General features: G+C 43.0%; 5 protein-coding genes and 2 long non-coding RNA genes across 8 annotated transcripts; 2 read left to right on the top strand and 5 right to left on the bottom strand.

Annotated features, from left to right (window-relative positions):
* Positions 1-72,234: 72,234 nt before the first annotated feature.
* On the top strand, positions 72,235-199,073 carry ACBD6 (acyl-CoA binding domain containing 6). The gene is made up of 8 exons (XM_081112358.1): positions 72,235-72,794; positions 79,634-79,698; positions 83,254-83,350; positions 116,444-116,526; positions 131,596-131,701; positions 142,525-142,614; positions 189,097-189,127; positions 198,799-199,073. Exons 1-8 carry the CDS (start codon positions 72,573-72,575, stop codon positions 198,951-198,953), a joined length of 849 nt encoding a protein of 282 aa, XP_080968484.1. The 5' UTR covers positions 72,235-72,572; the 3' UTR covers positions 198,954-199,073.
* Positions 199,074-214,347: 15,274 nt separating this feature from the next.
* On the top strand, positions 214,348-218,984 carry LOC308533804. The gene is made up of 4 exons (XR_013997120.1): positions 214,348-214,594; positions 214,669-215,015; positions 215,552-215,715; positions 217,137-218,984. It is a non-coding gene; the product is annotated as an uncharacterized lncRNA (long non-coding RNA).
* LHX4 (LIM homeobox 4) lies at positions 215,087-255,007 on the bottom strand (the record flags this gene model as incomplete). The annotated part of the gene is made up of 6 exons (XM_081111920.1): positions 254,917-255,007; positions 238,132-238,303; positions 221,409-221,611; positions 217,770-217,924; positions 217,274-217,445; positions 215,087-215,481 (listed from the first exon to the last, which is right to left on the bottom strand). The coding sequence occupies exons 1-6, from the start codon at positions 254,990-254,992 to the stop codon at positions 215,087-215,089; spliced, it is 1,173 nt and encodes a 390-aa protein (XP_080968046.1). The 5' UTR covers positions 254,993-255,007.
* Positions 255,008-277,406: 22,399 nt separating this feature from the next.
* On the bottom strand, positions 277,407-315,205 carry QSOX1 (quiescin sulfhydryl oxidase 1). 2 transcript variants are annotated; one of them, XM_081112889.1, is made up of 13 exons: positions 314,864-315,205; positions 306,188-306,288; positions 298,570-298,615; positions 297,985-298,087; positions 296,317-296,407; positions 293,996-294,141; positions 292,352-292,486; positions 289,995-290,124; positions 286,816-286,938; positions 285,949-286,096; positions 281,844-282,023; positions 279,019-279,290; positions 277,407-278,226 (listed from the first exon to the last, which is right to left on the bottom strand). In XM_081112889.1, the coding sequence occupies exons 1-13, from the start codon at positions 315,126-315,128 to the stop codon at positions 278,218-278,220; spliced, it is 1,749 nt and encodes a 582-aa protein (XP_080969015.1). In that variant the 5' UTR covers positions 315,129-315,205; the 3' UTR covers positions 277,407-278,217. The 2 variants fall into 2 exon arrangements, with proteins under 2 accessions (XP_080969015.1, XP_080969014.1); XM_081112888.1 differs by having other exon boundaries at positions 277,407-279,290.
* Positions 315,206-325,382: 10,177 nt separating this feature from the next.
* CEP350 (centrosomal protein 350) lies at positions 325,383-428,902 on the bottom strand. Its single transcript, XM_081112357.1, has 39 exons — positions 428,357-428,902; positions 424,315-424,400; positions 423,288-423,331; positions 416,546-416,660; positions 415,540-415,699; positions 412,385-413,007; positions 409,358-409,471; positions 406,608-406,721; positions 399,998-400,144; positions 398,132-398,781; positions 397,017-397,138; positions 394,120-395,180; positions 392,602-392,752; positions 390,340-390,512; positions 384,415-384,601; positions 383,133-383,356; positions 382,490-382,653; positions 382,136-382,246; positions 381,610-381,750; positions 380,379-380,515; positions 379,163-379,282; positions 377,847-378,016; positions 372,510-372,706; positions 370,742-370,926; positions 370,189-370,276; positions 367,560-367,706; positions 366,096-366,253; positions 359,330-359,452; positions 358,068-358,267; positions 350,510-350,721; positions 347,093-347,237; positions 346,181-346,341; positions 343,140-343,276; positions 339,830-339,912; positions 336,613-338,612; positions 335,374-335,781; positions 335,133-335,279; positions 331,991-332,113; positions 325,383-326,457 (listed from the first exon to the last, which is right to left on the bottom strand). The coding sequence occupies exons 2-39, from the start codon at positions 424,385-424,387 to the stop codon at positions 326,293-326,295; spliced, it is 9,480 nt and encodes a 3,159-aa protein (XP_080968483.1). The 5' UTR covers positions 424,388-424,400; positions 428,357-428,902; the 3' UTR covers positions 325,383-326,292.
* A 21,637-nt stretch (positions 428,903-450,539) lies between these two features.
* LOC308534070 lies at positions 450,540-461,534 on the bottom strand. The gene is made up of 3 exons (XR_013997151.1): positions 459,991-461,534; positions 457,033-457,085; positions 450,540-451,734 (listed from the first exon to the last, which is right to left on the bottom strand). It is a non-coding gene; the product is annotated as an uncharacterized lncRNA (long non-coding RNA).
* Positions 461,535-461,959: 425 nt separating this feature from the next.
* On the bottom strand, positions 461,960-491,599 carry TOR1AIP1 (torsin 1A interacting protein 1). The gene is made up of 11 exons (XM_081112356.1): positions 490,632-491,599; positions 488,615-488,692; positions 486,787-486,846; positions 485,907-485,951; positions 481,514-481,555; positions 480,617-480,691; positions 477,467-477,520; positions 472,754-472,795; positions 472,044-472,148; positions 467,946-468,002; positions 461,960-464,259 (listed from the first exon to the last, which is right to left on the bottom strand). The coding sequence occupies exons 1-11, from the start codon at positions 491,101-491,103 to the stop codon at positions 463,469-463,471; spliced, it is 1,821 nt and encodes a 606-aa protein (XP_080968482.1). The 5' UTR covers positions 491,104-491,599; the 3' UTR covers positions 461,960-463,468.
* Between the last annotated feature and the right edge of the window lie 765 nt (positions 491,600-492,364).

The raw sequence follows: 492,364 nt of genomic DNA, 5'->3' as shown, positions 1-492,364 counted from the left end.
TAGACCCACTCCCCACAGGGATGCTTCTGCATTGAGCGTCTGCCCCCTGGTGGTCAGTGCACATCATAGCGACCGGTCGTTCCACCGCTCGGTTGATTTACATATTACCCTTCTATTATATAGGATAGATGGTCAGAATAGGCAAATCTAGAGAGACAGAAAGTATATTAGTGATTTCCAGGAAATTGAGGGGACGGGAATTGGGACTAAGGTAAAGGGCTTCTCTTTGGATGATGGAAATGTACTAGCATTGGGAGTGGTAATGGTTTCACAACATGGTGAGTATACTAAAAACCTTTGAATAGCATATTTTTAAATGATGACATTTTATGTTATGTGAATTGTATCTTAATTTAGAAAAAGAATACGGTAGGTACCACCACAAGAAGATGTTAAATGAAAAAAGCAAACCTCAAAACAATATGAATAGTATGTTTCCATTTATGAAAAAGGAAACTATATATGTGTTTGTAAATGCATAGAAAAAAATCAGGAAGAATACATACTAGTCTGTTAACAGAGGGTTTCTCTAGAGCAGTTGTTCTCAAACTGTGGGTTGCGACCCTTTTGGCAGTCGAACAGCCCTTTCACAGGGGTCACCTAAGACCATCCTGCATATCAGATATTTACATTATGATTCATAACAGTAGCAACATTACAGTTATGAAGTAGCAATGAAAATAATTTTATGGTTGGGTCACAACATGAGGAACTGTATTTAAAGGGCCAGAAGGTTGAGAACCACTGCTCTAGAGAGAAAATGTATTTGGGAGAGAGAAGTAAAAGACTCACTTTTTATTCAGTATACTTCTGTTTTGCATTTCTTTACAATAAGCATATATTACTTCTATTATTTTAAAAACAAAAAAAATGAAAATAAAAAATTGAAACATAATTAAGCAAGTAAACAAAAATAACCTCCATAAATAAACCATAGGCAAAATAATAAGACATAATGGGAAAGGCCTGGGCTTGTAGCCTTAATGACTTAGGTGGCTTTAGAAAGTTCATCAAGCATCTCTCAGCCTCAGTTTCCTTATCTGTCAAACAAGGCAACTGGACTAGATGAGCACCATGAAACTTTCAGCTCTAGAATCTCTGGATTCCACAACAGGCCATCTCCCTTATTGCTTTGTTACCAAGGTTACTTGCAGCTCCAGCTTTTCAGACCAGGTTTTACACAAAGCATCAAATACACTCATGAATTGACGCATATTCCAAGATCACAACCTTATGGAAACAGGATCATCAACCCCATTGCCCAGCTTCCACTTAATTATGACCCTTTTTGTTTGATCTGATTGCCATTAGTTATACAGACCTACGGCTGAATCGAGTAATAAAATAATTCTTGAACAAACAAGATAATTAGCCAACCAGTTCTTTTTTCTTTTTTTTGTATAATACATTGAAATCTCATTTCAGAAAGCATGCTACTCTGAAATAATTTATTTTCTTTTCATCATGTGCTGTTGATTTTGCTGGCCCTGGACAAACAAAGAGGAGGTTAAAAGAAAGAGAGAGGCACAATTACCCTGGGAGCTCAGGGGTGCAAAGGAGGAGGGCTCAATTAAACACTGTACATGAATGAGCAAACAGATATATGAGAAAATGAGAGAGATTCCTGTTCTCTTCACCTCCAGCATCCCAACTCCTCTGCTTGGTGTCCAGGCCACTGCAGTGAACAGTGGAGATGATGTATGGACCTGAAGGGCATGGAAGAGAATCCTCCAGAAGCTGAAGCTCATCCTCAAAAAGCTGGACCAACTCCATCAAGCACAGTGATGCCCCCCAAAGTACCAGCATTCTACCCTCTCCCATTTTCCATGGGAGATAGTGAAGTACAGTATAAAGAGCCTGAACTTCGGGGCCTGTAAAGCCTGGGCCCATATGCTGTCTCTGCCACTGACTGTATCTGTGACCTTGGACACTGTAAAAACTACAGCATTGCCATGAAGGTTAACAGGATAACTGATATAAAATGCCTGCAGTTCCTGGGCACACCGTGGGCAATTAATGAAAAACATAATTGTTTTTCCACTTTTAATTCCTAAAAGTTTTGGGTGATGGCCTCGAGTTTTGCCCAAAGTAAGCCTGGAGGCCTGCTTCAACAGGATTTGTTTCTAAGAGCAAGAGGACAGCCCACATTAAATCGACTCTTGTGGACTTTAAATAGACAGTTTGGGTGCTAACTTCCAAATCTAGAACTTTGGTTCCTATCTCTCTCCAGGCCATCAGACTCACAGCTGAACTGTTGGGCTCTGGGGTCCCTCAAATATTACCTGTGCCAACATCGCTGGTCAGAAGAGTCATGTGGGAAATGAAAGCATGGGAAAGGCTGCAGGATAAGGAAGAAAAAGTCATGAGTGGCTTCCACAAACTAGCCATCAGATCAAGTTATTTTCAAAGAATGGAGATTTTAACCAATGTCACCCCAATACATTTAATTAATTAGAAAATAAATTAGATAAATAAATAATAAATAAAAGAGCAGAGCTGTTTCCACTTCTCTCCGAGGTGCTTACCCTCTCCCAAGCCACCTGTTAGGATAACTAAGACAAAATACCCCTGAGTATGTGCCTGACTTCACCTCTGTCCTGACTGTGGGACCAAGAGTAGATTCAGGTCCTAGAACTGTCACTTTGGGGCACTTTCGTTGAGGGGACTCACACTGTACGTGGGCTTCTTCTCTCCGACAAGCAAATTCTTTTGATTCTGTTCATTTTCATTCCTCTGAAAGAGGACCTCCTTGGCACACTTAATCTTGTCGTGCCAGGCCCTCACTGGGAGGGAGTTTCTACCTCTGTCTGGGAAATCAGGAAAGGCCTCGAAAAGGCTGTGACATTGGAGATAGCCTTAAAGGAGGATAGGTGCTGCGTGCAGTGTGTGTGTGTGTGTGCGTGTGTGTGGCAACTGCAGGATATTCTAAATCTAGGGCCTTCATGAAACTATTGTTTACTTTTCTCCTTTTCTAAATCGTAAGAGTCACATTCATTCTTGAGAAACTCCACCCTGAAAGAACTAGAGTGCATCTGTCTCTAAGTCAGTCTCTCTCTCTCTCTCTCTCTCTCTCTCTCTCTCTCTCCCGCCCCCCCCCTTCTCGCATTTTGATATGGACACTTAAGAAAATCTAGAATAATCTCTCATTCACTCAATATTCAGTGTCTGCTCTATGCAGAGCATTTTACAGGTAATAAAGTACATTTTACAGATCATGCTATACAGTAGTTATTGTTACAAAATACACTTAACTCATAAAAGCAAGGCTCAAGGGGGTTAAATAACTTATTCAAGATCAAATAGCAAGTATAGGAGAAAGGAAAGTTTTTAATTCAGGCTAACTCTCCAAAACCTATGTACTTTCCACTACACCACACTGGGATGACACAAAATAGTATGTTAGATCTGTTATAATTGACTTACATATCAATAATTTGCCATTAGGCACTACAACCAACATCTGACACACTCTAGCTAAATATTTTCCTAAACTGAGAATTCAGATTATGTACCCAAAATGAATACCCATAAAATAATTCTATGAGTTTGAAAAAGTTCTCTAAGCAGATTTTTTAAAAGAAGTTTATTTTTAATGTGTAATACCTATAGAAAATTCTGTCTCTCTGGCATTTGTCCTTTTCTTCTGCTCTGAGAAGCATATCTATTTATTCATTTACTAGAGGTCCAGTGCATGAAATCTGTGCACAGGTAGGGTCTCCAGGCCTGGCTGGTGATCAGGGCCAATCAGGGCTTTCTGGCTGCTGGCCGGCCAGGGCCTCCCTTCATTCCACACCGCCCCCTGGTGGTCAGCACACATCATAGCGAGTGATAGAACTCCCAGTCTCCTGTCTGCCGGATGAACTCCCGCAGGGACACTTTGCATATTAGCCTTTTGCATATAGATAATTATGCTGCCTTCTACATCATGCACTATTCATTCCCCGCTAAGCTCTTTATATTTGCTTTTGGTTAGCTCAGCATAATTTATTGTAGGACTAAGAAATCAATTCAGTTCTTCTGAGTAACTTTATTTTTGCACCCAATCTTTAGGATTGTAAAAGTAACAGATGCTTATTGTATAAAAGACAAATCATGACGTCTTAGGAAGTAAAAAACCCTGACAATTTCACCCCCAGACATAACAACTATTAACAATGTAGTACATAGACTGTCAAATTTCCTCTATTCATATAACCAACACATATTATATTTATACATATTTTTACATAAATGGGATCTGCCATACATTCTGTTTGGTGATTTTGTTTCCTTTTGACAAACATCTTAGTTATCTTTCAAACGTCTTAGTTGTCAGTATCTATAGCTTGATCTCAGCCTTTGGGTAGCTTTTGACAAAAGAGAAAACATCCCTTTCACAGAAATAGAATGCATTTCAAATGTTTTGCTATGCTCGCTTTAATCAAAACAAAGTGTAGGTGAGAAAGTTGGGATAATGCTATATATTGAAAAAAAAAGTCAAAGTAGGTTAATAGTTGCTGCTAATAAACAGTATGTTGTTGTAACTAACTCAGCCTTTTTTTAAAAAAAAAAAAAAAAAAGCGGAGTTGGGGGTGGGGGATGGGCTGTTACATCCACTTTTTGAATGAGCAGCCAATGGACAAGAGGGGAAATGAGAACGGTTTTGGAAAATGCCCTTTCATAGGAGCTGCCTTCAGGTAGTGGATTGTAAACTCTGAGGCATTTTCAACAGCTTGACATTAGCTAGAAACACACTTCGCAACAGCTCCGTGCTGATCTGTTAAAGCCTCTCATTTAGTGCGAAACACAGACAGATGATTCAGTGTGGTGTGCAATTCATTAACCCATCAAGGGCTTTCTTCCTGAGCCCAGGATAACGGGCAGAAAAAGAAATGTAATCCTTAATGAATAACAAAGGGCGCTGCTGGAGGGCTGGGAACACACACATTCAAGGCATGTGATGGGCTCTCCTTTTCCTTCTGGAGCAACCCGCTTTCTCCTGAACAAACAGATTTTCACCATAGATTGATCCTGCCTGGGAGCGAGATGAGTTTTTCCCCCCAACTGTCTTAGAAATGGGAAGTGACACACGTGATAGATCATACTCACAGAAGGCCATATGTCTAGTATCCCAGGTCTTGCATTGTGGAGTGAACCAAAAAAAGTGGTCAGAGCCTTGTCAGCATTTTCTAGGACACCAAAGAGAATATATGTGCTCAGGTCAAGACGTAAAAGTTAATATTAGTCCAGGGATTACCTGAAATTTGCCCTTCTGGAACCCAAGTAACAGTCTTCAGAACACTGAATATGCTATGTTCTTTTTCATGTTTTTTTTACCTGGCTTTTGGGCTCATCAGGGAATGCTGAGGCTAGATTTACAGAAAGCAAATGTTTTGTGATAATATTTTTATTTTTTATTCCTCACCCAAGGATATGTTTTTACTGATATTTTTAGAGAGAGAGAAACATTGATGTGAGAGAGATACATCGATCAGTTGCCTCTCACACACTCCCGGACCGGAAATTTAATCCGCAGCCTACATATGTGCCCTGACTAGGAATCAAACCTGCAACCACCTAGTGTATGGGACGATGCTCCAACCAACTGAACAACCCGGCCAGGGCTTGTGATAATATTTTACTGATTTTTGTCGAAACACTTTTTTCTTTTCTCCACAGTATTTCTTTACTCCATGAGATATTTTGATATCCAACTAAGATTCCTGGCTTGGGAATCTTCCTTTTTCAAATGAAGAGTTTAAAAGTGCAAAATACTTAGAAGCTAATCCTTCTGTCTTTTCCCTAAATCTTTTGGTTTGCTGTTATTAAGACGAGATCCAACAGGTAGGTTACTGGAAAATCCGTGTCCTTTCTCAGTGTAATACTGTGGGAGTTAGAAAGTAGGTTTGGGAAGGATAAAAGGAGGATAATTGAAATATCTTAAGCCATTTGCAGGGCTCTTACATTTTCTGCAATATTATTCTCATTAATAATGTTTATGTTAATAATTATTAGGGTGACCAAATGTTCCAGTTTGCCCAGGAGAATCCTAGTTTGTGCCTGTAGACCAGTATAATAATTAATAGCATCCACTTCCTCTTTCAAAAGTGTTCTGGCTTGGGCACAAAATTATATGATCACTCTATTAATTGTGTAAGACAGTGTTCTGCCATCACAATGGAAGGAGGGTCATGGAACAACTGTACATTGAACTGTACAGTAAACAATGACAATTTTCTGTCAACATTTTAAGTGCACATATTTTTCATGCTAGAAATTTTTCTTCTATGAATTTATTCTCATACAGAAATAGAAATTCTATTGCTATGAGCAGATTATATGTGCGCACACACACATATGCACACACAAGAATGCTTAGTGAACACCAGAAAAAAATTTAAATGTTTATCAAGAGTCTAGTTAGATACAATGGAATCCTAGGTAACTATTATCAAAGAAGGTGGTATGTGTCTGTGTGTTGAAGATATGGTGAAATGTCCAAGGCATGTTTTCAAATTTAAAAAGCAAGCTGTGGAGGGATATATACGGCACTGCTTGTTATGCTGGACCTGAGAAGCCTTTACATTCTCCCATAATCTCCAGCTCCCGCTCCCACAACCCACAACAAATCGAAATCAACCTAAATACTAACTGGTTACTATGCAAATGAAATTTCCTGTCTAACCAGATTGCCCCTCCCAAGGCTTTCCAATATAGAAATTTTTGGAGGTGCCAAAACCTACAATATAGTCCTGTTGTAATATGTATATTGGACCAAGATTCTCAAAGCTCTTGAATGACTACTTTGGGGAGTGACTGTTATTCCCTTCTGTACTTTTATTTTAACCCAGAATCATATATTGCTTATAATTTTAAAAAATCTGTTTAAAAGAAATACATGTCAAGTCAGTTTGCCATTTAAGATCAGAAGTGCCTGTGGGGCATCTAGGACTCTTTTATTTACAGAGAAAGATTAGAGAGCCAGATCTTTGGTGCCTTTCCTGTAAATATACTTGGGAGCACAGGCTATAGTTATCTCCCAATTATCAGGATAATTGAGGAAATAAAAGTTGAAATGCAGCTTTATGTTTCCAACCTTTTCACAATCATTTTAATTGGATCCGTTAAACAAATACATTAGTTGCTTCCTCTGACTCTCTTGTGGAACTAGATTATAAAATATAAACCAACTGTTTTAAAAAAAATGGAGTTTCACTTTTTCCCCCCTTTCATTTCTCTGCTCTATCTTCCAGGACAAGTGTGACTCCAAAGGCTCACAGAAGACGCATGAAGGTTTGAAGAAACTTCACTGTGAAACAGATCAAATTGTACCATTTCAATTTTCAAGGGTTACAGAATGTTCCCACTCAGTTTTAATTTTGGAGTGAAACAAGAAACTAAAGAAAAATGAACTAATATAAAAATCTAGAGTTGGAACTATCTTTCATAGATAAACATGCTCTAATTTTCATTTCTCCCTCCTCACTTGCACCTCCCCACCGACTTGGTTAACAGTCATCCTGGGAGTGAAGGTTTCCCTCCAGGATCACCTGCTCTTCCCTGCCTCCCAGCTCCCCTCCCACCCACTAATCCCATATCCACCTCCTCCTCCTCCTGCCTGGCAGGAAGACTCTAAAATTAAGCACGTTCTCTCTGTTCTCCTGTACAGTCTTATAAGGCCACATTTATTTTATTTCTGTTTGTTTCATCATTTGCTCCAACCCCCTCTGGGGCTTCCTTCGGAGCAGAGGCTGATTAATATTCATATTTGAAGCATCAGTGCCTGACACGATACTTGGCACGTAGTAGGTACTTTAAAATGCTTTTTAATGAATAAAACCTTGACATAAATACAGAATAGAAAAAAAAGTCCCATCTCTACTCCACAGAAAGAAGCTACAGAAGACACTGCAGAGCATGTCAAGGTCCCCCAGGGAGGGATTCTCTTGGGCAGGTATAGCCTTGTTTTCAGTTGGCTCTTTGGCTGGTGTTCGGAAGCTTGTCTGCATTTCTTCCCTATTGGTTTGAAATGCTTTAATAACTATGCCTTTTGCAGTTTTCCTAACCTTTTTTTTTTTTTTTCCTGGGGAATCAGAGTTCCATCCTTGGAACTCACCAGGTGAGACGACATGCATTCTGCATATACCTGTTATTATTGGTTCTCTTAGCTGTTCACAATGTTCTGATGAACTGACTCAGGAGACAAGTGACTCATGCCATTTTCCCTGCAAGCCGCAGTGACCTAGAGCACGTTAGGCTGGGGAGAAATTAGTTCCTCGCACTCTCTAGCTCTGTAGCTCTGACTGTAGATGGAGTCTGGGCACCATCTCGGCATCCATCAACATGACTGAATTAGTGGCTGCTCTATCTGATAGTAATGGCGATGGCGCCTGGCTACAGGAAACCTTCCCGGCTTGGCTAAAAGAGATGGTGACCTGCTTCCACGTGGTATAACGGGAGCATGAAAATCTGCACTTAACTGAAGCTTTAGATTAGAGACAATTAGAGACACAGCGGCATTAACGGGGCAACCTCTTTTAAAACCCAGGGAGTATGAAGCTATTAGCTATTCAAATGACGTGAATTAGTTTAACATTTATTGACTGTTTCTAATATCTAACAGAGCTACCTGGGAAGTAGGCACTTGGATGGGAAAGTACAGGAAACGCCAGACAGAGAAGTGATTGGGGAGCACAGACATTGGTTACCGAAGGCCACAGATGGAGCGCTGTTGAGAAGATTGGGGGTGGGAGGGCTGTCCCGAGCAATCAGAGAACAGAGTGGGTGTTGCAGAGGGTTTAGAAAAGAATTCTGAGAGGGAGAATCAAAAGGCTCCTAAACATTGTGTGTAAAGTAGTCCCTTGTTGTATTTGTGATCTCCTAGTCTAGTAAGCTAAAGAATAGGAGGTGATCGAAGGTGGAACCAGGAGGAAACATTAGTACTGATAAGAATGGATGAAATTGTGAGGGCCTGATGATTTTTAACAGAACAGTTGCTTTGTTCACTTTCAGAGATAACATGCATGCAAGAAACTTGGAAAACAAAAAAGCCTAAAGGACCCAGCAAATAAACTAAACCAGAATTAATCCCACCCCTCAGAGACAACCTTACCATTTTTGCATGTATGCTTCTGATCTCTTGTCTATGAACATATTCACTCCTGTGCATATCTTTTCTAGAATGTAAACTATACCTTACTGCACATACTGTTCTACAGGCTGTGGAAAAAATTTCTCTATCTTCCTATTGTTCTGCACACTCCGTCTTTCCCACCCTGTCTCACTGCCCTGTTGCAGGGAGGTTGAATGCTGTAGATCAGTGGTTCTCAACCTTCCTAATGCCGCGACCCTTTAATACAGTTCCTCATGTTGTGATGACCCCCAATTTCATTGTTACAAATTGAACATAATTAAAGCATAGTGATTAACCACAAAAACAATATGTAATTATATATGTGTTTTCCGATGGTCTTAGGCGACCCCTGTGAAAGGGTCGTTTGACCCCCAAAGGGGTCGCGACCCACGGGTTGAGAACCGCTGCTGTAGATGGACCCAGCTCACCCAGGGGCCCTCTTTGTTCCCTAACACGGTACATCGGCTCTGCTTAAGATGACAAGGCTCTGCTGACTTGTAATCTTTGCATATATTTTCTTGCTAAGAATAAGAGGCTTTTAAGTGAGCATGTAAGAGAAAACAAAATAGATTGATTAATGTAATCTATGGCCTAGCATTCAGGGCCTCCCATTTGTGGAACTAAACCATGTAATCACAGCCTGGGGTGAGCCGACTCTGCACACAGAGAAAAAAGCTGGGCTATGCCGAAGGAGACGTACACGCACAGTGCACGGGGTACCTCCCTGCACCTTCTTAAGAGACCTCCCGTCTCTTTGGCTTCAGACTCCCGATGCTGGCCAGTGGGGCAGAGTGCCGAGCCCTGTCTCTCCTTCCTGCTGCTGCCGCCTTAACTGAACACTTGTTCCGCTCGTGGATGACTGCAAAAGCCTGCACATTTTCTTTCTGCCCCTAATCTTGCCCTCTGCGACGCCATCCTTACCCTGTGAGGATAACTGAGCTTTCTAACATGAGGTGAAGCTTCACGGCCCTTTGGGGCTAAGCCTCCCAAGTCACATAGCTTCGTTTCCACCGTATTCCATTGGTCACAAGTCACAAGCCTGCCTCTGTTCAAGGGAAGGCACAGAAATTCCACCTCTAGATGGGAACAGTGTCAACAATTTTGGAGTTATGTTTTAAATCGTCGACCTATTTATCTTTTAGATTTGTATACCCACAAATTAAAGAAGACACACCAAACTGTTAACGCTTAGGGGAGGGGAGGAGACTTTCACTCTTCATTCTCCACACTTCCAAAGGAGGAACAACTAGTGAGATTATGGGTGATTTTCATTTTTTTACAGAAAATCGCTTCCCCCCTTATCGCAAGCCCCACAAAGGCTAAACACATGATGGTAAGTCCTAAGTGAACACATTCTAAAAGCAAGTGCCAGACCTCCTAGCTATGCAGGACACGCAAAGACAGTGTTAGCGTGTTATCCACCTTCGGGTCAGGGAAGAGAAGCTAGAAGCAGCCTGTGGGGGCTGTCAGAGGCCAGATCGGGACTTTGTAGAGCGTGGTCCTGGTGCTGTGTGCCACAACTCACCTCATCCCTGCTCTGCCATTGGATACAGCCCCTCATCTTAAACCAAGTGAGAGGGGTTCACAAAAACCATTTGGAGATCTTGACCTGTGTCTCCTGGAGTTTGAGGGACATGGGGACTGGAGACTGACTTTCACCAGAGAAGCCGAAAGGTGAAAGGCCGGCTGGGGAGGCCTGCCTTGCAGCAGAATGAAGAAAGAGGACTCAGTGGTAGGGAGCTGCACTTTCACTGATGGGTGGGCCACGGAATGGAGGAAGTCCATGGGTCACTGAATGGCATGAAGGATGCCACCCAAGAGAACCACCTGGGAGGTGAAGAGACCTGGTGGAAGTGCACTGCAGCCAGGGGTCCCTGGTAGACGGATCTGCACAAGGTGCAGGTGCCAAACCAGATGACAACTGTATCAGTCCCACAAGTCTGGGCCATTTGTCCCTAATCCTTCCTCAAGGGCCCAAGGAAAGAGCAGCTAGTGGTTACAAAAAGAAAAGATTAACCAAAGAACTTAAATGCACATATGCATCGCCCATGGACACAAACAATAGTGTGGTGAAGGCCTGGGGGTGGGGGTGGAGATGGGGTGAAGGGGTCAATGGAGGGAAAAATGGGGATATCTGTAATACTTTCAACAATAAAAATGTTTTTTAAAAAAAAGGAAAGGGAAAGAAAAGATTGACCATGCACTCCTCCTCCACTCCAAGCTTCCCAGATTGAAGCAAGCCTAGCTGGGGGAATGAGAGGAATTTTAAAATAAATAAAAGATTGAAGATGTAATACTGATTTTGACATGACTTTTACAGTCTGCAAATGAGAGTATTCTTGTGATGGAATAGGATCACAAAAATTATGCATGGGTTTTCTAGAGCAGCAGGAGAAAGAGTAAAAAGTTGCTTCTTTCTAGAGCTATATATCTCTATATTGAATGTCCAGTACATTCAATAAATCTACTGTGTTTTTTGTGCTTTTCTGATTTTCCAATTTTTATTTGGAACACGTACTGCTTGCCATTATTTAAATGCACATCTAGTTATGTCACTTCTATGCTTAAAAACCCTCAATGCCTTTGCATTGCCCTCACGATAAAGGTTACTTTTAAAACATGGCTTCCCAGGCTTTTCAGGATTCTAGCCCCTGCCTACCTCTCCAGCCTCCTCTCCTAGCCTCCCCTCAGCCACACACAACCTATAGTCCCGCCATATGGACATAAAGGTTCCAAATGCATCATAGTCTCCTGTGACTTTCCTCAGATCACATTGTTCATTTGGCCCAGATCATCCCTCACCATCACCCTTGTCTGAAGGGTTGGCTCCAATCCACCCTGCAGCTCAGCTACCACCTCGGCAGGTTCCAAAAAATTTCAATTGGAGAGTTCATTTAGGTCCGAAACTGGGCTTTCCAGTTGGTATTTCTAGTGCCTGAGACCAAGTAACACAGCAGGCACTTGGTATCCAATCCTATCAATAAACCATCATAAACAAATGATGGCTGGTGACCAGTCCAAGTTTCCTAAGTGAGGGAAGTCGGGAGAGGCCAAGAAACATAGTCATCGATCACCTTTCTGAGATGATGAAAGGATGTCAGTTCTTTGTGCCTCGCTGACATGAGGCAGAGGAGACCGTGGAGGGCTTTGGGAAGATGGTGGCTCCCAGTGTTGATGAAGTTCATCCTCTGCCCAGCTGCAGGTCTGGCCATTGACCTGCCCAAACAGTGACCGCTTTTACTTGAACTATACCTTGAAATCTGCAAGATTCTGTCCTTGGTGTAGGCTGCTGCTCTGTTCTAATTTGGTCTTGCTAAACTACTCTTTAGGTTTCTGACTTGTGGGTCTTTCTCCTGAACCCTGCTAAGGGGGTTTGATCATATTTGGGGTGATGGACTTGGGGTGCTAAGGCTCCTGTGGGACCTTTTGGATGAGAATGAAAGCTCTAGAAGTTTTGTGCAGACAAAATTGAATCATACCGAGTTCAAGGAACTGCTAATTTTGCTTCAGAACTTCTATCACTTTTTTTTTTTTTTTTTTTTTTTTTTGCATTTCAATCTAATGAAACACATTTGTGGCTTTTGTTCTCTTTTGTTTTGTTTTGCTGAAAGCCATATGTCCTTATTAAACAGGTGGTTATTATCCTTCCAGAACCAGCCACTGGAGCTGCAGACTTCATTTCTAACTTGATGTAGCCCTGCCTGCTTCTTGGCACTCTCCGCTGTTAATATGAATAGGTAGCCATGAGGTCCTCAGAGTCTTAGATCAAAAGGACAATAGTCCTTCATATTTGTGAAAGGTTTAAAGGTTTGCAGATAGTCTGGAATTTTAAAATACATTATATCATCTGAATTCCACAAAAACCTCTGAAAGAAGTGCTGTCATCATTTTAAAGGTTTTATAGATGAAGCACGTGAGAAGCAGCAAGGTCAGGCGATTTGTCTGAGGTCACAGAGTTAATTAGTGCCAGAGTCAGGACTCTGTTAACTCTAAATCGAGTGTTCCATCCTGCAGTGAACACCATGGTTTTCTCTATCTTACTTAGTACGTGGCCCTGTGTCAGTATGATAAGGCCATTAATAACAGACTTTATAGCCACTTGTGGTTGAGAGTTCAGCACAAAATCAACAATGACCGTGCCTCTTGGATGACTGTTTCAAAATCCTTCCAGGAGGCAGCTGAGCCATCTGAAGTATCTAAGAAAGTAAAAATTATATCAAGAATTCACTTCACATGTTGACTTTCTTAAAGCAAGCAGAGTTTTTGGTTCAAGTCATTCTGATAATGACGTCAGAAGCGTGTCCTGTACCTTTAATAAATGGCCACACCCCCTTTCCTTCCTGGGCAGTAGAACTTGGCCAATGGCATATTGGAAAAAGAGTTATGCCTCCTTAGCTTCTAGCCTGCCCCCTGGGATAAATTTGCAGAATAAGTTGGGCATAATTTTCATTATGGAAAATCTGCCATTGATTCATTTACTCTAGTTACGCATTCTTGTTTTTATTTCTTTAAAGAGTAAACACATTTCTTCTGATTAAGCGGGACAACAGATACGGCTCGTTAACTATGAGAGACAGGATTCAAGTCTCTGCTCTGCCAATTCCTAGCAGCGACCCTGGGCAGGTTACTTAAACCTTCGAGCCTCAGTTTCCTCATCGATTAAACTGGAATGACCCTGAAGAGACTCTCTGTGACCCCGGCTATGAGACCTATTTATGATGAGCATGTGATCCCATCTAATTAGAGTGCATCTGAGCACGCAGGAGAAAGATCTCGATGTCCTGCTGAGAATAGAGACACTGGAAGACTGTCTGGGACAGCTCCAGCCACCTGCCCCCACATTGAACCTGAGAGTAAAGCCAAAATGCACAAAGGAAGATGGAGCCTCCCAGGAGATGGAGGGAGGCAAGGTTCTGATAACATTGTACGAGTCTCGTCATGTCTGAAGCCAGCCCTATACCTGGACTTCCCAGTCTGGTATAAAAACCTTTTGCATTTTTACCTACTTGATTCAGGTAAATCAAGAACATCGTGCCGTAACCGGTTTGACTCAGTGGATAGAGTGTCGGCCTGCGGACTGAAAGGTCCCAGGTTCGATTCCGGTCAAGGGCATGTACCTTGGTTGCAGGCACATCTCTAATGGGAGGTGTGCAGGAGGCGGCTGATCGATGTTTCTCTCTCATCGATGTTTCTAGCTCTCTATCTCTCTCCCTTCTTCTCTGTAAAAAATCAATAAAATATATATATATAAAAAGAACATCCTAAATGATATTCTACTTAAATTTGAGAAGAAGGTAATGTAAGGTGCTTAGCAACATAACTGGTACATAGTAAGTGCTCAATGAAAGTGAACTTGGCTGTGCATCTTCTGGAGTTCAGTTCAGAAAAGAAGAGACCTCATAATTTATTTTGAATACCAAGTGACTTTTACTAGGAGAGCAGTTGTGTCAATGAGTTCCATAACTCCCTTCCCGAGGACAGGTTTTGAGTGGCCCATATGGATAATGGAGGCCACTGGGTGCCCTGAGGGAGCACGGGGACACGGCTGCAGCCAAAGGAGACTGCAGGTCTGCAAGTCCAGCTATAGCCCTGCGCAGTTTTGCTTTGGTTTCCTCGCTGGGCACCCTCAAGAAACTCCCATCTAAGATTTTTAGAAGGCGTGTCCTTTTTCAGAACTTAAAGAAGAACATTTGGTTAAAATGGCCAGACGAACCTTCATTAAACAGAAGAAGGTAATGTAAGGTGCTTAGCAACATACCTGGTACATATTTTTGGGTTACATCCCGTGTAACCCAGTCCTCCTCTTCTGCCCACGGCGCCCCCAGAGCCGAGCCCTCAGCTACAGGCGTTCCAAGGGAACCAAGGACCACAGAGGACGAGGCAGATGAAAGACCTTGGAAGCAGCCCAAGCTGGTGGGGCTGAGGAAGGGCGGCGTAATGAGAGGATTAAAACTTTGCCCCTGTCAGGTGTGCATGCGGCAGGTATCTTGATCATCTGTGATTCTTGCCACGAGGGAGATGGCTGGGTACGAATAATGGAGAGGCTGCTGGACAGAGTATGGAGTAAACAGTTTAAAGTTCTGTCAGAACAAGAACAGACATGCCCCGAGGGAAGAACCTGAGTCACATTTCAAAAAAATTAGGCAGAGATTCCAGGAAGCGACAATCTAAACAACTTAGACATCTTATTTAACTCTCAAAGCTTCAATCCTTCTTGCTCCCACCCTTCCTCCCTCTCTTCCCTTCTTCATTCTTTCTTTCCTTCCTTCTTTTCTTCCTTCATTTCTTCCTTTCTTCCCTCCTTCCTCCGTCCCTTCATTCCTTCCCTTTTTGTTTCCTTCCTTCCTTTCTTCACTCCATTTCATTTTTCCTTACACTCTTTAACTTAGAACCTGTTTTTTTTCCTGCTTTGGAGGATCAGGAAAGATGCAACAAAGCTGGCAACATTTCAGTTGAATTTTCTGAGAAGAATGAGAATTCAAAAAATTATCAAGGGGAGAAGGATATTCCAAGCAGGGGGAACAGCAAATGTAAAGTCACGGAGGACTGTTCTGGGAACATATGGCTAGAGTGAAAGGCAGAATAAAGGAGAATGGCAGAGATGAAGCTAACCAGGTAGGTCAGTGGTCGGCAAACTCGTTAGTCAACAGAGCCAAATATCAACAGTACAACGATTGAAATTTCTTTTGAGAGCCAAATTTTTTTAACTTAAACTATATAGGTAGGTACATTGTTATTAACTTAATTAGGGTACTCCTAAGGCTTAGGAAGAGCCACACTCAAGGGGCCAAAGAGCTGCAGGTGGCTCGCGAGCCGCAGTTTGCCAACCACGGGGAGGGGGGTGGGGGGTAGGTGGAGGCTAGCTCATAAAGGCTTTAGGGGTTGGGATTGCACATTGTAAGTGTGCCATTCTTTTTCCTTGCTAATAGAATTTTGGTTTTGTTCCAGTGGTAAAATGCCTAGGGCCAGAATGTAAATCACAATTAGCATAAGCCAAAGACAGCAGTCCTTCTTACATTTGATAATAGCACTTGGTCTAGGACTGGGTATGGCACTCAGTAGCCAGAAAAGCAGAAGAAATCTGGTGGAAGGTAATGAGGAAAGAGTTGTATCCCTGATTTTTTTTTTTTTTTTGGTTAATCCTCGTCTGAGAATATTTTTTCATTGATTTTTTAGAGATAGTGGAAGAGAGGGGGAGAGACAGAGAGAGAGAAACATTGATGTGAGAGAAACACATCGATTGGTTGCCTCCTGCATGCACCCTGACCAGGGCGGGGGATAGAGCTTGCAACCCAAGTATGTGCCCTTAACTGGAATCGAACTGAGACCATTCAGTCTGAAGGCCGATGCTCTAGCCACTGAGCCAAACCAGCTTGGGCTATCCCTGATTTTAAGAAAGAAAGAAAACTAATTCTGTACCAGGAAGAGTTTTCTTTTCCCTCCCTCCCACTCTGTGTGATTTGGATGTGGTCGTAGGAGGATGTGATATCTAGAGTTGCCATCTGTGACCTTAGTGAGAAGCCTGAGGGTGGACACCACACACGGAGGATGGAAGAGAATGGACAGAAAGTCAGAAATTGGCCAAACCAATTGTAAGACTGCCTGCTTTAGGACTTTTGCAGGAGTGGGGAACCTTTTTCTGCATGGGCCATTTGGATATGTATAACATCATTCCTGGGCCATACAAAATTATCAACTTAAAAATTAGCCTGCTGAATTTGGTCAAACATTTAATTAACTCACTCCTAACTCCTTGGCAGGGCCAGACCAAATGATTTCGAGGGCCTTACACGGCCCACGGGCCGGACTTTCCCCATCCCTGAGCTAAGGGAACACAAATATCCTGTGGTTAAAGCCGCCATTAATTGTGCTTACCATCACATTTGTCACAACTGCTGTCATGTCAAGGATGGCATTGTGTGGGTATGGCTAAGGAGTTTGGACCTTATCATGAAGACGAATGGGAGCTACAGAAAGCTTGAGGCAAGGGAATGAGTTGGCTCTGTGCTTGTATAAACCAAGACTCTGGCTGCGCTGTGTAGAATGGGCTGCCAAGGAAGAAACCAGGCAGAGACGGGTTAGGAAGCTACTGCAATTGTCCAAGAGATTAGGGAGGACCTGAGCAAAAGACGTAGCAATGACAACTAGGGAAAAGGGGATACGTCTGAGAGCTATTTTTAAGTCAAACCAACATAACTTAGTGACTAAGTGGATGTGAGAGGTGGGGAAGGCAGGAGAATCAAGGCTAGCTCGAGGCTTCTGGCTCAGTTGACTTGAGAGAAAGGAGATCTGACTCTAATTCTGGCTTTGCCGCAAGTCAGTCCTAGGCTAGTTTCTGCATTTCAAGGAGGTCAGATTGAAAACATGAAAGCAGATAGGTCTCATGTCTCCTGACAGCTCTGACTTCCAGGAGCTCATTTGCTAGGAGGACTAAAAGGGGCCAGAAGGACCACCTCCGGGAAGGAAATACCTCTTTCTTCCTAGTGGATCCTCAGATTTATTTGCCAAGAGCTGGGTGGTGGGCGGCTTTGAGCTTTTGTCTGCCTTTTCTGTTTAGACTGACAACAATGTGAGTCAGTCAGTGGGGTGGAGAGCTCAGTGGTGCATGAATGATGCCCCAGCATGTAAATTAAAAACAGCAAAACATCATTTCCCGCACACCCTCAAGACTTATTCTTTATTAAAGTTCTCACAAAAAGCCTTGTCCGCATCCCCTAGGATTCAGGGAAGTCTTTCCCTGCTGCAGTTTCTTTAGCATCCAGACCTGCCAGGTGCAAGGGGTAGCCATTTGCTTCAGGGGAAAAAAAAATGGAACAGGTAACAGTGATGTCTTCACCCCAGCGGGGAATGATGCAAACCAGGCATAAAGCCCAGAGACTGTTGCCAGGATACAAAGCTGCTAAGGTTGCAGAGGTCACAGACCATGGAAAGGATTTCGCAGATGACTAATTAGTTTTGTTTTATTTCTCCTTATAGAATGACTAGTTTTGTTTTATTCTCCTTATCGAAGGATTGCCTTGGGCTCACCGAGACTTACTACAGTTCAAATACTTCATCTCTCTCACTCCTATACCACATTTTAAATTTCACACATTATCTCATTTGATGGGGGAAGGGTTGAGGGACGCAAGGGTCCAGATTTTTCCCTGTACTCAGGGCCATTCTGAAGGGCCACCCCAGTTCCAGAGCTCCCGCTGGGATTAGCTGAGGCCTCTGTGGCAACTGCATCATAACTCAGTGTCGCCCTCTGCTTGTTTCACTTCCATCTTAGAGGTGTTGGTTCTGGTAGAAACCCCCCCCCCCCCAAACCCAATAAAATCCCTGTATGTGTCAAAGAAAAAAAAAAGAGAGCTGGACAGTAGTTAAAGGGGTATTCAGGATTATTTCAATAGGAGAAAAGAGATCTCTGTATAAAACTGGACTCAGCTCTGAATATAAAAATAGGACAAGTGGGGTGTTATAGCCAAATAGCAGAGGGTTGGGGGTTTTAGCATGGAAAATTACTAATAGGAAACATCAGAGTTAAGAGGGAATTCTAACTAAACCAACCTAACAGAATTCTTGCTGAAGGCAAGCTAGGATGGTCACACATCACAAGGGAGATGCTAGGGGATGAAGAATTTGATCAGATATTAAGGGGAATCGGGTATTGGAGGGGGGTCTCTAAATTAACTTATCAGGATTCTTGCTAAAACTAAGTGATGCCAACCTGACAAGGACAGACCGAAGTCAAAGGCCAACACCTAGTTGAGAAGGGACCTTGGAGCAGACTCAGCAGGATTTGGTCAAGGAGAGATCTGTCACATGCAAATTTATGTCTGTCTCCTGGGGAACCAGACCTATGACACCAACATAATATCATTAATCAACTGTATTTTTCTAGGCACACACACACATACACACACACACACTTCTATCTATTCTTATTGTCATCATTTTATTATAATATTTTTTAAAAGATACTTTCATTTCAACAGAGAAGCAAAATCTCAGAATAAATTTAAAATGCTTTGAGTAATATAAGTTCAGTGTAAACAAAAACTAAAACAACTGGTTGACAAACATTTCTTAGAAAGGATACAAAAAGCATAAACCATAAAAAAAATTGGTAGATTAGATTTTATCAAAATTTAAAACTTTGCCCTTTGAATGTCAATAAAAGACAGGCACAGATTAGGAGTATTTGCCAAAAACATATGTGATAAATGGCTTGTTTCCAGATTATATAAAGTACTCCCACAAAGCAATAAGAACATAAACAACTCAATTTTTAAATGGGCAAAAGATCTTTTAATTAAAAAAAGATATAAATGGCAAATAAGTCAACAAAAAGATGCTCAACAACATTAATTATTAAGGATAAGCAAATTAAAACTGCAATGAAATATCACTACAAACCCATTAGAATGGCAAAAAGCTAGTACACAAGCAGCCAATCAACCAAACAAAAAAACAAACAAACAAACAAACCCTGATGATATGAAGTATTGACAAGAATGTAGAATAACTTGATCTCTCATACATGCTAGTAGCAATGCAAAATAATGTTTCCATTTTGGAAAAACAGTTTTTATAACATGAAACATACATTTGCCAAATGATGCAGCAATCCTTCTCCTGGGAAATAAAATCATATATTCACACAAAGACCTTTACCCAAATGTTTAAGCAGCTTATTTATAATTGCCAAGAACAGAAAACAATCTAAATGTCCATCAACTGATGAATGAATAAACAAATTGTGGTACCACCATATGATGGAATACTACTCAGCAATTAAAAGAATGAACTAATGACAGCAATTCTACTCCTAGGAATATACTCAAGAGAAATGAAAACATATTTCCACACAAGAACTTATACGAAAATGTTTATAGTTACTTATAATAGCCAAAAAGTAGGGGGGGAAAAACCAAGTGCCTACCAACTGATGAATGGATAAATAAAATGTGATATATCCATACAATGGAATATCATCCAGTGATAAAAAGGACTGAGGTGCTGATACAGGCTACAACATGGATAAACTTTAGAAATAGTAGGCTGGAAAGAAGTGACAGAGGCCAGCCACAAAGGACCACAGATTGTGTGTTTTCATTTATATGAAATGTCCATGAGACAGTTTGGTACTTGTCTAGGGCTGGGGTTTGGGGAGAATGGAAAGTGGCTGCTTTAGGATTCTGTAAATATACAAAAATAACCCCACTGAATTATATACTTTAAATGGGTGAATTGTATGGTATGCGGACAGCTATTTTAAAAAAGAATAAATGGGGAAATAAGTAAAGCATAGGAAATACAGTCAATAATACTGTGATAACTATTTATGGTGCCTATTGGGGTACTGGAAATATCAAGGGGAACACTATGTAAAGTATATGATTGTCTAACCACTAAGTTGTACGCTCAACACCAGTGCATAATAAACTAATATTTAATTAAATAATTAATAAATAAAGGAATAAAAATTATTCTACTATTCACCAGCCTATATTAGAAATAAAACAAAATCACAGAGTAAAAAAAAAAATGAATAAATGAAACACACAATAACATGAATGAATGTCAAAATTACAATCTACACTAATAAAAGAGAAAAATGGTAATTGGTGTACGGCGATACCTTTTTCATTGGCTAATCAGGGCTATATGCAAATTAACTGCCAACTAAGATTGGCAGTTAACTGTCAACTAAGATTGGCAGTTAACTGCCAACAAGATGGCGGCTAATTTGCATATGTAGGCACAATGCAGGGAGGCGAAAGGGAAAGCAGTAAGAAGCCCCCTGCCACTGACAGTGATCGGAAACCCAGGGGGGAGCTAAGAGCTGGGGGGCAGGGCAAAGGCGGCCCTGGGGCCGCCTTTGCCCTGCCCCCCAGCCATGATCGGAGAATCAGGCGCCTTTGCCGCCCTGGCCAGTGATAGCAGGAAGTAGGGGTGGAGCCAGTGATGGGAGCTGGGCACGGTCGAAGCTGGCAGTCCCAGGAGCTAAGGGTCCCTTGCCTGGGCCTAAAGTGGAGCCCACGATCGCAGCGCCCCCCGCTGCCACTGCAGGTCCCCGCTGCCTGGGCCGGACGCCTAGGCCAGAGGTGTTAGGCCTGGGCAGGGGCAGAGCCTGCAACCGCAGGGAGCTGGGGGTCCCCTGCCCAGGCCTGACACCTCTGCCGGAGGCCTCAGGCCTGGTCAAGGGGCCGATCCGGTGATTGGTGATCGGAGGGTGATGAGGGTCAACTCCTCTGGCTGAGGCATCAGGCCTGGGTGGGGGGCGGAGCCGGGGATTGGGGGGATATGATGGTCCCCTTGCCCAGGCCTGAAGCCTGGGTCAGAGGCGTCAGGCTTGGGCGGGGGGTGGAGCAAGCGATCAGAGGGAGATGGGAGTCCCCTGCCCAGGCATGATTCCTGGGCCAGAGGCCTCAGACCTGGGCGGGGGCCAGAGCCAGTGATCGGGGGGAGATGGGGGTCCCCTGTCCAAGCCTGACACCTCTGGCGGAGGCGTCAGGCCTGGGCAAGGGGTCGATCAGGTGATCAGAGGGTGATGGGGGTCAACGCCTGAGGGCTCCCAGTATGTGAGAGGGGGCAGGCTGGGCTGAGGGACACTCTCCCCCCCACCCCCCACACCCAGTGCACGAATTTCGTGCACCGGGCCCCTAGTACTAAATAAAAGAAGCCAGATGCAAAAGATAAATTACAGTCTGATTCCATTTATATGACAGTCTGAAAAAGAAAACTGTAAGGACAGAAGTTAGATCAGTGTTTGCCAGGGCCTGGGGGAGAGGTTTACTTTAAAGGGGCAACAGAGAATTTGGAGGGGAGGTAATGACAATCCTATATAATAAAAGGCTAATATGCAAATCGACCGAACGGCAGAATGATCGGTCACTATGACACGCACTGACCACCTGGGGGCAGATGCTCAACACAGGAGCTGCCCCCTGATGGTCAGTGCGCTCCTATAGGGGGAGTGCCACTCAGCCAGAAGCCAGGCTTGTCAGCGGGCTCACAGCTGGCAAGCACAAAGGCAGTGGCAGGAGCCTCTCCCGCTTCTGTGGCAGCACTAAGGACCCCTCAGGGGGATGTCTGACTGTGGGGAGTGGGTCTAAGCCAGCAGTCAGACATCCCCCGAGGGGTCTAGGGCTGTGAAAGGGTGCAGGCCAGACTGAGGGACGCACCACCACCCGCCTCCAGTGCACAAATGTCTTGCACCAGGCCGCTAGTATACTATATTTAGATCATGGTGGTGGTTATACAACTGTTTGTATTTCTCAATATTCATAAAGGTGAATTGTAAAAAATTAAATTTATTGGTAAAAGGGTGAATTTTATTGTATTCAATTGTACTCCAGTAAACCAAACTTAAACCTCATAGCATTGTCCCTTTTGTTGTTGTTGTTTTGCCATAGAGTAGTGACAACTTTGTCACCTGCCAAGCCTGGCTTGTGGATATGAAGGGAAGCAGGAAAAGCAGGCAGTCACTGTAGGATCCAAAGAGAATGTTCCTGGGCAGGTGGAGTCTGCAGCATGTATATAGGCTGAGGTAAGGAATTTGTTTTGAAAGGAGACCAGAGTTGCTGGAGGATGGAGAAAGAAGACTACTTTCATCAGAATTCTTGATAGTAAACAACAGAAACCCAATTCAAACAACCTTAAGCAAAAAGGAAAGTATTTGGCTCGCATAACTGAAAAATCCAAAAATTTCAAAGCAATGTTGTCAGTACTTGTCTTCGCTCAGGCTGTTACAACAAAATAGCATAATCTGGGTGGCTTAAACAACAGACATTTGTTTCTCAATAGTCTGGAGGCTGGGAAGTCTGCGTTCCGGATGCCAGCATGGTCATGGTCAAGTTCTGGTGAGAGCCCCCTTCACGGTTTGCAGATGGCTGCCTGCTCCCTGTATCCTCACAGGATAGAGACGGGGCAAGGACTTCGGTCTCTGCTCTTCTTATAAAGGACACTAATCCCATCATGAAGACCCTACCATGACCTCATTTAAACGTAATTACCTCCCAAAGGCCCCACCTTCAAACATCATCAAATTGGGGGTTCAGGTTTTGACATATGAATTTTTGGGGACACCAACATTCATCCATAGCAGTCGTCTAGCTCTGTATTTCCTGGCATCTTTTGCCTCCCTCAGCCCTGTTCTTAGTCAGGCTCCCTCCAAATGAGATAGGTAGACTCACACTGGTCTCAGAGCTGGCAATTCCAGAGAAAAGAGTCCAGCCAACTGTCTTCCAGTTCCCCTATCCATCCTTGAGACAAACTCTAATTGGCCTCATTTGGGTCATGCCTCACCCTGTGCTAAGGAAAGCAGAGTCACATTATTGACAGCCCAGAGCACATGGAAAGGGGAAAGGGGAGTTAAAAAGAAGGAATGCCTGGCTGGTGTGACTCAGTGGTTGAGTGACAACCCATGAACCAGGAGTTCACGGTTCGATTCCCAGTCTGGCCACATGCCCAGGTTGTGAGCTTGATCTCCTGTATGGGGTGTGCAGGAGGCAGCCGATCAATGATTTTCTGTCATCATTGATGTTTCTATCCCTTCTCCCTCTGCTTTCTTCTCTCTGAAATCAATAAAAATTTTATAAGGAAGGAAGGAAGGAAGGAAGGAAGGGAGGAAGGAAGGAAGGAAGGAAGGACAGACAAGGGGGAAAAACAAAACTGTGCTAGATGCTTATGATGGACCCATAGACTTGGGAGGGGATGAATTTAAAGGACAAATGATGAGGTCACTCTACTAGGGGATTTCTTCCTTTGAAATGGATGGGACTAAGATCCAGATGGATGGAACATAGAAAGGGTGGGTGGGTGGTTTTTATTGGACAGAGGAAAGAACGGTCAGGAAAATGAAGTCCTTTGCTTCTGAAAACCCCTGTCTTCTCTATGAAGTAAGAAGTAAGGTCAGTTGCTAGAAGTAAATGAGTGGGGGAGTAGCGGTAGAGACCTTGAAAGGTTTAGAGGAACTGGCAGGGAGGTTTGGAGAGGGAATATGTAGGGGCAAGTAGAAGGATTGCCAAGTGGCACTGAGGTTGGAGATAAGAAATTCTATCCATCTTTCAGGACTCGATAAAAATGTGTTCTAGACAAAAATGTACTCCTGTTGGAAGATAGCACACACTCCTCCAAGCTTCCTGCTATTTGGGGCCATTCTGACAGCCCTTATTATGTTTCCACAGTACCAAGTATTCTGCGAGCTACACGGAACCGTTTCCTGAGTTTGGAGACTGACCGTTTGCATAGGGAGGTTAAATACTGATTGCCCGAGGTTTTTGAGTTTTGGAAAGTGAGTAGTGAAGTTTGGAAAGAAAAGAATTTATTTTGAAATGTGTCTGAATCTATTCAGTTCCTGAATTTGGTTAGCAAAGGGTTTGAATACTGAGGGTAATACAAGCGTGTGCACACATGTGTGCATGCATGCACGAGTATGTGTGTGTGTGTGTGTGTGTGTGTGTGTGTGTGTGTTCGCCTGTTAATTTGCTTGCTGTATTGTACTCTCTTGAAGGCAAAAACCTTGTGTGACCAATTTTCATGTTTGCACAGGTCCTAATGTGATGGGTCCTGAACATTTGTTAAATCAATAACTAAAAGCCAGCTTTCCTTTCCCACTTTTCCTTGTTCCTATTAAACCTGATTGCTCCACTAAGATCATTTAGGTGAGACTAAAGGGACAGCTTTAAAAGACTGCCCTTCTAATTGGCACTGCTTCCAACTGCAATTATAAGCACGTGCCTTTCTTTTTCTTTACCCCTCCCGCCCTCCCCCTGCCCTCCGCCCCATCATCGGGTAAAACTTGAATCAATTCCAGGAGATAGATTTTGCTGCCTGTGTAAAATGTTCTGGCTTCTAATCAAATGAACATTGCAGGAGTCTATACAAATAGTTCTGTTCACACAAATGAATTCATTTAAGCAGCGCACAGTTTCGATTTCTTATTACCTTTTGGGAGGGTAGAGCATTAGGAAATTTAAAGGCATCATTATTGTATGAAAACTGCTGAATAAGGAATATCTAAGTGGTAAACAACTGGCTGAACTGCCCGGGTACATCTGAGATAAGGGAGCACATTCTTTATTGTGCCTGAAACCTGTTTCCTATACAAGGGCGGTCCACGCCTTGCTTACAGAGGAACAATAACATGCAACCTTGAGCACACAGCACAGCTCTGCTGCTTGCTCTTCGTTGGCAGCTGTATCCTTAGACAAGGCCGATTCTCGGGGACTCCAGCAAAAGGATTAAAAGATTCTGACGGCTGAAACGTCTTTGTTTCTGTGTGTTTGCGTGTGACTCAGACTAACATTAACACATAGTCGTTGGTGTTGAATAGTCACTGGAAGAGTGGATGAATAAAGAAGCAGACTCCCCTTGCTAGAGATCTGGTATTTTCCCAGAAGGAGGCAAAGAAACTGAGTCTCTAGACTCTGTGTTTTGTAAGTACCCTAGAATTGTGTTCAGGGACCCAGGGGTTTGGGGGAAGAGAAGAAATAGACATTTCTGACAGTGGACTCAGGAAGGAGGTCAACCCGCTCTAAAATGGGTGCTTCCGTATTTCGGTTCATAACAGCCACAAAGGTGATTTGTCTAAATAGGAGCATGGGGAGGCAAGACATTGGACTTAATCTCCATTTGCACTTCTTACTAGCTCTGTGGCCTTTGCCATGTCTTGCTATTCTGCTCAGCTTCATTTCCCATTTGTAAAATGAATACATTATAGGGCGTTATGAGAATTAAAATACTATATATAAACATGTGTATTCATGTGCCAGGCACTAGGGATGTACTGGTAAAGGCAAAAGAGGCAAGATATCATCCCTTAAAGAGTTTATAGTCTAGTGGGAAAGATATACAAATAATGGAGATACTTATGGATGGTGCATTATGGGAGCAAGAGGAAGAATGTCTAAATCAGATTGGGGAACCTAGGAACACTTCCTGGGGAGGCAGTGCTCCAGCTGAGTTTTGAAGAAACAGGAGTTACATTGACAAAAATGGGAAGGTCATTCCAGACAGAGTGGACCGTATGCGCACAGGCAGGGCGGTGTGAAACCGCTGACTGTTTAGGGAACAACAGATAGTTCAGTAAGACTGGAGCAAAGGTATGTGTGTGGGGGAGAGGCAGCAGATGGGGTGAGGCAGGCAGAGGTCAGATCACGAAGAACCTTAGGTGCCCTGCGTAAAGAAAGTGAACTTTACCACCAAAGGTATGGGCAGTGGAGGGGTGGGGCAACCGTGAATGTTTATGCTGAGAAAGAGAACCCTGAATGTAATGTGGGGAACAGATTGTAGGGGTGCAGCTTGAAGGCATGGGGTACAGTTTGAGATCCCTATAGTAATCCAGACCAGAAAAAAAAAATCCAGTCTGAGTTGAAGTAATGGGAATGGGGAGGAGGAGATGGATATAAGCCAGTTGGGAGATAGAGCTTGCAGGGCAGGAATACAGGGAAGGCAGTGAAGGAAATGAAAGTGTCTACGATGATTCACATCCAACCAGGTGGATGACATGGCCATTCATGGAGACTGAGATCACAGGAGAAGGAGCAGGTCTGAGAGGGGGGTGGAGTGGGTAAACACGGTGCTTTCCATTTAGAGCATGTTCAGTTTTACTGTCTATGAGTCATCCGGGTAGAGGTGTCCAAGAGACAATCAGCTATATGCATCTGGATTAAAAGCGTGAGTTGGAAAGAACGACCAAGTCTGCTAGTTGCTCCGGTGGTTATTTATTGCTTATTATTCTTCAGTACTAGAATTCCTCACCTTTCCCTCCCTCCCTCCCTCCCTCCCTTCCTCCCTCCCTTCCTCCTTTCCTCCCTCCCTCCCTCCCTTCCTTCCTTCCTTCCTTCCTTCCTTCCTTCCTTCCTTCCTTCCTTCCTTCCTTCTGAACATTGTTGCTGATTACATGACCACCTAGAATAAAAACGACACTTCCCAGCATCTTTTGCAACTGGGTGTGATCATATGCCTAAGATCTAGACCAGTGGTTCTCAACCTTCCTAATGCCGCGACCCTTTAATACAGTTCCTCATGTTGTGGTGACCCCCAATTTCATTGTTACATATCGAACATAATTAAAGCATAGTGATTAATCACAAAAACAATATGTAATTATATATGTGTTTTCCGATGGTCTTAGGCGACCCCTGTGAAAGGGTCATTCGACCCCCAAAGGGGTCGCGACCCACACGTTGAGAACCACTGATCTAGACAATGAAATGCAAGTGAAGTTTCATGTGAGAAGTTCTGAAAACCTTACTTTAGATTCATCCAATGTGTACCCTGTGCCCCTCCTTTTGCATCCATCCCTTCCTCCTTTTTCCTGCCTGGAAGATGATAGAGTTGCAATCTTGGACAATAAGGTTGAGGCCATTTAAAGGAGAAAACAAGAGAGAAGGATCCTGGGCAGGGCCGTCACTTTGCCCTCCTCCAGAAGGGAGCCTTCATACTGGATGTGTGCATAATGCTTTCTGAAAGGCTGTGAATGGAGACCCAGGGCCCGGGTCTCTGATATCACGGAGCTTCCTAACAGCTCTGGACTATTTACTCAACATTTATATGAGAAAGAAGAAAATCCAAAACTCTTTGGTTTAAGCTTTTAAACCAGTCGTATTTGAGTTTTCTTTCGCTTGCTGCAGCATCTAATCCTAAATCTCACAGAGTCAGTAATCTATGGGAGAGAGTTGAAGCCACAGACATGGATCCTGTCACTCAGGGGCTGTGCACAGAGTGAGAAGAACAGATATAGGGACAGAGCCTGAAAGGCAGGCATTTGGGGGTCCCTGGGACTGTGCCTTCTGAAAGATTCCTTTGCTGCTTGTTCTATCCTGCCTGCCTCTGGGATAAGAGTAAGTCTTCTCTACTCATCCAGGTATTAAACCATCACCAACGGCATAGACGTGCCACTCTAGCCATAGAGTCATGACTGGGAGTGGGGTGAGGAAAGGAGCAGCAATGATTTTAACAGCTTTACTGAGAATTCACATATCATACAGTTCAGTCATTCAAAGTGCACAATTCAGTGTTTTTCATTATTGTCACAGGGTTAGTCAACCATCACCACATTCTCATTTTAGAACAAAGAAATGGTATTTGAGCCCTGGCTGGTGTTGCTCCTTGGTTAGAGCTTCGAAGGATCTCAGGTTCAATTCTGGGACAAGGGCACATACCTGGGTTGCAGGTTTGATTCCTGGCCTGGTTGGGCCATGTGCAAAGGCACTGATCAATGCGTCTCTCTCAGATCGATGGTTCTCTCTCTCTCCTTCTCTCTCTCCTCCTCCCTCCCTTCCTCTTTCCCTCCCTCCCTCCCTCCCTCCCTCCCTCCCTCCCTCCCTCCCTTCCACTCTCTGAAAATCAATGGAAAAAATATACTAGGATGAAGATTAACAAAAAGAAGAAGGAGGAGGAGGAGGAGGAGAAGGAGGAGGAGGAGGAGGAGGAGGAGGAGGGGAAAGAAATGGAATTTGATGCCCTTTAGCAGCTGCTCTCATTCCAAGGCAATGCTGTGCTATTGGTTGTCCCTTTTAAACCCATTAGTGATACCAGTGCCATAGAGAGGGAGAGTATGGTAAGCTGAGGACCCTGAGGTTCACAGGTGACACACAGTGGCTGGACCAGATCTCCTGCCTTTCCCTCCATCGCCCATTCACTTCTGTGAATGATGCTGTGGACATAATGACTCTCTGCATGGAAGTGACAAGGTAACATGAAAGAACAATGACCTTTTTTCTTCAGAAGTAATTTCAAATTTACCAAAATGGTGCAAAAATACTAGAGAACTCCTAGATGACCTCACCCAGACTCCCCAATTGTTAACACTTTACCACAATTGTCTTTCATTCTCTCTGAATACTTATATAGTTTATTGTTTTTTTTCCTGAAAATTTTAAGAGAAAGTTAAAGACATAATGCCCCAGTATAACTTAATCCTTTAGTATGCATTTTCTACATGCCCTTGACCGGAATCGAACCTGGGACCTTTCAGTCCGCAGGCCGACGCTCTATCCACTGAGCCAAACCGGTTTCGGCTGCATTTTCTAAAAACAAGGACATTTTCCGACATAACTACAGTACAAACATTGATACAGTGTTACCATCTAATCCACAAACAATATTCAAATTTTACCATCTGTCCCAACAATATCCTTTATGGGTCTAGAATCCCTTCCAGGATGATGCATTGCATTTTATTGTCGTGTGTCTTCGGTCTCCTTTAATTTGGAATACTTTCTCAGGCTTTCTTTGTCCTGCATATATTTGATATTTTCAGGAAGTACAGCCAGTTATTGTGTAGAATATTCCTCAATTTGGGTATGTCTGATATTTTCTCATGAAATATTTTTTAAAATATTTTAAAAATTGATTTTTAAAGAGAGAGGGAGGGAGAGGGAGAGAGAGGGAGAAACAATGTGATGGCAAAATATCTATCGGCTTCCTCCTGCACGTGCCAGGGAGCCTGCAACCCTGACACGTGCCCTGACCGGGAATCGAACCAGAAACCCTTCAGTGCTTGGGGCAACACTCAGCCAGCTAAGCCCCACCAGCCAGGGCAGCTATGCATTTCTGACAGGGCTACCAGAGAGTAATGCTTTGTTCTTCTCCGTGTATCATATCAGGGTGCATGATGTCGATTTGTTTCATTCCTGGTGCTGCGAAATTTGGTCACTTAGTTAAGCTGGCTTTTGCCAAATTTCTCTACCGAAAACTCAATTAATAAGCATTTTGTACCTAAAAAGGAATTAATCAGTATTTTATTGGGAGATACTATGAGATGCTATAAAAATTCTGTTTCTCATTAAATTTTCATCCACTAGTTTCAACATCCATTGATGATTCTTGCCTACATCAATTTCTATTGTGATGGTTGCCGAATGGTTTTATAATGTCATTATTCTATATTTATTAGTTGGCATTATATTATGAGGTAGAGTTTTCTCTTATTTACTTATTTATATCATTTTATATGGATTAATATGGACTCATTTTATTAAGAGTGCATTGTAATAATTAGTCTTGTCATTTATTTTGCTTCTTAATTTTTATTTCTTTTGATTCTTAATTGCCTGCAATTTGGCCAGTTGGGTACCCTTCAAGTTGGGTCCTTTGATATGTCCTCATCATTCCTCAGCATTAACTCACTTTCTGGCACAACAAGAAGTTCTGGATCCATTCACTGTCTTGGCCTTATCTATATATATAAAAGCCTAAGCTACCGGCCAACCGGCTGACCGGCCATCTGGTAGCTATGATGCGCAATGACCACCAGGGGGCAGACACTCAACGCACAGGCATGAAAACATGGAACAGACTGATGAATCTCAGAGGGAAGGGGGAGGGCAGGAAGAGATTAACCAAAGATCTTATATGCATGCTAGAGGCCCAGTGCATGGATTGGTATACTGGCGGGGTCCCTCAGCCTGGCCTGTAGAGATTGGGCCAAAACCGGCTCTCTAACATCCCCCAAGAGGTCCCAGATTGCACAAGGGTGCATAATCCGTGCATCAGACCTCTAGTATACTATAAGTTCCTGTGGCTGCTGTAACAAATTATCACTGACTTTGTAGCTTCATACAACAGAAATTTATTTTCTCACCGTTTGGAAGCCAGAAGACGAGAATCGGGTCATTGGACTAAAATCTAGATGTCAGCAAGACCACGCTTCCTTTGGAGACTCTGGGGAGAATCTTTTCCTTGTCTCTTCTAACTTCGGGTGGTTCTCAGCATTCCTTGACAAATGGCCGCAGCACTTCAGTCTCTGCCCCTGTGGTCACACTGTCTCCTCCTCCTCTGCCGGCAATCTTTCTGCCTGTCCTGTAAGCATGCTTGTGATAGCATTAGGGCCACCCAGATAACCCAGGATAATCTCGTCTTGAGGAGAAACGTAGTCACATAGGCAAACATCCCTTTTCCAAAACAAAGAGTAACATTTACAGATTCTAGAGATTAGGATGTGAATATAAATTGCTGGACTATTTTTTAGCCTTCCATACTCTGGAATGAAGGTCTGCTATTCCTATTAATAGAGAATATTTAGTAGCCAACATGTGGATGCTAGGTATGCTCATTGCTACTTGAGTGCACTCTGTGCACCAACAACCAAGAAGTTATACAGACAGAAAGATAGATAGTGTGTATGTCTGTATATATGTCTACCTATGTAAGTAAGTGTGTATCTACTTATAGACACACATAAATGCACATAAATCTAATTAACCTACTTATATCAAACCCAGGAGATCACACAGATACCTTCAATTCCAACCCAGCACCAGCGTTTATCCTAGCCTTTTCCTTTCTGTATCTGTAACTCAAATATAAATGTCTAACCCTGAGACCTGGCTCCCATTTTTCTCAATATGTTTACTTATTTGCTCAATTTCCCTGTAAACCATCTCCTGACCATGTCCATTAAATCCATATCGCCAACCACACTAGCTATCAGAGATGAGTCCCATCAGCCTAGGGAAGGGAAAGATGGATAGGATTGTCTAATGAAAATAGGCACACTATGATTTTATTACAGAAATAGAATTGTCTTTGTTAAGGATAAATCTTTCTTTCATTAGTCAAAGCACCTTTAGTTGTGATCTTGCATTTGTTATGCTCAGAGAGAGAGAGATCCTCAAATCCCAGAAATGAGAGAAGGATTTTTACAATCCAACATCCTCAAGAGCTTCTCTCCTAAAGACTTTAAGATGACAGTGAAGGGTTCAGAAGTTCCCTTACATAGCATACATATTCACATTTAGGACTGCATTTTCTCATCCTTTAAAAAAAAAAAAAGTGAATTGCCAGACATGCTGAAGCTTAAATTGCTTATAGACATAAAATGTTTTCAGTTGGATGAACACCTTCATATTTTAAAACCCTAGAAGACCCTGGGGGGAAGCAATTTTAAAATCCACTCAGAGACACTTAACAGCTGGTTTTGCCCCTCACTAACTCCTCTTCCGATGTTGTTCACGGGAGGAAGGGTGGAGTTCTGCAGTGCCATTGAAATTCTAGACAAACACTGGATTTATAGTTCTATTGTGTAATATCATTGTCTAACACCTAAATGGTTTTCCTATCGGGAAGCAGAGACGGGGGGGGGGGGGGGGGGGGTGCCAAGCAAGGGGAAATTGGTGGATTAGAATGCATTGGGGTGACTCTTTCAAAGTTCTTCAGCCACAATTTTGCTCTTTACTCTCCAGATTAAGAGAGAAAAAAGCGGGTGGGGGAGTGCTATCTTAGCTGTTGCAATTCCTGGATTGCTTACACATTAATAATGTTCCAAAAATGCAACAGACTTTGTTTTTGCTGCTATCGCGTATGCCAGGCATCTGGGGTGAGACGAGGAAAATGGAACTGAAATGAAAGCCTTCTGAAATTGTGGAATGATGACAGTAGCTTCTGATAGCAGGACTGAGTCTGATATCCCTTTCCAGTTACAAAGGTTCAGAAATTAAAAGGAGAACATTAGAAGAGGGGGTGGGGGCGGGGACTGGTTACTACACACCATAGTTTTAAAAAAGGAAGAACACATGTCAGGACCTAGAGGAAATGACAAGGCAGATTTGCAATAATTCAGCCTTTTTCTTTTTCTTTTTTTAACAGGGTCCAGCTATGTGGTGTGCTTTACTTAAATGTTCAAAGGACTTGTATCCACTTCAAAGTGGCCACCCAGGGAGCCCATGCACAGCTCCAAGGTGCCTGTGGGCTTTTGGAGCATTTTCGAAGCATGTTTTGGAATTAACTTCAGAGTCACTTAATAAGCCACATCAAATTTTGGGCTTGTGACTACAGCAACAACCATTCCCACCCCCACCCCCAAAACTAGGATTTCCAGTCCCATTTTTTTTATCCACTTTTATTTTACTAATTTAACTTTAAGGACTTAAATATCAGACTCAGAGGCCTTTTAATGCCATTCAAAAGCACATTAGTGCTAATTCTGATATTAATACCTATTGGGCTTCCTGGGATGCGCAAACACTTTACATACATTTATTCTTATCCTTCTTCCCATTTTACCAATGAGGAAACTGAGGCTCAGAGAGAGAGAGGTTAAGCAACTCGGTCAAGGTCCCACAGTTAAAAAGTGGCAGAACTTGATTTGCAGCCAGGTCACCTGCCGCCAAAGCCCATGCTTTTGGCCCTGTGCTACGCATAAATGAGCACGCCACAATTTTATTTTTTTTTTTTTTAAGCAATGGCTTTAGCCCTGGAAACAGGTATTAACCCACAAAGTGGGGCCATTTCAAAAGCACAATGCTCCTTGGGTTGCACACATTCCTACTTGTGTGTCTAACGTCTGTCACATTGTGTTCCTGGTCACGTCTCATCTTTTATGCTGCAGAGAAAATGTTTACAACTGAAAATGCCAATGGGATGTTACCCGTAAACAAATGTAGTAATTGTTAATATTACCATTTAGAACAATGATGCTTAGGAACTGGGAGGGGGGGGGTTGGGGGGGGGAGTTCGGACTCCCACGGGCGCCCCCATCAGCATCCAGCATCTCAAAGGGGCCGGGTTATGGGCCTGGTTCAGAAACAAAGCAGGGCTTTGTTCTAGCACATTTGTTCCCCCCCGGAAATTTACGATTAATTTCAGAAAATGAAAGGAGAGCACGCGGTGTTTTCAAGTCTATCACAGGGCTTTTAAAAACGCAGGGATTTTAAAGTAAGTTTGGAAAATACTCAAAGAAGGGAAGGCATAATCTGTTGCAGTGTTCCAGAAATCTTTGCCTCCGCACAAAGAAAACGCTGACAGGTAAAAGTCAGAGGTAAGGAGGTCAAAGAAAACACATCTTCCGTGCCCATTGTTTAATAATTCAATGCAAACCCTCCTTCTTAAGCCTCTAAAAATCATTATTGTTCTGAGACCAGAGCCCAGCAGCAGCCTCTGGGCACAGACGAAGACAGACAGAACGTGTGAAGTTTCCAGTAGCTGTGGAGGCTCAAACCTGCTCCCTCCTCCTCACTGAAACCTGGGTGGTGAGAGACAATTGCTCTTGAGCATCCGTTCGATACACAGTTGTAAATGGCAGGGGTTCTTTCTCAACAGATTTGTAGCCTCCGTGTAAACAGTTAGTTGGGTTTAAGAAATAGCTCCGTGGGCGCGAGCCTATTGTTTGATGAGAGAATTTGAGTGCGTGGCTTTGGCGGCTGAAAAGCCGGGGTGGTCCATTGTTTGCTGGGTGAAATGCTACATTTAAAAGCACTGCGTGTTCTGGCACTTCATTTCCACCCTCGTTCCGCTCCAGGATTTCCATCCCAGTTTTTCGCCGTATTCATCTTATTTTCCATTTATCTGTGACTAGATAATCAAATTCATAGGCTCTGAGGGCTGTGTCTGTTTTATTCACCAGTGTATACTCTGCCTATACCATGGTATTTGGCACATGGAAGGAACTTAGTGAATGAATAATCCAAAAGTCTTGCTGTATCCTGCATGGGGCTTAGAGTTGGTCATTACCCAAAGATCATCTGAGTTCGTGGGGTCAAATTCCAGAGAGAGTGGGAGAGTCTATTTCCACTGCTGCACGGGCCCTGTGCCACTGCCAGACCCTCCTTGCTACCGTTTGGAAAAGCACCACTGCTCACCCTGCCAGCTTGTTGGAAGGAAATGGGCGCTTTGAGGGGTCCACTGATTCTTGTTCTGGAAACACAAAATCTGGGTTTTCTCTACGGCTCAATCTGGGACGTGGCCCCTGAGGCAGAAGCCAGAGAGGGGTGGCGCCCTGGACAGCAGCCAGTGCCATCAACGTGGTCTGCAGGGATAGTTCCCAGACGGGGTTCTTGGTCCGAGTCAAAGAGGCCAGCCCTTAGGTGGCCCCAAGAAAAGGAGACCAGTTGCAAAGTGGGAAATGATGTGTTGTGAGTAGAGATGCATGAAAGAGGGGATGCCAAAGCTAAAGGGAAGCAGGAGCAGGTGTGAGGCCTGGACAGAGCCAGGAGTCAGCCCGAGGCAGGTCCTGCAGGGGCAAAGAACCCTTCTGTGCATCTCATCCCTACCCCCATTCTGACATGGAACACGTGTTCTAGTCCTATTTTCTGGACCACAGAACAGCTGATACGACAGGGAGAGTATTCAAAAAAGAGAAACCAAGTAAGCAGAACAGAGGCCACTGGGATCAGAGTGAGGGCGTAGGACAGTGGTTCTCATTAGAACATTAAAATCACCTGGGGAGCTTTTGAAACCCATGGATGCTGGACTCCACCCCTGGAGCTTCTTATTTAATTGGTTGGAAGTGGGGCCCGAGCATCAGTGGGTTGTAAAAGCTCCCAAGGTGATGCTCAAGTACACCAGCCTCGTTCAAGCAAAAGTGAGCAGGAAGCTGGGAGAATGTGCTTACCCACTTACCTTCTGGTCCTGCAGCGGGGCACGCTCGCCCCAGCTCATCCCAGGCACTGCGACCTCGTCCCAGCCTATCCCTCGTCCAGAGATCGAAGGAAGCTGATTTCAGTAGCTCAGGTGACAGGGTTAATTGGGATGGTCCCTTCTACTTTCTCTTTTTTTGGCAACCAGACTATGCCCCTAAATCAGTCAAAGACTAAAAGCTTTACCTCATAATCAGTATGATGAAATTAGCATATCATACAGTAGTAGCAAATAATAATATAGAACCCCCGATTTAGCTGTAGTTTCAAATAAACAAGGAACAGTTTTAAGTGTGGTAAGTGTGTAATATCTGGAACATATTTATGCTAAATAAATTATTTGTTTATCTTAAATTCAAATTTAACAGGGCATCCGGTCTTTGACCTGGCAATCCTACTTTAGACTCAAATGTTATGTTTGAATTTAAGAGTGTGACTAGCTTTTTAAAATAAAATTGAGAAGATTGGTTTACTGTGTATGCGTTGGGTAGCTTTAGGTCTTGATTTGCCAGAGATGTCCAACAGAGGGACTAGGCCCCCTTTCATCCTAAAAGATATCTAGTTTAAATGATACATTTTGTAGTCATCTATGCATGGTGACCCAAATGGAGATGCCTGGCTGTATGCAGTAAGACAATGATTATACTTGGTTAGTCCTATAGAGGAGATCATCTCTGCTTTTCCTTCTGGAAGCCTGGGATTGTAACAGAACATGAACCCCTCTGGGCTGCTCCTGTTAAAGCCCTTGTACCTTGCTGTCTCACCGTTGCCCTTCTCTGACTGGGGGAGGTGGGTAGGCTGTGTGGGGCCTGCAGGAGGCAGAGATGACAAACTCTTCTGCTACCAGCATGCCCTGCACCTTGCGGGGAGTGGCAAGGGCTTCATACCTTACTCTTCCCCAGACTAGAGAACTCCTCTTACTTGCCCACCAGATCCAGAGACCAAGGGAAGTAGCCGGTAAAGTTGCTTTTGTGGTTACCTTTCACTTGTGTCTTTATCTGTCTGGAGAGGATCACTGGTCTAGAAGAAAAAGAATATATCCTCCATTCCCTGTTTAGAACTAGGAAATTAGTCTTTAACCAAATGGAAACACTCAGTACTAAACTGAACTGCTGTTTGTCATTCTGCCCCTCTGTCCCTGTCCCTCTAACTTTCGTGGACTGGCCATCATCACATCTTTGTCCCCTCGGAATAATCAGCCACGGCCATGGCCCTGATTCAGATGTTCTCGGCCTGCCTCCCTGTCCGCACCCCATCCATTACGGGATTTCGTGTGTTCCCAGAACACCCCAGCTTCAGTGTCCAATATTAGCCTCACTTTGGCCTCTTGCTTGGATCACCAGCCTTTTTTCTCTGGTTTATCAGACTTGCCCCTCCTTCCACCTGTCCCTCTGCTTGGCTTAGGGCTGTCTAGATCCCTAAGTCCTTAAAGCTCTAAGATGCACAGGAGACACACCCTCTTTTATCTATGGTCTCCTGGGATCCCTCAGCACATTATACCCAGACTCTGGGTTACCTATTGCCTACCTGTCACCTAATTGGGAGCAACATTCTGTCTGGTGACAGCGTTCACAGAACAACCATATTCCTCAGTGTCCCAGACCTCAGCAGCCTGGGAGGGCCGTTCATAGTCCTATTTCTTCTCAGCCAAAATACCAGCCAGCCAGTCTTGCCTCCACTTTCTCTCTCTCTCCAAGAATGCCTGGGTTGCTTACCTGGTCCACACGTCAGCCTCCTTACAGCTACCTCCTGGAAAGAAGTAAGAACTTTGATGAGTCCTTGCAGGCCACCCTCCACACCCGCCTCGCTGCCATGTCTAACGCGGATGGCTGGCCTCCCTGCAGACACCTGGACAGGTGAAGAAAGCCAAAGAGGAAAAAAGGGAACCCTAATTTGCAAAATCATTTTAGGTATATGACTGTGCCCAGTTGCTGCACTTGGATTTGCTGAAGCAACTTGTTTGGGTGCCATCCTCCCGTGGAGCCTTTGGGGGCACTTACAGCGTCTCACATCTCAGAATGGACAACGACAGGGAGGGTCCTCCGGACACACCCCAGCCAGGCCGAGTACCCAACTACTTCATATGGCTGGCCCGTGCAAAACACCGGCTCGAGCTGCTAGGCAATTCGGTGCTGAGAGCTAGCTGCATATGTGGGTCTCCATGGAGCCCCTGTTCTCCAAATCCCTGCTGTGTACTCCGCCCACCTTCTGCAACACCACCTGTTACCATGGCTGGCTTGTCCTGACAGTGAATAACGGGTCCTTGTGCCACCCCAAAGGATTCAGAGATTCCCTTGGCCCCACTTCTTGCCATCCATGTCGCTTGGCTGCCACTTAGCATCTGGCCACTGCTGTGGCTTTGCGTTGGCCTTTCCAATAAAACCTCAGCTGAATGACTTCTGAGCTTCCATTCCGAAGGCATGATGGGGTGGGGGAGGCAGATGGAGAAGAGGAGTGTGTTCAGGCAAGAGTAACCACTGAGGAGTGCCAGGAGAGAGCAGAACAAATATACCAGATAACCCTGCTTCCTGATAACCTTTTTGTTTTCTTTCCTCTTATCGCTAATTCTTTGGGCCTGGAACATGGTGAGTCAAATCCCACGGTGGAACTGAAAATAGAAAGGCCCATACAGACTTTTCCCACCTTAAGATGACTGATAATATGAAACCTTAAAAAATTTAAGCATAACGTTTTTAATATTCCCAAAGAACTAAAAGTTAGATGAAACAGATATTTAAAACAATTTAATTTACCAAAACATTAATTTGTATACTGTTTACATTTGTTCTTGATTCATTCCTTTTATTTATCACTTTTCAAAATAATGCAATGCTTTATTTTATTTTTCAATTACAGTTTATAGTCAATATTATTTTGTATTATTTTCAGGTGTATAATGTATACACTTTTTTTAAAAAGAGCTTTACTACCATGTAAGGCTATACTAACATAACTTGTTGGAGGACAGGGTTACAAGATCTTATAAAATAAGCAAATGCTACTGAACATTTAGTGAACTGAGTGTTCTCCATGTTAACTTAGTCAGCAAACGCATAGGTTAGACAACGTCATTTCTGACGTCTATCAATCATGTAAAACTATGACACAATTTCAGTAGTTGCTGGCCCAGAGAAGAAACATGTCTTTATTTCTTAGGGAATCTGAGGTGTAGCCCCAAATCCAAATCCCAAGTACCTCTAAATGCAACTTCTAGTATTTCTTCTGTTACTGAGACTCCATAGGAGGCCATTATTATTATTATTTCATTGCATAAGTATCACCAAAAATAATTTCATTGTAAGAAAGAGGGAAGTATTGGGCATCAGATGAGTTGATTATGTACATCGAAGCTCAGTGACAGGTACTGGGTTTTATTATACGACCTCCTTTCTCTGTTTCTTTCCATCTCTCCCTGTCTGTCTCTGTGTTTCTATTTATACACCTAGCTATACATGTATATAAAATTTTCCAGAATAAAAAGTTTTTTAAAAAAATTCTAGAGTCCAAATGTAAGATTTCAAGTGCCTGAACCTTGGAGGGATTAGAGAGTTGGGATCATAGCCAGCAGTGGAATCAAACAGTAAACAGAGACTGGACCAGAATAAATTCCTGACATCCCTTCATGTGCCTGCTTCAGTATAGTGAGTGAGATGGTACTTACAGTCAAAGGTTCAGAGGTAGAGCAGACTCGGGAAAATAATTGTCAATATAACTTTGAAAACGACAAAAGTAGCTCTCAGATCTTTATTACTACTGTTCCAGGGATTCTGGAGACCCCAGGATGAAAGAATCTACAATAGACAATATAGTGTTCTGTTCCTTCATGGACTATACCCAAAAAGCTAATTAGGATAAAGGGAGTAGCAATAAGTGAGGCCCACCAATAACATCAGGAACTAAAGAGTTCTGGTGGCAAATGGTCTTTCTCTGGAGCCTGCTTCAATGAGCAAGATCCTTTAGAGTGTAGTATTCTTGGATCCCTAAAATTCTGAGCAATGGACCCAGGGCTGTAGAGCCCAGAGTCAAGGCCAGCCCAGCAGCAGTGATGATTTCTGCTTCCTCACTTCCTCCCTGAAAAGTCATGTCATGTGTAGTGATTTCCAAGAACTTGCATTTGTAAGGCTGCTTGCTAAATTCAGGGTTTGCCACAGAGCTACAGGAGTGCAGTTGTTTTGTTTGTTGAGAAAATGAGCTATTTGTAAATGGATTTCAATGCAATGACTTTCGAGTTGGTTCTTTGAGCCAACTGTGTAACGTTATATTTTTTTACTTCATGGTAATCTTTCTTCCACATCACCCCCAATGGAAGGCTGTTGGGTAGCACTTTTACTGAAAGTTAGGGTGATGTGGGAGAGAAGTAAAATTACACCATAGCCCAGCCAACTCCTTAGAACTGAACAGTAGCTATTAACACTCATGATGGAATCACAGAACTATAGAGGCTAAAAGGGTCTACACCTACTTTAATCCAACCCTCTCATTTAGCAGATGAAGGAACAGAAATCCTATAAGGCAGGGCAATTGGCTTGCGATCTATCAGCCAGGCCAAGGCAGAGCTGCGCCTAACAATGAGGTTTGCCTCCTCATCGGGGACTCTTGCACAAAACTATACTGTTGCCATGGTTCTGAAGCTAACAAGTCAGAGCGATTAGAGGTGTTTAGGGATGGATGAATGCACAGCACCAAACAATAGCTCTCTCTGGATGAAAAGAAAACCTGGAGGTAATTGAACCACAGCGAAGAAAGGAGTAAAAGGCTCGGGAGGCTGCTGCCCTGCCTGGGGGCAGGTGGGTGCACAAGGTGTGGAGAGGGGGTGGACAGAGACTTAGGTGAGGCCCTGGCTCCACTGTGTCCCAGATGGGTCATGTGGGACGTCCTTCATTTGCACGACACTGTTGTAGGCACCCTGTGGATTTTACATCACCCAAAGCTATAAATGGCTTTGCATTATAAAAAAAAAAAAAAAAAAGAAATTACAGGTCTTCCACAGCCCACAAAAATATGCTCCACCCAAAAAAGAAGCCCATAATTTGGCTGCATCCAGCTGGGTTAAACAAAATCCGAGCCAAGGTTGCCCTGTATTGTCCTGAGAGATGGCCTAGCATTAGCAAGAGGAAAGAAATGTAAAATTACTCACAATAGGCTAGATTTTCTCCGTAGGGAAAGCTCTCAGAGTTACACAGCAAGACCTTGGCATCAGCCAGGTAAGGTCTGCGTAGAAGCTGCAGGAAAATCACTTCCAAGCTATTATTTATAATTGTATAGCCTCGCACATTTGCAAATTGCCTAGCCATGAATTGAGGCAATTTCTGATAACAATTCTGAGTGGGAGGTTGGGGATGTTAACCCTTCTTTTACTAAAACACCAAGATATTGAGACAAATACGCACCCACCATAAAAATACCTGAACAGTCTGAACAGTCTATTTATTTTGACCAGGGCTTGTGGTCTATGACGTGGCTCCCATTAGGATGACCAATGTTCCAGTGTGTCTGGGATGGAGGGGTTTCCTGGGATGTGGGGCTTTTAGAGCTAAAACCAGGACAGTCCCAGGCAAACTAAGACCGTTCGTCACCCTCTGCACTGAGTGATGTTGCCAGTGCCTGGTGCTGGTTCCAGGCCATTTCCGTCTGCATTTCTTAAATGAATATGGCTCTATTTTTTTTTTTCTTCAACCTAATCTGTTTTATCTTGCTGTATCTCAGAAGGCAGAACCTGAAATTGAAGTTTTGTTGCCGTCTCCTGTTAGGAACCCTTACCAAAGCAGGTTTGTTTCCTTTTTTACCAGCTGATTGTTCCTGAGTGTTCATTTAGGGCGTTCACATGCCTACCACTGACCTCTGACATGTTCTTATGTGTCCTAAAGAGGGCTTAAAGCAAAACGCACATGAGAGAATGTGATTTTATTTTTATATTAAGTAATCTGATTTGGACACCATTCTCTGTCTCCCTGGACACACAGGGCACACTTTCTATCTGGGATATTTGCTTTGACAGGAGAACCTTTCAAGTTATAACATTCAGATGGCCCACCAACTGGAGCCACAGCCCATTTTTATCACCAGTCAGGAGGATAGCAAAGGGGCATGCATGCCAACAGTTTTAATAGTAGGGTGTCATAAATTGGATGAAGTTTTCACTAGCATTACAACCTTAAAAATCCAGGAAGGTCTAAGTGAGGCAATATAGCCACTGGCAGGGCCTGCTGATGTGAGGCCTCAGGAGACAGGTTGGCGGGAGAGTGGGCCCCAAACACTTTGTGAGTTACAGGGACAACCACAGATTAGCCTTTATCGGCAGAGCTCTGTTACTAATACATTCCATTGCCCAGAGTGGGGGAGATAGCACGACCTCTGTAAAGAAGGTCAGAGAAGCATAGAGGGTGCAAAAAAGGAACCACAGATACCGAACTGGATTGAGGGTCAGGTCAGACAGACAGCTGACTTAGGTACCAATTTCTAATGAAGACTTTCAAGAATAAAGCAGAAACAGGGTGCCAGGTAAGTCCTAACACCAGATTCCACATATAACTGGTAGAATGCCAACGGGACCTTATCCCAGGGAAGTAGACCACGTCCTCCAGTGAAAATAAAACACCACTCTTCCCCCGTGTCAGTCCCCACCAGCATAAGTCAATTTAAAGGCACTAAATTCTTAACCCACCTGGGATCCCTGCATTTCTTGGTTTGCCATATAGAAAGGCCTAGAGTATTTCTCATGCCAAGTACATGCTGGTCCACAGAAGGCCTGCTTCCACCTCTTGGGTACCAGGTTATCTCTGGACAACTTATTCTCCAAAGCATTCAGGTGTAAATGGTACGGATTAACACCATGGGCCTTGAGGAAGGTACTTAAAAGTTATAACAGTCTATTCTATGTCTGAGGTGACTTCAGATCACCTTGAAGTATTGTTTTTTTTTTCTCTCTTGCCTGGTCCTGGCATGGTCCCTGCCTTGTTAGCCAGGTGTAATTGTATGCAGACATCTGTTACCCTGGGGAAAAGGACAAAATGGATCTTTCTGTGATCTACAAAAGCCCATGAAGGGCATTTAGGTCTTGGCACAGAACCAAGGTCACCAGTCCCAAGCCCTCCTTTTGTCCTGGTGAGTTTCTCTTTGGGGGCATCTGTCCTCTGGTGGATTGGTTCACCCTTACCTCAGCAGGTTCAAAAGTAATGTTTGAGGCCTGGCTTTGACAACCACAGGAGCTTCCGTGGCCCCGGAACCTTGACTATGCTCTGGTCAGCCTACAGCCTACACAGGAGGGGCCTCAGGATGTACCCTGGCTGGGCACCAAGAGCGTTACCTTACCATAGAACCAGGGACGATTGCATCAAACCAATAAGGATATCACTGCAGAGCAAACAAGATCTGTTGGACTGTGTGGTGCCAGCCTTTGATAACCTCTATTGGCCTGCACAGGCCATTTGTCTACTTCCAAATTAATGACAATGGTTGGAATGATGATATCCTTAGATTGGTCAACTTGGGTCAGCATACTCCCCAGGACAGCTAGGAGAGGGATGGGGCACTGTGGTTGTGCAATTGACAGCCTCCCTAGGACCTCAGGGGATGGGGAAGGGTAAGTCCCCAAAGAAATGAAGGACTAAGTTATCAAAACATAAGGATCGACAACGAGATAATATATTCCCCTTGCTCATGTAAAAGATTAACATGATTTTGCTACAACGCACTTGGAACATTATTCTATTGACCTGCTAGTGGGAATACAACCTAATTCTTCTTTAAAAATATAGTTGAGTCAGATAATAATATAGTGAAACTAAATTCTTTCATACTTCTCAAAATCAGGCGATTAATGGAAAGCACATCTGAAGAAATAAGTAAAGAAAATGGCACCATTTCCACTACTCATAAAGGTGTCTTTCACCAGGGGGCCAGGTGCAGTCACTATTTTATTAATTTTTATAAAATCCCAGATGGGGAAGAGGCAACTATAGAAGTATGGTATTCTCTCTCTCCCTCTCTCTATCTCCATTTCAGAAATTCAAGTGATTAAGCCATGGTGACACACAAGGAATGTCCCTGGTTGCTACGTATATGTCCAGCATCCTGAAGATTCAGACGACTGTGAGTTGGAAGAGGAAGAGTGTGAGGTAGGTTGGCTCTTTGAAGAAGTTCATAGTTCGAGTTCTAAGGAAAGGTCTTATCCGTGAGGCGTGCAGGACAACTAGGTTGTCAGAGAGCTCTCTCTATCCCAACTTGTCTGGTCCCGCAGCAATAAGAGCAACGACAATAACAAGTATGCTGAATAGGAGAACATCCCTCGGATTAGCGTGTTGATGAGAGAGAAGGACTGTGAACTCGTTTATAGCAAGGTCAGAACAGAACATATCGTGGCCAAGCAGGAGGAGTTGGAGTCCATGAGAGCGTCTCAGGAATCCCTGGAATGGAATGAAATGCATTGCTGAGTTCCAGCTACAAAGCAGAGCTAGATGTTGCATCATCACGATGGGCTAGAACATGTGATTGCTTGATTTGAACGAATAAAGCATACCAACAAAGAAGTTAAGCCTTTGCTCTTATAAGTTGTAAAAGTAAATAAATTGAACTGCATGTGAAGAAAAAAAATGTTTTTGTTCTGAACAGGGCTTGGGAGAGAAGAGGCCTCATGGTTGCCTGAGTCACTCATAAAATACATGTCCTCTCACACAGCCCCCTTTAGCCTGTATCATTGGTGTTTTCTGAGAACAGGCAAGGCTGCACACTGTCCATCCACTTCCATTTGTCCAGTGGATTTAGGTAAACAGCGTTCAGCAATGCTGTGAAGCAGGTCATTTAAGTTTGTCTTCACCCTCCGACGGCCCAGGGCCCTGCTGTGTGCTGGTTTCTACCAGCCTGGGAGCGAAGGACGTGATCTTGGTCCTTTCGCTTTAGCGTGAATGAGCTACAGTCATAACCAAAGAAGGTCAACCCTGTAAACTTCACTCTAAATAGCAAATGAAAGACCTTGCCCCTTTAAAATAGAATTTAGGCAAAGAGGAGCAGAGACAGCCCTTCCAAGCCTCCCAGAATCACATCGTACCTATTCCTAAAAGCACTCTTCAGAGAATCTTGTCATTTTAGGGCGTGTGGACTCCAGGGAAAGTGGTAATTCCTATTTTTTACTCCCTCCGAGTTTCCACTGTTCCCAGAGGAAAGAACAGCCAAAGACTAGACTATAGAAAGAGGGTAGCTCACTAGAAGGAAAGGCTGGAGGAAAAATGGCCTGAATGCCACCCCATAAACAGAGGTGGTCTCCCTGGGGTCATCCTGTGTTGGATCTCTCTCCTCTTCTTCCATCCTTGCCATGGCGCTGGTCTCAGTTTACTATGCTTCTCTGTCCCCCAGACTCCAAGGATCCAGAATTCAAAGTCACCCAAAGCTCTCACCACCCACAACCCTGGTACCGTCCCCTCTGGTCCAGCATCCCTCAGCGTCCATTAGTATCAGCTGCTTTATTAGTTGGTCACAGCGCCACAGTATTGAAAACTTAAAGCTAAAGATTATTGACCAGCAACATTTTTTGCATAAGTAGAGAAATATCATTGATATTCAATAATTATTAAAGGTTTGCCACGTTTACTTGATTTATCCCCATTTTTGTTTAATTTTTTATTTGCTGAAATACTTTAAAGCAAATCCCAGACATCACATTATTTCACCTCTGACTCTCAAAATAGTGACTTTTGAAAACATAACCACAATGCCATTACCACACCTACCAAAATTAACAAGAGTGCTTAGGTATCACGAACGCCCACCCTGTAATTAACTTTCTCTTACTGTCTCTAAAGTGTTTTTTTTACAGTTTATTTGTTCGAGTCAGGACCCAAACAAGGTCTCCACATCACATTTGGTTACTATTTATGCATCTAAAATTAATTTCCCCATCCTTGGGTGGTTTCACTTTAAGCTCAGTTTGAAAAGGCAATTTAAGTAGTATACTGCGGCATATATGATTATAATGCTTAGGGCTGTTGTTCCTGTCGCTGTTATGGTTGTTTTTTTTTTTCATCAAGATGAACCCTGGTGGCGTGTGTGGTGGTGGGAGGGGGCAGCTGGAGAGGAGCGTTAAGATATTGGCATCTGAGCAGGCAAATGGCACGGGATTATCTGCAGAAGAGAGACAAAAATAATAATTACAGCTAGCACCTACTCGATGCTTAGTACGTGCCAGCCATTGTTCTAAATGTTTCAGATGTAATTACCTCATTTTTTAAAAAGGTAACTGCATTGGGAGATTTGAGGATGCTGGCAAAGCAGGAAGAAAGGGCTGTCTGTCTGTTTTGGTTGAGTGAAGGCTATCTTAATGGGTTGCAGAGCTAGTGAGTGTGTCAGGTGAGGGCGCATGGGTGGCTGCAAAAGACTCTGAAGGCTGGCTGAATTTGTCTCTCCACTCCCAAATATAAAATATTATAAAGGGAATGTTTTTTGCTTCCAAAACGTATTCTTGGGAGGTCAGGGGAGAGGGAGGAGTAGGTTGCTAGTGGCCTTTAATCCTTTGTTCTGGACAAGTCTCTTTCTTTCTCTCCCCCATCCCTGTCTTGTGTCTGAAGTCATATGTGCATGGTCCCGAAATGTCACGTCCCAGGCGGCCGCCTCGGTGATTCATCACCGGTGGTAGTGGTGGCAGAGGCTGGCTGGAATTACTTAGCCTGTGAGTAAGTGGGATTGTTATTCATCAATATAATAATTTTGGTTTCTTAGCCGTGCAATGGCCATATTGCAAAACCTGGAGAACATGTGCTGTCTAAATACTGCTTTCTACATACACTTTAAGGTGCTCCCAAGTTTGACCTTGAAAAGTGAGGATCAAGGCAGCTGAAGGTGGCATGAAGGACTCAAGGTAGAAGTGCTATGGGAGATGGGCCGAAGCATAGGGAAACCGCTGGACTTGAGGTAAGTCAGGGGTAGGGGTGTCTAGTGGACGCTGTGGAGATAAAGTCAGGAACAGTCTGAGTTTGGTGCTAGGGAAAGCTGGGGCTAGACCAGGGGTGGGCAAACTTTTTGACTCGAGGGCCACAATGGGTTCTTAAACTGGACCGGAGGGCCGGAACAAAAGCATGGATGGAGTGTTTGTGTGAACTAATATAAATTCAAAGTAAACATCATTACATAAAAGGGTACGGTCTTTTTTTTCAATAGTTTTATTCATTTCAAACGGGTCGGATCCGGCCCGCGGGCCATAGTTTTGCCTACGGCTGCACTAGAATCTAGTCCATGAGATCAATGTAAAGTTGAGGCAGTCCAAGGTCAGGTACCTGCTTACATTAGACTCCCAGGTAATAACCCCAGGACTAATCTAGCAGAAGTTGTTAAAATGAGGCATAAAACTAGGGTGACACTAATCAACATAGAACAGTTCCTTTGGGTAAAATTGTCTGCCACCTGGACTCCATTGAAGATCAGAGAACCTGATATGACGGCGGGACTCAAAGGCATTGCTCTCTGAACCGAGTGTTGTCCCCTCAGGACCGTCCTTGTGGGCAGACAGTCCTGCACCTTCCCCAGCCCACCTCCTCTTGCTGTAAGTGTCCACACAGAGCTGAGCCCAGCTATGTGGCAGGGGGGTAAATACAAGGGAAGAATTGCTTCTCGTGGGCAGTTCCTGCTCATCTTTATTAACTGGGAAATAAAACAAGAAATCATTGTTGATGCTACTATTTAGGTGTAAGCTTCCACCATTGATTGCAGTCCTAGTTACACTATGCATTGGGCCTTTGAGAAAATACATGTTTAAGATGCATAAATGTCACTCTCTTATTTTCTGCCTTAGGGACACAAATCTATACAGAGATCCACCACCCAAATAAGTAGGAATTTAAATCAAATGGGTTTGCACACCTAATGACCCCCTTCGGTGGTAGAAATGTTTAATGATAGTTTAGCTTATGGAAGCCCCAGCGACCAGGTTCCAAACAGTCTCAGCGGGGAAACCCAAGTCTTTTTCTTTTGGAAATTCTCAATGATATGTTTCCAAAGCAGCTGATAAAACAGTTAATTATGGTGAGGTGTTTGGGCTCCTCTGTAACATACACTTTCTCCTACTCTATGATTGGGGCTTCTTGTCACGTACCCTGAGCAGGATTAGCTAATGCTACCATGTATTCCCCCCCCTGCCCCCCCCCTCTTGGGAGAAAACCTCCTTAAATTACCACGTAGGTAGAACTTCAGATAAAAAGGCAAAATCTAGCATGAGAGCATTCAGTTGATTTTCATCAGAAGTCTGGAGAGCTGTGCACCACACTGCCTCCATTTTTTCAAAGCCAGGATCTTTCTGTAGTGGAAGTTGCTTGGACTGAGCGTGGAGAGCTGTTAGCTAGTCAAGAAAGGAAACCCCCCTTTTTGAAAGGTGGGCCATAAAGAAATAAGCAATGAAAGGACTAAGAACTCTGACATCACCCTTGATTTGAAATGCGCAGAATCAGTTCTTAGTGGCCTTGGTGGGAATTGGCTCTTCATCTAACAGAGAATGATGGAAAGTTGAATCAATTCAATACAGGCTCATATATCCAACTGCTTACTCAACATCAACATTGGGAGGTTAAATGGATATCTCAAACTTGTCCCAAACTAAACTTCCAGTCTCTGGGCCACCCATCTCCCTGCTTCTCACCACCAACCTGCTTCCACTGCACTTTTTCCCAATCTCACTTGATGGCAACTCAACCTCCCAGTGGCTCAGGCCAGAAACACCGTTGCTATCTCCAGGGCAGTGAATCTTACTGGCTCCTGCCTGACTCCCCTGCCCCCTTTGGCTTCTACATACAGTGGGGCCTTGACTTACGAGTGTCCCGACTAACGAGTTTTTTGAGATACCAGCTATCTCTAGGCCGATTTTTTGCATTGAGTTGATAGAGTAATTTGAGTTAACGAGCTCCTTAACGAGCTTGGTCTCAGAACGAATTAAACTCGTAAGTCAAGGCCCCACTGTATATAGGAAGTTAAAGCTGAAAAGGAACTTATAAGTCATGAGTCTTACCCTTTGTTTCCCAAATAAGAAAGCTAAGGTCCAAAGAAGATAAGCAACTTGCTTAAAGCCAAGCTAGGGACAGGGTGAAACCAAGGTATGTTCTGCTCTCTGTGCAGACCTTTCTTTTGCAGAGTGACTTTCTGAAAGGCTTTGTGACAAGCTGGATGGGCCTCTGGGTCCGTGTATGCGTGTGAAGCTGGTGGGCAATGCTGGGGCTGTCAGGTGGCACCTTCAGTAGGCCGGCCTTTTTCTTCTAGCGGCTGTCATCATCGCCGCATGATGCGGCATAGATCCGGATTTACATCATGTGGCAAAATTCACATGTGGAGAAAGGATGGATAGAAGCAGCCACAGCACACACTGGTGTAGCACCCAAAGGTTCCAGCCTAGAGGACCTGACCAGCTCCCAGCTGGTGTTTGCGGAGTGTGAGGTCATGGACACAAGTTTCCATTCTCCAAGCTATTTGCATATCAAAGGGAGATGCCCAAGACCCTTTAAAATGCCCAAAGAGCAACTGCTGCCGCCATTCACGTGGAATCTACAGCCACAGTGCTGAGGTCATTTCTGTGAAGACAGTCACACGACACTGACTATGCTTAAGGTTCATATTTGTAAGAGACATTGAAACGAAGGGGGAAGAGATCTCTCAGAGCAAGTCCTGGTGCTGGAAACAGGGCAAAGGCCTGACTGGCCTAAATTTGATGAGCGTTTGCCCTTCTGCCCACTCCTTTTAAAAAATCCTGGAAAGGCTTCTAGCCAATTCCTCAAACTGCTCTCTGGTGGATTCACACTTTAACATGGAGTCATTTTAAAAGCAATCCTATTCTGCATTTCTGTATGCCATTGGCCACATCAATAAGGCGGACTCTAGAGCTGCTTTTCTACATTAGAGTGCAGCAACATTTCAATTTGGAGCCTCGAGGCTGGTCAGATACCCCCAACTGCACAGAGTAGCTGCTCAATAGACATTTGTTAAACAACTTCTTGAGAAAACTATTTCCTCATCTGAACTGGAAGCTCATCAAAAGCATAGGCATTGTTGTTGTTGTTGTTGTTAATCCTTTAAAAGTTCATCTCTTGTGCTTACTTGTGCAAAACATTAGCTCAGTGCTGTGCATGCAAGAGATACTCAGTACCTATGTTGGCGGGAGCAGAGGCAGCAGGAATAACCTACAGTCTTATTCTCATGGGTCTCTCAGTATTCCTCCGCTGTGTCCTCCTCCCCCCACCTCAGGCTCTCACACCATCACACACACATTCAGTGCATACCCTCTGCCATGCCCACCCCCCCCCCCACCTCCCCCGCCGGCCCTGGCACCAGGGAGGGCCACCTGAGCACTTTTCCTATATGGATGCACCCAAAGCCAGAGCCTGCCACACAACTACTTTCCAGGAACCATACGACTCTGCTCTGCTTTTGTAATGCAGCCAGAGTGCCGTGCCAACAAGCTCCATGCAAGGATGGATCTTACTCTTCATGCCACTCGATCAGAAAACTCCGCCACCAGGCCATTTGCCATTAATTAAATTGCCTAGTGTGGATGGAAGGGTGGGGAAAGGGGCTGGACAGGCCGTCTGTTCTATGTTTAAGTGAATTTATATTAAATTTTGAAGAGGATTGTGATTTTCTTTTTCTTTCTTGAGGTTGAAACCATTTTGTAAGTAGACACCAGAAAAGAAATGTGATTATGTGCTTTTCTTTTTCTATTGTGTTATTCTTACTGCTGTTTATTATCTGTCTTAATTTAAATATATATATATATATATATATATATATATATATATATATATATGATCTTATTTCAGAATGATTCCTGGAGGAAACATTCCTGGTTTTTTGGATTGACTCAGGTTTCAACATTGACCTAACCTCCCCAAGCCACGGTGTCTGGTCCAAAAACTGTGAACATAAAACCTGCCCCGCCTCCCTCAGGAGGTCCCTTTGAATAATAGTCCTCTTGAATGCTCCTTGAAATGCTGTGTGCGTGGAATGTCTTATTTTCCAACATGTTAAGAATGTGACCCTTTGGCCCTAACTGGTTTGGCTCAGTGGATAGAGCATTGGCCTGCAGACTCAAGGGTCCCAGGTTCAATTCCAGTCAAAGGCATGTACCCTGGTTGCGGGCGCATCCCAATAGGGGGTGTGCAGATGGCAGCTGATACATGTTTCTGTCTCATGGATGTTTCTAACTCTCTGTCCTTCTCCTTTCCTCTCCGTAAAAAATCAATAAAATATATATTTTTAAAAAAGAATGTGACCCTTTGATTCTTTTTAAGAAACTTCTGAGATTGGTAATGACCATTATATTATAAACCACCCAGAAACCAGGTCAAGGACCTCAGAATCCTGGGTAGAGAAGACAAGTGGGAACATGGCGATGGGAAGGGACGGAGGCAGAGAGTGCCCCCAAGTGGCAATTTGGACATGAGGCCTGGAAGGCAGAGGTGAGGGATGACCCTGCTAGTGCGACCTGTAGTGAAAAAAGGAAACAATCTAATACTCAATCTCTCCTAGGAACATTTAAGTGCATAAAGAAAAACAAGAAACTAACGTATTTCATGCGGTCAAATTGTGCTCCAACTTGCTGGCTTCCCTTCTCAGGCCGGCCACTTTGTATTCAACACGCTGCTCTGGGTAACACAATGAAGTGTTTAGATTCCATTAAGGAACCTCAAAAAAAAAACAAAAAAAAACCCCAACAAGCAAACCTTGGACCTTCAGAGTTGGCAGGAAAGCTTTTAAAAGCTTCTCACAAGCTATCATTTGTGCATTCAGAAAACCATTAGGACTTCCTCCTTTGAAAATACAAGTGATTTTTTTTTTAGCTTCTGATTTTAAACATTAATGTTTTCTTACAGTGACCCTTACGCTCAAGAGCACATTTCCCATGCCTCACCAGACCATGCAGCCCCTTTCTGAGATGCTGAGATGTGGACTGGATTTTTAACAGTAACGTGACCTCTTTCTATATGGATGATATGCAGTGATGGGAGGAAATTTGGAGGCAGGAGCTGGATGAGTGAAAAACTGGGACACATGAGCATCTTGAATTCTTGGAAATGCAGTAGGAATCACGAGGGCTTTGGGAGAGTCTCGTGCCAGAGAAGGGTGCTTGCCAGTTGGGTGGTGGGGATATCAGGGGACCAGATGGAATCGCAGGTGGAAAACATCTCTTCACTCCTAATGCTCTCAAGAAATGGGGACTTGGGCAGACACCCCCAGAGGCATCGTGCAGTGGCTGGCCAAGGCATGCAAACACCGGATCAAGCTCCTTGGCTTGACCCCAGCTCTGTCACTAGCTGTATGAGCTTGGGCAGCCGCTGTTTTCAGTAGCCTTAAAGCAAAATTCCAGGTAATTCATATAAAATTCTGTGATCTCCTACTGAACAAGACTTCTACCCTCTTCTCTACACCACAAGCCTGATTTTACTAAACTTATGAATTGGATGGGCCTTCCAACTACTTTGCAAAGGAGAAAGAACATATGTGCAGATGTAAAAAATATAGGCTTTGGAGCCAGACTGCCAAGGTTCAAATGGCAGCCTCACCTACTAGCCAGGTGGCCTCTTATTGTCTCTTTAAACCTCAGTTTCTTCATCTATAAGCTGGGAATAATAATAATTTCTATCCCAAGAGGTACTTATGAGGATTAAATGCAATGATACATGTAAATGGTGGCTACAGTATAATAATAATAATTTTCACCTTGTTACTTGAGACATGATATTATGATGCCTGGTCAAGTTGAGGGAGACAGGGACATCAAAGACATCCCCTGTACAAAGGTTTAAATCAGGAGATCTTTCACAGGGTGTTTGACCTTCATCTCTCTCTTTTTTTAAAGTGTAATTAGTTGCTTTTATTCCTAATCACTAAAGTGAACATGAACACAGTATAAAACTTGGATATTTTATAAAAGCACAGAAATAACCACTGTTAATTATTTGATACATAACAATACTTAAATATAGAAGTAATATATTTTAAACAAAACCGAACTCATTCTATGCACAGTCCTCTAATCAGCTTTTTTTCCACTCAACAATATGTTGTGAACATTGTGAAACTTGTACTTTGGAAACATGATGTTTCATTTCTGTACATATTTTATTGATGAATATACAATCATTTAACGCAGTATTGTCCAACATTTAGATTCTTTCTAGTTTTTTTTTTCCTTTTGTAAATTATAACGCTTATTTCTTAAAGGTAAAAATTCCAGTGGAGAAAGATAGGAATCGTTTAAGGCTTTTGATTCATATTGCCAGGTTTCCAATTAGAGACACAGTACTAATTTATATTCCCCTAGCGGTTTTTGAATGCCACTTCTCTGGGTATTATAAAAACATTTGCCAATTTGATAGGTGAAAATGAGATGTCTTTAGTTATTTTGCATTTTTTTTCTTCTAGGGAGTTTGAATATTTAAAATATATACATATATATATACATACATATATATTTATAATCAATCACATATTTCTTTTTTGGTGACTTATCTATTCGTGAGTTCTTTGCCTACTTTATTGAAGGGTTTCATTTTCCTCTTAATGTCTGTATGAGATGAACCCTTCATCACATATGTTGCAGAGGTGGGAGAGGGGGTTAAAACCTTCCTTTTCCAATTCTCATAAGTGAAAATATGTGGAAGAAACAGAATACAAAATCGTATGCATAGTCTGAGAGCAGTTTTATTTTGCTTAAAGCACATAAAAATGAAGTAAAATACTACAAGGAACCCCTTGAAAAAGTTAACAATTTCCTTTTTTATACTTTTAAACATTTCCAACTTTTTTTCAATCAACCTATTTACGTCACAATGATTGTGTACTTTTTCTCCGAATTAGATTGTAAGTTCCTAGGGAACAGAGAGACCTATGCCTCATTTGTTCCCTGCAGTGTTTGACAAGTATCTGTCAAACAAATAAATCAGTGAATGAATATATTTGTTTTATTTGATCATAAAAGCGTTATCCTCAGTGATATATTCCTAGGTTACTTCCACTGTGGTCGTGGTTAGCTGACCTGGGAGGCAGAGGAACTAATTTGTTTAAGAAACTAATTTTAGAAGAGGCCGTTGGTAGTGCTCAGGTTATATCTACAGGAAGCAATCTCGGAAGCTTTCAGTAAACATCATCAATTAACTCCCTCCCCCTCAGGCCTTATCTGAGGCTCGCTCCTGGGGTGTAGGACTCCATTGGCACCAACAAGATACAGGAAGGTGTCATAATCTCACTCATATCCCATTGCTAGAGCAAATCCCACTCATAAAAATTTTCTTATCTGCCCTCTAATAAAAAATCAGTCTCAGAGCTGTCACTGTGGTCCCTCAGGATGAAAAAGAGTCAGGACTTTAGACCCGTGGATATGAGATCCCAGCCGCTGGAGAGGAGAGGGCGGTGGGTGGAGAAAGTGGTACTTGGGTAGAACACTGCCCTCCTGGCATCACATTGCAACATGGCACTCCCTTCACAATATGCGGCAGAAAAGGAATTTCTGGGATTACTTTGAATCCAGGCTTGTTAGCAGTGCAGCAAACGGGATCCCATCACTGTGTGAAAGAGGCCCCGAGAGCTATCATAGGGTGTGATCAGTGCTGTTTGCAATTGAGCCTCCTGCCAATGGGCAAAGGCAACTGTTAAGGAATATTGAAAAGTATCCGAGACCTGGCTGGATAGCTCGCTTAGTTAGAATGTCATCCCCCTGCACCAAGGTTGTAGGTTTGATTCCCAGTCAGGGCACATACAAGAATCAACCAATGGATGCATAGATAAGTGAAACAGCAAATCTCTGTCTCTCGAGAAGCATCGATCAGATGCTCAAAACTCAGAAGGAAGGTAGGGGAGGGTGGGGGTGAGAGGGAGAGATCAACCAAAGGACTTGTATGCATGCATATAAGCACAAGCGATGGATGTGGACAACAGGGGGTGAGGGTGAGGGCAGGATTTGGGGGATGAGAGGACATTGGGGGGGATAAGGACACATTTGTAATATCTTAATCAATAAAAAGGAAAAAAAGAAAAATAAATGTAGCCACGAAAAAAAAAAATCTCTGTCTCTCTCTCCCTCCCTCCCTTACTCTCTCCCTAAAATCAATCAATACATTTTAAAAATCAGCTGAAAAAGGATATTTCACTCAGTAAAGTTGGGGTCACAGTTGCCTTGCCTCAAGTAAAAATGAGTTAGAAGTTCAGCTCTTTGAAGATCAGCTCCAGGTGGGGACAGAGAACTGCTGGGTGTTTAGTGGGGTCCTGCTTTAGGCAGCGAGGCCAGGCATCAGGAGACAGGTGCGTGCAGGGCGGTCTCCCCTGAACAACACGGCCCTCTTAGGAAAGTGCTCTGCGCCGTTCCTATTGAGCAGCCTCCAGAAAAGAGCAGAGTGGTGGGGAGGAGAGGTGGGACCAGCGGAGGCCAGACACCTGCACGGGCAGATAGATGGAGGCTTGCCGAAGCGCTCCACTCGCCAGGAGGGCCTTGGCTATCCCACTACAATTCTGAAGATGCCCAGGAGGGTTGCCTGATACTTCTCCTGGGCAACTCCCCTCAATATCCTTTTCTCCTCCTTCACCTACACCAGTGATGGCGAACCTATGACACGCGTGTCAGAGGTGACACGCGAACTCATTTTTTGGTTGATTTTTCTTTGTTAAATGGCATCTAAATATATAAAATAAATATCAAAAATATAAGTCTTTCTTTTACTATGGTTGCAAATATCAAAAAATTTCTATATGTGACACGGCACCAGAGTTAAGTGAGGGTTTTTCAAAATGCTGACACGCCGAGCTCCAAAGGTTCACCATCACTGATCTATGTCATCTTGTCAGCACCTCCCTTCATGTGACTTGCTGGAACACCCTCTATTTCTTTACTCTATTTGAAAACAATATATTATATGGTCAAATAAATCAGTGTGCACTGGAGGTACAGCAGGAAAGGCCTGTGTCTCTGAACAGAAGAACTTAGCAAAATCTCACCCTGTTGTTTTCCAGGTAATTTGTCTTGCAAATTCTTTTCTTCCACGGAGAAAATTCCAATGACAGTAAGAAGAGAAATGGTTCATTTAGAAAATACAGTATTACTATAACAGTATTTTCTTAGGGTGCTAACTAATGATCCTCTAATTCAGGGGTCCTCAAATTACGGCCCGCGGGCCACATGCAAATACAAATACTGTATTTGTTCCCGTTTTGTTTTTTTACTTCAAAATAAGATATGTGCACTGTGCATAGGAATTTGTTCATAGTTGTTGTTGTTTTTTAAACTATAGTCCGGCCCTCCAACGGTCTGAGGGACAGTGAACTGGCCCCCTGTTTAAAAACTTTGAGGACCCCTGCTCTAATTGCTACATTTAAATCACATACAATGATAGATATTAAAATCACTTTTTAAAAAGGAAGCTTTGCACATACCTCATCTTCCCCAAAGAGCCACTTCTACAATTCCTTTAAGTGTTCTAGAAAAAAAATCTGGTTTACAAAGTGCTTTTGCATATATTTTCTCGTTTGGTCATTAAGGGGTAAGGCACAATGGCATTTCCCCCTTTCCCCGCCCGCCCCCCCTCATTTTTTAAACGAGGATGCCCAGACAGGTGAGCTGACCTGCTCCGGGTCACCCAGCTCCCTGCTGCTCAGGTTTGATCACCACTAGTTCCCTGCATGTTCTTAGCAGCTCCATGCTGCCTTCTGATGTTTAAAACAAAATGGAAAACAACGTATTGCCCTTGGCACTATTTTGTGACTAGATTATACTTGACTTAGCTTTGCACGTAGGCACCCTTTGAAATGTGATTCTGAGCTGGAAAAAGGGGCTATTTTAATACACCCAAGTGGTGGCTTAGTTGGATTTTTCCTAGTATGTGCCTATGACTAAGAGAACACAATGCCTCAAGTAGCTGTTCCTTCTGCACTCTGGTAACCTTGGCTTTGCTACACAATCGTGAAGTGAGAATTAATTTCCTTTCTAAATACACTGGAAATGTACGGTAACCATTCGGGAGAGATAGGTGGGTGCCAAATTATTTTTAAAAGATGATCAATCAAGGAGAGTGTCCCATCAGTTTGGCATTACAGGCAGCTAATATTCCTCCATAGAAAATACTAGGAAAACAAAAACATCTATAGAAAAAGCCAAAAAAGAAAAATTCATCCTCCTTATATCTTAGAGGTGGGCATGCCTCAGTTTGGCTGGGGAGCCTATCTGACCACCCCCACCCCCACCCCCCACCATTAATCCATACCCGGCAATTCAGAAACACAGGCTAGCATCCATGAGAAACAGCACTCCAAATCCTCAGGAAATGCACCTTAGAGCGCACACACCTCCCCCACAACAACTGCTGACAGGACAGCACTCAGACGTCTGTGCAGGTAATGTTACCAGGATTGGTTTCCTCACGGAGACATTTCCTGGCTCCCCCGAGCTTTCAAGCACTTTAACAGGGCGGAAAAGTTTGTGATCAATTCATGACAAAGCCAAAATAATTGCCCGGCACTGCGCTTAGGAATAAAGGTAAGGGGCGACCAGGTCATGTTTCAGATTTCCCAAAGAACAGGCTCCGGTCCAACAGCATGAAATGGGAGTTTCCTGCAAAACAAGGGTGAGACTTTTGCCGTGGGTTCAAATTCATAGTGGGCTCAGGCATTCTCACCTCCTCGGTGTCACTGGGCAGGGACGTCACAGGCACATAGTTTCTATATTGAGAGTTTGGATCTCGCTTTATGGGTGCAGTGTTTAAAAAAGAAAAAAAAAAATGATAACCTGTTATGTGCCCGCTCTGATGTGGCAACTGTGAAGAAAGCCCAGGAGTGACTCATTGTCCTTTGAACACATCATTCACATGCCTGCCCCCGCATCTTGGCTCCTGCCCTTCTCCTCGAGATGCCCTTGCCCCTTCTGGCCTGCCGAGAAAACCTACATGCCTGCCAGCCTCATCTCCAGCCAAACCACTCATCCTCCTCCCCCCGGTCAGTGCCGTCGCCCTCCCCTGAACTCCTGTAGCCCTCACAGTCTGCCTACCACAGTTACAACCTGACATATCCTCTCTAATGTGGATAATTATCTTTTATATCCTGTCTCCGGAAATGGGCTGTGAGTCCCATCCGTCCAGGCGTATCTTTCCTCCTTTCTTTAAAAATGAAATGTCGCCCTAGCCAGCTTGGCTCAGTGGATAGAGCATCACATCAGCCTGCGGACTGAAGGGACCCAGGTTCGATTCGGAGCAGGGGCACATGCCTGGGTTGCAGGCTCGATCCCCGGCCGGGGGGTGTGCAGGAGGCAGCCGATCAATGATTCTCTCTCATCATTGATGTTTCTATCTCTCTTCTCTTCCTCTCTGAAATCAATAAAGAAATATATATATATTTTTAAAAATGAAATGTCCCTGATCGAGTGCCTCAGTCCAAATAGGTCCTCAAAACCATCCCTTGATGGGTTCATGAATCCCAGCCTCTTGGTGCTTGGGGACAGGACCGTCTGTCAGTTTGGGTAGCAGAGCTGTCATGTCTCAGCACACCCCGGTTTACGGAGGCCGTGGACTGCGGACTCGTGCTGTTACAGTGCCTCAAGGCAAGGTCAGGGAGGAGAGGCACATGTTTACTTTAGAACTCCATTTGGATGTGCGCTCTCTCCGCTATGGCTGTCAGCGCAACTGGTGGCAGGGACGTAATTAAGAATTATGAGGATTCAGGAGGGCTGAGTGTCCTGGCTTAGTGGAGTGCCAAGCTCAGCTCAGCTCCAAGAAGGCCAAGGAGTTGGAAGGAGGAAAAGACAGCTTCAGGTTGGGGAGGGTCCCTCCTGCACGCCTCTGCGCCCCCCCACCCCATCACACACACACCTGCCTTCACCCCTCCCGCTCCTGGAGAAGACACCTGGGAGATTCCGCCCAACCCCCCCTTCCCCCCCCCCAACCCCGCCCCGCCTGCAGAGACTCAAACATCCTGTTGCCTTTTCTATGGGGCTCGATTCACCTGCTATAAGAAGGAAGGGGCAAATGGATCCAAGTTCCTGGGATTCACTGAGGCCTTTTCCACAGAAGAGCTGGCAAAGCAGAGGCATTGGGAGGAGGGGAGGAGAGACAGCAGACAGTTATCTCTGGGAGCAAGTGAGCAGAAACAATCCCGTGGAAATATCAGAGCGGATATGACAATTACCCTGGTAGAGGGAGGGTCGTTTCTGAGTAAGAGGTCTTGGGGGAAAGATTCAGGTGCACGGAAGAAAGGTTAGGGGAATGTTTTTACCTGACTCTACAGAAAACTTTGCTGAGTTAAGGGATGAGTAATAGAGTTGAATTCTGATGACCTAAGGGGTATGTGAAGAATTTAACTACGCAAGGAGGCAGCAACTGTAGCAGTAAGAACATGAACCCGGAGCCGGGTTCAAATCTTAGCTGTGTGTCCTTGGTCAAGTTACTACTTCTGAGTCTCAGCTTTCTCAGGTGTAAAATAAGTGTGTCTCCCACGGTGCTGTCGAGAGGATTCAGTGAGATAATACCAGCAGGTAGTGCAGTCTCTGGCCCTTAATAAAAGGTTGTTTCATCCATATGGAAGGATGGGGTATTTCTTGGTCTCTTGGGGCTACTCGAGTTTTGGGGTGCCCTGAAAGTACCAAGGAGGGACACAGACAGAGAGAAATGCCTCGTGGGGGGGAGGGCAATGCCCTTCTAGGACTGATGATGTCCGATGTTGCATTTGAGAGAATTTCCTGCAGCAGGCTCTAATAGCACTGCCTGCTCCCATTAGCCACATCTTCAGGAAAGTCTGTTTTGTGCAGCTGCTTTGTGTCAGTGGTGTTTTGCAAGAGGAAGGAGACAGGCGGGTCTGTGCAGAGGCCTGTGGTGGGAGAGCAGAGAGCAGACAACAAGGACTGGTCAGGTGACCGGACTCCGGACCTGGAGCCGCTGGGTGGGGGATTAAGAAAGGCAAAAACGTTTTCACAGGGAATGTCACAGGCAAGACGGGCAGTGCGCTTGGTAACATCCAGGTTACACTAACACATCCACTGTCCCAGGTCAAAGAAATAGGGACATGCCCTAGCTGGGTTTGGCTCAGTGGATAGAGGGTCAGCCTACAGCAGTGGTTCTCAACCTTCCTAATGCCGCGACCCTTTAATACAGCTCCTCACGTTGTGGTGACCCCCAACCATAAAATTATTTTCGTTGCTCCTTCATACTGTAGTTTTGCTACTGTTGTGAATCGTCATGTAAATATCTGATATGCGGGGCGTATTTTCATTGTTACACATTGAACACAATTAAAGCATAGTGATTCATCACAAAAACAATATGTAATTATAGATGTGTTTTCCGTTGGTCTTAGGGGTCGCGACCCACAGGTGGAGAACCGCTGGCCTACAGACTGAAAGGTCCCAGGTTTGATTCCAGTCAAGGGCACATGTCTGGGTTGCAGGCTCAATCCCTAGTAGGGGATGTGCAGGAAGCAGCCAATCAGTGATTCTCTCTCATCATTGATGTTTCTATCTCTCCCTTCCTCTCTGCAATCAATAACAACATATTTTTTTAAAAAAAGAAATAGGGAAATAACCTCTAGGTATTGAACTAACCAACGCAGAGCCCGGCGTCAATAGAAAGGCTCTCCTGGGCCCTCGGCCCAGACGCAGTTTATCACTTACTGGTTCAATTAGGTGGAACTGGCTCAGCTGGGGCAGCTCTAGCACATTCTACTGAGCGGGCACCGCTAAGTTTACAAAGCCAGCATCTCTGCGCGTCAGCTGTGGCTCCGTGCACACAGCCTTCTCCTCTGGGCGTCAGGAAGATTCCCCCGCATCTCCAGCCTCAGGGACAGGCAGAATGAAAATTCCTACTAGCACCAAAATGACTTGCTCGAAATGGGGAAGGATTCTAAGACGGTTTCCAACTGCTGTTGTGTGTGTATGTGTGTGTGTGTGCGCGCGTGTGTGTACAGGGCTGCAGTGACTCTCCCCAACTCCCACATCCACCAAAGAAATAATCCATGAAACCCCTCGGATAATGCACCAGCCCAGCCGCTGCCACTACCCCCACCCCTGGCTTACCTCTAAGGCACGGCTCTCACCTGCACAAGCTTCCTTCTTCTTTCCTTTTAAAAAAATATCTTGATTGATTCAGAGAGGAAAAGAGAGGGAGAGAGAGATAGAAACATCAATGATGAGAGAGAATCATTGATCGGCTGCCTCCTGCACACCTCATACTGGGGATGGAGCCCGCAACCTGAGGATGTGCTCTGACCTGGAATCGAAAAGTGACCTCCTGGTGCATAGGTCGATGCTCAACCACTGAGCCACACTGGCCAGGCCAAGCTGCCTCTGAAGGCCGGGAGCAGGGCCCACCCTCCTCACCAGGTTCCCACTTCCTCACAGGTGCAGCTGAGTCTTTGAGAAAGTCAGCAGCTCATCAAGGGCACGAGCTAAACTGCTGTCATTCATTTCCTACCTCATTTGCTCACACAAGTGGCTTGAAAGCCCTTTGCAGCATCTGCCCTAAAGCTCCAGAATTTCTCCAGACCACCCCCTACGTGCTCATTTGCCACTCATGTGTTATTCTTAGCTTTCCCATCAGTGACCTCTCCCTTCCTACTCACTGCCTGCATCTCCCCAATTTCCATTCCACCCCTGAGCTTCCGTCCTTCATGTCGGAACAGATCCCCAACTTCCACCCCTGAACTCCTTTGGACAGTGTCCCAGCTTTCTTCCATCTCATACACCTGGGGCGGGACTAAAACCTTTAAAACTCCAAGCAATAAAAAAAAAAACCATCAATGATCATTTTAAAATTATAAATCATAAAATAAACATAAACTTCAATACATTAAATGATGACCATGCAAGTGCTTTTATCTTTCTGTCAAATGCTCCTCCCACCCACATATTTGGGAGGCCTGATTTGCTAGTGCTCAAAGCCTGCGGTTAGTCTGCCTAATTGTGAAGCTAGTATGCTCCCCCACCCCCACCTCTACCCTCCCAGCTCCACCCCCATGCTCTGCTGACTTTAAGGGCCTGTAAGGACTGACCAGCACAGCTGCCGGGCTCAACCCTTGCTTCTAGCTCTTTCCTTTCAGTAAAGCTGCCTCTAACCTCCCCATCCATCCGAGACAGTGTGTACCAATGTACCTGTTTTGTCTCTTCGACTCACTCTCACTGAATGGATGGCTACCCGTTGCTATTTCAACCAAGGTGACTAGAACACCAAGAGATAAGCATTACGCTAGAGATGCGTGTGGACTCTTTGTTTAAGCGTCTTTTCTCCCCCAGCCAGGCCGCCCCTCCTGGGTGGTAATTGGGATCGGGAGAACAATTTAAGCAACAGGCTTCGACAATTGTTCTGACCTCAAGCGAATTTACCCGGGTCCCCAGGACATCCATCATTTCCCACTGCAAGTGTTTTAATGCCAGAGGAGGTGGTTATGCATAATTTATTATCTAATTGACGCGACCAAAAGGCCATGAGAGAAATAGCAGGCATGCTCAGAAGAACCCCCTCTCCTTCCCTCCCTCCCTCCCTGCCGCTGCTTCTCTTCATCTATTTTTTAAATCAAAGTGCATGCGAACATGAGCTTACTTTTGATGCGTAACTCAAATATTTATCTCACGCCTTCATTCTTTGTGGCACAACCTCCCCTCCCCTGCCCTCCTACCGCGCCCCCTCCCCCGCATCTTTCTCAGACCATCCTTGAATCAGGTGGAACTATTGGACCATATCTAGCTCTGCCTTCAATGATTAGTTATTTCAATTGCAAGCAGTTTTCTCTAATAGTGTGTCATTAGCAAGGGGAAGAGGCCTCTTTGCCAGGGAAACCAGGACTTGTGTCTGCTCACCTGGGCAGTGCAGCACTGCCTAGAGCAGTGGTTTTCAACCTTGGCTGCACATTAGAATCCCCTGGGAATCCTTTTAAAATCCTGATTTCTGGGCCTTGTCCTCCGGAAATCCCGTTTCTTTGTTACTCATGTTGTGGCCTCACCCCATAACAAAGAAACAGAATTTCCGGAGGATGAGGCCCAGAAATCAGGATTTTAAAAAGATTCCCAGGGGATTCTAATGTGCAGCCAAGGCTGAGAACCACTGGCCTAGAGCCTCAACTCTGCCTTCAAAAAAAAAATATCTTTTGAGTAAGCTCTTTTTGTATTCCTGGCCTCCGCCTTTATTTTCCTCCCAGGTCTTAATGAGCAATGTGCTTCTCCCCTAATTTACTTACTCATTTTATTTCTTCTAACTAACCCTGATGCCTTTAGAGTCCTCTGTTCAGAATTCCCCACCTGCTCATCACTGTCTGGCCCACAATAGACGTAGGTGCTACAGGAGGGAAGAAGAGTCAGCCGGTCTCATATTTTGGAGGTGATTTAGACATTCTACCCAAGAAGAGACATTAAAGATGGACCACGGGGTGAAGACCAGATAGAGGAGGCAAAGCCTATAGGCATGAGGCGTGTGTGAGTTTCCCGGGGTCGCTGTAGCAAAGAGCCACAAACTGGGTGGCTTAAAACAACAGAAATTGATTGTCTCCGTTCTGGAGGCTCCACGTCTGAAATCAAAGTGTCAGTAGGACCATTCTCCCTCTGAAAGCAGGAGAGAATCCTTTGCCTCTTCTAGCTTCTGGGTACCTGCTGGCAGTATTTGGCATTGCTTGCCTTGTCGCTTCAGTGTGTCTGCCTTTGTTGTCACATGACATTCTCTCCCGTGTGTCTCACCATCATAGGAGGACACCAGTCATATTGAATTAGGGGTCAGCCTACTCCGGTATGATCTCATCTTGACTAATTTACATCTGCAACAACCCTTTTTCCAAATAAGTTCTTTCTTTTTTTAAAATATATTTTTTATTGATTTTTTTTACAGAGAAGAAGGGAGAGGGATAGAGTTAGAACTATCGATGAGAGAGAAACATCGACCAGCTGCCTCCTGCACACCCCCCCCCCACTGGGGATGTGCCCACAACCAAGGTACATGCCCCTGACCGGAATCGAACCCGGGACCCTTGAGTCTGCAGGCCGACGCTCTATCCACTGAGACAAACTGCTAGGGCCCAAATAAGCTCTTTCTATGTCAATTTTGAATTGTTGGGGGCTAGGACTTCAATGTATCTTTTTTGGGGGGCGGGGGGGGGCAACAATTCAACCCATCACAAGGAGCAGGCCCATTCTGATAACAGTCGGTGGTTCGGTGTGGCTGGAAAATTGGGTATGATGAGGGAGTGGTGAGACATAAAAACAATCTAGCAGTTAAAATAATGGAGAGAAAAACGATGAAGTGGTTAGCTTAGTTTAATGTGGAAAAGGTCTCTGCATCTCTCATTCCAGTCCAGAAGCTTACAATTCTTTTGCCATCGGTCAAAGAGACATCGAGAACTACCATGCAGGTGAGCCAATACTGTCTTCTCTATCTAGCTGTGATTTCTTCTTTGATGAATTCAGTAGTATTTATTGAGCATCACGTACCAGGAGCCATCCCAGGCGATGGGGATTCTGTGGCAAACAAAACAGACCTGACTCCTGCCCTTCTGGGAAAACAACTCAAGTGTATTCTTACCAGTCTTTATCCGTGACCTTCCGCATCAACATGTAACAATGTTTAGAAGGAATTCCAAAGTAGAGAAACTTAAAACCAACAGGTGGCAAAATGAAAAACAAATCGGGAAATCATTTTAATAGCAGGAAGCAAGTAAACATACATGGGTGGCAAGCCTGTGCAAAGCTCTTTGTATGTCAAGGCCAGTGCCCTTGACATACCATAAAGTATCGGATAACGAACTCCTCCCGACTGTGAAGACATGCTCCTCATTCCCATAATGAAAACAGAAAACCCTCAAGTGACCCTGCAGGAAGATGACAACATAACGCATTGCCCAAGGGCTCAGCCAGCCGCTGAAGTTCAAGATGCGCAGTGGGAAATACAAAGCTATTTCTTCCACGCATTAGGGATAATTGGACCATGCCTGGACAAGCACAGTGAGCTGGAAGCAAGCCTTCAACTCTCATCTGGCAGCACACTTGTTGATAAATTGCAAAATGTCTCCTGGTTTCCATGGCAAAGAGGAAGATGTTGCTGACGTGTGACTCGGTGCCATTATGTTCACTACCGTTAATATTTTCCATAAACTACAGATAGTCTCTGAATTGGCCGCTATTTGCAGAAATTATATTCTAGTCCTGTAAAATACTGTGTAGAATTACCTTTCAAAGGAGGCAGCCCATCTCTTATCATTCAGCAAGTGGCCTACCTGGCAGGGAGTTTTCCATTAGATGATATAATATGTTTTCACAAAAGGTAGGGAGGAAGGGAGGAAAAAAGAGTAAGATAGTGAATGTCATGGCAGCTGTTCACAAGGAGCCTGCTGGTCTCTCCTTCCAGGGACATAGCAGACTGCATTTCTCTGCCCTTTTGCAGTTGGGTTTGTCCATGTGATTTACTCTGGCTGATGAAATGTGTGCAGACGTGACTTACATCACTCCTGAGTAAAAGCTTTAGGACCCAGGGCACAATTTTGCGACATTCTCCCCATTGCGCTGCTTTTAGAAATTGTGGAAGCAGGTATTAAGACTGGTTCTGTCAGCATGGGTCCCTGATGACTCCGGCGAGCCAAGGAACACAGAGTGGGTGAAATCAAAGAGTTGTGGTGTTAAGTCACTGAAGCTTCGGGGTTTTGTTACTGATATATAACCTGTCCTGTTGTGGCCGACATCAGCAGTTTAAGTTCTCCATGTCAACTCGTACTAACCAACTAATCAACACCCTTAATGTTAATGGGGCAGAATTCTCACATGGGTGAATGGTGTCCTGTTAAAGGGGGTTGATTCTCTTACATATGCACCTGCCAGGAAAGATCGGCCAGGGAGGTCAAGGTTGGCACTTTTAGATAGATTGTAAAGGCTTTAGGAGGAAGCTACTAGAATATATTTATTTTTACCACTCAGTTGTAATATCTGCTTTGGATATAACTAGGAAATACTTCAATATGATAAAGGTTACTATAAATTTTTCTGGTCAATATTCACAAGAATATTGTGAAGAATAAAGGAAAGGGATAAAGGATTAATATGAAGAAGAACAATGGGATAAAGGAAAAAGGAAGAAGGAACACCAAGTCAACCAAACGCTAATTTAATAGGTGGATTGTAGCCATTGAGTTAATATTATTTGTTAATTTAAAAATACTCAAGAAAAGAATAAACAAAAACAACAATCAAAAGGGGGTGGTGATGTAAATGCAAAGCTAAGTTCATCTCCTCCTACATTGTATGAGCTCTCTTTCTTACTGTGACATTCAGAATAGTAAGTGGATAGTCAGAACATTTTTGAAAAATAAGCACATCTTAACAAAGCCGGTTTCCCTCTTCATTCTCAGTCCTTGGGTTCCAAGTTTAAAGAAGAAACAGAATTAGGGCTTGGCTGCTGTTATTATTTTTTTTAAGATATAATTGTTCCATTCACTGTGCCATACGACGTGCAAGGTCTATGCTCCCTGAGCATAAAGACCTAAAGGACAAAGATAATCCTCAAAGTCTGGCTCACTAATGAAAAACAAACCCGGCTCTATGCCGCCATCATGTGGTCAATATGTATATTACGCTTCCTCTTGGCGGGTGCCCAGCAAGATGATGGGCATCTGGAATCTTGAGCTACCCAGAGAGGAGACTCAATCTCACAGGACTTACTTTTCATAGAAAGAAATTATATTTTACAAAGAAACAATGTGTCAGTTATGTTTTTATTTTCTGGCTCCTTTATTCTGCAAACCAGTAACTGTACCCAAAGATTATAGAGATGGGTAAGAAAATGTTTAGTTTCTTACTTTCAAGTTCAAAGATACTTTCCTTAAACATCTTGACTTCTAATGCATGTGCAAGTAGTTCATTTTAGCTTCTGCCAATCGACTAATAGCTCTCTTGCCAGTTAATGAACTCTGAGTACAGTGTGTTTTAGTAGATATAAAAGGCCCTGACTGCTTAGAAGACTGGGGTGTTAGATGCCCTTGGTCACTCGCCTAAATGAAAAGCCCACAGCAAATCACATAATGTTTAAAGGATTTTTATGGGGAAGACAGCTAGCTAAAAACACCTAGCATTCTTTCACTTCAATGTGCATCACAAGATTTAGCACTTAATTTTACTATCTTATTTGTTTCATGAATCCTAACATTATTTTTCCAACTAAAATTTAAGTTACTTGATGACAGGGATGATATCTGTCTCCCCAGCCTGAGTACTTTTTACTGTGTTACAGTACCTGAAAGATTAATGTCAGCATTTTTTGGATTAATTTTTAGCAAGTCAAAAGAACAATATGAAATTTTAAAAATACATTTACAAATAAAGAATACTCACTAAGCTCCATGAATGTACTAGCTACTATATTAACAACCACCACCAAAACGTTCCAAATTTGGGCCAGATGTCACCCAGAACTAAGCTCTTAATGGAGTCCACTGATTTTCTGTACTGCTTTGTGATCCAGATTTATCAAGCAAAATGGAACCTCTTTGGGACTAACATCTAAGAGTATGCTAGGATTTGCTTATTTAATGCTGTCGTGTTTTGTGGTATGTGATTTGCCCTTATAATTGTATCCATTACACAAGACTCTACTAGAGAGTTCGTTTCCAAACCCACCAATCCATCCCCCAGAACTTTCTGTTATTCGTGTTGGATCAAGGTCACCTATTATCAAACCTCCTCTCTGAGATGGTCTCAAAATTAATCACAGTTTTTCTTAATTTTTAGTAAGAAATATCTCACTATTCCTGAGAATTTGAGGATGTGATTTTTTTTAAATCAAACTTTGCTGATTATATAGATTGCACAAAGACTCCAAGATCAAGAGTCTGATTTTCGTGTTGTGATTCTCTCCTCCCCCCGCCCTTTTTTGCACTTAGTAAAATCCTGCTGGCTATTTATTTGAAGGTGCTCAAATGAACTTCAAGATTATGCAAATTAGATAATACGGTCATCTCTCTCTCTACCTGCTTATCTGTCTATATGCTTGAGTCTCCCTAATGTGCTTAAAGCATTGGATTAAAGGCCACGGGTTTTTCTAGAAGATTATGTCCTAGATAAATACTGTCAATTTGACTTAGTGACAAAATAAGTCACTGACCTATAAGAACGTTATTCTTTTAATATCTGCAAAAAGAATGCAGTCTTTGTTAAACAAGGTTTTTCCTCTTAGGGGTAGGTTACATATATTCCAATTTTTAGTTCATGCTGGGTGAGAGAGAAAAACAGCTAACTATATTTCTGCTGTTTGCTTACTGAATCTTTCTTATTGTTAAGTGACAACCAACAACATCGCTTGCTATTTTTATACCACTGTGCCTTTCTTTGCCCATGCTACTTCTTCTGTCTGGTGTGCCTTTTCCACATCACTTGTTATATTTTATTGCCAATATTCATTTTCCATCTGTAAGCCCTTAAAGAACGATTACTGTGTCTTTTATATACATTCACCCATTTATTGATTCAGTAAAGATTTAGCTATGTGTCAGGTCTGGGGGATACAGCAATGCTGAAAACAGACAAAAATCCCTGCCTTCACAGAACTTATAAAACTTACATAATAAATGAGTAAAATATATTGTAGTTAGGTGGACATAAATGTTAAAGAAGTGGGATAGACAGTGTTAGTGAGGATGAGGTTGCAATTTTTAATAGGGCAGCCAAAGGAGATTTTTTGTGATATTTGAGCAAGACCTGATGGAGTTGAGGATAAACCATGTAAATATCAGAGGAAAGGGTGTTCCAGAAAGAGGGGCTACCAAGTGTAAAGGCACTAAGACAGGAGTGTGCTGGATTGTGCCTGGTTTGTAGAACCATAAGGAGGCCCACGTGGTTGGAGTAGAGGGAGAGAGGAGAAGAAAAATATTGCTCATCCTACTATCCTTAGGGCTTATCACTGTGTCTGAAACATTAGGAATCAACATAGTATTGATAAACTAATGACTATTTTGATCATAATGTAAAAAGTGTCAATAATTCACAAACCCAGAATCATACTAAATCCAGCCCAGTTAGTTTTCAATGAAAATATTTTGTCTGCTTGCCCAAACTTGGTTTTGCACCGAAACAGATACATCTTTTGTTCATCCAGATTTCAGGTTAGTTCAGGATGTTGTGTTGGAGTATGGCCATTCACAGCTTCTTCTCTTCCCACGTCTCCTGTTAAAGTATTTACAAAGAACTGTAGCCGATAGTGAATATAAGCATTGGAAATGCTGGCAAACATTGTGGATAGTGAGTAGTCTTTATAACCTAACATTCAGGTCGCTCAGCAAATTTGAACAGCACTCTGCAGAATCACTTACAGAAATTGCCAGTTTAAGGATTTACTTTGTCTCCAAAACTTATTTCTCAGAACACCACTCCTGGAATTTATATAAAGTATACTATACATGTAATGTTTATTTTATTTGCAGGAATGACTCCCTGGTAGCAGCAGATGGGGCTCTGAACATACATGCAACCTGGCAACCCTTACAAGCGACACTGATGGGAACCTGACCGCTTTTCTCCTGGCTGCTCTCTCCCCTGGCTCCCTTTGGACTCCCAAGCGTTGGAATCTCCTGCTATTGCTTTCAGTTTGTTAGTGGATCCCTTTGCGTTGTAACCCCTCTAGGTTGATTGTTAAACTTTAATTCCAGCAGAATGGTAATACTTTCTCCTCTCTGATTTCTCGAGTAATTTTTCCTGAGATTCAGAAAAACATCTACAATTCCCCACAGTTTCCAAGAAATGCTGCAATGGGAACACTAATTGTAAGAGATCTATTTCCTCAAAGTCACCCGATCCTGATAGTTTTGGAGTCTTAATGGAATCTTCAAGAAATCAAAGGTTCGTAAGTGTCAACATCCCCAGCTGAAGACCCCCGGGAAGGCACCTGTAGTAAACCTAGTTGCACTTATGACTTGTTGCAGTGAGGAAGAACACACCATGGGCAACCATGGGCGGTCACAGGAAGAAGGTGCTCAGAAGGAAGCCGTTATAGGATTTGGGCTTTGGTTGGTGACAAAGCGGATTTGCTCTTGATTAGATGCTGTCAGAAAGCTGGGACAACACTATGATTGGGCATCTTAATAAATCTTATCTACAGGGAGAGAAGTCTAGGAGGAGAATAAAGCTGGAATAGTAACGAGGTAGCAATCACCCATTTCGGCCAAGATAAGGGTTGTTTGGTATTTTATGGTTGGCAGAGTGGTTTTGTTTTTGTCTGTGCTTAGGCAAACTTGTGGAGTGCTCTGTTTTGTCTTATTTTTTTAAAGACTAGTTTATTTATTTTTAGAGCGAGAGGAAGGGAGAGAGAAACACTGACGTGCGAGTGCATATCGATCTGCATGTTTTCAGAATGGCCTTGTTTGAACTTGGTATTTCATGAAATTATTTCCATCTGATAGGAGAATAACATGGCTCAGCTGTGAGTGCCAGGGCAGCTTCTGAATATCAGAAGCTTCTCTTATTGTTTTTTTCTACTTATTAGCCTCTCTCGTTAGTTGTGCAGCCTTGGGCAAGTTACTTTACCATGCTGTGCTGATTTCCTACATCCAAGTGGAAATGACTCTACTTAGCTAAACTAGTAGGAATGAAGTCCCCTAAACAGTAGAGGATTCAGTAAGTTGTCACTTTTTAATTGCAAGAATTTGTTCATCAGTCATTCCTAGACTGGATTGTGAGTGCCTTGAGGCCAGGGACTAAGAGTGGTACACCTGGATACTGTTGAAATCAACCTCAAATGGAGACCAGACTTGAAAATTCCCTGAGCAGACAAAACCAGTTTAGTCATACAAGAAAAGCTAATTTAGCTTATTTTGCAAGGCAAATGAGGCTAACTTGACCTGATTCACTCTTTGCTTACGCCTCTGAAAATCATAAGCAAAACTTAAATTGTTCCCCAAAATTGATGAGCAATTCTCTTTCATTTAAGAAAATTTTAATTGTGACCAATCACTGTGACAAATAAGCAGTTGCTGCCTCCACACTATGTAGACTAATTTATAACAATACTAGAGGCCTGGTGCACAGATTCACGCACTGGTGGGGTCCCTGGCCCTGGCCTGCACCCTCTCGAAATCTGGGACCCCTCAGGTGATGTCAGGCTGCCAGTTTCAGCCCAATTCCTGCAGGCCAGACCGAGGGACCCCATGAGTGCACTGGGCCTCTAGCATGCATATAAGATCTTTGGTTAATCTCCCCCCTTCCCTCTGAGATTCATCAGTCTGTCCCATGTTTCCATGCCTGTGCATTGAGCATCTGCCCCTGGTGGTCAATGTGTGTCATAGCTACCAGTCAAAGGGTTGACCGGTCGGTCGCTTAGGCTTTTATATATATAGATACCTCTGAATCTGTGTTTGAGCGATTCATTGGTTTTAATGAACTTTGACAACTTTGATGTGTATGCAGGCATTTTCGCAGGACTGGGAAACTCCAAAGTTTCTCCAGGTTTGAAAACTCTCTTTTTGGTGGGTGCATAATAAACTTTTATTGATTATTGCTTAACCGATTCATCCGTTTTACTCATGTGTGTTTTTAATGAACTTTGACAATACTTAAGCAATGTTTGTTGAATCCTGATCCAAACTTTCTCATCTGCCTGCCTTTTCTCATTGTTCTCTCATCCTGCCTACCCTTCTCCCTTGCCCACCTGTCTAAAGCCTAACCCCAAAGGATGACCAGTCGTTGGGGCACTTTCTTTGTACCATTCTGATGGTGCTTATTACAGTGTTTTGTGTACTAAGGGAATATAGTGTGTGTGTTTTAGGACATAATAACTACTCAGTCATGTTAACTATTATAATCATGTTATAGCTTTTGTATTTTTGTAAGTTCCTTTAGGACAGAACTCTATTTTACTTTATGTTTTGTTTCACTTTACAGTGTCTGCAAAGCACAGTGGCAAAGTGCTGCGGGGTTCTGAGAGCTGGGGGGCTCTGCAGGCACGCAATGGAGACAAAGACAGGAGCTGACTCAACCCATCACCCACACAGCGTGGGCCAGCGAAGGCCCCATCTCCCAACTTTCCATTCATTGCTCAAGCGAGAACCTGTCGGCTAAGTGTAAATGAAATGAGGAGGCTTTGGCTAGATAGAAAATATAAAGATTTATTCAAGGTTTCAACCAGCAATACACCTGGGCGGGAGAAAACAGAAAAGCTGAGGGTTCTTACAGTAAAAAGTACATTTTTGAGAAGAATCAGCCCTGCTTTCTTAGCCTCTGGCTTGGTTCCCGAGGGTGACCCTCGAACCTTCTTTCGTTTGCTCTCCAGGAAGTTATCAGACGTGTACCTGTGAGTCTGATGTGTATGCGGGCGTTTTCGAAGGACTGGGAAGCTCCAAAGTTTGCAGGCCAGTTAAAAACAACAGAATCCTTTCCCCATAACGCAGCCTACTTGATTTTAGTAGTTTAGCAGCTTGACTCTTAGGCGCTCCATTTTATTTCTTCAAGCCAAACTCTCCGACAACAACGGATGCAGGGATGAGGCGGGCGCGAGGGCGGAACCTTAGTCCTCACCTCTGTTTCCCGCGACGCCGCCCCTATGGCTACACTACCAAACGGAAGGCCTCCTTCCCCTACCCCTGCTGGCCTATTCTGAGTAGGTTCCGGAGTTTGCGACTAACTTCAGCTAAATGACTAAGGACAATTTTCCCAAGCGGTATCTCCCCAGCGCGGTCCCGCGAGCCCCCCCAGAGTGGGCGGCGCCGAGCCTGGAGCCACGCATGGGACCCCCAGCGGCGCCGAGCGTAGCCGGGCGCGTGCTCGTGCGCGTGCTCAGCGTGCACACCCGCCCGCGCTCACGTCGCCCCGCCCCCGCCCGCGCCCCCGCCCCCGCCGCACGCCGCCTCCACTTCAGGACCCGCCCGCTGCGCTGCTCCCGGGCCCCCGCGCGGCTGGAGGGGCCCCAGCCGCCCCAGCCGCCCCAGCCGCCCCAGCCCACAGTTAGTCCCGGGAAGCGGGAGGAGACGGGGTCTGCAGGGGAGAGCTGCCGAGAGTGGCGGAACCTGCCCCGAACGCCCCGGGAGAGAAGGGGAAGGAGGCAGAGCGAGGGGCGGGAGCGCGGAGGAAGTGAGCTGGGGTCCGACGCCAGCGCGGGCTCCGGACGCGGACTGGGCGGCCAGGCCCCCCGAGCCGGGCGTGACTCCCGACCGAGAGAGGACCGAGCGGACACATGGCCTCTCCATTCCTGTCCGCGGGGACCACCACGGGCGACAGCGGCGGAGAGCTGAGCTCGGGGGACGACTCCGGTGACGTGGAGTCCGTCCCGAGCCCCGAGAGCGGGGCGTCGCGGAGCCTGGCCGAGCTGTTTGAGGAGGCGGCCGCGCACCTGCAGAGCGTGGTTCACGTGGCCAGCAGGGAGCAGCTCCTGTACCTGTACGCCAGGTACAAGCAGGTAAAGTCGCGGCGAAGGGGAGGATGCGGGAGAGCGACGAGAGGCCTTCTCTTTCCAACAAAAACTCATAGCAAGCGAGCTTGGTAAACGGCTAGCAATGAAGTGTGTGTGTGTGTGTGTGTGTGTGTGTGTGTGTGTGTGTGTGTGTGTTGTTTGTTTTTTCATCATCCCTTAAAGATGAGCGTCGTTACGGACATGGAAAGGACATGTCTGCTCTCCTGGGAGTGATGTTTAGCGGGACACTAACAGTTTTCCTATGTCTTCTCTGACTTGCTCAATGACTTTGCTGCACTTAAGCTTTTACCAGCTTTAGAACCGTTACAGAATGAGGATGACAAAATCAGATTTGTCAGTCACTCTTGCCAAAGGGTCATATAGATGTAAGGTTAAAAAAAATATTGTGAGATCCAAGAGAATAATGTGATTGTAAGAAAAAATGGCAATGCAATACTAAACAGAGTATTATTACTTTTTAAAAAAAATATACTTTATTGATTTTTTTACAGAGAGGAAGGGAGAGAGATAGAGAGCTAGAAACATCGATGAGAGAGAAACATCGATCAGCTGCCTCCTGCACATCTCCTACTGGGGATATGCCCGCAACCCAGGTACATGCCCCTGACCGGAATCGAACCTGGGACCTTTCAGTCCGCAGGCCGAGGCTCTGTCCACTGAGCCAAACCGGTTTCGGCCAGAGTATTATTACTTTTATTATTGTGTGTTTTTTTAAACCCTAAATGCCATAGACATGTTTTCGCTGCATATACTAAGAGAGTAGGTAACTTGCCTATAAGTCGGTCAGAACTAGAACTAGCTTGTAGCGCCTGATCCTAAGACTCTGAACTTTATTTGGAAATAAAAATAATATCACTTAAGACATTTTTAATATGTCATTCAAAGAGATATTGAGTTAGGTACCAGAAGGAAAAATAATTGCTTTATCATAATCTACAAATACTCAGCATCTTCTGTGTGCAAAACACCTGGGTATTATGCCTACAGGGAATGCAAAGAAGAGCATCATGCTACTTACCTTTAAGAGACTTACTAATTTACTTGGGGAGTCTAAGTTTAAACTTGCTGACAAGCATTGAATAACAATTCAGGAAAACTCCAGTTTTTTAGAACACTGGAAGCAATGAAGTGCTGGATAATTGCCCATTTTATTTTATTAAAGTTTTAAAAACTTTTCCTTTGCCTCTTGGTATCTATTTTTCCCTGCATTTTTTTAAAAAATAGCTGGTGGGGTCCCTCTGTATTCTTCAGCTGAATATACTGAATAGAGATGAGCCTTTTTTTGAAGACTGATGAATATTAGTTAAATTGACCTGAGAGATACAATTGTAGACACAGGTGGTATAAATCATAGTGTTGAATGAAAATTGCCCCTGAATTGGCCTTGGAATTTGCTTTCTTGTAAAAAGTTCTGGATATATATTTTCTCTTTGGTCACTTACATTAAAGTAACATTAAAAGGAGACTTCCGATTATTTAACAAGAATTTATTGAATATTGTGCTAGGATTGTATGTAATATGTTTAACTGATGATTCTCTGGGCAGTATAAGACTCATTTTCTCCAAATTCCTTAGAGAACATTTTTTCCAGGTCCTAGAATCTAGGACATACCTTTATTATTGATATTAGTGTCATCATTATTGAAGATTTGATTTCTAAGTCATCAGTGAGCTGCCGTCACCTGTCTCAGGTGTACTCACTCCATCCAGATAGCCTGCAAGAGGCGTGTCCCTCGCCCTTTCAAGAGCTTGATGTTAGGGTGTCTAGAGATATTCTGTATTTGGAAAATAAAATTCTTCATTATTAGAGAATAAGATTATGCTTACTTAGATATGACATCGGGATACAGTTTTCCTCAATATCCTTTAAATAATTTATTTTTAACAGTTCTGAGACTGTTAAAAGTAGCATCTTTGATAGAATAATAAAGTTGAAAGTCTACAGTATAATTCCTGCATGGTGGAAAATTTCTCGTAAAATAATTACATTTTGTACTTTGGACTGAATGAGGTAAGGTTGTCAGCAGGAAGGTAATAAAAATGAGCAAAGATATGAACCTTTTTTTCTCAGGTATAGCTTTAAACTTACCTAATAGCTCTTATAGTTTCAAATACGCTTATGGCTCCAAAATCATCTTTTAGTGACTTTCCAAAAAGGTCACACCAATTAACAGGGTGTTTTGGGGTTTTTTGTGTGTGCACTAGCCTACATTCTCCCAGCAAAAGATAACTAATTGACACCTATAAAAACAATACGACAATAAAAATTTCAAATTCCTTTTGGCTTCATTGTTCAGGAGCCTTCAGCACTAGTACAAGTTAGACGACTCATGTCCCCCCTACTTTAACCTGGGTACACTTGATTCACTGGCATTCGCCATTGGCAACATTTGTTGAAATAATTCTGTTTCAAGGGCACTGGATATGTCATATATATCAGAGAAAACAGTTTAGATGCTCTGTTAAAGTGGTATGTTTTATAACTCTATAGTTTGATTCATTATCTAATGATTTGGAAACTGCTGCTCATGGTGTCCTAAAATCCTGTAGTTTTATTTTCTCAGTCTTTCCTGGATCCAGAACTGAATTTTGGGATACAAAAGCTCTGTGTCAGTTGGGATACAGGGCAGTTGCTGGACTTTTATTTTCCCCTCACATAATGGTCTGGAGGTAGTTGATCTAGGACTGGTAGGGTGGTTCTGCCTCATGAGATCATCCAGGGGCTTGGTCTTTTTCTATCTTGTAGCTCAGCCATTCCCCAAGGCAGCAGTTCTCAAATTATGGTCTGTAGACCCCAGAGAATGCCTAAGATTTTCTCAGGGGATCTGTAAGATCATACTATCTTCATAATAATACTAAGACACTATTTGCCTTCTTTCTGTGCTGTCATGATGGATAAAACTGCTGATGCATTAGAATGAATGAAGACACTGGCAGTAAATAGTACTAGTAGTCATATTTCTTTGCCACCATGCACTCAGAGTAAAAAAAAAAGCCAGTTTCATTTAAAAATGTCTTTGTTGAAACAGTATAAATTATTGGTTTTTATTAAATATGAACTTGAGTATAAGTCTCTTTAATATCGCGTGTGATGAAATGGGGGTTCACACAAAACTCTCTTGCTGCAGACTGAATTATGTTGGCTATTTCGAGGAAAACCACTTATTTAATTTTTGAGTTGCAAACTGAGCTATCTACTTTTTAATTAAACATCACTTTTACTTAATAGAACAACTCACAGATAAACTATGCTTATTCAGATGTGAGCATTTAGCACAGTGGTTCTCAGCCTTGGCTGCACATTAGAATCACCTGGGAATCTTTAAAATCCTGATTTCTGGGCCTCATCCTCCAGAAATTCTGTTTCTTTGTTATGGGGTGGGGCCACAACATTAGTAACAAAGAAACAATTTCTGGAGGATGAGGCTCAGAAACCAGGATTTTAAAGATTCCCAGCTGATTCTAATGTGCAGTCAAGGTTGAGAACCGTTGATTTAGCAGAAAGTTTCTTGAAAATGATTCAAGTGAGCCTATCACTTTATGGAAAACAACTGACAGTATTTGTTGTCAATGCGAACATTTGAGCCTTCAAGTGAAAATTAGGAATACTGAAACACTTTTATGATATTAGTGGTGATTTTAATGATTGTGAACTTTTGCTATTGTATAGGGAAATGTATCAACATTTGGAAGGTCTGCATAACTTAGTAACCATGTTTCCTAAATATTGCATGGAGTAATGTTACAAGTTATGTGTGAATATAAAAACCTTTCAAAGTGCAAGTCAGAACAATGGATTTTAATGTAACTGAAAAATGTATTCATATGACTTCAGATTCCAGATTGCAACTAACCTTAAAGAAACTGTCCCTGAGTTTTGGTGTGGCATCAAAGAAGAATATTCACAATTATCTGAAAATGCTGCTAAAATACCTTTCTTTTCTAGGAGCATATCTGTGCAAAGCTGAATTTTCTTCATATACTTCAACCAAAGCAACATGTTGCAATATATTGAATGCAGAAGTAGATTTTTGACAATATATTAAGGCAGACATTAAAGAGATTTGCAAAATGTAAAACAGTGTCACCTTTTTTATTAAAAACTTTTTTTTGCTTTAGACCAGGGGTGGGCAAACTTTTTGGCTCGAGGGCCACAATGGGTTCTTAAACTGGACCGGAGGGCCGGAACAAAAGCATGGATGGAGTGTTTGTGTGAACTAATATAAATTCAAAGTAAACATCATTACATAAAAGGGTACGGTCTTTTTTTTTTTTTAGTTTTATTCATTTCAAACGGGCCAGATCCAGTCCGCGGGCCATAGTTTGCCCACGGCTGCTTTAGACTGATGGTTATTTTTTATAAAATTTTGTTAACATATGGGTTTATTATTTTTAAGTGAATTAATACATTTTTTTAAATGTGTTTTAAGCAGGTGTTAACAAAACACCTACTTTCCCTAATGCTAAATATCCAATCTGACCCCAGTTCACTTCTCAGGGATCTTCTAAATATCAGTAGCTATAACCCACATAAACAAAAGCTCTTTGGGATCCTCAGTTTCTAAGTGTGTAAAGGGATCATGAGATCGAAAAGTTTGAGAACGGCTGCCCTAAGATCCTCTGTCCATGGCCAGAGATAGCTCACCATCAGCACATGCATGATTTAGCCCGGGCAAAGGGAAAGGGAAGGACAAGCCTTTTTTTCTTTTTTAAGAAAGATATTTATATAATTTTTACACACATTCAGTTCCCTGTGCCTGGGCAAGAGTTGCATGGCTATACAGATGACCACGTGTCTGGCTGAGACTTGTATTAATGTTGGAGAAATGGAGGATTTAGCTTTTGTTTCTGCCTCTGGCTGATGTCTGGTTAAAAACAACAACAACAATAATAATAACTATCCTTATAATGTCCAATAGTTAATCTCATTTCATATTTCTATCATTTCAGTAGTTCAGGTAATTTCAGAGATGCCAGAACTGAAGCCTAGATTCTGTGTGATATATATAACAATGTTACAGTAAAGGAATATTGGACTGTGGAGTCAAACAGTCCTGGATTCAAACCCTGACTACTGATTAGGATTTACTAATGTGTAAACCACAACAACCCTCCTCAGCTGCTCTGTACTCATTTATAAAAGGTGTTTGTAATGGCAAACCTAAAGGGATTGTTGTGTGGCTTGTTTGATATAACATGGGTGGAGCTTTTGCACACCAAATGCAGCTGCTGCTCTCTCACCTCTGTGTCCCTTCATAACGGCTGCTGCTGTGTAAGTGTACATTTTAATAACAATCAGATTGTGACAAATTGCTAAGCAAATGATAGGGATGATAATTGTTATGATTTCAGAGATGGATGGGATCATTGTGGACTGAAAGTGTTCTTAGAATCTGAACCTTGAGTAGGAGGTATAGCATTTTGGAAAGCTCAGGGAAGGCATTTGTGGTGAGGGGAATTACTACATTGAGCAAAACTCAACAAAAATCCATAAGGTGCAGTGAATTAGCAGTCTGGTTAGCAAGTAGACCATCATTTTGATTTTAGCAAAATTCAAGTGTAGAAGAGTAATAAGGGTTAGTGAGAAGATCCCTGAGAAGTGGATTGGGATCAGATTGGATATTTAGCATCAGGGAAAGTAGGTGTTTTGTTGAACACCTGCTTAATACTATTCATTCTATAGTCAAAAGCATGTTTACCTTAAGTTAGGCACTATATTAGGTGCAATGATTGAGTTATATCACTTAACATGCATTCAGTCCCCTGTGCCTGGGTTTCTTGCAGGCTGTATTCTAATAGAAGGATGAGACTTTACACAAAACTTAATAACACAGAAAGTGAAAAATACTGTCATAGATTGTATCATACAGAATAAGTGCTATGAGAGTTTATCCGAAAGGGAGATCACTTCTGGCAGTAGGAATCAGGGGCCGGATAGTGAATTCTGCACTTGTGTGAATTTCATTTATGTTTATTCACAATGAAGCTAATTACTGTAATTGGATTAAAAGTAAGTATTGATCACAAACAGAAAAGATTATTATGGAATAGATAGAATTTATATTGTTGAGAAACCCTTGAAATTTTTTGCACAGCTTCCAAAATAAATTTATATTGATTAATTTCATAATAGGGCACTTTAAAAATAGTGTGTTTTATCCTGGAATTTGGGAGAGATAAAATGTTGTAGTGTTATGAGCATCAGTATAAATAAACAATATTATGAATTGTGATAATTGTACTTTAAAGTTTGTTTATTGCAAACTTTAAAATTGTTCTGTATTATAAGTAATTAGGATTGCATAATCTATATTTATAATTTGTCATATATAATTTGTCTATTAACTTAGGAATGTAACTGTTTTTCACCCATATTTTAAAAAATATATTTTTATTGATTTCAAAGAGGAAGGGGGAGAGAGAGAGAGAAACATCAATGATGAAAGAGAATAGATTGGCTGCATGCCCCCTACTGGGGATTGAGCCTGCAACCCGGGCATATGCCCTTGACCGGCATTGAATCCGGTACCCTTCAGTCTGCAGGCTGATGCTCTATCCACTGAGCCAACCAGCTAGGGCTTTCATCCAGATTTTTAAATGTATTACAGTATTAGATAAATCGTTTTATGCAGTAAACAAAACCAGCCTATATTTAAAGTTTTTTTGTTTGCTTTTGCAAAAATGTTAAATTTTGTTACCCTGTATAGATGCAAATATTTTCTAACCGGTAGTTACTAAGTACACATAATAGCTTTGAAAATAAAAAAGTTTCTCTGGCGTTTCTTTGAAAAATAAGTTCTTGATTTCCTCCCTCTTCATTTAGGTCAAAGTTGGAAATTGCAATACTCCGAAACCAGGCTTCTTTGATTTTGAAGGAAAGCAAAAATGGTAAGAAATTATTGGACTCTATTGGGGTTGTTGGAAATGGTTTAGGTCAGGGGTGGGCAAACTTTTTGACTCGAGGGCCACAATGGGTTCTTAAACTGGACTGGAGGGCCGGAACAAAAGCATGGATAGAGTGTTTGTGTGAACTAATATAAATTCAAAGTAAACATCATTACATAAAAGGGTACGGTCTTTTTTTTTTAGTTTTATTCATTTCAAAGGGGCCGGTTCCGGCCCACGGGCCGTAGTTTGCCCACGGCTGTTATAGGTGTTTAGGAATTAGAAATGGATGAGCAGATTAAAGAATTATTTTTATATTGATCTCCCTGCTGTAGACTGCTAAGGGCAGGCAGTTGAGAGAGAGATTAAAAGAATCCGATTTTAGCTAAGTCTCCTAAAGGATTCATATGCCATAATGTTGGTATGTAAGTAGTTCACAGCAGAAATACATTCCTTACGTAAGAATAGCTTCTTAGAGAGTGGCCATGTGAGCTATTGCTGGAGATTTCCCTTTCCTGTCATACAGTCCCCACTTCTTCCTCTGAGAAGAGCAGGTGAATCCCCAGTCCTTACTCTTCTACCTGACCCTGTTTTATCTCATCTCTAGTACTCTTCTGTTCCTTGCCCCACCCAACACAGGAAGGAAGTGCTGACCATAACCTTTTGGGAAGAAGGGGAAAAAATCCCAGATGCTTACTTAATTCACTTCTTTACTGAATATGTAAGAGGATTATACCCTCCCCAGTTTTTTTGCTTGTAATTCAGAGGTTTCCTCTTAGCATATGAAGCCTATTTCCTCTTACCTTGTCTAAATGAAAAAAAGAGGAATTCGCCAAAACCGGTTTGGCTCAGTGGATAGAGCGTTGGCCTGCGGACTGAAGAGTCCCGGGTTCGATTCCGGTCAAGGGCATGTACCTGGGTTGCGGGCACATCCCCAGTGGGAGATGTGCAGGAGGCGGCTGATCGGTGTTTCTCTCTCGTTGATGTTTCTAACTATCTCTCTCCCTTCCTCTCTGTAAAAACTCAATAAAATATATTTAAAAAAAAAGAGGAATTGCATACAATAGGGAACCTTAGTTATGGCAGGAATAACTTTGAAGCATTAGCCCTGGAATTAAATGTATAGAGGGTAGGGTTTTTTAAAAAATGAAATATGGTTGTAGAGAGAAGTGCTAAACATGAATTGTAATTTTACCTTTTAGAGAAGTGCTGCTCAAAATGTGGTCTCCTGGACAGGTTGCCTGTCTGAACTGTCCGTTACCCAGCCGTTAGGAGAGGCAGAGCTTGAAGCCAAATGTAAATCAGTTATGGCAGCGGTTCTCAACCTGTGGGTCACAACCCCTTTGGCGGTTGAACGACCCTTTCACAGGGGTCGCCTAAGACCATCCAGCACATCAGATATTTACATTATGATTCATAACAGTAGCAACATTACAGTTATGAAGTAGCAACAAAAATAATTTTATGGTTGGGTCACAACCTGAGGAACTGTATTTAAAGGGCCAGAAGGTTGAGAACCACTGAGTTACAGCATCAAGCACACTGCTTGGTTCCGCTGACCTGTTTGTGTGTGTAGGTCACTGTAGGACATCTCAGTGAAGGACGCATGCTTTGATTTTCATTCCGGCCCTAGGTTTCTTTGCTGGTGATAACGAGTAGTTCGACTGCGCTTTATTACTGTTGTAGAGAATACCTGGCATAATTTTTAATTGTGAGGTGTGCTTTTTAAAAAATTTATGACAATTTATAACTTCATTATTTTTCTCTGTTTTAATTTTTTTAAACAATTTTACGAAGTTTAGATTTTACAACCACTCTAATATAATTCAGGCAAGAATCTAAATTGGATGCTAAAACCAGGAGATTAAAAACTATTGCAGAGCAATTTTTATTCATACTTACCCACAATTTACTTATTAATTACAAAGAAGAAAACGGGAGATACTGCTTTTACCAAGTCCTCAGTCTTAGCACCATTGATGGGACAATCTGATATCATGCCCTCTGACGGAATGCACTGTAAAGGACATGTCACCCATGTATTGCTCTTGACAAAATATTTAACCTGATTCTAATCATGATTAATTACTTTTGCTATGAACACTCTTTGGTGAGGGAACAATCAGATAAGTCCAACTGGAGAGATATTTTATAAAACAGCATGTTTGGATTCTTAAAAATATCAATATCATGGAAGATAGAAAAGGCTAAAGATACATGAAACTAAATGCTGTGTATGAATCTTGATTGGCTCCTGGTCTAGAAGAAAGCTATGAAGGAAATTATTGGCAAATCAGGGAAATTTTATTGTATTAATGTTAAATTTCCTCAGTTTGATATATGCTGATATATTTATGGGTAAAGTGTTAGGATATATACAAGGAACTCTCAAGAGATTCAGTAAAAATAAATTTAGGGATCTCAGAAAGGTGTTCTATTCATCAGAGGAGCAGGAAGGTGGTTAGAAAATGTGTGTCTGAGTTCTGGTTCACAGTGGATCAGTATGTTTACTTCCTGGTGGAAGTAGAATCGGCAGGGAAAAACCAAGAAGGAGCCTGTTGTGGCAGCTTGCAGAAAAGAAAACGAAAATATTACTCTGGGCTTAAATATTACTCTTGGTATTTATACTGCACGAAGTCCCTACCTTCTTACCCATCGGTGTATTCTCACCTCTGTCCTCACCAGCCCTCACTTGTGAAGTTTCTGTGGAGGCCTTGGGATCCATGACTAGCAGATTAGATAACAGCAGAAGGGTGAGGTGTACTTTTTACATCTCAAATAAGAAGTTTGAGGCATTTTTCTAGGGAATGTTGTTTTGTGTGATGACTAGTTTCCGTGTTACCAAAATGTTGTGAGCACAGTTATGTTAAAAGATGGCAACTGCTTGTATTGGTCTATATAAAGATCAGACATTTTCAGCAGGGGTGTGAAAGTTGGTTTTGGAGAGTTATAAAATCTTACATATTACAATGGTTATTGGTCTTACAAAATTCAACAGATATGCAGTATATCTGGACTACTAAGATTTCATGGGAGAAGGTGATTAGAAAAAATTGTGTAAAGGTTCCTTAGGTGTGGTGAGAAGATCTGTGTAGACCAGTGGTTCTCAACCTTCCTAACGCTGCGACCCTTTAATACAGTTCCTCATGATGTGGTGACCCCCAACCATAAAATTATTTTCGTTGCTACTTCATAACTGTAATTTTGCTAGTTATGAATCATAATGTAAATACCTGATATGCAGGATGTATTTTCATTGTTACTAATTGAACATAATTAAAGCATAGTGATTGATCACAAAAACAATATGTAATTATATATGTGTTTTCCGATGGCCTTAGACGACCCCTGTGAAAGGGTCATTCGACCCCCAAAGGGGTCGCAACCCACAGGTTGAGAACCCCTGGTGTAGACCAAAGTAAATACAAAAATAGAGGCTCATCTATGGCTTATTATATCTATATTCCCAGACCTGTAAAATGTGTATGCCAATTTTTTAAGAAACATGCTGTTTGTGTTACTTATATACATAATGATGGGTTGTTTGGGATATTCTAGGGAAGCATGGAAAGCACTTGGTGATTCCAGCCCGAGCCAAGCAATGCAGGAGTATATTGCAGCAGTTAAAAAATTAGATCCAGGTTGGAATACTCAGGTAAGACTTAATGATTATAAATAATGCTTTCCAAAAACTTATCATCTTTCTCTCAAATAACTGTTTAAATCTAAACTTACGCTTAAGTAACTTTCTTAAAGATTTACTTTCTCAAATCAAAAGATTCTAAATTTATTGCAATATTTATCTATCTAAAAATACAATTGCTTAAACATTAATATAACCAGCTACTGATACTGAGAACATCTTTGAATTGTAGAGACTTTTTAAAAAGCAGAGCAATAATTTCAACCATGTAAAAACTCAATTTATTTCAGAATTTGAAAGAGTTTAGCATTAATTCATCACTATTAAAAAATGGTAGGTATCTCTTGGGGTTTGTTTGTTTTTTGAGCCCCTACTGTGCAAGTACAAAATGATTATTGATAGGAATTAACTATGAATAACATGCTTCTGCCTTTATGTAGTTTAAAGTATATTAGAGAAGATGAAACATACCGAAATATGATTAATCGTATAAAACAATAACATCCAAGTGCTAGGGAATCCAGTGGAAGCAGAGATTACTTTGGACTTTGGGGGCATTGGATATTGTTCACTTAAAAGACTCTTTTTCTAGTGTACTTACTGGAGAACATTTATAAAGAATTTATTAAAGGTGGAGTTGCTACTTTATTTAAAATTTTTAAAGCCATGGTTGGCAGGTGTTTCAGTGGGATAAAGGCTGGATCATTACCATGTCAAAAATACAAATTGAATGTATTTCTTTTCAATAGAAATATTTAGGCCAAACTTTTCAACAGTGAATGAATTCAGCAATTTTCAGTGTTTCTGATAATAAGTTATTTCATGGGTACATATTAATTACTAGTATGAAGGAATTTTGTTCCATCAATCACAAATTCTTAAAATGTCAGAGTTATGAGGAACCTTAAAGATTATATATTATGACATGTAAAAGTATATCGTAACTGTGAGTTCAAAGTGGGACAGATATCTTTGATAATGTGATTTGGGTGCCATTGAAACATTTCCTGATGTTTTCGATGTACATGAGTATTCATTCTCAGAAATATACCATTTTATTAATATCTTTTATAAAACAAGTTTGCACACAAATATCCTATATAATAAAGAGTTAATATGCTAATTAGACCAGGTGGCGGAATGACCTTCTGGAATGACCAGTGTGTGTGTGGCGGTTGGGGGGGGAGGGGGTGCGTGAGGCTGGCAGGGCTGCGAGAGCCTACTCTTGCACGAATTTTGTACACCAGGCCTCTAGTATAGCATAAAGGTCCTAAGAACTTAAAACCTGAAATTCAATGATCAAAACAGGTGCTCTCTGAGCTGAACTCAGCCTAAGCACATATGGCACGATGTTTAAAACAAAAAGAAACAAAACTTAAATGTCTTCAGATGGGCTCTTCAGGTCCTGCCACTGTGGTCTCAGTTCTTCCCTATTGATTTAGCTTGACTTTTTCCATTGCCTGGCCTCTATAGACATTTGAGTTTATAACTCCTAATTAGTGACAGAATTTATGATTTCTTACCTTCAGTATCTTAATTCTAAATAAAATTCTGTTAACTATGACTCTTACAAATGTTTGCAGAGTCCATGTGTTTAGGTAGTTCTTATGGAAATCCAGACAGGCATTAAGGATGCTTTTAAAAAATATCTGAATCTCACCTATTGAACATAAACTTAATTTATAAACCAAGCATAATCAAAGGTACTTTCATATAAAGAGCATTCTTTAGTACATTGTTCTAAATATATTTTGACATCATAATCTACTTGTAAAAGGGAATTTTGTTGCATTTACATTTAAATTTTTAGTTTAAGCACTCTGAGTTGGTCCCCTTGGTCTCAGTTTTTCTCCTTGTTTTTTATTGTTAGGGGACAGAGCATGGCCTCAGTCTGAAGAGATTTGGTATTCAGTTCGTGATCTTTTAGGTTAAATACTCATTTTCTTTTGATGTTCATTTCTAAAAACAGTGGAATAATAACTCATATGCTAAATGTGCTGAGCTGTTTACACATGTATTCACCTTTGAAATCTTCACAAGAATCTTAAGAATTAGAAACTATTATTGTCTGCATTTTAAAAATGAGGAAATTTAGGTACAGAGAAGTTTAGTACCTTGTCTAAGATTAGGCAGCTAATAAATGATGGTGCTGGAATTTGGGTTTATGCTGTGAGTGTAGAGCCCCACTCTTAATCACTCTGCTCCCTGTTCTATAGCTTTATATATATGTGTGTGTGTGTGTGTGTGTGTGTGTGTGTGTCTCTCTCTCTCTCTCTCTCTCTCTCTATATATATATATATATATATATATGTATATATATATATATATATAATCTTGATTATGTAATGGCAGGATTTACTTTTTTCTCATTTCTGAATAATATTTCATTATATATATAAACTACATCTTATCCGTTCATAGATGGACAGTTAAATTGTTTTCGTATCATGGCTATTGCAAACCATGCTGCAGTGAACATAGGAGTGCAGATATCTCTTTGAGATCCTGATTACATTTCCTTTAGATATATACCCAGAAGGGGTATTGCTGAATCATACAGGAGCTATGTTTTTAATGTTTTGAGGAACCTACATACTGTTTCCTGTCATGGTTATACCAATTTACATCCCCACCAACAGTGTACAACAGTTCTTTCTCAAAGTCAGGAATGTTAACATTGATTAGGTATTATTGGCAAACTCATAGTTCATATTCAAATTTATCATCTATCCAAAAATGTCCTTTGTAATTATTTTTTAAAATTCTGATTCATCATACAATCCAGGATCATGCATCTCATCCAGTGGTCCTGTATCTTTACTCTCCTTTGATCTAGAGCAGTGATGGCGAACTTATGACACGCGTGTCAGAGGTGACACGCAAACTCATTTTTTTGGTTGATTTTTCTTTGTTAAATGGCATTTAAATATATAAAATAAATACCAAAAATATAAGTCTTTCTTTTACTATGGTTGCAAATATCAAAAAATTTCTATATGTGACACGACACCAGAGTTAAGTTAGGGTTTTTCAAAATGCTGACACGCCAAGCTCAGAAAGTTCGCAATTACTGTTTTAGAGCAATTTCTCAACTTTTCCTTTTTGATTGATATTTTTGAAGAGTATAGGCCAGTCATTTTGTAGAATCTCTTATTTTGGGTTTGTCTGATGTTCCTTCATAATTAGGTTCAGATCATACATTTTTAGGGGGAATACCACAGAATTGTGTCTCTCTCAGTACATTATACCAAGAAAAACATGATGTCTCTTTGTCCCAGTGTTGGTTATGTTAACTTTGACCACTTGCCTAAGGTGGTGTCTGCCAGATTTCTCAACTGTAAAGTCCCTATTTTCCCTTTGTAATTAGTAAGTAATTTGTGGGGAGATTTTAGACTACTATGAAAGTATCCTTTTCCTAATTTCACCCACTAGGTTTTATATATATATATTTCTTTATTGGTTTCAGAGAGGAAGGGAGAGAGAGAGAGAGAAACATCAATGATGAGAGAGAATCATTGATTGGCTGCCTCCTGCACACCCCCTACGGGGGATCGAGCCCGCAACCCTGGCATGTGTCCTTGACTGGAATCGAACCCAGGACCTTTCAGTCTGTAGGCCAATGCTCTGTCCACTGAGCCAAACCAGCGAGGACTCACCCACTAGTTTTAATATCCATTAATGATGTTCTAACTCCATCATTTCTTCTACATTTATTATTTGATATTCCAGTGTAAGGATGGGCTTTCCCTTCTCCCCATTTATTTATTTATTCATTGTCAAGAACTGTGAAAATCTAGGATTGTACCCTACTTGCAAGCTAATAAGTTAGCCTGTTACTGTTTCGTAGATGATGGCAGAGGTACAAGACTCTTGGGTCTGAGCCAAAGGACTTTATTATTCATGGCATGGCAAATGGCATGAGCTTCATTTGGTTTGCATCTGTTTCTCAAGTTCTCCAATTCCCCCGGGATGACGCAGGTGGGCCTAGATAGATTCCTGCATATGCAGTGGGTTGTGCTCTAGGGAAGGAGCACTGAGCTTTGGGAATTCACCATGTTTATGGCAGGTGGAAGCAAGCCTGTTCTTTGTCAGAGGTTGGGAAGACATTACCTCATCCTTGACGGTGGCTCACTGCATACAATCCTGAGAAATGGCTCAGGTAAAGAGTGGTCAGAGCCTGGCATACTAAACAAGAGTGTGTAGGGACACTTAGGGTCCGTGGTTTATTGCCTCTCCCAACACTCATGTAGTATTTATATCAGTATGTAGTCATGGATTTTTATTTTATTCAGTGCATTATTTATTACCACCATTATTTATTTGGCCTCTAGGAACCCCTTCACAATGGCTCCTGTGTCCTTTTGATATATCCCCATCATTCTTTGGGCATTTTCTTTCTGGCACAAGATGTTTCAAGATGTATTAGTTTCCTACAGTTGCCATAGGAAAGAGTTACAAACTGGTACTTTGTAGTTTAAAACAACAGAAATTTACTCTCTCACAGTTCCGGGGGCTAGAGGTCTGAAATCAAGGTCTAGCAGAGCCAGGCTTTCTTTGAGGGCTCTAGGGAAGAGTCCTTCCTTGCCCTGACCAGCTTCTGGTGACCTCCGGTATTCCTTAGCTTGTGGCAGTGTAACTCCAATCTCTGTCACTGTCTTCACATGGCCTTCTTCCCTGTGTCTCTGTGTTTAAGTCCCTGTCCTGTCTCTCCTGTAGACACCAGTCATTGGATTTAGGGCCCCCCCTTAGACCACATCTTAACTTTTTCCCCTCCAGCTGTATTGAGATATAATGTTTCATATTGAACCAAATATAAAATGAGGCCTTTGTCCTTTTTTTGGTCATTTGTTAAGGTATTATTGATCTTATTTATTCATTCATTCTATTCATTAATTGTATACTTGTGTGTGTACTTTATATCTCTAAGAGCTAGTGATACAGCAGTGAACAAAAGAGAACCTTCCCTGCTCTTAGGGAGCTTGTAGTCTGGTAGGCATGAGCAATTAAATAAGTAAGTAGGTGTTATAATATATTAGAAGGTGATTAGTGCTATGGAAATGAAAGAGAAGGTTAGGGTGTACAAGAGGTGGGGTTACAATTTTAAATTAGATGGTCAAAGAAGGCTCATTGAAAAGATGACATTGAGCAACATTTGAGATAGTGAAAGAGTGAGCCATCCAGTTATCTGGGCAAGAGCATTGCATATAGAAAAAAACAGCCAATGTAAGTCACTCAGGCAGGCTCATGCCTGGTGTGCTCTGGAAACTGCAAGGTGGACTGAATGGTATATGGTGAAGGGGCAGTGGGGTAGAGAAATAGGAAATGAGGTAGGATGGGGCACGTGGAATAGCTTATTATAAGGATTATGGCTTTTACTCTCAATGACAAGGGAAATACTCTGATTGTAAAGTTATAAAAGATACGGTATTCTACATTGTCCAGTAAATATTTTAATGAAAGTATTATAGGCATGTGGAAATAATTCCAACAGGATGAAAGAGTAAAATTTGAAGCTTTATAAAGTTTCTTGCACCATACGTTATTATATACTCTTTTTAGAACTCTGTCCCCACTTGTGACTGTTTCTGTAATTCTTCATTGCTACTTCCGTAACACTAAACTCTTAAATTCTTTCTGTACAGAAGTGCTTTTTGTAAGTTGAACATTTGTCTGACTTATGAGGGTTAATTTGGATAGTTCCTGCAGTTTCATTTCTGTTTACCCTCTTCCTCAACGATTTTCAACTGGTGTCCCGCAAGAATTTTTAAAACATGCAATACCTGACTAGTCAGGGGCACTTGGACCTCTTTTCCCTTTTATTGTGAAATTAAAAAATGATAGCCAACATAACAATAGCTGTCTGGTGTGAATGCTGTGTCTTGAACCATAAATATATAAGTCATATAATAGAATTGCATCTTGGTCATGTTGTGTAAGTTTGTGTCTGATTGGTTAATTCCGGGTATCAGAAATTCTTGTGTACAAGTATAGGCACCTGCTTTTTTAACAAGTCACTTTGGAGCCAAAAGAGTGGGTAATTACTATTATCTTTTTTGGTAAATGAATCAACATTATGCCTATTATTTTGTGTCATATTATCAGAAAGTATGATATATTTTTTGATGTGCCACAGAATTTGAGTAATTCGTTTATGTGTGCCATGAGATGAAAAAGGTTGAAAATCACTGCTCTACCTCCATTTCTACTCACATCTGTAAAACCTCTTGTGACCACCAGAGGGAGCAAAGTTCATTTATAAAAAAGAATGATTTTATTCTCAGGAATTCTAGGGCTGTGTGTTTCAATAGTATTGTTAATACCTTGGTTCTCACTGACTAGTCTCTTGCCTTTTTTTTTTTTTTAATCCTCTAGATCTTTGAAACTTGTATATTTACATGGGATCTTATTAGTAACTTTATTTCTCTTCATCTTATTGATCAAATAACTCTTAGACCAGCATCATTGTATTATATTTGTGTATTGTTAGTGAAGATAAATAGTATAGATGGGAGAACTCACACTTTTGTTCTGATAGCCAAATAAGTGGTTATATAGCTATCCAATAACCATCTGGCCTTTTTGTAAAACTTGCGCTATTCATCTGGGATTTTTTAGAGCATTGTCAAGTTATCTTTTAACTATAAAAATTCACTGAATATCAGAGTAGATAAATTCATACATGTAGTGTACTTACCTATAAAGCTAGTCATAACTTTTGAAATTTCTATTTTAAAAATAATTTGATAGGTGTTTTTTTGGCCCAGAAAATGATCATCTTTGATATTGTTCTCATCATTCAGATTTAATTTTTGTCAACTATCAGGTATTAATATTGAATTGGGTTTCTTTTCACTAGCTGCTTTATGCTAGAGAATTATTCTTTAACGTATACATTTTTTCATGTATTGAACCTCTCATTCCAGAAAGAACCTCATGTAACCTTTATACTTGCTAGTACCACATGTTAGCCTATAGGCTCTTCAAAGCCTAAGACCATGTTGGATTCACCTTTCGTGTCCTGGCCGTACTGCCTACAAGGTATAGCACAGGGCACAGGTGCCTATTAAATCATTCTTAGATTATTCTAATGTTCTTTTCAAATAACACTAACCCCTTTACATTTTTCTCTTACCACTTATTTCTAACCATCTCCTGGCTCCTTTCTTGTTTCTTCGAGTTCCACGGCATAACTTATGTTCAGTATTAGGGGGATTGCTTTGTTTAATTCAACTAGCATTTATAGAGCATATGCAGGATGCTTTTAATTTCTAAAAAAAGACCTACCTGGGAGTAGAAAATTCAGCATTTATGGTTAAAAGAGATTAAAATAGACACACATAGAGAAAGTGAATTTTGAATTAAAATTTGAATGTTCATCACTTTTAAGGTGATAGGAATATTATGAAGTAGAAGCCTGATTAAATATTGTTTTTCCCAGGATTTAGCCTGTGTTGATGTTTCTCCCTACCATTCTTACTGTTTTAACTATAGCCTATGTTGATTCTAAATTTCCTTCTTAGCCCTGACCTTTTTCTGTGTGATCAGGGCTCAGAGTTTTTAGACCAGGGTCACAAAAAAATAATTTTTAAAAAGTAAAATGCCTGCAGGGACCAGGCCATTAAGATAAGATAAATGAGTGAAGTGGGCTGGAGTTTGTACACAGTCATAGCAGTTGTGGCTTACAGGGGAGTGCGTGCCCTACTTAAACAGGGGAATTCAACTTTAGCTCCAGCTGGTTATTACTGTGAGTGCCCAGTAGCGCCAGATCGGATATGAAATCTAGTTTTTATGTGAAATCTCTTGGTTCTTAAATGTGAGCCATATCTACAGACTACATTCAACTTGAGGGCCTCTGCCTGTTTCACTTTTAGTTTAACGTGCCTAAATATTTCCTGCGCATTTCTACATTATTTGCAAGTGGACTTCAAACTCAAGTTCAAGATAGAACTCATCACCTCTTTATTCCCCTCATCTGCCTTCAACTGTTTTCTTCTCTTTTATTCCCTATTTTATTAAATGCTACTACCATATACCTATTTAGTTCGAGTGAGAAACCTGGGAGTAACCCCTTAACTTTCCTTATTACTTTTTAGTGGCCTGGTTAGTTCCCAAGTCTCACTAGTTTTACCTCCTAAATATTTCACATTCACCAGTTTCTTTCCCTCCCTGTTACTTTAATCTTCATATGTCATCATCTCTTGGCTAGGTGTTGCAATACCTCCTACATGTTATCCCTGTTTTGTATCGGTCCCACTCAGTCCTGTCTTCAACATTGCTTATAAGTGGCTTATTTTAAATACACATGGAATCTTGGGTGAGCCAGAGGGAAGGAGATACTTTAGAAGAGGTTGAAGAATATTTGCAGTAGACATTTCTCCAGAATAAATCTGTTTTTGAAAAAGAGCTTTATGGAGCAGAAGGATTTTGAACAAAAACAAGGCAGGAAAATCCAAAATTCCTAGTCTGGATTAATATTGTTGAGATTTAGGTAAATTGAATTGTCTATAGAGGGCAGTGTTTCTCAGTTTAAAGTTACTGTAATTTCCTGTGAAGATAAAATACACTTATACTGTGTTTATTTTGTGTTTTTGTTTCCTTTATAGATACACATTATAGTAGGGTTAGAAATTAAAATTTCTAGCTGTAAGTAATAAATCAAGATGTAATGTTTTAATGAAAGTTAACTATATAGTCTCAATAAAGAACATTATTTTTCTATCCAAAAATGTCTGGTCTTAAAATAATAGATGAGAACTAAAAATGAGAAAATATTTTGTTTTATTCAAGTCATAAAAGTTAAGAAAAATAAGCAACATAAATTTCATTTGGTAATCCAAGTTTATTAGAAAATTTAAAGAAAATCGTTATCTTGTATAACTAAAATTTTCTTTTATAAAAGAAATCTTAAGACTTTCATATTTGCGCAGTAAAACAAGATATATATATATCTCTGTAAGTAAAGCAGTTACACATTTGAGTAGACTAACTGAATTATGTTAGTAAAGCCAGAGGCAGAAGAGTAATCTTTTTGAAATGGGTTATTATTTCAGATTTATTTTAGTTAAAAAACATTTTGGGTTGAATGTGTTAGCTTCCCTATGCAAGTAATGTCTGATACAGAAAAGCATGATGAATTAGTAAAAACATAAAGTGGTTCTATGGCTTTATAAGGGTTGCCCAGTATGGAACTATAGAACTTTGAATGGTTGTGTATATGTGTGTGTTTGCCAATTTAATCCAGTGGCCCCTATTTGTGGTTTTAAAATGTGCAATGTGCCCTGACCGGTTTGGCTCAGTGAATAGAGCGTCAGCCTGCGGATTGAAGGGTCCTGGGTTTGATTCCGGTCAAGGGCATGTACCTTGGTTGTGAGCACATCCCCAGTGGGAGGTGTGCAGGAGGCAGCTGATCGATGTTTCTCTCCCATTGATGTTTCTAGTTCTCTCTCCCTCTCCCTTCCTCTCTGTGGAAAATCAATAAAATATATTTTAAAAAAATGTGTAATGTTTTGGTTTATTTATTTTGTTATATTTGTCACTTTACGAAAGAAAGCAGTATGTGCCTGTATGTGTGTTTATGCAAAAACTTTTGAGTGACAACTTCATTCTTCATTAAAAAGAAGTAACTTAGTGGCATAACTTAGCAAAACTTGTGAATGCTTTTAGGGCTCACATTTTATCTTTAAAGTAACACCATAGTTTTGCATCACAAATCTCATGTAAAGTTAGTTCTGAATAAACTTTATGTTTTCATTGATATTAGTGGGATTAGGTTGTGCTGGAACCAGATTCTGAAATATGATAGGTGTTAGTTTTGATGTTTCTTCTAGCATTACCTAAGACATAATAAGTGTTGTCATCTTCTAGTTTTATAGTTTCTCTTCAGGTTAAACATTTCATGTATTTCAAAAAAATTTGGTGAAACTCTTAGTAATCTATAATATTAAGTAAAAGGGAAATATACTTAGGAAAGATCTTTTTTTTTTTTCCATCAAGATGTGTCCTGCCATGCTGGGTGTGACTCAGTGGTTGAGTGTCCACCCAGGAACCAAGAGGTCATCAGTTCAATTCCCTGTCAAAGCATATGCCCGGGTTATGGGCTCGATCCCCAGTGTGGGGCGTGAAGGAGGCAGCCAATCAATGATTCTCATCATTGATGTTTCTCCCTCTCCCTCTCTGAAATCAATAAAAATATATTGAAGGGAAAAAGATGTGTCCCACCTACTCTTTAAACATATAATTAGGTTTTATTATAGCATTTATCATATAACAGCTATAACACTGGGCCTTTTTAAATGTAGGGCCTGAAAATCTAATCTATTTTATTTCTATTCTCAAATATACTGAAAAAGAATTTAACTTTTATACAAATTCATACATACACACACACACACACACACACACACAGTAAAAGATGTTCTTAGTCTCATTAGTTCTTTAATAATCCTGTAGGTAGGTATTATTATTCCCCTCTTGTAGACAAGGAAATTAAGGCTCAGAGGTTATTTTTAACCAAAAGGTTAAGTAACAAAAAAAAAAAAAAGGTTAAGAAACCAATCCATAGCTAGAATATACAAAAACAAGAGGTCAGACCTAGGCTTGTCTAAGAGACATGCATTATTTTCTCCACACCACATTGCTCAAAATGTTTTCATGCATGTATTGTTTTATTTCTGCCTTTTTCTTAAATATTCATCAAATATTTGACCCTAATGTATTGGAGCCTGATACTCTTTTCTAGAACTACCTACCCTTTTAAAAGTAAGTATAGTTTTCACTGTATTTTAAGTCAGCCTAATATACTTCCCATTTTATAACTTTTTAAAGAGAAATATACATTAGATTTGTTTCAAGATGGCTTTGTATTCTTCCTTGACAGCATAGTATTCTTGTATTTCTCACTGGATATAAGTTCGTATTAATGGAATTATTAATAAATTAGAAACTGTAAAATAATAACAAAGTAGTCTTTTTCTTTATTCTGAAACAAAAGTCTCCATAACATTTTGGTGAGAATTTACAGTCTTTGGAAGTATTTGGAAATATTACATTTATGTGGAGATTTACAGTGAGAAATCTCAACATGGAATAATATTATAATTTCAGAATTTTAATTTTATTATGTATCACTGTATATGTACACATAAACAGATATCAGTATAGACATTAATTAACCTTTTAATACAAGTATAAGATTATAAGAAGTATTTTAATCATGTAAATCCAAAGCTTCTGTTTTGGTGGTGATGGTGTGTTAGTTTGTTATGTGCATGTATACAAGTGTGTGTGCATTTTTAAATGTTCTTCATACTACCTACTATTATTTAGCATCTAATATCAATAGTTTGATGGTGTTATTAAGAAATTAACTAACATTTAAAACCTAAAAAATAGCAAAGTTGTGCCTGCATTTGGTATTAACATTGCATCTCAAATAATCCTATCTCTTTAACCAAAAAAATGTTTGGACAGTTTAGTATATCACCATTTTAAAGTTTTAAAAATGTTTAACATTTTGGAATACTACAATTTTATATTATAAACCTAGATAGATAAGTTTTAAGTTTGATCTCCCTTCCCATCCCCCAAATTTGTATTATGTACAAAAGTTTTATATATTGAGAGATTGAATTTTTTAAATATCTAGTGTTTTGTACAATAGTTAACTAAATAATTTTTGTTACTATTTTAATCCTTGTGTCCTTTCTATATGTTGATTTTTATTCTGTGGGATTACTCTATATTTTTGTTCTTTACTCAGTACTGCACTAGATTTCTATACTTCCAAGTGCTATAGTCTTTGTTTTCTTTTCAGATCTATTTGTGTTGTAAAACTAGAGGTGACTATGTTAATTTGTCCTTTGAGATTCACTTGAGCTAAGATTTATTGAGCCTTTCAGGTTGCATTACTTAGCATAAAGTAATGCTGTAATCCTGCTGAAATCTTATAATAATAATGATTAATTATATGTCATCTAAAAATTTTAAAGAATTTATGCACTTTGAATGTGATTTTCCCAGTAAATTCAAGATTCCAAATCACTTAGTTTTTACTTCTTTTCTCTAGCATTTCTGCTGATCAATGTAAAATAATGAAATCGTGCAGTATTGTTATTGTTATTGGGCTGTGACTTAAAAAATAATACTGAATTAGAAGATTTTGTGATTTTCAAAAATAATTATTGGTGATATATATACACACATCTATACCTTTGTAGTATCTTCCAAAAAAATTTAAATTGGGAACGTTTTCCTTTAGACCAGTGGTCTGCAAACTCATTAGTCAACAGAGCCAAATATCAACAGTACAACAATTGAAATTTCTTTGGAGAGCCAAATTTTTTAAACTTAAACTATATAGGTAGGTATATTGTTATTAACTTAATTAGGGTACTCCTAAGGCTTAGGAAGAGCCACACTCAATGGGGCCAAAGAGCCGTATGTGGCTCGCGAGCCGCAGTTTGCAGACCACGGCTTTAGACCAACAGCTAACCTCCTTTGGCTTTATCCGGTGTTTCCGGATGCCTGATAGGGGCTTCAGCTGACTCTCCCCTAAGTCATGACGCTGTTTTGTCACTTTTGGCTACTCTGAGTCATTCTTGTCTATTAGTAAGGTGTGCAGCATTCTTTCACAGTCTAGCTTTTTGCGAGTTGGCATCTAAGCATGTAAATCAACTCTGAGTAATGAAGTAATGGAAGAATTAACATTTGGTACAGAAATATGTTATGTTATAGAATATGTTAACTTAAAGAACTGTTTGACATTGTCCTTGGAACCCTATCAGGTCAGGTCTTGCTACATGTATGTGTAAATTCCTAAAGTTTCAGCACATAATACCATGAAAAGCATAACTTTAGAATTAGAGATGTAAACAGGTTTCTGTGTTGGAGAGTTTGTACGTGGCTCTGTATGTGTGCATCTTTGAGAGGTTTTTAAGGAAACACATTGGTATTAACCTCTACTAAGGCTAAAAACCATGTATTTTTAATAATTAGTTTTCATTTTTGTGCTGTAATCTTTTTACTACCTTATGCTTGTTGGAAAGAGTGAAGTGTCACTTACCTTCTTTTTTCTAAGATGACATTAATTTTAGATTATTTAAATAATTTAGGCTCAAGAAAATATACAGTTGCAAAGTGAACAAGACAGCAATTCTTAAGTTGCAAGTTTCTATTAAGTTATTTTGACAGGTTAATGCAAAATGCTCTAAAATTTAGGAAAACTTAGAATATACTTCTATTCAAATAACACATTTTTAAGAAATGGGTTTATTTTAACCAAAAAATGGTTAAGTATTTTAACCCACCTCCACACAATGGCATTTGGTTTAAATGCCATTTCAATCACATACTTTAAAAATCTATTCACCATAACTTTACATAGTCTTTTAAAATATTTTTTATAGTAAGCACAAGCAACGTGGCCTTTTAATGCCTGCATGTTATAAGATGCTTTGGATATAGCATTTGTTTGTATGAAAATAGTAAACGCTGTGCTGCTCACTTTTCTAGGCCACTTTTTTTTTTCCTGTGTACTGGAGGTCCTCGTCAACTGTGTAAATATAGAATCAGGGAGGCTTGAGATTTTCTAGGTATTTGAAATGTAATATATAACCTCCAATAAGTGTGTTTCATAGATAGCCCTCATTTCATGCAGAGGCCTGTATTTAAATAACTCATATCATTGCTATTCTAAGTAGTGCTTTTGCAGTCAAACATCAGAAAGGTGATTGACTTTTCCCCCCATAGCTCCATAATTTATAAGAAAACATAAAATGAAAAGACTAAATCAAGATGATTTTGGTGCATGGTTATAATCTTAATATCAGTACAGAGAATAAAGACTAAGTCTGTTCAAAATAGACTGGTTAACTAACTGATTAACTTAAATTTCATATCATAACTCCTTTTTATTGTTTAGTTTGTGTTTTTTGTGTTTTTGTTTTGCATTTAATTTGTAGGTGTTTGGTGTCTTTGATTTTATGTCCTTTGAGAAATTTATGATCAGGTACTTTATTTATGACATCGTAGCCTCAGCTTAGGCAATTGATTGAAATACAATGTAGGGCAATTTAGTATGTATTTTTCTAAAAGCTTAAATTGGGAAAATGAACCAACAGTGCAAATGTGAGTTGTTTTGGAGCAAGGTAAGAAGGCATTGGCAGGTTAATTTCTTTATACTTCTTTTGTTTTTTTATTATTAGAGTCTTATTTACAATATTTGATATAATTTGCTTTTAGAAATTTGTAGTGTATTGTCATATTTTAAAGTTGTTAAGGAAGATTATAATTCACTGAGATTATATATGTAGAAAAGAGTTTGTAAACTATAGAGTGTAATGCCAATATAAGTTATTTTTATTATACCAACTATAATATTTAACAGGGGCAAGAATTTTATTAATATGCTACCAAAAATAAATGGGATATAATGTTAGTGTAACTGGGGAGTTTAGTGATAACATAGCACATGATAGACTATGTTGTATAAATGACTAGGTTGAAATTATAGAGAAATTACTCAGAGGGAAAAGTTAATACATTTCCTTTTTTTTTGTGGCTGCAAACCCTAAATCATAAAGAACTGATTTAGTTAAGTCTTAATTCATATTCCTTTAATTTAGTGTTGGAAAATACAGCTTTTCTCCATATATATAGAATCTGTCAGCTGTATGAATTAGATTTTGTTAACCAAGTTGAAAATAAATATGTTCATTTAAAAGAAATATATTACAAAGGTTTGGGTTTGAAACATTGAATGCTACAATGTTTTCAGTCTCTGTAGAGTAATCCTCTTGTGGACGCAATGCAGTTATTCCCATCACAATGCATGTGAAGTAAGACTCTCAGCTATTTGACACAATTTATAATTTGAGACCAAAAATATTAGTAACTTTGCAGCTTTACAGTTAGAGCTACTAGATGTTTATTGGTCTTTCAATATTTAGAGTATGGCAGAGGTGAAAAAGAGAAAGAGTAGGTTGACCCTTGGTTACAATTAAAATATCAAATTTTAAAAAATACATGTTCAGGGTAATTGAAAGGAAAAAAGCATAAGAAGAAAAAGATTTTTATAACAAATTGGGAGTTGACTTTCTAGGTGCCTGTCCATGTATGGAAAGGTTCTGTGTTGGAGATGGCTGTTTATTGATTGATTGATGACAGTATTACAGATAACCCCCTTTCCCCCTCCACCTAGCCCCTGACCCACCCCAGACCTTCCCCGCACATTGTCTATGTCCATGGGTTATGCATATATGCTCTTTGGTTGGAGGTGGTTATCTTACGGTAAAAGATAATTTTAACTGGACACTGGCAGTGAGGCTAGATTGGCTTGGAGACAGGGGTCAGTGTTCTGACCGATACTGAAGCATTCTGGATGGAAATGCCAACTTTTCTCATATGCCAAAGTATATTTCTCATATATTTCCCTAACCGTGTGAAATATAATGATGGAAACCGGGTATAAGGAAATTGTCATGTTCTTGCCTTGTCCTTTTCTGTAACAGCTGTGAACAGAATAACCAGTGAAGATGTTATGTTGCTGTATTTAAGCTCACTAACAGTTTAAGTATATTGACTCATAGGTAACTTGAAGTAACTTCAGGAAATAGGGCAGACCTGAAAGTAACAGAATCCTGTAGTTTATTTTTTTTTTAATATATATTTTATTGATTTTTTACAGAGAGGAAGGGAGAAAGATAGAGAGTTAGAAACATCGATGAGAGAGAAACATTGATTAGCTGCCTCCTGCACATCTCCTACTGGGGATGTGCCCGCAACCCAGATACATGCCCTTGACCGGAATCGAACCTGGGACCCTTCAGTCCGCAGGCTGACGCTCTATCCACTGAGCCAAACCGGTTTCGGCAATCCTGTAGTTTATTAATTAAAACTCCTAAAGGAAGGGTGAGAAATTACACCTGAAGCTTATAAGAATAAGCCATGCCCATAAGAAATACAAATGCCAATGACTAGTGAAAGATGCACATTCTCACTACTAATCAAGAAATGTAAGATAGAACAGGGTATACTTTCTTTTCAGCTGATAGGTTGACTTAGTAGGCTGCTGGCGAAGCATGAGGAAATCACAGGCATGTATATTTATTGGAGTGTCAATTGACAACAGTCGTGTAGGAGATGGTTTCTTTGCCTCCTAAAACCACCTATACGTTTAGCCTCTTTTGGTGTGCGGACCAGCTTCAGCAGGACCTCCTAATGGAGCAGACTCATGGAAGCGTTGATTCCTATCCCTTCCAGTCTGGTGATGGGACGGGTGTGTGTGGTAGAAGCTCTATCTCCAGCAGCTGCTTGGAGGTGTTAGGTAGCAAGCCTGGTTGGGGTGGGGGTGGGTAGGCAAACTTTGACGATGGAAAGGCAGGAAATGGGAAGGAACTAGCAGTGAAATTGCTTTTCCTTTCTTCCTTTTTTGCCTCTTCTGAGACATTGTGGTTCATTTATCCCGTGTGACCTAGCTCAGTGAAGCTAGCTCAGTAACCGTACTGTCTTTTACTTGCTTTTCCTCCTTACCTTCCTTACCTGCCTTACCTCTCATTCTTCATATCCTGGTATTTCACCTCCAAAGATTTCCTGAGCTTGCAAGCTTTGCCTCAGGTTCTTTTCTCTAAGGAATATAGGCTAAGCAACTAACAATCCCACTTCTGAGCCTCTATTCCACAAAAGTATTTGGAAATTCTAGAAGATAGATGTATGTGGATATACACTGCAATTTACCTTACTGAAAGGTTGGGAACCATCTAAATGGTCATCAATAGGGAAATGGTTAGATAATGATGTATAATAGAATACTTTCTAGCAATAAAAAGAATGGTATAGAAAGTTGTCCATGATACAGCATGTGAGATAACATGCAGTTCATTATGCTTAGTTTGACCCCATTTTGACAAATTAAGTCACCAGACAAATCAGGTGTGTTTGTGCCCATATGTGATTTTCAGAATTTTCCTCTGGGTAAATCTGTGACTACAAACTGAGCCAGAGTTGCTTCATAATAAAGGATGGGAACAAAATATGAGAATATTACTCCATGGGATTTGGAGGGAAATAATGAAATATAACTTTAAAATCTGTGTAGGTTATACTTTTCCTTTAATAGTATTTACTGACATTATAATTGACTGTAAATACTTACCTCTTCCTTCCTCTAAACATGAAGCTCTAAAAGTTTAAGAAAACGTATCTGTCTAGGTCACCATTGTACTCCTAGTTAGGAGGCAGTGACTGTAAATTGAAGTATTAGATAAATGAGAAATAATACATTTGTATACAGTGAAGTATAAAATCTATTTCCTAGGTCATTTGTAGAACTATTGCTACTGAGCTTTTGGACATATGTTATGATGTTGCTAAAAATGCTTCAAAGCTATATAAGTAGAACCAACATTCTCAATTCATTTAATCAAACAATTTCATTTTATATGTTCGTACCATTTCATAAAGTGAGATAGTAAACCACCATTCTGTTTCCACATTATGCAGCTTAATTATAAACTCAGGGTCAGACCTATCCTGGGAGGCAGCAAACCAATAAATCAGTATTACAAATGATATGCCCCAAAGGAGTGTTTACCGGTTACTTTAGCCAACTTATAAATGCGTAGCTTAAGACCACAAGTAATTAGATGGGGTCTGGAATAAAGTGAATGGCCAGTTTCCTGGTATTTGAGTTGTTACCTCCGTTTTGCTGATTCTCAGTCTTAAGTTGTCGCTGATAGTCTCTGTGTAGGTGTTTCAGGTTTCACTTTTCAATAGTAAAAGCTACATAAACTTGATTATAACAACTAGGAAATAAAAATAAATCACTTAGAAGCAGCAAGTTTTCTGGATCATTAGAAAGAATTTCTTAAGCTTTTGGAATTGAGCTTTTTGTTCTATTATTTTTGGCATAAGTAAACTACTAATAAAGATACATCTTAATGAAGATTTCTCATAATTGTTTTAATAATAAAACAAAGTATTTTATTTAGATTTAAGTACACCCAAAAATACATCCTTAATTTCTTTCTCCACCAAGTCAAGAAAACCGCATATGTTGGGAAAGTGCCAGGTTCTTGTTCAATGATCATTATAATCAAACTGTGAAACCACTTACAGATCTCTTGATAGACTGTCAGTGACCACCAAAGCCTGTGAACTTAAAAACATTTAATTTAGGATACTAAAATACTGTTAATATTCATCCACATTAGGTAGTAGAACTATCTATAACTAGACTTAGATAAAAGGATACTAGGGTAATTAGTTTGATATACTTGATATTTTGTTTACAGTAAAAAATAAGATGATGCCTCATTTTTGAAATATTTGAAAATGGTTAGCTGGAAAGACATGGTTTAAACTGTGTATTGATCATTGTTTCACTTTTATTATTATTTTTTATTCATTATGTTAATAGTTTATTTCCTTTTTAAATGTTTTTAATGTTCTTCCCAATCATGAGATTCTGTAATTTAGTAGATGTTAAGGTAGCGTGCAAAATAGTGAATTCCTGTAACTTGCATTGTACTACTATGATGTAGCTACTGAGTTACAAAGAAAGATTTAATAATATGTTCATTTGTTCATTTACTTGTTTTTCTTCAATCAATTTGCCTGGCATTAGTGCTAGATTTGGGGATACAAAAGTAAAATAATCCTTTATCTCGAGAGATCAAAATCTAGTGAAAGAGAAAAACCATTTAAAGTGGTCATTTCAGTGGAGTGTGAAGAATACTAATAACATTGTGAACAAAGGTCTGTGGAATCACAGGAATCACTATCTGCTTGTTTATAGCCATGGAGGAAACCTTTAGGCTGGGTCTTACAGTTTGAGTAAACTTATTAGTGGAAGAAGAGGATGGCACAGCATTTTGTATAGAGGCAGCAGATAGAAGTATAAGGGAATCTATATATATAAAAGCCTAAGTGATTGAATGACCGTTTGACCGGTCACTATGATGTGCACTGACCACCAGGGGGCAGACGCTCAACACAGGAGCTGCCCCCTGGTGGTCAGTGTGCTCCCACAGTGAGAGCACTGCCACTCAGCTGACTGATGGCTCACGGTGAGTGCAGCTGTGGCAGTGCAAGCCTCTCCCTCCATGGCAGTAGGCACAATGGGCTGGGATGAGCAGGAGTGGTGCAGCGCCCTGCCGGGGCTCGGGCTCCTCCCTGGCTGCATGCCGCTTCACGCACTACTCCATCCCCCAAGGGGTCCTGGATTGCCAGAGGGAACAGGCCAGGCTGAGAGACCCCACTGGTGCACAATCCGTGCAACAGGTCTCTAGTAGAAGTATAAAAAAGATTTGGCATAAAGAAAATGGAGAGGAGCTTAATGTGTATCAGTCATTGATTAGGAAAACATGGATGGGTAGATTAGGGTTACACTGTTACTTTAGCAGCATTATGAAGTTCTGTGTGGAGTGAAGAGACACTACCCTTTATAGTTCTTCTAAAAGAAAAACATTATTTTGCTTTTAAGTTTTATAATTCATTCATATATTAAAAAATATTTAAATGCCCACTACTTGGCAGACCTTATATTATTACTTGGGAATTATTAATGTAATGATTTATACTTAAATGTAAGAAGTTTAGATATTGATCTAGAAAAATTCATCTATAGAGGAACTATGTCATGACATGATTTGAAAGAATAAAGATAGTATAAATGGTGATGGAAGAGACTTGACTTGGATGGTGAACCCACAATATAGTATACAGATGATGTATTATACAATTGTATATCTGAAACCTGTATAATATTATTAACCAATGTCACCCCAAAAATTCAATAAAAAAAAGAAAACATGTACACACACACGAGATAGCTTAGAAAAGTGTGAATATATCTATAGTGCTTAAATTTTTTTATGGTAGATTGTTACAGGAAAATTACAGAGTGATAGGTAGGTAATATCCTTAAAGAAAAACTGTTAAATCTTTTTTGGAATTCTGAAGGTGATATGTTAACATACACTTATAATAACAGTGTAAATAAAAGTGCATTCTTAAATAATCATAAAATATGTAAAATGTTCATTTTCCTTCCTATTGATTTTAGTGTGCTCATACTTATCAACATAGAGAAATAGAAAAAATTCTGTCAAGGATGTTTTCTCTTTTAAACTTGTAATGCCAACTGTGATATTTTTGTTTTACCAAGGTCTGAAGGATTCTCTTTCATAAACTTTTGGTATCCAATACAGTCTGTCTATTGGCTCAGCTCTATTGTAAGATACACCTTATTTACTAGATTCTATCATAATTCATCTTAGCCTAAGTGGCATGTCAGAAGGAATAACTACCACTCTCATCTGTAAGGGAACAAGCAGCAGATCCAGGGAAAAGGAAAACCTACTAAGGGTAAAGATATTATGGAGTAGCTGGCAGTTCAAGTTACCAGTTTCAGCTCACGCCTTGAGTATTGACTATACTACACACAATTCTTTCAGATTAGTGTGTGTGTGTGTGTGTGTGTGTGTGTGATTTTTTAGGATTACAGAACTCTTAGACATTATTCAACATAGGCTGGAAGTATCCTTCCTTCTGACAGTTTTGGAAGTGATAAAATAGATCCAGGTTAGGCTATCAATTAATAATAACTTATGAAATAACTTCATGAGTTTCCCTTTGGAATTTTGATGTTTTGGCCAATGTAGTTTAAAAGTCACATACTACAGTGCTTATTGTTTATATTTAATTTTATAGTCTATGAAACTTTATTTTAACTCACAAGATGTTGTGGGTGTTTTGAAAATAAATGACTTCATATTTATTAATTGTTATAGAGGTTACAACCTCATTGCAAAAGACTGCTTCTAAATCACATGTGTAGTAAATATTTTTATAGAAATATGGTCATAAATAGTCCCAGGAAATCCCTCTTGAATATGCTGTATTTATATTTCAATTTTATGTTGTTGGTTTGCTGTTTTAAAATTGAATATAATTAGAATAAATAATATGCTAATGCCTTCATTTTGCACTTTGAGTCAAAGCTTACTAAATTAAATCTTTACTCCCAGAGTAACATCTTGATGAAAAATATGCCGTTTACTGGGTTTAAATCTTTTCTTGAGATCACGTGTGTCTGATTTTTCCATTTGTAAAATTTAAGAACATTGCATAATACAACTAGATGCGTAACAGTCTTTTCCTTGTACAAGCATCCCTCCTTTAATAGAATCCTGAGTAAGAGTAGTTTATGAATTAAATAACTAATTCACTTAAACTTTTCCTCTTCCCCCTGGAACTTGAGATCTTGGCATTGTATATGTATCACCAGATGGGGAGCCAGAGTCCTTTCACTGTGAATGTTATAGTTGAATTAAAATGAATGTGTAAGAACACCTTTTAAATGTACTAATAGCTATTAGTGAGCCCCCTAGTCCCCAGTAAACAGACCTTTATATTGGGACTAGAATAGTCACAAAGGACTAGTCTCATTTGCCTGTCATCATCAGGATATTCATCTGCTATGAGTCCTATTTATTATGAGCTGAGTCTCCTTAGCTGAGCTAAGATTGAATACTTGAATCTCTGGCTTGATGAACTGCTGTTTCCTCACATCCAAAGATGGTAGGTAACAAACTTTAGAGATATAATGGGGGGTGGGGGAGATTTTAGGAAAGAGAATAATAAATTATAATTATAGAGAAGTGCAAAAAAAGTTAAATTATTGAACATGGCTTCAAAATTGGAAATGTTAAGGTAGACTGGGGCCAAATTACTAAAATATTAGATATTTCTTTTGAATAGCTGGACTATCTTAAGCATTCTGGTATACTACCAAATTGCCTGATGAGTTTGTCACTTTCAGTATCTTAATGTTATAAATAATTTTAACGTTTTATAATATGAATTGTTGTTAGTGCTTTTTACTACTGTGATCCTGAAAAATATTATTACTTTTATTAGAACATTTGAAACTGTGTATTTTAAAATTTAGTACATTCTAAGTGTGATCATATTGCATATGGAGAGGAACAGTTTTATACTGGAACATTTGTTTCTCTTTATAATGAAGTTTAACAGGAAAATGACAGTAATTAGTTTTATACTAAACTTCTTAGGAATCATTAACTCAAATGTAAGTGTTTAATTCTTACTTTCAAGTACTCTTTAGACGGTATCTCTATCCTCAACATTGTAACTCTAAACTTATCTCTAACTTTACATACCATAAATGGACTCCTATTTGACATGCCTCCTCCTTACTCCTCAAATACAATGGATCTCATGCTGCTTACTGAAATGCCTTCTCTACTGTTTCTACCTGTTTTTATTTAGACCTGGTCAGTTCCTGTTCATTCCATGAAGCCTCCAGTCCACACTAATTTCTCCTCCTTATAAATCTACCCCATTTATTGTTTCTAGTATGCATTTTAATATTTGATCTTATATATTGTTTCTTATCTGTTTTACATGTTAACATCCTAAGTCCCTGGTAATATTAAATGTCTTGATAAAAGTTACCATGATTTATACGTCTTTCAGTGATAAGCTCAGTGTTTATTACTGTGTTGAATTGAGTGGAACTGAAAAATGTTAGGGATATTAACAAATTATGCCTCATTATGTGGACATATGCTCTTTGAATGTGGTTCTAACAATTATATTGTCTTTTTAAAAACATTTCCAGTTTCTGAATCATGCTTATTCACTGGGCTATCTTGAGCCATGCTGTAGGAGAGAAATATTAAACTAGGATGTATATTATCAACATTGATAAGAAGCTAATGTTTATAGTACAGCAGATTTTTATGGAATAATATATTTAGTGTTTGTGTATGTCTATATATTTTTACATTTTATTGTATGAAAATTCTCTTCTGTTTTTTTCCATTAATTTTTGCCTCCTTCAAGAGAAGCCACTCATCTGAGTTATCCTAGCCTCCCCCATTTCCTTAAGTGATTATAATTTTTCTCTGACTACTGATTGTAAGTTTTCTTAGCACTGATCTGATTATTGAGGTCTTTTAAGCAATAATCAACTGACTGGCAAAAGCAAATGTAATTTTTTCCTAATCTAGTGGGCCAATGAACTAGTAACCTTTGATCTCTCACTGAGACAAGGTGAGATGGAATAAGAGACTTTTCTTTCCTTAGGTGTCTCTAGGGCAGTGGTTCTCAACCTTCCTAATGCTGCGACCCTGTAATACAATTCCTCATGTTGTGGTGACCCCCAACTATAAAATTATTTTCATTGCTACTTCATAACTGTAATTTTGCTACTGTTATGAATCGTAATGTAAGTATCTGATATGCAGGATGTGTTTTCATTGTTAGAAATTTAACATAATTAAGGCATAGTGATTAATCACAAAAACAATATGTAATTATGTATGTTTTCCAATGGTCTTAGGCGACCCCTGTGAAAGGGTCGTTCGACCCCCAAAGGGGTCGCAACCCACAGGTTGAGAACTGCTGCTCTAGGGTAATGCTAAGAAAAAGTAGATCCCTTTTGAACAAAGAGACTGGGGACAATTCAGCCTACCAGGATGGTTAAGGACTGAAAGAGCAAGCAGGATTCAACATGTAAAGGACCTGCAAATGGCTCTAGTTGGTGCGACTCAGTTGTTTGAGTGTGTCCTCCAGTGCACCAAGAGGTTGCCTGTTTGATTCCTGGTCAGAGGCAGATTCTCTCTCACCAATGTTTCTATCTCTCACCCTCTCCCATCCTCTCTCTCTAAAATCAAAACATATTTTAAATAATAATAATAAATAAATAAAGGACCTGCATGTGGCAGGTGTGACTCCTCTCTACTTGCTAAAGGAATATATCTTCAGAATTAGGTCCCAACCATCCTCTCTAAGTGTACTCATAATTTCTTCCAGGCTTATTTTAGTTGTTGAATTATTCTGTGTGCTGTGTGTAGGAGGAGGGAGCCAAAGATCTGTGTTTAGTCTGCCATCTTCCTATTGTTTTATGCTGGGTTTTCATTTTTATGTTTCCAGAGTTTTCAGGTTTTCTAGTGAATGTAATTTTCACATATTCATTAAGCTTTTGTTATAGTGTGATGTTATGAAAGATAATTTATTTGATCTCTAAGTAAAGGTCAGCATTTGATCATACACATGGTCTCCTACTTACGATATTTTGATTTTATGATGGTGCAAAAGTGATATACATTCAGTAGAAACCATACTTCAAATTACGAACTTTTTTCTTTCTTGGGCTAGTTGGAACAATACTGTCTCTTGTGATGCTGGGCAGCAGTAGTGAGCCGCAGTCCCCTGTCAGCCACCAATCATGAGAGTGGGTAAACAAACAATACTCTTTGGTGTATTGTTGCCAGAGTTTATTGGATATTGTGTTTTCACGTCCCATCATGTCTTCAAAATGCTCATCTGTGTCCCCTGCTTCTGGTGAGAAGAAGAGGAAGGCAATGACTCTTGAGATGAAACAAGATAATTGCCCAACTGTAGGCAATTGTAAGTGTTCTGAGCATGTTTAAGGTAGGGTAGGCTAAGCTATTATGTTTGGTATATTAGGTGTATTAAATGCATTTTCAACTGGTGATATTTTCAACTTGTGATGCGTTTATCAGGACATTAACCCCATCATAATTTGAGGAGCCTGGTGTATTCATTGTGTGAATTTTTCTGATACTCTTCACAAATAATTGAAAGGTATAATGGGAATACCTTTTAATGTTGCATTTTAGTAGTTTCTGTTTCATGCTTTATCAGTCTCTTATCAAAGGAATGTTCTGCATGCCTGCTGTTCCTATAAACAGTGTTTTCACATGTTCTTGGACCAACTGCATCCAAAGTGAAGCTTTCCATGAATTCTCTTCAGTAGTAACAGAAAATACCAGACCAATTACTGCCCACACATTAATGGTGTTCTCCAACCTTGCATGTAATTGCTGCTGTCAGATACAATTATTGTCTACACAAGTTTCTTACCTTGGGAGCAATCATGCTTGAAATGGCTTGATGTAGAGTTAGAAAATGAGAGGAGCAGTTTTGAAACTTTTTGAAGGTTTTGCTTATAAACTTATCTATTCTGAAAATTTAAAACTATAAACTTACCATAGCCTTTTTGTTTTTAGAAGACTGACCTGAATAAGTCTGACAGTGACAAGAGAATAACCAAAAAAAAAAAATGTGAAGGTTCATTGATTAGAATTATATTTCTGAATAATTAATTATGAATACATTTCCTTTATGGATTAGTACCATGTTGGATGCAGTTCAGGAAACTTAATTCTAAGCTGTTGTAAAGTATATATAGTAGTTAAATCCAGGATTAATTTGATTTTGTGATTATAGTGATAGCGCAAGATCATAATCGATCCAGTGGCTCTAGGTTGGAGATTGCTTATTATAGTAATACCTCCTTGATTCCAGATCTGGAGAATGAACTTACAGTCTACAGCAGGGACTGACTTTGCCACTAGAAACTTAATTGGATAACTTTGATTTACTTGAAATTTGGTATGACATAAATTAATACTCTCCTGTGTACTTAAAATAAGAATTCATATGATAAGTTTTATTTAATTGCTTGAATTTTGCTTACAGTTGACCCTTGAACAACACAGGGGTTAAAGGTTCTGACCCCTTGCACAGTTGAAAACCCATGTACAACTTAGGACTCCGCAAGAACCTAACTACTAATAGCCTACTGTTGACTGGAAGCCTTACTGATAACATAAACAGCTGATTAACATATAATTTGTATGTTATATTAATGCTGTATTCTTACAATAAACTAAGCTAGAGAAAAGAAAATGTTATTGAGAAAATATGTTTATAGTATTTACTGGAAAAAATCCACATGTAAGCGGACCTGTGCAGTTCAAACGGTGCTCAAGGGTCAACTGCTTTTGTTAGAGAGATTATTTCAACCAAATTTTGAGCTGTGAGTCAAGAAGTGTGATTTGCCATAGGTCAGTGATATATCCAAGTGGCTTGTTTGTGCATCTGATTGATGGAATTTAGGTCATTGGCCTGCATATTCCAGCTGCAAGGGAATTTGAGAAATGTGGTTTTGAGGATTCTCTTATAAAGTTGGGACGCAAAATATGGAAACCTATTAAAACAGTAAGATAGTGTTCCAAAGACTTTGATAAGCCACACATAAGATGTCCATTAGACTTGTTTTTCTTTATCAATCTCTGAACCTCTCTTTCATGAACTCATCCATCTTAAGATGGTTGAATAGAGGCAAATGTAATGGAAAAGGCTATAGAATGAAAATACATCTAATTTAGCAATATTAATTGATTCCTTTGTGTATTCCCATTTATGCATTTCATCAAAAATCATAGTTACTGGAATTTATTTTAATTTTAAAAGTTTCTTTTTGAACTAATGAAGTACTTTACTTAAATTTAAAAAATGTACACCTAAGAAACAGAACAAAATTTTAATTCAGAATATTGTAAATATGTGATAATGGTCCCTAAAGTAGCTTGGAGAGGTAGCATCATTTAATAAAAAGCACCACAGGCTTTAGATATCAGAAGGTCTCAGTTCTGCCAATTACTGTGCGCCATTGGGTACTTCTCTTATCTTTATAATCTGTAAAATAGAGATATATTTTATCAAGTATAAGGGAGTTACTCAGTTTTTAACATTTATAAAAGTCTGGATATGTCTTAAAATAGATGATGTATATATTATATTTAATTGGCTATATTTTTTCTTAGCATAAAAAAATGCTGCTCTTTATAATTTGATGTCTTAATTAAATGAAATATAGTATAAATGCCAACTTTATAGAAATGTTTTGAAGTTGGAATTGGAAAATATATGTAAAGTGTGAAGCATATGGAATATATTCATTAAGTCCTAGTTTGCTTTCCTTTTTTTCTAATAATAGTTATTTTGTTAGGTTTTCTGGTTGGTTTGGAGGTTTGTTTTATCAGGAGAATATTAAAGACTTGTGGTTCAATATTGTAATTTTATACCTCAAAACATTTTGTATCTGTCTTGCTGAGACACTTTATCTTTGGAGAAATGGCAATATTTTGGAAAAATTGCTGAATACTTATATAGTGTTCACTTTATGCTGAGCAATGTTACATATATATATATATATATATATATATATATATACACACACACACACACACACACTTAATTTAAAATACTTTAAACACTCAGATGAGATAGTGATGAGTCCTATTTTTTACAAATGAGGAATCTAAAGCAGAGAGATTTATTTACCCAGTCGTACAGCTAAACCTATAAACAAAGTAAGTAAACAAACCAATAAAACAGAAGCCAAAAAGGTAGTAGTATGTGGAAACAAGAAACTCAACCCCCTCCTTGCATATATTAGCCTGATAACATTTAGAGTAGTTATTTTTCCAGATGGAAAGAAAGTTTCACAAGGTTTTAAGTCTTGACCCTGCAACTGACTAATGTGGAATCTGAATCCAAATGGTAAAGATTCAGCCAACAACTTATCCTTTCCCCTCTGAGTGAAGGAACATTTCAGTGTCTCAAATAATATAGGCTGAGGCAATGTAAGAATTGGCAAATTTTATCCTATTGGCTGCCAAACTGTAGTCTCTTTCTTTAACTGCTGATGCAACATAAAAATAACTTAATGGATTTTGAGTAGAGAGAAATGGAATAAACTTCTTAAGCCTCTGTGAGAAACATTTCATTGGAGTGGAAATCTAGAGGCTAAAGTAGCCAAAGTTTACCCCTTCTTGTAGATGAAGTGGATGGAGACGAAAACTAATGCATCTTTGGCAGCTTTATTCTGAATTCAATCTGATAATGGCAGATTATTTTTGAAATATTATTTCTGCTCAAGATATAATCTTCCCTTCTCCTCACCCCCCAGGAATAAAAAAGTTATCATCAGCGTTCTAACGTGCTTTGTGCTGTTGCTTCAGAATGAGAAATTAATCCTAGGAAGAAGAAACATATTTAGAATACAATATATTCAAATTATAGAGTCATATTTTTCCCAAAAATTATTACAGCTGTATTATGCTTTATGTACAGAGATATCCATCAGATATTTATGAGGGGAAAAGTGAAAATAACCTAAGTAGGTAACTATCAGATAATGGTTAAGTAAATTATAGTACATTGGTACGTAGAACATTAAGCTGGTTTTTAAATTAATGTTTGTAGGACTCCTGTTCCTTGGCATGGAGTAATAGGAATGAGATTTACCCTTCGCCAAAACAAGAAGAAAACTAGACATAATAGATAAAACAATAGTTTTTAGAAATGGCACTAAAAGTTGTATACAACTAGGAGAGAAGGGAAATAGGAGCTCTACAATCGCTTCAGCTTATTGCCTGGAAGTAATTTTCAGGCTACAGTAAAGGGAGGGTGGATCCAGTTGAGCTAGAAAATGCAGGACCAAATACTAGAGAAGATGTTCCTGCAGAGGGAGAGAGAGCTCCAAAGATCTGCAGAGGTGTCCCTTTGACTGAATACTAATCTGTGTGTGTGTGTGAAAGGGAACTAACAGGCTGGGTAAAGAATTACAAGAAAGCAGTAGGCCAAACCATTCTTGGAGCTGATAGGACTGAGAATATTTCATTTCCTACTGGTAAGAGTGGAAAGAAAATGTAATATATGGGGCCTATGGTAGAGGCCTCAAAAGGATTTCATCTCAGTGGTGAGGCTAAATTAAGCTCTAGATTGAAGGCTGTTCTGCCACTACCTTAACACGGTTTTAAAGTGAGCCTTGAAAGGATCAAATTGATTCCACATAATTGAATTCATGCCAAAACAAAGTCTAACATATTTTAAAGGCACAAAACAAAACCAGCAAACAAGAGTGTAAAATTTACAATGTCTGGTTTACAGTAAGTCTCTCAAGCATTTGAGGACAGCAGCAAAATAGCACCCTTAACTAAGAAAAATACCTTTCAATGAAAGCAGAAATGATAGAGATGAAAACAGCTATTATAAATATATTCTATATATTCACGAACGTAGAGGAAAACATGAACATAATAGAGAAATGGAAGATACAAAAAGCCCAAATGGAACTTCTAGAGAAGAAAATAATCCTATCTAATAGACAAACATGGTAATTAACTGTAACTTTGCTACCCTTCCCATTGGCTAATCAGCGAGATATGCAAATTAACTGCCAACCAAGATGGCAGCCGGCAGCCACGCAGCTGAAGCGAACATGAGGCTTGGTTGCCCCGGCGATGGAGGAAGCCAAGGTTCCCTGCCTGCTGCAGCCCAGCTCTGAGCTCCAGATGCAACAATCTTGCAATTATAGAAACTAAACAAACCCCATGTACCTGCTTTCAGCCGCCAGTGGCTCAGAGCTTAGCGAGCCAGTGATGGCAACAGAGTTTCAATTATAGAATCTAAACAAATCCAAATACCTGCTTTCAGCCAGCCACGGCCTCAGAGCTGGCAATGGCCTCAGAGCTGGAGCTGGCTCTCAGCTCCAGTGACAGCTATAGAAGGTAAATAAATCCCAGAATAAAAAAAAAAAGAAAGAAAAAAAGAGCCTGGGAGCTTCAGTCACCCACCAGCCTGAAAACAGTCCTCAGTCCCTCACCCAGACTGGCCAGGCACCCCAGTGTGGACCCCCACCTGGAAGGGGGTGTGACCAGCTGAAAACAGCCATCATCCCCTCATCCAGGCTGGCCAGGCACCCAAGCGGGACCCCCACCCTGATCCGGGACACCCTTCAGGGCAAACCAGCCGACCCCCACCCGTGCACTAGGCCTCTATCCTATATAGTAAAAGGGTAATATGCAAACTGACCCTAACAGCAGAAAGACTGGGACTGACTGGTCACTATGACACACACTGACCACCAGGGGGTAGACACTCAGTGCAGGAGCTGCCCTCTGGTGGTCAGGGTGCTCTCACATGGGAGGAGCTCAGCTCAGCCACAAGCCAGGCTGATGGCTGCCAGTACAGCATTGGTGGTGGGAGCCTCTCCTGCCTCCTCAGCAGCACTAAGGATGTCCGACTGCAGTTTAGGCCTGCTCCCCGCTGGCAAGTGGACATCCCCCAAGGGCTGCCGGGCTGCCAGAGGGATGTCTGATTGCCAGCTTAGGCCCAGTCCCCCCGGGGAGCGGGCCTAAGCCAGCAGGTGGTCATCCCCTGAGGGGTCCCAGACTGCGAGAGGACACAGGCCAGGCTGAGGGACCCCCCTCCCCTCCAACCCCCCCGAGTGCACAAATTTTTGTGCACCGGGCCTCTAGTACCTGATATAACACACTGAATAGGATTAACAGAAGCTTAGATACTGCATAAGAAAAGATTCGTGAACTTAAAGATGTAGCAATTGAAACTAATAAAAATCAAGCACAGAGAATAAAAAGACGGAACAAAAACGAACAGAAGCCTAATGAGCTATGGGAAAATACCAAGCAATGTGTAGCATATTGGAGTCCCAGAAAGAAGACAAAAAGCAAGCGAGAAAAAAAGAAACAGTTTAATGAATGATAGCTGATATTTTAAACATTTTATGAAAATTATAAATCAGAGTCTTTCATCCTTTGCAGCATTAAAATTTGAGGCTGGATAATTCTTTGTTGCAGAAGGCTAAACTATGTATTGCAGGATGTTTAGCAGCAACTTCAGTCTCTACTTACTAGATGTCAATAGGACCATTCACTTGCAACAACCAAAAATTGCCCTAGACATTGCTAGATATCCTTGGAGAAAAAGAGGGGCAAAAAACCCCAAAAAACTCCCCTAGTTGAGAATCATTGCCATAAACCCATAAATCCAAGAAGCTCAGTGAACCCCAAGCAGAAGAAGCACCAAGACACATCATAATTAAATTGGTGAAAACCAGTGAAAAAATCTTAAAAGCATCCAGATCAAAAAAAAAAAAAGAAAAGAAAAGGATACAGAGGAACAAATGTAAGAACTACAGCAAACTTCTTTTCAGAAATCTGAAATCAGTAGGGGCAACATCAAAAGGAAAAAACTATCAACTCATAATTCTATACCATTTAAGACAGCTTTAAAAATGAAGGTGAAATTTACTTAACAGTACAATAGGCATTTATGAGAAAGTCACAGGTAACATTACATTCAATGGTGAAAGACAGAAAGCTTTCCCCTTAAAATCAGGAATAAGACAAGGATACCTGCTTATGCCACTGCTATTCAACATTGTACTGTAAATTCTAGCCAGAGCAATAAAACAAGTAAAAGGAATAGCATTCATAATGGAAAGGAAGAAGCAGAACTAGCTCTGTTGACAGGTAACATGATTCTTACAGAAAATCCAAAGAATCTCCCAAAAAACTATTGGAGCTAATAAATTCATTCAGCAAATTTGTGAGATACGAGAGCAACATACACAACATACAAAAATCCGTTGTGTTTCTATACACCAGCAATGAAAACCCCAAAATGGAAACTAAAAAAAAAAATTCATTTACAATAACATTCAAAAGAATAAAATGCCTAGGAATAATTTTAACCAAGAAGGTTAAAGGTTTTACACTGAAAACTATAAACCATGTTGAAACAAATTAAAGAAGACCCAGATAAATGGAAAGATTCATAGATCGGCAGGTTTTATGTTGTTAAGATGATAGTACTACCCAAGTGACCTACAGATTCAATGCAATCTCTTACCAAAATTCTAAATGCCATTTTTGCAGAAATGAAAAAGTCAGTTCTCAGATTTAGATGGATTTGCAAAGGACCCAAATAGTAAAACAATATTAAAAAGAACAAAATTGGAGGATTCACACTTGCTATTTCAAACACACTATAAAGCTGAAGTAATTATAACATTGGTACTAGTATAAGGATAGACTAGTACAGTGGTTGGCAAACTGCAGCTTGCAAGCCACATGCGGCTCTTTGGCCCCTCGAGTGTGGCTCTTCCACAAAATACTGACTTCTGTGCATGGGCCACAAAGTTTCAATCGCACTGTACATGCGCGCCGCACGTGGTATTTTGTAGAAGAGCCACACTCGGGCCAAAGAGCCGCATGTGGCTCGCGAGCCGCAGTTTGCCGACCACTGGACTAGTAGAATAGAATCGAGTCTAAAAATAAAACCTCATTTTTATGGCCAATTGATTTTAAATAAGGGTGTCAAGACTCAATATTGCAGAAGTGGGCTTTTGCAGAAGTTGCAATTTAAGCCTTTCAGACAGTGATAACATCCAAGTTCACTGCTTCCACATTACATTTTTGGAAGAATCTTATTTCTAAATTTAATCTTCATCTTGTGCTTTTTAAGAATATCAAGGAACAGAGTATTGAATATTTGATTTTAGAACGTGCTTCCATAAGAGTTTATTTGGCTCTTTTTCTTTTATTTTAGATTTCCTTCCTCTCTCCCTTCTACCTTCTTCCTTTCCGCCACCTAAAAATATTTTTTTTATGGTTGAATTTTAGGTTTTACTATGTAGTTTACGTAGTTTACTATGTAGTTGGGGGGGGGGGGATTTTAATTTTGTTAGTGTAGATATGATTTTCCTGATCACCTTTATTTCATATTTTTTTAATACTCACCTGAGGATATTTTTTCCATTAATTTTCTTAGTGGAAAGAGAGAAACAGAGAGAGAAACATCGATGTGAGAGAGACACATCAATTGGTTGCCTCCCACACAAACCCCAACTGGGGCCAGGGATCAAACCCAAGACCCTTCATTCTGGGGGCCCCATGCTCTAACCACTGGCCAGGGCCTCATTTTTCCACATGGAACATCCATATGTTCTACCTTGAACTTAGCTAACATCTTATAATCAGTTAGGGCAGTGGTCGGCAAACTGTGGCCCCTTGAGTGTGGCTCTTTCACAAAATACCACGTGTGGCGCATACGTACAGTGTAATTGAAACTTCGTGGCCACACTCAAGGAGCCAAAGAGCCGCATGTGGCTCGCGAGCCGCAGTTTGCCAACCACTGAGTTAGGGGAATGGCTTTTAGGTGACTCCATAGGCACTAATGGAATGAACATAGCTTGCTAGTGGGTACTCATTCCACTGCTCTGATGACCTGAGAGTACACTTGCCTTTTTGATACCATCTTGAAATTGTTAACTAGCACCTTCAAGAAATGGTGGATTGTCAAACTTTTAGTAATCCTTTGCAAAGTAGTGTTTTGTAACTAGTTTAAATACACATTGCTTTAACCCTTGTGTCTTTTTTTTTCTACCTTTTATCCCTCCCACAGTCACCAGAAAAGAAAGGAAAAGAAGCAAATACTGGTTTTGGCGGACCAGTTGTTAGTTCTCTGTATCATGAAGAAATCATCAGGTAATTTTCTCTTCCGGTCTTTGATATAGGGATATCTATCTCTATCTGGATATATATATTGTGTGTGTATTTATATATTTTTGATCCTGAAAACTTTCATTTGTGAAGAACTTTTTCTTAACCTGAAACTGATTTGGTGGTATATCTAGAAAGATCATAAATGGCAGGGAAGGATTTTAAGGTGTATAGTCATTAAAATCATTGTGTCTGAATCAGTGCCAGATAGTAACCCTTCCCACCATATAAATATTTGGTAGGGCAAGGTTTTGTGTCTCAGAGAATCTAAAGCTTTGGATTTTTGTTGTTTTCCTCAAAATACCATTATTGTAAAGATTTTCATTTTTATAGTTCATTCATTCTAGCTGCAAATTAAAGATCACTTTGGAATATAAAACGGTACACTAAGGAAAACATTGTGGAGGTTCCTCAAAAAATTAAGCAGACAATTACTATGTGACCCAGCAATTCTAATTCTAGTTCTGTATCCCAAAGAATTGAAAGAGAATCTGACAGACATATTTGGCACACTCATGTTCATAATAGCCAAGAGGTAGAACCACCCAAGTGTCCATTGATGGGTGAATAAATAAAATATGGTATGTATAATGGAATATTATTCAGCTTTGAAAAGGAAGGAAAATTCTGAAACATAGCTAGAACATGGGGTGAACCTTCAGGACATTATGTTAAGTGAAATGAGCCAGTCACAAAAAAATAAATACTATATGATTCCACTTATATGAGGTGTCAAGAGTATTCACATTACAGATATAGAAAGTAGAATAGTAGTTCTCAGGAGCTGGAGGAAGGGAAACGTTGTTATAAAAGTTTCAGTTTTGCAAGATGGAAAAGTTCTGGAGATTGGTTGCACAACAATGTGAATTTACTTAGCTCTACTGAACTGTACACTTAGAAATGGTTAAGATAGTAAATTTTTTAAAAATATATATTTTATTGAATTTTTTACAGAGAGGAAGGGAGAAGGATAGAGAGAAACATCGATCAGCTGCCTCCTGCACACCCCCTACTGGGGATGTGCCTGCAACCAAAGTACATGCCCTTGACTGGAATCGAACCTGGGACCCTTCAGGCCATAGGCCAACGCTCTATCCACTGAGCCAAACTGGTTAGGGCAAGATAGTAAAATTTTATGGGTTTGTTGTTTTTTTAAACACAAAATTTTTAAAGGTCATTTTGTATTTAATAAAGGTCTTAAATTTTATGTTACATATAAAATTTATTGGATAATCTTTTTCTTTCAGCACTGTTTGTGTAAATCAGGAATTCTGTCCTGCTTTAAAGTCATGTGACACATTCATCTAAGATTGCTCCTTTACAGATAAAAACAAAATAGAAATCTCTGATGTTTTTACTCTTTTTGAGTTATCTGAACTTTACTTTTCCTACTCGTTAACATGAAGTAAATGAGCTCTAATCCTTAAGTGGAAAATTGTGATTACCTAAATTTATTGAAGGGAAATACCTGTCTTCATAGAGTGAAGAGGAATTGTACCAAAATGTTATGCTTCACTCTTGCAAAAGAGTTTGATGACATTATCCATCACATAAGGAAGTGATGATGACAACTCCCAGGTAGCATTCTGGGAGGGAAGTTACTGATAACACTATGAATGCTCATAGTTTCCAGTTAATGATCAGTCAGTTAATACTAGGAGTCCTCTCTTGAATCTACTAGTATTTGCATAGCAAGCACACCATTTTTTGTTAAGATTAAATATTTATTTGGGTTATGAAAGGGAAAGGCTGATGGAGAATTAAGGAGAATAAAGATACCCTTTAAGGCTGCTACTGGCCTGGAGTACATTTGCCACCCTGATGCCTTTTTGGGTCTCTGAGAACTCCTGAGGAGCCCATACAGTTTTGAGGAAGCATAGTTTAAAAAACGTTTTCAGAACTTAATCCCCCTGCCCCTTAACTCTTATATATTCAGAAAATGTTTTGGGGTTCTTAATTTATATATTCCATCTTTAGAGTCTACTTAAAAATGGCATCTTAGAACCCTCACCCTACCAATCAAAGTTTATTAAATGTTCAAATCAAGTCATTTTCCTACGTGATAGAAGGAGAGGTTAGTCATTCTCTGTTTTCCCATAGTCCTTTGTTCACACTTTTGTTATAGCACTTATCATGTTATACACATTGAATTATAATTTTTAAGAACACTCTATCCTTCCACTAAGCTTAGATTTTGGAGATCAGGGATCATATTTTATTCATCTCTGTACTCTCACTATTCTGAGGAAGTTCCCAGAAGTTAGTAAGTATCTAGCGAAAGTGCCAACCGTTGGGAGGTACCCCCAGCTGCTTCCCCAAGGAGCTGATAGTTTAGTTAGGGAAATGAATTGAGATAGTTTCTTGACTTTGCTTTTTTTTATATATTCTTTATTGATTTTTCACAGAGAGGAAGAGAGAGGGATAGAGAGTTAGAAACATCGATAAGAGAGAAACATCGATCAGCTGCCTCCTGCACACCTCCAACTGGGGATGTGCCCGCAACCAAGGTACATACCCTTGGCCAGAATCGAACCTGGGACCTTTCAGTCCACAGGCTGACGCTCCATCCACTGAGCCAAACTGGTTAGGGCTCGACTTTGCTTTTTAAAAATCACCATACATACTTTCTAATAATAGCAATCGCTTATCTATAAGTAATAATGATCCTTATTTTGGGTGCTGATTTCTTTAAGGGCTCCAAGACTCTAGTATTTTTGAAAATGACATGCTGAGCACTATTCTTTTGGAATGTCCAGTGACTTGACTAATTTCAGTGCCTCTACAGAACAGAAAGCAAATCGCATGTACTCCAATTGAAGTGAGAGTAAATGTCTGGATACTTGGAGTATTCCTAATATAGAGCTAAATTACACTGGAAGAGTTAACCTACCTGATTACCCTTGATCCAGTTCCTAAAGAAGTGACTCTTACATTTAAATCAATATTTAGAATTTGATCATAAGAAACATAAAATAATATCACTTATTTTAATATAGAGATTTTAATTCAACTCACATTTATTGTGAATCTATAAGACAAAACATTGTGGATATTTGTGCTTCTAAACTTCTTCACCTTTTTAATAGTATGTTCTCTGTATTTTTTTACATCTACATGCATGTTTAATAAACATTATTGGTTAATGAAATGAATTATGAGCCTCTGCTATGGCGAAACTAGTTAGTCTTGGCCTTATTTCATTAAGTCATTGAAATATTAGTCTTCTTATAATGTGATCTAAGTTTTTGTGTTCCGGAACATATTGTTAAGATATGAAACAATAAGAAACATGAATATGAGAGCCACAGAAAGCCTTTTAACTATTACAAACAGTAATTTCATTACTACTACTAGGGGCCCAGTGCACAAATTTGTGCACCTTGAAAAGAAATTGCCGGCTGCGAGGCTGCGGTGGGCACAGGGGCAGGTCTCTGTCCATCCTCCACAGCCCCTCCCGCCGTGGCCCCGGTCCCCTGTCTGCCGGCAGCGCTGCTCCTGCTGCTTCCACATGCTGACTGAGCCGGCCCCGCTTGCACCCACTGATGGTACTGAGCGAATGGAGCCAGCACCAGCAGCAGGTGCGAGTGAGGCTGGCACTGGCAGCTGGTGCGAGCAGGGCTGTTTCCGGCAGCAGGTTCAAGAGGCGGCTGTTGGCCTCGATTGCCCCTCAGGAGCAAGGGGAGGTGGAGAAGCCATGGGGGTGTTTGGGGCCGGCACCAGGCACCCGCAGCGGGTGTGGGCAGCGGCTCCAGTGCCCACAGCGAGTGCGAATGGGGCGGCACCAGCAGCAGGTGCAAGTGCCCGGTGGAAACGCAGCATGAGGGAGCAAAGAATTTTCAATAACCACCAGAAGCTCACCCCGATGACAGCAACCAGTGCCCCGCCTTGATCTAGTGCCCCCACTCACCTGCTTCACCATCCTACCGCGGCTGACGTCGCCATGTTCTGCGTGCATGCCCTGGTGGTCAGCATATGTTATAGCGACTGGTTTTTTGGTTGTTCCGCCCTTCAGTCTGTTTGCATATTAAGGTTTTATATACTGGTATATAGATAGCACATCAGAAATTACAGCAACTACTGATTTTCTTATATTAGAGAATTCATTTTATAATTGAACAGAATTCCAGCATAAGAAACTAGATCACAATAAAAATTACTCTACATTGAAATGTTGGGTTACTCCAGTGAAGGACCAGATGTAATCCTTATTGTTTCGTAAAACACATTGCAGACCAGTAGTTTTATTGCTAGCTTTACCTAGTGGCCAAATAAGTTTCTATTGAACGACTACAAAAAACGTTTTACATAAATGTTAAAGGCACGCTTTAAAATTAAAAAACCCATTGCATTTTGAAGTTATTTATTACATGTTCTTACAAGCTATTATCTTTTTAAAGTATGATACTTTGTAAAACACTGTATAATATGAAGCAAGAATTCTCGTGATCTGTCTGCAATGTGTTAAGTATAAGACTATAGTTGCAACATTGGAAACGGTATTGTTAGCTTTTATGTAATCAAGTATTGCTTGTATTTTGGTGAAATATAGTAGCTGGTGCTGTTGTTTTTTTGCTGAGAGAACGTCGTTTTTTAACTGAAGTTAATTGCAGTCTTGGTAGTGTTATGTTCAACCAAGGTGAAAGTGACAGTAGGATCTAGAGTTTTAGAAACATGGTTAAAATGTTAAAACTTGAAGGGAAGGAAAAGTTTTCCTCTACTGAACCATTATTTTTTAAAAGAACATTAAAAATGTATTTCAAAGGTCTTAACTATATAAACCTCTACATTTTTTCACATTATTAAAGATCAGGAAAACCAGCTTCTAATAAACCCATTTCTTAAGGCTCCATTGTCCTGGCAGCTTTCCTGACTAATGGGCACTGTAGCTGATAAGTTAAGGGCCCACTTGAGTTTTATTGTAAATGTTTTTGAGCCAAGGACCACTGGGGCCAATTCTGAGTTTGCTCCTGCCTGTTTGGGTTCTGGCCTTTATTTCCATTCTGTCTGAGAAAGCGATAATATAATTTCATAGGTACAGATCTCTGTTAACATTCCAGAGCCCTGACCCAGTTCCTCCTGAAGCTAGTTAATGGTTCTGTAGTATAACGGAGGGGATATAGTGTGAGGCTAATGAAGTAAAAAAATTATGGAGCCAAACTTCCAGCATTCAAATGTTGGTTCCACCACTTATTAGTTCTGTGACCTTGGACAAGTTATCTGTAAAGTGAGGGTAAATAACTATAGTACCTTTCTCATGTAGTACTTATGTGGATTATAGGAATACACACATACAGGCATCCTAGAACAGTATCTGGCACAAAATAAGTTACTATGTCACTGTTAGCTTTAATAGTATTGTTACTCAGAGTCTCCACAGTTAACACCCATTACATACATACGACTTATGTAGGAGCTAAGAATCACATGTCAGTCTGGTTATAGAATGTGGTACAGGTTGTTTGCTTTTACAGAAGAAATTGGAAAACAGGGAAGGGAGAGTCAATGCTATTAGATCTGTGTTTGGAACTATAGAAGCAAGAGAGTCAGAAATCTTGTCCCTCACAGTTACTCTAGTCTTGAGATGTGTTGTGTTTCATTTATACTGAGGACTGGCAGAAAAAGCTCTGGTGAATAAGCTTAGGACTTTGCAAAGAGTCAGTTGGTTCTGTATTACATATAGTGACTTAATAAACACTTGGGTGAGTTGTATACATGGAAGGTTTTATCTAGAAGTTGGCACATAAAGTTTTATCTAGAATTAGAACAAGAATTAAAAATATAATACATGAAGCCTATAAATATCCATCTCACCCTGCAATAAGAGTTGATCTTCTCTGTTATATTTTATAGTTTGATGCTATGTAATCTATCAGAATTTTATTAATCCCACTTACACAAGCAGCCATCTGGACCTTCTCTAAGCAAGACCAGAGCAGTATACAGCTAAAATGATTGATGGGCTCTAGAATTGATTAGTTGTTCTGTGAGACAAATGAACTGTTTTGGCAGAAAATACCAGAGGTCACTGCTGTGGTCAGACACAAAAGCCTGTAGAATTTTAAAGAGATTCTTTCATTATTGACTTAGAAAGTTAAAAATTTTAAACAATAATGGATTTTTAAAATATTTTAGAAATATCTCTTCATTGGCTGCTCTTTAGTTCTGATTATAAAATGGAGGATATAAGTATTAAAAACAAAAATGAATGTGATTATTTTATGCTTTAATTTTGTAATTTTTGGTGAAAATACGAAGTGAATAAAAATAGTATAAAAGCCTGTCACTTATATAATATTGTACTCTAAAAGAGTATGATTGGAGAAAAAGCTACAATGAATATTTTGTAAATGACTTATAAAATGAAATGGTATAAAATCCCCTGTAGTTATTTATTCAGAGCCTTATAGCAATCTCTTTGTGGGGTTTTCTTTCTGTTTTTAACAAATCTATAAGATTCTTAGGCTTCAATAGTATTTTTTTAATTGAAAATTTGGATTTTTATGCTTCCAATAAGTTAAGTCACTCTGGGATACCACTGTCCCATTAACACTACTGCCCTTAGCACCAAAAAGATTATCTTGCTTCCTTTCATCTGTTTGGCTGGTAATAGTGAAATCCTTCCCTATTTCACTGTGTTGCCCATGATCAACATTGTGTTAACACTTTGGTGATAGGTGATAAATTGGATGACATATGTCTTGTTACATTCTGGTTATTCTTTGAGGACTACACAAGTATGGATAGGCAAGTGGAAAACTCCCCCTTGAGAATCTGACTGCTTAGAATGAACTTGAGTTACGGATTTATTCAGCCTGTAAAACCTCAGCTGGCATAAATAATTGAGAAAGCAAAGGTTTGTCTGTGGTACATACCTCAGGGACTCATGGCTCCCTTCCTCCTCTCTACCTCCCTTTCTTATGAAAATGATCCCAGTTGCACTCCTAGATAATAACACACCAAGCAATTAAAAGCCATGGGTGGCTGGAGAGAGGAGAAAAGGTTTAGTTAATGAGCTTTTCCTCTTCCAGTGCCCATGAGAGCCTCAGGAATGACAAGGCGATTAAAGCGAAGAGATAATTATAGATTATGTGAAAATGGGTCCCTTGAGACAAATGGGTCTTGACATAAACAGTAACTGTTGTAAGAGTCTCCTGGCTCTCATATTCACCCTTTTCTTATGCGCTTTATTTAGCTCCTGTGTCCTCAGTGTCATGATGTCAACCAAGCATATAGGCAAATCTACCTGTTTGTAGATCAACAGCCTTTTCTGAGCAAGAGAATTACTCAACAACTGAAACCAATCCGTAACTTTCTCTTCCTCTCTCCTTTCTTTTTTCTTCCCCCTTTTCCTTTTCTCTACTTTGTTCTCTCTTGTCTGTCTACCCTTTCTTCTAATATTTTTCTTCTTTTTCTATAAGTGGTACCTGTGAAATACTAAGCACTTAGACTTGTTTACATAATTTAGTGTATGTATGTGTGTGTACACATATAAAGATGTGTATACTATGGGTATGTTGTTTCTAAGTCTTTGTCATATTGTTCTACTCTCTCATCCTCTAACATATTAGAAATTCTGTTTCTTCAGGTTCAAAAATAATCCATATTCTTCTACTTTTTATTACTGCCACTACCATTCCCTTTGCATGATCATCGCTACTCTTAAACAATCATCGTCTCTTGGCCAGGACACTACAGCACCGTTTGAAACTGGATTTTCTCTTCCTGTGCTGTCTCTTCCCCGGATTTATAACTCAGATCTCATCATATCACTCTCCCGCTTAAAACCTTTTAATGATTTCCTATAGCACTTAGGATAAAATTTTAAATCCTTAGCATGTCTTACAGGGCCCTCATCATCTTCATCTAATGCCAATTTTCCCCTCTGCACCACCTCTTTGTTCACTCTACTCCAACTACATTGGCTTATTTTTATTTCCTTGAAGGTCAAATTAATCTTTGTTAGGTGAATTGATTGATAGTTTTATATAAGGATATATGATACATAACCCCAGCTTACAGTATATGCTAAAACCTTATGATAAAATTGCTTACATTTATTGACTACTTCTTGTAAGCTAGTAACTAGAATGATCCTATGAGATGTAGGTATTATTAATACTGTATCTGTATTTTATAGATGAGGAAACGGAGACTCAGAGCAGTTAGGTTACTTGCCCAAGGTCACATGGTTGTAACTTTGCTCTTAACTGCTACAGTTGTAATCTCCAACTGGTGAAATCGAATTTGACAGTTGTTGTTATATTAATGTACTAAATATCTTCAGTTTAAATTTTGAATTAAATCTCATTCTACTTAGAGTTTTTAAAAATGTGCTTTACTGGTAAAATTAGAAACTGTAGTCTTTCATTTATCAGTGTACTGATGATGATGATGATGATGTTTTCTTTGGATTAATTGTTTCTATTGATTTTAGACTTACCTTAATGGTTGAAAATATAACTCAGCTCTGCAGAGCCTGTTAGTCAAGGGATTCTATAGATTTTTCTATAGATGTGGCCACTGGTTTTGCAAGAATTGGTCAGAATTGAACTGTGTTTTTTCTTATAGGCATTGAAAGTATCAGAAATTTTCAACCAACTTTTTTAGAGTTAAGCAGATTTTAAGAGGTGAAAATTTATTTTCGGTAACTGGTGTGTTTATAAATCATGGCTAAATAACTTTTCTAGTATAATGAGTTATTTACAAGAAGTATACATTGATCTTCCCTTTGTCATTGCTTGCTTGAGAAAAATGTTACTTACAGATTAACAATATAAATAAAATAATAAACAGAACTTTGTATTTGAGGCTTTTTGAGTTTTCTAGTCCTTTAGGTATACTGCTTATATATCGCAGTCTGAAAATAGTTATTACTTGGTGAAAGAAGATGTTGCTATGTCACGTAACAGGAGGGGAGGAACTAACTGGTTATTTCCCATAACTGATCCTAATTGCAGATCTAGTAGCAAGCATTCTGAGTTGGAGGATTGTGATTCAGTATACCCTATATGAATTCTTTCAGTCATAGTTCACTTGTCCATTTGGCACTGTGTAGTTTGAACCTATCCTATTACTTCTTTGACTCTAAAGCACCATTGGTTTTAGAACACCATTTTTTAAAAGCCACTAATCAATTATAAGATGTCACACATTGTAAGATCTACCAGAAACATTAAAATATGAAAAAAATGTATTTTAGAATCAATGAAATCTGGCAACTTAAGAACAATTTCTAATTGACTATTTGTCATCCAGGTTTTTAAGAACAACAATTAAACAGTTTCTTAAATGCCTTGGTCTGAATTCTAGGCTTCTTGAACATAGTTACTGCCCAAGTGTTTTGCCTCCTTCAGGACTTAGGATCAAGGTATTTCAAAAAGAATGCTGTACTATTTGCAAGTTTTACCTGGGGATCATAGTATAGGCTCTCATTTATGGTCTTTGGTAAGATTGAATGTTTTACAAAGGTGAAATTAACATCTAAAATTTGAATTAAATGTTAATTAAAAATTGGGACTTTTCATGTGCTAAATATGACAGCTATGACTACTGTTTAATCCCTGAGTTAGGAATTGACTTTATCTCTTTTGCTCCTCCCAGATAAGCCTTACACACCAGCTTCACCAAGGTTCTAATGAGGCCTCCTGAGCAAACCGTCTCCCAGCAGAGAAATACTTCAGAATGCTCTTTTCCTTAGATTGTTTCTTTTGGTCTGTGTTTAAATTGGCATCACTAACTTTTCCCCCCTTAGTTGTCTCTTTGTTTTTTTAGATGTGTTAAGGTTAGTGTCTGAATCAAGTAGCTCTTCAAGTCCACCTGGGAAACATTCCTTTTTCCTCTCATTAGTAGCTTATTTAGTTTAGTTTAACTTTAAGAGGGCAATTTTGTTTCCCTTTATTCCAGGTTTTGGAAGGTGAATAACTATTTCGTTCTCCTGCTAACTCATTACCTACATTTGTTTCTTACCTTATATGCAGTGAGTGTGCCAAGGCTCTTTAGGATTTATGTTCAGCATATCCCTAACCTTGTCTCCCAATGCCCAATCATAACCAAGTGCTTGAGGTTCCCCTGAACACTTCATTTTGGTGATACTTTCCTTTCTTTTCTTCGGAATCCTTCAGTTACCCACCTGCGTTGTCATCTCATCCTTCAAAGCTAGGCTGTCATGTCAAGTCTCCTATACAGCTTTCTTTGGTCATCCTTGATTAGCCTGCTCCTTGCTTTGGGCCTCTTCTGCTTTCTAAAATATTGGGTTAGAGACGTGTTACTCAAAAAACCTTCTTGCTGATGTAGTCCCTAAGACAATTTTGAAAGACTATGTTCCCTTTTACATTTTTTAAGATATCTAAAAAAATTACTTAAAAACTTAAATAATTTTCAAGGGCGTAATCTCTGGCATTTTGTAAATAATGAAAATGTAAAATAAACATCATTTTTTAGATATATCCAAAGGAATCTAAGTGCTGTAATGATATCCTTTTTTTAAAAAAAAAAAAAATACAAGAACATGCTACCATTGAGAGAAACCGGAAAAATGGTCCAAAAGATCTATTCTTTCTTACAACTGCATGCGAATCTTCAACCGTCTCAAAATAAAGTTTAATTAAATAAAATTCTGATCTTGACTTAAAAATACATGAACAAGTTCTTTAACAGAAATTTTACATCATTTTTTCTACTTCTCCCACATAATTTTATTTCAAAGTAATATATTTCGTGTAACCTTATCACATTCATAATCCTCTGCAATAAAAATATGTATATGAGTTAGTCTTTAAAAAAATTTAAATTTTTGTTACCCCAAAGCTTTAAAGCATTAACTTTTTTTCTCATTTGAGTTACAATTCTTTCTATACAGTTGATAAACATACATAATAAATTTTGTTAAATAATTATTAAACATAAGGTAATTTTTATTGAAAATGTGTCAGTGAGCTAAGTTTTTTAAAATACGTAGTTTAACAGATGAATATTTCTATTAGAATGAGACAGGGTTTAACATCAAGTCCTCTTTTTGTTTTGTTCATTTCACTTCTTTCATCCTCTAATGTTAGTTATAGAGGGCTTCCCAACACCAAAGTTTTACCCAAATTGTCCCTTTATTTGGTACCATGGAAGACTTTATATCCTGAGGCAGTACAACCTAAGGTTGATATTTTTCCTCCAAACCGTTCCTAGTATGTTAAACAGTATTTTCATGCAAAAGAGTAACAAGTTTAATTAATAGTAGTTTGCTAATTCTTAGTACAGTCTTTTGGGTTTACTTCCTAGAACAGCGGTTCTCAACCTGTGGGTCGCTTGCCATGAAACTTGACTACAGTATTTGAAATATTCTTTTGATAGGGAAATGCAGTCTTTGTAGAAAGTGGTACATAGCATATCTAGGAATGGGCAAGGTTCTAGTCTTCCTGTGGTAGATGAAAGATGACCATACTTAAACACCATCCCTCTTTCTCATAAGGGTGTGCCTTTATTTTTCAAAGAGAGCCAGTGATTTTTTTCCTTCAAATATAAAAATATATTTTCTGTCATTTTTGGGAAATTGGGAGTAATCTAAAGAGAGACATTCTGTTTTGTGCTAGGAATAATGTGGGGAGGGACTACATCCTTGAAAGTAGTCACAAATATAACTCATACTCACCCATAAAGAACAGATATGATAATTTTATCTCTTATATTGAGGAAAGAGGGAGAACGATAACTGGGTAAGAATCATAAGAGAAAGGAAGATAAGTTGAGAACATGTAGAAGGAAGGGCACTAACATGTATAAAGGCTCTATTGTATTTGGTAATGGTTGGAATCACTTGCACATGTTTCCTTTAAGTATGGATCCAGAAGGGGAGTTTGCCTCTGGGAGACTGTATTGACAGGGAAATGTAGAGGGAAAAGAGAGAATTTGATTTGTATATTGTACATAATCTTGTTAGGGGCAAGAAAGATGTGGAGATAGTGCTCCCGATGTTCCTCCATTTTGGCCACTAGGTGGTGACATTGTATTGACAGTTTGGTTGCTGGCAAGTAAGTTAAGTCAGACTTGGAGTGAAGATAGAGAACTATTCAACAACTAAGCCCAAGCATTATCACTTAATTTTTTTAATATTAGTCATTCAATTTTGTATCATATTGTTGGTGATTTTATTGAATTTCTTCTTGATATTTAATTTACATTGTATACTCTACCCTGAAGTATTTTCTAAATACTTCTGTGTGCCTGACATATTTAGCAATGATAAAGTACAGACAACATGCAGGTATTCAGATGAAAAACTGCCTATGCCCTCCAAAAACTCTTATACCAAATCAGAATATTTGATGCACATAAGGAACATTGACAATATATTAAGCAAAATAAAAATTTGAATATGTTTATACTATATTTACTCTTGTACACTGTTTAAGACATAGGTGTACATGCACATTTTGAGATTCAGGAAAAGAGACCACGCAGAAGGTTTTCTTATCTATGAATTGCCCTTACATGTTATTGGGTATGAGTAACTGACATCCCAAGGGTCCTCCTTACTTTCCTTTCTGTGCCCCACCATCAACTCCCTATTATTTTCAAATTCAAAACAATTGGTAAGTAGTATATTTTATATGATGACTTAAAATGACACAGCTCTTTCTCTCACAGTTGAAGTTGCTGCCTCTTGAATTAGAGGGGTCTCTGTTACTGGACTGGATGAAAATAGGTCCCTATTATTACCAAGTTGGTATTCTGAATACATGTTTTCATAGAAACTGTGTTTTTTGGTTGTGGTTAAATATAGCTAAAGTGGTACTATTTGCAACCTTAATTTTTAAAATCAGACTTCTCCTTTCTGGGGTTTTAGCCTCAGACTTCTCTAATTTCTTTCAGAGTAGGTAATCTGGAAAAGCATTTTTCTTTTCTACAAAGTGGACATTTTCAAGAGACCATAAAAGTAGGTTTGCAGTTGTGAATATGTGAAACACAAGTGTATTCTTGCATTATTTATTATTGTGTTATTTTCCACATGAGCAACTATAAACCTTCTTTTGCTCACCTCTGTTTTGCTTTTAAACATGATTTCTTCCTGCACATGTACCTCATTTTTTCCAGCTTGAGGCAAACTGTTTCTCCTCTGTACTTTTTTAGGCCTTTCTAAAGATCCAGTTATACCCTATGTTACTGGTGTATCGATAATATCATCCCAACTCTACTGTGCATATATTGAATGCAAAGCTTTTTGCTTATCCTTGTTACCTGTTAACAACAGAATCTTGCCCAGTGCCTTGCATGTAGTAAGTGCTCAACTGAATACATCAAATGCATAAGGAAAACTTAGATGAATAAGGCCAAAGTAGTGTATTTTAATTTAATTACCTCTGACTGAAAATAATTTTTATAAGGAATAAAGTATTTAAATTGGCTTTTAAAATAGGAGGAGGACTATGGCTAGGTGCCTTAATTTCTGATGAATGGAAGCATGGTCTTGAGATTATAAAACACTAGTTTTTAGAGCTCAAATTGCATTTTTTAAGCCTGACCAGAAAACGCAGTCCACATAGGAAACAGTTTCATTTTAATATTCCAAAGGATTTATCCTTTTGAGAATCTCATTGAAGCCACCTTCCCCTCGACACCCCCCCACACACAGAAACACACACATTCAGAAAAATGCACATGCATTTACATAGATAGTTCTGTATCCTATTTTAGAGAACTCAAAGACCTCATGTTAGGAACCGCTTTTGTGTGTAGAATAGATTACAGTTGACTAGTCAAGATGTAGCTAGATATAATAGAAAAATGTATGCCGAAACCGGTTTGGCTCAGTGGATAGAGCATTGGCCTGCGGACTGAAAGGTCCCAGGTTCGATTCCGGTCAAGGGCATGTACCTGGGTTGCGGGCACATCCCCAATAGGAGATGTGCAGGAGGCAACTGATCGATGTTTCTCTCTGATCGACGTTTCTAACTCTCTCTATCTCTCTCCCTTCCTCTCTGTAAAAAATCAATAAAGTATATTTAAAAAAAAATGTACTATATATAAAATCAATTGATCTGAGTGAATTCTAGCTCTCTTGTTCTACCTTTGGTAAATTCGATGCCATTTGGAGGATCATGTAATCTCTCCTTGTTCTTTCTGAAGTTGTTGGATAAGTGTACATTCATTCTAAGTACATGTACTTAGAATGGTGTTGGGTACCTAGTATGCTTCTCAGATTTTGTTCCCAGTCTTTGTTTCTGTTATCTCATGTAGGATTTCTGAATTTTGTGATGCTCTAATTATCTTTCCCTTAAGAAAATTACTTGTGTGTGTGTGTATAAAATTTGAGTAACAATCAACTTGTCATTCTATTGTCCTTTAAGACAAGCAGTAAGCTGTATTCTGATCTTTTGATGCCTCTGTGTAGACATTACAGTGCTTATCTCAGTGCTACAATGGAAAATTCTGAGACAAAGGAAGTATGTGCCTGTCCGTGTGTGAAAGTAACTGGGGGAGGAAAAGAGCACTGAGATAATCTACTGAAGTTGTTATGTTATTGTGCTGGTGTGACTTGTTAAAGCAGTGAAGCTTTTCCTTACAATTATATTTGACTAGAGGCCTGGTGCATGGATTCATGCACCGGTGGGGTCACTCAGGCTGGCCTGCGCCCTCTTGCAGTCTGGGACCCCTCGGGATGTAGTAGTGCATGAAGTGGCAGGCGACCGGGGAGGAGCCCGAGCCCAGGCAGGGCGCTGCGCTGCTCCCACTCACCTGGGCCCCGCTGTGCCTGCTGCTACTGGCACTTGGTAAGCTCGCTGAGCATCATTCCCACTATGGGAGTGCACTGACCACAAGGGGGCAGCTCCTTGGTGGTCAAGTGCACGTCATAGTGACCTGTCGAACGGTTGACCGGTTGCTTAGGGTTTTATATATATATAGATAAGAACTTTCGTCTTTTTCAGAGGTTGGATGTATTATGTTTTATTGAAAATCCATTATTGTTCATGTAAAATCCTTTATAAAAACAGATTTTATTAATGTTTGTCAGCAGCAATCAGGTTGTATTAAAAATATGTGACTTTTTATTTTTACTCTCATTAGGGAAGAAGATAAAAACATATTTGATTACTGCAGAGAAAACAACATTGACCATATATCCAAAGTCATCAAATCAAAAAATGTGGATGTGAATATGAAAGATGAAGAGGTATGAAAAACATGCCCTGTAATTATATTCTTATGCTTTCTTGTTCTGCCCCAGTGCTTTTTTCTAATTGGCAGGCCTGTGAACTACAATTCAAAGAACAGTATGGTTAAGAGAATGTCAAAATATCTAAATGAGATGGTGTCAGCCAGTGAAGATACTTCCTGTGTATGTAGCCATCATATTTCTGTCATGGCACAGAAGTTACTAGGTGAAACTTGCACTCAAATAATTCATACTTGTTTATGATAAAGGGAGAGACAGTTAACATAAGTAAGATCTATAGGAAATCTATAATAATAAAAGCATAATGTGCTAATTCAACCGGACATCCTTCTGGACGACCTTCTGGATGAAGCTGGGGCTGCGAGGGAAGCCCTGGGTCCTGGGTGCCTGCTCGCAGCTGGAGGAAAGCCTGGGTCTGGGGTGCTGCCGGCAGCTGGAGGGAAGCCCCAGCCAGTCCTGGGTGACTGCCGGCGGCCAGAGGGAAGCCTAGGTCCTAGGTGCCAGAGGGAAGCCGGTACCAGCAGCCGGGGGAAGGAAGCTTGCATGATTTCGTGCATCAGGCCTCTAGTATAAAAATATTTAGCCCAGGTGGCGTGGCTCAGTGGTTGAGCATCAACCTATGAACATAGAGGTCAGGGTTCAATTCTCAGTCGAGGCACATGCAGATTGCGTGCTTGATCCCTGGTGTGGGGTGTTTAGGAGGTGGCCAATCAATGACTCTCTCTCATTGATGTTTCTGTCTGTCTCTCCCTCTTGCTCCTTTCTAAAATCAATAAAAAATATATATGTATATATATAAAGAAATATTATAAATAGCTTTAGTGTTCTCTATCATTATATCTTAAATGGTATATTGTCCTTTACTCAATAAGTATATTTCTAGAAAACTCAAGAATTTTGGTAAATCCAGTCATTTAAATGTGGGCCCACTATTTAAATATATTTTGTAAAATATATTATTTCTTAAGTTTGTTTTGTGAATAATACTATTTATTGAGCTTAAATTGTCCCTGAATTTTAGTTTTTAAAAAAGATGCAAACTTTAATTCACTTTTAATTATTTTTCTCATTCTTTGGTAATACAGTAAAAGCTGATTGAAATGACCAGCAGGTGGCAATTGTTAGGAAAAGGGCATGCAGTGATCATAGATAATGTGTCAATTAGATAAATGATCAACTTATGTATTAATTGAGAGCTCTCTGTATAGGATAGCCCTTTGTGATTATGCAAAACAGAGTTTATTCTTTATTAATTATTATTTTCCATATGAACAACTGTAAACCTACTTTTTTCCCACTTGGTATTATCTCACTTTAGGCAACATCTTTCCTGTAACAGATTGTCAGTGACATCTAGAACTGAAAATGTAAGGCTGTAATTCTATAGTAAAGGGGAACCAGTAATATTATTTGTTTTCTCCTAAGTATTGAAACAAACCATCAAGAAAAATGTAGCTAGAGAAAAGTAGATGCCAGATTGTGAAATAATAAAACGAGGTCATGATTCCAGCTAAGGGTCTTTGCCTTTCAGGATCAGAATACTTTTTCTTAGGGAATCAGGCATGATTATTTCCCTTGATTTTATTGTCTTTTCTTATTTTTGTGCTCCTGAGTTAAGATTTTTTTATAAAATTAATACATGTGAATAGGTCAAAGAATATCAAATTATGTCTTAAAACAAACAAAAAAAAGTACTCCCTTACCTGCATCCTTCTCACATTTGATTCTAGCTCCCTTGAGGCAAAAATTTTCCATTCTTTTAGTTGTTTCTTTTGCAGTTTACCTACATAATCCTATATAATAAAGGGGTGATATGTAAATTGACCCTAACAGCAGAACGACCCAGGAACGACTGGTCGCTATGACATGCGCTGCTCAACACAGGAGCTGGCCCCTGGTCATCAGTGTGCTCCCACAGGGGGAGCTCTGCTCAGCCACAAGCTGGGCTGATGGCTGCAAGCACAGCAGCAGTGGTGGTAGCCTCTCCCGTCTCCTCAGCAGTGCTAAGGATGTCTGACTGTGGCTTAGGCCCGCTCCCCACTGCCAGGGCCTCCCGGGCTGCCAGAGGGATGTCTGACTGCCAGCTTAGGCCCGATCTCCTGGGGAGTGGGCCTAAGCTGGCAGGTGGACATCCCCCAAGGACTCCCACGCTGCCAGAGGGATGTCTATGACTGCCAGCTTAGGCCCAGTCCCCCTGGGAGTGGGCCTAAGCCGGCAGGTGGACATCCCCCGAGGGGGTCTCAGTCTGCAAGAGGGCGCAGGTCAGGCTGAGGGACCTCCTGGAGTGTATGAATTTTTGTGCACCAGGCCTCTAGTGTAATATAATTAGTTATATTATGACTACATAAATATAGTCCATTGTTGAGCTATGGATTGTACTATATGTGTTAGCTTTTGCTGTTACAAAAACAACCCCAAATTTCATTGGCTAACAAAAACATTTTTTTTTCTCTCATATTTCAAAAGGGTTTTTGGGTCACTTGAGGCTCTCCTGGGTTCTGCTAGCCTTGTTTGGGATCAGTTCATCTTGATTTTGTGTATTTTCTCATTCTGAGATCCAATCTCAATAGATAGGGGCAGAAACTAAAGGCAGAAAGACCAGATCCACAAATGCATTTAAAGATTTTGCTTGGATGAGGCATGTGTCACATCTACTCAGAGTCCTTTGGCCAAAACAAGTTACAAGGGCAAGTCCCAGGGCAGTAATGGTAGGAAGTCTGCTTTGATTATAGAGAAGAAAGGTGAGGGTGGGAAGAGAATGAATAATTATATAGTTATGAAAAATACAGTCTGCATACCAGGGACAACATTTTGTTTTACTCAAGGTTAATAATTGCCTCTTTTTTTTGTTTTTATATTTTCTATGTTTCTGCCATTAATTTTTTTCCTCAGATTGCCCAACAGAGGTCTTCTCTGTACAAATACATTAGGTATTCAATCCCATATATTTTTTTAGCAATGTTCCTTCTGAAAACCTCTTTCCTTCTTCATCTATAATCCAGACTGGCTACTCTCCAGACCTGTTGCATAGATGTCATCCTGTCCTGGGAATTCTCTTCCCCTTTCTTCTGGATTCTTCTGTTTTCTGATCCTAGGTCTTTATCTCTTACTGTTTATTTTCCTGTTTTGATGGAGTATCTCCCTCCCTTATTCATTTCCTGGCTTTGATGCAGTATTTCCTTCAATAACTGCCTGAGAAAGTAAATGTTTTGAGATCTTCCTTGTTGAAAATGTTCCCATTAGAGTTTTGGCATATTCTAAATGCTCAAAAAAAAAAAAAAAAAAGATGAATTGCCCTGGCCGGTGGCACAATGCACCTAAGAGTCTTGGGTTTGATTCCAGTCAAGGGCACATGCCTAGGTTGCAGGTTTGATCCCTGGCCCTGGTTGGGGTGTTTGCAGGAGGCAACCAATCAATGTGTTTCTCTCACATTGATGTTTCTGTATCTTTCTTTTCCTCCCTTTCCCTCCGCCTTCCTCCCCCACTGGCTATCTCTCCCCCTCCCTCCCTCTCTCTAAAAGTCAATGGAAAAATATCCTCAGGTGAAGATTAACAAAAATAAAATAAAAGTTAGGAGGGAGCAAGGAATACAACTTTGAAAAAGATGAATTAATGGATGATTGAAAGAATGAGTAACTAGAAGCAGTATAATATAATGGTGATGAGCTGGACTACATAGGTTCAAGTCTTAGCACTGTTACTTTCTAACTGTATGTCCTTTCTGTGATTTAGTTTGTTCTGTGATTTAGTTTCCTAATGTGTAAAATGGTAATAATAATAGCACCTTTGTCTGAGGGTTAAATGAGTTAATATATATAAAGCAGGTAAATAGTATCTGACACATAAATAGTAAGCACTCAATAAAATTTAGTTACCTTGATTATTCTTAATGAATAATATGAATAAAGAATGAGACTATAATGAAGAGATGAATGAAGAAGCCACTCACCTCTTTTTTTTTTAACTTAATTTTTTAGAGCAGTTTTAGGTTCACAATAAAATCGAGAGGAAGGTACAATCCCACGTACCTCCATACCCCACACATGTAGAGCTTCCTCCTTTATTAATATCACTTATCAGAATGGTACTTTTTTTTTTTTTTTTTTTTTTACCAAGGATGAACCTACATTGAGATATCAGAACCACCCAAGTTCCTAGTTTACCTCAGGGTTGACTCTTGGTGTTGTACATTCTCTGGCTTTGGATAAATGTATAAAAATAGTACTGAAAATCAGATTCACACATGACCTTTGCAAAGATTATTGGACAGCAGTGAAAGGGATAACATAAATGGCTAAAACACAGCTTACACTACTAACACTTTTTTTTGGTGAAAATAAAAGGAAAACTTGTAAATGTATCGCTTCTGTATCATTCAGTTGCTTTGATACAGTAGCTTCCCAGGTTTTCCAGTTTGTTACCCATGCAGCTACCTTTACCCCAGCCTGCCAGAACATTCGATGAAGTGCTTACACATTCATAGACTGAGACGCCAAGAATTCAGTTGGGTTCTCTCATTGCTCCAAGCAGATTTCTGCCCTCTCAGCCATGACAGCTCAGGCTGGGCTTTGAATACTGATGGCAAGCCCTTCTATTATTAATCAGGGATTTGTATGAATTAATTTAAGAACATGAGGGAGATGAGAGCTTAAAATGAGAATTAAACTTAACGTCCTAAATAAGATAAATGATACTGCTTAATGATATTTAATGCTCTAGCAAATAAAACAGCAACTTGGTAAGCCTTGCTGGTGGACTAAAAGTATATAACTTCAAAGTTAAGTTGCTAACTAAATATTTTTAACCCCTTTATCAGAAAAATGGCATTTCTCTATAATAGGTTGGGGAACAATTACAGCTTTGAGAGGACATCCCATTCTTTGTGTTTATGTGATATTTGAACTTGAGATATTTCACTACTGATTGCCTAAGATTTTTTGGGATGGTGTAGGACTGTATTTAAAGTGTTTATCCAGCAGATTCAACTCAATTTTAGTCTTGCCCTTAGATGACTAAAAATTATTACACTTAAAATTTGCTATGAGCACATAAATAAATTTAATTATAGTCATGAAATATGCTACATTTGCATTCCCACATATTTGAAATAAGCACAATTAGTATATTGCCTGAAATGCATATTTGGATCTGTAACTATTATAGCACATGAACATATGTAAGTTGCCTTTTAAATAAAATATTAATATTTCATAATTAAGTTATTTTATTATGTATAAGTATAGTTCCTGATATATATCGTTTTCTTATTCAAGTTGTAATTATAACTACTAGAGTAGGGCATATACTTCTAATTTGAGAAAGTTACATGGTGTTGCCTACGGATACAGTAATTAGGAGATTGTCTATATGATATATAGTGGAAAAAGTTTTGTAGTTATATTTATTCGGGAAGCTATCCTCATATCAAATGTTTAAGGTCCGAGCTTATAGCATCATGGTGCTATGTGTACTCATTTCTTATTTAAATTGTAACTTTTATTACATTTTTTAACCATTTGCAGAAATATGTGGAAATTGAGGTAGGCAATATGAAAAGAAATGTAGAAAAGTATATCTGAAAGCCTAATAATTTTTTTTAATATATTTTATTGATTTTTTACAGAGAGGAAGGGAGAGGGATAGAGAGTCAGAAACATCGACGAGAGAGAAACATTGATCAGCTGCCTCCTGCACACCTCCTACCGGGGATGTGCCCGCAACCAAGGAATCGAACCTGGGACCTTTCAGTCCACAGGCCGACGCTCTATCCACTGAGCCAAACCGGTTAGGGCGCCTAATAATTTTTTAATGGTGATTCAGTTTGTATCATCGAGCCAAATATTTACAGTTTTTCAAAAATATATTTAAGAGTAACAAATTATTTAAATAATTTGTAAAGTATGTGTGATGTGAGCAGAATATTTTTTATCAGTCGTCAGATACAAATTACATCTGCATAATTCTTGTCACGCACATTATTTCTCAGATCAGTACCATAGAGAATATACATTAAATGCATGCTTATTGATTATATTTAAATAACATTTTAAATCTTTACATTAATTTAAATTTTTAGGATCACTGTAGCAATATACCAACACTTGAACAAAATAGATTACAGTATTCCAATGCTAGCTACCATTGGTTCCCCCAAAAGCATTCATACAATTAATTGGCTTTCCGTAGATTCTTATCTAGTGCACCCCCAATATCCCCTTTATTGAGCTATTTTTTTAGTTAAATTCTTTCCTTTCTATCCTTTTGAAGGTATAATTGTTATACCATTTTCCATATATGTTTATTGATCCTTTCAAATATTTTGAGGGAGATCATCTTTCTCTTGATTCCATTTCTTTCTCACTTTGTTCTAAATCTGTGGCACATATCTAATACTTAATTATGAAACATTTTAAACATATAGAAAAGTTGAAAGAATTTTACAGTGAATGTCTATATTCCTACTACCTAGATTCTATCACTAATGTGCTTGTTTTATCAATATTTACCTATCTCGCTATTCAGCCATCAATCATATTTTGCTGCATTTTTATCAGAGTATTTTGCAGACAGTATACTTCCTTCTAAGTCAGCGGTTCTCAATCTGTGGGTCGCTACCCCTTTGGGGGGTCAAATGACCCTTTTACAGGGGTTGCCTAAGACCATTGGAAAACACATATATAATTACATATTGTTTTTGTGATTAATCACTGTGCTTTAATTATGTTCAATTTGTAACAATGAAATTGGGGGTCACCACAACATGAGGAACTGTGGTAAAGGGTCTCAGCATTAGGAAGGTTGAGAACCACTGTTCTAAATGCTTCTGCATACATATCATTAATTAGAGTTCAGTATTTAGTTTTTCTTTAAAGATAACATTTATATACGATGAAATGCACAATTCTTAAGTGTACATTCCATTATTTTTGACAAATGCATGTACCTGTATAACTGAAACTCCCATCAAGATGAGACCTTTAGTGTCACCCCAGAAAATTCCCTCATGCTCTTTCCCAGGTGGTTCTATCTCCTTATTCCTCAAAGGTAACAGCTGTCCTGATAATTGTTCTACTATAGATTGGTTCTGCTCTTCTCAAACTTTATACAAATGGAATTCTAATGTACTTTTTTTTTTGTATAAGTCTACTTTTATTTATCATAATATTTTTGGGATTCATCCATATTGTTGTATAGATCAGTACTTCCTTTATATTGCTGAGCAATATTCCATCATATGAATATATTATAATTTATCTGTTGTTTTATAATGAACATCTGAGCTGTTTTCATGGCAACTTCTTTTTGCTGTTATTACTTATTTTACACAGGATGAAGTCATATCTCCCTTGCTTATTCCTTCACTCTTACATCACTAACATTATGGTGGTTTAGGTTGGAGTTCTCACTGTAGCAACTTATATACAGTAGCAGCAGAAAAGGGGAGAAGTTAGGGATGGAGTAGAGGACACAGTCATTACATGTTATTGGTACTAAAGTCAATCTCTACTACAATTGTACATTGAAATTCAGTTTTTCAAGTTGATCTGTTTGCAGTATTTCATTTGCTAATTAGACAGTACTCTATTATACCATCTTTGATACAGTGGCAAGGTGACACGTCTTATAAATTTAAACATGTTTTTGTCTACTGTATGTATGGTGTACATGCTTTGTATCTAGTCTCCAAATACCATAAAAGCATCAAGACTTGTTTTATAATACAGTCTCTTCATTTAATTTGTGATATCCCAAAGAAAATATAATTTTTTAAAAATTACGTGGTTTGAGGACAAGTAACTAAGGATATCAAAGAAGCATTTAAAATATTAAAACCCACTCAGTATTTTCCAGAAGATGTGAAAGTAATACCACTTAATAGGTTAGCTGCCACCCTGCACTTTTGAAGCACTTTAGAGTCATTCATCTGTCTGAGGTAGGACAGTATTAGTACCTTTGCTTGGTTAATAAATGAGAACTCCCTGCTACCACCCTCCCCGGGTTTTACTATATTTGAATTCCAGAATTTATCTAGAGCGCTCCAAACAGTGCTTGTGTGGTCTTCTGGTGTCCTAACAAAGGTTCCTTTTAAAAATGGCCTTCCTCCCTTATCTCCTGAATACTTCTGGGATTTTTTTTTTTTTTTTTTTTGCAGAAGAGTTGTTAAAACTAGATACAAAGAATTGTTCATTTTTGTGGTAGCAGTAAAAATAAACTTAACTTGAAAATTTGTAAGAGATTATATCATTCATAGAAGATTTGAATAAAAGTTATATATAAAAATAGGTGAAATGCTTCATAAATGTGGATAAAGTCTTTAAACAGAACTTTAATGTGCACCTAATTCATGTTTTTCTTGAGAAAAGGGGAAGAAACCATGGGTGTTGAGTTTCTGATTTTGTCATAAATGGCTATGAGGATGGTATCTCTGCAGATTATTGCTTATCTTATTATTTGAACTGATAGCTTAAATTAGAGCATGTTTATGGGAACTTTATTATTTGAATAAGTAAAGTGTCATCCCATTCAGACACCTGGCTGTGCTAGTCTTTGTTCATTTAAATACAAAACATTTTTAAAGCAAAAATTCCAAAGCCTGGTTATTTTATCTATGCTTATTTACAAGTATATTTGATCTGGTTCTTGTTTTTGAGCTTCTTACTACTGCATAAAAATATTAATCATTAGTAGTCTTAATGTAGATATCTTCAGCACTTCTACAGAAAGTCATTGTCAGAATTCATTCCAATTCAAGGTTAATTAGTGTACCATTAAAATAATGTGTTACCAAAATTAATTACATTGCAGGTCAAGCAATGTGTTAAAAAGCATAGTGTAAGTGTCTGAGAGCACATCATCCTCCTTAAAACATTGCTGTACAGTGCCGCCCTGCTGGAAAATATATCCAAAGTGGATATCACTACTGAGGTCCAGTCATAGGTGTTCCCCCTAAAGTAAATTTTTGGCACCACATATGGGAAATTTAAAATATAACTCCCATTAACAGTAAAATGTGTTGCTTGTCTGCTTTCCCATCGGAACAGCTAAGGACTTGTATTTTATTATTAATCGATGTAACCCTACTGGGTTAATTCTAAGGAGAAATTAGGAACATAGTGGAGAATAGAAATTAACTTGTGGTAAAAGTACTAGATATATTAATATTATGTTTTCTTACTTAACTGGGTGATAGTTGTGGTAGGTGCCCTGTGAAAGTGTATCACACATCATTTTAACTATGTAGTAATTCTTGTTAATAGTTTAACTTAATAGCCATAAAATGTACACTTAAAGTTAGAACTAAATATGATAGAGACTTTGAAATTTTATATGATTCTTTTAACGTAAAAGCTGTAAAACAATTACATTAAACTAAAGGGTATTTTCTATATTGGTATTTGTTCTGAGAGTCTTATTAGGATATCTAATTATTCATACGGAGAGTTTTGAAATTAGTGCCTTGTTAACAGCAGGTCATTAGAGTTACAGAAATTTTAACATAGGGAAACTCTGTTCTCTACTTAACAGAACATTTTTTTACTTGGCTTGCAGAATTGTCTCCATTTAAAAAAAGTTCTCAGTGGGCTCTGAACAAAATAGTTTTGCTGCTACAACAAATTTTGAGTGATTTGCCCATATGTTTTAATATTCTGCTTCCCTTCCTGTTTGGATTTTGAGTAAGCCTATTGGAAAACATATTGACAAGTAAATAAAAATAAGTTGAGCAAAAGAAAGAAAAGGCAAAGAACAATTTGTAGGGAAGAAGTTGTCTTTATTTTTTCTTGTTTTTTCAAGAATGGATCCAAGTTTAATTAGTTGAACTAATAGGTGCTTGAATAGGTGCTGGAAGATAAAGAGAGTAAGTGGGTTTAGAAAAGCTTTCTTGAAAGATGCTTTTTCCTTTAAAGCCATCTTTATCCCACTTTGTCCTACTTAAATCTTTTCTAAAATGACATAAAGCAGGGATTTCAACTTAATGTGGAAACACATTCCAGTTCTTAAAAATGACAACATCACTACCACCCTCAGAAGGTAGTGTTAAGCCATACATCACTCACTGCTTCCAAGAAGCCCTTAGTTGTTGGGGTTTTGTTTATTCATTGGATCAAGTAGCTTCTTTCATTAACTAAACCAAGATTTTCTGATGGTGCAGAATAGAATTAACACATTGGTAGTAACCCTGAGTCTTTGGTAGACAACAGTTAAAGTAGTGTTTTATACTTTCTCTCCTAACAGTTAATCATCTGTTCTCTTTTACAAGTGAGTTTCACAGTCAACGTTTGAAACTAGAGAACCAAGTAAACAATACTAGTATTTTTGAGATATTTAAGAGTGTAAATTTGGACTATTAAGAGGAAATGCTTACTTTCAAACTGATTAAATTTTCTTACATTTTAAGGAATAAACTAGCATATTTAGATATACTACACTTAGATTATGTTTTCTGCCTACGTTTTAGTACTCATTTTTTTATCCAATAGACTTCTTTCACCAGAAGTGGTGAATGTGATAATTAAAGTAGTACTTTAAAATTTTCAAAGAATTATCTTGCAGCTCACTCATTCAACAAATATTACCCTTATTTTCATTCTATAGGGGGGAGGTTGATCAGGCTGACATAAGTCATTGGGCTAGAAGTAGAACTCAGGATTGCCCGTTGATTCTGAAAAGATTACTGCCTTTCCCATAGAGTATTTTATATAATCATCCTTAGAATAATTAACCCAGTTTTACTTATTACTTTGTCTTTCTTAAAACATTATATCTTTTATATGGCCTCACAGCTATATTAACAAATTTATTTCTCTTTTTCTATGTTTTAGGGCAGAGCTCTACTCCATTGGGCGTGTGATCGAGGACATAAGGAACTAGTCACTGTCTTGCTACAATACAGAGCTGATATTAACTCTCAGGTAAGAGTGATTGATGAGGGGGGGAGCTTTTTTAAAAAATTGAGGTCAAATCCACTTAACATAAAATTTATGATTAACTATTGTACAATGTACAGTTCAGTGGCATTAGTTAATTTAACAGTGTTATAAAACCATCACTACTCTCTTATTCCACATTTTCATCACCCAAAAGGAAACGTTGTGCCCATTAAACAGTCACTACCTACATCCCATCAGTGTATTTCTGGGCTGTTCAGTACCATTGCTCTGTTTTTCTGTTCATGTACTTGTGCTGTGCTTTTTAAAGTATTATAGCTTCGAAATATGTTTTCATATCTTTTAGGATAAATTCCTTCCCTACTTGTTCAGAATTTTTCCTGGTATGTTTGCTTTATTTTCCTGTGAACTCTGAAATCATCTTTCAAACCCTTGCTTCTTCCCCCAAGCAACACCACTATCACTAAGTTTTAAAAAACATGAGAAATAAATAATTGGTGCACTCGTGTCTTTTATTTGGTTTGGATTGTTAGGGTATATTTTTAAAATTATTTTCGTTTTTCAATTACAGTTGACATTCAATATTTTATATTTGTTTCAGATGTACAGCATAGTAGTTAAAACAATTATATACTTTATGAAGTGATCTTCCTGATAACTCTACTTCCCACCTGGCACCATAGGTGGTAATTACAATCTTATTGACTATTTTCCCTATGCTATACTTTGCATCCTGTGACTATTTTGTAACTTCTTACTCCCTTTACCTTTTTCACCCATCCCTACACCTCCCTCCCATCTGGCAACCTTCAGTTTGTTCTGTTTTGTTTGTTCATTTATTTTATTCTTTAGATTTCACTTATAAATGAAATTATATGGTATTTTGTCTTCCTCTGTCTGACTTATTTCACTTAGCACAATACCCTGTAAGGTCCATCCATATTGTTGTTGCAAATGGCAAGATTTCATTCTTTTTTATGGCTGAGTAATATTCCATTGTATATATGTACCAAATTTTCTTTATCCAATCATCTGTTGATAGACACTTGGGTTGCTTCCGTGTCTTAGCTATTGTAAATAACGCTACAAAATGAGGATAGTGGTGCATTTATCTTTTGACTTAGTATTTTTAATTTCTTCAGAGTATTTGGAGGGAAATGTCCCCAAGTTAGGCAGAGCCTGAGGTTTTTGCTTGTGGGTTTCCTGTATTCTATTTGTTTGGGTAATATAAGGCAGACAAGCCAAAAACTACTTTATGTAGCTTTATAGAACACTCTTTACTGAATATCAATTTTAATGTAAAGTAGAAGTTTCATGTAGGTTTTTAGAATGGATCAGTTAGGACTATGTACCTGGCCAATGTTTTCTTTTTTCTCTTTGTATTCACATGACCACTTTATATTGATCCTAGTTTTGATTTCCCTTTGTTATTGACAATCCTAAGTCATGTGATCTAGTTTCAGTTAGGGAATGCTCTGCTTTTGTCATTTTGGGTTGCTAACATGCTTCCAAGTCATGGGGGACTTTTGGAAATTAGCTCTCAGAATAGCTTTTTCCCCTTGTAATTTCTTCTTTGGTTTCAATTTTGAAAATATAGATAATACAAACATAATAAATGGAAGTAAAGGTTCATCTCTCTCATGACTCAGTCTTTCTTAAACAACATTATTATTGACTGGCCTACTGGCTGCCAAAAAAGAAAATCAATTTTATTAGAAATATTTGCTTGACCACAGATCTTGGTTACTAACCACCTGAGACAGGCTGATGTTATCAACTATCTGAAGACTAATTTGTACTATTTGCCTGAAACTGAGTAGTAATTAGAGATATGTCACAGTCTACTCTGTGTTTTCCTGTCACTTTTACCCTTCATATACTTTATTGCCCTGCAGTTTCTATATTCTGATGGAATTGGAACTTTTAATTTTATTTCTAAGAAAGATCCTTTATAGATTTCAATTTTTATCTAGCAATATTGTGAACATTGTCTTTTCCATTGCTTCGTACTGACTTTTAGTTCAACTCTGGAAGCTAAGTTCTTAACCACATTTGCGATAAGACAGAAGTTAAATACGCACACATATACCCTGCAGACCGCTTGAGTAACTTTGATCTTTCAAGCCTTGGAGAAAGACTGAAGCTACTCCCAAAGCACATTAAAAAGTATTTGAATGTTGAAGACTTACTGCTATGTTTTCTCAGATTTACTGTAAAGTAAAATTAAGGAAATAAGCAGGATAGAAGGAGGAGTAGGAGCATTGGTCATGAGGTGTCTACACTATGCACTGGGTGTTAGGAAATTCAAAAGGAAGTTATTTTGTTTGAGTGGTACTGAAACATTTAAGGACTCTGTGATTTATAAATTACATAAACTTATGGTTAGTGTAATGGCATAGAGCAACACAGCCTCTCTGTGAATACCTTGGTGACCATCTGTGTGTTGTAAAAGATTTCAAAAACATGAGATGTTAACTAGATTTATTGTAGTGATTATTTCATAATCTATACAAATATCATTATGTTGTACACCTGAAACTAATATAATGTTATATGTCAATTATCTAATCTAATAAAAGACAAACATGCAAATTGACCGTACCTTTGCTACTCCTTAAGCCACACCCACCAGCCAATCAGAGCAACTATATGCAAATTAACCCAACCAAGATGGTGCCTGGCAGCCACAGAGCTGAAGTGAGCAGGAGGCTTTGTTGCTCCAGTGATGGAGGAAGCCAAGCTTCCCGGCCAGCTCTAAGCTCCACTGAAGGCAACAAAGTTTCAATTATAGAAGATAAATAAACCCCAGATACCTGCTTTCAGCCGGCTGTGGCCACGGAGCTGGAGCGAGCAGGAGCCGGCTCTGAGCTCCACTGAAGGCAACAAAGTTTCAGTTATAGAAGGTAAATAAATCCCAGAATAAAAAAGAAAAAAAGGAGAGTCTGGGAGCTTCCGTCGCTGGGGTCTTGGCCAGCCTGAAAACAGCCATCAGCCCCTCACCCAGGCTGGCCAAGTACCCCAGTGGGGACTCCCACCCTGAAGGGGGTGTGACCAGCCTGCAAACACCCATTAGCCCCTCACCCAGGCTGGCCAGGCACCCCAGCGGGACCCCCACCCTGATCTGGGACACCCTTCAGGACAAACCAGCCAGCCCCCACCCGTGCACCAGGCCTCTATCCTATATAATAAAAGGGTAATATGCAAACTGACCCTAACAGCAGAAAGACTGGGAATGACTAGTCACTATGACACACACTGACCACCAGGGGGCAGATGCTCAATGCAGGAGCTGGCCCCTGGTGATCAGTGCACTCCCACAGGGGGAGTTCTGCTCAGCGACAAGCCAGGCTGACGACTGCCAGTACAGCGGTGGTGGTAGGAGCTTCTCCTGCCTCCTCAGCAGCACTAAGGATGTCCGACTGCAGCTTAGGCCTGCTCCCTGCTGGCAAGTGGACAACCCCCGAGGGCTCCTGGGCTGCCAGAGTGATGTCTGACTGCCAGCTTAGGCCCAATTCCCCAGGGAGCGAGCCCAAACCAGCAGGTGGTCATCCCCTAAGGGGTCCCAGACTGAGAGAGGGCACAGGCCAGGCTGAGGGACCCCCTGAGTGCACAAATTTTTGTGCACTGGGCCTCTAGTCCTATATAATAAAAGGCTAATATGCAAATCAACCAAACGGCAGAATGACCAGTTGCTATGACACCCACTGACCACCAGGGGGCAGATGCTTAATGCAGGAGCTGCCCCCTGGTGGTCAGTGCACTCCCACAGGGGGAGTGCCTCTCAGCCAGAAGCTGGGCTCAGGGCTGGCCAGCACAGCTGCTGTGGCAGGAACCTCTCCTGCCTCCACGGCAGCGCTAAGGACCCCTCAGGGGTGTCGATTGCCAGTGGGGAGTGGGCCGAAGCTGGCTGTCGGACATCTCCCAAGGGGTTCCGGACTGCAAGAGGATGCAGGCCGGGCTGAGGGATTCCCTCCCCTATAGTTGCGCCCCCGCCCCCCCCCCCCCCCCAGTGCACGAATGTCATGCACCGTGCCTCTAGTATATAGATAATGGAGATATAAAACACATTCATTGAGGTACATGCAGTACAAAAATCTTAAGGATATAACAATGTATTTATATATATTTTTATTTGCCACAGTTTTAATGAAAAGTAATATATACATGGGATCATTTTATGTATGTATATGTATATGCAACTACCACACATATCAAATTAGAATATTTCCAGAACACCAACATTGTTTGTCTTCTTAATCTTCTTCCTATCAACATCAATCCTTCCACCACCCACTCTGAGATGACTATTATTCTGATTTCTCTCACCACCAATTAATTAGTTCTGCCTCCTCTTAAAATTCAAATATTTTAAATCATATAATGTATATTCTTTTGGATCAGGCTTATTATGCTCAATATAACATTTGTGACAGTCATCCATGTTGTTACATATATTATCTGTTCCCTTATTTTTGACTGCTGTGTAACATTTCATTGCAAGCATATACCACAATTTATCCATTCCCCTGTTGATAGACATTTAGTTTTTAAGGTTTTTTCCCTTTGGCTATAATGAATAAAGTACCTGTGAACATTCTTCAGGACGGACATGTATCCATATATTTCGTTTCTCTTGCGTCTTGCTCAGGAGTAGAATTGCTGGGTCATATGGTAACTATGTGTTTAACCTTTTGAGAACCTGCTCATGGTTTTTCAGAGAGAGCTCAATTTTACATCTCACCGGCAATGTATGAGAGTTCCCGTTTCTCCACATCCTTATCAACACTATTATTTGTCTTTTGATTATAGCCATGCCAGTGTATCACATGGTATCTCATTGTGTTTTGATTTTCATTTCCCTGATGGTTGATGATGTTGAACGTCTTTTATGTGCTTATTGGCCATTTTTACATGTTCTTTGGGGAAATGTCTATTCAGATCCTGAGCCCTTTTATTTTTAATTGGGGGTAAGGGGACAAAGAACGTTGTACATTTGGTGTACGTTGTTGACTTCTGCTCTTTATTATTTCCCTCTACTTTCCTTGGATGTAATTTGCTGTTCTTTTTCTGGCTTCTTCAGATGGAAGCTTAGATCATTGATTTTCAACTATTCTTTTCTAATAGGTATACTCAGAGGTATAAATTTCTTTTTATGCACTACTTTAAATGCATTTAGCAGATTTTGATGTATTTTTATTATCCTCTAGTCAAAATATTTTTAAATTTTTACTGTGATTTCTTTCTTTGAATCATAGGTTATCCAGATGTATGTTATTTAATTGCCGACATTTGGGGATTTTACAGTTCTCTTTTCTATATTCATTTTTAGTTTGATTCTATTATGATGAGAGAACCTACTCTGGAGAGTTTCAATATTTTTTAAATTAACACTTGCTTTTTGGCCCATTATATGATGTATTTTAAGGAATGTTGCATATTCTCTTGAAAAGACTATATTTTGTTATTTTTTGGTGTAGTCTTCCACAAATATCATTTAGGTGAAGCTAGTTAATACTATTAGTGAGGTGTTCTATATATATTGATTTGTCTATTTGTTTATCAATTACTGAGAGAATTGTGTTAAAATCTCTTATGATTTATCTGCTTTTCCTTTTAGTTATGTTCATTTTTTTTATCTTGAAACTACGACAGTAGATACAAATTTAAAATTGTTTTATCTTCCTGTTGAATTGATCCATTTACCACTGAGAGGTGGCCATTTAAAAATTCTATTAATCTTCTTGCCTTAAAGTGTATTTTGTTCAGAGTTATGTAGCCACATGAGCTTTCCTTTGTGTAGTGTTTACCTTGTATATTTTTCTATCCTTTCACTGTTATCTCTCTTTCTTAGTTTGCTTGGCTGCCATAACAAAATACCACAGACTGGGTAGCTTACACACATTCTATTTTCTCAAGCTCTGGGGGCTTCTAGTCCATGAGCAAGGTGCTGGTAGGGTTGGTTTCTGATGAGTGGCTTGCGGACAGCTGCCTTCTCACTTTCCTCACATGCCTGTTGCTCTTGGGGAGAGAGCGCTCTGGTATCTCTTCCTTCTCTTATAAGACACCAGGCCTGTCAGATCAGAGCCACACCATTATGTCCTTATTTAACCTTAATTACCTCCTTTAAGGCGCTGTCTCCACATACAGTTCATATGTGGGGTTAGGGCTTCCACATATGAATTTGAGTTTGCAAGGGACACAATTCAATTTGCTAACACTATGTCTTTATACTTAAAAGTGCACTTTTTGTAAATAGCTTGGTTTTTATCCAGTCTAGTCTTTGTCTTATAATTGTAGTGTTTTATTTATTTAATTCATTTCATGTAATTACTGGTACAGATCTGCTTAATTTTACCATCTTTCTACTTTTCTGTTTGTCCCATCTGCTTTTTGTTTCTTTGTTTTTCCTTTGCCATCTTATTTTGTATGTATCAAATATTTTTATTATTCCATTTTACCTTCTTTATTGGATATTTGCTATTCCTTTTAGAATTACTCTTTTAATGGTTATGATAAAAATTACAAAAGAGTCCCTTAACTTATTACAGTCTACCTTAAATTAATACTTTTGTCACATCCTGAACAGTGTAAAAATCTTAAGTGCTATAATTTTGTTTGTTTTCCTGCTTCTATTGCTATAATTGTGATATGTTTTTACTTAACCTATTTTCTAAATACCTCACAGGGTACTGTTTTTGCATTAAGCAGTCAATAGGCTTTTATCTTTATTTATGTATTTACCCTTTCTGATGTTTTCATTGCTTCTTGTACTTTCCTGATTTTTTTTTTTTAGTAGTTCTATTCAATTTTATTTTTTTATTTTTTTTCCTTTTTTTAATTAAATCTTTATTGTTCAGATTATTACATTTGTTCCTCTTTTTTCCCCCCATAACTCCCCTCCTTCCAGTTCCCACCCCACCCTCCGCCCTCACTCCCCACCCACTGTCCTCATCCATAGGTACACGATTTTTGTCCAGTCTCTTCCCGCATCTCCCACACCCCTTCCCCCCCAAGAATAGTCAGTCCATTCCCTTTCTATGTCCCTGATCTACACTAATAAAAGAGAAACATGGTAATTGGCGTACGACCGCTACCCTTTTCATTGGCTAATCAGCGAGATATGCAAATTAACTGTCAAGCCAAGATGGCGGCCGGCAGCCAGGCAGCTTGAAACTAACATGAGGCTTGCTTGCCTCAGTGACGGAGGATTGTTGGAGGAAACCAACGTTCCCCACCTGCGGCTGCAGGCCTCTGAGCGGGCAGTTTAAGAAACATTGTAACAAATACCGCCCGAACTTCAGCCAGCAGATTCGAACATTGTAAGCAAAGGCCAGAAACCTACTTTCAGCCGCGGAGGCAGGCCTAAGAGCTGGAGCCAAGCCTCAAGGTAAAGCTGGCCCAGAATAAAAAAAGAAAAAAAAAGAAAAAAGGAGCGGTTGGGAACTTCAGTCACTCCCAGCCTGAAAACAGCCCTCAGCCCCTCACCCAGACTGGCCAGGCACCCCAGTGGGGACCCCCACCCTGATCCAGGACACCCTTCAGGGCAAACCAGCCAGCCCCACCCATGCACCAGGCCTCTACCCTATATAGTAAAAGGGTAATATGCCTCCTGGCACTGGGATCAGCGTGACAGGGGGCAGCGCCCAAACCCCCTGATCGCCCTGCGGCTCTGTGTGTGACATGGGGCGGGGCCCCAACCCCCTGAGCAGCCCTGCTCTGTGCCTGATAGGGGGGAGCTCCCCAACCCCCCCACCACCACCACCACCACGGGCCCTGCTCTGTGTGTGATGGGGTAGAGCCATAACCTCCCCATCAGCCCTGCCCTGAGTGTGAGAGTGGCGGCGCCCCAACCCCCTGATCGTCCCTGCTCTGTGGGTGATAGAGGGTGGTGCCCCAACCCCCTAATGGGCCCTGCTCTGTGTGTGACGGGGGCAGCGCCCCAACCCCCTGATTGGCCCTGCTCTGTGCGTGACAGGGGGTGGCGCCGCAACCTCCCCATCGACCCTGCCTTGAGTGTGACAGGGGATGGTTCCCCAACCCCCCAATTGGCCCTACCCTGAGCGTGACTGAGGGTGGCATCACAACCTCCCAATCTGCCCTGCTCTGTGCATGACGGGGCGGCGCCCCAACTCCCCAATCAGCCCTGCTCTGAGCCCGACCAGGGGCTGCACCTAGGGATTGGGCCTGCCCTCTGCCACCCGGGAGCAGGCCTAAGCCAGCAGGTCGTTATCTCCCGAGGGGTCCCAGACTGCGAGAAGGCACAGGCCGGGCTGAGGGACCCCCCCCCTCCCCCCCGAGTGCACAAATTTTTGTGCACCGGGCCTCTAGTATAGGATAATGGTCTAACCAACTGAGCCTTACCAGCCAGGACTTGTGTGCTTTTTCAGAAACTCTGGCTTCTCACACAGCCCCTGGCTCATAAAATGAATCATGCAGCAAAGCAGGACTTTTGTGTTTGGAACTTCTAAAATTTTTGTATTGCTGAGCCAACCCCCACATAACCTCCGAAAGTTTTGCTGATTTTATTTCCCCCAGTATCATCATTCATTTGAGCCACTCTCAGTCCTCAGCCTGTGTACAGAAACAGCAAATGCCCCAGCTACAAAAGCAGCAGGAGAGAGCCTGACTATTCTTGAGTGTATGTTTGTTTTATGTGAACTTTAATATCAGTTTGTGTAACTCCATAAAATAGCCTGTTGGTATTTTGGAGGGGAGTGCATTGAATTTATAAATTAAGGCGAACTGACATATTCATAATATTGAGTCATCCTATCCAAGTATAGGTGATATCTTTCCTTTTGATCAAGTCTACTTTTGTGACTTTCAGTATTTAAATTTTTTTCCCTCATATAGGTTTTGCACATTTCTTGTTAAATTTGTTTTTAAATACTTAATCTTTGTTGCTATAAACTGTTTGCTATTTATTAGTTTCTCAAGTAATGTTTGCAATTTCAGATATATAATTTCTCTAATGTAGTTCCCATATTTATATGATGTTAAGTCATTGTCTACATTTCATATATTTCAATTGTAAGTGAAGGTGTAAATATGTTAAATTTTACTGTTTTCCCTCACATTTTGTCCTTGTGACTCTAATTAAAGGGTCATTTGGAAAGTCTGTACTAATGTGTTAAATCACCTGTGTAATTTGCTGGATAATTGCTTTAATTCCACTTAAGAATATGCAATAATGGCCGAAACCGGTTTGGCTCAGTGGATAGAGCGTCGGCTTGCGGACTGAAAGGTCCCAGGTTCGATTCCGGTCGGGGGCATGTACCTGGGTTGCGGGCACATCCCCAGTGGGAGATGTGCAGGAGGCAGCTGATCGATGTTTCTCTCTCATCGATGTTTCTAACTCTCTATCTCTCTCCCTTTCTCTCTGCGAAAAATCAATAAAATATATTTAAAAAAAAAAAAAAAAAAAAAAAAAAAGAATATGCAATAATGAAAGTCAGGTGTGAAAACAGAGACACACTTTGCCAAAACACAATACATTTTGTCATTTGATCTTTATTCCTCCTGAGTGGATCATTATGAAAATAGCCTTAAAATTATTTCTTTAATCCTTGATTCTCTCACACATTGTAAAATCCAGCCCTCATACAGTTTTACTTTCTTCCTAGATTACTAATATGGTTTGTGTACTGAGAAAGAAATGTTTACTAGTACTTGAGCTTAGAACCTTTCCATGGGAAGAAATAAAACTCCTCTTTAAAACAAATGAAGAGTTACATAATCTACGGAACTCAAGTGAGTGTGCATGTGGTAGGTGGTAAGGGGGGTGTGGGAGAATGGAGATTAAATCCAGTAGCTATACTTTTAAAATATATAATTGTTTTATTTTTATCATATGCCTTTCAAATACATTTCAGTTCTTGGTATTTTGAAGGCGACGATTTTTGCATTGCTTTTAATATTGAAATTATTTCTGCACTTAGGCATGCTAGTTAAATATTTTCTTAATAGTTCCTAGAGCTAATCAAAACTCAAAATTTTAATAATCAAAGAAATAAAAGGGTTTTTACTTTGTCAAAAACATCAGTTGATACAGCAAATAGTTTTTAGGATCCTCTTTATACATTCTTAAAATCTTACCATTTTAGTATCAAATACCAAGTACTACATCCCAGAATGTGAACATTCTTACATAATATTCTTTGTTGTTGTTGTTGCTGCTGCTGTTGTTAATCCTCACCCAAGGATATTTTCCATTGATTTTTAGGGAGAGTTGAAAAGAGAGGGAAAGACAGAGAGAAACATCGATGTGAGAGAGACACATCGATTGGTTGCCTCCTGTACAAGCCCTGACCAGGGCCCAGGCCTGACAGGAGCCTGCAGCCAAAGTATGTGCCCTTGACCAGAATCAAACCCGGGACCCTTTGGTCTGCTCTATCTACTGAGCCAAATTGGCTAGGGCTATAATATTCTTTGCATTTTAAAATAATTTTTATATTTAGGGGGTAAATCATAGAGTTAGAACAGTGTATATTTAGCAAATCCTGATCCCACCATTTATTCTTAATATCAACAAGATTTAGAATTCTCATTGGCCAATATATAATCTGTCCCAATGGGTTATGAATTAGAAATAAATATATTTGCACATTTTTATGCTTTGCAAGCTTGGATATTTCCTTCTCAGTGACATTCTGATTTGTCTGTCTTCAGCGCATTAATCAGCTATAGGGAAAGTGCATTTAGCTAAAGACTGCTATTTTTCCTAAATAATGATATTTCTTTCTTGATGCTCTGAGATTATTAAATGGTTTAAGTTACATTTTTGCAAATGCTTGTTTTGATAAGTTACTCTCTAATGAAACCCTAAAATAGCAAGCAGCGAAGTGCAAATATGACAAGTAGAACTTTGATTTCTCTGTGCAAAGAGCATGTTTAGAAAGCTGAAATAAAGGGAAATTCCGAAGAAGGAAGAGAAATAAAAAGTAAATGAGGTAATCAAAGTCAGAGAAATTGATATTGGCAGGTCCTAAATGATGTTTCTAGATGAGCAATCTTTCAAAATACTCTTGTACATTGCTGCTATTCCTTTATTTATTATTAAAATAACATGATCCATGAGGAGCTTGGGGTGACTCTTGGCCTAGCTAATTCTAATTAATCCAGTCAGGGAGAGCAGTAGGGTAAGTGGAGCAGTCTATTGGATTGAAATTCATAACTTAATTGAGGTCAAAGTCCCGGTCTGGGAGAACAAAAGTCTTTTGCTAGGACCAGGCAGATCAATAGCAATAAATATCTGGCTTGGATACAAGTAGCTTATAGTGACAGATTATCTGACAGTGGCCAGAGGTCTTGGTTCTGTTAAGGGCAGTCTTGAGCATGCCATGGTTCTTGCTGATGTTCAATCCATACCCATGACACTTGGAAAGAAGTAAGTAGTACTCTCAAGAACTCTTAAAAGTCTTATGGAAACACTATGTATGAAACTCCAGTGACTTCTGTGTTGTTATTGTCAAATGAACATTTCCTAATGACACATTTTTAAGGGATAAAGGAGATTCTATCATATTGCCAGTAAAATCCAAAGGATTTGCAAAGTTGATCAATCTTTTTTTAATATATTTTTATTGATTTCAGAGAGGAAGGGAGAGGGATAGAGAGATAAAAACGTTGGGATCAGGGCTAAATGGGCAGTCGGACATCCATCTCACAATTCAGGACTGCTGGCTCCCAACCACTCACCTACCTGCTTGCCTGTCTGATTGCCCTTAACTGTTTCTGCCTGCCAGCCTGATCATCCCCTAACCACTCCCCTGCCAGCCTGATTGACGCCTAACTGCTCCCCTGCTGGCCCACATCTTGTGTCCACATGGGGTGGCCATCTTGTGTGTTGGAGTGATGGTCATTTTGCATATTATTCTTTTATTAGATAGGATTATTGTTATGGGCCTGATTGCCCCTAACTGCCCTCCCCTGCAGGCCTGGTTTCCCCGAACTGCCCTCCTCTTCAGGTCTGGGTCCCCCCCAACTGCCGTCCCCTGCAGGCCTAAGTCCCCCCAACTGTCCTCGCCTGCAGGCCTGGTCGCCCCCAACTGCCCTCCTCTGCCGGCCCGGTCACCCCTAACTGCCCTCCCCTGCAGGCCTGGGTCTCCCCCAACTGCCCTCCCCTGCAGGCCTGGGTCCCCCCCAAATGTCCTCCCCTGCAGGCCTGGTCACCCCCAACTGCCCTTCTCTGCCAGCCCAGTCACCCCTAACTGCCCTCTCTTTCAGGCCTGGTCCCTCCCGGCTGCCCTCCCCTGCAGGCCCAGTCACACCTAACTGCCCTCCCCTGCCAGCCATCTTGTGTCCACATGGGGTGACCATCTTGTGCGTTGGAGTGATGGCCAATTTGCATATTACTCTTTTATTAGATAGGATTATTGTTTATCCATAGTAGTACTTAATTAGTATAAAACTTTGCATTTTCCTCATCATTTAATAATACTATTGCAACTGAGTATCAATTACCTTCTGACTATGGGAAAGGAGCTCTTGAGATTTGTGGTCGTTGGTCTTATAAGGTATGGAGAGCTTCATAGTATGTATTCCACCTCCACTGACACGTCTCTGATCCAAACTGTCATTCCTTCATTCATACATGGAAACTTATTAACGTGACTTTTTTGTCCTATGTAATTATGACATATTAGTCTTTCTTAAATGTCACGATCTAAATGCTACTTTAATGTCTACATGATTCTATTATCAAAACCCTCTAGTAGTTTCTTATTTACAATTCAATTCTCAGCTTTTATGATTGACTCTCAAGTCCCATCTCCATGACCAAAGTGTTTTACCTAGTGTTCCTCACTTCATGAAGTTGGTGAGCTCACTTCGTATATCCCAAAAGTTTCCAAATCTGGATTACCAGATTTAACTATCGATCTTTTTAAAAATAAGCTTCAGCTCCAGAAATTGTGACTCAGTAGATAAGTCAGGTTTGGAGGGTGTTGGGAAGATGAGAATCTCAAAATTATAAAAAATCTATCTGTAATTCTGTAGTGCCAGGCTTGTAATTCTGAACCCTGTATTCACCTGCTAGTCTTTCAGTGCTGCCTACCTTAAGTAGGAGTTAGACTAAAAACAGTCAGATGAAATGAATTCATTCCTATCTGAATCACTAACAACTGTTTAGAATTATCAGATATGGTTTTACTTTTAAAGGACGGATACAAATTTTTATGTAATCCTATTGGCTGAGCACTTGTTATTTTTCTAATAATTGTGCAAGGTGGTCTCTCTTTTTCCTTATAATAACCCTGTGAAATGAATTTTTCCACATAATAATCTAAAGTCTCACAGCTGCTGCAATATTAAAATTCAAATCCAAGTTTTCCAAAAACAAATGACCACTAATTGGTAAGTTTTCAGTTAGTTTATCAAAATAAAGTGGAAACATCAAGGGTTTTTTGAGAAGACATTTTTAAGCAGAAAAAAAAAATAAGGCAATCCAGGCTTTGCAGATGCCATTGCCCCAGAGAGCCGTCATCCACAAGTGACAGCAGAAAACTTCATGCTCTGAGCACTGCGGGGAAAGGGTTTGGTTATAAAGCTTCCAGCTTTCACAGAATTATTCTGGGATTTATATGCCAGGGTGATAACTTCACACGCCATAATGGCACAGGTGATAAGTCCATCTATGGGGAGAAATTTGATGATGAGAATTTCATCCTGAAGCACACGGGTCCTGGCATCTTGTCCATGGCAAATGCTGGACCCAACATAAACTGTTTCCAGTTTTTCATCTGCACTGCCCAGATTGAGTGGTTAGATCAGCCGTGGGCAAACTACGGCCCGCGGGCCAGATCCGGCCCGTTTGAAATGAATAAAACTATTGAAAAAAAAGACCGTACCCTTTTATGTAATGATGTTTACTTTGAATTTATATTAGTTCACACAAACACTCCATCCATGCTTTTGTTCCAGCCCTCCGGTCCAGTTTAAGAACCCATTGTGGCCCTTGAGTCAAAAAGTTTGCCCACCCCTGGGTTAGATGGTGAGACTGTGGTCTTCAGATACATGAAAGATGGCATGGATATTGTGTTAGCCATGGAGCACTTTGGGTTTAAGAATGGCAAGACCAGCAAGATCACCATTGCTGGCTGTGGACAGCTCTAATAAATTTGACTTGTGTTTTATCTTAACCTCCAAACCATTCCTTCTGTAGCCCAAAAGAACACCCCTTCACCTCCATTTGTTTGGAATGTTCTGTAATCATCATATTCTTGCTACAGTTCACTGGGTTCCATATTTTTCTCACCCCTTCCAAGTCTAGCTGGATTGTAGAGTTAAGTTTATGATTATGAAATAAAAACTAAACAACGACAAAAAACAAGGCAATCCAACATGAGGTCCTTTTCCAGCATGTTTCTTTAGGTTGTGACCTTTGTTCATTTGGAACTCACCTACCCTATATAATAAAAGCCTAATATGCTAAATGTCCGGTTGTCCGTTCAACCAATCAAAGGGTAATATGCTAATGATATGCTAAGGCTGCTCAACCACTTGCTATGACATGCACTGTCCACCAGGGGGCAGACACTCCAACCAGTAGGTTAGCTTAGTACTGGCGTCCGGCCGATTGGGACTGAGCAAGACAGGCCGGACATGCCCTGGAACACTCCCCCGGTCCCTCTTTGGCTGGCCAACCTCCCATGTCCCTCCCCAGCCCCCATCATGCACTGGTGGGGTCCCTCAGCCTGGCTTGCACCCTCTCGCAATCCAGGACCCCCCCCCCCTCGGGATGTCAGAGACCCCCTTCGGGATGTTGGGGTCTCTCAGCCCAATACTGCAGGCCAGGCTGAGGCACCCCACTGGTGCACGAATTCATGCACTGGGCCTCCAGTTTTCTGTAAGTTCATGTACACACCAGAATAATAAAACAACAACTCCTTTCTGATGGCAAATTGGTAGTTTTTTTTTTAATGGGTCACTTGGAATCTAAATGTAGTCAGAGACTACCCTGAGTTCAGGAAAGCATGGTAGAAAAATTCCTATCCAAGAAACATAAAATTAAAGAAGAGGAACTGAGGTTCCTCAAGAAAACTCCACTAAATTTATAGACTGTTCTCCAACAGTTTTATTTAGTGTTACTGTATTATTTGTATTTACTTTATTGTCTACCTTGTGGTTTCTCTCCAGTTGGGTTGTGAGTTCTTTAAGTGCAGAAACCATGTTTTCTATTTCTTTAATATTCCTACTGGTCTCTTGCATAATGTTTGAGATATAGTATACATTCAGTAAATATTATAAAATATTGAAAAATTACTGTTCCTTTGTAGATAAATACTCCTCCAGCCTGAAACACAGATACACATACACACAAAATCTTTTTCCCTATATTTTCTTTATTAAAGCATCACGTCTTCTGGGAGGACCCTGACCTAGTCCTGTCCTTTTCTTCCACCTACAGCCTCCCTTTGGATACCCTCTTTTGCACTCCTATAATATACTTTGTTCACATCTTTTCATAGAATTATTTGTTCTCTATTATAAATATTGCCATTCATAAGACTCTAGGCTCCTTAAAAGTAGGAACTTTGATGTTTTTCTATTCCCAAATTTTAATGCATTACTGGGCATATCAATAATATGTGTTTGATATGAACAAAGGTTAAGATTTAGAATAGAAATAATGCCTTCATAAAACTGTTTTATAGAAAGAAAAAAGGAAAGAGATTAGTAAAACTTGATCTTAACAAGGTTATCTGAATACTTCATGACTTTGTTGACATCTGGTCAATATGCTTATTTATTCTGTAGAGAATTGTTTGAGAGGGGCAGGCCTAAACAAATATGCTTTGGCACATATATCAGATAGACATTGTTAAGCAGTGGATGCTAAAGACTTTGTTCTAAAGATAAATTAGTTGTACTCTTAAATGAAGGTCATGCATTATGAGACCACAATGCCCATGTTCAAGTGACTTACTGCTCTTGACAAATTTGGCAATGGACTGGCTTTGTTTCATGTGTCTTATTTATTTTTTCAAGCAGTTCTTTATTAGAAGTGCAGTTTCTTATTTAACATACTTTTTAAACTATGAATGGTTGAAAGAAATAGAGAGAATCTTGTAAAACTGGTAGAAGATACTCATTTATGACGAGAATAGAAAAAAAGGAAGAGCGGCGGTGTAAGATAATCATGTCTCTTTTATTTTTCCCTTCTAAGATATAAAATTTATACCCACTTTGTGCTTTTTTTTCTTTTTTTTGATTGATTGATTTTAATCAATCAATTTTATTGATTTTTAGAGAGGAAGGGAGAGGGAGAAAGAGAAACATCAGTTAGCTGCCTCCCCTGACCAAGGGATCAAACCCAAAACCTGAGTATGTGTCCTGACCAGGAATCAAACTGCAGCCCTTCAGTGCACGTGAGGACACTCCAACCAACTGAGCCACACCAGCCAGGGCTCCACTTCGTACTTTTAAACCACATCTTCACCAGGAATTTAGTTGGCTAGTATAGAGACCAGTCCAAATGGCCCAGTGCACTTCCAGTATCCACTTTGAGGGTAGATCATGCTGCTGGGTCAAGTGAATGGCAATTGCAGGAATTGATTGAGCTTGGACATGGGAGCTAAGGTGTCTATGCTCATGTATGTGAGGCCATTTGTGATGCAGATAGGTCTAGAGCAGTGGTTCTCAACCTTCTGGCCCTTTAAATACAGTTCCTCATGTTGTGACCCAACCATAAAATTATTTTCATTGCTACTTCATAACTGTAATTTTGCTACTGTTATGAATCGTAGTGTAAATAGCTGATACGCAGGATGGTCTTAGGCTACCCCTGTGAAAGGGTCGTTCGACCGCCAAAGGGGTCGCGACCCACAGGTTGAGAACCGCTGGTCTAGAGAGTGGGAAAAGAAGGTTCTGGAGATAACCATTTGTACTCTTGTCCTGGGGACATAGAATTTTCATAGTGCTCTTTGTTTGAATCCCCACAGAGGTACCTAGAAGTTCCCCTCCCCACTTCAACTTTTACCTCTTTAGATTAGGCTTCTGAATAAGATTTTGTTTTAAGAAAAAGTCCTCCTATAATGGATTATGAAGATAGAGATTAAGTTAGTCCTCACTGTGTACCAAGCTTTTAGTATTATTTAATACTAAATTAAATATCTAGCATTTTTTAAATATTTATTGATTAATAAAACAAATGAATTCAGCCCTTTATGCAAAGAAATCTCTGCATCTCTAAAAAATGTAGGCAGTTTTCCAGTTAACAGAGAGACAAATGTCAATGCAAAGGAAGTTTGAAAATTGTTGACAAAGATTATGAAATCAGTATTTAAAGATAAAATATTTTTATCATTTTTTTCTGTGCCATAAAATAAGTGTGTGTGTGTGTGTGTGTGTGTGTGTGTGTGTGTGTGTGTGTGTATATATATATATATATATATATATATATATATATATACTCATTTTATCCTTATAGGAGTCCTGTGTGGTGGTATATCCTCATTTCACAATTGAGGAAACTAAAGCTCAGAATGGTTATGTGAATTGCTTGAGGACACAAAGCTAGTAAGTAGGAAACAGAGTTCACATCTCAGTGTTTTGATGGCAGATCCCATGCTTTTTCCTGCACGTGCTGTCATCACGCTCTGTCACACAGACTCTTGCTTTTAGAATTCACAGCCATCTGATGCATTTTATGAAGGTTACAGTAAGAAGTTCTGCATGTCCTTAATAGTTTTCTTATCTATATATATGAAAGCCTGAGCAACTGTTATGACCCAGACAACCGGAAAAGCTGCTCACTGTGACATGTACTAACCACCAGGGGCAGACACTCAATGCAGGAGCTCCCTGATGGTCAGTGCGCTTCCACAGCGGGAGTGCCACGCAGCTGACAGACCCTTTCTGGCCCACCAGCCTGGCAGCAGCCAGTCACTCCCTAAGTAGTCCTGCAGGTCCAATCTCCGTAGAGCTGGAGAGCTGGCCGGGCACCATTAGACTAGCGCCACCAGCACGATCCCGACAGTGCCGCTGGCCTCCTGGAAGTTGGCCTTGAGCACCGCAACCGCTTCCCCTCCCTAGAGGCTTCGCAAGGAAGTAGTTTATATATATTAGCTCATTTTATCCTTATAGGAGCCCTGTGTGGTGGTATATCCTCATTTCAAAAGCGGCCGGCCACCAGGTGGCTCCCGACAACCGGCACGAATGTCGGGGACAGATCCGGATCCCCTGGCCAACAAGGGCATCTCACCACCCGGAGGGCCAATCACGTCCCGGCACCCCACCCTCACCCCCTGGGGACCCCATTCATGCACCGGGCCTCTAGTTTGTAATGAAATTCTTCTACGTAGACAATATTTTGTTTACCAGGTTTTCCCCTTCAGTGTGACTTTTATTTTTTATTTATTTTATTTTTTTTCAGTGTGACTTTTAATACATGTTCTTATTCTCATAGCTTTCTTTAATATGTTATGTTTTTCTGTCATTTTTATATTGAATACTCCTTTTGCTAAGTTTGTATCTGAGAATGAACAACTAGCTCACAGTGCAGTGTGCATCAAGTTCAAATTACTTTGAGTTCACAGAACACCCAGTGTCATCTTATTTTTACATCTAACTGAATTATAGGACACTGTCAAAGTGTTATGTCCTGGTATGGTAAATTGCTCCTTCTTAATGGTCCCCTGGCTACATTCTCTCTTGCTATTGCTATAAACCAGAAATTGTTGACATCTTACATTATCGTAAGCTTGAAAACAAAAGAACTGTTCTTTATCCTCAAGCAATCCCCCTTCTTCACCATAAAGGTTTCTGAACATCTTAGCTACCTCATAACATTTATTTACTTGAAAGTTGACTGTGCTTTCAGAATTAGATTAATTCTATAATTCTTTAACATTTTAAAAAGGCAGACAATTCTTTCTCATTGACTCAAGGAATGGATCATCATCTTCTTAAAACTTGTTTGAATGTTGAAGCGGTGGTTCATTGATGATTTCTGAGATTTATTATTTAAATGTATGCATGTTATAAAGTGTATTTGCCTGTGCTTAGTGTTGCTGAGTCTAAAATGTTTTCCTAAGTGTCACATTATGAGGATGAATTAAAAATGAAAGAATTACACAAAGTAACAAATGAGTTGACAGAGTAAGATCTAGAAATGGTCAAGCTTGCTTTTTTGATGATCAAACTGATATACTCATAGAGTGGTTAATAGTGCCTGTAAGATGGGAATAAGATAACTCAGGAAAAAATGATTCTTCAAAGAAAAGGTGATTTTTTATAAAACAAGTACTATAGAATATTTATGGACCATGTTCATATGCACATAAATTGAGATTGATTATACACAAATATCATCTCTAGAAAATATTATGTTTTTTTGTGGACCATCAGTGAACAATGAGACTACAGTGTAGTGTTGATCTTATAAAAAGCCAACTTAATTCTGCCACTAAGTAACAAACATAATCTGTAAAAGCCAGAGCAAAATACTATTATATACATAGAAAATCGTAACTAATATAAAGCATAAAGTTTAGATTTTTATATTTTTAAAAGGATGTTGATAAATTTGAAGACCTTAGAGAGGATTTTTTAAAATCAGTAGTTTGGAAATGGAGTTTTTTAGGAAAATGTCATGATCACAAACTGGTATGGGTCATATGTAGCCCAGAGATCTATTTTTGTTCGGCATTTATAGTGTTACCCACTGTTTATTTGTAATTTACTGTCAGTTAATTTCTCATAAAAATACAGATTTTAGGATTCTCTTGAGAAATCTGAAAATCTGGCAATCCTGGGCACATTCCCATGTGGCAGCAGTCAGATAGAGCCTAGTAGCTACTGCCCTCTATTGACAGACAGTCCCAGAGCTTTCTAGTTCCCCATGACTCTCTATTGCTTCCTGACCCAATTAACCTCACCTTTTGATATTTACTGTCTGAAGTCATTTGAAGGGATCATAACCTTGTGTGTAGAAAGACTAGGCTTTGAGTCAAGTTGCCTAGATTCCATTTTCTATTCTACCACTGAGTGTGTGACCTTGACTAAAGCGTAATTGTAAAATCTTGATAGTAGAAAGGAATTCAAGGATCATCTGGTCAACTTCCCACCTAAGGCAGGAATTCTCTCTATAAACTTCCAAAAGAGGGGTAAGCCAGCTAGCCTCTGTTAGGACATTTGTCTTTACTTCACAAAGTAGTCTGTTCCCTTTTATAGAAAGCTCTCATTATTAGAAATTTCTCTTACATGTTGAGTATATGCCTGTCTACATTTAATACTAAAACTGTACAATTATATAAGGTATCTTCTCCTTATTACAGAACAGAGGAGAACTTAATACTTGTAACATGAAAGACAAGGTATCTACCTTCATATTTTCTTTTATTTAAAAGTGTAACCTGTGTGTACAATGTGCTAAGCCATCAAATGAGTGAATGCTTTTATGGCAAAGCACTGTAGAGTTACAAATATCATAATACTATTCAGATTTTAATTAGACCAGTTAGAGTTTTATTGTAAACTTAGTAACCAGTCTTTGTTGTATCATTATTTTAAATATTTGATCTCATTGGGGGGGGAAGAAAGGTAAGATTTAAAGATATATTGTGTTCTTGTTGATATAATGGCATTTGTCAGTGTGTTCATACTTTTTAATTTTCCAGGACTTGCAGACTTAATCCCATGAGCTCACTTCTAATATCAGTAAAGGGTGTGAGCTGTCTTTGTGGTTCAAGCTGCCACTTGAGGTTTCTCTTTCCCGTGGAGCTTTCTAATGGAATTCAAGATTCTCTCTAAGGGTGAGCATTACGAAGCCTTCTCAGGCTGCTTGAGAGCAAGAAGTGCAGCATAGGTTCAAGGACACACAAAGCTTAATGTGCAAAACATGCTTCTGCTCCTGCTCCTGCTCCTTCTTCCTCTGATTGGCAAGGTTAACTCTGAGAGGCTGAACTCTTTAAATGATTTGATTAGACCCACCACTTTATTCCTTTCACTTTGCCCCCTCCCTTCAAGGACCAGTCTGCCACCTTCTTTGTCTTTGTAGTCTTTGCTTTTCCATTACCTTTTCTCTCCTCCTTTTTCCTGATTTCGTGTCAAATTTTGACATTTTGTGAAACAGAATAAGGAATTCAAAAGTAAAGTAACTTGCATCAAAATACTTTGTGCAAAAGATTTCCATACTTATGAATGGTTTCTATGCTTATGATTTATAAAACTCCAAATCCCTTACCTTCATTTTGACTTACCTTATGAGATAAGGAAAGATAGAATTGTCACCTACATTAGCAATTCACTTAGATTGACATTTATAATTCTACAGTTCTCTACCAGGAATTGGTTTGTACAGAATTAATTCCCTTTTCAGCAGTTTTTAAAAAATAACCTTTTAATTACAAAAACTTCAACCGCGTGCAAAATTAGAATAGCAGCAGGTATAATGAACTTCCATATACTCATCAACCAGTTTCAGCAATTACCAGTTGGTGGCCAATCTTGCTTAATCTATACTGGTACCCCACAACTGGTTTGTAATCTTTTTAGGAGGGATAGAGGAAAGCTATGCACACCAGAGAAAAAGGACATGCGTGTAGAATTTTTGCAAACAATTTTAATAGGTTCGTACACTTGCTGAAGCCCTTCTATGTATCTCCTAGGAATCTAAGAATCTAGAATTACAATCCCTGCGTTCCAGCCGAGAATGCTACGTATTCTCACCTTTTCTGTTCACCTGAATGTCAGGATTTGGAATCAGCTTAAGTTCTCCTACGAAAACAGCGTCATTAAGCTAATGGCAGGATCTTTTAATGATGATTAAGTTTTCATTATGGAATCTCTTAATATGCTCCCTTTCTCCCTGTTCAGCTTCTTTTCCCTTTAGTGCTTATTAGTTTGTTATAATTGATATATCTTTTACCAATGTTGACAGATTAAGAAGGCTTTCAGTGATTCAACTTTCAAGGCCTTACAACTTAGAATTTCATCTAGAACTTCTGAGTTGTTGCTAACAGCTAAGAGAGGAAAACAGCCTCTCCAGAGAGAGCAGAATGATTGGTAATGAAATGCATTAGTTGTTAGGAACTTAAGTAATAAAGCTGAAATTTCCATTAAAAGAAGATACTAGTTTTTAAACGCTAATTTTAATTAACAAAGCATATTTATTGAAAGTATAGGGATAGCTGAATGTACATGACAAAAGGGTGATTTTTCCTTTTCCCAACCTGTTTCATGTCTTCCTTTCTCAGCTGGTACTTCACTAAGCCTCCCTCTGGACCAGCAATGGTCACAAGGTAGACACAGGACACAAGCAAATAATAACGGGACACTAGCAGCCAGCAGGACTCCCCTATAGAACTATCTCATTGTTGAACCCCATCTGCCAGCATCTGCCCTGATGTGAGCCAAAACTATTTTTAAAAGGCACATAACAAAAGAGGAGTAATTGGCAAAATTTAATTAAGTTATTTCATTTCAGAATGCTAGAATTATTATCATGTATGTTTGGCATAGTTTCCTCTATCTACGTATCTCAGTGTGGGGAGATAGGGCATAGAATAAGGTACACAATTCTCATTTGAGTATGGTTAAAAATACTTCTATTAAGGTGATAATTCAGGAAAGGAACCATCCTCATTTATAGCTAGCCATTAAAAAAAAAAAAAAAGTCCTCAGCCCTGGCCAGTGTGGCTCAGTTGGTTGTATGTCATCCCATGCACTGAAGGGTTACTGGTTCAATTCTGGGTCAGGGCACATGCCTGGGTTGCGGGCTTAATCCCTGCTGGGCAGGGGGGATGAGAGGGAGGGGGCGGGGGGAGGCGGGGGTATGCAGGAGGCAGACGGTTGATGTTTCTTTCTCCAAAAATCAGTTTAAAAAAATAAAGTGCTCCATTCTTGTATTCCCCCTATAACATTTTATTTTATTTGGAAGTACTTTTTTAGCATTCTATTGGAAAGGGGAAATTTCAACAACAACAAAAACCCAGAATGTTTAATAGTGATATCTACTCAACAAATATACCAAAATAAATATATGATCTTAGAAAGTAAATATATACCAATTTATTGTATGTTTCTAAAGATATATGCAATCCATATAACATATAAATCGCCTTGTTTTTGTTAATTGGTGTTTCTATAGTATTCAAGAAGTTGTAAAATGGGGGAACACACAGTGTCTATCTTTGCTGTGTGGTGCCTCTTTCTATGGGAAGACTGTTGATTGAGCTCCCCTTTGAGATTAGCTTTCTTCAAGGCCAAATTCTTTTTAAGAAAATTTTCGAGAAGCTCAGTACAAAAATATACTTATAAAAAGATTAACCATCACTTTAAATATGTTTTAAAATATTTTCTTTTTTAAAAGTGTCCTTAAAATTTGTCTCAGCTGTATTACAGATTTCATTTATGGTTCATTTGTTTGTTGTTTGGATTGAAGTTGAGCTGCTGTTTGAGTTAGTGCCCTGACCTCTCTCAATAGAAAGAAGCCTGAGCATGTCTAAGCGCCTGTTTAAAAAAAAAAAAAAAAAAAAAGTTGCCTGCAACGAAAACTATCCCCACCTACAATTTATTAAACCTTGACATACTGCATTACTTAAAGAGTTCTCAGAGAAAATTAAAACCCTTTTGACTGGGTTTTGCAATGCAGGGAAAATTTTAGTGACATTTAAAAGGTTTCTCTTGTGTTCCTCTAATAGGATAAATAAAAAAGGCTTGTTTTAGCCCAGCAAATGGGGGGACAATCCAATTTCCTTGATTCCATCAAGACACTCTTAAAGCATTAGCCTGTGCAGTAAAAAAATTCAACTGACCCCCTTTGCCTGATGGCTTTGAAAAGTGTCCTGATGTGTAGGTATTTGCCCAACACAGCATACTTGGTTATTGCTCTTCCAACACATCCGTTGATGGAAAGATCTTATGTGAAGCTCCAATAAATGTCAGTTTGTGTTACAGAACTATAAAAACAGTCCACCAGACCGTAATGGTCTCTCTGATGGGCAGCCTTTCACTGGAAGATGAAAAGAAATCCTGTCAAGTATGTTTAATAGTAAGAAAAATATAAATCATTTAATATTTTAGAGAACTTTTTATTACATTTAATTATTTTGCTGTCATTGATATTTCTGTTTGTCCAAAAGATCGTGCTCATTTACGGAGAGTATACTAGCATAGGGCAGTGGTCCTCAAATGTTCACTTGTTAAAACAAGTTGCTGGACCCACCCCCAGAGTCTCTAGTTCAGTAGGTCTGAGGTGGAGCCTAATATTTGCGTTTTTAACAAGTTTTCAGATGAAACTGACGCTGTTGCCTTAGGGCCCACACTTGGAGAACCACTGGCCTAAGGGATCTTTGAAAAGAGATACTCACCTCTGGATCAGTGGTTCCAAATTTAAATCATTTCATCTGCAAGTTATTAATATCTGAGAGCACTCTAATGTGTGAAAAATGTCTTGATGCATATCAGTCTAGTCAAATGGACAGGCATGTATTTGGCATTTGGCTTTCTCATTGGCAATCTTTAAAAACCATTCTGAAGGTGGGGCAGGGGGGACATGAAGACAGAGCTTTCATTTTAGAGAGAAAAGTATGGGTGTCTGTGTGTTATTTAAAAGAATAGAAATTGATCATATGTTTCCTATGACCTGCTGAATAATAATAGAATGAAGCTGTCTTTTATGGTATCCTGATGTTTAAAATTTTCTTTTTAGCCCTTTAATTATGTAAAAACCCAACGCGCCTTCTTACTTATTAAAAAAGAACCCTATATAATAAAAGGCTAATATGCAAATCGACCAAATGGCTGAACAACTGGTCACTATGATGCACACGGACCACCAGGGAGGCAGACACTCTATGCAGTAGCTGCCCTCTGGTGGTCAGTGTGCTCCCACAGGGAGAGCACCGCTCAGCCAGAAGCCAGGCTCACGGCTGGCGAGCATAGTGGCGGTGGCAGGAGCCTCTCCTGCCTCCACAGCAGCGCTAAGGATATCCGACTGTCCAACATCCCCCAAGGGCTCCCAGACTGCAAGAGGGCAGGCCGGGCTGAGGGACCCCTCCCCCTGCCCCCATTGCACGAATTTGTGCACCAGGCCTCTAGTAAATTATATTTGACATTCTGATTCCCATTTTGTTTAAGAATTATGTTATCCAGAATATTTCACTCTAGCTATATCAGAAATATTTCCTTTGAAATACTTGGGATTGTTGTAATTGCCCACTTTTATTTTAGAGTCTGGAAATTAGATACTATTTATTTACTTGTCCTTAAAATGAACCTGTGTAGTAAATAGGAGACCCCCAAAAAATGTATTTTTGACAAGGAATTGTCACAGTGAGAGGTTTGTTGACATCCAAAAATCATAGAAGCAAAATTAGAATAAAAGAGGCTCAGGAACCTTGGATAGATCCTATTTAAAGAAGGTGTTTGCCCTGATTGGTTTGGCTCAGTGGGTAGAGCATCAGCCTGCAGACTGAAGAAGGTGGTCTAGTGCCCAGTCTCATTTTCTTCTGGTGGAAGAATACATATGATAATAAGGACATTATATATGTTCTTACAGTGTTTGAATACTTTGTAGTCATAATGTTCTTCTGTTCCACATTTCTTTTTTCTTCTTAAGAATATTTTTGAATCATAGCTAACTTTGAAACAACATAAATGTTACTGTTTTTAATGAGTTATCAGTTGCTTGTGCTTCCTTTGGGAGTAAGGGTACTATCTTCATTATTAAAACTCAGTTTGAAAAGGTGACTTTGAAATTGCCATGAATTAAATGAATGGATTCGGGTAATCAGCACTTTTCTGAAGTCCCCCTGCATGTCCCTAAAGTTCTCTGAGCCCTACATTTTGTGATTCCCGTCTGGCACCAACTTTCTTGTTTTGGTTTGGTGGTTTTCCTCAGCTAAGGATAGGTAATCAGTCAGATGGTAATGCTCCACCTTGTCCCAGGCATTATTCTGCTGACCTTTCCCTGGGGGGCAGTGGATATTGCAGGTGGAGCCCAGTGAAGACTGCATAGAGGAGGTCAGTGCAGACGTGATAGCCGTTCATCTCTGCTGCTCTGATGTCCGACAGCTGGTCTCATGTGGCCTGCTGCCAGCAGTGTCTTTACAGGCTTTGCAGCAGAGATTATTTAAAGGAGATTAACCCCTTTAAACCCCTTATATTTTAATTATTTCTGTATGTATTTATAAAACCTGCAGTCTGCTTGTTTCAGGGCACAACTGTCCAAGGCCTTGTCTTTAACCTGGTTTCTACAGTCAGACAAGTATATCTCTGTTACCACAAAGGAGGCACCATTGATTTTTATCTTCTTTGTTATTAAACTTGTTTGGGTTTGTGTTTTGGGGTTTGGGTTTCTGCTTGATGTTGTTATACTTACTGTTTTTTGAAAGGATAACTAAAATTAATGTGATTTATTTTAGAATACTGTTAAAATTTTATTTTTGTATTATATGATAGAAATCTAAACCTGTAGACATGTAGAATGTGAAAACTTTAGGGTGCTATTAAAAACAATAGGCCTTTCAGGGTATTATTTTTAAAGATGGGTTAGTAGGCATGCTTCCTATCGTTTCCAGCATTGTCTGGTAACTGTATGCCTGATCAGGGCATCCAGAACAAAGATTTCTACCTCCCCAATTTATGTAATTGAGGGCTTAAAAAACTTCGTCTGAATTTAAGAGATCACACATATGAAGGAACCAAAAAAATACCACAAGAGCTTATGAACTGTCCTCTGCCATTAGAGCATCTCATCTCAGCCACCATGGAGGTGCTTCTTTTTTTTTTTTTTTTTTTAATTTTTTTTTTTTAAATATATTTTATTGAGTTTTCACAGAGAGGAAGAGAGAGGGATAGAGAGTTAGAAACATCGATGAGAGAGAAACATCGATCAGCTGCCTCTTGCACACCTCCTACTGGGGATGTGCCTGCAACCAAGGTACATGCCCTTGGCCGGAATCGAACCTGGGACCTTTCAGTCCGTAGGCCGACGCTCTATCCACTGAGCTAAACCGGTCAGGGCATGGAGGTGCTTCTAATACAGGAAGCAGTTCTATCTCTTCATGCACTCACCGCCCCTCCTCCAGATGCTGAGGAAGGGATCATCCTCTTGAGGGTCTTCCAGTTTCTAGGGAACCTCATGGGACCTGTCTTGATTCAAAATCTGTTCATGATATTTGTTTCTTCTAAAATCTTGTCTTAGATTGTTTCATGTTAGTATAAAGTTACCACTTCTAGTTACTGAGACTATCCTTTTTCCTCTTAGTAGGATTGCTTCATGCTTAACTGAGTGAATATTGGCAGTATTTGGGGGATGGAGGAGGAATGTTGGTTAGCCAAAATGTTAGTAACTAATGTTTTATTATCTGAATTCAACGATAACTGTTGCTTATGTTCTAGAAATGGGAATTAAACATTGAAATTACAAAACTTGCCATTTCTTTGCTTCATTTGTGTAGAGGACATAAGTTGAAGTTCTAGGTCAGTTGTTTGGCTTACTATATCACTCTGGGCAAGTCATTTAACATGCTGAATTTCAGTTTTCTTATTTATAAAATGGAGCTACTACCTACTCCAGGATGTTAGTTTCAGATAAGTTGGTATCTGCGAGTGTTCTGTAAAATGGTATACAAGTGTAAATTTTTATTTTCTTAAAAAAAGAATAGCATGTCTGAATTAAGAAAAACTTGGTGCAGTTAGGTAGTATAGTTAAAGATCTTTACGCCATCCATGTTTTGTGGAAGGTTTTTTCATTGGTGTTAGTTGAGCTGTTTCCTTGTTTTTTCCCAAAACAAAATGTTTTCTTCTTCCTATAACTATTATTTTTCAAAAATGTCCTTTAATATAATGGCTATTATGGAAGCACATATTACTATGAAGAATTATATTGTAACCTAATGTAATATCTACACTAATAAAAGAGAAACATGGTAATTGGCGTACAACCGCTACCCTTTTCATTGGCTAATCAGCGAGATATGCAAATTAACTGTCAGCCAAGATGGCGGCCGGCAGCCAGGCAGCTTGAAACTAACATGAGGCTTGCTTGCCTCAGTGACGGAGGATTGTTGGAGGAAACCAACGTTCCCCAACTGCGGCTGCAGGCGTCTGAGCGGGCAGTTTAAGAAACATTGTAACAAATACCGCCCGAACTTCAGCCAGCAGATTCGAACATTGTAAGCAAAGGCCAGAAACCTACTTTCAGCTGAGGCCTAAGAGCTGGAGCCAAGCCTCAAGGTAAAGCTGGCCCAGAATAAAAAAAAAAAAGAAAAAAAGGAGCGGTTGGGAACTTCAGTCACTCCCAGCCTGAAAACAGCCCTCAGCCCCTCACCCAGACTGGCCAGGCACCCCAGTGGGGACCCCCACCCTGATCCAGGACACCCTTCAGGGCAAACCAGCCAGCCCCACCCATGCACCAGGCCTCTACCCTATATAGTAAAAGGGTAATATGCCTCCTGGCACCGGGATCAGCGTGACAGGGGGCAGCGCCCAAATCCCCTGATCGCTCTGCGGCTCTGTGTGTGACAGGGGGCGGGGCCCCAACCCCCTGAGCAGCCCTGCTCTGTGCCTGATAGGGGGGAGCTCCCCAACCCCCCCCACACACACACACACACACAGGCCTTGCTCTGTGTGTGATGGGGTAGAGCCATAACCTCCCCATCGGCCCTGCCCTGAGTGTGAGAGTAGCGGCACCCCAACACCCTGATCGTCCCTGCTCTGTGGGTGATAGAGGGTGGTGCCCCAACCCCCTGATGGGCCCTGCTCTGTGTGTGACGGGGGGTGGCGCCGCAACCTCCCCATCGACCCTGCCTTGAGTGTGACAGGGGACGGTTCCCCAACCCCCCAATTGGCCCTACCCTGAGCGTGACTGAGGGTGGCATCACAACCTCCCAATCTGCCCTGCTCTGTGCATGACGGGGCGGCGCCCCAACTCCCCAATCGGCCCTGCTCTGAGCCCGACCAGGGGCTGCACCTAGGGATTGGGCCTGCCCTCTGCCACCCGGGAGCAGGCCTAAGCCAGCAGGTCGTTATCTCCCGAGGGGTCCCAGACTGCGAGAGGGCACAGGCCGGGCTGAAGGACCCCCCTCCCCCCCCCCCCCGAGTGCACAAATTTTTGTGCACCGGGCCTCTAGTTACAACATAAACAGTAATATATTCATTATATAATATGTTCTCATATTTGATCTAAACTTCCTATATGTACAATGTCAATTTTTAAAAGCGTAACAAATATGCCAAATTCTATTCAAAGCTAGGGAAATTCTGAGTTAGAAATACTTATCTGGCTTTAAGACAATTAGAATATGCTTCAAAGTTTTAAATAAAAGAATAGCAGGCTTAGGACAATTCTTACAAAAGAGACTGGAGACTAGATTAATTATAAAGGAGGAGAAAGAATTAGAGATACAGGACAGAGGAAAATTCAATCAACCTTACTTAGTGGGAGATAAGAGATAAAGAAAAGGGGTATAAGTTGAATATGACTCCAAAGCCTTAGACAAAAATGATTTTTATTTTTGACATGGCTAATTTAGGAACAATGACTTAAAGAAAAAGAAAAGCCAATAGAGGACATTCATACACATAGAGATGTTTCCAAAAAGAAGAAGAACAAATTCTGAGAGAAGGCTGAATCTTAATTTTAACACTTCAGAATACTGAAAAATCTCCCATGAAGATATACAGGGGAAAGACAACACAAATCACAGTAGTGTTTAAGAACATAAGCTTTGGAGCCAGATTCTGAAAGTTCTGGCTCTGCCGCTTGTAAATTCAATTTCTTCATTTGTGAAATGAGATAATTTAATGCCTATTTCATAAGGTTATTGGGTGCTTAAGTAAGAGAACTTGCTTGGTGCAGTGAACAGATTAGCCACTACCATCAGTTTTTACTTACAACCTACTAAAATCAGTCTTTCTTGTTACATTGACAGGTTATAAGCAGAATGATATAGAAAGTTAAGTATCATGAAAGTTGCCTGGAATGCTCATCTTTGTCTCTTTTACTACTCATAGAAAACTTGCTTGTATCTTTATTATGGAATTCTAATGGATAGGTGACTGGATGAAGTCTTTTGTTCTTATTTCTAAACTTGTATCGGAAGTAAGACCTTTTCATTTGATTCTCAGTTGTATAGCCATATACAAGTTATTAAATTATAGCAGGACTGGGATGAAGAGATGGAGCAGGGGAATGAACTAGAGCTAACATTTATTGAGACTCTATTCCCCTTAATACAATCACTCATTCCCCTTAATAAAATCAGTCCCTTATGCAAAAAAAAAAAAAAAAAAAAAATAGCTCAAAAATAGTGTCACCTTTGAATATATGGATTTTTTTTTTTTTTTACTTCCCATAGGCTATGTCCTATTTTATTGGGTCCCCAAAGAAAGCAGTTTATTAAATATTTCTTTGGGAAACCCAGGAAAGAATTTACAGTGGGACTAATGTGGACAGTAAAAACTGAAGTAAAAATCTTTCCCTGTATTTAAACATTTTTTATAATTACCGTAAAAGAGGATGAAAGAATGTGGACCACCATTTGATAACATCTATAGCCAAATAGTTCTGAAGAAATTACAGTACTAAAAATCTGAAATTGTAGCTTCAGGGCATATAGAGGGTTAAATCTCTGAGCTGTAGAAGCAGATTGTGTTTTCCTTTTGTGATCTGGGCTGACAAGACATCAGTATTCTATTCATCTGCTGGGAATTAGGCTGTTAATCCAATCAATGACTCTTGAGTGAGCTGTGGCCTGCCTCCCCCACTGGGGAACAATCGGATCAAACTGCAGATTGTTTAAGAGCACAGTGCTGTCCTCGTGTCAGGTGGAATTCTCAAACGTTCCCTGGTGAATTGGGGATAGGAAAAGCTGTCTTGGCCCATTTATCCTTCTCCTTAAATAACTAGGTATCTGTCTCATCCATAGGAAAGCATTTGGCAATAGTGACAACAGGAATGTGATAGAAATCCATTAACTTGAACTCACAAAAGTATGGGTGAAAAGAAGAAATGTTTTCAAACACCCCACAAAACAACTTATATAAAAGTTTTTATACTTTATTCATATTTTTTTCCTATTCCTTAAACCCTAAGTCATTTTTTCTGCTGGGCTTTTTTGGGGAGGTTGTTGTTAACTGTTTTATGTCATGAGTTTTGTTAACCACTATGAGCTCTTTCTGTAAATCTACCCAGCCCTGCCTATATTTTTACAAGTCAGCAGAATACAAATAAATTTTAATGTAGATTATGAGAACACTAATTAAATAAAATTTTAATTTTAAAATATCTTTCTCTGAGGAATGCTAATTAAATAAAATTTTAATTTTAAAATATCTCAGTCTGAGCATACATAATTTTGACATCTTTTGCAGCGTAGCAAAATTAGATTTCTAATTACTGATTTAATAGTCCATTAAGTACATTTGGAAATTATTATTGAATTGATTACAGAGATATTCAGAGTTGCAGTTCTCTTCTATAAAATGCTGTCCCAAATTTTTCCTTTTAAACAATAAGGTGGCATGAGCTATCATAAAGTGAGATATCCAAAATGACAAAGAGAAATTCTCAAAGAGGATACTTACTATTCCAATCTTAGTGGAGACAAACTTAAAGGCTAATTTTATTGTTTTCTATCTACATTACATAAGAGTGGTCCAAAAGGATTTCCTAAATTTGCCAAATTTATCCATTCATTCTGTGACTATTTTGGCATACCTTTTATATATCCAGGCCTCTGCTAAGCATTGGAATTATCAAAGTGAACAAGACAGATAAGCTCTGCACTTTGAGGGAGCATAAATTCTAGAGAGGAAGACATAACAAAAACAAGTAAATAAACAAGTAAAACAATATCAGATGAGTGCTAAGAAATAAAGCAGATTGGTTCCTATGAACAGAGTGATCAAATAAGTCGTTACCAAGAAGGTAATAGTTAAACTGAGGCTTCAATGGAGGAAAGTTGCTGTAAATCATGCCCCGAATTCCTGAAACAGGAAGAACGAGCTTGACATATGAAGAACAGACTACATACATGCACACTATACTCCAGGCCAGGGTGTCTGAGACTTGGCAAAGCATCTGAATGTCCTTAGGAACTTTGTGAAAATAGAGATTGCTGAGCCTGTCCCTGGAAATGCTGATTCAGCAGGGCTGAGGAGGTAGATAGGACCTGTGTGTGCAGTGCCGTGAACAGTATTAGAAACCTGTCTCTAGCTGGTATCATTCCTTTCCTTGAACACATCACATACTTAGCTACTTATATCTATGCCTTTGCTCGTGTTGTTTTTTTTAGCCTATAATGTTCACAGAGTACTACTTGTGAAATATTCTTACCAAAAAAAAAGTTGAACCCAAATCTAATAGAATCTATAAATAAATACATGTGATAACAATGTAAATGACATCAAAATAAAGTAGGTGGTATATCTGGTCTCTGGGACATTCTGCTGAAGAGCTGACTCTATAATAAGTCTGCGACATTAAAGTACAGGGGTTGTCGGCTCTAGATGGAAAATTACCTAAGAGATCTACCAATCAAATGTAACATGTAAACCTTGTTTGGATCCTCAGACATACAAATCAAGTATAAGAAGACATTTTAAAAACAATCAGGAAAATTTGGTGCTGTGGTTATATAAGTAAATTTCCATGTTTTTTAAAATTTCATACAGAGATGGGAGGGGGGGAAATGACATAATGTCTGGAATTGGCTTTAAATTATTTCAGTAAGAAAAAAAAGGAATAAATGAAGAAAAAGACAGCAAGATTATTATAGTGTTGAATCTGGGAAATGGGTATATGGAAGTTCATATTTTCTATTTTTGTGCATGTGTGAAATTTTCCATGTAAGATGTTTAAAGAGCATGAGGTTTTTTATGTTTATCTGAAGGGAGGATGAATATTTAAAGTTGAGAAATATAGTACTGCACCATTTTGCCTTACCAAACTGATAAAGTTAAGGATACTTGGTCATGGTATAAAATAGACTGCTATTGCCTCTTGACATTTTGGCAAAGATCAAGTGTAAAATGATACTGCTTAAAAGGATTTATCAATGAGTGCTGAAATTCCCTATTGAGTTCAGAGTATGATTTGATATGTGCCTGACTTTTCAGGAATAAATCTTTTGCATGAAAGGAGGCAAATCTCTAATCACCAAGGCACCTTCTCACAGTTTTAAATGTTGTGCTCCATTGAAGGAAGTCTTTGCTTAATCATTAGGATTCTTCTAGCACAGAGAATATTCACATTTTTAGAAAAGTACTGATTATCTGATCTCTTAATAAATGAAGTTTAAAGCAGCCTTTACCTTAATGTTTAGTAGAACAGAGAATGGTGGGGGTATGTGTGTGTGTAGAAGTTGGGGGTCAATCCAAGTTTTCTATGGAAAAAACTTTGGCCTGCCATGAGGTCTAGAAACGTAATAGCTACTGTGTAGTTAAATATGAATAATTTAAAATGGAAATATCCATAGTATTATCTATACTAATACAAGGGTAATTTGCAAATGGTCGGGATGCCCGCATAACAACCGATCAGGCTGCGTGCACAGCAGGTGTGGGTGGACGGGGACTTGCAGCATTGGGGACTTGTGTCACGCCGTCACAATCCATCACCAGGAGGCCTGGGGCCCAGTGAAGGCCTCTGCACACCTCCACTGGGGGTCCTGCAGCTCCACATGACCAGGCCTGGGGGTCCCACGGCTGAGGTGGGACCCCTGGCTCCAGCCTACCTCTTTGGGGCAATCCATCAAGGAGCCCTGGATGGGTGGGCGGGGGCCTACCTCTTTTGGGCAATGGATTGCAGGGCTCTCACACTGTGACAGGGCACAGGCCAGGCTGAGGGGACCACCCCCCCCCTCCCCGAGTGCATGAATTTCGTGCACCGGGCCACTAGTGTTTATAATAAAAATCATTAGGGCTCAATAAAGCTGGATTTTATTACCAAGCACATATTACATATAATGTACATGTATACATCTGGGAAAAGAGCAGTATTGTTCTGGTAAAATTAATAAGGCCCTCTTATCACAGTTATAGTAATATTTGCTGTCATTTTCACAATGACTTGTTTTCTGTTAATAGAATTTTAACAGCACCCAATATTAATCTTGGAGTGTTTAGCACTTCTATATAACATTCAAAACTGCAGATAAAATAGGGTAAACCTGGCCATGAAGGCTAAACCCAGGAAGTCAGCTAGGAAGAAATGTTTCTGTCAGGTAAGTGACATTCTGGAAGACAAAGAGTTAACTAAAGCAGAGCCTCACACTCAGGAATATGGACTGTCAACCAGAGTAATAACTTCAGAGCTGGGATTCTGCTTCTATCCTGTTACCACACAGGATTAAATGGCCTTGGCTCATTCGTTGGCATTTGCTATGGCTAGGCTGTGATCTAGGCCAGGTAGACAGAACAGGTAAGACTGAGCTCTTCCCAAGGTGTAACTCCACCTCATCCAAGAATGATAGACATGCATCATGCTGACTCAGTGGGATGGCTGCTTTGATGGAAATGCATATGATATCATTGAGCTGTCATCCATATTGCTGGTGGGAATGTAAAATGATTGTTTCTGGCTTGGGCTTCACGGAGGAGGTGGACTTTGCCTTGACTACTTGACCTTTTTACAGGACTGGCCACTCTTTCCTTGACACTCTTCCCTCAGCTTCAGGTTTGGTTCTTTCCCCACTTTTTTGGATTATTCCTTACCAGGCTTGCTTTCTTCTGTTCTCTTTTTACACAACAGATTCTACCTTGACCTCACCTATCCCCATATACTTTCTCTAGATTACCTCATTTACACCAGTGATTTCAATTATTTCCTCTGGCCTAATATTTTTCAAATCTTTATCTCTAGTTCAGACCTCTCTAAGCTATTGACCAATGATGGCGAACCTATGACACGCGTATCAGAGGTGACACGCAAACTCACTTTTTTGGTTGATTTTTCTTTGTTAAATTGTATTTAAATATATAAATAAATATCAAAAATATAAGTCTTTGTTTTACTATGGTTGCAAATATCAAAAAATTTCTATATGTGACACGGCATCAGAGTTAAATTAGGGTTTTTCAAAATGCTGATACGCCGAGCTCAAAAGGTTCGCCATCACTACTATAGACCCATATTTCTAATAGACTGGATGTTTTCACATGTGTTTGGGGGTCAGAAAGATGCAGGTTCAAATGAGGATTTTACTGCTTACTAATTGTGTGACTCAGCCAAATTACATGACCTCTCTGAGTCTCATTTCCACTTGTAAAATTAGGATAATAATACCAACTTCAAATGGCTTCTGTGAGAATTTAATTATATGTGAAAATGCCTAGCATAGTTCCTGGTACATATAAAAGGTATAAAAATGTTTTTGTTTCATACATCTCTCCTCCTAGCCCAGGGGTGGGCAAACTTTTTGACTGGAGGGCCACAATGGTTACTTAAACTGGGCCGGAGGGCCGGAACAAAAGCATGGATGGAGTGTTTGTGTGAACTAATATAAATTCAAAGTAAACATCATTACATAAAAGGGTATGGTCTTTTTTTTTTTTTTAGTTTTATTCATCAGCCTGTGGACCGTAGTTTGCCCACGGCTGTCCTAGCCCCTGGCAAGCCATCCCACTTTCTGTCTCTGTGAATTTGACAACTCTGAAGTACCTCCTATAAGTAGGATCATTCCATATTTGTCCTCTTTTATGCCTGGCTTATGTCATTTAGCATTATATCTACAAGGTTAATTCATGATGTAGCATGCGTCAGAATTTCATTCTTTTTAAGGCTGAATAGTAGTTCATTGTATGTACATACCACATTTTGTTTATTCTTTCATTTGTTGATGGACATGTAGGTTATTTCTGCCTAAATGGACAATTGTGAATAATGCTGCTATGAATACTTGCTTTCATTTCTTTGGGATATTTACTCAGAAGTGGAATCGCTGGATCATACAGCGATTAAACATTCTATGTTTAATTTTTTTAGGAAATGCCATATTGTTTTCTACAGCAGCTTCACCATTTTACATTCCCACCAGCAATTCAAAAATGTTCCAATTTGTCCACATCATCGCCAGCACTTTTTATTTTCAGTATTTTTGATAATAACCATCTTAATGGATGTGTAGTGATGTTTCATTGCATTTTCAGGAAATTTTAATGTATAGCTGATAACTGACAGGACACTCAGATTAAATGAATGCCTAACAAATGAAGTAAGCCATAAAATTATATAAAGATGTCTTAATTGAGATTAAACTTATTCGTTATTTTCAGTTTTACGTGGGTATATACATTTCTTGGAATTGTTTATCATGGCTAAGATAGTAATTATTAGATACTAGAGGCCCAAAATTTGTGCAAGAGTAGGCCTTCCTTCCCCCGGCTGCCAGCACCGGCTTCCCTCTGGCACCTGGGACCCGGGATTCCCTCACAGTCCTGGCTTCATCTGGAAGGTCATCCGGCAGGACATCTGGTCTAATTAGCATATTATGCTTTTATTATTATAGATAACACACAGACTACCATAGGAATAAAATCAGCAATACAAATGTAAGTAAAATAACAACCCTGAAGTTACTAAGTTCATCTCACATATTTTTATTAAATACTTATTACTCCATGATGTATATGCTAAAAGATACTAGGGGACACAAAAGAAGTGTCAGCCATGGTCCCCTGCCCTCAGATTGCTTACTGTTGAGACAATAGGTGCCGGGAGCCGGTCCATGCTTGCTGTTTCAAGGGACCTGGCATATATGGCATACTGTTCTTAATATGTTTGCTCACCTTCTTGGCACTATGTGTTTTAACCAAGGTCTCTGAGAAAGGTTGTTTCCCCAGGTAGGGATTTTCCCCTGAAGTTAGGGAGGGAATAAAACCTCTTAACTAAGTGCCAGGCGGGTAATTAATCACTTTAACTATGAACAATCATGCTTAAGCTACATAATCTTTACTCCCTGGAATGGAGATAAGAAACGCCCTAACCTTTGTAATAGAGATTGATAGGATTGAATCAACTGGTATAAATACAGATGTAACAAGACAGCAAGAGACAGAGAGAGAGACAGAATTTGGCACAGAACCTACACAGAACGTTCTCTAGAGACAGAAGAACTTCGCTGGAGAGAACATGGCAAAAGATCCTGGACTGAACCTGACTACAGAAATTGGCAAGAGAACCTGACTAGAACCTGGTGACTGAACCTGGCTGGAGAACCTGGACAGAACCTGGCTGGAGAACCTAGCGAGGGAACATGGCTACAGAACCTGGCTGGAGAACCTGGAGAACCTAGCAAGAGAACATGGACACAGAACCTGGCTGGAGATCTGAAGCAGAACCTCTCTGGAGATCCAGACCAGAACTTGGCTGGAGATCCTGGCTGGAGATCCTGGCTAGGCTGCTGATCAACTGAACGCTGTCTCCATGTCATTCCTTCTTCGCCAACTCCGTCCACACCTTTGGGGACCCCTGGACCCGCTGGGGTTGGACCCCGGCAAATAGGAAACTCATTGAATAACAAGAACAGTTGTGAGATAGAATGTAATCAAGTGCCATGATGAGATATACTGTGAAAGTGCTTTGGGAGAGGTAATGGGGGGAAAAGGGAGGGGTTACTATGAGCCACAGTAGTCAAGAGACATCTTCAGCAGAGTATTGTGGCCTATCATGAACTGTAAAGACTAAGTCAGCGGTTCTCAACCTGTGGGTCGCGACCCCTTTGGGGGTCGAACGACCCTTTCACAGGGGTCGCCTAAGACCATTGGAAAACACATATATAATTACATATTGTTTTTGTGATTAATCACTATGCTTTAATTATGTTCAATTTGTAATAATGAAATTGGGGGTCACCGCAACATGCGAAACTGTATTAAAGGGTTGGGCATGAGGACGGTTGAGAACCACTGGACTAAGTGATCTTTGGTGACCTCTGAGGTGGGGATAGGAATAGGTAACAGAAACAACTCAGTCTAAGATATGTGTTTGTAATGAAGAATAGTTGAATAAAGTGAAATCAAACCATGGAAGCTATGATCCTCAGAGTAAGGAGTGGACTACTGTGTGTGTGTGTGTTAAAAAGGAGTACGTAATGGATTTTTTTAGTGTTTAATCTACATATGTAGTAGGTTTTTAAAATCTTTTCAATGTACGATTTTTTTGTTTCTTTGCTTGTTTTACATAGTTGAGATCTTATAAAAACACTAGAGGCCCGGTGCATGAATTTGTGCACTGGTGGGGTCCAGCCGGCCCACCCTGAAGGGAGTCATCGGGGGCAGGCCAGCTGGGGCGAGGGGCCGTGGGTGGGGCCGGCCAGAGCGAGGGGCCACAGGCGGTTTGCCAGCCTGCCCAGCCCCTGATCAGGGGTGGGCCCCCTCAGGGGCGGGGCTGGCTGGGACAAGGGGCCGCAGGCATTCCCGTTGCTCTGCTGTTTGGTCAATTTGCATATTACCTTTTTATTATATAGGATTCCGATTATTTTTTATTACACTAACAATATTGTGATTTTCTATGTTACAAATACTTTATGACCATTGTTTTAATTTGCTGCATGCTAATCTGCTCAACTGACATATTAACTTTTCCTGTATTGTATTGTTGGACTTTAAATTGTTTCCAATTTCTTACTAATCTAGATAATGCTGGATGAACTCAAATTTTTCATAAGTTTTTTAAAATATATGAAGTATTTTGAAAAATAGATGCTAGGCCTGGCCGGTGTAGCTCAGTGGTTGAGCATTAACCTAGGAACCAGGAGGTCATGGTTTGATGACCAGTCAGGGCACATCCAATTTGCAGGCTCCATCCCCAATAGGGGTCATGCAGGAGGCAGCCGATCAATGATATACTCTCTCATCATTGATGGTTCTATCTCTCTCTCCCTCTCCCTTCCTCTCTGAAATCAATACAAATATATTTTTAAAATATATACATATATATTTAAAAAAATAGATTCTAGAAATGCTAAATGATAGGCAATAAACATTTTCTAGATATTATGCTAATTTATGTTCCTACCAACAACAAATAAAAGTGTCTATTTCATAGCACCCTTTGTGGTTGGGGAACTATTGTGTGGACTTAGCACACTCTGAGAATTTTCATTGTGAAAATAAAGAGTGAATGAGTATGAATGGAAAGAATCATTTCTTGGATTTCTCCACTAGATGTCTGACTTTTTACCATACAAAGGACATAGAATAGAGTACATTGAATTTTTGCTGCACAGTATTATAGAAACAGTAATGCAGTAAGCAAAACACCCTTCAGAAGAGAAAGCAGTTTAGCTGTTTTCTTATGTATCTAACTTTGAATGCTAGACCAGCTTAGCAAGATAATTTTTAAAAATTTATCGATTTAGCTACAGCTTCTTGATATAAGCATACTTGGAAAAGTACAGCAATCAGCCAAGGAGAAGTAAAGATGAGTGCATGGTCCTAAAGAGTAAGATTATTCACTCTCTGAATGTGACATGTCAATTTAGAGATTATAATTAATAATCTGATGTGAGGTTATAGTTTAGGCCAGCGGTCGCCAAACTTTCGGACCTCACGGACCACCAGTTGTCGACTGCTGGTTTAGGCTACCTATTGTCTTTATCCTGTAAAATTAAAAGTTTAACCACATTTCTCCTTACTTTGTACTTATTTGTCCTGATTCCCCTGGCTCCTTTTCAGCAGCATAGTACAGTTGAGAAAGCATGTTTTTGGATGATGAAAGGCCTAGGACCTTGTGCAAGTTATATATAATTTCTCTGAGCCTCATTTTACGACTCAAAAGTGGTAATAATGTTTATGTAATAAGGTTGTTGTGAGGATTAAAGAAACAATGTTTATAAAACTTTCAGCACATGATAGGAATTAGCCAATGTTTGTTCCTTTTACTTCCCTTACTCTAATAAATTCTCAACTATTCAGTTCCCTTTGGAAAGTTAAACATTCTAGACTAGTGTTGGTTTCAAATAGCTAAACAGTTACTTTCTGCTTTTTATTTTTTAAATGTTTTTCTATAGAATACTTTTTCTAAAGTATATCCAATACTTCATTGCTTCCTTCTTAAATCATTGTACTTATACCATGGGTATTTATAGACGGTGTGAAGCATGGGGCCAGAGCTTCTCTTTCTCTGTTGAGATTGCTAAAATCTGCTGGTTGGCATGCATCCCAGCCCTCTTTATGGCTGGCTGTTCTCTGTGGTCTAAAATGTGCAACTTGCCACTGCTGTCACAGCTTTTAATTTCTGCTGGCTGCTACTATTGCTGCCTCTATTCTTTCTTCTAACTGCCATTAGGCTCTGCTGGCCCTCTTACCATTTCTGCTCTACTCCTTGCTTTCCTTCACTTTTCCCTTTCCATGTCTTCTGCCTCCTGTAGCATCTCATATTTCATTGGCAAAGACTGGCCTTGCTTTGCTTTCTCAAACCAGCAAGAAAAATCCTTCTCTGCAGTAAGCCAACTAATCACAACATATTTAATATGATCCTTATCAGCATTTCCCCCCCCAGAATCTGGGCCCTATTCCAGGTACTTGAGAATGCCAGAAATCAAGTCCCTGGATTAGTGAGGTATAACTCTTCAAGTAGTTTATTTTTTATTTTTTGGTCTTATTTAACTTTTATTTTTATGCAAAGTTTTGTGCTAGATGCAAGGGATAAAGGAAATGGGGTCTATAAAGTTAAACTATGCCATTGTCCTTACCTTCAGAACACCAGGAAAACACAGACATATTCATATGATACAAGGTGAAGGATGAAGGTGGATGAGAGAAAGCTTAAGTAAGGGTTGTGAAGGCTCATGGTTCTCTAACCAGTCGATGTTTCTCTCTCACATCGATGCTTCTCTCTCTCCTTTCCTCTCTCCCTAAAAAGCAGTGAAAACATCCTTAGGTGAGGATTTAAAAAATTTTTAAGTTATAAAGAAGAGTGGCTGCTTTTAAACCAATCTCAGAGAAGTGGGTGGTAGTTCCATTTGTAAGTTAAATGGAATTTGTATTAAAGAAGGGAGGCCCAGGCCAGATAGAGAGGAGCTGCCGTGGCTCTCTGCCTTTTTAAATGTAATGGGTATGCATGCATATAAGCATAACCAATGGACGCAAGACGATGGGGGAGGCGGGGCGGTGAGGGCATGTGGGGGGAGTAGGAGAGGCTGGGGGAAGGTTAATGGGGAGAAAAGGAGACATATATACTACTATTTGTAATACTTCAAACAATAAAATAAAATTTAAAAAAATAAATGTAATGGGAGAAAAAATAAACTTGAAAAAATAAATGTAATAGGAAAGGATCACGTAGGGGGGTCATGGGTGCATTTTTCCTTTTCTTGAGAGTCTGAGTTTAAATTTTCTATATTATTTTGTCATTTGTGTTTCTTATGAATCTTTATGTACTTGAATCCTTTATGAAAGGATATGGAGGTATAGTGTAGGGATTGCACATTTATTTCTTTTGTACTTTGAATTGTTTTTATTGTTGACTCTTACAGTTGTTCCCCCATTTCTCCCCCCTTTGTCTTCCCCCAACCTGCCCCCAGCGCCCCTAGGCCTTCACCACATTGTCGTCTATGTCCATGGGCTATGCATATATGCATCTATATTCTTTGGTTGATCTCTTTCCATCCTCCTCACTCCCCTCCCCTCCGAGATCTGTTTGTACTTTGAATTTTAAGCACGGTTGAATTTGTCTACGTTTTAACTTTATTATGTGATTTTGTTTATTTTTAATTCAACTGAGTATTTTTATTTTACCCTAGTGTATAATCCCTTGCAAAGATTTCAAATGTATGACCGATTTTAATTTATTGGAATTGTTTTTGCTGCTGTTTATAACAACTCCATACTTATTAAATTTGAACATTTCTTTTAAGCTAAAACAGAAAGAAAAAGCATAAATAACCATGACAAACAACCCTCTTCTGGTGTGGTCATTTGAAATGAAACAACCAAAAAAATTAATCAACTTAAATTTAGAAAAATTAGCTGATATAAGTTGTAAACCAGATGAGTAAAAGCTTTCACTTACTCATTCTTGACATTCAATTCCATTTATTCTTTGTAATATATTTTAAAACAGAATATTTATAAAGTCTAAGGTTTGGGTTTCTATATCCTATTTTGAGGTTACTGAGAAAAAATGTTTGGAATCATATTCCTTCTTTAATACAAATTCCATTTAACATACAAAGAGGAATAACAGAGGTAAATATTTTGTAGATACAAGATGATGTGTTTTATTAAAGCTTCATAATCATAATAGTAAGAGTATTGTAATGTAGTTGCTTTAAAATAATTATTAATAATGATTAAAAACTAAACAGGATTTATATTATTTACAGTCATCGAGTTCATTGATCAAACATTTTGTGAGTACTTATTATGAGCTAGGCATACAAAAGGTGAATGAAAAAAGAAGAATTTAAATTTAGGTCTCTAAAGACTACAATTTGATTAGAGAGTAATTTAAAATAATCATCCTTTCTCTGTTTCTCTCAAATACCTATTTAGATATATCAAGGTAGTTAGATATATAAACAGTTCAGAACTGAGGAAAATTCTTGATGTCTTTTTAAAGTACTCCCTTTCTCTAGTACTCTTGGAAGACAGAAAAGATAATAAAATTAGAAGACAACTTGGTTGTCCTTCTGTCTTTGTATTCTCGGCTTGCCAATCAATTCTGTGATTAGAGTCATGGTTCTTATGTTCATATCCCTGCTCTAATTGATTTCTAGGTGGACATGCTCTAAGTTGAAAGATCAAAAATCTCAGTGTTTCACATTAAATACTATAACACTTCAGCTCCCAGCATCTGATCTCAAAAGCCACAAATTTGGCATGGTGATCTGAAGAACATAGCAAACAAGAAGTGGATGGTGCCAGGTGGGATAACCCTGTCATGCTTGTAACTGTAAAGAGCCATTATAAGTAACCATGATTTTAATTGGTTTGATAAATTTTTATTGGAAATAGCTAATAATTGTACTCGCTGAAAAATGTTTATAAACATATAGATGCTATTCCAATTCAGGGAGAGTACAAGTGAATAGTAACTTTTTCCTATTACATGCATGTTCAAAGGGTAATGTTCCAATTATTTGAAAAATTGCAAGTTTTTCACGCTCCAAAGATGCCAGTTAAATGAGGTGGTACTATACCTCCTTTTTTGTTGTTGTGGTTATTGTTGTTGTTGTTCAAGTAAGGAGTATGCCTATAACCTTCAACTGAAGGCTTACTCATATATCTAGAAAAATTCTTTAAAAAATAATCACAAAATACATTTGCAAATTTCCAAATTGTCAATTTAGTGTAGTTTATTAGAGTCACAGATCTCATAGAGAAAGAGGCAGTACATTCTAAGCGTAGAAATAATATTAAAAATTATTCCAAATCAGACTGTCAAGGGCGGGGGGGAAAAAAGGACACATATGTATTACCCTTTGTAATACTTTAAGCAATAAAATAAATAAATAAATAAATAAATAAATAATAAATAAATAAATAAATGAAATGAAAATAAATAAATAAATAAAATACTGCCCCCCCCCAAAAATTATCCCAAATCATATTACTAACTCATCATTTTTATCACTACTTCTAATACCTCATAACCAGTTTTCTTCAGTGCCACCTTGTATACTCACTTGAAATACTATTTTTAAAATAAAATTTAAAATCAAATAACTTATCAAATTATTGGGTAAGAACAAAACCTCTTTTTAGGCCAGGGGTGGGCAAACTTTTTGACTCGAGGGCCACAATGGGTTCTTAAACTGGACCGGAGGGCCGGAACAAAAGCGTGGATGGCGTGTTTGTGTGAACTAATATAAATTCAAAGTAAACATCATTACATAAAAGGGTGCGGTCTTTTTTTTTTTTTTTTTTTTAGTTTTATTCATTTCAAACGGGGCGGGCCGTAGTTTGCCCACGGCTGCTTTAGGCACATGAGAAAATTCATTTCCTCTGTGCAGCTCTGCTATTACTCTTTTAATGGTTCATGCTGCCTTACTACTGTACTTTTAGAACTAACATTGGCAGAGATGGTAGGTCAAGTCTGAACTAAATTATGAGACTGACGCGCTACCTACTGCGCTAACGAGGCACCTAAGTCTGAACTAAATTAGAGTATCAATATCACTATGGTCACAAAAAAAGAAATCCAGTAACATTCAGCAGAATTTTCTCCTCATAGAGAGCATCTAGGAAGCATGTTATTCCCATGACTGCAGTATATATATGAAATCTTGACTTGGAAATACGGCTTTTGATTCAGATTGATAAAATGTAGTTAACAACAGGGAAAAAAAATCAGGACTTGGCTATAGTGTTTTACGCACAGAAAACAGCAGTGTTATTAGTGGCTTAATGTTAAAAGGATAAAATAGTGTTTCCTCTGTATCTATTCTGATCAAAATATTAATATTTTCATCAATGCTTCATATGGTAGAATAAAAAAACAAACTTCTTGTATTTGATAGGATGCCCAATCTGGAGATAGAAGAAAGATAAGTCCTTAAAAAAAATAAATTATGAATAAAATGTGGACATGATAAAAATAATAAAAGTACAAAAGGGTCATCTCCTGTTCATTATTGTTTAGGCCCTCATTGGATCATCACAGCTAGCATTATACTCCACACTATAGGAAATATGTGGGACTTAAAAAAAAAAAAAGTTCAAGTAAATGAAAAAAGGTAGTGAAGAGATTAAATAATGAACCAATGGGGAAAGATTAATATATTCATTGTTTCATTTCATGAAAACACACACTGTATGCAAGACACTGGATAGGCCCTGGATGAAAGCCATAATACTTGCCTATAAGAAGCTTACAGCCTCAATAGAAAAGAGACTAGTACACAGAGTGTATGCTATGCACAGTGCTAGAAAGCAGGGCCACCTAACTCCGCCGGAGGACTCGGAAGGGTTCCTGAAGAAGATGAACTGAGTCATAAAGGTTATAAAATAAACCCAAAGCTTTAAAAAAAAAAAAAAAAGTAGTGAGTTTAAACCCTCATTGGACTGCCCTGCAAGAATTGGCCAGTCTCAATACCCATGGGGTAGAGATCTCAACACCAACCACCATCAGGAAAAAAGTAGACTAAAAATAATCTGCCCAGCAAAACGCATTTGACAAGGAGAGTTTGTCTTGGTCTGTGCTCCAAGCCAAATAGTGGGAAGGGAGAGAGATTTGCCCTTTTAAAATTTGCGCTACTTAAGTGTTCAAAAATCCATAAGCTAAAAACTCAACACAAGGATCTCAGATTTATAATATCTCTAAGGAGCCTGGCAGATACAGAAGCAAAATCATTGTGGAGGGAAAGACGTTCAATCCAGAATTTTTCAGATAAAACCCCATTTAAAATCAAGTTACAGCCCACAATTATAAAGCACACAGGAAACTCAAAAAGAGAACCTCAGGCAGCCCAACAAGCATCACAGGTATTGTCACCCAGCCTCCTCCTCTTCCTGAACTCAAAGAACTAGAGGGACTGTTAGAGACTACAAAATAAGTCTACCTCAAATGCTCCAATATATCAAAGACAAACTTTAAAACAGGAGAAAAGAGCAAGACACTATCTTTAAAGACTGCAGGATAGCTTTCCAGCAGAGTGAAGAGCAGTTACAGATGTGGGAGTCCCAATTGATTAGTACTTGGCAGTCACAAAATTGGGAGAAGGAATTGGGAGGAAGATGACCAAGGTTTGGGTCATCAGTTGTCTTGCATACTGTATTAGTGAGGACACTTGTTTGCAACTGACAAAACTATCACATTTGTCTAGGGCAGCAGTTCTCAACCTGTGGGTCGCAACCCCTTTGGGGGTCGAACGACCCTTTCACAGTTGTCGCCTAAGACCATCGGAAAACACATACATAATTACATATTGTTTTTGTGATTAATCACTATGCTTTAATTATGTTCAATTTGTAACAATGAAATTGGGGGTCACCACAACATGAGGAACTATATTAAAGGGTCGCGGCATTAGGAAGGTTGAGAACCACTGGTCTAGGGAGTATTTTGTTGTTGGCTCATCTGACCAAGAAAGGCAAAGGTATAGTCAGAATGACAAGAACTAGAGACTCTCAATCCTTCTCCATCTCTCACTGCTATTTTTTTCTTTGTCGGTACTTCTTCCTTCTTTTCTCCTACTGTGGACTTTTCTCCAAGAAGTGGAGAACATTGCCTCTTGCAGTTTTTGGCTCACACCTTTTACTTTTTCTTTTCTATTTTTTAAATGGTTGTGAAATATCCATATTTAAGTGTGCAGGTTAGTGGCATTAAGAACATCCACATTGCCGTGCATCCATCACCACTATTCATCACCAGAACTTTTTCACCATCCCGACCTGAAATGCTGTACCCATTTCCCAATAATTCCCCATTCCTCTCTTCCTACAGCCCATGGTAACCACAGAAGTTACTATGAGGCTCAAAGAACTGACTTCTTCATTTTATGTATCTGATAAACCTATAGAACTTTGTAATATCAGATAGTTGCTATAGCTTATGTACTTCCATACTTTTGCAATAACTTAGACTTCTAAATGTATTTTTTGTTTCTTTTATAGGACAATGAAGGTCAAACAGCTCTACATTATGGTAAGATGTTTCTTAATTATTAATAATTATTTGAAACTTTTCTCTATATGTTTATCTCAACTTTGTCCAGCACTATTTAGTGCTTAGAAAAATGCCTAGCTACTAGCAAAGATACAGTAACTTTTTTGTTTAAAAAATAGATAAATAACCTCTAATGTTGAAGATATATTAAAATTATTTCTTTTCTTTTCATCTTTATTGTTGAAAGCATTACATAGGTCCTCCTTTCCCCCCCATTAACCTCTTCCAGCCCTGTCTCCCCCCTCCCCAGGTCCTCACCACCCCATTGTCTGTGTCTACAGTATATTAAAATTCCTATGGGCACATTCATAGTGAATTGAGCATTTTAATTCATTTCCCCTACTAACTTATTGGCATAGTTAAGTAATCTTTAAGTCACCTATAAAATAGAGGATAATGGCTTTAAAGAGCTACTGGGTAAATTCAATGAGGTAAAAGATATTGAAGTATTTTGTAAAGTGACTAGTAAAAGTATTCTTTCTTTTTCTTTTTTTTTTTTTTGGATGTGAATATTGTTGAATAAGAGACAACCATCAATATTTAAATCAGATTCAATGTATGGCCAATGGAAAAAAAAAGAAAAAAAAGAAATAAATCAGATAAAGGATCAACCACCTTCAGACCTTTTGGGTGGGAATATATTAGGCTATTTTACTAGTTTTGGCAATCCCAGATCACCCTGCAGTGGAAAGTAGCCTGGGTGCCCCTGGGCACTTTTGTCCACTGCTTAGTATTTGCTTGATGTCAAGCACCTTACTGAGTTGTCAAGGAGTCTAACTTATTGGGCTAGCTGTTATGGTAGCTTGACCTGATAAAAAAAAGATTGAAATGTCACCAAATGCATGGCCCAACTCATTTATGACTGTAGCTAGTATCACCTGGGTATCAAAAACCAGCAGGAAGTCTGCTTCTAGATATATACCCTAGAAATACTGCTGGACATGTATATAATGAGACATGATTAAGAACCTTTATTGCAGCATTATTTATAATAACCAAAAATTTTTATTAATCTTTATAGTCCTCTCTGTACTGTACTTAAAATATTTGTTAATTAAAATTACATATATATAATATGCATACACACATTTCCTACCTTTGCAAATGAAAATCTCAAGTCCAGAAAGGAGAAGTGACCTTGACAGGGTAGCACAAAGCTGTAGGTAGCAGAGGCCAGACGCTTGTCCAGGTCTCCTGGTTAAACTTCCAGTGCTCTTTTCATAATTCCATAAATAATTACAGTCCTAGTATCCTTTTAAAACAGACAGTATTTTGTGGAAGATAATCTCTCCTAGAAATAAAATAAATGAAAATCCTTTACCACTGGTCACCTCAGTCAGTGAATCAAGGCTATTTTTCAAAACCGTATTTGTGAGTAAACATATATTTCAATATCTGTGTCTGTCTTCGCACTTTTGTAGTCTTATTTCTGTTCACTGAGAGTTTAAACATTAATAAAAATTATCCCTGATTCAGGAATCCTGCCCAAAATTGATAATTGATCTTGTAAAACAACCTCTATTTCTATCTCTCATTACATTATTTATTATAGAAGGAACAAAATAAATATCATACATGTTACAATCAAGATAATTAAACATTAAATAGTACCATTAGTTAGAGGTTTTTGTCATTATAAATATATAAAACTAAAATATTCTGACAACCAGGAATGTTTCATGAAATTAATATTTTAAGTTAATAATCACTTATAGGAGTGATTCATTTTTAATTTAGATTTCTTTTTTAACCAGGTAACTAGACTTTTGCCAGTTTTTAAGTTCATCCAAACAAAGTTTGGCATACAATAATAATAATAATAATAATTACCATTTATTAAGTACCTACCAAATGCCAGGGAATCTGCTGGGTATAGTTTATCTTTTTAGTCACTTAATGTTATTTAACCTTTTTTTATTTAATAGGTACTCAATAGCTATTTGTTGATTTTATTTTATTTTAGGACCCTTAACCTATTCTTGGGACTTTCATAAAACTAAAAGTATAGTTAAATCCAGGGAGTGCAAAGACTATGTTGGGGATGTCTTGGGGGCTTAGCTACTATTTTTTATGAATTACAGTTTGGCTTGACAGCTGTCCTTGTGTTGACAGCTCTTCTGATTATAGCAGTTGTCAAACTCCATCCTTAAGCAGGTTGTAAATCCTGGCTTCTTCTGATTAAAACTGGGTCAGAGCCAATGGCAGGTTAACTAAAGGCCAATATTCTACTGTACGGCCATACTGGTTCTTTCCAATTGGGCTTTGCATAGCAGCATACTAAAATCCTTATTTGCCTCAATTTTACTTCGGTGTTTTTGAATCTTCAGATATTGGTCCTCCTGTTATTTTGTAATTAAACATGATCCTTGCTGAAGAGTATATTAGTATAAGTGTGGTTTTCCTTGTAAATGGCCTGTTAGCCTTCCCCTCCTCTCCCTCCACTGGGAATACTAACATCATTGCATCTGTGTGTCCCAGGGGAAATCAAGGCTTTTCCTTGCACGTGTAGTCATGTGATTTCAGAGTGGGCAGGCTTTGTATCCTCATGAGCCCTCAGTCTTCCACGTAAAGCACCATCTGTTCTGTTCCTTCCACGCTGTTACAGGGCAGTGGGAGGAGGCATTCGAGTGAAAATAAATAAAATGAAAAAAGAAAGAAATTCATCATCAAAACCCGGAGGATTAATGGAGTCAGAAGGCTCACTGCTCTGAATGAAAATTCATCTTCACCTGTGCCAGTGTCAGGGCTGCCTCTGTGGCACTTGACAAATAGAGGTTCCCAGGGTACCATAAATTCAGCAACTGTTCTTCTCCCTGTGGACTTGCTCAAGCTTTTCTGAGATGGGCTTATGACTGTTTTTGTATTTCCCAGCACATTGTGGGCACCAATATATCCCCTCATTAATTGGGTAAAATGTTAGCCCCCTTTCCTTCTTACCCCTTTCTCATCTTCTTTGCTTTTGTCCATTTTGAGGGGGTGGGCAGCTCACACGTCTCTAAAAGAGGACTCTGACTCATGAATAGTGCTTCACTGAAGATGCCAAAGGCAGAGAAATCAATTAACTAATGAATTTTGAGCAAACACTGGGTTCCCAGCACAGTGCTAGATGGAGGAGAGAGAATAAAAAAGCATGAAATCAAGTAGTTCATCATCTAATTGGGGGTTCAATGCCTATTTTAAGAAAAAAAGGCAAAACTATTTGTTGGGCACTTATCTGTGCCAGGAGTCTCTGCTAACCATAAACATAGTTTATGCCTATCAACAGTGAATCTCCAAGAGGTGGTGCTGCAGTGCCCACCTTATACTGGGTATGATTCACCTGTGTGGTTTCCCTGTCCTGTAAATCAGTCTTTCTCTTCACTTCCTTTTTGTCTCTACTACGGCTTCCTGATTCCTTTGCTCTCATGTCAGTCTGCCTTTGCATAAACCCCTAGCACTTGTTAATCAAACTCCTTTCTTTATGGATACCATATCCCTTACTCACAAGTACTATTTTGTAATCCTTAAATTCCAAACTATCTCACTTTATAGTTAGACTTGAGCTAAAATCGTATTCACATTTGTTAGGTTAAGGGGATTGTTATACAGCCTCGTTAGCCTTTTCTCACCTGGTTAGCTATAGTGCTCTAGCTGTGGAACTTAAAATTTTAAGCTCCACTCCTGGGTTAGTACTCACAGATTATATCATCTCTCCCTTACTCTTACAGCATCTGTGAAATCAGTGCCCCTTTGTCTGAGATGGCCAGCTTAGTGTTTTCAGCCAGAGACATCTACTTACCCTGGATCTTCATGCTTAGTATTTCAAGTGTTGGGTTAGATTTGAGCCAATAGTGGTCTGACAGATCATGCTAGTTATTATCCTGTGTTACAGATTTATACACTGGGAAATTTATTCCTCTGATACTGCTTTAAAAGTTCCAATCTTAAAACCTAACCAAGTGTTTCTCACAATAAGTTGAGACTGATAGCTACAGCAAAAACATTAAATGATTATTTCTCAAAATATAAATGTCATGCAGCTAATTCTATGCAGGAGAAATATCCTCCTCTCGGAGCTACTTAATATTAGGCAATGTGTCCTTAACTTTGTTATATTTTGTAAGAAACTGTCTTCCATTGGAATCTAATTTGGTGTACAGTGATTCATGGTATAATGTTCATTATATTATTTTGGGAGATAATTTTAAATTCTCGATGGGATGTTATAATTCTAAACACTTTCTGTTGAATCCTGGGCCTTGGTAAATATATCCAGTCTTCACCTTCTTCCCCGTCTGCGCCAAATCCCAAAATACGATCTCAACCCACCAATACCTGCCCCAAGTATAGAATAGGCAATTCTTGCCTTTCTCTGCTTTGCTCCTCCTCTATTTATTTAGTCATCAAATATATAGTTTTAGTGGCCGTCTAAGAAACCATAACCCACTGAAGGCCTCTAGAGATAGGGTTCCCAATTGGTCTGATTTTAGTTCAGAAAAATTTCTGCCCTCTACCTCTGTTCACTTAGAACCATCTCTGACCTTGTGCTATTATGGATTAGAGTTTGGTGCCTAAGTTTGTCCCAAGTTCACAACTCATCCCAACCTGGTTTGGGCTGTTGACTCTATGCCCACTTCACCTCATATAGCCAGGAAGCCCTGAGCTCCACCAGGGGAGTGAGCAGTTAAGGGAGCCAGAGAAATTATTTTACTTGAGTACCAACAGAGAGCAAAAGAAATGTCATACTAAGTCATTTAAAACCAAACTCCCAGAGAGTTCTGCTTCCATGTTAGATCCAGCAAAGAAAACTGAATTGCATGTAAGATCCAGCAAAGAGTGACAAGCCCCTACAAGACACACAGACTATTTCACTTTGATGGAGCAACTGAGGAAGAGGCAACCACCATAAAACAGATAAGAAAAAAGCCGCTAAAATTAACAAATTCTTCAAGTGAGCTAAACTGACATTTTAGAGTAATTCAGACCCAAGAAGAGTCCTCACTCCAGTGCTTTTTATCATTAACTGATGCTCTTAAGAGAAATTGAGAACAGAGAGAGCTGTCCTCTGTGGCATACAGTCGTGAAACTCTGCCACTTCCCTGGACCCTTATTTCATATGAAGCAAAATCCTTAAACCACTGGCAGTAAATCAGAAAACTTTTCTCTCCTCCTGTCCCTGGGCCCAGGCAGATATCCACTGCTTTTGGAGGAGAAATAAAAGCAAAATCTGCTGCCAAGGAGGAACAGGGAACCCCTGGGCTCTGAACCTTGCACCAACACAAAGCAGAGATCTCTCACCACTGGGGCAAGGCAGGAAACTCTCCCACTCATGACATGTTCTCCCTCATATAAGGCAGAGTTGGTTTGACATTTCTGGGAGGGGGTATAAGAACACTAAGAAATCACCACCCCTGAGGGTCTGCCTGAGACGGAGACCAGGCCAAGAGGACAAAGAACTCCATCCCACTCCCACCATGAGCTTTATCCTGAATAATAAGCAATGGCAGTCTTAGAGCTGGAGTAGAAAGAGATAGAGACTCTCTTTGTGCTAGACATGGAGAGACTACTGACAGCTGAAGGTGGAGCAAGAATACTGAAAAAGCCCTCTGGCACCCTGGACTGCACACGAAGGTAGCAGCAGCCCACACCTGGAGGAATTCAAATGGGTGATCTACTGAAGTTATCTATTGGACCCACAAACCTCAAATCCAGTTCAACTGCTGACTAGATTTAATCAACATCCATACTAATGGCGTGAGAGAAGAAGAGGAATCATTTCTTGGGGTAAATAGTATTATTTACTGCAGCCTCCACTGTCCTTCTACACACAGTGTTCTGCATTCAGTAAAAAATTATGAGACACAAAAAAGCAAGGGAAAAAAACAGCCCTTTGTCAAGCAATAAATCAGTAATTGATAGAGCAAGTAGATAATAATTCAGCGAGGATATGAAAGATTTGAACAGTACTGTCAATCAACTTGACTTAATTGATATCTATAGACCTTTCCATCTAATAAATAGAATAAACATTATTTCAAGTACACATGGAATACTTTGCCAAGATCGACCATATTCTAGGCAATACAGCAAATTTCAACAAATGTAAAAGAAATTGTACAAAGTTTGCTCTATGACCACCTCAGAATTAAATTGGAAATTAATAACAGACACACATCTGGAAAATCCCCATTGTAAAAAATTTAAATATACTTCTAAATAATTCATAGGTCAAAGAAGAAATATCAAGGGAAATTAGAAAATATTTTGAGCTAAATGAAAATGAAAATATCCTATCAAAATGTGTGGAATGCAGCTAAAAGCAGTGTTTAGACGGAAATTAAATATTTTACTGAAAAGAATAAAGGTCTCAAAGCAATGATCTAAGATTCTACCTTTTAAAAAAATTAGAAAAAGAAAACAAATTAAGTCCAAGATAAGCATAGGAATCATATATATATATATATAAGGCTAATATGCTAAGTGTCCGACCAATCAGTCGACCTCTCGACCAGTCTCTGTGTCACACACTGACCACCAGGGGGCAGATGCTCTGACCAGTAGGTGAGCTTACTGCTGGGGTCTGGCTGATCAGGACTGGGGGAGACGGGCCGGACTCAACCTGGAGCCCTCTTGCAGTCCCGTTCCAGCCAGCCGGCCCCCATCGGGCCTAATTGGGACTGGGTGAGACAGCCCCAATCAGCCCTGATCACTGGCCAGGCCCAGGGACCCCACCCATGTACACCTCTAGTATAATAATAAAGATCAGAGCAGAAATAATTAAAATCATTAAAATAGAAAACCAAAAAAAATCCATGAGAAAATCAATGAAACCTTTAAAAAGTTCAATAAAACTGAAAGGTCTTGAAAATACCAATTTGAGAAATGAAAGGAAAATATCAACATAGATTCTACAGATATTATGAAGCAAATAAGGGAACATTATGAACAATTTTATGCCAATAAATTAGATAACGTAAATGGACAAATTTCTGAAAAGACCCAAACTACCAAAAGATATAAACTATTTCCCTCAAAAAAAATAGGTACCCTAGATAGCCCTACATTTATTAAAGGGATTGATTTGTAGCCAGAAACTTTCCCACATCAAGATCTTCAGAACCTGATTGCTTCATTGATGAATTCTACTAAATGTTTAAGGAAGAAATAATACCAATTCTACACACAAACTGTCCAGAAAATAAAAGGTGAGGGAACAGTGCCCAGCTCATTATACAAGGCTGACATTACCCTAATACCAAGACCAGAAAAAGACCCTAGGAAAACAAAACTATAGGCCAGTATCACTCATAAATATAGATGCAAAAATCTTTAATAAAATGTTAGCAAATCAAACCCAGCAATATACAAAAAGAATAATGTATATCTATAAAACCCTAATATGCAAATAGACCAAACGGCAGAACAACTGGTCGCTATGACGTGCACTGACCACCAGGGGGTGTACATGGACCATGGTGGGCATCAGCAGCAGGCGGCAGAGTACAGAACATGGCGGGCATCAGCCACGGCGGGATGGTGGAGCAGGTGAGCGGGGTACCAGACCAAGGCAGGGTGCCAGTCGCTGTCATCGGGGCAAGCCTCTGGTGGTTACTGAAAACTATTTGCTCCCCCGCCCCGTGGTCCCGCCCAGCGCTCAGACCTGCTGCCATTACTGGCCCCACTCGCAGCCAGTGCCAGAGCCACCACTCACACCCGCTGCCAGTGCTCGGCGCCATCAGTGGGTGCGAGTGGGGCTGCCAGCCTCCCTCTGCTTCTGAGGGCGACTGGGGCAGCAGCCACCCCTCGCACCTGCTGAAGGCGCCAGCCCCACTCACATCTGCCGCTGGTGCCGGCCCCAATTGCTCTGCGCTGTCAGCAGGTTCGAGCAGGGCCAGCGCTGTCAGTGTGTGGGAGCAGTGGCGATGGGAGCGGGGCTGCCAGCAGATGGGACTGGGGGCATGGAGGATGGGCCAAGACCTGCCCCTATGCCCACCACAGCCTCGCAGCCCACAGTTCCTTTCAAGGTGCACAAATTTGTATACCGGGCCCGTAGTAAATTATAATAAAACTAGAGGCCCGGTGCACGGATTCGTGCACAGGTGGGGTCCCTCGGCCTGGCCTGCGGGGATTGGGCTGAAACCAGCTCTCCGACATCTCCAGAGGGGTCCCGGATTTCAAGAGGGTGGTTCTCAGGTGACATACCCTGGAATCTGGCTCCAGGTCCATCACCCAAGAACTGCAGCTGCCAAGTTACCACCGCTTGGCAGCTCCTGCTTTGAGCATCTGCCCCCTGGTGGTCAGTGCGCATCATAGCTATCAGTCAGAACGTCTGCCCCCTGATGGTCATCGTGCGTCATCACTACCGGTCGGACAGTTGCTTAGGCTTTTATATACATAAATTGTGATCCTATATCATAAAAGCCTTATATACTACATGTCCGACCGTTCGTTTGACCAGTCGTTATAACATGCACTGATCACTAGGGGGCAGATGCTCCGACTGGTAGGTTAGCTTGCTGCTAGGGTCCGGCGGATTGGGACTGGGCAAGACGGGCCAAACACGCCCTGGAGTGTGTCTCCCACGGTCCCTCCCCAGTTTATGTATATGTATAGTGTTTTTGTGTGTATGGTATAGCTGTTTTAAATTTTTATGTGTTCAAATTTATCAATTTTAGGTTTCCATGCATTCAAATTTAACATTTATCTTATTTATTGTGTCTGGGTTTCATATCAAATGTAGAAATACTCGGGCCATTTTATTCCGTAAACATTATAATCATAGGCCTTGAGCCTATGAGCATTTCAAAAATCTAGAAACATATTAGAAATAAAATGTTTTTTGTCCCACAAAAAAAGAAAATTACAAAATATAAATAATTAAATGTTTAAGGGTCTATAAACATAACATATCAGCTTCGTTAATTATTAAATTTAGTGTACACTGACATTTTTTAACTACTTTGCTATGCCCTTCTCCTTGACTTTCATTGGCTCTCTTTTTCAGTCCCTTCTTATATTTCTGCTAACACTGGCTAATGCCAAACCCCTTAAAAGAACTACCACAATCTCCTAATAGGTCTGCTGCCACAAATCTCTAGACTTTCAGGTCACTCTTTACAGAATGATCATCCTAATACAGAAGCCAAATTATGCCACTCCCCAGCTTATTAACCCCAAACTTCTTAGTGTGGCTTTCCAGGCACCCTGTCCAGTGCTATTGAAACCCAGCCTCTCTGCATTTGACCCTCTGTTGTTTCTGTGAGACAGCAGCCAGTTCTCAGCGTTCCTGGGTTTGCGAGCTCAATCCCCAGTAGGGAGCATGCAAGAGGCAGCTGATCAGTTTCTCTCTCTCATCTATCTGTCTCCCTCCCTTCTCCCTTACTCTCTCTCTTAAAAAATCAATTAAAAGATTTTTTTAAATCATAATAAAATTTAAAGTGCATTTCTTTGTTTGCTTTTGGGTAACCAAAAAAGTAAATTTGTTTTTCCTAACATTCACAAGTTCACTGTACCGGCACAGTTCTGCTTCTGAGGCCAGATCCCCCTACAGCCACTGTAAGGGTTCTCGTCGTTCTGGATTCCTCGCAGCCCAGCACGTGACCCTCCTGCTGAAGTCTGGTCTCTCTGTCTCTGAGTAACCTCGTTTTCATGTCTGTCACTTTCCCTGTCAGCTGCTGCTTGTGAGTTTCTGGACATCGTGGAGCTGCTGCTCCAGTCTGGCGCGGACCCCACTCTGCGAGACCAGGATGGCTGCCTGCCGGAAGAGGTGACAGGTTGCAAAGCTGTGTCTCTGGTGTTGCAGCAGCACACGGCTGGCAAAGCTTAAGCAGAGACTGGAAAGCTACAGTCTAACAGCATAGGGCTTCAGTGATGCAAGAAAACCATACTTCTTTTACCACCCATCTTTGGTGTACATTGGCTAATAAAAACAGTTCTGAGGAACGGGGATTTTGAAGTCTCAGCAATTCATTCTGCTTGCATACATTCTGGCGAGTACAGTTTTGGCGATGAACATGTGTACTGTGCATAATGCACTCCAGTTCTGCTGAGCGTGCTCTGAAATTTATCACTGTTCTTGAGGGTAGGGAGAGGAGTCGCATCATAGTTCACAATATTAAACATGGCTGCTCTTTTAAGAAACATACAGAAACAAAATGTGACTGACAGTGAGGGAAACTTGCATGAAATCCCAGTGTGGTGGGGATCACACAACCTTGTGGCATTTTGTACAGTGGGTCTGAATAGGGAGCTAAAATGTCTAGCCTCTTGGCAGACTGAATTGGGAAGATAAGAAAGAAAAGGGGTGTTAAGAAAAAGAAAAGGCAAAAGGGCAGCATTTCCTGGGATATAGAAGTCACAGGAAGTACCAGAATAAGATTTAGTGACCTCACTCTAAGATTGAGACGCAGGTTCTGGAGAATTCACTGGTTAGATCAGGATATCTTCAACTCACCTTCACATAATAGGGAGCAATTCCCTAGGGCCCTCTTAACTGACTATACTGTCCCTGTCACATATGGCAGCAGCCTCTGCATATGGGCTCAGGCCTGAACTGTTAGGCCTGTTTGGGAATGTGAAATAGCCATACTGCCTCAGTACTTAGTGTGATTAAAGTTATTTCAAGGTACCAGGAGAGCATCTGCTTTTTGTTAAAAATACAAGTATGCCACAGTTTTAATGTAAAGGATAGATAAGTATGACACTGTTGAAACTGGCTTTCTACATTTTCCCCTTTAAGCCTAAAGAACTCCATCTGGGGAATTCTTCGACATTTCTTATTATGTAAGGAAAGTAGACAGTTGTAATATGAAAAGAAATGAAGTAAGAAACAGGTTGAGGTGCAAAGGTGACCATTTAAAAATAATGTTTCTAATGTGTTACTATTTAGATAACAAGCAATAAAGGTGCTTAGTGGAGCCCTCAACAATGGACAGGATTTCCAGTAGCTTAGGCTAACCTGTCCTGAAACAAGCCCCTTCGGAAATGGGACATTATTAATGCTGCTCACTTTTTTTCTAAACTAACTTATTTTCTGAGATGTAAGCCAAGCCATTCCCAAGGCTATTCAGTTTTCAATTATCTGTGGAAGAAATATGCATGTTAGTACGTGCTGAAATGGTACTATCATTCTAGTAAAGCTTTCTCTTCATCATCTGTGCTTTTCCCACAATCCAGCTACATTGCAACCTACTGTTTATCTAAATACTCTCATGTTCCATATTAATTGAATGTGTTTTAAGAGACATGCACTAGTTACAGCAAATGCAACCAAGATGTATGCAGCTTTTATTTTAGTGTGTGTTTTTTATTAAAACAAATTTTAGTATTGACATAATTTCAGGAGTCCCCATTTCCCCTCACTTTTGTCCACCTCCTCCCTTCCCCACCTACCCCTTTCTTGGCCTTTACCAAATTACTGTTTGTATCCATGGGGTATGCATATATGTTGTTTAGCTATTTCTTTCACCTTCTTTATCCAGTCATACCCACTCCCCTCCCCTTGGGCACTCGCCAGTCTGTTCCATGTATTCATGCGTCTGGTTCCATTTTGTTCATTTTATTTTGTTCATTATATTCCACATATTAGTGAGATTATATGGTATCTGTCTTTTTCTAACTGGCTTATTTCACTTAGCATAATACTCTCCAAGTTCATCCATGCTGTCACAAACGGTAAGACTTCCTTATTTTTTATAGCCATATAGTATTCCATTGTGTAAATGTACCACAGCTTTTTTATTCGCTCATCTGTTGATGGGCACTTGGGCTATTTCCAGGTCTTAGCTATTATAAAAAATGCTGCTGTTAACATAGGGTTACAAATATTCTGATTGGTATTTCAGAATTCTTAGGGTATATTCTCAGAAATGGGGTCACTGGGTCAAAGACAGTTCCATTTTTAATTTTTTGAGGAAACTTTATACTGTTTTGCCCAGTGGCTGCACCAGACTGCATTCCCACCAGCAGTCCACGAGGGTTCTCTTTCTCCACATCCTCGCCAGCATTTGTTGTTTATTGATTTATTGATAGTAGTCATTCTGGCAGATGTTAGGTCTAGTTTTTATTTGCATCTCTCTGATAATTAGTGACCTTGAGCATTTTTGCATGTCTGTTGACCATTTGTATGTCCTGTATGGAGAAGCATCTATTCAGGTCCTTCGCCCATTTTTTAATTGGATTGTTTGCATTCCTGGTGTTGAATTGTATGTTTATGTATTTTGGAAATTAACCCCTTATCATATATATCAGTGGCGAATATGTTCTCCCATTCAGTGAGTTCTTTTTTCATTTTGTTGATTTTATTTTTGCTGTGCAGAAGCTTTTTAACTTGATGTTGTTGCATTTGTATATGTTTCAGAGTTTCTCTTGCCCTCAGAGACATATCGGTAAAAATGTTGCTACAAGAGATGTCTGTTTTACTGCCTATGTTTTCTTCTAGAATTTTTATGTTTTTGCAACATATATTTATAAGTCTTTTGTCCATTTTGAATTCAGTCTTGTGTAGTGTAAGTTGGTGATCTGGTTTCATTTTTTTGCATGTGCCTGTCTAGTTTTCCCAGCACCATTTATTGAAGAGACTATCTTTACTCCATTGTAGTCTCTTGCCTCCTTTGTTAAATATTAATTGACCGTAGACACATGGGTTGATTTCTGAGCTCTCTGTTGTGTCCCATTGATCTATATGCCTGTTCTTATGCCCATAGCAGACTGTTTTGATTACAATGGCCTTGAAGTATAGTTCACAGGGGTCTGTGGGTCCCATCTAGAATCCTTTTTCCTGACTCCTTGTTAAGAGTATTTCAAAAATGAGAATTCTTGTGTTGACTGGCCCAATTTCCATGGTTTTAAGTGCTCTTACTAGATAATATTTGAGGTGTTGTCATGCCTATTTGAAAGAATGGGAGATGTGCTTTTTTAAAACAATTGATCAAGATTTTTAACAATATAGACTATAGTTTTATCACTGACTACCACACTGGGAAATTTTTAAAGAGAACTGGCCAAAAGTTGGCCCTTGACTTCTCTTTCTGCTACAGGGCAGAAATGAGCCCACCTGTTAATTCTGTGTCACTCACTAATGATGCCTGTTTATATGTTTAGCTTTTGCGGCTTTTCACGATGCTTAAACTGCCCCTCCACAGTAGCCCTATAAATTAGGTAGTGCTATTAAGGCCACTTAAACAAGGATGAACCTGAGACATAAACAGATGACTTCAGTTGCCCAAGGTTAGAGAATAGCAGTAGAGCCACAATTAGTGCTGGGAGCCGGTCCATCCTTGCTGTTTCAAGGGACCTGGCATATATGGCATACGGTTCTTAATATGTTTGCTCACCTTCTTGGCGCTGTGTTTTAACCAAGATCACCTCTCCAAGAAAGGTTGAATCCCCAGGTAGGGATTTTCCCCTGAAGTTAGGGAGGGAATAAAACCTCTTAACTAAGTGCCAGGCGGGTAATTAATCATTTTAACTACGAACAATCATGCTTAAGCTACATAATCTTTACTCCCTGGAATGGAGATAAGAAACGCCTTAACCTTTGTAATAGAGATTGATAGGATTGACTCAACTGGTATAAATACAGATGTAACAAGACAGCAAGACACAGAACTTAGAACACAGAACTTAGAACACAGAACTTAGAAGACAGAACCCACACAGAACCTAGAGACAGAAGAACTTCGCTGGAGAGAACATGGCAAAAGATCCTGGACAGAAGCTGGAGACAGAACCTAGAAACAGAACCTAGCAAGAGAACATGGCAAAAGATCCTGGACTGAACCTGACTACAGAAATTGGCAAGAGAACCTGACTAGAACCTGGTGACTGAACCTGGCTGGAGAACCTGGACAGAACCTGGCTGGAGAACCTAGCGAGGGAACATGGCTACAGAACCTGGCTGGAGAACCTGGAGAACCTAGCAAGAGAACATGGACACAGAACCTGGCTGGAGAACCTAGCAAGAGAACATGGACACAGAACCTGGCTGGAGATCCTAAGCAGAACCTCTCTGAAGATCCTGAACAGATCCTGGCTGGAGATCCTGGCTAGGCTGCTGATCAACTGAACACTGTCTCCGTGTCCTTCCTTCTTCGCCGACTCTGTCTACGCCTTTGGGAACCCCTGGACCTGCTGGGGTTGGACCCCGGCAAATTAGAACCAAGTCTGCTAAGTTGCAGTCCTTTCTATTAGAGCACAAAACTCCTGTGAAGTGTTCAAGCTCTGCCACCAGTACGTCTTGAGAGTTTACTAAACAGCAGGTACTGTCATTCCCTCCTCTCATTATCGTGTACATTTACAATTACTTATGTTATTTCAAGGCATTGCATGAGGTATCTTGAAAAGCCTCATAGAATTTCATAAATTGCTAATCAAAAACTCACTAAATCTTTTAAACCTACTTTAACTGTGTCTCTAATAAAGATGTAAGAAGTCAGCCAACTGGCCACGTATTGTTATCTCTTATGCTTGTCAGGTAGAAGGGTAACAACCAAAGTATAATATCTGGAAGCATATCTATTATATCTTTTTTTAATGTTTCAGCATTTTCCAGCTAAAAGGTTGCTATAATCCAGTGAACCTTTCTATTAAATAGGTATTTCTTAGCTTCCTGCCAGGTTTAACTACTTGGCTATGTGTTATTATTCCGTGTACATGGCATCTCTGAGGATTAATGAACAAGGCGTGTGACTATAGCAAAGCTGAGTTTGGATTGCAGGAGGGATTAGTGCCCAGGCTAATATATGCTTCAGTTGAACATGAAGACTTTTAAATGTTTATTTAATGTTTATCAGTTGAAACATGAAGGCTTTTATCAAACTTAAAGTCCCTAATAGATCCCTTTATAAATAAATGTTTATCACAGAATAAACGTGTAACCTACCAGCCACAATTTAGTAATGAAAATATTGCATTTAAATATTTATAAGTGAGTTTCAAATTCCAATTCCTATGGTGTTTTGGGTCAAATGCTTTAATAGAATTTATAATACTATATCTGATCAATTCTCTCTTTTTTTTGTATTTTAATGTATCCAAAATTGGTTCTTTCACAAACAATGGCATGTCAAAGTTGAATTGGCAGCATTTTTTCCTAGTGATTCATACATAAGCTAACGTACCTTACAATCAATACATCTGAACTTCACTGACATGACAGTTATTACACCTTAATTGTTTTTTGTCTAAAGTTTTACATGTCTCCTTTTTTTCCAATTGACCCCCACCGCCCCTGTGTTCGTGTCCATTGGTTATGCTAATATGCATGCATACAAGTCCTTTGGTTGCTCTCTAACCCCCCCCCCCCATCATTTGTCTCTGGATCTATTCTTGTTCATCAAATAATGTTGATCAGTATATCCCACATATGAGTGAGATCATGTGATATTTATCTTTCTCCGATTGGCTTTTTTTGCTTAGCATAATGCTCTCCAGTTCCATCCATGCTGTTGCAAATGGTAAAAGTTCCTTCTTTTTTATAGTGACATAGTATTCCATTGTAGATGTACCATAGTTTTCTAATCCACTCATCTGCTGATGGGCACTTAGGCTGTTTCCAAATCTTAGCTATTGTAAATTGTGCCGCTATGAACATAGGGGTGCATATATCCTTTCTGATTGGTGTTTCTGGTTTCTTGGGATATAGTCCTAGAAGTGGGATTACTGGGTCAAATGGAAGTTCCATTTTTTTTTAATATATTTTATTGATTTTTTACAGAGAGAAAGGGAGAGAGATAGTTGGAAACATCAATGAAAGAGAAACATCTATCAGCTGCCTACTGCACATCTCCTACTGGGGATGTGCCCACAACCCAGGTATATGCCCTTGACCGGAATCGAACCTGGGACCTTTCAGTCCGCAGGCCGACGCTCTATCCACTGAGCCAAACCAGTTTCGGTGGGAGTTCCATTTTTAACTACACCTTACTTTTATACAGGACTTTATAGGCAAGCATGTTAATTGAACCTCACAATAATTATAAAAGCAGAAATAATTGGTATTTTCTCTATTTTACAATGGCAAAGAAAAACTCAGAACTGATAGGAAAATGCCCATCTTTATATAGACTTTTACACAGAATTGAAATGATCTCCCAAGCCTAGTGATACCAAGTTCAAGAGTTTTACACCATGTTTCAGGATAAGCTAAAGTGCAAACAAAAGCAACCACACTCAAAGGTGCATTGTTAAGCCTCTTAATGGATTTTATATATGCACATTGGATTTTCTCCTTAAAACATAAAAAGCCTTCAATGCAGTCTTCTGTAATCATGTGATTTGAAAAATTATGACAGTCGTTACTGGGGCTTTACCTTGAGCAGCTTTAATTATTTTAATAACCATTCACAGTTCCTTCATCAGAGAGATTTTGGACCAAAGTATAATGATTATCAGACTGATGGGGGAAAGCTCCCTTGTTATACTTATCACCTAACGTTTATTATGTGCCGAGAGTGATCAATTTTTTACATATGCGTTAATTGCATTAAAGGACTGAACAGGAAAAGCTATTTAACCTCATCTTTATTCACTTATCCTTAAAGTAGTCCTGTCATGCTCCTCCTCGAAAAGCAGGTCATAGTGGCTTGAGCCTTGTATGGATCACTGTAGTTACTGGGCATTCATGACATTTTATTCCTCACTATTTTTACTTTTACATATAAATTCTTCAAAGCTTTCTTTCCTGTGTTTTAGTATATCGTTTTTTCCCTTGGCACAGTTATAAAATGAATGTCATTATTTTACATCTCTTACTCTCCTTTTGGGACCTGTGTGCTGGAGTCATTTCCGAGGGTGCTGTTCCTTCCTGTGGCAATAGGAAGCTTCCAGCCCTGGGAGTCGGAGCTGGGCGTTCACAAGGTGCGTGCCAGTGTATACCCAGCACAGACACTTCCCTGCTGATATTCTCCCGACACACTTAGAAGTAATGAACATGAGTTTGCAAGAGAGCACTGAGGTTAAAACCCAGTGGGAGGAACTGCTCAGTGATGGCCCCATTGGCTCGTTTGCCTCAGGGTGGAACTCCGGGCCCTACGGGCGGGACTCTCTCACATGTGGGAAAAGGACCGTTTGAACCTGACACTGTGAAGGCCGAGGCTGGGCATGGGGGTAGTGAGGCCTGAGGAACAGAGGGGTGACTTTCAGTGGCTGCCCTGGGCTGCAGCAGCCAATTCATCACCCACCCTGCAGTCAGGGTTTATTTTTCCTCTCGCTTGTGCAGCAGTGCCGGTTTCCATTTTAATACTTAGAAGGTAAGTTCAGTTGATGGACACTTTGTGTAATAAAATACTCTTTTAAAGTACGTGCCCACATACACACACGGGATAAAAAGTGGCACCACCAGGGCCGGTGGCTTTCACAGAGTACATTTGTAGAGCCCAAAGCTTAGACCTGGATATGTTTATAGCACTTTAGCTCCGTTAGTGAGTTTGGAACCCTTCCAAAAAAAGAAGAGAAAGACATATATTATTGTTTATAATCTGCTTTATTCCGCCAAACCTTGACTGAACAGACCTGTGGATTGCTGTTTAAATCCCTCAGTGCCTTTAACTACCGATGGGGAAAGTGGTTAATGCGCATTCTAAACGAAGCTTGGCATCCACTCAGGGAAACCACTTTAATTGAGAAGCATTAAATGTTAAAATGATTCTAAAAAAAATAATAGAGCCAGCACACATATTGAGTATAAAAGTCCAGGCCCATCAGTAATATAGCTCTTGGTTCTCATATTCCTCTAGCCTGAGTGAGCTTAAGCCCTGCAGTTGACAGGTGTCGAAAAAGCAACTCTCGATTCCCGAGGTGGCTGTCTGCGGGCGGCTACCCATCCGCTGGCAATGAGCAGGCAGTGGTCAAGGGCTCCACGTTAGAGGAGGGGAGCTGGCAACTTGACAGATGTTTGTTTTTCTGGAGTAATAACGTAGTCCCAGGTGACTAAAATACGAGATTTAACCCCAAAGTCCTTGCCTGGACTTTCCAATGCTGTGCTGGAGCCATCTGTTGAAACCTATTTACCATTTTAATGGCCTTTTTTTTTTTTTTTCCTTTTTTAACTGCTTTATTTCCAACTCCAAGTGTGTGTGCCAAGACTACTCTTTGGGGTCTGTATTTTATCTTTCAGGAAGCAATTCCCAGCCTTTCCAAAATCCCCAAACCCCTCCCAGGCAACAGGAGATCCTGGTCCAGGGTTGGCAAGCAAGTGAGAGGAAGATAAATCTTTAAAAAACAGAACAAAACCTCTCCCCCAGCTTCAGCGATAGCCTTTCCTGGAAGTTCTGGTCGATGCGGTGGTTACTAAATAACCCAAGGTGTGCGTAAGTCACATGGCAGCATTTCTGCCCTAGGAGCCCCTTCTGGGGGAGCAAGTGCACTGTCAGGGACAGCCTGTGACTTGTCCATTTAATTACAGAATAACATCCCAGTTAATAACATGCCTACATTCAATGTCTGTGTTTAATGGGGGAGAGGCCAAAGGAAAGGGTTCTAAAGGAAAATCCTGAAGTCACATTGGACTAAAAGGAGAGAAGAAAAGGAAAGAAAAATTTATAAAGAAGTGTTACAGTCAGTAGCCCACTCCCTCCAAAAGGGGGTGATGTACTCTCCCAGGGCAGGTGCAGATGATTTGAAGACCTGTTTAATAGTTTGGATGGATTCTTTTTATTACTCCTTTTATAAAGATGGTAATAAGTTTCTTCTTTCTAGTGGTTTGGCCCCATTTTATAAACGTTGGGTTTTTTTCTCCCTCCTAACACAGTATTTCCTCAGCAGCAGTGGCTAACCATTGCTTACTTCTCTGGGGCAGCCGTGACCCATACCAGCACCCAACCGAGCGCCACTGCTCGCTGCTCACTGCACATCCAGCAGAGGACCAGAGGGAAGGCGAGGATTTATTTCCAAATGACCAAACTGAAATAGCATCCGTCTAAAGAGGTATGGCAAAGGGATGCAACCATTTTCTGTTTAGACTGTAAAGGACAATTTTTAAACTATGTCTCAAATAGCACATCTAAGGAAATACATTCAGAAACGTTGAGGATCACCTTTTAGGATTTTTACTTCTAGTTTGACAATTGGTTAAAATTTACAACATACTGACTTACCTTTGATCTTTTTTTCCTCCTTTTCTGACTTTGGCTGAGGGGAATCCTGGCCCCAAGGAGAAAGAAGGCAGGGCAAGCAGTGCAAACACTGACTGTTGTGCCTTCCTCAGTTCTCCTGAGTTTGAGTTTTATTTCATTCTTTCTGGCCGGTGATTTCTTTCCTTTATTCTTCTTTAACACATTGCGGATGGATCACGAGAATTCTCGCTTCATATTACACAGTGTTTTTACAAAGTATCATACTTTAAAAAGATATTAGCTTGTAAGAACATGTAATAACTTCAAAATGCAATGGGTATTTAATTCTAAAGCGTGCCTTTAACATTTGTGTAAAACGTTTTTTGTACTCGTTCAATAGAAACTTATCTGGCCACTGGGTAAAGCTAGCAGTAAAATTACTGGTCCGCAATGTGTTAAGCAGCTGTCCTTCTGAAAAGGCTCTGTCAGAGAATCGTGCTCAGGAGCTGGTCTCCAGTGACCGAGCCAGAAAGAAGAACCTGACCCTCCCTCCCTTTGTGAGCTGAGAACTTATTTGGTAATTCCAAAACGTTGCTACTAGATTAGTGTGGTGGGATCAGGGTGCACTAGAACACCAAGTGGAAACATTCCAATGAATCGTCAGCCTGATACACTCAAAGCGACTGACAGAGTTTGGAAAACAAAGACTCAGTAGAGACAGCTTGTGGCGAGGGTTTGAGAATAGACTACAGACATGGTGTACAGTGTTAGAATCAATAGCCCACTGCATACACTGGCAGAACTCTCGAGCCCCGTTATGAGTTCCTCAGGAATACCCAGGGAAGTAATCAAATTTAGTAGCAACAGAGGCCTTCATAGCCACTTGGCAAATTTCCCTAACAACCACCCAAGCGAGGGAAGAAACAAAAGTCCTCATGTGCAGCACGTCCTTATTGCTCTACCCAAACTCCCCGCTCCCATTGGGTGCTCTCGTCTTCACCCTCGCTTGCACCCAGTAAGGTCCTTCTGAACCTCAGCCTTCCTTGGCACATACCCAGCAAGGCCTTTGCCTTTCTCAGCCTTGTAAAGTATTTAGCACAGGAGATGACTCGGCCAGGGTCCAGAGCAGAGATTTGGGTCTCCACGAAAGACCTTTAAGCCCTCCACGAATCTCAGTGGAGGTCCTGCCTGAGAAGGTACTGCCTTTCCTGTTTAACTGGGTTGACTGTGGGGCACAAAGTCCGTCTAAAACTTAGGAACTGAATCCCGACAACCTGGTGGCGTCCTTAGACTGAGAACTGAGGCCCCGGCCCAGCCTCATGCTTTGTACCTAAACAAGCCACACAAGACGTGACAGTTGTCACTACCACTGCCTGAGGAGTCTCAGAATACGGCCCCACGTGCTCTAGGTTAACTAGTAACTAAAGAGGTGATGAATGAGTTTTCTCTGTTGCTGCTGAGCCAGATGCCATCAGCACTAACCAGTAGAACTTTCTGCAGTGATAGAAATGTTTTATATTTGTGTCCAAATACCATAGCCACACATAGCTCTTGAGGCTGGAAATATGGCTAGTGTGAGGGACTGAAATGAACTTCGTTTCACTTTATACTAAGCAGTTTAAATGTAAATAGCCGTGTGTGATTAGTAACTACCATATTGGACAATACACCTCTGCTTGGATCTTCTCTTCAACCAAACAAAACTACTAATCACTAATGGAAAAGGCATTCTCTAGTTTTTCCTACTTGGGACCCCAGCTCTAAAGAAAGGCTATGACTTTTTTTTTTTTTTTTAATTAAAGAATCTCTGTTGCTTTTTCCATCCTCACTATACTTCAGGTCCGGCACACTAATAAAGCCTCCTGCGGAGAAAAAGTCTGAATGGAGATTTTCCTAGAAAAGCTTGTTTAAGAGCCCTGATGACTCTGATGAGGTGTTTCTAACCCTCTGTCCACCTCTCACCCAAATGTAGACATTTGCACATACTTTCTCAAGGAAGAAAATGTGTGAAGTGTGAAGGACAAACTAACTAAAAAGTATGTAGTCAACAGGTTTCTCTGCCCATTCCCTAAGTCTAGGAGCAGAGGATTGGGCCCTAGAACATTGCTGTAAGAGAAATCGGAGAACTCTAACCAACCCTTCACTGAGCAGTTCTGGTATTTATGGATGTAAGTAGTTCTGGCATTCGGAGTTGTACTTTGGGTTTTCTTCTGGTGATAAAAGGGGCCCATGTCAGCACAGCTTTGCATTTGATTTAGGTCAAGAGAGAAAACTAAATGAAAACCAAGACACACCAGCTTCTAAAGAACATCCATATTTATTTAACATAGTTTTACCATACACATCTCATGCCAACACACAGGAGGCATATACAAACAAACGCACCAGCTTCTGTTCCAAAGTCACATGGCAATAAATAAGGATGGGTGGATCCTTTTTTTTCTTTTTTCCTTTTTTTTCCAGCAAATGAGACTTCATTTCTTTTCACTGTACAAAATGTACACTGGGAAGGGTGAGGGCAACAATCCAGAGCTTAGGGGAGCAGGTGCTTTGAGGTCTGAATGCAAGTTCAGAGCAGCATCTGGGATCCTGCAGCCCCGAGCCTGCCCAGTTGGCTGCACGCAGTCCTCGAGTGAGGGAGTACAAATGATTTTGTCTCCAGGTGGGCAGCAGTGAGAGTGGGGGTGTCCTTCTCTGTCCACCTGAGCTCTGCCTCCCTAAGCAAAGGAACGCTTGGCACACCTCCATACCTGCAGCTGTCTCCTCCCAGAGCTAGCAGCATGAAACTGTGCTTTCGTGGGCCTACCAAGCAGAGTGTGGGTGGGATGACTTTGCTGAGCTCTCTCTTTTTGGCTCCTATCACTGTGGGAGACAGTTGGAGCAACTACTGCAAAAAGGGCCAATTGACCAATCCAAGAAAGAGAGAGCCAGTGATGTGCTTTTTATTTCGCTTTCAGCGTGCCCAGAGCCCTTCAGCAGCAGGCAATAAAACAGAACTCATTTCCGCTTAATTGAATTTTTCTTCATCTCACGGGTTCCAATTTTTAAAGTGCAATGTTTAAAAATGAGCCTCCTCAGTCCTTCCAGACCCTGCTGGCTGAAGAGGTATGGTCATCATTTCCACAGTTAGAACCAAGTTGTCAGTAGTGGCATGTGGGAGAGGTTGGGAGGGAGAGTGGGTGCTGGACGCACGGTCGCCCATAACACAGCTTTTGCTCAGCTGAAGCCTTCAACCCACTCCAGCAAGGAGGCAGTTGTTTCAAAATAACCAGCTTGAGCCTCAAGAGGTGGTCGTATCTTTCATATCTACAGATTACTTCTTGCAAAGTGAACTTAATTATGAAGATTGAATGGCCCTCAATTATCTTATTAGATTTCGTGTTTTACATTGGCAAAAAAAAAAAACAAAAAACCTTAAAAACACAGCTAAATGCTTTTCTTTTTGTTGTTTTTTGTTGTTAATCCTCACCCAAGAATATTTTTTCCATTGATTTTTAGACAGTGGAAAGGAGGGGGAGAGACAAAGAGAGAGAAACATCAATGTGAGAGAGAGACATCCTGCATGCGACCAAGCCTGCAACCAAGGTACGTGCCCTTGACCGGAATCAAACCCGGACCCTTCAGTCCACATGTCAGCCACTCTATCCACTGAGCCAAACTGGCTAGGGCTAAATGCTTTTCTGATGTCTTAATTTTGTCCTCCTTCCCTGACATTTTACTGTATTAATTTGCAGGAATAATATTATCAATATGGTAGTTGATTTGCACTTTCTGTTATATTCTTAACTATTAGCTGAGGCGAGAAAAAGAAAGCACAGAGACAGAAAGGAGTTTGCCTCAGGTGGCACAGCAAGTCCCTGAAAGGGCCAGGACCAGTCTTCCCAATAATGTGATTTAACAGGTGGGCTGGCTTAGCTTTGCATTGGGGATTTCTTCTGTGGTTTTATTACTCTTTAAAAATAGAGATTCTCCCATAGCCCCGTGTGTCCCATTTTTGCTTATACCAGCTACTACTGGAAGCTTAGGTGTTGCTGGGTTTTTAATTATTATTTTGCTCCTGAATTCAGAAACTTCCTATCCCAAGCTCTATCAGCCAGGTGCTCAGATGAATGTTGCTACTTGTAATTGCTCTCTTAGAGCCACAGACAGATTCAAATGATGTAAATTCTCTAGAAGGTCTCGTTTCATTTTTCAAATGTGTCCGTGTCACTTTAGCAAGGGAGAAAGCAGCTCCCAGGAGGCACCTTATACCTCAGTCACAGACCGCTGAGCAATGGAGGAGGCTCTCAAGGTACGTTGTGTGCTCACCATCTCCAGCCACAGAAGAGCCAAGGAACAGTCTTGGCACGCAGTGGCTCACTGGTGGCACCAGTCCTCTAGAATGCTAGCTGCACTTGCAAGGAGAGCCACTTAGAACCTGAGGCCTGGCCTGCCTGTGCTTCTACACGGAGCTCCAGTGTTTGCTGCTCTCTGGGAAGAGGCTCTGGGGAACTCAGCTCTCCCAGCTTTGTGGCCAGTATAGCTAGCCAGCCCCACCAACACCAAAGCAGCCCACCAACACCAGCTGCCCCGCTCACTGAGTTCTCAGGAGACTGTTACTAGCACGTTCTCCAACCATTGAATAAGGCATGAGCTTGATTAACTTGCATACAAAACAAAAACTGCTCAACTGATGTTAAAGAAACAGTGCTACCCAGAGGGCCATGTTCCTTGAGTCTGCTGCCCCTGGTAATCACCAAAAGCAGGCAGTACCTTGAGATCCCAAGAGCTCCTACGCCAAGTAACCGAGCTGCGACAGTGGTCTGGGTGGGACAGTCTTTAACTGGTTCATTGCCCAACACAGTCCTCCTGTGCACTGAGAGCTGCCTGTTGAGAACAGTATGTTCAAGAACCTGTCCTCCCAGAAGACTGCGGCATGTGCCTTTCTTGTGAGTCTTTATTGCCATCCCCACTGTTTACTGTATTGGGAATTGTCTGGGCTTCACCCTCTGGCATCCCTAATCCTGGAGCCTCAAGAAGAAATCCTGCATCTGCAGGACTCCCCAAGCAAAAATCACAATTGCAGCCTGTCGGAAAATAAGGGTCCACTACAGAACTGGTCAGGGAAAGGTGGCCTGAAGGCTGACCCCAGGAATTTACTGACTATACAGTTTGAAGAAGCTTAAATGCTCATAGTTTAGTCCTCAGAAGGCATTTGCAGAAGATGCAGGAGCCAAGGAGGAAGGTTTATTTCTTCCTTGAGTCTACCTAGCACACTCTTAAATCTTTGCGGCCTTCAAAACGTGACAGACATGAAAGAAAGGGTGGTTCGGGTCTTGGGCCCCATCACTTCACGTGAAAAAGGTAATGCCTTTCTTACCCTTCCCTACTCTGCTGATCTTAAGAAAACAGGAGGCCAGAGAAGTAAACCACCATTTCCCAGGGGACGCATAAATCCCCCTGGCTAATTTCCAGTGTGCACATGGAGAACCTCCTGCAAGGTTGAGGGGTGGTGCATTAAGTAGGAGCCACGGCACCTTCACCATGGTATGTCCCCCCGAAGTGCAGTCTGTCACAGGGCTGGCAGCTCACAAAGCAGGGGTTGGCCTTGCCTCAGGCTTGGTGATATGCTATTGAAACCCATAAGGTGAGTCTGCACTGCCACTGGCTGGAGAGCTCCCCTTTCTGAGCAAGTGCAGGGCTGGAGCACCACAGGGCCTGGTGTGAGGCCAGCCAGCAACCCAGGGAAATGCAGCCCAAGGACCACTTGGAAATCTGACAACTTTAGGGCTGCTCCCTAAATGATTGCTCCCAGCCAAAAAGCATTGCTAGTACTTGGAAGAGGCCAAGACTGTCCTCCAACTGAGTCAGCTAGCACAGCAGAGAAAGCTCTCCTTTTTAAAGGGCTAGAGGGGGTTGGCTGCAGGTGGGTATGGACTTGCAAACTCATCTAAACCAACTACCTCAAAACAAACTCACAATATCATTTCCCCTTCAGGAGCGGGGACTCTGGGAGACTGGCATCTGCTGATTTGGCTAAACGGACAGCACGCTTGGAATCCAAATGGGTCTACAAATGTTTTCACTGATTGTCTTTCTGGTCTCTCCATATTTTAGCTTTGATCGTTGTGTAAGCCACAGCCTGTCTAGTGGAATAAGTGATAATGAGCAAATTAAAAAGGCACATTGTGCTCCAAGGGGACTCGTCGGGCAGTCGCTGTGATGGTCCAGGGCCACTCAGCTCCAGCCTCAGAGTCACCTGCAACGAAAACCACTTCTTGCCCTCAGGGATGGAGTCAGTGCTGTTGATGGGACTGCTCACAAACCCAGACTGGCAGATTCTCTCTGGAGGGGGGAGGCCATTCTTCACAGCAGGAGAGAAAGGAGGGCGTGTCTCTCTATCGAACTGCGGCCGTCAAGTTCCTACTGACCTTCAGTAAGTGACCTTTTTTATTCTGAAAATCAGGGTTTGATAAAGGTGGTTCAGAAATCACTTTTCTTATATTTAAGGGCTGTGACGTCACCAGAATCTCAGTTCTGGCGAGAGCACTGTTGTGGGAAGCATCTCATGAGACATACCAGTTGGAGCAGAGTTCCCTAAGGCCAGGGTGGCCTCACAGTCACCTCCTGCTGCCAAGCACTGAGCAGCCAAAGCCTGTAAGCAGGGTGGGGGAGGGAGCATAAGCCAGCACCCTAGCGCTCTAGGCTCTGCGCCTGTGCTGTTCTGAGAGGAGGCTGCTCCCCCACCATTTCCCCAGGAGAACAGCACACTAGTGCGGTGACCTCCTAGGGATCAGCAGAGGACTTCCATTGAAAATAATGGAAATTCACATTGGTGCGCATTTGATCCTAAAAAGGTAAGTCTCTTTTGATCCTTGAAGATATTCTCTCAAGCCAGAAGGACAGGTAGGGTGGGGAGGACAGATGTTTAAAACGGAGGATGATCCATTTCATCGAGCCAAGAGGCTGGGCTAGTTGGAAAGTCGGGATAGCCTACACTGCTTCCTGTGGAGATGTCAGAGGTGGGTCCCCCAGCCATGGCTCTCAGCGTCTGGCTCACTCCCTGGCCTGCATGCGCAATGATGCCCAAGTTACTGTCCACTGTGTAATCCAGCCCATTGAGCAGAGGAGCGTGGGACGGCAGGGACGATATGGAGGATGGAGACTGGGGGATTCCATAGGGGCTCCCATCCCTCAAGTCCTGATAGGATTGTCCTGTCCCGTCCATGGAGAAGCTCCCATTCATTAACTGTCCGCCTGTAACGTCCCCCACGTTGCCATAAATCCTATTGGTGTGGCCAAGTTCTGAGAGAATTTGATCCTCTGTGGACAAAAGAACGGAGATTTATTGTCAGCCAACAGGATTCCAATGTTCCTGTTCTTTACAACCTAGGTAGGAATACACATGACCAGGAAAGAAGCTCGAGGATGACAGCTGCTAAACAGGGATCAACCACCACCATGTCAGCCCGAGATTGACCCACATAAAGGGGGGCAAATAGAAGAAACACCTGCGGAGACTAAATTCCTAGGACCTAGAAGTCTGGACAGTGTTTGGTGAGTGTGTTGGTCCCATGTCACTCATGAACTAAGATACTCTGGCTACACTGAGGACTATGAATGCCTCACATCACGGTGGAAACTCTGTGCTGACAAGATTTAATCTGAAAGCTTTCAGGCAAAGTAATGTGCTTAGGTTGGCTGGTTGGGAAACAGGCAGGCCCATATGGTAAGGGTAGCTGAGGACCACTCTTAGACATGTGTACACTGTTCTTCTGGTCTACTTGGGAGAGATTCAATAGCAAATGACTTGGTTTGTCTAATACAGTCTTCACTGGGGACAGTGTTGACTTGATTAAGACAAATGGACCTTGTTTCTTAGAGAATTTCACTAAGGGGATCTAACAGGATCTTTGCCACCTGGAAGAAGTTACCTCTCCAACCGAGGTGGCCGTTTTAATCTTAAGAAATACATAATTACCCGGAGAGAGCAATGATATGTCATCCTGGGAGCACACCTGTACCCAAAAGAAAGGAGCTACAAAATGAGACCTGGCAATCCTGTATGTTCCTAACATGGATTCCAGCAGCTCAAATGAGATGAAGTGGCTTTCCTAACCCTGCCAAGAGGGCTAGGAGGTGAGCATGAGGCCCTTGAGCCATCCTGGGGCCCCAGAACAGACCTCTAGGCTGAGCTACCATCCCCTCAGGTGAGCAGCTTGTTCTGTCCTCTGCCCCATAGACTTTTCTATTCCCCACCTGGACCTGTGCATCAGTTCCTATCCAGGCTCTTTAAAGGGGCAGGAAGGTGAAGGCTCAGCTTCACCGTAAAATGGCCAGTATTTGGCCTTTTGCATATACCTGTCATCCCAGAGAACCAGGGCCCTCTGAGGGAGCCACAGGCTCCCGTGGGGACAATCGTCCCTTCCAAGGGTAAACATCTGCTGGGCTTTTCCCAAACACATCCAGAGTCATTTGTGTTCATTGACTCCCCACAACACCACTGTGAGATGGGCAAGGATGTGGTTATTCCCTACTTATAGGTGGGGAAACTGAGGCTCAAGAAGTGATCCATGTGACAGAGCCACAACTGGAAACCCAATTTCTGACCCCAGCTCTGAGGACTCAGGCTAGGAGAATAGTTACAGCTATTTGCAAACAACATAAGGACTCAAAACACAGTCATTTGCAATGTTGCTGATGCACCAATTTGAACTTAGCACATGCTCCAAAGCATTTGTGTGTGGGCAGGGGCAGGATAAAGTGCGCAGAGGGGAAGGGATTCAGAAGTGAGGCTGCTCCCCATCTCACATGCACTCACAGTAGTGATTTCCCAGGGCACAGACTGAGACCCGGCTCTGTTCACAGGTGCACGGGGTGGTAAGGGAGCCCCAGTCGGCAGGAGGGGAGGCCTGGGGCTCACAGTGCTGGGGAACCAGCTTGCATATCTCAGCAGCAGAGCTCTCGTTCTCTTACAGGGCCACTCCATGTTCCCCCACCCATCACTGCCAGGGGCAGCGGGGAGCCTGTGTCCAGGAGGGAGTTGTCCAGGCCTCAAGAAAATCCCTCCTGAATGTCAAGGATCACTGCGACTCGCCCCTCCAGCCCTGCTCACCTCGGAAGCTCAGCTCACTGTCACTAACCCCACAGTCCTCTGCAGAGCTCTCCTTCTCCTGCTTGCTGCCGCCCCGGCTCCTCTTGACACTCTTATAGAACTGTCCCCAGCGGTGCCGTCCTGCGTCCTTCTTCAGGCGCTTCTCCTTGGCCCTTCTGTTCTGAAACCAAACCTGCCACACAAGCACAAGGCACACATTCAGAGGATGCCCACAGCCCCCAGGTGACTGGAGACAGGGACTGGAGTTCAAGGCCAGGAGTACACTGTGCCCATGGCTCCTTCTGCCTGAGCCTCAGATATCTCCAATTGGGCAAATTCCCCAGGATCATGGCCCTGAGCCCCAAGTCCCCAAAAGGATCAGTGACACAGTATGTATACCACTCCCATGCCTTCCCATGTAGAGGGCACAGACTGGCTCTGGACCTCCCAGGAGTGTCACTGGGCCCCGGATCCCAAGGCGGCAAATGAGTACTGGGCCAGGTAGCTGGTGTCTCACCTGTACGACCCTCATGTCCAGGCCCGTCTCTGAGGACAGCTGCTCCCTCACGTGCCGGGCAGGCTTGGGGGAGTTCTTGTAGGCATTCTTCAAGGTCTCCAGCTGCTTGGCTGTGATGGTGGTCCGGGGCCGCTTAGCTCCTGCCTCTGAGTCATCTGCAATAAAAACCTTACTGGTTGAGTTCAGCCCACCTGAAGCTCCTGGGTCTCATCCACCTCCTCTCCTCACATGTGATCTTGCCTGCTCTGGGCAGAACAGTGGGGAGGCAGAGTGGCATGGCCCACTTCTGCACCACAGGCTTTCCAAAGTGACTTGAAGTGTTCCATTCCACGCATCTCCTGTCATGCCCAACACTCTGGTGGACTTCCTTGTGAGTATGACCAATGCTGTGAAGGTGAAGGAGCTAAAGTCTGGGTTCAGGGCTGTCCCACATGCCCCTGCCCCTCCCTCCAGGGACCCTCGCAAGGGTGGCCCACGCATTCACCAGTCATCTACAAATGTTCATAAATTATGGGCCAGAGCCCACCACCCAGTCCCCTCCCTGGAGTCCTGAACCCAGAGTGGAAGGATTCCAGAGCCACTGTGGCAGACACAGGAAAACCTCCAAAACTCTACTTAATTCTGTTTTAGGGAATCCTCTTGTCTTCTGCCCATATTTATAGAGATGCCAGCATGATAGCAGATATCAAATAGTGCACTTTTAAAATACCTATACAGTCTTTATATATAAAATCTGAAATAGTGAAACCACCAAAAAATTTTAATTCATTGAGAATTGCTTACTGTCAAAGTAGGCTGCCCTAGTGAATCAGAAATTGCTCTCACCACAACCAGATGGCAGTGCCCCTGGGATACGCCCTGTCCTCCTGGCGGGTGGGCATGGCTTCCGCACCGCTGTCCACCTGCACGGGACCTTCTTCTTGCAATTATGGGGACTATTATGCTGTTATTTTAACATTCACTGTTATTATAATTTAAAATCTTCTTTATATCCTATAATAATGTCATCCAAGTATTCATTAAGTAGTGGTGGCCGTGCTCATGCTGAAAAATGCACCCAAAAATCAATAACTTTGGTACGGAAGTTAAATGTGATAAAAGACTATGAAGAAGGCCAAGCAAGACCATGATACCCTGGGCTGTTAATTTAGGAAAGAGCATTCTGCAAGGTATTAGAGACAGTGCTGAGAAAATAAAAAGTAGCATTAAGGCAAAGATACATCTCACCGGTTATGGATTTATGTGCTCCCAGAATACATCCCTCCCTTACTTCTTACATTAATCCCTATGGGAAAATTAGCCTTAAAATAGGTTAGTTTTGAATTATTCAGGGTTTCTTAGCACTTGTCCCTGGCACAAAACACAACCTCATCATATTGAAAATGTTGATATCCAGGGTGGTAAAACAAAGGAACAAAATCATTCACACTAAAGTACAAACAGCTGATATCGGATCCTTTGTGTAGCACAAGGGAGGGAACTGTAAGCCTGAAAGAGGGTGTAGCTTAGCAAGGAGGAATTAAAACATAAAAAGAGCCAAATGTCCCAGAGCAGACAAAGGTCCCCTGCTGCCCTCAGCATCACCCCGAATTCACAGGATGGGGTGGCGTGACCCCAGCGTGACAGAGGAACCCGTCAGAACTATGTAGCCTTCAGCTCCTTGAGAACCTAAGCGGATCACACCTCCCTGTTCACATTTCTCCTCCATGCTGGTCTCACCCTCACTTAACATCCCATTCTACATGCTTCTCCTATTTAAGCTCAGGAAACAACCCCATGTGGCAGGTGCTATTGTCCCCCCTGGAGAGCTGAGAAGGGACCCTGACTTGTGAGTGACCCAGCAGTGAGGCCCCCAGGTTCTGAGGCTAAATCGCATGTCTCTATGGTCCTACAGGTCTGCTTAGTGTTAGCCCTTCCCTGCACCACCGGCAGTGGAGGATGCCAGGCCAGGCCAGGCCAGGTGTGCTCAGGGCCCAAACGAGGCCTCTGACAACAAGCTGGCCCCAGGGGAGGCCGTGCAAGTCTCGGTATCTGCTGAAGGGCATCAGCGCTCCAACGGCAGCTTGGGACCTGCAGTCCATCTGCTCTGATGGTTCATCCCTGACAAGACGCCCTAATCTTCTGTGACATCATAACTGACTTCAAAGCAACAGCATCGAGTGAGTTTTAAGGAACCAGAGCAGATAAATCCATTAAAGCAAAGAGCCTAGAATGTGCTTACAGAGGCCCCAGAAAGAGACTAAAGGCCTGTACACCCCAAAAGGCCGAGCTGGGGGTGGTGGGAGGAGAGAGGAGGCCCCTGACTCAGCACCCCTTCCCACCTTCCACCAAAGCCAGCTCAGCTCCAGCCGGCTAGCCCCAAGATTACCTCTGCCTCCTCACCACTGCGAACCCTTCATTTCAAACTGCATATACAGAGCAGAAAACTAATTTCCCCATGTAGTGGTCAGATCTCTATGGCGTGTGGGGGCCCAGGAACGCTCTAGAAGGAGATACTGACACTGTTGCTATTTTTTTCTCCGTCAAGCCCAGAGCTGTCAACAAGAGCCGCTTTCCACAGTGATACCCTGAGCTGATAGGAATCCTAGTCAAAGGCAAACAACCTTGGTGTTTTGTGAGTTTGTGCATCTGAGATGCCCAGGTTGGGTTTGGCCAAATGCCATATTTTGAGCCAGTGGAGGACACACCCCCTGTGGACATAGCCGTGTGTGAGGAGCCCAACTAGGGCTGCAGGAGGGGAGTGTTGGGCTTGGCCTTTCTGAGGGGAGCTCGGAGCAATGGGGGTCCAAGCCCAGTCTAGGCCCTAGAAAGGCTCGGGGCTGCCCAAGAACATGGCATTGGAGGGCAGGAGCAGCTGCTGCCCATGTGAAGGCAGGTTTTCCAGGTGTGACATGCTCGGCCTGACATCAATGTCAGCCTGGGCTTCTGCTGCAGATCCTGGACAATGACTGAGGAGGTTGGGGAAGGTGGGGGGGAGTGTGGACACTGGCTCAGTAAGCACTTGGCTCCTGCATCGGGGCTTCAGGAGACATGAGGGGTCCTCACCCCTAAGTCCTTACCTCATGAGGGGAAATGGAGCACAGCTGACTGGAGTCCAGAGTGATAGGCCAACAGGTACTGAGGTAAGTATGCCCCCCAATGTACAAGACCAAGGAGTACGCCCAAGTGTCCACTGTAGGCAGAACACCCTCCCAGCCCCGCCCCAGGCAGGAGCCACCCAGATAATGACACATGGCCCCTGGCTGCTCCTGAGCCCAGTGTGGACGACCGGTGCGCTCACTAACCATACTTGCTTAAAGCTGCCATGAACCAGCAAGCGCTAAAGCAGTGGTTCTCAACCTTCCCAATGCCGCAACCCTTTAATACAGTTCCTCATGTTGTGGTGAACCCCAACCATAAAATTACTGTCATTGCTACTTCATAACTGTAATTCATAATGTAAATATCTGATATGCTATATGTGGTCACGACCTGCAGGTTAAGAACCGCTGTGCTAAAGGACTGGGGATGTTGAGAATTAACTCCCTGTTGAGATGTGGGGCGGGTCTCAGGAGGCAGGTGTGAGCAGGGCTCTGAGGGACTCAGAGGGCCCAGCCTGAACAAATGCCTGGCGGGGGACTGCAGGGCAGTGCCACCTACCGTTCTGCTTGGCCGTCTCGTAGTCTTCCTTGCACACCAGCCGCCCATCCTCCATGAGGTAGAACTCATCCCCCGTGGCCAGCTGCCGGTTACAGATGATGCAGGCAAAGCAGTGCAGGTGGTAGACGAAGTCCTGCGCCTTGCGGACCACCTGGGTCGGGGGGATGCCCTGCTGGCAGGCCGTGCATTTTGTGCCGAAGCGCCTGTCAGGACGGCATGAAAGGATTAGGGCACAGGAGGCCAATGGTTTCCTCCCATTTCCCATCAGCCCCTCTCCCACCCCACCACTCCGGTGTCCATGGGCATCACCCCTGGACCACCCAGTGCTTACCATCTGGCCCCCAGCCTCTCACTGACCTCACTGCTTTGGGTGTGAGCTCTTTAACCACAAAGTGAAGGGGCTGGATCAGAACTAGTCTCTCCTGTGCCTTTCAAAGGCTGACATGACACCCCAGGGCTCCAAACTGTCCACCCGTCAATTCACCCAACAGAGGAGTGTCTATGTCCCCTGCGGGCAGGCCGTTTCACCCTCCGCCTCCTGGTTTCTCCAACTCTGTGGTGAGGCCTAGAAGACCAGCCCAGGGGCCACTGCTGTGCCCATACTGGTGAGCATCAGGCGGCCGGCAAAGTTCCTCTTTCCACGCTCCCACAGGAGGAGCCGTTTGGCAGGGAGAGAGCACGTGCACATCCACCCTGGAGTGCCAGGCACTGCACGTGGGCAGCAGAGCACGGCCCGCCTCGCCCCTCCATCCTGCACAACCAACCCTCCTCGCCCCTGTGCCAGCCTCCATCCCCTTCCCATGCACAGCCCCTGAGATGTGGTCCAGGGTGGGCCCAGAAGCTGCATGTTCATATCCCCGTGCCATTCAGGGCAGGGAGTCTGCAGACCTGGCTGGAAAATGCCACTTCCAACCCCTCCCTGGCCTACCCCTCTCCGGACCAGCACTGAGGCAAGAGGAAGGCACCTGCAGCCACTCTGGGCCGTTAGGAAGGGAGGAGATGTACACATCTCGCAAACAGCCCATCAGGGTCCTTTAAGCTCCTTTCCCCATTCTAGCCACAGACACACAGGACACACGAGCAGCCATAGAGGTCAGCAGGGACTTGGGGGCCAGTACAGACATGGGCGATGGAGGGGGCCACTCCGCTGCAGGTGAGCCTCCCCCGCTTCAGGAGGGAGGCGGGAGGGGTGGGGAGGCAGGGGCAGAGTTTAAAACAGCAATCAACCTAATTATTCATGACATTTCACACAGCACAACTTTATCTTCTTCAGGATGAAAGACTTCGCCTAATGGATCTGGGGAAGGTTTGATTTTAATGGTCCTTTTAACTAATGCTTATAGGCAGCCTGATTTCCCCTGAAAGGACAGTACATATTTCATCCACATTAATACCAAATAAATTAATTATGGTCATGGCTATCATGATGAATCCCAGATTAATGCAGAATGATGGGTCTCTTATGCAGTAATGATACCTGCTGGGGGCTGAGGGCCTGGAGCAGGCAAGCCAGCTGTGGCTTCAGAAGTCCCCCTTCCAGGACATGTCATAGAGAGAATTGGGGGGGGGGTCTCTCTACGTCTAGATGGTAACCCTGAGAGAGCCAGGAGTGTGGCCCAGGGACTGCTCTTCTGAGATGAGGCCTAAGAAGGGTGCTGGGGTGTGAGGGGCTGAGGCATTTGGCTTGGGAGGGCTGCAGAGCTCTGAGCTCCTGGAATGGCTCAGGGTTTTCTTGGGGGCAGGAAGGGGGTGCATGGAGCAGGTCTCTACAGCGGGCAGGATGGGGCTCTTCAAACCATCCCCAAGTTTTTCAAAACTGCGTCCAGAGGGGGACTTGGGCTTCCAACAGGTTCTCAAAGGGGTCCAATCCCGAAAAATAGAGTTAGCATTTGTTGAATCATAAATCTGAGAATAAACAAGCATGTTTTCAGAGGATATGCACAGAAATGGCTAAATGTGAGCATGGAGAACAAAGTATACTATCAGTTCTAGACAGTTCTATACCTTCCAGGACACAGGTGAGAACCAGGCTTCTCAACACCTGCCATCTAACCACATTGCCTGCATTCAAAAGGGAAGCAGGCAGGCACCGGCTCTATCCTGTGAGTGTGTGTGTGTGAGTGTGTGTGTGTGTGTGTGTGTGAGAGAGAGAGGAGGGAGGGAGGGAGGGAGAGAGAGAGAGAGAGAGAGAGAGAAGAGAGAGATTGGGAGAACAGAGAGGAAGGAAGTCCGTCTAGTATGTGTTCTCAGAGCATGTTTTCAAAATGCCTATTGTGTTTGTATCCAGTCCAGGCCAATTCTCAAAGCAGGTGTTCAAAATAACAGGAGCCCTTGCGCCATGCTCACTGCAAAACCCTAAGTAAAGCACCCAAATCCAGGTGCGGGCGCCACGGCAGAGCAGCTCCTGAGGAGAACCGGAGTTTCCAAAAGCAAGTCTTCCCTGTGGCCAAAAGATGGAGGGGCAGGGGCTGAAGGGGGCCTGTGGGGAGACTCCAGGAGAGAGGAGACCGCCCCGCCCCCCAGTGGCCACCCACGGACAGAGGGGGCCACTCTCCCCACCACAAGGCAGACAGTGGCTTTCGGTAACCAGAAACCCAGTTGACACCAGCGCCCCAGCGACGTGAAAGATAACGGGGTATAAATTTAATCTACAAACCGACAGTGATTCATGCGTGAGGGTGGCAAGTGCACAAGAAAAATGAAAAATAAATGGACTTTTCCACCAGCGTTTTTTAGCAATTGAAGCAATTTTCCTGATTGTGGGATTTATACCGACGGTAAGTGGAAGTTGCTCCTTATTACCTTGCTCCTCTGGAGCACAGCCAATGGGACCCTCGGCAAGGGGACTGTGTGCTCTCCCTCGGCCGAGACAGGACTCCCCGCACAGCCCGCCCTGAGGGGCACCCGCCCCCACTCAGCCACTGGGCCCGGACTAAGGTGCCGTCCTGTGGGGCTGTGTGTGCGATGAAGACACTGCCTCTGTCTCCAGCTCTAGGACCAGCCCATCAGCCATAGCCCGGAGAGGCTACACAACTTCTGGGATGGGCATGAGGCAGCCATGCTTAAACTCCCTGGGCTAACTGTGAACTTGGCTGCTTCACAGAAGCAATAGTCTAAGGACTGAAGGAAGCTGAGGTGGGGGCGGAGCTGGACACTGGCCAGGTAAGAGGCTTCCAGGGATTTCCCAGGCAGTCCCCCTGCGTCCTGTCACTGAGCACCTGCTGTGTGCAGCGCCCTGCCTACTCAGTGCAAACCGCGCTGGCCTCGCTCAGCAGGACCATCACCCTGGTCAGCTCTGCCTGGCCAGGTGTCAGGGAGCCCAGGGGAAGCCGCTGGAGCCGCTGCATCACTTCCCTCCTCCGCCCAGCATCACTGGCCATTCTAATGGCCCTGCCCAGCGTGGAGTCGGCAGCGAAGACCCACTGACCGGGAGAATGGATGCACGTATGTGTGAATGAATGCCTGAACTGCTCATAAAACACACATCAGAAGGATCGACACTCAACATAACCACAGCTCCTAGCAAAAGCTTTCCTAAGAAGGGACTTGAACCCCGGGTTGAAACGGGGCCCACGGCGTCCTAACACATAAACTTTCCTGGCGCTTAGCTGTCATCCACGTTCCCGAGTGCTCTGCCTGAAGGTGATGCCTTCCAGCAGCTGAGGAACAGGCTCGGGGGGCAGTGCCGGCCGCAGCTCACACGGGCAATAAGGGTCTGAACTTGGTGCTTCTAACAGGATGGCTAGCACACGCAGGCAGCAAAGGCAGCAAACATCCACTGAAGACGTCTGTGGCACCTGAGTCGAGGGCCCTGTTCCCCTCATGTGTCCCCAGCTGCTCAGAGCCACTGAGCAGGAAGTTCCCAGGCCTGAAATTTAGGGGCTGCCCTGGGAGCCTTCACCTCTGGGGTGTCTACCCCAACAGCCACGGTCACACCCCACTCACCACCTTCATGCTCCTACCACCCAGTCAGGAGTGAGGGACCTGGGCCTGCTGGCGCAGGGAACGCACCAGACATCACTGTGACATTCAGGGGCTGCTCGTGACCTCAGGACAGGACAGGCCCGTGTCCTTGGGCTCGGCCCAAACTCCCGTCTGCCCATTTGCTCCCTCCTGCTCTTGAGAGGCCTGGTGGGTCCACCCCCGAGAGCAGGGTGTCTGGGTCCCAGAAAGAGACTATGCAGGCCCTGCCGGCTCCACACCTGCTAGAAACGAGCGTGTGAATCCGCCCACGTGCTCTGGCACATTCCTGGTTTTAGGTTCTGTCCTGTGGCCAGGCCAGGAACCATGTGAAGGTCATCGTAACTGGATTAATGAAAGCAGCTCCCATTCGCTAAGTACCTACTGTGTGCCCCTGTAGGTCCATAATATTACTTAATCCTCACCACCAGCCCTCAGACCACAGCCCACCACCCACCTTGTGATGATCACTGCCCCCTCATCCCTCAGTGGGTTTAGCACCACCATCACTGTCCTTCCTGCCCCTGGCCTCTCAACTATTTGACTTCTCCTGAAGGTCATGGCCCTCTCACTCCCATGGTCTATCGCAGACCACGTTGCTACCAGAAACTGCAGCATCTCCAAGAGTACCCTCCAACCACCCCAGGTCCAGCTGTCACCTCCTGTCACTCCCTGCAGCACCCTGACGCCCAGGATTCTGCAACCTGCAGGACTAGTCCGTCTCTTCACATCCCTCACTCCCCTCCTGGCCTCGCTTACCTCCTCCAGCACAGATGCAGAGGTCCCTCTTACCAACCCCTCCCTTACACACACTCTCAACTCCCTACCCTGCTGCAACCCTCCACTTTCTCCCCCGAGCTCTGGGGGTCTGCACAGAGCTGAAGGACACATGCCACGTCTCTGACTGGCTCACTTTAAATCTACACTCTGCTCTGGACCTCGGGAGCCTGGAAACCACAAACACTTCCCTGTCCATTCGCTGTCCCTCCCTCCCACCCTCTCTCTCAAGCCCCCCATCCTCCATCTCATCTGGTGGCCCACTTCCTATTTCCCTGAAAAAAGAGAACTCTCAGCCAAGACCTGCCACCTGCTCCCACTATCCCGGCCACACCCCCGCCTGCCCTCTGCTTCCTGCAGCTGGGCCGTCCATGCTCCTGTGCAAGGCCGGCCACCCACCTTGGCACAGAGTCCATCCCTCTGCGCCTAATAAGATGATTCTTCCAGCAACGGTCCCCTTTGGCTCCCACATCATTAATTTTCCTCTTTACTAGATCCTACCCAGCAGCGTACAGCGTGCTATTATTTCTCCCACTTTAAAAAATCTCCCTTCTGACCCCCATCTCCTTCCATCTACCATGCAGATCTCTACTCTCGAGCAGTGGTTCTCAACCTTCCTAATGCCGCGACCCTTTCATACAGTTCCTCATGTTGTGGTGACCCCCAACCATAAAATTATTTTCGTTGCTACTTCATAACTGTAATTTTGCTACTGTTATGAATCGTCATGTAAATATCTGATATGCAGGATGTATTTTCATTGTTACAAATTGAACATAATTAAAGCATAGTGATTAATCACAAAAGCAATATGTAATTATATATGTGTTTTCCGATGGTCTTAGGCGACTCCTGTGAAAGGGTCGTTCAACCCTCAAAGGGGTCGCGACCCACAGGTTGAGAACCACTGCTCTAGAGTAACACTCTTCAAAAAAGGGGTCTACAGGCAGGGTATCTAACACCCCTGCTCCTGCTCTTCTCTTGAATCCACTCTAGTGGTTAATTTTATGTGTCAAGTTGACGGCCACGGGGTACCCAAATATTTGGTCAAACAGGATCCTGAGTGTGTCTGCAAGGGTGTTCCTGGATGAGACTCACACTTGAATAGGTGACTGAGGAAAGCAGATTGCCCTCCCCAGTGCGGTGGGCCTCATCCCATCAGGTGAGGAACTGAATAGAACAGAAAGGCAGACCCTCCAAGAGGAAGAGTAACTGCGCCTGCCTGGCTGCCCTGAGCTGGCACATTGGTCTTTCCCTGTCTTTAGACTCAAACGGAAACATCAGCTCTTGGGGATCAAGCCTGCTGGCTTTTGGACTGGAACTTACACCCTCAGCTCTGCTGGGTCTTGCTGACTGCAGATCTTGGGCTTCTCAGCCTCCCGAATCACATGAGCCAATCCTTACAATAAATATCTTCACTCACACACACACACACACACACACACACACACACACACACACACACCTCCCCTGACCTCTCAACAGCACTGGCTCCCTGCCTGCCTTCCCCTGAGAACACCGCACTCCTTTGGCCTCAGCACTGGCGCTCCTGGCTCTGCTCGTCCCTGCTGGCAGCCTCTCCACCATCTCCCACACCCCGTCTCCGCCTACCCCGCTCCCCCGGGGATTGCACATCCATCGCCAGTCAGACCTCTCACCTCCAGAACGGTGTGTCCCACCGCCTGCTCAGCACCCCTACTTGGATGTCCAAAGCCAGACTCCGGATCTCCCCCAGTATCCGCTCCCGGGGTCTTCCCCGTCTCCCAGGAGGGTGATTTCACTCTCCCGACCACTCAGGCCGAAAGCTTTGGACGCCCTCATCTGATTTGTCAGCAAATCCTGTTGGCTGTACCCAAAATTACATCAAGAATTGGACCACTTCTCACCATCTCCACGGCTGCCTCCCTAGTTCAGGCCCATCACCCCTCACCTGGTACTGCCTCTGCACAGTCTCCCGCTTTAGGACTTGCCCGACGTCCGTTCTCCACACAACAGCCACCAGGAGCCTGAGTCAGACCATCTCACTCCCCCGCTCGAAACCTACCAGTGGCTGCCACCTCACCTGGAGTCAAAGGTCAAGGTTCCTAAGACCCAAAGCAGGGAGGCAGGGAACAGGCTTATTGATATGCCTTGATGTGGGTGGGGTTGGGGGAACCAGAAGAGAGAAACCAAAGAACATCTATACTTACACGCATAGCCCATGGTCACAGGATATAGGGTAGTGAAGACCTGGGGTGGGTGGGTAGGGGCTGGGAGGAGGGGGGACGCGAGGGAGGGGGAATGGGAGATCTCTGTAATACTATCAACAACAAAAAATATACTTTTAAAAAAGGTCAAGGTCCCTTTCTGGCCCCCATCAACCTTCCAGCCTCTACTCAGCCACGCTGCCTGCTCACTCGCCCAGCCGCCCTGGTTCTTCAGGCCCTGCCCTGCTTCCTCGGCCTGGAGCACGCTTCCCAGACACCTGCATGGTCCCTCCTGTGTGACTCCCTCCAATGTGGCCCTCCCTGGGGCATTCCTGGCCATCTCCCCACCCAGCACTTCCTTTCCTCTCTCCAAAGCACTCCTCGCCAATGGACATGCTGTGCATTTCTGGTTTCCTGTCTTTCTCCCTCTCCAGACGGCCAGCGGGGGCTGCATCTGCTTTGTTCCAACGCCTAGAGAAGTGCCTGGCCCATGCTATGTGTTTGGTGGCTATTTGGTGAATAAATACTAAATGGCCCACGTCTGTGGCATGTGCTGATATAGCTTCCCCTGTTTGCAGACGAGGGAACAAGTTCAGAGAAGGTAGGTAACGTGCCAGAGGCCTCACGGCCATGAACGGTGGAGCTGGGATTTGAACTCAAGGCTCTTCCTTGCTCTTGGCCGTTGGGAGCAGTGGGGGTCAGGCCAGGCCCACGCCGGCCTCCGTGTGTGGGAGCTGCCACAGCCCAGCGCACTGTCCCCAGGAAACAAAGTAGCGCATAACTTAATTTTATGCTTTAATTGCCTGGGGGTGATTTACTGCAGGCCGTATATTTTTCCCCCGGCTGACACTTCCCTACATGTATTTCTTTTCGCTATCAGCACACTTGACAGGTAAGTTGCTGATATTTACTGTTACTGTATGGACTAATATTTCCAGCATATATCAGCACCTCAGCCATGTCACGGGCACGTAAAGTTCTGCCCGAGAATGGTCAGCCTTCGCCAGACATGGACAGGGGCCATATTTGGAGAAGGCCTGGCACCAGAGAACGTGAGAGCCTTGGGGTGTGGGAACTTATCCCCCAGCCCCACCCCCCATGCACACTCGCACTCGCACACCTCCCAGGCTCACCAGATCTGCCCCACACCGCGCTGCTTTGTATTTGGGGTTTTAAATATGTTTTTCTTTTCACGAGCGTTCAGTATTATTTTGAGATAAATGCTATTGGAAAGGCTTTAGAACCAGTGGCCTAGTCCAGGCCCCTCATTTAACACAGAAGGGAACTTGGGCTCAGAGAGAGGTAGTGACTTGCTCAAGATCACACAGCTCCGTTAGTAGCAGGAAAGAAGCCAGAGCCCAATTCTCCTTTTCCCTCAGCCACGCTCCCCTCCTCTCCCGCTCGGGGCAGGTAGGAGCCAACCCTCTTCTAGAAGAGTCCAGCTCCCTCCCTTAACTTCTGTATGCACGCAGTCAGCCTGCAGCACGCAATCAGCCTGCAGCACCCAGTCAGCCTGCAGCACGGCCCAGGCAGTGCCAGGTGAGCTCTCCTCTTAACCACACAGCAGCCCTTACAGTAGGCGTCAGTATCCCCTCTCACAGCGGGACAGGCTGGGGGCTGTGGCCACAACACTGACCCTCCTCCCGTGCTTGCCTCCAGGCACCCAACCTGCCCTCCTTACTTCAGGCTCCTTTCTCTGCCAAGGCCTTCGTTTAGTGGGTACCAACCCAACCTCCCCTCCCAGAAGAGCCACCTGGGAGGTTTGCTTAAAAGCAGAATCCACACTTTCAACAAGCCCCCCACGGTGCCCCTGATGCGGGGTTCCAAGGACCACTCTTTGAGAAACACTGTGTGACAGATGCTCTTGGCCCTCCTGTGGCATCTGCAGATTCTGGATCCTTCGGGATTGAAGGCCTCTCTCTCTCTCTCTCTCTCTCTCTCTCTCTCTCTCTCTCTCTCTCAGTGGTCGTGTGGCAGGCGCTGTGACAGGCAGTGGCGAGGATGTGTAGGGGCAGATGCCCCATCCGACCCTTCACACCACCCCCCAGGCTCACCCACTGTGCTGACCCATCTGCCCACCACAGAGCTCAGCCTCCTCAAGTGGGGCTTTCTGGGGGACAGACAGATCCCAGGATGCTCAGCGACAAGCCAGAGACTGGCTCTCACAGTCCAAGCCCCCGCCGCCCCCATCTGCCCCATGTGACCTTGACCAGAGAGTCAGAAGGAAATGGGGTCAGGCCGGATCACTGCGGACCCTTGAGTGCTGAGCCTGGAAGTCTCAGGAGGCCGTGGGGGCCACATGGCGAGGGCCAGGCCTGGCAGGAAGCACAACGGGCTGAGAGGGAGCAGGGGCAGCCGACTGGGGAAGATCCCAGTGGAGCAGAGGTTTGGTGACGGGGGCCTGCCTCAGAGGGGACAGAGACAGCAGGGATGGAGAGAGAGGGCATTTTAGCCCTGGCTGGTTTGGCTAGAGGGGACAGAGACAGCAGGGATGGAGAGAGAGGGCATTTTAGCCCTGGCTGGTTTGGCTCAGTGGATTGAGCGTCGGCCTGCAGACTGAAGGGTTCCAGGTTCGATTCTAGGCAAGGGCACATGCCCGGGTTGCGGGCTCGATCCCCAGTGGAGGGTATGCAGGAGGTGGCTGATCAATGATTCTCTCTCATTGATGTTTCTAGCTCTCCCTCTCCCTCTCCCTTCCTCTCTGAAATCAATAAAAATCTATTTTTAAAAAGAAAGAGAGAGAGGCATTTTGGAGGTGGGCCCCATGACTTGGTACCTGAATGGTGCGGGTGGGAGGTGAAGGACAGAAAAGGAGGTTGAGCCTCAGCGATGAGGAGGACGGGACTGCACCTCCACGCCCACCTCACCGGGACCCCTCTCTGCTTGGGGACCCCATCTCCACAGCCCAGCTGCCAGCTGACTCGCAGGCTGGTTTGCAACTCTTTGGTTCCAGACAGATTCCCCCAAGCAGCAAAGTCTCTGGGATGCAGGTTGCACAGATGTCAGGAGGATGGGCTCTGGGAGGGCGGGCAGACAGATAATCCTCGGACTCATCACCCCTGATATACAGCCTCGGGTCCCAGGGGGAGCCGCTCTGCTAAGTAATTGCTTCTGCCTTGATTACAGGCCTTCGCAAATGACTGTGGGCCTGGTCCCACCAGTGTATTTGAATCTTACAAATGTCCACACACACAGCCACTCTCTGCACCGTCTGATCATTACCTTAAAAGGTTTAATTTGCTTAGTGAGGAAATTAGACTATAAACTATTCGGAAATTATGGAAAGTCACACGTCAAAGAGACCCGCCCCTGAAGCACATCTTGCTAGCGGGTGTGTGTCTGTGTGTGTGTGTGGCCTCGCAGGTGTCTATTTAACAGAAATTAGTGGCTGGGCAAGAACCTGGCCCCAGATTAGACCCACAAACAACCCCAGAACTACAGGGGCCTCTTCCTGGAGCAACAGGGTACCAGCTAGAGGCCCCTCCAGCCAGAGCGGGGAACCCCACCCTGGGAAGGAAGGTGAGGACTGCAGTTACTGCCACCGAGCTCTGGACCCGCAGGGAGAGATGGCTCCCCCACACTGAAACAGGCGGTGGCTCCAATCACCTGCCTGCCGCTGCCACTGGACACAGGCCACCTCCCACGCCAGGCCCCCTATCTGGCCTGAGGCCCTTTGTAGCCTGAGCCCCTCCTCCTCTCTTTTTCCTCCTCCTACCTGGATACAGCATCACGACCTTAATAAGGACAGTTACTAATAGAACTAAGTACTTGCGTCCTTCACCAGACTCAGTCTCACAGTGACTCAGAAAAGGGGCTGTTTCTATTCCCATCCCTTTTCCGAGATTGAAAGGGGAGGCTCAGAGAGCTCTACACTGAGCCTGGATTCAAACCTTGTTCTCACTTCCTCTGTGAAATCCACCCCACAGAGGTTTTAGTTTTAGCCCAGATCCTGTGCGCATCTGCCCCGCTGAGCCAGGGAGGCCCAGGTCTCCAGAGCGATGGGGCCAAGGTCGACAGTGACGACTTGACAGGAGCCAGAGAAGCCACCCTGCGGCCGGGCCAGGCAGAGTGTGCCGGAGCGGAAACAGGCTGGAAACAGGCTGTTCTGAACCCGGGGATAAATCAGCGCCCGGGCTCCCAAGGACGCCGCTCACCTGCCCTTGGCGGACAGCCCTGCTGGCGGCTGGGAGAGTGACTGGGGGGGGGGGGGGGCGGTGGAACTGCCGGGCTGGACGAGCGGCTGGCACAGCTGCCCCCTGACAAGTGACACAGAGGCCCTCTGTCCCTCCAGGTCCCCGACAGTGCCTGTCTCTGCCCGCCAGGCAGGTGAAGGCCTCCGGGGCAGGGAGACACACCCAGAGAAGCATGCCATTTTAGACAGGAGCCCCTTGGAGTGGCAGTCACCCCCAGAATGCCTCCAACTCTTCCCCATGACCCCGCAGGCAGGCAGAGTGGCCAGGGGTGCAGCCTGGAACGTTCTTGAAGGCTTTACTTTAAATATTTGTATGACTGTTACCCTCTCTTTGATTCTATAGCTGTTGCATCATCATCATCACTGGTTTGTTTCCCAAGCCTTCATGCAAATCCACATGGTATCTTTACCCCGTGGTTTACCCCAGCACACGGCTTTGTGCCCGCCCCACTCTGCCAGGCTACCCCCATCTCTGTCTGAGGGCTTCTCGGTCATTAAAGGTCACCTGAATGGGAAGGTCTCAAGCCTGGGGGAGGAGGAAGAGGTCAGAAGCCAGCGCAGGCCCAGCACTGCGGGCGGATTCCAACAGCCGGGCCTCCCAGGGCTGTGGGTCCAGCGGCCACTCAGGGCCAGAAACCCAGAGACACAGATAAAGCACCCAGCCTGTGCTGGGCACGGTTTACTCACTATCCTCTCACTTCACAGCAACTCTGTGGGTGAGAATGAGGGCCTCTTAACGATAAGGGAATAGGTTCGAAGGGCCTACGCACTTGTTTATTGACAAACAGCTAGTAAAAGTCAGGACAGGGATTCAGCAAACAGAGTGGTTCCCCAAACTCTCTGCTCGTAAAACACCTCCCTTTTTAAGAAGTGCTCCAGCGTGCCAGGTTTCCCAAAGCACCCGCCATGAGCATCCCTACTTTTCCTGAAGATGACACCGGAGCTCAGAGATGTCAAGGAAGTTGCCTAAGGGCGCCCAGCACTTGAACCAGTTCCTGCAGCACAGAACCTGTCCTGCCTTCACTGCACTTCAGAGCAAGGGAGCTGCCGGGAGGGGACCCAGAAGCCCTACTCTCAGACCCTTGCCCTCCCCAGGCCCTGGGTTTCTTTGCAAGGAGACAGGGGACCCACGACATGCTGGGCACACAGTCCAGAAAGGACCTGCTCAGCAAACGCAGTTCAAGGAGTTGGCGCTTCGGCTTGCGACTGAAATTGCATGGCCTTGAAACCACACTGCTCTCCTCTCAGGCTCAGAATCTTACTTCCTTTGGAGCAAGGGGAGCCAAGAACCCGAGAAGTAACAACAGCAAACAACAGCACAAATGAGCCAATGTTATTGAACCAGAGAGAGTTCAACGCCCCCGCCCCCCAAAGAAAAATGCAACAACCACAGAGTACAACCTTCCACAATACCGTACTTCTCTGTCTGTGACACATCAACGTCGCCCTCTGCTGCCAGTCGTCAGTATTACCCCATCTCCCGGAGGTGAGAGCTAATCTCCAGCTTCCCCTTGCCGCCCTGCCCCCGTGTCTGAGCTATGACACACAACCAGGGGCCACTCTTCACATTACAGTCGTGATTCTCTTTGTCTTTAAGGAGCACAGAGAAGGAATTCTCCCTGGCTCTGACCAGGCATCTTCCAAACCCACAGCTGAAAGCTGTCTGAGGTGCAAGGTGCAGAGTTGGGGTTCCCCAAACCACTCTGATGATAAAAAACACCTCCTTGCCCTGGCCTGTTTGGCTCAGTGGATAGAGCGTCGGCCTGCGGACTGAAAGGTCCCAGGTTCGATTCCGGTCAAGGGCATGTACCTTAGTTGTGGGCACATCCCCAGTGGGGAGTGTGCAGGAGGCAGCTGATCGATGTTTCTCTCTCATCGATGTTTCTAACTCTCTATCCCTCTCCCTTCTTCTCTGCAAAAAATCAATAAAATATATTTTTTTTAAAAAAAAAAAAACCAACACCTCCCTTGAGTGAGATGCTCCAGCGTGCCAAGTCTTCTAAAGCAGCCACCAGTAGCATTTCCCTTTTTCCTGAAGAAGGCAGTGGAGCTCAGAGATGTCAAGAAAGTTGCTTAAGGGCGCCCAGCACTTGAACCAGTTCCTGCAGCCAGTGTGAGATGAGGGAGGGATCTGAGGTTCCAGAGACTGCCCTGCTCCCCCTCCCCGCCTCACATTCTCTCTGCTCACAGAGTCCCACTGCACATGTGCCCCAGTGTGCCATGGGAAAGCAGGGGCCAGGGGACATTTAAGGAGCTGTCATGAGGAGCAGAGCACCCAGCTCTGTGGCCAAGTCACAGCCTGAGCCCCAAGTGGGAAGTGGGTCCCAAGACCCCTGGTGGGAGGTGAAGCCACTCTGACCCTGAGCAACCCCTGTCCTCCGTCCTCACCTGGGACTGGGACTGCCTGCAGCTGTGCCTCCCTGTACCAAACAGCCACGGTCCCAAAGAACGGGTGGGGCCCGACTGCCTATTAATCCACGTGTCCTCCCTGGGGGGGGGGCCTCAGAGCTGCCCAATCTTCACATCTGATTGACCCTCCATTGGCAGTGGGGCGGACCACTTCCCTCCACACAGCACCCGTCACAGGGTTAATGACCTGGAATCAGCACCCACTCTGTGGACAGCTCCCCCACTTTACAAAAGGCTCCGCCCCTGAGACTGGGTCATTTCATGAAGCAGGGCAGTCCCATGGGACAAGGACAATAACTGTGTTAAATAAAGGGGTCTGTGCATCTCCCAGGCAGCCCGGGCCTCCAAGAATCGCAGGACACTGTGCAGTGGTTGTAAATTCACTGTGCGATCTACTCTTTGACAGACTATGGGCAAGGTTTGGGGCCAGGAGCCTATATGGGGGACAGAAAAATGATCGACTAACAAGGTGCATGAGGAATGAGCAAAACAAGGCAGTTCCCGCTGAGTCACCAGGAGGGAGGAGGGACAGGGTGGCCATGCCTCCCAGGGGCTCCCACCCACTGAGGAGCTGACTCTCGGCCATGGAGGATGGGCAGACCTTGGAAGGATGAACATCATCCCCGGATGATGAGACAGCAGAGCCAGGGCGTGGAGGTGGGAAAATGCAGAGCATGCCTGGGCAAGCGGGCATCCTGCGGGGAGGGGAGGGGTCTCGTACCCAGGAAAGCAGTGAGCTAAGACTGGAAGGGGGGGTGGGCACAGGGCAGAAGGCTCTGATGGTGTGATGCATCTGGAATACTCTGTAGGCAGAGGGGGCCCTGAGGAGCTGGGGGAGAGGGGTCGGGACCTGAGCTGCGAGGCAGGACGCTAGTCTGTGGGGTAGAGAGGGTGGGGGGTCAGTCGGGAGGTTGCTGCTGAGCAAGGCCGGGGAAGACTCCAAATGAGGACCATGGCCTGGGGAGGCCGGGGAGGCAGGGAGGCAGGGCACCAGCTGGGTGTCATTGTTACTTTTGGTCAAGAGCTTGTGGCCCGTAAACCGGTGCTAATCCCTCCCCAGCCTTCACTCTGAGCCTTTCCTGGGTCTAGGGGGACCCTCTCTCCTTATCACTACTTCTCCCAAACCCAAAACTGCCCCCAAGCTGCTACCGCCCTTTCCCAAACCCAGAACCAGCCAGTCAAGGTCGAAACATCAGATGGTGCCCCAGGGTGATTCTGGGGCTCAAAAGAGCTTCTCTATGGACAGAGCCCTGGTTCTGTGTCCCTGGCAGGCTTTGCCTACACCCCACAGGCTGCCCTGCCCTGACCTGCCCAGCTGGACCAGCCAGAGGTCTGAGCCAGGGCACCTCAGTTCCAACCCTGTCCCCAGATGAACAGGGAGGTGGCGGGGCCTCTTGCCTCCCTCAGCTCACTGGGCTTTCCGCAGGGAAAGGGAAAAACTGGAGGATGGTGCCCTGGCTATGGGAGCGGGGACAACTCACCCATCCGCTGCTCCCTCAATTAGATCCTCCCTCACACACGTTCTTGTTCACAGGTGCTCACAGGTACATGACACACATGCACACACGCACATGATGAAATCCACCCCATCAGGCGTCTGCAAGAACAGCCATGTGCTTGGCCAGGTCATCGCTGAGGGAAGAAGACAGGCAGATGCTTGCTGCCCACTGAGAAAGGGTGTGGGTAGAGGGGAAGGAACGGCGCAAATGCCAGAACAAAGGAAGCAAGGCGAGGGCCACAGGCGGGGAAGGAGAAGGAAGACAAGGTTGGGGGCTGGAAGGACACACGAAAGGCTTAGATGAAGAACCAGAGGCCCATCTCTCAGCTGGAGGATCTGTAGGGTGTGCCAGCTACTGCCCCACACTCAGATACACACACACACACACACACACACACACACACACACAGCAGTGCGTATCTGACCACAGTGTGATGCTAATGGACAATGAGAGCTGCCTTCTGAACACAGGCCATGCAGGCAGCCCCATAGTTATCAAGCGGATCTTTAATGTACTTTCCAACTCATGTTGCACAAAAATCATTGGGACCCTCGGAAATTCAAATGACTCACTCCCCACAGTTAAAGCTTTGGGAGGATTTGGGAGAAATCGTGTTCTGTTCCCGGGACCGGCGTTTCCCTCCCTGTCCCCAGAACGCACAATCTCTGAAGGATGCACACCACCCCTCTGGGGTTCGCTCGCCTGGCGGGCCTCCTCACAATCCCAGTCCCGTCCACGGGCCCCCCTCACTGGGCCCCCCACACTGGGCCCCCCCTGACATTGGGCCCAGTGTCTCTGATGGACAATCCCCGCCTCCTGTTCTTGTTTGCTGTTATCAGCCGGTCCATATCCGCTGAGCCACCAGCCTAATGCCTCAGGTACTAGATCCTGGGGCAGAAGTTCCAGCCTAAATGCCACGGAAATAAATTCTAGGAGGTCCCCTCACCCTGACCCAAAGCTCCAACAGGAATTTTCCTGATGGACCCAACATCAGAATGAAAAACCAAGGCAGCCTTAAGAGCTCACACACAGGGGCCAGACACTGTCCCAAAGCTTCACCCAGACGGACTCGTTCAAAGCTGAAGAACAACTCTAAGAGGCAGGACTATTAGCATCAGCCCCACTTTCCAGGTAAGCAAACTGAGGCACAGAGAAGTGAAGTAATTTGCCCGAAAGCACACAACTAGTAAGTGGGTTCAAACCCAGGCAGGGTCTGGGCTCTTAACCATCACATGAAACTGCCTCTTCCAAAGGAGCCCAGCGGGGTCCCCGCCAGAGACAACTCCTCTAGGCCTCCGAGGCCCGTGAAGCAGCCTCATCTAGAATCGGGGCTCTCAACGCACCTGCTCTGAAAGCCGCAGGAATGATACAGCCAAGAGCCCTGAAGCACCAACTCCCAGACAGAGAGAGCGTTTGAGGAGCTGCAGGAGCCCTCTGTCAGCCACCTGGGTGCATGCTCCCCGGGCAGCTCAAGTGAGGTGGGGACCCTGGGGTTTCCGGCAGCGATGGGGCTGGTGACCCAAAGGGGGACCGCGGAGGAGCAGCCTCTCACCAGGAGGGTTCATACACCCCTCCATGGGCCCACTGCCCTCCCCACCCTGCCCCCCTGCCAGCTCCTGCCCCCCTCCACCCGACTGCACAGCGCGAGGCAGAGACAGACCAGGCCAGCACAGGGAGGCTGCGCCCCGGTTCTGACTTACTTGAAGAAGTCCTCCTTGCAGTAGACGCTCCCGGCCCTGGAGAAGCACCTGTCAGCCAGCTGCATCTGGCAGTCTGCACACTTGAGGCAGGAGCTGTGCCAGTGTCTGTCCAGGACCTTCAGGATGAACTTGTCCAGGATGTGCTGGTTGCAGCCAGCACACTGGGGGATCTCTGTGGGGAGAGGAGAGAGAGGCAGCGTGAGCCCTCCGCACAGCACCGCTCACCAGACGGGCCTGTGTGGACGCCTTCCCATCCCCCACCCCCCCACCCCCCACCACTGGGGGGGTGGGGGGGGACAGAACCCTGTCCAGGGCTGCCGCGTGCAGCTGTGCAGGCCGTACACCGCACAGAGACCTCTGGTCAAGGGGGCTGAAATGCAACCCATGCTTTGCTGGTCCTGCTTTGGGTGTCTTTGGCCCAAAGGCGTCTTCTGGTTTCTAAGGGCACCAAAAGGCTAGCAGCATCGGCTCACCCCATGTATGCCCCTGCAATTCCACAGCCCACGGGCCAGGAAGACCCAGCAACCTTCTCCTCCATGTCCATGACACTTTCACTACTGGGTGGAATCTGGGCTAAAAACATCGTCGCCAAAGCGAGACCTGCCCAGGCATGGACCGAGACCATCGGGCGGAAAAACCAGATGACTTGTGCAGGGGGTGAGCAGAGATCGAGGCCCAGCTCTGAGGGTGTCTGTGGAGGGAGAATCTCAGTGTCTTGAGAGGATCTCCTGGGAGTGTTTTAATGAGCTGCCATGGATACCAGGGACTGGCTCCAACAACATCCCTTCTAATGCGCCTTCCTAACCAGAAACTGCGTTTCCAGGCTCCCTTGCAGCTCAGGTTCCACCTGTGATTTAGAGTCTGCCAATCAGATGTACTTAAAAGGGACCTGGCCCTCGCCGGTTTGGCTCAGTGGATAGAGCACCGGCCCATGGACTGAAGGGTCCCGGGTTTGATTCCGGTCAAGGCACAAAGGAGAAGGAACCGATCGATGTCTCTGTCTCTCTCCCTCCCTTCCGCTCTTTCTAAAATGCAACGGAAAAATATCCTTGGGTGAGGATTAACCCAAAAAAGGGGTGGGGCCTGAATTGAGAACTAAGTTAAATGGAGGCACAGCCTTCGGGCAGGCTGCCCTGGTGCGGGTGTGGAGCACGCAGAGGCTCTGGGGTCGGGGGCTGTGATGTCCTGCTCAGTCATGGCAGAGGCGAGGAATTCCGGGGGCTGGGAGTTACTCCCGGAAGCCTGGCCCACACATGGCTCCACTGAGATGCAAGCGACCTAATACCAGGTAACTGACCACCTTCCACTTAGATAGTGAAAGTGGGTTCTGTTGTCTGCAACTCAACCCCAACCACTGCCCAACCACTGTTCTTCCCGCCCCTGGTGGCTTTCTATCCAAGGTCTGTTTTCCTCCCGTTTCACCTTTACCAAGGGATTTTGAGTCAATGAAGCAGTTTCAAAATAGACAAGATGGTCAGGCTTCCATGGGTGGATGAGTAAATAGACCCTCCCTCCCCACAACCCCAAAGGGAAGGCAATAAATTAACAACAACAAAAACACATAAAAGTGCAAAAACACATAAAAGTGGTATTTCTCACCTCTATTGTAAATAGGACCTTTGCTAATTATTTGTTTACACAGAGTCTTTCCCATTAGAAGGTGGGATTCTCAAGGGGCAGCACCAGCCAGCATTTCTCCGACTTGTAAACTCGCTGCCTAGCACGGTGCCTGGCACACGGGACGCCACCACAGATGTTAATCGCGGGATAAACAATTGATCAAATCCTCTCTCAGAAGCTCACCTTGAAACATTTCTCCTCTAGTTTCTCCTGCACATCCCCAAACGTCAACAAACGTCATAAAACCAAATCTCTCAGGAATCACACGGGTTTCTCGATTCATATCATGTTTGTTGGTCGTGACATAATTTTAAAGTGTTAACATATGAGAATTAGCCTCAATGCACTGGGAGAAAATTGAAAACATCTAAACTATGGAAGGAGAACGCTTTTTCAAGTAGAAAGTCATTTGTATCTAAAACTTATACCCAGGCGGTGGGACAGTCACTAAATTGCCATCACTAGCCCTGTACACACGTGGGACCCCATTAAACCCCGACCCCAGCCTGTTCCCTTCAAGGCTTTGGCAGCCACCAACATTTGCCTGAAAGACCCTTTCGATGCCTTCCTTGCCCTTTGACCCCATTCTCAGACCAAGTACACCATGAAAACTACCAGGAGTCACACTTGGTGAAGTATGTGAAAACTGGACACTTGCTACCGGTCCCAGGTTGTATGGGGATTTTTTTCTATCTCAAAAGGTTTCCTCTGTGACAAAGAAAGTGTTCAACCAACAATTGCTCACCAAGGAGTTCCGATGTGCCCAGCAAAGTGCTAAGCACATGATGACTACAGGAATCTCCATCGGAGAACAGGGGATAGAGAGCACGCAGGGTAAGACCACGGATTCTGGAGTTGGACCGCCTGTGTTCGAATCCTGGCCCTGCTTTATAACCTTCAACAAATTACTTTGCCTCCATTTTCTGGCCTGTAAAGCGGTGGGGGCGGGGGGTAGGGTGTGATGCTGACGGAGTACCTCATAGGATTGTTGTGAAGACTAAACAAATCATGGTGTATACAGCTGGTGCTCAGTAAGGGCTTGCTATCATTAGGAGATAACTGCAGTAATCGGGTGTTAGATGTGGTGCCGCTGGGGCCAAGGGGAAAGGAACGTCAGAAACCACATTCGCTGGCTTGATCTCATTGAATCTTCCCAGGGACCCCTGCTTGGAGGTCATGACCCTCACCTGGAGGCATCACACAGCAGCTCTGCAAGGCTGGGGGGCTGCTCACTCAACCACACCCCTGCCTCTCTCCAGGAATGATCAGGATCCCCAGGGTGGCCAGGGAGGCTGTGGCTGGGCGAGGCCTTGGGAGCGGGGAGATCTGGACACACACAGGTGCGACTATGAGGAGTGACAGGTGCATAACCAGCAGCTCCTGTGGTGCAGCAAGTGGGGGGGGGGGGCAGACATCCCAGGCGAAGAGCATCTGAAAGGTTTGGAGGTTTGGGCCAGAGGGCGGGGTCTCTCCTGCAGCTGCTGGGCCTGGGGCTTGAGGAAGGGGGTGTCAGGGAGATGGCTCTGGCCTCATTTTGCAGGAGAGGGGAGGGAAATTCTAACCAAGAAGCCCTCAGGGCTCAGGGAAGTGGTTTGGGGACAAACGGGTACAGAGCGCAGGAACCTGTGAGCACCGGCCCCTGTGCCTGGCAGTCACCCCGGGGCACACCGCCTGCTGCTGGATCTGGGGAGCCAGGGACTGGGCCATCGGAGGCAAATTCACCCTTGGAGAACCAGACAGAGAACCGCCCTCCGGGTGCTGAGCGAGCCCTGGGGGGGGGGGGGTGAGGGGGGCGGGCGCCTGCTCCCTCCCCGCGCCTCCTGGGTCTGGGGCCAGAGGCCGCCGATTCCCACCTAATTGTTGTTTGGCCTTGCCTGGGAGGAAAGATGTGGCTATATTTCTCCTCCCGGCTGCAAATGCACGGGGATGAGGGCGAGGATGTATGCCCATAAAATTTATTTCGACCAAGGTATCTAGCGGGACCCTTAATATGATGAGTATTCAAGAGAGAATACATTAAGGCTAATGTATGCAGGGAGGGCGGGCCGGGAGTTTTAGAGGCTTGCAAGCCCAGACAGCAGCACGTTTAGGAACAACACGAAGAGCAGACCAGCCATTGCAGCCGCCAGCTTGCAGAGAGGCGTCCCGCCGGGAGGGGCTGGGCTGCCCACACTTGGGGTTCTCAGAGGGAGGCAGGTCTTGGGACCAAACCGGGGTCCTCGGGGCTTGGCAAAAAAAAATGTAAGGGCCGAAACCGGTTTGGCTCAGTGGATAGAGCGTCGGCCTGCGGACTGAAAGGTCCCAGGTTCAATTCCGGTCAAGGGCATGTACCTGGGTTGCGGGCACATCCCCAGTAGGAGGTGTGCAGGAGGCGGCTGATTGATGTTTCTAACTCTCAATCTCTCTCCCTTCCTCTCTGTAAAAAATCAATAAAATATATATTTTTTTTAAAAATGTAAGGGACATACTAAGGGTGCTTTTTTAAATGAAAAAAATAAAACCTTCCCCACTGTAGATTTTAAGAGAATTTTTAAAAAACAAAGATAATGTAGAAATGCTTTAAGAAATCCATAATATACAATAATAGTAAAACCAGGCGTCGAGAGCCTGTTATGAGCTGTGCCAGGTCCTGAATGCATATTAATTACCTCAATAATCCACACAACAGGGGAGAAAGGTATCATTATCCCCATTTTACAGGTGAGGAAACTGAGCCTGGGAGAGGGTAAGCCCAGTGCCCAAGGTCCCGCGGTGGGGGAGCCAGGATTTGAACCAAGCCTGCGTAGGGCGGGCTGAGCTGACCTGAGAGCTGGAGTCTGAGGCACCACCTCGCCTGCCTGGCTCTACCCTATCATTTTATGGAGAGAAGGAGGCAAAGAGATAGCCTCCACGCTGCTCGGTGCACAGTGATGGGGCAAGTGGGAACACTGAACATCTCCTTAGCAACCACGCTCCCTGACAACTGGGGAAAGGGAAACGGGGAAGTGTTTGAAGCACAGATCTGGGGCCTTGGACAGAGTGTGCAGGTGTGTATGGGACCACCCAGTGCCCTGAGGAGGCCTGGAAAAGGCGCCCCTGTGGGGCGGATCCCCTCCACCCCGGTAGCCAGCTTGTTGAAGGCATCTGTCAAGTTCAGATTCCTCCCTGTGCGTGAGGGGGTGCAGCCCTGTGAACTCAGAGCCCACACTTCAGGTGACAGCGCTCCACGTAATTCTTTAGATTGCCGTGAAATGCAAGCTACCTAGAAAAATTTCAAAGGACAACAACACTAGCCTTTTCAAAAACTTGCAATAAATTATGATTTTTTTTTTTTTTTTTTTTTACAGTTCAGAGAGAATGAGCAGGACGGCGGTTATAGGGGTCTCCGACCAAAGTAAAGTTGTAGCCAACATTTCTAAGGAGCAAGAGGCTTCCCCAACCCCCAGGAAAGTCAGCTTATTCCCTGCAGTTTTTACTGTCCCCAAACCCACCGTACACGCCGGAATAGAAGCAGACCCCGGGAGTCACTAAGGCAGAATTTCATCTATAAACTCAGTTCCTGATATAAGGCATCATTTCATTTCAAATGAAAATTTTTATCTTATCTGCACGCAAGTGTGTGGTGATGCTCTTTCCTGGGACTCTGGGGAGGGAAGCTCAGGCATGAAGAGACAGGACGCCCCTGGAACAGCCAGCAAACCTTCAGAGACGCTGGGCCACACAGTCCAACGCCCTCCCCACTGGCAGGTCCCTCCACCAGCCGCCTGTGTCCTGCAGAGTGACGCGGCTGAAGGCACAGACCTAACCTCCCACGGTGAGAGCTGGGTGTGTGCATGCAGACACCCTCCCAGGCACATATTCACACATACAATTCACACACGGGCACGCCGTATGGAGAAACACACACAATCCCAAAGGTTACCCTATACACCAGACACACACACACATAGTGCATTCACAGACACACACACATATCCACATATACTCAGACAGCACACTTAGCACGCATACATACGCATATCCCTGTGTGCACAAACATATATTACAGATACGTACACACATTCACACATGCACACGAACACATGCACACGCACATCCTCACACACAGGCCGGGCATGGCCTTTCTGGAAACAAAGCTCTCTCAGTGGCTGGGCAGCCATCACTGAGTGAGGGAGCGTCCCACCTGGAGCAGCGGGGCGAGGGGGCAGTGAGCGAAGCAGAAAGCCAGGCGCAAGTAGGAACATTCTGTCCAAATTCTCTTTTGGAAAACGACTGGGGGAATTTGAAAGTTTTCCGTTCTGTGAGTTTAGACCTTCAAATCTTTAGGTTTGCCGAACTGTTTGTAATGTAAATCCCAGATCAGACTGTCTGCCAGACCTGGGATCAGATCCTGTTTCTGCCACGGATGTGATCAAATAAACAGCCTCACCTCTTTGAGCCTCCGCTTTCTTATCTGTAAAATGGAGATAACACCACCAGCCCCTCGCAGCTGCTGTGTGATCACATCAGACAACAAGACACCTGGCCCCATAATCCCACTGTCCACACCTGGCCCCATAATCCCACTGTCCGAGGTCCATGGTCAGCTCCTTTCTCCACTCTCGTGGCCACTCTCCAACAAGGTGAATTTATATATTCAAAATTTGTCCAAATCATTTCATGCTTTACTGTTTGCCAATATACTATCTTTCCCTCTCTCACCCTCTCAAAATTCTCTTCCATCCCTTTAGTTCTAAAGCATCTGGAAGGAAGGGGCACACCCTCTCTAACCAGCATTAAGTCCAGAGTATGAACTGATCGTGCAACATCACAAGGGCTCAGATGTTTTTAGGATAAAGCAGTCTGGCAGGTTCTTTCCGCCACAGAAGAAGGGCAAATTCGCCGGACCTTGGTCCCCTCCCCACCTGTGAATGGTGAGAACAGGGGTGTTGGGGCCACCAACCGCCTGGCCTCACTTCCCTTTTGCTGTAATGTATTCAAGTAAGAACGGGTTGAGTTCAAATTGCCATGTAAGGCTTCTAGAGTTTTTCTTGAAACAGCTAAATGCCCAGTGAAAAACTGGCTGTTTTTATTGGATGAGAAATGGCTAGAAGCCCTTTGCCTGTAGCTGGAATCTACTTCATCAGGAAGCTTATGAAACCCACAACAGAATGCCCAGCCCCCGAGGCACCCAAAGTGCTGCTGTGGGGGCACAGAGGGCCTATTTTTTCTGAGTGGCCCATCAGAAAGTGGGTTCCATTTTAAAAATCCCCAGATTCCTCCATTAGTGGAGTTTCAGAAAGCTGGTAAGTGGGAGAGATAAAAAGGTCTGATGTGGTCCCTGGGAGACCAAATTGCCCATACCCCTCTGGTGAAACGTAATAAATGCTGTGCTTCTTTATTCCCCACTCGCGTCTCTTCATTTCCAAGGGACAGCTTTCCAGGCACCGGGGGCCACCGGGAGACATTTCAGAAATGGTCTGTGTGTTCATGTGATCGACTTTAATTCTTTGAAAAATAGTGTTTTCTTTCTCTCTGGTCACAGAAGATCAACAAGGTGAGAGGGGGAAAAATTTCTTTTTTCACTAAAGAGACTAAAATTAGAATCAACACACTTGACCAGAACTTCTAAACAATATTTAAGACAGTGCACCTTCCTGGGAAAATAGCATTTCAGATATTACCGTTGAAATTATAACACTGATGAATATTGTAATACCTGTAAAATGGGTTTTTCTGTACTGATAGGAACAATGTCCCTTTAACCGTGCTGTGAGATCAGATTAATATTTTGTCTAATTTGGACTGTCATAGGCCATTTTGGAGTCCTGCAGGGCACCGCTTTTTAAACTGCCTTTTGGGGTGAACAGAATTCCTTTTTGTTTCACAAGCAGTTTCACGTGGCAGCCTCATGCCCAGGACAAGGTTGTCCTAGCTTCTCTCGGGTGTGAGGTCTGCTTCAGGCCTCCCTCTTCGCGGAGCTCACAACACCCCGTGTCAGCGGGGCCACCGCTCGGACCCGGAGCACTTCAGCCCACTGAGGGCGGCTCCAGCTGCAAAAAGGGAACGTTGACGCTGGCCTGTGAGACTGCCAGCACTCTTGAGTACTTGTAAACCTGCAAGCTCATTGACTCTTCCCGGGAACCTGTGAACAGTCAACCTCTCCATTTACAAGGGCTTCCCTAAGGGCACACAGCTGGGGGCCAAGCTGGGGCTGGAACCTTCTTTTCCTCTGGGACGGATTGTGGGGCTGAGGGAACAAGGCTTCCCAACAGTGCTCACCAAAGTCACCTCTACCTGGCGGCTTTCGCCCCACATCCTTTTGCTGGTGACTTCGCTCCAGGAATATGTTGTTGTTTTTTAGCTCTGTCTCAAATAACATTTGGTTCCAAAAATACATAAGTTTAGTTATTTCTTAAGTTTCTTGACTAAAAATTGGAAGGAGAGGCCAAATGGGGCTTTATGGAAACACATATGCAACTGAAATTATTACGCAAATGTTGTTCTTAGAATTCTCCATGCCTTCCCCAATTATGAGGAAACAACAGTCCATGGCAGATGTCCGTGCTCCCATACCTGCGTTTCCCGAGTCCTAAAGAAGGCAGGCCATCTTTAAAAGGCAGGCTGGAGAACACTCCGGGGGGCTGATTGATTTAGTCTGGGAATGGCTAATTCTAAGGTGTATCAGCGGAAGGCCACAGGGACATACCTTGCCTGGCACCTGCCTAAACTCAGACCTAAATTCTCGAATATCCCAGTCTAAGGGTTTATAACAGAGGTATAGCTAAATTGACGTTCAATTCATTGAAAGTTCTACTCGATATACGTTTCAAAAATAAAACTTTCCAATTCAAAGTTGCCACCTCCACTACAGACAATAAAATCCTGTTGTCTGATCACAATATCCCTTTCAGATCACCTGGTAATTGTGCCGGAAGGAACCCAGGACTAATCCGTCCATGCAGCCCACATACGATGCAAACCTGAGGCGGAGGATGCAGTTTTACCTGGCAAATCATGACTCGCTGTGTGTGTCCTCCCCACACCCCCTCCTGGCTCTTTATCTGCCATTTCCCTATTAAAGACTATTCATTTTTCTTGAACAGTTTATAACTTCCTTTTTTATATTTCCCTTACTCTAAACCAATGTATCTTGAAGAGACCAAAGTGTTTTATAAATTTTCTTTTAAGGGATCTTCACGACCTAGTAAGCATAATCCCATAAACATCACAGCTGAAGCACAAAATTCCAAAGTTAATTCTTTAAAACTTAAGGCGAAAAGGTGCATTGGACATCGTGGCATTTTTTGGGACAGGGACAACAGAATTAAACAGAGATCTGGTCCAGCCACAAAAACAATGGGAAAGTCCAATTTAAAAAATCAGCATTCCACAGAATCCTATTCTCTATTATAATCATATTCACTCACATTCTTTAAAAACACACCATTCTACACGTCTTATCTAATTTCTAGTGCTATTTGTCTTGACAAAGGATTAACAACCAGAAACAAAATCAAAAAATTCCTCCTCTTATCAGAAGTGATCACCCGAACATTGTCTTTCCCTCAGCTTCTCCGGAACCCTTCTCACCACCGTCCTATTTGTTTCACTCGGTAGTTTGGGGGCCCTTGGAAACTCTCCTTTGTTCCTTTTCTGCTGAGCCAGCTCAAAAATAGTAACCTCTTCAGTAAAAGATCAGATTCAAAAGTATCCTGGGACAATTTCAATGTGACCATTTTAAGAATGAATCTGGATAATGAATCTTGCAGTAAGTAAAATACACAATGTAAACACGGATTGCAGGTGTAGGGTTATCTTCTAGGTTACATATTGACACAAAATTCGTCATCCTCAGAAGGCTAGATATTCTCGGTAGTTGCAGATAAAACAGAAAATCACATCACACAAATCCAGGACCACCTATGGAAATGTCCCAGACACATCTCTGCTTCCACGGCATCGACATGTTTAATCACTGCTACGTCCCCACAGCGCCCTTTCCTGATGTCTCATTCTGTAGCTACAGTCCATATGTTTGGCAACCTTCCCCTCATAGGAAGAAACTTCCAATTAATTTGGCTGCAAGTTTTGTCTCTATGAAGCTATTCCCAGAACCAATCCCCTCACCCCCTAACATTATAATGAAAGCAAATTATACTTTAAAGACAGTTGAGGGTGAGATACCGCAGTAAAACATCTGTGGCTAGACCCAGACTGACAGAGCGAAGCGGGTGGGGAGAGCTGAGAAAATAAATCCACCTAAATAACAACAGGAGTTAGGACCTGCCCCCCAAGACAATGCTCCAGTCCTCCACGGTCACAGTGAACCCAACGTACACTTTCCAAGGGTGAATCCATCTAATTTGCCAATTAAACCCAACCCGTCCGCCTACCCTCAAAATGGTTGATTTGTGCTCCATTTTGATCAGGGCTCCCTGTGAGAAATGTTTAGCTTATTCTGTCTTGAACCCAGAAACTGCCTCATCCTCCCAGGCCTCCCAGAAAGAGGGTGGGAGATGGACCTCCCCACCCTGCAGCCAGCCTACTGGGTGCTCAGCCCCCACCAAAAACCTCTTTGCTGTGAATTCAGGCGCAAACGCAGGTTCCTCCCTGCACAGATTTCACGGAGGAAAGAAGGGAAGAAGGGAGGGAGGGAGCAGAGAGAAGGAAGACATTCAAGCCACCACGGAATTGTACTGAAAGCAGTAGACCCCGTTTGCTCACATCTGTGTTATGGCATTGTTCACACTCACCCAGAGAAAAGGCAAAAAATACCACAAAACCCCACTCCCCAGCGCTCCCCCAACCCAGCAGCTCCTCATGCCAACAGCTGCTCCGGTCTGTCTCCCGCCTGGGTTTCCCCCTTCCTTCCTCCCATCAGCTAAAGTGGTTCCAAGCCCCCGTGCGTTCCAGAGTTCTTCAGCTCTAACCCTGATAAATTCCCCTGATTGAAAGAAATGACAGAGGCGCTCCATCCAACTCCAGGGGCCTCCCCCTCCCCGCACATCTCCCATTTGGAGGAGGAAATTAATTTCCCCTGCCAGAGAGAGCCACCAGAGAGCCACCTCTCCTGAGTCAAACAGGAGGTTCCAAGGAGCTTTCTTCACAATGTGAGGGAAGAGAGGTTAGTCCCCGGTGACTAATTTCCCCTCCCCGGCCCAGCCCGCAGGTGCAACTCGCAAGGCCCCCTCCCCGGCCAGGCCCGCCCGGTGTCTCCCGGAGTTCGGTCTGCTAATTCGGCGCTAAGTAGTCGCTAATTGACTGCGGCGCTGAGTCAAAGGGCACTGCAATCCGAGGCCGATGGGAAGTTACAACAATAGAAATATTTAGGACTTGAGGGCTGTCTACACCTGGTCAGCAGGGTCACCGGGTCACTGTTCAATACACCAGCCGGTCCTGAGGGCCACCTTTCGTCTACTCAGTGGACAGAAATTGCTTTGCGGGCTCCCTCCTGCCTCCTCCCCCACCTCACCTCCAGGAGGGCTGGGTTTTTAAAAAATTCACCCTGGAATTTGCAGGCGTGGAGGCGGGTCTCCCAGACGGCTTGGGGACTCACGTCGCTCTAATCCCCGGAGCAGCCAGGCACATTCCTGCCTTAACCCCGCTTTGTATCTGGCGTGTCTGGGGGCAGGTACACCTGGCTTTGGTCCTCCTGCCGCTAATTTCCTGCTGCTCTGGGTGTCATCCTGCCCAGGCCTTGCTAGTAATTCCTGATTAGTTTCACCCCGCAGATCCTTGTAAAGACATTCGCCCTGCCTATTCAAAAAGGAGGAGGAATAATAGCAACTTAAATAATGATGATGATGATGATGATAATGTCCCATCCTGGATGAAGCCAAGCTCTGAACCCGGAGTGGAGCCCGCGCTGGGTCCCAGGTCAGCCGCGGCCTGGCCTCCTCTGGGACCCTCGGTGCAAGCACCTGCGGCCGGGCCATTTCGCCCTCCCCGGCGCACTGTCACCAACTCCCCTCCAGTTCGACTTCAGTTCACACCGGCGGCTGCCCGGGTCGAGACCCGGTGTCCCCGGGGCCTGCCCGCGCGCTTCGAGGTCCGCTAAGCGCGGGGAGCAGGGCGGGAGCCCAGGCTCGAACTCGGGCAGGGCGCTCGCACCCCACGTCCCGGTTGGCCACCTCCGGGCTCTGTGCAGGAGGAGCCGCTCCCAACCGAGAAGAATCGCTTCCCAAGGGTTAAAAAGTGACCGAAAGAGACACGCGGCTGGCGCAGTTTAGTTCCGAGTTCCCCAAGGCTTGGTGTGAAATGGGTACGAGGAGCAAGAGAGGGTTCCACCAGCTCCCCTCGCTGGAGCGCAGCCGGGCAACCTAATTCCTCCAAATTCCTCCTAAGTTTCTGCCGCCCAAAGCGGCTGGACACGCGTCCCAGGCGGGGCCAACCCCCACCCGCTCGGGGCCAGCCCGAGAGTAAGACAGGAAAACGAATGGGCGAGGTACCTCGGCTGGAGAGAAAGGGCCGGGGCGCGGGCATGCCGAACGCGGCCGCGGTGGGTACAGCCTCTCACCCCATCCGCAGCCGCGACCTGTCATCTACCCCGAGCTGCGGGACACGGCGCCCGCAAAACAGGCTCCTCCCGAGGAGCACCCCGTCTGCACCCACCTCTCCTGGCGGACCTTCCAAAGCTCTGGGCGCGGGAGGTGACAGCGCTCGGGACCGAGCGCCGCGCGCCGCGCAGCAGATGCCTGGACGGGAATCCAGCGTCCGTCCCCGGGCCACCCCGGCGGCACCTGCCCTGGGGCGGAGGCCTTCGGCCCCGGTGGCGGCGAGGCCGCTCAGGTCGCGCTCCCAGACCCGAGGACGCCGCTCCGCTCAGCCCCGCCGGGCTCCGGCTGTCCGCGAGCCTGCGCCCAGCGAGGGAACACCTGGCGGCTTTTCTCCGCTCGGCCCGACCTCGCCTTCCCCGGGGCCGCTCAGGGCAGACCTTCGCCCCTCACCCGCCCCACCTGCGGGCCCCGGGCGCAGGTTGAATCGCTAACGCGGCTCCGCGGAGCGCTGGGACGGCGGCCTCCCGGGAGGGCTCCCAGCGCCCTCGCGCCCTCTCTGATGGAGGCAGAGGACCGCAGGAGGCCGGAGCCTCTACCCCTCGGAAGCCCCCAGCCATCCTCCGCCTCAAGCCGCGTCACCTCGTTTCTCCAGATCCCCTCCGGGTGGTGCGCAGCTCCGGCCCGAGGCTGGGGCGGGACCCGCGCGGTGAGAGAACCCGAACCCTTAACCCGCGAGGCCCGAACCTGCTGGCGGGGACGCCTCGTGGGCTCGCACCTGGAAATGTTTGTGACGCGGGAAGGTTTGCGGTGCCGGAGGCAGCTATCTGAGTATCTGTACCGGAATCTGATGGAACATCTAATGGTGTTCTTGTCTCCCCCTCCGTCCCCGCACCACGAGAAAGGCAGGGACGGGAAAAGGAGCGCATCGGGGCTCGGAGTGCGAGAGCGCGCCCGGCGTAACGGAGCCCGTTCCAGCCCTTCCCAAAGGGCCTGCGAGGTGCTGGGCTTTACCGCCCGCAGGAGCCCGGCAGGAGAAGGGGAGTGGGGCACCCAGAGAAGTCCTTCGCCCAGATCCTCCCGAACACAAAATCAAATGCCCTTTCCCCGCAGCTTCGGGTTCATTAGAGCTGCCAGAAGGAGAGATTTTAGGAGACGAGGAAGGACGGGAGACGCACCGGGCCTGCTCCCCATTTATCGCCCCGGCCTGGACCAGCGGGCGCTCCTCCCTCCGGCTGCCCCGCTCCCGGCCGGCAATGCGGGGCAGCAGGTGCCCGATGTCCTTTCGCCTGGTGCCCCGGAGACAACGTGGGCAAGGGGTCGACAAGACGCCCACCTCCAACCTGTGCCAGCAAGAGGGGCCCGCAGGACGCAGGTGCTGGGGCGGACTGTTTTATTCGGGAGGTGAGAGGTGCGAGGAGGCGCGGGAGCGCTCACAGCAACCAATGCTGCCGGGCAGACAGGCGCGGTGAGGACTCCGACCTTGACGCTCCTACCCTCCGAGGGAGGCAGAGGGGACCGCTGGATAGAGGCAGGATGTGCCTGGACCCAGAGGGACCTGCGACCCTAAATCGTAGTCCAAGGGCCCGAGAAAGAAAAAAACCCTGAACCCTTTCAAACAGGCAAAAGGGCCTTGGGCTCTTACTGGACGTGACCCCATGGTGCCCTCTCCCGCACACAGAGCGCTCCTGCCACCCGGAGCCAGGAAGGGGGTTCTGAGCTCCTTGGGAAACACTAATGGGAGGCGGGATGGGGCTGCCCAGCCCACCGGGTGGGTTTTAGGGGGCGGGGGCTCTGCTTCTCCACCCCAGGCTGCTCCTGGGTGATTCCCAGCTGCCTCCGCCTGATTCTTCCCGAGCTTCTTGTGCCCGGCCACCCCCTCAAACCGATGACTCCCCCTCCCAATTTGGCAAAGTCCCAGACCTGTGGGGCCTGATCCCGAGCCCCAGGGCTGTGGGGATTCGAGGCCCCATCGCCCAGCCACCTCTGCGCCTGGAAGCAGGAGGAGGGCCACCTCATCAACCAGATCCTCCAGGAGCCAGCACCGTGGGAGGCAGGCACAGTGTACTATGGAAGAGGACCGCGCGGAGAGAAATTATTACATTACTTGGCAAGGGAAAGTGCATGCACCTCACCCATCCCCAAAGAAGCCAAAGAACATTCTGGAGTCCAGAGCCCCAGAGGCACCAAGGTTGGGGATCCCTAAGCCTGTGCCCCCAAGTGCTTCAAGTGTGGTGGCTCAGGGTGAAGGAGTAGGGACTGTGTATGTATGTGTGTGTGTGGGGGGGCAACCCCAACCTTCCAGTGGGTGGGATGGAGGGACCCTATTTGGGAACCTATCTGGGGTCTCCTCTCCACAGACCCACATTTAAACACCCACAGGCTGGGATCACCCTTCCTCCCTGAGGCCCAAGAACCTCACCCTCACATGAAGTTCTTAGGCCACAGGCCCCTGCCCCAGAAAAGAGAACTGTTGTGTAGCTGTGTGAGGGGACGCTGCCCCATCCATGCCCAGTTCCCAGCACCAACAGCTTAACTAACAGGCAGCGGCCAGATTTGTTGCAATGGGATTGGGTATAATCCACACACATCCTAAAAGAAAAGAAAAAGCTGCATCCCAAAGTCTCCCAGGCCACAGCCACAGGCCCTGGGCAAGACAAAAGGAGAGAGAGACCACCCCCTCCTGGTTGGGCATTGCCTCCCTGGGCCGCCCTGGAGGAGTCCCCTTTTTCTACCCCATGGTTTCCCAGAGGAGGAGGCCAGGCTAACTGTAGCTTTGAAGGCAAGTTCTAGGCATTTTAGGAAATTGAGTTCCTGACGTGGAAATCAAAGCTGTCTCTGGATAAGAGACACAAAAAGTGAGACCATCTGAGAAAGACTGTCAGGGCCTCGCCTACCCATCCTGCGCTCCAGTCCTAACCGACAGGCCACCTACGGGTCACAACTGTTAGAGCACAGAGCGCTGGGGAATGGGGTCAGGCGCGCACACTCCCCTCACTGGCACAGAGCTTCCGATCTTGCAATCAGTTTAGGCGCAGTGGTTCTCAACCTTCCAAATGCTGGGACCCTTTAATACAGTTCCTCATGTTGTGGTGACCCCCAATTTCATTGTGACAAATTAAACATAATTAAAGCATAGTGATTAACCACAAAAACAATATGTAATTATATACGTGTTTTCCGATGGTCTTAGGCGACCCCCAAAGGGGTCGCGACCCACAGGTTGAGAACCCCTGGTTTAGGGACTTGGAGCTCTTTTGCCAGGGCTTGTGTTTGTGCAGGGGCTGAGAACCCGCTCCTTCTCTGCCTGTGGTGGAGTGGGGATAGTAAGGGGACAGTGAACCCCCAAAACCTCCTACAGACACACCTTGGTCAGCAAACTCCGCAAGGCACCTCGCAGACGTGAAGCTGTCCACACCTGACAAGATTAGGCACAAAGGATAACTGTAGGATATTAGCGAGGAAACAACCTAAGTAGGTTTGGGAGAAACTATGCTCTTCTAGTCCTTTCTCAGAAACTTGCGGGAAGACCAGAACACACGCTTGTCAGCCTGCCTTTGGAGGTTTGGCCGGGACAGAAACCCTGCCATGGTGACCGGGGGCGCAGGAGGGCGCGCTCGTGCGCCCTCGTTCATCGGTGGGCAGCATCCTTGGATGAACCGGTCCTTAACTTAAAAGAAATCTACACGAAAGAAGTCGGGGCGGAAGCACAGCCCCATTGGCAAGCAGAGTGAAAGGACCTTTCGTCTCTCCGCGGTGCCCAGGGGCGTCCCGAAAAGCCCGCCAGCCTGCGGAGCAGGACTCGCGCTGCCCCCACTAGGAGCTCGACGCTTCAGGACCGGGGTGGGGGACGGAGACAGACACACACCGGAGGTAAACACGCCCGGAGCCCCCGCCGCCTTGCTAATTTCGGGCGCCGGAAAGAAAGCAGAAGGCGAGCAAAGCGCGTAAACACCCTGGTCTCTCCCCTTCCGAGCCCAAGACCTCCCGAGAGCCCACCCTCGCCTGCACACAAGCGGTTCCCTGAGTTCACAACTTCGCCTCGGAGCTTCTCCCTCTTCGCACTCCTTGGCTAGATATAACATGGCGAGCGGACTTCCCCTCTAGGAGCAGGCGGCCTGGGCGGCGCAGGCGGCACCAGCGGCACCAGCGGCGGGCGCTGCGAGCGGCAGCGGCAGCGGCAGGGACGCACCAGGCGCGCGTGCTCTGCGCGCGGGGACAGAACGTGCGACCTGGGCTTCGGCGCTGCCAGCCCGCGGGGCGGGGAGGTGGGGGGCGAGGGACGCGCTCTCCAGCGTCCCGCCAGCGAGGGTGAAGTTGCTATCGCTATGCTGGGAGCTTTGGCAGTAGCCCCCGGCGGGGTGGGGGCGAGGGTGATTTGGGGAGACCACCCAGCCCTCAGGCCTGCCCTGCAGCTTGTTCTCCTGGTGTCCCCAAACAGCCCTCTGTCCCCAATGGTCCTAGAAAAGCCATGGGCTGGGGAAGCCGGGTTCGGTACTCTCGGATCTGGAAGGCTTCCACTTTCTGCCCCAAAAGCCAAGAGCCAGGCCCTTCGCCCCTGCCCTGTGACCGCCTCTGCGCCCGGGCTGCCCTCGCCCCGCCCGGCCCCTTCGGTCCAGGCTGCGCGCAGCGTCCGGCCCGCCCCGCACCAGCCGGGGCTGCCGGCTGTCTTGTTATTCAATTAAATCAGCGAGAAAGGGGGGTGTCTTACGTTGCATCGGCACACCAAGCATCTCCGGGAGCCCCTTGACAGCCCCCTCCGCGGGGACAGCTGCGCTCTGCATCATCTCGGAGCGAGAGCCAGCGAGTCGCAGTCTACGAAGATCTCTCGCTCTCGCTCTCTCTCTCTCAAGCTGGATTCAGGAATTTGAAAATAATAATAAAAAGCCCAACCAGGCCGCCGAAGTCACGGCGGAAGCAGGACCCTCCGCCTCTCCTGGAGGATTCCACAGGCTGGCTGCCCCCCTCCCCCCGCCAGTCCTCAGTCTGTTTCAAATCCCTTTGATCTCGCTCTCCCGGGTTGGTGCACATCCCGGTCGAGACGCTGTTGCTGCAGCCCTGGCTTTTTTCCCCTCCTCCCTCCCCCGCCCGCCTCTCCCCCCTCCCCCTCCACCCTTCGCGTGCCGGACGCCGGGGAGGCCGCGGTCACCCAGGCAGTTTGATTCATTCACACTGCAGGAACGGCCATGACGTCGCTTTCCGCAGGGAGGCCCGCCCTCCAGCCAATTCCCCCTCGGGGCAGGGAGCCGCGGACACCGGTCAGAGTGGGGGGTCCTGGCGCCCCAAGTGGGGCCGAGGGTGCGGGAGGGCGGGGCGGCAGGAAGTGGGGAGGGGCCTCTCGGGCAGTCCCCCACCCCCACCCCGGCCCCGGCCGTGCGGCTCGCTCCGGGTGTATAAATACTGCGGCGGTCTGGACAGCGGCAGCAGGTGGTCCGGACAGCGGCGCTCAGGGCTGGCGGGTTCCCGCGGGTCCTCCGGGGGTTCTCGCTCCGGCCGGCGGCTCGCGTCCTCCCAGCGCCTCCATTCCAACCGAGGGGCGAGGAGGGGCGGGGCAGACCCTCCGGTGGCCCGGGCCGCACCGCGACGTCTTCCCCCTCGCGCGCTCTCGGTCCCAGGCTTCCCTCCGCCGGACTGAGCGCACGCCGTAACCAGCGGGCTCCATCCCCCTCTTCCTTTCTCTTCCCTGGCCAATTCCTTTCCCTCCGGCGCTCCCCAGGCTTTGCTCTCTCTCCCCCGCGTCTGATTGAGGCTGGGCCAGGGACAGCCGGTCCTCCGCCCGGAACGCGCGTCACGCAGCCGGCGGCGGCGGGCCGGGGAAGGGGGCCAGGGGCTGTGCGCGGAGGTCGCGGGGGAGCGCAGGCCACTGTGCGCGCCCCCCCTCTTGCCGCGGCCTGCAGTCCGCTCTACGCGCTTTCTCCACCCGTCGGGGCCCCTTGCTTTGGGGCGACAGGGTTTCCCTGGCCGCTCAGCCCTGGTCCGCTCAGCGTGGTCCTGCCCTCGGTCCCTAGAGCCCGCTCTGCGCAGCCCGCTGCAACCGCGGGCGCTTTGAAAAAAGCCTCCACCTCGCGCCTGCGAGCGGGACACCCGGGCTCAGCAGCGAGGGGACGTGTGCTGCTGATCGTACTGACAAGACACCCATCAACGCTCCCATTCCCCACGCAGGTTCCTGGAGGAGATAACGCAGAGGCCCGCTGCCGGAGCGGGTCTCCGTGGAGGTTCTCTGAGGCTGCATCAGACACTCGACGCCGCCCGCCAGCTCCGATGCCGCAGGGAACCAGCGGCTCTCCGGGTCCCGGCCCGTGCGTCAGCCCTTTCTGCGTTTTTCGTTCTAGAGATGCAGGCAGATGTGTCCTCCCAGCACAGTGAGGTCCAGCTCGAGTGGGAAGAGGAACTGTGTACCCTCTCCAGCCTTCCCGCCCGGCCCGTTTGTTGTTGTTGTTTGTTTTTGTTGTTTTTTTTTTGTTGTTTCCTGGTGTTGTCCCCAGATAGGGGACACTAGGGTTGGGGAGGGACGAGCATGATGGCGCGTTCACCTGCACTTAGCATTTGTCTTCAGTGTCACAATGACTTCAATGGCAACTGGCAGGGGGTTGGCACACTTTCTTCCCGGTTTACCTGCCAGGTGACTCCAGCCCCCAAGGAAAAAAAAAAAAGCAAAGAACCATGGTGACATTTTCAGTGTTTTCCACAAAAATATAACTAGTAACCAAACATGAGGAAGTGCCAGCCTCTGTTAGCAATCAAAGACAAGCAAAATAAAACATCACAGTACATACCTCCTTTCATCTGTTAAATGGCCATCTGCTACTCTCACAAATATTGCTGGTGTGCGTTATAAACTCTTAAGTCCATGTGGGAAGCAAGATGGCAATTTGTATCAAATCCATAAAACTTTCATACCCTTTAGCTCATGCAATTCCACTAGTACACACAATAACATTGAAAAAAATAGTTTCATACATGAAGATGTTATTACAGCATTATGTTTTGGAGGAAAATAACCTAAATACCCCATAAAATAAAAGATGTTTAGTGAAATAAGTTAAATTTGTTTGGTACTGTGTTATACAATTATTAAAACTAATTATGAAATCTAGCAACATGGAAATGAAGACTGATTTTAAAAAATCAGGATGCAATATTGTATGATTTTAAGTATGGAAAAATGTTAGCAGTGATAATACCCACTCTTGATGAGGATGTTCAGAAATTAGAAAACAATATTCTGATGGGAATTCAAAAAGGGACAGTGTCTTCTGAGGGCATTTTGGCGATATGTTTTGTAGCCTAAAAATTTGACCCAATTCATGTAGAAAATTATCTGCAGAAAATAATCTAGAATATTTATAAGGATATAGTTACAAGGAAGTTCATAACATTTTAAAAAGAGAATAACCTACATATCCAACAATAGGGGATTACTAAATAAATTTGAGTAAATAAAATGGAATGCCTTGTAGTTGTTAGAAAATATATCAGAAGGATATTAGTAATGTAGAGAAATGTTTGAGATTAATTAGGAGGGAAAAAAGAGAATATGAAGCAATGTGAATTTTGAGATATTTTAAAAAGAGAAGCATAGATGAAAATATGCTGAAAAATAAAAGTGATTATCTGTACAGTGGATATTTTTCTTTGTTTTTTTCAGTTTCCTCAATAGCACATTATTTTATCAAACAAAAAAATAACTGATAAAATACTATTTTCAAAAACATTGGGGGGGAAACTGAAAGGAAAGATATCCAAATACTATTCAAAACTGCATTAGGGTAAAAAGTATACTATGTTACGGAGCTTTTCTTCTCTTTTCTCTTTAACAGATTTCCTGTAAAGTGGTTATATTTTTTCAGTACTATTATTAAAAGATAAAATATTTATATGCAGTGAAATGTGGAGCCTGTGTGGCGATTACTTTTATAATTCAGAATTATAGTTTTCAAATGTTCTCTGCTGCTCCTGCTCCCCTGGTATGAACTTGCCCAGGTCCTCCCCTCTCCTCATTATGTGCCACTAGCCTGTCGCTGGGGGAGGGGCAGCATTACTATGGTGGGGACCCCCCTGTGCCCAGCCCTGGCACAGGGGAGGCCATTGTCACTTCTCCTGGATGGCAGATGAGCCTTAGGAGGTCCACTTGACCCTCAGTCCTGGAACCTGTGGTTGGCAGCTCAGCCAACAGATGCCTGATCCACATTGTAAGACTTTTCCAGAGGCGTTTGCCTCCTGGTGAGAACTGGGTCCTATTCCCATGGTCTTCTACTAACATCTGCATCTGCCAAGGCATTTTACCCCCCTCCTGGTCCCCACTTCCCTAGCTAATGATGAAACCCCAATAAAAAGCTTCCTTAAATGGATTTTTAGTGCCCAGTGCTGCTGACAGCAATAATAACAACAACATAATGGTATACCACGGTCATAAAAACAACCAACATTTACTGAACGTTTAAAACTGTGCCAGGCCCCAAGGTAAGTGCTTCTACCTGCATAGTTCTACTCCTCGCAATAAGTGGTTTGATTACAGCTACTTGGTGGAGGGAAAACCTGAGGCCAGCTAAGCTAGTCTCTGTCCCCAGAGAATGGGGAATAGCTGAGTCCCACAGATAGACACTCAGGTGGTGGTTATCCCTGCTAACATTTTCCTATATTTAACATCACACAATATTGCATCCCGTTGTTTGGACTTAAACCTCTGAGCTGACTCAAGGAGGCTTTTCTCACGAAAAGATGCCCAGGGCTGGCAGGTGACCTCCAAGGAGCAGCAGCCCTCAGAGCTCCCCTCAGACCTGCGCCTCTGGGAGATGGCTCCCCCAGGTCTCCGTTCCGTCAGGGCGGACAGTCAATACGTCGGTAAGCGTATCCGGCACCTGCTGGACATTTACACATTACATTTCTGGGAACCAAACCCAACATGTCAGTGGTTCCGATTCTGAGGGAAGGATTTCCAGAAACGGAACTTAGGAAAATGATTGTAGCGTGCATTTGTCTAGCACTTCACATCCTTTCAAAGTTCTTGCACATATTGTAGGTCATTTGATCGTTATGATCAGGCCCGGGCTTGGGTGTGAGGAGCAGGAAACAGAAAGGTTAAGTGGTTTGCCTAAGGTCACTCTTCTAATAAGTTGCAAAGCCCACTGCAAATTAAATCCAGCCTTTGACTCCCAATCTGGTGCTCTTTCCACTCCGCACAGCGGACTGGGGAGTCTTCTAACCTTTACATTTTAGGAGCTTCACCGAGGGGGGGAGCGCACCTTCAGACGCTAACAATCCTGAGCCCCGGCCTCCTTCTCCACTGGGGAGCAAACTCATGGCCCCTGCTCCCCATCACCCTGTCTCCATCATCTCCTCCTTGTCCTCATTTCTCCTAAACCCTCTTTTATCATTTACATTTTGAAACTGTTTCCTTAATTATTCTCCTGCCGTTGGAAACCTGCTCTCCCAGTCTCTGTGGCATCCTTTGATTTATCTTTGTCTGGATAACAGCTCCCCGATTCTCCTTGGGGAATTCAATTTTCATTCATTTTTCTGCTGGGTTAGATTGATATAGACCCTCTGCCCTGGTCCATATTACTCATCCCAGCAGAGCGAGCCAGGGAGACCAACCCTCAGCCCAGCCCCGGGGGAGCCACTGTCTTGTTCAGGGAGCCACCAGGAGTTCTCCAATAAAAGGACAGGGGCCTTTGCTCCCCTCCATCTGTCCACCCAGTCCTTCCAGTCATTTGTCACAGGTCCCTTTCGTGAGCCCACCACTTTGTCATTTGTCTCCTTCTCTTCCCAGAACCTTGCAGGGGTCTCGCCCCCCTACGATGCTGATCAGAAGGCAGTTGCTGCTCATCTTAAACCTGCCCTGTGTCCTTGACACAGAATTGAAGGGACATGGGGGAAGAGATGGTCCTACACTTGGGCATCTAACTCTCAAGATGAGATTCTGAGTCTGTAAGTGACTGAGAGACAGAATCAGAAAAGGGCACTGGGATCCTCAGAAAAGAAGGAAAGTGACAATAGCTGACACAGACGGCCAGCGCTGCTCTACGTGCTCCCTATGTATTTACTCATTCGATCCTCCCAGAGCCTTCGAGACAGGGACTATCCCTATCCCCATTTTACAGATGAGGGAACCGAGGCACCGAGAGGCCGAGTGATAGGCCCAAGTTCGCACAGGTAGTCAGCAGTAGAACCAGGATATGGTTACAGGTGGTCTGGCTCTGTCTTTGCCAGCACCACCAGCATCACCAACTCACTCTTATTTGAAGGTTCCTGGGCATGAGCAAGGGGCGGGTCCATGCAGAGTACATTACCGGGCAAGGCCAAGTCCTTCAAGAGTCATCTGTGCAGCCATCCCATCCCGTGGCCTGTGTGCATGGGGAGCTGGAGCATGAACTGGAGAATTTGGTCTTGTTCTAATCTCAGGTTTATTCTCTTTATTTCCCATTAAAAATCTAGTGTGTTTTAGATCATGCCTGAAGTCATACATTTATCGAGCACCTATCGTATGCCAGCTCCTTGCTAGACCTTGGAAGACAATGACCTGGGGCCGCGTACAGACCGTCCACAGCTCGCTTTGCTCCAGGACTCCCAGCATGCCTGTGAACAGTGTCAGCAAAACGCCCCGAGTGCATCTGCCCTCCTTGTGCTGATAGGAGGATGGGTTCTGGGCTCAGAGTACCTGCATTTAAATCTCACCTTGGGCCTGGCCGGCGTGGCTCAGTGGCTGAGTGTCCACCTATGAGCCAGGAGGTCATGGTTCAATTACTGGTCAGGACACATGCCTGGGTTCTGGGCTTGATCCCCAGTGTGGGGCATGCAGGAGGCAACCAATCAATGATTCATCGTTGACATTTCTATCTCTCCCTTCCTCTCTGAAATCAAATATATATATATATATTTTAAACCTCAATTTGGATACATCCTAATTGGGGTAACCTTTGGTAAGTTCTTTACTGTGCCTTCTCGCTGGCTAAATAGGGTCAAAATAGTAAGTCCTCTCCTCACAGGTGTCAGCAGAAGCACCTAGAAGCTTTTCCCTAGAAATGGTGACTGGCATTATTATTGTTCACACACACCACCTCCCCCTCGGTAATATTTTGCCTGTTTTCCTTTTTCTGGTTTTGTTTTTATGGAAGAAACCAGGGGACAAGAAAGTCTCTTGAATGTTTTCAAGCAAAGACTAGAACTTGGGAGCTCTTCTCTCCTAAAAACGTTCACTGAGAAAGAGAAGGCGGTGATCCTGGGGCCATTGTGGTGTTTTTCCCTTTGAGGGGGGATGGGGGGTGGGGGGGGGCAGGCGGTGGAGGAGACCTACTCTTGGTCACAAGCTGAGGTCAAGGTGCCAACATTGTTTCTTGGGTAAAAGTTTAGCTCTCTTGTGAGAAGCTCCCATTCTATCACGGAAACAGGCACCTTTTGTGCCAGGCCAAGGGGGCAGAGAGGTCCCTGAGAGATGGCTGCGAGAGGGTTTCCCCAAAGAGAGCCTTCTGGTGTATTGAGTCAGACCCCCAGGGCCCAACCCTGATCCCTATCGCAAGCTACTTAATCTCACCAACTTCGGTTTTCTCATCTGTAAAATGGGGATAGCCCCGTCATTGTAGGGTGCTTGTCGGATTAGAGATAATGTGCATAAGCCCCAGAGCCCAGTGTTCAACCCACGGAAGGCACTCACGTGTCCCAGTGTTCAACCCACGGAAGGCACTCACGTGTCCCAGTGTTCAACCCACGGAAGGCACTCACGTGTCCCAGTATTCACCCCACGGAAGGCACTCACGTGTCCCAGTGTTCAACCCACGGAAGGCACTCACGTGTCCCAGTATTCACCCCACGGAAGGCACTCACGTGTCCCAGTGTTCACCCCACGGAAGGCACTCACGTGTCCCAGTGTTCAACCCACGGAAGGCACTCACGTGTCCCAGTATTCAACCCCCAGAAGGCACTCACGTGTCCCAGTGTTCAACCCACGGAAGGCACTCACGTGTCCCAGTGTTCACCCCACGGAAGGCACTCACGTGTCCCAGTATTCAACCCACGGAAGGCACTCACGTGTCCCAGTATTCAACCCACGGAAGGCACTCACGTGTCCCAGTATTCAACCCACGGAAGGCACTCACGTGTCCCAGTGTTCAACCCACGGAAGGCACTGGAGTATCTGGCTGTGGTTAATGAGCGACTGCAGGAGTAAGGAGATGACCTGGTTCCTTCCCCTGCTTCCCCCACAGCCTCCGCCTCGCACCAAGGTGTTAGATTCGGTCTTTAGAAGCTGGAAGCAGCTCTGCCCACACACCTGCAATTACGCTCTTTGTTTTCATTTGTTTTTAAAGTTGACTCGATACTTAAAGAACTCACTCGGATCCCAGAGACTCAGAGGCATCCTCTGTCCAAGAACGATCTACAGTCTGTAAGGGCCTTTACCTGCCTTGGCTCCCCCGAGCCGCACGAGGCAGGCAGGCACATCATTTGAGGCCGTTACAGATGAGGAAATAAGGCAGACCCCGGAGCTCAGTCCCAGAGCCGCTAAAGGGGAGGCTATAGCCCAGCTGGCGAGGCTCTGTGGTTGAGTGTCAACCTATGAACCAGGAGGTCACGGTTCAATTCCCGGGTTGGGGGCTTGATCCCCACTAGGGGGTGTGCACGAGGCAGCTGTCAATGATTCTCTCTCATCATTGATGTTTCTCTCCCTCTCACTTCCTCTCTGAAATAAATTTAAAAAAAATTTTTTTTTAAAAAAAGAGGAGGCTCTAAGTGTGCAGAAGCAGGGGTGGAAAGTCCAGCCTGGCTCCATTTAAAAATAGCTGCAGGTGTCAAGGTTAATCTATTAAAAACCCCATCATCCTTTGTCGAAAGATTTTTACTAGAGGAGCTTAACTCAGCAATTTCCTCGCAGGAAGTGACTTACAACCCAAGATGTTGGTGTGTTAGATGAGGGCAGAGGCGAGGGGAGAAAGGCCCCGCCCAGGAGGATGGTGTGAGGAGAAGAGGAGCAGGGAGGCAGGTCTGACTCTGGGGCCAGATGGGCTTCTGTGCTCGGGGAGAGTGTGAGCGTCCAATGACCGATGTGCACTGCGGGATGAGTAACAGTACTGCCTGGGAGTATGGTCGCAGGAGGGCTACCGCTGTTAGCACAGGCCTGGCACAGAGACGACCCCCTAAATGTGAACCCGCTTTGGTGGGGAAGGACAGGAACCCAGCACCTGTTACATCTCTTCCCACCCTGGCTCGCTACGAAGGGGCCTGCCTTTGGTCACCAGGTCTTCCGCTTGAAAACACTGGCCCACTGAGAAGGGACCAGGGCACTGGGACTATGGCCACTTTTGTTGTTGTTGTTGTTCATCCTCACCCGAGGATATTTTTTTCCATTGATTTTTAGAGAGAGAATGGAAGGGAAGGAGGGAGGGGTAGGGAGAGGGAGAGAGAGAGAGAGAGAGAAACATCGATGTGAGGGAGACATATAGATCTGTTGCTTCCAGCGCGTGCCCCAACCGGGGCCTGGGATCGAACCTGCAACCCAAATACATGCCCTTGACCAGGGAATCAAACTCTCAGCCCTTCAGTCTGTGGGCCATCACTCTAACCACTGAACCACACCGGCCAGGGCAACTATGGCCCCTGCTGATGATCAAGGAAGAAATACTTGAAGATCTTTGGGTGGCAAAGACACAAATCCTGGGTCTCTCTACATCCTATCTGTGTGGCTGTGAGAATTAAGACTCTGCAGGCGGCTCTAGAGGGAGTCAGAGAGTGTCTGTCCCATCTAGGGGGGAAGCTGGGGAAAGGGTGCGGTGGGTGGGGTGGGGGCTGTTCCGAGAAAGAGGATTGGGGCAGACTGTTCTGTGTTGCTTGGGGATGGTGACACCCGGATGGTTCCCCTAACAAGGCGCTGTGTGAGAGCCACGGTGAGAAGCCGCTGGGGCAAGCACTCTGCCTGCTCATTCACCCACTCCCCCAACCCCCCCAACCCCCCCCCCCCCCTGCCCTGCACACAGCACCCCTCAGACTCACTGTGCACCGGGGCCTGCAGCTAAAATACAGATTCGGATCCAGCGGGCCTGGGGCCTTAGCGTCTGCCTTTCTAACAAGTTGCCAGTGGCCACACTGTGTGTAAGCACATGCTCGGCCTTCGCTGCCCCATACAGTAGCCCCTAGTCACAGGTGGCTGCTGAGGACCGAACGTGGCCACTCAGAAATGAGATGTGTTACAAAAGCAAGTCACGCATTAGGCTTTAAAGACTTGGTCCGAAGGAAAGAATGTAACGTATCTCATTAAGGTTTTTCAAACTTCCTTTACATGTTGGAACAATAATATTTTGGGAATATTGGGTTAAATAAAATCTATTATTAATCTCACTTCTTTCTTCTGTTAGCGTGGCTACCAGAAAATTTTAAATTACGCACATGGCCAGCGTCGTACTTCTATTGGGTGGTGCTGTCTGGGCACTCTGCATTGTATGCTCTGTGCGCCCATGCACCCGCACACCCGCGCACACAGTAGTCCCTTTCCCCCCAGTACCCAGCACCCAGCACCCAGCACCGTTTCTGGCACCAAGGAAAGGACCGATAAGCTTTGCTGAATGATTGAGGGGGAGGGTGCTCCCCAGTGGAGCCCCAGGCGAGATGGGCCTCACAGGCTGATGAGGAGACCTCAGCTGCACATACAGCCCCAGACACAGAGCAGGTGGCTGTGCCTGAAGAATGACCATCTCCCCCTTGCAGTTGACCCTGACCTGCCACCCATCCATTCTCCTTCCCGCTCAGCCCCGCCCTCTGCTCTTTTCAAGGCTGTGATGGCCAAGAAAATAGAAATTCTGGCGCTCCCTCCCCAGGGGCGGATAAAGAGCCCAGCGGGGCTGTCTGAAGCCCAGGAGGGTCCCTGTGCCCCCGCAGGCTTCCTGCCTTCCCTGAGGCCACCTCAGCGACCTGCCACCCTTTTCCTCTGCTCCCCTCCCCTGGCTCTCTATGTGGTCCTCACCCCATTCCTGCTGGGGGTGGGTAGGGATGGGGGGTAGCCCATGACCAGGTGCACAGGACGGCCATGAACCTGCACTGACCTCCCTGAGCCCCTGTCACCGCCAGAGGGGTTCTCAGAGAATGAGACGGAAAGCGGTTCCTGAGATGCTCCCCCTCTCCACCTAGAAGTCGCCAGGGAGACAGAAAGGGCCGCCGGGAGCCAGGGCCTCACACCCTCCGACACTCCCAGGGACCAGTCTGGTCTCAGGGCACCGCAGCCTGGGGTCTGGGAGCACGGGGCTGCGGAGGGAGGGCCAGCAGCAGCTGCGGCTCTGGTGAGCCAGGAGGGTCCCTGCGCTGCTGGGGAGCTGGGCTCTGGGCTGAGTTCCGCCCCTGCCCTGGGGCCTGAGTGTGTGCACACGTGGACCCATCCCTCCCATTTCAGCATCTCCCTCACTCTCCTCCTCCCTGTCTCCGCTCCCAGCCTCGGACACTGAGCAGGACAAAGAGAATTCTTGAAGCATGGGAACTTACCAGAGGCCCCGGGAGGACTCTGCCTTCATGGTGAGGACGCGGAGGCTGGGACGCTGCAGAGGCTGGGATGCTGTGGTTGGGACCCTGCGGTCGCTGCGTGCTGGTGGCTCTAGAGGAAAGTCAGAGTGTCTGTCCTGTGTAGGGGGGGCGCTGGGGAAGGGGCGTGGCGGGGGGGGGGTTGTTCCAAGGAGGAGGACTGGGCAGAACCAGAGGAGGGCCTCTCCTCTGTCCTAGGAAACTGGGGAAATGAGGGTCTGTCTGGGGGAGGGTAGCAGAGGGGCTGGAGGCCGCCTCTGAGAAAATTAAATTGCACTTGAGGGCAAATTCTATTAGGGAATAGAGCCTGTCTCTCAACAGCCTGTGTCCATTTAGGTGATTAGCTCAGCCCAGCACCTCCACCCAGAGCCGGGCGAGCTCTGTCCCTCAGCTGGGGAGCCAGGCTCCTGGCCTCTGGGTCCCTGCTCCCCGACCTGCCCCCCGGGCCTGCCCTGGGAGGACCCTCATCTGACCACTCACAGCCCCCAGGCTCTTTGGAAGTGGCCGGGAGGGCGTGAGGACCCTCGGCTCTCAGAGATGGGGGGCTACCCTGCTTAACTCCGGGGCAGGGCCAGGGAGGTCAGGGGTCAGATGCGGGAGAGACCAATGGGCACGGGGTGGTCAGCGGGCTGGAAGACAGGAAGGATCTGGACAGGGGAGAAGGGAGAGGAGAGAAGGTGGCCCTGTGAGTGCAGAGCTGGACAAGAGGCAGGGTTTGAATCAGCACCATTTGGAACCAGGGGAGAGGGTGAGGGAGGGAGGTACAGAAAAATAGGAGTGGCTGCTGTTGGGAGAATGGCCAATGTAACGACAAACCCATACAGTGTAATGGTCGGTGGTAACACCATCACGGTCGGACATTCACGGCTTTGGCAGAAGCATCTAGATCTGGGGCCCACTCACCAGCCCCAGTGGCACCCAAGTCCCTGATTGACAGGCCCATCTCAACCCCTAGCTTCTCTGGACCCTGCCACTCGTTTCAACCAGGGAAAGAGTTTGTTTTATTCCTTCAGTTTCTGGCTATACAACGATTTCATTTGCTTAACAAAACATCTTAAACACCGGAAACGGATCCTGAAGAGAGCAGCGCACGCACAGTTCCCAGAACAAGGAGAAATCCCAGAGCACATGCAGCATAAAGCGAGCTCTGTAGACAGCTGTCACTGACCCAGGACATGAATATTCTAGAGTAAGTGACCCTCCTCTCGCAGGCCCCCCTCAGGCCCACCAAGTGCCCTGGGGACACGGAATTTCAGCCCCTAGTGAGCTTAACCCTTAAACCAAGAGTTTAACAGGTGTTTACACGGCTTGCGTGGTTGCCCTGGTCCACGTGGCAAGGGATTTGTGTTGTGGGGCAGCAGAAGGCCCGAGGATGGAAAGAGTGTGGGGTGCTGGGGACTGGGCTGTTCCTGTCTCCCGCCTGCCTGCCAGGTAGTCGTGTGGCTTGTTGTGGCGGAGGGAGAAGCCCAGCCCTTCTGCCCTCATCGCCTCGCCCAGGCCTCTCTCAGCAGGGCTGCTCCTGCTCGGAGTGGGCTCCAGGGAGTCTCTGCCCACCCCCGGGCCCCCGCCCCATTGTCAGGGCGCCGGTTCAGCCTCTGAAGATGCCTGGTGAGTCCTGGGATCTGCCTGGATGGCCGGCCCCACCCCTCCAGTCCGCCAGGGTCCAGGCTTCCAGGCCTCAGACACACCAAACAGCATTGGCAAGAACACCCTGCCCCCACCGACCCCCTTGCTAACAAGGGGCAGGCCCTCCTTGGGGTTCCAGCGTCCTCATGACAAGAACACCCCGGGTAGCACATGCTCCTGCTCTTGACAGGACCTGGGTGCGCCCCCCCTTGTTGCAACCACCCCGTGCCGGGGCCTCTGGGGCGCGTCTGAGAGGCCCAAGGTCAATCGAGGAGGGTTGACTTTCGTTAGCTTCACTGTCCAAACGCATCCTGCTTCTAGGCGGCCTGGGCCGGAGACCTTGGGCAGAGAGCACTGAACCACAGGCAGGAGGAGCAGACCGCCTCCGGGACGCACGGGGAGTCGTTGTGCCCTTGAGCGGCGCTCCGTAGATGGGGATAAATGTGGTTCCGAGTCCTGGCCCCTCTCTTCGCACACCTCTCTCCTGGCAGTGAAGAAGCTGTCTTGCTCACGGTGACATTGCCAGCTCCAAGGACGAGGCCCGGCATGATGGTGTCTGATAGTTATTTGCTCCATGAACGGATGGAGAGGGAGGGAGTTTCTGATGAATCCGCTGCTGCAGCCCGGGATGGGGAGGAGCCCAAGCAATGCCTCCCTGGGCAGTGGAGTGGCCGCCGGTGGCCTGTCAGGCCTGGTTAGGCTGTCGGCTCCGTTATTGGTGTGGTCGCGGGCTAGAGACTCAAGGTTATGGCTGTCAGGACCCTGCTTCCCGCTCACCCCTAATGGTCCCTGGCTTTTTATGTACTTCCTGCTCTCCCGGGGCGATCTGCAGACTTTATTACACAAGCCACGTGGTCCCTGTGATGAGAGCTGAGGAAGAAAGGGAAAGCCTGGGATGATGACCCAGACCCGAGGCACAGGAAACGCCACACAAGCCTCCTGCTTCGGCCGCTGTGGCTGGAATGAGTCTGGGGGTCCCTGCCGGTGAGCCCCCAGTGCACTGGCCCAGGCCTCGGATGCTGCTTCTTCCCTGGCCCTCCTAACCTGCCTCCGACACCCCTGGCATCTCAGGCCCAGATCCTCAGACCGGAAGCATCTGAGAGGACTTCTAGCCCGGCCCCTCCCTGCAGATGCACGTCTGTGCACCCCGCACAGCAAGCCCCTGGCCTGGTGTGAAACAGCAGCTCATCACAAAGGGTCACCAAGGCACAAGTCCTATGGGGCTTCTGAGGAACTATATGTTTTTAATACTTTTTAGTATCTCTTCTCTCCCTGGAATGCTGCGTGCATCCGGGCAGAGACAGCCCGTCAGCCTGGGACAGAGGAGGTGAGTCTGGCAAAGTCAGGAGGTGCTTTACTTACTGGTGAGCATGGAAGCCATTCACGCATTCGTCAGCCACCAAGTGAGCAGCCAGGGTGGCAAACAGAGAGATTCCGGGATGGACAGGATGCAGCTCTTGCCTTCCCACATCTCACAGTCTGATGGGGGAGGCCGAGGGGTCAGCACACACCTTCAGCAATGTGATGGGAACAGCAAGAGGGAGAAAGGAGGGGGCTTACTGTGGCCTACAGAGGGAGGAGGGTCAGGGAAGTTATCTCAGAGGAGGTGACATTTAACCCAGACAGGAGTTGGGTGGGGAAGAATTTTGGGTGGGGAGAAGGGCACCCACAAAGGCCCATGGAGTGGGAGACCCTGAGACCCGGGGGACCCACAAGTCCTACTTACATGTTACTGGCCGAGGAGAACTTGCCCCTGAAGCCTGGACCTCTCACACCAGGAATATCTTTTTAAAAAATACCTGAGCCCTGGACAGCGTTGTTGAGTGGTTAGAGCATCAATGATGCACCAGAGGGTCACAGGTTCAATCCTGGCTCAGGCCAGGATGCATGGGGGAGGCAACCAATTGATGGGTCTCTCTCTCTCATGGATGGTTCCCTCTCTCTCTCATGGATGGTTCTCTCTCTCTCTCTCTCTCTCTCTCTCTCTCTCTCTCTTCCTCCATCTTCCCTCTCTTCCACTCTCTCTAAAAACAATGGAAAAAAATATCCTCAGGTGAGGATTAACACCAACAACAAAGCTGAGACTGTGTCCTCTGTTAAAACCCCCACCAGCCCTCCTGCCTGCAGGATCGAGGCTGGACTTCCAGGCTGTTCCTCGGGCCCGTTCAGGCCTTGTCAGGGCTTTTCCCCACCCCTTTCCTTCCCCCACCCCTGCCCCTCATGCTGGTCCTGGTGAACACCTGCTCCTCTTGCATGTCCCCCACCTTCCCCGCCTGAAGAGGAGGTGCCTGCTGGGGCCCCACGGCACCTCGGCCGTCCGGGGGCATCTATCCACAGGCTGAACTGCGATGGAGCTCCTTACGGGGGTCCCCCTCTCTAGGCCCCACCCTCCTTGAGGGCAGGACACACAGAACTCTATTCCGAGATACTGCCCCTCAGGACGGACCCACCCAAGCTCTCCTCCGGAGGGCGACGACAAGTGAGGACAGGCACTCCCACAGATGTCCCCAGTCCGGTCATCTGTGGCTGTGGCCTGCTGTAGCTAGTCCCTGTCCCCCCCGCCCCCCCGAAAAAACAACAACAACATACACACAGTGGTGACAGCGAGCACTGCTCAGGCCACGGCCCAGGGACAAACAGAGCGGCCCCCCTCTCTCCAGCGCCTGGAGCTGACAGCTTCCTTGGCCGGTAATTCACCGTGAAGGCCACATTTCACACTTGTCGCTCTGGACCAGGCCCCGGGGAATTGCTCCTGGAGGGTGGAAATCGGAACTTGTCACGGTCATTTGCCCGTTTTACCACACACACTTCAGGGCTGATGCGCGTGGCCTGACCTGTGGCGGCTGTGAGGGAAAGTGGTCTCAGAGCCACCGAGGGCTGGACCCCGCCCCCTAGGCTGGGGGTCGCTGGCTGTGGGCCTGACACAGCCATCTGTCGGCGTGTCATCCGATGTATTCACCTGCCAGCCCTGCCCCTCCCTGACCCGCGAGGACAATGGCCTGCCAGGCCTCCCCACAGGGTTGTGGATGAGGACAAGGGCAGTTTCGGGCATTGCAGATATCTCCCCTGGCCTGTATCTCCCTGCTCACTTGCCCATGGAATTCCCCCGAACAGAAGCTCTTCGTTCCGACGCTTGAGCGCTTGGGGTCCCGTGTGAGAAGTGCCATCGCACTGCTGTGCTGCAGTGACAGTCTCCCACATTTTACTTTATCGGCTTTATAGTTTTTATCTTTCATTTTAGGTTTCTCATCCATCTCGAGTCCATCCCTGGTACAAGGTCCAGTTTTTGTTTTATTCTCTGTATAGTGAGCCAGTGTCCCATCACTATCGACTGTCCCATTGATGTATGATGCCACCTTTATCAGAGCTCACATTTCCACATATTCATGGCTCCTCCTCTGAGCTTTCCTAGGATCCATTGGTCCATTTATTTGTTCCTATGGTAAAATCACACTTAAAAGAAATTCCTGCCTGGCCGGTGTGGCCTAGTGGTTGAGTGTTGACCTATGAACCAGGAGGTTACGGTTTGATTGCCTGTCAGGGCACATGCCATGGTTTCGAGCTCGATCCCTAGTAGGCGCTGTGCAGGAGGCAGCCAATCAATGATTCTCTCTCATCATTGATGTTTCTCTCTCTCCCTCTCTGAAATTATATATATATATAATTTTAAAAATTCTTATAGTACAAGCCCCCTACTTTGCTCTTTTCCCTCCGAAAACTGACTTAGCCATTGATGAAAGGGTCTTCAAGGTGTAGCATTAAGTGTAGAAAACATCATGGAGAAGGTGTTGAGAGTGTGTGTCTTTCTTTGTATTTGCATAGAATAGGCTGAAAGGACCCACAGGCAGCTAGCGGTACCACAGGCTGCCAGGGAGGAGACCTGAGTGGCTGGGGGACAGAGCAAGGAGAAAGACATTTCACTCTCTGTCCTTTTGAACTTTTTTAATACTTAAGCATGTGCTGCCTATTGGAAACAATAAGCAGAATTAATTTTTTAAAAAGAGCCAAGTAGGCAAAAGGACTTTGAGACGAACAGAGGTCTTTGAAAGCACAGTGGTTTTGCCTTTGACGGATGGTACGACGTCCCTCCATGGAAAGGCACCCTCTCTCCCGAGGACGCCAGGCCATTCCACTGCGGCTCACACCACTCCAGGGGTGTCGGCTGCCTGGGTGTCCTTGCTGCTTGGGTCTCTGAAGTCCATCCCTATCCCAATCCCTGGCCCTGGGGAATAATAACATACGATGAACTCCTCTTACGTGCTGGTGCTATTAGCTACACCTCACCTTCTTTATAGACAAACTCAGGCTCTGAGAAGCTCTGGCCCAGGTCACGTGACCGTCCCTGTCCTCCGGGAGCTCCGACGAGCTGGGGGAGGAGACAACAGCCAGGGCGCCATGCTGCCACGTGCTCAAGTTGCAAGATGAATGACTGTGGTCGTTTCAAACACAGCAGTAAACAGCATACAGCTCATGTCCCCTCACTCCAGCGATCACTGTCTTGTTTCCTTTCATTTTTGCCAGCAGGACAGACAGAAGGTGGCATTTCTCACCTGGTTTTCCTGCGTTGGCCCATTCTTTTCAATAGGGCTTTAGTCCTTGACTTATTCACAATGAAACTTTAAAGTCCTATTTCTTTTCCTTGTTACTTTTTTTCAAAAGAAATATTTGCTGCAAAGATTCAAAAATGTGCCTAAGCACTTAAGTCAGAGCCAGGCCTGAGGTATCCGGGCACCAAGTTCACTCTCCCGTGCTGCCCCTGAGGGTGTCTCCTTCAATTTTGCACCCTCGGCACCTCCCTTGCCTCATTCTAGTCCCAGCCCTGATTAGGTCCACCCCAACCTCACAGTGTAGGTATCCCTCTGGCATAGTTGGCGTCTATTCCAGACTTCTTCTAGACAAGCATTAACATATACATACAGTTGGCCCTTAGACGACATGGGTTGGAACTGCACGGTGCACTTATATATGGATTTTTTTTCAATAAATACCGTAAATATATTTTTTCTTCCTTATGATTTTCTTAACATTTTGTTTTCTCTAGCTTGCTTTATGGTGAAAATACAGTATATAATACATATAAGATACAAAATATGTGTTAATCATCTGTGTTATTGGTAAGGCTTCTTGTCAACAGTAGGCTATGAGTCGTTATGTTTTGGGGGGGGCATCAAAAGTTATACGTGGGTTTTCAACTGCGTGGGGGTTTGGCTCCCCAACCCCTGTGTTGTTCAAGGGTCAACCATATAACAATGCTATAAATTACATTATTTAGATATTAATATATTACATTTATATTTACGTACATTAATATATTACATTTTATAATGTACCCTTTAATAGGGCCCTTGGAGCTGCCTCTTGCTTCAACAGTGTTTGGATGGAACAGACCCAGGGACGCCCCTTCTCCCAGCCTCCGGCCACCCTCCTGCGTCTTATCCAGTCACCACCTTCAGCACCACCTCCGAGACCAGCCAGCACACCGGCTTCTTTTCTACCTTAACCCCTTATCGCCGAACAACCATGAGCTCCCAGATCCGTCAGAATTATCCCACCTGCATGGAGGCTGCGGTCAACCACCTGACCCCCCTCCCTCCCCCTGCCTCTGCGGGCGCCCACACCTACCTCTCACTGGGCTTCTATGTCTATTGAGGATGTGGCTCTCCAGGGCGTGGGCCACTTCTCCCCTGAGTTGGCGGAGAAGCTCCAGGGCTCTGAGCGTCTCTTAAAGTTGCAAACCCAGCACGGTGGCCGCACTCCCCCCCCCCCCCAGGACGCGCTGAGGCCTCCCCAGATGAGGGGGCAGAACTCGGGGCGCCAGGGAGGCCGCCCCGGCCTTGGGGAGGAACCTGACCAGGCCCTCTTGGAGCTGCAGGCCCTGGTTCTGCCCCCGCAGATGCTCAGCTTTAAAGTCCTGCAGAGCCACTTCCGGGTGAGGAGGGGAAGCTCATCAGGAAGATGGGCCACACCTGGCTCCCTCCGCAGGCTGCGGCCCCAGGCCGGGCGGGGCGAGTGGCTCTAGGAAAGGCTCAGCCTCCAGCACCACTAGGAGCCTGTGGAGCCCCGAGGCCTGTGAGGGGCCCCTCTGCCTCCCCTGGTGTCTGCCTTTTGCCTGAGCCTCTCCCTGAAACCCCAGCCATTCTTTTAACCACCCTGCAGCCCTCTCCCATGCACTGGACCAAATAGAAACAATAAAGCTTTTTGCAGAAAAAAAAAAGCAAAAAGCACACTTAAAGCATTGTAAATTACATTTAATAATTACATTATTAAAATATATTTAGTAATAAATATTGTAATAAAAATAGATTTTTGTTTATAGAAATGTATCCTTGGACATCTTATATCAATAGTTGCAAACTAATCTCATTTTAAGATTGCATCTTTTGTCATATTTACAGCATATACATATATATTTTCCCAGTTTTTAAATGTAGCTTGATTTTGTTTTTAACTTATTTTTGAAAGTTGGCATTAAGTAGATCAAACTCTCACCTGAGCTAGACTTTCCATTGTTTTTAATACTTACAAAAAGAATAAAATACTCAGTTATATTTTTCTATGCCTTATTTTTTTACATCACTGGGATTTATTTGGGGGAAGGCAGGATCCTAGCTGAAATTTCCCGAAATAATCAATATTCCCAGCATCCACTGCTCAACAGTTCCTCCTGCTCCGAAGCAGAACTCTGACCACCAGAAGCCAGGAGGTTTGAGAACTTGATGGGGACCCGGCAGAGCAGATCCAGGCTAGACAAGGTGGTCCCCCCACCACAGCGGCAGAAGCTTCCAGGCCCACCCGGCGAGAGGCAAGCCATGCTGCCAGGTGATGGAGGACGGCTGAACAGAGCACCGAGGGCCGCTTTCCCCTTGTGGGTCCACAGCCCCGAGAAGGCCTGGGCTCTCTCACCATAGCACCTGGACCCTGGCCAGCCCTGCCAGGGAGATCTCACCCGAGTCGATCTCAATGACCCCCAGTGCCCCATGGCCTGTCCCCTGAGCTTTATCTCCTCATGTTGACAGAGGTCCCCTGCCTTTGCCCAGTGACTTTCAGACACTCTCCTCCCTGTCTGTGACTCTTGCCTGCACCACCACCCCTCGCCCCCCTGCCCCAGACGCCACCACTGGGGCGGAGGTGAAATCTGGAGGGAAGGGATGGAGAGCCTGGACCATCAGCCTGTCACACCCCTCCCTGAGGTGCTCTCCTCCAGGGCAGAGGCCAGAGCCTTGAAAGGAGTCCTCCTCTGCCAGGACCAGCCACCTGGGCTCCAGGAACTAGGGTCTCAAGTGAGTGCAGGGAGCCTCTCTCCATTGAGGAGACCGCACTGCCGGGGCCCAATCAGAAGGCCCAGCCCCAGGCCCAGGGTGGGAGTGGGAGGAATGAGAGGGCAGTTGTTTTCCCTCTGGGTGTGAGTGACCACCCCCCTCCAGGCTGGACAATGGGGGAGAAGCCAGGGCCTGCACTGCTGTGTGTGTGTGTGTGTGTGTGTGTGTGTGTGTGTGTGTGTGTGTAGAGGGGGTACAGACACAGGACAGAAGAGGGGGCAAGCCACAAGAAGGCCAGGGGTAAAAACTATTCTTTTCGGAGTCCGATTTAGTTCTTAGGGTGGGAGGGGCTGTGAATGTGTGTGGGTAGAGATGAGCCTCTGTCCTCATAGGAGGCTGGCCCTGAAGTGGGAGGGGCAGAGGAGGGGAGGTGCTAGGGCAGCTGCTTGGAGCTGCGGCCCACTCCTGGAAGCTCAGAGGGGCCATCTGGGGCGTGTGTGTGTGTGTGTGTGTGTGTGTGTGTGTGTGTGTGTGTAGGAGGCCATGCAGGGGCAGAGGCTGGGGTGCTCTTCCTGGGGCTGCAGCCAAGCGAGCCTTCCCCTTCATAGCTGTTCTGTGGGGCACAGGCCACACAGCTGTGATCCCCTTCAGCCGCAGTCCTTTCTATGAGGCCCTGAAGGCACAGCCCCTCGCTGAGCTGACGGCAGAGCAGCTGGCATCACGGTGAGAGGAAAAGGCACCGTAGGGACCATGGAGCCCAGCCTGTGGCCTTCGTCTTACAGATGAGGAAACTGAGGCTCCAGAGGTTCGTGGTTCACCCAGGAGTAGAACCAGCTGGCCAGTGGGCAGCCAGGGGCACGGGCCAGGTGTCCTCCTCCTCCAACTGCTGGGACTTCCCTCCAGGCCCAAGGCGGTGTGGGTCCCCTGGAGCCCACTCCTCACCCCCAACCCAGTGCCAAGGCTGCTTTGGGAGGAGCCAGGCCAAAGGTGGGACCTCTCTGGGACCTGTCAGTCTGATGGTGGTTCCTGAATGAAGGGGCCCTCAGGACTGTGGTCCCTCCGCCCCTACCCGTGACACCCCTACAGCCCTCCCACGCCTCAGAGAGCCCCCCAGCCCGCGCTGCTCTCTCTGCTTCAGAGCACTTACCACAGGATCCTTTCCCCTCTCCCTTTTCCTAGAGAGTAAGCTCCACACAGCAGGGGGAACCGCGTCTCTCTTCTGTCCATTCCCAGCTTCTAGGCCAGTGCAACTTGGAAAATCTCCTTTCAGTGCTTTTTAGTTTTTTGCTTAGGAAGTCCTGTATTCACTACTTCCCTTTGCTGGCCGCGGCCACACGTGCCTTCTCCTCTGCCTGTGATGCCCTTTCCTCCGTATTTTCTTTGCTAGCACATCTCTCCAAGCCCAGCTCAGCTGCCTCCTCCAGGAAACCCGGCCTGAATGCTCAGTAGGAACATTCCAGGCAGCGCCTGTCCGCCCCGGGCCATGGCGCCCTTGCTGTGCTGGTCCCCCAGGATGCTCTCCCCAGTGGGCGCTCTCCCAGGTGCAGAGAACGGCCTAGAACGGAGGCAGGCGAGGCAGCAGAAGCCCCAGCCAGGGCCTGGCAGGCCGGGGAGGGGAGGGGACCAGCTGGCGGGAGGAGCCGGTTATCGATGCTGGATGCGGCTGAGAGCCCTGGGGAAATCAAGGTGAAAGGCAGCCGTCCTGCTGAGGAGGAGGCCGGGCGTTGTGTATCAATCAGAGGGGCTGGGATGGCAAAAACATGCTGGGGCTGCGCCGCGAAGGGGGGAGACCCACCCCTGCGGCCGGGCCGGTTCTCAATACCTGAGCTTGGTTTAGAAATGCGGTCCCTGGAGCCTTATCTAAGGGCTGGCGCGTGGAAGCCGATGCCTTGGCACTGCAGCAGCTCCAGGTGGTGGTGGGGAACAGGTGTGCTCAAGCATCCCTGGCCCGTGCCAGCCTCTTTCACCCCGGGGCCAGGGCCACCTTGCTGACACTGTGTTGGCTGGGCAGGCTCTCGGCCTGCCAGCCAGGGCCTGTGGGCAGGGGGAGGTGAGCAAGTTGGCCCAGGAGGAGGGAGTGGGCAGGGGGATGGCTAGAGCAGGGACACAGACAGGGAACCTCAGACAGAGGAGCAGCTCCAGGCTGGGATCCACCCGAGGTAACACAGGGCAGACACAGCAGGGGATTGGGGGTGACCCCAACTGTCCCCCCACCCTCACCCCAGCTGCCCTAGCAGAAGGGGCATGCTTGGAACCCCACCCCCTCCATCTGAGCAAAGTGATGTCAAAGAGAAAACCCCAAATCGGATTGAGGCTCCTGCTCCCTCTTAATGAGGTTCATTATCAGCTGCTCTGATCCTTGTGAAACCCGGCAGGACGGATTAGGGGCAGGCCCTCTAATCCGGCTGACTCCTCCGGGCTGAGCCGCCAGCCCAGGGCCCCTCTCCTTTCGAGGGAGCTGGAGATGCAGGGTGCCAGAGAGCCAGGCAGGTGCAGACAAAGGTGCCTCCAGCGAACTGAGAGCACCTGGGCAGGTGTTCCGGGGATGATGGGGGTGCAGGGGGTGGGACTGCACCTCCACTGGGGCCTGCCTGCTGCTCTGGGAGACGCTGGGCCCAGAGCACCCAGAGCTCTGTGGGCAGTCGGGGAGGGCGCCTCGAGGAGGAAGGGGCTGTGATGGGCACCGGGTCCCCTGCAGGCCAGCAGCTCTAAGAGCCAGGGGGACTCACGTCTTGCTGGATCTCTCAGGACAGAGTTTTGCACAGTCTGTCCAGACTGGACACTAGGCCTCCAAGTAGCAAGTTACAGGACACAGGGGTGCTTGCCTTAACAAAAATAATTTATTCCACAGCCCTCGCCAGCAGTGGGCAGCGTGAGAATCAAGCATGTGTATGTACAGCGCCACCCGCCCCTCTGACCCGTTCACCTCTGCAAGACGGGAGGTGGCCCCCGAGAGGCAATACTCCTCACGCTCCAGCACCCTCCACACCCAAAGATTAGCATCTATTTTGAAAATCGAAATCAAGCAAAGGTCCGGCTCCCAGACAGGGGGGCCGAAGGGGGAAGAGCCAGAGCTCATGTGAAGCAACGATTTCCTGCTTCCTCACTCCACCTCTCCCAGCTCGGCCCGAGTAAGGCACGGTAGGTCCCAGCATCCCCACCTCAGTCCCACCCTGCCCTTCGTGCAGGTCCCGCTCAGCCAGCCTCTCACCCAGCCCAGCGGCCATCACCCACCCAGCGGAGCCAGCCCACACCAGCCCCAGCCTGTGCGCTCCCTGTAGCAGAGGTTTGGGAAGGACCAGTCCCAGGCGTCCTCCTGACAAATGTCACCTGGGAGGTCAGCATGACCTCGAGCTTCCAGTCCCTGCGCTAAAGCCGCCTCCCAGCCAGGAGGTCTGAGGGGCCGGAGGCGGTCCTTCCTTCTCTGGTGCGAAGGCCTGTGTATCCGGAGGGAGCGGGACGGACGGGCGGGGCCCTGGGGTGTAGGGCGGAGTTCTGCTCCAGCCCCCGGAGCCCCCCCGGGGACCCTCCTCCGGTGGGAAGGCCTTGGAAGCTGTGGCTCACTTGCCCCAATTTAGGGCCAAGACCAAGCAGGAGACATTGGAGGTCAGCAAGAAGGAGGCGGGGCTTCAGATAAGCTGCAAGAGAGGAAGTGGTGCTGAGAAGCCGTGGACGTGGACGGGGCTCCCACCCTCCCTGCCCGGGGCTGCCCCGCCCCTGCGCTGTCTGAGGAGCCTGGACCCGCACATGTCTTCATGTCTCTGGAACATCCCTTCCCACAAGGACCAAGGAGGGTTCACTGGAGCAACTGGTTTTCCTGGGTTTCCCTGGACAAAGAGCAAGGCGGGGAGGGGGGCAGGGGGCTGGAAGAGCCCATGGGTAGCAGCAGCTCCCTTTCCTGCCACCCTCCCCAGCTGGACGGTTCAGGCTGTGGGGTGGCCGGCATGGCCCTTCAGGGTCCGCATCCTGGCCCGGAAGTAGGTGTACATGGCCAGCAGGCCCATGAAGGACAGGGAGTAGAGCACCACACAGAGGCTGATGTCCAGGTGCGAGAAGTCGCCTTCCAGCACCTGCAGCCACTGGCCTCGGCCCCGCAGGGCCCCAGCCTCGGGCTCCCCCTCGGGGACACTGGCCAGCTGCTTGGAGCTGCGGCCCACTCGTCTCCGCTCTGAAGGGCCTGTGGGGAGGTCCTCAGCCGGGAGCTCAGCCAGCAACCCGGCTCCCAAGTCTCGCTCGCTCAAGGGTTCCTGCCCTTCTGGCTGCTCCCCGCTCTCCCGCTGAAGCTGCGCTATGTGCTCAGGAGGTCCCTGCTCTAGCTCAGCTCTGGTCACACCGAGGCCAGCCTGCATCTCCGGGGGGCCACTGGCCCCAAGTCTGTCCGCTAAAGCACCCAGGACGACAGTCCAGGGGAACGTGGCCCCTGGGCCCACCATGCGCTCAGCCTCCGCGGGGCCCAGAGTGGAGTTCCAGGTCGCCAGCTCCGGCTCTGCGGTGGCGGCCACCCTCTGTGCTCCCCGCAGGGGGCGCTCCGCTGCAGGAAGGTCCCTGACGATGTTGCTCCAGGAGAAGTGGGTTTTGAAGAAGCTGAGGGTGTTGCCCAGGTCCCACACGGGCGTCCCCCGGAGTTCGTTGTGGCAGGGAGAACAGAGTTCACGGGGCGGCCACTGCACCTTGGGGAACTGGGGGTCCTCGCTGGGGGCCCCTGGGGAGAGAAGTACACACAGGCTGGCTGGGACACTGGGCCCACCCAGAAGCCCAGACCTCATTCTTCCATTCAGAATGCCAGCTCCCCCATCTGCAAAGAAGGGCTCACCCTGACAAGGTTGGGTGGAGCGGAGGCAGACCTAACACTAGCTAGCACTGGGCCTGGACTCCCCCGGGGGAGGGGAGTCCTCCCGACCCGCACCCCAGCACCCCAGTGTCCCTTCCAGTCCTCCCCCATATTTTTAAAAGAATATATTTCTACTGATTTCAGAGAGGAAGGGAAAGGGAGAGATAGAAACATCAATGATGAGAGAGAATCATTCATCGGCTGCCTCCTGCCTGCCCCCTACTGGGGACCGACCTGCAACCCGGGCATGTGTCCCTGACCAGGAATTGAACCTGGGACCCTTCAGTCTGCAGGCTGATGTTCTATCCACTGCGCCAAACCAGCTAGGGCTCCTCCCCCATATGAACCCACTGTCTTCCTTTGTCAGCGTCTCTGCTGGTTTCTACCCCCTCCCCCAGACTGGACACGGGAAAGGGTGACTCGGAAGGGCCTGGCCTGCAGGCTTTGGTTGGTCTAGTATTTGTCTTACCATTTTCTGAAATTTTCCAAGCTGTATACAGTGGAGATACGTTACTTTTGTAATTAAGTGGAAAACTTTTTTAAAAGAAGAGTTGGCAGCACATAATTCCACTGCAGCCCTTTGGGGCGGGTGGGAGTTAGTGGAGTCCCCGCCCCAGTGGGCCCCGAGGGGTGGGTGTGGGGCGGCCTGGGCCCTGGATGGGTAGAGAGTGAGGAGCTGCCCTGCCCACCAGGCAGCTGGGACCCCAAGCAGGGCCGGGCGATGGGCAGAACCCAGGCTGAGCCTGGGGTCCTGCCACGCGCCCCTCGCTCAGCGTCACCAGGGAATGCCAGTCTGCCCATCTCCCGTGGAGGAGGCACCGCTCCCAAAGGGTTAATAGGAGAAAAGAAGTTGCTGGTCAGAATGAAGCCGCGGAGGAGACGTAGACGCAGATGGTTGTATTGGGGAGGGGGCGGCAAGTGGATTCCAAGGGTCCGGTGAGAGGTGGGGAGCGGACCTTGCAAAGTGAGGGCTCAGCCTGTGCCTCCCCTCCCGCCACTGGGGTTAGTTGTAACGGAAGGGAACCCCCCCCCCCCCCCCACTCAGAGAGGGTAGGGAACGGCCTTCCTTAGGTCCCTCAGAGGGAGGCCTGGCTCCTGGCCCACCAGCAGCAGCTGGGCCCCGAGGGAAGCTGGAAGCCTGCAGAGGTCATAGGGCTAGAAGGTCAGATGGAGCATTTGGTGGCAGGGGTGGGGTGGGGAGGGCAGGGGTGGGAGGAGAGACAGGCACGTGTCTTCCTTTCAAAGTCCACCAGGAGGCCCCAGGAGACCAAGACCAAGTGCAGCTGCCTGTACCACCACCTGCTCCATGCAGCTCCTCTACCCTCCCCTGCCCTAGGCCTTGTCCCCACCCCCACCCCCCACCCCCCACCCCTGGGCGGTCTGTGGTCTGTCCCAGTCAGCATACTCCTCTCTCCCCACAGACAAGCCCAGGCTCCCGCCCACAGATGGCTCCCTCCCACCTGCCAGTCGGTCACCCCGGAGATGAATGCTTTTGCCTACTGGACCCATTGGACTCCTGTGCCCAGGGAACAGAAGCACTGCCAACAAGGGAACCCAGCAGGCCAGGCCCACCGGTGAAATCAGTCCTTCTTATTTCTAGAAAGAACCTGGTCTTTCTTTTCCAGCCCATTTTATCATTAGACTCCTCCTGGGCGGCGGGGGGGGGGGGGGGGGGGGGGGGGCGGTGTAAGGGGGGAGAAGCCCAGCTCTCACTTTCCTATTGGTCTGAGTAAGGGGCCAATAGCCAGAAAGCAGGATGGGGAGATAGGAAAGGGACCCCACCAGGCCAGAGGGAGGGGCCCTGGTGCAGGGGAAAAGGAGCAAGGGCATCAGAAGAGCAGGTCTTAGAGCAGTGGTTCTCAACCTGTGGGTCGCGACCCCTTTGGGGGTCGAATGACCCTTTCACAGGGGTCACCTAAGACCATCGGAAAACACATATATAATTACATATTGTTTTTGTGATGAATCACTATGCTTTAATTATGTTCAATTTGTAACAATGAAAATACATCCTGCATATCAGATATTTACATGATGATTCATAACAGTAGCAAAATTACAGTTATGAAGTAGCAACGAAAATAATTTTATGGTTGGGGGTCACCACAACATGAGGAACTGTATTAAAGGGTCGCGGCATTAGGAAGGTTGAGAACCACTGTCTTAGAGGGTCAAAGCCTTGATTTCCTCATCTGGAAAATGGGTGTAATGGTGCTGATACACATAAATGGGTCTAGTCTCACCCCTCCGTCCACTGGGACATGTGAAAGGCTCTGTGCGCTGTGAAGCGCCGTGACACACGGGGGGTTGTTACTTGGGGGCCGACAAGTGTCCCGTCTCCTAACTCTGGTCCAGGACTCCAAAGTGCCCCCACTCATCCTCCCTCCGCACGTGACTCCGGCCTTGGAGGTGGCCCTTCCTTACCTGCGAGGCGAGCATTGACCTTGTTGTGGCTGGACCACAGCCAGAGAACAGCGCTGTCCCGACTGCCCACCCGGTGCATGGAGGCAGCAGCCATCTTCTCAAAGTGGCCAGCACAGTCTCGACAGCCGAAGAAGAAGCGGACGTAGCCCCGAATGGCCTGGAGGACCTCCTGGGCCTTGGCTGTGGGGAGAGGAGACACCATTCACAGGGGCCCTTCAGACTGCGTGCCCCTGCCAGCCCCACCCCCTTCCCTCCACCGGCCCACATGGCCGCCTCTGCACGGGGACCCCACACCCTGGCCCATCCCATGAGGCGCCTAGGGTCTCCTTGCCTACTGGTCTCCACCTCCCAAGGGTCACTTTAGCGCTGACTCCATCTCCTCCCAAACTCCTAACCCCCCGTGTCTCACCTCTGCCACTGACGCAGGCCCTGTCACTTATTAAAGTCCCAACTTGTCTGCAAGACACTCAGGCTCCTTGAGAAGTGACTAGAGAGGGAGGCAGGGCCAGAGCGCCCACCCCTCAACCCCTCTGCCCGCTCCCCCCCGCCGCCCCTGTGGCCCAACTGCTTTAGGCTTCCTGTTCCGACTTGCTCCCCGTTGCACCTCATCCCTTGGGCTGAGGACCAGGAGTCCATCCTGATCTGCCTGCACACCCCCTAATGTGTCTCCACCTCCCGTCCCCCGACCCCATTCCCTCCTACGGGCCCTCAGGACTGGCATCAGCACAGGCTTGATGATTCCCCCCACCTTCCTGCTCTGACACTGGGCTCCTCCCTGAAGATACCAATCCCCCCCGCCCCACTTCCCCTCCATATACCTGAGGGCTGGAGGCAGGGAAGTGGCCTCAGGCTGTTCCTTCCTGCTGCAAAACCCCCAGCCCTTCAAAAGGCATCTAGTCTCACCGCTCCATCCACTGGGTCCTCAGCACGTTGACCCCCTCGGCCAGGCCATTGTTCCTGGCAGCTTCAGCGCCCACACCCAGCCATGCCTCGCCGCGCTCCTCCTCCTGCATCCACCCCAGTCGCCCACCACCCTCAACCTGCGCTGCAGCAGCTTCACCTCCTCCGCCTGCCTGTCTCCGGACCTCCTCCCTTCTCACCTCCTTTAAGATTTTACTCCTGCCAATATTTTACTTTGTTATTGCATCATTACCTTCTCCCTTAATATGACATCATTCCAACTTCAGTAACGAAATCCCTTCTCTGACCCGTTACGCCCCAGTGACTCCCCCCATTATCTCCAATTTTTTCCCTGCTCTTGGTCTTCTCCAGCTCAATCCAACCAGGCTTTTCTCGCCACTAAACCACAGACAACTCCTGCCAGAAAGGTCCCCAGCCCAGCCGCACAGGGCACCCACTCGGCTGACTATGTCTCCTTGAATCGCTCTATTGGGGACAACCTCTTGAAACCTCAGGGGCTGCTCCTTCGTCTCCTTTGCTGGCCCTGCTCGGCGAGCCCAGGCCCAGATGCTGCAGAGCCCAGCGCTCAGGTCTCTGCCCTCTTCTCTGCCCACCCCCCATGGGCTCACACAGTCCTCGGCTTTAACTGTCCCCTGTTTGCTAATGACCACGAGATGTGCATCTGCATCCTGGACGACTCCCCAGAACTCCAGACTCAACTGTCTACCTCTCCATTCAGATGTCTCATGGGCACTTCCCTGCCCCTCCCTCCCTGTCCACTCCCCATTTCCCACCCCCGCCTCGAGTCTTCCCATTTCTCGGCTCATAGGACCATCATCTGCCATATGTTTAAGTCCAACAACTCTGGGGTCCGCTCTGAGTCCTAGATCATGCATATGCTTCACCCAATTCATCGCCGAGTCCCATCAGCTCCACCTCCAAAATATCCCCAAGTCCGACCCACTTCCTCCACGTGCACACCTCCAGCTCTGGTCTGGGCCTCTCCTGGACTAACCAGAGCCATAGCTTCGGAATCGGCTGCCCTGCCGCCACCTCCCCGACTGCAGCCCAGCCTCCACCCGGGAATCCTTCTCATGCACTGATCATTCGCATCGTGCCCTGCTTACACTTGCCAAGGGTTCTCGAAATGCTAAACCGATCCAAACCCCCGCGCCCACCTCCTCTCCTGCCTCTCCCTGCAGGCTGTACCACACTGGCCTCCCTCTGGCCTGCCTGCATGCCAGACTTGTGCTCTGCACCCTAGTATTCCGCCGGTGTGACAGGCTGACTAAAACCCCTCCTCTGCTGAAGTCCTAACTCCCGCCCTAACCCCGTGGCTATATCTGGACACAGGGTCTTTAAAGAGGTGATTACATTAAATGAGATCATTAGGGCGTGTCCTGACTGATGTCCTCGTAAGAGAGGAAACCTGGACACAGCCACACACACTGTGAAGACACAGGGAGGGGATGGCCACCTGCAAACCCAGAAGAGGCCTCAGCAGAAACCGACCCTGCCAACACCTTCACCTTGGACTTCCAGCCTCCAGAATTGTGAGCAAACAACTTCTGTTGGTTAAGCGCCTCCCACCCCCGCCCCGCCCCGTGTGTGGCACTTGGTCATGGCGGCCTAGCAAACCAATTCGGTCTAGAAGGCTCTCTTCCCAGGTGTCTCACAGCTGCTTCCTGCCCCCATGCAGGTCTCAGCCCAGGTCATCTCCCCAGAACAGCCTCCCCCAGGCCCCTCTAAACACAGCAGCCCCTCCCCTGGGCCCTCTCACACCCCACTTGGCTCTGTCCTCTTCACAGCACTCATCGTCATAACGGAATGGTCTATTGTGCGTTTACTGTTGTTTCCTGCCACTGGAATACTGTCCCCTTGGGACAGGGACTTCCACCTCGTACCGCTGTGCCCACCGCTGTGGCAGGGCCTGGCATGTGGGAGACATTCCGTAAACACTGGCTGAACAGTGATGGCTGGCTGTCCCTATACCCGGCAGCTCCCCTAGTTCCCTCTGTCTCTGTTGGGGATGGGATGCTCTTCCTTCCTAGCTCAACTCCTGATCTTCTGTAAAACACAATATCAATGGAGCCACTGGAAAACGGAGTTGGAGCTGCCATCCCAGAGGAGCTGCCGTGCTCGTCTTAGGCCTCAAATCTCTGGAATGGGCTTAAAACAACATTATGTCTCAAGGAACTGCTTGCAAATATGACAAAAAAACAACAACAACAACAAAAAAAAAACAAAGCAAAGATATAACTACTGTGCAGACTGGAAACTAAAAACCTTCTTTAGAATTAGCATCTCTATGTTGGCTGATCTGCACCAACAGAAATGCCTCCTTCACGGATGTAACTGTCCCCCCTCCCGTCCTCATAAATGACCCTGATCAGCACGCACTTGGGGTTCTACCCGAATCAGTGCTTCCCAAATAGGTCTTCTTTTCATCCTTTTTAAAAATCTCAAATAAGTGCTTGTTGCCTCTCCCTTTGGCCTGTTATTTTTAGGTTAACACAACTCACCCGCTTACCCTTCCCAACAGGGGGAGCACCTCCTTTCTCTCTGAACATCCTTCTCCCCGCCCTTGGCTCCTGGCCCTGGCCCACTAAACCTCCCACCTGTCCCACCGTCCACCCAGAGCAGGGACTGTCTCTTTTCCACCTCCGCCTCCTCCAGGCTGAGCCAGGGCCTGACATAACCCTGGTCCCCGGTAAACATGGACTGGACTTGGCCACCCTTTTGGTCGCTAGGCGGAGGGGTGAGGCAGGTGGGCCGGAGCGCAGCTGCAGCTGCAAAGTTTGCGGAGGGATCAGGACGGGAGGGGCGAGGTGTCCCCCAGCTTCCCCTAGAAAACGATTTTTCAGCGGGAAGCAATAAAACTGTTCAAAGCACATGGTATCAGCCATGTAAACTGTGAAATAGATACAGTTCTTTTCTTTATAGGAGTATAGAAGATGGAACTCGTTTTTCATGAAGACTGAAAACGAAGCAAGCTTATGGCTCCCAGGAAGCCAGGGAGAGCCTGAGGCCTGAGTTTGTGGGGCACCATCCCAGAGCAGGGGCAGGACTGGGTGGCTCCTCCAGGTCCCCCACATGGTCCCATGCTGGTTGTGTCAGAATCCCCTAAAGAGGGGCCTGCAGCGGGGAGCCAGTGGAGGCAGGACAGGGCCAGGCTGACCTGGGGGTGCACAGGCCCCGGACTCACCTGTTTCTTGAGAGCGATCGACATTGTGCCGCGTTGCCTGCACGGTCAGGAAGTGGAAGAGGACCCACAGGGAGCAGGGAAAGCCCCGAAAATGTGGCTCGCTCCCCTGGCAGCCGACCCAGTTCACCTTCTTGGCAATCACAACGCCCTAAGGGACACAGACCAACGTGAGTGCACACACGGAGAAGAGAAAGGATGGAGATGGGAAGGGAAGCTTCCAGGAGACCGGAAGGTCTGCTCACAGCCCTAAGACGAATGAGCTCCCTCTCTCAGGCCACCACCTCGAGTGGCATTTCCCTTCCTCTGGCCACACCCCCCAAAGGAGCATCAGAGCTGAAAGGCTGTGACGTAGATCAAGTCACATGCTTATTCTAGTTTCAACTTCTCCATCTGTAAAACGAGGGGCTGTCCAGCTTTGACATCCTCCAAGTCTGTATGGCTCTGCCCTCTGCTGGCTGCCCTGGCCCACCTTCACACCCAGCGGTGTGAGCGGCCTGGAAGCCACGCTGAGCCAGCAGCCCCGGGTGCTTGGAGGCCACAGGGGGCAGCTGTTAAAAATAGTCACAACTGGTGTCTCCCAATCGCTTTTAAATCCCAACCCAACCACATATGGGCTTAGACGAGTGACTTCGCCTCAGTTTCTTCATCTGCTAAATGGGGACAATACCCACCTTCAATTAATGTTGGGGGATTAAGATATGCATGTAAAGAGCTCGACAGTAACTTACTAATGATCAATGGAAAGACCCAACCAAGATCACTGATTCCTTCCTGAATGCAAATAGTAGAGGTCAGAGGTCTGCGTTACCCTTCCACTCCCACAGTCACAGAGATGGGAGAGGATCTTCCACTGCTGCCCCGACTCACCTCCTTCCTGTTTTCCAGGGCAGTCTGAAAGAAACCGTAGGGAATTTTCTTCCTCTGCTGCTTCTGGAGCCAGTCGTTGACGGAGTGCAGGAAGTTCTGGACCAAGGGCTGGCCGGGGAAATACTAGGGGAGAAACAAGTGCAAGATGGAGGTGAGACACCATCCCCCAGGGCCCCCAGCCCCGGGGTGGGGGGCAAAGTGGGCCAAGGTGGGAAAACATTCTGCCTGAGACACAGATGTACTCCTCACCACCCTGGCTCTGGGCACCTGGTGAGGGGAGGAGGAAGGGTGGGGGAGGAGACAGCTGGAAGTGGGGCTGCGCTCTGAAGGCCTCCTCCTCCCGAGGCTGGGGCTCCTGTGTGGACCCCTGACCGCACGCCGCCACGGGGGAGAGGGCTGCTGGGACCCTAGGGACCTTCCACAGGGCAGCTGACTGGCTGACTGACCGACCGGCTGGGCGAGGCTGGCAAACAGCCTTTCATCTGTATTCCACGCTGCCAGTGGGGCCAAGGCCGCCCACGGGCTCATAGCCAAGATCCCAATCTTGATGGCAACTCCCAGTAGTCTCTGAGGAACACGAAAAGCTGCTCTGACAAAAAGTCAGCTCAAATCTGATTAGTATCAGCACTTTAAAGCCACAGGGACCCCAGGGAGGAGGACAGATATGTGTGTGCGTGCGAGTGCATGTGCACAAGTGCACGGGGGCCGGGGCAGGAGTGAGGGGCACCGCTGAGCAGGTCAGGAGGACAACAGCAAGAAGCCGCAGAGGACGATTCGAGCAAAGGGGACCATGTGAGAGAGGAAAGGTTCTGGAGATCGGAACGGTCACTAAACAGAAAAACCTGCCAAATGACCAGTCTTCTGGGAAAACCATTCCCTAATCTTATCAGCCCTCCTGGTCAGGACACGTCCCCGAGGGAGAACCAGGAAGAATCCTGGGCTCGGACACGCTTTCTCTCGCTCAGCTCACACAAGCTCTGGCTCTCGGCACAGATTTACAGCTTCAAGTCAGCATCCCTCCCTGACCTTCGCCCGACATCCGGACTTGGAACCTTCCGCCCGCTAAGGCCAGAGTGTCAGGAGGAAGGATGAATTAAGGGGCTCTGGGCGACAGGGAGGCACCCTCTCTGCTGAGAGCAGGGGAACCCTGGTGACCACACGCCACCCAGTGGCCAGTCCTGCCAGACACTCCTGTGAGAGAGCAGGGAGCGCCCTAGCTCAGGCGGGCAGGGGCAGGGGCGATGAGAGGGCCTCCCACCAGGCACAGCGGGGCGGAGGCAGAGGGAGCTCTGCGGCCCCCATGCTCTCGGTGCCCCATGCACGTGGGGGGTGAGGGCTTGGGTTGGATGACATGTGGGTGCAAGTCTCAGCTCGGCCGCCCACTGGCTGGAGGGCCTGGGACAAGGTGCTTTCCTCCCTGGGCCTTCCTCCCCTCCCTGAGATGGGATCCCCACCCTGTGGTTTGCTATGAGAATTACAAACGAGCTAATACACAAAGAGCACTTCGCAGAGTCGGGCACCCTGTCCGAGCGGCACCCTGTCCGAGCTCACGAAATGGTAGCTGCTGCTATTGTCACTGCGCAGGACGAAGCTGCCCACATGAGGGCAGGGCCGAAATAGTCCGCAGTCACCAGGATGTGGGCCTGCACAGCTGGGCTCCCCTCTGTGCTGAGGCCAGCCCTGTCCTCTCTGAGCCCTGGCTTCGGGCAGGGAGTGGGGGTCCTTCATTCCCAGCTCCTGCTGAGGGCAGGGGCTCAGCCGGTGCCATCGAGAGGGTGCTGTTTAAGCCTCTGCCTGGCTCCAGCATTTCCTGGGACCCATTCTTCCCCTCTGACTGCAAACAGTCCCCCTGGGGCCAAACAAGACATGGTTTCCCTGGCTGTTCCTTTGTGGAGGACCAGGCTGGGGTGAGGGGTGCTCTTCTCTTTCTGAGCGACGCCTGCGAAGCACCCTGGGTGTCAGGTGGGCAGCACACAGAGCCACCCAGGACGTTCTGCCTCTGACTCTCTGGGCCAGCCACCCCAGGCCTCAGCGACTTGGGGACCCAGCAGCTCACAGGGCCTCGGAGGAAAGGCCTCTATTATCAGAATGGGCTGGACAGGGCTCCGCGTGGGGGGACCTCAGGCAGATCCAAGGGTTGTCTTGCCTGGGATGGTAACAGCACTGTGATGAGCGCTGGTGACCTCAGGGGCCCTCCGTGTCATCACACATGGGTGTGACTAAGCCCAGTAAGGGGAAGGCCAGGCCGGCCAGGTGGGCAGAGGGACCAGACTGGCAGGCAGTTCGCGAGGAGAGGAGCAGTCACTCCCAGAGGTGACAGCCCTGGCTGCCCGCAGACCTGCCCCCAGAAGCTCAGACCTGGCGCCCAGAGCTGAGGGTGCTGAGTCAGTGGTCAGGCTCTGAAGGGGACCGGAGCTCGGATCTGACTCAGCAGCCCTCAGCGGCCAGAGCCAGGGGTTGAAGTAGGACACGTGGCGGATACAGAACCAGAGAGGACACAGGGAGGGAGCAGCAGGCAGGTGCAGAGGGAAGAGGCAGCCCACATCCCACCTGCAGAGGAGCCAGGAGCATGGCAGGAGAAGGCACAGGCTCTGGAGCCCGACTGCTCAGTTCACATCCCCGTCACACCTCCTCCTGCGGGGAGGTGGAGGCCTCGGGCAAGGCTCCTGAGCACCCTGGGCCCTTCACTGGGGCGATACTCTCCACCCTGCAGCCAGGAGAGGAGGGGGATTAAATGCCTGGCACACATCAGGTCCTCCGTTTGTAGCAGCCACATTTCAGGGCGTGGCCTCGTGGGCAGGAAGGAGGAAGGCCGGGCTCAGGCTTGGCACCTGGGCCTGGCTCTGCTCAGGGTCTGGGAGGGCACAGGCGATTCAGAGGCTCATTTCCTCACTGCGGCGCCCACGGGTCCCACTTCCCAGGGACCACAGCAGGCAGTGAGAGGCCGCTGGGAAATCCCCGGACATCTGGCCCGTCCCACCCACGCCCCTGCCCCTGCCCCTGCCCCTGCACAGGGCTGTCCCTGGCAGTGCGGGCTGACGGGCATGGCTGAGGCTGCAGGGCCTAGAACAGCCGTGGGGTCAGAGGTCCAGCCAGACCATGTGTTCCCGAGGGAGGGGCCGGGCTGCGTGCGCACTGGCCCTCAGGGAGCTGCACAGACGTCGGCAGGGCCCGCTCACCTGCGCCAGGACTGCCACAAACTTTTTCAGGGCCACCAGGCGCTGCCCCTCCAGGAGGGAAAACTTGCCCACTTCCACCCGCAGGATGTAGTGCAGTGCGGATTCCAGGTCAGCCATGTAGATCTTGGAGCTGAGGACGCAGAGGGGGCAGAGAGAGAAAGGGGTGTTAGCCACGGGGCAGACGGGGAGGAGGCCCAGGGCTAAAGGGAGAGACCAGGAAGGCCGCCACTGATGGTCCCAAGTCCTGTAAGCTGGCTCTGGCCTCTGCCAGTAACCGTGGCCTTGGGTGTTTTATTTAATGTCTGTGAGCCTCAATTCCTCATCTGTACGATGGGATAATAAACTGCTCACAGGTAGGCAGCTGAGGGGATGAAATAAAAACACAAATACGTGTCCCCAGCAGGTCCTGGCATGGAGCAGGGGCTCCCCTCTGCGGCCCAGGGCCAGCCCTCCCATGACTCACGAAAGGTGTCTCACCCAGGCCACTCGAGGAAGGTTGAGTTTTATTCTCAGCCTGAACAAAGACCCCGAGGGACAGACAGACAGTCCCACACAATGTGGCTCTGAAAGGGGTGGGCACAGGGGGCGGGCAGGGCTCCATTCACATCTCCTGGCTGACCCAGCCGGGGGAGGCCTCAGGCTCCAAGCTGGCTGCTCTACCCTGGGGCCCAGACACTCACTGGGGTCTGGGCTCAGGGCACTGATGGGCAGAGCTCCTCGAGTGTTGGCTGCTTCTCCAGCCGCCTCCTGAGACCCGAGTCCTGGCCTCAGTTCTACAGGGAGCTACCTCTGGGAGCTGGGCCACCTCACTCTACTCCCTGGGCCTCAGGGTCACCCTACCCCCTAGGGTTGTTAAGGAGCCAACAAGGTCAGCTCATGGGGGCGGGGGGGTGGGAGGGGGCACTGTGACCACCTGCACTTGACTCTCGTGGAAAGTCTCCTGTCTGCTCCACGTGGTGTCCCTGGCCTCAGTTTACCGCTCCAGCCTTCTGTCCTGCCTGAGGAGTGGCCCCATGACTGAGGGAGAATGCGTGGCAGGTGTCCGGCACAGAGCTTGGCACATGAGGCCAGTGAGCGTCACCTAGGACCGTCCCAATGCTCTGAATCATCATCGTGTCAATGGTCATAACGACCATTCCAACCTGTTAGTGTCTCTTTCCTTTTCCCGATTTACTAAAATCCTCTCCGTTGGCACTTTCCACCCTTGAAGTCCCCAAGGCTGGGGTGCCAATTCCTTCTGCAAGTCAGATGGCCTTTCCCCCGTTCTCTCACGCAGCCCCCTTCCTAATGCGCTTGGTTTGCCTCTGGGTGTTGGCACAAGAGGTTGACAGCCTTGTCCCTCTGCCCAAAAAGCAGGAATTCTACCACAAGAGTGGAGTCTCGGCACCTCAGAGAGAAGAGTAGCTTTCTCCTGCTTACAACTGTGCGCAAAGACACAGGCCACCTCCACGTGCAGTGAGCTTCCTGCCGGGCCGTGTGGCTCAGGTGGCTGGGCGTCATCTGTGCACCGAAATGTTGCGGGTTTGATTCTCGGTTGCAGGCTTAATCCTCGGTGGGAGGGCGTGCAAGAGGCAGCCAATCAATTTCTCTCTCACACTGATGTTTCTCTCCCTCTCCCTCTCCCTTCCTCTCTTTCTAAAAGTCAATTAAAAAAAAATTTTTTTTAAGTAGTGAGCTCCCGACACCAGAACATTCAAGTGAAGTTGGTGCCTTCCTAGAAGGAAGCTGGGGAGGGGCTGTGTGGGCTGCACTCCATCTGCCGGTACATCTGTATCGCACGGCCTCGCACGCAGCAGCCTCTCAAAACAACTTGCTGCCCTGACCGGTTTGGCTCAGTGGATAGGGCGTCGGCCTGCGGACTCAAGGGTCCCGGGTTCGATTCCGGTCAAGGGCATGTACCTTGGTTGCGGGCACATCCCCAGTAAGGAGTGTGCAGGAGGCAGCTGATCGATGTTTCTCTCTCATCGATGTTTCTAACTCTCTATCCTTCTCCCTTCCTCTCTGTGGAAAATCAATAAAATATATTTTTAAAAACAACACAAAAAACGACTTGCTGAAGAAACACTGCCTGGGTGGGGGGTGGTTTGGAGGGCACGGATAATCTTTCCAAACCGATCCTACCTGTTTTTAAAGAGCTAAGCTTCAGGAGTGTGGGTTTGGGAAGTATTCACTCCATCGCAGGATACAAGGAAAGGCTGCTCACACACCCGGGCTCTCCTGGGAGCCCCAAAGGCCACGGGGTCGGGGCCAGGACGGCATGTGCTCATCCCATGACAAGGAACGGGGTGTGGTACGAAGGGCCTGTGAGCAGAGGGAAGGCTGGGTGGGGGAGGGGGAGGAAAACGGAGTGGCCTTACCGGTCTGCAACTTTCCACGCGGTGGGAGCGACCGTATTCGCCGTGACTGGCGGAGCCGTGGTCTGGGCAGCCTCCCGGGTGGCCCCAGCGAACCTCTGCAGGTAAGCGGTATAGAAGGACCTGGATTCCATAAGCCTGGAGGGGAGAGCGCCACAGAGGAGAGGCGGTGAGTACAGACACACAGAACCCAGGGCCAACTCACGGCAGGAGCGGAGGCAGGGGCTCATGGGACAGAATGTGGACCAGGAAATAGCTGAACGTGGTTCGGTCTCAGCCACAGTGAGGTCAAAGCCGGGCACCCAGGCCTCACTTTCACCTTCCTATTCACTGTTCACGCTGACGACAAATCCTATGTGCACACGCAGCTCGCCTGCCCTGAGAGGCGGTGGGCCGAGCACCTCGGGCCAGTGGTCCTGCCCAGGGACAGGACGACACCTTCCCGAGACCAAAGGTGCAAAGTGGCGCTGACCGCAAGGAAGCTGCCGCTCACACACTTGCTCTGAGGAGCCAGAGGGGACACCGCTCCCCAAGGAAGTCACGGAAGTTTCAGAGGTGATTTTTAAAAGAGAGCAACAACAGATAAACCAGGAACATGCTCAAATCCTTTTGATTTGTTTCTCTCTCCTGATAGAGAGGGGCTCACAGGGGAGGCGGTGTCCCCTGGCCCGGGCCCGGGAGGGCAGCCGAGAGGACAGTGGCAGTGTGAGGGGACCCCAGGGGAGCTGGCATCGGGAAGCATCGCTTTCCACTCTGCTGACCTGGCCCGATGTTTATCAATGAGCAGATGGCTCGGAAGCAGCGTCGTCACAAACAATTTTCCCCTCCACCAGTTCCCAGTGAGGAAACAATGCCCTCCCCACCCCCCCACCCCCACCCCCGGTACGGGAGCTTTCTGGGCCTGCACAGAAAAGGCGTCCCTCCTGTCCGCCCCCACCCCCCCATCAGAGCGCTCTGACACCCTCTGGCCCAGGCTGCCTGGTGATCGGGCCAGCGGGGCAAGTGGCCGCCCTGCCCAGCCTCAGTGCAGGGTGGCACTAATGGCCCAGAGGGACAGCTCACTGGGCACCCCCAGTGAGCCTTGATCTCCCGGCCCTCAAGCTCCTGCTGGCAGGGCCAGGCCGACATCAATCATCTGCCCAGGGAGGGCACGAGGCACCATCTGGCGCCATTTAACGGGCCATTCAGCAGCAGCAGCCTGACAGGGGCTGAGGGTGGCCTGATTGTTTTCTCTTGGCATTTTGGAACTGGCTATTGTCTGGCTCCTAATGAACTTTTCTGCAATTAGGAAACCAAAGGGAAGGAGGGTCAGGCATACTTGAGTGCCTGCCAAGCCTGCAGCCTGCCAACGCGTCTGTCTGGACAGAGGCGGGAGGACAGGGGCAGGGCTGCGGTGGGGACGGTGCCGAAGCACCACGCGGCCCGATGCCTGGGCCGGGGTCTGAGGCAGCCTTCTGGGCCCGACACAGTCCCATCCCACAGGCAGACGTCGGCTTCTCCTGCAGAGGGTGCTCCTGGCCTGGCCACGGGCTCCTCGGAAGGTTCCCAGGGGAAGAACTGTCAGCCCCTGAGAAAGGCTGGCAGGCTCTCCGAGCAGGAAGGATGGGCACAGGGAGGGAGGAGTCTGGGAGGAAAGACCACACTCACACAGGAACCCGGGAGGCAGAGCCATTCCGAAACAGCAGGTAGCAAGACGGGAAGTCGGTGACGCCAAACTTGCTCACCACGTCGCCCTCCGTGTTGAGGACCCTGCGCACCGCAATGCCTTCGCGCTGGGACAGGTCCAGAATCACCTGCAGAGACAGCCAGGCAGCTGGGGCCACGCCACGGGGCAGAGGGAGCCCTGACGCGCACCTGGGTGGCAGCGCCATCCACCCTACACCTTTCAAATGACAGACTATTGTGATGAGCGAGAGTCTCTGGCCACCAACCAAATGCACCCCAGAGGTAACAAGAGCCAAACACAGCCCAAGGGAGGGGCCCAGAACCTCGCGGGCCACACATCCTGAATCTCCCAGGGCAGCCCCAATTTAACATCATTTTCTTCCCAGTGAAAGCAATTCGTAAAAGGCAAAACAGAACGTGGGCTCATTTTACGCTTATTTTCATAAGGTTTTCTAGCTATATTCCAAGTCAGAAAAACATACCGAGTCAGTCACGATGGTTTATTTTTAGAAAGAAACAGGAAGGGGAACAAGGATATTAGCTAACATCTATTGAGCATGTGCTATGTGCTGTATATAGGCTGCTTCATTTAATCTGCAAAATAACACTCTGCAACAGGAACGATCAGCGGACCAGGCTGCCTGGATCGGAACCCTGGTCCCGCTGGCTTCAACCTCTCCCTGACTCAATTTCCTGACTTGCAGAATTATAACAACAATACCAACTTTAGGGGATTGAATAGGTTAATTTTATAAACGTGCTCATGACAATGACTAGCAAATAGTAGGTACTGTAAGCATTCATTAAAAAAAATAAATAATAAATAAACTATTGTAGATGAAGAAACGGAGGCTTAGAGGTGAACCGTGTTCCCAGGTCACACAGCCAGGGAGCGCCATCGGGCTGCAAAGCCTGGGCCCGCCCCCTCCTGCCGCTGAGACGAATCCCCATCCCTGAGCACCTCTCCATGGACAGGCTGCAGGGGCCCTGTTCCTGGTTACTCTGGGGACTTGGGGGAGAGGGAGAAGAGCTGATCCCGATGAACATTTATCCATCACTTGCATCGACAGGCAGGACCCCCGGCCTGGATGGGAGCCCGGGAGGGTCAGGCATGTCTCCACACAGCTCCCCGTGCTTCCCTTCTCAGGGCGAAGGGCCTGGAGACAACGCAGAGCTCTCAGCTGAGCTTGATGAGTGTCAGGAGGAAAGCCACTCACAGCCAACAGCGGTGCTGACCTGTGCCCCACCCCCTCCCCCATCTCCTCCGTCCCCGGGCGCTGCCCTGGCACCTCTCCCATGCACTGGCCCATCCCACCTTTGCGTCTGGAGGACCCGCACGTGGTCTAGTCCACGAGCCGGTGGCGGGAAGGACAGCTCTCTGCATTAGGCCAGGGGACTGGATCTTCACCCGCACCCACTCCGTGCCAGCCACGCATCCAGCCCTTTTCCTAAACTGCCTCAGTTGACTTTCCCAACAATCCTCTGAAGAAAGGCAATTATCACTGCTTTACCGACAGGGAAATGAGGCTCAGAACAGTTGAGCAACTTGATCACGACGTATCATGTACGTGATGGAGTGGAACTGCAAACCTGCCTGGTTCTGTAACTGCCTCCCCTGTGAGGGACCCCACCTCCTCATGGACTGTGTGATCTCTGATGTTATCCGCCCCCCCAATATATTTCACTCCAATTCTACGGGGATGAGAGGAGGGCCAGGGTGGAGAGGACACGGGCTCTGGAGGCAGGCAGAGCCGGCTCAAAAAGCCTGTGCGGCAGTCGATGGCTGTGTGATCTTCGACATGGTACACGCTCGTCACTGTTAATCATGAAGATTAGCGGCCCTGTGTGCCAGAATCCAATCCAACGCGCAATAAACTGCAGGTCTTATCGAGGTTGGTTTTGATGAAGGAGATAAACACAGACGCAGGGCACGGGACATACAGGATGGTCAGTGACAGTGTCTTAACTTGGTATGGTGACAGAGGTAACTAGACTTACTGTGATTATTTAAAAATGTATACAAATGTCAACTCACTGTGTTGTACACCTGAAGCTAATATAATATTGCATGTCAATGACACTTCGATTAAAAAAGAAAAAGAAAAATATATACCAAGGTTTTAAAACAGAAAGACCCAGCTGCTGCACTTCCCGTTTCTCCCAGCAGGGGTCAGGCCCGTGCTGGGTTCATAAGTGAGACATGAATGAGACCCAAGAATTTGGGGGACAGCCTGCTCCTGAACTCACTGGGCTCTCCCCCCCAGGGCTACCCAGGAGTTACAAGGATCCTGAGGGCAGCTCACCTCTCTACCCAGGTAGGAGCCTTTCTTTTCAAAGATCAGGGCCAGGCACTCTTCGTCGTTTCTGGCAAAGAACCCATCGATCTCCTCCAGCCTGCAAGAGACAAGGCGGCAGTCACTCCACAGCTGGTGGGAAAGAAGCCGAAGAGCTGGTGACCCAGCGGACACGCGGCGACAAATACAGCCACACCACCTCCTCTACCCAAGGCTTCATGGAGGTCACCCCCGCCTGCGCTCCAGGGGGGTGGGGGGTACACCAAACCCTTAGTCTAAGGACGGGGCCCCTTACCTAACCCTGGCTCTTCATCTCACCCACCTGGCGGGTTTGCTTTGCCATCCTGTCTCTTTAAGAGTCAGGAGGGAGTAGGGGTGGTCTGGGGAGGAGGACGGGGAAGGGACACCTGGAGACCAGTGGTCTATGTTCTGGGTAAGGCCCAGGCGTAGTGAATACGGATTCTGTTGGTTCCCTAGGAGACTGGCGATCAGTACCCACCAGAGACGAGCCTTGGTCGGTGGCAAGTCACTACCGACGGGGGATGTGCTCCTTCCTCTCCTCGAGAGGGCATACGAAAGGAACCGAGGAACCAGAAAGTCCTCGGTACGGGAGCCCGCACACGCTGTCTAACCCAACCTCCTTATTTTATGACCAGGAAAATGAGGCCCAGGCGGGGGTGGAAATCAATAAGGTGGCAAATTCTATTATGGCCCCAAAGCGGAGAAATAAGCTACCGATTATTTTCATAACTCCAAGTTCAACCGAAAATAAATGCCACAAACAAAAACGATTTGTCTCCTAGCTCTACTTTAGAGCAGAACATCATCACACACGCCTAAGAGGCCGCAGGTGGGATGGCCGGTGAGACGGCACGGGGAGGGGGCTACATCTTCCTGTTACCCCCAACCTAGTTCCCGCCACTGGTGATGTGGTGGTGATCACCTCACAACAGAAGGCACAGCGTGCGGCCAGTGCTGCTGCCCAGCCCCGCGACAGCACAAACAGGTATGCCAGAGTGGGGGGCAGAGTGTACCCCCGTCAGCGGGTGGAAAAAGGTGCGGCTCTGGCCCCCGCCTCTCGGGCACATCCGTTTGTGCTGTCGCTGGGCAGGGCTCCAGCACTGGCCCCGTGTTACATGGGGTGTTGCCCTAACTGGCCACAGAGAGGAAGACATGTAGGTTGACAACTGCACCTACAAACCCAACGCACATGACTCCTCATTTTCCCTAAGTCCCCCTCCTCCGGGGGGCCTCGCGGACACCCTGGACCCAGCATGTAGTCTTGGTGTGGTTTGGGCCCCAGGAGGCACCCATGCCAAGCCGGGACCCTGCTCCTTACTTCTTCCGTTTCTCAATGACCGTGTCTCTATCTCTCATTTTCTCCCATCCCTCGTGGTGCATTTTCAGCACCTCATTTTCTTAGAAAAGGGGCAATCCTGGAAGCCTGCCTGGACGCAGATACAGGCCCCCAGCCCCCAGGCCTGACCCTCGGCAGTACAGGGAGCAGAGTCTCACCTCCACCACAGTCACAGCCACTGCTCAGAAAAAACAATCACCTTCGCTTTCCAGGCACCAGGAAGAACCAACCTGGGTCCCCTCCCTGCGATCCCACCGCCCTCTCGCCCCTAGGCCTGTGGTCCTGGCCCACAGGCACCGAGCCCGCCCCGTCCCCAGTACCCGGTCGGCTCCAGGGGAGGGCAGGCAGGGGGCCACGTGGCACCGTGGGTCTCCAGTGCGTCAATGAGCCTCTCCCGCAGCGTCTGCATGTCAGCGCCAGCCACTGTGAAGGAAGACGGGCACGGGAGGGGCGTGAGGAGAGCAGAGGGGATCCAGCGCCCCCGTCAGCTTCACCCCCAGAAACAAAGGGCCCAGGAAGAGCAGAGCGTGTCAGGCCTGCTCTGTGCTCACAGCCCTGAGCTACGCAAGGGGACTCCTCCCTCAGACCTGAGTCCCTCCTGTCAGGCCCGCACTTCTGATGCCAACCCCTGGCATTTAGGGAGATTCTGGGAACACGGGACCCTCCCCGCTCCCAGGACCCTGGATGGACCAATATGGAAGGGCTTGCCAGCCTCTCTGCTCAAAGGCACCTTCCAGCCGGGCCGGAAGGACAGGTGGAAAACACATATGCTGCTGTCCGCAGGGGAACTCCTCACTCTGCAGACCTGCCTGCGCTTTTGTCCCAGCAGAAACCCCGGTACAGAGGGGGGCAGGAGAGGAAGACGTCGCCAACGCCCACAGGCCAATGGCGGCCAGGACACCCACCTGCCAACGTCGCTCCAGGGCCACCCTTGGAAAAGGCCTTGAAGAACTGGAAACAAACACACAGGCAGAGTCAGTGAGTGGCAGGTGCGGCTGAGGGCAAACGGGGTGCCTCCTGGAGCTGCGTTCAGACCCAGCTGCTCACGAAACCGGTGGCTCTGGGCAAAGGACCTAAGTTGGTGAGCGCCCGTTTCTTCACATGAAAAGCCGACTGAGCTGGACGCGGACTTCCTTCCCCACTGTCCTCGCACCCAACCCCTAACCCGCAGGCTGAGGCACCGAGGGAGGCTGGAGGCAGCCGCCCACACGCTTGACGGCAGGTGGACGGGCTCACCAAGCCCCAGAGCCAGCACGAACGGCCGGGAAGATGTGCTGCATGAACGAATAGGAAGACCACTGCTACTCTCCCTCGCAGACCCATCTGACAACATAAAGTGAAGTGAGGTCAGACACGCCCTGGAATTGTCAGCCGCCCGCGGAGGCCATCTGTCCTTGTCCCTGGTCTTGGAAAAGGGGTGGAGGCTGCTGTCTGTCCACTCAACTCCCCCCCTGGCTCAGCCGACGCCGCACGTTCGGTCCCGCTGACGGGTGGACCGGAGCCTCTGAAGAAACAGGTCTGTAACAGACAGGCCAATTGGACTCACAGCTTTGCCCTTTTCCCACTTACATGACACCCCAGGCCCAGTCTGACACTCCCGGGTGAGAGGACAGACAGACAGACGGAAGTAAGGGAGCGGCCAGAGTTCGGTAGTCCTGCCAACAGCCACGGAACTGCTGGGAAAGAGCCCGCAGCCGGGAAGAGGACTTCTCCTGAGGTCCCTAACCTCGGGGCCACTGTGAACACCACTGGCCTCTGCCTCCAACAGAGTGGCCAGCTGGCCTTGCCCCAGGCTGGTGGCGGAGGCAGCCCTGCTGCACGCTGGCTGTGTGGGCAGTCATGAACCTCTAGGAGCCGACGTCTTTAAAGCGAGGATGACACCATGCATTCCGTGAAGAGCTGCTGTGAGGAGCCAGAGATGATACCCTAAAGAGCTTAGAACGGGGTCGGGAAATGTCATCATCATCATCCCTCCCCTTGTTCCCGCCTCTTAAACACCAGGTGAGAACATGAACTTTCACTCCGGTGAGAACCACCCACTGCCACCTGCCATGCACACTCCGTGTTCCTAATGGAGTTCTTCGCAGCGACTGGACATGTCTGGAATTAACAACATCGCATGCTGGCCTGACCCTGGTGAAACGATCGCGAGTGTCTTGGACTGTGACATGAGAGCAAATAGGAAAGCGTGTGCAGGCATTCAGGGCTGACGTGGTCTCTCACAAAACGCACCTCTCAGTGGCCCGGTGCTCACACACAGCAACCCCGAGGCTGATCCTTACAGCTGTGGTTTCCATGGCGACGGCACCGCTCTATGTTCAGACAGACCAGGCCCCGGCTTGCTGCACAGGCAGAAGACTCCTGACACGGCGAAGCCTGACACCGCTGGCTTTCCCAGGGCTACAGCTGGCATCTTCGGTGACAGCAAAGTAGCACAGTAACTTCCTCACCACCGGCAGGTTACCAGGTGCCTTTAGAAGAGGCAGGCGTTACCGCCATCAAAAGGCAGCCTCCCGGACCTTCTGCAGGCCCAGCCACAGACGGCGTGGAGTCAGACAGGAGCCGGGGTTAGCGAGAGTGACCCAGGGGGACGCAGGGACTCCAGGGAAGGGCTCACCTCCTTCCCGGCACCTCTGTGTCCCCCTCCCCCCGCCTTCCCTTCTGTCCTCAGACGCTCCCATCCACCTAGACCTAGAACAACGTCACCTTGAGCTCCTTAGGAACTTTTCCTGTCAATTAAGCTTCCCTCTTTCCCCCTTTTCCGCCAGCTTCTCCCCTATGCCTAACAGATGCATGCAGATCCTCCTAATCAAAGCTGTTGTGGGCTTTTTTAAAGAGGAAGGACCAGAGGGTAAGGAGCATGGGAACAGAGGGCAGCCCTCCTTCCTCCCCCAGTTCCGCACGGCCTGGTCCCCTGCAGCCAAAAGCTCCAGCCCAAATCCGCTTCCCTCCTCCCACTTCCCTTCTCCCTTCGTGCCCAGGACCAGTGCTGGGGTGCGCTCAGCGGACCGGACCGCCTCTGGCCAGTCCAGCGGCCTTCCTGCTCCCGCTGCAGTGTCAGAGCTATCACTGCCTCCCTCCCCCATGCCAGCGTTTGCCATTTTTGTGCCACGGTTTCCTGACACTCTCCTCCTTTGCCTTCAGGTCACCACCCTCCCTCGTGTGCCTGACACGGACCAGCCTTCTTGGCCACCTTCAAGACCTTCCCCTCGCCCTTGTCCAGTCTCGCCCTTGGCTCCTCTCCATGCCCTGCCCACCGTCTCTCCCACAGCCACAGGTCAGATGAAGACGCTCTTCTGTTTACAAACCCAGGGAGGCATCTCACAAAGGAAGGGCTCCACCTGCGCTCCTGAATGAATGAGTGAACGAACCAACGAGTGAAGGAACAAGCAAACCTGAGCGTCCCCCTCGCCAACATCATCTCCTTCGTCTAGTGATTTGCAATCTGACCCCTCGGTCTCAGATCCTCCAGGTCCTAGACTTCAGCTTCTTCCTGGTGCCCTCCACACAGGGGTCGGGGCAACACCCCCCTTTCTAAGACTGAGTCACCCCTCCCCCAACCTGTGTCTCCACCTCTGTTCCTACCTCACCCAGTGACCCCAGCACTGCCCTCCCCCACAGCCCCTCATCCAGTCAGCTGACAAGTTCTGAGGACCTGACCTTCGTGAACCCTCAACAGTCCTCTAGACCAGCCGCCTTGTCCGGACCAGGGCCGACCCCGAGCTCCTGGCCTGCTGTGACAGTCCGGCCCGGTCCTCACTTCCTTCGAAGTTTTAACAGGCTCAGTCTTTCCATTCCCCAACCATCGTCCTCTGCCACTTCGCTACCTCCCCCCAGGCATAATTCTGGTCTGGCGCGTCACCCCTCCAATCTCTTCCCTGACTCCTCACTGCCAATGAATGATGCCCAGCTCACCACATCCGAGTCCTTCCAGGGCCTGACCCCAGGCTTAGCTCCCACTGCCCCCCATTCCCTACACTTCAGCTTCAATGGACTTCAACCTGAACCTCCCACCCACCCGCCTGTCCACCTCCCTGACTGGGGGGGCAGGACTGCCAATGGCTAGTTCATCTCTGCCAGCCCCTTTGGGCTGGGCACAGTGTCCGGGACATGGAAGTTACTCAAAAGACATCTGTTCAGTTAAACTGAGAATCTCTGCCCTTTGATCACCTTGGAGGCTCATGTAAAAGTCACAGCAAAATCTGGTCCGGGCACATTTTTGCCCTCTTATTAAATCAGCTGTGGGAGGCGTGTGCCCTGCCCAAGGGAAACCACCGCACGCTGCGGAAACAGGCAATTAGGGCTCCAGCGGCGAGTTTTCTTTTCTCCAGGAGCACCCGGCCCCTCTTCTTCCGTCGCTTTACATGGGAGCGTCTGTCCTCCTCAACCTCGGAGCCCCTGGAAGACCCCCACATCTCCCTGAAGGCAGGAGACCTGCTGGCATCGGGCAGACCTTTACCAGCCTAACCAGGAGCAGCTGCCTTCTGAGGACAGAACAGGGCTGGGAGAAAGCACACTTTCTAGGGGTGACCATCAACGGCGTGGAATCCAAGCTTTTAGAACACGTTTTAAGAAATATAACTGAGTCCCCAAATACCTTAAGGCGAGCCCAGAGGCTCTGCAAGCATAACCATTCCTCCGTTGTGGACAGTCAGTGGAGGAGATGGCAGAAGGGCAGGCGACTGAGTGAGGGCCCCTCTCCTTTTTCCCGAGAGGGGCAGGTGACACCTTTCTGAGTCCTGTCCCCGCCTGACATCACACCCTCTAGCAAGAGCCACGTAAGGTAACGGCCCAGACTCCATCCGACCGGGTGTCCACACTCCCAGCCTTGAATGCAAGGACCCGCCACGACTGGGCTCCCCGCTTCCTGGCATGACCTCAGCCCTGCACGGGAGCCTCCACTCCGGCCAGACCAGTCTTCTCAGCACACCACATCCTTCCCACACGGGCCTTGGCTCTCCCCTCCCACCCTGCCCACACTCCTCTCTCCTAGCCCGACCCCACCCGTCCTTCTGCACCAAGCAGAGCTCCCCTCTCGCAGGAAACCCTCTGATTCTCGAGGGAAAGAGCTCAGTGAGCCAGCACAGCCCCAGCATTCGCTGCCCACAGACCACCCACTGCCTGGCAACTCGATGGTGAGCTCTGTGTCCCTGTGGGCAGGACCTTCGTGTCCAGCCTCTCGGGCTCCTGGCCATGCCCACGTGCCTGGCCTCTCCCACAAAGGTGAGCACAGTGCAGTGCACCGGCAAACACTCACGCAGCAGCTGCTGATGGGCAGACCGCCTCCAGGGCAGTGCCCACCGAGGAGCCACCACGAGGCCCAGGGGCAACGGGACAGAAGACAACCAGCATTTCGTGAACAGCAAGTAACACTACAGTGTCCCAGCCCCTTCACACGGAGACTCATTTCACACTCGGCAACAACCTATTAAGTAGGTATTATCATCCCACTTTTACCGACAGGGAAACAGACCTGTGGCCGGGGCTCTCCCACGTCACACACGGTAAGCAATGGAGCCATGTCAGTTATCCCCTCGAATCTTGCAAAGGGGAGACTTCTGTCCTCTCCCACCCCGGTGCTGCTGGTCCCTGTCATCTTGATCCCACCAGGCCTTTGGCCACAAAGGGTCCTGGTCCATGACGTACTGAGGGGCAGCCCTGCAGCCCACGGCAAAGCCCTTTCCCCCCAGAAGTTCCAGCCCCCAGGTGCCAAGCACCACCCAGAGCCTGCTGGGAACCAGGCCCTCCCCTGCACTTTTGTTTTCTTCCAGCCGGGCTCCAGCTCCCGTCTGCGGGCCCGCCCGGCAGCGCCAGGTGTTTGCTAAACAGGCTGGGCTGGTGGAAGCTCAGTTTGCTCATGGTGACAAAGGGCAGGAGGCAGAGGAAAGAGGCAATGACACATGGGACAATGACCTGTCACTGGGGGTGGCCGGACTCGTGTGTGAGCCTGTCCCCACCCCATCAGGAACTCGCTCTTCCCTTCTTCAACCCGTGTCCTTCTCTTGGTGCCCTCACAGCCTTGGAGGGTAGGACTGAGGACAGCTCCAGTCCCAGGTGGCAGCAGACACGGCAACCAGGCTATCTCTGGCCGTTCGCCAGCCGGGCCGACCGCTAGGGTCTGCCCCTCTTTCTAGGGCACAAAGACACGCTGCCCACGGGCACACCGGGCTCTCACGGGCCAGAATCTGCAGATCAGGAATCGTTGGAGTAGTGTTTTCCAAACACTGAAAGCAAACTAGCCCCCAGTTGTAAAGTCAATTTAGTGAGTCACAGTATTTTTAAAAAATAAGCAGAACAGCCCAGCCAGTGTGGCTCAGTGGTTGAGCGTCGACCATGAACTACGGTTCGACTCCCGGGCAGGGCACATGCCCAAGTTGCAGGCTCCATCCCCAATGGGGGGCATACAGGAAGCAGCCAACTGATGATTCTCTCTCATCACTGATGCTTCTATCTCTCTCTGCCTCTCCTTTCCTCTTTGAAATCAGTAACAAATAAAAACATACAGAACAGAAAGGATCAGTGTGTACAGCACTTAGAATATTGTTTCATGAAACATGTGTTTCTGTGATAACAGATACCACCTTCTGGGACTCTGTTAATGTGCACCCCTCACTGCAGGTCACACGAACAATGTCTGGACGCCTCTGCTCAGGGTCTTAGAGCAGAGACCCGCCAGGAGCTCGACCCACGGGCGCCCTGAACTAGAGCCCCAAGCTCAGGGCACTGAGCGCTCTCCGTGCCGAAACTGACCTGCGGGCTCCTCGGGAGAGGCAGGGAGGTCACACCACTGCCTCCGGGTTCTTAAGAAATGGGCACATGACTACCGGCCTGGCCACCCAGGTGCTGCCCGTGTGGAGGCAGGGGAAGGTCAGGGCCTTGGCTGGCACAGCCAGCTGGGCGGTTAAGGGGATGATTCATCACTCGAGGCATTCGGGCTGCGTGTGCTGCGTGACCTGGGTAGGCATCGAGGAGCTGTTAGACGTCCTGGCTGCCTGGCCGCCTCCTTCACACCCACTGAGCCCAGCCTCTCCCAGGCAGAAACAGAAAGCCCACGTGCCAGGCCCCACAGAACCCCCACAGGGTGTCTTGACCTGGCCACGGTGCCAAGGCCAGGCCCTTTCCCTGTGCCGAGGCCCCACCCCCCCATCCCGGGAGGACTCCCTGCTGCCTCGCTGGCTCCCACAGCTCCCACAGGGCTGCTCACCCTGGCTCAGCAGGGAACAGAGTGGCCCGTCCTCTCCCTGGGAACAATTTTCACTATTTTCAGTTATATATCTTGGGGCCAAGGAGAGGGCATGGCCCTGCCAGGGAGGTCTTTTAACTGGAAAGGGATGATTTACGAACAATCTCTCTGCTGCCACCTCTAAATGACAGGGCCGGAGCTGCTGGCTCACCACGCTGTTCCCCGGACCAGCCTGGCCTCAGTGACCAGGGGCTCGGCCTTGAACCTAAGTGGTCACAGCAGCGCGAAGGGAGCTCCATGGTCGTGGAAACCCTGAACCCTGGGGAACAGAAAGGTCGCATGGAGTCTGAGCTGGACATGGCTGGAGCCTGGGCCTGGCTTCCCAGATGAATGGAGTAATTAGGCTGAGCTGTGGCTCCCGGTTCCGCTGGGAACGCGAAGCCCGAGCGCAGAGATAGCTGGTTCTGGGGTCAGAGGCCTTTTGTGATGATTGTTAGTGGCTTTAGAGGAAACTGCTTTTCTAGATGCCGTTGCGGTGGGAGGAGGCTGACTATTTAGAGCTGGAGCTAGAGAGACAGAGGTTCGGTTCCAGCCTCGGCCTGAGCCCTGGGGAGGGTGCTAGGTAGATCTGACAGCCTTGCTGCTCTGGGCTCTCAGGCCTCCCGATGAGAGCCCTGGACGGTGTTCAGACGTTAGTGGCCGGCTGGAGGGCAAGGCCTTGGCTACTCTGAGCCAGAGCTGTGGTGACGGTGCTGGGTGTGCCACCAGCCTCCCGTGATGTGATGGAGATCCCTGCCACCCAAGGCATTCTGGCATTGTGACCGTGGGGTGAGGCTACCCTGACAAGTCACTTCCGAGCTATTGGGGTTCAAGGCACTTGTCTGATGAAGATGAGGCTTGCCCATGTCTCTGGGGGACCACTGGGCCACCTGAGTCTGATCCTGCCACGGACAAGTCAGCGCCTGAACCCTGGTTTTCTAGGGTTAGATCAGATCTCCAAAGCTAGGCGGTCTGGAGGGAGAGGAACTGGGAGGAGGCGCCTGGGGGCTGGGAGCTCTCACCAGCCCAGGGGGTGGTAATGTCTTCACAGCCGAAATCTGCCCACCCCCACGCCCCCCACACAGCCCCCTTCCCTTATAAAGGGGACTTGCCAGACTGCGTGAACCTCTTTCTTTTCTGCCTCCTAACTCACATCCCTTTCTGCCTTTTACGGTGTCTCGGCGGCTGGGATTTAAACAGACCAGGAGCATCAGAGAAGCTCAGAGCTGGCAGCCGCTCCCCCCCACACACCCCTACCCCCACCCGGCCCCCAGGCCCGCTGCCCGCTCCCCGTCACGCACCCTCACGGTCGGGAAGCCGGGGATGTTGAAGTCTCTGCAGACTGCGCTGTTGGTCTCGTCAGCACAGTCCAGGGCAGCGAGGTTCAGGGCCGGCCTCCAGTCTGCAAGGACAGAAACAGCCAGAGAAGGAAGAGGGGCTGGCACCTCTGCCTGCTCACCTCCCCCGTGCAACACCCCACCCCCACCAACCCCCAAAGCCCTTAAGAGAAAGGCCCCCCCTTCCTCAGAAAAGACCCTCTGATACAGTCAGGTGATGCATTTGGCTTGTGCTTAGGACACAGTTAAGCAGCACAAACAATGCTGTCTTGTGATGGCATCTGTGTTCCCCCTAACTGGGGCAGGGGGCTGAAGGGAGATGGGGGCTGAAGGGAGATGGGGGCGGAAGGGAGATGGCGTCGCAGGGAAAAGCCCTCTACGGAGGACCAGTTCCAGAAGGGCGGAGAACACGCCTCAGGAAGTTTGAAATTTCCCAGGGGACCCTCGGAGACGTTTTTTGACCAGAGGAACTGGCACTCAGCCCAGCTCGGGTGGGTGGGACGCAAGGTGCTGGCGACCGGCTCCCCAGCCAGAGAGGGAGGCAGGAAGTCCGGGGAGGATGGGGGAGGCACAGGGAATCTAGGAACCACAGGGAAAGAGCCCTGAGGTCGGAGTTCGGAAGGAGTTTAACAGCTGCCCAGCATCAGGCCCCAGGCTGCAAATCCTCGTAACTTACTGGCAGAGAGAATGATGGCATCGACCTGGGCCACAGCCCAGGATCTGGGAAACAGAAAACAAACTCATCTACCAGGCAGGCCTCCAGAGCTCCGATCAAGGTCAAGGTGCCCCTGAAACACCCACCAAAGTTCCCTGTTACTACGAGGCTGCTCCGCTGGAAGGCAAGATCCATGTGAAGCCACAGGAAGGACGAGGTGGCGACGGGCTGTGCCATGCCATGCCGTCTGTTAGATCCCTAAAGGAGTTTGGGCACAGGAGGACCTGCCCTGGGGACTGAGCATGGGCCTGGCAGGAGAGGTGGAAACTGAGTGGAACCTCGACAGCCAGTCCAGCTGACGGAATTGAACGAGCAACACGAGAAGCAGTGGGTTGGGACCCTCTGAAGGAGACCAGATGGCTGGAGAAGAGGCACAGGGGTCCTGGGAGCGCTTGCGGGGGGAGGAGGGGTGGCTGACTCCCACAGGACCTAGAGCCCCAGCTCTCTGGGCAGATGCATGAAGGAGGAAGCTGCCTGGTGCCACATGTGCTCCCCACAGGGCCCTACCCCTCCTGGAGTACAAGGTGGGGTGGGGGGTGGAGGGGTCGCCTAGTACCCATTAATGTCCGAATAACACCCCTGAGAATCATGGCTTTGCCAGGATCTCTTACCTCACCCCGAACCCGTCCCTTACGATGTCTGAAAAAGCTATTTCAGAAGGCATCAGCGCTCCCAGGAACATGTTATGCCTAAGGGAGGAGCGTTAGCCTCACTTCCACAAGACAGACAGGCCAGACGCAGGAAGAGGCAGGACTCCTCCCTGACAACCCTGACCCATCCCTCAAAGGGAAGACTGGTAGCAACTAAGCTGGTCCTTCTTGCGGGGACAGGAGGGAGGGACGGGGACCTGGAGGCAGGCCTGTAACAACACCCACTCCCTCCGGGTCCCTCCTCTCCCTCTTCCTTTCTTGCCTGGCAATCACTCTTGGCACTGAAGCTTCTGGAATCCTGGCGGGAGGCAGTGAGCGGGGGTGGAGGGGAAAGAGGGATCGTGCTTAGTGTTTAGCAGAGACGGGTGGGCCACGTCCGGCCATGCCACTTCCACAACCCCCACTGCTCTTTTGGGGAGCTCTCTCGGCTCCCCTGGCACATGAGGGCGGCAGTTTGCGTTTATCCAAATGTCTGCAAGCTGGTGTGCACCCTTTGGCTTTAAATCACTTGCCGAGCAGCCGCACAAACTGGCCGTGCTCAGGGCAGCATCTCTCCGGCCCTCCCGGACACTCTACCCCCCGGGTGTTGGCACCACTGGATGGGGCAGCGCCGGGCAGTCCGCCACAAAGGCCCAGGAACCCCAGCCAGACTCCGAATCCCGCCCAAGTCTCTCCCCATCTCCTCCCCATCCTACGTTCTTTACTCGCCTCACCACTAACCTACCCTCCCTGTCTAGTGCGTTTCTCAGGGCAGCCCCTCTCCAGAAACTGCTCTCACCAGCCACCAGCCACCAGCCACCAAGCGAGCCTTTCTACCTGCCCATGTGGTTATGCCACTCTCTACTCAGGATTCTCCGGTGGATTTCTCCGATTGCCTTTAGAAGGAAACCTACAGCCCCAAGGCCGTTCTCCACGTGTCCCCTGCCCACCCAGCCCCCTCTTTCCACTTCCCCCAAAGGCTGAGCTTATCTTCCATTTGTCGGGAGCCCTCGGCCCCCCAGGAAGAGCTGCCCCACAGGCCCAAGGCTCTGCTTGTGTTTCTACCACATGCTCACAAGCCTGTCCATCCCCAAATGTCTTTTCATTTTTGCATCCTCACTGCCTAGCACACAGTAGGTGCTTAGGGACGGCTGACTGGTTATTCAGTCGCCCTAGGCCAGGAATGGCTCCCAGCTGCCCTGTGCAGGAGCTTCTGCTCTCAGCCTCAGTATATCCCCAGGTCCAGGGAGGGGTGAGGTTAACACCAGTCACCTGCAAATGCAGGAGGAAGAGAGGCCCAGGCACAGGGTTTTGCCCTGGATCACAGGGAAGAGCTCCCAGGCTTGCATTCTGTGGGGCCCCGGGAGGGTGGTCACCCCCATGGCCACCTGGGCAGACAAGAGGCCTGGCTTCTTCTGTTCTGCATCTAAGCCTCTGTTCACCTTGTTCGGGGAGACCCACAGAAGAGGCCTGGCTGTTTTCCAAAGCGTCAGCAAGTCAATTAAACATAAGGGCAGAGCTGAGAGGCAATTTCACATCCTTCCACCAGGGAGGGCCGGGCAGGGTGACCGAGGACCACAGGCCTCGACTGCCCTGCTCCCCTCCAAGAACACAAGTCACCATCCCTCGGGCTGGAGTCAGTGCCCGCTGCCCCCTGGGGCACAAAGACTCTGAAGGGATGGGGAGAGGAGAGAAGAGAAGAGAAAGGGAGCGTTCAGTGAGCACCCAGGGGACACCCAGGTGGTCCCACTCCACCCCCGCCACTCGAGGTGCTGTCACGGCCCCGCTTTACAAGCAAGGACAGGGACTGAGAGGCCTCCAGCCGCCCCGGGGTCAGGACACTACCTCTGTATTTTCAGTTTGCTCACTCTCTTCCAGGAGAGAGGGAAGAGTAGAACCAGCTTTGTCCTCTGGTTCCACACCAGTCTCTGTAGCTCACATGGTCAATATCACAGACTCAGCTCTTACTTGGATGAGAATGATATTATGTGCCTGAGGGTTTACCATGGGCCTTATTGATCGAGTTTAATGGTCCTAACTACCCTCTGAGAAAAGTAAGGTGCTTATCTCAAGGCCTGCTTTCCTGGACTGTGAAACAGAGATTAGAATGCCGTGTCCAAGGCACACAACCAATCAACGGTGAATCTGGGATGTGAACCCAGAAAGTGAGCCCCTCTGCTGGTCTCGAGGGCCCAGGACCGAACAGAGAGCTGCTCTGTTGGCTTCCCTACCTGGAGGCTCCGGGAGGGTGGGGTTGGTGGTAAGGACAGGGGATGCCTGGGAGTTCCCAGCCCCTTGCTCCTGGGCAGTCTTTGCCTCCTTCCCTTTAAGCCTGATTCCCTGGACCTCCAAGAAATGGAACCTCCAAGAAATGGAACCAGGGCCTCTTCTTACCTGCCCCAGACCCAGGGGGAGGGAGAGGGAGAGGCTGGGGCCGGTCAGGTGCTGGGAGAGTCCTGGCTGGGGAATGTTTCTCAGGAATATCAATGTCAATACCTTAATGAGCCATAATGACATACAGATCTGGTCTGCACGAATCACCGTGGCCTGACTGTGCATCACTCTAGTAACAGCGCAGGAGTGGAGAGGACCTCATCTGGGTGCGACACGTAAAGCAAAGGGCACCGCTGTCACGGAACGGAACCGGGAGAGAGCCTTTTTAAAGTGGCAGGTGACTTAAATACCATCACCTGTAGGCCTAACACCACAAGATCAGCAGCAGCAGTCCAGCCCTGCTCTGGGGAGGAAAAAACCTCCCAGTGTGATTACTGCCCTGGCAAAGCAAGTTCTCTACGAGCAAGAGAGCAAATGAGCCAATGCAGCAGGGATGTGTGGGGAGGCGGGTGTGACCTAGACAGCTGTGACCTGGACCTGGGGTGGTGGCTGAAGGGACGTTCTGTGGTAAGGGGATGATGGGCTACTTCTGAGGTCCCAAGCAATGCCCCCGCCCCGCTCACAAGTCCAGGGAGGGGCACTGGACCCAGAGTCACCAGACTCGCTTAGAGCTCTAACTGGCCGAAGAGGCGATGAACCCCATACATGTCCTCTCTGGGCCCCCGTTTCCTTGTGGGTCAAATGAGGGCCCAGGTTGGTGTTTTCTCATGTCCCTTCTGGCTCTGATGACCGTGTAGATGCTACACGGCAAACACAAGGCGAGAAACATGGCCGTGAGGCCTGTGGGTGGTGAGCAAGCCTGGGTCTCTACTGAGGCAGAGGCCAGACCCACCAAGAGCCAGCCAGGTCCGGTGGTCAGAACTAGAGCCCCACCGAAGTGTCTAGGAATTGTCCTGACACAGGGAGTCAGCCAGTCCTATGAGGTCACCACCTCGCCCCTTCCTCCCCATGGCAGGCTTATGGGCAGTGAGGTCACGAGATGAACAAAATACCTTCCCTGCCCCTCACACCTGGCTGCCGCCCCAGGCCTGAGTCAGGAGGAACCACAGAACCAGCCGAAGGCTCGGTCACTCACATTCCCATGAGTCCTGTGAGGCTCATGCCACTGGCCTGCATGAGTGTCCAGTGGGCTCCGGCCCCGGGCCAGGCTCTGCCTAGGCATCGCAGGGGTACGTGGAGGAGGGCTGGTCTGTGCCCTGGAAGAGAAAGGGAGGCAAACCAGCACTGCTCACCACCACTCAGACATCCGTGTCTCATCTCCACAACCCTGCACAGGCCGGGTCCCACCTGGCACTTCCTTCCTCCTCCCCCCACCTCTCCACCGGCCCAGGCTCGGCAAAGTCGGAAAGGGCTGGGCTCAAGGACCTCCTCTAGCATCTATGATAAAAGACAGCAACTATTGCTCAGAGATCTCATAAAGATTATACAGAACCGTGGCCAGTAGAGGCCCTTAGCAAAGTGCCTGGCATTAGGGGAGGGTGCAATTCCTAACTGCTTGAATGAAGGCCTTTGGTGACCAGATGGCCTCCTGTGACTTTCCCCTTCCCTGAATTCCTGCAACAAGAAATGACTCAGTGCCCTGGCCGGTGTGGCTCAGTTGGTTGGATCATCGTCCCGTGCACTGAAGGGTGGCAGGTTCGATTCCCAGTCAGGACACATACCCGGGTTACAGGTTTGATCTCCAGTCAGGGTATGTACAGGAAGCAACCAATGCATGTTTCTCCCTCTCTCTCTAAAACCAATAAAAAAGAAACAAACAGAAACCATAACGGATACAGACAACAGGGGGGTGAGGGCATGTGTGGGGGGTAGGGGTGGGGGGATGGGGGGATAAGGACACATATGTAATACCTTAATCAACAAAGAAAGAAAGAGAGAAAAAAAAGATACCAGCACTGGGTCTAGAGCCCACCCTAACTCAGAAAAAAAAAGAGAGAGAGAAATTATCTTATTTCATTAAATAGTCCAAAATACTGTTTGTTTGAAACAATTAGAATATCTGATTCTAAAGTAAAAAATGTTTTAAGTTGTGGCATTTGAATCACTTGAGTTTTACACATTATTTTGATAGTAATTAATTTTTCCTTATTGTTCAAAAGGTTATTGACAAGTATCCAATGTCATGTTAGTTCAATCTGTTGTGAAACTGTTACCTACATTAAAAGTTAAATACTTATAAAAATAAATAAATAAAAGGAAAGGAAACCATGTCCTCAGATAAGAATTTTAAAAATCTTTAAAAAAGAAAAGGAAAAAGAAACGACGGAGCAGCTGTTGGCCCTTTGCAAACACCGCTTCTTCCTGGAGCCCGTTCTCCTGCGGTGTGTAGCTCATTTCCCGCAAATGCCGTGCAAACTATGCTTCGTACACAGAGGTCACTCAACAAATATTTGCTGACTGATTAGCCGGTGAAGAGTAAGGCAGGTCTAAAATAACACAATCCATTTCCCAAACATACGTCAGGCAAAGAAGAGGTGCTCCGGACTAGAAAGAGGTGAGCCAGGTCCTTCAGTGCTCTGCCCCAGAGAACCTACCCCACAAGTCCCTGAAGCAATGAGCCCTAGCCAGTCAGGTTGAATGCCTGAGGCCAGCTGGACAGGGCTGCAAAATTCTTCTCTCCCCCCACAACCTTCCATAGTCTTGCTGCTCCTACCCTAGATACACACACCATGCGCAGGGGGCAGAGGCCAGGGGCCACCCTCCGTGGCCCAGGGTGGTGGGAGAGCAGCCCTTTGCTGGCCCACAACCAAACTTTCGCAAGGAACCTCAGGACAAAGATGAGGGGAGAGAGCAACCTGGCTTCTCGGCAAGGCCTCCCCAGGAAACACGCTGTGGGCTTGGAGGGGGGCCTTCTCCACCACTGCAGGCGGCCAGGGACCTTCCTGACGTGATCTTGCTTCGGGGGCTGCCTCACTCCCACCACTCACAGGACACCCACTGTCTACCTACATCTCTCACCTCTACAGACTTCAATGCTCCCGTTTTCCTTTCTGATGTTACATTTTGCTTTTGGCTCCCCCCCCCCTCTTTTTTTTTTAGGGACTGTCATTCCATGAACTGGGGAACAGACCCCCTTTGGAAGTGGCAACCCTGATCCAGAAGTAGGTTGGGTCAGTACCTGCTGTGCTGGAAAAGTCTGGGTTGCAAGAGGCCAAACACCTGAGTCAGCTGGAAGTTAAGCCTCTCAGGATATGAGAGACTCTTCAGGATACGAGACTCTTCTAGGCTGAGTCCATCTGCGGCCGCTAAGGACCTATAGCCTCAAAGTGGAAACGGATCTCGGATTTTTACGAAGTTCAGGCCCACAAAGTCCCCTACACCCCTAATGGGTTCCAATTCCACGTTCAACATTCTTCCTGCCTCCTAATCAGATGTGCTGACATCACTGAAACAGTGTGAAGAGCTGCTGAGAAATGGCACACTCAGTGATGGGACCAGAGAGGCATGCAGACAAGTGTCTACATGCAAACTGGAGGGAAAATGGTTTATTGGTTTCGTTTAGAAATAACTTCCCTGGACCATACGGTTTCTTCGGTAACCACTGTCCAAGCTACTCATGGAAGAGGTGGTCTGAGTTTGAAAACCACCTCCAAAAGAGCTATTCGACCATGAACAGCTGAGTGTATATTAAACAAAAAAATACCAAGGGCACAGCAGGGGAACAGTAGTTCCAATTCTCCTCTTTCCAAGAAAGAGGCCTGTTTCTTAAGATGCCCACAGTCCTCATTCAACGACCACCAATGATGAGGAGCCCTGCTAGGCCCCAGCGTCAGGAAGTAGCTCTATTCAGAGGCAGCAAATCAGACGCAAATCACTACCACCCAGCCACTCCTGCCCCCCAAATACCACCGGCTAGGGCAGATGTGTGACACCACAGCGGCCTTTAAACTGTGGAAACTCGGAGATAATGTCTGCCAAGCGCTTAGGAAGATGTCCGACATGTACTCAGCACTCAGTAAATATGAATTACTATTATAATCACCGTATTCCCTCGGCTCTAAGTCTTCAGTTTTCAAAAATGTTAACATTTCTATAGCAGAGCACACCTTTCACTCCCTACACATAGGGGCCTTCTTTTCGCTCTACCCCTCGGGCTGTTAGTAAATGAATGGGGTTTCCCACAATGGATGGGGCTTTTTGAATCAAAGCAATATGGTTAGAGTGGAGCAAGGGCCAGACACAGGCTAACCCGCTGCCTTCAGTCCGGCCGCTGGGCTCACGGGGGTGAAGCAGAAGGGCGTGAGAGGGTGCCTGGACCGGGGGAAGAGAGCAGGAGGGGGCCCAGGAGCTGAAGAGCTGGAGGCAGCAGACCTGGACCGGGCCCAGGAAAACGGCCTCAAAGGTAAAGCTGAGAAGGGACGTCCGCGAACCAGCTGGGTCAACCCCCCATGAGGGGGGCCAGGAGGGAGGGGGGCCGAGTGAGTGTCAACGCCTGTTCTCCCAGCACCGACCCACAGCAGCTGGGGAACCGGGCGGGCGGGCAGGCGACGGGCTGCCTGCGCAAGAAGAGGACGGGAACTGACTGCCACGGGCTGGCCCGGAGGAAGCCCTAAGGTGTCAGCCGGGAAGGAACAAAGGAGACCCCGCCGCAGGGATGGGGCAGTCAGCGGGAAAGGGCGGACGGGGAAGCAGGGCCGGTCGGGGGGCCCAGGCCGCGAGGTTGGGGGGGACGGAGAGAAGCTCAGACAGGGGCCAGGGAGGACAGAGAAGGGAGGGCGCAACCAGGGAGTGGGGGGATGTGAAACGGGGGAAGTGGGCGAGGCGGAGAGGAAGAGGTGGGCGGAGGCGCCGGGCCGGGGGAAGAGGGTCGAGGGGGAGGGCCCTCGGCGGGGCAGGTGGGTGGGGAGCGTCGGCCCGGCGGCGCCTCGGGTGCGGGCCTTCCCTCCGGCCCCGGCTTCTCACCTTTGACGTCGTTGGCCAGCGCCTTCCACGTTGGGGCGAAGGCAATGCAGTGGCCGCACCAGGAGGCAAAGAACTCCACGGCCCAGGCGCTGCGGGAGTCCTGCAGGGCGCGGTGCACCGAGTCCGCCTGCAGCAGCGTCAGCGGGTCGGACGGCGCGTAGAGCGCCGAGCGCGGGGCCGCGCCAGCGCCGGGCACCGCCGGCAGCAGCAGCAGCAGCAGCAGCAGCGACGGCGGCGGCCCCGAGCCGCGGCCGCACCAACCCATCCTCCGCGCTGCGCCCACCACCGCGCGCAAGTTTCGGATGAGTTGGTGCTGGTTGGCGGCGCCGCACCTCCTGCCTCCGTCCCGTGGGAGGAGCTACTTGGCCCCGCCCCCCGCCGCTCGGCCCCGCCCCCGCCGCCCGGCCCCGCCCCCCGCCGCTCAGGCCCCGCGCTTCGTCGCCCTGCCCCTCCCGCGGCCAGTGGGCGGGGCGGGACCTACGCACCCACGTGCCTGAGCCCAGTCTGGACCGCGAGCGCCCCCTTCGCGGTTTACCGAAGCCTCGGAGGCGCGCTAGCCCCATCCCGCCTTGGATCCAAGGAAGCGGGGAGCGCAGCCCAGGCCCTGGACCCCTCACCCCCCCCAAATGGAAGGAGTGGGGCGTCCGCGCAGCTGCTAGGGACTTGGGGAGGTCGTTTGGCTTCTCACAGGCCCTGTATCCAACCGAAAATGCGTTGGAATAAGCGATCAGATGTAGTAAATTAAAAACAGGTGGGAGAGGCTGAAACCGGTTTGGTTCAGTGGATAGAGCGTCGGCCTACGGACTGAAAGGTCCCAGGTTCGATTCCGGTCAAGGGCATGTACCTGGGTTGCGGGCACATCCCCAGTAGGAGGTGTGCAGGAGGCAGCTGATCGAAGTTTCTCTCTCATCGATGTTTCTAACTCTCTATCAATAAAATGTATTAAAAAAACACAAACAGGTGGGAGAGAAGACCGACCGGTGGTAGGACAGGCGCTGAGTCTCTGACCACCATGACTCCCACAGGGATCAGAAGTGTCCACACCGCCTGAGGCCCGTGACCGCTCAGCCCTTTCCCATACTTCAGGGGGCCTGTAACTTCCCTGTCTGCACAGCCTAGATCCTGTAACACCCCTGTCTGCAACCCATCCACACCTCCTGCACATAGCCACTCCTTGGCCCCTCAAGAGGATAGATAGACCTGGGCAAAGCTGATGCAATCTCTCTGGTCGAAGCTGTCCTGGCGCTATTGGGGCGGTGAGTTCTAGGGTCTCGGGAACCACAGTATGATCTGAGGAGTGAGGAGCAGGAGCTTGGATGGGCACATCCCCTTGGCCCATGAGTTTCTTGCTCTTTGGAAAAGGGCATGGTTGGAAGAGGGCCAGGATGCTCAGAACCCCGTTTCGAATGCGGTAACATTCGAGCCAAAGACCCAAACGCAGTGTTGGAGGAAGCCTTGTGGCAATCTGGGATGAGGGAGCTCCCGGGAGAAATCTGGAGGTTGGGGCTTTTGTTGCCTTCCTGTGTTCCTCTTCTCTGTGCGCAGTCTCGAGCTACACAAAAAAATTACATGTTGACCGGATGGAGTGTTAGTACCTCCCCAACTCCTCCAGCCAACTCCAGATACTGGCTCCCCACTTCCCGCACTTCTAGCAGCCACTGAGACCAGGCCTGGCCCAGGGTCATCAGGACAGATGGTCCTCTAGTGACCTTGGATTCCAGGGGCTGGATCAGGTGCCAGCAAGAGTCAAATGCCTTCCAATGTCTTCATTGTTAAGCAGTAGCTCTTTCCCCCAGGGGCCTGATAATTAAGGAGACAATGTCTGCTAAGCATGCCCGCCTGAGAAAGACACCCTGGATGAGTACACAAAGATGTGCTTGTTCACATATCTGTTTCGGTGTCAGAAATGGAAAAGAATACAAACTGCTTGAATAGATTAGAGATCCTTTCTTGGCAATGGGGCCAAAGAAACTGAGAGTTATAAAATCTGGGGTTCCAATATCTTGGAACAGGGATTTTTGACTTTTTATTCTCGGAAACCTTTGTTTAAATGTAATCTTTTTTATTTTTTAATTCTTTTTTAAAAAATTCTTCTTTAATTGATTTTAGAGAGGAATGGAGAGAGAGAGAGAGAGATAGAAATATCAATGATGAGAGAGAATCATTGATTGGCTGCCTCCTGCACATCCCCTACTGGGGATCGAGCCTGCAACCTGGAATGTGTCCTTGACCGGAATCGAACCCGGGACCCTTCAGTCCGCAGGCTGATGCTATATCCACTGAGCCAAACTGGCTAGGGCTAAATAGAATCTTGAAGGGAAGCTTAAACCAGTGGTTCTCAAACTTCTGGCCCTTTAAATACAGTTCCTCATGTTGTGACCCAACCATAAAATTATTTTCGTTGCTACTTCATAACTGTAATGTTGCTACTGTTATGAATCGTAATGTAAATATCTGATATGCAGGATGGTCTTAGGCGACCCCTTTGAAAGGGTCGTTCGCCCGCCAAAGGGGTCGCGACCCACAGGTTGAGAACCTCTGGCTTAAACAGACAAAAGCAAGCTGAAGTCCCTCTTTCTGTGGTCTTTGGGGCTTCTTGGAACCCCAGGGCTCCCCATGTCACCATTTGAAAGCCACTGGTTTAGAACTGAGAGCAGAAAATACAAGAATCACAATTTGCCCTGCTTGCCCTTCCAGAAGCTTCTTGGGATGAAAAGGTGGCCGAGAAGGAAATCTACTCAGGAATGGGGTACAGAGAGGGAAAGAGTGCTGAGGAAAGCATTGAAACTGGGGGCACTTAGGAGTACCTACCCAGGTCCCCCGCTCCCCTTCCTACAAGCTGTAGGACAGTGGGCCAAGATGAGCCCAATGAGAACAATAACAGCATTAGCTGAAACTTTGCACCTGCTTTTCTAAGCACGTACAGATATCACTCACGTAACCCTCACACCAGCTCCCTGAGGCTGGTGGCATTATCATCCCATGTTTACAGGTGAGGGGGCTGAGGTAGGAGCCTGCTGACTTTGCCACTTGTGATTCATTCGTGCGTTATGCATGACCTAAGAGAGGGAACTGGGGAGCCGGTTAACCAAAAATGAGGTAGATGGCGAGAGGAATGCAGCTTGTACACAAATACAGGTAATTATTATGAGCAACACCATCGTTTGGGGTGAAATATGTCATCCCCTAGCAGAGCATCAAGTGACCTGCCACTTACTCATTTGCAACGAGGATCAGAGAGGCATGTAGCCGGGAGGCAAATGCCCAGCAACAGAGAAGGGACCTTTGCTTTGTCCCTTCACAACTCACCTCGAGGTCTTCCTGACGCACCTGCCCAAGCTGAGGTTGGATAGAAAACCAGTCCTGAGAGCCACGAAAGAGGCCCCGGAGTCTGTGTGGGTCGGGCACGGAGGAAAGTGAAGGCACATTCAAAGGGCTTGCTGGCGGGGGTTCATGGGGTTAACGGTTAACTTACAGAGGTGTGTGTGTGTGTGGGGGCGGGGGGCGGGGGTGGTAAAGGAATGAGGCTCCGGCAGGCTAAGAAAGCTGCTCCGGGTTATGTGTCTAGGAAGTAACATACTCCAGAGCCCACCCTGGACCCAACAGACCACTCATAGGCCCGGTGCCGGAAGGAGCTGGGGAGGGAAGGACACAGCCAAGGCCTGAAGCCACGCTGTTCTACCTCTGCAATCTGGTGGCTTCCCATGTTCCAGATAAACCATTTCATATCTTTTCCTGTCTCTTTAAACCTCCAACACCCTCCTATCTTCACAAGAGACCTCCCTTCAGTCGTTTTGATGACAAAATAGAAGCCATCAGACAAGAGCTCCCTTTCCTCCCACCATCAACCTTCACCTGTGCTCACCTTGGCTCCCAGCTCCTTCGTCCCATCAAGGCCAACCCTTCCCCCTGGACTCTGGGTCAGGGCCCTCTCATCGCTCAGGGACTTTGCTCCTGATCCCCCTCCACCCGCCCTTGCAAAGCTAACTTCGGTCTCCACTAGATGGGTTTCTCCAGCGAACAAACGTGCCCTCTGGCTCCCCCTGAACACCGACAAAATGGAACTCCCGATGAACGTCCTCTTTCCGGTGATGGCCCCATTTCCCTCCCTCTCTCCACAGCCAAGCTTCACAACAGACTTGTCTGTGCTCCCGCCTCCACTTCCTCGCCCTGCCCTTCACTCCTCAGCCCACTCCTGTTTGGCTTCTGACCTCACCACTCGGCTGAAACTGCCCGCCAAGGTTCGCAACCTGCTCCCTGGCGCCCCACCCAGTGCTCACACCTCTTCCTCTTGCTCAACCTCACTCCGCCTTCGACACAGTGGATGGCTCCATCCTTGAAACACTTTCTTCTTTCGGCTTTTAGTTGAAGCCCCAGGAATCCATCTTCTGTTGCTGCAGCAACAAGTTATCCCAAACTTTGTGTCTTAAAAAACACAAGTTTATCGCCTTACAGTTCTGCGGGTCAGAAGTCCGACAGGGGTCTCACGTGCTAAAATCAAAGTGTTGGCAGTGCTGAGCTGGAGGGATGTGGTCCAGGTGGTCCCTGCCACTGGACCTGTGGGCTGGGGGGAGCCAGTGCCGTCCCGGGTCCTGGAACTTGGCAGACCAAGCCTCCACCTTCAGAATTCTCCGCTATCCTCTAAAATTCTCCCTGCGAGCTGTGCCTGACTGTGGCCTTCCCCTTTGCTAACAGTGATGGCACCACACACACAAATCCATAGATATGCAAATTGGTTTAGGTAGGTAATTTTGGGGGGCTAAATAGAGACCCTTATTTGATAAGTATTTAATGTCCTTATTGAGAAACAAAGGCTGCCTTTCAACTCAAAGGCTGCCGTGGGTGGGACTGAGGAGGAAAGCACCAGGGATTTCTAAACAGGATGTTGAAGCTGCCATTCCTTCCGTTGCCCTCTGAAAGCAGATATGGCTGTGAGTTCATTGACAGGAATTGAACTTATGTGGTCCTCATGGCTGCAGACCTCAGGAGTCTTCTCTCTTCTCGGCTTGTTTTCTTTGGATCTGAGACCTAATACTGGTGCTCGTCTTTGGACAGAGGCAACACAAGAGTTCTTGATCCATTGTCTGGATTCCAATCCAGCGCTACCACTTGCTAGCTGAATGATATTGGGCAGGTTAATTACCCTCCCCATGCCTCAGTTGTTTTGTCTGTTAAATGGGTCCACTGATAGTATCTGTTTCAGACATGTAAATACTCAGAAGTAAAACGCTTAGAATGGCAACCAACAAGAGTAAATACTCAGTCATGTTGCTTACCATTATTATTAACCTCCAAGGGGAGCGGGCCACAGGCTTGGGAAATGGTGCAGGAATTATCAATATTGCAGCTCCTGAGTGAATGCTTTTCTCTAAGTGAGGAAACTCAACCTTGAGACCTGCAGAAGGAATGTGGAGTTCTAATTCCATTTCGCTCAACTAATCATTTGATTTTCTCAAAATAGCAGCAACAACACTGACAGAGCAGTTAGGGAAGTTATTTAGGTGATTATTATTTTTATTTATTTTTAAAATATATTTCTTTATTGATTTCAGAAAGGAAGGGAGAGGGAGGGAGAGATAGAAACATCAATAATGAGAGAGAATCATTGATCGGCTGCCTCCCACAGGGCCCCTACTGTGCATCAAGCCTGCAACCTGGGCATGTGCCCTTGGCTGGAATTGAACCTGGGACCCTTCAGTCCCCAGGCCAACGCTCTATCCACTGAGCCAAACCAGCTAGGGCAGTGATTATTATTTTAAAAAATATTTTGACTTACTTCAAATGGGTCATCACACATGCCCCTTTGTGTTGTGGGAACTCAGAATTCTGGAATGTGTTTGGAACAAAAAGTGTGGCTTCGAATTTCCTGACATGCATTTTTCAGGTAGGGAGACACATGCAAGAAATGTGCTTGTTTTTTTTTTTGTTGTTGTTAATCCTCACCCACGGATATTTTTCCCATTGACTTTTTAGAGAGAGTGGAAGGGGGTGAGGACCAGGGAGAGAGAGAGAGAAACATCGATGTGAGAGAGACACATCGGGGATTGAACCTGCAACTGAGGTAGGTGCACTTGACTGGGAATCAAACCTGAGACCCTTTGGTGCTTGGGCTGACACTCTAACCACTGAACTACACCAGCCAGGACATAAAATGTATTTTTAAAGGGTATTCTTGTTCAACTTCACTGGAAGGGGATAAGGTAGCAAGCGACCGTGTACTCTGGAGGAGTCTCCAGATGGGAGTAATTATAGGTCTTTCCTGCAAGGCCATTCCATTTGTCCAGAGGGTCCTCCAGTCTTCTTGCTGTTGCCTCATTTTTGTGCTGTGCTGTGTTCGCCAGCTCAGGGCCTCCCGAGTTCCATTTCTCCAGAGAATCAATGATCCCCCGCAGCACTGGAGAGGGGATGCGCAGTGACCCGATCGGGGTAGGGATGGGTGCCAGGACTCTACCCGAACCTTTCAGACTTGTCAGTTTCTCAGTTCTCATTCCTGCTGCGAAAGGTCATGAGCAGAACCGGCCTTGGCCTGGGACACTTACCAAGAGCTCCGTGCGGGCGGCCTGTGTGGGAAGCCTTCCTGCTGACTCACCGTGTGCTCCTCGTTCCGCTTAGGTGCAGGTGGCATGGCCCTCGGGCACGCCCTCAGCTTCTGTATTTCAGACCCGGCAGGTGTCTGGCCACGGGGGTCAATGCATCATTATGGGGCCGGATCATGTTGGCTCTCTCTGTTGTAAGTAAATCCTGTGCCACTGGAGCGTGGGTGCTGTTGTCTATTCTCAGCAACCGCACAGCACATGCTGGCCTCTTCCCTGGACGACACGGATCTGCCATTTAAGCTCGGCCACACAGCCTGGCTACCAGGAGGGGTGAGAGATTTGGTGCGATGAGCCCGGTTATGAAAGAAGCCTAAAACTTGTCCCCCAGGACCCCATCCCAGAGCACTGTCAGCCTCCTGGGGTTGGTGGTAAGGCTCGCAGGAAGACTAAGGGACTGTGATGACATCTGTGGATGGAATAAAAATCACTCATATCCATTGCCTATAACAAAGAATCATAAAAAACAACAACACTAAAACACAAAGTAACCTAACGTGCTCAGCAAGTTGTCATAATTGCCCTGTGGGTCCACCACAGAAGGGAACATAAAAATCCACTTCAGCCCTAGCCGGTTTGGCTCAGTGGATAGAGCGTCGGCCTGCGGACCGAAGGGCACGTACCTTGGTTGCAAGCTCCTCCCCGGCCTGGGGCCCTGGCCGAGCGCGTGCAAGAGGCAACCAATTGATGTGTTTCTCTCACATCAATGTTTCTATCTGTTCTTCCCTCTGTCTTCCATTCTCTCTGAGTATCAATGGAAAAAAATCGAGTGAGGATTAAAAAAAAAGTTTACCTCAGGTACAGAAATGGACACAATCACAAGAACCCACCCGCAACTGGGCCCTCCCCGAGCGGGCCCAGGCCCCACACCAATGTGGCGAATTAGCCACAACCAACTGCTAGTCCCCAGCCACGATTCCATCTTTGCTGCCCCCAGCACTCAGCACAGTGCTCAGACAGGAAGATGTGCTGACCGCCTGAGTGATGAACGTAGGACTGTTCCCTGTGTGGGGCCAGGCATTCCTGTGCAGAGTAAGTAGCTCCCACACACTGCTCACCTTATGCTACGGCCCAAGCACAGGTGCTCTACTACCCAGAGAAAGCAAAATTAGTGTATTTTGGGACTAGCTTTCTAAACTTGACTCTAAATCATGAAAAAGTGAACTGACATGAACTTAATTTATAAATCAGTTTATTTACAGATTTTTATCTTTTCTTAAAGTACATTTCAGTTAACAAATCTATTTACATAGGTGTACATGGGAATTCATCCCAGTTATTTTACAGATCATACATACAAACCACACCCTAAGTCTTGTGTGCAAAGTTGCACTGGATGTGACTATTGGCTGAAAACGACCTGATGACCAGGCTATTTACACATACACAGTAAACGGGTTTGTTTTTCATGTCTGCACGATACAGTACACACGCGGAGGCCAGGCCTCCCAGAGAACGATTTGCAGTGTGTTTCCCGAGAAGGCTTTGCAAAGTCCGGAAGGAAAAGCTATTAAACATAGGTTAATTAAAATGACAGTACCTCCTTTACATCAGTTTACATTGTTTTCTTCACATTTTTATAATACAAAGATATTTTATTGAATTGCTGCACAACCAGTTTAAGATGATTTGTAAACATGTAAATTCCTACAATTTGCATTAAACATCATTGTAGTTTCTATCACTTGCTCTTTGAATTAATGTTTTATTCACTAGTATTGTTAAGGTAGTAAAAGAAGATGTAAGTTTGAACTTCTTACGGAAAGTTATGTCTCTAATGCTGTGCGAGTACACACTTTATTCAAGTATTGCAAAAAGCTAAGGCCACTTTTTTTCAAGACAAGAAAGTGAACAAAATTGTTTTTATCAATAGGCCACAACACTCTTATGAGCAATGAAATCTCTTCTGAAAGATAATTTCTCAGAGACCTGTAGTCACAGAAGGGATTTTCTTTTCTTTTAGATAAAAGAAAAACAAATTACCTTCTTTGTTAACTACTTTTGAGCTCTTCCCACTTTTCCCTAGAGTAAAAATTCCTGTTTAGACCTGAAGAGGGAATCTATACCCTGTACTTGTTTAACCCAGAGCTAAGCACCCTGGATAGCACAAATTGTTTTGGACTCAGAAATAAATCTGAAGCCTATATGTTGGTTTACTACTAAATTCTGAGTGCTATTCTAAAAGATATTACTGCTGATGCAAAGATCTTTTTCTTAGAGGAATTATGAAGAAAGTGAAAGAGGATGGGAGTGGGGAGAGGAACAAAGATTACAAAGAGGGAGTATTCAGGTTCATGGTTAAGAGGCAGAGCTTGATTAAAAAGATCCCAATATGGAACAAGTGGCTGGGTATCCATAGTTATCATTCCAACCCTAACAATTGTAACGCTTCCAATTATATCCAAATGGTTAAAATAGTAAGAAACCTGCTAATTATAGATTCCTTTGTTTTCTGCTACCAAACTATGGATAATCATTTTTAGCCAAGAGTAAGACTGGTCAGGAATCGTTCTCATCTGGAGCCCAGGGCTCCTGGGCCGGTGAAGACAGCGGGAGCGTGTGGGGCTGCTGCCACCACATTCTTGGCAGCATTCTTACCAGGGGACTCTCAGCCCAGACTGCTGACTCCACAGACTTTACAGTATTTCTTTGCTTTTCTGGAATCATAATGCCACAAAAAATAAAGACAAACTTTCTTATTAAAAATTGATTTAGTTCCAAATTATAAGGATGTAGAAAAACAACCTATATTCCTATTATATTGTTTTTATATTCCTTTACAAAAAATTAACAGCAGCTGTAACGTTTCAGGTATTGTAAGGACAATGCTATCTTACAAATGGCTGAAGGATATAGACAAGATGTTGTGCTGTCTTCCAAAGCTCACAAAGCGGACAGAAAAGGCCTTTGCTTTTCCTTGGCCCCATGAAGCACATCTCCACCCCACTGGTCAACAGCCCCAAGCGACCCTCGCTTCTCTGAGTCAACTTGCTCTCTATGGCTATGAGACCAGAGCTCCACCTCAAAGCCCAGAAGAAATGCTGGCAATACATCAATCCGAGCGTTTCCCGAGACCCAAGCACGTTTAGTCAGTGCTTTCCTTATTTGTCAAGAGCTATCACACCAGTCATTGTGCAAAATGCAAACAGTCCAATGTTATTTCGGTAAGTTTCTCATAATGACAAGATGAAATCAAGAGGAATGGAAGTGTGCATAGTGAAACATCTGAGACGCAAAGGCAAGTCAGGAGGGAAGATGCAGAAATGAACGAACGTGCACACTTAATGAATACGCCATCTTTGGGGTTTTTCTAACGTATTCTGAAGCTATAACATTCCAGGATATTTGTGAATAGGAATGCAGCGGATGTCTTACATCATGCTTCTAATTGGGACCTTCAATATTAAGGCATTTACATTCACGCCTAAGATTATCCACATTCTTCTAGGTACTTGAAGGACAGGACTGAGGAAGAGGAATCAGTCAGGAAGGCAGGGCACCGATGTCCTGAGAGCATCGCACATGCTCTAATGTAGCAGCTGGAGTTCAGGTAATTTTTCAGATACAGGTAACAGTTGTGAGAAGCAATGCTGCAAGAGAGGCAGAATTGAACTTTACAGTGTCTTTCAATCATGTTATCTCATTCCTGCTATTGCAGGTGATCTTGGAAAAGCCTGTCTTTTCTTCACTGAATTAAACTGCCTTCTTTGATGTGTGTGTGGTTTTGTTAAAATTGGAGGATTCCTGTGCAAAGACCACGAACCAGAGAAGCTTCAAGACGGAAGCAGAACTATTATAAGAAGAATCTTTCGCTTCTGAGTAGGGACACACATTTTCAACTTAATAATTTATCTTAAAATAAATTAAAAAAATGTTCCATAGCACAAAACAAGCACACAAACAACAGACAATATCTTTTTGTCTTTGGTGCACACACTCATTTCCTAAATCATTCAAGTAACAGCGTCTCTGATTTCTTGGGGAGGGATGGAGCTGAAAGTCTGAAGGCCAATGAATGACTTCCACTGTTGCCATGCCTGGATGCCTGAGATGGTCTGGAGGGCCTGCGATTCTGGGAGCAGCAGCGGAGGTTCAGAAGAGAAGAACAGTGCGGGGCAGGCAAGGGGCAAAAGAGCCAGCCCTGCATCGGTCCTTTGAGCCCAGTCTTTAGTGGGGGCATTCTTTGTTCTCATGCCCATATAGAGAAAACTAAAAATAATGCAAAGATTTACAATTCTTTAGATGGTGCTCAGAAAGCAGGACTACTATTAGTTTCTGTTAACGTGACAGTCCACTTGGTGCTGCTCAACTACAACAATGGAAGAGAATAGTCTTCAAAGAGAAAGGAACTCCAGGATGTGAAATAGGCACTTGCTATTAAACTTGCCTATTCAGAAGTGGTTAAGGACTTAATACTGTTTAGAGACTATCACAGACCAGAATTACATTTCAAAAATGTTAGGATGCATTTATCTATATACCTCTCCTGTCTGACTTCAGACTCAAGAAGTGATACCCTAGTCTAAGCTACGAGGTAAGTCTGGTGTTTTCAGCCCTCATCTGAGACCCAGTAGGGGTGCTAACAAGAGGTGTAGTATTAGATACTGTGCAACCCTGCCTACTAAACACCAACACTAATCCAGTGGACAGTCTCTAAAGGCAGAGGCTGTAATACCAGATATACCGCATTGTCCCGTGGGCTCCAAACCAGTAGTCTTTGAGAACAGGTACCAGGTCCAGAAGCATTCTTGCTATGATGGAGATGGGGTGTGTGTCAGGAGGCAGAAAGGCCCAGGACTCATATTAGCACTCAGTGTTCCATTTATTTGCAAGATGTCACACAAGTAGCACTCTCCCCTGTTTTTCACTGATTTGATTCAGAACATCAATAGTATCTCTGATCAAGGTCTCAAAGATCCCATCAGCTAGTTGCATCTTCACACACAACTCATCTTCATCATAGTTCACCCACTGTGCCTCCTCTTCATGGAGCTCCTGCACCTAGAATTTAGAAAACACAAAGGTTAGGGTTACCATAAAAGCTAGGAAATATATTATATTTGATGGTTTTGCAGTCCCATCCATGGGAAAACAGGCCAAGGAAATAAACCAGAGAAAAAGGATAAGTTATATGATTCTATCAACAAACTTTCAAAGTTGCAAAAAATATCAAAAAACTCAACTGCCAACTAAAATAAAAGTGGTTTCAAAACTGTCAAAATGGAATTTAACAATATTCCAGTATTTTATAGTTAGTAAGGATCGCAAGCATGTTGTCTATGTTAACAGAAGATAATGTGTATGAGAACTTAAGGAGAGAAGAAAGCAAGTTACTAGCTATATAGCTTTACAATTATAAAACGCATATATCCAAAGACAATACTGGATATGATTCTGAAGTATCTATACTAACTAGTATATATAAAAGGCTTTTATGCAAAGTGTCCCCCCTCAGGAGGTCGACCAGGAGACCCAGAGTTCAATCGCTCTCTATGATGTGCACTGACCACCAGGGGGCGGCACAGAATGAAGGAAGGCCCCTGGCAGCTGGCAGCCAGGGAAGGAAGGCCCTGGCTAGCAGCCGGAAGGCCCTGATCAGCCCTGATCGCCGGCCAGGCCTAGGGAACCTACCCGTGCACTAATTCCGTGTACCGGGTCTCTAGTTATAAATAAATGAATAAAATTTAATATGCATTAGAGTACTTTAAAAAATGTACTATTGCTTAAGCTTATTTTTAAAAATCACTGTTATACAATAATTGTTTCTTTTGCATTTTAGGACTTTGGGATTCCTATGGTAAGCCACAACTAATCAAATTAGAACTGCCCAAAATTTTTTGCTTGTTTACAATAAACATTTTAAAAGCTACTTATAAAAGAAACATATCAGACTTATTATATGTAATGATGCCAGTGAGATGGAGGCTAGGTGGGGAAAGTAATTATAAACCCCGATCCAGCCCCAAACTCAGCAGTTATTGTAGTGATAAGGGTGTCTAACTAGAAGTCTAACTGGGCAAAAAAACCATGACAACAGGCTCCCGACTTGCCCTGATTACAGTTGCATCTTTTAAAAGACAGAGGCGAAGAGGGGAATGTAGTTCCCATTACGAGGAAATGAGAAGATTCCTGGGAGGAAGAGACCACATCATCCAGGAGCCTGGGCAAACAAGAGGGAAGAACAGTGTTGGCCAACACATTCCCTTGGCCAGGGTTGACAAACACACGATGAGGTGGCTGCTCCATTCTTTCTCTTTGAGGAGGGATGTTTGAAGGCTATGTAAATATTCATTCCTTCATTCCCTAACTTACGCTCCATGAACAGATATGCCACCCAAAAGGACTCTTTGGTCAAACACGTTTAGAACACTGCCTGTGCGAGTGTCACAATGGACATGAGCCTATTAAAGAGAATTCCACCAGGAAAGGACTTGTTTAACTCAGAGTTGCCTCTATTTGTTTTGTGTGGATATATAAGAAATATTTTCACCTAGTAAGGAACTGGTGCTCCTCTCTTATGAAGAACGCCTCATGTAACAGCCCAATGCAACACTTCCCAAGCTGGTGCTGAGAGAGAACCATGTTCTGGGAAAGCTAACAGGTGTGTCCCCCACAAAAGATTTCATAACTCCCATGAATTTGTTTATTTGTTCAAACCAAGTTGCACAGCTTTCCTTTTTTATGTTATCTCAGCCGTTAGCATTAAATCTGTTCTCTGAGCAATTTCCTCCCCAATAACATTTGGAAAGCATTGTCCTAAAGAAGTCACTTTGCCCTCACAGTAAAAAGACAGGCTCAGGACGTTGTCCCTTAGACTCTCAGTGTATCCTGATGAGCCCCCACAGTGCTCTCATCAGTAGCAGCAAAAGCTTTGCTTCTCCTTAAGAACAGAAGCTATTCCCTCTCAGCTGGTGAGAGCTAACAGGTTCTCTGTTTTGCTGTGGCCACCAGAAAGCACAAAGCCAACTTGGAACTTCACCTATGGCAACCAAGGGATCTTATAACCTGCAAATCTGCCTCCATTTTTCTCTTCTGGTTTTTAGAGTCTATTCTATTCTATTACCATTTCCCCTGCTCCTGAAGATGTATGTGTGTGAATCAATGTGCGCGATATATAAATCAATTAAATCACACTAACAAGTCAGTGTAACAATAACTTCATTTCCCTTTTTTTCGACAGGGTATTAGCTGGTAGGAAAGAGAAATGTGGACAGAAGTCAGCAACACCTGTCAGGTCTTCCACCATATCCTTTGCACAAGATGAGGAAATAGAGATGTCAGGTAGGTGGATTTGTACTTTTTTGACTAAAGAACAAGACAACTATCAACCTGGAAGGAAGGTTCTGCCTGCAGGACATGGGCGCTTCTCCCCGTGTTCCCAAGCTCTCCTGTGCCTGCTCCGCTGTAAAATCATCCCATGGAACTGTATTCTGTGAGCCCCTCGAGATTTTTCTTTTTATTTATGATTCCTCAGTGACCAGGACGGTATTACAAGTAGGTGTCACATATCTGGCATATGGATTTTTCAGTGAGTGCTAAAAGGCTGTCTGTCTTTGGCTCTGTCCAATGCACCATTTTAATCTATGACCTAGGCCCGTGGTCGGCAAACCGCGGCTTGCGAGCCACATGCGGCTCTTTGGCCCCTTGAGTGTGGCTCTTCCTAAGCCTTAGGAGTACCCTAATCAAGTTAATAACAATGTACCTACCTATATAGTTTAAGTTTAAAAAATTTGGCTCTCAAAAGAAATTTCAACCGTTGTACTGTTGATTTTTGGCTCTGTTGACTAATGAGTTTGCCGACCACTGACCTAGGTGAAAACAAGCATATCAATTTTAGAGGTACATGAAGCTGGGAAATACAACAACCGTGTTAGAAGAAAGAGCCCAAAAATGCATTGGTACCTTGGAAAGATGGGCCAAAGTTATCAAGATGAAGTAATAAAATAAGATCCTGTACTTGGGCCCAAAAAATAACTACAAAAGCACAAGTTGAGATTTTGGTCTTAGGATTTTTCTAAGCTTTTGTGGGTTCCTTGAGAATAATAAAGATGAAAATAAGCAAATGTTATTAGAAACTCTATGAATCAAAGTACAGCCACGTGCCACTGAGGGATGGGAACATGTTCTTAAGGAATGTGTCGCTAGGCAATTCCATCACTGAGCAAACATCACAGAGCGCACTCACACAAACCGGGATGGTATGGCCCCTACACGCCCAGGCTACGTGGTACAGCCTATTGCTCCCAGGCTCCAAGCCTGCACAGTCTGTTACTGTACAAAACAACCTAAGATTAAATCAAGCACAAGAGAAAATGATGCAATCAAGAAACTCAGTAAACTGGAGATGCATGAGCCATCCGGTCTTACAGCAAATCTTTTTTTTTTTTAGTGAGTAGCAAGAGTGCACTCTAAAATAACAAGAAGTATAGCATAGTAAATACATAAGCTAGTAACAGAATTATGTACTGTACATACTTATATGTGCTACACTTTTATACAGCTGGCAGTGCAGGTTTGTTTACACTAGCACCACCACAACACATAATATTCTGCGACAGCTAAAATGTCATCAGCAATATGAACATTTCAGCTCCATTATAATCTTATTGGGACCACGGCTGTATATTGATTGGTCCATTGTTGACTGAAACATTGAATCATAAGGGGATTCAATCATTAGCTAGGTGGTTTTGCTGCAGGATTTGAATGTTAAGTGCAATTCTACCTACAGTAGGAATATTTTTCAAAGTTACTGTATACAAAGGACATACAAAAGTTGGTCTAATTATAGCAGTACTCCCTATACTTGACTGTATAGTATATAGGAAAAAGGAGGAGGGTGTATGACAGTGCTAATGTAAGCAATTCACAAAATATTACATGGTCAGTTCTGAGCACTGCATTTACAGAAGGGCACTGACAGAGCTAAAGCTGATATTATAGAAGGGACTGAGAAACTCTACCAGACAACAGGAAAGAATACCAATGTTTAGCAGGGAGAAAAAGACTCAGGTGAAACATGGCAGATGTTTCAAAGGTGTGTAGGACGAATTAGAATTGTTATATAAAACCTCAAAGCAAATTAGAATTAAATATGTAAAGATCAATTTAGACTTAACATGAGAATTTACCAACATTATAAGTAGAAACTCAGAAGCTATCCAATACCTTATCAGATCATAAGGGGATTCAATCATTAGCTAGGTGATTTTGCTGCAGGATTTGAATGTTAAGTGCAATTCTACCTACAGTAGGAATATTTTTCAAAGTTACTGTATATAAAGGACATACAAAAGTTGGTCTAATTATAGCAGTACTCCCTTATTCATGGTTTTGCTTTCTGTGGTTTTAATGACCCACAGTTAATCTTGATCTGAAATATTAAATGGAAACTTGTAGAAATAACAATTCAGAAGAGCAACTGTTTATTATAAAGAGTTTAATATAATTTGCCATGTCACAGGGGCTTTAAAAGGGCAATGGTCCTTTTGAGGCCACCCCTCCCTGTATGGACTCCATCATCCCTACCCGTTCACTCCAACAGTTACCTCCTCCTCTGCATCATCAGATTTTCTCCTTTGAATTCCTCCTACCAGCCTATTTCTCTCCAGCAGAAAAAACCCTCTCGTCACCAATTCCCTCTTTACTATTTTCTTTACAAAAAATACTCCATTGAGTTAATTACTGTGAGGATCAAATAAAGCATGAGAAGGATGATGAACTGTAAAACACTAAACAAATGTTTATCTGAGTATATGAAGCACTAGAGAAGTACATACTTGGGGAAACCTAATCAACTTAAGTATTACTCATTTTTAATTATATGAATGTAAATATAGACAAAATAGGAAGTTCAGAATGAAAATATTTAGAGATAAACCTGAACCCAGTAACATCTGAGTTTCCTAAAGTTCGACTCAGGAAAAAAGGACAAAAGACCTTTTTTTCCCCTTTCCTTTTTGTTTGTTTGATAAATGTTTTTCTAATGCTAGAGAAATGTATCACAAAATAGAATAAATCCTACCCAGCTAAAATTCTGAATAACAATGATGAAAAAATGATTGCTAATATCTATTGTTATGTGCAGTGAACTGTTCAACATAGACATACAAATGCTCATTTAATCCTCTTAGTAATTTTATCACCTCCATTTTGCAGATAGGGAAATGAGGCACAAAGGGGTTAGTTAGATGACTTGTCGGAGATTACACTCCAAGTAAGTGGCAGAGCAGAGACTTCAACTTAGGAGTCTACACCGGTTTCTTCTCAATTCAGTTTTTTAAATTTTGCTTTCTTAACTTTTTATTTCTCAAGTCCTCCACACCTACAAAATAGTGTTAAATTAAATATTCATCTACTGAGTTCAAAAGAAAGCAATTTCCAAAACTGAGGAGCAGAAATGCAGCAGGTGAAAGCTTTACGACATTACTATTATAGACTTAAGGTCAACTCTATTCCCTTTCCTTTCAGGACCTAACTACATCTGGTTTCAGAAGAGATGGTCAAAATAAAAACAGCTGTTATATATACTGACCAGGATATGATCCACTCGGTCTCTTTTCTTTCTTCCAAATTTCATCATTTTCTGCCAATCTGTTTTGTGGTTTGGCTCCTTTTTAAGACTAAACAACTTGAGTACTTCGGTTGCTATGAAGTTCTGTAAAAATAAGAGGAATGAATAAAACACAAAGTTTCTGAGATTCCATGCTTATAATAATGTAGCAAACAGATTTACGCTAAAAATGTAACATGTATAATAAAGAGTATACAAATTCCTTCCACTTACAGTTCCACTTAGCAATTTGAAGAGAAAAGCATTCCAAAAGCTCAGACTTTATTCACTTAAAGAATTTTTGTTTTTACACAACATAAAAAAGTAAAACCCACTGATGAATCTGTAAAGAAAAATCACTTTAGAGGTTCCCAACCCAAGAACCACCACTAGCTGACTTCAAGCTGGCAAAAGTAGTTAAGAAAGCAGTAAATAAATCTCTGACCCTAAAAAATCCAACATAAATTTGGGAGCAATGTCATGTGAGCAAAGTACAAGGCTTTGGCTGGGATAGTTTATTTTGAAGTATCAAGATTCAGTTAAACTTTAAAAATGTTAATCAACACTTCAGTATGAGAAGCCTAATAATTTTACTGCTAGCAACATTAGGACTATCATCTTTTTAAAACTTTATGAAATGTTATTTCAATATTAAAATTAGTGGGAAGCATCATTGTGAAATATATTAATATACACACTCTGATACTGCTTATATATATCATGTATCTTGTGTTATTTTCAACTTATTTGTTGTTATTAATAAAATAATTTTTATTTTTATTACTTTTTAAGTATATTTAAGGTCTATTAAATATATACTTAAGTCTATATATTATTACTTATTAAAAAACAATGTTCTTAATGGAGGAATTGGTGCACTTATGAATCAGAATCATTTGAAATGATTCTCAAACTACAATTGTGCTCCCCAAACTCCACTCACTACTCCCTGCCTAAACACACACACATTCAAGGATGTATAAACTGTGGAAGGCTGAAAAAAATGAAGTACACTAGTGTTTTGAGAAAGCTCTCCAGGTGGTTCTGATATCCCTCAAAGTTGAAAATCATTTTAAAAGTTTATTTTCTTTAAATTAATCAAATTTATCTTCAAACACCCCCCCCCCCCCCCCCCCCCCGTTTTTTGCTACTTACCTTAATCTAAGCAGAGGCTAGAAAACTTTTTCTGTAAAGGACCAGATTATAAATATTTTAGCAGGAAAGTAGCCCTATAGACAATATGTCAACAAATGGATGTGGCTATTATCCAATAAAGCTTTATTCATAAAAACAGGTGGTGGGTTGGATTTGGCCTGTGGGCCATAGTTTGCCTACCCTGATATAAGCATATATCTTAAAACCCCTGTCAGTGCAAATATTTTCAAAAGCTTTCCGTAGTCAATAATACTGTCTGATACATTTAAAAGTTCCTAAGAGAGCAGATCTTAAAAGTCTGTATCACAAGGAAAAATATTGTAACTATGTGTGATAACAACCAGACTTATTATGGTGACTTTTTCATAATATACACAAATATTGAATCACTATGTTGTACATCTGAAACTAGTATGTCAATTATATCTCAAATTAAAAAAGACTGTTGTTTAGGCAATGCCATCACATTATATACCGGGGTAATGTATATGAACAGTATTAATGTATTTTGATAGTTCACATATACTCCTGGATGATGTAAGAAAATACACTAATAAGATGAGTAACTAGATGAGCAGGTATGCTCTCTGGAAAAAGAAAAGCTTTTTATCATCAACTAAGTTTAGAAAACAACTCTAGAGCCTTGCTCCTCAGAGTGGTTCTGGAATCAATAGCATCAATGTCACTTGAGAGCTTGATAGAAATGCAGAATTTCAGGTCCTATTCCAGACCTACTGAGTAGGAATCTCCATTTTAACAAAATGCCCAGATGGTTTATATTTTTTATATTTTTATTGTTTTTTTTAATTGATTTTTTACAGAGAGGAAGAGAGAGGAATAGAGAGTTAGAAACATCGATGAGAGAGAAACATCGATTAGCTGCCTCCTGCACACCTCTACTGGGGATGTGCCCACAACCAAGGTACATGCCCTTGACCAGAATTGAACCTGGCACCCTTCAGTCCGCAGGCTGACTCTCTATCCACTGAGCCAAACCAGTCAGAGCTGCCCAGATGGTTTTTATGCACACTTAAATCTGAGAGGCACTGCACTGAAAATATCACCTTTGCTAAATTAAAGAAACATGTAAATAGGCAGAGAGTTTCCACCAATGTAACTTTAAAGTTGGTTTGATTGGAGTCCTTGTAGCTTCAGTCACTTCATCTTTTCAGGGGTTTCTTAGATAATAAAGTATTTTTTATATGTCATATTACTATCCCACATATTTCAAAACCACATTACCAATTTGAAACCTCCAAAGTGGAAATCAAATATGGAAAGGTAACACCTATGTGTCTAGGGCAGACATGTTTGATATATGATATGTTTTCAGATGTACTTCTAGAATATTACACTTATTTCTAAATTACCAAAAAATCATCAAAAATGCCTAAGAGATGCAATAATTTATCTCTCTGAGAATTTCCTAATTTTTTCTTAGACATTATAAATTGTATATATATAGGAAATGACTTTTAAAAGTTATGTTTTGTTGCCCTGGCCAGTTCCTCAGTGGTTAGAGCGTCAGTCCTCGGACTGAAGGGTCCCAGGTTTGATCCTGGTCAAGGGCATGTACCTCAATTGCAGGCTCAACCCCCGGCCCTGGTTGGGTGGGTGCAGGAAGCAACCAATCGATGTGTCTCTCTCACATTGATGTTTCTCTCTCTCTGTCTTTATTGCTCCCTTTCCACTCTCCCTAAAAATCAATGAAAAAATATCCTCCAGCGAGAATAAAAATTAAAAGTTATGTTTTGTTTTGCAAATCTTGAGGATTCAGGATTCCCTCTTGTCCCCTTCCTTTCCACTGTTCATGTTTTCAATGAATCAAGTATTTACTGAATACCCAGTATGGAACAGGCTCTGAGGACAGAAAGGTGACTAAGACAGGGAGTACTGTTTTTACAGCATGTACAGATCTGTATAAGCGAACAGCATTCAAAAAGGAGATACTCTATCGTTTGCAGTTTACCTTGATTTCATCAAGGTTATTTGGATTTTTCACTCGTCGGAAATAATTAGAGTTGATTCTGCATGGCTTCATCCAGACAGGTTGATTCAAGTTGGGATCCTCAGCAAATATTTCCTCAAAAATCTCTTTTGTTAAATCAAAAACCGCCTTGATAGAGAAAAAATAAAATAAAATGGCTAAGAACCCAAATTTCAGACAAGAGGGAAGTTTAAAGTTAGAATTATCCTTCCAAGTTACATACCTGTTTGTAGACCCTTTTACTAGTGCTTTCTATATCGAGACCCTTACTGGCACAGCCAAGCAGCTTTGCAGGAATACTGATGCTATGAAGATCATGACCTAACTCTTTCCATTTCCAAAGTTCCTCTGCGGCACTGTGCACAAGGACTTCTACTTCCTCTGCAGTATGTGGGACTGCCAAAAGTGTATCACATGGCTTTTGGGGAGGTCTTTTAGGTTCTGCCATTAGAGGTACAATTGCTTCTTCTGCTTTGTTTTTTTGGATCTTGTGAGAAGAGCTCAAACCAAAATCTTCATCAAACCAGTCTTGATCATCTCCTAATGCGCTCAGGAACTCACGGCTGATCTCAAGTTCAGCAAGTCTCTTAGCAAGCTCTTCCTGTCCACTAGCACCAAATACTGGACTCTCCTGCAGAAACGGCACATTCAAATAGAACACCTTTTAGTGACCTCAGATCACTTAAGGTGTGTTTTTTTTTTTTTTAAAGACAAAGCAAATATATTATTTGTATATTTACTATATCTCTAATAAATAAGCAAAACAAAAACTATATGGTGGTTACTAATTTAAGGATAAAACTATCCTGTTTCATAATTCTGTTTACATAAGCTGAATTTTTATAAAATATTGATTAGTTTTTGTTTCCTTTTGGTATCATTATTATTCTGTTTCTGTAGAACTGTCTGGTTTCTGAGATTTGGAAATGGGATAGGAAATTTCTCACCTTAGTGATTATTTGGCTCAAATTACTCAAAATCATTACTTTTGTTCAACTGTCCATGGACAACCCAACAAGTTGATGGTCTGAGTAGATGCCATAGTGGATATAATTCAATTTTACCAGAATCAGTATCATAACTGGTAATCTTTGCAGAACAACTATGACTGAGGAGATATGGGGACAAATAAATTCATAGGCAAAAAAGAACTGGGTTGAGAACCACTGTAAAGCTCCATGGGAAATCTGTTCAATGAATCTGAAAGGGAATCTATCTAATCTGTGGGCAGTACTCAAGAGTTGTCAATCCAACATAAACCTGTCAGTGTTTGTGACAACCCTATAGTGACCACTCATGACATAACAGAGGACAATTATACTTGACAGAAAAACAGTTAAAGGCCTTTAAAAACTAGTACACTGATCTTCATCTAATAAATAACCTGCCACACACAAAATCTGAATTAAAATGCATGACAAAGGTGAGGTTAACTGACATTTCTTCTAGGCAAAATACTTACAGGTCTGGGACACATATCTGGAGAAGAAATCTCCTCTTTTTCATCATCCAATTCAGACCTTAAGAAGTCACCTGGAACACTTGGTGATTGTTCCTCAAGATTTGGAGATAGGCCTTGGGGTGGTACTTTCTTTTGATCATCAAGAAACTCCTGATTGCTAAGCTGAATTTTCTCATTCCTGGCTTTTTTAATTTGTTGTAGCTGACTGACTGTGTCTGTCACAAAGACTTTTAGTAAACTGTCTGTTAGTAAGCTGACTGTTTCTAGTTGTTGCTTTGATTTTTTTTCCTCACTTACTGATGACCTCAGCTGGGCTTCCAACTGGTTCTTTTCTCTGGTTAAAAGATCCAGAAGTGGGGTAGAAAGTTTTTCTGAAACCTCGGGATACAGATTCTCGTCCTTTTCTGTAATCTGCTGTTGCTTCTTTAATTCTTCAGAAAAGGTATTGTCTAAAGTATCGTCTTCTACAGCAACGGAAACATCTTCTGTGGCACCAGAAACAAGGTCTTTGTTTTCCTTTGAAGAAATCAGTGAATCCACTGGAGATTGCTGGTGAACATCGGCTTCAAGTACCTCAGAAATGTCCTGTAAATGGTCTGTTTCTATTTTAAGGCTTCTATCAACTGAGGCTTCAATATTGTGCACACCAGGTAAAGATTTTTCATACAAATATTCAACTGCATCCTTTTCTCTATCAAATGTGGGACCCTCTGCATCTTTTTGTTCTTGATTATTGTATTGATATTGTTCATCTGAGTAACAGTCTTCTTCTTCATTTATGTCTACATAGTCTTCAAAGTTTTCTGGAATTTGAGATATTTTTTGTGGAGGAGCAAAAATACCATGCTTCTCTTTGCACACAAAGTACACAATGCCATCGTATGTTCCATTGTTATTTCCTTCAGGTTTATCCAACTCCACTCCAGCCCAAAATCCTTTAGCAAAACTAGTCACACCTTTGAATCGAAGAGTTCCCGGCTGAACATTGCCAATCAATACCCTATCACCAATGTGGAAATCAAGTAACTCATCTGCAACAGGAACTGAGGTCAAAGAAGAACATTCAGTAACCCCCTGTTCATGCTCCACATCACTGCGCTCCTTACTTTTCATGAGCTCAGTAGGAGACTTGAGTTCTAACAGCCTTTCAGAGTGGATATTGCTATGAATAGAAAGGCTTTTCTCACTGAGGCACTCACTGATTTCACCATCAGTACCAAAGCTGTTGGCTTCACTTTTAGAGCTTCTTGTTGGCTGTAACCTATCTCTGCAAGACTGAGTGTCTCTCCTGAGTGACAACAATGACGTTACCTCAAAGTTACCTTTACACAATTCAGCTGAAATGTCTTTCTTGACAGAAGACACTTCAAAATCTTCAGAGTATGATATCTCTTTAGGAGCAAGAAGATGTTCTGACAAAGGCAAGTCTCTTTCCTTTATATTCTTTTGTTGAAGAATGCCTCTTTCTGATTGGATGTTTTGACTATGATCTATATCTTGATCTGATTGTCTCTCTCTCAATTCTTTTTTATCAAGGTCCTCAATGGCTAAGCTAACTAAGTCTTTCTGAACATTTACAGCATCTAAAGAAAGATCTTTCCTTGAAAGAATTTCAGATGAATCTCCTTGTTCCAGGTCTAGTTTCAGTAAGACATCAGAATTCCTAGATTGTTTAAAATAGGCTTCTTCAACTGTACTCTCCTCTAACTCTGCATATTTTACTTCTTGTATTTCAGAGTTTTGACTAGCTTCTTCTTCAACCTTGGCACCTGACACATCCAGAATTCTATTAGGGGCATTTAATTCTTTGGGAGGAGGTAATGAAGGTATATTTTCTATAGAATCTCCAGATTCTGCTCCGATTTTCCTTGATGATCTAAGAATTGGTGATGAAGTCTGAAAATGCTCTTCTATTCGACTGTCCAATTCAATCACTCTCCTGGCATAAGCAGATAAAGACCTTTCTGATACTGATCTCTCAGAACCTGCCAATGCAGCATCTAAAAGGAAAGAAAATCACATAAAAATTATTTAATCACAATTTCTCAATTTCTGGAACCAGTGTTTAAATAAAAGCCAAATCTTAGTTAATAAACACTTTGGTCAATAAATCTGACCTGCTTTGGTTATAATATAAGGTAAGTTTTTCCTTTAAGAGAATATACTGTACCAACAATAGATATTTAAAATGACTGAAAATTTAAAGTTGGAATAATTTCTTACTATCCTAACTTATAAAGTGAAAAAAAAAAAAAAAGGATCTAAGTTTATGGAGGCATTGATCTGCATGATCATTCTCAAATAATGCAAAAACAGAATTTTGTGACAAATACTATATGTTATATACTATATTTGTCTCTCACTCAAATATATATATATACTTCTAAAAGAATGAATTTTCCTGAGGATTTTAACTAAGCTTTTGAATATAAAAAGTGGAAAGAAAAAAGATAAACTATTTCTGCAAATATAATACTTTAAGAGCTAAAATAGCAAAATAAGAAGAAAATAAGTAAGATCAGATGTGCTAACAAACCAAGAATTAAAATTTGAATTCAAATTGCTATTTCACCGTTGTTACAAGGTAAGGTTTTTATGCCTGTTTTATTTCCTCATTGACTAATACTTTATTTTTAATAATTCTTATCTTTCTTTGTATTAAATAGAAAAAATATATTTACCCTGAGAAATAGTATAAATTGAAAATATACAGAAACTAAACAGCCATTTTATTTTACTTACTTTTTTATTTTTTAAAATATATTTTATTGATGTTTTTTACCGAAAGGAAGGGAGAGGGATAGTTAGAAACATCAATGAGAGAGAAACATCGATCAGCTGCCTCCTACACACCCCCCACTGAGTATGTGCCCGCAACCAAAGTACATGCCCTTGACCGGAATCGAACCTGGGACCCTTGAGTCCACAGGCCGACTCTCTATCCATTGAGCCAAACCGGTCAGGGCAACTCAACCATTTTAGATTAATGTCTCTATGCCTCAGGTTTTAATCATAAATTTGGAACAATAAAGACAGATTCATATAACTGATGCATAATCAAGAAACCACTTAAAAGTATAAAAATAACTTAAAATATTAAATAATCTATTATCTTTAAGAAATTTAATCAAAAAAGCTGAAAGGGAGAATTGAGTAGGCATTAGTATAAATCCTCAGTCTATGTAGCAACAGTGTCTTTTTTTTTCTAGTTACATACCAACATGCTCAGCAATAGACTCCAGGGATCCTCTGGAACGTTCTGAGTCCGTTAGTGATTTCCAATTCTTTGCTGTTTCAGATCTGAAGTAGAAATTAATGAACAGTAATAAATGTAAGGCTGATACTATAATAACTAATAACAGAGCAGTCAATTCTTAGAAGACCACTTCTTTCTTCTTATCCACAGGGGTATTTCCAACCTTTGCCACTTTCATCAAGCCTATGTCTGACCCTCATCACTCTCAGTAGATGATCTTGCCTCTTTTAATGAGAAAAACAGGCCATCAGCATGAACTTTTTTGTCTTCAACCTTTAACCTACAAATTTATCTATAATCACAGCCATTCCAACCGCCTTTCCTCTTGGATGTAGGAAAGAAAAAGGTGTGTCTCTCATACTTGTTCAAAGCTAATTGTTCAAACCTCATTCTGCCCCAAATCACACACATTTCCACAGCCTCATTGATGATACTCCTCAATTATCCATTCTTTTTCCTAGTCTTTAGTCCTTCATTCTGGAAATTTCCCTCCTCAACTTATAAGTATGCCTCAAGACTCAAAAAAATCCCCCCCTTAATTCTTCTTTCCTCCACCTCATGCTACTGTCTCTCTTTTGGCTTCTAATCCTGCCTGTTATAATGTTCTTAAACGTTGCTATTTTATTATATTTAGTACTTGGTATTCTCTCTGAATGCATACCTTCTTTGGGGTATGTTGCTATATTTTATGGCTTCAGCCACCGTCTATATGCTGCTCATCCCCACGTATCTAACCCTGACATCTTTCCTGGATAATTCCACTTATGAAGTACAGGCAACTCAAAACTAACATTTTAAAACCAAATCATGAACTTCTCACAAAAAGATACCTGCGGATTATAGCTTTTAGGTTAATGAAACCTTGACCCAATCAACTACTTAAGAGAAACCTGGAAATTATCCTAGATTTCCCCTGCGTCCCTATCAGTTAAGTCCTCTTCTTAAATATTCCTGAAATCTATCTCCTATTTCTCTATTCTAATTACTACTGATTATTTGAGGCCTGGCTTAGACTACTTTCTCCCTACTTCTAGGCTTATTCCGTCTATCTTTCCTTCATATTATAGTCAGAAAGATCTCTCCACACACAAATATGATTGTATCAATCTCTGATAAAAATCCTTCAGTAGCTTGATTAATAAAACTCTAAAACCATTCAATAGTATATTATGTAGAAATTAAAATAAAATTTACAGTTTATAATGAAAAAAAATATATGTAACAAAAATACACAAAAATCCAAGCATAAAAAATCCTAGAAAGAAATATATCTAATTGTTGACATTTAGATTTTTGGGAGACCTAGGTACGATATAATTTAAACATTTTTTATTGTTTTCCTGAATATTCTAATAATAATAATAATAACTAATACATAGTGCTAATTATGTGCTAGGCCCTATTCTAAGTTAAGTATTTTAACCCTCATAACACATTCATTAGTAAGGTGTTATTACAGGAATATAAATCTCTATTAAAAAACTGAAGCACAACCCTGGCCAGTGTGACTCATTTGGTTGGAGCGTCATCCTGTACACCAAAAGGTGGCAGGTTCAATTCCCAATCAGGGCACATACCCAGGTGCAGTTCAATCCCACTGAGGCACATGTGGAAGGCAACTGATCAGTGTTTCTCACATCGATGTTTCTCTCTCTCTCTCTTCCTCTAAAAATTAATAAAAAAAAATTTAAAAAATTAAAAAAACAAAAACAAAAACTGAAGCACAGAGAGGTTAAATAACTTGACCAAAGTTGAAGAGCTAGCTGGTACTGGAGCCAAGATTCAAATTCAGGTAATGTTAATTTAATTGTAATGAGTCTGTATTACTTTTATAACAAAGAAAAAAAACTTCCAAAATATTTTTTTAAACCTAAAAGGCTTTAGATCTAAAAAATAAAATAGAAACTACTAAAAATGAATATAAAGTTATCACAATTTTTCTTTGTTTTTCTAGTTGCTTCTCACTCCAGCAAAATGTTATGTTCAGCTTCTATTATATGCTTTTGGTCATTCATAAATACCCTTCTCTCTGAAATGTCCATTTCCCAGTCCCACTGACTGCCTAAGCCCTAGTCATTGTTCAAAATTTAGTTTGAATATTATAACCTCACTTTTTTATATGCCATACTAGAGGTCTGGTGCATGAAAATTCATGCACTTGGGGGGGGGGGGGGAGAATGTCCTGGACTCTCGTGCAGTCCAGAAGCCCTTGGGGGATGTCCAACTGATGGCTTAGCTGCAGAGGCGGGAGAAGCTCCTGCCACCACTGCTGCGCTCACCAGCCATCAGCTTGACTTGTGGCTGAGTGATGCTCCCCCTGTGGGAGCGCACTGACCACCAGGAGGCAGCTCCAGCACCACCCCCCATCACCCTGCCGCCGCCGCCCCCCGCTGACCGGTCGTTCTGCTGGTCGGTCGATCTGCATATTAGGCTTTTATTATGTAGGATAGGATTATGCATTCCTATGTTGCTATTCAGTTTCTTCTGTATATGCATTTACTGGTTGCATAGTATTCTATCCTGAAAAGGACCAAAATTTATTGGGCTATCCACTCATTTTTGGACATAAAGTTTGCCTCCAATGTTTTTGTTTTATTAATATAACGGATATTGTGATAAACAATATTCTTTCAAATAGAGATTTCTGGTAGCCCATATTTTCTCAAGCTAGATTTCCCAAGTGGAATTATTGAGTCAAAAGTTACAAATTTTTGCCCTACCCGGCTCAGTGGATAGAGCGTTGACCTGCAGACTGAAGGGCCCCACGTTCGATTCTGGTCAAGGGCACATGCCCAGGTTGCGGGCTTGATCCCCAGGAGGGGGCGTGCAGGAGGTAGCCGATCAATGATTCTCTCTCATCATTGATGTTTCTATCTCTCTCAACCTCTCCCTTCCTCTCTGAAATCAATAAAAAAATATATACTTTTTAAAAGTTACAATTTTTTTTTTTACTTTTGAAACATTGCCAAATTGTTTTTCAAAAGGTATATACAAACTTACAGTGCTAAGATTAGCAATATTAGAGAATACTATTTTCATTGCACCTATCAGATTTCAGGATTCAAACTATATTTTAAAGTCTGTACCTTATTATAAATTTGATTTTTAATTATATCATATATAATAATTTTACTTCAGCAAAACTAAAAATATAAACCAATATTTTTACTATTACAATTTCACAGTTACTTAAGATAGCTTCTACTAAAAGTCTTTCCTTATTCTTTTCTCAAACAAGGCAGAATATAGAGAAGTTATCAAAAATTTCTACCTGTGTAGTGGAAGGGGCTTGATCTTGGGTTTTTCAGAAGCTGAGGAGAGCGTTTTAATCTGAGGCTTGGCTGTTGGTGATGTTTCCAAATCTCGGCTAAGCTCGGCTTCAGTTTTCTTAATGAATTCATCATATGACTAAGTTTAGGAAAATCAGAGGAGTCACTATACAGAATTTTAAAAACTATTTTAAATTATAAAATAGTTCATTTTATAAAATATAAAACAGTAAAATGTAAAAATCTTTCTCCCAGCATCAGTATCGTTCCTGAGATGTCTATCAACAGTTATTTGTAAAACCTTCTTGAAATAGTCTATGTATAAGCAAGACGTAGAATTATAATCCTAATATCAATTAGGAAATGATAAAGTCTCAATCTGTAGAATCTTAATACTTATAAAGCAATAATTCAGGCCCTGCCACATTAAAAAACTTCTTTAGCTGATGTAATTATTCTTTAAAGGATGGCCTAATACTTCCCATGGACTTTTAAAGAAGTTAGCCATTATGCTGAGTTTCGATGGCAGTATGCTTAAGAGGAAGCACTTACTAGAAATACACATCCTGAAGAGAAAGGTGTGGTTGGGAGTGGGATAGCTCCGAATCGCAGAGAATGTTTCCTAGTTATTAGCCATTCTATAAATAAAACTTCCATCATTTATAATTCTAATCTGTATGAAATCTAAGCTCTTCACATATTAGATTTCTCCTTAATTTTCAAAGCTAAAAGCCCTAGTTTTACAACTCTTACTATCCATATTACCTTCCTTTGAAGTCTTAATGTTTTAATAAAGTAACTTCTGGTATTAAACATATACTACAGCTAGATAATTTAGCTCACTAGGTATATATGAGGATGAGGATGTCTTAGATCTGAAAGTGATACTTATATACTCAGTAAATCTGTGATCAAATAAAATCCAAAAGGCTCCTTTCAAAATGTGAATCGCTATGATTATATATTTCTCCATTATATACTATACTTTGAAAACCTAAACACAGAACTTTCTTTGGTCTTTATTCAAACCATTTAGTAAAATGCTGACTAAAATAGATTCTTATGCACTTCTCTAGAGATCTTTCTGGCTAACATATCCATTAATGAACATTGTTGAGCAATGCTATTCAGTTTAATAGATTTCATTTCGCTTTCAATGGCTCATTACCTATAGTAATGCTTTTAAATCCTGGGGCCCACCCTAGACCAATTAAATCAAAATCTCTAGGAGTGAGACTGGATATTTGTATTTTTCAAAAAGCTCCTCAGTTAATTCCAATGTGTAGTCAGATTGAACACTACTGACCCACAGGATGAAGTCCAAACTCATCAGTCTGATTTCTAAGGTCCTGAACATGATTCTTTATATTTAAATTTGGTTTCTCACTACTTTCCAACATGAACTTCCCAGTATGGCCATACTATCTTAACCACTTTTTCTTACTTCTACACATCTGTGAATTTCAACCCCAGTCCCTAATCCCACTGTGTAACTGTGTAACTGTGTAAATGTCTATTTTTTGTAGGTCTGCTAGCAGGCCATTTTCCAGGTGGAAGATAGTGTAGTGTAACAGTAAGGACACAGGATTTAGAATTAGATCTAGATTAAAACCTTAGCTTTACCACATTTAAACTATGTGTCCCTGGATATCATTAATCTCACTGAAACTCAGTTTCCTCATCTGCAAAACAGGGATAGCAATATTCACACTTCGTTTCTTTGAGAATAAATGAAAAATACATATAAAGTAATTAGCTGACTTCTGGGCACATAAACAGGGACTTGAATATTTGATAAATTTAATTACAAAATGTAGGACAAACACGTTTGGTGTTACCAAGAGGAAAATTAAAAGGACAGAAATTTTGGCTAAACCTAACAAAGAGCTTTCTAATACTTAGAGCACTTCAAGTCCAACAATGAAGCCAACTGCCTTGATAATCTGAAATTTCCTTTTACTAGAAGTGTTTGGGTAGAAGCTGAATGATCTTCTCTGGTGATGCCACGAGAAGGGATTCTTGTGATGAGTAGGAAGTTCCAACCAATTCTATAATGAACACTAGGCTGGCAGAAAGTATGCAAGCACTAGAGAAGCAACCAGAGGCAGGGACATTGAAGAGGCTAAGCACACAGTAGAAGCAAGAGGTCAAATACTGCCAAATAGTCTGATGACAGTCGGAATAGGAAGGGACAACAAGAAGCTTTATAAAAGGGAATCAATGGCATCTGGTGACTGAATGGGTAGGAGAAAACAGAATGAGGAAGCTATCAAAATCAGGTTTCCAGCCCACAGAATCAGGGAAGGCTGCTAGCTTCTGGGAGAAAAGTCAAGTTTAGAGTTATTCAGGAACTATCCAAATAGTACAAAGAGCCATACTAATAAATTGTGTGGCATGAAACATCATTCTTCTAACAATAAAAAAAAATTTTTTTAAGGCAGTAACAGCCTGGCAAGTTGCTCAGTGGTTAGAGTGTTGGCCCAGACAAGTGGCTGCAGAATCAATTCCCAGTCAAGGGCATGTACCTGGGTTGCAGGATTCCCACCCCCATTGGTCAGGGCGTGTGCAGGAGGCAGCCAATAGATGTGCCTCTCACATCAATGTTTCTCTCTCTCTCTACCCTCTCCTCCCTAGCTCTTTCTAAAAAAAATTTAAAAATCAATGGAAAAGGGCAGTAATAATTCCAAAAGCTAGAATTATTTACCTAATGCTTCTTTGCTTAGGAGAGCATGGTTAGTAATCTTTCTTTCATGGGTGTTTAATCTTTCTTATTCAGAAAAAAACCTTATTATAATACTTAAATTCATTTTAATATTTAATACTATTATTGTATTTACTATTTTAATTTAATATTTAATTTCGTGTTATAAGCAAGAGTTTGTTTAGATGGCCTCAGATTTTTATTTTCAGAGTTAGAATAAAATGTGATATCAAGTAATACTGAAAAATCCTAATTCATTAATTTGTTAATATATTAAAAACATTTGAGGCATCACATCTGCATTAGCCCTGACATTATAAACACCTTCCCCCCATGTCTAACCTCTAACTGTTTGATCAGGCTGGCTTCCTGGGCTTTCAGTCTTTCCTTCTGCCTTTTTTTCTGTTCCTTCTTCAACTGGTCCACAACTGATTTTCTTTTCCGCAGCTCATCTTTTAGAGCTCTGATCCTACCTTCAATGTCACTCTGGTCAGACGTAGTTTCTGAAAGAGATACAAAATCTTTTATTTAATTTTAACTGAAAAATAAAGTTAACTAAATAACTACTAATGAAAAGCAGCAATGTAATATTCCATTTAAACAAAGCCAGTCTAGAAACTAATACAAAATAATATTAAGTAAATGGTAATTGAAAAATAAATCTTAAAAAAAAGGCAAAGTCAACCTAACATTTAAAAATAAGAAATTTGAGCTTCTGAAAAAGAATGTATTAGTGATTTGTTATCCTGCTTCATCACCTCCCATCTCTCCTCATGGTCATCATTAATTCATTCAAGAAACATTTAATAACTACCTACCATATGCAATGCAAAGGACCTGCTAGGTTCTGTTGCTACAACTGTTAACAAAATATAGACTCTCCTTTGCAGGAGTCTGTATTCTAGGAGGGGAGACCTGCTGGGTAACATTTGGTTACTGGTGTAACAAGTGGAAGCACAGAGCGCAATAGGAACATATAAGGATTCCTGACACAGAAAAAAATACTATAAATGCCTGATGAATAAATGACGCCCGTTAACACCAGATAACCTAAGTTTTTCATATTTAGTGTAATTGGGGATATAATTAATTATCAATGAAAAGCCAAGAACTATGAAATTTAATCCTGGCAAGAAAAAAGGCTTATGGCAAATGCAACAAAGGATAACATCATACCAGCATATGGTTAGACAAAGCTTATTAAGAACATTCAAGTATGGTACAAAGTAAAAAACTCTTCTTTATTAGTCTTACCTGACTGTGTCATAGATATTGACTCATCTGACCAACTGTAACTGGGTTGATGGGACTTGACAGGTGGACGACATTGCCCTCCAATCTTATAACTTCCTTTGCTGGACTCCAGCTTTGACACAGACGTGCAGCTTTTGGGAGGTGACTGTGCAAACAGAAAAACTAAATGAGAACTGGTCTATGATATAGTTGTAAATTCTATTTAAAACTCCAGATATTAACCAGTTACAAATATTATTTAAAAGAATTTTAAATAACTCTATGACTTAAAAAATGAAAAAACACTATAAATTTTACAAAAGAAAGATAAGGCGTCAATTTTTTAAAGGAACAGAAAAAAGTTATAGAAAAACATACTTTAAAAGATGTTTATAATGAACTAGTAATAATTATTGTATAAGTGATATTATCTGTTATTCTTTTTAATTTAAAACATACTAAATTGGGGTGGTACAGCTATCTCTTCAACATAGTGATTTTGTTTCCTTTGGACATCTACCCAGAAGTGTAAATGTTGGATCATATGGCAGTTCTCCATCAACAAATAGATGGTATATCATGTATGATGACATGGATAGACCCTGAGGGCATTATGCTAAGTGAAATTAAGTCAGAGAGAGAGAAAAACACTACATGATCTCACTTGTATGTGAAATCTAAAAAACCCCCACAAACTCACAGAAAAAATAGATCAGATTTGTAGTTACCAGAGATGGATGATGGGGAATGAAAGTATTGAGTGAAGGTGGTCAAAGATATGAACTTCTAGTTATAAGATAAATAAATACTTGGGATGTAATGTGGCACATGATGACTGTAGTTAACACGGCTGTGTGGTATACTTGAAAGTTAATGCCCTAGCTGGTTTGGCTCGGTGGATAAAGTGTCAGTCTGCAGACTGAAGGTCCTGGGTTCAATTCTGGTCAAGGGCACATGCCTTGGTTGCAGGCTCCTTCCTCAGCCCCGATCAGGGTGTGTGTGAGAGGCAGCCAGTCGATGTGCCTCTCTCACATTGATGTTTCCCTCTTTCTCTCCCTCTCCTTTCCACTCTCTCTAAAAATCAATGTAGAAATATCCTCGGGTGAGGACTAACTAACAAACAAAAAAGACAGTAGATCCTAAAAATTCTCAGAACAAGGAAAATGAATTTTTTGGTAACTATATGAAGTGATGGATGTCAACTTAATGTGGCAATCATTTCATAATATATGTGTGTCAAGTCATTCTATGCTACATACCTTATACTTATACAGTGTTATATGTCAATTATATCATCATTTTATTAATGAAAAAAATTAAATACTAAGTATGTACTACTTGTACTGAAGGAAGGAAGAGAGGGAAGGAAGAAGGGAAGCAAACAGAGCATAAGAAGACTGCCCACAAGAGATTACTAAGGACATACTTTCTACCTTGATGTCAACTGGAAGTAAGAAAGCCTGATCTGATTCCTTGCTGTCAATCACGTCCTATCCCTATGACTCTGGGCAAGTTTCCTAGCCTGCTAAGCTTCAGGGTGAGCACTGTGAGGTTAACCACATAAGACATTCAGCATACTACCTGGCCCTTGGTAACTAAATACTCAATAAATATTATTTTTATTATAAAAATCACTTTAAGGTACACTAATTTTGATTTTCTTTATATATTTTCTTGTGAGAAAACAACACATTTTTAGTATTCGATCAGATAGTGGCTATCCTGAACCTCAATAAGGATGCTAGATAAAATCTAATCAATTTATAGCAAGTGATAAATAAGACTGTGTAAAAAGGCACAGTTTGGTTGCAAATTCCTGGAAGGTAGGAATCATGTAACAAGTAAATTATATATACAATAAGCCCATTTAGAGATAATAACCAAGAAATCACTAATATGAAAATGTCATTAAAATCTTTTTACAACCTGCCCTAGCTGGTTTGGCTCGGTGCATAGAGCATTGGACTGCAGACCGAAGGGTCCCAGGTTCGATTCCTGTCAAGGGCACATGCCTGGGTTGTGGGCTTGGTCCCCGGTTGGGGGTGTGCAGGAGGCAGCCGATCGGTGATTCTCTCTCATCATTGATGTTTCTATCTCTCTCTCACTCTCCCTTCCTCTCTGAAATCAATAAAAATATATATATAAAAAAATCTTTTTACAACCTAAAAGCTCTGTTTTCAAGTATGTGCACAAAGCATTGGAATATTTTGCAACATAACATGGGATGGGCTCTTCATTGGATAAAAAAAAATGATATCTATCATCTAAATTTTTCAGATGTTGTCACACACGTGAATCTGACTGATTTTCCAACAGGGAAATGCTATTCTTTCTTCACATCCACAATAAACATACACTTTAACAAAGTATATTCCATTCTGAATTTAGGTGAATTACTTTTAAAAACATAGACAGGCTTTCACAATGTTTGTGTCCATTTAATATTTGATATCTTTAGGTTAATTCCTTTATATACTTTATAAACTCAAGCTAAAAAGAGTTAAGTCTGTAGCTTAAATTTTTACCAGCTAAATTTTATTTATGAAGTATAGAATTAAGAACAATGTGGAAAACATTTCTTATTCTAAAACCACTATTCTAATTTAGAATCAATAACCATTTCAGATCCTGCCTTAAAACGATGAAAACTTACTTTTATTCTATGAGTTTATAGAGCAGTTATAAACTACATTATAGAGCAGTTATAAGCTACATTTCAGAAAAGACACACTGTTTAAGCTCTTATTGTTTCTATTATTGCGACAAAACAGATTTTAATAACTTGTGATATTCCCACATATTCTTTCCTATACCCTCAATATTAACAGACTTAATAGCATATAATTTTATAACTGTCACTAAAGCAAAAGGTCAGATATTTATAAATTTTTAGAAGTCAATGAAAAGCTTTATTTTTGCTCAAATGTCATATACTATGTTAGTTATGATAGTTGACACTGTCATTAGCAACAAGACTATAACTGTTAATAATATACCTTTTAGACAGTTTTTTCCTAAAGCTTTAAGATATCCTATATAATAAAAGGCTAATATGCAAATTGGCTGAACGGCAGAATGACGGGTCGCTATGACACACACTGACCACTAGGGGGCAGACACTCAACGCAGGAGCTGCCCCCTGGTGGTCAGTGCGCTCTCACAAGGGGAGTGATGCTCAGCCAAAAGCCTGGCTCATGGCTGGCGAGTGCAGCAGCAGTGGCAGGAGCCTTTCCCGCTGCAGCGGCAGAGCTAAGGATGTCCAACTGATGGCTTAGGCCCGCTCCCCACCATGGGGAATGGGCCTAAGCCGTCAGTCGGACATACCCCAAGGGCTCCTGGGCTGCGAGAGGGCACAGGCCAGACTGAGGGACTCCCCCTCACCATCGTAAGTGCACTAATTTTGTGCACTGGGCCTCTAGTAAATATATATTAACTTACATGTTTACTAGGAGAAGTAGAAGATTCCAGTTCTTGTGAAAAAACCATGTCTTCAGTAAGTATACTGTGATCTGGACTACCAGGCTGCTCCTGAACTATGGACTCAGAAGGTCTATATTCAACAGCAGAGCTGCCTAATTCTTCTGGAATAGAGCTTTCACTGTGCAGATGAGAGTAGGAAAGTACTGGAGATTCCGCCTCACTTGCTATTTCTAGAAAGAGAGGGTGAAAACAAAAGTACACAATCTTGGTCAAGGGAAATATTCCACTGTTATACTTTATTTTTAGCATAATTTCATTAGTTGCATTTAAATATAAGTTTTTAGCCCTATCATTTAATGAATCACATTTACTACAAAGTCTATTAGTCTAATTAAGAATTTTGGCCCACGCACACTGAGAGATTATATATAACATATAATCAGCAATGACAGTTACTGACACCCTCAGTGTTTGTGAAGATGAAGAGCAATTACAACTATTATATTCATTGGTTCAATAACTTTGGAAGACTATTTGGTAGAATTTTGAAAAGATGAAAACTCTATGATCAGCAAATCCACTCCTAGGTATACATCCTAGAGAAATCTTGCATATAAACCACAGGAGATATATACATGGTCATTAGCAGGATTGTTATAATGGTCAAAAACTGGAAGAAATGCAAATGTCTATTGACAGTAAAAAGAATATATTATGATATATTTATACAATGAAAAGCTACATAGCAATAAAAATGAGTAAAGTATGGCTTATGCACCAATGGAGATACACTCTGAACTTAAATTAGCACTTTCAGAATCTGTAGCACTGTTTTGCCCTGGAATTTCCTGTCTACTGTGGCCTGTGCTCTTTCTAAGAAAACAGAAATATGTTTGACACTAGACAGAAAATGCTTTTATTTTTAACTTTCACCCAAGGGTATGCTTTTTTTTAACTGATTTTTAGAGAGAAAGGAAGGGAGAAGAGAGAGAACGAGAGAAAGAGAAAGAGAGAGAGAGGGAGAGAGAGAGAGAAAGAGAGAGAGAGAAACATGGATTGGCTGTCCCATGTACACACCCAGACTAGGGCTAGAACCAACCTGCAACCTAGGTATGTGCCCTGACTGGGAATCAAATCACAATCTTTTGGTGCATGGGATGATGCTCCAATCAACTGAACCACCCAGTCAGGGCTAAACAGAAAATACTTGACATTATCTACATGTATAAAAGCCTAAGCGACCGTTACAACCAGTCAACTCAACAATCAGTCAACATTACGCGCACTGACCACTGGTGGGCAGATGTTCAACACAGGAGCTGCTCCCTGGTGGTCAGTGCACTCCCACAGCCAACCTCCTGCAGCCAGCCAACCTCCTGCAGTCTCTAGCCCTGGCCAGCCGAACCGGATCAGCCCTGACCGGGACTGGGCGAGACAGCTCTGATCAGCCCCGATCGCTCGCCAGACCAAGGGACCCCACCTGTGCATGAATTCGCACACCGGGCCTCTACTATTATATAATCTTAAGAATGGCAATTGCTTTCCTTCTTTGTATCTACAGATAAAATGCCCCACAAAAATTTGGTCATATTATACTTTGGGGTCAGTAATGCTAACATTTGATATACTGAATTCAAAACCCCACTTAAGATTTTGGGCTTAATACCTGTAAAATAACTTTATTTAACACTAGAGGCCCAATGCACGAAATTTGTGCAAGGGGCTCAGCCCCCACCAGCGCCACCTCTGCCTCTGCCCCTGCTGCCATGGCTTCATCTAGAAGGTCTTCTGGAAGGACTTCTGGAAGGATGTCTGGTCTAATTAGCATATTACGCTTTTATTATTATAGATAATACCTATAACCCAAAGTAAACAAGGATAACCTGATATTTAAAAGCACTTCTGTTTAAACGTTAAAAAGGTATACTTTTAGTGCTCGCTTCGGCAGCACATATACTAAAATTGGACGGATACAGAGAAGATTAGCATGACCCCTGTACAAGGATGACATGCAAATTCATTACATGTTCCATATTTTTCCATTTGCAACAGCATGGATGGAACTGGAGAGCATTATGCTAAGCAAAATAAACCAGTCGGAGAAAAGATAAATATCACATCATCTCACTCATATGTGGGATATAATGATCAACATAATCTGATGAACAAGAATAGATCCAGAGACAAATGGGGGGGGGGCAGGTTAGAGAGCAACCAAAGGACTTGTATGCATGCATATTAGCATAACCAATGGGCACAGACACTGGGGCGGTGGGGACTTGCCTGGGGTGGGGATGGCTGGGGTGGGGGGCGGCAGTCAATTGGGGGAAAAGGAGACATATGTAAAACTTTAGACAATAAAAATAAATAAATAAATAGGTATATTTTTATATTGTTCATGTGTAGCATAATCAGAATGGTTAAATGAAGGAATTCTAAAAATCCTCAAGGATATTCACCTATTCCAAAATAGAATGTGAATAAATTTTAAATGGTTTAGAAAATGGTTTAATTTTTAGGTAGTAGGCAATAGAAGAATCCTCTACAGTTTGGCTTCATGTCCTTCAACGTATTTTATTTTTGTTCAATAACAATAACATATGCTCATTCTAAGAGTTCAAACAATATAAAAATTGTACAAAGAAAATAATGAAAGTCACCTGTACTACTACGTCCTGAGAGATAACTACCAAAGGTTCTCCAATCTACTGTCTGTGGAAGACTTCATTTTGGCAGTCTCTCTCTCTCTCTCTCTCTCTCTCTCTCTCTCTCTCTCTCTCTCTCTCTCGGTTTCGCTTATTTTTTAAGTCATAAAAATAACACAAGCCGAAACCGGTTTGGCTCAGTGGATAGAGCGTCGGCCCGTGGACTGAAGGGTCCCGGGTTCGATTCCGGTCAGGGGCATGTGCCTGGGTTGCGGGCACATCCCCAGTGGGAGATGTGCAGGGGGCGGCTGATTGATGTTTCTCTCCCATCGATGTTTCTAACTCTCTGTCTCCCTTCCTCTCTGTAGAAGGTCAATGAAATGTATTTAAGGAAAAAAAAAGAAAAAGAAAAAAAAGAACACAAGAACATAGTAGAAAACAAATAACCTTGAAATTGTGCAGATGTATGTAAAGTGATTAGTTTATACCAGTGATGGAGAACCTATGACATGCGTGTCAGAGGTGACATGCGAATTCATTTTTTTGGTTGATTTTTCTTTGTTAAATGGCATTTAAATATATAAAATAAATATCAAAAATATAAACCTTTGTTTTACTATGGTTGCAAACATCAAAAAATTTCTATATGTGACTTGGCACCAGAGTTAAGTTAGGGTTTTTCAAAATGCTGACATGCCGAGCTCAAAAGTTTTGCCATCACTGGTTTATACAATTATCCCCAACCACTTTCATTGGCCCAATTTCTGTACCTCAAAAATAAACCAATGACAGTCAAGTAGGGTTTGCTTTGTGTGTCTTTCTAGACCTTTTACTATACAACCCAACTTTTAAAAAATTAATTTTTTTAAGTTGTGGTAATACACATAACAAAATTTGCAATCTTAACCACTTTTAAGTGTACAGTTCAGTGAAGTAAATTCCCACTGTTGTACAATCATCATCACAAGAACTTTTTCATCATCTCAAACTGAAACTTTGTACTTTTAACTCCCCATTCTCTCCTCCCCAAAGGTCCTAGCAACAATGATTTTACTTTCTATCTCTATGAATTTGACTACTCAAGGGTATCTCATATAAGTGGAATCTATATATGTAAAAGCCTAAGTGACCAGTTGACCAAACAACCAAATGACCAGTCGCTATGACACTCATTGACCACCAGGGGGCAAACGCTCAACACAGGAGCTTCCCTGTGGTGGTCAGTGCACTCCCATAGCAGGAGTGCCACTCAGCTGACCATCGAGCGCCAGACGCAGGGCTCACGGCTGGCCACTGCAGCCCGGAGACCGCAGCGGAGCAGCAGTGAGCCTACCCAGTGGCGGCGGTAGCAGGCACAGCAGGGCTGGGATAAGCAGAAGAGGCAAGCAGGAGCGGTAGGCAGCACTGGACTGCTGGTTTCAGCCTGATCCCTGCAGGCTACACTGAGGGACTCCACCGGTGCATGAATCCGTGCACCAGATCTCTAGTAATAAAATACTTGTCCTTTTGAGACTGACTTAACTCACTTAGTATAATGTCTTCAAGATTCATCAATGTTATAACGTGTCAGAATTTCCTTCCTTCTTAAGGCTGAATATTTCATTGCATGTATGTACTACATTTTATATATCTATTCATCTATTGACAGACACCAGATTGCTTTTATCTTTTGGCTATTGTGAATAATGTTGCTATAAACATGAGTGTGCAAATCTCTTAGAACACTTGTTTTCAGTTCTTTTCCGTATATACCCAGAAGTGGAATGGCATTCTTTGTTCCACCTACATAAGAACAGGTTTAGTTAGTATTGTAAATGGCTTGAATGATGAGCCCCTACACCAAGACATATAATCTTATTTGGAAAAAAAATCTTTGTAGATGTAATTAAGGATCTTGGGATGAAATCATCCTAGATTATGTGGGTATGCCCTAAATCTAATGACAAGTTTCTTTATGAGACAAAAGAGAAGACAGACATGGAGATGATGATTATGTGAGATTGGAATTATGTAGATACAAGGAATGCCTATTGCTTAGCCACCAGAAGCTAGGAGAAGGAAAGAAAGAATTGTCTCCTGGAATCAAGAGTCCCTGTCCCTCCAACATCTTGAGTTTGTACTTCTGGCATCCAGAAGTGAGAACATAAAAAACTTTTTAAGCCACCAAATTTGGGGAAAATGTATTCAGGTATGCATGGTATTTCTTTGTGGTTTTTATGCCCTGATACTAATGAAGTTGAGCATCTTTTCATGTTTATTGACTATTTGGAGTTTTTCATTTGTGAAATGTCTGCTCTTCTGTCTATTTATTTATTTATTTAAATATATTTTATTGATTTTTTACAGAGAGGAAGGGAGAGAGATAGAGAGTTAGAAACATCGATGAGAGAGAAACATCAATCAGCTGCCTCCTGCACATCTCCTACTGGGGATGTGCCCGCAACCCAGGTACATGCCCTTGACCGGAATCGAACCTGGGACCTTTCAGTCTGCAGGCTGATGCTCTATCCACTGAGCCAAACCGGTTTCGGCTCTTCTGTCTATTTAAAAACAGTTTTTTCTTTCTTTATTTTTTTTTATTTTTTAAATAAATATTTTATTGATTTTTTTTACAGAGAGGAAGGGAGAGGGATAGAGAGATAGAAACATCAATGAGAGAGAAACATTGATCAGCTGCCTCCTGCACACCTCCTACTGGGATGTGCCCGCAACCCAGGTACATGCCCTTGACCGGAATCGAACCTGGGACCCTTCAGTCCGCAGGCCGATGCTCTATCTACTGAGCCAAACCGGTTAGGGCCATTCTTTATTTTTTAACCCTCACCAGGGGACATGCTGAGAGAGAGAGAGAGAGAGAGAGAGAGAGAGAGAGAGAGAGAGAGAGAGAGAGAGAGAGAGAAACACAGAGAGAAACACAGAGAGAAACAGAGAGAAAGACCATTGATATGAGAAACATTCATTGGTTGCCTTCTGTACGTGCCCCGACTGGGGATTGAACCCACAACCCAGGTATGTGTCATGACCAGGAATCAAACCAGCCACCTTTCAGTGTACAGGCTGATAATCAACCAGTGGAGCCACTCTGGCCAGGCTGCCTATTCTTTTTTTTTTAAACATAGTTGGCATTTTCTTTTTCACTCACAGGAGTAGTTTACATGTTCTTGATACTATCCCTTTGTCAGTCAGATGTGTTGCAAATCTAGTACCTTGTTTTACTTTATGGTGTATTAATGAACAGAAATTCTTAATTTATTGAAGTTGAATTTACCAATCTTTTCCTTAATGGTTTTTGTTTTGCATAGCATGTTAAATCTTGCCCTCCCTTGGGTGTCATAAAAATACCTCTCTTATATTGTCTTCTAAAAGTTCTATAGTTTTGTCATACACAAGTTTCTTTCCTCCTTGAGATGGATCTTTTTATATAGTCATGTGAGGATCCAACTTCTTTTTTTTCTCCCACAAAAATTTATTGGAGAGTTCCTCCTTTCTTCACTAGTCTGCAAAGTTACCTGTGTCAAAAGTAAAATTTTCTTATGCAGGGTTTTTTTTTCGGGGCTGTTTCACAGTTCTTTTGTCTATCTCTGCACAAATATCATACTGTTTAAATTATTATACTTTTAGAAGTTTGCTATCTGGTAAAATAAGTTCCTGCATTTTGTGGTTCTATTTTAGGAGTGAGTGTCTTTGCTTTTTGGTCCTTTGCTCTTTCATATAAATTTTAAAATGAGCTTATTAAACTTTATGAAGAAATCTTGCTGGGTTTCTGATTTTAATTGTCTTGAATCTATAAATTCAGGGAGAATTAACAAGTTTATGATACTGAATCTGTCTGTGAATATGGGAAAGCTTTCCATTTATTTTGGTTTTCTCTAATGTCTCAATAAAATTGTTAATTTTATAAACAAAGATTATGTATACTTTTTGGTATATTTATTCTTAGGTACTTCATATTTTTTATTTCTATTATAAATGATATTTCTTTTAAAAATTAGATTTTTTCTAACCAATTTCTGCTAAAGACATGTAATTGAGTTTTGTTTATGGATTTTATATCCAACAACCTTGCTAAACTCACTTATTAATTCTAATAACTGTCATGTGAGTGCTGGATTTCCTATGTGCATAGCTCTATCTGTAATAATAAAGAGTTTTGCTTTTTCCTTTCACTCCTTAGGTCAGCGGTCGCCAACTGGTGATCCACGGACCACTGGTGATCTGTAAGGTCTGAAAGGTTGGCGACTGCTGCCTTAGGTGAAAATAAGCATCTTTGGCCCTAGCCAGTTTGGCTCAGTGGATAGAGTGTCAGCTTGCAGAACAAAGGGTCCCGGGTTCGATTCTGGTCAAGGGCACATACCTTGGTTGCAGGCTCCTCCCCAGCCCAGGGGAGGTTGGGGCTCCTGCAGGGGGCAACCAATGTGTTTCCCTTGATGTTTCTCTCTGTCCTTCCCTCTCTCTTCCACTCTCCCTAAAAAAAAAGTCATCTTGGTCTTATTTCCAAATCCAGAGGGAAAGCCTTCTTCTATGTTTTATCATTAAGTATGATGTCTGTTTTAAGACTGGTTTGTGCTTTACTACAAATGCTTTTTAGACTTTAGATCGCCTTTTTTGAATCCACTAAGATGTCATGGATTTTTTCCCTTAAATTTGTCTAAGTCATTCACCACATTATCAATTTTTTTAATGTGTTAGACTCCACTTGGTCACAGAATACCCCATTTCCATTTCATGGAATTTACCCATTTCTTCTAAGTTTTCAAGTATATTAGCATAAAGCTATTCACAACATTTTCCCAACTTTCCAATTTCTGTAGCAAATGTACATATATGGCCTTTATCACCCTTAATCATTCACATTTTTAAAAAATAATGAAGTAACTCTTTCATTATATTAGGCTTTAGTTTGTAGTCTGAATACAGTCAGTATTTATTACCTTTCTGTTCTAGTCTCTGGTCCTCCAATTCTTTCTTAGGAGTTTTAGGTTTTATTAATTCTTTGTCCCAGGCAGCCAAAGCTTGTTTTTCCATCTGACGAATTTCTGCTTCCTCTGCATCTAAACGTCGCTTCCACTCTAGCAGCTCTTCTGCATGTTGTCGCCGTTGCATTAGTTTTTGCTCCCGCTTTGTCAGAAACCTATGGTCACACCATGAAGAACAGTGAGAGAACAAGTCTACAGGCAGAAATCACTTTGAGAATGCTATCACTCAGCACCTTATCAACAAGCTGTGTAAAAAGGAACATTCACACTACTCCTCTAAAAAAGTCTGCGATAACAGAGGCTTTGATAAGTCAACTTAGAAAATGAGAGAATTTATGTTTTACTTGTAATTGTAAGAGTAGCAAAGGAAAAAAGGCTGGTAAATTCAGAGAAAAAAATCTTGAGAACATCTGCACAACCATGATTGATAATATATATTCATTTTTCATAGGTGATTCTTTTTTATAAGAGAAGACATAAGGAATTTTTTCTGAAGGCTCAGGCCAGAAAACACAAATGCAAAACAACAAAGACCAAAACAACAACAAAAAAGCCCCTAAAGCCCCCAAACAAGCAAACAAACAAAAAGCATGTTTATGTCCCTTTTTCAAATGCAGTCTGGTTTTGCCTCAGGTATAGTGAGTTTGGGAGCCATGACCTGGGAGATACAATGCCAGGTGTTACTCTGTTTTTCAGGAAGAGAACACTGAACACCACAGGCAGATGTCGAATGTATATAAACATAACTGTTTAATTACTGGAGTAAAGGATGCAGAAAATACCTCAAGTTTCTCAATTTAACCTGATCTTTGAAATTAAATAGCCCAGTAACTCTTAGCTCCAAAATGTAAGGAGAAATTACCGATTTAGGAAAAGCTTTTTGAACTGTCCTCAAATGGAGATGCAACAGCTAAATAAAAGGTGGGCTGCTTATATTAGTGGAATCAGATCTGCAGTGGTAGCTAATCAACAAAAATGCACCCATGCATCCAACAAACACTTAATAAAAAGCCCAGGAACTGTCAATCCACTTCTTGAACAGCCAGCATGTTAAATTCATGTAGAAACAAAAAGGTAAAATCTATGGGACATTTGACAAGAGGCCTCTATGCTGTTAGAACAAACAAACAAAAAAAGAAAAAGAAAAAAGCAAACAAAACAAACAGAAAGAACAGAGCATGCTCTATCAAAGAGTGCGCTGAAAAAGGTGCAGTTACCTGACCAACTGGTTGTAGATATACAGCTGGAATTTGGGATGGAGGTTGGGAAAACAGACACTGAGAGAGGCCCAGTGATGAGACGTAAAGACAGAGAAGAAGTAGTGAACAGGAGAGCAGTGTCTACAAAATAAGGAGGAAGATTTTAAAACCAAGAGATCAAGAGGCAGAAAGAATGAGAAAGGGAAAGCATAAGAGCTGAGTGAGGAACTTTTAATATGTTTCCTGGAGAACATTATAAACTACTCAGTTAAAGCAAGTGTTATACTCTGTGTGACACATAAAACATGTACTTTTTATAGACCTTACCAATGATTTCTGAATAAACGTGCCTTTCTTCTCACATGTTACTTAACCATCATCTACACTTTTAAGTAATTTACTTGTTTGTTAGTAAAGTAATAAGAAGTACATTCTGCAGCTAAATAAACTGCCCCATAAGCTTTAGCATAAAGTACAATTATGGCTGTGAACCTACGTATCAGCAATTCTACATACATATGTAATCCTGAGCAAGTGATTTATATATCTGTAACTTGTCATATATTTTAAGCTTGAAATTAAATAAAAAAGCACTACATTTGCCTTACTTAACCTTATCATCATGATCAACTTGAAAATAATAATATAATTTAGAAAATCAATTTATGGTAAAAATACACTATTCACCTCTACAACAAAAAATTTACTGCTACTAACAGGACCAGGTAGAGGTTTCTTGCTTTATTTTTAACAAAGGCCCAATATTATCAAATAATAATTTGAAATACAATATCCATCCTATAAAATATCAGGACACATAATTAAGAATAAACTAAGCTAATTCCAGTTTTAAAATTCATGCTGTGGACAGCTCAATCACAAGGTTAAAGGTAAGAAAATTATATATGTTAAAGTTATAAAAACAGCAAAAATCCACTAGTTTCCCTTCTTTTTAAATAACAAATAGATCATTATATACATGAAAGAAAAAATAAGTCTAGTAAGTTTGGAAAGGCTAATTCTCTTTGACAGAGCATGCTCCTGTTCACATGCACACAACAATAACTTGTGGATCAAGGCAACATTTATTGCCTTGGAAGGGCAAGGAATAATATCAGTACGTCACAGAAGTGAGAAAATCTAGGCATAAACCCAGTCACTCATTTGGATTTTAAAAAGTATGCACAGTCTTTCCTATGTGTATTTTTAGAAAACAGACGATCTCAAGTCTGTTTTCTGTATACAACTTAGTATTTCGCCTCTCTCATTTACACACACACACACACACACACACACACGCGCGCACCTGGATTGCCTTGATTTTCTGCACCAAAGTTCGAGGAAAAATAAATTTTCCAAATTTCAGTAAGACACTGCAATCTTCCTTGCCATTCTTTAATGCAAGAACATATAATAAACTTATTTTGATGCCAATTATCAAAATACTTTGTGAAAACACATTTACTTGGCAAAAGTTCCAAAAAAAATCGATTCAACACTCAAATTTCACCCACCCTCTTATTAAGTGTATAACCGCTAAATGCATGCATGACCTAGTACAAAAAGTAGAATATTGAAACATGTGCAATAAACTGTAAAAAGATACAATTTAATTTTTTTGTCCAGCCCAATAAAGGATAATTTTCTCTATTAAAACAAATAGTGATCTTTTTCTTCATTTGTAAAGATTAAGCATATTCAAAAGCTCTAGGTTAGAAATGAACACCAGAAGAAAGGGCTAACAGAAAAATAAATTAAAATAAAGAAATAGTATAATAAAAGTTTTAACTTAAAGTTAGAACTTCTTCCCAGAACATATATGTTCCTTATTTAATATATGTACATTTTAGAAATAAAGAGTATCTTTTAAAAGCTAAATAACTAAAGTTGAGAGAAAAGCACGGTATTTTACACTAGACTTAACAATCTTTCAAGATGCTGCACAAGAAATAAAATTTGTGAATTATGGAGACATAAATGCCCACTAATAGAAAATGCTACTAATACACTTTATAGTTGTTGTTAAGGTATCACCCCAACAAGGCCTCTGTTAGTAAGAAAAGTGTACTAGGATTAGATGAATAAGAGATTTAATAGAGTATGGAGATTATTATGTTCCTACCAGAGGCCCGGTTGGGTCCCTCTGCGTGTCCTGCAGGGATCAGGCCAAAACCAGCAATCCAATGCCGCCTGCTGCTCCTGCTCATCCTGGCCCCAGTGTGCCTGCCACCGCCGCTCAGCAGGCTCACTGCCACTCCACTGTGGTCTCTGGGCTGCGGTGGCCAGCCCTGAGCCCTGTGTCTGGCACCCATCAGTCAGCTGCGCAGTGCTCCCACTGAGGGAGCGCACTGACCAACAGGGGACAGCTCTTGCGTTGAGCATCTGTCCCCTGGTGGTCAGTGTGCGTCACAGAGACTGGTCAACAGGTCGAACGGTTGCTTAGGCTTTTATATATATAGATGATAATGTTTAATCTTAAGAAATTCATGAGTAATTGCGTCATTTTTAAAGTCACACTTTCACACACTCTAAAGTTGAGCTATGCAGCTATTCAACTCCAGCAATGAGCCAATGGGCCTTTTTCCAGTTTCAATAAATACTACTTAGAAGGCTCAGTTTCTACTTAGATAACTTTAAGTCATCAATGTAGGTGTTTTTTTAAATTCTAAGGTTAAAAGCAGATAAGCCAACTTAATTCAACTTTAATTTTAGTTGGCTAAAGTTCAGAGAGCAGGTTTCCAGTTCCAGCTCTGCCAGTTGATGTGTGTGTGACCTGGGACCAGTTACTTAATCTCTGTGGGCATCATTCCTTCCTGTAAAACTAAGGGACTATATTAGATGACTTCCCTAAAAACTCTCCTAGTAATAGCATTTTATGGTTCTTTCTTTCTCCATTCAAGTACCTCCTCACACTTTTTTAATACAACAAACTGGTAGGCCATGTGACATAAATGAGAACCTCCTCCCCAACTAAGCTTTTATAACTATAGATTGTCCCAACATATTATAAAATCATATAATTTGGAAAAGCAAAATTAGGATCTAAATTTTTAAATGAAACAACCAGTTCTAAAATCATTTGGTTCTGAAAAATATTAAATAAAAATCTAATATCCTAAATCATTTTAAAATTCTTTCTGTCTCTAGGATTCCTTAATGTTATATTGTTATAAGTAAAAATAAAATTTGTTTTTAATTTGAAAATGGATTAATTTTTTCAAGTCCCTAAGCATTTCCTTTCTTTTTTTCTTGAATTTATTGGGGTGACATCCTATATAATAAAAGAGAAACATATAAATTGACCATCCCTCCACTACACTCACCAGCCAATCAGGAGTGCTTATGCAAATTAACCCAACAAAGATGGCAGGTTAATTTGTTTACACAGGCGCCGTGTGGAGAGCAGAGTGGGAGAGCCAGCAGCTTGGGGGGACGTGGTTCCCTCGGTCGCTCCCCAGAGGCTGCTGGGTGGAGAGCAGAGCAGGAGAGCTGGAGGCTTGGGGGATGTGGCTCCCTCGGTCACCCCCCAAACCGCTGGGCGGAGAGCAGAGCGGGACAGGCAGGGAGAGTGGAGCGGCTTGGGGAACTTGGCTCCCAAGCCGCCAGACGGAGAGCAGAGAGGGAGAGCTGGTTGCTTAGAGGACTTGGCAGAGTGGGAGGCCATGGAACGGAGACAGAGCAGGAAGGGAAAACCAAGAGTGTGGGGAGCACCAGGAATTTTGGGAATAGTTCTGATGGCAGCCCCAGGAACGGAAGTGGAAGCCCAGAGCACGGGGAGCACCAGGAATGCTGGGAATCGTAGTTCTGGTGGCAGACGGCTCTCCTAGAAACTAGAGCAGTGGTTCTCAACCTTCCTAATACTGCGACCCTTTAATACAGTTCCTCATGTTGTGGTGACCTCCAATTTCATTGTTACAGATAGAACATAATTAAAGCATAGTGATTAATCACAAAAACAATATGTAATTATATATGTGTTTTCTGATGGTCTTAGGCTCCCCCTGTGAAAGGGTCGTTCGACCCCCAAAGGGGTCGCAACCCACAGATTGAGAACCGCTGCTCTAGAGCAAAGTGAGCCTGGAGCAAGTTACTGTTGCGATGGGGGATGGAGGGAAAGCAAAGGTGAGAGACATAAGTAAAATCAGAGTGTCTAGGAAAAATTAAAGGGAAGATATCCTAAAACTTCCAGGAAATCTCCACCAATGAAGCAAAGAAAAAAAAAAGCCTCTATTATTCTGTGAGCAACAAACCAAACTGAGTTGGGGTCTCAGACAATTCACTCATATGATTGCAAAGATAGACAGAAACTCCCGGATTGGAGAGGGTTCCCCTGAGGGCTCCCAGATTGGAGAGGGTGCACACCCACCAGTGCATGAATGTCGTTCACCGAGCCTCTAGTTGGTTAATAAAATTATATAGGTTTCAGGTGTACAATTCTATAATACATCACCTATATACTGTATTGTGTGTTTACCACTCCAAGTCAAGTCTCCTTCCATCACCATTTATCCCCCCAATATTCTCTTCTACCTTTCCCTAGTCCTTAAAACATTCTTAATGATATTCAAAAAGAAAGATAAATGAGGATAAGATAACTGACCTAAAAGAAAATGCAGTCTAGTATTTTTTTCCAATAGAAAACTCTATTCAATTACTTAACATTATCTAATAATTTACATATACTTAAACAAAATAAGACAGGTATATTATTCCTATCTAGAAAATAAAAAAAATAAAAATATATTAACAGACTATCAGGATTTATTCAGCTACTACACTTAGTCTAGAATCTTCTCTATAAAAATTATATTTCTAATTAAGGCAATATGTATTACATTCTTTAAAATTCTAATTAAAATATCTTCTTTAATTAAATATCCAAAGCCTCCCTTGCAAGTTAAATCCTTAACTTTTTAAATTCAGCAGATACGGTGAAGATTTCAATATTAGTCAGCATTACCATAAATATTTTTTGGTTTTGTTTTGCTTTCACTAAATAAATATATTTTATTTTTCAATTGCAGCTTACATTCAATATTATTTTGTACTAGAGGCCTGGTGCATGTAATTTGTGCAGTTGTGGGGAGGAGGGGCCCCTCAGCCCGGCTTGCACCCTCTCGCAGTCTGGGAGACCTCAGGGGATGTCCAACTGCCGCAGAGGCAGGAGAAGATCCCACCACAGCCACTGCACTCGTCAGCCATGAGCCCGGCTTCTGGCTGAGTGGCACTCCCCCGTGGGAGTACACTGACAACCAGGGGGCAGCTCCTGTGTTGAGCGTCTGCCCCCTGGTGGTCAGTGCGCATCACAGCGACCGGTCATTCTTTTGTTTGGTCATTTTCCATATTAGCCTTTTATGATACAGGATTTCAATAAGTTCCTATTTGAAAAAGCCTTAATAAATTAGTCTATTCCATGGAAATCGTCCAAAAGGAATACTTACACATTGATGAATATTTGGTTTTAACCCCTTCCATTTTTAAAATTTGTATTTTTTAAACTTATTTTTATAATCAACGTGGGTATTTTTAAGTTATGAAATGTTAATATTAAGTTTTAAAATGCCATTTCAGCCAGGCTGGTATGGGTCAGTGGTTAAGTGTTGACCCAGGAACCAAGAGATTGCTGGTTTGATAACTAGTCAGGCACATGCGTGGGTTTCGCACTTGATCCCTGGTAGGGGGTATGAATGAGGCAGCCAATTGATGATGCTTTTTTCTCATCAATGTTTCTCTCTATCCCTCTCCCTTCCTCTCTCTCTTAAAAAAAAATCAACAAAAACATATTTTTTTAAAAAAAGAAATGTAATTTCACTAAAGCAATGAAGTGCCAATGTATAACACCGCACCTATAGTTATTAACATTTGACTTACAACAGCTTAGTTGTTCAGAAACTAATTAAGTCATAGGTTGATTTAATGAATGTAGAGCATTATTTTGAATATAGAGCATATTTATGAATACAGAGCATTATTACATTTAATGATGTGTGGTACACTGCCAAAGGATATCAAGATACAACTTAAGTTCAACCTGTGGTTCAAATTGCTAACTTAAAATAAAATGGCAATCAGCAAAAATTTGTAATGGGTCTCCTTCCACATTTAAAGAAGGTAGAGGTTCTTCTTTAATCAAAGGTAGGGTCCACTAGCAGCTAATTTACATATTTAATGCAATATACACCAAAGAGAGTAAACTCTCACATTAATGTTCTTTTACATGGTCAAAGGGGACATACAACTGAGCTACATTTAAGTAGCTTCTTTAAAAGAGCCTTTAGAAACTAATACTTAAAATTCCCAGGAGAATTTCAGTCTTTGTAGTTTCAATTGAGCAATCCACACCTACTCACAAGGTTAAATTTCTCTCTTCTATTGGAGTAAGCCTGAGAGTTGTCAAAAAGCCACAGGATAAGATCTCAGGACATACCATTAATTAATTGCTTCCCCAAGTCAGGAGACCTGTCCTCAGATTTCAGAGAAAGTACAAATTTCACACTTACTCATAACTTTTGGCAAAAGAAAGGAGAAAACATTGTCATAGGTATATGTACAAATACTACTCTTGATTTTAAAAATAAGAAACCTGGCTATATTAAAAACAAGAATATTTGCTTTATAAATCAGATCTGTATTTTACTTGTAGACTGGCAATCTTTCTGCTAAAATACTACTAAATCCATACAGTACTATGTTATACCAAACTAATCTAATGAAGTACATTAAAAATATTATTTTTTAATACTACTTTCAATGAAAACAGGAACTATTTATGAAAATGAATTACTTTTCATCCATGCGGCTTCTCATTTTCTTCAGTTTCTGCATAATGCTGCTAGTTTCACTGCTGGAAATGGAAATGGGGGAAGGACTTCGGGTCTCCAAGTCAGTTGGACCAGGACTGATTGCCTTATTATCCTTTGTATCATCATCACTATGTGAGTCCTACAAAGAAAGGGGAATAAAGTATTATACTTTTACGAAAATTCAAGATCTCAAAGTGATCATAAACACTGTCATTTCAAAATTAAGTTTATATCCAAAACAGTATTTATAAAATAGCTGAAATTATGTTATTACTTAGATGACAAAATTATATCACATATTTAAAACTGGTTAAAATATAAATTTTATGTTGTGTATTTTATATATATTTATATATAATCACAAAGTGTAATATTTTTTTAAGAAGTAAAAAAAATTTTAAAAACTTCTGCTGTTAGTAATCTGGTATCTAAATGTCCTAATTTAATATATATAAAAATTATATATATTCCTCAAGAGGAATATATAATTACAGACATTGTAACTATATAAAACATATGTACAGACACAAACAATGAAGGGAACACATAATTATTTTAATCATACTGATGGATGGATCTTTTTCTTTAAATATTCTTTATAGAAAACAATGTTTTTACAAATTAAAAAGTTTATAATAAAACATTTAGGAACCATTGGTTTAATCAATATATTAAACCTAATGAACAAAAGTAAAACTTTAATTGCTTAGTAAGACTTTCATACAAATAATCATTTATTCTTTACTTTTTCTGGAAGCTGGATAGGAATAATCATGACTTTTTATTTTGTGAACAATACAAACAAAGCAGAGGCCTTCCCCTTCCTGAACGATTCAGTCCTAAAATCATTAGATGAACAGAACAAGGTGGAGAAAGACAAAGAGGCTGAGAGTGAGGTGTCCCAACCTCAGTGAGATGAAGAGCATCTAACGTAGGAGAGTGGCCTAAGCGGGAAATAAGAGCCCAAGTCGGGCAATGGGGATGTCCAGTGGGACGTGGCAAATCATGAGCCCAGAGTGAGGTGAAATTCCCAGAGAACATAGTCTGTGTCTCTCCTTTGAATCATATACCATTATATTAACATTGAATACCTGAAATAAGTTTCATATAAACAGCAAAAATAGTCTCTCTCATTAATTCTAAGGAATGTATCTGGATTGATGAGAAATAACAAGGTTCTCTGTCTCAACTGAGTTCATAAATGGAAAACATTTTTAAACTAATATCTGAGCCATGTGTTCCTTTCAAAACTTGAATATTCCATAGTAAAATAAAAAAATACTATCACTGTACATAAAGGCACATACATAAAACTTTACCCTAGTTCATCATGTATCACAGTGCTAGAATGAGCGTACCCATCGTATCAGAAAATGAGGCAGGGCTAGGAATTAGCAAGCAGCATGAGGCCAAAAGCAAAGAAATAATAATTTCATGTGATTTACCAATTTATTTTCCCCTGCAGACTTTAACTTCTCCTGCAGTTTTATGGTAGTCTGTCGGATCCTTTCTATCTCCTCCTGCTGTTTAAGAATCAGTTGTCTTTCCTTTCGGGCTGCCTTATTAGCTTCTTGAAGTCGTTTAATTTCTGCCTAAGGTTTAAAGAGTTAGGAGAGGCACTGAGATTTGGAGGAGAAAGGTCAAAAGTAACATTTTAAAAAGAAAATCATCCAATCATCACATTAACAAGAATAAAAATATACAGTATTCTATCTAATAATAGACAAACAGGGTAATTGACCGTACCTTCGCTATGCTTCCCATTGGCTAATCAGCACGATATGCAAATTAACCACCAACAAAGACGGCGGCTAATTTGCATACAGCAGGCAGGGCTGGGACCTTCAGGATCTGGGCCCTGGACCCAGGCCCCAGCGAGGTGGGGCCGTCAGCGTGCGAGCGACACTGCCTGCAGGCCCCGGAGCCCTGACCGGGCGAGGCGGGGCCAGCAACGCGAGATGCTGCCAGGGTGGCCCCGGGCCTTGGATCAGTGACCTGGCGAGGGAGCAAAGTGGCGGAGAAGGGAGAGAGCCGAGGGCTAAGCGGCGAAGGGAGGGAGCGAGGCAGCGGAGAAGGGAGCGAAGCCTGCCTCGGTGGGCTTTGCTCCCTTCTCTGCTTCTCTCCGGTCTCAGGAAGCCCTATTTTTGCAGGAATCTTCCTGCAACAGGCCTCTAGTTTCAAGATAAAAGTAATAACATTGAAAACTCTGTAAATATTGAAAAAGGAAAAACAAGTCACATAACTTCATCTATCTAAAATAATTTAACATAACCCTTTAAATAATTATAATTACACCAGACTATGATTTCATCTGCTCTTTTTATACTTAATATGCCCTTCACATTTTCTAGTATAAGTTCCTTATAAATTTTTACTATCACTAACACTGCTTAATGTTTATAATTGTTTCATACTATGGATTAGTTCTTTAGGAGAGATTCCAAAAAATAAGACAAAGAGGATGAATCATTTGATGGCCCTTAAAAGGGTGTGTGTTTTTTTTAACCCTTAAAAGTTTTAAATTTGTTTTTAAAACATAATTGTCTCCACTTAAAATGCCACCAAAAACATTTAAGACTACATTGCACCAAGCTCTCTCTACACAGGGTATCATAAGCTCTCTATTGCTAATTAAGTGAGCAAAAGATGATACACTTTGCTGTTAATAAATGTTAAAACTTAACAGGGATTGTCCTTTTTTCAAAAATGTTTTAATCTGTTTTCTTGTCAATAAAAATAAACATAATAAAGACATTAACAATTTGTTACTTATAATTTCTTGCAATCATGTTTCCTAGGTAAACTAAAAAAAAAAAAAAAAAAAAAGGCTATTTAAGTAGTAATCCAACATATAACTCAAATGATTAAGTTCATTGACCATCTAACAAAATAGTAACTGGCAACAGGTCAATAAGGGAAAAGAAAACTAGAATCTATTGATTCCATACTGACCAGGCAATATGAAATATGTTTACATATGTTATTGCATTCAGTCCTTACAACCACCCTATTAAGTCTATATAATCTCACTCCCACGGATAAGGAACTTAAGTCTCAAAGAGTTACTTAAACTTGACTATGATTACACAATTGCAAGTGACAAAGCTAGAATTCAAGTACTAACAACTAACATTTATTGAGCACTTACCGTGTGCCAAGGGCTGTTCTAAGTTTATTATATGTATTAATTCATTTATTCCTCCCAACAACCCTGCAAAGTATATTATCAGTATTATCCTCAGTTGACAGATAAGGAAACTGAGGCACTGAGAAGTTAAGTAACTTGTCCTAAGTTATGAAACTAATATTGATAGACTTCGGATTTTAACCCAGGCAATCTGACTCTAGAGCTGAATTTTTAAGCACTACACCATGCTGCCTATCCAAGATTCAAATCCCAGGTGTTTCTGAGTCCACTAAACCGAAATATTTGTCAACTTGTAATAAATATGCCTTAGAAATCTATTGGAAAAACAGTGACTAAAAAAATATTAATCTAAATAAACTCTTATAAATACCTTATTTTTAAAAAATATGCATTTCAAAGGACTATTTTATTTTACATACTAAATGAAGGCAGAAGACTTGATTCTATACTGCAGCAATTTTCAACCTTTTTCATTTCATAGTATACATAAGCTAATTACTAAAATTCTGCAATATGCCAAAACAGTTATTTTTTGCCAATTTGTCAAAAAAAAAGGTATATAATTTTGATTCAAGAACACTGGGTGGCTATTGTGTTGGCTGTTGTCATTTTTTCATTTGACAATCTAAAGGAAAGAGGTCAATAACTAGTCAGGTATTGCATGTTTTAAAAATTCTTGCGGCTCACAGGTTGAAAATTGCTGCTATATTGTATTAAGTCACCAGTGACAAGCAATCCCAATTTGGAGAAATATAGTAGACTACCAAGCAACTCCTGTAATTATAGTAGTATAGGCATAAACAGTGGTGAATATCAATTAAATCTCAATTAACATAATAAGAAAAAGAGATTAGGCAAAATAGTAGATTCCACATCTAACTTGCCTTATGATAAGTTCTCTTACAGTAGTCTTTTTCCTAACGTACCTTTTCTTGCTGCAACTTTAAGAGCAAGCCACGCTGCTTCTTCCGAAGTGGGGGCATTTTATCATCTTCTCCTTTGTCTCTGAGATGTCTGCAAATATTTCCCATCAAGACAAAGATTAGATTAAATTTCTATTCTAATGTCAATAATTCCAACCACTAAAGTCTCTAAACCAATTAAACATTTTCAAATGGGGAAAACAGTTGCTCCATGCAGCAATTCCTATCCCAACAATTATTTCACTGCACAAACAATATATGCAAACTACATTGTGTTCTTTAAAAAAAAAGGTTTAAGAAATTTACAATATAATAAGGGAATTAAGTATAAAATAACAACATCAGAGTCAGTTAAGTGAAAAAAGAGGAATGCAAAGAAAATGTTACGTGAGTAGAAGGTCTTAAAAGCAACATGATTCAAATATGGCAGCCATATTTCTAGCTTATGAAACCGGGTTGATCAAATCAAAGAAACAAAATCATCTTTAAAAACCAAGCATTTGGTTTTAATGAGAAAAATTAAACAGTGAAAACTATGCTCACTGAAAGAACTTACTTTTTCTGATGCTCTAGCCAGGCTAATTCAGCCTTAGTTTTCTCCTTCAAGGCTTTTTCACGGAGACGCAGGAGTGAAGACTGGTGAGCTGCCCTCATTTCCTCTTCTTTCATATACTGTCGAACCATCTCCATAGTAAACTTAGAAAAGCTATCTTGTCCTCCTGAGAATGGCATGCTCAGCTCCTAACACAAAGAGTTTACTTTGAATTTATGATCATCTAAACCAGAGGTTCTCAACCTTCCTAATGCCGCGACCCTTTAATACAGTTCCTCATTCGTGGTGACCCCCAGCCATAAAATTATTTTCGTTGCTACTTCATAACTGTAATTTTGCTACTGTTATAAATCCTAATGTAAATATCTGATATGCAGGATGTATTTTCATTGTTACAAATTGAACATAATTAAAGCATAGTGATTAATTACAAAAACAATATGTAATTATATATGCGTGAAAAGGGGTTGCGACCCATAGGTTGAGAACCACTGATCTAAACCTTTTGGAACATAATTCACTTCACTAAAAGAGGTATGCAGAAAAAAAAAGAAACATGCACTTATAAAATATTATATAAATAAAAAGAATTAAATTAAAAATGTTGTCAACTGCCTAGCTGGTGTGGCTCAGTGATTGAGTGTCAACCTATGAACCAGGAGGTCATGGTTCAATTCCCAACCAGGGCATGTGCCTGGATTGCAGGCTCGATCTCCAGTAGGGGGCACGCAGGAGGCAGCTGATCTATGATTCTCTCTCATCACTGATGTTTCTCTCTCTCTCTCTCTCTCTCTCTCTCTCTCTCTCTGAAATCAATAAAAACTTTTTTAAAAATATTGACAACCATGTAGAAAACATTATTCAAAAAAGGCACGAGCCCTGGCCAGTTTGGCTCAGTGGATAGAGCGTCGGCCTGCAAACCAAAAGGTCCCAGGTTCGATTCCAGTAAAGGACACATGCCCAGGTTGTGGGCTCCATCCCCAGTGAGGAACTTGCAGGAGGCAGCCAATCCATGATTCTCTCTCATCATGGATCTTTCTATCTCTCTCTCCCACTTCCTTCCTCTCTGAAATCAATAAAAAAATAATAAAAATAAAAAAAACATGAGGGGGGGTAACATTCATCTACTAATTTATTCAGCCATTAAATTTTTTTAAAATATATTTTTATTGATTTCAGAGTGGAAGGGAGAGGAAGAGAGAGAAACATCAACGATGCGGGAGAATCATTGATTGGCTCTCTCCTGCAAGCCCCCCACTGGGGATCCAGCACACAACCTAGGCATGTACACTTGACTAGAATCAAACCTGGGACCCTTCAGTCCATAGGCTGATGCTCTATCTACTGAGCCAAACCAGCTAGGGCAGCCAGCCTTTAAATTTTAACCAACAACCACTGTAAGGCTGGTACTGCCCCAGGGATATAAGCATGGTAAGAATTTGTCTTTACTATCCACAAGGTTTACATTTTAGAATGATATAAATATAAATTTTTAAATAAAATTAAAATTTTTAAGAGTGAAACAAGTAAAAAAGCTAAAGAGATAACTCTGGTTCAGACACTCAAAGGCCTTAGGAATAAGTTTGTATTCTACTTTGTAAAGAAGGCAAAGCCTAATTTTATAGCAACAATGTAACATAAAATTGGTATCTTAAGAAAATCATTTTGATAGCTAACAATTGAGTTCAAGTACAAAATGTATCCTCACAACTTTAAGAGAACACATTCACAACTACTTATGAAGCATCTCTATAGGTACACTGAAACCCACCTTGGCAGAAGACAGTGTAGTCTTTTCTGGGGAAGTTTCTTCATCAGAGTCGTCATGATGGCTTCTTCTCTTTTCCAGGTTAAATCTGCGATGACTCTCAGAAGGCAGTAAAGATCGAAATGATTTTTCTTCTATTTCATCTTCTGTCATGGATTCATCAAATTTCAAAGAATATTCTGTTACAATAGAAGCTGAATCTAAAAGAATATGGAGCAGTAGATTTTATCATTGTAACAGTTTTCAGTAGATACTCTATTAGTGGCAGCTGCTGCCTCTTTATGAGACAATATAATAAACTCATAACTAATCACTAGCAGTAAGCATGAAATAAACAAAATTCACTTATTTTACAAACAAGAACTCTAAAATATCTAATATTAGTACAAGAAATATGGTAAAAGTGTAATGTACTTAATTTACAAAGAGCTCCTATAAATCAATTAGAAAACTAATACCCTATAGAAAATTGAGAAATGGTCATAGGCTATATTCCATCTTGGTATTGGGGGGGGGGGGTATTTAGTTGTGGCTGATGTCTATGTTTAGTTTACTCTTTGTGATGTATGATTCTAGGGTTTTGACAAATGCATTGCACCAGACAGTGCATACAACTATACAAACATGCAATACCTTACATAATAGTTGTTTCACACTAAAAGTTCTGTGCTATGTATCCACTTTGTAGTCAATCATTCTTCTTCCACCTAACACCCGGGAACCATTAATCTGTTTTCCATCCCTGTCTTTTGTCTTTTCTAGAATTTCATATAAATGAAATCATACAATATGTAATCTTTCGGGCTTGCTTCTTTCACTTACTAAAATTCATTTAAAATGCAACCATGCTGTTGCATGAAGCAATAGCTTCTCCCTTTTAATCACTTGACAAATATTCCAATGTATAGATTTACCAGTCTATCCATTCCCCTCATAAAACATCTTGTAGCTTTCAGTTTTTAGCAAATAAGAATAACAGTGTTATGGACATTAGTGATAGGTTTTTGTGTAGACATACGCTTTTAAATCACTTGGGTAAATACCTAGGCACATGATTGCTGGGTTCTTATAAAATACTGTGAAAATGTCTCCAAAGTAGCATTCTGTACTCCCATCAGCAATGAATGCAGGTAAACTCGTGTTGCTCTGCATTCTTGCCACCCATTTGTTGTCAGTTTTTTGGATTTTAGCCATTCTAACAGATATGTTGTAGTATCTTGTTGTGATTGAATTTTCATTTTCCTAATGACACATGATATTAAATACCTTTCCTATGTCTATTTGACATTTGTATATTTTCTCCAATGAAGTGACTATTCTTTTTTAATTGGGTTGTTGAGTTTTAAGAGTCCTTTAAGATAGGAATTTTGTGGCAAATTCAGTCTCTAACTTTCCACCTTCTGGCTCCCCAAAATTCATTCCTTCTTGCTTGCAAAATACATTCACCCCTTCCCAAGGGCCTCCAAACCCATTCCAGCATCAACTACACATTCAAAGTCTCATCTAAATGTCATCTAAGTAGATATGGGTATCATTCATCCTGAGGCAAAATTCCTTTCTAGCTACGAACCTATGAAACAAGGCTAGTTATATGCTTCAAAACACAATGGTCGCATAAGAGTAGAATAGACAATCCTATTCCAAAGGGAAAAATCCAAAGAAGAAAGGGGTAGTAGGTCTTCAGCAAATCCAAAATCTAGCAAGGCAAATTCCATTAGCTTTTAAGGCTCAAAAATAATCACCGTTGGCTCGATGCTTTGCCCTTCAAGCCCACAGAGGTGGCAGTCATGCTTTCTACACCCACTAGCAGGGCTTTGCCCCTCATCCCTGAGTGGTACCTGCACCCACTCGGCCAATGGCATCAGCTTTGCTCCTGAGGCCCTGAGCAGGGGCAGCTTGGACAACTGAAACCAAGGAGCGGGCCCCACCCTCTGAAATCAATGAGTGGACAGCCTTATACTTCAGCCTTCGTGCTCTGAGCCTGTGGTGGCAGGGGCTACCCAGCTGATACATAAATCAACCTCAGGATCAGTCTTCTATTTTCTTGAAAGATAGGCATGTTCACAGCTGGGTAGCTCTATTGTCTTATCCAGGGGAATCCCAGAAGTCTGAAAGTCTTCCTAAATTTCATCCCTTCTCTTGCCCTTCAATCCAAATTAGCAGTGTCTCTGCTGGTATAGTCCTAGCTTCTGTTGAGATGGCTGATTAAACCCAGGGGTAATCTCTTTATGGGGTGACTGTCAAGTCACCCTTGGTGTTCTCTCCAGAACATGTTTTCTCAGTTTTTACAACATGGATAGGCTGAGAGTTTTCCAAATCTTCAAGTTCTGGTTCTTTTATGCTTAACAATTCCTTCCATTTATCTTTCCTCTCACACTTTACTCTAAGTAATCAGAAGAAACCAGGCCATGACTTCAACACTTAGCTTAGAAATTTCCTCAGCTAAATACCCAAGTTCATCCCTTTTTTTAAATTAAAACTTTATTGTTCAGATTATTACAGTTGTTCCTCTTTTCCGCCCACCCCCATAGCTCCCCTCCACCCAGTTCCCAACCCACCCTCTGCCCTTACCCCCGACACTGTCCTCATCCATAGGTGTACAATTTTTGTCCAGTCTCTTCCCAACCCCCCACATTCCTTCCCCTGCCGAGAATAGTCAGTCCACTCCCTTTCTATGCCCCTGATTCTATTATATTCACCAGTTTATTCTGTTCATCAGATTATTTATTCACTTGATTTTTAGATTCACTTGTTGATAGATGTGTATTTGTTGTTCATAATTTGTATCTTTACCTTTTTCTTATTCTTCCTTTTCTTAAAGGATACCTTTCAGCATTTCATATAATACTGGTTTGTTGGTGATGAACTCCTTTAGCTTTTTCTTATCTGTGAAGCTCTTTATCTGACCTTCAATTCTGAATGATAGCTTTGCTGGGTAAAGTAATCTTAGCTGTAGGTTCTTGCTATTCATCACTTTGAATATTTCTTGCCACTCCTTCCTGGCCTGCATAGTTTCTGTTGAGAAATCAGCTGACAGTTGTATGGGTACTACCTTGTAGGTAACTGACTGTTTTTCTCTTGCTGCTTTTAAGATTCTCTCTTTGTCTTTTGCTCTTGGCATTTTAATTATGATGTGTCTTGGTGTGGTCCTCTTTGGATTCCTTTTGTTTGGGGTTCTCTGCGCTTCCTGGACTTGTAAGTCTATTTCTTTCACCAGGTAGGGGAAGTTTTCTGTCACTATTTCTTCAAATAGGTTTTCAATATCTTGCTCTCTCTCTTCTTTTGGCACCCCCATAATTCAGATGTTGGTACGCCTGAAGTTGTCCCAGAGGCTCTTTACACTATCTTCATATTTTTGGATTCATTTTTCTTTTTGTTTTTCCGGTTGGGTGTTTTTTGCTTCTTCGTACTTCAAATCTTTGACTTGATTCTTGTGATCCTCTAGTCTGCTGTTGGAACTCTGTATAATATTCTTTATTTCAGTCAGTGTATGCTTAATTTCTAGTTGGTCCTTTTTATAACCTCGAGGATCCCACTAGACTTCTTGAGGGGCTCACTAAATTTATTGGCGGTTTCTAGAAAATTCTTGAAAAACCTTGTAAGTGTGGTTTTGAACTCTATATCCAGTAGTTTGCTTTCCTCCATTTCTGTCATTTGTGACCTGTTTCTTTGTCTCCGCATTTTGGCTGCTTCCCTGTGTTGATAAGAGTGGCTTTCTGTGCTAGGTGTCCTATGGGGCCCAGTGGCTTAGCCTCCCCAATTACCTGAGGTGGACACTCTGGGTGCACCCCTTTGTGGGCTTTGTGCACAGTCTTGTTGTAGTTAAGGCTTGATTGTTGTAGGTATCATCGGGAGGGACTGACCTCCAGGCCAACTGGCTGTGAGAATCAGCTGTGTCTGCAGTGGGAGAACCCCTTCTGGGGCAAGACTTGCTTCAGTGGGGCTTTGGTGCTGAGTCTGCCCCGAGTGTGTCCCTTATGGATCTGAGGAGTTGTAATCTGGATGGTCCCACTCTGACCCCTGGGTACGCTGGCTCTTGGATCTTTAAGCAGGTGCTAATTTAGCCTCTGCCTGAGGCTACCCAGCAGGAGCTATGGAGAGATCTGCAGATTCCTCTTCTTTGTTTGGGGTTTGGAGGTGCGCAGATGAGGCCCAGCTGTGAAGCAATGTAAGCTGCTGTGGGGCCTTGGGCCTCCTTTTGGAAGTTCTGGGTCTCTCTGAACCAGCTGCAGTTTGTTAGGTACTTTTTATATTGCAAAGGGCCAGGCCTTTCATATGCAAAAGCCTCTGCCCACAGCTTGAATGGGGCAGGGTCTCAGGGGATCAACAGGGCGGAGCAAGCAGCGATGTCTGCTTCTCAGTCCTACCCTAAGAGGCCCTGCATCTCAGTGTCCCGGTAATTGCTGCAAGCATCTCTGAGAGAAAGCTGCCCTCGAGTTCCGACCGATGCCAGACAGTCCAGTTTCTCCCCATATGAGTCTGGGTCCCCAAAGACTCGCCCGGAACTAGAATTCAGAGCTGTCTGGAGCTTGAGACTCCCTCCCGATTGAAAAAGGCAACCGTGTCCTCATTTGCCAGTCCTTTCCACATGAGCCTCGGTACCTCTGCACTTTACTTCCGCACCTCCTCTGAGTCTCAGTGTGCTTTTCTCTTTCCTTCTAGTTGTAGAATTTCCACTCAGCCAGCCTTCCTGTGGTTTTGGATGATGTCCGTTTTGTCTTTTAGTTGTATTTTTGAAGTTGTGCGAGGCAGCAATTTCCGGTGTTTTTCTATGCTGCCATCTGGGTTTCTCCTCCAAGTTCATCACTTTTAACTTCCTTTTTATTTCTTCTTTTAAAAAAAGAATTTTTATTGATTTCAGAGAAGAGAAAGGGAGAGAGATAGCAACATCAATGATGAAAATCCTTGATCGACTGCCTCCTTCATGTCCCCCACTGGGGATCAAGCCCACAACCTGGGCATGTGCCTTGACTGGGAATCGAACCGTGACCTCCTGGTTCATAGGTCTACACTGAGCCACTGAGCCATGCCGGCTGGGCTCATCAGAATCACCTTTAATGTCCATATTCCTACCAATAGGTCTGCAAAAGGCAATATAGGCTTTTTCTAGGATGTACCTCAAAACTTCTAATCTTTACTCATTAGCCAATTCTAAAGGCATGACCACATTTTTAGTATTTGTTATGGCAGCACCTCACTTCTGGGTACCTAGGCCTAAGGCTATCATAATTATAGACAGCTATATCTAGATATTATTTTCATTATAAAATGTACAAAAATATTTCAAAGGGTTCCAGAAGCCTCCCAAAACAATTACACATATATGTGCAAGGAAGTTACCTTTCTCATCAGGAAGAGATGGTACACTGTCACTTTGTAGAGAATCATCCGCAGCAGTCTGAACCTGTTCATCAATAGAACTCTCCGTCTTTCCACCATGAAGTTTCTTCTCATTTTCCTTAGAAGATGGAACTGAAGGACTTTCTTGACGGCTGCTACCACTACTACTTCTGTTTATGAATATAGAAACAAACAAAGAAGGCAACAAAATAAGGATAACTTCAAAGTAAACTTATCTGGCTAAGGAACGGGGGTTATGATCAAGATACAAAATGATAAAAGATGTAATATAAAGCATAAAAATAATAAGTAGACATAAGCCCGAGAAGAAACTTTTAGAAAGGATGAATAGGAGAGAGGAAGGTTTCACATTTAAATATTCATACTGGGCAACTACTATTCTAAGGCTCTCACACTCATATTTCCTATCATTTTAAAACCAAGCTACTGAACGAGCTTGCATGGCTCAGTGGTTGAGCATCAACCTATGAACCAGGAAGTCACAGTCTGAATCCCGATCAGGCACATGCCAAGGTTGCAGGCTTGATCCCCAGTGTGGGGAGTGTAGGAGGCAGTTGATCAATCATATTCTCTCTCTCTCTCTATCCTCTTTTTTTCTCTCTCTCTCTCTCTAGTGATGTTTATCTCTATCTCTCCCTCTGCTTTCCTCTGTGAAATCAATTAAAAAACAACAACAATATTACAAAGAAAGACCCAAGCTACTGGGAAAAGAGGCTTCTACTTGGTATTTCCACCTCCTTACTTTTCATCAATATCACAATTTACCACAGTCTGCTTCAACCCCAACTACTCTACTGGAACTGCTCTTCTAACCTCTACCTAAACTCTAATTGCCAAATCCAATAGAATATCTATGACCTTAGATGGTGTTGACCTCTATCACCTTCTTTAAAAGTTCTACTCGCTAAAGCAAATATAAGTAAAATGTTAACATCAGGGTAACCTGGATGAAAGATAAAGTATAAAAAAACAAATTTATACAGTGCTTATATAATATAGGTTCTCAAGGAATGGCAACTATATTGTTACATGAAACAACTGTTTTACAAATCAGCAAATTAAATGGGGAAGGTAAAACTTTCATTTAAAGAAATGAAATTGAGAAGTAAAAAAAAAAGCAACTATCAGCTACTTATCATACTTTACTACATCAAACTCTTTTCAGAATGTACAAAATATGGTGCAAACTGCCATTCTCTGATACATTATCTCAATGCGTTGAGACTTTGTCTCCTGGCAATTGTTAGTCTGGTTCAAATAAACTCACAAACATTAAAACAAAACCCTCTTTTCACCTTCTATCATGATTCTTGTATCTTGAAGACTCAGAATAACTATCATATGAAGAATACTTCTGATGTTTTGAGTCAGGGGTTCCTTCATTATTGTGAGAGAGTGAAACAGATTGACTTTTCCTACAAAAACAAAACAAAACTTGTTCAACATTTAAAGTCTCTAATAGGAGCAAGATTTTAATACTGCTCAACATTATTAGATAAAACCTTGAATGAACAGGAATTATGAAATAACTTACAAAGTATTCGAAGGCATTCATTTATGAAAAGGTTGTATAACACACTAAAGAGTATCTTCTGCCCTGGCTGGCGTGGCTCAGTGGCTAGTGTTGGTCTGCACACCAGAGGGTTGTGGGTTTGATTCCCGGTCAAGGGCACGTACCTGGGTTGCAGGTTCAATCCCCATCCTGTCAGGGTGTGTGCGGGAGGAAACCAACAGATGTGTGTCTCTCTACATCGATCTCTCTCTCTCTCTCTTTCCCTACTCTCTCCCTTTCACTCTCTCTAAGTCAATGAAAAAAAATATCATCACTCCTCAGATGAGGATTTTTTTTTTAAAAAAAGAGCTTTTTCTTTTTTATTATGAGAAATAAGCAAAAATCACCCCAAGTATCAATGAATGTGAATAGACTTAAAATCTATGAATTAGAGACAGTCAAAATGTGATGTAAAAGAAAGAAGACACACACAAAACATGATCACATTACCCAGCCCTGCCTAAAACACTCTCTAATGACTTTTCACTGCACTAGAATAAACAAAATCCTTACGGTCTGCAAGGCCCTACCATGATCTGATCCCTGCATCATCTACCATTCTCCCCTTTGCTCTCTGCCTCCAATCCCATTGGTCTTCCTTCCTTTTCTCTTCCAACTTTTACATGTATTGACCTGTATATTCTTTACCTCCTTTACAACACCAACTCCTTTTCATCCACTGTATCTTACCATAAGCTTTACTTCTTCAGGAAAACTTTCTCTGACCTCCTTGTACCCACAGGCTATTCAAATTCCTTTGTTATGTATCTCAGAGACAACGATCCTTTCTTTCATAACACATACCTCAGTTTACAGTGACCATTTCTTAAGTGACTATTTGAATAACATCTACCTTCTCCTCTAGACTGTATGCCCAAAACTGTATTCCCTGCACCCACAATAGTGCCTGGAACTCAGCAGATACTCATGACATATTTGCAGAATGACTGAATATTAACCTATCTGTTTCAGCTCTGGTCCTCAGTTGCTTCACGAAGTCTGAAGCATGTATCCGCTGGTGGTCATACAGCGTTGGTAGGGGAGCTCCTGAAGCAGTAATGGCATCTGATATATGAGTTCGAGTCAACTCTGCCATCTAAATATGAACACACAAGCCAAAAGTGATGAACTGAGAGGGAGCAGAGCATCTTGGAAGATCAGTGGGTTTAGAGAGGGCAAATTCTGCAGTAACAGGTAAATATTATGGGCAAATCATTTAGTCTTTTTAAGTCTCAACAGCTTCCTTATAAAAATAAAGAGATAAATACAACATGATTTCTAAGGTTTCACCCAGCTATAACAATCTACAAATTAGACAGAAAACATTTAAGTCATATAATGAGCCATAGTAAACCAAAAATTCAATCTTCCTTCAAGAATCAATTCAATTACTAGTTCCTATCTGAGTCTTTTCTGAGCAACGTGAGTATGTTTTCCCTACTCTTAGCCACTACTGCCACTGCTGCGTGTGTTATTCGTTTTGTATTTTTTTCAACCACTGTCTTGATGACCTGAAGTGTTTTTGAAATCTTTGTTAATGTTGTCTAAAATTTTCCAGAGAAAAGAGATGCTACTTTATATTTATTTGCACAATTCCACAATATCTAACATGTAGAAGGTTCATGGCTTATTAATAACAATCATTTCACAAGCAATCCTAAATTGTAACTACTTAAATAAATGAAACTATATCTATCGGTTATGATATCCTATATAGAGTAAAAACTATTTCTAGCTTTGTCCTTGGCACTAACAACACTGTAAAAGACACTAACGACCCTGGGTAAAAATGAAACATCTTCATACAAAGCAGACCAGTGGCTCCCTGGACTGAGTTGGGGGCTGACTGCAAAGGGGCATGGGAGATCTTTTTAGAGTGTTGGAAATATTGATTATAGTAGTGTTGATAGGGATGGAAAGATAAGCTATAGAAATATACAGATACAGGTATCTACATATTTGTCAAAAGTCATCAAACTATATCCTTATAATGGGTACGTTATTTTTTTGTAAATTATTCATCAATAAAATTACTATCTTTTTAAAAAGCTTACTCAAGGGCAAAATTTAGAGTTCTTCATCTTTTTTTCTGCCTCTATAAATTCAAATTACAAGACACTGCAATGAAAGGCCAGTTATTCAGACTGACTAGAAAGGATGAGGAAGAAAAGGTTTCCCAGCGGCCCTCACCTCGCAGAGCTGGCGTGCTGCGTCTGTGGTAAGGCGCGCAGTCTCTGTCTGCTGAGCAGCTATTTTACAAGTTGCTTCCTGTAGGACTTCAGTTACATCCCGTTGTGATTTAACCACCTGCTGTAATGATTCCGCATGGACCTGTGCATAAAAGAGAGTAAAAAGAAAACTTTCGTCATGTCGCAGAATTTGTAAGTTTGTTTCATGGATCAAAAGAACAATGGGTTTAAAATCTGAAGTCTTAAGAAATCACTGCTGAAGTTTAAGTCTTAACTCCACTGGTTAAGAGTTGACGTGACTATAGATAAGCAACTACCATGTAGTTACCTCAGCTTCCACTTATTAAATTGGGGCTACATCCTGACTACTTAATTTCACAGGGTTGCTACAAGAATCAAATGACATGAAATTAACCCATAGGACATATTTTACATCTTCTCTTCTTTACTCATATAATAAAAAAAATACTAAAGTGATTTCAAAGATACAAATTTAGGTTTAATAACTTTGCTGCAAAATAAGATACCTGAGCTGCTTTGTTTCGGGTTTCTTCTAACTGTCTCTGACACTCCAGAGTCTCTTGTTCAGCCTTTAATTTCAAAAGGGCCAAGTCTCTTTCATGGCGTTGCTGCTGTGCCTTCAAGATAAAGAAGTGATCAACTATTAATTCTAAGATACTAAACTATTACAACTCAGTGACTACATTAATCCCAGGGCTGTTTTCTCAACACAACCACCATTTATCATTTATCAAAATACTTAGTGACCACCTACTATGTTTTTTTAATTCACCATTAAGATTATTATTTTTTTAAGATTAACAAAGAAAAGAGGGGGAAAAACACACAAAGAAAGCTAAAGAAGAAAACCCCACAAATACCTTTATAATCTGAGCCAGAGACACACTTTCTTGCTGAGCAAGTGAAATGCCTCTAACTCTTTCTACATCTGACAGTTGGCGCACTGACTCCTCAATGGCACTCAAGTAACTCAGTTCAGCTGCCATACGATGCTGAAGGCCAGCAGGAGAAAAACGTTTAGAACCTGGAGGGCATAATAAGTGTCAAATGTTAAAGTTCACATGAAATTAAATTGCATCTCAGATTTCTAAAATTCATTTCTAATTTTAAGAGCCCAAAACAAAGACAGTGACTTAGAAATACAGTGTCTTTTAATAGTTACTTCTTGTGTGTGTGTGTGTGTTTGGGAGGGGGGGTAAGGCGGGGGGTCAGGGGGGGAGTATGCACATGCATGGGTATGTACTTACATACAGACCTATAAACACTTAGGAGTACATACATGACACACATTTTTCAGTGTTTTTACTAATGCTGGCAAGATGGGAAAAATCACCACTATTGAATCTCTGATGCTTCTTAATATTTTCCTGTACAGTTTCTGTTTAAAACTTTAAAAAGTAATCATATCCAGTTGAAAAACCATTTCCCTATAATTTAACTGAAACATTTTCCCCAAGATAAGTAACCTTATTTTTAAAATTACAACTGCACAGGTCGGCTTGCCTGGTGTTGAAGTCATCATCTCTGTAGTTGCTCTGCTGGCAGCCATGTTCATATCAGGAAAAGCTGCACTAGGCTTGAATCCTGCTATAGTTGGAGGCATTATAACTGAGGACTTAGATCTTTCTAATGAAGTTCCTGGAAGGTCAAACTGCAACAGTTTCTGGGAACTTGGAGATAGCGGAGAAGCTGGAGTTTTCTGAGACCTTCCCTTGTCTGTGGAGACACTAGAAGATTTGTTTCAAAAAAAAAAACATTAGAAAAGGGAAAATTATTTCAGGAACCAGCTAACCAATTCATAAGAATAGCCCATATTACTGTCTTTATTAACATCAGCTTTAAAAAGCTGTGATTCAGGCATTTATTCATTCAACATAGTCACTATGCTGAATGTACTCTGAGCATTCCTCTTATTTTCATATTTACAGTAGTGAACAAAACTAGAGACAAACCCTGCCCAAAAGGAGTCTCTGGATTAAACTGCCACTTAACTCTTTTCTCTACAATGTAAATACACCATGAATCATTATTGTAGTATGAAGCAAATTCCTCTACTATAATAGCAAAAAATTACAGCCACATATAAAAGGTAAGATCAAGTCTTATAAAAAATGTCTTAACATATGTCTCTGAAAGAGAAAAAAATGATTTTGTACTAAAAATTAAGAAATGACAAAAACTACTCTTTTATTACTCCTTTTAACCCAAAGGGGGGGGGGACCAGAGTATGCAAACTCCATATTCAATATAAAAATGAGATTTTAAAATCTGCTTGAGTCATCTAATAAGTTGAGCAGGAGAGAAAAAAATAAACAATGAGATCAAAAGAATGCTACGCAGTTCTGTCACAAGAGTAAAAGAAACAGTTGAGAAGCAAAAGGTATAGATAAAGGAAATGAGATAGTTTGTGGTAGCTTAGTGAAAACACTTTGGATAAAGTTAAGTTCTTAGAATTGATGTGTGGGGTAACTCTGAGCTACCAAAGTGCCCCAAGGAAAGTACCTGCTTGGTCAAAGGGTTAAACCAAGAAAACAACTATGGCAGTGGCATTTAGAATAGAAAGGTGGGTTGTGCTAGAGGCATAGAATTCCTGAGGGAGAGAGGTTGTTAATAGTTTAGATGAAAGTTGGTCACACTCTAAAATATATATAAAAACTAGAGCTATGAACAAAGCTACAGTATCTATTCATAAAATACAGAAATTCATTAAATGGATTCATTGAATATCAATAATATTGTAACATCAATTAAAATTAATTACAGTATAAAACATACATTACTTTACCTCACAGAATGCCCAGAAAGATCCTCCAAAGTGCTATCTGTGTCAAGAGTCTGTTCATAATCTTTGACAGAGAGTTTGCTACTGGTCTCAGATTTCTTCTCTTGATGAGAGTCACGTTCTGAGACAGAGTGTACTTTTTCCTCATCAAGAAGTGAGCTCTGAACATTTCCAGTGAGTGAATCCAGCCCTAAAAAGTAAATTTCTTATAAAGCAGATTCTCAATAGAAGAGACTGAATGGTAATTGATAGATACCTAGATTTCAGTAAAATAACAAGTGCAAAACAGAATATTTAAAAGTGGATTTATTTTTAAAATGTGTTTTTCATATCTAAAATAAAGTTCACCCTTCTGCTTTCATTTTAGGAAAGTGACGTTTCTTCCGTTAACATCCCCTATTTGCTATTAAAAATAAATGGTTCTTAAATCAAATGATTAAAAAAGATAAGTATATAGTGCTATTCTACGCCTACAAAAAAAATAAGAAGTAGTCTTTCAAGGATAAAACCAAAAGCTGCCAAAAATGTTATCAACTGCCACAATGGACTACACAATCCTTTTGAAAAACTCTAGGACAAGAACTATGTAGCCAAATTCATAAGACTGTTCAGATTCTCTGACTCAGAATGATTTCACCTATAGGAGTATCTTAATGAGATTATGACACCAACAAACAAAAATTATGTACAACACTCCGTGAAAAACTTTGTATAATTTTTTAAAGTTTATCCTACATTTGCAACAGAAGAGTTGTCTAAATTACATAGATAACAGTAAACATTTAAATAGCACTTTATAACTTAAAATGCACTCCATATATATTACCTGATTGCCTTTAAACATCTTATGAAGTGGGTAGCGTATGCTCATTTAATGATGAGATAACTAGAGATCTAAGAGGCTACTTGCTTAAGGATACTTGGTCAATAGCAGAAATAGGACATAAGCCCAGGCCTTATGATTCTACATCTAGTGCATTATTCACCTTGATGATATGTCTCAATAGCAGCATGGGAAAATATTTGTCACATTAGAAAAAGAAGCAGAACAAAGAACTGCATTTTAATGGCAACTAAACAATTTTTTTAAACATAGCTATATGGTTAACAATTAAAAGAAAATGGAAAATAAAATAAAAAAATTATACTGTAAACCCATGTTCATAGCAGCATTATTCACAACAGACAAAAGGTAAAAGCAACCCAAGTGTCCTTCAACACTTTGATGAATGTATAACAAACAATAAAAAGTGGTATATACATACAATGAAATATTATTTGGCCTTAAAAAGGAAGACATTCTGACATGCTACAACATAGATTAAGATATTAGACATTACATTTAGTAAAATAAGCCAGCCAGAAAAGGACAAATATTTTGTGATTATACACTTACATAGTACATAGAATAGGCAAATTCATAGAGACACTAAGTAGAACAGCTGTTACCAGGTGTCGGGGAGGGGGGAATGGGAGCATAAGAGTTATTACTTAATGAGTGAAGAGTTTCAGTTTGGGATGATGAAACAGTTTTGGAGATGCATAATGGTAATAGTTATACAATAAGTAAGTTTACTTATTTCTACCCAACTATGTGTATACTTAACAATGGTTAAATTTCCTAGTCAAATTCATAGAGACAGAAAGAATGGTGCCCAGCCAATGTGGCTCAGTGGTTAAGTTCAACCTATGAACCAGGAGGTCACAGTTCAATTCCCAGTTAGGGCTCATGCCTGGGTTTCGGGCTTGATCCCCGGTGGGGGGGTGGGAGGGACATGCAGCAGGCAGCCAATCAATGATTCTCATCATTGATGTTTCTATCTCCCTCTCCCTACCTCTCTCTGAAATCAATATAAACATTAAAGAAAAATAAATATTTTCAAAAGAAATGTAGAGTGGTAGCTACTGGGGTAAGGGAAGGAAGAATGGGAAGTCATTGTTTAATGGGTACAGAGTTTAGTATGGAATGATGACTGCTACTTTAATCTAACTACTTTCAACTTCACTGGGAAGAAGCTTTTTGTACAGAGCATGCAGACACTCCTTTTCATCACCACAAAAATTACACTGATTTTAGAACTTGGGGATAAAGAAGAAACAAAGTTTAAGATGATGCTGTGGAAAGTAAAATACATAGAGTATTTCTAAGGCATTGTTAGAGGGGATTGAGAATCTAAAAGCCACAGGACACTACCTATACTACATATCATCATGTTTTAGATTATAAATTTTAAAAACCTACAGTGAATCATATTGCTTATACTCCTATTCAATAATATATCACGGTATTTTAAGTTGTACAGTATATTAGAGTAAAAGATTTGGGATTCTAGATAATAGTAAACATTTAAATAGCACTCTATAACTTAAAATGCACTCCATATATATTACCTAATTGCCTTTAAACATCTTAGAAGTCAGAATTCAGGCTTTGCCAATAACCTTAAGTGAGACACTGATGTAAACAAAGCATAAAATTGCAAAATAAAAGAATTGAGCAAGATCAGCATTTCACAAAATGTGTTCAGTATGACTGCTAATGTCATAACATGCTAATTAAAGAAATGAGTCTGTGGTCAAATAAATTTGGATAGTACTTCATACTATATGGGCTCACCTTCTTCCTAAAATAAATAATGCGTATTAGCATATTAGAAGTGTTGACGAATTGGTAGGTAAGAGGCCTGTTTTACTCTTTTTTTAAAAAAATATATTTTATTGATTTTTTACAGAGAGGAAGGGAGAGAGACAGAGAGCTAGAAACATCGATGAGAGAGGAACACCAATCAGCTGCCTCCTGCACACCTCCCACTGGGGATGTGCCTGCAACCCAGGTACATGCCCCTGACCGGAACCGAACCTGGGACCCTTCAGTCCACAGGACCCTTCAATACGCTCTATTCACTGAGCCAAACCGGTTTCGGCTGTTTTACTCTTAAAAGTATTTCCCCAAATTTACAGAATCATGTAGTTCTTTCATCAGCCTCAGAACAGCTGTGAAACAGCCTCTCCCACTAAATCAGTTTTTCACAAGAAAAGACACACTCTGGGAAGTGTTGATAAAATGATGTCTAATGTTCCTACTAAAGACTTTCAGAATGCTTCCAATCTGCAAGAGAGTTATGACTAAGTTGATGATTAAGAAATAATTGCTACTAGCACTCTCATACTGAAGTATAAAATGACACTGGCTTTCTGAAGGGTTATTTGGCAAAATGTATCCAAATTTTAAGCATGGCATACTGTTTGCCCCATTAACTAACTTCTAGGATATCCCCTTAAAGGAAAGAACCAGACTAACGCATAAAGATACATTTATAGCCCCAGCTGGTTTGGCTCAGTGGATAGAGCATTGGCCTATGGACTGAAGGGCCACGGGTTTGATTCCGGTCAAGAGCATCTGCCCAGGTTGCAGGCTCGATCCCCAGTAGGGGGCATGTAGGAAGCAGCCCATCAGTGATTCTCTCTCATCACTGATGTTTCTATCTCTCTCTCTCTCCTTCTCCCTTCCCCTCTGAAATCAAGAAAGCGGCTGGAAGAAGAGAGGAATGGGGAGTTATTGTTTAATGGGTATAGAGATTTAGTTTGGAAAGATGAAAAAGGTCTAGAAATGATGGTTACACAACAATGTGAATGTGCTTAATGGATTGTTCACTTGAAACAGTTAAAATGAAAAAAAAAACAGTTAAAATGACAAAGTTTACATTACATATATTTTAGCACAATAAAATAAAATCTAAAATTTAAGTTAACATTGGTTATCTGTAGGTAATTTTTAATTTTTAAATAGCTGTCTATATTTACTGTTTTCTCCCCTCCCCCCTTTTTTATAACTCAATGAACAATTTTTTACATTTAGAAAAAACAATTTGGAAGAAAATCATTCCCTAAGGGTCATCCTGTGAGTTTAAGAGGCCTCTGCCTATTTACTCTATCTTCTCACCTCTATGGCAACATAGCCAAGAGCAGAATGGAGGGGATTGAAGGGTATTCTTTTCAATCACTCAAAATACACAGAGTGCCTCATGGGCCAGCTACTGTGCTAAGTACACATGCTATCTGTTAATTTCAGGGAAGCTTCAAAATTACTATATGAAACATCTATTGCTATCATCTTTATTTTTCAGTTAAGAAAATTTGAGTATCTATATATATAAAAGGCTAATATGCTAAGTGTCCAACAGTTTGACTGTTCGCTATGATGCGCACTGACCACCAGGGGGCAGATGCTCAACACACAGGCATGGAAACATGGAACAGACTGATGAATCTCAGAGGGAAGGGGGAAGGAAGGGGGTGGGAAGAGATTAACCAAAGATCTTATACGCATTATAGAGGCCCAGGGTCCCTTGGCCTGGCCTGGGGGGATCTGGCCGAAACCGGCCCAGTGCACAGTTTCATGCACCAGTGAAATCCCTCAGCCTAGCCTGTGAGGACTGGCTTGAAACCAGCAGTCTGACATCCCCTGACAGGTCCCTGATTACAAGAGAGTGCACGAGGCCTCTAGTTATACAAAATGACAATCAGATATGTACATGACATACTATAAAGTTTTTTTAAAAAGCAGCTGCAAAACAACATTTTATTTCTCTTTTTAAAATAAAGATGTTTGTGTATGTTTTTTTGTTTGTTTTGTTTTCATGCTCACCCAAGGATATGTTCCTCACTAACTTTTTTAGAGAGAGAGGAAGTGGGGAGAGAGAGAAACATCAATATAAGAGAGAAACACAGATGGTTGCCCCCTGTACAAACCCTGACCAGGGATCAGATCTGCATCCTAGTATGTGGCCTGACAGGGAATCAAACCTGCAACCTCTTGGTGTACAGGATGATGCTCTAACCAACTGAAGCCACCTGCTAGAGGGCAGTATGTATTTTTATGTATATACTAGAGGCCTGGTGCACGAAATTTGTGCACGGGGGTTGAGGGGGTCCCCTCAGCCCAGCCTGCATCCTCTCGCAATCCGGGACCCCTCGGGGGATGTCGGGTCTAAACCAGCAGTCGGACATCCTTCTCACAATCCAGAACGTTGCATGCACCAGTGACCATATTTTTCATACAGGTGAAAGGCATCTTGCTGTTGTTATGGGCAGCTACATTTTTTTGCCCTGATTATAAAAAGTAGTACATAACATGATCCTTCTGAGGCAGTAGTACCATTTTCCCCATCTTATGGTTGGAAAAACTGAAGCAGAGAGAAATTAAGTAATTGGCTTTGTCACAGAGTTATAAGTGTCAGAATCAGGGCTGACCACAAAATGTGCAAGCCAGAGTCAATGCATATCATAACTGCATTACCCTGTTTTCTCAGTGTTAGAATAGCCTTGCCAGGTTTTAATTTTTAAATCTAAGAGACTATTCCCAATATATAGGGTAGAGTTCCTAGGCCTGGCTGGCATTCAGGGCCATCTGTGGGACGTCCGTGAGGCGGGGCAATTGGGGGGCCCCCGCTGGCACCCACCTTGGCTGGCGACTTGGCGCTGCTCGCCAGCCGGCCCTGCCCCCAATCACTGCCACCGCTGCCTCCCTCTCGGGGAGGGGGGGGGGGGGGCAGTGTGCATAATAACAACCAGTCATTCCACCATTCAGTCGATTTGCATATTAGGGTTTTATTATATAGGATTGAAAAAATAGGCATCAAGTATTAATAGTAGTTATCTCTGAGCAAAGGGCTCAATGGGAATTTATATTTCTTGTATGATGGCTTATCTATAATCCTTAAATTTTTATCATTGCAAATGTATTCCTTTTGTATTAAGCAAAAGATTTATACTATTATATACTGAAAGGTATTACTACAATAATATGAAAGCTAATTACATTATCATAAAGAAACTCACCTAACTGCTTACGGAATAAAATAACTTTAAATTACTACCACAAAATCATTGGTAAGAGAAAAAGTCACCATGTAGAATTCCACTTACATTCTATCTTTTCTTTTTTTCCTTTTCTTCCTTTAGAAGAAGTGGATGAACAAGAAGATGCAGCAGACTGGGTCCCTGATGAATGCTGGGAAGTAACATCCACAGAGGAAAGATCATAGGCTGACTTCCTGCTAGAATGGTCTTCTTTAGTGCCCAAATTGCTACCACCAATACTGTCAAAGAATAACAGTGGTTAAAAAAACAAACAACAAGTATTAAAATGAAGCTAATGTATAGATATTTTAAATCTATTTGATCACAAGGAGAATATAATTATACTCAAAGATGCCTTCCACTTTTTTTTTTTGTTTTCTTACTACCATAAGCCAGGGTTCTTTCCTATGGCTCAATTTATTACTGAGAAAAATATAAGGAAGTTATTAAAGTGAAACCAATAAAAATGGACAATTTAGACAGAAGAGGAAAAATATGCTGGATACTAGAAACTGCGGCCTCAATTTCTATTCAGATTTATAATTTAATATATGATCATTATTTTCCTTCCCGTCCTCCCCTTATTTTCCTATTGATAATCTTACAGGGAACAACAATTTAATATGTTCTACTTCAACCTAAACATAAAATGCACTAAATCATATTGATTGCTGATACTAAATGTCACAATTAAATCCTTACAAGTTTTTATTTTAAAATTTAATCTTTTCTTAAGACCTCAAAATTTAAAACTACACTTTTCCTGATATAATTTGAATAATACTTATTTTTGTTAGTCCAACTAGATATAACTATTTTTAAAAGATCATCCAATGATTTTATGTAAATTACAATTTGTAAATTTTGAAGAAAATTATATTGAATGTAAGTAATTACAGAGTACTTTATATAGTAAGAAAATCAGGAAAAGTCTGATTCACTTGCTGTATGACTTGGTACAAGTAACTTAGTGCTTCACTTCCTGAAGTAGGAATGGTAATATAATTCTAATCATATCAGGCTATAATAAGAATTAGCTAATACAGGTAAAGGCCCCTCAGTCCTCTCAGTGCCTTGCACATTAAGTGATCAATAAATATTAATAACTAGAGGCCCAGTGCACGAATGCCGTGCACTGGGGGAGTGTGGGGGTCCCTGCACCCTCTCCAATCTGGGAGCCCTCAGGGGAACCCTCTCCAATCCGGGAGTTTCTGTCTGTCTTTGCAATCATATGAATGAATTATCTGAGACCCCAACTCAGTTTTGTTTGTTGCTCACAGAAAAATAGAGGCATTTTTTTTTCTTTGCTTCATTGGTGGAGATTTCCTTGAAGTTTTAGGATATCTTCCCTTTAATTTTTCCTAGACACTCTGATTTTACTTATGTCTCTCACCTTTGCTTTCCCTCCATCCCCCACCGCAACAGTAACTTGCTCCAGGCTCACTTTGCTCTAATGTCTAGGAGAGCTGTCTGCCACCAGAACTACAATTCCCAGCATTCCTGGTGCTCCCCATGCTGCTGGGAGCGACCGACTGTCAGAGCCATGTCCCCCAAAGCCTCCGGCTCTCCCACTCAGCAGCTTGGGGGGAGCAACTGAGGGAGCCACATCCACCCAAGCCGCTGGCTCTCCTGCTCTGCTCTCTGCCTGGCGCCTGTGTATGCAAATTAACCCACATTTTTGTTGGGTTAATTTGCATACGCACTTCTGATCGGCTGGTGAGTGTAGCATAGGGACGGTCAATTTACATATTTCTCTTTTATTATATAGGATAACTCTTCTTCAATGCTTTGCAAAATTTTACATGTTATCCCAATTAAAAAAAAATTATTGATTTGGATCATGAAGTCAAGGATCTATCTGGTTGTCCTCAGTTCTATCACACAAAACCATTTCTTAATCTTCTTACATTAGTATAGCGTGGATTAGTTCCCCAATACGATCCTCTACTAGGAACTCACAGACTGATTTAACAACCTTTATTCTGCTTACTATGTGCCAGGCCCTGATCTAAATACTTTGTATTTAACTGAATATTCATAACACTCCATGAGACTAGTACTGTTATTCTTTCCAATTTCACAGAGAGGAAAACTGAGGCATGGGGAGGTTAGTAATAAACCCAAAGACAAATGACTAATAATCAGGAGAATCAGGACTTAAAAGCAGGAAGTCTGAATCCAGAATCTGTGTTCTTAAAAACCAGTGCTATACAACCTCAAAATATATCTTTAAGCAAGCAAAATCTGCCTAATATTCAGACTGCGGTTCTCATTTGTAAGTTTCTCTCATTTTTCAGATTTCATTCCACATTGTCAACATATTCTTACCTAGGTTCAAGAGCTGATTTTTTTTCTGTCAAAGTCCCACTCCCTGGAGAGGAGACAAAATCATCTTCATATGAAACACTGCTTAGAGGAGTTGTGCTGGCATTCAAGGGCTGTGATGCTGATGCTCCTCTTTTGAACCTGTCTTCAAACTCTGTCAAAAGTAATAATTGAAATGTGTTTTAAAACAAAAATAAAAATACTACAAGCAAAACATTCCACAACATGGGGATTAACAACATAGATTTAAGGATATTTTTGTTTGCTTTTACTAGTGCTTTTCAATTTATCTTTATATCTAACAATACATTTTTAACTTTTTATTACTTTTCAAGCATACATGAAAGTAAAGACTAGCATAATGAAACCGAAGTATCCATCACCCAACTTTAACAATTATCAATACATGATCAATCTAGTTTCAATTAAATTTCCTATTCTCCCCATCTCTCATTCCCCTTACAGAGTACTTTGAACCAAATCCTAGATAACGTATTATTTCAACTGTAAGTATTTCAGTGTAACTATAAAATCTTAATGAAAATCTAATAGAAGGATTTAAGAACCCAAATTTCTTATTTAAAAAATAAGGTTGCTTTAAAAACACTTTACTTTCTTCAAAAGAACTTTAAAATCCAAAGAACTTCAAAATTACCATCTACAGAAATGTGTTAAACCAAAAAGATCAATAGTCTATATAAATCTACGTAAGATCATAACAAAGTAGCTAAATATGAATTCAGGGAAAACCCAATGTGATACCCAATTAAGCATAAGATGAACAGATGAAATCACTCCATTTGTCAAATAAGTTGTACACTGTGTAGAATGCAAATTAAAAAACCACAGTATCAATAGCTGACTTAAGGCTCAGTTTCACTCTCCAACCTGAAATTCTAAGGTTAAACCTGAGACAGTTGAATCCACCTATGGCAGTAAGAACAAAGAAAGGGCTTGAAGGAACTGAGTCCATCATAGAAAAATTGTGTTGCAGAATCTCAGGCCAAGAAGCGCCCTTTAGAAGTTATTGTTTCAGGAACCAACTATGGAGCTACATTACTCTTCAAAGTCTGTTTTTAAAAGTAGTGTTGATGAACAGTAATAGATTTGTTTTCATTATCAGAAATGTTACTATAGTTGCCCCTCTTAATTCCTGACCACTATATTACCAATAATTCACAAGTCACTGTATTAAGAAATAGACTTACTATATAAATTACATATCTATGGTCACAGAAAACCTAGTATACATATCAATCTTGATCATCATCTATGAGTTTCTCTAAATTAGACCAAAATTTCTATAATTAACAATCAATGATTGCTTTATGACATTAAAAACTAAAAATTTAAAGATTAAATTACAATACTCTAATTGAAGTTGGCAGATAATTTTGATTTAGACAATGTTTCCATTACCCTCATTAACAATGAAAATTTGTACTTAAGTATTATCTTTATAGAATTATGAAAAAATTAAGATAATATACAAATATTACAAAGCTTACTTATTTTTCTCACCTTTCCCATATGACTGATATGATTTTGTAAAAATATTAATGACACTACGTGGACTTCCCTTTGCCAATTCTTCCCATGGTTCTTTGCTTTGTGTACCACCTATGTGACCCAAAAGTGGTAAGAATTTTTCAGCTTCCTTCTGAAACTGTTTGATGGGTTCATAAGCATTTCTTTCTCCAGCACAAAATTCCTTTTCCTTTAAGATTTCTGCTATCTTCAAAGAGGGCCGTCCATCTCGGCCTCCCTCTTCTTCAGAGAGACTCCCCTCACTAAGAAGAGGCCCTTCACTGACTGAGTCTGTGCTGGAACCAAGAGACGTTTTGGCTTTGAATTGAGAACAAGGCTGCAGATCAGAGCTAGAAGAGTCAGTCTGCTTCTTACACAACTGTGCCAGCAGCCCTTCTGGTTTGGGAGCAGGGGATCTCATTCTGAAGCTTGATATGGCACTATGAGGTCTTATCACCTCAGGAAGCTTTTTAAATTCACTAAGGTTGCCTACACCAGGAAGCTCATCATCAAAAGTTGCATGAGATACACAGGTTCCTAGCATCTTTTGAATTCTGGCAGCGAAAACATCTTCAGTATCCTCTTTCACAGGTGGACTTATAACCTTTGTCCAAGGTCCATCTTCTTGGGGTGTTTGTTGCACATCATACTCAGTGTTCCACACTGACCCATAATTAATGTTAGCCCCAGCTAATTTCTTGGCTTCATTTTCAATCCTGCTGGACAAAGAAGCAGCTGTTGCTTTCAGGGCTTCAATACGATCTAGTTTACTCTTATATTGGCTGGCACTAGGTTTTAACAAGGCATCTTGATGAGCAGCTGGTGAGGTCAGATACGGTTGAGGTGTAAAAGTTAATGGCCCTGAAGCAGTATTATGGTTCTTCCTGGTTGGTAAAATAGATTCCAAATCCTTATGCAAAAATCCTGCATGCTCTAGACTCAAGAGATGGGAGAGTAAATTTCCAGCTGTTCCAACAAGAGGCTGTGGTTGAGAATGATGGACACGTGGGCTCAATCTATCAGGCGGCATCCATGTAGGTTCTGTCAAGTCCCTTCTGCAAATGAAAGTCACAATATGTTCGTTAACACAGCAACTCATAACTAAGCTAATGGGTTTTTTTTAAGTTTTTTTTTTTCTGATTATAGGAGTAATGTACACTCACTGCAGAAAAAAAGGACAGGTGAAGAGGACAAAAAAGATAAAGATCACTCATAGCTAAACAATGACAAAGAGGCACTATTAATATTTCACTTAGAATTATATCTTCCCAAATGTTTTTCTACATGTATGTAATGTTTTGGTGTTAATTTCACAAAAATATAATTTTATCATACATACATACTGTTTTGCAAACTGCTTTCTTCAACTAAGATATTTTGGACTATTCATTAAAGAGAAGGCATTCTTACCTTTAAGACTCTGTGGACAAAATTCTTTACAACACTGGCTCTACCCTTCCCTTTAAAAATAATGCTACATAAAAGAGAATGCTAAGATTGATAAATATTAGAGAAGCTTCGAACAGACTGTCAAACTTCAGAGGGAAGGCAGGAGAGGGTGGGGGGAGGGTAAGAGATCAACCAAAGGACTTGTATACATGCATATAAGCATAACCAATGGACACAGACACTAGGGCGTGAGGGCATGTGCTGGTGGTTTGGGGTAGCCGGGGAGAGCTCAATGGGGGGGAAAAAGGACACATATGTAATACTTTAAACAATAAAGAATTTTTAAAAACTTAAAGCAGACTATAAAACAAAAAAAAGATTGATAAATATTAACATAGACAGGATATATATTATTCTAATTAATAGTTAATGACAAACATTTATGTTTAACATCATATATACTAAAGAAATAAGGAGATTACTACAATCTAGTTCTTAAAAAAATAATGAACATAAAAACAGTGAGTACCAATGTAAAACTATGAGAATCAGTCATATATATATGATACAATGAAAGGTGTCCATAAAGTCTAATAACAGAATAAAGATGTCCTAGGCAACATTATTTAATTCACCTGTTTCCAGACTATGGACACCCTGTATATTAAGGGATACTATAGATATATTGAAGGCTGATGTTAACTATTAAGAAGATTCTTAGACAAAATAACATGAAATTTTTTTCCCTTGGAATTATCCATTATTTTGGGATGATGACATGAATATGTTTATCAAAACTGAAGGTGACAGAAAGCTGGGAGGCACAGCTAACCCTACACTATCAAATGACTAGAGGCCCAGTGCACGAATTTGTGCATGGATAGGGTCTGGCTGGCCCACCCCGATGGGGGCCCATCAGGCTGGCATGGCAAGGGGGCGGGGCCACCGATCAGGGTTTTAGGGGCCAATCAGGAGCAGGGCCAGCTGGGGGGAGGGACCACAGGTGGGTGTTGGGGGCCAATCGGGGGCAGGGGAGGGCCAGCCAGGGGGGTGGCTGATCAGGGCCCCGGATCAGGTTAGTTGGCTGCCGTAGTGCACGTCATAGCCACCAGTCGTTCTGGTTGTTCCGCCATTCCAGTCGCTGGGCTTTTATGTATATCAACTAGAGGCCCGGCGCATGACATTCGTGCATGGGGTGGGGGGCCCTCAGCCTGGCCTGCACCCTCTCGCAGTCCAGGATCCCTTGGGGGATGTCCGCCTGCCGAGTTAGGCCCAACCCCCCCTAGGGATCACGCCTAAGCCGGCAGTCAGACATCCCTCTCGCAGTCCAGGGATCTTGCAGCCCGGGACCCCTCGCTCCTTACCACCCACCTGCAGCAGAGGCAGGAGAGGCTCTTGCTCACATAGGTCAATCAACAAAATTAACTGAGCATAGACCACTATACTAAATTTTATGGGAAGACAGACAGACCCTTGATCATCTTACATTCTCTCCTTTTTACCTTGCAAGAGGCTGTGGTGGTTCTGACAGGGACATGTCACTGCTGGAAGATGCACTTGGGGGACGTTCCTGCACTTTGTTTTCTTTGTCAGATTCTCCAGATGGCTGATACCCTGGTCTGGTCTAGTAGAAAAAGGACATCAAATGCATCTGACTCCAATCACACAGATATATTCAGGGAATACATGGGACAAATATTAAATCATTTCACTTTTATAAAAATCATGAAATGTAGGGGCTTTTTTTCCTGTCAAATAAAACCCATTTAAACTTAGTTTGTTTTAAAAACAGCCATTACATGCCGAAGCCGGTTTGGCTCAGTGGATAGAGCGTCGGCCTGTGGACTGAGGGGTCCCGGGTTCGATTCCGGTCAAGGGCATGTGCCTGGGTTGCGGGCATATCCCCAGTAGGAGATGTGCAGGAGGCAGCTGATCGATGTTTCTAACTCTCTATCTCTCTTCCTTCCTCTCTGTAAAAAATCAATAAAATATATTAAAAAAAAACAAAACAAAAAAAAAAAACAGCCATTACAATTAATAGCAAATTTATACCTGAAATCCAACAAGGGAACCTAATATTAACTGCATAATTTAGAGGATATTATACTCTTTCTAAACCTCAGTTTTTCACCAGATAAGTAAAAATACTAGTATTATCTACATCTGCTCAGACTTGTGAAAATTTACTAAAGCTAAGTCTGTTATAAAAACCTTTAAAACGGTACACTTAATGTTACTTACTATTTTTTAAAACATTAACAATACTCATAAAATTACTACAATGAACTAGAATATTCTCTAATTTCAGCACAGATCACAAAACTAGGCTTTTCATTATCATAATCTAACTTCATGTGCTCAGTAATACATGAAAACTAGCAATGGATGATGAGATGAACAGATTGGTAACAGAGAAATAGTAAATCTCTCTAATTGAGAACTTATGTTCAATCATATTTATCAAATAACTCTTCATATACAATAAATTTCATGAAAGGCCATCATTACAAATTTTGCCTGACCATAAAGGAATGGTTGGTAATTTTTAAATAGTATAGCAAATAAACTTTTCCTAACCATAAGTTGCTTCCCTTTGTATTTCTGCCACTACTATTACCTGTATTTCCTGCATAGTATGTTGATGAGTCGGCTCTTCAAGCAAGGTCTTTTCTAGTAGCAATTTGGAGTAAGTTTCCTGTAGACGCCTAGTTGCTGATGGCTCAGAAGGAGGCACATTTTTTACTTTAGTAAAGGCTTCTTTCTGCTTCCGGTAGAGCTCCTGCAATCGTTTGTTCTTCTGCTCAGTGGCCTCCTTTTGAGCCTTCTTCTCTTCATTTTGTTTCCTCTTCCTTTCCTCCTGCTGTTTAACAATGTACTGTCGTACCTCATCTGTGTCATAGTGGCGCTTTTTAGAAATAACAGGGGGATCTTCATTAGCTGTTATTTTGTCAGGTTTTCTTTTTATTGGGCTATGACTCCTCCAAGCTTGTACTGGTGCTGATGACTTCTGATTTTGTAAATCTCCTGCCTCTTGCCTTGTCGCAGAATCCAGCTGTAGGTCATCAAGAATTCCACGAATTTCAACAGGTAAAAAGTCTTTATTTAAGGCAGTATTTTCCTCCTGTTTATTATCTGGAAGAGATCGAGCTAATTTCTTTATATTATTTTCAGACCGAGCTCTACTTCTTGAACGTTCTGAGTTTCGTGGAAGATGTCTATGTGAAATATTCAACCTGGGATCAGATTCTGCTCTTCCAATATGACTTCCTGCAAAGGATGAACTGTTAGTGATATATTAAAACTCTGTATTCTTTCCTAAAATGTATTGCACTCAGTGAGAAAATTTCCCTTTATCTTAAACTCCAATTTAAATATTGTATAAAGTCTTCTAAAGAATATTATAGAAGGAAACAAAATCATCTTTTTTTTTTTTTTTTTTTTAGCAGTAGGAGAATTTCTATATTCTGAAACATTATGCTTCCTTGGCATTAGAAAAAAATGCATATTTTAATATTTCTGAAATAAGAACAGATATTGATGTGAATATTTAACTATTAATGGAAAATTATTATTTCTCTCTCATGTGCTTATTTAATGTTACTCTCCCTCCCAAACTCCCAAACGTCTGATTTAAAAAAACCAACAATATTACACCGACACAACTCTCCAAAGAGTGACAGAAAAAATTAAATATATAGAAAAACAATCATGTTATCATCTAGATATTTGTTGATGTGGCTTACTTTTAGGCTAAGAATGCATGTGAGTTTATTTATAAGCTAAATTAAAGTGAAGAGAAGCAAATACAAAGTATATATTAACTTCTATATACCAAATTATACCTGCAATTGCATTTCTTACTGAATCCATTCCATAAGTTCAAATTAAGGCAGATTTTGCTGCTGAAAAGGAAAGCTGGCCTATAGGTATAAATATTTCATTTTCCAAACTTAGCGTTCATGAAAAAGTAGCTAGTTACTGCAAATAGCATTCAAAAACAATTTCAAAAAGAGAAAAGTAATGGAATCAAGGGTCAAACTAAGGAGTTGTGGATCCTATTCAAATTTTGCTATCCACTGCCTATATACCCAATTCTCTCTCAGGGCTTATTTCCTAATCTGACAAATAAAAAAACTGAACCTTTTTAATGTATGCCTGTGTTTGTGTACATAGGGATCAGAGAAATTGGTTTTGATTCTCCTAAGGATCCTAAAAGTCTATTAATATTTGCTTAAATGATGCTTTGATATTCACAATATAATAAATATAACATAAACAAAATTCTTAGTAGAGATCACCATAACTGCTGTGTGCAGAAGTTATCCATAGATAAGCCCAATAGAATGTCTTCTTTTTTGAGCTACATTCACAATTTTACATATAAAGCAAAGTCATAGAGCATTACCAAAAGAGTATTTTCACCCTCTTTAAGTACTTACATAAGCAAATTTTAATTATTGAGGTAATGTAATAGATTACTTACCAGATTTAGTAGTTCTTTCTCTTCCACTTCTGTCACTTGATACTGTCCTTCGCTCTTTTTGCTCCATTTTGGGTGCAGGTCCTAGAATCTTCTTTACTAATTTTTGTCCATCTCGCCAAGAAGATGTACTTATCAGATGACTGCTACCTAAAATATAAGCATTGAATTTAAAATTTAAATTTTAGCTGTAAAAAGTATATCTACTCAATCATACAGGTTTCCTAATATTCTTAATGCTTACCTTATGCCAAAGTCAAAAGATTTATAATCTACTTTTACTTTTAACCCTAAGTCTCCAAAATCAATGAAGTTTAAATCTTGATGTACCCACACACAGTTAAGTACAAAATATTAATGATAACTGAAACCTCAAAAACTAGGTCACTGAATCCAACAATTTTTCCACAGAACAAAAATATTCCTTAACTATAAAAGTGTTTGGTTATCCACACTAGCACAGTATCTGGCACATAGTAAAATGTATATTTGCTGAACTTAATCTAAGCACAGAAAAAAATTTGAGTAAATATATAACATATAACAGTTAACTGTGATTACCTTTGGAGGTGATGATATTACAGGGAATTTCACATTAAATTTCACAGATATATACCAAAACTACACACTACATTTTAATGTGTAAAATAATGACATTCAACAAATACTATCAACATTTTCAATTATCCCAATTATAAAAGTTTATGAAAATAAAAGAATGTTCCAGTAAATACAGCTGTTTACCAGGAGAAAATCTTTTCATTTACTATTGTTAGGTTGTAAAAAAATTAAAATTAGACCATCGTCTCAAAATAGACAGTAACTTAAAAACAACAAATGATATACAAGACTGTTTATAAAATAGAAACCATAAGCCGAAACCGGTTTGGCTCAGTGGATAGAGCGTCGGCCTGCGGACTGAAAGGTCCCAGGTTCGATTCCGGTCAGGGGCATGTACCTGGGTTGCGGGCACATCCCCAGTAGGAGATGTGCAGGAGGCGGCTGATCGATGTTTCTCTCCCATCGATGTTTCTAACTCTCTATCTCTCTCCCTTCCTCTCTGTATAAAATCAATAAAATATATTTTAAAAAAAAAATAGAAACCATAAAAAATAAGCATAAGATATATATTTAAATACAAAGTAATATAAGAAATGGAATAAGCCCTAACCGGTTTGGCTCAGTGGATAGAGCGTCGGCCTGCAGACTGAAAGGTCCCAGGTTTGATTCCGGTCAAGGGCATGTACCTTGGTTGCGGGCACATCCCCAATAGGAGGTGTGCAGGAGGCAGCTGATCGATGTTTCTAACTCTCTCTATCCCTCTCCCTTCCTCTCTGTAAAAAAATCAATTAAAAAAAAAAGAAATGGAATAAAAATAATAAAATAGTCCTTTAAACCTAATTAGAAAAATGATTTTTACATTCACAGTCATTGTTGGTTGAATTATAATAAAATCATTCTAATTATGCATTGCTTGTTGAAATATAAGTGGATATAAAATGTATATATATAAAATCTAATAATAGACAAACATGGTAATTGACCATACCTCCGCTACACTTCCCATTGGCTAATCAACAGGATAGGCAAATTAACCCAACCAAGAAGGCGGCCAGCAGCCACGCAGCTGAAGCAAGCAGGAGGCTTGCTTGCTCCAGTGATGGAGGAAGTCAAGCTTCCTCTTGCTGTAGCCGGGCTCTGAGCTCCACTTTAAGCAACAAAGTTGCAATTATAGAAGCTAAACAAACCCCAGATGCCTGCTTCCAGCAGGCCATGGCCTGGGACATGGAGCGGCAATAAAGTTTCAATTATAGAAGGTAAATAAACCCCAGACTTAAAAAAAGAAAAAAGAAAAAAAGGAGAGGCTGGGAGCTTAAGTCGCCGGCCAGCCTGAAAACGGCCCTCAGCCCCTCACCCAGACTGGCCAGGCATCCCAGTGGGGACCCCCACCCTGAACGGGGTGTGACCAGCTGCAAACAGCCATCAACCCCTCACCCAGGCTGGCCAGGCACCCAAGTGGGACCCCCACCCTGATCTGGGATACCCTTCAGGACAAACCAGCCGTCCCCCACCCGTGCACCAGGCCTCTATCCTATATAGTAAAAGGGTAATATGCAAACTGACCCTAACAGCAGAAAGAATGAGAATGACTGGTCACTATGACACACACTGACCACCAGGGGGCAGATGCTCAATGCAGGAGCTGCCCTCTGGTGGTCAGTGTGCTCCCAGATAGGGGAGCTCTGCTCAGCCACAAGCCAGGCTGATGGCTGCCAGTACAGCGGTGGTGGTGGGAGCCTCTCTTGCCTCCTCAGCAGCGCTAAGGATGTCTGAATGCAGCTTAGGTCTGCTCCCCGCTGGCAAGTGGACAACCCCCGAGGGCTGTCTGATTGCCAGCTTAGGCCCAATCCCCCGGGGAGCAGGCCTAAGCCAGCAGATGGTCATCCCCCAAGGGTCCCAGACTGCAAGAGGGCACAGGCCGGGCTGAGGGACTCCCTGCCCCCGCTCCGAGTGCACAAATTTTTGTGCACCGGGCCTCTAGTGTGTGTGTATATATATGTGTGTGTATGTGTGTATGTGTGTATATGTGTGTGTATATATATATATATATATATATATATATATATATATTATATATATAGTTTCTTTTTAAAAAACACACAATAGCCCTAGCTGGTTTGGCTCAGTGGATAGAGCATCAGCCTGGGCACTGAAGGGTCCCAGGTTCGATTCTGGTCAAGGGCACATGCTCGGGTTGTGGGCTCGATCCCCAGTGTGGGGCGAGTAGGAGGCAGCCAATAAATAATTCTCTCTCATCATTGATGTTTCTACCTGTCTCTCCCTCTCCCTTCCTCTCTGAAATCAATATAAATACATATTTAAAGAAATACAACACACAGACACACACACACACACAATAAACAGTATTATGTGTCAGGGGCCCCAAAACTGCTCATTCACCTTGTTCAAATAATGCAAATAATAGCATGGTATCTAATAGAAATAATACAAAAGAAAGAAAAAACAAATGTTCATTATATTATTATAAGAATTAACCTAAATATTGAAGAATGATGAATGGTGAATTAAACTAGATTTCTACTAAATAGAGTACTATGTGGCCATTTCAAATCACAATTTCTATAAGAAATAACAAAAATGGGGGAGGATAGGGGGCAGAAGGGGGAGGTAAGAGATCAACAGAAGGACTTATATGCATGCATATAAGCATAACCAATAGACATAAGACACTGGAGGGTAGGGGAGGCCAAGGGATTGTCAAGGGTGGGGGAAAAAAGGAGACATATGTAATACCCTTTGTAATACTTTAAGCAATAAAAAAAAAGAAATAACAAAAATGTTCTATAGAAAGCTTCTAAGAGAAAAAGATAAAACTTTATATATGCAATGACTACAATATCATATTATTATGATTTTAAAACTTTTCTAAGGAAGTACACAAAATAATACTAGTACTTTATTTAACTAAGGGTAGTTTTTTTGTGGTTTCTTCTATTTTTCAAGCTTTTTGTGATGCCATGCCTTCTATATATATAAAAGCCTAAGCGACCATACAACCGAATGACTGATCGCTATGACATGCACTGAACACCAGAAGGCAGATGCTCAACGCAGGAGCTGACCCCTGGTGGTCAGTGTGCTCCCACAGCAGGAGTGCCACTCAGCTGACCGACCCATACCAGTGGTCCACCAGCCCGGTGGCAGCCACTAACTCCCTCAGTAGTTCCCAGGTCCAATCTCCAGAGAACAGGCCAGGCCCGATCCGACAGCGATGCTTCCTAGAAGTTGGCCTCAGGCACCTCGGCCACTTTCCTTCCCTAGACACTCCGCAGGGAAGAAACAATATAAAAGCAGCTACCAGGTGGCTCCCAACAACCAGCACAAAAGTCAGCAGGACAGATCTGGATCCCGGGCTAGCAAGGGCATCCCACTGCCCGCCTAGAGGGCCGATTGCGTCCTTGCCCCCCTCACCTCCCTCCAGATGGGCACCAGGCGTAGGGCTCACAGCCACTGCGGCGACATTAGTCTCTCCCAATCGGGACTGACTGGGTGCAAGCCAGAGGCAGGCACAGTGGGGCCGGGATGAGTGGGAAAGGCAGGCAGGAGTTACAGGCGATGTTGGACTGAGAGTTTCAGCCAGATCCCCGCAGGCCAACCCCAAGGGACCCCACCCATGTACGAATTCGTGCACCAGGCCTCTAGTTTATAATAAAAGACATTTGTTTAGAGTTTCTTTAAATGCGGCTTTAATTTAAAAGTTTAAATGCAAGTATAATTTTAATGAAAACATCTATTATAAATTATAAATGTGTGCTATTTTATAAAAGAAATATTTTTGCAACTTGTCATTAACCTTAAACAGTCAATCTAAAATATTTAAAAGATTTTACGTCTATTGCTCAATTTAGTTATAAAAAACTTTATGCTTTTAAGCAAAATGAGAGAACAGACCTCCCTTCAATTTCAGCTTACTTTTCTGAATCAAAAGCAACCATAAATATACTGGTAGTTATTTATAAATGTTGGCTTCTGAATATCCTCATTGGTTATTTCTGAATTCTGGCTTTCTGAAATAGTCTCATGCAGTCATTGGTAGAAAAAGAGGACTTTCACTATAGATAAACTATTAATACAGCTTTTGCACATTTAATGACTCAGTCTCAGTCACTGCCCCAGTACACACATAGGAATTAGCCTACCACAAAACTGGACAAATACAATCCAAGATCAGTGTTCAAAAGTTATAGCAGTTCCAGTGTTTTATTTCAAACTATGCCCCTGATAACAGTATTACATAGTAACTCATGCAAAATAACATGCCTTACATAGTAACTCATGCCTTATTATTATTTTTTATTGATTTCAGAGAGGGAAGGAGAGGGAGATAGATAGAAACGTCAATGATGAGAGAATCATTGGTCAGCTGCCTCCTGTATGGCCACTAAAGGGGATCAAGCCCACAACCCAGGCATGTGCCCTTGACTGGAATCAAACCCGGGATCCTTCAGTCTGCAGGCTGACATTCTATCTACTGAGTCAAACCAGCTAGGGCATGTGCCTTGTTTTTTTAAGAATTAGTTTAGTTTACATTCAGATAATTCATGCTCCTATAAATTTTCTTTTTATTTGTATACAGTGAGGGTCATTCTCTTATGACAGCTAAAGTTAACAATGGGTGTCACAAAATATGTTATTTGCCACTCTATTAATTAGTCTATGGCCAGAAATACAAGTGCCTGGTAAAAATCCAGTGCCCCATCACTCCTGCTCTTTGTTCCCACAGATCTTGCACACCCCCTATCACACATTCATCACACTTTATTCTAACTGTGTATTACCGTCTTCCTGACAAGATTATAAGCTTCAGGAGAGCAGGGACTATGTGCATCTTGCTTACAACTGTACTGCCTAAGCTAGTATATCACAATACCTCACATATAGCAAGTGCTCAAAAATATATGCATAATGAATTAATGTATGAATGATTGATTCAAAATGTCTCCAAGCTGAAAGTGACAAGCTCCCAACTTTCTCCACTCTCTCTTGGCCCAAATTACTCACTGACATAAATATGATATACTAAAATAGCCATTTTCAGTATAATCCGAAATAATAATAATTAGTAATGGACTTATTCCTAACATTTGAGTGCTTACCATACATATGCCAGGTACTACATTGAGTCCTTTTAGATATTATTTTAGTTCTGACAAGGACCCCATGAGAAGTACTACTACCTTCTCATTTTACATATGGGAAAAATGAAGGACACTAAAATTAACTCATTTACCAAAGGATCAAAGCTAGTTTAAAATCTGGGCAATCTGGATAGAGCCTAAAATGTTGATCACTATGGAACTAGGGAATTCTCTTTTTCACAGTATTGATCAACTCAGAGCCCAGCCTGACCACTACAGGCATGGACTGCCATACATTTGTTAGTGACAGTCATAAGCAATCCCTTTCTATATAAAAGTTTACTGCATAAAAATCATTACCTTTCATCTGATTAATTTTTATTAAAAAATGACTGAAAAAAATTTGAGGGGGGTGATAGATGTGTTTAGTATCATGGTAAACCTGTGGCTTCATGGGTATAGACTTACTAGTATATAAGAACTTATCAAACTATACATTCTAAATACATGTAGGTTATGCTATGCCAATTAAATACACATACACAAAATAATCTATCTATATAAAAGCCTAAGCGACCGTTTGACAGATAGCTATGACGCACACTGACCACCAGGGGGCAGACACTCCGACCAGAAGGTTAGCTTGTTGCTGGGGTCCAGCCAATCGGGACTGGGCTAGACCGGCCGGACATGCCCTGGAGCCCTCCCATGGTCCCTCCCCAGCCCCGATCGTACACCAATGGGGTCCCAGATTGCAAGAGGGCGCAAGCCAGGCCGAGGGATCCCACCAGTGCATGAATCCATGCACTGGGCCTCTTGTGATATGTAAACTGTATTCCATTTTCATATGTGCCAAACAATGAGAACATCTGGTTAACAAACATTTATTTCCATGTAGATGCCATTTCAGGAATATCTAACTTTAGGAGGTACATGATATTGAGAAAACTAACCTGTTTTACATTCTGGACTTGAAAACTGTGCTACCTTTTGGACTTTTCGTACTGGCTTGACCACTTTCTTCTCTTTACTTTTTTCAGCAGGTTTCTCTTTCATAGAGATGTCTTCTGAAAATCAGAAACATTTACAGCAAATATTACAATTATTTCAACCCACCTACTTGTCCTCCCCCAGTATGAAAAATCAATATAAACTTTATAATTCTTCACTGAGGCTATTTCTATGACCCATAAGCTACCAATGCCAGCTCCTTTTACGAAAAGGTCTAAAGATTACTACTACTCCACCGTTAGGTTCCAAATATTTGTATTTATTTTTTTCAGCAAATACTTGAGAAATGTAACTCGATTCCACAAACTGGAAGAAACTTCAACAGTAATGCTTTCCAGCCGAGGTTCCACAGCATTTATAGAATCTCAAGAGATAAGCACTTTCTCAGATTCCGATTTCGTTTAAAACTTCCTATGTAACTGAGATATTAATGAACTTCTAGAATAAAACTTCATAAAATACCTAATATTCCTAAATTATGCCTTTATAATTACGCTAGTGAAATATGTCAAGGTATTTCACATACAAATTACTACTCACTAATTTTTTCAATTCTAATCTGGGACTATATACAGGGATGGGCAAAAGTAGTTTTACATAGTACAAATAAATAATACAAGAATTAATAAATAAATAATAAAGGAAAAACTCTGTTTCACATATTCACAACTATAAACCTATTTTTGCTCGTGTGTGTGTGTGTGTCTGTGTGTGTGTGTTTGTGTGTGAATTAACCTCCACTACAAATAAATAAAGTAAATAAATATACTTTAAAATATACACAGAGAGCTCTGCATTCTGGGCAAAGTGGAAGTAAGTATGAGTCAAAGGCAGGAGCATACCAAATGTCTAAGAAACAGCAGGAGGCCAGTTTGCATGAAGTGAAGAAAGAGAAAAGTTGAATATACTAATAAGCTTAAGAAATCTATTATATATCCAAAGGAAGATGTGTCATTAGCAGCTGGATATAAGAGTCTGAGTTCAGAGGAGACGTTTGGAACAGAGACATAAATTTGGAATCATCATCAACAAATATTTAAAGCCCTGAGACAAGCTCATGTGTATGTAGATATATAAAAGTTGGGAGGGGAGAGGGCGGGAAAGGAAAGAAGGGGAGGAGGACAGATCCAAGTACTAAGAATGGGACATGCCAATTTTTAGAGATCAGAAGTAGGTCAGGAAAAAAACTGAAAAGGAGCAACCAGATTGAGCAGGAAAACCAAACACTTATGGTATCCTAAATGTCCAGTGAAGAGTTTTTAAAAGAGTTTCAATCATGTCCAATGTTGTGAGAAATCAAGATGACAAATCAAAATTAAACACTGGATTTAGCAATGTGGAAGTAGCTGTTCCCTGGTGGTCAGCATACATCATAGCGAGCAATCAAACTCCCGTTCTCCCAGTTGAACTCCCGAGGGGACACTTTGCATATTAGCTTTTTATATAGAGATACTTCTTCTCCACAAAAAAATTTCTGAATACAGTGCTCTATAATTAACAGTAGGAAAACTGGACTCAACACTTAAAATGCCACCAAATTTATTAGAAGGAACTCCATGGAGGCTTACTAGAAAAATCTCTGGCTTTACAGTCAGAGATGGCTTTGAATCTTGGCTTCAATTCTTTTTTCTATTGTTGACTATTATAGATGTTCCCATTTCCCTGTCTTTATCCCCTTCCACCCAGCCCCCGTCCCCCTTGGCTTCGCAACCTTGGGAAAATTATTCTTTGAGCCTCTATTTCCTCAACTGTAAAAAACACAGAACATTAAATACTGCATCTTGTCCAAAATCATACTAGGTGTTCAATACTTAATAACATTATGAGTATGACCTTCCTATTTCCCTCTTCCTATCTTCCAGAAGTACCTCGTATTTCCAATCCTCTAACATTATTCCCTTCCTATAAGGTTCATTTTTCTTCCTGCATTTTGCCCTCATGTTAGTATCGTCTTAACTGCTGCCTGCCAAACACTGACCACTTCAAAGATCTCAAGAGATCTAGCAGAAGAAATAAACTTCAACTAGACGGCTGTATTTTCTTCAAACAGGCCCTACTCTGCAAGTCCCTCAGTTTAAAAATAGCTTCACTTCTGTCACATCAGCCTTGTATGCTAATTTTAACCCTGGAGCAGAGCCTAGAGGCTAAGAGAGCCTTATGACTAAAACCACCACCACTTCAGTATACTATGTAGTTAGAAAAGGGAAATATCTTTAGCTTGGTGACCATTTTTATGTTTAAACTAGTGGCCCGTTGCACGAAATTCGTGAACATTAAAAGGGAATTAGAGGAAATATTTTAATATTGCTATTTGCCCTTTCTCTATAATAAAAGTGTCACAGATGAAAGAAAATCAGTTAAATGTGTATGAAAATCTCTCACCTGTCAGAGTCTGGGGCACGCTAAGGGACCCAGAGTCAAGTCCCTGCCCGCCCACGTGCGCCTCGAAATCGCATGAGACTCAGACCCAGCCAGCTCCACCCCTGTCAAGCCCCGCAGGGTGGGGGGGTGCAACCTCAGGTCCCCCAGCCCATAGCCAGGCAGTGGATACAGCCTCAGGTCCCCCAGCCCCCTCGCAAGGGCACGAGAGCATGATGACCATTTGCATATTAGCTCTTTATTATATAGGATATTTTAAGTTAGATAGTATGCATGATATAACACTAAAAATCTTAGAAAGCTCTACTCTCACCTGCTAAGTGAAGTGCTAAGTCTCGATACAGTTCTCTACTCATGTTTTGAAACTCAGCCTCTTGCCACACTTTGCCATCAGGTGTTCGAATCTTGGTCTCTGAAGGATTGAAGCCTAATACATTTCAACACACAGAACATTCTTATCAAAGTTGCTTTATAAGTTTTGTTCGTTATACTTTTTTTTAAATAAGATATAATTAACATACTTTAAATTCACTCTTTTAAAGTGTACACCTCAGTGGTTTGTAGTATATTTACAAAGTTATACAACTATCACCATCTAATTCCCAAGCACTTCATCTCCCTGAAAAAAAACCCTGTACACATTAGCATTTGCCCCCCACACAACTGTTGTCTGTTCCCTGGCAACTGCTCATCTACTTTCTATCTTTATGAATGTGGCTATTCTGGACATTTCATATAAATAGAATCATACAATATGTGGTTTTGTGTCTGGCTTCTTCACTTAGCATAAGTTTTCAATATTTATCCACTGTATAACATGTATCAAAACTTTATTCCTTTTCATTGTCAAATGATATTTCAATGCACAGTGGGGCCTTGACTTACGAGTGTCCCGACTAACGAGTTTTTCAAGATATGAGCCTTCTCTCGGCCAATTTTTTGCTTTGAGTTGCAAGCTAAAATTCGGGTTATGAGCCAGCTTAAGATACCCCACCGCTAGTTGGCGCAGTGAAGGCCACAACATCAGCCCAGCATCATGTGTCTCACTCATTCACTGTTGATTTGACATACGAGTAATTTGAGTTACGAGCTCCGTCACGGAACGAATTAAACTCGTAAGTCAAGGACCCACTGTATGGATATACCAACATTTGTTATCTATTCATCAGCTGATGGACATTCTATTTTTTGGCTACTATTAATGCCACTGCTATGAACATATGTGTACAAGTTTTTATGTGGACATGTTTTCAATCCCCATGGGTATTATACCTAGAAGTGGAATAGCTGGGTCATATAGTAACTCTATATTTAAATTTTTGAGGAACTGCTAAACTGTTTTCTAAATTAACTGTAGTACTATTTTGCATTCTCACCAGCAATGTATGAGGGTTTCAATTTCTCCACATCCTCACCAACACTAGTTATTGTCTGTCTTTTTTATTACCGTCCCCCTACTAGATGTGAAATGGTATCTCAAGTATGGTTTTGACTTGCATTTCCCTAATAACTAATAATGCTGAGCAGCTTTATAAGGTTCATGAAAGGAATGCAAAATCAGCTACTACATAATGTGTTGACAAATACTATTTGGAAAAAGTAAGCTTCAGGGAGATAAAGCAATATATATTTATTCAAAAAGATTAGAAGTGTCCCTAGCTGCTTTGGCTCAGTGGATAGAGCGTTGGACTGTGGACTGAAGGGTCCAGGTTTGATTCTGGTCAAGGGCATATGCCCAGGTTGTGGGCTCGATCCCCAGTTGGGGGCATGCAGGAGGCAGCTGGTCAATGATTCTCTCTCATCATTGATGTTTCTATCTCTCTCCCTCTCCCTTCCTCTCTGAAATCAATAAAAAGACTAGAAGTGGAGAAATACTGAATTAAATAATAAAAATGTCAATCATAAATTATAAATATCAGAGATTTAAACTATCCTTCTCAAGACTGACAGAGAGACTACTTATTCTTTTCTTTGAAGATAGGCCTTAGTTGCTAACATCTGTCAGACTTTGCCTATGACTGAACTAACTTCTAGAATAAACAAACCTTAAATGTATAATATGCATTTAATGGGTTTGACATAAGTATAGCAAAAGTTTTGGATAGTAACTCACTATCTCAGAAACAACAAGCACATTTGACCCCGCCATTTGCTATTTGCTCTGTCAACAGTGTGGACAATTACTACATAGTACACAAATAACTAAAAGGTATAAAAGAATTTTATTAGTAATACATTAGACCAATCATGGATAACAGAGCAATTTTTTCCATGATTCTAAAGAGAACTATTCACAATTTTATCACAAATTAGCTAGAATAAAATGCAAATTACCTGTTTTTTAAAAACTAATTCACAATGAATGTCATTAGCAAAACAAAATAAAACTGGTAATTCGTCTAAATGTACACAGCAAAATTTGTTCTGCAGAAAAAAAAGGACTAAAGACACTTTAGGACTATAAAAAATTACAAAAGTGGTCAGAGAAAAATTGGATTTAGTAGAAAAATACAAAACAAAATTGAGTAGAGCAAAAACTGTCCTAGCTTGTTAATAACTTAAAATTAAAAGAAGAAACAAATCTTGACAATATTTTGATCTTCATACATTTATCTAGAAAAACTGAACTTGGAAAAATATCCACAAAAGTTACAATGGTGGACGTTTTCATGACAAAAGTCTAACACAGACTAACCTGATCAATGAATTAACTCTTTAATTAAAACTTTACATGATGACCCTATGAAAATAATTTCAGGAACATAAAAATACATACTTCTTAAAACCACTATATATAAAAACATGAGCTGGCTAAAAACAGACATTCTCTCTGAAAGAGTTATACCAACTCTATCAATGTTAAACACAGGGGGGAAAACTCTAGTGTCAAAACTTGAGAGTTAAAACAACAGGAATCAAATGTTATTGCCAAAATATTCCGTAACTAAATATTAACTCAAACTCACTAAACTGTTCTTTAAGTATTACTTGTGAAAGAATTCCTAATAACAATCTAAATACAATGGCAGAATAAGAGCAATATTCTTCAGTTCTCTGAAAATGTACTAGCTCTTACTTCCTTTTTTTCAACTTATTAAATGTTCATACTATGGCCCTGATGGACTTATTAATGATTCAAATTCTCAACTCTATCCCAGAAGTTCTGATTTAGGTCCAGTGTAGGATCCAGAAACCTGCATTTTTAACTTGCACCTTGAATTAATTTCTTGATTTGAGAATTACAACTATTTTAAAGATGATCTTTTCTACTCAAATACATCCTGGGGAGATAGAGGAATAAGGAGACAGAAAGAGAAAGATACAAGGACTGATTACAAACCTTTATATGCTGGAGCAGGTGGTGCTGTTGCCACTTTCCTGACTTTTGCTGTCACTGAGCTATCAACATTAACAACCATTACTGGGTGGTCAATATGACCCTGATTCTGGCTCCGGCCATTTATTTCTTCTGAGTGTTCCCACTGTTTTCTAATCCGCTCCTTGAGTTTCTCCAGTTTGACATCATGTTGTCGCCGCTTTAAGATGTCTAATCTTTGGGAATTAGAAGTACTCGTAGAAGAGGGAGAAGAGTCAGTTAGCCGTAATACTTTTGGATCAATATCATGGCCTATGTTATTGCCAGAAGCCTTCAAATTGTTCTCATTTCCCTTTGTTCTATTAGGCTTTTCTTCCTCAGTTCTCATTGGAGCTGCCATCTTAATCAAACTTTCAGAATTTTGCAATGCATCAATTGCTGGTCGATCATTTAAAAACCTAACAACAGTATCATTCATGACAGATGATTGGGAACTCTCAAAATCACGGCAATGTGTATTCCGTTCTTCTCGACTGCTTACCCTCCAGTTCCCATTTTCAGGCTTTTCTTCATTAACATCCACACAATATACATGCTTTGACTCTAAAGGATTGGGACTTATATTGGAAGGTGTGCCATGAGCTTCCCTATTATTAAAAAATAATAATTAGTTTTAAATAAAAAGTACAAAAACCAATCAAAATGAAATCAGCCTTACAAATGGAGAACTCCAAACTAAAATTAGAGAACAAACGATACCCAGAAATTCCAGTAGGTTAAAACTAATAAAATAACCATTACTAACATTAAGACTCAATGACCTCTCTATCAGGTTCTAAATCATAATGTACACATTATAAAATAAGAAAAATACAAAAGGTTTTGTGGAGAGATTTAAGAATGATAAAAAATAGGATTATATTCTGATTTTGGATATTCGTTTGGCACCTTTTACCAAAATGTATGTTTTACTCCTTCATGAAATCTTAAATACTAGGAAAAAAGTTCTCAAATACTGGCATTTCATGTGTGTAACTTCTAAATAACGTACCAAATTAACAAATAAATTGGGAGCAGATATAAAGTAAAAGTACAATAAATATTTTCCTTTAAATAAATGTGGTTAGTAAAGTCAAACCTCTTTGAACCACAGACTACTCTTTTGGCAGCTTCAAACTATGTAAAGCATATGGAGAAACTCTGCGGTAAGCAAGAAGACTAGACATAGCCAAAGCACATATCACAAAGTCCACATTTTCTATTCATAAAAACACCAGCACAAATCTTCCTTCAGAGACTATTTTTATTTATGCATCATTCTAATAAGTTATATTTTGGAAACAGAAACAGTTTATTAAAAGGAAGTTAATGAAGACAAAAAGGCCTAAGCAGCAAGAACACATGAATCATGAAAAAACACTCAACAATATTATAAAAGCACACATTGCAACAACCTGGACATGCAATGTCTGAAAGAGTAGACTTTGCCACCTGCGGCTATTGAGCACTTGAAACGTGGTTAGTCCAAATTGTGATGTGCTATAAGTCACATATGAATTCAAAAGACTTAAAGCATCAACAAAAGAATGATGCCTGTGTGTATGTAACTACTAAAATATGTTTAGATTCCACATGTGGCCGCATTAATGGGATTATTGTATAGCACTGATAGAGATGTTTCATTTAAAGGCTTAAAACTGCCACAAAAAGTCTTACAGCCATGACTATTACAGCATAATATGATACTTAGATCTATTAGGAGTATTTGAGTATGTGTGTTTATCTAAGGAGATAGTAGCCTACAGCTTTCATCAGATTCTCAGTGAGGTCCATGACCCAAAAAACATTAGATCCTGTTCTGGGTGGTTGAATATTAAATTAGACGGGGGCTGAGAACCGAGTCCTGCAGCTTCCACTAGATATCATGACTAACTGCAATTATTTTCACTATCTTGACCAGACTGTAACAATTCACAGTTAAAACGATTTAGGTCTAAAATTAGCACAGGTGAAAATAGAATAAAGCATTAAAAGAATAAAGCATTAAAAATAAATTAAATTAAAAATATAAGTTTCTAGGCAAGTTGCTTAATATTTTTGTGGTTAAAGATTCTGAACTCTGATTATTTTTCATAATTTTCTTTTCTCTTTTTTCTAAACTATGAACTTTTACTCAGATTAGATCCATGGCCTTCTCTTTACATTTCTTTCACCATTTTGATTATTACAACATTAGTGACAACTCCCAATTTATATTCCCAGCCCTGACCTTTCTGTACATATTCCTATCCTAATTTTCAAGTGCCTACTAAATATTTTCACATAGACATTTCAAAATTGCATCAAATTGAACTATTGAAAATGGAACTCATAATCCACCTCTATCTCTCAAACTCTTTCTCTCAAATTTAAGAGTATAAACATATACCCATTACTATCAAGCAGCATCATGAAACTCCTTGACTTATTGATTGGCACTTTAAAATACTAAAAGTGCTTATAAATGCAATAAAGAAATATAAGGGTCAGTGTTTATTACTTCTTACTATTTGCTATACTAAGAGCACAAACACATTTATATCATTAGTAAAATGTCCCACAAAGACAAAATTTGATAATTTTATAGTTGAATATCCTAAATTATCACCTAACCAAAAACACAAAGCATTTTATATCATCCATACTATCAAAATTCATTCATTAAACTTGAACATCTAACTAAATAAGTTGCTGAAAGGAGCCACTGGCTAATGGTAAAACAATAAGCCAACCCACATTCTCAAGAAGAAATTTTAGGTAACTGATTAATGCTATCAAAAAAAGGAGAAAACGACGCTATACAAAGTTCATTATGTATAATATCCCATATGAGATATTAAGGGAGGGAGGGAAGAACCACAGTTCCTGAGTAATTTGTAGCAAACATACTTATTGCAATGGTGGTAGGTGCCTGGAGCAAATATTACTACTTCTTCTCTCCCCAAATATTTAATTAGTAAATGTAGAAAGTCAGTATTTCATAATATAAAAGACGTTTGCTTTATTTTTTTCTGAAAAATGAAAAGGTAATAATACCAGAGCCAGAGTGCTATGAAAAAGTCGGAAAATAAACTATAATCTTACTGTAAATATTACAGGCTAGCCCTATTTGATAACTTTTTAAGAAAAACAACACTAACCTGTAAGAAGCCAAAGGTTCACGGAATTCCACACGATTATTTTTCTTTACATTACTTTCCAGGGTGGTAACTCTGAGAGGACTACGAGATTTCTCTTTCCGTGATTTAGAAGATTTGGAAGTTGGAGCATTAAGCCAAGTTTCATCCAGGTACCTACCGTCTGGGGAGGGAAAAAAAATCTGTGAGAACATATGATATAAAATACTACTGTCTCTGAATCTGGCAAGGATCTAAGAAAATAACTTAGGTATCTATTATTTCTGAGATCTCTAGCTGGATATTATATAAGTAGATGGAAAAAACACAGGCTATTTAAATTATTACAGTAACTCAAATCTATAGAGGAAGATTATATTCTGTGCAAACAATGCAAAATAAAATTCAACATATAAAATTTCTTTTTGTCAAAGGCTCTCACTCACTTAAAAAAGGAAATACCAGATAAAACCCAAAAGATTCACAGATTTTTTTTAAAAAGCACAATTTCAGTAGAAAGTAGTAACCTGCAGGTTTTAGACCACTGATTAGGAAACCAAAGAATTAAATATATGAAAAATAAACAAAAAATCATTGGCATTGTGTGAATTTATGACAGCATCTATAAAACAGATATTCCATTTATGATTTTAAACTCCAACAAAAGATACAAATCTTATTAAGCCAACTAAATTTCAAAGTGACATAAAGACCTGTGAATTTCTTTGTTAAAAAATACATAAAACCCCAAAGGCTCAAAATCAAATTCTCACCACTAAAAACAAATGAAAATTCACTGTCAAAGGTGATGCAGTGGTGCTTAAGTCCCTAATTAATCGATAAGGAAAATAGCACCTACAGTCAATAAATCTGAGGCTGCTTCGTAATTACTTAGTACCAAAGGAAAAATGAAGAGATAAATCTCTGACAAGAAAGCAAGCAAATACATGGGACTATGAGAAGAAATTAAACTGAATCAAAACCAACATCAAAAATTTATATTACATATATCCAGTAACTTCATACATACCTTTTCTACTTATTTTTCGGGTAGCACTTGCAGAAGATTTCTTGGTATCCATGACAGAATCAAACACAGCTGTACTTGTAGGGGTTACTTCTAATTTGTTTTCAATGTGTCTCAGCTAAAGTTAAATACCATTACAACAAATAGGTTAATTCTGTAAATAGCCAGCTACTATCAAATTACAGAGTTATTTAAAACTATATCAAAAAATAAATAAATAAAAAATAAAACTATATTGCCCAATACCTTCCTCCAAAATACGGAAAAAAACTCAGGAATATTTTACTTTAATGAACAAAACTATAGTGTTTTCATTACTTATTTCTTCAACTATACTGACAATTGGCACAATGCTGCCCAAATTTAGACAAGAAAACCAAAAACATTCTGAGGAATATCAAAGACTTTCTATTTGTCTTGACCTATTTTTTAATTGTTGTTTTATTAAAGCGGTAAAAGTTTTCTGACAGCTGCATATCATTATGCGTATATCTTGTGCATGTTACATGCAAAAAGTAGGAAAACATAATTCAGCCATACTAAACCTTAAGAGTACTATTCAAACAGCTACAACTTTTATAGTCTTTTGTCTGTAAAATAAGTTTCACAATAAGGATAAAAATAACAAGATAGAATTCAGGTTTCCATACAATTTATAATATAAGTCAATTTTTGGTATAATCATCAATGTTCTCAATGATTTGAAAAAGCATTTTCAAAAAAAAAAGCATTTTCCCTTAATAGTAATCATTTGTAGTAACCAAAATGGTGAAAAAAATGTATTTAGATCTATTAAACAGAAAAGGTATAAAAAAAACAAATTAGGAGAGAACCAAGATGGTGGCATAAGTAAACACTGGAGAATGCTGCCTCGCACAACCACTTCAAAAATACAACTAAAAGACGGAAAGGACATCACCCAGAACCACAGGAAAGCTGGCTGAGGGGAAATTCTTCAACTAGAAGGAAAGAGAACAGCATACTGAGACTCAGAGGAGGCACAGTGCGGAAAATACAAAGGTGCGGAGATGCACGCGAAGTGGGCTGGCGGCTGAGGGCGAAGTTGTCTGTCTCAATTGGGAGGGAGGCTCAGGCCCTGAGCTCCAGTTCTGGGCGAGTCTCTAGGGACCCAGACTCAAACGGGAGAAGCGGGACTGCTTGGCATCTGTTGGAACGCGAGGGCAGCTTTCTCTCCAAGGTTTGCAGCGGTTGCTGGGACTCTGAGAGGCAGAGCCTCTGGGGACGGGACTGAGAGCAGCCATAACTGCTCCCTCTGCCCACCCTGTTTGATCCCCTGTGACCTGCTCTGCCCAAGCCCTGCACAGAGCCATTTGCTGGATAGCCTCAGGCAAAGGCTAGATTAGCACCTCCCAAGAGGACAGAAGTCTTCCCACTGCAGACACAGCTGACTCTCACAGCCAGTTGGCCTGGAGGTCAAATCCACCCAGTATTAACTACAACAATCAAGGCTTAACTACAACAAGACTGTGCACAAAGACCACTAGGGGGTGCACCAAGAAAGCATAAAAAAAATGCGGAGACAAAGAAACAGGACAAAATTGTCAATGGAAGATATAGAGTTCAGAACCACACTTTTAAGGTCTCTCAAGAACTGTCTAGAAGCTGCCGATAAACTTAATGAGATCTACAAGAAATCTAATGAGACCCTCGATGTTATGATAAAGAACCAACTAGAAATTAAGCATACACTGACTGAAATAAAGAATACTATACAGACTCCCAACAGCAGACCAGAGGAGCGCAAGAATCAAGTCAAAGATTTGAAATGCAAAGAAGCAAAAAACACCCAACCGGAAAAGCAAAATGAAAAAAGAATCCGAAAATACGAAGATAGTGTAAGGAGCCTCTGGGACAGCTTCAAGCGTACCAACATCAGAGTTATAGGGGTGCCAGAAGATGAGAGAGAGCAAGATATTGAAAACCTATTTGAAGAAATAATGACAGAAAACTTCCCCTACCTGGTGAAAGAAATAGACTTACAAGTCCAGGAAGCGCAGAGAACCCCAAACAAAAGGAATCCAAAGAGGACCACACCAAGACACATCATAATTAAAATGCCAAGAGCGAAAGACAAAGAGAGAATCTTAAAAGCAGCAAGAGAAAGAAACTCAGTTACCTACAAGGGAATACCCATACGACTGTCAGCTGATTTCTCAACAGAAACTTTGCAGGTCAGAAGGGAGTGGCAAGAAATATTCAAAGTGATGAATGCCAAGAACCTACAACCAAGATTACTTTATCCAGCAAAGCTATCATTCAGAACTGAAGGTCAGGTAAAGAGCTTCACAGATAAGGAAAAACTAAAGGAGTTCATCACCACCAAACCAGTATTATATGAAATGCTGAAAGGTATCCTTTAAGAAGAGGAAGAAGAAGAAAAAGGTAAAGATACAAATTATGAACAACAAACATGCATCTATCAACAAGTGAATCTAAGAATCAAGTGAATAAATAATCTGGTGATCATAATAGAATCAGGGACATAGAAAGGGAATGGACTGACTATTCTTGGGGGGGAAAGGGGTGTGGGAGATGCGGGAAGAGACTGGACAAAAATCATGCACCTATGGATGAGGACAGTGGGTGGGGAGTGAGGGCGGAGGGTGGGGTGGGAACTGGAAGGAGGGGAGTTATGGGGGGAAAAAAGAGGAACAAATGTAATAATCTGAACAATAAAGATTTAATAAAAAAAAAGAACAAATTAAAATAATAAAAATTCCACCACAGAGAGACAAAAAAACTTTGTATAAAATTCTGGCTTATCTTCTTTTGAATTTTTGCAGTGCAATGTACTCACAAAAGTGAAAAAATCCTATAATAGTTCTGTATCAGGCTTCCCTTCCTCCATTCATGAGCCCCTTATCACCCTTAAAAATTCTTTTAAAACATCCAATCATTTTGAAAAATAACTAACAGTTCAGTTCTAAATTAGTTTAGATCTAAATTAAACTGGAGGATAGAAATTACTCCTGCATTATAGATGTATAATGCTCATGTAGAAGAGAGAAAATATAGCTCTGGCCAGGTGGCTCAGTTGGCTGGAGTGTCTTTCTATACACCAAAAGGTTGCAGATTTGCTTCCCAGTCAAGACACATATCTAAGTTACGGGTTTGATCCCTGGTCAGGGCGTGTATAGGAGGCAAGCAATCGATGTTTCTCTCTCTCTGACCCTTCCTCTCTCCCTAAAATCAATTAAAAAAAAACATATCCTCGGATGAATTGCTATTAATGAGGTCAAAATTTGACCCTGCACCCTGGTAGTTGCTCAGTGGTTAGAGCATCGGCTTGCCCACATACCTCAGTTGCAGATTGCACCGCCTCTGTAGGAGAGAGTAAGGGAAGCAACCAATTGATGTGTCTGTCTCACATCAATGTTTCTTTCTGTCTCTCTCCCCCCTCCTCCCTCCCTTCCACTCTCTCTAGAAATCAATGGAAAAAACATCCTCGGGTGAAAATTAAAAAAAAAATAATTTTACCCTGCATTATATATATATATTTTAAATATGTTTTATTGATTTTCTACAGAGAGGAAGGGAGAGGGACAGGAAGTTAGAAACATCGATGAGAGAGAAACACCAATCAGCCACCTCCTGCACGCCCCCCTACTGGGGATGTGCCCGCAACGAAGGTACATGCCCTTGACCGGAATTGAACCTGGGACCCTTGAGTCCGCAGGCCGATGCTCTATTCACTGAGCCAAACCGGTTCTGGCTGACCCTGCATTATAACCAAATGTAGGTTACAGTACATTTTCCAGATTGATTTTTAAACCAGTTCAAAAGATTAGGAGACAGAAAATAACATCCTATATAATAAAAGCCTAATATACAAATTGACTAAATGGCAGAACAATTGGTCGGTGGGGGGTGGGGCCGAAGACCAGGAGGCACCAGGCCAGCTAAGGCGGATGCCAGCGGGCAAAGGGAGGGGATGGCAATTGGGGGTGGCAGTGGAGGGGTGATGGGGGGCAGGGCAAGGTGATGGGGGGGCAGGGCCGGCTGCTCGCCAGCGAGGGCAGTCCCTCTATTGGCCTGCCATTCACCTCCCGCAAAAGGAGGCCAGACTGCTGCTTAGGCCCGCTCCCCAGAGGGGAGCTGTCAGTCGGGCATTCTCCGAGGGCTCCTGGACTGCGAGAGGGCGCAGGTTGGGCTGAGGGAACCCCCCCCCAAGTGCACGATTTTCGTGCACCTGGCCTCTAGTATTCAAATAATAAGAAGTAGGTGATTCAAATTCAGATAGAATACAAAAGAAAACCAAAAGAACATATTAGAAGAGTAATGTGCCCAGAGAACAAATGAAAAAGGAAGGAGTCTCCCTTCGAAGGGACTATGCATCACATACCATACATATTTGTTTTACTAAACTCCTGATTAAATTGGACACACACACACACGCAAATGAGAACAGGTTGCTCACAGTCATTCTTCAGTAATGCTGAAAGAAACCCTTCTATTACTGCCACAGAAAATAAGAGATAATTCAGTCCATTCAAGAAGTAGTTGTCCCTTTCATTTCCTGACTGAGCCCTTTACCTAAACTTAGCTCCACCTTCCCAAATTCATTTTGTTTTAAATCTTCATTTCAACACACCAAATGAACAAATTTAATAAAGGAGAATAAGTAGTAGAAATTACTTTAATATTTTATATGTCATAGTGTTAATGTTCCAGATACCTAAAGTGTCTTGATTATTCTTTTATTATTTAACTAGAGGCCCAGCGCATGAAATTGTGCACGGGTAGGGTCCCTAGACCTGCCCTGCGATCAGGGCCATCTTCTGCCCACTTGCCAGTCCCCAGTCCCACCCCGCCGCCACCCCCTGGTTCTCTGTGGTTCCCCATTCGCCATGGTTTCCCATTTGCCATGCTGCAATCGGAGCCTGTGGACCTGGGGGAGGAACCAAGAGGTTGGCCGTCTCAGTTCTGCCTGCTTGCCAGTCCCACCCCCCAACCACCCACCCCGGTTCCCAGTGGTTCCCCATTTGCCATACTGCGTTTGGAGCCCACAGGCCGGGGGGGACCGAGAGGTGGTCAATGCACCTCATAGCAACTGGTCGAGCAGTCGTTCCGGTCGTTAAGCTTATGGTCGCTGGCCTTTTATTATATAGGATAGTTGTCATTATGTTCATTTGGTAATATATGGTATACTAGAGGCCCGGTGCATGAAATTCGTGCACGGGGTGGGGTCCCTCTGCTGGGCCTGCACCCTCTCCAATCTGGGACACCTCGGAGGATGTACGACTGCCAGTTTAGGCCCTGCGAGATCAGGCCTAAACCAGCAGTTGGACATCCCTCTCACAATCCAGGACCATTGGCTCCTAACCGCTCACCTGTCTGCCTGATCACCCCTAACTGCCTCTGCTTGCTGGTGTGATTGTCCTCTAACTGCCCTCCTAATGGGTCTGGTTGCCCCCTAACTGCCCCCCTGACAGCCTGATAGCCCCTGCCTTGGCCCCTGCCACTGTGGCTTTGTCCAGAAGGATGTCTGGAAGACGTCCTGTCTAATTAGCATATTACCCTTTTATTAGTATAGACTAGAGGCCCGGTGCACAAAAATTTGTGCACTTGGGGGGGGGAGGGCCTCAGCCCGGCCTGTGCCCTCTTGCAGTCTGGGACCCCTCGGGAGATGGCCACCTGCTGGCTTAGGCCTGCTCCCTGGGGGATGGGGCCTAAGCTGGCAATCAGACATCCCTCTGGCAGTCTGGCAGCCTGGCAGCCCTCGGGGGATGTCCACTTGCCAGCGAGGAGCAGACCTAAGCTGCAGTCGGACATCCTTAGCGCTGCTGAGGAGGCAGGAGAGGCTCCCACCACCACCGCTGTACTGGCAGCCATCAGCCTGGCTTGTGGCTGAGCAGAGCTCCCCCATCTGGGAGTGAGCTGACCACCAGAGGGCAGCTCCTGCATTGAGCATCTGCCCCCTGGTGGTCAGTGTGTGTCATAGTGACCAGTCATTCCCATTCTTTCTGCTGTTAGGGTCAGTTTGTATATTACCCTTTTACTATATAGGATAGAGGCCTGGTGCACGGGTGGGGGCCGGCTGGTTTGCCCTGAAAGGTGTCCCAGATCAGGATAGGGGTCCCCACTGGGGTGCCTGGCCAGCCTGGATAAGGGGCTGATGCTGTTTTCAAGCTGGCCACACTCCCTTTAGGGTGGGGGTCCCCACTGGGATGCCTGGCCAGTCTGGGTGAGGGACTGAAGGCCGTTTTCAGGCTGGCCGGCAACTGAAGCTCCCAGCCTCTCCTTTTTTTCTTTTCTTTTTTTAATTCTGGGATTTATTTACCTTCTATAATTGAAACTTTGCTGTGGTCACTGCTCGCTCCAGCTCTGAGGCCACGGCTGGCTGAAAGCAGGTATCTGGGGTTTGTTTAGCTTCTATAATTGAAACTTTGTTGCTTAGAGTGTAGCTTAGAGCAGGCCGCGGCAGGAAGGGAACCTTGGCTTCCTCCATCACTGGAGCAAGCAAACCTCCGGCTCGCTTCAGCTGCATGGCTTCCGGCCGCCATCTTGGTTGGGTTAATTTGCATATCTCACTGATTAGCCAATGGGAGGTGTAGCGAAGGTATGGTCAATTACCATGTTTGTCTATTATTAGATAGGATAATTTCTTACCAAAATGTCAACCTTATTTTGTTACCAAAAGCACTGTAGAAAAAATTTTAATTTATTCAATTACAACAAGTAATCAATTTTAAACCAGAAAGAAATGGAAACTATAACTACTTACAGCAGCCTTGGTCTGAGAATGTGCATCCCACGATGTGGTTATATCTGCTGGGGAACATTGATATTTACTGAATCTAAAGCTCTGAAGTAGACCTTGGAATCTACATTTTAACAAGCTCCCAAATACATTCAAAAATTTGAAACCCTCTTTATTAGGCAGAACTATTCTCTAACAAGTGCTGTACTATATTGAGCCAAAACATGGTTCTTCTCCCATCCAATAACGTTGAGCTTCCTAATACAGTATACAGTTGAGTTGTATTAGACACTGGTCCTATTAGTCCTTAGGACAGGTGGACTAACCCCCACTCACACTCCAATTTCACATCTCCAACAATTTACCCCAATGAGCTGAACAAATACAAAATTTTGCATTGTATGGTAAGTCACATTATGTATAAAGATTAGAAAACTACACCTAAAATCTTTCATATAACAGCCCTTCACATAGTATAAGGCCATATATTTCCCCTGAGTCATACTTCTCTAGGATATTTTCATTTCCTCCAAATGCTCCTTATGTGACATGATTTCCAGATCCCTCAGAAACTCAACAATCTTCCTCCAGATATACTCCAGTCTGTCTATGTCCCTCAAAAAATATCACACTCTAAATTACGGTTATCCCCAAAAGCATCATTTTGAAGAGTTCAACGAGACTATTATTTTTGTTACCAGTGCACTATAGGTGTATATTAAGAGCTATGTCATACTACTTAAGCCAGAATTTCTAAGAAATTGTATAAAACTAGTTTTACATATACTGATTCTTTTTCAAAAAATATTTTTTTCCTTTACCATAGGATGCCTTAGAAGGTAAGTTACCTTGTATCTTCAAAACAAAATTAAAATTTTAAAATAGAAAACATTATTTTTTAAACTGCATTAATCATATGTAAAAAAATTTAATTATTTATCCCTTTTATAAATCAAAGCATGTGTATAATTTTCATTACTGATTAGTTCAGAATTTTATACATATGACCTAAACAAAGGATTAATAAATTCAGTTAAAAAAAAAATCATACCTTGAACAGTATCCTTGCTTTGAGAGTTCCTTGGATTTGGTAAAGGCACCTCTTTTGATTTGCTGCTCCTCATCCTGCCAATTTACCTGCAATCATATCATCAGTATTCACTGAGCATCAATATAACAATGTTAGTAAAGAAAATGCCCTTACTTATCTTGTCTTTCATTAAAGTCAGAAAAAGATTTTGTCCTCTCTAAAAGTTATCTTTATACCCTCATAAGAATTCCTGAAATTCTATCTAAATAGATCTGTTCTTCATGAAAGAATACATATGTGTGTGTGTGTGTGTGTGTGTGTGTGTGTGTGTGTGTGTATAAATATAATGTGTAAAATTTTTTTAAAAGATCACTGTGGAAAAGGCACAATGAAAAAAATCTCTTCATAGAAAGGAGTGAATCTAGTATGTCAAAACTCTATCTTTAAAGTATAAACTTTAAATTGCAAAATGCCTTTTTTAACCACTTTAAAGTGTTCACCAAATCAAACAGGTTTGGTGGAACATCACCCCATGCACCAAGAGGTCACTGGTTCAATTTCTGGCATATGCCTGGGTTTCTGACTTGATCCCCAGGAGGGGGTGTGCAGGAGGTAGCTGATCGATGTTTCTATTCCTCTCTCCCTCTCCCTTCCTCTCTCTCTAAAAACAAAAACAAGCATATTTTTTAAAAAAGAACTGAGAGATAAACAATACTATCTTTAAAATATTTCTCTCTCCCTGCCTGTGTGGCTCAGTAATTGAGCATCAACCTATAAACCAGGAGGCCGTGGTTCGATTCCTGGTCAGGGCACATGCCCAGGTGAAGGCTGGATCCCCAATAGGGGGTGTGCAAGAGGCAGCTGATCAATGATTTTCTCTCATCATTGATGTCTCTATTTCTCTTCCTTCCTCTCTGAAATCAATAAAAAATATATTAAAAATATTTGTTTTGGCACATAAAATATGCCTCCATACAGCTGCTGAAAAAATTTTTATGCTATTTCCGTAATCTCTCTCTCTCATCCCTTTACCTCTAATTCAGAGCATCATCTTTAGCCTAAATTATGGTAAAAAGCTTCCTAAATTATTATTCTCCTAATCTCTTCTTCATACACAACCAAAGTTATCTTTCTAAAACAGAACCTAGCAAATCTGCTTTTATAACTCTTCAATGACTATTACATATGGTACAAAATTCCAAGTTCTTAGCATGATGGAACTTGGAGGCCTTCACAACCTTAATTCACAATCTTGGGCCTTGCTATCTTCATTGTATACCAATTGTTCCTATCAAATCACCGTACCTAGAGAGCATTCTCTGAGCACTAAAAATCTGCATCAAAAATTTGCATTATCTCCATATCTTTTTCTAAATTTTCTCCAGCAGTAATACCCTTCAAAGACAAACTAATGTCATCTCCTATAAGCCTTTCCACGATTGTCCTTGAACAGAATTACTACTTCCCTGGTTTCCAATAGCATTCTGTGCACTTTTTATATCCTTTATCATCACACACACACACATACACACACACACACACATCATTCATTCACTCATTCATTCAATGAATATTAGCTGAACTTACTTAACCTTCACAATCTAATGGAAGGGACACATAAACAAATACTTAATATACAGTGTGATGACTATATCATAAAGTTACAAATAGTATATATATATATATATATATATATATATATATATATATATATTTCCATATCCCCACAAGCCTGTCCTTAAGGACTCTATCTTCTGATTCATCTTCATATCAATAGAGTCCTTCAATGAAGAGATAAACAAATGGGAATGTTAGAAGCTGATAGGATCTCAATTTACACAGAAAAGAATAGAGAATCAAAGGCAGGGTTGGAGTGAAAGGATGAATAGAAATGGGAGGAAGGTAAATCAATAAAAATGAGAGAGAAAAAATGAGCAAAGAAACAGAAGAGGTGGTTAAAAAGCCAGGCTGGAAAATTATTCATAAAAAAGGAAGAGAGGGGAGAAACCAAGATGGCGGCATAGGTAAACACCGGAAATTGCTGCCGGAGGGGTGTCTCCAGCACAGAAATTCTCCCACTGCAGACACAGCTGATTCTCACAGCCAACTGGCCTGGAGGTCAATCCCTCCCGATGATACCTACAACAATCAAGGCTTAACTACAACAAGACTGTGCACAAAGCCTACAAGGGGGTGCACCAAGAGTGTCCACCTCAGGTAATTGGGGAGGCTGAGCCACTGGGCCCCATAGGACACCTAGCACAGAAAGCCACTCTATCGACACAGCGAAGCATAAAAAAATGTGGAGACAAAGAAACAGGACACAAATGACAGAGATGGAGGAAAGCAAACTACTGGATATAGAGTTCAAAACCACACTTTTAAGGCTTTTCAAGAATTTTCTAGAAACCGCCAATAAACTTAATGAGACCCTCAAGAAATCTAATGAGACTCTCGAGGTTGTGATAAAGGACCAACTACAAATTAAGCATACACTGACTGAAATAAAGAATATTATACAGAGTTCCAACAGCAGACTAGAGGATCACAAGAATCAGGTCAAAGATTTGAAGTACGAAGAAGCAAAAAACATCCAACGGGAAAAACAAAAAGAAAAAAGATTCCAAAAATATGAAGATAGTGTAAGGAGCCTCTGGGACAGCTTCAAGCGTACCAACATCCGAATTTGGGGGTGCCAGAAGAAGAGAGAGAACAAGATATTGAAAACCTATTTGAAGAAATAGTGACAGAAAACTTCCCCTACCTGGTGAAAGAAATAGACTTACAAGTCCAGGAAGCGCAGAGAACCCCAAACAAAAGGAATCCAAAGAGGACCACACCAAGACACATCATAATTAAAATGCCAAGAGCGAAAGACAAAGAGAGAATCTTAAAAGCAGCAAGAGAAAAAAAGTCAGTTACCTATAAGGGAGTACCCATACAACTGTCAGCTGATTTCTCAACAGAAACTATGCAAGCTAGAAGGGAGTGGCAAGAAATATTCAAAGTGATGAATACCAAGAACCTACAACCAAGATTACTTTACCCAGCAAAGCTATCATTCAGAACTGAAGGTCAGATAAAGAGCTTCACAGATAAGAAAAAGCTAAAGGAGGTCTCACCACCAAACCAGTATTATATGAAATGCTGAAAGGTATCCTTTAAGAAGAAGAAGAAGAAAAAGGTAAAGATACAAATTATGAACAACAAATACACATCTATCAACAAGTGAATCTAAAAATCAAGTGAATAAATAATCTGATGAACAGAATAAACTGGTGAATGTAGTAGAATCAGGGGCATAGAAAGGGAGTGGACTGACTATTCTCAGGGGCGGGGGAAGGAATGTGGGGGGTTGGGAAGAGACTGGACAAAAATCATACACCTATGGATGAGGACAGTCAGGGGCAGGGGGGTAAGGGCAGAGGGTGGGGTGGGAACTGGGTGGAGAGGAGCTATGGGGGGAAAAAAGAGGAACAACTGTAATAATCTGAACAATAAAGATTTAATTTAAAAAAAAAAAAGGAAGAGAACACAACATACACTACTAGGTCCATAAGGCAGGAAAACAAAAGAAATGGAAAACAGGGAAATGGAATTCATATACTAATTTGCAAGTAGCCTGTAAAAATTTATGGTAAAATTACAAGGCACACACACACATACACACACACACACAAAGTATAATTACTCTTAATGATAACAGAGAAAAGAAGAGGGCTACAGGTGGCCATATAATAAGCTAAATTGTTTGATGCCATGGAAAACAATGGGAGTCATATGATAAAAAGCACATCATCGATATGAAATGAATCAGAAGACTGGAGCAAATGATAAAGCCCTTGCTCTGGCTATACCCAAGTAAAAACCTTATTATGAGGCCAAAAAAAAAAAAATAGTACAAGAAGTATGTAAAAACTGTATTGGAGATTTATTTATTCACTCTCTGGACATGAACAAGGTAATGAGCAGTTAAACTGGAGCAACAAAACACTGCCATCGAGATTCATTGAACAGCACAAACTACTCAGAAAGGAAGAAGATATTTCTCCCAGCTACTCACCCAGAGCAAAAATGAACTACTAGCCTGGCCAGTGTTGCTCAGTGGTTGAGCGTCGACCTCTGAACCAAGAGTTCATTGGTTTGATTCCCAATCAGGGCACATGCCTGGATTGCGGGCTCCATCCCCAGTAGGGGGCATACAGGAGGCAGCCAATCAATGATTCTCATCATTGATGTTTTTATCTCTCTCTCCCTCTCCCTTCCTCTCTGAAATAAATAAAAATATATATTAAAAAAGTAATTAACTACCAGATCCATGGCTTCAATCTCACACACACAAAAAAATCTTAGTTTTTCTAGAGTGGAATGGTGTGGCCCCAGCTAAATAGATTCTTTGCAGGAATTACTAGAGAGATAATACTAACTACCAGGCTACAACTTGGCAAACACATCTACCTTGTTAAGAATTCTGTCACCTAGCCAGTTTGGCTCAGTGGATAGGGAATCGGCTTGCGGACTGAAGGGCCCCAGGTTCAATTCCGGTCAAGGCACATGCCTGGGTTGTGGGCTCAGTCCAATGTGCAGGAGGCAGCCAATCAATGATTCCTTCTCATCACTGATGCTTCTACCTCTCTCTTCCTCTCCCTTTCTCTCTGAAATCAATAGAAATACATAAAAAAAAAAAGAAGTCTGTGTCTATCCGGCCAGTGTTGCTCAGTGGTTGAGTGTAGACCTATGAACCAGGGGGTCACAGTTTGATTCCAGGTCAGGACACTATGCCTGGGTTGTGGGCTCCATCCCCCACAGGAGCAATGCAGGAGGCAGGTAATAAATGATTCTCATCAATGATGCATTTATCTCTCTCTCCCTCTCCCTTCCTCTCTGAAATCAATAAAAATACATTTTAAAAAAAGAATTTTGTGTTTGTTAGCAATCAAGTTCCCGGATTCTGGAAGTATGGTGATGTTGCTGAGTGCCCATCCTCAACAGACCTAAATTCGGCCTGACCTATACTGAACCCAGTAGCAAAGATTCAAGGTGCACACTATCCAATGGACAGTAAGCAGCCAGAATCCTAACATGGAAATTGAAATAACTGAAATCAGAAATGTAGGTACACTGTCCTAGATCATATTTAATTCAATCAGGAAAATTAATGTATCCCTTTTCCTAATACCCATACTGTACCATTCCTTCTAAAATCCTATAGGTAAAAATGAACTGTAAGGAGGTGGGGCTCCTAACACTTTCCCCCCCCTCTATTATCATCTCCTTTTAGTCTCTAGCATAGTCTCACTTAAGAAAATTTGCTTAAAATTAAAGAAACATTTATATTTATTACTTAAAAAATAAATTTGGCATAGTCTCTTCAAACATCAGTAGTGTATTTTTCTTTTTCCCATTCACCTTTTATTTTCTTTTGCAATTATTTTCCCTCTTAATTTTCTGTTTTCTATATTAATCTCTTATCTGATTTCCTTTCCTCCCTTTCTCACCTTTAATTACCCTATTTTTATATCTAATATTCATATCTATACTACATGCTTATGATTCACTTTTCTAAATCTAAAAAAGGTATAATCTCTATAAATAAAACTACAATAAAATTTCTCTCAAAACTCAAAAAGACGTTTACCACACATTGAATGAAATATTCAATATTTACATATACACACATCTATAAAAATACATACATCTGAATATACATTTATTAAAACATAGTATATAACACTTGGCTTATTTTTTTTAATATATTTTATTGATTTTTTTACAGAGAGGAAGGGAGGACGATAGAGAGTTAGAAACATCAATGAGAGAGAAACATCGATCAGCTGCCTCCTGCACACCCCCTACTGGGGATGTGCCTGCAACCAAGGTGCATGCCCTTGACCGGAATCGAGCCTGGGACCTTTCAGTCCACAGGCCGACGCTCTACCCACTAAGCCAAACCGGTTAGGGCATGGCTTATTTTTTTAATCTGGGTACATGTGAACTGGTATTAAGGTTAATGCTCAAAATATGTCTTTGATAAGGCAGTATATTGTCAAAATGCATCTTTAGTCATAAAGTCATCGTATCTGCTAATTGTTTAATATATGTCAAACAGGACCACAGAGAAAATATCCTTTGTATTTAAATATCTTTTAAATAACAATACTTGAAAATCATGCCCCTCCAATTCAAACTCTGTAGCTAGTTTTTAAACCTATAAAGAAAACTCTCTCCCAAATAACCCATATATGTATTCCCAATCATTCCCACTACAAGTGAGCTTCAGAGCAGCTACACACTACCTTCCTCCAAGCAGCTGCAGAGTTCTTGCCTCCTAAGCTTGCTTTCTCAAGCAGCTCAGAAAAATCACTTGGATAACATGTTAACAGTCGAGGCTCCACCCACAGTGATTCTGAATCAGTCTCACTCAGAAGAGGCAAAAAACAAACAAACAAAAAACTGTATTTTTTTAATTTTATTTTTTAAATATATTTTTTATTGATTTTAGGTCGGAAGGGAGAGGGATAGAAACATCAATGATGATAATCATTGATTGGCTGCCTCCTGCATGCCCCCTACTGGAGATTAAGCCCGCAACCCAAGCATGTGCCTTTGACCAGAATCCAACCTTGGACTCTTCAGTCCCCAGGCCAAAGCTCTACCCACTGAGCCAAACCAGCTAGGGCAAAAAAACCCTGTATTTTTTTAAAAAGTAATTCTTTATTGTTGAAAGTATTATTCGTGTCCACCTTTTCCCTTATTGGCCCCCTCCAGCCTCCCCCGCGCCCCCCCCCCCCGCCCCAGGCCCTTATTGCCCCATTGTCTGTGTCCATGGGCCATGCATATATGCATACAACCTACCTCTCACCCACCCACCCTCCTCCACCTTCCCTCCGAGATTCCCCACTCTGTTCCATGCTTTCATGTCTCTGGATCCACTCTGTTCATCAGTTTATTTTGTTACTTAGATTCCACGTATGAGTGAGATCATGAAATACTTGTCTTTCTCTGACTGACTTAACTTCACTTAGCATGATATTTTCCAGGTCCCTCCATGCTGTCTCAAACAGTTAAGAGATTCTTCTTTTTCATTGCTGCATAGTATTCCATGGTATAAATCAGTAGTTCTCAACCTTCTGGCCCTTTAAATACAGTTCCTCATGTTGTGACCCAACCATAAAATTATTTTTGTTGCTACTTCATAACTGTAATGTTGCTGTTATGTATTGTAATGTAAATATCTGATATGCAGGATGGTCTTAGGCAACCCCTGTGAAAGGGTCGTTCGACCACCAAAGGGGTCGCGACCCACAGGTTGAGAACCACTGGTATAAATGTTCCACAGCTTTTTTATCCACTCATCTACTAATAAACCCTGTATTTTTAAAGGTCCACAAAGATCCCAAAATACAGAACTACAGCCCAAGAGATTATTTTCAATTCTACTTCTCAAAGTCTGAAGCCTCCAAAAACACTGTTGATTCCATAAAGATTAGCATCAGTAGAGAGAACTAATCCTATTCCCCAATCCCCTGAGAACAACTCTCTTCTGAAGATCCAGAAACTTAACAGCAATAATCCCTTTAAACCAGAAGTCAAAATTACAGACCTCTAACATTATGAGGGGGCAGTTAATAATCATAGTTATCATTTTGTGTTCCTTCTCTCTGGGTCAAGCACTGTATAGTTTTCCATATATTTTTTCTAATCTCTATCACAACCCATGAGGCAACTATCCATATATCCATTTTACTGATGAAGAAACAGTATCAGACAGACCAAAGAACTAGTCTAAAGTCATTTAGCTAAAAAGTGACAGAACAGGAAATTAAATATCTCTCTCTCAAACCTCTGGAAGCCTCTAAGGGTCATTTATATAATGCTTCTCATAATATTTAAACTCAGCCACCATCAATAACACAATCCTCTCTTGTAATTTCATCATAAGGCACCCTGCTTTCCCACCTACATTCTATACTCTTTAGAACCTCTGTATCATTAACTTCAATGCACTTTTAACTTCTTTTAGAGAATGCTCACCTAACCAACATGCCTCAACTGTTATCAAATTCACCCCAAAAGACAGGGCTTCCTAACATATGTCTTCAGATGAAGTATTTTATTTTCCCTTCCCTACTAAACAGAACAGGTGAGATGTTTTAGCAAACTCCTTGGTCCCCCATTGCAGCATCAGACTGTATTCTTCTACACTCTTGAAAAATCTTTTCCTCAACCTGACCCATGCCACCCATTCATTTAACAAATATTTGCTGAGTGCCAAGTATGTAGTAGAATGAATAGTGCCTAGCAGTGGGAATATAGCTGTTAAAAGAACAAACATGGGCCCACACTCAAGCAGTCTAAAAACTTGCTTGGAAGGTGGATATTCAACAAATATTACAAACTAGAGGCCTGGTGCATGAATTTGTGCATGGGTGGGGTCCAGCCAGCCCACCCCCATCGGGGCCAATCGGGCTGGGCCAGCCGGGGGAGGGACTGCAGGCAGTTGGCGGGCCAGCCCCGCCCCCTGGTCAAACTCCTGGTGGAACTCCCAGTGAGGGGACAATTTGCATATTAACCTATTATATAGGACTAGAGGCCCTGTGCACAAAAATTTGTGCACTCGGGGGGGAGGGGGGGGGGGTCCCTCAGCCCGGCTTGTGCCCTCTCGCACTCTGGGATCCCTCGGGAGATAACGACCTGCTGGCTTAGACCTGCTCCCGGGTGGCAGAGGGCAGGCCTAATCCCTAGGTGCAGCCCCTGGTAGGGCTCAGAGCAGGGCCGATTGGGGAATTGGGGCGCCACCCCCTGTCATGCACAGAGCAGGGTGGATTGGGAGGTTGCGATGCCACCCTCAGTCACGCTCAGGGTAGGGCCGATTGGGGGGTTGGGGCACCGCTCCCTGTCACACTCAAGGCAGGGTCGATGGGGAGGTTGCAGCGCCATCCCCTGTCACGCACAGAGCAGGGCCAATCAGGGGGTTGGGGCGCTGCCCCCTGTGACGCACAGAGCAGGGCCGATCAGGGGGTTGGGGAGCTCCCCCCTGTCATGCACAGAACAGGGCCCATCAGGGGGTTGGGGAGCTCCTCCCTGTCACCCACAGAGCAAGGCAGATCAGGGGGTTGGGGCGCTGCCCTCTATCACCCACAGAGCAGGGCCCATCAGGGGGTTGGGGAGCTCCTCCCTGTCATGCACAGAGCAGGGACCATCAGGGGGTTGTGGAGCTCCCCCCTGTCACTCAGAGTAGGGCTGACAGGGGAGTTGGCACACTGCCCCCTGTCACACACACAACAGGGCGGATCAGGGTGTTGGGGCGCTGCCCTCTATCACCCACAGAGCAGGGCCAATCAGGGGGTTGGGACGCCGCCACTGTCACACTCAGGGCAGGGCCGATGGGGAGGTTATGGCTCTACCCCATCACACACAGAGCAGGGCCCGTGTGGTAGGGGGGTTGGGGCGCCACCCGCTATCACCCACAGAGCAGGGCCGATCAGGGGGTTGGGGCGCCACCACTCTCACACTCAGGGCAGGGCCGATGGGGAGGTTATGGCTCTACCCCGTCACACACAGAGCAGGGCCCGTGGGGTGGGGGGGGTGGGGCGCCGCACCCTGTCACACACAGAGCCGCAGGGCAATCAGGAGTTTGGGGAGCTCCCCCCTATCAGGCACAGAGCAGGGCTGATCAGGGGGTTGGGGCGCCTTCCCCTGTCAGGAACAGAGCAGGGCCGATAGGGAGGTTGTGGCCCCGCCCCCTGTCACACACAGAGCTGCAGGGCAATCAGGGGGTTTGGGTGCTGCCCCCTGTCATGCTGATCCCGGTGCCGGGAGACCTCACGGCTCCGCTGATCCCAGTGCTGGGAGGCATATTACCCTTTTACTATATAGAATAGAGGCCTGGTGCATGGGTGGGGGCTGGCTGGTTTGCCCTGAAGGGTGTCCCGGATCAGGGTGGGGGTCCCCACTGGGGTGCCTGGGTGAGGGGCTGAGGGCTGTTTTCAGGCTGGGACTGAAGCTCCCAACTGCTCCTTTTTTTCTTTTTTCTTTTTTTATTCTGAGCCAGCTTTAGCTCTGAGGCTTCAGCTCTTAGGCCTCCGCTCCTGAAAGCAGGTATCTGGTTTGTTTAGGTTCTACAATCGAAACTCTGTATCAACTCCAGGTCTGAGATCCCGGCTAGCTGAAAGCTGGTTTCTGGGGTTTTGTTTAGCTTCTATTTTTGTAACTATGTTTCAAACTGCCAGCTCAGAGGCCTGCAGCCGTAGGCGGGAACGTTGGAGTCCTCCATCACTGAAGCAAGCAAGCCTCATGTTAGTTTCAAGCTGCCTGGCTGCCGGCCGCCATCTTGGCTGACAGTTAATTTGCATACCGACCTGATTAGCCAATGGGAAGGGTAGCGGTCGTACGCCAATTACCATGTTTCTCTTTTATTAGATAGGACTAGAGACTCGGTGCATAAAATTCGTCCACTGGGGGAGGGGAGGGTCCCTCAGCCCAGCCTGCGCCCTCTCACAGTCCAGGAGCCCCACGATGGATTGCCCTGCAGAGGGAGACCCTGCCCATCTGCCACAGCACCGCCGGGGGTAGCCTGGGCCTTCTCTTTGGGGCGATCGATCACGCCCCACAGAGGGAAGCCCCACCCACCCACCACAGCCCCCTTGTCGGTGGCCTGGACCTCCCTCTTTGGGCAATCGTGGAGCCCCCTGATTGATTGCCCCACTGGCCGGTGGCCTGGGCCTCCCTCTACAGGGCGATCATGGGGCAATGGCCGGGCCTCTGACCAATCGCATCGCACCCGCCTTGGCTGGCCTGGCGCCGGTGGGTGTCATAGCGTGGTAGTCCAGACGGTCATCCCGCTGTTGGCTGTTCGGCCGTTCGGTCGATTTGCATATTACGCTTTTATTATTATCAACGGGATGAAAATAATTAGAAAAAAATGCAAGTGCTATAAAAACATAGCCAGAAGGAACTCATCTAATTTGTGTTATAGAGAGGAAAACTCATTTAATCTAAGACATAAAGGATAAATGAAAAATTTAGCCCAGTTGGTATGGCCCAGTGGCTGAGCATCGACCTATGAACCAGGAGGTAACTGTTCAATTCCCGGTCACGGCATATTCCCAGGTTGCAAACTCGATTCCCAGTAGGGGCTATGCAGGAGGCAGCCAATCAATGATTCTCTTTCATAATTGATGTTTCTATCTCTCTCTCTCCCTCAGAAATCAATAAAAATATATGTTAAAAAATTTAAGTATAGGCAAGGAAGAGCTTTCCAGGCAATAGAAAGGATATCTGGAACAGCTCTGAGACAAATAAAACATGACATAGTTTTAGCCCCAGGTGTTGGAGAGGGACAATGGTGAGAGAAAGCTGAAGAAAGAAGGAAACAAGATCATGCAGAGTCTCTGACATGATTGCATTTGTGTATTTAAAGAATCAATGGTTGGCCATTCCTCTCTTAAGCACTGACCATAGTTTTCAGAAACCAATAACACAGAATTTATATCACTCTTTGCACTTTGTCTCTTACTATACTAAAAGCTTCTTAAATTTCAGAAAACTGAAAAAAATTATTTTATTACCCATTTAAGTGACTCAAGCGTTTTGTCCTACTGTCCATTTTACAGTGAGTTTAACTGCCATCTGGTAGAGAAACAAGTTGTTTCATGTAAAAGTTGAAGCATAAATGAACAATACTGTTTTGTTCAGATTAAAGTCAAATATCATGAGGATTAAAAAAGAAACTATATTTGACATGATTCTATTTGCATCATGTAAAATATAAATGAAAGTCCAAAATAATAATCAACTTCCCAAGTTAGCTAAGGATGACTCTTACTTGCCAACAAAAAATAGAAACAAAATTTCACTAAAGCAATAATAAATAATATAGAGAACATGGTTAAAATGATATAAAGTAGAAGGCTCTATAAATCAAATAAGGATGCAACTTTAAAACACTATTTGACTGCTTATAGCAATCTAAAGGGCCCATCAGGGGGTTGGGGAGCTCCTCCCTGTCACCCACAGAGCAAGGCAGATCAAAGAGTACACACTTCAAGTACCATCAAAATATTCACCCTATAAGTATAAAGGTTCACAGAAACTAATAGCCAATAAATTTAAAAGAATTTTACTGTCCCTCTTAGCATGCAGGCTGGGAGTTCATAAATAGGGAGAATGGGAAAAGAACAGAAAAAGTAACTTTTAGTGGCAAGAAGCCATAAGAATACTTCTTCTGTTTCAAGATCTCTCCACCTCCACATTCTCTCAAGAAACGAACCATTTTATTGTTCTCTCGTGTATCTCTTTGTCTTCTACCCTCTCCAAGATTCCTCCTATCAGCATTTATACTTAAATCAAATCTTCTTACTTAAAATAAACAAAAAAGTCCCTCAACCCAGCACCCTACTCTACCACTGCTCTCTTTTTCCTTCAAATATCTCAAAAAAGACTATATATTCAGTCTCCACTTAAAATACTTTTCAATCACTTTTCAAGCAATTCCAATGTGGTTGCCACAGCAGCTCTCACTAAAATCACCAAAAACCTCTTCATCTCTAAATCTAATGGACATTTTCAAATAAAAAGTCCCCAATCTGCCTGACATCTTGGCAGTATTCATCACAGCTGACCACTCTCTTGAAACACTCTTCTCTTTGCTTCTATACGCTACACTGTGATTTCCCACCTCCAGTTCTCTTTCTCATTCTCCTTTGCTAGTTAGTCCTTCTCCTTTAAATCTTAAAGTTCAGCCAAAGCCGGTTTGGCTCAGCGGATAGAGCGTCGGCCTGCGGACTGAAGGGTCCCAGGTTTGATTCCGGTCAAGGGCATGTACCTGGGTTGCGGGCACTTCCCCAGTGGGGGATGTGCAGGAGGCAGCTGATCGATGTTTCTCTCTCATCGATGTTTCTAACTCTCTATCTCTCTCCCTTCCTCTCTGTAAAAAATCAATAAAATATATTAAAAAAAAAATCTTAAAGTTCAAAGGAGTCTGACTTTTGGGTCTTATCTAACACTATACTCTCTCTCTTGGTGACCTTATCCATGCCAATGACTGCCTCTTACAGTGAGTCAAGAGTTCTAGAGGTTCCAAGCTTTCTAAGTTCACAGAACTCTAGTGTCTCAGTAATTTTTTCATGGTGTCCCTAAGCCCAAAAAATACCTAACAATTCCATTTATTAACTAAGTCCTCACAACTTAGTATTTATGTCATAATAACTTTGAAAAATACATATAAACTGAAAGAAATACTTTATTTTTTTACTAATAACAATTACTTATTAATGCGATATGTGCATCTAATAGACATTACAGATTCTCAAACCTTGAAATCACTTTGGACACCACCACTTTCATTTAGTTTCATAATGATTTTTGCACAGTACTTGCTTTTTTTTTAAAAAATATATTTTATTGATTTTTTTACAGAGAGGAAGCGAGAGGGATAGTTAGAAACATCGATGAGAGAGAAACATCGATCAGCTGCCTCCTGCACATCTCCTACTGGGGATGTGCCCACAACCAAGGCACATGCCCTTGACCGGAATCGAACCTGGGACCTTTCAGTCCGCAGGCCGACGCTCTATCCAGTGAGCCAAACCAGTTAGGGCAGTACTTGCTTTTTATCAGAGCAATCCCCCAAAACCTAGCACAATCTCATGAGTACTACCTTAAACCAAACGTTTGAGCAGTGTCCCACAGCTGCCAAATATTACTGTGCTTTCCTCAAAACTTTAAAAATGCCCCAGTGCCCATGTGAGTTCACTACGGTGCTCCAAGGTAACTTGGGGCACAGTATGGGAAACTTGGGTTTAAAAATTACTGATCTAGCCTACATGGTTACTTTGTAAATTCAGAAATGAGGTTTAACCTCACAAAGCTAGTAGAAAAATAAATATATTAGGGGTTTTCATAGATTAATTTTAGCCTTCCAGCAACCAAAGTTTACAAACAATCTAATCATGTGATATTCTAATAATGAAATCTGTAGATCTCTGGAAAACAACTATATTCAAAAATACATTTACATGACTGAATAAAAAAAAAAATCTTCTTCAATATTTTCTTTTTTTAAAAAAAGGTTTCAATAATTATAAAAGTGGGGCCCTGACCAGGTAGCTCAGTTGGTTAGAGTGTCGTCTCAATACACCAAGATTGCAGGTTCGATTCCCATCAAGGTACATACAAGAATCAATTAATGAATGCATAGGGACATATAGTGCCCTAGCTGGTTTGGTTCAGTGGAGAGAGCATCAGCCTCGAGACTAAAGGGTTGTGGGTTCGATTCTAATCAAGGGCACATGCTTGGGTTTTGGGCTCAATCCCCAGTAGAAGGCGTGCAGGAGGCAGCCGATCAATGAATTCTCTCTCATCACTGATGTTTCTCTCTCTCCCTTTCCCTTCTTCTCTGAAATCAATAAAAATATATATTTTTAAAGTGTCTAAAGTATAAGAAAGTCATCCCTTCTTCAGAGATAACAAAGCTAATAGCTTAATGTCTATCCTCACAGACCCTTTCTTATGTACATACTAGAGGCCCAATGCACGAAATTCATGCAAGGGACTCGGCCCTCGCAGCACACAGCACCGACCAAGGCGGGTTGTTCTGCTGTTCCATCTAATTAGCATATTAGCTCTTTATTATTAGTATATAGGACAAGTAAAAAAAAAAATCAAACTACATTTCTTTGTCTATGTGTGTGTCTGTTTTTACAAAATTGAATCATATTCCACTGTGTAATGCAACTTAATTTTTCCCCTCAATATTATATAATGAACAGTCTTTCATGTCAGTATGTAATAGTAAATGCAAACACTTATGTGGTAATTACTATGCTTACTTAAGGTTTAAATATTAACTTATTTAATTCTCAAAACAGACCTGCAGGAGAGAACTATAATTATATCCCCTTTATAGATCATGTTAAGTATCTTGCTAATGGTCACTGCTAATAAATGATGCAGTTAGGATTTGAACCCAGAAAGCCTGCTACATGGTCCCTATGCTCCAGGATACATTCAGCTGTTCCTCAGGAGTAAATATAACTATCCCTCAAACTGTTAACAAGTGCACAGTACCTCACATCATAAATACACTATAATATTAACTAGCCCCCTACCAAAGGACATTTAGGACACTTTTTTTTTTTGGGGGGGGAGGCACTTTCTTATTATTTGTAAATATTAATGACGTTTATTTGTAATAATGCTAAAATGAAAATCCTTATAGATTTGTTCTTGTGCTCTTGTATTAAAATTTCTGTAAGATAAACTACTAAAAATGAAATGACTTTTGCCCTAGCCAGTCTGGCTCAGTGATTAGAGCTGCAGACCTCAGAATAGAGTGTCTCGGGTTCGATTCCAGTCAAGGGCACGTACCTTAGTTGCAAGCTCCATGCAAACCCCTGGTTGGGGCACATGTGGGAGGCAACCAATCAATATGTCTCTCTCACATTGATGTTTTTCTCTCTGTCTCTCCCCTTTCCTTCCACTCCCTCTAAAAAAACAAAACAAAAAAGAAAACAAACAAACAAATCAATGGAAAAGATTCCTCTGGTGAAGATTAACAAAACAAACAAACAAAAAAGTGCACTTTTAATTATAATTTTAATAGGTAATACCAAATGTCCTTCCAGAACATTGTCCCAGTTGTACAAGTTTATAGTCCCAATGACAGAGGGTTGAGATTCATATTTTAAGTTAGCAAGTACTTTTGATTCCTAAAATGAGAGGCCTGTTTTGAGTTTTTAACACTGATGTAGAATAGATTACCTGGTTGTTCATAATTATCCTCTCATTTGATAATTATCTAACACATTGAACAAATGTAGTTTACTATGTACAAGGGAATTGGACTAGCTGGACTTTAAGATTTAAAACTCCCAATGCTGTAATTAAGTTACTTAAAGTTATTATAAACCTATAATTACAGTACTAGTGTTTCAGGTAGGGTCTTAAAGCATCTATATTCTTTAAGTTACATTAACTATTGCCAGAACAGGTAAATCATTAAAATGGTCAATAAAGTTTTCAGGACCCACCTGTGGCTTATTCTTGGTGTCTTTTTAATCCCAGGCTGTTATTCCCCTCCTACATAGCAAACTTGTATATGCCTCTGGAGTATATTCCTAGGAACTGAGGTGTGCTTAGGAATCATGAACTAATGTGGTTTTGGTTTTTGGCTTTTAAATATTATGTCAAGACCATTCTTTAATCAATTTATTCAACCAATATTTACTATTTTACTATGTACTTGGCCCTAGCCAAGTAAAATAAATAATCATTTGATTATTCAGTTTTGGAGGGTATTATTTGCAACACTAGAAATTGATATGGGGTAAAAAGTCAAAAGGTAATTATTTTGGGAGTGCCCTTTAGTTCCTAGATAGGATGCTGCCCCAATTCGTGAACTGCTTAGTAATGCCATTTAGATCTTTAAGAAAAGAATTATTTCACAACTTGCCCCACACTGCAAAAATAGCAATCACAAGTATAGATGGCCAGTTAACTTTTTAAATCATCAGTTGTCTCTACAACAAAATCAAGATGTTACTAGTTTTCAGTTAAGCTACTGACCATGTTGCTTCAATATTTCTTTTACTAAACCAAGAATATAAATGATTTGAAGTACCAAAGATGACAGAACTATGAGTATCCAAACAAAATGAGAGACAACAAATTAACTACAATTTCTTTTAGGAACACTGTTCAAGCAAAAAGTACATATAGAAGCAAAGCAATACATTATCAGAATTCATGACTTGTTAATAATTAACAAAATGCTATAAAAATATTAATGTTCTTAAAGAACTGGCAATCATCAGCATAAGGAGCGAGTGACATGCCAAAAGGAAAATACATATTTTTAGATTTAAAAAAACCAAATGCCAGAAATGTCTATATTAATATTCAATTAAAATAAAACTAATTTTAGAATGTTAGACTTACTGTGATCATTTCTCAACATGTGCAAGTATTGAATCATTATATTGTATACCTGAATTATGTTATATGTCAGTCATACCACAATAAGAAATAACGTAAAAATAAAACTAATTCTAGATCATCTGCAGAAATAAGAGCAGCATTCGAATAAATAAATGAATCTCGTTGTGTGTCAATTTCCACAACTGCAAAATAAGGATGATATGTACTAAACCTACTTCTCAAAATTGCTATGAAAACTAAATAAAATAATGACACCAAAAAATGACGTCAGTAAAATAAAATAAGAGCAACTTCTGTTTTCTGTTCCCACTATAACGTAAAGCAATTTAGTAAATAATAAAATTGGTTAGAAAGGGACTTCATCTCCATTCTTCTGTCCATGATATGGCAGATGTGTTTAAAATACGCAAAAAATTGGCAATCAGCCCTAGCAGGTTTTGTCAGTGAATAGACTGTCCACCTGCAGACTGAAGGGTTCCAGGTTCCATTCCGGTCAAGAGCACATGCCCAGGTTGTGATTCTCATCATTGATGTTTCTATCTCTCTCTCTCTCCTCTCCCTTCCTCTCTGAAATCAATAAAAATACACATATTTTTAAAAACTGGCAATCAGAAGCATTAGAAAAAATTCCAAAACTTCCTACTTCATAAATTGATTACCCCACAGGTTGTTCAAGTATTAATGCTCTTACATAACACCACACACCAACATAACTTAGAGAATCAGAGAAATTTTTTCACATGTGTACAAAACTGTTTACATATAACTCACTTATTATTAAAAAGCCCTGCTACTGACTATGAAAAGATAAGATACACATGTATTTACCCACACCTACAATGTATTCTAGCCCGATGTTTATTTTCTGATTAAAGTATCTTAAATTCGGTGCACTGAGGGTTGGATGGCTGACTTATTTTATGACACTGATGTGTCAACTTCGCACACCACAACAACTACACGCCCGCCCGTGAAGTTGTCTGAGGCAACTTCTACCGCAGGTCCAACGACCAATCCTCCAAAGTCACAATCTCGTGTTAGGAGTGGCACACTGCCTGAGTTAAAGACAAAATTCTAAACCAAGACACTGTCCAAGTGGAGAGCAGCTCTCAGTATTTTATCGTTGCTCCTACAAACCATTTTTTTCGGGTTGTTGCCAGATCTAAGACAGCCTTTCCTTGAAAACCCTTAAACAACCCAGGGAAGGAGGAGGCAGTTAACATGGCAACATACCCATTAACAACTTTCCCGCATGCACAACGAGGATCACCATCAAAACAAAACAATCTGGCGGAGTGCGCGGATACTGACCACCACCATTCCTGGCCACCTGCTTCCTCCTGTCGAAGGACTGGCCACCACGCTGAAGCCACCTGAAAATCTACCCCGATGGGCACCTTCCTACCCGAAGACTAAAAACCCTGTCAAATTCCAACCCGCATTCGTAACATTCGCAAAAATGTTATTTCGCATACTGGGCTGCATTTAAAAGGGGGGGGGGGAAGGAGAGGAAAAATGGCAACTTTCAAAGCGTAAACCTTTTTTAAAAAATGTCATTAGCTAATAAATCAGAAGATGACATTAAGCAGCTGCTGGACTGGAGCAGGGATCAAAGTTTCCCCTGGACTGGGGAACGCCTCTCCCCACCAGAAAGGAACAGAAACCAGTCATCCTTGCCACGGGACCCAGCTCCCCGGAATTCCCCCCAAATATGCCCGGTCTGCGGACGCAGAAGAGACACTTGGGGGACCGAAGGTGAGAGGGATCGCACACCTTGGGCAGAAGAGGGGAGGGGCGGCAGCGGAGGGAAGCCAGCCCGTCTCCCGCAGGCACCGCTGGGACCTGAGACCCAGGTCCCATCCAGGTCAGCAGAGCCTCAGGACCCAGGGAGGGTCGCCGAGGGGGACGCCCAGCTGGGCCGGGGCCCCCCGCGCCCCGACCCGCCTCTCTCGCCGCCACCGGGGACCGGGACCGCGGGCAGAGGCAGCGGAGGCTACGGGAGCGTCCGTGGTCCCGGCCAGGTCCTCCCGCAGCTCACCTGAGAGTGTCGCCTCCGCCCTCGGCTCCCACGGAGCATCCCGCGGGGCCTGGCGGAGGGTGCAGGGCCGCCGCCCCGGCCGGCCCCAGGGCTGCCCGGCCTGGCCTCCCCGCTCCGGGGACGGACGCACCGGGTGCCCGCCTCGCACCGGCTCCCGGGAGCCCCCGGTCTGCAGAGAAGGAAGGAGACGCGGAAAGGCGGCCTCCCCTCCCCCACGGCAAGCCAGCCCCTGGGCTGCGGCTCTGCAGTTCCCTCCGACGCTGGTCTGGCCCCGCTCCCCCGCCCGGGAGTCACTTCGGCAGCGGCGGCCCAGTCGCCATTACAGCCCAGCAACTGACACGGAGGCGGAGCGGCGCCGGCAGCGGTGGCGGTGGCGGCGGCGGCGCGAGGCAGGGCGGGAGCAGTAGGGGGCGGGGGGGCGGGGCCGAGGCAAACCTCGCGAGAACTTTCCCGAGACGTTGCCACAGGAATGCAACCCGCGGTTACGGCCATGTTGAGTGTGGCCGTAAAGCGGGGACGTAGAGCGGGGAGAGGCCGCTCGGGGCCGCCATGTTTGGTGTGGCGCAGGTCAAGCCTAGCAGGACTCGGGCGGAGCCAAAGGAGATCCGCAGCGGAGACCTCCCCCGCCCTCTTTCCTCGGACTCGAGCTGGGCCTTCTGGCTGCGCCTTTCACCTTCGGCCAAAAAAACAAACAACACAAAACACACAAAAAACAAGCAAGCCGGGGTGAGAGGGGAGCGGGGTGGACAAGGATGAACTCTAAGCCTAGCAATGGCAGCTTCTCGGAGTTTACGATGCTTCACCGATTGTGCAAATCAATCTTGACCCCCGTCAGTGTCAGAGTAATCGCAGCTCTGCGGCGGCGGCAGTGATCGTCACCGGCCGCTTTATTCGCATTCTGATCGGCACACTCTCCGGCTAATGGCTTAAGACTCCAGAGCAAGGAACACGGACGTTCCCCCGTGGGGTGTTGGCATTGCTGTAACTCTGCTTTGAGACGCTCTCTGTGGTCAGCATTGTCTTCTAACATCGTTGCCCTCGGCTCCCCGTCTCCGGCCGCGAAGCCTGTCGTCCGTCGAGATGTGGCTGAAATGACAGCTCTGCCGCCAGGGAGGGCCCCTCCCGCGAGGCGTGCACCGCGCACGAGCTCCCCGCCCTTCACTTCCGCCGCCTTCTCAAGTCCAGTAGCTACTCACCCAGAGACTGCTTTCTCATTTTTAGGTATTTTGAGGGTTTTTAACGTGCATCTCTCCATACCCCAATAGGGCCTGGCACAATAGGTAGGACATTGCAGATGCTCAATAAAGGCTTGTTGAGTAGATGGTATCAGTAAAAGCCAGAGATGGTAACTGCCCCGTCTTTGGAGAGCCTGTAGCTATCTATGCCTGAGTAAGGAGCTAAGTGGACATACAGATATGCTGCACTTTGCTAAAATGTGTACTGCGTCTCCAGGAAGCTATGCTGGAGGGAAGAGCGGGAAATGCGGGTATCTCAATGGTGCAAGAGGTCGTAAGAAAAACAGCACAAGGAAAGAGTTTTCAGGTTTTTTTCTGTTATTGTACAGAATTTATATAACCACGTTATTAAGTATTATCACTTTTTTAAAAGGAAATGGGTTTTGAAAAGCCGTCATTTGTCCAATATTATACCATCAGTAAAAGGTAGATATAAAATTTGAAGTCTCCCTTACTCCAAAACCCATTTATACTTTTCCACCCCCATGCTACCTCCTGGGTAACAGAGAAAACACCACGAGTTCCTGTCACTACCTGGGGAGCAATGTTACCCTCACATCAGCCTATGCACAGTTTCCACCTCTTATACCTTGTGCTGATCCCTGCCCTCTCCCTCCCCTCCCAAATGCCTCAAAGACATCGACCTCTCCCCTTTTCAACATCCCATTAGTCTTATTTTTATACCCTACAGATTGGCTCTTGAGTATGTTAAGTTTTGTCCTATTTGCCCATAGTTTCATGAGAGCGATTAATCTCTGAAACAAGATGAGATGCTTCATGAGAAAAGTTTGTCACCTTTCCGGTAGTTTCTACAGCACATAGCAGGTGTTTAATATGGTTCCCCCCGCCGAAACCGGTTTGGCTCAGTGGATAGAGCGTCGGCCTGCGGACTGAAAGGTCCCAGGTTCGATTCCGGTCAAGGGCATGTACCTGGGTGGCGGGCACATCCCCGGTGGGGGATGTGCAGGAGGCGGCTGGTCGATGTTTCTCTCGCATCGATGTTTCTGACTCTCTGTCTCTCTCCCTTCCTCTCTGTGAAAAATCAATAAAATATATTTTTAAAAAAATATATGGTTCCCCCTTTTCTCCTACTTCTTAGTAGACACCAAGATTGGATTTCTTTGCACTTCATAGACTTTGTTGATTACTATGTCTTTGACACTCAACTTTATTTGTATAACTGGATCATGGCCCCAAACTTCAGACTAAACTGTCCAATTTTTCTGTTACCCACCTCTACATAGATACAGAAGTCACCAGCACCTCCAGCTCCCAAATTAAGTTTATCATTTTCCCTCTCCTTAATCTCACAAAGCTGGCTTCTCTTCCTGCCCTGTTGTTCGGTTAATGGCCATTGCAGAAAACCCTTCTGAGAACTGAGAGGCTCAAAAGTTTAGAAATATTCTAGTACATTGTTCTCTGTGCCTTGCTCCTGCCTAATCAGATATTAAATCTCTAAGTACCATTGACATATATTTCTTATATCTATAGTAGTCCCCTCTTACCTACAGGGGATATGTTCCAAGACCTTCAAGTGGATGCCTGAAACCATAGATAGTACCAAACTCTCTCTCTATATATATATACTATGTTTTTTCTTATACTTACATATCTAAGATAAAGTTCAATTTGAAAATTAGGCACAGTAATAGTGATGGGGAAAATGAGACATTTTTGGGGGTCTAGCAATATGAATCTGAGCCAGTAACCTAATACACATTCTTGTTAGCCTATAGTCTAGTCTAGTTACTGCCCCTTTAATTATCTGGTCTTGCAAAACTTGTTTACCTAAGAACTACTCCCATTTTAGAGAGGCCATAAACCATGAACAATACACAACCCCCAGATGGAGTTATCAGCACTGGCGCCAGGCCAGGCCTTTAGATGTGGTCTCACGGCTCCCACCCCAACACACGGGGCTTTTTGCAAAGCCCACGAAAGGTCCAGAAGTATGATCCATATTTGGGGGACAAAGAAACCAAAGGGGTATAAAGGGAGAGCTTCCTCCATGTTGGCTTGCTCAGGATTTGGAGAGAAACAGCCTCCCCTGAGTCCTGTACCAGTACATGAGAAACAGCTGAAAATAAATGGGTTTTCCCTGTACTCCTGCATATTTTTCTATCACCTGGTAAATTCTGTAGCAATAGATTACCAGCAATAACTAATCATAAAAATAACAATTATAACAATAAAATAAGGGTTACTTGAACACAAGCACTACAATATCACAATGCCATGACAGTCTATCTGATAACCAAGACAGCTACTAAGACACTGACAGCATGGGTACACTGGACAAAGGGAGGATTCCTGTCCCCCACGGGATAGAAGGGGTCTGCGCAAGATTTCATCATATTACTCAGAATGGTGTTCGATTTAAAACTTATGAATTGCTAATTCTACAATTTTTCCATTTAACGTTTTCAGAATGGGTTTGTCCATGGGTGACTAAAACCACATTAAGTGAAACCTTGGTTAATAAGGTTCGGGGACTACTGTACTCCCCTTTTGTCCAGTTGCAGCACTGCCCTTCTTATTTAAGCTCTCCTTCTTACTGCCCAAATGACTGCAGTTGTCTTCCCAGAGTTCAGCTTGAGTTTTGTCCTTGCCCTCCTCTACCTGACAAGGTAAATAAAAAGTCTTCACCCCAGTCATCAAGGCCCTTCTCAATATGGCACCAGCCTAGCCTTCTATTTCCCTGAAGTAATGCAGCACGAAAGAAAGAAAGAAAGAAAGAAAGAAAGAAAGAAAGAAAGGGCAGAAAGGTGTGAGGAAGAAGGAAGACTCCAATTCAAATTGTGGTTCTGTCACTTAATTGCCCTATGACCCCTGAAAACCTTCATTTTATTATCTATAAATCAAGGCCAATTAATGTCTACCCTGTAGGGTTGTCTTAAAAATTATGTGTCAAGAACCTGGCACATAAAAGATAGAAATAAACAGTGCCTATTATTACTTGCCTAATTGGATGTTACATTTGAGTCGAACTGGATCCCAGACACAGCCTGCTCATTCCTGCCTCTAGAACTTCATTCCCTATGCTGAACTACAGTATCACCCTGGTTTTCCATTCCCGCCACACTCTTGAAGTACCCACTCAAAAACTGCCCACACGGCAGAATTCCATGACTGCTCATACTTTGTAGGTGCTCTTACACCCCGAACTCCACAAGGCTGCGTACCTCCCTTGGAGCTGCATCTACGATGGATGGCTCTGTGTTTCTCTTCCACTTCCTGTCACATGAGACTGTGAAAGCCTTTGTCTCCTTCCGAGTGCATTATAAGCACGAACTCTGGACCAAATAAAATAACTTTGATCGAGGAATTTAACCTCTTTGTGCCTCAGTTTTCACATCTGTACAGTGGAGATTACAACAGTACCCATTCCATAGGGTTTTGTGAGGATTAAAAGAAACAACACCTGTACAGGAAATAGCATGGTACTTGGCACAAAAATTTTAGTTATTCATACTATTTTTTTTTTTAAATAAACTGAATAGGCACCTTGCATAAACTAGGCACTCAACTCAATATTTGTTAAATTGAATTGAATGTTTGTTGAATTTAATTAAACCTTGGGAATAGCAACATGTTTTCTCTCCTGAGAATGTGAAACTTGACATTGATCTCTAGACATAACAAATTGAGAAATGGAGTGATACAGCTATTGTGATGTAATGATGTCACTCACTGTTTGAGGTCAATTAAATAAAATTATGTGTCAGGATTGGCTGAAGACATTTCTCTGGGGATCGAGCCCACAACCCAGGCACGTGCCCTAACTGGGAATCAAACTGTGACCTCCTGGTTCATTGGTCTACGCTCAACCACTGAGCCACGCCACCAGGCTGCTCTACGACTTTCTATTAATTACAATTGAAAAGTCCCGGGACCAGCCTGAGTTTTATCCAGGAGTAAGAGAAGGATTTCCACTCTCAGGACAGAGCCAGGACTGCAAGAGAACAAAATAAAGTTGCTTTTATTATTACTTACACCCTCGAGTCCCGCTGTTCAGCATGCTGTTAGATGGCCTTCACCAAAAGTAGAGATCCTATGGGAACCCAAGTTAGCAAGGAGGGACAGTAGGGTTGGAAAGCAGAAAGCCAGTCATAGGACCACCAATAACATGCCACACGAATAGAATGCAAGAATAGAATGGTCAAAAATGGAGGAACAGAAAGAGCGGAAGGTATTTAAACCGATAGCATTCATGGCCCATCTTTGGAATAAAAGAAATACATGAATAAAAAATAAAGAAAAAGTGGAAGATTTGCAGCAACAGTCCAGAAAAATTCAGTGATTTTTAAAAATAACAACAACTATAACCCAATTATTTAAAAATGCCAAATGTTCTACACCACTAGCAACCAGGGACAAAATAAAACAATAATGAGAGCCCTGGCCAATATGGCTCCGTTTGTTGGAGTATTGGCCCTGTGCATAGGAAGGTTGCACATCTGATTCCCAGTCAGGGCACATGCAGAAGGCAACCAATAGATGTTTCTCTCTCTCTCTCTCTCTCTCTCTCTCTCTCTCTCTCTCTCTCTCTCTCTCCCCCCCTTCTTTTATCTCTAAAACCAAAAAATAAAAGCATGTCCTCTGATGGGAATTTAAAAAATAATAATAAGATACTATCTCATACCCACCAGATTGGCAAAAAAATTGAAAGTTCTGATAATACTATGTATTGGCAAAGATGTGAAACAAGGGGAATTTTTTTTTTCCTGGTGTTCCTCATGACGTCAACATCTCAGTCCTGAGACCATGACTCAACTTGGAGGAACTGCCTATGAGAGGGCACACGTTGAGGCCTGTTGCTGGTCAGAAATACGGAACATGGGATGTAACTTAAGTTCTTTGAAAATTCAGCCGTAGTCACAGGTAAAATACACCAGTAAGGTAACAGTGAACTTGGGATTTGACCTCAGCTGTAGCTCAGAATCTCACTCTTCTTAAATGTGAAAAGTTACCTGCCCATGGCAAAAAAACATAGCTTGGAAGAAAAGAAATTCTAATTAAACAGGATCTAGTAAAATGAAAATAAAGCCCTTTACTTAATTTACCCACAACTTCTCATTGAGTAAACATTAAAACAGCTTGGTTCTGACATATTGCGAGGTAAAAGATTTATCCCTGTCTGAGAAAGTCCAGATATCACTCTTAAAGAAAGAGATCAGAGATTTTCAAGGTACGTTGCCGCTAAATGAATTTAGCAAGAAACAAGCTCAAATAAGCACAGACTTACTTTTGGGTGGTCCGGAAATTTATTTTCTAGCCTTAACAAAGATTTTAAAATTCCTACTCCAAATAACCTATACATACAATTATTTTTGATTTTGTGTAAACCAGGTGCTGAGAATGGAATGTTTGTGATAAAATACTTCAGGGTTTATCAGGGCTGGTAACTTTCATACCAGGGCAGGGCATTGTTGATCCAGCCACATTTGATTCCAAACTGTCTACGCACAACGATTTGCCCTATGAGTCCAGAACAAAAAATGTAACGTGGATATATATATATATATATATATATATATATATATATATTACATTCTAAAATGTGTAAAGTTGACATGAAAAGGACAAACACGCCCTCACCAAGGGTATGTGTGCCCTTCCTCCAGACCACAAGCAAAACATAGATCTGTTTAACAGCGCCATGCATTTAGCTCTAACAGTTCATTAAAAACTCATTAAATAGATGGATGGATGGACAGATGAATTCATTCCATCAATGAATAAGACCAGGAGAATTAGCTGGAAATCTAAGGCAGAACAAAATCCACTTTTTAAAGTGGATTTTTGTTCAGTTCAAAGTAGCTTTCGGGGGATTGAGTTACCTGGAAAATTGTTCCAAATCCACATCTCACTTTTGATAGTTAATCCCTTCCTTAAGATGAGTGCCAAAGTGCTTTGGAATAAAGCCAGACAACGGGGTTAGTGCGTTTCTTCCTTCCTCTGTTTCTGGTAAGGTCATTAGTAAACCCGGACTTAGCACAAACCTGAGGCTGACTTTTGTTTTTAAATAGAGACTTCGAATAACAGATTCATTTATTGGAGCAATTGTGAGACATGGAAACAATGGGTACGTCGCCACACCACTGTCTAATAAAAGCATTGGTGAGTGTAAAAACAACTTGCTTAAATAATATCTACAGTTTGATGTTTATGCATATAAACACCAAAATAATTCTATACATGTGGATACATGCATATAACAATATGTACAAATGATAAACGCTGGTATGAGGGGGCAGATCTGGATTAAGGTGAGGCTGACTTTTGGTCATTTTATTACTCTGATTTGCTTCCTGTCTTGAGGTTTCCTCAACAAGGCTTGTCAATGAGACAACAAATGTGTTTAAATCTAAGTACTAGGTCTGTCTTATTTTTCCCCAAGTTAAGTTTTATGCTTGTTAAGAACAAAAATACTGCCCTAACCGGTTTGGCTCAATGGATAGAGCATCGGCCTATGGACTCAAGGGTCCCAGGTTCGATTCTGGTCAAGGGCATGTACCTTACTTGCGGGCACATCCTCAGTAGGGGGAGTGTAGGAGGCAGCTGATCGATGTTTCTCTCTCATCCATGTTTCTAACTCTCTATCCCTCTCCCTTCCTTTCTGTAAAATATCAATAAAATATATTTTTTTTAAAAAAAGAACAAAAATACTTCTTAAATGTGTGATTTTTCAAATGTTCTTAAGCTTTAAAAATTATATTTTCCTATATTTAATCCCCATGGACCTTCAGAGATCAGTTTCTTTTCATGTTGAGCACCTTCTTTTTCTTAGTACTTTCCTTATTGGCATTCCTTTAAAATAACTTCGCTTAACAGACACGGCGACTCCCTTGCTCTCTCTATACAGGCAATCCCTTCTTCTTAAAACACTCTTGAAGCGAACAGCATTTCTCTTTAGAGCGTCTCTGTTTTGATGATGATTTGTAGACTAGGAACAGAAAGGAGACATGCAGTAAAACACAGCAAGACAGCTGCAATGAAGAACAAGCTGCAGAATGTAAGTCAGAACGAGGTTGTATTTTTTGCAAGGGGTGAACCAGCTTGCTGACAGGCGGTGGAAAGTTTTAAACTCTTGACAGGAGATTTTCTGTGGCCCTTCCAAAAATAGAAAAAGGCAGCTGGGTGCCCAGGCTGGAAGAAGACCCGAGGGTTTTAATGAGGCTTATCGACTACTAAAACTCTCCTGGAATCCCAGCACTGGGTGCTCCCCACCTGTTGAACAAGAAATGAGAACATGTGGGTATTTGGTTACACATCCTACTGCATTAGCGGGAGGCCCACGAAATATTACAAGGGGGCAAAAGCAGAAAAACCGACAGGCGGGAATAAGAGTGGCGGTGAAGACGCAGCTGGCTTTGGAAATGAAAGGGATTGCATATATTATCAAGCATGAACTGAAAAATTTGGCAAAGCAAACACATACTGTTCTAAGATATGCTGATAATTATTTTACATATATAAGTGATTGTATTATAAACCCATACATATGCACTTTATATAATTAATATGTGTATTATATCATTTACACCACTCTCGTATAACCTCTAATGACCTCAGTTATTCAGACACACTGTTTGCTTTAATTCTCATCGACACCTGTGCTGTGCTACCACCATCCCTTTCCCAGATGAGGAGGCCGATGCTGAGAAAGGCGAGGTGACTCGGCTTCAGTCACAAGGTTAGACAGTGGGAGAGCTGGACCGGAACCTCATCTTCTGAACCCAGAATGGGTGCCTGTCCCACTACACAGCTGGCTGCTCAAAGCAAGCAGAGGCTCTTGAGAAAGGACACTGGAGGGTGGATTTCTGTGCTTTGGCCAAGCACAAAAGTTATGAGTGCCTCAGTGAGAAACAGTTCTCTTTGCTGCGTTCATGATTCCTCTCTTCTCCCAACTCTCTAGTCACCTCTTAACCAGAGCCCACAGGTGACAAAGGATGTGCAGGCTGGGGCAAAAGTAGGTGTACGGTTGTGAGTATGAGAAACAGAGTTTATTCTTGTATTATTATTTAGCGTATTATTTTCCATCTGAACAACTGTAAACCTACTTTTGCCCTACCCTGTATGTATATAGCTATACACATCAACGGATGTTTAGATGTAGCTCTTTGCCCTAAATTAACTGATCTCTTGTTAGTCACTTTAATCCTGAGCTCAGGTCAAAATGAAGGAGAAATTTATTAATCCTTCATTTTGAAATGCAGTTAGAGCTTACATGCTGTTAACATAAAACTTTATGTGGTTATAATTTACTTTTAGCACAAGTATATGGTGTTAGCATCATGAAATTATATTTGTGGTTTTCGTCAGGAGTAGCGATATCGACTTTGCACCACAAAAGTATGGGTTCATGCAGCAGAGTATAAAAGATTTATAGGGTCCCGGCCGGTGTGGCTCAGTGGTTGAGGGTCCACCTATGAACCAGGAGGTCATGGTTCGATTCCCGGTCAGGCATGCCCGGGTTGCGGGCTTGATCCCCAGTATGGGGTGTGCAGGAGGCAGCCGATCAATGATTCTCTCTCATCATCTTTCTCTTTCTTTCTTTCTTTCTTTCTTTCTTTCTTTCTTTCTTTCTTTCTTTCTTTCTTTCTTTCTTTCTCTTTCTTTCTTTCTTCCCTCCTTCCCTCCCTCCCTCCCTCCCTTCCTTCCTTTCTCTCTCTCTCTCTCTCTCTCTCTCTCTCTCTCTCTCTCTCTCTCATTAATTTCAGAGAGGAAGGGAGAGGGAGAGAAAGATAGAAACAGCAATGATGAGAGAGAATGGATTCGAGCCCTTGACTGGATTCGAGCCTGACGCTCCACAGAACCCAACTGGCTAGGGCTCATCATTGATGTTTCTATCTCTCTCTCCCTCTTCTTTCCTCTCTGAAATCAATAAAAAAATACTGTAAAAAAGATTTATAGGAGCCTGGAGAGGAGGACTAATGGGAGAGAATAACATTCTTGAAAGGACAGCCACCACGAACCACCCCTTCTTCCCATAGTATGTCCCCATAGGCATTATAGAATTTTCAGGGACAGTTCTGAGCTGAGTGGGGGTAGAAAGTATAGAATAATTAATTCGTAGGCCTCTCCTGTGCATGGCCCACCCTACCACAAAGAATGTATCCCACACATGCAAAACAACCAGTTGGACCCTGGCTATCAACTAATATACTTTCACGATGGTTCCGTATAAGACACCTAAAATGGCTTCTGCTCAATGACCTACACCTAATGTGGGTACTTTTTTTGCATCTGGGAGAATTTATTTTTCAATTACCTCTTAACTTCTCCCGCCAAAAGCAACATGACTTACACTGAAAGCATTTTCACCAACTTGTTTACAGGAGATATTCGTGTTAAAAGTACATGCACTACAAATTTACAGCAAAAAAGTGCCTTTTGGTATCTGCAGAGTTGACCTAGTGCTATGAACAAAAAAGTAGATTCAATTCCTGAAATGATTTTCCGGTTCCATCACCAACTCATTGTGCGTGCTTAAGCAAGTTACTCAGCTTCTGAGTATGTTAGTTTCTCTGCCGATAAGATGGGGTTAATATTATTTGCTATTAGATAACGTCAGCAAAGCACGTGGAGAGCCTCCGATGAAAGGCGCCACTAGTATCTCACTATCTGAGGCGTGACCTCATTCTGTCTGGACGGTGGACTTTACCAGGCTCGCTGGTGATCCCAGCACCTGCCTTCAAAACTTTCCCTGTTCAACTTGCTTTTCACTTTATTCATTTCTATTTATACTCTGTGCATTTTATTTCACTGTACTTGTTTGCATTGTTTTGAGGAGAGGTGATGCTTTGAAGAAACCATGAGACCATGGTTTCTGTTTTTTTTGTTGTTGTTTTTGGTTTTTGGTTTTAACGCATATGCTTATATTTAAGATTTGAAGCAAATACAAAAGCACTTGGACAACTTTGTAATTTTAGCTATGAGAGTTATATTAGCTTTCTTGCTTGAGCTATTTACATTTTAATTCATGTTAAAAGGTAATTTTCAGCATGCCCATATATCTTTATGTTCCTTCATGGAAGACTTGAGGCAGATGTTGAAACTGCTGTCATTTTTAATGTTTGTGCCCCTTTTCTAGAAGAACAAGATAACATGATACAAATGGGCAAACAATTATTTGCTAAGGACTAAATCTGAGTTTAACCTCTAGTCCAGCCAACTAATACATATTGATCTCCTCTGGTAAAATGGCAAAGGTCAAAGGGCTACTTCAGGAACAACCAGATGCCTCTAAAAGTAGACCTGCTGATTCAATAACAAATAAAACTCACGGGTGAAGTCAGAGGTAGGAAGTCGGCTGCATTTCCTGAACACGAGGGCCCTTCACTCCCTGTGTCTGTCAGCCTTCTTCTCTGAGGCTAATAAGAATATTTCAGAGGAGCCGGCTTGGTCTTTGAAATCTATCAATTAACATCAGAAAATCTAATTCTTGGCACTATTTCCAAAGGAAAAGATTTCATCAGAATCTGCCCGGTAAGATGTTATATTTCAAGTGGCAAGTGTTACACTATCCAAACACAGCTTGAGTCATCTGTTGAACAATGGGCAGATTATGTACTTCTCTCAGAGATGAACTTTCATCAGAGACATCAAGCAACATACTAGGGGCTTTACAGTATTTCCCTCATATCCATTATGTTTACGGTTTATAAGGTATGGTTTTATATCATTTTTGCTCCTTAAGAAGTAGACACGATGATGGGATAGACCCGTGTTTGGCAAACTGCGGCTTGCGAGCCACATGAAACTCTTTGGCCCCTTGAGTGTGGCTCTTCCTAAGCCTTAGGAGTACCCTAATTAAGTTAATAACAATGTACCTACCTATATAGTTTAAGTTTAAAAAATTTGGCTCTCAAAAGAAATTTCAATCATTGTACTGTTGATTTTTGGCTCTGTTGACTAATGAGTTTGCCTACCACTGGGATCAACTATAGCATGATGGTTCAGAATGTAGGCTCTGGAGTCAGGAGGTGAGTTCAAATCCCGTCTCCACCAGTTACTAACAGTACAGCTCTGTGCCTCTGTTTCCTCATCTATAACTGGGAGATAGTAATAGGATCTACTTCAAAGGGTTATGAAAATTAAATGAGAAACCATGTGTGCAGGGCCTATGGTGGTGTTTGGCGCATATTAAGTGTTCAATAAATGTTAGCTTAAACTCTACTAAGCTTGGTGTGACACAGGTTGGGGCCTCTGAAAAGTTGACTGTGAGACAAACTTTCCTGTGCAGGATACTTACTAGGAAGTACCCTTGGTATGAACACCTGTGGAAGGGAGGAAAGGGAAGCAGAATGGGGGAGAAGGAGAAGTCACACTGTAATAGCCTCAGCCAACCCCATAGGGGAGCTTGTGTGCAAATGGCCCATCTGAGTTACACTGTGTCGGACTGAGAAGACTGAGCCTTTATACGGCCTCCATCAGTCATTGCATGTGCACCACTCTCCCCCTCGCTGGGCATGTCCTTGGGCAAAGTGGCTCTCTGCAGTTGAGGCAATCCATGAAGTGACTGACAGTGCAGACACAGATGGCACGCCCAGCAGCTGGTGCAAAAATGTCTTCCTTGTAAGGGATCTAGGTGGCCCACCTTCATTGTTCAACACAGGGTGGTCTGTGCAGCATTTGGAAAAGAATGTCAACAAATTACAGAGGCTTGAATAGAAGTGAGGAATTTGAGGGTAAGAGCAGGATAGTCAAGCTGAATAAGCGTAAGCCATGGGAACAGTAGAAAGAACTAGATATGGATGATGGAACGTTTTCTCATTCATTTTAATTCCCCAAGTTTTTGGAGAGGATGGATTCTGGTTCCCTGGAAGCCCTTTGTTTAATGAACATTGTGATGGGTTGGGGTTTGAAATGGAGGTGTAACCTGGGAGAAAGCCCTCGTATTCTGCATAAGAAGGGTCACGTAGGAGGGTGGAAATAGAAGCCAGCCACAGCCCATGCCATTCCCAAGGGGCGAGGAGAATCACTGTTAAGAATTTTTTAGCTAATCTGGTAACTAGTTACGGCTAACATGGTATCTTTGATGTCCTTGACACTTTCTAAGTGTTTTTCATGTATTATCTCACTTGATCCTCACAACACTCTAAAACAGTCGTTACCATGATTTCTCCCATTTTAGAGATGAGGAAACTGAAAGAAGTAATTTGCCAATATCGTTCAGTGAGAAAGGTGTGGCGCTGGGATTGGGACGCAGGCAGGCAGAAGCCAGATTGGAGGGCCGGTGCTTTTAATCGTCCTTTGCCCTCAGTCTCAGTGCAATTGCCACTGCTTCTGTTGCAAACGGACTCTATCTTAGGAATTCAAAGAGGTGTCATTTTGCACCAAGACTGCGAGAGGGCAAAAACAGAGGCTGTGATGCATGCAGGGAAAGGTGACGCCCAGGCTGCGTGTTGGTATTTTGAAAAAGATGAACCGTGAGACAACACTGCAGGCCTTTAGTTAGAAAAGCAGGATGCCAGTGTGGGCAAACATGAGTCAACAGGGAGGATTGTGTGATGACTGTCTCACCTGACTTGAACTTCTTCAGACCCTTGGTACGTGCAATACCGGATTCCACAAAGCTGAGCAAGGAGGAAAAAAAGAGAAGGGTGTAAAGGACAGCCACAAATGAGAGCCTGCAGGTTGGAAAAGGACTCACCTATATAGAGTCCAAACAAACTGGGTGGGAAATACCGTACATTGGGTCCTAGAGACTATATACACAGTGATCACATGTTTTAACGCTGGTTGCCTGGGTTCACATCTCTGCTTCACCACTTGCTACTTGGGTATTTAACTTTTTAAAATTGATTTTTAGGAAGGGAGAGAGAGAAACATCGACCAACTCTCTCCTGCACATGCCCTGACCTGGGATTGAACCTGCAACCTGGGTGTGTGCCTTGACCAGGAATCGAATCGGCCACCTTTTGGTGCATGGGACGCTGCTACAACCAATTGAGCCGCACCAGCCAGTGTGCTACTTGGATGTTCTACTTTCTGTGCTTCAGTTTCCTGTCTACTAAATTGGATAACAGTACCACTTCACAGGGTTATTGTGAGGATTAAGTTAACTAATGCAAATAAAGCACTTGGAACAGCTTTAATAAGCACCTGATAGCTAACAAAATATTAAAAAGGGTGAAGGCAACTTAATACATATTCAGATATAAAGATCTTTACATAGCTCTTTTCCATCTTTGTTGTACAAAATATGAGGAAGTCCATTTAAACTATGAGACTGAGAACAGATTTTTTAAAAATGCTTGCCCATCAAGAAGTGCACATAATTACTGTGGGTGAGTGTTCTCTATACAGGGCAGTAAGGCATGGAGCAGATTCTCTTGAGTTAGCCTGAGAATGGTGCTCCAAGTGGGAAAACGCTGAAACATTAGGTTCAATTCAGGGCTACATGGCTGCCTATCACACCTCACTTGCCCAAGACATGGGCTGAAAACTAAAGAAAGCTCAGTGTTCTGTTGAAGCTCTTACAACAAATAGTAGCCATTATCTATTAAAATAGTACCCAGAGTTTTGATAACTGTTTCCATTTTTCAGCACAGAAAGCAGAGAAGCCATGGGAAGAAATCTGAACACGTTTGTAGCAGAGCTACAAACTTATCTAGACAGAGCCATGACCAGGACCCAGATTTAAAAGCTTTAACATTATTTACATTACCTTTGATTCCAAGAAAATGAATGAACCAGTTTGACATCACATTATGTAGAGGTCTTTATATACTTGAAGATGTATTCAGTTGCCCCTTAACCATCTCTGCTTATTTTTTGGTCTGACCTCTCAGCAGACTGCCATTCCCACTTCTGGACCCTGTTAAAGGGGTGACCTAGGCGAATAGGTTTAACCATGTATTAACCAGGGATATTCCAATCAGATCCACCCCTCGGTGTGTTTAAGTCACAAAGGGGAAGTGGCTAAGGCATAGTGAGCCAGAAGTAGAGAAGCAGAGGGAATGGCTGCTGAGACTCCACCCAGAACAGCCTTCCCGGTTCGTGTATATTCCTGCCGTGGGGTCTGAGACGTATATCCTTACAACGCCCACTCCACTCCTCCTCCTTTTCTCTTTTGCTGGTTAAACAGAGTTTTTGTTTGTAATCAAACAATTCCTGGCTAAATACATGACTATTTCTACTTCACACTGCTAAAAGTCAACATCAAGACATGCAGAGAGAAGAATCCAGCCTACCACTGTGTGCTTAGTGTTTCTGGGAGAGAAGATACATGAGCTAAATAGATTCTATCAATACAGCACTTGGAAGATTCCTCTGTGAAGACACCACTTTCAATGATCAAACCTTGTCAATTCCACTCCTCATCTATCTTTCTAATCCATCTTCCCCCCACACCATCTCTGAACTATAATATCCTAAGGCAATATGGGAAGATGTAAGGAAACTTGCTAGCTCTTTTAAGGAAACTCTAATTCCAAATCTCACTGTGGAAAGATCTCAGGGCCTCCCAGCTTTGTCTCTTATCATTCCCTTTCCCCTTGGGGACCTCTCACTTATGATCCTTGCTTCTCCAGAAAAGGGTTAATTTCCTTACACCACTGGAATAGGCCCCTTTGTCTTAAATTTCTCATAGCACCACTGAATCCAGGGTGAAATACAGGGTGTCCCCTCAAAAATGTATATACACTTAACAGTTAATATCTCTATTTTGAAAATGAAGTGTATTTTAATAAATTATTCAGCATGTATATAGGGGGATGGACATCCTATATATGTGTGTATATAGGGGGACACCCTATCCTATATAATAAAAACCTAATATGCAAATCGACTGAATGACCAGTAGCTATGATGCGCACTGACCAGCAGGGAGCAGACACTCAATACAGGAGCTGCCCCCAGCCCGCAGGCCCCCAGGCCAGCCAAGGCGGGTGCTAGTAGGGGCCCCACAGATCGGCCCTGATGGCTGGCCAGGCCTAGGGACCCTACCCATGCACAAATTTCATGCACCAGGCCACTAGTAGTTATATAAAACTTTAGAAAAAGGTTTGGGAATAACGAGGAAAAGCAAATGAAACACTGTGAAAGATACAACTTACCTATTCTAACTAACTAGTTAAGGTGTCCAATTTTTATTCAACAAATATTTGAGCACTCTATTGTGATTACTGTACATGTAATGACCACACACCTGCTCTCAAGAGGCATAAGGCAGTGGGAGTGTGCTAACTTGCTGTGTCAGTGGTGATTCAGGATGAATGAGAGCACAGAGACAAGGCAGCCAGACCAGTATTTGGGGGAAAGAATTAGGGAACGTTTCAGTGAAGTTGTCTAAAAAAAACCCCAAGGCCCTAAGAAACAAATATGAATGAGCAGAGCATGAAACTGGGGAAAGGGAGGGGGCAGGAAATGAAGCATTCTAGAAGGTTCCAAGCATGTGCAAAAGGGAAGAGTACAATGTGTAGATTGTGAAGGGTTATTCCTTGTTTATGCTCAGGTGACAGGCTGTATTTTTCCTACCATCCAGAAGAGTCCACAAGAACGCCAGGATGCCTCTGAATCTAGGCCAGAGAGAGATACGTATTCAAGTTCAGTTTCCTCTTTTTACAGTCAATGGCATCTTCCTCGGTTTGGTTTCCCAGACTCAGGACTGACGTCTTCATTCCGGGTGTCTAATGCCAGTAGAATCGTCATAAGATTTTGCCTTGACCTTGATAGGGACACTATGGCAGAATAGTCCATTAACTTTACACATTCAGTGAGAAATAAATTCTTCCTTACATTGCCAACGTAAAGGCCACTTTCCAAAGATGTAAGATTGAAGGGAAACCGGGGTTTGTCTTTAGTTTAGGCAGGAACTATGTAAACCCTTCTGTTACAATTCTCCTCACAGAATGAAAATCAAGGGTGTTTTCTGTTTGTTTTGATTTAAAGAACTTTATGTTCCTTCTCCGGATAGGAAGCCTACAGAATTTATTATGCTTTAACAGGAAAATACAGGGTCAGTTTTTCCCAAGAGGCCTTGTATTTCAACTCCATGGGCCAGAAAGACAGACTGAATGAAGCCAAGGGGAAGATCCGAATATAATCAATCTACTTTCTGACCAGGGGCACACAGGGTCCCTGACCTCCTCCATTCTCCGGATTCTATGTCTATTCAGCCATGTGAGCACAGGCACTTAGGAGAAATGTGCACATCACTTCAATCATTTCCCCACTCCTGGATTTATCTTGATCCAACTCAATGTCTGCTTTCTGCCAACAGTAAACCCCAGAGGTCAGGAGGTCAAAGGTTCTCGATGTCTACCTGGGGTTCCTTTGGAGGCCCAGCAACGACCCTTTCCTTCAAGATCCATTCTACACCTTTGGATCATGCTAACTGCACACAGTAATAACCCCGAGTTCCCAAGGCGGCATGACATGGGATGAGGAGGACCTACGGATCAAGCCTGCTAGAGAGAAGGCGAGGTGGATGCAAAAAGATGAAAATCAAGTTTACTTCGGGTCTTTGTTTTGAGAATTGGAGGTTTAGAAAACTTCCTTAAATAGAAAGAAGTCATAAAAGGGAAGCAAATTAAGTTTCCAGACATTTGTACGATACAGTACTGAACTATGGTTTTCCCTGGACCAATGTTGTTACCCAATGCCACAATGTGACTCATCTGTAGACAGCCTAGAGCAGTGATGGCGAACCTTTTGAGCTCGGCGTGTCAGCCTTTTGAAAAACCCTAACTGAACTCTGGTGCCGTGTCACATATAGAAATTTTCTGATATTTGCAACCATAGTAAAGATTTATATTTTTGATATTTATTTTATATATTTAAATGCCATTTAACAAAGAAAAATCAACCAAAAAAATGAGTTCGCGTGTCACCTCTGACACGCGTCATAGGTTCGCCATCACTGCCCTAGTGCCTATTTTCAAGCTAATGACATTAAGTTTTCCCTTGCAAGAAGATTTTAACATAAACAGAAAATAGAGTATTTTAGGTAGCAATGATCTAAAATATAGCTGTTCTTGAGCATACATTCCCAATGGGCAAAACTCGGTACGTTGGGGAGCAAAAAAATATTACTCTTCATCTATATAAAGCACGAAACTATATATGGTCCATAAACAGATGTCCAGAATCAGAATATTTGTGGTATTAAAATTTCATGGGGATAGACGATTCGAAAAAATATATCTAAAAAGGCTCTTTAGTGAGGAGAGAAATGAAAAATTTGAGAAACACAGCTACCGATTCTTCTGTCAAGTCAGGAATACCTAAATTAACTTCATTCTAGTGATAATTCAAAATCCCAAGATAAAACAGAAAATCATGGAGATTCTACTTCTAACCTATGTACTTGTGACTGGATCCAATTCTGTGGCCTTTGTTTCTCCCAGCAGAAGTCACTCAAATTGTTCAAGTGTAAAGAAAACCCTAGGATTAGTAATATAAAAAAAGTTGATGAATCATTAAGTTTACAACACATACAAAGAGTACAAACCAATAAAAGTAAATTTATTTAAATTACTAAAATAGCTTTTAAAGTCATTTATGGATCAGCTGCTATAATTACTTTTCCAGAAAGGTAAGCAAAATTAATTACTTTAAAATTATTTTGGTCAGTGAAACATTTAATAAAAACAATCTGTTTCTCCATATAATATATAGGTATAAAATAAGCCTTTTCAAAAACTCTTCTTGTGTTAGAATCCTCTATAAGTCAGATGATCTGATTTCTGACAGGAACAAATTACAATATGAGGTATAAATTTATGAATACTGGTAGTCTTAGGGGGAAGAAATTAGACCACACATTACTACCAGTCATGGGATCTTCAAAAGGGTTGTTGATCATTAAAAAAAAAATAAGATGGCTCTAGGATTTTAAGATTCTAAGAAAAATCAAAGCAATTGATAGAAGAGAAAGCTGTTACAGATGCAAAAGATATAACCGAAATATTATAGTACAGTAATGTACAGTAGTACATTTTAACATTCTTCACACATGGTAAAGTTCACTTTCTTTTTGGCTTGAGGCACTCAGGTTTATCATGTGCATAGTAAATCTTTATATTTGTTATAAGAGTCACTAAAAGAGACTGTAACAAGTGGACATGTAGAAAATTAAATCCTTCAATAGCCCAGAAAAGCTGGTTAACAAATGGTCTACCAAGTCCCTCCTTTCCCCAGAAACTACATTTCTTAATTCAAAACAAAGCTTAAGGATATATCCAAAATAAACCGCTCTGGATTTACCTGCCCTTAAAAGTCAAATGAACAAGTATACTTAACCTCGTGATAGCATGCTTCACAATCGTTGAGTGGACCAAAAATTTCTTAAAAGTAAAAAAAGGATATGTGAAAAACAAATCCCAACAAAATGCATTGAGAATGGAGTTTAGATAACTATGTTTGACTCAGTCTCTGTGGCTTATTTAACATTTTACCTTTAAGAGTTATTTTTTCCCTCCTTTCCTTCCCCATTCCACAAATTCTCTCTGTTCTTGCCTCCAAAATCAAAGGAAAAAATAACAACCCAAACACACACTCAGATGACCTTTCGCGTTACTTTTGTTCCTATAAGCAGAAGCTCAGAAACTCACACCTAAAAGAAAACAAAATGGGAAAACCCACAGTTGCATTTAGGGAGCTGCCTTACTAAAACCAAACTGAAAAGTCTACGTTAAAAATCGGGAGGCTTCATAGGAAGGGTTTTCTAGTCCGTCCTACTGGTCATTCCATAGTAATAATGATTCAGCCAGCATCTAAACTGATCCTCTATGGGACTGCATTTAATTTACAGCTCTCTGATACCAGTAACACAAATCTTAATGGAAATAGGGAAATGTTTCTCTCAAACAACAGGTAACAGGTCGGAGAAATGATTTAGAACTTTACTTCCTTCAGAAAGAAAACAGTTCTTTCACAAAGATGCATTCTGTCTCTGGTTACAAAGTCCAAAAAATTCTCAGCACTTGGGACATGATTTCTCTTCTGTCGCCGCTTATAAGCAGATGCCCCTTTTCAGGGCGTTTTCAGGTTGTACAGGCAGGACGAGGTGGGAAATACGGCTCCAGAGCCCACTCAGTTTGTCTGGGTCCATATGTTTGTAGGAGGTGGGTGTGTTAGAGTTGGTGAACTTGACTTTGAGGAAATCCCTCACTTTTTCTTCAATTTCCTTTAGGCCTAGACTGGTTCCAAGTGTTTCCTCCTCCAACAAGACGGTCAGGACTAAGGCAACATCTTTGAAGGCCGCATTTTCATGGTCACAATACTTGTAGAAGATCAAAGTGGAGCCGGCGGGCAGGGACTCGAAGCGGTGCACCACGGCTGCGTTCTGGCCATTTTGGAATCCATTGCTCAGTTCTTGGTCCACCTCTAGTTTCACAGCATCACTGTCCTCGGTAGCTCTGCCTGTCCCATCAATGCGGATGGCACGGACACTTCGGTGGGATGAATAGGCATCAGCGATCTGTTCACTCAGACACTTGAGTGCTTCCTCAGCATCACGGGCAGCGGTCAGCAGCAGGATAGCAGGCTGGGGACGAGGCTGGGAGCTGTTGAGATGTTTTTCCAGGAATGTTAGGCTCCTTTTCCACAGCTTCTCATCTTGACCTTGGTACTTAATCATAAGTTGTTTCATCTGGTTCTGGAACTCTTGCACAGCAGTGCTTTCTACCTCAGGAAAATGAGTGTACCACCAACTCCCAAAGACAAGAATAAGGAGCACAAGTATTGGCCACCACCACCACTTTATCTTGACAAAAGATGCATTTTTGGGTTGTCCAGTCATGTCTGCTCAGGAAAAAGAAATGACAGATACAAATATAAATTTCTTCGAGTCAAGGGCAAGTTGACTTGTAAAACCAATATTAATCTTTTAAAAAATGTTTTTAATGAATTTTTAGAGAGAGAGGATGGGAGAGATAGAAACATCTATGAGAGAGAGATATCAACACTGATCAGCCGTCTCATGCATGCCCCCTACCGAGGATTGAGCCTGCAACCCAGACATGTGTCCTGACCAGGAATCAAACTGCAACCTCCTGGTTCATAGGTCGATGCTCAACCACTGAGCCACACTGGCCAGGAAAACCAATACTAATCTTTATAAACAGACAAAAGAGGAAGGAATTTAAAGAAGGGAGCTTGTAATTTACTTTCTTAATAATTTATTACACATTTTTTCTGGGACCGGTTTGGCTCAGTGGATAGAGCGTCGGCCTGCGGACTGAAAGGTCCCAGGTTCGATTCCGGTCAAGGGCATGTACCTGGGTTGCGGGCACATCCCCAGTGGGAGATGTGCGGGAGGCAGCTGATCGATGTTTCTCTCTCATCGATGTTTCTGGCTCTCTATCTCTCTCCCTTCCTCTCTGTAAAAAATCAATAAAATATATATATATATAAAAAAATAATTTATTACACATTTTTAAGAAAATCTCACACCGATAGGTTTTAAGTTATGTGTATAAGCATACTTATATCTCTTCAATACCAAAATGATAAAAACTCAGAGGAAAAAGTAAAATTTAAATGTATGAAATGGCATAAACAGGTCAGAAATAATTCTATATAATAAAAGCCCAGGGACCGAATGGTGGAATGACCAGAATGACCACTCGACCAGTTGCTATGATGAGCACTGATCACCAGGGGGCAGACGCTCAATGCAGGATCTGCCTCCTAGCTAGTGGTCAGTGCGCTCCACAGTGGGAGCAGATGCTCAGAGGGCAGGCCCACAGCTGCTTGGCTGACTGGGATGAGTGGCGCTCCCACAGTGGGTTGATCCCTGCAGGCCATGCCCCCCACCAGTGCACGAATCCCATGCACCAGGCCTCTAGTATAATTTATAAAGTAAAACTATTATTACTACTGCTAACACTGGGGAAGTAAGCAATATTAAAAGATACTTTGTAAAGCATTTTTAAATTTAGAAACCCAGAGTTCAGATGGCTAATCAAGACAGAATTTTTAAAGTTTTTGAAGTGTATAAAAAGGTAAAGAAAAGGATGCACTCTAAGTGAACACCTTGCGTATAATATAGCTAGCTGTCCCTTTAGTTGACTGATGCAAGTTAACACTGGTAAAATTTAGTTTGCAACTCATCCCTAATTATTATTGGCTATCATGATGTTAAGTTACTTATCTATTGCTTTTCAGTTTATAAAGCACTCTCTCATATATCACACACTTAATTGTTTAATATAAAGGCAATGAAAATACTTCTATACTTTCTAATTATTGACTGACTGCTTTAGGCTAATAATTCACTATGAACCTTTTAGGGCAGTGGTTCTCAACCTTCCTAATGCAGCAACCCTTTAATACAGTTCCTCATGTTGTGACTCCCAACCATAAAATTATTTTCGTTGCTACTTGATAACTGTAATTTTGCTACTGTTATGAATCATAATGTAAATATCTGATATGCAGGATGCATTTAGGCAACCCCTGTGAAAAGGTCATTTGACCCCCAAAGGGGTCGCGACCCACAGGTTGAGAACTGCTGTTTCAGAGCAATAGTTGTCATAGGTCTCATAATACTAAGACATTACTGACCTTTCCCATCATGTTGACACTTGCATTGATGGTACAAAAAACAAATGATGCCTTAGAATGAATCACAAGGCAGTGGCACCAAACTGTACAATTATAGTTTTTGTATTCTTCATGGGCATACATTCAGTTTTACTTAAGAATGTCCTTCATAAAGCAGTTAAAATTATGTATCTTACTATAACTTGAGGTTAATAAGAAATCATTTGAGCACAAATTTTAATATTCTATGTGAAGAAATTGGAAGCACTCATAAAGCACTTTGCCCTAACCGGTTTGGCTCAGTGTATAGAGCGTTGGCCTGAGGACTGAAGGGTCCCAGGTTCAATTCCAGTCAAGGGCATGTACCTTGGTTGCGGGCACATCCCCAGTGGGGGTGTGCAGGAGGCGGCTGATTGATGTTTCTCTCTCATCGATGTTTCTAACTCTCTCTCTCTCTCGCTCTCCCTTCTTCTCTGTGAAAAATCAATAAAATGTATTAAAAAATAAAGCACTTCTTTTTTATAATAATTTATTGGGATAACATTGGTTAATAAAACTATACAGGTTCAGTTACATAAAGCACTCTGATGCATAGCCCAAAACAATGGCTGTTTCAGGAAAAGAACTTGTGCAACTGAGGTGTGAGCTGACCTAGTGCTTTTTTTCATGGAATTTTTAATTGAAAGAACAAGTGACAAACTATGGTTAGTCGGATTTCATATCTGATCGACATTTTCTTGAAAATGAACAAAGTGAGCCCAACCGACAGTATTTGTTGCCAATTATAAATTTTAAGGTTTCAAGCAAAAATTACGATTGTGGAAATATTGTATCTACCACTATCAGTTCAAAGCTCCCAATTCTAAAAGACTTTTTGTCGGTGGTGATATTAACAAATGTACTCTTTTGATATTGTATTACAAATGTCTCAACATTTGGAAGAACCCCATAACTTAGTGAATCAATATTTTCCAAATGACCAGCGCAGGATAGCCTATTCAAAGTACAACAAAGACCAATAGGTTTTATAGAATACAAAAAGTTTGTTAATGTGGTCTCAGATTTCACATTTCAAACAGCAGTTAGAAACTACCATTTGTTGAGTTTTGGAGAGTATCAAAATTAAAATATCCACAATTATCGGAAATTATTAAAATTCTACGTATCTGTATAACGCTGGATTTTCTGCAGATACTTCAACCAAAGCAATATACTGCAACAGACGGAAGGCAGAAGTAAAAAGTACGTAAGCTCTATTGTGTTAAGCCAGGCATTAAAGAGATTGGAAAAAATATAAAGCAAGTTATCACTCTTCTTATTAAATTATTCAAAAATAAAATAAGTCAGAAAAGAATTTCAACTTTATTATCCAGTTAAATATGGATATGTATAACCCATGTATTTTTAAAATAGAGTTTTGGGGGGTACTTATTAATTTCACTAGTAGAAAGTGGTATTGAGACCAAAAAGTCTGCAAATCAGTTATTTTCTTAGTACTCATTGAGGGTAATAAGCAGGCTTAGGCAACTAAATTTGCCCCCAACACTACAGAGAAGGTAAGTGATCCAATCTAATTCAAATACAGGCCTGTGGACTCTCAAACCCATGAAAATCCTGTTATGTTATGCTATGTGAGGTCTTTTTTCTTTTCTTTTCTTTTTTTGACTCAGCAAGGTTCACTTGGTTAATAGTATTAGTAGCTTTAATTTATTAACTTTTACTTTTGGTTGTATGGACAATAAAGTGAAGGGGGAAACCAGGTGTCGTTTCTTATCACTTACCCTTAAAGAATTTCACCGCTAGTAAAATATACTTTTCCCTTTGAAGTGCTTAAAATATAATTCTTCAAATGGCATTAAGTTATTTTGCTGTCAAATACAATTAAAGACAATTATGGATCACCAGTTTTAGAGCCTCACTTAATAAAAACTGAACAGACTTACGTTGGCTGAAGGTTGATGGAGACTGGTTTCCAAACTCTGATTTCTGAAAGCTGTCATCTAATGATAGGAGTAATAAAGACTATCAATTTATGTTTCATAACTTATTTCCAAAAGAGAAAGAAAATAAAAATTCCACCAAGAGAAAAAAAAAGTGGAGCTCAGCCAGAAACAGAAGAAAAAAGCAGACGTGCCCATTAGAATGACAGCTCCTTGAGACAGGGACCTGTTTCCCTCACAATTATTGACGGCATGTCTAGTACAAAGCGTACTCTTAATACATTCGCTCCGTGAGAAAGCCTTCAAGTATCTGATCCAAATTATTTAACGGGAGCTGTGAAACTTCTGGGACAAAGTTAGGAGGTTCAAATAAGCGCAACCATAATGAAAGGAAACATATACTATCTGAAGACCTGACATATATTGAAACATTTGTCTGGTGCTGATGCTGTCAAGAGGAAAAGCAAGAACAAAATCCGGATTATGGACACTGGGCTATCTGGATAAGATGTTTTAATGTAAAGCTCCATCTTAACACCATTTTCTACCTCAAATTGACTCAAAGATTTCCTCTGGTGCTTCTGACCACTTCAAATAGTCCCAGTAATTTTTAGAGGGGCTGGGTGAAAAAGGTGAAGGGATTAAGAAGTACAAATTGGCAGTGACAAATAGCGATTTAAAGTACAAACAACATAGGAAATAGAGTCAATAATATTGTAATAACAATATATGGTACCAGGTGGGTATTAGCCTTATGAGGGATCCTTTATAAGTTATATAAACAACTAACCACTATGCTGTACACCTGAAACTAGCATAGTATCAAATGTCAACTGTAATAGAAATTTTAAAGTTTTTAATAAAATAAATAAAAAATGACGTTAAACAAACTTTTTACCATTTTTGTTAATAGGCAAGTAAATCTGTTTTATGTTTGTGGTTAAACAATAGATTTCAAAGATAATTTTCTCACAACTTCATCAAATCTCTACTTCTATCATTACTTCAGAAAACAAATTAAAAACTACCCTAACTCTTCTCTTTTTCCCTCCATCTTTCTTGGCTTGGCCACAGATTTTAACTTCTAAGAGAGAGGTCACAGAAGGATAGGGGTTCAGAAGGTGGAGAATCTAAGTTACTCATACACATGATCTACATTTACCAATACTAACATTTATCAGTTGTCTGGAGTCACAACTGTGTGTGTGTGTGTGTGTGTGTGTGTGTGTGTAATCTTTCAGGTGTTTATCCACAGCTTTCATCTGAGAAACACCAAACTAAACTGGAGGAATAAAATTAGCACTGCTAAGGTCCAGAAATAACCTTATTTTTGGTCATATGACAAAAACCCTCAAATGAAGCAAAATGACATCAACCTTAACTCTAAAGACACATTGTTTTACAATTCCTACTTCAGCCCAGGACACTACATCTTTTAGAAGCTGCTAAATTAGGTTACTAAATAAACAAATGCATAAAAATAATTATGTTAGCTTGAATACCTCACTCCTTAGCTGCAAAGATCAAATGAAATAATATATAAAAACGCTGTGAAGTGCAATACTATGATGATATTAAAGACAAGTAGCTAAATAATGTTATGTAACATGTAATATTTATATAACTCATAAAAAGTAAATTAAGAAAATAAAACACCAACAAAATCTAGAAAATAATCTTATTTACAACTAGTAGCCCTGCACATGAATCTATGTACCAGCAGGTCGCTGCCGCCCTCCTGTAGCTTCCCCGCCACCCCCCATAGCTTGTTGCCCTGCCCTCTCCTGTAAATCTCCACCTCCTGCTTGCTTGTTGCCCCGCCCTCCTGTAGCTCTCAGCAGCTTGCTTGTACCTCTCTGGCCCACCCTCCTGCTGATCCATGATCTGGTCGTGATGTGCTTGGTCGTTACGCCTAAGGGTGTAATGGCTAATTAGCATATTCCTCTCTTATTATATAGGATGGTACCAGAAAAAATAAAATAGAACTAAACTTAACTAAGGAAGTGAAAGACTCGTATACTGAAAACTATAAAACACTGATGAAAGGAATTTAAAGCAGACACAAGTAAATGGAAAGACATCCCATGTTCATAAATTGAAGAATTAAATTCTTAAAATGTCCATATTGCCTAAAGTAATCTACAGATTCAGTTCAAGCCCTATAAAAATTCCAATGGCATTTTTTACAGAAATAAAAAACAATTCTAAAATTCATATGGTGTCACCAAAACTCCAAATAGCCAGAGCAAGCTTGAGTAAAAACAATAAAGCTGGAGGTGTCACATTTTCTGATTTCAAAATGCATGACAAAGCTAAAATAATCAAAACAGCATGGTCCTGGCATAAAAACAGATACATACACCAATGGAAGAGAATAGAGTCTAGAAATAAACCCATGCAGATATGGTCAACTGATCTTAGACAAGTGTGACAGAGTTCAGTCTTCTTAATATATGATGTTTGGGAAAATGGATATCCACATGCAAAGAATGAAACTAGACCCTAATCACATACTATACACAAAAATCAACTCAAAATGGATGAAAAACTTAAACCTAAGAACTAAAACCATGAAGCTCCCAGAAGAAACACAGAGAAAGAGCTTCTTGATACTGGCCCTGGCAATGACTTCTTGGATATGGCGACAAAAGCAGAAACAAAACATGAAATTACATCAAATTAAAAAGCATAATGAACTAACTTGAGACAAAGTAGGAATACAAACAGGTAAAATACACAAAATCAGCTAGCAATTTAGCAACTAAAAGATGTATTTCTACATTCCAATTAGATCCTCAATGTAATTACTTTACCTTCTACACTGCATCTGTAGTGTCTTATTGGAGGAAGTAAAAATTATACAAACTTTTTTTTTTTTAGGAACATGTCCAGTTTATTTCATAAAGTTTCCTAATTTTATTTTATTTATTTGTTTTTAAACCTTTACTGTTGAAAGTATTACATATGTCCCTCTATTTCCCCCACTGACCCCTTCTAGTCCACCCCTGCCCCCTGGCCTTTTTCATACACATTTTTGATAATAGTGTGCACTATACTTCACTTATCTGGAAGTAATATAATATTAATTACCCAGAATATAGGGATGTCCCCCAAAATGTATACACACGCTTCAAATAATTATAAAGGCAGTGTTTATTAAAATACATCTCATTTTCAAAATTGAGCTATCAGCTGTTTAATTGTGTAGACATTTTTGGGGACACCTGTATATAGTTAAAAACTAAGGAATAACATGTAAAGTCTCTGAACTTTCCTAGAATATATATTCAAACTCAGTTTTATTTCCAAGAGTATCTCTCAGATCTTCAAAATAAGTTTTAATTTTTTTATACTGGTTATAAACAAATCCCAATAAGCTGAATAATTAATAACCTTTCCTAACTCTAGTAGGACAGGACAAGCAAAATGTAAGAAGTTATCTTCTAATAGCAGGTACACATAGCAATAAGAAATGACAGCCAACCATAAGGCAATAACCCAGAGAGCATCTTTCTAATTGCTAGAAGGGATGCTACCTCATTCATGAATTGCTTAATAAAGCCAATTAGATCTTGAAAAAAAAAAAAAAAAGGTAACCCAGTTTTGATAGCTGAAGAACTCATTTATATGTGGGGTAAAAACTTCATTACTGGGAAAAATGAATTGTGAGCTATTACTGTTTTGCTAATGGGAAACAAAGCCACAGAGCTTATCTTGTCCAATTATAGTTAATCACTTCATGAGCAAGAGATACATGATGGGGATTTTTATGTTATCTACATAATAATAAGGGGTGATGACCTTGTGACCTACTGTGATTAGGTGAGTAAAGAAGGGAGAGAAGTTAAGGGTCACATAAGGCATGGATTTTTATTTTATATGGTCAAAGTTTAACATAAACACATTGCTACAGAAATTAAGATGGACACTGAATTCAAAATATGATTGCTTCATCACATCTATTTATGGTATGTCCTTATTAATGACATCACAAACACCTTAAATGCTTATCTGAAAAATTAAATATTTTTGTATGTTAAATAATCAAGAAAAAAAGCAAGTAAAATTATTTCAATGGTAGGTAGAGATTTATTAACTTACTTGGCATCTTCGTCCTTATTCTTGTGGTTTGGTCAACCCTTTCCTGAAGGTTTTTTTGATATCCTGATATTTTGATATTTTGAAGGTTTTTTTGATATTTTGAGCCTGTAGCAAATACATATATAAAAATATGATTTCATATACTTTGAAAATGTATACCATACTCCCGTGTTAGACAATGTCAAAGGACCACATCAGTGAGGATGAACCACTTCCCAGCAAAACATGTAGCAAATAAATATACAGGATGGGCAAAACTGTATAATAAAAAAACTGTGTAATAAACTGTTAATAATAAAACTGTGAATAATACAATAACTAACTAAGTAATAATATAAGAATAAACTCACGAAATCACAACTCTAAACCTACTTTTGCCCAACCCTGTATAATCACCTAAGAAACAAAACTCTGTACAAGCGCTTTGCTCTGGTCTGTGAAAACGACTGAGTTCAATAACACTTCAACTTGATTTCAATGTTAATTAAGAAGAGAAAGTTAACTCTTGCAAATAAATTACTTTCAGTAAAATTGTCCCGAACACATTTCCACATCACAGAGAAACTACCACATATAGTACCAATGTGTGGTGAATTAAAAGGCAAAGAGGAGAAAATGACTTAAAAAATCCTACAGAGGTAGTATTTTTTATTGGCAGAGTAATGACAGGTTAGAATTGGTTGACTAATCAAGAATCACCATCCACTTACTTGGCACTGAATGTTGCTTATCAAGAGCTTTGAAGTCTTGACCTGAAACAGAAACAGAGATAAAGTCATAGAATCCTTGGAAATAAGAACAAAAATATTGCATAAATATTTTGCTTGTTTATTATAAATACTATAAATCAAAGAAACAAAAACAAAAACCTTTCATCAGTCCCAAACATATACAGTAACTGTTTTCCCTTTTTTAAACTTCAAAATGTTCAGGAATTGGATAATTAATAGTCAGCTTTAGGATCAATACCATCAAAATAATGATGAACTGTCTTGAATGTTTACCAGGTGTCAGTGTAATTTTACTTAATTCTCACATTTTGTGTGGTGAATACTATTAATATTCCTATTTTACAAATAAGAAAACTTAAATTGATAACTTGCCCAATTAAATATCTCAAAGTAGTAGGGCTGAGATATAAACCCTGGCAGTCCACATAATGTTATGTATTATATAAGCAAATTTGTGGACATTGCAGAGTAGGAATGAAATAAAGGGTGCTGCTGCATGTTTGCGCTGGTACTTAAGGGCACCTATAAACTGACACAATGGAACTTGAAAATGATATTACAATGCTAACAAGAAAAATCTCCCAATCTGCCCAGAAGAAATGAGTTACTTCCACCCATTGATACAAGTATCAATGTAAATCTATTTTCAACTTAATTTTTTTCTGAAAACAAGTGCAATATATGCTAGCTGTAAAAGAAATGCACCTTTCTAGAAAGGTATAACTTAAAAATTAATAAATATCTAGTAAGTGTTGCCCTGACCGGTTTGGCTTGGTGGATGGAGCATCGGCCTGCAGACTCAAGGGTTCCAGGTTCAATTCCAGTCAAGGGCATGTACCTTGGTTGCGGGCACATACCCAGTAGGGACTGTGCAGGAGGCAGCTGATCGATGTTTCTCTCTCATCGATGTTTCTAACTCTCTATTCCTTTCCCTTCTCTGTAAAAAATCAATAAAATATATTTTAAAAAAATCTAGTAAGTGCCTACTATGTACAAAATATTACATGTAGGAATGTCATAATGTATAAGACCAATGTTCTTCCAGATTTGTCTTTAGTCTATACCAGCCGTGGGCAAACTACGGCCCGCGGGCCGGATCCGGCCCGTTTGAAATGAATAAAACTATTGAAAAAAAAGACCGTACCCTTTTATGTAATGATGTTTACTTTGAATTTATATTAGTTCACACAAACACTCCATCCATGCTTTTGTTCCGGCCCTCCGGTCCAGTTTAAGAACCCATTGTGGCCCTCGAGTCAAAAAGTTTGCCCACCCCTGGTCTATACTAACAAAATATAGTACTTTTTTAAAAAGGAGACACATGATTTTTTTAATATTTCTTTTCATCGACTTTAAAAAGTACTTTTTATAGAAACACCTCAGATTTAGGGCTGTATCTTATAACCAATGTTATGTTGTAGTTTAACTGGATGGCTTTTCTTTCTCAGTGATGCATAAAATCGATGGCATCTTAGATTCAAGAAAATATATCTTGATCACCTATATTCATTTGTATAAAGCATTAACTCATTATTCATAGCTAAATGGTATTCTAATGCATGAGTGTAGCATACTCTACACTAATAAAATAGAAACATGGTAACTGGCGTACGAACGCTACCCTTTTCATTGGCTAATCAGCGAGATATGCAAATTAACTGTCAGCCAAGATGGCGGCTGGCAGCCAGGCAGCTTGAAACTAACATGAGGCTTGCTTGCCTCAGTGACAGAGGATCGTTGGAGGAAACCAATGTTCCCGGCCTGTGGCTGCAGGCCTCTGAGCGGGCAGTTTAAGAAACATTGTAACAAATACCGCCGGACTTCAGCCAGCAGATTCGCAACATTGTAAGCAAAGGCCAGAAACCTACTTTCAGCCGAGGAGGCCTAAGAGCTGGAGCCAAGCCTCAAGGTAAAGCTGGCCCAGAACAAAAAAGAAAAAAAGGAGCGGTTGGGAACTTAAGTCAGTCCCAGCCTGAAAACAGCCCTCAGCCCCTCACCCAGACTGGCCAGGCACCCCAGTGGGGACCCCCACCCTGATCCAGGACACCTTTCAGGGAAAACCAGCTGGCCCCACCCATGCACCAGGCCTCTACCCTATATAGTAAAAGGGTAAGATGCCTCCCGACACCAGGATCAGAATGACAGGGGGCAGCGCCCAAACCCCCTGATCGCCCTGCAGCTCTGTGTGTGATAGGGGGCGGGGCCCCAACCCCCTGAGCAGCCCTGCTCTGTGCCTGATAGGGGGGAGCTCCCCAACCACCGCCCCCCCCCCCACGGGCCCTGCTCTGTGTGTGACGGGGTAGAGCCATAAGCTCCCCATCGGCCCTGCCCTGAGTGTGAGAGTGGCGGCACCCCAACCCCCTGGTCGGCCCTGCTCTGTGGGTGATAGAGGGCGGTGCCCCAACCCCCTGATGGGCCCTGCTCTGTGTGTGACAGGGGCAGCGCCCCAACCCCCTGATTGGCCCTGCTCTGTGCGTGACAGGGGGTGGCGCCGCAACCTCCCCATCGACCCTGCCTTGAGTGTGACAGGGACGGTGCCCCAACCCCCCAATTGGCCCTACCCTGATCGTGACTGAGGGTGGCATCACAACCTCCCAATCTGCCCTGCTCTGTGCATGACGGGGCGGCGCCCCAACTCCCCAATTGGCCCTGCTCTGAGCCTGACCAGAGGCTGCACCTAGGGATTGGGCCTGCCCTCTGCCACCCGGGAGCAGGCCTAAGCCAGCAGGTCGTTATCTCCCGAGGGGTCCCAGACTGCGAGAGCGCATAGGCCGGGCTGAGGGACCCCCCCCCCCCCGTGAGTGCACAAATTTTTGTGCACCGGGCCTCTAGTTATATAGAAAGATACATTTAAGAGCTTCTAAAATCAAAGATTTTGAGTAAAAAAGGGCAAATATATAAGATGATGCAGAGTATCTTTTCCACAAATGATTTTTGTTTCAACAGCTTATTCATTTTGTTACCTTAGTTTTTAAGTCACAAACCTAGAACCTACAAAAAACTAAAAATACATATAAAGTGGCATTTCATGTCAATGCCTCTTTTGAAGATCAACAAAAGGTAAACAAAGTTGAACGGAATATAAGTAGAATCACAGAGCTGAAGGAAGAAATAGATGTAAAAAATAACTCCAAAATTTATGTGATGCTTGCGAGGGCATCATACTTGCAGATGACAACTGCTAATGATACCTTATCAAATTGATGCTTTCATTAGCCATTCTCAAGAAGAAACACAAAAATTTGCAAGGAGAAACTGACACCTTAGAATCCAGAGTGGAATCAACTCAATGGGTGTTAGCAGATTTGAAAGTTGTTATATCCAAAATTTGGGAGCAACATAAACCTTCAAGCTGATGAAAGTTAAACATTTTATAATATTTTAATAAACTTGAATATTGTTCAAATGATAATTTGCCTTCAAATGATATGGAAAGTAAAACTTAAAATTTTTTTTTCATTTATTTAATGTAAACTTGTCTATTTTCTTATTTTTTTTAAAACATATTTTATTGATTTTTTTACAGAGAGGGAGGGAGAGAGATAGAGAGTTAGAAACATTGATGAGAGAGAAACATCGATCAGTTGCCTCTTGCACATCTCCTACTGGGGATGTGCCTGCAACCAAGGTACATGCCCTTGACCAGAATCGAACCTGGGACCTTTTAGTCCGCAGGCCAACGCTCTATTCACTGAGCCAAACCGGTTTTGGCAGAAACTTGCCTATTTTCATGTCTTGTTTATTAATATGTTTTTACTGATTTCAGAGAAAGGAAGGAAGAGGGAGAGAGAGAAACATCAATGATGAGAGAGAATCATTGATCGGCTGCTTCCTGCACACCCTCTACTGGGGATGGAGCCCAAAACCTGGGCATGTACACTGATCTAAAATACTGGTGCGCAGGATAATGCTCAACCAACTGAACCACACCAGCCAGTGCAGTATACAAGGATATATATATATATATATTTTTTTTATCTATAATAATTCAAATTCTGGGGCTTGATTTAAAACTGTGAAAAGAAAAAACAATATAAGTCCCATTTAACCTAAGAAATACATATTCATTGTTGATAATCTGTAAAATAATGAAAAAAAGTGAAAGAAAAATGTCACTAATGGTTCTACCACTCTAAACAAATCACTGTTAGCTTTTAGCACATTACTTTCCGATCTTTTCTTGAATTATATTTTCTCAACACTTTACTATGAAAATTTTCAAAGTTGTAAGCAAGGCTGTAAAACTTTTATAATCCCACCACCTAACTTACCATTAACTTTTTACTACAACTCATTTACCACTAATTTATTCATCATTCCAAACCTTTGCAATAGTTAAAATTATACTGCATGTAAAATTTTATATCCTTATTAAAATATGTCTATATAAGTAGGCTCAAACTATTACATTAGTTAATTAAAACCTTTCAACAAATTTACATTGCAACCAAAAATATTCAACAAATCACTGAAAGCAGTTCTGCGTTTTTTAATTCTAATTCAAGGTTGAATACAGAGATGGCTCACTCAAGAAGCAAACTCAAGATGCACGATGAGGTTTTTAAAGCATTCACCATACCCCCTTTTCAACATTTTACATGAAACTTGCAACAGAGTATCTTTAAAAACGAGAGCAGCATTGACCACACCCACAGGTAGACTTTTAAGAGTGTAAAACATGGCTTTCCTTACTTTGTGATGACTGCCAAAATGATTCTAAATGTTGACCTGGTCTGCTGGTTTGATCTAAAAAATAAAGAAGAAATATAGTACAATATAGAGTATATTTAACTTTTTAAAAATATATATTTTTTATTGATTTTTTACAGAAAGGAAGAGAGAGGGATAGAGAGTTAGAAACATCGATCAGTGGCCTCCTGCACACCTCCTACTAGGGATGTGCCCGCAACCAAGGTACATGCCTTGACTGGAATCGAACCTGGGACCCTTCAGTCCGCAGGCTGACGCTCTATCCACTGAGCCAAACCAGTTAGGGCTATATTTAACTTTTTAAGTGCACATTTTACAAGAGAAAAAGGTGTACTCAAAAGAGCAAAAATACTCAGATAAACCCCAGGGAACACCTGAGTGCATAATTTTACAAGTTTCTAGAGTCAGGCTGTATCTAAAACATTAACTAATTAATTATCAGTCTTTCCCCTAACTGCTTTTTCTTTTTTTACTTTATTTTTTGTTAATCCTTACCCGAGGATATTTTTCCACTGATTTTTAGAGAGAGTGGAAGGGACAGTGAGAAACAGAAAGAGAGAGAAACATTGATGTGAGAGACACATCTATTGGTTGCCTCCTGCATTCAGATAGAGCCTGCAACCAAGGTACATGCCCTTGACTGGAATTATACCTGTGGTCCTTCAGACCAAGGGCCGATGCTCTATCCAATGAGCCAAACTGGCTAGGGCCTCCTAACCCCTTTAAAAAAAAGGACAGAGAACATTGTGTAAGGTAAGGGGAAATTTTGAAAGTTTGTAATAATGGATCTTCTTGAAATCATTAATGTCAATTTTTTTCTTAAATTTCTCCTGCACGTGGTCAATATATTATTCTAGTATGTTCTTAAAAACATTGTCATATTTAAGTGGAATTTAGAGGTAAATCTATTTAAAAGCAATCTGATTGCTATTTTGGCAACAGAAGCATTTGACACACTCAGGTATTGTGGCTAAATATCTATCTATCTATATAAAAGCCTGAGCACCTGGCCAACCGATAGCTATGACACGCACCGACCACCAGGGGGCAGATGCTCAATGCAGGAGTTGCCAAGCTGTGGTGACTTGGCAACTGCAGTTCTCAGGTGATGCATCCAGAACCAGAGAGGAGGGAGCCAGATTCTGGGGTGCATCACCCGAGAACCACCCTCTCACAATCTGGGACCCCTCAGGTGATACTGGAGAGCTGGTTTAGCCCAAGCCCTGCAGGCCAGGCAAAAGGACCCCGCCGGTGCATGCATCCGTGCACTGGGCCTCTAGTGTGTGTGTGTGTGTGTGTGTGTGTGTGTGTGTGTGTGTATTTTTTTTTAATCCTTACCCGAGGATATTTTTCCATTGATTTTTAAAAATTGATTTCAGAGAGGAACGAAGAGGGAGAGAGATAGAAACATCTTTTTTTTTTTTTAAATATTTTTATTGATTTTAAAGAGAACTGGAGAGGGAGAGGGAGATAGAAACATCAATGATGAGAGAGAATCATTGATCAGCTGCCTCCTGCATGCTCCCCACTGGGGATCGATCCCATCACCCAGGCATGTGCCCTTGACCGGAATTGAACCTGGGACCTTTCAGTCCCCCGCTCTAGCCACCGAGCCAAACCAGCTAGAGTATGGCTAAATATTTTTAGTAGTGTATCCCTATTATTAAAAAAATTTTGAGCATCAATCTCCAAAACCTATTTCTTCCTAACATTATACACCAGTACATGCATTACTAAAATAATACATTAACAAATGTGTATATTATAAAAGAAAAGACACTTTAAATAGATGAAATAGAAAAATATAAGCATGAAATGCTAATATTTTCTTCCTGCATTCCAATGGATCTTCTTGTACCTGTTCGCTGAAAACTAGCCCGAGATAATCTAGGAAGATCAGTATTCTTCTTAATATGTCTCATGTCTTTGTTCTTTAGCTACTTTTCTTCTGCATGTGGGTATGTGTGCTTCAATAAGAATATATTAGAATTCTCAAGGGACCACAAAGCCTGGGGTTTATGTAGTAATTTCAAAGAGCTATATATCTTGGTAGCAATAGCATTAAACTATTGGCTATATGAATGCTTAATGAGTCTCCAATTTTTAGATCTTTATGTATACATATGAAAACTAGTGACAGCACTTAATTTAAGTATTTACTACGTGCCAGGTAATTTCTAAGTGCTTTGCACATATAAATTAATTTAACTTCACAACCACCAAGAAGTTAAGCAGTTGCCTAAGGGCACAAACCTAGTAGTGGAGGAGTGAAACCCAGGGGTTCTGGCTCCAGAGCCCAAGTTCTTAACCACTATCCTAGAGTGCTGCATAGCTCCTTTGGGATTTCTCTATCAAGAAAGAATGGGTTAAAATGAGGAAGGATGGGAAATATGTAGAATACCAAATGCCCACAGACCAGCTTATGAGCTTATTTTTAAAGTAAAACGATTAAGTAAAACTTAGAAATTACAGAAATTCTCAAAGGTGGGGAGGGGAAAGTGGAGACAATCTTACATGGGGCTAAAATATATAAAATTACTCTTTATTTACAGAGTTGACATATTTGATCAGTGCCCTGTTAAGCCACAAATTCACTTTTTCTCTTCAGTAGATTCTTTCCTTGAAAAACTTTAAACACAAGTTTATGTGAATATTCAGAAATAAGCTAAAGTTAATAAGATAAAAATCTTCCACTTTAACTTATTGCTAACTTAGTGTGAATTTGAACAACCCAGAGATAAAAGTAGTTATCTAAGTACATTAAAACTTCTGAAAAGTTAAAACTCCTGGTAGTGTAGTGAATATAATGCCAATGTGATCAGTTTCCCTATCAAATTTTTTAAAAAACTACAAATAATTCTTCTTATGAGCATAAAAATATTGTAGTCCATAAATATCAAATCAGGCTAAAAAGTGATTTAATTGTTTAAGTATTACATGACATTCTATTTCTAACCAGATGTATACATGGAATCAGTAATTTTAATAAATATGAAAAAATATACAACTTTAAAAGTTATTAAAGATAGCTTATAGTATTTTTTTAAAAAGCAAATTCCCAGAATACCTTTATATTTTAACTAAAAATACAGCTCCTAAGTTAGGTGTCATATGTGTATAAAGCAATATTACCTCCAGAGTCAAGAGACTCCTTAACAGAAGTAACAGCACTATCAGAGATGTCTTGATCATCTTCTTCAGTGTCCCCTAAAAAGAAAGCAAGGATATACTAGTATGGTCTCTACTCAAATGCTCTAAATATCTGGATTAAAAAACAAAAACAAGCATTCAACATTAAAGTAAAATCTTTTTGATGATCAGATACAAAATTGTTCTTTATTATGTTTACTTATTCTGAGTCACAATGTTTTAAATAAGCTAAAATTGAGCTCATTTATTTTATGTTCTCTGAGGCATATAATTATATTCCAACAAATATTGAGAGTAATGTTTACTAAGATTATATTCCGAAGCTTGAAAAAAAAAAGAAAAAAAAAAGGGAGCATTGAATAGTGGAAAAATTTTACCTTATTAACTTCAACTTATTAGTGTGTAAATTCAGACAAGATTAGTATATGCACATATGCATGTCTATATATACATGCATATACATGTATATACATGTCCACACACAAACATTTCAATATGGAGGTGACTAATTTCAGAGTATGGTGAGCTTTAAAATGAACTAAATGGTACTGCACTATTCAAACATAGACTGGTTATGAGAATTTGAAAAACTGTTTTAATAACATAATCAAATGCCAGCATGTCAGAAACTGAAAATACTAGCTTTGCTTAAAATTATTAACTCAGACAAAAGATGCTTAAAATGTACAAAGGCTATCAACACTCATTCTATACTATTTTACGTGCCTATTTGACAGTTAAGATAAGCATGATTTTTTTTTCCCCCCTGGAGAAAAAGACACTATTTTCTGCTCTCACTCTTAAGTATCTATCAAAATTCTAATAATGGTAACAAAAAAAGATTAAGAATATACTGTATGATATTTTAAAAGAAAATACCTTCTTCGGAGAAATTGACCTTCTGTGGGACACTAGTGGCTTCTAGAAGAGAAAAGCATACATGTATATAACATTAAAGGCTAAAGCTTAGGACTAAAAACATCTAAATTAAGAAAAGGGACCATAAAGATAAAATGAACTATTTTTTTGTTAAATCCAAGAAGAATCTATTATTTCCCTCTACTCTATTTCAGGAATAAGTGTGATATAAACTAAAATCAGAAAGCTTATTTTTCCTTTACCCACAGGTCTATTTGTACTCTAAAATGTAACCTGTATTTGCAGACATTAGAATTTAATAAAATGAGATTGTCAATACCCACAAAATAACTTCTGAGATTTTGATTGGAATTGCATTGAGTCTATAGATTCACTGGGAAGAAGTGGCATCTTGACAATATTGAGTCTTCCTCTATTGATGAAAATGGAATTGTCTCCTTCATTTATTTAGTAGTTCTTTGATTTCATTAATTGGTTTTTTTAGTTTTCCTTAAGTCTAATACACATTTTATTAGATTTATATAAGTATTTCATTTTGGGGGATGCTGACAGGAATTATATTGTGTTTGTAATTTTAAACTTCTCTTGTTCATTGCTGGTATATAGGAAACGTGATTGATTGTATATTAACATTGTATCCTACAACCTTACTATATAATTGCTTATTAGTTTCAGCAGTTTTTGTCCATTCTTTTGAATTTTCTACATAGATGATCATGCCACCTGTGAACAAAGACATTTTTATTTCTTCCTTCTATATACCTTTTATTTCCTTTTCATGTCTTATTGCATTAGCTAGAACTTACAGCACAATGTTGAAAAGGAGCGGTGAGGGCATCCTTGCCTTATACCTGATGTTACTAAAGCTTTCAGTTTCTCATCTCCAAGTACATCTGCTGTAAGGTGGTCTTTCTGTAGACAGTTTTAATCAAGTTGAGAAAGTTCCCCTCTATTTCTAGTTTACTAAGAGTTTTTATGTGAATGGGTGTTGGAGTCTGTCAAATGCTTTCCTTGCATCTACTGACATGATCATGTGACTTTTCTTTTGTTTGCTGATACGCTAGATTACATTAATTAATTTTTAATAATTTTTATGTACATTTTTGGGGTTTGGTATTTCTGGTTCTAGCATATGGGCCAGTCACCGACATGTAGGTGGTGGTTAGGAAGTGGTTAAAAATAAATGTTTATTTTAATGAATGCATAGATTTTAGGATCACAGAATAAAAGCTTTTAAGTTAAGACTTTTGCTAATATGTCTCATACTTTAATAAAACATTACTTGGCAACTTAAGAAAAATCACCTGAAATTAGCACTTAATAATCAGATTTTATACAAGGTTTTAAACATTCTACTTGTCTTTATCTTTTTAACCTAAGCTGCAAAATATTTACAGGTGTACTGTATATTTAAATACCATCTGATAATGAATCAGCAGCATCTATGACTACGTAAGTTTTAATTTCATTTCCCTCTTTTGTTATTCAGCTTCCTGTATTTTAAACTTCTTGGCTGCTACATGCATACGTTTAAAACATTAAATAAATATACCCAGCTTGCCGAAACCGGTTTGGCTCAGTGGATAGAGCGTCGGCCTGCGGACTGAAGGGTCCCGGGTTCGATTCCGGTCGGGGGCATGTGCCTGGGTTGCGGGCATATCCCCAGTGGGGGATGTGCGGGAGGCAGCTGATCGATGTTTCTCTCTCGTCGATGTTTCTGGCTCTCTGTCTCTCTCCCTTCCTCTCTGTGAAGAATCAATAAAATATATTTAAAAAAAAAAAAAAAATATACCCAGCTTATGTGGCTCAGTGGTTGAACATCAACCCATGAACCAAGAGGTCACTGGTTTGATTCCTGGTCAGGCACATGCCCGGGTTTCAGGTTAGATTCCTATTAGGAGTCATGCAGGAGGCAGCTGATCAATATTTCTCTTTCATAGATGTTTCTATCTCTCTTTCTCCCTTCCTCTCTCTGTAAAAATCAATAAAAACATATTTAAAAAACATTGAATTGATATATATGGTATTATTCTTCTTTATGCTCATACAGAAGTTCTGATAAATTAAAATCCTTTTTGGAGCAATAATACCCTTAATTTTAAAAAGTTACCTGTGGCTCTGACAAATATATAGACACATGACAATAATTAAATGTGCTATTATGCTGTAACTTTTCCAACAACCTCAACCAATTACAAAAAGGTACTTTCAGAAATCCTAGGTCTTTGTTGCAAGAATAGATCACTTACAACCATATTCTCTGATGGAGACCACTAATTGTAACACTCTGTTCACTTTCTTTTGTATGATCGCAGTTTTTTGTTTGTTGTTATTTTTTAAAAATATGTTTTATTGAATTCAGAGAGGGAGTGGGATAGAGAAACATCAATGATGACAGAGAATCACTGATTGGCTGCCTCCTGCACCCCACCACACTGAGGATTGAGCCCACAACCCAGGCATGTGCCCCTGACCAGAATTGAACCTGGGACCCTTCAGTCCACAGGCCGACGCTCTATCCACTGAGCCAAACCAGCCAGGTTGTTTGTTTTTTATTGCGGTTTTTAAAGAAAATACACGCCCTGACTGGTTTGGCTCAGTGGATAGAGCGTTGGCCTGTGGACTCAAGGGTCCCAGGTTCAATTCCGGTCCGGGCACCACAAATAAAAAAGAAAAAAGAAAAGAAAATACAAAGTTCCTGGTAATATCTACTACTGTATAAACGTTCCTATTCCTAGAGATCTGTGGAATGTGTTGGTGTGAGGAGGGAAGGGTACTCAAGCAAATACAAGCTTTGCTTACCTTGGTTTTTGTCTGGGGGCAAAGATATGAAGATTTCATAAAATGAGATTATCATGCTTTTCTCAAAGGAAAGATCAGATAGGAGTCATTGTGTCTCCTTCCTATCTTCTTGTGCTATCAGTACAACCTCGTTTGGAGTGTTACAACAAATCCTTGTCCAGGCAAGGATGTACCTCTTTGAATGTACTCTTAGAACAAACAAATGACAATTTGAGTGATTTGCTGTCTTTATTCCTGCCATTGGTATAAACGAGGGGTCAGCAAACTTATTCCATATAGGGCCAAATGGCAAATATTTTAGGCTTTGTGAGCCATGTAAGTTCTCTGCAGTTCACATATATATGAATACACATATTCTCATAGATATGTATGTGAAATATAAGTATTTCACAAAATATAAATGTTTTTTTAAGCTCACAAACTGTACAAAAAACAAGACTGCAGGTCAGATTTTACTCAGAGGCTATAGTTTTCTGACCCTGGTATAGATACCTTTAAGAATAGTACCTGTAAAATTATTCGATGCCAACCATGCTTTTGAGAACAGTCAGAGTGGAGCAGCAGGAAGAAGAGATTAAGGAATAGCTTGAGGCTATTACTAGTATTCATGTTCCATGAATAACCATTTGAATATACTCCATTCTCTGTATTAATCTCAGAAATTTCCTTCAAACTGGAAATCACGTGATTTAAAGGTAATTTTTATTATAAAATACTTATAAAAATAATTTTTATTCAAACATAGAAAGTAGAAGTGCAGGACTATCTTAGCTCAAAGTCCTCTTCAAATTAAGAGTCTGACTTAGTCACCCAAATAAATTCAATAAATGAAAAAAAAAACAAAACCCTAATTTTAAAAGAAAAAGAACCTGACATAAAAACATTCTTTCTTTAAGTTTTAAAATAGAGCACTTGAGAAACTGGTGTCTGGGTAAAAGTCCACAATTGCTGTGTATTTTCAGTATCCAGACACTAAAAATCCTGAAGTCTCTAAAGAAATTAGCCTCAGCTTAAGTGAAAGACAAATTTTTTAAAAGCTGCAGCTATTTATAAAGAAAAATTAAGCCTCTCTCCTTTTGACTCATCTCCAAATTTAGAAAAGAACTGTAACTTAAAACTAAGTCTAACCACAATCAATGTAGATTCACTTAAAGCCACAGATCTTGGTGTCTCATGTCCTATATGAATAAAACACCGAAAAGAATTAAAACTAGGTCAATAAACATGGCGAAGGACACTAAACTTACCATAAAAAAAATTCCAAGTTCACTTCCTAAGTCAAGAAAAAAACCTTAATTGGTAAGTTGTTATCTCCTTTCTCTCAATAGTGTGACTTTAACAAAGGCTAACTAAAATGAAATGTATTTGTTCTTTCACGAATTTTAACAATAGGATAACAAAATACATAATTTCGAATAGAATAACCACCAAGGCTGTTAAGAAAGGTCTTGGTCATAGGGACAGTGCCCCACACGGTGAGATAATGAACAAAGCAATATTTTCAAGCCAGTGACCAAAAGTGTGCACTCCTGTATTCTACTGATAATCAGAATCCTCAAAAAGAACTTAGAAAAATTAGAAATTAACAAACCTAATTCACTCATTTCAGTATTTCCATTTGTTTTGTATGCTGAATCTGCAAGAGAGATAGAGAGAAAAAGATTAGAGCTTAAAAGGAAATGCATCATATGGTTCTTTACCACAGGTTCATCATCAAAACCATAACAGATCTTTATCATTGTAATACTTGATAGTCATAAAAAAAATCAATCTAACTTTTTCTTACAGAATATAACTGAGGAATAGAAAACTAATGTGAAGATAAATAAGCTTCCTTTTTACTTCCCATAATAAAGCATCCTTATGGGCCAAAAAACTCTGAAAATGAAGCAGCAGTAGACTTCACTAGTCTTCTTTCATAGCCATGAAATCAGTTGAAGGAAACACTCTTTTAAGGTATTAGTCAAAAAGAAATGTAATGGAGGCAGGGAAATTTTATAGCCCTGAGCCACAAAGCCTCTGCCTTGAATTTTTTATTAGCTTTATACTGGAAAGAATAAAAAGTCCCTGACCCTAGTTTGAAATCATCGTGCTAACAAAAAGAAACCTGTAAAAAACACCTCTTAAAAAGGCTGAAGAAGCAAGCCCTTTATATTGTTATATAAAAATATGTCACAATATATGTTAAATAAAAACAAACATTATAGAGGTGCAAAAATATTTATTGGGCTAAAGGGAGGAAAGATCATTTATACATGAATTTCCTTATAGCTCCATAAAATATCTCTGGAAGAATACCTAAGAAACTGACAAAATTGGCTGCCTCTGATGAGATGGGTGGGTAAAGAAGAGGGGGAGCAGGATGAATTTTCATTGTATATTTACAGTAACTTTTGAATTTTGAATCATAAAAATGAATTTATAAACTCCATTTATAAAAATGTCAAACCAACAGACAAATAATTTCTTACCAGATCGTGGACTTCTTAGAGGGGGTCTAAGCAGGTCGAGTACAGAATCTCCACCCATTACTAATATGGGAGAAAAAACACTTAAGAATATGTAAAATATCCAACACACTAGGTTTATTATACAGTCATCTATTAAATCAACAAAGGTGTTTCTGTGCTTTCCATTATGTTAAGTATAAGGATACACTAGTGAACTAGAGACAAGTTTCCTGCCATAAAAAATTTATGGACTTGATGGAAAAATTGATAATTTTTTTCAGCAGACCGTATTTGTATAAAAGGAAAGGAATACCAAATAAAACTCTCCTAAATTTCTCGGTTAGAAACCAAAATCTGATGCTATACACCTCAAATTAATATAATACTGAATGTCAACTGTAATTGAAAAAAAAATTTTAACGAAAAACAATCTGTATGAGCACAGAGAAGAAAAAAACAAAAAAAACCTTTCCTGCATGCTCCAGTGTGTGTGTGTTTGTGTATGTGTCTGTATATATATATGTATGTGTGTGTGTGTGTGTGTGTGTATGTATGTGTGTGTGTGTGTGTGTATATATATATATATATATATATATATATATATATGATACTTGAAGGAGACAAAGTACCAGGAAGAGGTATCAGATGATCAGTGACACAGTTATTTTTACTAGGTTGTTTTAGAAAGTGGCCTCTTTGGTTAGGTCTTTATTCTTAAGGGCATCTTAGGATAAATTTCTCTCAGACCACATCAGTGGCCCTACATGCAATTACAGAATATATAATATTCAAAATACCAAGTTAAACTGAAAGTCTATAATGCTATAAGGAAGAGGAAGGGCCTATCCTTAAACTTGTACTTAAAGCAAATCTTCCAACAAAGAGTGACTCCCATTTAATAATTCCTCTGCTAGACAGACTTTACAAGCATTTAATAATTCCCTAAATTTTTTTCCCTTTCATTCAGAAGCATGAGATGGGAGCATGTCAAATGCTGGATATAGAAAGATTTATAAAAGCACCTTTTAAAGCAGTAATGGCGAACCTATGACACACGTGTCAGAAGTGACACGCGAACTCATTTTTTTGGTTGATTTTTCTTCGTTAAATGGCATTTAAATATATAAAATAAATATCAAACATATAAGTCTTTGTTTTACTATGGTTGCAAATATCAAAAAATTTCTATATGTGACACGGCACCCCTGCTTTTCAAAATAGTTAAGTTTTAAAAACTTAAGTAGATTATCAGGTGTAGCCTACTTCCATGTTACACTGAGATACTAAGATGCAAATATTTTTAGACTTTAACATCTCTGAATTGGGATGCATCACACCATCTATGGCATATTACAGTTTACTGGCAGCATTTCTTCCTTCTAAGTGGTACGTAAAACAATGACAGTGTATCTTACAGATGATATCTTAGATTTCATGAAATGTAGTATCAAATGGACAAGACTGACTTTTCTATGCAAACCATTTAACCCATTTTAAATGAAAGGCAGGTTAGGCAGTTCACCCATTTATACTACTGGGTAGCTAATTATTACATGGGAGAGTGACAGTGATACTTGGGGAAAATGAAAGGGCCTTGTGACTGAGCAAGTTATGAGACACACAGTTATGTGACTAAATTAATACATATGAAGTGACTGGCCCTTAGTAGGCACTACAGTACTCGTACGCTGTCTTTCCTTGACACATTGCTTAATTCAATAAACAACTATTAAGAAGATTCATTGAAACTGAATAAAGTATGATTTGGGACGCCTGATGAACCAGGTTATAATCTGTACATAAAAAAAGTTGCTGGGTTACGGGAAAAAAACCAAAATCACTCTCTCACCTGAAGTCTCTTGTGTTCTCCAGACAGTTTTCTTTGAGACTGTTTGGCTTACAACAGTTTGTGGAGATAGCTCTTCCTCTAAAGAATAGATAAGACAATTGTCAAAATTCAGAATACATGATCTGGGTAGAGAGTATATATTCATGTTAATAGCAATATATGAGCAGAAATGCAAGTAATTCATTGCTTTAGAAATGTGAAATTAAGTTTACCAAAACTTACAAATGTACCTAGTCAGAACTACAATTAAAAAAAAAAAAACAAAAAAAAAAAACTCGTCCCCACTGATGCTTTACCACAAAAACATATTACTTTAAAAATTTTAAAAGATGGGCTAAAGCAGCAATTTAACGTGTGTGCCGCAAGAATTTTTAAAGCACACAATACCTGACTATTTAGGGACACTGACCTCTTTTCCCTTGGGTTTTCAAATTTTAAAAATGACAGCCATCTGGTGTAAGTGATTCAAAATTATGCCTTTTTTGTTGTTGTTCGTATCAGTCAAAAATATAATTTTTGGTGAGCACAGAATTTTAGTAATTAGTTTATGTGCACTATGAGATGAAAAAGGTTGAAAATCGCTGGGCTAGTATCAAATGATGTGGAAGAAAGCAGAAGAGTAAAAAAATGTTTAGATCCTTATAGATGTACTTAAATAGAGGCACATCCTTTATGTGTTAAAAATATTAACTGACACAGCTGCATTAGACTCTGTAGAAGAGTCCATACAATTTAACAGGTCTTGTTAAATAAAGATATGCAGAGCATTCTTCCAGACATTGAAGGAGATACAGAAGCACTATCAAACATATATGATAGGATCTCTGTCTTCAGGAACACACAGGGTGGAGCAAAAGTAGGTTTGCAGTTGTGAGTACCAGAAACAGAGTCCATTCTTGTATTATTATTATTTATTAATTACTGTATGACTTCCCATAGAAACAACTGTCTCGAGTGACTACACCCTATAGTAATTTACATATCTTTAACATAAAGTTTCCAAAATGAACACATCTTCAAATGTGTCAGCACTTCCTATGCCATTAGGTAAACGGGCAGCCTATTCCTCTACTCTAGGCTGAAAATCCACGTCCTCTTCATATCTATCAATGGTCTAAGTATGTAATCCCATTGTGATCCAGACCCCCGGCTTCTTACCTCATCGGTGCCTTACGTGGGCTAACATGAAACATCACCTGTGACTCTGCTAGGTGGGGGCCTGGGGGCAAGGTGTTGATTCGCCTGTGACTCATGTAAAACGACACACTAACTTTGTCAGCATCCTTCTGGCCCATTTGTCGGGCTACTACTACGTAATCGTTGGGATTACAATGAGGGCCCCCAGAGTGGCGAATGTTGGGCACAGACCACCACACGAGAAAGAGCAATCGGCTCCAGTCCATCAGACCCAGAGGGCTTCCAGTTCAAGATGACTGGCCGCCCCCACCTCGGTGTACGGATCTGGGCGGGGTCTCAAATCAATGCACCGACTACTCACAGATCCCCTCCCTCGTCCCTCACGTGGACAGTGCAGGGAAAAGACTGGGAGTTGAGTTAGTTAGAACCGTAATCCGCAGCTGGGAACTTTTGGCCTCTGAGTATGAAAGGAGGAACTATAAGCGGCTTTAGCAGAAACAGCCGCCGGCTAGAGGAAACCGAAGTGAAACAGAGCCTGGGGCGATCCGATGTCCCGCCAGCCGCCCGGCTCGCCGTCCCTCGTGAAGACGTGCGGAAAGGGGCAATCCCGACACCCCTAAACGGATGCCCAGGGCTTCCCGGCTCTGCTCGTTGCCCCGCGCGACTGCCTCTCGTCCTCCGGCCTGTGCCTCTTTCCCCCCTGCGGTCGGGGTGGGCGGGACGAGAGGACCCACTTCACCCGGGCGGAGGAGCCACGGGAGCCGGGGCGGGGATGCGCCCGTGCGGGGATGAATGAGCTCGGCAGGGACAGCCCGCCCGCCCTGCCTCCCTCCCGCACTCGCTCTCGGACTTGCGGGACTGCTACCTCCGTCCGCCTCACCTTCAGAGGAATGCGAGTCCCGTAACCGTCTCCGGACCATCACCGGCTGTGGCGGAGGCTGCTGTGAGTTCTCCTGCTGGAGGCGCGCAGTCCTTCGCGTTCTCATCTCCACGGCTTCCTGGAGTCGCGGCTGCCTCCGCGGCTGAGACCGAAGGTTGTAGGCGCGCTCTCTCACTTCCTCTTTCGTAGCATGGGGCCGGAACTCCTTTAGCTGGATTCGTTTTCCCATCGGAGATCTATCTTTGGCCACCGGGGGCTCGAAGTCGCCGTACACTTCCGGCGGCTCTTCCGAGAACCTCACTTCCCGCCGGGCGTGGCGTGACGGCGACGGAGTTCCGTGCGCAGGTGCGTCACTGCCGCCGCCCTGTTCAGGGGCGAGCCGGCGCCTTCCCTCCCGCAGGGGGGCTCGGGGTGTCACGTGCAACCCCCATCCTTCAATCACCGACTCCGCCCGCCGCCCGTCGCCCGCCATAGTTGTCGTAGCTTGCGTCTATCGCCCCTAGATGGTTTGGGGGCCCTAAGTTCACCTGCCGTTGGTGACGATGGCTTTTCGGGGTGCCGGGCGGTGGTCGCGGTGGTTAGGGAGGCAGTTGCGAGTCGCCGGGGCTGCCGCCTGCGTCGTCGCTGCTGTGCTGCAAACCCGCCTCTGGGCCCATGGTGTGTCCGAGGGCGAAGGCTGTGCGAGAGGCAGTGCCCTGCTGGGTCAGCTGCTGTGGGTCACTCCCGCCTCTTGGCTGCAGGCACCAAAGAGGAGGAGAAGAGGGAGGCGGCCTTCGCTGTCCTCGGCCTTGGAGGAGAGAGGGAGGGGACGATGCAGAAGGGACAACCGGCTGGGCAAATGCCGTGCCCTAAGCCCAGCTGCTCGTGGCAACTGTTGCCGGCGCGCGGAGACGCCCGCGCTGGCAGCCGGTAGCGAGTGTGGGAAAGCGGAGGAGACGGGATGGAGAAGTGTGCCCCCCCCCCCCCCCGGCTGTTGCGCACTTTTCCTGGAACCTTTTTGACCCGCCTTAGCCATGCCTGCAAATGCCCCTAGCAAGCAGGAGTGATGATGATAAAGATACTTTTGCAGGTGTCAGCTTTCCTTGGATTAGAATTTGGTTTCAGGCTCTTGATGAGAGCATTTACCCGGTTTTAAATTGTAAGTCACCTGTTGAGTGTAGAAATGGGAACGACAGGCACACGAGGGTGGGTTTCCACCAGTGAAGCGAACGCACAGCACATGTCATTCCTGGGAAGCTCTTCCAGCAGCGCCGTTCTGAGCCTGGGTGCTGTATTACGGACAGGGAAAGAAGTGAACGAATACATGGATTAAAGACAGCTGTAACTTTAACTTGTGATCCGTTATTTTTACTTTGATGCTGGGCATGACTCGATGATACTGCATTTGATTTGGGGATTCCTGTGTTTAAGTTTACTGAATAAAAAGCACTGTTAGTTTCATATCGGTATACCATACTTATGGATGTAGATAATTACAAATATGTAACCAGAGGGGAATTAAGTTAGTGTAAAGTCTGAAAAATTAAAAGATTGTTACCTTCAAAATATACACTTCAAAATCCTCCTCTTGGAGGATTCAGTGTATAGATTTTAAAAATTGAGTGATCCTGAAAATTTCGAAGGTGTCTATTTTTTTCCAGTATTTTAAATCACCTTAGAATGATTTTGAGCAACTCATTTGTTCAAACTGGGCACAAATTTCATTATAATAAAATCTTAACATGTTCTATGTT

Source organism: Myotis nattereri, assembly GCF_964212035.1.
Source record: "Myotis nattereri genome assembly, chromosome: 18".
Lineage (NCBI taxonomy): Eukaryota > Metazoa > Chordata > Mammalia > Chiroptera > Vespertilionidae > Myotis > Myotis nattereri.
This window is presented reverse-complemented; position numbering and strand designations above follow the sequence as displayed.

Excerpts from the sequence above, each read along its gene's own strand:
- ACBD6 (XM_081112358.1), top strand. The coding sequence starts at position 72,573 with ATGGCCTCTCCATTCCTGTCCGCGGGGACCACCACGGGCGACAGCGGC. Across the intron at positions 83,351-116,443 it reads ATCCAGGTTGGAATACTCAG|TCACCAGAAAAGAAAGGAAA; the intron begins GTAAGACTTAAT and ends TCCCTCCCACAG. Across the intron at positions 142,615-189,096 it reads GAGCTGATATTAACTCTCAG|GACAATGAAGGTCAAACAGC; the intron begins GTAAGAGTGATT and ends TTTCTTTTATAG.
- QSOX1 (XM_081112888.1), bottom strand. The coding sequence starts at position 315,128 with ATGGGTTGGTGCGGCCGCGGCTCGGGGCCGCCGCCGTCGCTGCTGCTG. Across the intron at positions 298,088-298,569 it reads CCCTGGAGCGACGTTGGCAG|TGGCTGGCGCTGACATGCAG; the intron begins GTGGGTGTCCTG and ends CTTCCTTCACAG. Across the intron at positions 286,097-286,815 it reads CCCTGGAAAACAGGAAGGAG|GGCGTTGTGATTGCCAAGAA; the intron begins GTGAGTCGGGGC and ends TGTGTCCCTTAG.
- CEP350 (XM_081112357.1), bottom strand. The coding sequence starts at position 424,387 with ATGAGGAGCAGCAAATCAAAAGAGGTGCCTTTACCAAATCCAAGGAAC. Across the intron at positions 367,707-370,188 it reads TAAAGTTGCAGCAAGAAAAG|GCAGAAATTAAACGACTTCA; the intron begins GTACGTTAGGAA and ends TTTAAACCTTAG. Across the intron at positions 326,458-331,990 it reads ACCGAGTGGATCATATCCTG|GTGCAGGAGCTCCATGAAGA; the intron begins GTCAGTATATAT and ends TCTAAATTCTAG.
- TOR1AIP1 (XM_081112356.1), bottom strand. The coding sequence starts at position 491,103 with ATGGCGGGCGACGGGCGGCGGGCGGAGTCGGTGATTGAAGGATGGGGG. Across the intron at positions 477,521-480,616 it reads GGAGTCTCTTGACTCTGGAG|ATCAAACCAGCAGACCAGGT; the intron begins GTAATATTGCTT and ends TTTATTTTTTAG. Across the intron at positions 472,149-472,753 it reads TAAGCAACATTCAGTGCCAA|GCTCAAAATATCAAAAAAAC; the intron begins GTAAGTGGATGG and ends TATTTGCTACAG.